At 32.5% G+C, this 445,468-nt stretch overlaps 15 protein-coding genes across 23 annotated transcripts; 9 read left to right on the top strand and 6 right to left on the bottom strand.

Moving 5' to 3' along the window:
• Positions 1–80,113: 80,113 nt before the first annotated feature.
• On the bottom strand, positions 80,114–265,222 carry LOC143195458 (disintegrin and metalloproteinase domain-containing protein 10). The gene is made up of 16 exons (XM_076402574.1): positions 264,911–265,222; positions 235,611–235,752; positions 227,071–227,192; positions 150,782–151,049; positions 150,501–150,729; positions 149,542–149,641; positions 139,829–139,969; positions 94,862–94,986; positions 94,627–94,755; positions 86,953–87,121; positions 86,703–86,872; positions 84,403–84,570; positions 84,159–84,345; positions 83,913–84,103; positions 82,622–82,995; positions 80,114–82,421 (listed from the first exon to the last, which is right to left on the bottom strand). Exons 1-16 carry the CDS (start codon positions 265,218–265,220, stop codon positions 81,800–81,802), a joined length of 3,447 nt encoding a protein of 1,148 aa, XP_076258689.1. The 5' UTR covers positions 265,221–265,222; the 3' UTR covers positions 80,114–81,799.
• LOC143196666 (uncharacterized) lies at positions 120,326–128,754 on the top strand. Its single transcript, XM_076404547.1, has 7 exons — positions 120,326–120,331; positions 121,649–121,825; positions 123,641–123,735; positions 123,794–123,931; positions 125,484–125,707; positions 125,854–126,071; positions 128,536–128,754. The coding sequence occupies exons 1-7, from the start codon at positions 120,326–120,328 to the stop codon at positions 128,662–128,664; spliced, it is 987 nt and encodes a 328-aa protein (XP_076260662.1). The 3' UTR covers positions 128,665–128,754.
• LOC143195459 (uncharacterized) lies at positions 128,669–131,254 on the top strand. Its single transcript, XM_076402575.1, has 3 exons — positions 128,669–128,726; positions 128,802–128,870; positions 130,938–131,254. Exons 1-3 carry the CDS (start codon positions 128,671–128,673, stop codon positions 131,221–131,223), a joined length of 411 nt encoding a protein of 136 aa, XP_076258690.1. The 5' UTR covers positions 128,669–128,670; the 3' UTR covers positions 131,224–131,254.
• LOC143195226 (uncharacterized) lies at positions 133,785–137,749 on the top strand. Its single transcript, XM_076402211.1, has 2 exons — positions 133,785–133,996; positions 134,281–137,749. The coding sequence occupies exons 1-2, from the start codon at positions 133,940–133,942 to the stop codon at positions 134,782–134,784; spliced, it is 561 nt and encodes a 186-aa protein (XP_076258326.1). The 5' UTR covers positions 133,785–133,939; the 3' UTR covers positions 134,785–137,749.
• Positions 265,223–265,792: 570 nt separating the features above from the next.
• LOC143195911 (abl interactor 2) lies at positions 265,793–268,331 on the bottom strand. 3 transcript variants are annotated; one of them, XM_076403423.1, is made up of 9 exons: positions 268,067–268,280; positions 267,932–267,996; positions 267,592–267,872; positions 267,346–267,541; positions 267,061–267,237; positions 266,826–267,001; positions 266,655–266,778; positions 266,260–266,598; positions 265,793–266,209 (listed from the first exon to the last, which is right to left on the bottom strand). In XM_076403423.1, the coding sequence occupies exons 2-9, from the start codon at positions 267,954–267,956 to the stop codon at positions 266,046–266,048; spliced, it is 1,482 nt and encodes a 493-aa protein (XP_076259538.1). In that variant the 5' UTR covers positions 267,957–267,996; positions 268,067–268,280; the 3' UTR covers positions 265,793–266,045. The 3 variants fall into 3 exon arrangements, with proteins under 3 accessions (XP_076259538.1, XP_076259540.1, XP_076259539.1); XM_076403425.1 differs by having other exon boundaries at positions 266,655–266,748; positions 268,067–268,187; XM_076403424.1 differs by having other exon boundaries at positions 267,067–267,237; positions 267,932–268,331.
• Iru (E3 ubiquitin-protein ligase Iruka) lies at positions 268,089–269,957 on the top strand. Of its 3 annotated transcripts, none has more exons than XM_076403428.1 (7): positions 268,089–268,165; positions 268,666–268,865; positions 268,922–269,127; positions 269,182–269,308; positions 269,361–269,518; positions 269,572–269,721; positions 269,776–269,957. In XM_076403428.1, the coding sequence occupies exons 2-7, from the start codon at positions 268,783–268,785 to the stop codon at positions 269,895–269,897; spliced, it is 846 nt and encodes a 281-aa protein (XP_076259543.1). In that variant the 5' UTR covers positions 268,089–268,165; positions 268,666–268,782; the 3' UTR covers positions 269,898–269,957. The 3 variants fall into 3 exon arrangements, with proteins under 3 accessions (XP_076259543.1, XP_076259541.1, XP_076259542.1); XM_076403426.1 differs by lacking the exon at positions 268,089–268,165 and adding an exon at positions 268,370–268,511; XM_076403427.1 differs by lacking the exon at positions 268,089–268,165 and adding an exon at positions 268,370–268,511 and having other exon boundaries at positions 269,599–269,721.
• Positions 269,958–271,536: 1,579 nt separating this feature from the next.
• On the bottom strand, positions 271,537–275,998 carry LOC143195916 (ras-related protein Rab-8A). Of its 2 annotated transcripts, none has more exons than XM_076403435.1 (5): positions 275,728–275,998; positions 274,678–274,877; positions 274,535–274,621; positions 273,884–273,997; positions 271,537–273,824 (listed from the first exon to the last, which is right to left on the bottom strand). In XM_076403435.1, exons 1-5 carry the CDS (start codon positions 275,849–275,851, stop codon positions 273,723–273,725), a joined length of 627 nt encoding a protein of 208 aa, XP_076259550.1. In that variant the 5' UTR covers positions 275,852–275,998; the 3' UTR covers positions 271,537–273,722. The 2 variants fall into 2 exon arrangements, with proteins under 2 accessions (XP_076259550.1, XP_076259549.1); XM_076403434.1 differs by having other exon boundaries at positions 273,878–273,997; positions 275,728–275,997.
• A 597-nt stretch (positions 275,999–276,595) lies between these two features.
• Positions 276,596–278,035, bottom strand: LOC143195915 (uncharacterized). Its single transcript, XM_076403433.1, has 6 exons — positions 277,917–278,035; positions 277,439–277,686; positions 277,186–277,383; positions 276,986–277,124; positions 276,801–276,936; positions 276,596–276,743 (listed from the first exon to the last, which is right to left on the bottom strand). Exons 2-6 carry the CDS (start codon positions 277,580–277,582, stop codon positions 276,647–276,649), a joined length of 714 nt encoding a protein of 237 aa, XP_076259548.1. The 5' UTR covers positions 277,583–277,686; positions 277,917–278,035; the 3' UTR covers positions 276,596–276,646.
• A 708-nt stretch (positions 278,036–278,743) lies between these two features.
• LOC143195914 (esterase AGAP003155) lies at positions 278,744–279,922 on the top strand. 2 transcript variants are annotated; one of them, XM_076403430.1, is made up of 5 exons: positions 278,744–278,871; positions 278,924–279,191; positions 279,253–279,450; positions 279,515–279,658; positions 279,715–279,922. In XM_076403430.1, exons 2-5 carry the CDS (start codon positions 278,945–278,947, stop codon positions 279,885–279,887), a joined length of 762 nt encoding a protein of 253 aa, XP_076259545.1. In that variant the 5' UTR covers positions 278,744–278,871; positions 278,924–278,944; the 3' UTR covers positions 279,888–279,922. The 2 variants fall into 2 exon arrangements, with proteins under 2 accessions (XP_076259545.1, XP_076259547.1); XM_076403432.1 differs by having other exon boundaries at positions 278,832–278,852.
• Positions 279,923–280,360: 438 nt separating this feature from the next.
• Positions 280,361–284,419, top strand: LOC143195913 (zinc transporter ZIP1). Its single transcript, XM_076403429.1, has 6 exons — positions 280,361–280,574; positions 282,133–282,421; positions 282,472–282,591; positions 283,165–283,342; positions 283,755–283,967; positions 284,028–284,419. The coding sequence occupies exons 1-6, from the start codon at positions 280,505–280,507 to the stop codon at positions 284,196–284,198; spliced, it is 1,041 nt and encodes a 346-aa protein (XP_076259544.1). The 5' UTR covers positions 280,361–280,504; the 3' UTR covers positions 284,199–284,419.
• Positions 284,412–285,154, bottom strand: RpL24-like (Ribosomal protein L24-like). Its single transcript, XM_076403436.1, has 2 exons — positions 285,003–285,154; positions 284,412–284,928 (listed from the first exon to the last, which is right to left on the bottom strand). Exons 1-2 carry the CDS (start codon positions 285,081–285,083, stop codon positions 284,479–284,481), a joined length of 531 nt encoding a protein of 176 aa, XP_076259551.1. The 5' UTR covers positions 285,084–285,154; the 3' UTR covers positions 284,412–284,478.
• Positions 285,155–285,402: 248 nt separating this feature from the next.
• Positions 285,403–420,634, bottom strand: futsch (microtubule-associated protein futsch). Its single transcript, XM_076403437.1, has 11 exons — positions 420,186–420,634; positions 315,605–315,703; positions 313,899–314,071; positions 313,675–313,836; positions 311,743–311,911; positions 305,765–305,997; positions 304,885–305,707; positions 303,640–303,917; positions 291,277–302,503; positions 289,699–290,259; positions 285,403–287,485 (listed from the first exon to the last, which is right to left on the bottom strand). Exons 1-11 carry the CDS (start codon positions 420,334–420,336, stop codon positions 287,316–287,318), a joined length of 14,046 nt encoding a protein of 4,681 aa, XP_076259552.1. The 5' UTR covers positions 420,337–420,634; the 3' UTR covers positions 285,403–287,315.
• Positions 322,320–330,598, top strand: LOC143195924 (putative fatty acyl-CoA reductase CG8306). The gene is made up of 9 exons (XM_076403449.1): positions 322,320–322,421; positions 322,474–322,634; positions 322,689–322,773; positions 323,870–324,081; positions 326,569–326,782; positions 328,442–328,634; positions 329,352–329,594; positions 330,002–330,265; positions 330,330–330,598. The coding sequence occupies exons 1-9, from the start codon at positions 322,394–322,396 to the stop codon at positions 330,472–330,474; spliced, it is 1,545 nt and encodes a 514-aa protein (XP_076259564.1). The 5' UTR covers positions 322,320–322,393; the 3' UTR covers positions 330,475–330,598.
• On the top strand, positions 336,141–345,863 carry LOC143195923 (putative fatty acyl-CoA reductase CG8306). Of its 2 annotated transcripts, XM_076403447.1 has the most exons (9): positions 336,141–336,205; positions 336,786–336,946; positions 336,999–337,083; positions 338,231–338,442; positions 340,868–341,081; positions 343,249–343,441; positions 344,352–344,594; positions 344,645–344,902; positions 345,649–345,863. In XM_076403447.1, the coding sequence occupies exons 1-9, from the start codon at positions 336,145–336,147 to the stop codon at positions 345,794–345,796; spliced, it is 1,575 nt and encodes a 524-aa protein (XP_076259562.1). In that variant the 5' UTR covers positions 336,141–336,144; the 3' UTR covers positions 345,797–345,863. The 2 variants fall into 2 exon arrangements, with proteins under 2 accessions (XP_076259562.1, XP_076259563.1); XM_076403448.1 differs by lacking the exon at positions 344,645–344,902.
• LOC143195925 (fatty acyl-CoA reductase wat) lies at positions 358,646–367,349 on the top strand. 2 transcript variants are annotated; one of them, XM_076403450.1, is made up of 9 exons: positions 358,646–358,781; positions 360,887–361,047; positions 361,100–361,184; positions 362,695–362,906; positions 363,341–363,554; positions 363,668–363,860; positions 364,829–365,071; positions 365,122–365,379; positions 367,153–367,349. In XM_076403450.1, exons 1-9 carry the CDS (start codon positions 358,757–358,759, stop codon positions 367,292–367,294), a joined length of 1,533 nt encoding a protein of 510 aa, XP_076259565.1. In that variant the 5' UTR covers positions 358,646–358,756; the 3' UTR covers positions 367,295–367,349. The 2 variants fall into 2 exon arrangements, with proteins under 2 accessions (XP_076259565.1, XP_076259566.1); XM_076403451.1 differs by having other exon boundaries at positions 358,717–358,781; positions 361,100–361,367; positions 361,415–362,906.
• Positions 420,635–445,468: the final 24,834 nt, after the last annotated feature.

Raw genomic sequence — 445,468 nt, forward strand, 5'->3', positions numbered from 1 at the left:
GAGTAAAACAATTCCTCTTCCCCTATACTTACTATAAAGATTTCCTGCTATCTTTGGAATATCTAAATTCATAAAATTTTTATTACATTACACATTTTTAAACGCAAATTTTAAATTTGTAATATCTCCGAAAATATTTGTTTAATTTACATGCTGTAAGGAACCATATTGATCTATATTAATTGCACACTGTATTTAAGGTACTTAATTCGATAAGGATTAATGCCGTATTGCTTAAAATAGCTTAGTAAATAAGCCATTTTCTCACATAAAAAGTAAACAATAAAAATGGTTAATATGGGTTATCCCTAAAAGATATATACCATCGCGGACTTTTTGTAGACCTTTTTATGGTGTACAATACTGTAGTACATTAATTTGATCTAACTCGTAGGGTTAGGCAGCGTTTTTGCTAATTGCCAAATAAGCCTAAAAAATAGGTTAATTTACGACATCACGTTAGAAACCTCTAAAATTAGCAATGTTGTCTTAGTATATTATGCATGTATTATACATATAAACCTTCCTCTTGAATCACTCTATCTATTGAAAAAAAACCGCATCAAAATCCGTTGCGTAGTTTTAAAGATTTAAGCGCACATAGGGATATAGGGACAGAAAAGGAGACTTTGTTTTATACTATGTAGTGATGATTACAGTCTCAGTTTTTTAAAATGATATCCAGACCTTGATTTTCTTTGTACACATTGTTGCTTCGACATTGAGATAGATTGAATAGATCTTTTTTCGGTTTAATTTCTTTATGAAAATATTTTGAAAATCTTTTACAAATTGTTTCATTAAGTGATGGTTCCAGAATATTTAGGGTCTACTAAAGATTTATGCTCAAGGGTTAAACAAAACAATATGAATAAATGAAAACTGACATACATAATACTAATTTATTAATAAGGTGTGGAGCTATTATTTGATTGTAGACGTTGTTGTACCAATTCGGTCAATGATATTAAAGATGAAAATCCACTTCTCCCTCTCTGCTCTAAAAGTTCCCATAATGAAAAAATCAATCAAATTCATAAGCGATATTCGTTCACACTCACATTCATTCACTAATCCAGGCAGTAATGTGAATGAGAAGACCAACTGACTAGCACTCATAATGTAGCCTCCTCCATGCTCGACAGTAGGAAGCAAGCAACCCGGATAGTAAGTTTCTTTTGGGGTTCTGCATTCGGTTGGTAGTCACGTTATCTTGTCTATGTCCTGTACATTTCCATAAAATGATATATAAGAATGTTTACCATTGTCGGACTTTGTTATTAAACACGTAAATGTTGTTGATCAGGAAGATTGTGTTTTTCTCCAAGATGACATATCAATCATACCGGAAATAACTGATATCGGTTCTCAGCCATATCGAAATGGTAACCGAGAAGAATTCCAAACCAGAAAAAAAGCAACAGCGCGCCATTTGGTATTCTAAACGACGACATTATGTAAAAAGTGGCGAGCAGACTTAATACGGATAAACATTTGGAAAAATAGGTGATAGCGTCTATTCACCTTACCGGTAGAGTGAAAGTTACTGAAAATGGTGATTTCTCGAGTTCGCGAACCAACTTTTACTTTCTACATCGCAAACGATTCGTGGTTATTTCATTCTTTAATTATTGTTGTTGCATATTACGCCGCTGCGAATGTCTTTACGTCCGCATAGGCAACACTGGGATCATCGGAGAGGGTAATGATGATTTGGAAGAACGGATATCAAACGTACGTTGCGCCGTTAAAATGGTATTCGATGGTTATAAGTGATTTTTCTTTTTATATTAGGTGTTTACATTAGGCCTTAATTGAGCTAAAAGTTATTTAAATAGTTTAATTTAAATTTAAAAGAATATTTTCCATTATTAGACGATCACTTTTGCAACAAACCAATCATATATCTATTTTAGCGAGCAGGAGTCGAGCGGGTTCGACTCCTGCTGGACCATGTCGTAAATTTATGTTTGTGATTGTTTAAAATTTGTGAATCTTCTAGGCAAGAGTGTAAAATCCGACAAGGAAAATGATCCCAGTCACGCCAGTAACCAGGCTGGGTAAGACCGGACGTCTTCTGGGATGATTTCTAAAGTTGGTCACTCGCTAGTCGGTAGGCTGAGAACCGTGGTTCGGAGCCCACGTTGAACTTTAGGTCCAGTCTTTAAAATATATATACATATATAAAATAATTTTAGCAAAAAAATGGAATCGCTAAACATTAAAAAATAATTTAGATTTGTAATTCAAAAAATAACATTTTGAAATAAAATAATTGCATAATAATCGTTGTCATAACTAAATAAAAATATACAAACCTTATTTAATCTATCTACTACACATATTTTATATTCTACTATATACACACAATTTAGCTTAATACCTACCTAAATCTATTTATCTACTTACAATGTTATTTTGACTACTACCAACTGACTACTTTGAAGTCGTTGCCGAACCCAAACAGTTAATTTTTTGTATATGTCACAAAATTATATTATTATTTTTGGATTGTTTGGGCTTGGTACCTGCTTCAAACGTCGACTATTGCGTTGGTTGAATAAATGTGCCTTCAAATATCTTTGATATTCACTGGTGTTGTTTACAGTCATAATGACACAATGAAAAAAGGTAGATCAAATGAGAAAGGTGTTGTTTATTTTGAAAAAAAGACAACTCGGCTCACAAAAAAACTATAAAATTTAGAGTGTTGTACTGAATTTAAAAATGTACTGTGAGGAGCTTGTTTACTTTTATATGCCGTCCAAGCGATTGTAATCTTTGTTCCACATCTCTTCACTGATTATCGCATTTTTAATCAGTGATTTTTTTCTAATAAATCTCAAAGAAAAGCATGTCGAATTTGTCTTAAGTATCATTTGAAAGACGTCAAACTTACAAATATTAGACTATAACCGTGTCCAAGTCTCGAAGGAATCTTGTTAAAATCTATGTTCGAAAGAGGCAGATTTTCGACTTGTTACTAATATTTGTGATATTATTGTATCCTGTGCCTGTTCTAAATAGATTCTGTTGAGATTTACAATAGCAGGTGTAAATATGTTGATGTTAAATTTTTCTTATTAATCATCAGTCATATACATCTACACTGCAAATTATGTAACAGCGAATATAGCGTTATCATCAGCGAACATCAGATCAGTCAAAACGTCTGTATCATCATATTGAACAGCATGTAATTTTTCACCACTATGTTGAAAAGCAGTGAAGAGACGACATCTCCTTGGCGAATACAGGCTCTGATCTCGCACACTACTAATGGGACTATCATAAAATGCTCGAAGAAGTTTAAATATCTTTGGAGGAACGTGCTCAACTGTCGGGGCTGCCCAAAATAAAGACCACGTTTTCCACATCTAATGTTGATAAACAAAGCTGTAAAGTTTGGAAAATAACCACAACTTTCAATTTGTGATCTTAATATAAAAATATATTTAAATATCTGACAAATTTTAAGTTCTTTTACAGTTACTATGTAGTTGAAGCCCGATAAATATTATGTTCCCTCTTTCTCTTTCTTTCTAAACTTTTAAAAGATTTTTTAAATCTAAAGCTTCATTGTGAAAAATCGACACAATGTATTTTATTCAAGGTATTGTCCATTGATAGACTACTTGCTCCCATCTTTCAGACAATTTACGGCTTCCATCTTGACAGAACGATGGAGCTTTTGAGGCTATCCGCGAACTTTTATAAGTTTTTAAGAACTTAAGGCCTACATATAAATATCTGATAAATTTTAAGTTCTTTTACAGTTACTATGTAGTTCAAATCCGATAAATACTAATTCTATTTTTTGTTATGCTTTTTAGTTCTAAACTTTTAAAAGATAATATTACAGTGTAAAATATTGGCCTATTAATTAGTTTTAAAGGATTTTTTTAAGTTAAAGCTGTATTGTAAAAAATCGGTAAATGTCCGCTACAATGATAGCCGTTACTTTTTCCCATCTCTCAAGCAATTTGCGTATTCAATTTCAAAAGAACGATGTATCTTTTGAGGTTATCTGCAAATCGACCAATTTTTTTGGTATCTTGATAAGAAGTGAAGCGCCTCTTAGACAGTTTAATACTAAAATATCAGAACAAGTAGTAATCGACCGAAGCAAAGTCTGGAGAATACGCTGGCTGGGGTAGCACCTCCCAATTTAATGTTTTCGTTGATTTTGCAACATGAAGTCGAGAGTTTTCATCAATTGTAGTCGATGGCGATCTTTGGAGATTTGATGGAGAACTTTCAACTTTTCCCAAACGTCTTTGTCTTTAAAACGGCGAAATCAGTATTTACATGTTGGAATCGATAGAGCATTGTTGAAATAAGCTTCATGAAGCATTCGATGACCTTCTGAAAAAGAATGTTTCTTCATATATGAGGCTTCAACATAAAGTTGGTTATAAAATTTAGCCAATGCCATTTAATACACAGTAACACCATCTGTTGTAAATCCTTTAAAATTACAGTATAGACCCGTATAAGTTATATTGTGTATAATTACACTTTTTGCAGAATAATCTTAAAAATTTATTCTTAAAAATTATCCGTCATCAACTATTCGGTGGTACCATAGACGAATTCCTGCCGGTGCTAATTCTTTGAGCGGTAGTGTACGCAGTGTGTTGAATTGCGTCCATTCGTGTACGGCATTTCGGTTGGGTAGAAAGTTATAGGTGAGTTGTGGGTCAATGTTCGCCCGAACCTATCTCAACTCGCAGCATTCATGGTAGGATGGCCGACCCATGCAGCGACCGTCAACGGCCGACTTTGCGAACACATGGAGCTCGGCCTAGCGCAACCGAAGAGGTCAATAACGAATTTATATCCATGCGCCGTGCTCGATAATCGTCTAGGAAAATTCGATTTTCACATTCTTACCTTATTCCAATCGAAGCAATTTAACGTTTATTTTATTGGATGGGTTTAGTTTTCTCCGTAATTTTATTAGGTGCACAAATAAGTTTCTTCCATTCGAGGAAATAACTGAATAAAATTAAAACTGTTTCATATAAAATATTATATTGTAAGATATTTTTTTTTCAAATTATTTGCGAGCTTTGGAGAGATATGTAGTGACGAGCTTGTAGAAATATGTGTTAGGGATGCCTTAAGCGAAAGAACAACGTTTGAACATATGGGGCTGGTCCATAGAGTAATATATAGGGTGTTAACTTAATACATAAAATTTCAAAATTGTTTTGCGTGATCTTAACATTTTTCTTATTCTACTCGAAGTAATTTAACGTTTATTTTACTGGATGGATTTAGTTGTTTCCGTAATTCTATTAGGTGCACAAATAAGTTTCTTCCATGCAAGGAAAGAACGGAATAAAATTAAAACTGTTTCATATAAAATATTATATTCTAAGATATTTTTTTTCAAATTATTTGCGAGCTTTGGAGAAATATGTAGTGACGAGCTTGTAGAAATATGTGTTAGGGATGCCTTAAGCGAAAGAACAACGTTTGACCATATGGGGCTGGTCCATAGAGTAATATATAGGGTGTTAACTTAATACATAAAATTTCAAAATTGTTTTGCGTGATCTTAACATTTTTCTTATTCTACTCGAAGTAATTTAACGTTTATTTTACTGGATGGATTTAGTTGTTTCCGTAATTCTATTAGGTGCACAAATAAGTTTCTTCCATTCGAGGAAAGAACTGAATAAAATTAAAACTGTTTCATATAAAATATTATATTGTAAAATATTTTTTTTTCAAATTATTTGCGAGCTTTGGAGAGATATGTAGTGACGAGCTTGTAGAAATATGTGTTAGGGATGCCTTAAGCGAAAGAACAACGTTTGACCATATGGGGCTGGTCCATAGAGTGATATATAGGGTGTTAACTTAATACATAAAATTTCAAAATTGTTTTGCGTGATCTTAACATTTTTCTTATTCTACTCGAAGTAATTTAACGTTTATTTTACTGGATGGATTTAGTTGTTTCCGTAATTCTATTAGGTGCACAAATAAGTTTCTTCCATTCGAGGAAAGAACTGAATAAAATTAAAACTGTTTCATATAAAATATTATATTGTAAGATATTTTTTTTTTCAAATTATTTGCGAGCTTTGGAGAGATATGTAGTGACGAGCTTGTAGAAATATGTGTTAGGGCTGCCTTAAGCAAGAGAACAACGTTTGACCACATGGGGCTGGTCCATAGAGTAATATATAGGGTGTTAACTTAACACATAAAATTTCAAAATTGTTTTGCGTGATCTTAACATTTTTCTATTCTACTCGAAGTAATTTAACGTTTATTTTACTGGATGGATTTAGTTGTTTCCGTAATTTTATTAGGTGCACAAATAAGTTTCTTCCATCCGAGGAAAGAACGGAATAAAATTAAAACTGTTTCATATAAAATATTATATTTTAAGATATTTTTTTTTCAAATAATTTGCGAGCTTTGGAGAGATATGTAGTGACGAGCTTGTAGAAATATGTGTTAGGGATGCCTTAAGCGAAAGAACAACGTTTGACCATATGGGGCTGGTCCATAGAGTAATATATAGGGTGTTAGATTAATACATAAAATTTCAAAATTGTTTTGCGTGATCTTAGCATTTTTCTTATTCTACTCGATGTAATTTAACGTTTATTTTACTGGATGGATTTAGTTGTTTCCGTAATTTTATTAGGGACACAAGAAAGTTTCTGCCTTTCGACGAAAGAACACAGTAGCAATGAAATTATGTTAAAATTAAAACTGTTTCATATAAAATATTATAGTGTAAGTTAATTAAAATTATTTATAAAATAGGGAAATATGTAGTCCGTCCCAATCACTAGAGGTAAAAACATTACAGATTTCTTTTCTTTTTGGATTTGACATTTTGTGACGTCGTGTGACATTAAGGAAATTTAATTTGATGGCGTTCATTTTTGTAACATTTAAGGTAAATAGTATTTGTTTAAGTACAAAATAGTACTATAAGTATTATTTTTCAGGATCTAATGGTTTAAATAAAATTCATTATTTTGCAAAGTAAATGATGGTTGAAATAAATAATGCCAAACTCCGGGAAACATTTTATGATCTCCTACATGAAGTTTTCTAACAGGAACAGTACAGGTTTATTCTTTGCATTTCAGACCGACCAGATGATTATGGACCCAAATGTGGAACATCACTGCATAAATAAGAGGCAATTTATAATTATGATTTTATTACTTTATTCATTACAATCTGCATCAATAGTTCAATTTAAATTTGTAGTAATATATGGAGCAAAAGTCCTGCTACTATTTTGATAGCGCCATCTGGGTTATGTGATGTTTAGTTCAGTTTTTCTTTAACCATTATGTTGTGTAGACGTCCAAATTTTATTATGGATAAATATACGCCACAAGAACGAGTAGAAATAGTGACAATATTTATTGAAAATAATCTAGCGAATTTTCGATTTCGGAGAGATATTTAATTTTTTGGAGATTCGCTCTGGTGCGCCTTGCAGAATCTCCAAAAACATCAATTCGGAGACGTGCTTTCCAGTTACATATTTCTGCACGCAGTTTAAGGTGAATTTTGAAAATGTTTCTGTACAAAATTCATTTAGTCCAAAAACTGCTACCGAAATATTCTGAACAACGGTTGTCTGGTGAAATTGAAGATTTTTCGTCTAAATTGATAATTAGCGATGAAGTCCATTTTTTCTCAGTTTCTCAGGCAATAAACAGAACAGTCGATTTTGGGGAATACAAAATGCTCAATTAATTCACGAAGCATCATTGCATCCACTAAAAACAACTGTATGATGTGAACATTCTGGAAACAACATTAGTCCCAATTTTTTTTGAAAATGACCAAGGTATTGCAATTACTGTTACTGCTGAATGGTACTAAGACATTATTCGAAATTTTCTTGTGTCTGAAATGGAATAACAAAGGCTAGACATGTGGTTTCAGTAAGATGGGACCACAGCACACACAGCTCGTTCAATAATTCAGTTATTGAATGACATTTTTCAATGAAAACTGATTTCGCAAGGTGGCGATTTAGAATGGCTAGCCAGATCTCTGTATTTAACAGCACCAAACTTTTTTTATGGAGTTTTTTAAAATTATATGTTTATGTGAATAAGCCCCAAACGTTTCAACATCTTCAAGAAAATATTCGTCACAAAATTGAAGAAATTCAGCCTCAGATGTCGCAGATTGTCATGAGAAATGCCTTAAAAAGAGCCGAAAGTTTCATACCAAATCTCTATCACTATTTAGCCGATATAATGTTTCAATCATAACGAATAAAAAATGTAAAGACCAAATAAACTTTTTATGAAAACCAAACTTACTTATCTTTTCTTTGAGCAAAGTTATAGGCAATCAAAATGGTAGTGGGACTTTCGCCTCATGCCGTATATATATATATATATATATATATATATATATATATATATATATATATATATATATATATATATATATATATATATATATATATATATATATATTCACAGAACATTTCCCATAACTTATCGAGAATAAAAATATAACTACAAGTTAAATATTGGAATCAGCAGTTGCTCAGCTGAGATTAGATTCTTCAGAAATAATTTTTTTTCAGAGATGCGTTTCTCCGCAGATTCTTTTGAAACAGACGAATCTATGCCTTCGACTTATGCTAATAAGAACAAAATAGTAATGAAAGCGATTTTGTAATGGAAGAAAATCATATAATTTATTAAGAAATATTTGTCAGACCTGATATTCGAATACTAATGGCCGACGCAAAGTTTACAAAATATTTAACGCCCGATGAAGCACTATCATGGGCATCATTTCAACATGTTGTTCTCAACTTTCTCGGTAACCACAAATCACCAGATTACAAGCATATAATCGACAATTTATTGAAAATTACCATAAGGTTTGAGCTCGAACCTCTCAAAATACATTTTATACATTCTTCTACGCTACACCAAGATATAGCGATAATTGAAAGGTGATACCAATTATTTTTGGACGAGGGCATGATGAGCGATGATTGTTGAACGCATGGTATAGATCCCAAACGGTATAAAAGACTCAGTTGAAACTCCAACTTCAACAGGATTCGAAACCGCGACTATCGCAACAGTAGGTGGACCGTCCTGTCGCCTTTACCAGTGCGCCAACCAAGCCGGCTTGTTTAGTTATTACTATTATTATTATGTACATATTTTATTTTAAAACTTTTTTTTATGTTAAAAATCTAATTTTTTAGCGAGTTCCTTTTTTTTAAGTCGGTTCGATTGTTTTGTTAAACATATTTTTCATCAAATACTGTACGTGTACCATCGAAGCATAAGTCTAAAATATTTAATAATATACTTGCTATATTTCGCTAATTAGATAAAAACGAAACAACAGATTATTTATCTTAGCGACACAAATAAAATTGGTTCTTTTTTGTGAACTTGGTTTAATAATAGCCATTGACACTAGCGAGGTTATTAGATCCTGAGACTGTGATATATAATGTTATAAACAAAAATAGATAGTTTTAATTCGAATTAATATAAAATTATTATCAGTTTTGCCTCGATTTTCTTCAAACGAGTGCAAGTGTATAAAATAATTACTATTAGATAATTAATAATTTTAAAAACATTCTCATCGTAACAACAGTAGAACGATTAGTCTTGGGTTAATGGAGAAATATGTATTGTTTATGTTTAGAATTAATATTATAAACTAAAAGTGAAAGTTTATTATCGGACCTGTGTCATATGCGGTTAGACGTCAGGAAATCTTATTTTGAAACAAGACACAATCATAATTGTACGAGTAATGTAATTAGACTCAGATTTTTAGAGCTTTACTCAAAACATTGGATCAATAAAAGAACAAAAGCAAACACAACCGTTCCGAGAAGAACCATAAAAGTTGTTATTATATAATAACAAGCAGATGCGCTGATACGGACACAATGTGAACCGAACTCTTCGGCTCGCAGATATTCAGATTTACAATGCACTGGCGGAGCTTTTACCTTCTGGGGTTAAGAACCGACGTGTCAGTTCTCCTGAGCGTGAAATGGGTCAAACCTAGTACGTCGACTAAAAAGAGCCGATGGTTTATCATAGTTCGTTGACGTTTTTATTTATTCTACGTTTATTTATTTATTTATTAAAACTTGTATACAACTAGCAATCAATTTTAATCCGACTTAACCTAATAGCAATCAACTATAACTAATATTTTCCACTGAATCACTTAGTGTTCAAGCATTTGGAAGATAAGAAGGTTGTTTCTGGTTGAGATGTAACATTATCCACTTTTAGAAGTCCGGACGCTTCCGTTTTTACATGATTCTGAAGTCTTTTTTTGATGGGAATCGGCGAATCTTCTGATAGTGTCCTTAACAATCATTTTCTAGGTGACGATGGAAATCACAGAAGCGTACATAACAGGTCAATTGAAAAGTCCCGGATGGCACATAGATGGCGCTAGAATACTAGAATTAAATCCATATGTTTTTTAGTTAGCCCTAACCCTCAAAAGGTGCGTATATAAAATTGACAGATTTCGGATCATTAGATTGTGAATTATAACATTTTGAGTGAAGCAACTTTTGTTATTGAAAAAATGGATAAAAAGGAATTTCACGTGTTGATAAAATATTGCTTTTTGAAGGGAAAAAATACGGTAGGAGCAAAAACTTGGCTTGATGCTGAGTTTCCGGACACTACCCCAGGAAAATCAACCATGAAGGATTGGTATGCTAATTTTAGACATGGTGAAATGAGCACCGATGATGGAACGCAGTGGACGCCCAAAAGAGGTTGTTACCGACAAAAACATTTAAAAAATCCACAAAATGATTCTGAATGACCGTAAATTGAAATTGAATGAAATAGCAGACACTCTAAAGATATCAACTGAACCTGTACATCAGATTATTCACGAATATTTGGATCTGAGCTCTGTGCTCTGTGCAAAAAAAGATGATCAAGCGTAAGAAACCCGAGTTTTTGCATCGATATGTGACAATAGATGAAACATGGCTCCATCGTTTTACCCCGAAGTCCAATCGACAGTCATCCGAGTGGACTGCACACGATGAACCCGCTCCAAAAGATTATGGCATATGGATGCGCATGGAATAATTTTCATTGACTACCTTGAAAAAGGAAGAACCATCAACAGCGACTATTACATAGCGTTATTGGACCGCTTGAAGGACTAAATCGCCGAGAAACGGCCGCATTTCAAGAAGAAGAAAGTGCTACTTCACCAAGACAATGCACTGTGTCACACGTCAGTGAAAACGATGGAAAAAAATCCATGAATTGGGCTTCGAATTACTTCCTCATCCGCCGTATTCTCCAGATCTGCCCCCAGCGGCTATTTCCTGTTCTCAGATCTCAAAAGAATGCTCCCTGGGAAAACATTTTCGTCGAATGAAGAGGCGATCGCCGAAACTGAGACCTATTTTGAAGCAAAGGACAAATGGTACTACAAAAATGATAACGAAAAGTTGGAGGGTCGCTATAATCAGTGTATCACTCTTGAAGAGAATTATGTTGAATAAAAAAACTAATTTTGCCAAAGAAATGTGTTTTACTATGTTAGGCCGGGAACTTTTCAATTGACCTGTCAATAAAGAGACGTTGTGGCTCTGCTGTCTTTTTTGTGAATTCAAGTTGTGTTCATTTTACTTCATTTAATTTAATTTAACATTTTTTTAGTCCAGATTTAGCGACTTTATCAAGAGGGGACTGAAGTTCCTGGGTTGAACTCTATACAGTCTCTGCTACTTCTAATATTGCCGCATCATTAGCAAAGGTAGCAGTTGTATTATACAATCACGGATGTAAAGTAGATAAAACACTGGTCGCAATACACTTCCTTGAGGTACGTCAGCCCCTATCGGTTTGAGGTCAGAGCATGTTCCTTCGTGTTTAACACGGAAGCATATATTAATCAAATAATATTTTACTTACAAGCCCTTCATGCCATTCTCTGTCAAAATCCTGTGCCATATCGAGAAAGACAGCAAAGCACACAACTTTATTTTCTAGACATTTTTCAATTATATGTGTAATTCGATGTACTTCGATGGGCATTCCTGAAACGAAACTGGTAAGATGGTATCAGCTTTCTTTCAGCTCGAGAATAGGTTTGAAGCGTTTCACAATCAATTTCTCAAAAAGTTTAGCCATAAGTGTAAATAAGAAATTAGGGCGCTATGATTCAATTTCACTTATATTGTTGCTAAATAAAAATATGTAAAATTAAGCGTGCAAATAAGTTTTTTGGACCGAACAAATGAACCTAAATGTAGTTAAGGCATGTAATTATGTCAAAACGTGTGAAAATTAACCAAATAAACTTTCCAGAATTTACAATAACATGTAAAAGCACTAGGAATGGTAGGATTATAGCAATGTTAAGGGCCAATTAACCAACAATACTCTACTAAAAATATTACGAGGGTGGTATTTATATTTTGCGTTTTGTCGTATATTCCATCTGACGTTTTCAATTGGTAAGTTGGCCTTTATAACCATAACCTTCTTTAGAACATTTTGAAATTTAAGCACAATTTTCTTGATTTTCATTTCAACAACTTTTCCAGCATTTTATCTTGACAATAGCAGTTTTTTGGATGATTTAATGTTGTTACCTTCAATGGCTAGAATTGCAGTGTCTCTGCCAATATAACAACAACATTTTCATGGGATGTAGGCATGACCCGAGAGTATACGTGCTTGTATTTTTCTGAAAATCAGAATTAGTGTGTTCTTGTTTGACTCTTGAATGTATCGATCAGTTATATATGACTCGAATGACTCGAAGTATTTTAACATATAAGTATCACGCTCGATACAATATCGGAATTAGGGTGTGAGGTACTGGAACACCCCTCCTACAGTCCGGATATATCACCCTGCGACTACCACATGTTTGTACCACTAAAAGAAGCCCTCGGAGTGCAAAGATTCAACACCGATGACGAGGTAGAGTTCGTGCGCATATGGCTGTCCGAGTTGCCCAAGGAATTTTTCGATAACGGCACCAGAAAACTTCCGGAAAGTTTGACAAAATGCGTAACTAGTGAGAGGAAATACTTAGAACAACCATACATTTTTGTAAATTTTTTCAATAGTAAATAAACGTGTCACAGTATTTGTCTTGATCATATATGAACCACCCTCGTAGTTTCACAACTATATATCTGAATAGCTATTAATAATTATTCTCCCTTGGTTATAATCAGTCTCGATCCTCTATGTCCATGTTTTGCGTTGCAGTCTAAACTTATATTTTATTAATCCATAAAAGAAATAGTACCTGTTATGAAGTCCGTTTTATTGTTAGTTTAGACTTTCTGATATACTTGGGCGTTAAAGTGATTTTGCTATAGAATAATTTAATTCCTAATTTAAATGCTGTCGACTCTCTATATTTTATCGCACATATGAGCAACAGAGTCCCAAATCTTAATTAGCTTCAAAGACAGCCAACTTATCTCGTCCTAATGGTTTCGCGGACGGTCAGAATCCATTAGAGAATAAAGCGCACGACCGACAACATTGTTCGAAGGCGCCTTTTTCGCCAGGTACAATTAAAACGTTACCGAACGATAGATAAACTTTCGAGAACAATCAATCCGACCTGGGTCGAAGAGCTACGGCATCGCTTTCACGACGGTCACGACTATTCAAATCGGTGCTTTCTATTCTTCAATTTTGCGTTAGTTTTTTACGATTTTAACTGATTTAACTTTGACATTAGACCGAGGAAGAGGCGACGTGACGATGGGATAAGTGCGCGAGAGGAAGCAAGAGCGCTAGAACGGGCCAGAGGGAGAGAGGGGAGGTACCGCGGCGGCGTTTGGAAAGGCGAAATTCCAATCTCGCGAAGCTTAACGACTCTATGTTACGTAATCGGCTTTTCTTCTTCGTATTTCGATACTTTTGTTTTTTCGATACTCTTTTTTTTTCTTCTTCGGCGACGACGTCCTGGTGTTGTTGGTCGTACATGGCCTGAAATGCACCGGATGTGATGCCGAAAAGTACCGAAGTTGAAAATTTTTTTTCTTTTTATATGTATTCAATTGAAAAGTCCCCGGCCTACCATAGTAAAACACATTTTTTGGCAAAATTAGTTTTTTTATTCAACATTATTCCCTTGAAGGGTGATACACTGATTATAGCGTCCCTCTTAACTTTTCGATATCATTTTTGTAGTACAATTTGTCCTTTGCTTCAAAATAGGTCTCAGTTTCAGGGATTACCTCTTCAATTTTTTCCCAGCGAGTATTCTTTTGTGATCTGAAAACAGGAAAGTCGCTGAGAGCCACATCTGGAGAATGTGGTGGATGAGGAAGCAATTCGAAGTCCAATTCATGGATTTTTGCCATCTTTTTCACTGACTTGTGACACGGTGCATTGTCTTGGTGAAGCAGCACTTTCTTTTTCTTCAAATGCAGCCGTTTTTCTGTGGTTTCGTCCTTCAAACGGTCTAATAACGTTATGTAATAGTCGCTGTTGATGATCTTTCCATTTTCAAGGTAGTCAATGAAAATTAATCCATGCGCATCCCAAAATACAGACGCCATAACCTAGCCAGCCGACTGTTGCGGTTTCCCACGCTTTGGAGCGGGTTCATAGTGTGCAGTCCACTCGGATGACTGAAGTGAAATGACATGTTTCATTCATTGTCACACATCGATACAAAAACTCATTACGCTTGATTATCTTCTCAACTCTTCGTTGTTTTTGGTCAAAAGTGAGCTTGCGCGGCACCCATTTGGCACAGAGCTTTCTTATACCCAAATATTCGTGAATGATATGATGTACACGTTCAGTTAATATATTTAGAGTGTCTGCTATTTCATTCATTTTCAATTTCCGGTCATTCAAAATCATTTTGTGGATTTTTCAAATGTTTTTGTCGGTAACAACCTCTTTTGGGCGTCCACTGCGTTCACCGTCTTCGGTGCTCATTTCACCACGTCTGAACTTAGCATACCAATCCTTGATGGTTGATTTTCCTGGGGCAGTGTCCGGAAACTCAGCATCAAGCCAAGTTTTTGCTTCTACCGTATTTTTATTGCTATGATATTAAACATTGACCATACAGCAATTTTGCACAATTCACCTAAGATTGGGTTGGAAAAGAAGATTAATATTCCACATGAATTAACAAATTAATTTGGGTTGACCAAAAATCATTGACCAAACCCAAAAAGAACCGAAATTAATTTTCTTCAACTCATATATGCAAAAGGAACATATAAGTTCTTATTTTGATCTTATAGAAATTAGCACTGGCAGGTATCGAAATAATAATGAATTCCTCAAATCAAAGTACCTAATTTGCCTCAAAATACTCAAGAAAAAGTAGAAAGAAGAGTGTCTGCAACAGAAAAGAGAGGGGGGAGATCTTAAATATTCTGTAAAAATAAACTAGATGGTAGAACAAGAACGAGAAGAAAAAGTGTTGAAAATCTATTCAACATGCATATGATAACAAATCCTTAAAAAAATAACGATTGTCTCTTAAAGATATTTTTTAAAATTCATTAAGTACTTGAAAATGGACTTTTGACTACTCATTTTCTAATGAAATAATGTTATAATTTATCTGTTTCAAAATGTTAAATTAATTTTAATTTTTTTTAAATAAGTCCATTCAAAACTTCTTCAGTAAAACATTCAAACAAAATTAACTAAACCAAAAATATAATCTTCCTATTATTTCTATTGATATTGTCTTTAGATACTATAGTTATTTACGTACAACAAATACAAATATAGATATTTTTAATAACTACTGCACTACAAGACCAAAAATAACTTTTTTGATTTTAAAATTATCGAGGAAAACTACATACAACCGATAAACTTTCTGGTAAATGACATCTAAAATTGATCTGTGTTTGTTATATCATTTTATGTCGCTACTAATTTATATGCTAATGAATCTTCAAAGCAAACTTTCTTCAGCTTCAGTTACATCGTTACAGAATGGTTATGAGTCTCCTTTATAAAAACAAAAATCTAAAATTGTATAACGAATGTGGGTCAGTCTAAAGCAAGTCTTCGCTAGGATGCGATCTAGCTGGAAATATATCTGGATAGAAATGCAGCCCGACGTTGCCGGATCCTCGAAAATATCCCAGGTGCATACCGATATAATAATAGGAAAATCCTGAGGAAACTTGGGTTATCAGGAATAACATTTTATATTCAAGATGATGGTTGGAAATTTAGTAAATAGATTTGTTGCTGTAATTAAAATTTGTTAGGACCGTTTTTCATGTCGTGGTTATATTATCCGTTCGTCTATTTCGGAAATTATTTGGCAACACTGTAAAAATGCACACATTGCCCAGATTATAGTCCTGAGGGTTCAGTGAACGACGTGTTATTGTTCCACACCCACGAGTTTTGTTATATAGAGTTCACGGTGTATATTTTAACGATGATTTTAAAAAAAACCAAACAATATGGCGTCTCTTCTTGCGTAGAAAGCTTTCAGTTTTAAGTCGAGATCTACAAAGCACTAAGATGTAGTGTTAGATTAAAAGATTTTGCAAAAATTGACACCATATTATTACATTTGACAATATTCTCATTCTATTTGAAGTTAAGAATAATTGTGTGTTGAACTTGTGTGCGAACAGTAATCAATCACAGACGTAAAAATGGAGTTAATCAATTGCCTACAACAATAAAAGCAAACAATCTTTAAACATTATTGAAATATAACATAAGTTAATAAATACAGTGTTCATGAAAATATTTTTTTATTGATTAAAAAACTGAGCTGGATTAATTATATTCTTGTTACATGACCTAACGCCCGACTATATTACAAAAAAAAATTTAAGCCTTCTTTTTACCAACGAGGGTATATCTGGACTGGACCAATACTATAATTTGAATTTTATATTTAAAATACACGACTTAAAAATATTTTGTATTTTGTATTTTTAGTACATGCAAAATAGAATTTTGTAATCTATATATTAATTAAGGAAAATTTTGCCAATATCGGTATACCAGTGATATGACAAGGGTAAATTTATGGTTGAAACTAAAACTGCTACAGATAAAAATATATTCTCGCACTAGAATCTATCGAGTTCTAATAACTTGTTTACTCTGACACTATGCCCTATTTTTGTACCAAGATCTCATTATACCCTCCAAAAAGTTTGGTTAGTTTGAATAGTTCTTTTAACTAATTTAATAGCATTCAGTGTTTTTCCAATTTTAAATGGTTTTTGCCTATTAATTACCAGATAATAAACTAAATTATTACAAATGAATAATATGACATAGCACTAAGTACGATGACCTTGACCTGACATACAGATGACGCCACTTTCTAATATTTCTAAACCTAATCTAAGGTCCCAACCTTCAAACTAAACGTGTTAAAATTTGATGATATTATTTACAGTGGTTTTGGTGAGACATCTAAGGCAACGAACCGGGTCAAAAGTCAATGAAAACGATCATAGGTCCAGATATACCCCTCGGTGGCTACTACTTGTTGTAGTTGTTGAAGTCGAAGTCTAAAATATAGCTAATAATTCTACAATGAACAAATTATGTCCATTTATTAATAAGGTGCCCTACCACAGTGAATAAAAAAGGTACAAGATATTTTTTTAACATCAAGTGTAAGACCTATCGATCAAAAGACTAATTGATCAAGAATATTTCTGATAAATTATGTAGGAGATAAGATACACCCTATATAAAGTATATTCATGTTGCAGCGAATATTATTGATAGTTTTCGCGAAAAAAAGTAACGAAATAATGGATGTGTAGGTTTGCCAATGAGGACTCTTTATCTACTAAGAAGAATGGTGTTGGAAAAAGCTGTACAGGGTGTAACATTTGCATAGTTTTCTAAGGCCTGTTTATTTATTACAAGCATTGCATAAGTTTATAGATGTATAAATCTGTTTCCCCTTTTTTGACTATATGTAAGAAATTATTATATATGACATATCATTTTGGATATATTTTGTAGTAAATGTTATTTATGTTATTTGTTACTAGAATATACAGGGGATGGACTAAATAATATGAACTTCTTCTAGAAATATTTTAGAAATACACATAATATAATTATGGCTCATTGTTGAGCGTTAAATTGTATATAAATACTGATAGATCCATCCGTTCATTTATACTGTGGCGCTCCAGAGTTACATAGTTAAATAGAACAAAAAATAATAAAATCAAAAAATTGCTGATATTAATAACTAATATTTTCGTTTTTTTTTTCTCAAACTTGGAAATGCACAATAAATTTAAACAGTACTCTATCAAGCATCTAGTCTTACTTGCGTGTCTGTATTTTCTTTGAGATATCCTTGTTCAGTCTTGAGTGAGACTTGATTTATTTAGGACATAAAGGGCAATAAATCTTGGGTCTCCAAATGGATTAAAATGTTCATATCTGGTAAATATAGTAGTTAAACAGACATATTAGATATTATTTCTGGTGTATATTTTTGAAATAGAAGTAAAATTCGAATATTAAAAATTTTCAGAAAAAACTACTTTTAAGCCATATTTCTTAAAATTTTTAGATTTGCATAAAAGCTACATTCCCATATTATTTAAAATCCAAATTTAGGTAATTAGTGATATTTATAACTATGTATCCTTGTTTAAGGCAAAGTTTGAAAATGGCAAAAAATTGCTATTTTTCCTGAGTATATACATGGAAACAGTGTTCAAAATGTTTAGCTTCCAAGTCAGGCGAAACTTTCATATTTCAGGAATATGGTGGTGAGAAAATCGAAAATAGCATTATTTTTCATGCAAGGCTAATTGTTTTTAAACTACAAACAAAATCGTGTTCGCAAGTAACTAACGAAAAAAATATTTTATTCGTATTTTTTTAAAACTATGCAACATACATCAAAAATATATCTCATCTTATTAAGTATTTAATTGTATATACGTACTTGTAATTTTAGAGGCCTACCTTGCTTCCTTCCATATTTATAAATAAAAATCAAAATTTATTACCAAAAACATTTAATAGATGGTCAGATATTTTATAGAAATTTAAAATTTATACTAAATATAATTATACCTTCATGTTGGATATTAAAGTCAAGTCAAAACTTCAAGTCTCCAAAATCCACTAAAACTTTCATATCTCGTAAATATGGTGGTGAAAATAACAGAAACTATTATTTTTGTTGCGTGCCAAATATGTTTAATATAGTAGTAAAATTAAATCTAAACAAGAAAGAACAACTTCCATGTCATATTTCTTAAGTCTTATAGATTTACATGAAAGTTACGTTATATTTTTGAATATTATATACAGATCTATTTATAGATGGGCGGATATTTTTATTATTATTTTACAAAAATTGGAATATACGCAGAATATAATGATGTGAAAGAATATAATACAATGACTATCTGTTGAGTTTTTATTAAGGTATCATAGACTTAGAATTTTTTTTTAAATATTTTAAAATCTTTTTTACCAACGAGGGTTTATCTGGTCTGGATCTACAGTGGAACGTAAGCTCCGAACCAGGGTTCTCGGCATTAAGCCTACCTGGTTTACCTACTACCCCGCCCGGTTTCTGGCGTGACTGGGATCATTTTCTTTGTCGGATTTTGCACTCTTGTCTAAGGACCATCACAAATGTTAAAAAATTACAAACATAAATTTACCACCACACCCTAGCAGTATTCGAACCCGCGATTATCGCAGTAGTGGTATAACAGTAGGTGGACGGTCCTGTCGCGTTTACCACAGCGTCAGACAAGCCGATAGAAAAGAACATATATATTTATCATTAATTTATACAACTTAAATATACATATAATATATCGTCCTACTGAGAATTTAATTCTTCATAAATACTGATGATGAGTGTACTTCCGCAGAAAGAAAAAGTAAAAGCACAAAACACCATTATGTGGTACAAATTTAAAGAATTGTTGTGGTATTTCAATTATTAGATTCATGTTTACTTCGATCACTAGTTAAAGCTCAATGTAAAGAGGATATATAACCCTATATCAACGTTATTTTGAAATATTTGAAAGCCCCACACGGATATTTATATTGTTTACTTATTTACTGAACAACTGCCACCGAAAGAACCTCCCTCTATTTGTTTTGTCCCGTCTCTCTACCCCTCATCATCCCCTCCACCACCCGGCACGCAATTCCGGTCCATCAACCTTCCGAACTCTTTGCACTCTTGTCTAAGGACCATCACAAATGTTAAAAAATTACAATCATAAATTTACCACCACACCCTAGAAGTATTCGAACCCGCGATTATCGCAACAGTAGGTGGACGGTCCTGTCGCGTTTACCACAGCGTCAGACAAGCCGATAGAAAAAGAATTAGCCAGAATTATTTATAGCAGAACATATATATTTATCATTAATTTATACAACTTAAATATACATATAATATATCGTCCTACTGAGAATTTAATTCTTCATAAATACTGATGATGAGTGTACTTCCGCAGAGAGAAAAAGTAAAAGCGTTCTAAGTAAGAAAATTGAGCAGAGCACAAAACACCATTATGTGGTACAAATTTAAAGAATTGTTGTGGTATTTCAATTATTAGATTCATGTTTACTTCGATCACTAGTTAAAGCTCAATGTAAAGAGGACATATAACCGTATATCAACGTTATTTTGAAATATTTGAAAGCCCCACACGGATATTTATATTGTTTACTTATTTACTGAACAACTGCCACCGAAAGAACCTCCCTCTATTTGTTTTGTCCCGTCTCTCTACCCCCCATCATCCCCTCCGCCACCCGGCACGCAATTCCGGTCCATCAACCTTCCGAACTCTTTGCACTCTTGTCTAAGGACCATCACAAATGTTAAAAAATTACAATCATAAATTTACCACCACACCCTAGAAGTATTCGAACCCGCGACTATCGCAACAGTAGGTGGACCGTCCTGTCGCGTTTACCACAGCGTTAGACAAGCTGATAGAAAAGAACTGAGAATTTAATTCTTCATAAATACTGATGATGAGTGTACTTCCGCAGAGAGAAAAAGTAAAAGAGAAGTAAAAGCGTTCTAAGCAAGAAAATTGAGCAGAGCACAAAACACCATTATGTGGTACAAATTTAAAGAATTGTTGTGGTATTTCAATTATTAGATTCACGTTTACTTCGATCACTAGTTAAAGCTCAATGTAAAGAGGATATATAACCGTATATCAACGTTATTTTGAAATATTTGAAAGCCCCACACGGATATTTATATTGTTTACTTATTTACTGAACAACTGCCACCGAAAGAACCTCCCTCTATTTGTTTTGTCCCGTCTCTCTACCCCCCATCATCCCCTCCGCCACCCGGGACGCAATTCCGGTCCATCAACCTTCCGAACTTTTTGCACTCTTGTCTAAGGACTATCACAAATGTTAAAAAATTACAATCATAAATTTACCACCACACCCTAGAAGTATTCGAACCCGCGACTATCGCAACAGTAGGTGGACCATCCTGTCGCGTTTACCACAGCGTTAGACAAGCTGATAGAAAAGAACTGAGAATTTAATTCTTCATAAATACTGACGATGAGTGTACTTCCGCAGAGAGAAAAAGTCAAAGAGAAGTAAAAGCGTTCTAAGCAAGAAAATTGAGCAGAGCACAAAACACCATTATGTGGTACAAATTTAAAGAATTGTTGTGGTATTTCAATTATTAGATTCACGTTTACTTCGATCACTAGTTAAAGCTCAATGTAAAGAGGATATATAACCGTATATCAACGTTATTTTGAAATATTTGAAAGCCCCACACGGATATTTATATTGTTTACTTATTTACTGAACAACTGCCACCGAAAGAACCTCCCTCTATTTGTTTTGACCCGTCTCTCTACCCCCCATCATCCCCTCCGCCACCCGGCACGCAATTCCGGTCCATCAACCTTCCGAACTCTGAAAATAATCGTAAAGTTTTCAGCTATCGCCCGAGACACAAAAACACCTGTATTTTGGCACGTGTTCCTTTAATACCCCAAGTCGTGGCGTAGGCGCCATTCGGGTCCACGTGGTCGACCCACTTTCGGCGCTGTGCGTGGGAAGGACGCGTGCCTCGGGAGCAACGAACGCCCGCCGTCAGGGTTGGAGGGTGCGCAGCCCATCCGGATGTGCTCTATTAGTCCGGTCAGATGGCACGGGTCTCGTCCGATCCGTCATCGAGCGAATGGTGCAATCGCTCTTTGATCGATGCCTCGACACCTATCCCGAGGGGAATAGTTTTCCGAGTTTGTTTTATGTGGTATCCACGAGTTCTTCGAATCATATTTTCGACGTAGAGAGAAGCTCGGAATGTAATAAAAATAAGGAACACTAGGAAGGAAGTGGAATTTATAGTAGCAAATAAAATGTGAATGGTTTAAAATGAAAAAAAAACTAATATTGCTGTCCAAATTCTACTCTAATATAAACGAAAATACATAAAAGTGAACAGGTCAATTGAAAAGTCCCCGGCCTACCATAGTAAAACACATTGTTTGGTAAAATTAGTTTTTTTATTCAACATGATTCCCTTCATGGGTGATACACTGATTATAGCGACCCTCCAACTTTTCGATACCATCTTTGTAGTACGATTTGTCCTTTGCTCCAAAATAGACTTCAATTTCGGCGATCACCTCTTCATTCGACTTGTGACACGGTGCATTGTCTTGATGAAGCTTTTTCTTCAAATGCGGCCGTTTTTCGACGATTTCGTCCTTCAAACGGTCCAATAACGCTATGTAATAGTCGCTATTGATGGTCCTTCCTTTTTCAAGGTAGTCAATAAAAATTTTCCATGCGCATCCCAAAATACAGACGCCATAACCTTGCCAGCCGACTGTTGCGTTTTCCCACGCTTTTGAGCGGGTTCATCGTGTGCAGTCCACTCGGATGACTGTGGATTCAATTTCGGACTGACATAATGGAGCTATGTTTCATCCATTGTCACATACCGTCGCAAAAACTGGGGTTTATTACGCTTGATCATCTTCAAACACTGCTCCGAATCATCAACTCGTCGTTGCTTTTGGTCAAAAGTGAGGTAGCGCGGCACCCACTTTTCACAGAGCGTTCTCGTACCCAAATATTCGTGAATGATATGATGTACACGTTCAGTTGATATCTTTAGAGTGTCTGCTATTTCATTCAGTTTCAATTTATGGCCATTCAAAATAATTTTGTGGATTTTTAATATAACTTACCAATCCTTGATGGTTGATTTTCCTGAGACAGTGTCCAGAATATCGACATCAAGCCAAGTTTTTGCTTCAACTGTATTTTTTCCCTTCAAAAAGCAATATTTTATCAACACGCGAAATTCATTTTTATCCATTTTTTTCACAATAACAAAATTTGCTTCACTCAAAATGTTATAATTCATACTAATGATCCGACAGCTGTCAAATTTATACACGCATCTTTTGAGGGTTAGGGCTAACTAAAAACATATGGATTTAATTCTAGTAGCGCCATCTATGTATCAGGCCGGGGACTTTTCAATGGACTTGTTATAACCCACTGAAATTAGATAAACTTTACAGTGTCACTGGTCAGACTGTGTAACACTATTATAATGGTCATTATACTATTATATTTTTTATTAATCTCTTTTTCAAAATAATATCCTGCGCCTATTTTTTAACATTTTGACTGGTCTAAATATCCCTGCTGGAATCGGGAGATTGAAATCGAGAGTAACTTGTGGAATAATAGCAGGAAAACATTCGACGAAACGTAATTGTAAATTGGAGATGGCAGTGTCGTTTAACCGATGATATACGTTAACTTTAATTGAATAACAATGACGTTTTATTAATAGTATTTGTCTAAGTAAGTAATAAGTTCTTGGTTTTTAATTAAAAGATTCGAAATTAATTTATTATTCAGTAAACAAAATAATGATTATGTATTTAATATCCTCCATAGCATTTATTAGTAGTATTTTTGCTAAAAATAAATAATATATTTTCAACATATTAGCATTTTTAAAAAAACTGCTAAACGGAAGACACCATTCTTTAACATCTTTTTTTGATTCGACACAAACATCAAGATTGAGTTTAATTGAATTATGAAATATTGGTTATGTTCTTATAAACGATAAAATATCCTTTATTAATTTTATTAAAAATGTTTTAAAAGCTTGCTAGAAATATTTTATGAGGTATTGTGAAAATAATATTTAATAAAATGATACCAGACCTATGTATATTGTTATATATACGTAATTTACTATTTTATACAAAATTGAGGCTTAATTTTTTTTGGAAACTACAGAAGAAACATTTATATTTCCATTTATTTCGGTGTAAACTTTTTTTTACTTAAAGATACTTTTTATTTCACTCAAACATTTTAAGAAAGATTGTTTTAATGAAAATACTTAATAATAAGAGTAATATCGGAGTGTAATTCATCAACAAAATTCTTTTTGTATGCCCAAAAACTGACCGAGAACATATTAGACGTCAGGCTTCACCAATCCTTAACCACTCGTTCTGATTGAGGATTCTAATGGTAAACTCAACTCTCAAACTGATGGAACCTTAAATTCTCAAAATTAATTAATTTAATTATGAAATATTGGTTCTATTGTTTTGAAAGATAAAATATGAATTAATTAAAAAATTACGTTTTAAATTTAAATATAACATATAATAAAATGGTAACAAAACCTTATAATATATTCCATATATATACGAAATATTCGCTAGAATGTTAAGACTTATATTTTTTTAACGAAGTTTATAAAAAAGCATTTATATTTCCGTTTATATTGATATAAAGTTTTCTTATTAGAAAAATGTTTATATATGTGTACTTATATTATTACCTAACTACTTCAAACTTTTAGTGAATCAATACTTTATTTAAAACAGCTTGATTTTTCAAAATATATAATTAAAATATTTTCCGTTACCATTTTGTATATTATAAAAACAATAATATAACATAAGATGCCGAAAGACGTGAGAGATGTCGGATTTTCATAAGGGCTTTAAAGGTTTTAATATCTAGTGATACCTATTCAATTAAAACAAGATTAGCACATTTGATAGATAAAACTCCACAAAACATTAATAATATAGAAGTAACCTCAATCTAACGTAGATAATTACGTAGAAATATACAGCTTTGCAAGGATAATCCACGAAGGGGGCTAGTGGAACTTCTTAAAAGCATGTAATAAAATAAGGAACATTTATTGCTCAAATGTTTGTATCTACTGGATATTCCGAAATGTTATATTGACCCACTCGTGGCTTGGTTCCAATAAAAGATTGTAAAAACAACAAAAATTGATCGAAAAATGTTTGCTCTGGTTTGAAAATCAACTGTTAAATAAGTTGAAGGGACCATCTGGTATTGTTATAGACAATGCAGTGTCAATGCAATCTCACACTGGTAAAAAAGATCCCAAGGCTTGAAAAGAGATAAACAGTAGATCAAATGGCTGAACAATATGATCACAGGGTATTATATCTGATTGGATTTAGTTAATGGAATTAATATGGAGTATGACAAGGAATTTCTACAAGTAGCTCACTTACAGCAAAAACTGTTTGGATATATAGAAAGAAGCATGGTCTACAATAACAGCTTTAGTTTGGATGAAGAAAAGGTGGAGGTGTTATATAGATTGGATATTAACAGTTTAGTGGTTGACTTAAGTAGTGACTCTAAAAGTGACAGTGACTGAAGAAAACTTTCGGGACGTGGAATTATGATCCAAAGTTGACATTGACCAAAATAGAGTGATGGGAGAGGAAACAACTAAAGGTAAGTATATAATTATTAAAGGAATGTATTATTATATAGGTATTATATAGTGTGAAAGATGTGTGTGCACTGATATGTATGTAATTGTTCAGAATATGTATAAGCATTGGATATGTGGATATGTATGAGGAGGGAATGAGGGGAAAATCTTTTGATAATGTGGCAAATGTATTAGTGAGTGTAGTGACATTAGCAGTGATTAAATCTAATTTTATAAAGACAAATGTACAAGGAATTAAGATGATACACACAGTGATGTTACAATGATACCAAAATGGTTGGACGAGGAAACCTAAGATGGAAACAAGAACTAAACGTAAAAAGGTAGGTATGCTCTCTAAAGAAATTAAAATACACTACTTCGATATACAATTAATAACTAGGTGGGTTAGGATACTGCCTGGATAACCAATACATAAAATATGTACCTTCTAGGGTACTTATCTCATAGAAGATGTGAAAATTAGTTTAATGTAAACATAATAAAACGACCCAACAGTACAAACTATTGTGGCTGTAAATTAACTGTAGATTGAGTTTGTCATTCGATAACATATATATTAGATGTACTATAAGGTTAAAACAAATAAAATTTGATAAATTTTTTTATTTATATTAATATTATTTTCTATTACTGCTCATGTTATAAAGTTTGATGACATTCACTGAATGTTTTATTGGACTAGCTATATGATGTTATATACTGATTCTGATTCACGAGCTCACTTGTTTTGATGTCAGCAAACCGTACCATCGATAACAATATGTTGTTTTAAAAGAAATGTGGAAAAATAATTTCGTTTCCTTTTTAACCAGAAACCAAAGTTCTTCACGGATGGCATCTGAATAGAATTCGTAATATTGTTGATAATAAAAGCTGAGGAATATTCGAATGTTAAAATTCGAATTCGAAAATGCTGTACTGTTGAATAAACTTACATTTAAACATTAAAAACGTGGATGACTTTTTCACGCGCCTAATATATACAACAACGAGATGTGTTTCATGGTTTGTTTGATCTTTGCGGGGCCTGTTGTTTATTTTCGTGGAATAAAATGCGCATTGACAATGAAACGACGGCATTTTCGGTTTTTCGATATCTTGACCAATGCGCGGCTACGAACGCAAGGTCGTGTCGCCGACCTTAACCCACCAAAAAATTCGCCTAAATTCACGAATGGTAATGAGGAAAATACATTAACCTAAATAAATCGTAATTCCTGATCTGTCCCCTTCCTTTTTTTCGGTCGATACAATCGATATTTTGGATTAATAATTAAGTTTTTTTTCTTCGTCGTTGCCGTTTTTCGAGTGGATTTGCGCGTTCGATGCGAGGACTTATTTAGAATGTCAATGTTTCGGCTGTTGAGTGATTGTAATCCTGATGATTTGATTCAATTTTAATATCGCTATAACGTATCAGTAACGTTTTTAAAAGTTTAACTGCTCTTTTTATATATATATTTTAAAGTCTCTTTTTACCAACTATGGGTTTATCTGGACTGGGCCTAAAGTTTAACGTGGGCTCCGAATTACGGTCTTCAGCATTAAGCCTACCGACTGGCGAGTGACCAACTTTAGAAATCAGCCCAGAAGACATCCGGTCTTACCCAGCCTGGTTACTGGCGTGACTGGGATCATTTTCCTTGTCGGATTTTACACTCTTGCCTAGAACAATCACAAATTTTAAACAATTACAAACATAAATTTACGACCATGCCCCAGCAGGATTTGAACCCGCGGTTATCGCAACAGTAGGAGGACCGTCCCATCGCCTTTACCACTGCTCCACCAAGCCGGCTTGAGCGGTAATATATCATATTATAATCAAGGAGAACTGAAATAGTCAGGTAGAACTTCCTATTAGAACTGCAACATTGTAGTCTCTTCACAACTGTTGCAACGTGTGACCGAGCGTTGTCGTGCAAGAGGATGACTTTACATTTGTTACTCACTTTTGCTTGTCATTTTACAACGATACGGTGTTCAATTTTTTCAATTGACGTAGGTAGACATATGCAGTAACAGTTTCATTCAGCACCAAAGGCTGATTGCAGTATCTCATCGGAATTTGGAGTCACTAAAACTTGGGAACCCATTCCGTATAGGGAATAATATGGAAATTCGTGTAAAATAATACTTTAGGGTAAAATGATGTGGCTCGGTGAATGGAGGTAAAACGAAATAAAACTGTGGTGTTTACATTATGTGACCGTTATTTATTGGCAATATAAAAAAAATGTGGGAAATACAAATAATAAAACGGATGGCAGGGGAGTTACCTGAAGACGAGGCTTGGGCAGTCGATGGTGGCACGTCTTAACCAAACGAGGGTTCAGCACTGAATGACCGAAATACCCTTCAATAATATCCCAGATAAACGTCTCGGGGTTGCCGCCAGCTATTCGTTGTCGGGTTCCAGTTGGCACCCCGCCCGTGTTCAACATCTGGGATTATATTTCTGGGTATTTTGTAGACCGCTATTCCACGATGTAAAATTCGACATGCTCAAGGTCGCTACAATACTATTCAGAAGATTATCCAAGACAATTCGTTTATTTAGAACGGTGATCGCGCAACTAGCATGGCCTGGCTATAAATATTTTATATTCCAAGGAACAGACCCATGCGTTTATATTAAGTAGGAGTATGGTTTATTTGGAAGATATTTCAACTCTCAGTGTGATTTTGTATGCCCTAACTTGCCGAAAAAGCGACATTTGACGCTTTAAAAAGCTTCACAGACATAATCGCTTCGGTTTCCGTACAAAACATTCAAACATTCATCAAGCTGTCCGCGTCGCAGCAATCATCCATCAAGCATTTAAAAGTTGCAAAGCTTGTGCCATTTTTCTAGATGTATCTAAAGTTTTCTATCAAGTATGGAACAATGGTCCAATCTTCAAAGCAAACCAGCTAGGTTTACCGAATGACCTAATCTCCGTGATTCCTTCTTACTTGGATGGTAGATCCTTTCAACTGAAGATCGGCAACGTAATCTCCTCTCGAAAATACGAGCCCACTAGCCCCAGGCCTGTTCTTTCTGTTCTGCTCAGCCACTTGTTTCTATGAGATAAAATAGTTTTCGAAGTAAACATGGTTCATTCAGACATCATGGTTGCCTACAAAAGACAGACATTGTGCTTAACCTGCCTTTTTACATACAATATAATAATAATCTGTGGCGACCGCCACGACCCTTTAGGCCACCACCAATTCACCATCAACAACTACAAAGGTTGGCAACGCCGGTGGATTGGTACCATGCAGTTCTGGAGTATAAAAGGTCATCACGACGACGTCTCGCTCTCTTTTCTTATCACCGCCCACTTGTAACAGTACCACTTCCACAGCGCTACCGTACTTCCTTCACCTTAACCTAATATCCTGTCAATCCTCCCATCGACCACATGTATCAATCGCAAGTTGAAATAAACAACTTTGATTCAACCAGTGTTTTTAGTTCCCGTGCAAATTCCTTCCAAAAATAGTAGTGAGTGTTCTGATAGATAACCGCAGCGGCAGCCACACTTTTCGACCGATCGACCGACCCAACAAACATTCCTACAATTGGTGACCCCGACGTGATCAAAGTGCCTAACAGGTAAATCAACTCAACATAAGCCACTCGACAGGTGCTTGACACATGCATGGAAGGATAGCACGAGGAACGGAACTCATCAACATCACGTGGTCGACGACATCCCACGAGACTAGCCTGATGGACGAAAACCACAGAAGCCCATCATGTATACCAGCAACACATGAGCACCCTCGCAACACGAAACGGGACACGTAACACATTTACAGGTACCCTCAAACAAAGCTAAACGCCTCAAGACGAACGACGTCCTGCTACAGCTCCGATGGCAGCTGATCCCGTAAAACTCCTCGCTGAGGTTGGGATCCCCATCTCATCAGCAGTCCCCGGGCGTTTGTTTGCGTGATTGCGAGTGCATTCCGGAACTTGCCCCACATATAGGTACGTTCCACGGCTGTTCCACTAGGAGGGGAGTTATGTGGCGACCGCCACGACCCTTTAGGCCACCACCAATTCACCATCAACAACTACAAAGGTTGGCAACGCCGGTGGATTGGTACCATGCGGTTCTGGAGTATAAAAGGCCATCACGACGACGTCTCGCTCTCTTTTTTCTTATCACCGTCCACCTGTAACAGTACCACTTCCACAGCGCTACCGTACTTCCTTCACCTTAACCTAATATCCTGTCAATCCTCCCATCGACCACATGTATCAATCGCAAGTTGAAATAAACAACTTTGATTCAACCAGTGTTTTTAGTTCCCGTGCAAATTCCTTCCAAAAATAGTAGTGAGTGTTCTGATAGATAACCGCAGCGGCAGCCACACTTTTCGACTGATCGACCGACCCGACGAACATTCCTACAAATCCCTTCAAACATACCAGAAAAAAGTTTATATTTCATGAACTATGAAGAAAATAAAAGCGTTGAATTAGAACGAAAACGAAATCATTGATAATCGTGAAAGATTACATTCTAACAGTGACGGGGGTAATTACAAAGTTGAATTGCACAATATCGCGAGACCCTGTCTCTTACACTCTTCTACGTCAGGAAAACAAAAATCCGCCATTTTTCGTTTCAATACAATCGACTTCGAACAACGCTCACCGCTCGATTTTTTTTTCTCCGTAATTTAATTATTTCAATACAGTTAGATTAGATCGTGTTATAAGCTAATTTACCTCCAAACCCACTATACCGAGCTGAAACCTTGGCAATTTAATATCGTCTAAACCGAAATCATTTTTAAATCATAGTCGCGGACGGACAAGAACAATATTAGGACCCAGTCATCAGCTGCCACGCCATCGGCGACGATCTAAACCGTCGGTTAACTTATTCGACGGTTACTAAGTAGGTCAGTCGGATTTTTCGTTGGCCGTTGTGTTTTTTTTTTGTTCGTTTCTCGTTTCGTCCGGTTGATTCGAACGCGTTGATTTATTGGGCGCGTTCTACCTGCACCACATGTTTGAATTGAGTCATTATTTTTCGGGTACTTTCACTTTTTATTGTTCATCGTCTTGTATCTGGTGTCGTACTGTCTGATTTTGGTGGATGTTGGCATGGCAATACACTGTTGATAATTTTATCTTGTTTCAACGCAATGAGATCTTTTTAGGGGAAAAACCTTATTTTAGCTTCGGTGGCCTTACTTCTTGGACAGTGATGCCTATACAGCTTCACAATTTTTAAAATCTAATAATCCATGGGCTAGAGATGCTTTTCAAAGCTTCTGTAATGGTTAATTTTAGGTGTAGGGTCAATATCAGCGCATAAAATAAAAATTATATTTCATACAACAGTATAATAAATGATACAACTACTTACAATCAATGGCAATATAAACAGAGCAAATAAAACGTACCTCAACAATCAATTTCCAAGGATAAGGGTGACAACATGCCGGTTTGGTTGGCGCACTGGTAAAGGCGACAGGACAGTCCATCTGCCGTTGCGATTGTCGCGGATTCGAATCCTTCTAGGGCATGGTCGTAAATTTATGTTTATGATTGTTCTAAGCAATAGTGTAAAATTCGACAAGAAAATGATCCCAGTCTCGCTAGTATCCAGGCTTAGTAAGACCGGATATCTTCTGAGATGATTTCCAAGTTGGTCACTCGCCAGTCGGTAGGTTTAATTCCAAGGACCGTGGATTGCAGCCCACTTTAAACAATAGGTTCAGTCCGTTAATTATGCTGGGATGAAGTATACATGCGCACACGGTACGAAGGGAAGGTAATTCACGACGTACCAACTTATACCCTAACACTAACAATAATGAATGTGCAATGAGATCAAGGATAACTGACGCATGAGATCCTGCCATTGGGGTTAGTAGTACTCGCTAGGATAAAGCTAAAATCTCTAATATATTATTAACAAGTAAATAAATAAATAAGCAACACTCTTGCTAGTGTGCAATCACTTCTCCTAATTCCGACTAATGTGAATGTGAAGTGCGTATTAAGGAAAAAGTCAGAGGCGATCACGCTAGATATGCTGTCACCAAGAACCAACAGGAAACATTTTTTAGTAGCGTTTATGTAAGCTTCAGATTGCCAACAAACCATAATTGCAACATGTAACCAACAAACAACATATAATTGGTAATAGCAATAATTGATAGCTGCCAAGTGTTTACAATTGTATTTATAGCTATGTTTAGTTCGACTGATTTTACTACTTATTACCAGTGACTGTTTCAGTCGACTGTTTTCAGTGCTATTTTCGGCCCGAATGGTTTTATTACTATTTATTATCGACTGTTTCAGTCGTGCACTTTTAGCTACTATTTTTGGTTCTACTAGTTTCATTCGACTTTTTAACGTTCTGACCCTGTCATCCTAGCCGCGATCTTGACAAAAATGTACCCAATTTATGCTTACATAGATTTATATGTAATACATGTAGTTTTATGATTTTTTTGGTAGTTTGCTTGTAAATAACAATATATTGTATGTTAATATAGCACCATTTTGGAACGATGTTTTTCAAGATTGTTAATGTAATAGGGTAAAAAGATTCAAATTATGAATGGCAAATTGTAAAATACTTTTGACTGTTTTTATGGCAATAATAGGTAATATTTCGATTACTCTCTCCAGTTTTGTTAAAAAATATTTTCGTTCAATAATAAATAAAGCATTTACTTTATTTAAAAAAGCTCTAGTAGTTATTGTGTGATCATTTTTAATTATGCCATGGATTTGATTATGTATATGTTTTATTTTTATATAGTATTTATGGTTATTGTACATCTTTAGTTTTTAGGTTTTGTTTAAGTTTTATTGACCTTAATAAAATACGATAAAACATTTGTGGGGTATTATTTCATTCCATAGAAAAATTCCATTCCATTTTACAGATCCACAGAACATTCAAATATAAAAGTAATTCTACTTCCTATAAAATGGAATTATTAATTGCATGTTAATAGAATTCAGTAATTACTTTTTTCCTTTACAACTACATATAAAATGAAGTGCTTCAAGCAGTTATCTCCGTCCTTTCCTCTCTCACAATTTATACAGGAAAGGATATGTACATCTTCGTCTGACATCACGAGTTGAAAAAACAGTAGAACCGTGCGCTAGTTTTTTGACTATCGACTGTTTTGACTGTTTTCAGTCGATAGTTCCAACGCTATTTAAGATAAATAGTGGATAATTGATGACCATGCATCTTATTTCCATGAAATCAATGAAGACATGAAAACTGATATTTATTAGAGCAAGAGTGCAATTTAATGAAATCGAAAGTGTTGATGAAGCAGAACGGCGAGAAGATTTTGGCGAGAGGCGTGCGAACGATCGAAATCCGAGACGAAAATTTCGGTGTTGTAAGTTTCGTCAGCAGTAAAGGCAAGACCGATGACCTAGACCCGCATTCGGCGGCTGCGGCCACCGAATCTGGGCCAATCGTTGGCTCTGACCCACTTCGAAACTCAGCCATTGTCAAGTACACAATTATTGAATCAAATGTGATATGCGACCGTGAAGCCTGATCGCTACATTAATGGTCGATGTCATAGTTGTGCCCGTACGAAATCTACCGGATTGATGAAAGTTCAGCTTGTTTCGCACGTACCCACGTCGGTTTCGACATATCTGCAGGTTGCCCCGTCCTCTAGTCGCACGTCACAATGGCAACAGTTACAAAATATCGTTTGGACTCGTTCTTAATATCGATTCAATTATTCGTGTTCCAATGATGGGATTCCGTATTCACATTCTTCAATTGTTTAATAATTACCTTACAATTAATTTGCATTCAATTCATATAATAATAATACACTTTTTATAGGAGTTTTTTGAATAATAGATACTAGTGATCGCCTTCGACCACAATTTATTATGTTAATCATGTTTCTTTTATAATAAAAGGAATAACTTAAAAATGATATATTACTAAAATTTGTTTTCGCAGTATTTTTAATATAAATTCAGAAATGTTTTTGATATACAACATTAATTAAAATAATAAAAGTCCGTATATTAAAACATATTAAAATACTCACTAACATTTTGTAAAAGGCAACTAATTAAATCTAATATCCACTAAATTTCAATAATCAACCAACTATTGATAAAATTAAATTACTATACTAGGACACTACTACACTATTATTACTGGTAACCACTTGAGAGCATCAGATATAATAAGCATCATAAATATGGAATAATAAATGAAGAAGTACGTTTTTCCATATTAAAACAGAATTTACAATCATTAAATTAACTATTGATTTCCCAAAACGTATGTAAATAATAAAAATAATCGATACAAAGTTCAAATAATAAAATGTCATATTATCACCTATGTTATGACATTAATCATCAAACACCTTTACATTTATCAAAGCTTTAAAATGCTTTATAAATTTACTGTTAATAATTCATTATTTCTTTTATTTATCCTATTTGTTCTATCTATACAAATTTGGTAGATTTGCCTTGCAATTGCTTTAATTAACCTCTTAGGGCTGTCGTTTATCTATTGCCATCTGTTCTGTCTTAAGGCCCATGTGAACTTACCAACAAACGAGGAATTAAAATTCTATGAGGCTATTTTATAATTGTTAATATTGTTTGCAACATTCAAGCCTCTCAAAGCTCCTGAAAACCTCAAAATTTTCGCTAGGCCGATTAATATATAGAAGATACACTATTCAATAGGGGTTTTTACTAGGTTATCAGTCAAAATTGATACATTTTTATAGCATATTTTCCATCACTAATCAATGGTATACAGGGGATGGAGAAAATAATATGAACACCTTTATTATACACAATATTTATTTATTACGCCATAGTTGCCTTTCTGGATAGAGCTTGATTAAGATTAAGAGGATTAAGAGGTTTGTAATATGGTTTGGAATAAGTTATTATGATTATATATATTATATAAGACCTGTAAAACCAAATGAAGTAAAACTGTATAGTGAAATTTTACTACTGCCACTAATGTCCAATGAATGTCCAGTATTTGAAAAGCTGCTATTAAAAAGGTTAAAACCAATCATAGAAACCATAGAGAAAATGTTAGAATGGTTATATTTGATAAGTGGATCAGACGTGATCAATGAAATCCAACATAGCTACTCGAGGGAGCCCGGAGAAAGAAGAGACCGTCGAGTTTTTTTTTGGGCCTGATTTATCAGCTGAATAGGTTTCCTTGCTGTCGTTAACTCAATTTCGAAGAAAGGAGTGGCCATGAAGTCGCTTTATTTGAGGTATTAAAACTTTAGGCTGCTTAGAGAACCGCTTTTTGGGGGATAGTCTTCGGGGTTACCGGATTGGGGACGCCTCTGACAGGAATCAAACATAGGAATTTTTGGAGAGAGCTGAGGTTGCATGGAATTTCTTGTTCAAGGAGAAAACGAACCGCCTAATTTCTGGTGTGTCAGTTTCCTGATGAATTTGGGTATTTCCGACAAAGCAATGCGTATTCAAAGATTGCCTGAGAAGTTTATTTTGCACTACCTGAAGCTTTTCCACTAGTTCCGGTCTGACAAACCGATACCAAGTGTTAGATTCACATAACATGACAGATCTGATAAGCAACTTGTGAGGCAAAACTTTAATCATCGGAGACAATTTACTTTTTCTGTAAATGAGAGGGTTAAACGCTGTGGCGACACCATACCCTTTGGAGGCGCTATTTTCCTTGGATTGTTGGCCCCTCTGATGACTTTTTTGTTTTAAATGACGCCACTTACTTTTTAAAAAGGATTCGGCGAGGAGCTCGGCTTTTTCGCTGTTCGATACTGCGAAATTACCTGACCCTTCATATTTCAGGAGGGCGGGATATTTTTTTTTTTGCTTTTCCCGCCAGGCTTTTGGAGATTCCCCAAATATCTGCGGGCGCATCAAGTGAAGTGAGTCCCATTTCTCCTCTCCCCAGACTTGTCTGTGACTGTCTAACGGAGCTAGCTGGAAGCCTCTTTGGCCGCCCTTTTATGGTCGGAATCTAAGGTTGTACGAGCTCTACTGTGGAGTCTGTTGTTGTGTCGAATTGATTCCTTGATCTTTGGCGGAAATGCAGTATTGTAATTGCCTTGCGGAGGTGGGATTATGGCCGTTGACTGTTTGTGAGCATGTTGAATGTCATTTGTAAGCTTGATAATTGCTTCCTCGATTAGTTCGCGATTGTTAATTTTGGGGATTGAACCTGTTTTCAATAGGATCTCTTGAAACAGTTTTCAGTCGATTTTTTGGGTTTGTTTTGCGTACAGGGTTTCCATCATCCAGGAGTCCATTCCATCGATAGCTCGTACGTCGACGGGATTTTGTGTGTTTTGGGTTACGAAGAAGTCATTTGTTGAATGGAAGCGAATTGCAGGTTGTGATAGTGTGTCGATTCTACAAGTATTTTCAGTCCGACACCCCGCCTGATCAGCTCAAAGGCTCCCCATAAAGGGTGCTGTGCATTGAAGTCGGCGCCGATAATTTTGGCTACGTCTCCATCGAACACGGTCCTGATTTCGGAGGTGTAAACTGTGCATCTCCGATACATTTTTTTTATAACATCTTTATTAGATACGCTTAGTACAATCTTAATTATTATTATTACAATTAATTTATTACTACTTTTCTTATGTGCTTGGATTAATTAATAAGCAAGACGAGTACGAGAAAATACATCAGTATGTATTCCTCAATTATATAATTATAATTATTTATTAATTATTAAGTTATAGCTATAGTTTACACTAATAATACACACTAAATGTTTACACAAGTTCGTATGGTTTTGTTCGTTTCAGTCTCCTGGCATCCTGTGCGCTGTCCAGCAGTTGTATTGCTTCCACGTTAGAATGATTTAGTAATCTTCTTTCGTGTTTCAAGGCGAAATCCTGCACAACTTCGCAAATCCATTTGATTTCCAGGTCATCGTGCAGTTCTTCATTGGTTACATAGCGATAGGCATTGGTAATCAATCGAAGAATCTTGTTTTGACAGCGCTGTATGACTAACTGATTTGAATTTTTAGTGCAACCCCATATTTGCACCCCATAGGTCCAAATTGGCTTTATAATTGTATTATAGATCAACCTCTTTGATTTTAGATCAAGTTGAGAGTATCTTCCGACTAACCAGTATAGTTGTTTTATTTTGGTTCTAATGTGTTTTGCTTTTTGTCTAACGTGATGCTTCCAATTTAATCTACCGTCAAGATGGATTCCAAGGTATTTTGCTGATTCTGCTTGAGGAATCGGGCATCCATTGAGTGATATAATTAAGTTTTTATTATTTCGCCTTAATGCAAAATTAACGTGGACAGATTTGGAGCTATTAAGTTGAATTTTCCAATCTTTTGTCCATTTGTAGATTTTGTTCACTGCCACTTGCACTTTTTCTATTGCCCTAGGCAGAGATATATCTTTTGCCATAAAGGTTCCAAGAAGTGTTTCTTTTGTTGTTGGAATGTCAGCAGTGTAGAGCAGATACAGGAGAGGTCCTAAGACGCTACCTTGTGGAACTCCAGCCGAGATGTTTCTAAATGTCGAGAACGCCATTTCGTGCGATACTCTAAATTTTCTTCCTAATAAATATGACTCCAGCAATTGACAATAGTTACGCGGTAACAATTTGCTCATCTTACAGATTAATCCCAAATGTCAAACCCGATCAAAAGCTTGTGAGACATCCAGGAATATTGCAGGGCAGTATTTCTTTTCTTCAAACGCTCTTTCAATAGCCACAGTTACTCTGTGCACTTGATAGATAGTTGAATGGTGATTTCGAAAACCAAACTGGAAATTTGGTATTGTTACCAAATGTTTAACACGTTTGTATATCAGCTTCTCAAATAGTTTTGATATTGCAGGTAGTAGCGAAATAGGCCTGTAAGATTCGACTTGTTCTGCAGGTTTGTCAGGTATCTCCGATACATGGAAGTTATTTTGACTGGCCTGTCTGAGAGAACATTGAGTATCTGTATCGGGGTTTTTATAGGCTCAGCTCTCTCCTTGGGTCCTTGATTCAGGGCGGGAGTAAAAACCTTTTGTCTCCTGGGGAATACTATACTCGTATTGGCAAAGACCAATCCATTGCATTATTGTTATAGCTATTTTTCAGATACCGGATGGATGATAACCATATGTTAAAATCCATATGTTTTTTAGTTAGCCCGAACCCTCAAAGGATGCGTGTATAAATTTGACAGCTGTCGGATCATTAGTTTGTGAATTATAGCATTTTGAGTGAAACAACTTTTGTTATTGTGAAAAAAAAATGGATATAAAGGAATTTCGCGTATTGATAAAATATTACTAAGGGAAACAATTCAGTTGGAGCAATAACTTGGCTTGATGCTGAGTTTCCGGACACTGCCCCAGGAAAATCAACCATCAAAGATTGATATGCTAAGTTTAGACGTGTTGAAATGAGCACCGAAGACCGTGAACGTAGTGGACGCCCACAAGAGGTTGTTACCGACGAAAACATCCACAAAATAATTTTGAATGACTGAAAATGAATTAAATAGCACTCTAATGACTCTCAACTGACCGTGTGTACATTATATCATTCACGAATATTTGGGTATGAGAAAGCTCTGTGCAAAGTGGGTGCGAGATCGCGTTTGGCCAAAAACAACGACGAGTTGATAATTCTGAGCAGAATTTGAAGAAGATCAAACGTAATAAACCCGAGTTTTTCTGTCGATATGTGACAATGGGTGAAACATGGCTCCATCTTTTCACTCCGAAATCCAATCGATAGTCATCCGAGTGGACTGCGCACGATGAACCTGCTCCAAAGCGTGGGTAAACGCAACAGTCGGTTAGCATTGTTATGGCGTCTGTATTTTGGGATGCACATGAAATAATTTTCATTGACTACCTTGAATAACGAAGAACCACCAACAGCGACTATTAAAACGGCCGCATTTGAAGAAAAAGAAAGTGCTGCTTCACCAAGACAATGCACCGTGTCACATGTCAGTCAAAACGACGGCAAAAATGAATTGGGCTTCGAATTGCTTTCTCATCCACCGTATTCTCCAGATCTGCCCCCCAGCGACTATTTCCTGTTCTCGGATCTCAAAAGAATGCTCGCTGGGAAGAAATTTTCGTCGAATCGCCGAAACTGAGGCCTATTTTGAAATAAAGGACAAATCGTATTACAATAATGGTATAGAAAAGTTGGAGGGTTGCTATAATCAGTGTATCACCCTCGAAAGGAATTATGTTGAATATAAAAACTAATTTTGCCAAAGAAATGTGTTTTGGTATGGTAGCATATAGCTGTATATATACATATAGCTTTGGTATATATAGATGTAGCGTGCAAGTGCAAGAAGCAATGGAGATTAACCAAGTATCCGCATCGTGCGGAGCGGCTATTGGACGGACGCACGGGCACAACAACACGGCCGACCCGAAGGAAATTACACGTTTTGCGGTGCTGCGTCGGCAACGGGTTCGTCGACCTCGTGCCAGAAGAAATTCGTTCGGAATTTTCCCCGTTCGCTTTCACTGTTGGTTTGCGTCTACGATCGGAAAGAAAATGGACGGGGAAAAAGAACGATTACACGGCGCGGCTCCGCGCTTATATAATCGCGATTTCTTCGTCGACATCGTCGCGGACGACCACGACTACCATGAGAACGGCGATAATGATCGGGATTATTACTATATGAGCATCGGGGGGAGGAAAAATCTCGTGCTAATAAATAATATCGCCAATACGAGCGATGATTTTCGGATCTCTGGGTGTTTTACGACATAATTTTTTCATTACTAGGGATTAGGATGTCGGCCGAGCGAAAAAAAAATGGATATTTCGATGTTTCAAATAAATGTCTACATATCAGAGGGAAAATATATTGATTTCGTTCGATTCGATCTAAAATATAGTGATATTTTAATAAACATTTAAATTTAAGTACCGAAATGCATTTTTCCATTAACTGCACCTCACTACACTACATAAGATCAAATGGTTTGATGTCTTCTTGCAATTCGCTTGATTTCCTGATTGACAGTCGGTATCTGAATCTCTGGATGTAAGTAATCAGTCCTGTTGTATCTCGGTGCACCTACAATACTATAACACAAGTACTAATAATTGTGATTTTCTTTCAATTAACTAATACATTGTTCTATATTCGAATGCCAGTTATTTCTTTTTCTTTTTTACATGTTCTTTCCAACGAAGTTTTGCATCAAGATCTATTGCGAGATACTTAGCGTTGTTGCTGTATAGAATGATAGTAAAATTTATTGTTACTGGTGCTTTTGGCGTCTGATTATACGTAAACCGCACACAGTTATTTATATTATCTCTTGCCTGTTGTGTTTTTCGCTACTGTCTCCGACAGCAAGAATTACCGTATCATCAGCAAATGTAGTCATCCTGATATTTTCTATTTGTGGTATATTACATATATATATATATATATATATATATATATATATATATATATATATATATATATATATATATATATATATAGTAAGCAAAGAATTGACCGAATTCCTAAAACCCAGTTCCTTGTAGTACAGCTGCTTTGGCTTATTTTATTATGGAGATGACTTCCTTTTGATTGGCTCTAAACATTCTTGCTGTAATGTAACTTTTTAATAGTTTATTGTTGCTTGGGTAACATTTTCTGTAGGTCATGAGCAAAACCGTCCTTTATACTTTCATAGGCTTTTTCAATCACATCTGTTATTCTGTGCGTTCAATTGTTGAACTCGTGTTATAGTACCCAAATTGGTGTGACTTGTTAATTTATATGTACTGGCTATTCATGGCATTATTTTTCAGTTCAGCGTTATTATAAGCAGCCAGTATTGTAATCTCCAATTGCTAGGTTTGCAATATCATCTGCAATTGTAGCAACAACATTTTCATTGAATGTAGGCAAGTCCCCAGTATACAGCAGACAAAAGACTGATCTCAATACACTTCCCTGTGGCGCACCTGTTTGTATCTTCTTCAAGTTAGAATAGGCATCTTCTTGTTTGACTCTAAAATATCGGTCGGTTATATTTGACTGAATATTGATCAAGGAGAAGCATTTTAATCTTATGCTTCAAGTCCTAGTTGTTAAGATAACTAGTTATAATATGTGTGCCATATGACATAAAATAATAAACATAGAAAATTAATATGTAAAGCTATATTACGAACTAATCATTCTCCTAGCATATGGAAAGTGTCTGAAGCCATTACGATTCTTAAACCCGGATAAGAATAAGTAAAATATATATATATATATATATATATATATATATATATATATGAGTTTATGATAAATATTGTAAATGTAAATAACTGGTGGGTGTTTGAATGATACAGAGACGATTATAGCCTGATTTATACTTAAGCATAATTCAGCAGTGCCATCCAAGTCTTGGAACTATCAACAATAGTTTTTCCAGAAAACTGGGTCACAAAGTGTATATTTCATCTGAATAGGTTCGTGGAAATAATTTTGTAATTTATTTATTTGCATTATTAGCTTTCTAAATATTATTATTGTAAGGTGTAATGACAATCTAATGTCAATAAAAATTCATATTTTTCCATTATCGGATATCTTACAACAGACATTTTATTAATTTATTTCCTAAAAAATATAATGATGTTAAAAAATCCTTTTTCTACTTAAAACATTTTTCCTCTTCACTGAATCCGTGAGTTGTCGTTCGACCTTCGTAGAGTAAAGACGTGTTTGGAGCGACGGTCAGTGTAATAAATTTGAAAGTGTACTACCTGTGCCACAAATGCGATTTTAAAAAATAAGTAAAAACCGTGACGACAATAACAGTGTTAAAACTGCGCGTTAAATGTTTAGTGAAAATGTGTTTAAAACGATGGTCACTGCAATAAAGTAACAAAGGTAAAATTTTGGGGGCTGTTAAGGGTCGGAGGTGCATCATCTGTACCACAAATGCGGCGTTATAACGGTTCTGAAACAAATACCGGTACTGAAATTTTTGTAAAAACGTGAATTAAACTATTCATTAAATAAAAATGATTAATAGAGAGAACCAGAGACTAAATGAGATGGAAACACAATCCTCAACGTCAGGTGAAGCTTATCTGGCACAACAGAATCAAATCTTTTGTCAAGAAAACCATAAGAGAACGCAAAATGAGCAAGCTCTCTATAATGCGTATATTAACGAAAAAACAGCCCGACGGAATCTGGAAATTGCACTAACAAATATGCAAAAACAATTAGATGCACTACAACTCCTAATAAAAAACCAAAACACATACAATCCAACTAGCATTCCCGTAGTGAACCAGTGCACTGAAAACAAATTGCCTGTAAACTATGAAACAGACGAGGAAGAATTGCAAAAAGAAGTAGGCTGGATAACAGTTAAAAGAAATAAGAAACGAAAAGCAAACTACACACCTGAAGCTTCACCACAACAACCAAAAACCATTAAAGCACAAGAATTGAATAAAGAAATAAAAGTGCCGAGACCACCTCCAATTATAGTAAGTAATGTCACAGACTTTGACTTGCTATATGAAACAATGAAAACAAATAATATACTATTTAGAGCAACAACATTAAACAATGGACAAATCAAATTAAACGCCGAATGTCGTAAAACTTTTACGAAAATTGCTGAGTGCTTGGAATTCCTAAAATTACAATGGCACTCGTATGAAGATAAGCAAACCAGAGACATTAAAGTAATGGCAAGAGGGCTTCCACCGACAGCTAAAACTACTAAAATAGTGGAAGAGTTAATAAAAAACGGACTTAAATGTACTGACGTCACAAATATCCTGAAAAAAGAACGAAATAAAAATAACAATGGAGAAATAGTTGTCCAGAAGAAGCCTTTACCACTGTTTATGTTATCATTCCAACATAACACGGACATAAAAGCAATTTATGAAATTAAACAAATTCTAGGAGTCGAAGTAAAAATAGAACCTCTTAGAAAGGCAAATCTTGTGCCACAGTGCAAGAGATGCCAATTACATGGACACACACAAAAATTCTGTAAAAGGGAACCAAGGTGTGTAAAATGCTCAGGAAAACACATCACGGGAGAATGCAAAAAACCCAAAGGAACAAAAGCGAAATGTGCGAATTGCAATGAAGCGCATCCAGCAAGCTACAGAGGATGCGTAGTTGCGAAAACATTCCAAGAGAGAAGAAATAAAATCAGTCAGGCTAAAGAGCAAAAAACAGTGACTCAAAATAAACAACCAAAAATGTACAACGAAATCAACGATGAAATGACCTATGCTCAAAGCATAAACCAAACCGCTCAAAAAGAAACAAAAAAAGAAGACGTTACAACCAACGAACTGCTATTGAAACTTATAGCAAAGCTGGACAACCAGGAAAAGATTATTGAATCGTTTTCTGAAAGATTACTTAAACTCGAAAACAATAGGGCGGTGGCCTCAAGAACTAAAAATGGCAAGTAAAGACATCCGCATCGCAATTTGGAATGCTAATGGGATTCAGAAACATCACGCTGACCTACAAGTATTCCTAGAATTGCAAAAAATAGATATTTGCTTAATATCTGAAACCCATTTGACAAAGGAATCCTTTATTAAATTTAGAGGATATTACTTTTACCACACCATTCATCCAGCTAACACAGCAAGAGGAGGAAGTGCAATAATAATAAAAAATAATATATGCCATCATCAAGAACCCGGACTCAGTTTAGCAGAAAATCAGGTAACGGCAGTAACTGTTTTATCTAGCAAATACAGGGTTACATTAGCTTCCATATATAGCCCTCCAAGATACAACCAAAAAAAAGAAAATTACTTGAATGTTCTAAACAACCTAGGAGAAAAATTTATAATCGGTGGTGATTTCAATGCTAAAAATACAAGATGGGGATCTAGAATGACGACAACTAAAGGTAATGAATTACATAAAGCAGCTGCTGAGCTAGGGTGCAGTTACATGTCGACAGGAAAACCAACTTATTGGCCTACCGATCCAGAGAAAACTCCAGACCTGTTAGACTTCTTTATAGCTAGAAACATAACCACTAACTACATGGAAGTTGAAGAAAATTTTGACTTAAGTTCAGATCACACACCTGTGATTTTGACGCTGAGTGAAAACATTATAAGAAAACAACAAAATCCAACATTAACCAACAAGAGGACAGACTGGGAAGGATTTGTTGAAGAAATAAACAATCGAATTCAACTAAATGTTCCCCTTAAGACAGAAGACCAATTAAATTATGAAACCGAAAAATTCGTTGCAGACATCCAACAGGCTGCTTGGAATAACACTCCAGAAATTAAAACTTCAACCAAAGGAATAAATTACCCGAAAGAAATCAAGGAAATGGTAGCTGAAAAACGAAAACTACGGAAAAAATGGCAGCAAAATAGAACACCTGAAAATAAGAATATCTTAAACAACATAACACAAAGGTTGAAGAGGGAAATTTTGGAAATTAAAAACAATTCCATAAATAACTATCTACGAAATTTAACAGATGACAAGAACACAGACTACTCGCTCTGGAAAGCCACTAAATACCTAAAACGATCCTGTCTACATAGTCCTCCGATAAGAAACATGCATGGAAGTTGGGCACGCAGCAACCTGGAGAAAGCAGAAGCATTCGCTGACCATTTAGAGAAAACTTTCAAACCAAACGAAAGTGAAATTGAACATACTTTACCGGACATAGACGGCGAAAATTCGACAATTCAATTAACAACTCCGAAAGAAGTCACCAACGTTATTAAAACTAACATCAAGCCAAATAAATCACCAGGCTATGATTTAATAACAGGGCAATTGCTGCACAATCTGCCAAGAAAGGGTATTATAAAGCTCACTAACTTAATCAATGCAGCATTTCGACTGAAATATGTCCCAGACGTTTGGAAAATGGCTGAAATAATAATGGTTCCAAAACCTGGAAAATCACCAAATGATATAAAAGCTTATCGACCTATCTCACTGTTACCGATGATAGCTAAGGTATTTGAAAAGCTCCTCTTGAAAAGATTAAAACCAATTATAGAGAGAAAAAACCTAATACCAACACACCAGTTTGGATTTATTACCAAACATTCAACGATTGATCAAGTGCATAGAATAACAGATGTTATTGAAAAAGCCTATGAAGATAATAAAGTATGCTCAGCTGTATTCTTAGATGTAGCACAAGCTTTCGACAAGGTATGGCACAAAGGCCTCGTCCATAAGCTACAGAAAATATTACCGAAGCAACACACCGAACTATTAAAATCTTACATCACAGCCAGAATGTTTAGAGTGAAACAAGAGGAAGCTTACTCTACAATAAAAGAAGCTAAAGCAGGTGTACCACAAGGAAGTGTACTGGGGCCAATTCTGTACCTACTTTATACATGTGATATACCACAAATCGAAAACATTACAATGGCTACATTTGCTGATGATACTGCTATTCTTGCTGTCGGAAACAATAGCGAAGAAGCAACCCGAAAACTACAACAGGCTACTGACGCTATAAATAAATGGACCCAAATCTGGAAAATACAAATTAACCAAAACAAATCTGTGCATGTTCAATTCACCTATAAACAGGCCGCGCTTACACCATTGACCATAAACCACACTGTCATACCATACAGCAATAATGCTAAGTATCTCGGAATGACACTTGATGCAAAACTACGGTGGAAGGAACATGTCAAAAAGAAAAGAAAAGAACTTGAGTTAAAATATAGAAAAATGTATTGGCTAATTGGAAGAAAATCTCAATTAACTATACATAATAAATTACTTCTATATAAACAAATATTAAAACCTATATGGACATACGGAATACAATTATGGGGATGTTCCGCAAAAAGCAACATAAATCTAATACAAGTTTTCCAGAACAAAGTCCTAAGAAGCATCGTAGGTGCACCCAGATATTACCGGACCATTTATTTACATCGAGATCTTCAGATACCGACTGTCAATCAAGAAATTAAAAGAATTGCAAAGAGACATGAGGAGAGACTTCACTCTCATGTTAATTTCGAAGTATTACAACTCTTAGACAACACCAAAACCGGACGCAGACTCAAAAGGACCAAACCATTTGAACTTGTGTAGTGTGTTGTAGTGTAGTGCAGTGAGGTGCATTAGAAAAAACTCAAAGTGTTAAAACAATTATTATTATGTTAGAGACTAGGTAGGACTGATGAGTCCTATTAGATATATACCTAGATTTAAGCTATTATAAGGACAAATTGTAGGTTAGTCGGCAACGACTAGTAACAATGTATATAATTATAAAAAAAAAAAAAAAAAAAAAAAAACTGAATCCGTGAATAAAATACAACAAAATGAGCAAATTATTATTATATAACGGTTGATAGATTAAAAATATATAAAAATATAATAATCCGGAAATTAACTGACCTATTTTGTGACAAAAAAAGGAACAGGTAAATTATTATTAATATTACGTAACTGATTCTTGTGCTCATAAAATTTTCCAGTAATTGATGTGAAAAGACAAGGTACATCTTTAAAATGAAAAACAATTTTAACAGTCGTTCACTTATCACTATAAATATCACACGAAATAATATTCCAGAATATCAATTTTTAAAACGCAATAACTATGGACTGATCCGCTCTATAGTATGACTTTTTTCAATAAGTAGAGATAGAGATATGTAGCTTGAAAGCAATCTAAATCGAAAACCGAAAATATTTTTTCTTAATATTATATTTATCGTATTATATATATAAAATTATATTATTATATTATATATAATATTAATATTATATTATTATATATATTTATTCGTACGAGAGTATCAGTGCCAATTGATCTCACCTACTACCAAACTGTTCATGAGTACTCAAAACTATTGCGGCCTACACCACAGATGCTACAGGAACAATTATTTATACCGAGATCTTCGGATTCCAACTATCATAGAGTATATTAAGAGATTCAGTACCGAAGTGCTGCAGCTCTTGTGAGAAATGATCTTTTGTAGTTATGTAGTCAAGTGGCAAAATGGTAAAAACAGTGTTACATTAATTTTATTAAGCACTAAGCAGGGACCTGTGATCTTTCTAGATAAATATCTCTTTTTACATCACTATAGAAACAAGTTGTAAGTTAATCGGCAACGACTAGTAATAACATATTGATAAATAATAAAATGTTATGGATATAAAACCATAATTTCAACAACAAAAGGAACAATAAGAACAAGAACTTATGCATCAAACATGTATACAAATTATAATCAATCTATTATTCAACAATCATAAATAAAATAAATAATATAATCTTAAAATTATCTCGTAGTTTTTCTATTAGTAGATTGAGACATTCCACTAAAAATAATCTTTTACGCTGAATAAAAATATTTATATTCCTAGTTACTAGCAATTCTGAACTGATATATTGATATCGTTTATCTGGACAATTTAAAAGTAAAATGATTGACCTACTTTTAAAAATAAAACACAAAGACTGAACGAAATTATGAATATGTGTGTGTACGATTCGCCAATAGAAATATTCGCGTGACCTACAAAGCACCCGAGAATTTTTTTATCGGCCACATAATATTCAGCAGGATCGTTCGTTTCAGTGCTGATGATGCTCTGGATCAAGGCCAAGTTTAAGCCGTACACTATCAGACATATTATTTATACAGCGCAGAAATAATATAGTAGAAGTTGGGGTAATCACTTTAAAGTGATATAATCGATTGCTTTACATAATATCAACTAATAATAGAAATTTATTCTAAGTGGAAACATACTGTAATTAAAATGTGTTTAATCTATTAAATATCGTTCAGATTATTTAAATAAATGAAATCACAAGAAGAAATTAAAATTTGTTTTGCAATATTTTAGATATTGCTCAAGCTTTCGATAAAGCATAATGGTTTAAAGCAATCTAAAATGCTCCTCCTTGACCAATACCTGAAAGTTTTAGAGTCATATAGACCGATATTTCAGAGTCATACAAGAAGATGCGTAGTCTAACTTGATGGAAATAGAAGCAAGTGTGTTACAGGGGAATATATTGGGACAAGTCCTTTATCAGCTATACACTCGGAACTTGTCTACATGTCAATGAAAATGTTGTTGCTACATTTGCAGATGTCACTGCAATCTTAGCTGTTATCTCCAAGCAACACTGAATAGACCGAAAATTTACAAACAGCTATTGCCGAAATACAATGCTGGACGGAAAAAATTAGTCCCATATGGAAATACAGCCAAATATATTGGCATGGCCCATGTTAATCCCAAGTGGAAGCTACATGTTAAGAAAAAATGTGAAGAATTCAAGCTGAAGTACAAAAAATGTACTGGTTATTGGATAGATATTCAGCCCTGTCAATATATAATGAGTTTTTCCTTTACTAACTAGTCTTGAAATCAATGTGGACTTATGGTGTTAACTTTGGGGATCTACTAGATAAAGCAATAGAAATATTACAAAGATTTCAAAAAAAAGGTACAGCAAGGTATTCTTGATTCTTCATGGTTAATTATAACAGGTCAATTGAAAAATCCCCGACTTGACACATAGATGGCGCTATTAGAATTAAATACATATGTTTTTTAGTTAGCCCTAACCCTCAAAAGATGCGTGTATAAATTTGACAGCATGGGTCATTAGTTAGTGAATTATAGCATTTTGAGTGAAGCAACTTTTGCTATTGTGAAAAAAATGGATAAAAAGGAATTTCGCGTGTTGATTGCTTTTTGAAGGGAATATACAGTTTAAGCAAAAACAGATTGATGCCGAGTTTGCAGACAGAGCCCCAGGAAAATAAACCATCAAGGATTTTCATGCTAAGTTTAAACGTGATGAAGTTAGAACAGAAGACGGTGAACGCAGTGGACGCCCAAAAGGCGTTGTTACCGACGAAAACACTTAAAAAATCTACAAAATGATTTTATTATGAATAACAATAAATTGAAATTATATGTAATAGCAGACACTCTAAAGATATCAACTGAACATATACATTATACCATTCACGAATATTTGCGTTTGAGAAAGCTCTGTGCAAAATAGGAGTCGCCCTAGCTTACTTTTGACGAAAAACAACGACGAGTTGACTAGTCGATATGTACCAATGGATGAAACATGGCTCCATCATTTCGCTCCAAAGTCCAATCGACAGTCATCCGAGTGGACTGCACACGATGAACCCGCTCCAAAGCGTGGGAAAACGCAACAGTCGGCTGGCAAGGCTATGGCGACAGTATTTTGGGATGCGCATGGAATAATTTTCATTGACTGCCTTGAAAAAAGAAGGACCATCAATAGCGACTATTTCATTGCGTTATTGGACCGTTTGAAAGACGAAATCGCCGAAAAACGGCCGCATTTGAAGAAAAAGAAAGTGCTGCTTCACAAAGACAAAAATCCATTTATTTTCCAGATCTGGCCCCCAGCGACTATTTCCTTTTCTCAGATCTCAAAAAAAATGCTCGCTGGGAAGACATTTTCGTCGAATGAAGGGGTGATCGCCGAAACTGAGGAATTATGTTGAAGAAAAAAAATTAATTTTTCCAAAAAAATATGTTTTACTATGGTCGGCCGGAGACTTTTCAATTGACCTGTTAGATAAAAACTTTTTGTTGTTCTAACTTCTCTCTTTTTGTTGTTCAAAACTTCTTGTTTTGAAAAACTGGCAACATGGCAAACTCAAACTATTTTTGTTTTGCTATGGTTAATGCAAGTTAATGCGCCAACTTTTCGGCGAACATCGTTAAGCTAAGAATTATACGAGTTAATTCCTGGTCCCAATACATAACGTTTCTCTATTATTTAAAGATATCGAATCTCGCAAAACTGCGGAAGAACAAGTCGTCAGTTGTTTGTCGAGATGCGATTTGCGCCTCGGAGCCGTCATCGATGAAGGAAAGGTGTCGTAATAAACACGACCGATCGATCTAACAATTACAGTTATACCATCTGGCCGGAGCATATTTATTGCATATAATCTAATAATAAAGTGGCATTTTTGTTAGTTCTTACGGCGTAGTGAAAGCGAAAGTCTGTTTATTTTATCTGACCGGTTGCAAACTTTCTTCAAACCGTTGCACTTTCTAATAAGCCCGTGAATCGAGTAGAATTACCTATTTCTGTATGTAAAATGATTATTTTTATACCGCTTTTTCGACGAGTTCGTACTTTTAGAGATGCCGCGTTATATAATAGGCTAGATGAGTATTTCCGAAAAACTCTTTATGACAATTCTAAGTTTTTTTTTTCTGCAAAAAAATGGATTTTCACTGCTCACCAAATCTGCGCGTGACGTAGTTGTTTAGGTCGCATTGGACAGTTTGTATGGATACAGGTCTTATTTACACATTAATTTAGTGATTTTATATTATGATTAGACATTCTGATGTTCGTTTCAAGGCAGAAAATATTAGAAGTTAGAAATATGTTTAAATCTTGTCAGTATAGTTTGGACATCGGTAATTTATTCACATCAATAAGACCACTGTGATTATTTACTATTTGAAGTACCTTTAATTATGTCTCAAGTGTAATTAACATAATATCGAGGTAAATAAAACTTTGATAACATTTGAGGTTAGGCCTGATTAGTTTTCTTTATTGTGTATATGCGTTCCGAATGGTTTTATTCGTTTTTCAATTACCAAATAGTTCACAGTTATGTTCACTCTTGGTTACACCTCACAGCACGCACAGTTCTCTTTTAACCCACTGTACTACGCTAGCTCAAAAGGTTCGGTCCTTTTAAGTCTTCTCACTATTTCACTTTGGTCTAGCAGCTTGATAGCTTCGTCTCTCAAGTAGTAGCTACAGTCTATAGCTATTAAGCCGTTCTTCATGCTTATTTGCAATATTTCTTATCTCGTCTGCCGCCATCTCTACTCCCAGATGTCTGTGTAGTTGGCTGTTTCTTATATACCAAGGGGCATTGACAATACCCCTTAGTACCTTGTTCTAGAATCTTTGTATGACTTCTATATTGTTTACACAGGTGTCCTCCAAATAGTATGAAAAATTAAACTTTATATAACGTGGTGGGTTTATTTGTACTAGTGCGTATCAAGTCAATATAAACAATGTTACCACAGAATTCGAATGCCAACGATATATAATAAAATTGACTTCTAAATCAACTCATTGAACACTCACTGCTTTTCACTATTAAACGGCCATAAATATCCAAAATACAAAGAGAAATATTAATTAAATTCAACCTTCAACAAATATTAATCAAATTCCATCATGGTTAGATTACAAAAAATTGTATGGTTATTGTCATAGGAGAACTTAATATGTTAAATCATGTCTAAATACAGATTTTGTAAACTGCATGATAAACTATTCCAGCTGCACATGCCTATAAGTTTCTAAGGCTATTATTAAAATAAATTTTAAAATTGCAAGTTGTTCATTTGGCAATGAACCGTGGGCAATAAATATTATTATATTATCCTGACATGTAGGAGATCACTTCAGTAAGTCATCTGCTATGCAACTTATAATCTAAATGTTATTCTAACTTATTTTAAAGTCTATCCTAACTTATTTTAACTTGTTCTAGATATTATTAAATCTCACTTTATGTGTCTATTAATCAGTTCCTATGGTAGTTTGCGTTTGAGCCTATGAACTACATTGTCATCACGCACTTTAACTGTTTCGCGAGTGCATTGGGATGCACTAATAATCTTTCAGAGTACTTCGCACTAACACTCCGAATCACACTCGTTATGGGTTCTAAAGAGATATCACACTCAGGTGAGTCAGTTTGTTGGAGACGTAATATGGGGGATCGACGATAACTCGCAACACTTTATTCTGGAACCTCTGGAGGATATCTATGTTAGATTTGCTAGTAGTACCCCACAGTTCAATGCCATAGGTACAAATGGGTCTAAGTATTGACTTACTCAGCAGAACCTTGTTATCTAATGATAATTTGTATTTACGCTCTATTAGCCAATACATTTGGTTTGGATTAACACCAAGCTGTTTGCATTTTGTCATTATATGTTTTTTCCATGTCAAACGTCGATCAAAATGAATTCCCAGATATTTAACATTGTCTGCTTGCGCGAATTCATGATTATTCAATTTTACTAAGGGACATGTTCTTCTACAAGGGGTGAATGTCACATGGGTAGATTTTGTCTCATTTGCTTTGATATGCCACGTTTTCAACCACAATTCGACTTTTTGAACTATATAAAATGAATATTTTGGTAGCTCTGTCAAATACCTTTGCATTTGTATCTTCAAATTATCATCATTAAATGCAATTTTGATTATCTTACCAGATAGAGGGCAATTGATTTCAATGGCATTATAGTCACAGTTCCTAATTGGCAATTGTGCTATTATTAGATATTCTTTGGAGTTATTACCTGCATTTATGAATGTTCTTAGAGTTCTTCAATATTCTACCATATTTCGTGGTTAGTGTGTTTCGTGGAATACTCACTGACTTCACTTTTATCAAGGTTCTGATATTCTTTTTAATATTACTATTTCAGTTACAGTCACACAGTACAGTCTATTTGCCTTTATAAATTCCAATTAAATTTTTCTTTTTTTCCTTTGGTAGCACAAAGTTTATTTTTAAAGCGTGACATATAAAATAAATCATCCATATACATCCAAACTGCGCTAAAAGTTCAAAGGGTTGAATGCGGAAGAGATGCTTGAGACGGTAACCCACATCAATGTTTCGTAGAGCTCCCAACAAGGTGAATTTTGAAATACTGTGCTTTTGTTTTTGCTAAAATCTTAGTAAGACCGCTTTTAATTGTGTTTTAATGGTTGAATGTATTAATCATCTATTATTACTATAAATCAATATTTTTGTTATTCATTATTAGTCATCTAGTCTATAATTTGTATATCACTGCAGAAAATGTATGTATTTGAATGCATAGTTTTTACAAAATATCTTCTAGAATTATTAACTAAGATATATTGATAAGTTTCTTGTAATTTTAATAAAAATTTAAGGTATTGTAAAGAATCTTCGTTTCACATTTGTTTTGTTGCATAATACCTGAATTGCTTGATTAATATTCTTAATTATAGTTATATTAATATCCATGTTATTACATATACGTAATTTAGCATTTCTTTAATTATAGAGTAATTTATAATGATATTTAAGTGAAATTTTATGACTATTAATCATTTAGATTGATTTAAACTTTACTAATTAAAAATTATTAGCTAACTTAAATTTCTATTTATATATTATACTACTGTGAAAACTATCGATTCATTTATTGTCAAAGTATCAACAAGGATTGTTTTATGATGGTTATGCGTTGAATAACACAACTTTTCATTAAAAAAATTCAACTTAAGTCATACTGTATCTATCTTATTGGCATGATTTAGTCGGATTTTTGGCTAATCAATTAACTCACAAAAACCCAATGCCAGATATCGTTTTGAGTTAATTGAGGAGATTGAGTTCAAATTGAAGGCTATAAATTATTTAAAGAGCTTCAAAGAACTTTGGCATAAGCACATTATATTTATGAGATGGGAAGGGATATTATTGATGCAGAATTAGAGATGAATATGGTTATTTCTTAATATTAATTTGTTTTTATTTTAGCCACCCTTACTTAATAAAAAAATATTGCAGGTAAATTTAAAAATTGGTTCATCTTTTTAACGAAGAGTAATGTTGCATCCTTGTGTTCTTAGCTTCTTTTGCTGAAATTAATAGGGTAACAAATATACACTTGGAATACTGTCTGGTGAAGACGAAATTTTTCCTGTGCTGATTCCGAACACAACAATAAAATCATGGTATCACCCACAATAACTTAATAGTATGTTATGTATAACATGTATATATCATAATATCTCTTAGTTGGGTTAATGATCACTTCTTAAAAAAATTTTGTTGATTTTTTTCCTGAAAAAGTAGTTGGTCCGGGTAAAGGACAAGAGGTATGCTTTCGGGGAGATGTAAAAGAGCTGGTGAAACGATACCATGAAATATCAACATGATGTCAATTCGCCAAATAATTCAAGTTAATTTAAAAACTTCTACAACTAGTATCAGAGAAGTTTAATTTATAACAAATATAGCTTGTTATCCTTATTATATAGTTAGATGCAAAAGATGCAAACTGAAGCAGAAATAACCACTAGCTGAACTATGAACAATAATTCCCATGACACTTCTTTGTTTTTTTTTTAATAAATCACTAATTTTCACCCAACAAAAAACAAACGATAATGATACTAAATATCATTAGAAATCATCGTGTATTCGACAACCATCAGAACACCATGAGAACAATCAAAGACATATTAATTTCATATAAATAATATAGTTATAATATAGTTGCAACTACAAATGTAAGTATTTTTTCACAATGCTAATTTATTACTTACTACTAGCCAAATATAAACAATTTTCTTGGAAATTTTGCTTTGGAATTTCCGGAGACATCAAAATATGCTTCAAAAAACATCAACGAGATTATGTTAACGCTGCTACATATTCGCGACCTTAACCTATATATGGCTCGATAAAAAAACCTTGACTTATTGTCCTAGTATATTAAATAGATAGGTTTTTTATATACATATGATTTTATATAATATATTAGGCATAGTATTTAGTTGTTTTTTTAATTAAAAATAAGTATTTGTTCGAACAATCATCTATGGCCTTCTACTGTTTTTCTGGCTGTATGTTATGTGTCAGAAAAATGTGTTTATGAATGGAAATATTCATAAGATTTTTAAGATGTCTGTTGAGATTTCTGATGATCTACGTACTGATTTTGTATAACCATTAGATGGTACTGGAACTACATTTATAACCCTGCATTCTATGGTAGAAAAGAAAAAGACTTGATCGACACATTTGATTATATCAATAATTGGCTCTTTCTACAGCATAAGCTCATTGGGATTTGCGTGGTCTTTATGATGATGAGTGTTTAACTATATGTAGTGTCAGAATTGGTTTGCTAGTTTTCACTCCAGATATTTCGATATTGAAGATGAATCTAGTTGTATCATGACTTTATGTTTCCTATATCGATTTAGTCTAAAAATGTGGTAAACAAGGTGGATCTTGAAATAGTTAATACTTGTTTAGTGATCTTTTTTGGGATGTTTTTATTTGTATTTTGAAAAATAGGTTTTCTTTACAAACTTTTGCATCCATTTAGTTTTCTCCAATCCGTAATTTGCGAAAGTATCCTGTAATATTCCAAAAAACTGACGTTAACACTTTCTTGACTGATTTCTAAACACTGACATTCCCTTAGGAGACAAGTTCATATCATTTTTGAGGCTTCTGGTTTGATTCGTAGACAAGTTCATTTTATATTGTAGTTTTATTGTTATGGAACATAGAAAATTAAATTTAAATTATTACATGTATAATATGCACTATTAGGAGTTTGCATGCATTTTGATCAACGATATCTATTCGGTAAAATGCGAAGTATCAGTTAAATTCTATGTGTTTAACACTTTCTTACAAAAAAATGATAATTTTACATGTAGTATTATTGAGATATTCTGTATATACCGACGACAATCATAGAACGTTCAAATTTTTCGATAGTCATTATTTTTCTTGTTAAATTTGAAAAGTATTGATGCCAAAGCCACCTAACACTTTTAGAAACGTTTGGAGATACTGCTACGTTATATACCAATTTTTGGCCTTAAATTTAGTGATTTAAAAGTGTTAATTTTGACATCAATGACAAAGAATAACCTGAAGAACCAAAAAGTTTTAAAATGTCAAATTGTAAGACCTATTGCATGAAAACTAAACTTCAACTCCCAAAGAACTTTGCCTTTGATGCAACTCCATAAGAGAAGAGGACCATTTCCAACCGTTTTAATATCGGTTTTTCATTGCTTACCAAGCAAAACAAGAATCGTTTTCCATGATGTATTGTGACTAGCGATGAAAAGTGGTTCTTTGACGACAATCCTTGGCGAAAGAAGTCATAGATTAATAATTACCATCCCTATTATCGTCCTGATAAACACTTATTTAAATTAATGCAGCATAGCTTCATTGGTTTAAAAAAACAGTAAATGCTGAAGGAGTGCGAAAATGCATAGATGATTGGATTGCTGCCAAACTACTATTGCTATTTCGGTCATATTGCCACATGGATGAAAAAAAGTCGTACAAAATTACGAAAAATATCTTGATTTATATATATTGTACCAATTTTTCTCAATAAATGACCTCTTAAAGTATATAAATGAGAAGATTTCATACAAATACCTAGTAATAACGAAATTTACTGTATACTGTGTATGTTTTACCTTGTCAGTGTAAAAAACTATTAACGCGAAAGGTATTCAACATCAGAAATATTTTCGAATACGCGAATTTCCAACATATAAACGTACAACAGCAAAGAGAACGACAAAACAAAACCTCGTTATGCAAACAGAACAGAAATATTATTTCAGAAATTGGATAGAAAACTAACAAATGCAAACGTCCATGAATCGGCCAATAAGGAAGAACTAAAAATAATAATTGTTTAATTTATATTTGTCGACAGCGAGAAAAAACGTATTGGTTATCAAGCGGCCTTCGTCAGTAAATAAAATCAATTGATCATAGTTCAGGGTGGTATGACAGGTTTTTTGTGTGCGTGTATATATGTATGTGTGTGTGTATGTGCGTAACGCGTAGTTATCAATGTTGCAGGATGGTCTCGGTATCGTTTCTGCGTTTCGAAAGGTTCCATTTGCGGTACGACAGAGTCATTTATCGGCTAATAACGCGTCTGAATCATTTTCGTACTTTTTTTGTAAACGTCGTAAACTGATAGCTGTAGTGGGGAAAATATCAAGGATGCAAATAGTCTAAGGTCTACCTGTTTTGATTGATTGGTACAGTTGTTTCTGTTGAAGGTTGCGGCACTGTCCAAATATTTTCAATTCCTATGTTAATTAGGTTAAAGTTAGATGGCATTGTCTCTTAGGAATCACGGACGTAATAGATTGTTTCTCCTGAGGTTGTAACGATAAAGTCTTAGTATGGTTGCATTTTAAAAATATGCTTAAAGTAGCATCAAATTTTAAGGATTTAATTTATTTAGAGAAATATATATGTAAAATGTTTATATTTTCTTACATAGACAAACATATCCTATTCAAGGAAATCATACCAAGTGTGCATCATCGTTCGCTTGTAGAATGTTACGGTGAGCATTCTTCAATTTTAAGAACATGTGAGGCGTGGTTTCGAAAATTCAAAAGTGGTGCTTTCGATGTGCAAGACAAGGAATGTTTCGGTAGGCCGAAAAAGTTTGAAGCTGTGAAACTGCAAGGGTTATTGGATGAACAACCTACCGAAACTCAAAAACAATTGGCAGGGGCGTTAAACATGGCTCAAGTAACGATTAGCGATCGATTACGAACAATGGGGAAAATCCAAAAGATGGGAAGATGGGTGCCACATCAATTAAATGACAGGCAAATGGAAAATGGGAAAATCGTCTGCGAAATGCTGTTTCAAAGGTATGATCGGCTGAAGTCGAGCAAAACCGACCAAGGAATCATTTAAAGCAAATGCTTTAAAATGTCACCCAAATGGTGGGACATATTATCGCACCCGCCGAACTCTCCATACCTTGCCTCGTCCGACTATCAACTTTTCGCAACAAAGGGACACGCACTTGCAAACCTGCACTTCGTCAATTTCGAAGAAGTTAGAAAATGGCTCGATGAATGGTTGTTCGAAGGATAAACAGTTCTTGGGATGGCGTCCATAAATTCTCTGAAAGATAGGCAAGATGTATAGAATCAAGTAGCCAATACTTTAAATAAATACATGTTTCCATGATTTCTCCAATTATTTTGGCAATAATATATATATATATATATATATATATATATATATATATATATATATATATATATATATATATATATATATATAAGGTAGAAATATCTAATAGCAAACAAGATAAGATATATTGCATAGCATGAATAATGTGTTAGGCTATTACAGCACGATGAACCACCAGATAGAAAAGTATCACCGATGCTCATCTGCTCTTCTTCATATTCTCCTGGTTGCGAAAGGAACAGAATTTATCTATTCCAAACCCTTGGGCATGTCGAGGGTAAATTTCTGTTTCCGCCACTGGTAAGAAATAATATCCTGTCTATCTTTTGAAGATTGGAATCATCAACCAGTTGATTTTAAATATATTTTTTTAATTCTCTGGTGGAAAGAAAGTCCATATTAAAAAGAAAAGACGAACTATTTTATAAACAAATCAATATAGAAAATGTACTGACTACTTGGTAAGCCCTCAACTTTTAACAAAGAGTTGACTTATAGACAGATTGTCATGCATGTTTGGGCTTATGGTGTTCAACATTGGGGTTGTAATGTGCAAATCAATTCTATTACTATTCTAGAATCAGCCTATAGAACTTCTTGAACACCAAAAATTCGAAGCCATTTAGCTTCTTCATAACACCAACTCAGCGAGAGGGTGAATGGAGCTTGTTGGGTCAGTTGATATACTGTTGAAACATACATTAGTCATAGTCTAGAATGATACATAATAGATTGTTCGAAGCAATTTAATATGCAACGCGTTTTTGATTTTAGATGAAAGAAGAATGTAGCTGGAGATGTATAATCCAAAAAATAACTTCCTTTTTTATTTCTTCGCTTTGATTAATGTTTCGATGTGATATGTGCTATCACTACATAGTATAAAACAAAGTCGCCTTTTCTGTCCCTATATCCCTATGTGCGCTTAAATCTTTAAAACTACGCAACGGATTTTGATGCGGTTTTTTTCAATAGATAGAGTGATTCAAGAGGAAGGGTTATATGTATAATACATGCATAATATACTAAGGCAACATTGCTAATTTTAGAGGTTTCTAACGTGATGTCGTAAATTAACCTATTTTTTTAGGCTTATTTAGCAATTAGCAAAAACGCTGCCTAACCCTACGAGTTAGATCAAATTAATGTACTACAGTATTGTACACCATAAAAAGGTCTACAAAAAAGTCCGCGATGGTATATGTTTATCTTTTAGGGATAACCCACATTAACCATTTTTATTGTTTACTTTTTACGTGGGAAAATGGCTTATTTACGAAGCTATTTTAAGCAATACGGCATTAATCCTTATCGAATTAAGTACCTTAAATACAGTGTGCAATTAATATAGATCAATATGGTTCCTTACAGCATGTAAATTAAACAAATATTTTCGGAGATATTACAAATTTAAAATTTGCGTTTAAAAATGTGTAATGTAATAAAAATTGTATGAATTTAGATATTCCAAAGATAGCAGGAAATCTTCATAGTAAGTATAGGGGAAGAGGAATTGTTTTACTCCAAATTTAATGCGTGCAGGCCAAGGGCAGTAATGAATGAACCAAAAATACTGGATCGATTTTAATCATGTTTTCATTGAGTGACATAGGCATATATATTTTATGCCCGTGCAAAGTCGGAGCGGGCCGCTATGTTTTTATATACAACGTTCATATTTTTTCTGTAGTGTATTTAATTTAGTATCAGCATTAAACCCGTGCGAAGTCGGGGCGGGTCGCTAGTTACACTATAAATTTAAGTTTGGTGCTATTGCAAGTTATTATGGTATTTGTTCAGATCATCTGCTAATAATCCACTCTTTACCTCCTATAATATGATTGTAAAAAAATTAGCAACAACTAACAAAACAAGAACGATTTATGGATTTCATCTCGAAAGAGTGATGCATCTTTTGAGGCTATCCAAGAATCTATCCATTTTTTAGCAGCTTCATAAGAAGTGAAGTGCTGCTCGAACAGGTCATAACCCCTTTGTTGGAACAAGTAGTAATCAGAAGGAGCATGGTCTGGAGAATAGAGTAAGTGAGGTAGTACTTCCATTTTAATGTTTCCAATTATGTTTTTACTGATTTTGCATCATGTGGTCGAGTGTTGTCATGCTGAAGAGTAACATTGTTGTATTTTTCTCGTATTTCGGCCATTTACTCCCGTAGTACTTGGCTCAAACACATCAATTATAGTCCATAGCGAACCCCATTTGTCTTCGGTGTCAAAATCGCCGCTGTTAAAACATCAAAACTAGCATTCGCACGTTGAAATCCATGGAGCATGGTTGTCATGAGGTTCACATGGTATTGAATCGCTTCAGCTGCCTTTTTTAGACATGTTTTTGTTAAGGGCTGATACCAACTTTGCAAAAAAATTTTCAGGTACATTAACATTTCGTATATCTTTTACTAGCGACCCGCCCCGGCTTCGCACGGGTGCAATGCTGATACTAAATTAAATACACTGCAGAAAAAATATGAACGTTGTATATAAAAACATAGCGGCCCGCTCCGACTTTGCACGGGCATAAAATATATATGCCTATATCACTCAATGAAAACATGATTAAAATCGATCCAGTAATTTTGGTTCATTCATTACTGCCCTTGGCCTGCACGCATTAAATTTGGAGTAAAACAATTCCTCTTCCCCTATACTTACTATGAAGATTTCCTGCTATCTTTGGAATATCTAAATTCATACAATTTTTATTACATTACACATTTTTAAACGCAAATTTTAAATTTGTAATATCTCCGAAAATATTTGTTTAATTTACATGCTGTATGGAACCATATTGATCTATATTAATTGCACACTGTATTTAAGGTACTTAATTCGATAGGGATTAATGCCGTATTGCTTAAAATAGCTTCGTAAATAAGCCATTCTCTCACGTAAAAAGTAAACAATAAAAATGGTTAATGTGGGTTATCCCTAAAAGATAAACATATACCATCGCGGACTTTTTTGTAGACCTTTTTATGGTGTACAATACTGTAGTACATTAATTTGATCTAACTCGTAGGGTTAGGCAGCGTTTTTGCTAATTGCTAAATAAGCCTAAAAAAATAGGTTAATTTACGACATCACGTTAGAAACCTCTAAAATTAGCAATGTTGCCTTAGTATATTATGCATGTATTATACATATAAACCTTCCTCTTGAATCACTCTATCTATTGAAAAAAACCGCATCAAAATCCGTTGCGTAGTTTTAAAGATTTAAGCGCACATAGTGATATAGGGACAGAAAAGGCGACTTTGTTTTATACTTTGTAGTGATATATATTTTCCTAATTTAATTATATTTGTATAATATATATTGAATATATATTTGTCACTTTAAGCAAAAATAGATCTAAACATATCGACAGGATGGAATATTTGAATAGGCATAGCTGCAATAAATGTAAATATATGTTTGGAAAAGATGAGAAGAATTTGCTTTTTGCTCAACACATTTTTTATTCATTTTAGTGTGACTTTCTCTCCTTTTACACACGTAAACTCTATATAAATGTTTCTCTCACATGTAAACGCCTGGAAATAGTTTATTCATCCACTCCTAGACTGTCTGAACATCCTTTGAGATGTTGAGCTTTGAAACCGTCAAGTAAATAAAAATAACAGTAACAAAGTAAATTAAAAAAAACTAAAAATAAAGTAAAAGCAAAAAATACAGTTTTTAACACTTCATAATTAGCATCTATATACACTGAATAACTCAATAATACCAAATATAAAACTGTTATTTGATATAGAGAATAGTTAAAACCATCCAACTTTGTTGTTTTACAATTGTTTATTGTAGTTGTAGTTTCAGAAAATGAAATATAGAAATTTTTTTATATTTCTTTATTCCAACGTCTTTAGAAAATGGAAAAAATTCTAGGTGATACAATCCGACTCTAACTAAAATAATAACGGTTCTTGTAAATGTTATGTTAGTTCAATATAATTTTCACGTTACATGATATTTATTTAACCATTTTAAAATATTTTGATTTCCCAAATGTTAATTTTAAAATCGAGTATACTTTGTTTACAATATATTTTCATAATTATCTACACGAAATCAGTTCGATCAAGACAGATTGTGGTCGACCGATGGCGGAAAGCGCGATCGCCCGTATCCTAGTACCGATACGAATAGAAAATAGCAAGATCGGCCGAAGCTGGGTATCCGGAGTTGCCCGGACTAGTCCGGAGTAGAGGCGGGGCACTCTTAATAACTAATTGTACGATGGGCGAAGCGAATAGCGCCATCCACAGCCATACAGGTTTGGAATCAAGAGAAAACACCGAACATATACATGATAAAAATGGTTATAGGAACATTAAGGAAATGTTTGATCAAGTTATACTCCATTTATGTTGTTTTTTATTAAATCCTGACACATAGATGGCGCTACTAGATTTAAATCCATATGTTTTTTAGTTAGCCCTAACCCTCAAAAGATGCGTGTATAAATTTAATAGCTGTCTGATCATTAGTTTGTGAATTATAGCATTTTGAGTGAAGCAGCTTCTGTTTTTTTGCAAGTTCTTCTGTAAATTGAAATTAAATGAAATAACAGACACTCTAAAGATATCAACTAAACGTGTACATCATATCATTCACGAATATTTGGGTATGAGAAAGCTCTGTGCATAGTGCCCCACGAGCTCACTTTTGACCAAAAACAACGACGAGTTGATGACTCGGATCAGTATTTGAAGATGATCAAGTGTAATAAACCCGAGTTTTTGTGTCGATATGTGACAATAGATGAAACTGAGGCCTATTTTGAAGCAAAGGACAAATCGTACTACAAAAATGGTATCGAAAAGTTGGATATTGTTTAGATATCTCTTTATTCATATTCATAAAAATTCATTATTATATGTTTTTTTCAATTTTACCGATTTCATTCCTCTTTTTATTTTAAATTTTCTAATACTTTTTAAAAGTCTCTTAGGGGAGAAAAATTCAGAGAATTATTCGGAAAATTGGAAATCTCAACGAGTATTTAAACTTCGCCTGTAGATCTCGCATATATCGATCAAAAACATGTTCATTCGATCTGAACGTCTACAAAGTTTACAGTTTATGAATGTGTTTTTTGTTTATTGCAGTTCACAACGCATATTAAGAGCTTAATTCAATATTGATTTCTAGTGAGCATGGATAGACTAATATGTGGTATATATAGTTATTCAGAAAAGTTAAGGTAATTATTTTATCATTACGGTTCACAGAAAATCGTTGGTATTGGACCAATGAAAGTTATGTTTCGACAGTGACCAAGTGAGATTGATGCCATTGATACAGCCTCCTCCAGAGCCATTACATTCATTGATTTCCGAAAATTGCATTTCCAATAATTTTATGTTATAAGTGGTCTCTAATGAGGTATATACCATCGTACAGTCTTGCTCACTGTACCACATATGGTAATAGTACTTTCATTTAAATCACCAGAATATTCACTGTCAAAAGAAAAGGATATAATAAAAAAGGATTATAATAAAATATAAAGTAATGAGCTAATATAATCAATGCTATAAATGCCGTGATTATCTTTTGTCATTTCTTTTTTGTAAAACCATAATTCCATCACTGTAAGAGTTCATAAATGTTCATTTCTGGGCGAAAAGCTGAGCCAAATAATTTGTACATACCTGTTGGACCTAAGTAAATATTTATTAAGAAGAACCGAAACTCATTTCTTCTGTTTTATTTCCAATTGTAAAAAAATTCTGTAAGTTCCCTGGGTATCACGTAAATTTTGTTCTAGAAAATAAAAAAACGTTGTGTATATTTAAATAATTAAATTAATGCAAAGGAATTGGGCTGCACTATATGTTTTGCATTTATAATATACAATATACATACAAATTCTGCTATCGTACAATATTAATAACTATTTATAATGTTAAACAAATGATAGATAATATTGTTATATTAGTAAAGATTTTGAAATTTTGCAGTATTAAAATGGATTCATATTTATTACGGCTCTGCCTAACGGGTCTATGACCGTTCTTCGTGTAGTTGGGTCTTCTCCGAAGGAGGAATCCCTTGGTCGATGAACTATTTCTCTTTTTTAGCCGTGGGCAAATTCACCTAGGTCAGTATACCTATCATTCGCAACATTTGTCAAAAACAGAACATATTTCACACGCCACATGTTGACAATTAATCCAGAATATATGTTGAGATAGTAGTACGATATATCTATAAAGAAAATATGTAAAAAGACCAATAATATTGTATAGTGCAGAAACAATAATAGAAGAAAACGAAGAAGAATAGAGGAAAATAATAAGGACCAACAAGTGTAGCAGACAACAAATATAACTAAAAAACAAATAAAAATAAAGTATCAATTTAATTGCAGGATGGATGACAGTAGGAAAAGAAATGTATCACCAAGATCAAGAAAATTAGATAAATTGTTTGAAAATATAAATGGGAAAAGATGAAAAAGAGCAACGATAGGAAATCGTTGGGAAAAGTGTCCCAAAAAATTAAATAAGAACACATAAAGGTCATAACTACTCTTTTAGGATCTTAATTTTGTTGATGATGACTCTGAACAGTGGATGTTTGGAACAGTGAATGATTTGACATGGAACTCAAGAGAGCTCATACAGTCTGTGGCGTTTAACATAATTTTTGTTTATCGATCCGAACGAAATCAAGAGATTTGTATATGGCAAATAACTCAGCTGTCAGAATGCCAGTCTCCAAAGATACGCAGAAGCTCTTCTCCTGTTCTGTATATATGAGTTGATAGCTTTTTAATGTGTTTTTCCTCCTTAATTTATTCAAATAAAATGCATATGCTTAGAAGGTTATTTTTTTTAGAAAATTTGTTCATTGATAAATTGATGTTTATGGCTAGTGGATCACGTCACGATAGATACAGCCTACTTTTTATTCCAGAATCGATGGTAGGATCCTTTGTACTTATCATTTTTGGAGCATCATATTTCGGTAAGAATGTTTTATGTTGATTCACATTTCGCCTGAACCTGAGAGTTTGTTCATTTTAGCAATAAAGGTTATTTCTGCTTCACAATATATACTTTCGACTGGACTTGTTTGGAATGCGCCCAGAGCCAATCCGACAACTTTATTGTGGATGATATTTAATTTCCTTGCAATAATCCATTTTGGACAGTATGACTGCCTTGTAGATTGATTGATTGATTGATTGTAGATTAGATCAGCCACACATCTACCTGTTAGACGAAAGTCAAAGATAACTCCTAAGAATATGTGAGAATCTTTAGAATTTATCAACGAATTTCTCATATTAATGGTGCTGGTTTATGGATAATTTCTCTTCGTGCAGAAATTTGCACTAATAGACTTATCCGAGGAAAAATTTACACCATAATCCTCAGTCCAATCTGACAGATCGTTTAAGCAGCGCTCAAATGTTAGCTCACTGATCTTATACTCCTGAGCTGTATGATATAGTACGAGTACTATGTCTAGGGAATAGTCTGTATTTGATGGGTTGGGAGATACTTGTGGTAACAGAATTTATAGCTATTAAGGAAAGGGTAGGGCTTATGCTTGAACCCTGGATTACACCGTTGGGTTGATGATGAGCTCACTCTTACCTGAAATGTTCGGTCACTAAGAAAAGATTAAATGTGTATCGATCTTGAGGCATGGCGAATTTTACATCATGGAATAATGATCTACAAAGTACTAAGAAATATAATCCTAGATGTTGAACACAGGCAGGGTGCCAGCAGCACCAACTAGTACAAGATAACGAATATCTGGTAACACCGAGACGTTTATCTGGGAGATTATTGAAGGGTCATTTCGATCAACTGGTGACTGACCAACGCTCAGTTCAGATATGCCACCATCGACTGTCCAAGCCTCGTCTATAGGTAAACCCAGCGCCGATACCTTTTTATCTATTTGTATTTTTCATTTTTTATATAATATATATATATATATATATATATATATATATATATATATACATATTAAATAATATGATAATTAACTTTAAACTTATAGCCGATAGACTAGAAAGCCCATAAAACAAAGAAAAAATAATTAGGTAGCCAGCTAATGTAAATATATTGAATCGGCAATATCGAACAGGATATTTGCGATAACTATGCGGTATAACAACAAAACACGCTGTCACTTCTTGGCCTTCAATTAGTAAAATTACGCTAAAACTAACTATAACCTTCACTAATTAAATATTCGACTAAAATCAAAAGAAACGATCCGACGATTTGAATCGAATTCATTATTGTCGTTTATTTAATTTTCTTTTATAATATTATTAAAGAATTTCGTTTAATGAATGAACAATACGTCTGATGGATCGTGCAACTGACCTTAGTTGAAGAAAGACTTCATAAATTATTTTTCCACTTCTCACTTCTTTATTTATGAGAAGAGTTAATATCCTTTAAAGCAATCTAACTTCTTGATTAGTCAAAACGTCTTGATAAGCATGTTACATATTATACATGTCGTAAAAAGAACAAACTCCATCAAGTTCTCGTACCTAGCCCCAATCAATTTGAAATAACCTTCATGCTATATAGAAAATAACAAAACTAATAACAAAATACTGTGAAATATATGAAAAACATTTTGTAAACATAAGAAAATACTACTTTTTATTATGTAAAGATATAGAAAACACCTCCAATTTCAAATAATTCAGAGGAAATTTAGTTTTTATATATTATAATGGACATCTTATAGATATTCGGAAACTTAGCCAAGTAAACCAAGCCATTAAGATGCAAATTTACATTTATTACTATTGTTCTGTTGTGCATTAAAACACAAGCAAGGTTAGTACGGGATTAATACATCAGTATGTATTTCCCAAAACATTTGACAAATTATTGACGACAGACCGTATCATAATTATCATCGATATATTTATTCCAACGAGCTCCAGCAATTAGAGTCAAACGATTCTCCTATCACCAAATCTACGACAAAGACTACAACTGTCTATTAGTTTAATTTTATGCTGAAAGATCTTCTATTTATAAACAATTTCTGACTCTAAATATTTAATAGTAAAGTCAGTGATTTGATATCATGAAAATAACTTATATATAATTCGCAGTTACTAATTTTACAGTACAAATGAAACAAATTCAGAAGAAATATTTGAAGCTTTGAAGACAGTTGAAATAAGCTAAAACTGTAATTCATATTTTTTTATTTGACAAATTATTGACGACATAATGTACCATAGTTGTCATCGACATATTTATTCTAACGAATTCCAGCATCTAGCTAAATCACTATAAATATTTTTTTATAAATTAAATACTTCCATAATTCGTAACTGCGGCTTATATTATGACGGAAATTAAGAAGAAAGCTTAAGTTTTAAAGACAGTTGAATAAAATGATAACAATTCATAATTTTTATTCAACGAGTTCCTAAAGGTAGAGTCACGTAATTATATTATTAAGAAATCTCCTAAGGAAATTAAGGATGAAGCTTAAGTTTTGACAAATTGTTGACAACAGAACGTATGGCAATTTTGGCCATCTACAGTGAAACAATTCTCATACCGGGAAAAATATGCCAAATAGCAAGTTGCGGATCAAAAACTCCACTGCAGTTCATTTATTTTATTTGACAAATTTGATCGTGATTCATAATTTTATTTCAACGAATCAGGTATTACAGTTAAACATAATTTCAATATCAAGCTGTTTGAAATAAATGAAAAATCAACAGCGCAATACATTCTTTATTATTTCATAAATTTATCATAATGATCATCGTATTTTTCAGTCCAACGAGTATCTAGAATTAAACAATTTCCATATCAAGAAAACCTAAGAAAACAACCAGTTTTTAATAAAAATCAATTACAAATCATAATGGGACAAATTTATCATTATGATCAGCTATATTTTTAATCCAACGAGTTCAAGCATCTATCTACATTAAGTTAAAAAATATTATATCAACAAACCTTAGAAAACAACGGATTAGGAAGAAAAATCAACCGAAAACCATAATTTTTATTTTACAAATTTATCATAATGATCATCGATATTTTAATTCAACGAGTTCCAACATCTAGGGTCAAACAATGTCCATAACAAGAAAACTACACCAAACAACAAGTTACGAATCAAAAAAATTAACTGCATTTCATAACTTTGATTTGAATGAATCGTAATGATTCTCGATATTTGTGTTTCAATAGGTTCGAAAATTCAGAGTCTAATAATGTCCATATCAAAAAAACTACAACAAATTACGAACATAAACTCAACTGTGATTCATAATTCTTATTTAACAAATTTATCATAATGATCATCGATATTATTAGTCCAACGAGTACAATTATCTAGAGTTAAATAACATCCATACCAAGAAAACTATACCAAACAACAAGTTAATTTCATAACATGTCCATACCAAGAAAACTATACCAAACAACAAGTTACGAATAAAAAAATCAACCGTAATTCATAATTTTTATTTGACAAATTTATCATAATGATCATCGATATTTTTGGTCCAACGAGTTCCAACATATAGAGTCAAACAACGCCCGTACCAAGAAAACACCAAACAACTATTTATGAATAAAGAAAAAATCAACTACCTGCTGGTTTTAGTACAGATTACAGTTTCGCATCCCATTTTCGAACCGATCGTAGGCACAACAAGGAAATCATGTCGCAGGCCGCGTATCCCGCGGTTATCCTGCTTCGGATCCGGGACAATATAGTTCAGACACGTGTCCTATTCGGCGTGCGGTAGGAAAAGACATGCGTCCGTTCGATCCGGCAGTCGAGAAGCACTGAAAGATCGCCCATCGGTGGAAGTAAATTTTTCGGCGGAAAAATATTTGCGCAAAAACGAAATCGGGACCGATTTATTTGATTTTGTAGAGGAGCGAGACTGGCTAATTTTTTTTAAATTCGAACAGGAAAACGCTTATATCGTTAAATTTCGTACGGGCTAGACCTCTTTTTCTTTATCTAAAACTTATATCCTGCAGAAGTACGTCTATATAAACATCAACTGACGAAATAAATAAAGGGTGTTTCGCAAATAACTTGAAATAAACGAACGAAATTCAAATCAAATCGAAGAAGGCTTTAAAGGCCATTCCAGAAATTCAATTTAATCAAATTTGGAGTTGCAAGTATATTGATCAGTTTAATTGTAGGATGGATAATAGTAGGAAATGTAAAAATGTATGACTAAGATCAAGAAAATTAGATAAATTGTTTGAAAATATAAATGAAAAAAGATGAAAAATAGGTTAGATACAGCCTACTTTTTAACTTCCAGAATCGATGGTAGGATCCTTTGTACTACTGAGAATGTTTTATGTTGATTCACATTTCTCCTGAACCTGAGAGTTTATCTGTTTTAGCAATAAAGGTTATTTCTGCTTCACAATATATACTTTCGACTGGACTTGTTTGGAATACGCCCAGAGCCAATCCAACAACTTTATTGTGGATGATATTTAGTTTCCTTGCAATAATCCATTTTGGACAGTATGATCGCCTTGTAGATTTTAATTAAAGTGGTCCAGTGGGCTCCCCAGCAGTATCCAGACAATGAGAGTAGCACGCTGATATCAGCCACACATCTATCTGTTAAGTATTTTATGTGTGACAACCATTTTAGACGAATTCGAGCAGGAAAAATTGGTTGTGGGTTTTTTAATTATCATTTGGCTCGAGATGAAATTAACCGATGAGGCAGGATATTTTGTTGGCGATAACAGCAAAAAGTCTTTTTCCTCCTTGATTTGCCCAGTTAGATATCTGGGGAACTGGTGCAGGGATTTATTGAAGTTTCGATCCGTGACTCTTCGGCCGTGGTCGTTTTTCGCACCCTATAAAGTTGGCAGGATGCTTTAGGCAGTTGGTTCTTTTGTGGTTTTGGGTTGGCCTGGGTTGGTGTGTCGGTAGTTTCGGTAGTTTATTGTTTTCCATGTCCTCCTCACTACATAAGAAAGCAGTAGAGTTTACCTCCCTTTTACTCTTCTGTGGTGCCTTTAGTAAACTTTGTGTATCATCCCTTTTTAATTATCCTGATTTGCTCTTTTAATAATTCTGATAATTTTGAGCTCACTGTTGCGGGCCTATATCTGTTGTATAAGTACACGTAGCTCGTGGGCATCCTTGTTCATGTCTTGGAAGGCTTTCATGATCATTAAATCGTTTAATTTGGAATTTTAGTGGTTCTTTGATTGTTCGTATCGTTGAATTTTCCATTTCAAAGAGGATGATCTGTGATTTTAATATTTTTCCCATGTTAAGGTGGTGTTTGGAGTTGATTGTGCTATTGGGGTATCTTCTGCTTTGTTTTCGATTTCCATAGTTGTTTGCTGTTAGGCCTTTTTTGTTTTTTTTTTCGAAATCTCGTTAAAGATTTTTTCATCTTAGGCTGACTTGTTTACTGGGAATTTATTAAATAATTGTTAGCTGGTAGCCAGGTATATTGGAGTACCGACACTTTGATAGTTCCGAAACTAGTTGACTCGCTAATCTATAAGAATTGAACAATAGTGACAAATTAATTGTATAAATTAAGATTACGGCAAACACTATTAAAGACTTACAAACTATAAAAGAAGTGTTAGACAGTTTCAAAAACTTTGTTTATATAGATGTTGATCATCAACAATATTTCCAGATCTCTATTTACTATAAAAAATATCAAAAAGGAAGCAAACCTGGTAAGAAAATAAAAATTATGACAGACGTAAAATTTACAAGATCTATAAATATAACTAATTTTACAGAATTTTGTCGATGGTTACTGTTTTAATTATAGTGTTTTTCTTTAACAGGCTCTTATCTCCAGTAAACCTCATCATTATCACTTAGAATTAGAAATATTTTTAGCTCAATAAATACATTTACAATATTATTGTTCGTTATTGTTTTGAATTAAAAAAAATCTAAACAATATTTAGAGAACTTTAGGGCTATTTATATTCATATGACAGTTATGGGAATTTAGATACATTAGATGTTAGTTATGTCTGTGTTATTGTAAGTCGCCTTGGAACCACCCAGACAGTTTGAATCGTTAAAATATATTATTTCGAGGCCGATCATATTTATTAGTATCTGAAATGAGTACCTAATGTGATTCTAATGATAGATTTCATGTACCTACAGAAATATATATAGCAGCTGAATTTTATATCATTTAATATAGATTAGATAAAAAGCAAATAATATTTAAATGGTCCATGAAGGTTATTTTGGACTAAATCAATGGTTTATCTAAGTACCCAAAGAGCTTAAAACTATAACTAATGAAGTACGACTTCATTCAAGTATTTTATGATTTTATAATTACATATTTTAAAACCTATTATATATCGATATTTTACGACTGTCTAAACTGAGAAGAATGCAATAGAATGCAATAGCAATATTGGAAATATTGTTCACTGTTTTTATGATCTTTCACAGTTTTGAGCAACTATTTGTCCACTATTGGTTAATACAGCATTCAAATAAATGGTAGTCGAATATAGCTAAGCTTGACGAATATGTCGGGTGTCCAAGAACCTCCCAGCTAAGGTTTCAAAATTATTTAGGTCTTCTGAACAATTAAGGGACAACATTATCCAGCAAAATAAGGCTACCTGATATTACGTTCAGTAAATGACACGCCCCAACAGATAGAGAAATATAGCAGAACTTTGAATGTCTGGGATACTCGTAAAAAGTATACCTTCGAAGTTTTTGTTTTTTTTTTTCATTCAGTATAAACCCTTAGAGAGGTATATGAGCGAATCTTGCATTCTATTGTTGCATTTGAGTTTGGTAGGCTTGTAAAACTACAGTAGAGTTGATCTTTACTGCTGATTATTTATAGAACACCTTCTTTTAACAAGTTATGGTAACTACTACGATGTAATTTCCTTAACCCATTCGTAGCTTTATTTTACGAAAAATTTAAAAGAAATATTTTTGTACAAATACTTCAAATTGTAACAGACCGATTTTCAATAAATATCCCAACCCAAATGACTGATGCACTTTTTTACCACGCTGTTGAAACGTTAAAAAGTTGTCACCAAAAATTTAAATTTAACACATCTCTAATATAACAGGTGACTTTAACCATTATGTAGTGTAGACGTCCAAATTCTATTATGGAGACGAGTTGAGTACATTAATGCAATCCTAAGACTGTCTGGTTAAATTGAAAATGTTTCGTCTGAATTCATAATGAGCGATGAAGCCCATTTTCTTCGCAGTGGTCACGTCAGTAAACAGAACAATTTTTGGGGCACACAGAATCGTCAATTAATTCAAAAAACATCATTGCATCCACTAAAAATAACTACATCGTGTGGTATTCATGCTGGAAATATCATTGGTCCATATTCCTTTGAAAATGACCAAGGTGTTGCAGTTACTGTTACTGCTGAATAGTACCAAGACATGATTCGAAATTTTCTTATGCCTGAAATGGAAGGGTAAGGACTAGAGGACATGTGGTTTCAGCAAGATGGGACCACCGCACACACATCTCGTTCAACAATTCAATTATTGATGACGTTTTTCCATGAAGACTAATTTCGTGAAGTGGCGATTTAGCATGGCCAGCCAGATCCCCGGATTTAACAGCACCAGACTTTTTTTTTAATAAAAAGTTTATGCGAATAGGCCCCAAACGATTGAATATCTTAAAGACAATACTCGTCACGAACTTGAAGAAATTCAGCCTCCGATGTTGTAGGATGGCATGAAAAATGCCTTAAAAGGAGCCGAAATTCGCATAACGAATCGCGGTGACCATTTAGCCGATATAATTTTTAAATCATAACGAATAAAAAATGCAATGACCAAATAACCTTTTTATGAAAACTAAACTTACTTATCTTTTCTTTGAGCAAAGTTATAGACAAACAAAATGGTAGCGGGACTTTTGCCATAAGCGACCATAAATAGGTAATTTCATTACCATCTTAGAACTAGTATCGAACACGGGATTCATAAGCACTCTTTGAAGATGTAGTGATTTATTGACCACCATAGTGGAAACCTCAACTCTTAACAGTTCTGCATATTTACTAATTTTCTAAATTAAAAATGAGCTTCTCTCGCTTTGTTTTGACCATTTAGTGGTCTGGTCTCCTATAACAGCTGTTAGTCATAATACTATAACATCTATCACACTTCATAGGATTTGGTTTTTCTTCAATCTGCAATCTTCAATCTCCTAGAACGCCAACAATCTGCCCGTGGGTAATAAGTATTATTATATGATTTCAGTTATATAATATAAATATCCTGACATGTAGAGGATCACTTCAGTAAGTGATCTACTGCACAACTTATAATCTAAATCTTATTCTAGATACTATTCTAACTTATTTTAAAGTCTGTCCTAATTTATTATAATAACTATTCCAGCTTATTCTAGAGATTATTAAATCTCACTCCATGTGCCTATTAGTCAGTTCGTATGGCAGATTGCGTTTGAGTCTACGCACTTCACTGTCATCGCGCACATTTAACTGTTTGGCGTGTGCATTGGGATGCACTAATAGTCTTTCAAAGTACTTCGCACTAACACTCCGAATCACACTCGTTATGGGTTCTATGGGTATATCACGCTGAATCAGTTTGTTGGACACGTAATATGAGGTATCGACGATGACTCGCAACACTTGATTCTGGAACCTCTGGAGGATATCTATGCCAGATTTGCTAGTCGTACCCTACAGTTCAATACCATAGGTCCAAATGGGCTTAAGTATTGACTTATACAGCAAAACCTTATTATCTAATGATAATTTGGATTTACGCCATGTCTGCGTTTTGTAACTATATGTTTTTCCATGTCAAATATCGATCGAAATACATTCCCAGATATTTAACGTTGTCTGCTTGCGGATGTTCATGATTATTCAATTTTACTGAGGGTCATGTTCTTCTACAAAGGATGAATGTCACATGGATAGATTTTTGTCTCATTTGCTTTGATACGCCACGTTTTCAACCACAATTCGATTTTTTAAAGATGAAATTGGAGGTTTCTTGTGGCTGATATTGGAGTTCTGAAATATGAACATCAAATTTGTATTACATATAGTCATTAGCATTTTGGATTTTCTTCCAAGATCCGATTGACGTGGTGTTGAAACCTGGTGAAATAGTTAATAGTGATCACTACCAACAACAAATGATTAATTTTAACTGTACATTGATCGAAAGACATGTTAAGGTCATCGAGTCAAAGAAGTTTTAAAATCACTTAGATGGGAAGTTTTATCACAGATTACAATAAAATAAAGCGACAGATGGCTCACCATACATCAAATCCATAAAAGTTTCTAGGAAAACTAAACGAGCACAGTAACAGATATGACCATTAATAATAACTCGAAGAAAATATCGACAGAGAAAGAACGACGACCACTTTCCAAGCGCAGAGTGAAAAAAAAGGAGCATCATCCCGTCGGATGCTTAATAATAATATCCCTCCATGTGGAGGGCATTCTCCGACCGTGGATCTGGACCATCGCCTGTCGAACGGAGGAGTGGTGGCGGTGGCGCTGGTGGCGGTATAAAAATCGCACGCGGCCGCCCAATGGGAACGAGCGGAACAAAAGCAGCGCGGGCCGAATGCCCGCGACCATTCACCCCGAGAGTTCCATGCCCGGAGACCCAACTCAGCTGTTTACCAGAGAACGACGGTGTTGCCGACGGTCTGCCGAACGCCGGGCCGGCGAGCGCGAACCCGGCGCTGCAGGCCCACCTCACACAGGGCGTTTATCCGTCTCTTGCTTTAATCTTTTATAACATATTCTCGTTATATATCTTATACACGGTGGCGCGACTTATCATCGTAACGTCCCATAAGAAATCGCGTTAATTTGCGATCAACTACCAAATATCCAGTCTGGATATTCAAGAATATAAATATTGGTCTGCAATATTCCTCGGCATCCCACAAGCTTTTGACCGGGTATACCATTCAAGATTAAAATACAAAACGAGCCAATTGGAACTGAAAACCATTGTCAACAGCTGAAGGCTGTCCCAGGCATTTGGAAGATGGCGGAAATTATAATTATCCCAAAGCCCGAGAGGTTAGGTATATCACTGCTGCCAGTAATATCTAAGGTTTTTGAGAAACTCCTGTTGAAAAGAATAAAACCGATCATAGCGAGAAAAAACCTAATATCAACACACCAATTTGGGTAAATTTTTATTAACAAACATTGAACAATTGATCAGGTCCCCAGAATAATAAATGTTATTTAAGATGCCCACGAAAGTAAAAAGTATGCTAAGTTATATTCTTAGACTAGCGACCCGCCCCGGCTTCGCACGGGTGCAATGCTGATACTAAATTAAATACACTACAGAAAAAATATGAACGTTGTATATAAAAACATAGCGGCCCGCTCCGACTTTGCACGGGCATAAAATATATATGCCTATGTCACTCAATGAAAACATCATGATTTACATCGATTTACAAACACATGATTAACATCGATCCAGTATTTTTGGTTCATTCATTACTGCCCTTGGCCTACACGCATTAAATTTGGAGTAAAACAATTCCTCTTCCCCTATACTTACTATGAAGATTTCCTGCTATTTTTTTAATTTTAAATTTGTAATATCTCCGAAAATATTTGTTTAATTTACATGCTGTAAGGAACCATATTGATCTATATTAATTGCACACTGTATTTAAGGTACTTAATTCGATAAGGATTAATGCCGTATTGCTTAAAATAGCTTCGTAAATAAGCCATTTTCTCACGTAAAAAGTAAACAATAAAAATGGTTAATGTGGGTTATCCCTAAAAGATAAACATATACCATCGCGGACTTTTTTGTAGACCTTTTTATGGTGTACAATACTGTAGTACATTAATTTGATCTAACTCGTAGGGTTAGGCAGCGTTTTTGCTAATTGCTAAATAAACCTTAAAAAATAGGTTAATTTACGACATCACGTTAGAAACCTCTAAAATTAGCACTGTTGCCTTAGTATATTATGCATGTATTATACATATAAACCTTCCTCTTGAATCACTCTATCTATTGAAAAAAACCGCATCAAAATCCGTTGCGTAGTTTTAAAGATTTAAGCGCACATAGGGATATAGGGACAGAAAAGGCGACTTTGTTTTATACTATGTAGTGATGTAGCACAAGCCTTCGATAAGTTTTGGCATGAATGCCTTGTTCATAAACTACATAAATTGTTACCTAAACAACACGCCGAACTATTAAAATTGTACGTTACAACTAGAATGTTTATAGTCAAACAGCAAGAAGCTTACTCTACAATAAAAGAAGCTAAAGCAGGTGAACCACAAGGAAGTGTACTGGGGCCAATGCCTTATCTACTCTACACTTGTGATATACCACAAATGGAGAATATTGCGATGGCTACATTTGCTGATGGTACTGCGATTATAGTGACAGTATAATCTCGGAGGCAATAGTGACAACAGGTAAGTGACAATATAAATAATTGGACACAAGCTTGGAAAATAAGAATTAATGAAAGTCAATCTGTGCATGTGCAGTTCATCTATAATCACATCTGGATCAATAACTTGACAGCAGGCTCCGTAGCTCCATATTGGTTAACGGGTCGACACTTCCACAAATCCATCATCAAGCCACTCTGGATATACGGCATTCAACTATCGAGCATAGAAGCAACAGTAATATAGAAATATTGGAAAGGTTTCAGTGCAAGGCTTTAAGGAACAAGCTCAATATTCCTCAAAGCCGTGTGTGGACAGTAAAGCAGATTAATAAATTATAGCAAAAAGTATCAGAAAAGACTTTCGCCACATATAACGAACTGGCAGTGGTGCTGAGTGGACACAGACACAGAGTGAGAGACAGCACGTGAAGCTCAAGAGATGAAAAAATCACATCACCAATCACATCCACGGTGTATTTCAAATATAATTTTTTTCTACTTTTATTGAAAACAAAAATTACAATATACAGTTAGGTCATTACAATATACTCAAGTTGCACTATAGAATCGCAAAAACATATCGTACATCTTATCTATCATTCAACATCTTATCACGATATTTGTGATAGTAATACAAATTATATAACAAAAAAGGTTTAAAATTTACAATTTTAAAAATGCTAAAATTATTGTGATGTTATTATTTTTTATATATTTTAAAGTCTCTTTTTATCAAAAAGGATTTATCTGGACTGGACCTACTGTTTAACGTGGGTTCCGAACCACGATCCTCGGCATAAAGCCTACCGACTAGCGAGTGATCAACTTAGAAATCACTCTATAAAACATCCGGTCTTACCCAGCCTGGTTACCGGCGTGACTAGGATCATTCTCCTTGTCGGATTTTACACTTTTGCCTAGGACAATCACAAACATAAATTTACGACCATGCCCCAGCAGGATTCGAACCCGCGAACAGTAGGTGGACCGTCCTGTCGCCTTTACCACTGCGCCAACCAAGCTGGCTTTAACATTATCGACATGGTAGAATCTAGGAATAAACTAAATCTTAAAAACCTACATACTGTATAACAACACTATCTTGACAGTGTCGCTAAGAGGGGTATGAGATAGTAAATAAAAATTGCATATAATATTTTGTAATATCATTGTTGAGGAATCTATATTTTTGACTCCATGCATTCTAATAGATCCTAAAAAACCCTCTTGGTTAAGTAGTCCTAAGCCATAACATATTAATTTGAATACTTAGCCAAGATATATTTTTGAAAATAAATTAACCCGTTAAAAATGATGCTACTTTAGCAAGCATCTCTTTGGGTAATACAATTTGACGATATTCCGATGTTGATTGATTTTGTAATTCTTCTTGTTCAGGTTCTGATATCACTGATTTAAAACTAGTGATATCCCTGATAAAGAAAGGCCTGGAAGACCAATACAGTTCAAAGACAATATTGCAAGAGCTGTGAAGGATACATTATTGGAGCCAAATGAGTTCTGCCCCACCCAGTATACTCACTAAACATAGCGCCTTCTGATTAGCATTTATTCAGCTAGATACCATCATAACTTGGCTGGCATTTTGTTTTGAAATGCCGAAGAAGTGTGAAAATGGATAGATGATTGGATTGAACATGGTATAGCCACTTTGCGGCCAAAAAGAAAGGAAAAGATTGTAGAAAATTTTGATTAATATATATTGTACCAATTTTTATCAATAAATGCAGTTTTAAAGTAAAAAACTTACCACAATACACGGAATTACCTAATAATAAGCGAAATTTTTTACGAATACTAAATAGTGCAACAGTTAATATAAGGCAACAATGTTAGTGCAACTCACATATGTTATTATAGAAGCGATTACAGGAATGATCAACCAATTTACCTACCACAGTGTATTACATAATTATATGTATATCATGTATAATGTTATATAATACCAGCAAAGGCAATTTGAAACCAATTAGTCGCAACAATCAGAAAAATAAATAGTATTAAAATTAAAAGGGTATATTCAGTAAAAGATCAAGGGATTAATAATTTTCTTTGGTAGTAAAATTGGATAAAATCTCTCATCTGATATAGTTCCATCGGACTTTCTTTTACAATTTGACCGATTTCTTAAATCAAAAAAACCGCTTTGAGGGCATAATTTAACGTCTTCAAAAACACATCAAACAGCACAATAATAAGAATGATGATGTATGGGTTGTATTAAAAAAGCTTTCCTTCTCTAGCTTCTTTTTTTTGCATCACAAATGCAGTCTTTATCTGAGTTTCCATAAAAATCGTATATACATTAAAAATTATTAGCTATTGCTAGCATGTGATGCAAGGCTAGGTGGCAATTATCAAAAAAGAAAATAAAAATACTGGTAGTACTATGTCCAAGATATTTCATAATAATAGATTAAACAAATAATAAAATAAAGCAATATTTTTTCCACTTGACTTCTTACTAAATAATTGTGTGTTAATAAAAACGAATATGACAGAGAAACATTTTTATTTGCTTCAGTTTTTATGATATAAAATAGCTGAAAGTTTCTTACTTGTTGAAAATTTAGAAATTTTAATTACACATTAAATCTAAACAATAGGGAATTTAATATTACTCTATACACATGTAACTTGGACTTTATATATACTTTCTATGCAATATGAACATACATACAACTTGCCAAATGTCAGTTCTAGCGCACCTCGTTATTCCCGGGTCTTTTAAAATGTTTCTCTACAAGAATATTTTTATTCCTCTTGGGCTCTACGCTGCGCCATCTGTCGGACGTCGTTTTAGTTAGTCGAATAGAAAACTAAACCATTAACAGAGGGTTAAATCGTAGATGAAGAAGCAATAAAATTAAATGCCTATTTAACGTGTTTCAAGAAAATACCTCAACAAGTCGATTTCTAGACCCAAAAAACTCGTAACTCTAGATTTCCATCGAAATATTTACTGTTTACGATTCATGATTGCAAAGGAATGTATTTAATTTTAATTAATACTAATCACATAAATCTACATATCAAAGTATTAGTACTAATACCACAACACTTAATTCCTTACCACCTTCCTAAACGGAGTTTCAAAACATTTTAATATGTTAGAATATATTCGTATTTTTTATGACAGGAAAAAATTAATAACCCCCAGCATTTGAATTGGCCCGATAGAACCGCCACTATGAGATGCGATGTTATGCAACGAGAAAATAAACAAAATAATACAAGAAGACAGTTTCAGTTTAAAATTAAATCTTTTAAGTAAAAATTTCTAAACGCACAAACTTCAAGTATCCCGTATACCATTACATAATACCTCGCTCCGTCAAGATGTCTTGAATTATTGATATATCATTTGTAACATGGCAATTACCAGTACGGTTCTACTTAATTTTACTTCTATTTACAGTTAATTAATGGATAATTACTGATAGTTAGTAAAAGCATATTAAAAACTTTCACTTTATGATGTAACGCATCGGTTTCCTACATATCGGGTGAACAAAAAACTCTGGATGTCATAAACCCAGAGCCCGTTACTGAGAACCAAATAAATAAGTCTGTTATTAAATTTCGATAATAGTGATCTAGTTTAGCGATCATACCTTTTAATTCCAAGCGTTTAAACGAAATCTTAATTCACTTAATTGTGACTAACTATAATATAATACACCAAAATAACTTCTTTTTTTTATTAGTTTAGCACTTTTCTGTATATTTAATGTATTTTTCTTACCTGACGTTTAAATACTTGTTTGATATCTGAATTGTCAAGTGTTTCTTTTGTTTTGTCTTGTCGACTTGATATTTTTAGTCCAAAATTTTGAGCTATATGACATCGTATCATAAAAATCACCAGATTTCGTACTAAAATTATATTAAAATTTGTTATGATAAAGGATTTAGAAACAAACAAAATTAATGAATTAACTTTTATTAAAAATAAATTTTAATATGTAACATATTAAACATAAATATAAAGTTAAAATATGACAAAACTAGCGAGTTACTACTAATTGACTATATTTGGAATGTGAAACGAAAAAAAAAGGAAAAGAATGGGGAAAAACAGACAAATATTTTTATCGGTAATTTACAACACTTTTCTCGTCGATTTATATAAAAATACAAGATATTTATTCCGAATACCTATATAAAAAGCACAATTACTCACATTTTGGCACTAGAAATTAAAAAAATTGACACCAAAAAATCTCCATTTACCAATATCAGAGAGTAATTCTGTTTAAAATGCATTTGATTGATGCGTAGGGAGGGGAGAGGCAGGTTTTTATTGGAGGAGGTTCCGTATCTTTTGTTTGTCGTATCAAAAGATTTAAGTACATAAAGTGTATCCTAAAAATTGCAAGACATATAAGAATATTGTTTTATTCATTTGTTTTCTTATTTACATCAGGGATCACCACTTACATACGCTTACATTATCGCATACTATTTTTTATTTTTCCTTTAAAAAATCAGCTTGTGAATATTAAATTTAAACAGTCTTGTTTGAAATATAAGTAACTCGATGGCAATGTAAGAGTATATAGTATTATGTACCCCCAGAAGAATTGTTCGCCATTTTAAAAGTATTTTTTTGTGTTATTGTCTACCTATAACATTTTACTTGCTAATATATTCTCCTGGGTATACTAATTAAAATAAAAACTAAAAAATAATAATAAAGAATAAGTTTTTTAGTCATATAAAAAAGATTTAAAAATTAGTAAACGAGGCTAAATACATCATACATCAATTCCCTAACAATGTAGCAGGAATGTTTCGAGAGGGCTTATCACAAATTGTGAGTATAACAATTATTTCTCTTTAACAATCACTGAGATATAGAACTTAAAACACAGGGAACAGAAATAGGGCATATATTGGTTTAATAATCGTTTCCACAGCCTTAACAATATGTCTTCACTGCATTTTAATACCACGGTTTTGGTTTTTTTTGGCTATGTTTATATTTCTGTTATTACTAAGATGACAGAAGGTATTTCTATTTTTTAATAATTTTAATATTGATTCTTGTTGCGGCGTTTATGCAACTAGATATACCTATAGTCTTTTTAAAATATATTACTTTAACAAATATTTGATATGTTTCAAACTTGAACTATTCAATTAACTATTATGGTTTGGAATAACTGTAAAAAATATTATCATACTGATCTTTATATATAAAAATCTAAAAAATATAATGATTGACGGATTGACTTGACGTTAATTGGGATATCAAGCTTTTTGCCAGTGTTATTAGATTAAAAGAAGAAAATGCTTATATCAACTAATTATATCAGAATATTTTTCTATTGTCACTCGTTTGTTTTCAAATATGTCAAATTATAAAGTGGTTAATATTATATATTTTTGTAAAAACGAAGGTCAGTTAATTTCATACAGAAAGCAGAATATAAATTATTGTTTTTTTTTTCTGTAAATTTAGGTTCCTTGGAAACTTTACTCCTTATGCTTTAGGAATGGTATGGAATATTGTGAATTGAGCTATCGTATTTAAAAATTACGCTGCTCTTAACTAGCCGCAACAGGTTTCGTAAAAGTAGAATTACCTCGTGTCAAATTCGCCGAAAGCAACTATTGTTCGTCAACACTAACGTACTCGTTTTCCGATAATAAAATCTCTAAATCTGATTGGACGGTATGGATATTTGAGTCGACATCGGCCGATGCCAAGTTGATGGTGTCGTACGGCGCCGGCACTGTCGGCTTGATGACGACAGGAGTCTCGGGAGTTTTGATCATCTCGCTCTGGACCAAGATGGCGGGACGGGCGTTCGACTTCTTCACCGGCTCTATCACGACGCTGGTCTGATTCTTTTCCGGCTTGCGTAGCTTCAGGCTGAACTTGAACGGCGGTTTGTAAACCACCTGTACTCTTACTTTATCTTTCTCGCCGGGGATGTTAGCTACGCTTCGCGACTTTTTCTCCGGTCTGGTGGCCCGTTGCGGAGCTTTCTTGTGAAGACCGCGACCGGTGGTCAATCCCACGGGGGTGCTCTTGGATTTCGGGAGATTATACTGGTTTTTGAGCCAGTGGTGAACCTTCCCCACGGGATCCGTGCTCTCTTCTTCCATAGTGTTATGCACTACGGGGCTGGTGTCGTTCTTGCCGTCGATATCTGGCTGTATTGAGCTATAGTCGATGATTTCTTTCTTCTTTTTCTTTTTAGTTTTGTTTGGCAGTTTTTTAACTTTACTGTAAAGAAAATTAATTCTAAAAATTTTGGATTTCGATTTAGATTGATGATCTGGTATATATATATATATATATATATATATATATATATATATATATATATATATATATATATATATATATATATATATATATATATATATATATATATATATATATATATATAGAAAAGTTCCTTAATAAAATACTGTAACACCAACCTGTGTGGCACCTCCAACAGATCCTTCTTACGATTATTCTCCTCTATGCCCACTACCGCGCTCATCCTCTTCTTCTTCCTGGGCGAGTTCTTCTTGGGACTATTCAAATTGTTGCTAGTATCTTTATTGTTATTATTCGTATTGGCACTATTGCTTTTATTGTTGATTTTGCCGCCGGACTTTCTAGGTTTCTTCTTGATCTTCCCATCTCGGACCCTCTTCTTCAGCGGTACCTTTGTTCTCACTCCTTGGTGGATGATAACGCCATCCTGATTATCGGGCAGTCGTACGGCTTCCGTCGTCTGTTTGTGCATGATGGTGATGGATTTTAGTTTCAGGTTTGGTCGTTTTCCCAAATATTTAGTGCAAAGTACCTGAACATAATTTATGTACATTAATTTACTAAAAGTTTAAATATAATAAATAAAATATATAATAAAAATTAAAATGTATTTGTTTTTGGTGAAGGTGCTTGGATTTACCGTACAATTATACTAAAGTACTAAAATGTAAAAAAATTTTCCTAAATTACGGAAGGTAACCACCTAATAATCATAGAACTGTAGTGGTAAATAAAAATGACAAAAAATATTGTTAAAAATATCGATATTGTAAAAAGATATCTGTTATCGATATATTTCAAAGATTTACTACTCCAACAGCCAAAAAAACAATTAATTGAATAAAAAGTAAGATACATTTGTAAACACAAACACTAATTGACTTGAAAAAATAACGACTTTAACGAAAATATCTTTATATTACTTCATAGTATTTTATATTGATATATCAAAATATTTTTTTTACAAATCTAATACTTTAAAACGTTTTTCAACAGAATTAGATAACAAAGCAATTTTTCTAACCTTATGGAAACTATAAATACTCTTGAAACTGTAATTAGCAAATTGATATTTTAAAATACAAGTTTGGGAATCAAGCAATTCTAAAGTGGGCGGGCTTATATATATAGCGTAATTAGCATCTCAGGATTATTCCTTAAGTTTATCTTATCCTGCTCTCTACCTACTACTCTCCTCACTATTTTAATTATATTTAAATGAAGATCGGGGAACGTGTTGAAATTAAGACTTGCTTTACAAAAGGGATAAATAATAATTTATTTTCAGCTTGGGAAATATGTGTACAAAGTGTACGTTTGAGACTTACATTGTTTATAGTGGTTTATAATAATTAGGATTTTAACCTGAAGATGTAAGAAAGGTCACAATAATTATGATATAAATTAAATGTAACAAAGTGTATACTTTTAGTTAACTGAAGAACTTACCAAAAGGGCTATGATGCCAGAAAGAATCACGCCGACGACATACCAATACTGTATGATCCATTTCTTGAAACTGGCAATGCTCTCTTCACTTAAAAGTAGTTTTCTTAAGGTTGCAAGAGGTCCAGAAGGATCTACCTCACGGCACATTTGGAATACATCACAATAGCCGGAATAGTCATTGCAAGGTGTGCCTATACAATTAAAAATGTGTTTTTTTTGTATTGTCATTTTTTATATAGTCTTTACCTGGTTTAGAATACATATCAGGAACATCATAAGGCATATCATTCCATTCAAAACTAGATATACACGGCTGATTATCACCGGGAAGTTTGCAGCACAATTCGCAGGCCTTAGTCTTCAGATCACCCTTTTTTGGTATACACTGGCACGATTCCAAGCCATAAGCCAGACATATTGATCCTGTGCACTCCTGAAATTAACCCAGAGTAATCATGGTCCAGAAAAACAGCAACTTTAAGATACACACCCCCATGAAACAAACGAATTCCGTGTTGCAGATGGTTTTGTTCGGTTTATTGACTGAGGGAGGGCATTGGGCTTCACGACCATTGCAGAAGCTTTCATCTCTACAACCATTGTCGTCACGACATTTGTCTCCAAACTTGACCTGACAGTCGAAGGTACAGCACGGACCCTAAAACAGTTCGAAATATGCTTTTCAAGCAATTTATTAACAATAGTTTTACGATTTTTTTGTGTTTTTGTTTTTCTTATGATGAAATGCGGAAATAAAAAATATTTTCTACAGTTTGGTTTTAAACTAAGGGGTTTTATCTCATTATATAAAGAGAGGGGAACATCGTTATGCATTCTTCTTATTCATAGGGTCGAAGTTCATTTATATCCCTTTTACTTTAGAATCGTTTTGTAATAGGATTGTTTTGTTACTTCGTTGGTTGTTTGGTTGTTTAATTCCGGTTGGAACTTTTGTTCTCTTTAAATTTTAAGGTTAATTAATACAATGGGTGGAGGAAAAGTAATTTCGGATCTTGTCGTGTTTTGTTAAAGAGAGCTATTTCAAGAACCAATCAATAGTTTCTAAAAGAAATTCGAATATGATTCCCAATTAATTTATTATTACTGAATTATTTATTTTTAATTTTATGATATTAATATTTATTTATATTAAAATTTATATTTTATTTATTACTTAATAGTTTTACGATTTTTTTGAATTTTTGCTGTTCTTATGATGAAATATCGAAATAAAAAAGATTTTCTTCAGATCAGTTTTAAATTAATGGATTTATTGAGATTATTAGACAAAGAGAAGTGAACACCATCATGAATTAGTCTTATATATAGAATCGATGCTACAAATGAACATCCATTTTTCTATATAATCATTTTGTTACTTCATTTTGATTATTTTATTCCGGTTAGAACTTTTTTCTTTTCTTTAATTGTAATATTATTTAGTACTATGGGTTGTGGAAAAAGTAATCTCGGTTCTTTTCATGTTATTTCAAAGATAATTTAATCCTATGAATTTTAAATACTAATTAATGTCATATGTGCCGTTTTGATCAATGATCTGACAACACTCTTTGTCAAAACCATATTTTTTTTCACGGTAGTCCTTTGGATTTTTGGACGAGAAAATTAAGTCACTAGCCAGCTTTACACCATAAAGAGTGTTTAACAGAAACCAGAACAAATGACAGTCGGACGAAATACGGTATGGGCTATACACTGGGTGCATACAGTCTTTTATTATTTTTGTTAAAAATATGAGTGTTCTCAGTTTTGTTTTGATGAAAGACTGATGATCCTCTGTAACTCTAGTCATTTTTTAAACGTCTGCTTCAATCGTATTATTTGTTGAGTAAGTACTATTTCCCCAATTATATCATACTAGCGACCCGCCCCGGCTTCGCACGGGTGCAATGCTGATACTAAATTAAATACACTACAGAAAAAATATGAACGTTGTATATAAAAACATAGCGGCCCGCTCCGACTTTGCACGGGCATAAAATATATATGCCTATGTCACTCAATGAAAACATGATTAAAATCGATCCAGTATTTTTGGTTCATTCATTACTGCCCTTGGCCTGCACGCATTAAATTTGGAGTAAAACAATTCCTCTTCCCCTATACTTACTATGAAGATTTCCTGCTATCTTTGGAATATCTAAATTCATACAATTTTTATTACATTACACATTTTTAAACGCAAATTTTAAATTTGTAATATCTCCGAAAATATTTGTTTAATTTACATGCTGTAAGGAACCATATTGATCTATATTAATTGCACACTGTATTTAAGGTACTTAATTCGATAAGGATTAATGCCGTATTGCTTAAAATAGCTTCGTAAATAAGCCATTTTCTCACGTAAAAAGTAAACAATAAAAATGGTTAATGTGGGTTATCCCTAAAAGATAAACATATACCATCGCGGACTTTTTTGTAGACCTTTTTATGGTGTACAATACTGTAGTACATTAATTTGATCTAACTCGTAGGGTTAGGCAGCGTTTTTGCTAATTGCTAAATAAACCTTAAAAAATAGGTTAATTTACGACATCACGTTAGAAACCTCTAAAATTAGCACTGTTGCCTTAGTATATTATGCATGTATTATACATATAAACCTTCCTCTTGAATCACTCTATCTATTGAAAAAAACTGCATCAAAATCCGTTGCGTAGTTTTAAAGATTTAAGCGCACATAAGGATATAGGGACAGAAAAGGCGACTTTGTTTTATACTATGTAGTGATATTTTTTGAAACCATTCTGATAATTAATTAATTACCTGAGATGGGCTACATAAGCTTCTCGGTGTTAACCTGCATGGAGGCTCGTCAACTGGCGGATATCTGCGCATGGGGAAGCAACATTGGTCGCGACAGTCCTCCTCCCAACCGCAATCGCATTCTTCGCCTTCTTCCACCACACCATTGCCACAAATCGCGGCTTTAGGTTCTAAGATACAAAAAATATTAATGACCATTCTTTACACCGAATAAATCTGATCAAATAATATTATAAAAATGTTCGTTTACCCGTAAAGCATCCTTTGGCACTTCTTGCCTTGTAATTCAAAACGGGATTGATACTTTTCAAACTGCAAGGGCTGAATTTGTTGTTGTTTTTCTTGTCGCCGGATGTGGCTCGCGCGAACATGATGAAGTTACCATCCTCCCCACCTGGAGTACACTGTTCTGGATCGTGCTGTAATAAATAGAATACGTAGAACAATTATATTGGTCTATAAATTATTTTTAAAGGATTTACAACAGATGGTGTACTGTGTATTAAATCATGTATGACAATAATAAAACATTCTACATCCGAATTTTGTAAATAATAAAACAATCCTGATATATTCGAAGAGCGTCACTGTTTGTCATATCATAAACTTAGGCTTTCCACTGGAATTATTGGATGATGTCTTTATAGCACGAACGTCATATAATTGATATTAAACTCGACCTTATTTTGCATGAAAAAATAATATGAAAGGGAAGGATCCCGCTAAAATAAAAGCAAGAGGTATGTATATCCAACAAAAATTAAAGAATAATATAATACATTTTATTAATATTAAAAACAAACTTGATATACAAATATTTATCTCAATTTATCTGCATATTTGGCATATTGGCATATTTATCTGCTTTGTTCGAGCTCTCAAGAGTCTTAATTTTTACACCTACAAGAAATATATTTCCTGAAAGACGCTTCAACATAAAATAAACATTACCAATTATCATTTTATCATTGAATATCAAGTCAAGTCAACCAAAAAAGATTACTACACATATCATACCATATCAAGAAACAATGTATTAGCTTTGTGCTAATAATAATAATAATTATAATAATAATCTACTATTACATATAACTGTGAATATATTGACATAAGTTTGATATACTATAAGAACCTAATTTCTTTCTCCTTCTGACAAACTTAAGAGGTTATGGTATTGAGATAACTAATAACTTAAATAAGTATTGGTAGTATTATTTTTGTTTTTTATGAATAAGCAACACAGTATACGCGCGTCCTTTGTTAATTGTGTGTCTCATTCAGTCATTGTTCAATTAAAATGCGCGCTTTGCAGTCTTTTTGTTGTTCAACAACTCCATGCCTATTGCCTTGTAGCGAGAGTTAAACACTTGGTTAGTGTCATGATGTGGTCTGTTATCTCAGCCAAAGGCATGTAACCCCTATACATTGTAGGGACAACAAAACAAGTGTTCAGCACGCCAGAGAGATAAATTAGAAAAATCGTTTAGAATGTTTATAAAATTCTTATATGTGTTTCCCCAAAATACCGTTTTCATAACATCTGTCCTTTTATAGCTTTATGACGGTACTTTGGGTCTCTATGACAGAACATTTTATTGTCACAGCATCTAGTTCACTTGAGTAAGGAGAAACCTGTATAAGGGGAGTATTGGTTCCAAGAAAAGGTGATCGTAGGATACCGTATAGTTTCAGAGTGGGTGTGGTATACACACCACCTTAAATAGAGCGAACCAAGAGGTTCGCAGGCATTCACGTTATCATTCACGACTAGTAATTAGTCTAAATTTGTATATTGGTATCGATCCGTATGATCGATTATAGTTCGGGTATTTATAGTGTTCTATTGTACTGTAACTGTATTCATAAGTAATTAAGAAAGATCTCCAAGAAGAACTTATTTTTGATCCTACTGAACCAGCAAGTATTTTCCAGAAAATTATTTTATGAATTAATCAAGTAATTCAACAACAAGACCAATACAGGCGAGTACTAGAAACCCGATTGGTACTACAGATTAATGAATGGTACCCTGGCGATTATCATTACACTTTGTGCGTGATTCGGGACCATGTTACAATGCCAGAAGTGTTATCTCATATCTGCAGAAAAAAAAAACGGTTTTGCCTTAGCCAGAAAATTCACCAGACATGAATTCCATAGTAAACAAATGGAAACTCATCAAGCGGGCGATTGCAAAAGAAGTGATTACCACCAAGCAGCAGTTAATTGAAACTCTCATTAGAAAATGGTATGACACCTCTAAACTCTAGGAAGATGTGAAAAGGTGTATACATGTAGAAAGCATTCTCCGAAGCATAGAAGCTCTTACTGCAGTAAAGGCATTGGCAATGCCATCACTAAATATTAAAATTAGTTCTATAATTTTTTAATAATATTAAAATTACTAAAACTAAGATTATAGCTGTTAATTAACTGTTGTTAACTGTTCTGTATATTTTTGTGTATTTTTTATGGATCCAATAGATTTCAGATACAAACAAAAAAATACATAAGAGACCCCCAACTAATAATTTATTACAGAAATCCGATACAATTAAATAATCTCGATATGTTCGCTATTTTTTTACATTTTAAAATCTCTATTTTACCAATGAGGGTATAGCTGGACTGGACATACAGTTTAACGTGGGCTCAGAACCACAGTTCTCGGACTTAAGAACCACCAACTAGCGAGTAACCAACTTATAAATCATTCTAGAAAACATCCGGTCTTACCCAGTCTGGTTATCGGCGTGACTGGGATCATTTTCCTTGTCCGATTTTGCACTCTTGCCTAGGACAATCACACATACTAAACAATCACAATCATAATTTACGACCATGTCCCAGCAGGATGCGAACCCGCGACTATCGCAACAGTAGGAGGACCGTCCTGTCGCCTTTACCACTGCGTCGACCAAGCCGGCCCCTAGTAATTTGGCCAGCAACTGTACTATAAAAATAAAAATAAAAACAGTATCATTTTAATATAGGACAAAACTGTTAAGTAAATATCCAAGAATATACATCGCCCGGGGGGCATTTTTTTCAATTTTTCTTAAACCGAAAAAAGAGACACTATGTTGTCACATATAATTTTAACGCCGGCATATAAACGAAAAAGAGATGAATAATCCACGCCGCGCTCATATGAATAATTTATGGATCGAGGGGGTGAGGAGAGGGGAAGTTAGGGCAAGGCGGTACAGCGTACACGTTGCCGGGCCGATATGAGAAAATGAGTGTCTACTAGGGCGAGTCCTCGTCAATATTCCGGCTCCTTACTTTGATATTGGCCCAGGGGATGGTTTTAATATAATTTTTTCATATAAGAGAGGTCGGGGCTAATGGGGAATATATAATGTTTGTGCGTTATAAAGGTGTCTGCTGAGGATTTCGCGGTGAAACCTTGGATTAGGTCGAAAATATTCGCATATCGAACGACAGATGGTCGTCAGAAATGAAGAAATTACTTTTTCGTAACTTTATGATCGTCTTTTTGTGAGGATGAAATCGTATATTTGTCCGCCAAGTAAATTTTTAGAAATTGAGATATATTTAAATACAGTATGTGCTTAGATTATTAGGGAAAGTACTTGTAATTATGTAATTTATAATATATAATCTAATAGAACGGCGGCCTTACAAAAAATCACGCCCCATCGACAGCATGAAAAAGAAACGACTCTAATGTGCTAGATAACATCGAAATATAACTGTTGCAGACTGGAGTCGAGTAAGTATAACTTTTTTGAATAATACAATAGGACAATAATGATTTTTTTAATGTTACTTCTATTCTATTCTCCCTTCTAAACTTGACAAAAAATTGACAAAAGTTCTTTTGCAAGACGACGCCCTGTTGAACAACTCCACGCCGATTGCCTTGTAGGGAGAGTTAAACACTCGGTTAGTGTCATGATGTGCTCTGCTATGTCAGCCAGAGGCATGCGACGTCTATACATTGTAGAAGGGACAATGAAACAAGACCAATACAAGTCTCAAAGCCAGAACTGTTACTGCATATTTGGCGAAAAAAAAATACTGTTTTCAGCGCGTTTTCAGAAGAACATGATCTTGAACGGAAACAGTTGAGAGCGTAGAGTATTGCCGCCTCGGCAAGCTTCGAAATGGAACTGCGGAGGCTGATAGGCCTGTAGTTAGGTGGAGATCATCTTGCTCCTTTCTTGGGAATAATCGCTATATGTGCGTTTCCAAGATGCTGGGAAATGTTGCAGCCTTATTATGGAGTTAATGATATTTTCCAATTCTGTGAGCTGCCTATGCGGGAGCTTTTTTTAATTGGGTAATCGAAACCCGGAGATTTTTTTGGTTCATCGTATTTAGAGACTTTGAAGACACGACATAGTTGAGAAGAAAGGTTGGAATGAGTGGTCTTTTGATGGAGTTAAATTCGTTGATGACAGTGTCATTGTCTTTAGGTTTGGTGTTCGACTCGAGCCCGACTATTCTTTGGCCGATGACTGCGAAATTTCCTGTAACCTCTGACTTCAGGGGGGGTGACATTGAACGTCTTCCCTACGAGGCATCTAAAGACACGCCAGAAAGAAGGGTAACCGTCCAGTCTTTTGTCCGCGGGAAATAAGTTCCATTTAATTGTACGCCAGGTGGAGACGGCCTCCCTGACCCTCCTGCATGCTCTGTTCGTCTCCTTTTTGTCTGCAGCATCGAGGGTGAATCGAGCTAATCTTCATAAACCATTTTTTATGCGAATTTTACGTTTAATATAAGCGGGAAGGTTGTTTCCCCATGTTTGGGGTAGTGTGGAAGATGCAAAAATATATTGTGAGCATGTCTCGATACATAGAAGTTTTTATTGCATCAAAGGGTGCCATCACTAAATAGGCAAATTAATCTTATAATTTTTTAATTATTTTAAAATTACTAAAACAAAGATTATAAAACTGTTTTGTATATTTTTTCTAGTTTTTTCAGATACGAATAAAAATATATAAGAACCCCAACTAATCATTTGTTATAGAAATCCAATTAAACAAAATTGTAACCTACTGTAAGAGAGGATGTGGCTAATGGGGTTTTAACGAACAATAATTTTAAAATATTCCTCATTAACAATACGATACAAATATTTAGCGGTGGTCATTATTCTATTCCTCTTTACAACCAAGTCAAATATATAAAATACGAGAATATGTTTACATCATTCAAAATGAACCTGTTCTTTTTCACGTAACCTTCTTTTCGAAAGACAGTTCGTGATTGAATATGTACATCTTACTGTGATGCTTTTACATACTGCTTCCAGACACTGTAGCATTTCAAGATGAAAATGCACCCATACATGTAGCCAAAAATATTCAGTCTAGGTTTGAAAAGTAAAATAATATCATCAAAAATCTTCCCTGACCAGCACAATTGACATACCTCTGCATAATTGAATATATTTCCACGTCCAACGTCATTGATGCAATTGGCAGATGTTTTGACACAAAATTTGGAAAATATTCAGAGAGTATACAACAGTTTTAAATGCAAATGGTGGGTCAACACCTTATTAATGAATAACTATTATGTATATGTCAGGTATTCATATAATTTTGTCCATTCCGTGGAATTTAGAGTTTACCATAAGCGACGAGCTTTTATTGTGAGTTTTCCACCATGAATTATATACTAATAAAACCGCATACTTTTCGCCACCTAACGGGAAATAAGTTATAATTCCCGCAATAAACGGAAAATTATTTCAGCTCAGCGGGACAATTATGTTGCATCCTCATAAAGTGTTGATCTGATTTAATTACTATTTATTTTGTACTTTGTACAATTATATGTTTAGAAAAAATATTGCTATTTATGCTGATTCATTCTTTTCCTTGATTAATATACAAAAATTATATATATATATATATATATATATATATATATATATATATATATAGTATTGTACCTATTAATCAGTAATAGAAGAATTTCTTTCATAAAATTGTTGGGCATGAAAATATCTTCTAAAGAAAACCTTTCTACAGATCCTGAGGAGCACAAACTCTAATTACATTTGATTTTGTTACTCTTGTTACTCTCCGGCATTATTTAGCTTTATGACATGAATTTAGCTTTAGTAATTTAGCTTTATGACATGAATTGTAAGATTTTGAATTCTTTCTCTTTCATCTTTTGTAATGCTAAAGTGTTAGTATGATGCCAATATGGTCCTATGTATTTCAGGTAAACAGGACTGTTTAAAAAACTTATCAATTCTTCTTACAAAGCTCTATTTTAGTTGTAAACATAAGGATAACAGTAAAGTGAAGAGGAAAAAATATCAAAATGTGGATTTGTTTGTTAGATGGAGAAGTGCGCTTGTAAATAAATGTGAAAAATCCTCGTGATATTCAAACGCAATCCTGTTGATATTTTTATAGCAAATGATCACTTAGTTAAGGGTGTTATTGATATTGGCTTCGAACTATGATGACATATGACCCTTTTTAATCTTATAAATGAACGAGGAAATAAAGTTCGATATGAACAAGTCTTTATGTTTTCCAAGTTAACTTTCTACAAGTCATTTTCTGTGATTTACTAAATAGGTTGTAATTGTAACTTTTATTCAAGCTAATAGATTTTACTCTCATTTAGGCTAATTTAAAGGTATATATTCAGACATATAAATAAATAAATAATAAAGAAGGCATTGACATTTAACAAATAACAAATATACTCTGTTGTATCGCAATAAAGATTGACATATTTATTTAGTGATTGCTATTTTACTTATGAGAGCTACTAAGCGTTATTTTCTATAGAATAGATTAATTAATAAGATCGAAAAATGTATTTTGAAGCCATAAGTATATGAAATATTAATTACAAAATACAAATAGAAATATAAATTACAAATTATATTTTTAATAACAAGTAATTTAAATACTGTTCAATAGAGCACAAAAGCAATTAAAAAAGTTTTTTTTTCGCATTATAGAATAGACCAAGTACATAGAGTAAGAGCGGTTGTTGAAAAGGCACTTGAAGAAAATAGATACTGCCCTACAATATTTTTGGATGCCTTATAAGCTTTTGATCGGGTATGGAATTTGGGATTAATTTACAAAATGAGTATATTGCTACCGTGGAATTACTTTCAGCTGTTGGAATCACATCTTTTCAAAATAAATTTTAAAATCTCGCATGAAGGAAGGAACATTCTCAACACTTAAACCTATTTTGGCTGGAGTTGCACAGGGTAGCGTCTTGGGACCACTCATATATCTGCTCTACACTGTTTATATCCCAACAATAAAAGAAGCAATACTTAAAACATTTGCTAAGAACACAGTTAATATTGGCAGAAGATATATCTCTACCCCAGGCTGTAGAAAAGTACAACAAGATCTACAAATGGACCAGAGACTGGAAAATACAGCTTAATAGCTCCAAATCTGTCCATATTAATTAAACCTAATTATATCACTTGACGGATGCCCGACTCCTCAGGCAGAAACAACTAAATAGTTGGACATCAATCTTGATTGTAGGTTAAATTAGAAACATCATGTTAGACCAAAGACAGAGCAGATGCAACTCAAAATTAAACAAATATACTGTTTGGTCGGAAGATATATATAACTTGATCTAAAATCAAAGAAATTGGTTTACCAGTCAATCTTAAAGCTAATTTGGACCTATCGGGTTACACTAAAACATCAAGTCAACTAGTAAACTATCGAAAAAAAGTTCTACGACTAGTTACCAAGGCTTATCGCTAGGTAACCAACGAAGAGCTGCACGATGATTTATATTATTATTAATTTGTAAATTTATACTGCATATCTAATGTAAGATGTAATTAATAAAAGAAAATTATAAAATAGAAATGCCAATCAAAAAAACAAAGAAAGGCTTGTTAATTTCTTGGAAAAAATTAATCGTAATAACTTACAGGTGATCCAAAATTGTGACCAATTTCATGAGCCAGCGTGACATGACTGACAGCCGGAGGCACGTGTTTCCCATAGTTCAGCAAAGTCACAATCCCAGTATTCAGAGATTTCATGCTGCCCCTGTAATGCTAAATAACAAAAAAATACATATAAAATACAAACGGCGCATCGTATATTCTGTAATTGTGAACCAGAAAAACACATTGTGTAAATACGAAAGAAATTTTAGCTTACTCCGTTTTTCTCGCATACTCCTCCAGCATTTTTTAAATCGCCGGTCCAAGCCAATCCCAAGGTTCCCATCTCGAAGTCACGATACGTAAACATGTACGCCAGACAGAAGGCATCGTAATCTTCTTCTGTAATAAATCAAAACAGAAAAAATTAGAAAGATAAAATTAGATTTTTGTTTGTTATTTTCAATTTATGTATGGAGTAACTATAAAGATAGAGAAACACAATACAATCAAAATGGGTTTAAAATGAAATATATTTTTTTGCAGTTCTTTAATTATAGAGTGTACAGACAAGTTTTTATTTTTTTTCAGTTGGTTAGTAAGTTGGCAGTTGAAATAAGCAATATGTAGTTTCTATGTAGATTTTCATGGTTTTTGTGAAATGTTACCAAACGATCTCCTGTCAAACGAACTCACTTGATGGCATCTTTATAGTTAATTTTGGATGAAGATTTAATTTGGTTTAAATACACTTTCTGTTTTCATATTCACAAATTGACGGTTTTTAAGCTTTTATTAAAGCAATCCAGGTGATTGTTCTACATATTTATTCAAATTAAAGAAGAAAACTATCTATTAATGTGTTACTACTTAAGTATAACTATCTCCCATGATAATTTCATTCAGTTTAAGCTTGCAGTTTCAACGAAGCAGTTCAACCTTTTTCTTTCAACGAAATTTTGCGTTCAAGATTCATCCCAAGGCATTTACTATTCATAAAAGGCATAAAACTATTCATATTTATTAGTATATGAACAACTTGGTTATAAAATCATACTTTCCTTGACTTTTATTCTCTATGTCTGGGATAATTTATTTATATTATTATGTGCGTACTTTTTGAAGCTGAAGTTTATATTAGGACGAAATTGTCATGAATAAATACGTTCTCAATATAGTGTATTTTAATGATTAATGAACATACTTTTATTCTCTTATAATATGTGGATCGACAATAATTACTGAATTATAAATAAAAGATAAATAAATGGTATTACTATTTTTTCTAATAAATTGTATGCCGAATATATGATATATTCAAATGAAAAGTTTAAAAGAATAAGTCATTAAAAGTTTTTGCATTCACACAGACTAAAACAAAACGTATTTACACCATTTGTGATCTTTTCGGTCCCCCTTTTAAAAGCAGTCGATGGATTTGCATGAGTCAGACAAACAAAACGACCGAAATAATTCAAGAGACTTCAGTTTGATGGTTTTAAGAAGACAAATATTATCGTTAAAGAAGCACTTTTACGGTAAAGCTGTTACTTTTCCTTCGGTTTTAAATTAACTGGAGTAGAACTAATTAATATAAACTGGTTTAAAAGTCAATTGATACGTTGCGTAGGAAACAAATATTGGGTGAAACTAGAGCGTAAATTACAAATAAATTTTGTTTAAAAATATTTTCTAGTTTTTTTCGTATAGTCTAAATACAATATTGAAATCAAGTGTAGCACTTTTTAAATAATAACATATTAAAGACTTACTGAATAACTAAAAAGACATTTTAATTGTGACCAATGATTTAAATAACAAACATGATGTGATATAAAGATACATGAAATAATAGAAATTAATAACTGGAGATCATACGTAATTACAGATCAAATAAATCCCGGACTTAACAATAAATAGACCTGTTAACCTCTTTAAATCTAATCGTTGCAATTACATTAAATGATTGCGATTGATGATTTGGACAGGTTTGGCCTTCCTTGGTGTTAAATGGGATTTGCAACCACTTGCGAAGCTACTCCACAACGTCAATTTTAGCGTAATATTATTGTAAGTTAACCACTTTTAATCCTTTGAAATGATTAGTGGCTCTATAATGGCTCGGTTTTTTTTTAATTTCAGAGGGGAGTCACAAAAGGAGACTCTATCCATAAAATGTTTCACTGTTAATTAATGTAGATCCCAAGTATCGTACTCTATGGTCGATGTTCTGTTCAATAATGATGTTGTAAGATGACACATGTCGATCTAACTAAGTATGTTTAAGAATTTCATAGACTTTATTATTTAATATTGAAATATCCGCAACGAAAACAAAAAAAAGATTTATGATACTGTGGTTCACTTAGTTACTCATCAGCCTGCGGTGTGTTATTCCTTTCTCAGAAGTAAAAAGTAAAGTGAGAAGTAAAAAAATATGACGAAAATGGCTTCCTAAAATCTCAATTTTCAAAGCCCAATAACCTTTATATTTCTTTGTATCATTGTTCAATAAATCGGCTGTATTTTACAATAGTTTAAGTATTATAAATCTTTCGTATTTCATTAATGCTGTTGGTACGATTGATTGCGGGAAGATAAGAGGTGTCCTCTTCATTATTATCTTCATATTCATTTAATTAAGCGGAATAAAATTAATTTTCAAGCAAATAAGACAAGTGATTGAAGTAGTCTTTGGTGTAGTTAAGTGAAGTTCGGACAAAGGTATCGCAGCTGTAGCTGTAAAGCGACGGAAGGGGTGATTGAAAGTGCTCAACCACAAGCTTTGAAAAACACCCCTGGTCCTTGGGTTCTCGGCACATGCATCACAGTCCAAAGTGTAAGGCCGCCAGAGGAGGACTGAAGTTGGCGTGAATTGACATATTCTAACGGAACTTGGACAGCTTGCTATTCAGGGTGAACGGCCATCAAGGGCGAATTAGTATCTCGGTTTCTTAGCCGTAGACAAAATTTGGAAAACCATTCCATATAGAGAAGTACCGTGAAAAATTAGATAGAAATAGTGCCATTGTAAACATCCTTAAAGGAAAACTGTCAAATAAAGGTAACAGTGCCATTTCGAAGATCTCTAATGGCAAACTGGCGGAGGAAGGTACCGGCGATACTCAGATATAATTTTACAATAACTATAAACTGTCGAGACGGAATGATGATCACCTACATCCCTGTGACCGTTTTGTTAGGAGAGAACTGTTATGTAATACGGCCCAGACTATCCGGCCATCTGTTTTTTTGGCTACCTGAATGGTGAATGGTTTTTTCGAATAAACTAGTTTTTAAGCAAAACAATACTTTTTTTAATAGACTTTCACGTATTTCGCGTGTGTTAAAGAAATATATATTGAAAAAAATGTAAAATGTTAGAAATTACTTTTTCCACAATCTTATATTAGGTTTCATTAATGAATCATCACAATATGCAACCACAATAATTTCGCCGAAATCCCGAAATATAAAAGGCACCCGTAAACATAACAAAAAAAAACTATCGTCGACCGTTTTTTATCCGGGAAAAATCCGACGTTTATCCTAGGCATTCCCCATCATAATCAGTTCGTCCTCCGGGGAACTTATTTTTAGTCGTTAACCTCGTTTTCCGAATCGATTTTGAATTGTACCCACATCCACTTAGGCTAATAAGATTATACGGGGAGTGCGCGCCGCGGCGGCGGCCGGCCACCACCGGCTGAAGGCTAATCCCAATTTTCACGGTTACCGTCCCGTCCGGTAATTGTCGGATGGACGTATAATTTTCCGACGGGGACGCGATCGAGACCGATAAAAAAAATCGCTCCCTTAAAATTCGATTAAATTCCACGGGCGCAGTTTAATATAATGGCTTGTTTAGAGGATACATTGTTTTATGATTCCAGCGTAATGGGCTGGATGCGGGCCGCGTTGATTGATATCGATACGTTTTCGCGATATAAAAAGCGAGAACGTTAAAATGTGCGATAAAATCATCAATCAAAGAAGGATTATTTAACAAACTTTTTATATATGTCATTTTACTTTAATCTCGTCAGTTACCTAAAGTGTATTTTAAAATCTAGGAAAGATTTCAATTTGTCGCCAATATACAATAAAGTGTTTAAAACCGCCAAAAACACAGAGTAATATTTAGAGTGTTAGCTTAATGCATATAATTTCAGAATTATTTTCCGTGGTCTTGGCAGGAAGACGCCGGGGACGCCATTTCGCTGCATATCATTGGTTAGTTTAAGTACCATTGCAGGCACCCGTAAAGAAAATATATTTTTAGGATGATCTCCCTGACGTCAAATACTACTGATCAAATAAATTTTAAATAAAACCCAAATTTAAAATAATATATTAAAATAAAATTTTACCTAAGATATAAATATTATAAACTGTTAAAAGGTTAAAATATAACTCTATATATTGTATATTAAATATAAATATAAAAAATCTACAGTCTAATTGCTAATTGTAATTTTCTCTTCTTCACATTTCGTTAGTGTTATCAAATTAAATGAGATGTATTAAAGTTTCTATTTTTTTGTTCCTTCATACTGAAAGCAGATTAAGTATGTGTCTGTTAATATTTTATTTACTTGTTCAACATAAAAATGTATTGAGGCCAATTGTAATTATTTTTACAATGTTATTTTGAACACTGTGAAACTAATAATTAAAACGTTAAAATTGCATGATATACGTCGGAATGGAGAAAACATACCAAAAAAATAATATTTTAAGGAAAGACAACAAAAAATTAAAATGTATTATATGCTTTAAAATTACTGCTATGCTCTTATTATGGTAAAATCGAGGAGTTAAATAAATAAGTAAAATTAAGCTCTTCAAATTGATTAAGTTTTTATTTAATGGCACTTTACAAACAACACAATTTGGCTCTATATATATTGACTTGCCTTGTACTGAAACTTATGCACTATATGAACACAAATGCTCTATATAAACAATTGTATATATTCCACGTAAGAACAATGCTAAATCACATATCTAGCTAACTTGGGCTGTTTATTGCAAGGAAAATGAAATGGAAAAAATAATAGTGATTGTAATTAAGACAGAAAAATGCTGAACACACTCTATATCAGGCACACACAAGTGGCGTCATAAACAAACTGAAAGAAACCATAGAAACAAACAATCGCATTATAGTAATGAGCTAATTAAATGCCGTTATAGGGTAATTCAAACTAATCAATTCAAAAAGTGTAATATTAAACTTCAAATTCATTACAGTATGACTACACTGAATGATTATTATTATTATTAGTCGTCCATTAGGCAAAACAGAAATTACTTTTTCCTCCATTCTCAAATTAAAAATATATGAGAAACAAAATTCTAACAGCTTTAAAAATTCCATCCACAGAGTATTGTCTTGGGACCACTCCTGTATCTGCTCTACACTGCTGATATCCCAACAACAAACTTGGAATATTTGCTGACGACGCATCATGTAACGCAATATGGCATCATGCCAAAATATATATTTCTGCCTAAGGTTGTAGAAAAATTCATTTTGGAGATATGTAGTCAATTTGGACATATGGAGTGCAAACATGGGGTTGTCCTAAACATAAAACTAACTAGTAATTCAACGTACCCAAAAAAGTTCGACAATTAATTACCGCTACGTAACCAACGAAGAGCTGCACGACGATTTTGTCCTAAAACATGAAATAAGGTTGCCAAATCACCGTAACGTGGAAGCAATATTGGACAACACGCAGAAAATCAGAAAATTGAAGAGAACCAAACCACACGAACTTGTTTAGTGTATAAGTGTATTCTTAACTGTAGCTTAAGAGGTTTAGTTTTAGTTTAATTTGTTAAATACATACTGATGCAGTAATACACCTAAGCGTATTTTATTCTGTAAAAATAGAGTACCATTTCCTTAGACAACTTTATTTTTACTTGTCGTGATTCGATCAGGAAAGATCGATAGATCCTGTCAACCTCCTAAATAAACAAACGAAGAAATAACTGTAAAATGGACGGCTATCATTTTCAAAAGAAAAGATTCGCCTTCATTCGATACCCTCCCGTTCGAAAGGGAAACCTTTTCCACGGTTGCTCCTTCACTTTTCATACTGTTGTGTTTTTTCCTGCCATCCCCCATACCCGTACCGAATTAAAGACCCTAAAAAAGCTGTTAAAGTCAAAAAGGGTTCGGTCCGGTGAATATATTTACGTGAAATATTTGATCCCGGACCTTTTCCGTTTTTTCTCCTTTCCGTTTTTTCTTCTCCCCGCTCTATTGATTGGCGGTTATTGAAAAGGTTCGAACAGGTTGGTAGACATAATTGTAATAAGGAAAAAGCCTCCGGGACATAAATTTATACGAAACATAATATCCATCTTGTTATTGTATTTTTAAGGTTACGTATATTTTTCTTGTTATCCGTCTAATATTTTATTCAATGATTTTTTTTTTATTTTCATGTTTTTATTTTGATTCAATAAATATTAATGAAATCATATACAATGATTAGTAAATAGCAATAGAAAATGTTTAAATTTAGATTAATTATTATAAATAGGGCAGAGAATTATTCAAAATTCTAACCATTAAGCTCTAAATAATTAATAATTAATGAAATAAGACGAAGATTTCACGCATAGAAAACAATTGATAATATAACATATTAACAAGAAAAAACTGGGAAAACAGGGAAACAAAAGACATAAAAGAAGTACCATAAAGTCAAGAAGAAAAGATACTAAAGAGTGGTAAACATAGAAACTCATAACTAAAAATAAAATAATCTAAAAATAAAATCCTATATATTTTAAAATTTTAAAATAGGAAAGATATCCTTATTCATATCTTTCCTATTTTAAAATTAAGCGATGAGAAAGACCATGGGAAAAATGAATCTAAAAAATCTATATTTCTCACAATTTATAGTAACATGATAAACCGTTTGTTGTATGTTTACTTTTATTTCCTAGTAGTTCATAACTTATTATATTTGATGCTTCGATAATAATTTTAATATTATTTAGAACTAGAATAATACAACGTACTAAATTGTCCATAGCATTTCTTAATGAGACAAGTTTAAATTAAAAGCAGAGAAAGAGATGAGAAAGACCATGGGAAAAATGAATCTAAAAAAATCTATATTGCTCACAATTTATAGTAACATGATAAACCGTTTGTTGTATGTTTACTTTTATTTCCTGGTGGTTCATAACTTATTATATTTGATGCTTCCATAATAATTTTAATATTATTTAGAACTAGAATAATACACCGTACTAAATTGTTCATAGCATTTCTTAATGAGACAAGCTTAAATTAAAAGCAGACTAAATACAATTTTTAAAAACTTTTACTTGTTTAAATAAAATGATAGTGTTATTGAAATGTATTAAGTGTTACTGGAAATTCAGAATGTTAATGTTATTACAATAATACTGCGTACAAAATCGTTTTTTTTTCTGCAAAAATTCACTAAAAATAAAATCCTGTAAATTTTAAAATAAGTATTTGAAAATAATAAAATAGGAAAGATATAAAAAAGAACGAATAGATATAGTTAAAAAACGATGAGAAAAACCATGGGAAAATGGATAAACCAGTTGATTTAATACTGACTATATAAAAGTAAAAAGAAATTTTAATCCTTTTTGAGGATACATGTTTGTGATGATTTGTATGACAGTTATAAGCCGTCTAAAGTCCGGTCTGACGTAAATACTTTTTTGGCATACATACTCAAACAGCTTATTTCTTGAAGGTCTAGGTAATTTAAAAAATGTTTGGCCAACACGCATAATTCTGCATAACAAATTTCAACCAAATTCACTGTCTTTATTGTCTTTATATATTTTTATTGAAAACCCCTGTATTATTCATCTGATACGATACTGTAAAATAAGGTAGGATAAGATAAATATTTCATACCTGATAATGTAAATTATGATAAAAAGCTTAGTGCTTTGTAATAGTTAAAAATTAGAATAATAAAGAATGATATATTGCGCGTTACGTTCAAAATATCCAGAGCCCCGAACAAGAATTACGTCTCTTGTGCTCACAGACGAATTTCAGTTTAACGTTCGGTTATGAATGAAGTAATAAACATGGCGCCGACATGTTGAACTGCTGCTCCAGACAGTTTCTCCCCAGGCGTGGATATATGGGGCTCTTAGTTGCTGGCGACGTCAGCCAAGAGGGATGTTTATATTTTAAACCCGTTCCCCAGAATCGGGATATGCATAAGGTACGAGATGTTGTTCATAAACAACGACATTAAGGCAATGGTTTCCGTAAACTACGATGAGATTCTATATAAAGTTGTGTAGAATATATCGCCAAAATCATCTCCGGTTGTTATTATTAATATCCTATAATTTTATTTCTGTTTATTACTAATGTTACTAATATTAATTAAGACCCCAAAACTCCCCAAATGACCTATAATAATTTCTTGAACAAATTAGAGATGATTCTATTCATAATCATTTTTTATATGTTGGGGTATAGGCGATTAAAGTTAGTTTAGCCTCAGAAAGTTTGCTACAATAGCCGCGAATTTCATTCAACAAGAATTGTGATGCGATTACTAGATGTTCTTTAAAATGAAATATCTTCCCCATAATTTATAGTAACATGATACTCCGTTTATTGGATGTTTACGTTTACTTCCTAATGGCTCATAAACGATTATATCAGATGATTGTGTAGTAATTTTAATATTATTTCGACTAGAATGATACAGCGTACTTAGTTGTCCATGCCATAGTTGTACATAAAATTTAATAATTTGAAATTAAAAGCAAATTAAACAGAATTAAAAAAAAATACTTATTTATATAAAAAATACTGTTGATCAAAAATTATTCAGTGTTACTGGAAAGGTACCCAGAATACTCTACAGCAGATCTTAACATATATGTTCTTTGAAATGAAATCGATCTTTCTCATAATTTATAGTAACATGATACACCATTTATTGGATGCTTACGTTTACTTCCTAATGGCTCATAAACGATTATATCAGATGATTGTGTAGTAATTTTAATATTATTTCGACTAGAATGATACAGCGTACTTAGTTGTCCATGCCATAGTTGTACATAAAATTTAATAATTTGAAATTAAAAGCAAATTAAACAGAATTAAAAAAAATTACTTATTTATATGAAAAATACTGTTGATCAAAAATTATTCAGTGTTACTGGAAAGGTACCCAGAATACTCTACAGCAGATCTTAACATATATGTTCTTTGAAATGAAATCGATCTTTCTCATAATTTATAGTAACATGATACACCGTTTATTGGATGTTTACGTTTACTTCCTAATGGCTCATAAACGATTATATCAGATGATTGTGTAGTAATTTTAATATTATTTCGACTAGAATGATACAGCATACTAAGTTGTCCATACCATAGTTGTACATAAAATGTGATAATTTGAAATTAAAAGCAAATTAAACAGAATTAAAAAAAATACTTATTTATATAAAAAATACTGTTGATCAAAAATTATTCAGTGTTACTGGAAAGGTACCCAGAATACTCTACAGCAGATCTTAACATATATGTTCTTTGAAATGAAATCGATCTTTCTCATAATTTATAGTAACATGATACACCGTTTATTGGATGTTTACGTTTACTTCCTAATGGCTCATAAACGATTATATCAGATGATTGTGTAGTAATTTTAATATTATTTCGATTAGAATGATACAGCATACTAAGTTGTCCATACTATAGTTGTACATAAAATGTGATAATTTCAAATTAAAAGCAAATTAAACAGAATTAAAAAAAAATACTTATTTATATAAAAAATACTGTTGATCAAAAATTATTCAGTGTTACTGGAAAGGTACCCAGAATACTCTACAGCAGATCTTAACATATATGTTCTTTGAAATGAAATCGATCTTTCTCATAATTTATAGTAACATGATACACCGTTTATTGGATGTTTACGTTTACTTCCTAATGGCTCATAAACGATTATATCAGATGATTGTGTAGTAATTTTAATATTATTTCGACTAGAATGATACAGCGTACTAAGTTGTCCATACTATAGTTGTACATAAAATGTGATAATTTGAAATTAAAAGCAAATTAAACAGAATTAAAAAAAAAACTTATTTATATAAAAAATACTGTTGATCAAAAATTATTCAGTGTTACTGGAAAGGTACCCAGAATACTCTACAGCAGATCTTAACATATATGTTCTTTGAAATGAAATCGATCTTTCTCATAATTTATAGTAACATGATACACCGTTTATTGGATGTTTACGTTTACTTCCTAATGGCTCATAAACGATTATATCAGATGATTGTGTAGTAATTTTAATATTATTTCGACTAGAATGATACAGCATACTAAGTTGTCCATACTATAGTTGTACATAAAATGTGATAATTTGAAATTAAAAGCAAATTAAACAGAATTAAAAAAAATACTTATTTATATAAAAAATACTGTTGATCAAAAATTATTCAGTGTTACTGGAAAGGTACCCAGAATACTCTACAGCAGATCTTAACATATATGTTCTTTGAAATGAAATCGATCTTTCTCATAATTTATAGTAACATGATACACCGTTTATTGGATGTTTACGTTTACTTCCTAATGGCTCATAAACGATTATATCAGATGATTGTGTAGTAATTTTAATATTATTTCGACTAGAATGATACAGCGTACTAAGTTGTCCATACTATAGTTGTACATAAAATGTGATAATTTGAAATTAAAAGCAAATTAAACAGAATTAAAAAAAAAACTTATTTATATAAAAAATACTGTTGATCAAAAATTATTCAGTGTTACTGGAAAGGTACCCAGAATACTCTACAGCAGATCTTAACATATATGTTCTTTGAAATGAAATCGATCTTTCTCATGATTTATAGTAACATGATACACCGTTTATTGGATGTTTACGTTTACTTCCTAATGGCTCATAAACGATTATATCAGATGATTGTGTAGTAATTTTAATATTATTTCGACTAGAATGATACAGCATACTAAGTTGTCCATACTATAGTTGTACATAAAATGTGATAATTTGAAATTAAAAGCAAATTAAACAGAATTAAAAAAAATACTTATTTATATAAAAAATACTGTTGATCAAAAATTATTCAGTGTTACTGGAAAGGTACCCAGAATACTCTACAGCAGATCTTAACATATATGTTCTTTGAAATGAAATCGATCTTTCTCATAATTTATAGTAACATGATACACCGTTTATTGGATGTTTACGTTTACTTCCTAATGGCTCATAAACGATTATATCAGATGATTGTGTAGTAATTTTAATATTATTTCGACTAGAATGATACAGCGTACTAAGTTGTCCATACTATAGTTGTACATAAAATGTGATAATTTGAAATTAAAAGCAAATTAAACAGAATAAAAAAAATTACTTATTTATATAAAAAATACTGTTGATCAAAAATGATTCAGTGTTACTGGAAAGGTACCCAGAATACTCTACAGCAGATCTTAACATATATGTTCTTTGAAATGAAATCGATCTTTCTCATAATTTACGGTAACATGACAAACTGCAAACAAAATAAATATCATATAGGGTACTAAGTTGCTCATAGCAAATCTTACTGAAATTTGATGATTTTAAATTAAGAGCAAACTAAATACAAATTTTGAGAAGTTTTACTTGTTTAAATTAAATAATAGTGTTGAAAATTATTTATTGTTCCTAGAAAGTTACCAAGAATGGTCTACTACAGATCTTAGAATAGATGCTCTTTGAAATAAGATCTATATTTCTTACAATTTATAGTAACATGATACACTGTTTGTTGGATGTTTACTTTAATTTCCTGGTGGTTCATAACTTATTATATTTGATGTTTCTATATTAATTTTAGTATTATTTAGAACGAGAATAATACAACGTACTAAATTGTCCATAGAATTTCTTACTGAGATTTGACAAGTTTAAATTAAAAGCAAACTAAGTATAATTTTTAAAAAGTTTTACTTGTTTAAATCACATAATAGTGTTATTGAAATTAATTAAGTGTTACTGGAAATTTAGAATGTTATGTTGAGATGAAATCGATCTTTTTCACAATTTATAGTAATAGGATACACCGTTTATTGGATATTTGATGTTTTAGTAATGATTTCAGTATTATTTTGAATTAATTGTTTCCTTTTCTTCTGCAAAAATGGATATTCTCGTTGGATATCACATGATGCAAGGCCATTTTTATACTGCATAGTTAATAATTTCCAACAATACACAAAAAAAATTAAAGCACGCATACACACTGTAGTTACAGATGCAAATTAATGAACTTTTAATTTTTACCTGTCAGCAAGGATGTTTAGAGTTAAACAAGAAGCTTGCTCAACAACGAAAAGTACTGAAAAGCAATTTTAGGTCCTAATATTTCCAATGCCTATCTTTGCTGATGATACTCCTATATTTGCTATTGAAGATAATACTGAATAAGCAACCAGAATACTGGAACACACAAGTAATAATATAAACAAGTAGACTCAGACATGGAGAATGAAAGTTAACGCGAGAACCAAACTATTAGGAGCATATTAAAAAGAAAAGAAAAGAACTGAGATTAAAATTAAAAAAAATTGAAAGATAATCTAAATTATCCATACAGAATAAGTTGCTGGTGTATGTTCCGAGAGAAGTAATATCATAATACAAGTGTTTAAGAAAAAAGTTCTGAAAATAATTGTGGATATATCCAGATACTATCGGAACAAGTGCCTACACAGAGACCTGCGGATTTCAACTGTCATAGAGAGAATTAATAGATTTGTAACAAGACTTGAGGAAAGACTTCACTTCCAAGTTAACACTGAAGTGCTGTAACTCTTGAATAACACTGAACTAGGGCATCAAGACACAAGAGAATAAAACGGTGTAAGCTTATATAGTGAAGTGAAGTGTACTAAATGGTATAAATTCTGAAAAATGCTGCTAAATTTTATATTATTTAGTCTTAAATTTTAAACCACCGCAGAGATAAATGGTAGTTAGTCGGCAACAATTAGTAATAATACATTTGTGATACATATGTATATATACATAAGTTTTGATAATACAGTTGTGTATTATCAAAAAACTCCTTCATCAAAATCGTCCAAAATTTGTATTTTCTCAGAGAGTTTACCTATTATTTTCTCATCTAATTCTCATCAACAAATATTTGATCATGGTGAAAATATTAGCTAGGGTATAACCCCAAATTTACACTGAAGCACTGATGGTAAATGTGACTAAAGAAACAAAGCCATTCAATATTTGAATATTACCAAATTTTATGGTCATATAAAAAGATATTCGTTGAAATCCATATCATTAGACTATATGTTTTAAAAAAGCATGCTAAATATAACTTTCTCAACACCAAACTAATTCTAACCATATTTCAAAATCACCGTGTCGTCCGAAATTTAAATTACGAAATTATTCGTCGAAGAAAAAGAACTTTTCCCATTTAATCCACTTATTTTGAATCCACCACACCTCACCCCACCCTCGTTACTTTTTATATTTCGCGTGCGTTTCTCGCCAAGCTTCGAACTTGTAAATAGATTATACGGAAAAATATAATTTTTTATTTGGCGTAGTTTGCCGAACGCGGACAGGGGGGAGAGACCCACGCCGCTTGTTTTGCTTCGTTTTTATGATCGGAAACTTTTAAATTGAATTAATTACGATCGAGTTCGATGCGAATTCGTTAGGATCGCGTCCGTATCAACTGTCGGCTTTCGAAATGGGAAAAGTTCCACGCTCACCTCCAGATAGTTAGTGAGTATGGCGTTTTTGATACACTTTTTCAACTTTTTAATAAACCCGAATGAGATTCCACGGGAATGCATGATAACTTGATTTGTGGATGCTGAAAATGCGATATTACCAATGGGAATATATTTCGGTAGAGTGTACATAAAATTTAAATATGATTGGAAGTTTTTAATAATTATACCAAACATACAACATTTGCAAATAGTTAAATAGCAAATAAAAACCAGAAGATCGACCTTCTATTATGTTCTCCTGCTCTTCATTCATATCATCTCCATATGTTTCCAGAAAAGAAGTCAAGATGACTATGGAAGGAGCCCTTTATATGCGATAGAGGTAGAAGAAACGCTTTGGGGTCTATTAGGAATGTTTGTTCCTGTTCAGTAATAAAGTTTAGAATCAGTACATTAAATAACAGAAAAATCAGTTAAGTTATTGATAAAGTTTTTCACCATTATCATTAATATTGCAAAATAAAACAAAGTTTTCTTCTACAATAGTAGACCCTGACATATTTCCTAGTTACCCAATCAAAGTTAGGTAGAACAGACTGTTCATCAATAAGAGATTACATGACAGAACAATCCTTCCTCAACATAACAACACTGTTGAAGAAGACTTTCATTCCAAATATACAGAGTGGGAATCTAGACTAAATATATTTAAAAAAACGTATTTAATAATACAGACCAAAAGCTAAAAATTTACTTATATTAACGGTTGTAATGAAAATGTGTACTGTGCTATAATTTTGTCGCTATGATGCGGTTTTGTAGTTTTTTTTAATTTTTCTTCTTCTTTATTTCTTGTATCTTTCTGAATCTAGAATCTACGTATTCTCAGCTAGTCCTCGTATATAGATCATGTCCGTATCAACTGTCGACTTTCGAAATGGGAAAAGTTCCACGCTCACCTCCATGATAGTTAGTGAGTATGGCGTTTTTGATACACTTTTTCAACTTTTTAATAAACCCGAATGATTTTCCACAGGAATACATGATAACTTAATTTGTGGATGCTGAAAATACGATATTACCAATGGGAATATATTTCGGTAGAGTGTATATAAAATTTAAATATGATTGGAAGTTTTTAGTAATTATACCAAACATACAACATTTGCAAATAGTTAAATAGCAAAGAAAAATCAGAAGATCGACCTTCTATTATGTTCTCCTGCTCTTCATTCATATCATCTCCATATGTTTCCAGGAAAGAAGTCAAGATGACTATGGAAGGAGCCCTTTATATGCGATAGAGGTAGAAGAAACGCTTTGGGGTCTATTACGAATGTTTGTTCCTGTTCAGTAATAAAGTTAAGAATCAGTACATTAAATAACAGAAAAATCAGTTAAGTTATTGATAAAGTGTTTCACCATTATCATTAATATTGCAAAATAAAACAAAGTTTCCTTCTACAATAGTAAGAATTATTACCCTGACATATTTCCAAGTTACTCAATCAAAGTTAGGTAGAACAGACTGTTCATCAATAAGAGATTACACGACAGAACAATCCTTCCTCAACATAACAACACTGTTGAAGAAGACTTTAATTCCAAATATACAGAGTGGGAACCTAGACTAAATATATTAAAAAAAAACGTATTTAATAATACAGACCAAAAGCTAAAAATTTACTTTTATTAACGGTTGTAATAAAAATGTGTACTGTGCTATAGTTTTGTAGCTATGATGCGGTTTTATAGTTTTTTTTAATTTTTCTTCTTTATTTCTTGTATCCTTCTGAATCTAGAATCTACGTATTCTAAGCTAGTGCTCATTTATAGATCATGTCCGTATCAACTGTCGACATTCGAAATGGGAAAAGTTCCACGCTCACCTCCATGATAGTTAGTGAATATGGCGTTTTTGATACACTTTTTCAAGTTTTTAATAAACCCGAATGATTTTCCACAGGAATGCATGATAATTTAATTTGTGGATGCTGAAAATACGATATTACCAATGGGAATATATTTCGGTAGAGTGTATATAAAATTTAAATATGATTGGAAGTTTTTAGTAATTATACCGAACATACAACATTTGCAAATAGTTAAATAGCAAAGAAAAACCAGAAGATCGACCTTCTATTATGTTCTCCTGCTCTTCATTCATATAATCTCCATATGTTTCCAGGAAATAAGTCAAGATGACTATGGAAGGAGCCCTTTAAATGCGATAGAGGTAGAAGAAACGCTTTGGGGTCTATTACGAATGTTTGTTCCTGTTCAGTAATAAAGTTAAGAATCAGTACATTAAATAACAGAAAAATCAGTTAAGTTATTGATAAAGTGTTTCACCATTATCATTAATATTGCAAAATAAAACAAAGTTTCCTTCTACAATAGTAAGAATTACCCTGACATATTTCCAAGTTTCTCAATCAAAGTTAGGTAGAACAGACTGTTCATCAATAAGAGATTACACGACAGAACAATCCTTCCTCAACATAACAACACTGTTGAAGAGGACTTTAATTCCAAATATACAGAGTGGGAACCTAGACTAAATATATTAAAAAAAGGTATTTAATAATACAGACCAAAAGCTAAAAATTTACTTTTATTAACAGTTGTAATGAAAATGTGTACTGTGCTATAGTTTTGTCGCTATGATGCGATTTAATAGTTTGTTTTAATTTTTCTTCTTCTTTATTTCTTGTATCTTTCTGAATCTAGAATCTACGTATTCTAAGCTAGTGCTCATATATAGATCATGTCCGTATCAACTGTCGGCTTTCGAAATGGGAAAAGTTCCACGCTCACCTCCAGATAGTTAGTGAGTATGGCGTTTTTGATACACTTTTTCAACTTTTTAATAAACCCGAATGAGATTCCACGGGAATGCATGATAACTTGATTTGTGGATGCTGAAAATGCGATATTACCAATGGGAATATATTTCGGTAGAGTGTACATAAAATTTAAATATGATTGGAAGTTTTTAATAATTATACCAAACATACAACATTTGCAAATAGTTAAATAGCAAAGAAAAACCAGAAGATCGACCTTCTATTATGTTCTCCTGCTCTTCATTCATATCATCTCCATATGTTTCCAGGAAAGAAGTCAAGATGACTATGGAAGGAGCCCTTTATATGCGATAGAGGTAGAAGAAACGCTTTGGGGTCTATTAGGAATGTTTGTTCCTGTTCAGTAATAAAGTTTAGAATCAGTACATTAAATAACAGAAAAATCAGTTAAGTTATTGATAAAGTTTTTCACCATTATCATTAATATTGCAAAATAAAACAAAGTTTTCTTCTACAATAGTAGACCCTGACATATTTCCTAGTTACTCAATCAAAGTTAGGTAGAACAGACTGTTCATCAATAAGAGATTACATGACAGAACAATCCTTCCTCAACATAACAACACTGTTGAAGAAGACTTTCATTCCAAATATACAGAGTGGGAACCTAGACTAAATATATTTAAAAAAACGTATTTAATAATACAGACCAAAAGCTAAAAATTTACTTATATTAACGGTTGTAATGAAAATGTGTACTGTGCTATAATTTTGTCGCTATGATGCGGTTTTATAGTTTTTTTTAATTTTTCTTCTTCTTTATTTCTTGTATCTTTCTGAATCTAGAATCTACGTATTCTCAGCTAGTCCTCGTATATAGATCATGTCCGTATCAACTGTCGACTTTCGAAATGGGAAAAGTTCCACGCTCACCTCCATGATAGTTAGTGAGTATGGCGTTTTTGATACACTTTTTCAACTTTTTAATAAACCCGAATGATTTTCCACAGGAATACATGATAACTTAATTTGTGGATGCTGAAAATACGATATTACCAATGGGAATATATTTCGGTAGAGTGTATATAAAATTTAAATATGATTGGAAGTTTTTAGTAATTATACCAAACATACAACATTTGCAAATAGTTAAATAGCAAAGAAAAATCAGAAGATCGACCTTCTATTATGTTCTCCTGCTCTTCATTCATATCATCTCCATATGTTTCCAGGAAAGAAGTCAAGATGACTATGGAAGGAGCCCTTTATATGCGATAGAGGTAGAAGAAACGCTTTGGGGTCTATTACGAATGTTTGTTCCTGTTCAGTAATAAAGTTAAGAATCAGTACATTAAATAACAGAAAAATCAGTTAAGTTATTGATAAAGTGTTTCACCATTATCATTAATATTGCAAAATAAAACAAAGTTTCCTTCTACAATAGTAAGAATTATTACCCTGACATATTTCCAAGTTACTCAATCAAAGTTAGGTAGAACAGACTGTTCATCAATAAGAGATTACACGACAGAACAATCCTTCCTCAACATAACAACACTGTTGAAGAAGACTTTAATTCCAAATATACAGAGTGGGAACCTAGACTATATATATTAAAAAAAAACGTATTTAATAATACAGACCAAAAGCTAAAAATTTACTTTTATTAACGGTTGTAATAAAAATGTGTACTGTGCTATAGTTTTGTAGCTATGATGCGGTTTTATAGTTTTTTTTAATTTTTCTTCTTTATTTCTTCTATCCTTCTGAATCTAGAATCTACGTATTCTAAGCTAGTGCTCATTTATAGATCATGTCCGTATCAACTGTCGACATTCGAAATGGGAAAAGTTCCACGCTCACCTCCATGATAGTTAGTGAATATGGCGTTTTTGATACACTTTTTCAAGTTTTTAATAAACCCGAATGATTTTCCACAGGAATGCATGATAATTTAATTTGTGGATGCTGAAAATACGATATTACCAATGGGAATATATTTCGGTAGAGTGTATATAAAATTTAAATATGATTGGAAGTTTTTAGTAATTATACCGAACATACAACATTTGCAAATAGTTAAATAGCAAAGAAAAACCAGAAGATCGACCTTCTATTATGTTCTCCTGCTCTTCATTCATATAATCTCCATATGTTTCCAGGAAATAAGTCAAGATGACTATGGAAGGAGCCCTTTATATGCGATAGAGGTAGAAGAAACGCTTTGGGGTCTATTACGAATGTTTGTTCCTGTTCAGTAATAAAGTTAAGAATCAGTACATTAAATAACAGAAAAATCAGTTAAGTTATTGATAAAGTGTTTCACCATTATCATTAATATTGCAAAATAAAACAAAGTTTCCTTCTACAATAGTAAGAATTACCCTGACATATTTCCAAGTTTCTCAATCAAAGTTAGGTAGAACAGACTGTTCATCAATAAGAGATTACACGACAGAACAATCCTTCCTCAACATAACAACACTGTTGAAGAGGACTTTAATTCCAAATATACAGAGTGGGAACCTAGACTAAATATATTAAAAAAAGGTATTTAATAATACAGACCAAAAGCTAAAAATTTACTTTTATTAACAGTTGTAATGAAAATGTGTACTGTGCTATAGTTTTGTCGCTATGATGCGATTTTATAGTTTGTTTTAATTTTTCTTCTTCTTTATTTCTTGTATCTTTCTGAATCTAGAATCTACGTATTCTAAGCTAGTGCTCATATATAGATCATGTCCGTATCAACTGTCGACTTTCGAAATGGGAAAAGTTCCACGCTCACCTCCAGATAGTTAGTGAGTATGGCGTTTTTGATACACTTTTTCAACTTTTTAATAAACCCGAATAAGTTTCCACGGGAATGCATGATAACTTGATTTGTGGATGCTGAAAATGCGATATTACCAATGGAAATATATTTCGGTAGAGTGTATATAAAATTTAAATATGATTGGAAGTTTTTAGTAATTATACCAAACATACAACATTTGCAAATAGTTAAATAGCAAAGAAAAACCAGAAGATCGACCTTCTATTATGTTCTCCTGCTCTTCATTCATATCATCTCCATATGTTTCCAGGAAATAAGTCAAGATGACTATGGAAGGAGCCCTTTAAATGCGATAGAGGTAGAAGAAACGCTTTGGGGTCTATTACGAATTTTTGTTCCTGTTCAGTAATAAAGTTAAGAATCAGTACATTAAATAACAGAAAAATCAGTTAAGTTATTGATAAAGTTTTTCACCATTATCATTAATATTGCAAAATAAAACAAAGTTTTCTTCTACAATAGTAGACCCTGACATATTTCCTAGTTACTCAATCAAAGTTAGGTAGAACAGACTGTTCATCAATAAGAGATTACACGACAGAACAATCCTTCCTCAACATAACAACACTGTTGAAGAGGACTTTAATTCCAAATATACAGAGTGGGAACCTAGACTAAATATATTAAAAAAAGGTATTTAATAATACGGACCAAAAGCTAAAAATTTACTTTTATTAACGGTTGTAATGAAAATGTGTACTGTGCTATAGTTTTGTCGCTATGATGCGGTTTTATAGTTTGTTTTAATTTTTCTTCTTCTTTGTTTCTTGTATTTTTCTGAATCTAGAATCTACGTATTCTAAACTAGTCCTCATATATAGGGATCATTTCTCAATTTTCGACCAAGAATTCATTGCTATTTTTATAATAACTTTTACGTAATAAATAAAAGTAAATAACTAAAAATAACATAGTATAAATTTAGGTAATAATAAAAATTACAGGTGTCTCAAAAAAAGAGTTTGAATATTTACGAAGCCAAGTCATTGAATGGTATTTTGGGACTATAATTCTTGTACCAACTGAACCATGAAATGCAGTTTAAGTTTTTGCAGAATGTCTTGATATAAGTGCGTATCCTCATCACGAAAAACACTCTCCACAATTTCTGCCATTTTTGATGACTTTTCTCGTCCAAATGCTAGTTTTTACACTATTTACACAGTACCTTTATCCTTTTGTTTAGCCTGTTGAAATTTTTTAACTCATTTACTAATGATATAAATTTTTGGCGTACCATTTAGATTCTTTTGACACTCGTTTATCTTCATATAATCATATCTAGTACCACACATATTATAATAATCGCAATACATACTCTAAACATTACGGAAAAATATACGTATTAAAAATCGCTAATTCACATTTTACTACCATTCCAGGACAACAATAAAATACCTGGTATTACCATTCTGAAAGCGACCTCATAAAAAACCTCTAAATACTCCATGCTTCAACCAGAAGCAATAAAAATGCGTCCCGGATTCTTTTACATTGCAAACGACATTTTTCCATTTTATACAAGAGACATGAGGATACAAAAAAAACACGACACACGGACGCAAATGCGTTTTTAATGCTCTCGAATGCGAAACACCGCCAGCTTCCGAAACAACATTCGCGAAAATTTATTGAAGTTATTTGTTTTCACTTATTGTTGTTGTTTGAAAAATGTAACCAATCTAAATGTAACGTATCTCCTATACAGTTGATTGTTCCCCCGCAGTTATGCTATCATTCAATTTTAAAATTAATGCATAGGAAATCGGATATTTGCTTTAATTAATACAAAATGTTAAGTGATTATACAGGGCGGACAAAAAATCCCTTAACATATTGAATGCAAAACATTAACCATAGCTATAAATGTTTATAAGGTATACACAATACAGACGAAATCAGGTGTAGCGACCGCTATGACCCCTTAGGCCACCACGCATTCACCTACAGCAATTTTAAAGGTTGACAACGCTGGTGGATTGGTACCATGCGGTTCCCGGCTATAAAAGATCACCACGTACCACTTCCACAGCGCTGCAGGACTTCCTTAACCTAGCCTAATATCCCGTCCATTCTCCCGTCGACAACATCACTACATAGTATAAAACAAAGTCGCCTTTTCTGTCCCTATATCCCTATGTGCGCTTAAATCTTTAAAACTACCCAACGGATTTTGATGCGGTTTTTTTTCAATAGATAGAGTGATTCAAGAGGAAGGTTTATATGTATAATACATGCATAATATACTAATGCAACATTGCTAATTTTAGAGGTTTCTAACGTGATGTCGTAAATTAACCTATTTTTTTAGGCTTATTTAGCAATTAGCAAAAACGCTGCCTAACCCTACGAGTTAGATCAAATTAATGTACTACAGTATTGTACACCATAAAAAGGTCTACAAAAAAGTCCGCGATGGTATATGTTTATCTTTTAGGGATAACCCACATTAACCATTTTTATTGTTTACTTTTTACGTGAGAAAATGGCTTATTTACGAAGCTATTTTAAGCAATACGGCATTAATCCTTATCGAATTAAGTACCTTAAATACAGTGTGCAATTAATATAGATCAATATGGTTCCTTACAGCATGTAAATTAAACAAATATTTTCGAAGATATTACAAATTTAAAATTTGCGTTTAAAAATGTGTAATGTAATAAAAATTGTATGAATTTAGATATTCCAAAGATAGCAGGAAATCTTCATAGTAAGTATAGGGGAAGAGGAATTGTTTTACTCCAAATTTAATGCGTGCAGGCCAAGGGCAGTAATGAATGAACCAAAAATACTGGATCGATTTTAATCATGTTTTCATTGAGTGACATAGGCATATATATTTTATGCCCGTGCAAAGTCGGAGCGGGCCGCTATGTTTTTATATACAACGTTCATATTTTTTCTGTAGTGTATTTAATTTAGTATCAGCATTGCACCCGTGCGAAGCCGGGGCGGGTCGCTAGTATATCATATAATATCGCAATAAACAAGTTTTTATTCAACCAGTGTCTTCCGTTCCCGTGCGAATTCCTTCCACAAAATAGTAGTGAGTGTTCGGACAAACAATAGCATCGACAGCCACACATTCCGACCGACCAGACGAACATTCCTACGCAGCTATTCGTTTTAATTGATAAAAATGTATTGTTATTATACAGGGTGGATTTAATGGTGTTAAAACTACACAAATTATTATTATGATAACGAATATATCCTCATTGTTGTAACGAATATATCCTCATAGAAAAAAGTTGACTGAGTTGACTGACTCTTATTTATTTACTAGTTTTAAGCCCGTTTTATTGGTTGACCATATTCTTTGATTGAAGCCTGAGAATTGCTGTAAAATTGGTGAAAAAAATGCTGTACCATCGCTACGTAAGAGTATTATTATCAGCGTCATTTGATAACCTATCAAAGCCTAAACTTTTACCTTCTCTCTAAAATAAAGTGCATATAATGTTATATTGAGCCATGAAAGAAAAATGACACACATCATGAGCACACTCACAGAATTAGGGTTTTTAACACAGCAAAGTCACATTCGTAAAATAAAAACTTCATATTATTAATCTCATTATTTACCAGGCACACCTCGTATCACGCCATCCAGTTCCAATTTATTTCCATTCTATGTTTTTCTCTCTCGCCAGAAATAATTTCTGAAATTATATTGGAGAATCACCATAAATCAAACTTGGTAAGAAAATTAGATTTTCGATATATTTTCGCTCATAGAACGTTATCGATTTTCAAATGTATTTTAAATTAGTATTCGAGATAATTTATCACTTCAAATTGTATTTTTTTAACTGAGGCTTTACTTTGAAAAGCGTGTATATGTTTATTTTGTAAATTATTGTCAATAAGTTTTTTTCTCAGTTTTGCGGTCAATTTTTGTGCACTCTTAACATCTTGTCAATTTGAGGAGTAATCAGAAGACCAAAGGTTTGGTGAATAGGACAACTTTCGTATATATAGGTTTTTGCGAACTTTGCTATATGTGGTCGAGCATTGTAATGCTGTCATTTTCCTCAGATACATTAAATGCAATTGATAACGATCTACTGTGAGCTCGATGACTATTCTCTTCCTTGAGTCGTTGTTTCTTAACCAGTTTTTGGATTTATTTCCCCTAAAAAATATTAATATAGCGGTGTTCTAGACCGATATATCGATAATATGTACCAACGATAATATGTATTGAAAAAATACCAAAAATGCTTATCTTCAAATCCTATAGAATACCGAAATTAAAATGTTGCTGACTTGGACAACATCGACTATAATGTAACACGGCACAAGATTAGCGCTCCTGTTGACCCTTGTCGTTTCGAATAAACGTGTCGGTATCAGAACGTGTTCGTTTGTCTCTCTATTCACGTTTTTTCGACGACCAACCAGAAGAAGGTGCTGTCAGAGGGCGATGTCATTCCGAAAGAGAAAGAAAAAAACCGAGGTCATTCGGTGACGTCATCGAAAATTGGTCCACGTATCGGTTTCCGACCTGACAATTTTGTCGGTTTGGCCTGGTGACACTTTGTCTCTCCGGTTAAGGCAGAGGCAGGAGCTTTTACGAAACATGTTCAAATATTTTTACTTAATGCCAATAATAGTTAAATAATAAACAATCATGAATAGTTAAAATGTGTTTATTCAAAATATTGGCTATTTGGTTCTATACATTTTGCCCATATCTCAATTTATGTCTCTTTATGTATTTTTTTGGAACCAAGAGAATAGTTTTTTGAGGCTAGATTATTAAACGAGACATTTTTTAACTTCTTTGAAATCTGAGAAAACTGCTTGCAAACCCCGTGCCCTTCGATGTGAAAAGGGGGTAGTCAGATGGGGCCAGGCCTGGAGAGTATGATGGGTGCGATAAAATTTCCTATCCAACTGATTTCAACACTTCTTGTGACTGGTTTTACTGTATGAGGCGGGATTGCTTTGCTGCAAAATTGACTTATTATATATTTGAGCGTATTGTGGACATTTTCAGATTAATGCACGGTTCAAATTGATCCTTTATATCAGGTTTTAACAGTTCATAATATACGGCACCAACCTGGTCCTAACAGACACAGACCTTAGACTGGCGACCAAAGCGAAATATTAATAGAGACACATAAATGGTTGTCAAATTATAGTTATTCTGATATATTATGCGATTTTATATGAACACTTAGCTGTGCGAAAGTTATGTTCGCGTTGGATCCCACACAATTTGACAATCGCTCAAAAAAAGGCTCGTCTCGATTGCTGCAAGGAAATGCTCAAGAAATTCAATTGCGGTGCTTCGAAGGACGTTTATAAAATCGTGACAGCTGACGAATCATGGATATATTCGTATGAGCCCAAAAGTAAGCAGCAGTCGACTGTATAGGTGTTCCAAGATGAACCAAATCGTGTAATAGTGCCTCTAGAGGATCATAGAACAGTAAATTCTGATTGGTATACAATCAGTTGTTTGCCAGAAGTCTTTGGTGAAATAAGGAAAACAAACAAGAGACGCTGGATTGTTCTTCATCTTGACAATGCGAGCTCCCACACATCGGCTCAAACAAGAGACTATTTGAGCAGTCAAAACATCGAATTGATGGGTCATCCGCCGTACAGCCCTGATTTGGCACCTAATGACTTCTTTTTGTTCCCATCTCTGAAGAATAAACTGCGTGGTCAACGATTTTCATCGCCTGAAGAAGCTATTGAAGCGTTCAAAAATCATGTTTTGAAGATACCTCATTCGGAATGGAATAAATGCTTTGAAAATTGGTTTACACGTATGCAGAACTGTTCGATCATCGTGGCGAGTACTTTGAAAAAGAATAAAATATATATTCGCAGCTTAACTATTTGTTTTTTTCCTATTCCCGAAATATAAATAGTGACCCTCGTAGCCTTCAAGTAAAGAAGAAATTTTCGTTTCAAACTTTACACGGTTCATATCGTATATACGATATAATAAGGTAGTCCCGCATTTTACAATAAAATTCGATGCTATTACCAATGTTAGATGGAAATCGAACATTAACCGTCTTCCAAATGAGCTTCTTTTCGTTATCTGTTCGTTTCGAATAAAAAAAAAAGATTCGGCCTCGTTAAATCTAATCAGATCTCCATTACTATTGAAACATCAAAGCTTGGATACGCCAATGCAAACCACTGGCAGGTCGGTAATGATGTGGAAAAATCACAGTTGCTGGTGTTATTTCGTGGACGTTTTTTAGGTCTCCCGCGTTTGTCATTTCCCTCTGCGACATGGTGGGGAAATCGTCCATTTTTATTATTACTTGTGCTCTTGTAATGCAGGTATGTATCTCAAGAAATCTCGATCTCTTAGAATTAGTTTAATTTTAAGTTTTTTGCAATGTTGAGGCTTTCACCGGAGATATTTGTAAAATGTATTTTGTCTAAAATATTAACCACCTTTGCGTTTTAATCGAATTATTGTGTGTTGCAAATCACCACCGATGGAAGATTTTTTTAAATAAGTTTCATGTTGTAAAAGTTAACGCAAAAATGATGCTTGTTTGTTCAAACTACGAATAGAAGAAAAGAAAAAAACATGTGATAAGAATACAAAATTGCCAATACTGGAAGGTTAGCGAAGTTCCTACTTCCATCTATCCTATCACAGAATCTTGGAAATATATCTGGGGATTTGAAAGAGGTGACATTAAGAGAAGCTGCTTTAAATCTTCGTTCTTATTCAAGAAACTATTGAAACATGTTGGAACAATCTCTTTTGTACCAATGATGAAGGAGACGATATTCCCTTAAATGAAATTAGGAAAGAAGTACTGATACTAATTTATGGAACGCCTATAAGTACATATATAATAATAAGAAGGAAGATATAGATAGTGAGCATGATGACCACGTTTTCATTGAAGTTAGAGATGTTGTAACTGACGTGTAAGGTATACAAGTTTTTGACCGAACTTCAAAGGGCTGAAAGAAAAGAAGTATCATACACAGATATTTCAGTTCTTCGGAAGTTGAAATTCGTTGAAAGACAATGCTAAACGCCAATTGAGGCAGACTTAAGGATGGTTGATGTAGAATCTTACACTATCTTGTTTTGAAGCACCTAAAGATAATATACTTATTTGTTGTACGGCTAATAAGTTGAGTTTTTGGTTAGTTTATTTAAATTTCACTTTTGCTGTTTAATTTCAAATGTATTTACGTACTTGTATACGTGTATTTCATTTACTGAGTTACAAGTTACAGCGCTTTTCAAGTGAAGCTCGTTCAAGTATAGCTGCTTGGAAAACTTGTTTCAATTAAGTCAGCATCAGCATAGTGCCATAGCGGATTTTTTCAAACTTTCAAGATTAAAAGTGAATAAAGCGACGGTTGCTAAGTCACATAATAATTTTTATGAATATATTTCTTTTGAAATGCATGAAAACGAAATTACTTTTTCCCCTATCCTATTATTTAATACAAATAACTTAAATGACAGTAAATATCTAGACAATGATTCGAAAAACCATAAATTATTCGTACTTGCAGTAAATCATTTCTGAATTTACGTTTATATTCATTTACTCAAATTTTATTCACAATAAGCAAACAAATTTCTGCATAAGATATATGGCTATTCATTTATTTATTTTTCAGGGTCAAGCACTCGATCGAAAACACAAATTTGATAAAACGACGAATATATTCGTATGGGATGGAAAAAGAGAAAACTTCTTACATTATAATGGAAATACTACTTTATCTGAAGCATATAAAACCAATAACCACATTGCGTCATTGAGGAACACTGTTGTCCGTGTTATTGTTGACGACGTAAGTTTATTCTCTAATAATTGATATGGATCGTATTTTTATTATTTTCGTTTAGTGGAATAACGTACCATTTTTATTATCAGACTTGATTAAACGTGTTATTTATATATCAATTTTGTTGAATTGATGTTATCAACTATGTTATTGAAAAAACAACATAGTTATAAAGGGATCTTGAAAAACAAGACACAGTTAATCATATGTTATATAACGCGATTAATATAACACTCGATATATACTGAAACCAAAATACTGAACATTCGGAGGGGTATTTGGTAATGCAAAAATTTTGGAAAGCTCCCTAGAGATGAATTGGTAAACATTAACGGAATCCAAAATGCACATAACGGAAGTCAAAAAGCATCATAATATCTGGGCACTTGATGATTGGATGAATGTGGTATGGTCAGATGAACCATTGTTTTTATTGTTTCCTTGATAACTTTTGCTTCTTACATTCAAGCATGAGGAAAGTTTGGTTGTGATTTGAGATACAATATTGTACCTACCAAGAAAGGGAATTATAAAATTCACCAACTTGATCAATACAGCATTTAGATTAAAACTTGTCCCAGGCATTTGGAAGACGGCGGAAATTATAATGATCCCAAAACCTGGAAAGTCACTCAACGAAATAAAAGCCTATAGACCTATATCACTGCTGCCAGTAATATCTAATGTTTTTGAAAAACTCCCGTTGAAAAGAATAAAATCGATCATAGAGAGAAAAAAGCCTAATACCTCTACACCAATTTGGGTTTATTAACAAGCATTAAACAATTAACCAGGTCGACAGAATAATAGATGTTATTGAAAAAACCTACGAAAGTAAAAAAGTATGCTCAGCTATATTCTTAGATGTAGCACAAGCCTTCGATAAGGTTTGGCATGAAGGTCTTGTTCATAAACTACAGAAAATGTTACGAAAATTATACACCGAACTACTAAAATCGTGCATTACGGCCAGAGTATTTAGAGTTGAACAAGAAGAAGCTTACTCTACAATAAAAGTAGAAAAAGCAGTGTACAAGGAAATACTGGGGCCAATGCTTTAACTACTCTACACTTACTATATTACGATGGCTACATTTGCTGGTGATACTGCGATTATAGCTATCGGAGACAATAGTGAAGAAGCCACACGAAAATTATAACAGGCAATATAAATAAATGGACACAAGCTTGTAAAATAAAAATTAATGAAAGTAAATCTGTGCATGTGCAGTTCACCTACAATCAGACCCTACAAGCACCAATATCATTAAATAATACTCTCATTCCATATAGCAACAACTCAAAATCTCTCGGAATGAATATTGATGCTTCGAAGCTTGAAAACGCTGGAAGGAACCTATAAGAAGAAAAGAACTGGAATTGTAAATGCATTATATAAGCAAATACTGAAACCTATATGGACATACGCAGTTCAATTATGGGATGTTCTGCAAAGAGTATCATAAACAAAATACAAATTTTTCAGAAAGTCCAGAGAAGTATTGTGGGCGTACCCAAATACTACAGGACTGACTACCTACATCGAGACCTTCAGATACCCACAGTAAGTCAAGAAATCAACAGAATTGCAAGGGAGCATGAGGAAAGACTCCATTTTCATGAGAATATTGAAGTATTGTAGCTTTTGCATACCACCAGAATAGGACACAGACTCAAAAGAATCAAACCATCTGATCTTGCGTAGTAAGGTAAAAATATGAAAAGATGATGATTACAAAGTTGTAAGTTATCTTAAATTAATTAGTACTTATACGAGAAAATGATTAAATTTCAATAAACCAGTAAAATATTTGTTATCAGATGGATCCATACATTAACAGTGATTCAATTAAAAACGAATTAAGTGGTTTCCTCGGCGAATTGTGGAACATTATACAGGATATGCTCCAATTTCAGTATGGTTACTGTTGCATTTGTATATACGCGCTTGTTTAATTGTTATGTTATTTGTAGGACAAAATTCAAAAGAGTTGAGTACACACATGGCCTAACAGCAATAGAACAAAACGAAGCTGATGTTTTCCTAGCGAGTGTTGTTTACAAAACAACATTAAACAACGTGACCTTCTCACATCCCTATTTTAACGTGTGGTAGGTGTTATTTATAGTATTGCATAGAAAAATATGAATCGCAATTTACTGGATGATCCATAGTATATTTTATAATCATATTTATCCAAGAGATAAACCAAACAAAATATGTGTTTGTAAGCCTTCAGTTATACAACGTATTTGGAAGTATAATTGGTCAATAAAACTCAACATGTTTGTTATTTATCCAAATTTATTTTATCGGCTTCAAAACAGGCCTCTTATGAGATAACAAATTAATCTCTCATGTCTTTTATTGACTGAAGACGGGTACATCGAAGTGGTAATTCTAGATTTGGAATGAAACAGAAGTCAACTGGAGCTACATCAGGTGGATACGAAAGTTGTTGGTTTTTGTCGTATTTTTCTCTAGAAATCGTTGCATTTTCTTTCACGATTGTAATTTAAAAGATTTCTTTCTGTACAACTCGTTTTCAGTTCAACAATTTTCAGTCTTAATTTCCTTTAGTTTAACGATGAAACGAAAAGTAGGTTCCGTGTAATATTAATATGGAAAAAATTGACAACTTGCAACAAGATAAAGTACCAGTCAAGCAACATATGAATTTTAAGTAAAATTCACAAGGAAGTAAAAACTGGATATATGATCTAAGAGAAATATAAGTGCCAAGTGATATATTAATATATTGCTTCAACTATGAAAACATATCATATTTAGATCAAGATGTGGGTGATAATGAAAAATATATTTATATTGATAATTATGGATGAAAAATAAGGGATATATGAAGATTGAAGATGTTCAAAAAAGATTAAGGTGATTAGTTTGCTTCTAAGATATTTTCTGATACAACGTAACGAGCCATCAACCAAAAAACAGTTTTGAATTATTTATAAGACTGGGTACCAAAAGATGGTTTATAATTGAAGAACAATATTGATACTGAGAAGTAACTTGTAAGAAGCTTCATAAATCGTTCTAAAGCCTCAACTGACGTAAAGGAAGGTGATAATAAGTATTTGTTTATATATCGATTGAATAGGGATTTTGTCCATCATAAGTTCGTATTTGATAAAACCATGAATTCAACTAAACGAATATAACTGAAAGTGTTAACAACTGAATTTCAGAAATGAACAGAATTTCTTTTAACACTATTACGACGCTAGAGTAAACACTTAACTAAAACACACTCGTTCGATTACTATTCTTCGTTCGGATTTCTGAAAAAATCTCTCAATTGTGTAAAGATGAGTTCAAAAAAAACTGGTGAAAATTACTTTGTTCAGTTTTTAGTGGCAAAAGATCATGGATCTCAGAAGACACTCGACGTTATCCAGTATATTTACAGGTGTACCTCGAATTTCTGTTTATTGTTCCAATTATAAATAATAATAAACATATATTTTCAATCATTGAAATTCGTATTGAAAAAATCAATAATTTCTTACATCAATATATTTTCATTAAGGGATATTTTGAGTAAAAATCGATTTTTTCAAACCTAGGGACCTTCATTTTGACAATTGCATTAGCAAATTTTCGAATAATAATATTAATGTTCTTTAAAACTATCTTTAATTTTTTCAGGTATAACCTATATTTTAAATTACCAGAAGGTAAACCGCCAACGTACCTACATTTTACCGTATTTTCTACGGATTTATGGATAAAGATATTGTGTGTTTTTCTGTTGATAACATTGTTGCTTTGGTTTTCCTGCAAAGCCCTAGGCAAAGTTATGAAAAACTCGGAAGTAGTTCTATCGCTGCCTACTTGTTTTCTGGGAATAATATCAGCTTTCGCCAATACAGGTAATAAAACTACATGAAATATTTCATATAGTTGATAAAATAGTGTTGAGATTAATTCGTAGAGCCCTAGAAAGACCTGCTTTTTATTTAGAAATAATTTGCGTTCTTTTGAATTATGTATGTATGTCTAATTAATCTTCTTTTAGGTTTTGATTTAAAGCTACGAAGCAATTCAACTAGGATGCAGATGTTCTATGCCTTATTCTTTGGCAGCTTATGTTACTATGCTCTTTGTGCCAGTTTAGTGGCTAGGCTAGCAGTTCTAGTACGAACACCACCTTTTTCTGATCTCTACGAGGTTTCTAGCAAAAACGCGCACACTCTATGTCTAAGGAATAACTCATTTGTGTATAATAACTTCACGGTGGGTATAGTGAACTTTTTTAAATTGTCTTAAAAAAATAACATAACCGGATATTTTCGAAAATAAGAATGAAAAACATGTATCACCTATAAATTTATTACATTTTAATATCTCAATATCAAATTGGTTGGTTGGTTGCCTGCTGTTCATTAAGTTCAAATAAAGCAAACTTTAACTTTCGTATCAAAGAATTTTGAAAATTTATGTGAGGCTTTGACTTTGAACAGATAACCCTACGAGAAGATATTTTGAATTTCTATATGGCCTGCAGTGTTCTTAATAAATAAATTGTCTTAAGATGTTGGAACAATCTCTTTTGTACCGATGATAACGATGCCGGCGTTCTCGTAAGTGTAATTAGGACAAAACTGCATTCTTGGATGTTGTTAACTTATTGAAAATTGCTTTTACTTCAGATAGTATTAATGTATAGATCGAAGATCAGTAGACGAATGGTCATGTGAAGGAAGATATGGACAGTGACGTTGTTATTGAAATTAGCAGACCGTTGTTAGCAGAAATTTTGCAGAAAAGTTGGATCTTACAGGCCTATTTCGCTGCTATGTGTGATATCAAAATTCTTTGAGACACTGCTGTTAAAGCCTATCAAACCATTTATAGAAATATCAGATATCCAATTTCGAAATCACAACTCGATAATTGACTAAGTCTACGGAGTAACAGCGGATTTGGAAAAGGTATTCGAAGAAAAGAAATACTGCCCTATAATATTCCTGGATGTCCCACAAGCTTTTGACTGGGTGTGACTATTGGGATTAATATACAAAATGAGCAAATTGCTACCGCGGAAATACTGTCTACTGCTTGAATTATATATTTTCAAAAGAAAATTTATAGTCTCGCATGAAGGGAAGTTCTCAACACTTATCTCATAAAAATACTACTTAATTTTGCGTTGCGGCCAAATGACAAAAACTCAAATATATCACTTGACGGATGCTCGATTCCTCAAGCAGAATCAGCTAAATACCTCGGAATATATCTGGATGGCAGGTTAAACTGGAAACATCATGTTAGACAAAAAGCAGATTTGATTAGACTCAAAGTCCAGCAACAATCATAGGTCAATTGAAACATCCCTGGCCTACCATAGATAAAACACATTTTTTGCCAAAATTAGTTTTTTTATTCAACATAATACCATTTTTGTAGTACGATTTGTCCTTTGCTTCAAAATAGGCCTCAGTTTCGGCGATCACCTCTTCATTCGACGAAAATTTGTTCCCAGTGAGCATTCTATTGAGATCTGAGAACAGGAAATAGTCGCTGGGGGCCAGATATAGAGAATACGGTGTATGACGAAGCAATTCTAAGCCCAATTCATAGATTTTTGCCATCGTTTTCACTGACTTGTGATACGGTGCATTGTCCTGGTGAAGCAGCACTTTCTTTTTCTTCAAATGCGGTAGTTTTTCAGCGACTTCGTCCTTCAAACGGTCCAATAACGCTATGTAGTAGCCGCTGTGGATGGTCCTTCCTTTTTCAAGGTAGTCAATGAAAATTATTCCACGCGCATCCCAAAATACAGACGCCATGACCTTGCCAGCCGACTGTTGCGTTTTCCCACGCTTTTGGAGCGGGTTCATCGTGTGCAGTCCACTCAGATGACTGTCGATTTGACTTTGGAGTGAAATGATACAGCCATGTTTCATCCATTGTCACATATCGGCGCAAAAACTCGGGTTTTGTATGCTTGATCGTCTTCAAACACTGCTGCGAATCATCAACTCGTCGTTGTTTTTACTCAAACATGAGCTCGCGCGGTATCTACTTTTCACAGAGCTTTCTCATACCCAAATATTCGTTAATGATATAATGTACATGTTCAGTTGATATCTTTAGAATGTCTGCTATTCTCACTCAAAATCATTTTGTGGATTTTTTAAATGTTTTCATCGGTAACAACCTCTTTTGGGCGTCCACTGCGTTCACCGTCTTCGGTGCTCATTTCATCAAGATTTTGCTTCAACTGTATTTTTTCCCTTCAAAAAGCAATATTTTATCAACACGCGAAATTCCTTTTTATCCATTTTTTTCACAATAACAAAAGTCGCCTCACTTAAAACGCTATAATTCACAAACTAATGATCCGACAGATGTCAAATTTATACACTCATCTTTTGAGGGTTAGGGTTAACTGAAATATATATATATTTGATTTTAATACGGATGTGCTAATACCGTCTATTGCTTCTATTGTTTATGCTTCTTTGTCTATTTATGTAAGTACAACAAAACAGTAATAATAGGTTAATCTTATAAATTAAGATTGTACTAAGCGTATCTGGTATATAAGATGTAATTAATAAAAATTAAAAAATTGAATATATATTATTAATAAAAAAGAAAAAGTAACAAACTAGAGGAAGTTTCAAGTACGAACCGTTTCATTCATCTCGCCTGGTCATAAAGAAAACCGTCAAAACGAAACAATCTATTTTAGGACACCAACAAGACGATCCTGCCGCGGTGGAAGGGACTGCTGAACACCGACGAGTGCCCCAACATGCTGCGATGGCAAAATATACCGGAAGTCATCTGCAGAAGTAATTTCCTAGTGTTGGAGAACTGAATTTTAATGTCGCTGGTATTGAACGAGCGCCTTTTTTGCACCGTGTCCTGGCTGCCGCAAAAGTAACAGTTGAAATACGCTCCCCCTCGGTCCCCGTCGACAGCGTTGCCGAATATATTTCCTCTTTATTTTTGCAGGTACTTTCCGAGCGGTAACTTTTTCCTCACGCATAAAAAATTCAGGGGTATTAAGCCGATACATAAATCGTAAGTATATGGGAGTTTTTACGAATACTTTTCCTTTATATTATGCCTACCTTATATAAATTAATGGAGTTAAATATGGACTGAGTTGAAATGAGGGGGACATTAGCAGAAACTCTCATTATTTTTTGGTTTGTTTACGCGAATAATATTCGAATGGTTTTTTTTATTATAGAGCTTTATGATTTTATCATTTTATATATTTTAAATATTTATAAGTCTGGAAAGGTCTATGGTGTATTAATGGAAATAGCAGTATTTACACAGAATTTAATGGTCAATAACAAGGCACAATTATATTACTTATATATATGAAAATCTAAAATATAGTGATAAAATATCTGTTCAGCTATAAATGCTTTTGCCTAATTCTGTCCTATTCATTTTTATAATTACGAAAAAATCTATGATATGCTAATTAACACTGAACAAGAAAGTATAAATATATTACGTGTATATATATATATATATATATATATATATATAACAGTTCTATAAAATAATGATAAAATATCTATTCAGCTATAAATAATTTTGACTAATTCTTCTCATATTAAAATTTACATCTCTGGAAAATTGTGTGAACTATATTATAGTAGAACTTTTAGTTCTAGAAAATAATGACATAATATCTCTTCAGCTACAAATAGTTTTGACTAATTTTTCTTATATTAAAATGTATATCTTTGAAAAAGCCTTTAATAAGTTAACGAAAATATCCCTGTTTATGTAGAATGTAATGCGCAACAGGACGATATAACGATATTGAGTTTAGCTAAAAGTTCTAGAAAATAATCTTAAAATATCTGTTCAGCTACAAATATTTTTAGTTGATTCTTCTTCTATTGATATTGGTCAACTCCGCAAAAAAATCTATGATATGTTAATTAAAATATCAGCACTTATGTAAAATATAACGTCCAACAAGTGTGTGTAATTATATTACGTATATATAACAGTTATAGAAAATAATGATAAAATATCGGTATAACTATAAATAGTTTTGCCTAATTATTCTTCGATTTATTTTCATAACTCTGGAAAAGTATATGATTTTATGTAGAGTATAACACCCAATAAGACGATATAATTATCTTATTATCTACCTATCTTTAAATAGTTTTGGATTTTTTTTCGTAAATATAGAGCAAAGCAATAGGTCTGAAAAATTACCAGTGTGTATATACAATTAAATTTTTTTAAGGTATATGGTTACATTTTCTGTATGTTTCATAGATTTAGAAATTATGAATAAAGTATTTTTTTACTAGTAAAATATTAAATACACATTTTCTATATCTTAAAACCTATTAGCCTAACGTGAAAAATAATATCCTTATTGATTTTCTCACCCTAATATTTATAAAACACGATAGTTTGATATTATTTGGAAGTCAGCATTTTTTTTTAACAATTTTTCTATATAAATACTCTTGAAATATTGTAATTTTTGGCCTTTTCAGACTTTTCCTTATAACTCAGGTTTTAACAAGGGCACATAGCTAAAAATATCACTACTTATGTAGAATTGGATGATAAGTAAGGCGGTATTATAATTTTATATAAATCTGAACATTTTAACAGATATGGCTTAAAGGCTGTTTTTGCTGAAAATATTGTATTATATTTGAATTTTATTCTTGTTTCAAAACACATGTGCATGCATGTTTCAGCCTATTTTGGGACTTAACAAAGATATCTCCAAAACAATATAGAAACGCAAGCAAAAATAGCTGCTTGATAGGGTAATATACAAGTATCTTGCAAATTTCCAAGCTCTACAAAAAATATGGGTTCAGCAATTCTTTGATTACATTTTTCATTTATTTTTTCTTAATACTCTGGAATAGCACAACAACGTATAAAATTATAACTATATTATGTGTATGACTTAAAAGTTCCAGAAAATAATGATGAAAATATCTGTTCAGTTACCATATATTGTTTTGGGTTTTCCTATAAATGTGTAACAAAGAACAGAAACCAAACCAACAATAAATACTATGGGAGCTCTATCTCTATCTCCTAAGATAAGATTTTATAAAAGTTTTAACAGATTATTCTTTTCAGGATCAACTTGATCAGAAGTTCCGGCGTTATGAGGAAGGTGGAGAATAATTGGGTGAAAAAATCAACGTCGTCATCCTTACCAATGAGCAATGTCAAAGAAATAACATTTTCGCACATCAAAGGCTTGATAAGCATCTATTTTTATTTGATTTTTGGCACTCTTATCTTATTGCTATTAGAGATTCTTCATTACAAGATCTTTACAGAAAAAGATAACAATATTTCCAGTTCAAATCAATATATAAAAACAATTCAAATGAAAGGTAATACTTGGTATATTAAATAAACAAACTATGATACTAAGACATCACACAAGAAATTCGACATAATAAACAATTAAACAAAATAAAACGTTATATATATTATACTCCTTCAATAATGAAGAAAGCCTTCAATCTATATTTTTATTTTTTAGTCAGACCGCGTCTGCAGCATTATTTTTAGGTCAACAAACCGTCAATTCAATTAGTCGTTTATAATAATAGTTATTGAATTTGAATTGAATTGAATTTAATTTTTTTAATTAGTTTAAAGTAAACGTCAAATAGCATTTTGATAGTTGTGGTTTGAAGATTAGGAAAACTAGCTTAGGTATACGAAGATTAAGGTGACATTACGTAATCTATAGTACTCTCAATAAACCAACCACTGCACGTCATAGATTAAATCGAATATACTGCCAAATGCAGTACGTAAAAATGTACAATTTGTTTTCATTTGCAGATTTTTTATTCTTATTTTATACTAATTAAACACGGCCAGAATGATGTCTAATGCATCAATTTATAAAACTTGAATTGTGTTGGTGCAGGTCGACCCTGTTGTCAAATGTCTACAAAATTCTTCCAAGCCTTAGTGATACTAATTAGAGTTTATAAACATGCAAATTTTGTACACCAAAAGTCCATTTTAATGAAGCAACATTACCTAGTTTTGACGTCATACATTTTAAGGACGTGCATTGGTTGTTTTGTTGGATAAACTATATAGACCAGACCTAGGAACTCATTGAGTTGTGTGTTTTGTGTTATGTTCATTAAATGAATTAATAAATTAATATTAAATTATGTTTCATTTAATATTATCAATAAAAATATTTTGGGTGCCTTTTATATTTCGTGACCATGTTTCCAGTTTGGGATTAAGGATTTGGGAATAAAATGAATGGGGATAAGACAAAATAAAACAGTTACGTGAACATAGTAAGTCAGTGTTATTTATTGTCGTTAAAAAATTATAAGAAATGCAGAAATAAGTAGCTAGATCCGACGCTTGGACCTGAATCCTTGTTGATGTTTAAGATCAACATGACGAGTTTATCAGTTCTTAATTTTCTGTTGATTCGAATATTTGTCGCTGGTGCCTTGTATATATGTTTAATATCAGTGATAACATTCTTGGGTTAACTATTGGCCACCGTTGGTGCTATACTCGACATATCTTACTAATATTAAGAGATCTTTTTATTGTATTTTTATTCATATGAGCTAAATAATCTATCGCGAAAGTGGACACAGTTTATCAAATATTTATTCAAATGTATGCAAAAGTTTATTGATATTTATTAAAAATATGAAACAGCTTGCAAATTCAATCCCAAAAAAAAAATAATTTTTTTCGACCTTATAAAAATATAATAAAAAGGAATAATTATTATTATCATATTTTGATATCAGGTGAAGGAATTTAGCATTGATCGGAACAATGTGATCAGAGGTGGTTAGTTTTTGTAAATGATGTGTTTAGGTGACCTTGACGGAGATAAATTTCTTCTTCATTGTCAGTCATTGCTGTTCATGTCACCCAATAGAGATATTCAGGCTAGAAATCGCCGATAAAATTCATGGAATAGCTTTGGACAATCGAAGAATGATGATATGTGACGTGAATGAAGCTGTAGGCGTCTCAACGGAGCGAGTATATCATATTTTACATGAATATTGATACACTTGACCATAAGCGAACTCGAATAACATCTTATTATAAATTAATCTTATATATAAAAATGAATCGCAAAATATGTTCCTAAGCGCATAACTCAACAACGCCTGGACCAATTTGGCCAAATCTTTTTTTAAAATGTTCGTTGAAGTTCAGGGATGGTTTTTACGGCGAGAAAAATTAGAATTATTGCTGGAAAAACCCTAAAAATAGCCCTTTTTGTTTGAATTTGTTTCGTGTATCAGTTGACAATTCATCTGTCATCTGTCAAAAGTCATCTGTAACAGACAACTTTTTTTTTTTAAATTTGATATGACTTGAACTCAAATCCTTTTAATCCGTACGAATTGTTTTATTTATTTAAAATTTTTTATTTGTTTAAAATTTAATTCAAATTTTAAATAAATAAAACAATTCGTACGGCTTAAAAGGATTTGAGTTCAAGTCATATCAAATTTAAAAAAAAAAGTTGTCTGTTACAGATGACTTTTGACAGATGACAGATGAATTGTCAAGTGATACACGAAACAAATTCGTATATCGTGTTTTGTGCAGAGTGTTTAGTTAGTTAGTGTTTGTTTAGTTCGTGATTAGTGAAAAAATAATTTATATTTGATATGCCTCCTATAAGACGAAGCAATTTAGGTAGAAGAACCAGAAATGCTATAAACCAAGCTAATTACCGATCTAATCGTACTGCACAAGAACGTGACGACGGAAATGAACGTGAAAGAATTCGGATATCACAAACGCGTGAAGCGCGAGCGCGACATTCAACTAATAATCGCGCAAGTTTGAATCCAGCTGCTTTCAGTTACGATGTGTCAATTGACTACAGTAACTACCAATGTGTTGTTATTGGTTCTATGAACTTGGTTTGCTCACACTGTAAGGCATTAAAATACAAAAACGAAGCCAATGGATTGTGTTGCGCAAATGGTAAAGTGAAATTGATACAATTGGATCCACCACCAGAACCATTGTACTCATTGGTTTCAGGAATAGGAACAGATTCTATACACTTTTTGACACATATTCAACAATATAACAATTGCTTTCAAATGACTTCATTTGGGGCAACAAATGCAGTTCGGGAAAATTTTATGCCAACTTTCAAGGTATGTATTATAGCAGTTACTCATAATTATTTTAGCGAACAAAATTTTCTGTCACCAAAGTTAAGATGTGTTACTAATCTTCAATTTCTTAATCATTACGAAATATATCACTTAGTCATCATATTATATGGTGATTCAGTTTCAGTGACACTTTTATTATATTTTATATTTGATAGATATTAGTTAAAACTAAATATATACTTTTTAAGATCAAATATTATTTAAGTTTGATCATTGACAATCCATTAATTTATACCACACCATAATATTTTTTTTATTTACAGATACAAGGGCAAATATATCACAGAGCAGGTTCACTGTTACCAGTGTCAGATAGCGACAACAAATTCCTGCAAATTTATTTTATGGGCAATTCACCACAAGAAATTGATCTGCGTTGTGCACATAACAATTTAGTAAAAAGGTCTATTGTAGAACAATTACAAACTTTATTTCATCAACACAATCAATTGATTATATTGTTTAAAACTGCCCTGGATCTGATGCCATCCGATAATCACAAAATTGTAATCAGAGCTGATAAAACACCTGCAGGTCAACATACAAGACGTTTTAATGCACCAACTATTGATGAAGTTGCTGTCGTTGTAGTTGGAGAAAACTTGGAATCCCGTGATATTGTTTTACATCGTCGGAATGATCAATTACAACGTATAAAGGAAACACACCGCTCATATGATGCACTGCAATATCCCATTATATTTTGGCAAGGTGAAGATGGCTACGATTTCTCAATAAAAATGATAAATCCCATTACAGGTAACTAAAATATTAGTTTAGCTATGGCGATAATATCTCAGTCACTATATTATGTATTTTAATTTTATATTTGAATGTTATTAAAACAAAATCTGTTTACAGGTTCTGAAACCAACAAAAAAGTCAGTTCAATGAACTATTATTCATACCGCCTAATGATTCGGGAAAATGCAGATAATCACATATTGAAATGTCGGCGATTATATCACAAATATGTTGATGACATGTATGTTAAAATTGAAACGGAGAGATTAACATTCATCAGGTTGAATCAAACCAAACTCCGATCTGAAGAGTATATTCACCTTCGAGATGCGATTAATACTGATGGAAATGCACAGAATGTCGGTCGGATGACTATTCTTCCAGCAACATACATCGGAAGCCCTCGGCATATGCACGAATATGCTCAAGATGCCATGTCGTATGTTCGTCATTATGGTACAGCAGATTTGTTCATCACATTTATATGCAATCCGCAATGGATAGAAATTAAGCAGGAGTTATTACCTGGGAAATCATCCATTGATCGTCATGATATTACAGCCAGAGTCTTTAGACAAAAGTTGAAATCTTTAATGAATTTCATCGTAAAACATAATGTGTTTGGTGAGACACGCTGCTGGATGTATTCTGTGGAGTGGCAGAAACGAGGATTGCCACATGCACACATTTTGATTTGGTTGGTTGAAAAGATAAGGCCAAATGAAGTTGATGCAGTGATATCAGCTGAAATCCCTAATGTACAAGTAGATCCTGGATTGCATGAGGTAGTTATCAAAAACATGATACATGGTCCCTGTGGAACTCTTAATCAAAATTCACCGTGTATGATGGATGGTAAATGTTCAAAACGATATCCACGGACATTAATATCGGAAACAATTACTGGTAATGACGGTTATCCATTGTATCGTCGCAGATCGACAGCAGACAATGGAAAATCAACAATTGTCAAATTAAATTAACAAGATATTGAAATAGATAATCGTTGGATTGTTCCATATTCACCCATTTTATCAAAGACATTCAAAGCACACATCAACGTTGAATCTTGCCATTCAGTGAAATCGATTAAATACATTTGCAAATATGTAACCAAAGGGAGTGATATGGCTGTGATTGGAATTGGTGCAGAGAATTCTAATGATGAAGTTACCCAATACCAAATGGGCCGCTATGTCAGTAGTAATGAAGCAGTTTGGCGAATATTTTCTTTTCCTATTCATGAGAGACACCCTTCTGTTGTTCACTTAGCTGTGCATTTAGAAAATGGACAAAGAGTGTATTTTACAGCACAGAACGCAGTACAAAGAGCTGCTCAGCCACCATCTACTACATTAACCAGTTTTTTTGAGACATGCCAAAACGATGATTTCGCACAAACATTGCTATATTCTGAAATGCCAAAATATTATACCTGGAATCAATCCTCAAGGAGATTTATACGACGGAAACAAGGAAAACCAGTTCCAGGATATACAGATGTATATTCCACCGATGCGATTGGCCGGATTTATTCAGTACATCCAAGCAATGATGAATGTTTTTATTTACGACTGCTATTAGTCAATGTACGTGGCCCAACATCATTCTAATAGTTAGGAAATGTTGATGATGAATTGTGTGGATCCTACAGAGAAGCCTGTCAACGTTTGCAATTGCTTGAAAATGACGCTCATTGGGATCAAACTCTCAATGATGCTGTAATATCATCACACGCTCATCAAGTACGAACATTGTTTTCTATAATCATATCTACATGCTTCCCATCAAACCCAATTGATTTGTGGATCAAGTACAAAGATTATATGTGTGATGATATTTTGTATCAAATACGGAATAGAATGGGAAATCCAAATATACAAATCAGTGAAGAAATTTACAATGAAGCATTGATTTCAATTGAGGACATGTGCTTGATAATGTCAAACAAACTATTAATTCAATTAGGCCTGACCGCGCCCAATCGTCCAATGCATGACGCTTTTAACCAAGAGTTGCATCGAGAAAGACTGTATGATCTCAACGCTTTGAAAGAATAAATTCAAACAAATCTTCCACTGTTAAATGAACAACAGAAGTATGTATTTGAAACTCTTATGAAAGTAACAAATGATGAAACTGGAGGGATTTATTTCTTAGATGCACCTGGTGGTACAGGAAAAACTTTTTTTATTTCATTAATATTAGCAACAATTCGCTCACAAAATAAAATTGCACTTGCACTCGCTTCGTCGGGAATCGCAGCAACTTTGCTTGAAGGTGGTCGAACAGCCCATTCAGCACTAAAATTGCCATTAAATATGCAAAGCAATGAAACTCCAACCTGCAACGTTTCGAAGAACTCTGCAATGGCAAAGGTTTTGCAGCAATGTAAATTGATTGTTTGGGATGAATGCACGATGGCACATAAAAAATCTTTGGAGGCTTTAGACAGAACCTTAAAAGATCTACGTAGCAATAATAACCGATTTGGTGGTGCAATGATTTTATTAGCAGGAGATTTTCGTCAAACATTGCCAGTGATTCCACGATCAACGCCAGCTGATGAACTCAATGCATGTCTAAAGTCCTCCAATTTGTGGAAACATGTTAAAGTACTTCATTTAAGCAAGAATATGCGTGTCGAGTTGCAAAATGACCAATCTGGAAACATATTCTCTAAACAACTCATTGACATTGGTAATGGCAAATTTCCTATAGACATGTTGACGGCTTGCTTTTGCTATGACTATAAACAAGTCCCAGGGGCAATCATTAAGTGTTTGTGGTATTAATCTAGAAAACCCATGTTTCTCACATGGTCAATTGTATGTTGCCTGTTCCCGTGTTGGAAAACCATCAGATTTGTTTATCTATGCGCCAGGTAATCAAACAAAAAACATCGTATACCACAAAGCAATATAATGATAATAATAATAATAATTATGATTCACATGATTAACAATAAAGCGATTACTTACTTTTCAATCCTTATATATGTTTTATTTAATTATTTTTTATTCACAACGCCCTATCACCAGGGTGATGGTTCTGTTCAGGAGAATTTTTTAAAATACGTAGGCACAAAAACTGCCACATTACAAATCTTTTTGACAGGACGAAGTCTGTCGGGTCAGCTAGTATTAATATATTAATTAATTAATAAATTAATGAATTTAAAAAAAATGTGAAGAAGAGTGTCACTGACCCATACAATTCTCTTGGGCATATTTTATATTAATTTGAAGTAAAAATGATGAAGAAAAAAGTTTTTTTAATCAAGACGTTCCATTAGTGAAGCCACAAAGACAACAACACGTAAATTGAGCTACGAACTCTCCAGCTTATTCTCCAAATCTAGCTTCCTGCGACTATTTCCTGTTTCCAAACCTGAAGAAATGACAGACTGTTAGAGATTTAGATCGAATGAAGAGATCACCACTGAAACAAATGCTTATTTTGATGGCCTTGGCTAAATGTATTGAGTAAAAAAGAGATTATGTTAAAGTTTAAAAATATTTAATTGAAAAATGAACTGACTTATTAAACTGACCTCGTACATTATATTAATTAGTCACAAAAATTGATTGATATATAAAAATTACTCTCAAATTGTAATGAAATATGTTAAAGTAAAATAAATGCAACTAGAAATAAAGACGAAAGAAGTATACAATATTTGAATGTATATTTTAGTTACAAAAAAACACTTCAGTATACAAAAATTATTTATACATGTGAATAATAACACAACATGACAAATACGAAATGAACTTATAAAACAACCCGGACATTCAACAAGAAAAAGGAAACACGAAGAACTGCGGTGAAAAATGTCTCCTTTATACGCACGCAGGAACTATGTAGCCGATTATATCGGCAACGATAAATCAGTAGTGATGGAGAGACCCCCGTATGGCGGTGTTTAAATTGAAACACGTAGTCAACCATTTAGGGTCCAGCGAGTACACACGCAAACTACAAACTTGAACTATTAATGTTCTTCGTGTCATTACCTCCCTCGTTTGATCAATATTAGGGTTAGACAGATCGTTTCGACAATTAATAGAACAGATACAAATGGTTCATCTTTAATATAATACCGAGTGAGAAGAGATTAAGATATTATTATAGGGAAGGGAAAGGATTTCATTAATTTAAAGTACATGGCGGGATTACTATTCTTCAAAATTCAGTTACAAAATTCTTCAAAACATTACTTATAATAAATATATAGTCAATTCAAAATAGCAGTGACACGAGTGTCAATATATGTATGTCTAAAGTTGTAAATTCATTTTAAAGTCAAACAATATTATCCTTGTCATTTTATTCTATTTAAAAAGAAATAGAATGCTGTTAGAGAATTAACCTGCAAATGTTTTCCGTTTGCCAAACGCCTGAAAATGCTTCAAAATATTATAATTGCGGGTCATAAACCGTCAAACCGAAAGATGCATTCAGGCAGTAACAGAACAAACTAAAGAGAAATATAGTAATATTAAAATAACTTGACAAGGAAACACTTTACTGAATATATAAGTTATATATATGGTTAATATGTAATAATATATTTGATAATATGTACTAATTTATATGTGTATAAATGTATACATGTGTAATATATGTTTATTGTTTATATTTGATTATTTTATTTACATAAATTAAATATCACTTTTACTAATAAATAATAAATTTAATAATAAATAAATGAGAAAAGACCTAAAATTAATACTAATATAATTCACAGACATATCAGTTATATTATATATATAATAAGTACGTTAAATAATATATTAAACATGATATTCAACACCCATAAAATAAACATAAAATATACATCTGCTATGTATTTTATAAACAATCCATTATGTTATATATAAATAACAGTTATCCGATTCATTATTTATTTAATTTTACCGTTTTTCGCTTGCATTTAAACGAGAATAATTTATTTTGATAAAATTCGAATATTTTAAATTATTTAACTGGCATATTTCAATGGAACAAACAATCGATAAAATCTTTGTAAAATGCAGGTTTGGTTATTTAGAATCAGGTACTTACCGGAAAAAAGTTCCAGGAATTTCTCTACCCCGTAATTATTTGGAAACCTATAGGATGGATCTTTGAGAGCTTCCAGCGTGTGGACTTTTATCCGCTTTACCATAAAAGTGATATTATCCTTTTTACCATCTTGATTGAAATCTGCAACAAAATTGTATGTAAATATAATGTAGTATGGAAGATACGTCCGATAGAAAAGAACAAACCATATTTTCGTCCTTTTCTAATGACGGTACATTCTCTTCAAGTCGATCCAGTCAAAACAACAAAAATCTAGAATATTTAGATTTGTGCTACCTTAATCATTCTATAGTAATAATAATGAAATTGTTGTGTTATTCTTGGTGGTTTAACATACATTGGTTTTTAAATATGGAAGAACAAGGGTAATGCAGAATGTAAGCGTATATTTGTAAAAGTTATAAAATCCAAACAGTATCAGTTTTATTTATAGTGGGAATTTTAGCTGTCAAATTTATAATATATCATTTTCAACAACATCGAATAGGTATCAACCTATAGCAAAATTTAATAATAACAAGAACAAGAATAATAACATCAAGAATAGTAGCAAAAACTGTAATAACTCTCAATAATTAGACATTTATTTTAAACGTAATAAATTTTAGTATAATTTAAATTTTAATTTATAGGTAAGATGTAGCTACAATAAGAAATTAGCGTTTTGCTAAGATGTAAGAATAGTATACAGTGATACTATCAAATAAATAAATTTGTTAACAAAAGTGTACCTGGGTCAAATAAACAAAATATAAAACTATCAACGGCACCCTAATGATCTAATGATAAGGAAAATACAGTGCATTATTATATAAGAATATAAGTAAATAAATTATTGTTTTGCAAAAATAATGATTTATTGACTGAGATTTCTTTCAGCTTAAAAGTAATCGATAATCCATTTCTTTCAGGCTAGTAAATGTACAATACGTTAATCGTAAGCTCAAGGTAGTCAATTCATTAATAGGATTTGTGGATAAAGAATAGTAGCGATCATTGTTTGTAAACGATTTTGGTCTTCTTTATGGTCTTCTTCTAATTTATATGGTTCTTAGAGATGTATGGAAGGCATATAGAAATTATTTATTCATTTATTTTATTTCATTTTATTCAATAAATTGTTAAATAAAATGTGTTGTTTCAAAAAAATTTCAATGTTTAATTCCCTCCTTATATATGCTTTTAACATTAAATCAATTATTTATCAAATTTGTATATATTTATTTTAAAAAAATAATGTTGTATAATATGATGTTTTTATAAAAATAGAATGGCTGGACATATGTTAATTATATTTGTATTATTTCGTTTTATTCAATACTTTTTTTAATAAAATGTGTTATTTCCAAAATTTTACTATTTTAATTTACCCTCTGAACCTATATATATATATATATATATATATATATATATATATATATATATATATATATAAATGTTTTAAATCAAGAAACTATTCCAAATATCTTAGAATGATCTCTTTTGTAGCAATGGTAAAGATAACGATGTCCCTTCAAGTGTACGTCTTTGGGTGTTGTTAACTTATTGAAAATCGTAAATGTCAACCCTGCTTGATTGGAAGATATGGACAGTGAGAATGATGAGAACCATTGAAGTTGGAGATGTAGTGACTGATATTCAAGTTATTCAAATTTTTTACCAAGTTTAAGAGGTAGGTATGTATATGCACATTTCTCTTAATAACATGTTTATTATTTTATTTACTTCAATTACGTTCTATATATAAGCATTTCGATAATGTGAACAACATTTGACTTGAATTAGTTCACATTAACGAGTGTATAATATATAACAAAAAAAGATCTGTCATTATCCTGGCAAATACAGCTTCAATGAAAAATAATTTAAAGACATCTGTTAAAAAATACTGAAGCTACTTATACCCAATACAAATATAATAAAATAAATATTTCTTGAACAACCACTCAAAACACACAAAAAAAAAGAAAAAAAAAATGCCATGGAGCTACCGATTGTTTCGACACCGATCGTAAATTGTTTTCCTCTTGTTTTGTTGTTTGCCTCTTTTGTTATTTGATAATGTTTTATGCATACACAGCAATCCGCTGTATTGGGATAACGATGAAACGAATTTGGCTCAAGCCAACCACGTTAGTATAAACTTTCCGGTTCGATTGTTCGCATGTTGTTCTAGAAAAAAATCATTGATATTCCACATACAAATTGGGTACCAGCCGATGCTAAGGAAAACAAGAGCAAAAAAACAAAAATGTTCATCACATCTCGAACGATATCATTTTAACTGGACTTACATGGAGTTAATTCGATTTTTTCTTTAATTAATTACAACATTAGATATGCTTCGTACAATCTTAACGTAGAAATTAATTTATTATAACTCTCCTGTCAAACTTGCATTAATACACAAGCCAGGCGAGTACGGGATGAATACATCAGAATGTATCTCCCAAATTATAAAATATTTTTAACAAAAAAATTGAACCGACTTCAAAAAATAATAATTATATTAATTTAGATTTGTTTTGTTGGCAATTTATTTAGGCTCGGTAACTACTTGAAACTGATCAGTTGGTAGTAATTAAAATAATATTGAAAATAGACAAATAGATTTAGGTAGGTATTAAGCTAAATTACTAGAATATAATATACATATATATAGTTTTTGTTTATTTTGATTTAATTATTACAACGATTATTATATACATGTTTTGTTTTAAAACGTTTGTTTTGTGTTAATAATCTAAATTTGATTATTTGATTTTTTACTGAGTTCCTTATTTATTTTTTGAGGTCGGTTCAATTTTTTTGTTAAAAATATTTTATTTTTCTCCTTTCTGTGTTAGATATTTACTCAATAAATTACGCGGTTATTTTATTAAGTATTACAATGGGACCAAGAAAAAGCGCAGCCAGTATGAGGAAAAATAGGAATAAAGAAACAATGATTGAAAGTGAAGGAACGCTTTAGGCCCCGTGGTTCGCTATCTAGCCTAGGTGATTTGATAAATGTTCTAATCAAACTAAAATGACAACAAAAAGTAGTTGGCCCCGCTGGGAATTGAACCCACGACCTCCGCATGTGAGCCGAATGCTCTAATCACTACACCATAGAAGCAGTTGCGTGCAATATTTCTACGGCTTCTAATATTATATTATTAGTGATTTAAAAGCAAACTGATCGACTTTTGCACTGAACGACTGCCGAGTTTCCGTCACATTAGCTCAGCTATATATAATAAAATTATATGCAAATATCTGATTATTTTAGATAAAAATATATGTGAAAACTGTACGTGCCTTTGAAATTGGAGACTTGGATCCTCTTGGACAATGAGATCCCGATTTGGTTCCAATGGGACCATTTCGGAAGTGTACTTTTTCGAATAAAAAGAGAATCTTGAAAATTGTTCCATAATTGACGGAGAAATCGGCGAACATACATTAACAAAAAATATACAGTCGAACACAGAAACTCCTCCTTTTTTGAAGCCGGTTAAAAATAGAACTAAACTACTTAAGCTAAAGTTAAAACTACGCTATAAATATAGTTTGATTCGCTTCAATCTTCTGATTTCCTGCGTGTTGTCCAGTAGCTGCGCTGCTTGCAAGTTGCTGTGATTTTGTAACCTTGTTTAATGTTTTAAGGCGAAATCTTGGATCACTTCGTGTATCCATTTTATTCCGAGGTCATCGTGCAGCTCTTTGTTGGTTACGTAGCGATGAGCATTGGTAATTAATAGTAGAACTTTGTTTTGGATACGTTGGATTACTAGTTGGTTTGATGTTTTTGTGCAACCTCATATTTGCACCCCATAGGTCCAGTTTGGCTTTACGATTAAACAATCTCTTTGATTTTAGGTTAAGTTGGTAGTATCTTTGAACTAACCAGTACTGTTGCTTGAATTTGAGTCTAATCTGCCATCGAGATGTCTGCCGAGGTATTTAGCTGATTCTGCTTAAGGCATCGAGCATTTAATTGAGTTCTTGTTATTTCGCTGCAACGCAAAACTGAAATGGGTCGATTTGGACCTATTAAGTTGTATTTTCCATCTTTTTTTTCAGTTTGTAGTAAAAATTTAAAGTTGAAAGTTTAAAATTAGTAAATTTGTAGAAAAACTTTAGAAGAAACTGTGTAAAATGTTCATATATTTTACCTTTCTTGTACCCAAAACAGCTGTAATGTATTTTAAAATTTTACTAAATCATCAACATTTCAGACATAGATACTGGTAGAAGCACAGAACGTCGTCAAGGTAAATTATACATATTCAAGACATAACTGGTAGTTAAAACAACAATTTCTCCAAGTTTCTCCGCAACAAACGACAAACGGCTCCCCCACCGTAACGAAACTATTCGTTACACCCCTCCTCGTTCCTCCTCACCTCCCACCACGCGGGGACGCCCTCGACCACGATAAAATATTTACCCAAGCGATGGCTGAAGACTCCCGCTCAACACAATTTCGCTTTCAGTCAGACGAACTTCAAGATTTTTATTCTTGATCGTTTGAGGGCCACTAGCGCGAGGCGCACAATGAAAGAAAACCCCGAGAAGTGGCGTGGACGGTGATGGGGGGGAGGAGGGCGAGAGGTGACGGTAAATAGAAGGGTATCGGTTTCGGGGGGATGTTTATTCTTATTTACATTATTGAACTTTTTTGTACGAAAAAGAAAATAAATCGACTTTGACGTCTCTCGGCGATTTTTTCCTCGAAACACCAAGTCGGGTAAATATCCAATTTAAATGTTAAAAGGTCAAGAAAATTTATTTGGATCGGTGGAATTGGATAGATTATTGAATATTCCCCCCTAATGGATTGCTTTTTAAGAGCCCGTCGGTTTTGTTTTTTATTTTTATTGTCCTTAGTGAGTTCTCAAACCCACTCAGAAATAATAATTCGCTTTTTTAAGGGACATTCTAGTCTAGAATTTGGAAAAAAAAATGATTTTTTTTCTTCATACTTACAAGGATTCTAAGAAAAGTACTAATCAAGTTCAGCAACTTAGTAGAATTCCTCATTCAGACTGCAGTATGTACATCAACTGTAGAAGATTGCTGAAGTAATTAGGATTCTTAAACTAGAAACACCACTTCATAAAGCAGCGTTATACTCGCCTATATCACTGTTTTTACATTTTAAAGTCTCCTTTTTACCAACGAGTGTTTATATGGATTGGACCTACAGTTTAACGTGGGCTCAGAACCACGATCCTCCGCATTAAGTGTACCGATTGGCGAGTGACTAACTTAGAAATCATCCCAGAAAACATCCGGTCTTACCCAGTCTGGTTACTGGCGTGACTGGAATCATTTTCCTTGTCGGATTTTGCACTCTTGCCTAGGACAATCATGAACATAAATTTACGACCATGCCCCAGATTATATCTTGCGACTAGCGTAATACTAGGTGGAACGTTCTATCGCCTTTACCATTGCGCCAACCAAGCCGGCTGTATCACTACAGCTGACAATATCCAAATTATTTAAAAATTATACTTATATTAAAGGGGATAAAACCAATCATTGAAATTTAAACAAACATCATCATATTCCGGATCATCAATTTGGTTTCAGCTGGTAACAAATACTATAGGAAAACCTCTAGAAGAAAATAAAGTTTATCAAAGGATTTTTAGATTAAATGTTTGATAAAGTTTAGCATAAATTGAAATAGCCAATATTCAAAAATGTTACAGTTCTATATACGTTACCAATATTTCAGAGTCATTCAAAAAAGGGTGTCTATTCTGACTTAAGAAAATGGAAGTAGGTGTACCACAGGGACTTTCCCATAATGCCCATGAATACATCCAATGAAAATGTTACTACATTTGCGATATATTTCAAATTTGGTGTGGGCTTTCTCTATATATTCTTCCACAGTTTTAAGGTAAAACTATAGCAAAATTTGGATTTGAACTATATTAAAGAAATATAAGACTCCTTCACTTTTTTACTCTCATGCGATAAAATAATATACAGAGACATATAGAGACGGCTAACAGCAAATCTTAACTCCATCTATCCAACCGCACTGTGTACAAGCAAGCTTAATTTTACTGCTAACGACATATTTAATACTGATGAATCTGTTGAAACTATTAATATATCATAAAGTGAAAAAGATACACGTCATATAAAGCTTTTCACCAAGCGAAATATAAAAACTGTATGCATCTGCCCCACCTTCCCCTACGTATAAATCGAATATATAAACATTTCTATATATGACTGAAAATGTAATTTCGAAGTTCTGTCGAACACAGCGTACTCATTAGACGTAGCTCCCTCTGATTACCCCTTGTTGAGATCGATGTTGTTGAAAAATATTGCACCTTTGTTTCTCAATAAATGTTTTTTTTTAATAAAAAAGCTCAGATCAGAATAAATGCAATCACCTAATTTATACGTGAAGGGGCAAATAACGTTTTCCAAATACCCCTTAGCCGTTGTCTTAGTCCGTTAATTATTCAGTCAGTTCGTATATCCGTCAGTTCATTATTAGAACCGAATAAACAAATGTGATAACAGAATTATTAGTTGGCATAATAATATTAAAATTAATATCAATATAAGAGATTGAGATTATTTCCTCAACACTCAAATCGTTACCAAAATAACGATAAAAATATTTATTGACGACTAGAGATTATATAAAGGCAATGAAATAAACATAAAAATATTGTCCAGCAGTTACTTTTTGTCTAACGGTAATGGTAAGTGAAAGTTGTTTTCTTTGCAGACGCTTACAGTTATCGAGATGTTGTTTCAGATTAAATCCTGTTTAATCAGTAGAGAACGTTTTATGCATCCAAATTCTGCAGATCTAGTTTATGCAGGTTGTTAAATTTAACTATTATTATGTGGTTTGATAATCATTTCCTATCTGCAATTTATATAAAAAATATTTCATTGCCGATGGCAATGCACCTAATGATAAATGAGGTTTTATCATCCACGGCATCGCCTGGCGCCGAAAGAATTATTAAAAAAGGTGAACAATAAGGAACTGTTGAGGAATTCCTGTTCGAGGTGTGCGAGTTCACGCGCCTTTCCTCCTTAAATTTGAGTAGAATTTATCGTCGGCTCGATTCGAGCGTAATTCGGGGAAATGTCGCTCGATTTATCACCGCCATGGGCCGCTCCAAACGACCATTTACTCTCGCGCGCCAAAGCCAATAAGGAAGACTCGAAATTGGATTTTTGCGGCGGCTTATTTGTCCGTTGAACCTCACACGTCTATTAATCCGTCCAGGGATGTTTACTAATAAGAAATAATCAAGAAATAGATGACAAACATATATTCTAAATGTATATATTAAGTTGGGGAAAAGGTAAATTCGGGCTTTCCTAACAGATGGATTTAACAGATGTGTTGGTAATGTCTTTCCAGTTTTTTTCCTCTAAAAATAACATATTATTTGCCATGCATAGTTAGGTATTGTCCACGTTAATTTTGTATTGCGGCGAAATAATAAAAACTTAATTATATCACTCAATGGATGCCCGATTCATCGAGCAGAAAACTGGAAACATTAAATTGGAAACATCACGTTAGACAAAAAGCAAAATACATTAGAACCAAAATAAAACAACTATACTGGTTAGTGGGAAGATACTCTTAACTTGATCTAAAAACAAAGAGGTTGATCTATAATACAATTATAGAGCCAACTTGGTGCAATTATAGAGCCCTATGGTGTGCAAATATGGGGTTGCACTAAAAATTAAAATCAACTAATAATAAAACGCTGTCAAAACAACGTTCTTCGATTGATTGTCAATGATTATCGCTACGTAACCAACGAAGAACTGCACGATGACCTGTAAATTAAATGGATTTGCGAAGTTATCCAAGATTACTAAATCATATTAACGTGGAAGCAATACAACTGCTGGACAGCGCGCAGGTTGTCAGGAGACTGAAGCGAACAAAACCATATGAACTTATATAAAGTGTATACCTTACATAGTTAGTGTAAACTATAGCTTAAGTTATTATAATTTTATAATTGGGGAATGCATATTGATGCATTTTTTATCGCACTCGTCTTGCTTGCGAATTAATCCCAGTACATAGGAAAAATAGTAATAAATTAATTGTAAATTAAGATTGTACTAAGCATATCTCATAAAGATATTATAAAAAAATATTTATTATAAAAAGTATCTATTAAAAATACACTCCGTGATATAATTTCTAACATAAATAAGATTACTTGTTTTGAACTCCTTATTTCATTGTTAAAAACATTGTCTATTGATATAGTTGTCGAATACGTGACTTTGCTTAGTAATAGTGTGAATACTATTTACCCCTAAAATCTGTATTACTCCACATTGGCAGTCGATATCCTTCCATACCTATTGCTATGAAACTAATTTTAGGTTTGATCAAATACAGATAATAAAACTGAAAAGTATGTGCTAATTTAAAAGTTGCTGCTGTATTGCTTGGACTACAGGGAGGTTTCGCGAAATATTGTTGATTTCTCTTGTGGTACAGCAGGGACACCAAAAACCACCACTATGAAGTTAAAGATTGGCCAAAAACAACTGACTTTATTTGTGGTAAATCACACGTTAAATATGAACCTCTTATTCCACAAGAAAATGTGGTTCTTTCACTTTTACATATAAAACTTAGTTTAGTAAAAGATTTTGTCAAGGCCATGGATAAAAATGGTAAATAATTTTTGTATTTGAAAAGCATTTTCTCTAAATTAAATGATGCTAAATAAAAAGAAGGCATTTTTATTAGCCCACAAGTAAGAAAACTTGTAAAGAAACAATGATATCGATGAAAATCTTACCGCGAAATAACTAGCGGCTTGATTATCTCTAAAGAAAATCATTCAACTTAAGACTGATTCCGAGTTTTTAGTGAATGACTTGTTATAAAAATGTAAAACGATGGGGTTCAGAATGTATTTAAATATACATTTCTTGCATTCCCATTTCTATTTGTTTCCCCCTAATAGAAAAGTGAGTAACGAACAAGATGAACGTTGTCTCCAGGATATATAAAACAGATAGAAGATCGTTATCAATGAAGTTGGAACGAAAGACGATACTACTGTTAACAAGAGGAAAAGTTAATATTTCGTTATTTTCTTTTTTCAGAATATTTGACTCATTTTTTGACTATTTTGATGCATTCTCTATTTGTAAATATATATTACTATTTTTTTAATAAAATTAATAATATATATAAATAAATCTGTCTATTAAAGATAACGACATTATGAACATTCACACTGTAGATATTTTAATTGTTTCTGATCCACGTAATCAAAATGGTTGTAGACATGTGCATCAATCGTATCTCCCATTTATAAAAAAATGAGAGAAAAACAAAGTAAAATAAAACCGAATACAGTAAACTCGAATTTCAGTTTCACCTACTTTCTTAAAAATAATGGTGACAAAGTAGTTAATGAGGACAGACACAAGAGGACCAGGTGATTCTATAAATTACTCTAAAGATGTAATAATTAAGCCAGGATTCAGGAAATCTTGGACGATTTACTACTAATAGCAATAAGTTTCTACTACAGAAGTGACAAAATGCTTTAAGTTCGCTTTAAAAAACATGAAAAAAAAACTTAGATTAAAGTAAATGATTATAGTAAAAAAGCGATTTTTACCACCAATAATATTACAGTTAAACCTAATAAAAATCTTACCAGTATTTCTGTAGATAGAGTTCACCCTTTGAACATGTCTCGTCATCACTTCAATACAAGCCTCCTCAGTGCCGTACTTTTGAAAAAACTGATGATCAGCCTATAAAAAAGCTTAATCGTAACACTTGCTAATTAAATACCAGTAACATATCATCCAATAAGCCCCAGGCCTAACTAATACAACAAGTTTTAGACAAAATTCAATTTCACTCTTCAAAAATGATACCGTCACACTCAGCGCAATTCTAAATTTGTATATTTTTTTCGAAGAAAGATTATCATCATTTTATCCGAAACGCTTTCCTTGGAGCATCCTTTTAGAACAAACAAACAGCCAAAAGTCACTGTGGGTCAGATCTGGACTATTTGATGGATGGCAAAAGAAAAGTAAACACTGTTTTCACTTAACGACACAACACATTTTTCTTTAGCATTCTCTTTCCCATTTTTAAACTTATAGATATTTTCTTTAAGCACGTCGAAAAAAAATATTTTTTCAGCAAATAGTATATCATCGTCAGAATAATTTCGTCCTGAAAATAATAAATCAAAAATATATTGATATTTTTTTTCGAATGTCGAGATTTTTTAACAAACCGAGATATTTATCTTACGCGTATCAAAAACGTATCAGAAAATATGTTCTCTTAAGAAACCGATGGAGAACAAATATTTAAAATAACAACATTTTTAACAATTCTGATATGTCGATATTTTTTAAAAATATCCGATATCCCTATGTCTGATATTTCTTTACTTGTATTTACCCCATCAGAGAGTAATATTTAGTCAACGAACGAAGTATTTTTCATTAATTGTTTTACACTAGAATTACTGTAAGTTTTAATATAAACGACACATTATCATGTAATTTTGACACTTATAATTAGTGAAGGTTAGGGGGAGGTGTAACCTATATATCAGGCCTGGAACTTACAGAATAATATATTGGTACTGACCTGCAGATACAACATGCAAGTAGTCTTCTTCGGATCAGTAGAAGCTCGTTTATACACGTTTTTAAAGACCAAAGCCGAAGCATCTACATGAGTCCTATTGCCCGTTTCCAGTTCTTCATCGATCTGTTGATGGTTGATATCGAAGCTGGTCATGAACGGGCGCTTCGAACGATTCAGAAACACCAAATCGTCGTGGTAAGGCTGTTTAGCCATCCCTTGCAACAACCATCTACAAAAGGGATTTGTACTGAAAGGAAGTATGCCTAATAACTATTTCATACCTTTTTTCCCGAAAATGTGGATGATGAAGACCGTTTTCTAAATAGTTTTGTTCGTAAAATCGCTGCGAGGCACAATGATGGCCATCTCGAGGATCCTTGACGTCGGATATTCGATAGACAATCGAATGGAATGTGGGCTCTCTTGTTGTGCTCTCGTTGAAATATCTACTTATTGGTTCTATGTGAAACTCGTCGGATTTTGTGATAATGGTACCGTCAAAGAGGCCGTCCTTTGTTATGATACCATGGACTGTGGCAGTGTCATCATCTGTAACAAAGATCTTCTTTAATAAATAATTTTAAGCATAGCAAATATAGCCATGTCAGCTTATTAATAATATAATGTTATATACGTAATGACAATATTAGAGACCTATCTTGAATACTTAAATATTTATGAGAAAAAAATAGAAATTAATTATCTAACAATGTTCATAAATGAACATATATATTTATTATTATTTTATATAAGATTCAAATATATACAAAAAATAATTACACGGTCTTTTTGGGAATTGAAATCTACATGAAAAATTGAAAATTGTAGATTTATTCTTAAGAATTTTTAAATTTTTGGACTACTAAAACTACCCACTTAAGATATAAATTGGGTTCTTTTTAGTCCATTAATTAACGAGTTTATTTTGTGATATATTCTAGTTATATATGATATATGATTCTATAATATATAATATATTATAATATAAAATATATTATAATATATAATATATTATATTATATAATATATTATAATATATAATACATTATAATATATAATATATTATATAGATGGTATATGACAAAATATGATAATATATGATAACAACCTATACATGATATATGATATATACCGCTATACCTACTACTATGGTTTGATGTATTAAAACTATTTGTTATCCCTTAAATAATTTGCACTATTTATACCGTTACTTTGTATGAAATTTTAAGTACCAAATCACTAAATTAAGCCGTCGCCTTTTAATAGTACCGAATATTATATATACTATGCTTATGATGATAGATAGATTTATAGATTTATGATGATATACATAATATATGATGATATCGATTTATGACAAAATATGATATATGACCTATAATACATCATATATGATCAAATATTATGTATGTGATATGTGACAATATATGACTACATATGATAATGACCGATACATGATCTATACGACTATAACCTACCTTATGATTTGATGTATCTGTATATGTATCTGTATGTGTATATTTGTTGTACTGAGTATGAAATTATAAATACAAAATCAGTAAATTAATAAATTAATCAAACCATCGCCTGCTGAAATAATAGCGAAGATTATATATATATATATATATATATATATATATATATATATATATATATATATATATATATAATATATGACAAAATATGGTAGATGATTATATAAGATATATGATAATATATTATGTATATGATGTATGATAATATATGATAACGACCTATACATGATCAATACAACTATAAGCTACCTATGATCTGCTGTATCAAACCAATATGTTTTCACAAATAAAAATATATAAATCTCTAAGATTACATATTATAATAATATGGATAATATTTGACAAATTATCCCTTAAATATTTTGCAATAATTACATCGTTTCTGTATATGAAATTATAGTTAACTACTAAATAACTAAATTAATTAATTATATGTATTATATATGATAATATATCATATATGTGAAAATATATGATATAGATAATATATAATATATGATAATATATAACATATGATAGTATATGATAATATATTGTGTGTATGATATATGAAAATACATGATAACGTCCTATACATGGTCTATACTGTTATAATCTACCATATGATCTGATGTATCAAAACTATATGTTAAACCTTAAATATTTTGTAATAATTAAACCATTATTGTGTATTAATTTATAAGAACTAAATCACTGAATTAATTAAGCCGTCGCCTGTTGAAACAACACCGAAAAAGTTAAAGATGAAGTAAACCGCAAAGAGACCCGCCGAGAAGAAACACAACCGATAAATCTTAAATCATTTTTAAGTACGTCCCCGTAGACGCGACCCTTCGCGATACGAAAATCCACGAGAAAAACTGTTACAAATCACCTATAATGGAGACGGAGGAGGACCAGAGCCGTTGTCGAAATATCCATTAATTAAATTCCCCGTAAAACTTTCCACTTAGCCGGCGAACTCGGCGGACATCGGTGAAAATCTTTTAAAAATTTCACGATGACGAGGCTTTACATCGATAGGGACATTGATAAATCGCATTTTTTCTTGACGCCAGCGCGCTTGTTATTATTTGCGGCTGATGATTCGTTTGATATATGTGTTTCCTCGCGGTTCAGTAAGCTTGTAAACCGAAAAAATGTAGTTTTGACGGCGGTTGTGAGAGGTGAAGTTGTTTGACGGTATTTAAATTATGTGTTAAGTTTACAAATTCGGGTCAACTTTTGAACCCGAGCTTAACGTTATTTAATGCCCTGAACTCAGATATTCAATCTGGGTATCAAGATTGGTTCTAGTTTTCGAAATCGCGCATGGTGGTAGCACTGTGCCCTAATAAGGACTCTCAAAGTAAGGGATACGCTATTTTAATCCCTGTTCAGGATGTCAGAGTGATAAGTTGGTAAAATTGTTCATTATGCTTATAAAAATTTTATATTTGTCTCCCAAAATACCGTTCTTATAATATCCGCATTTTATACCTATATGACGGTACATTAGAACTATCTGGCAGATTATCGGTCAGTGTTTGGTCACATTTTATAATCGCGAATCAATAGAACATCGTCTTCATCACCGGCGAGCAGTGAAAGCCTTATTGTTATGGAACAAAATCATTTTCAATACTTCAGGCAGCCTATTGGCAGGGACGTCATTGTGGCTTAAAATTTGTATGAATGTAATAATAATACGACCAAAGATGATATCATCGTAAAATAAGTGAAGCTGTAAAAGGGTCTTGCGCCCAGAGGGTTATAAATGACTTTTGAACCCGGGCTTAACCTTATTTCATGCCCTGAACTCAAATATTCAATCCATGTATCAAGATTGGTTCTAGTTTTCAAGTTCACGCATGATGGCAGCACAGTACTCTAATAAGACCTCTCAAAGTAAGAGATAATCTATTTCAAACTCTGTTCAGGATGTCAGAGTGATAAATTAGTAAAATTGTTAATTATGCTTATAAAAATCTTATATTTGTCTCCCAAAATACCGTTCTTATAATATCCGCATTTTATACCTATATGACGGTACATTAGAACTACCTGGCAGATTATCGGTCAGTGTTTGGTCACATTTTATAATCGCGAATCAATAGAACATCGTCTTCATCACCGGCGAGCAGTGAAAGCCTTATTGTTATGGAACAAAATCATTTTCAATACTTCAGGCAGCCTATTGGCAGGGACGTCATTGTGGCTTAAAATTTGTATGAATGTAATAATAATACGACCAAAGATGATATCATCGTAAAATAAGTGAAGCTGTAAAAGGGTCTTGCGCCCAGAGGGTTATAAATGACTTTTGAACCCGGGCTTAACCTTATTTCATGCCCTGAACTCAAATATTCAATCCATGTATCAAGATTGGTTCTAGTTTTCAAGTTCACGCATGATGGCAGCACAGTACTCTAATAAGACCTCTCAAAGTAAGAGATAATCTATTTCAAACTCTGTTCAGGATGTCAGAGTGATAAATTAGTAAAATTGTTAATTATGCTTATAAAAATCTTATATTTGTCTCCCAAAATACCGTTTTTATAATATCCGCATTTTATACCTATATGACGGTACATTAGAACTATCTGGCAGATTATCGGTCAGTGTTTGGTCACATTTTATAATCGCGAATCAATAGAACATCGTCTTCATCACCGGCGAGCAGTGAAAGCCTTATTGTTATGGAACAAAATCATTTTCAATACTTCAGGCAGCCTATTGGCAGGGACGTCATTGTGGCTTAAAATTTGTATGAATGTAATAATAATACGACCAAAGATGATATCATCGTAAAATAAGTGAAGCTGTAAAAGGGTCTTGCGCCCAGAGGGTTATAAATGACTTTTGAACCCGGGCTTAACCTTATTTTATGCCCTGAACTCAAATATTCAATCCATGTATCAAGATTGGTTCTAGTTTTCAAGTTCACGCATGATGGCAGCACAGTACTCTAATAAGACCTCTCAAAGTAAGAGATAATCTATTTCAAACTCTGTTCAGGATGTCAGAGTGATAAATTAGTAAAATTGTTAATTATGCTTATAAAAATCTTATATTTGTCTCCCAAAATACCGTTCTTATAATATCCGCATTTTATACCTATATGACGGTACATTAGAACTATCTGGCAGATTATCGGTCAGTGTTTGGTCGCATTTTATAATCGCGAATCAATAGAACATCGTCTTCATCACCGGCGAGCAGTGAAAGCCTTATTGTTATGGAACAAAATCATTTTCAATACTTCAGGCAGCCTATTGGCAGGGACGTCATTGTGGCTTAAAATTTGTATGAATGTAATAATAATACGACCAAAGATGATATCATCGTAAAATAAGTGAAGCTGTAAAAGGGTCTTGCGCCCAGAGGGTTATAAATGACTTTTGAACCCGGGCTTAACCTTATTTCATGCCCTGAACTCAAATATTCAATCCATGTATCAAGATTGGTTCTAGTTTTCAAGTTCACGCATGATGGCAGCACAGTACTCTAATAAGACCTCTCAAAGTAAGAGATAATCTATTTCAAACTCTGTTCAGGATGTCAGAGTGATAAATTAGTAAAATTGTTAATTATGCTTATAAAAATCTTATATTTGTCTCCCAAAATACCGTTTTTATAATATCCGCATTTTATACCTATATGACGGTACATTAGAACTATCTGGCAGATTATCGGTCAGTGTTTGGTCACATTTTATAATCGCGAATCAATAGAACATCGTCTTCATCACCGGCGAGCAGTGAAAGCCTTATTGTTATGGAACAAAATCATTTTCAATACTTCAGGCAGCCTATTGGCAGGGACGTCATTGTGGCTTAAAATTTGTATGAATGTAATAATAATACGACCAAAGATGATATCATCGTAAAATAAGTGAAGCTGTAAAAGGGTCTTGCGCCCAGAGGGTTATAAATGACGTTTGAACCCGGGCTTAACCTTATTTCATGCCCTGAACTCAAATATTCAATCCATGTATCAAGATTGGTTCTAGTTTTCAAGTTCACGCATGATGGCAGCACAGTACCCTAATAAGACCTCTCAAAGTAAGAGATAAGCTATTTCAAACTCTATTCAGGATGCCAGAGAGATAAATTAGTAAAATTGTTAATTATGCTTATAAAAATCTTATATTTGTCTCCCAAAATACCGTTCTTATAATATCCGCATTTTATACCTATATGACGGTACATTAGAACTATCTGCCAGATTATCGGTCAGTGTTTGATTACATTTTATAATCGCGAATCAAAAGAACTTCGTCTTCATCACCGGTAAGCAGTGAAAGCGATATTGTTATGGAAGAAAAGCATTTAGTTACTCAAAGTGAACTGAATGATTTGATTACTCATCTGGATTTATCGAAATAAACGCAGAGTTGCTTGCATTACAGTTTAGATATGGATATATATGTCCCTACAATCTATCATCCTCAAGTGAAGCAGTCCGTAGTGGGAGGGCATCATTGGTCATCATTGGAATATATTAATGCGGCCAAAGATGATATCATGCTAAAATAAGTGAAGATGTACGAGGTCTTGTTATAAATTGTGTTATAAATAGCAGATTATTCAAGTAGAAAACGGACCTGTGGTGGACAAAATGACAGAGATACGAGGGTTCATTTATTACTATATAACCTTAATCAAATGGTAGTAATGATCCCATTTAAAACCACATAATAATAATTGTAATTTTTTAAACATCCAGATATTTATTAAATTTATTTATCTACAGTTCTATAAAACGTTTTTAAAGGTTTTAGATAGTTTTATTTGTGAATATAACAGGTGCGTACAAAAACTAAGAGCAAATTTTATTTAAAAATGTATTTATGTATATCTACATTAATTTGATCTGTTTCTAAGTATCCCTATTACTGTTGCAGCACTTCTTCCAGTACCTAAAATACTTCTGAGTAATTAGTTCTTTAAGACAGTATTTAGTTCCATTAGATTTTCGCATTTAATCTTAACTAAGCTAACAAAACAGCAGTCCATCAACGATATTTTAATTTTTAGGCACAGAAAAAGTAGATGGAAATTGAAGTATGATTATTTTATTCATATTTTGCCAAAAATTCACGGCCCAGCTGTGCAGTATGAGGACACGTTACTGTGAAGCACAAGCAAAAACATAATATATTGTGATAAATATATCTACTTCTTCTGATTTGTTGATATGCTCTCATTATTTTCAATATTCGCACTACCTGGTAAATTCTTGTTTCAACAATAACAGATTTACCGAAAGCAATATTTAACTTTTCTGATATTTTGCTGCAATTTATCTCGTATTTACAACAAAATTTAATGCAAATTATTTGATCTATTATTTATTAAACACTAAGAAATCACTAACGGTATCAAGACACGCATGATTTTAACAGTTAGTGAGAAATTAAATAACCAATATGGCTGAAATTTTATAGTTATTTTTTAAATATGGCAAAAAACAACATACTGACCGCGAAATATCAGAATTCTCGTTTATTAAATATATATATATATATATATATATATATATATATATATATATATATATATATATATATCGCGAAGGGTTTCATACAAAGTATTGCAGCAAAGTAAGAAAAGTTAAATATTGCTTTCGGTGAATATGTTATTGTTGAAACAAGCGTTTACCAAGTATATATATTTTCTACATCTGTTTACTAGTTGTGATCAAAAATAAACGAGAGTTTTGATATTTCGCGGTCAGTATGTTGTTTTCTTGGCATATTTAGAAAGTAACTATACTGTTATATGATGACGTCAACATATAATCTATCATATATTTACTAAAATATTATTATCTAAAATTAACTGAAATAAATATTATATAATTAAGTTTACAGTTCACGTTCGAAAAGTGAGTTTACAGTTGGATGATTAATAGCAATCTGGGTTAAAAACGATATACAGAAACGGGCCAAGGAGAAGAAGAAGAAAAGGCGCCCGTTCCGCATCATCGGTTATTAATTCCGGTGTGATGTTTTCCCCATTTTCTTGTAGAAGCGAGAAAATCCATCTGCGCCAACGAAAACTAATTAAAATAATTAATTTCCTTCGTCGAGAGCCGTTTCCGTCCGTGAATGTGCGAGCCAACAGCCAATTCCGTCACGCTTCAACTATTTCCACAGACAGTGTCGGGGAATTTCTTCCCGAAAATATATAAGATGACGGCTCTTTCCTTTTTTTACAACATATAAGTTAACAGTATGTTCCACGAGATGAAAATATATTTCCGTGCTCTCAGAGGGTTTAATTATTTACAATTATTACAATGGTTGGCCCAATTTTTATAACATAAATAAGATTAGAATAAGTTTTGAATTCCCTATTAACATTATTAAACATTGTCTATTGATATGGTTATCTAACACGTCCCCTTCCTTAGTAACAGGTCAATTAAAAAGTACCCGGCCTACCATAGTAAAACACATTCCTTTGGCAAAATATTTTTTTTTATTCAACATAATTCCCTTCAAGGGTGATACACTGACCCTCCAACTTTTTGGATTTGTCCTTTGCTTCAAAATAGAACTCAGTTTCGGCAATCACCTCTTCATTCGACGAAAATTTCTTCCCAGCGAGCATTCTTTTGAAATCTGAGAACAGGAAATAGTGGCTGGGGGCCAGATCTGGAGAATACGGTGGACGAGGAAGCAATTCGAAGATGGATTGTTGGCATCGTTTTCACTGACTTGTGATATGGTGCATTGTCTTGGTGAGGCAGCACTTTCTTTTTCTTCAAATGCGATCGTGTTTCGGCGATTTCGTCCTTCAAACGGTCCAATAATGCTATTTAATAGTCGCTGTTGATCGTTCTTCCATTTTCAAGGTAGTCAATGACAATTATTCAATGCGCATGGCAAAATACAGACGCCATAACCTTACGAGCCGATTGTTGCATTTTCCCACGCTTTGGAGTGGGTTCATCGTGTGTAGTCCACTCAGATGACTGTCGATTGGACTTCGGAGTGAAATGATGGAGCCATGTTTCATTCGTTTTCAGATATCGACGCTAAAACTCGAGTTTATTATATTTGATCATCTTCAAACATAGCTCCGAATCATCAACTCGTCGTTGTTTTTGGTCACAATCATCGTTGTTGAGCTCGCGCAGCACCCACTTTGCACAGAGCCAAATATTCGTGAATGGTATGATGTGTACAATTTACGGTCTTCCAAAATAATTTTGTGGATTGTTTAATATTTTCGTCGGTAACAACCTCTTTTGGGCCTCCACTGCGTTCACCCTCTTCAGTGCTCATTTCACCACGTCTAAACTTAGCATACAAATCCTTGATGGTTGATTTTCCTTGGGCAGTGTCAGAAAAGTCGACATCAAGCCAAGTTTTTGCTTTAACTGTATTTTTTCCCTTCAAAAAGCAATATTTTAAATTGAAATTTCTTTTTATCCATTTTTTTTACAATAACAAAAGTTGCTTCAGTCAAAACGCTATAATCCACAAACTAATGATCCGACAGCTGTCAAATTTATACACGTATATTTTGCGCATCTTCTAGTAGCGCCATCTATGTGTCAGGCCGGGGACTTTTCAATTGACCTGTTAAACACATCAGATGGACAATTCGCAAAGGCAATACAAAAATTTGCTAGATAAAATTAAATCGTAATGGATATCAAAAAAATGGTGAAATCTGGAACAAGGAAGAAAAAGCCCAATCGGGACATAACAGGCGCCATTACCAAATATAAATTAAGAGCGAATGTTAAAACGCCCCGAAAATAAGCGGCGGAAAAACGTCCCGAATCGGCCGAGTCGACATTAATGTTTCTCCGTCGACAATCCAAAATTGTAGAAGTTGAAATTAGACCGGAACAAAAGTCGACTTGGCGCCGTAAAGCTCGTACTCGGGAGACTCGTACTTAAAAGGGGAGAGAGAGTGAGAGACCTTTTCGGGAGGGAAGGTCAAGGCGTTCACAACGGAACACTTGTGTGTCTTGTAATTATGGGCTTTTAAGCGGCCCGAAACGGGCGAACGCTCTTTGTATTGGATTCATTCGAAGGGTAAAAATAAAAGAACAAAGGAACGTGCGGTACACGGAATCCAGTCGGCCGGGACAATTAATTTGTTCTGTACATTTTAGAATTTCGTTACCATTTCCGACACCCTTCCTTTATAAAAATATCATAATCGAATGACATGCAGATAATGTTTAATTAACGACAGATATACATGATAAAATTTAAATAATGCGAGGTAAATTATAATATATTAAATGGAAAATATTAAATATTTAGGCGAAATGTGTTGCAATGTCACGTAAAATAGAACAGAGTTTGGTTGTATAATAGTTTATTATAAATACCTAATTTCTTACTACCTATTTGCCTTTTTATTATTCATAAGTTGGACCAAGTGTATCGGAAATGTTTCTCAGACTTTCAGTTCGACACATGTCGCTAGGCTTAAGTGTACAACATAGAGTAATATATAGAGTGTTAACATAATACAAATAATTTCAGAATTGTTTTGCGTGGTCTCAGCAGGAAGGCGCTGAGAACGTTATTTCGCTGAATTTCATTGACCAAACTCACATTCTACTGATCAATTAAATTTGAAATAAAACCATGTAATTTTTCAAAATAATTCATTCAAATAAAGTTCTATATAAAAACAAATATTATAAAATATTATAAAGCTATACTCTATGGTATACTCTATCCTTTAAGTAAAAGAAAAACCACTGAAAGTCATTGTTTGATGGTAGAAATTTACGGTGAGAATGCTCCAACTTCAAAAACGTGTGAGACGTGATTTCAAACATTCAAAAGTGGTGATTTCGATGTGCAAGACAAAGAAGGTTCTGACAGGCCGAAGAAGTTTGAAAACTCGAAACTTCAAGAGTAAGTGGATGAAAAACCAACCCAAAAACAATCGGCAGAAGCGTTAAATGTGGCCCAAGAAACGACTGGCCCCCGATTACGAGCAATGGGGAAAATCCAAAAGATCCGAAGATGGGTACCATATCAATTGAATGACAAGCAAATGGAAAATCGAAAAATCGTCTATGAACGTGTGCTGCTTCAAAGGTATGATCGGAAGTCATTTCTGCATCGAATAGTAACGGGTAATGAAAAGTGGATTTATTTTGAGACCAAATAATTATGGTTGTCTGATGAAGCCGACCGATCAACCGGCCAAATCGTTTTGGTCGCAAGACAACGCTCTGTGTTTGGTGGGACCAGACTGGCGTGGTACATTACAAAATGTTGAAACCTGCTGAAACAATTAATAGATATCGCTACCAACAACAAATAATCAATTTAAAACACGCATTGATGAAGAAACGTCCAGAATGGGCCTGAAGATACGGTAAAATTATTTTACAGTACAATAACGCGGCGTCTCATAAAGCAAAACCAGCCAAGGAAGCATTGAAAGCACTTAGATGGAACATATCGCATTCGCTGTATTCACCAGATCTTGCTCCGCTCGACTATCAACTTTTCGCGTCAATGCTTATCGCGCTTGCAGAGAAGTTAGACAATGGCTCGATGAAGGGTTTTGCTCAAACAACAAACATTTTTTTGGGATGGCATCCACAAATTGCTTGAAAGGTAGTCAACATTATATAGAATCAAATGGCCAATACTTTGAATAAATACATTTCTCCATTATTTTGAAAATTGTGTAATTTTTTCCGAAAAAAAAACGATCTATCATGATATTAGGAAGAGAGAGATATACAAATATTCTGTAAACAAAAAAGTGTTTGATAAATGAAATACAAAAAAACACTTTATAAAACACTAGCTGATACCCGACTGCTTTGCAATAAAATAGCTGACGTCTGTTTGGCTGAGAATTTTAAAATCATGCACCACATTTACGAATCATACATAGAAAATATTCTGAGAGCACTACAGCACATTTCTAAACATTAGTCTTTTGATTTTTAATCACGTCACAACATACAGGGAAACCGACTTCCTATATTTACAATCATTTAAATAATCAATAACTTTTTTATATATGTTAGTTCAGGACGATTTTGAGTATATTTTCTAAGAACAAGACAATTAAACAAGATAACATCCTAGAGACACCAGTGACTAAGCTAGATAAGGCGATATAACGGTATTTAAATAATACAAAGGACCGGGATTCGATGAATGAAATTTAATGAAGTGATTGAGGAACAAATTCAAACTTCTGTGGCGAAACTGATTTTTTTGGTGAAAGGTTTTCATTAAATTTGAAGCTTTATTGTAAAAAAAAATGGTACAATGTATTTTATTCCAAATATTGTCTATCGACAGTTGCTACTTTTTCCCATCTTTCAATCGATTTACAGATTCCATCTCGAAGGAACGATGTATCTTTCCTTTGGGCAACCACTATTACATCTACAATAAATTCAAAAGTTGGCAATGCTTGGTGGATTGGTACCATGCGCCTCTCTCTCTCTCTCTCTCTCTTTTTACCCCTTGTAACAGTGCCACTTCCATAGCGCTTACGTACTTCCTTAACCCAACCTAATACCCCGTCCATCCTCCCATCGAACACTTGTACTTAAAACATGAAATAAACAAGTTTTTATTCAAACAGTGCTTTCTGTTCTCATGCAAATTCCTTCCACAAAAATTGTAGAGAGTGTTCCGAAAAACGACCGCGTCGACAGCCACACATTCGGACCGACCATCTAACGACCGGATAACACCATCTCTTGTAAATTATTTTAAATTGATACTAAAGTAATATGCCTGATAAAATAATAATTCCCACCCAAATATAATAAAATATTTTATTAAATTTCACCGGTATCGCATCTAGTGAAATATCGCCTTTAAATTGAATCTTTTTTCTGGCTTTATGTAATGTTTTTTTTTTGCTCGGGTTTCGGATTTCTCCGCAAATACTGGAAAAATAAAGCGGTCCCTACCTCATGCTAGTTAAATTTACCAAACTTGCGCCGTGTTTAAGTTTGCCGGGGCTCCACTGTTGATTTTGATCCTGAACTTTGGCCGCTCCTGACGCTTGTTTACCCACGTCGATTTCTATAATTTGTGCTTTTCGAGGCCCCTTTTGCCGAATAAGCCTAGACGAAACCGCCCTTAAACTACCCGCAATCAAAGGTAGTTCAACATATGTTATGGAGCATCGGATACTGAGTCCAATAATTTTGAGGCACAAGTAATATCAGTTTCTCCAAATAAATGGATTTAAAATCGTATATCTGTAGTAACATTCTATAAGTAATAATATAACAAAAATCATATACAGTTTATCCAAAGTTATTTTATATATACTTTATCTAAATTTGTGAGGTCAAAAATTCGCAATGTTGCCGAGTTTTAGTTTAGTTTAGCTTTGACATATAACAAAATTCTAAACTAAATAAAATAATTAACAAAAATATTATTAAATATAATTTATGTTAACGTTATAGTACATCTAATGAATATATTATCAACGGACATAAAACTACAATGAAGTATACAGTTTTAATAGTTTGTAGGCGAGGCTTGTGTTTAAATATATTTACATTAAACCAACTTTTCCATACCAAGTATGAGTTAGTTTTAGGAACGTTTTTTATATAGTGGTATCCACTGGAGGCTTAATCCATCTAATGAACAATTTTATATCCAAGTAATATATTTTACTTTCATTAGAGAGAATATTTATCTTTTACACTTAGTTCTTGTGTCCTTCGGTACAGTCTTTCCTTGTAAAGACATTTTGATTTCACTGCATTTCTCCTTCGTTTCTTTCGTTAATACCTGTATACATTTTTCTTGATAAAACTAGATTTAATCACTGTATTCTCCTCAATGCATTTGCCATATCTGCAAAGCAGTTATTATGTTTCTCTTCTGGCATATTTTAACCAAATGCTCATGTATATTCTGAACAATTACACACATAAATCTTTTACATTCTACAACATTTCCTACAGTTATCATATATCAATTATATACTCAAATTGTATTATTTTAAAAACAATATGCGAAATGTCTTCTGAAATAATTGTATTAAATTATGTTTGTATTGAAAAACTACTCACTGTTCTTATACATTTCATATATTTAATCTATGATAGAGCAACATCAAGCTGATCTTGATTATATTTTGCATTTTTAAGATATTTCAGTGACCGTGTGCATACTAATATTCAATGCAGCTGCAACATATTAAAAATATTTTAAATAAAAAACGCAGCAATATAATATTTAACAGTAAAAAAGGTTACCTCTCTAACGAATATTACTAGCAAGAGGGGGCCTCCATTATCTCATTCCAATTACTGAAGTTACAATAAGAAGAGATTTGAAGTGTATCAAAACAAGCAAAGCATTAAAATAACGTTGGCCAGCTTGTAACCTCTTATCTCTATTGTTTTCAAGAATTTTGCATATGTTTGACAAACGACTTTGGTAGGCCAGTTCCGTTACACGTTCGTACTTATTAGACAGCATTGTATTTAAATTTTTAACTAGAATGAAATGAAAATGAAAATATTGTCTGATTCTAAAACTAGTTTACAAATTGCGGCAGGCAATATGTTAAACATCTTGATGACGTATGTACAAAATTTCTTTGGAGACTATGTACTTATATTTGATATTCTGAAGTTGTTACAGTTTTGAAAATAATTGAACTAATGATATCTTTGTTATAATGTTCAGTGATATAGTAAGTTAAACTTATCAGTACTTTGTTTATTATTGAAACTTAATGGAAATTAGATTAAATTAAATGCATTTTTAAAAAAGGTTAGTAATTAATTATTTAAATGTTACTTATTAAATGCTATTTAAACAATGTTAGTGAGCGTTAGTTCTTGAGATAGTTTGCATATATTTTAATATGTTTTAATATACAGACATTTATTATTTTACTTAATGTTATATATTAGATACATTTCTGATCTTATATTGAAAATAGTGTGAATACAAGAAACATATCATCATTAAATTAGTCACTTTACTCTATTATGAAAAAAACATGTTTAATTTAATACATTATGGTCGAACTATAAATTCGCATCAAAAAAAGTGAAATTACTTTTTCCCCAACCCACTATTCGGAATTTTATTTAACCCCCTTTACAATCTGTTAGCATCAATCGAATAGACGTTCTATTTATATAAGAGTTTTCGACTTATCCGATGAAATAAATCCGGACGGAGTTTTACTCGGATGCCTTTCGGAGCGGATCCTTCCTCATTTACCAATTAGTACGTACGTTCTCCGAGTGGTGGAGACACGACGCCAGGCCTCCTAGACGGGAATTCGTATCAAAATGGGCTTAACGAAAACCAAATTAACCTGTATGCGAGTTGTGTTCCGAGCGGTCTTTGAAGTTGGTCTTGCCTGACAAGCAAAACACGCATTTGTAGCCGAGCTAAGGTCGTCAATTATTTTAGCGAACGTACATCTGATAATTGAGAGAATCTCGGCTTTAGAAACAGTCCAGATGATATGTATAGGCGGACTGAACTCTTGTAATTTTGGCGTGAACGACTCTTCGAAAAATGTTTGGACAAATTTAATGAGATCTTCTTATTAGTCCTTGTAATCATTAGAAGCATAAAAATTAGAAAATTATAATAATATTTCAATTCTAGTTCTCAGTATAATGGACGTATAAAATATACAGAGTGTCCAGTAGGGAAGTTCTAATATCAAAGTAATCAAAGTAAAAGGAAAACAATTGTAGTAACGTTTGAATTAATAAATAACTCCCTTAGGACCAAAGACTAACTGCTAGAGAACCTCTATCTTTCTGATTTAATATTGCGAATATAGTTAATCCTATAGAATAGGATTTAATAACTAACGTTTAAATAATTAATTACTAACCTTTTTTAAAAATGCATTTAATTTAATCTAATTTCCATTAAGTTTCAATAATAAACATTATAACAAAGATATCATTAGTTCAATTAATTTCAAAACTGTAACAACTTCAGAATATCAAGTATAAGTATATAGTCTCCAAAGAAGTTTTGTACATACGTCATCAAGATGTTTAACATATTGCCTACCGCAATTTGTAAACTCGTTTTAGAATCAGACGATATTTTCATTTTCATTTCATTCTAGTTAAAAAGTTAAATACAATGCTGTCTAATAAGTACGAACTTGTAACGGAACTGGCCTACCAAAGTCGTTTGTCAAACATATGCAAAATTCTTGAAAACAATAGTGATAAGAGGTTATAAGCTGGCCAACGTTATTTTCATGCTTTGCTTGTTTTGATAAATTTCAAATCTCTTCTTATTGTAACTTCAGTAATTGGAATGAGATAATGGAGGCCCCCTCTTGCTAGTAATATTCGTTAGAGATGTAAGCTTTTTTACTGTTAAATATTATATTGCTGCGATTTTTATTTAAAATATTTTTAATATGTTGCAGCTGCATTGAATATTAGTATGCACACGGTCACTGAAATAACTTAAAAAATGCAAAATATAATCAAGATCAGTTTGATGTTGCTCTATCATAGATTAAATATATGAAATGTATAAAAACAGTGAGTAGTTTTTCAATACAAACATAATTTAATACAATTATTTCAGAAGAAATTTCGCATATTTTTTTTTAAATAATACAATTTGAGTATATAATTGATATATGATAACTGTAGGAAATGTTGTAGAATGTAAAAGATTTATGTGTAATTTTAAAATATGCCAGAACAGAAACATAATAACTGCTTTGCAGATATGGCAAATGCATTGAGGAGAATACAGTGATTAAATCTAGTTTTATCAAGAAAAATGTATACAGGTATTAACGAAAGAAACGAAGGAGAAATGCAGTGAAATCAAAATGTCTTTACAAGGAAAGACTGTACCGAAGGACACAAGGACTAAGTGTAAAAGATAAATATGCTCTCTAATGAAAGTAAAATATATTACTTGGATATAAAATTGTTCATTAGGTGGATTAAGCCTCCAGTGAATACCACTATATAAAAAACGTTGCTGTCTGATAAGTTCCAACATGTAACCGAACTAGCCTGCAACAGTCGTCAAACATCTACACAGTCCTTCAAAATAATAAGTATAATAACTACAGATACATTTCAAATCGCTGCTTATTATTAGTCTGATTGAAAATGAAGTTGAAAGTAAAATTCGTTAGAGAGGTAATCATTTTTACTATTAAATATCAATTTGCTGTTAAAAATATTTTTAGCGAGTTGAAGGCTTGAGGTGATGATGATTTGAGGGATGTAGAAGATCCCTTCATACACTGTTGGGTGATATGAGATTTAAATGGTGTGAAGATAACGTACGAAGAGGTCTAACGGCACATCCAGACGTTGGTTTTAAAATAATAGAATTTTAAAAAACTTATAATACAATCATGGAAGACTGATTATTTCAATTTGTGTATTTAGACGTGACCTGAATTATTCAGAATGAGACCAATATACCCAATGGTCACTTATGGTAAGATGATAATAAAAATAGTGTTAAAATAACAATCAACTTTTGTAACAGTTGTAGTTTTTGAAAAAGGATAAATTTTTAAAACACCTTCGGTTTGGATGGGTTATATCAAACATGGAAGAAGAAATTCACAAATGATGGAATTGTGAACAAATGTAAAGATTGACTGGAAATATAACAGCTTAGATATTCACTTGAATAAAACTTTCTGAATATGGAATTATGATTCAATGTTGACAATTTCCAAGATAAGGTGTGATGAGAGTGGAAATAACTAAAGGTGAGTATATAATTAACGTACGATAACTGTAGGAAAAATTATTGTAGAGAGTGAAAGATTTGTGTGCTCAGAATATACAGTAGCATTTGGTTAAAATGTGTGAGGAGATAAATAATACTAACTATTTTGCAAATATGACAAATGCATTAGGGAGAATGCAGTGAATAGAATAAACTAAAGGGTAAAACAGTGATATCAAAATTACTTTAGAAAGAAGTAATTCAGCCCTACAGTAGAAAATAAAAACTAAACGTTAAAAGGTAAATATCTCTGTAATGAAGGTAAAATACATTACTTGGATATATAATTGGTAATTAGGTGGATTAGGTCTCCAGGAAATACCACAACATAAAAAAAGTGTCAAAAACTTTAACTCACACTGGGGTGGAAGAGTTTATCTGAAGTTCTTCTATAATGTATATATTAGATGTACTATAACGTAAATATAAATTATATTTCATTATTATTTTATTTACATTATAAATTATTATTTTATTTACATTATAATGTCTTTATATTGTAAATCCCAAATAAAGTGGAACTTTGCATTTTAATAACATGAGTTCACTGTTATTTTGAATGGTATTGTATTATGAATTAAACCATGAGCTAAAAAATATTGTTTTTTACCCATTTTCTTTCGACTATTCTTGACCTGCAATTTTCTCATTATCCTCTTACAATGATAAACGGTGAATTTACAGATAATTATAATCTATTTTCAGCCAGCAGTGGTTTAAAACTTTGAATCACGTGTGTTTCCAGCCGAGAAGTGGTTGATATAGAGAGCGAGAAAAAGAGGGCGATGTGGAAGTTCAGTTCCGCTGGAGAGACCGGGCTGAGTATGTATGACACTCCGATGCGTGAGAGCGGAGGGGGCACCACTCTAAATTCGATATACAGTTTCTTTGCAGGGAGGCCGAGTTTTAATTACGGGCGGGGAAGAGGGGGAAGTACTTGACATACACGAGCATTTAATAGGCGCCCGAAGAGAGGGGGGAATTTAATTTCGACTTGATGGAGATAAATTGTCGGGTGGAGTCGTTGAATTTTAGAAAAATATTTTTTCATTCGTCGTTCTCTACTTATTGGAGGATCCATTATTTAGTCATGAGTTTTATACTTGTTCGCCTTTTGACCATTCTATTTTGTCGCATTATTGATTCGCAATCTGCTATATATGTTATCATTTTAGTTATTAAATTATTTATTATTGTTGTGTTGTTAAGGAAACAATTTTTAAAAATTTTTTACAACTTATTTTCCCTTTTCTTTGCATAGATTAATGCACAAGGACAAATTTGTTTATTTAAATGAATAATATACAAATTATGTGCAATGAAAGATGTTAAAACGATACATAATAGTGAGAGTTATGAATTAGATGGAAATGGCTTACTAAATCGTCTGTCTGGTTCAGGATAATACTGATTCCGTCATCGGACCTGACTAATGATTATATATAGGACATATAAGAATTACACTGTTTTTGATTCTTTGTTTTGATTAGCTCTCGATACTTTTTCTTTTTTCTTAATTCTGATCAAATCTTGACTCTTTCGTTTGTTTCTTTTATTCTTAATTCTGTTTAATTCTGATGGCAGATTTTGTTGTTCTTGTTAGAGAGTTTCTTTGTGTGGTTAAGTGGAGTTCAGGAAAAAGTATCGTAGCTGAAACAGTAAGATCACAAAAGGTGGATTGAAGGTGCTCAACGACCTCTAGCCATTAACTATTCAAGTAAGAAACATTCAAGCTTTGAAAAAACCTGCATCACATTTCAAGAATATAGAGAGAAAAAACCTAATACCAACACACCAGCTTGAATATATTAACACTCGACAATTGACCAGGTTCACAGAACAACAGATATTATTGAAAAAGCCTACGAAAGTAAAAAAGTATACTCAGCTATGTTCTTACAAGTGGCACAAGCCTTCGATAAGGTTTGGCATGAAGGCCTTGTTCATAAACTACAAAAAATGTTACCAAAACAACATATCGAACTATTAAAATCGTACATTACAGCCTGAATCTTTAGAGTTAAACAAGAAGAAGCTCACTCTACAATAAAAGAACCTAAAGCAGGTGTACCATAAGGAAGTCTACTGGGGCCAATGTTTTATCTGCTCTACACTTGTGATATACAACAAATGGAGAATATTACGATGGCTACATTTGCTGATGATATTGCGATTATAGCTGTCAATGAGACAATAGTGAAGAAGCCACACGAAAATTAAAATAAGCAAGTGACAATATAAATAATTGGATACAAGCTTGGAAAATAACAATTAACGAAAGTAAATCTATGCATGTGCAGCTCACCTATAATAAGATCGTACAAGCACCAATAACATTCAATAATACTATCATTCCATATAGCAACGACGCTAATTATTTCGGAATGAATCTTGAGGTAAAACTTCGCTGGAAGGAACATATAAAGAAGAAAAGAAAATAACTGGAATTGAAATATAGGAAAATGTATTGGCTAATTGGAAGTATTGCAACTTTTGGATACTACCAGAGCAGGATACAGACTCAGAAGAATCAAACGATCTGATCTTGTGGTGTAGTGTGTAATGAGATGCAGTTAATAAAAAATACAGCACTGACATGTATAAACATTATTTCACCAGATACTGGCATATGGCCCATGTAGGTTAGTTGGAAAGTAACTAAGATACTTGGACTAGTAACAATGTAATAATTAAATAACAATAAAAAAAAAGTTCAAGGTGTTAGGCCATGAAAGATGGACTGCAGTTGCTCTGAATTCATATAGTCTATTGGAAGTTGGACAGAAGCTTGAAGTTCAGAGCAAACGGCCACCAAAGGTAGATGGAATAGCTCAATTTCTCAGCCCTAAACTATTGGAATATGGAGTCACTAAAATTTGGAAAACCATTCCGTAGGAGGATACCATGGAAATTTGGGTTGAAACAGTGTCATTTCGAAAATCTACAACGGCAAACAGGCGGACGAAGGTAAAATCGATGCTCAAAAACAATTTTTATAACAACCATAAGCTGTCCAGATGGAATATCGATCACCTACATCACTGTTGCTATTTTTTAAAGAGGTATTATACATAACACATTACAATACGGCCCTGACTATCCTGCCATGTGTTTTACTACTACCTGAATGGTGAGTAGAACCTCAATGTCGCTTTATATCGCCGTTCAACAAGTAGCTTTAAATAATATGTTTTTTGAAAGTAAATTAATAGTTTTTCTTGTTTAAAACCCTTTCACAAAATATAACTTCAGCCATTTTCCTCAACTTAAACATTTGCCGGTAATACTTCTTAAAATAGATCAAATCAAAGCAATTTCTGTTAGGTTGAGGATAAATTTAGTTCGGCAATCAGGCGTTGTTTTTATTTTCTGCCACGGTTATCGATTGGATGCCTTCATATAGAGCTGGTGAACGGCCAATGGGCGGAAACGCCGAAAGAAGAAGCGGGAAAAATGTTGTACGCCACCGACCTCGTTCCCCGGGTCAATCTACGAAGCGTAAAAATTTAAAGGCCTATAAAAGACGTACGTGCTTACCTTTGGATAAGGTCTGCATCGATTACGTTTTACTGCCGTCCTATTAGCGTCTTATTAAGAGACATTAAGACGCCTGATGCCAATAGAATATATCCCGAAGTAAACTCACGAAAGTAACATTACTTGTTTTCCGTCTAATTAATAGTGCATATAATGGTCAATTGAAAAGTCCCCGGCCTACCATAGTAAAACACATTTTTGGGCAAAATTAGTTTTTTTATTCAACATAATTCCTTTCAAGGGTGATACACTGATTATAGCCACTCTCCAACTTTTCGATTTGTCCTTCGCTTCAAAATAGGCCTCAGTTTCGGCGATCGCTTCTTTATTCGACGAACATTTCTTCCCAGCGAGCATTCTCTTGAGATCTGACAACAGAAAATAGTTGCTGGGGGCCATGTCTGGAGAATACGGTGGATGAGGAAGTAACTCGTGGATACTATATACACCACCTATACTTTTAGTGCCCCTGCTTTATTATTAATTTATTTTTATTTATTACTTCATATAAACACTTTATGTCTGTCCCATCCCCCTTATATCAATACCGTACTATTTTATAGTCGTGAAATGAGGACATTCAGGAGAAGGAGGTCGGCAAAACTACAAAAAACCTACATTGGTGTTGAAGCCTCACTGTGATCCTCGGCTTTACCTTTTCATTCAAAACATTCTGGTTAGCAAAAAAAAATAAAACTAGTTTTTAAAGGCATTACAAAAAACCACTTTCAGTTGCTTGCAGGACATGGGAGTGATCCAAAAGTCCGGATATGTTGTGCCCTACGAGTTGGAGCGAAGAAACACTGAAAGGCTTTTGGTCATGTGTAAAATTATGTTTCAAAAACAAAATCAGAAAGGCTTCCTATTATTATTGCTAATGAAAAGTGGAACCTTTACGATACATATTTGCATATCTTTCACTTATATTAATTTCTCAAAAACTACTAACACCCTCCCAAAATTCCAACATCTTAATAATAGTTCTACTAATTATGACCATTATACGAATTAGTTCTGAAAAGAAGAAATATATAGAATTTATCAAATAAAATAAAAAAATTTCTTGCTTTAATTTTAATATTGCATAAATTTTAAAATTTGTTCCATACGATTGGTACAGTATACAGATAAATTATTTATTTCAGTCAAATATACCCCAAAAAAAAACAGGAGTTTACTGCTGCCCGTTCTGTTTGCAGCTTTATTTTCGGGGCGACAGTCTGACATAAACTTTTTTATTGTCGGTCCAAATTTTACGAAGGGTTCCGGTATAATTACGGCTTTTTTTCGGTCCCCATGTGAGGGCATGATGAAATTTTTAATTAATTTAAGCGAAAACATAAACCAAATAACATATAAAAAAGAATATGATAATAGATCCATGGAATATTAAATATATTGTGATGTTAGTAAAGTCAAAAAACACAATTTTTTGATAACTACTACTAATATAAATTAGGATAATCATTATCAGTAATATTAAACAAAATTAAAATGCAACTCAACAAGTAATACAATTAAATAGGATAATGTTATAATATAAAAAGGAGCAAGTTAATGGCTAAAATATCTGAAATGGCTCCATTTCAAACTTTACGACAGTTTGTTAAATTTCATAATAATATATTAGTATTTAATTCACGCATTAAAAAGGGGGATTTAAGTTATATTTGATGGAGATAAATCTTTTTAAAAAAATTTATAAAAAACATTAGAATTTCAAAAGAAACAGTACAGCGGCCAACAAGATCCTAATTATATATGATTATATCCTGACTAATATTCAAACATTTTAGAGCAATATATAACTGGCCGATACTTCAGAGTCAAACAAGATGATTACTACACTGATTTGTAGCAAATACAAGCAGGTGTGCTGCAAAGAAGTGTTGTAGGATAAAAGGACAATGCTGTACACTCGAGACTTACCTACATTCAATAATAATAACATTTTCAGATGACAGTGAAATCCTAACCTTACGAGATAACAAAACTGAATCAACCGAAAAGTTACAAATTACTACACACTAAATACAATGCTAGACAGAAGTTTGTCTATTGTGTTTATAATTATTATGAAGTATGGAAAAAATACAAAAACAAACGGTTTCAGAGTCAAACAAAAAGATGACTACACTGATTTGTAGCAAATACAAGCAGGTGTGCTGCAAAGAAGTGTTTTGGGACAAAAGGACCTTACCTGCTGTACACTCGCGACTTACCTACATTTAATAATAATCATGTTACTACATTTTCAGATGACTGTGAAATCCTAACCTTACGAGATAACAAAACTGAATCAACCGAAAAGTTACAAATTACTCTACACTAAATACAATGCTAGACAGAAGTTTGTCTATTGTGTTTATAATTATTATGAAATATGAAACAAACGGTTTCAGAGTCAAACAAAAAGATGACTACACTGATTTGTAGCAAATACAAGCAGGTGTGCTGCAAAGAAGTGTTGTAGGACAAAAGGACTTTACCTGCTGTACACTCGAGACTTACCTACATTCAATAATAATCACATTTTCAGATGACAGTGAAATCCTAACCTTACGAGATAACAAAACTGAATCAACCGAAAAGTTACAAATTACTCTACACTAAATACAATGCTAGACAGAAGTTTGTCTATTGTGTTTATAATTATTATGAAATATGGAGAAAATACAAAAACAAACGGTTTCAGAGTCAAACAAAAAGATGACTACACTGATTTGTAGCAAATACAAGCAGGTGTGCTGCAAAGAAGTGTTGTAGGACAAAAGGACTTTACCTGCTGTACACTCGCGACTTACCTACATTTAATAATAATCATGTTACTATATTTTCAGATGACTGTGAAATCCTAACCTTACGAGATAACAAAACTGAATCAACCGAAAAGTTACAAATTACTCTACACTAAATACAATGCTAGACAGAAGTTTGTCTATTGTGTTTATAATTATTATGAAATATGAAACAAACGGTTTCAGAGTCAAACAAAAAGATGACTACACTGATTTGTAGCAAATACAAGCAGGTGTGCTGCAAAGAAGTGTTGTAGGACAAAAGGACTTTACCTGCTGTACACTCGCGACTTACCTACATTTAATAATAATCATGTTACTATATTTTCAGATGACTGTGAAATCCTAACCTTACGAGATAACAAAACTGAATCAACCGAAAAGTTACAAATTACTCTACACTAAATACAATGCTAGACAGAAGTTTGTCTATTGTGTTTATAATTATTATGAAATATGAAACAAACGGTTTCAGAGTCAAACAAAAAGATGACTACACTGATTTGTAGCAAATACAAGCAGGTGTGCTGCAAAGAAGTGTTGTAGGACAAAAGGACTTTACCTGCTGTACACTCGCGACTTACCTACATTTAATAATAATCATGTTACTATATTTTCAGATGACTGTGAAATCCTAACCTTACGAGATAACAAAACTGAATCAACCGAAAAGTTACAAATTACTCTACACTAAATACAATGCTAGACAGAAGTTTGTCTATTGTGTTTATAATTATTATGAAATATGAAACAAACGGTTTCAGAGTCAAACAAAAAGATGACTACACTGATTTGTAGCAAATACAAGCAGGTGTGCTGCAAAGAAGTGTTGTAGGACAAAAGGACTTTACCTGCTGTACACTCGCGACTTACCTACATTTAATAATAATCATGTTACTATATTTTCAGATGACTGTGAAATCCTAACCTTACGAGATAACAAAACTGAATCAACCGAAAAGTTACAAATTACTCTACACTAAATACAATGCTAGACAGAAGTTTGTCTATTGTGTTTATAATTATTATGAAATATGAAACAAACGGTTTCAGAGTCAAACAAAAAGATGACTACACTGATTTGTAGCAAATACAAGCAGGTGTGCTGCAAAGAAGTGTTGTAGGACAAAAGGACTTTACCTGCTGTACACTCGCGACTTACCTACATTTAATAATAATCATGTTACTATATTTTCAGATGACTGTGAAATCCTAACCTTACGAGATAACAAAACTGAATCAACCGAAAAGTTACAAATTACTCTACACTAAATACAATGCTAGACAGAAGTTTGTCTATTGTGTTTATAATTATTATGAAATATGGAGAAAATACAAAAACAAACGGTTTCAGAGTCAAACAAAAAGATGACTACACTGATTTGTAGCAAATACAAGCAGGTGTGCTGCAAAGAAGTGTTGTAGGACAAAAGGACTTTACCTGCTGTACACTCTCGACTTACCTACATTTAATAATAATCATGTTACTATATTTTCAGATGACTGTGAAATCCTAACCTTACGAGATAACAAAACTGAATCAACCGAAAAGTTACAAATTACTCTACACTAAATACAATGCTAGACAGAAGTTTGTCTATTGTGTTTATAATTATTATGAAATATGAAACAAACGGTTTCAGAGTCAAACAAAAAGATGACTACACTGATTTGTAGCAAATACAAGCAGGTGTGCTGCAAAGAAGTGTTGTAGGACAAAAGGACTTTACCTGCTGTACACTCGAGACTTACCTACATTCAATAATAATCACATTTTCAGATGACAGTGAAATCCTAACCTTACGAGATAACAAAACTGAATCAACCGAAAAGTTACAAATTACTCTACACTAAATACAATGCTAGACAGAAGTTTGTCTATTGTGTTTATAATTATTATGAAATATGGAGAAAATACAAAAACAAACGGTTTCAGAGTCAAACAAAAAGATGACTACACTGATTTGTAGCAAATACAAGCAGGTGTGCTGCAAAGAAGTGTTGTAGGACAAAAGGACTTTACCTGCTGTACACTCGAGACTTACCTACATTCAATAATAATCACATTTTCAGATGACAGTGAAATCCTAACCATACGAGATAACAAAACTGAATCAACCGAAAAGTTACAAATTACTCTACACTAAATACAATGCTAGACAGAAGTTTGTCTATTGTGTTTATAATTATTATGAAATATGAAACAAACGGTTTCAGAGTCAAACAAAAAGATGACTACACTGATTTGTAGCAAATACAAGCAGGTGTGCTGCAAAGAAGTGTTGTAGGACAAAAGGACTTTACCTGCTGTACACTCGAGACTTACCTACATTCAATAATAATCACATTTTCAGATGACAGTGAAATCCTAACCTTACGAGATAACAAAACTGAATCAACCGAAAAGTTACAAATTACTCTACACTAAATACAATGCTAGACAGAAGTTTGTCTATTGTGTTTATAATTATTATGAAATATGGAGAAAATACAAAAACAAACGGTTTCAGAGTCAAACAAAAAGATGACTACACTGATTTGTAGCAAATACAAGCAGGTGTGCTGCAAAGAAGTGTTTTGGGACAAAAGGACCTTACCTGCTGTACACTCGCGACTTACCTACATTTAATAATAATCATGTTACTACATTTTCAGATGACTGTGAAATCCTAACCTTACGAGATAACAAAACTGAATCAACCGAAAAGTTACAAATTACTCTACACTAAATACAATGCTAGACAGAAGTTTGTCTATTGTGTTTATAATTATTATGAAATATGAAACAAACGGTTTCAGAGTCAAACAAAAAGATGACTACACTGATTTGTAGCAAATACAAGCAGGTGTGCTGCAAAGAAGTGTTGTAGGACAAAAGGACTTTACCTGCTGTACACTCGAGACTTACCTACATTCAATAATAATCACTTTTTCAGATGACAGTGAAATCCTAACCTTACGAGATAACAAAACTGAATCAACCGAAAAGTTACAAATTACTCTACACTAAATACAATGCTAGACAGAAGTTTGTCTATTGTGTTTATAACTATTATGAAATATGGAGAAAATACAAAAACAAACGGTTTCAGAGTCAAACAAAAAGATGACTACACTGATTTGTAGCAAATACAAGCAGGTGTGCTGCAAAGAAGTGTTTTGGGACAAAAGGACCTTACCTGCTGTACACTCGCGACTTACCTACATTTAATAATAATCATGTTACTACATTTTCAGATGACTGTGAAATCCTAACCTTACGAGATAACAAAACTGAATCAACCGAAAAGTTACAAATTACTCTACACTAAATACAATGCTAGACAGAAGTTTGTCTATTGTGTTTATAATTATTATGAAATATGGAGAAAATACAAAAACAAACGGTTTCAGAGTCAAACAAAAAGATGACTACACTGATTTGTAGCAAATACAAGCAGGTGTGCTGCAAAGAAGTGTTTTGGGACAAAAGGACCTTACCTGCTGTACACTCGCGACTTACCTACATTTAATAATAATCATGTTACTACATTTTCAGATGACTGTGAAATCCTAACCTTACGAGATAACAAAACTGAATCAACCGAAAAGTTACAAATTACTATACACTAAATACAATGCTAGACAGAAGTTTGTCTATTGTGTTTATAATTATTATGAAATATGAAACAAACGGTTTCAGAGTCAAACAAAAAGATGACTACACTGATTTGTAGCAAATACAAGCAGGTGTGCTGCAAAGAAGTGTTTTGGGACAAAAGGACCTTACCTGCTGTACACTCGCGACTTACCTACATTTAATAATAATCATGTTACTACATTTTCAGATGACTGTGAAATCCTAACCTTACGAGATAACAAAACTGAATCAACCGAAAAGTTACAAATTACTCTACACTAAATACAATGCTAGACAGAAGTTTGTCTATTGTGTTTATAATTATTATGAAATATGGAGAAAATACAAAAACAAACGGTTTCAGAGTCAAACAAAAAGATGACTACACTGATTTGTAGCAAATACAAGCAGGTGTGCTGCAAAGAAGTGTTTTGGGACAAAAGGACCTTACCTGCTGTACACTCGCGACTTACCTACATTTAATAATAATCATGTTACTACATTTTCAGATGACTGTGAAATCCTAACCTTACGAGATAACAAAACTGAATCAACCGAAAAGTTACAAATTACTCTACACTAAATACAATGCTAGACAGAAGTTTGTCTATTGTGTTCATAATTATTATGAAATATGAAACAAACGGTTTCAGAGTCAAACAAAAAGATGACTACACTGATTTGTAGCAAATACAAGCAGGTGTGCTGCAAAGAAGTGTTTTGGGACAAAAGGACTTTACCTGCTGTACACTCGAGACTTACCTACATTCAATAATAATCACATTTTCAGATGACAGTGAAATCCTAACCTTACCAGATAACAAAACTGAATCAACCGAAAAGTTACAAATTACTCTACACTAAATAAAATGCTAGACAGAAGTTTGTCTATTGTGTTTATAATTATTATGAAATATGAAACAAACGGTTTCAGAGTCAAACAAAAAGATGACTACACTGATTTGTAGCAAATACAAGCAGGTGTGCTGCAAAGAAGTGTTGTAGGACAAAAGGACTTTACCTGCTGTACACTCGAGACTTACCTACATTCAATAATAATCACATTTTCAGATGACAGTGAAATCCTAACCATACGAGATAACAAAACTGAATCAACCGAAAAGTTACAAATTACTCTACACTAAATACAATGCTAGAGAGAAGTTTGTCTATTGTGTTCATAATTATTATGAAATACGAAACAAACGGTTTCAGAGTCAAACAAAAAGATGACTACACTGATTTGTAGCAAATACAAGCAGGTGTGCTGCAAAGAAGTGTTGTAGGACAAAAGGACTTTACCTGCTGTACACTCGAGACTTACCTACATTCAATAATAATCACATTTTCAGATGACAGTGAAATCCTAACCATACGAGATAACAAAACTGAATCAACCGAAAAGTTACAAATTACTCTACACTAAATACAATGCTAGAGAGAAGTTTGTCTATTGTGTTCATAATTATTATGAAATATGAAACAAACGGTTTCAGAGTCAAACAAAAAGATGACTACACTGATTTGTAGCAAATACAAGCAGGTGTGCTGCAAAGAAGTGTTGTAGGACAAAAGGACTTTACCTGCTGTACACTCGAGACTTACCTACATTCAATAATAATCACATTTTCAGATGACAGTGAAATCCTAACCATACGAGATAACAAAACTGAATCAACCAAAAAGTTACAAATTACTCTACACTAAATACAATGCTAGAGAGAAGTTTGTCTATTGTGTTCATAATTATTATGAAATATGAAACAAACGGTTTCAGAGTCAAACAAAAAGATGACTACACTGATTTGTAGCAAATACAAGCAGGTGTGCTGCAAAGAAGTGTTGTAGGACAAAAGGACTTTACCTGCTGTACACTCGAGACTTACCTACATTCAATAATAATCACATTTTCAGATGACAGTGAAATCCTAACCATACGAGATAACAAAACTGAATCAACCGAAAAGTTACAAATTACTCTACACTAAATACAATGCTAGAGAGAAGTTTGTCTATTGTGTTCATAATTATTATGAAATATGAAACAAACGGTTTCAGAGTCAAACAAAAAGATGACTACACTGATTTGTAGCAAATACAAGCAGGTGTGCTGCAAAGAAGTGTTGTAGGACAAAAGGACTTTACCTGCTGTACACTCGAGACTTACCTACATTCAATAATAATCACATTTTCAGATGACAGTGAAATCCTAACCATACGAGATAACAAAACTGAATCAACCGAAAAGTTACAAATTACTCTACACTAAATACAATGCTAGAGAGAAGTTTGTCTATTGTGTTCATAATTATTATGAAATATGAAACAAACGGTTTCAGAGTCAAACAAAAAGATGACTACACTGATTTGTAGCAAATACAAGCAGGTGTGCTGCAAAGAAGTGTTTTGGGACAAAAGGACTTTACCTGCTGTACACTCGAGACTTACCTACATTCAATAATAATCACATTTTCAGATGACAGTGAAATCCTAACCTTACGAGATAACAAAACTGAATCAACCGAAAAGTTACAAATTACTCTACACTAAATACAATGCTAGACAGAAGTTTGTCTATTGTGTTTATAATTATTATGAAATATGAAACAAACGGTTTCAGAGTCAAACAAAAAGATGACTACACTGATTTGTAGCAAATACAAGCAGGTGTGCTGCAAAGAAGTGTTGTAGGACAAAAGGACTTTACCTGCTGTACACTCGAGACTTACCTACATTCAATAATAATCACATTTTCAGATGACAGTGAAATCCTAACCTTACGAGATAACAAAACTGAATCAACCGAAAAGTTACAAATTACTCTACACTAAATACAATGCTAGACAGAAGTTTGTCTATTGTGTTCATAATTATTATGAAATATGGAGAAAATACAAAAACAAACGGTTTCAGAGTCAAACAAAAAGATGACTACACTGATTTGTAGCAAATACAAGCAGGTGTGCTGCAAAGAAGTGTTTTGGGACAAAAGGACCTTACCTGCTGTACACTCGAGACTTACCTACTTTTAATAATAATCATGTTACTACATTTTCAGATGACAGTGAAATCCTAACCTTACGAAATAACAAAACTGAATCAACCGAAAAGTTACAAATTACTATACACTAAATACAATGCTAGACAGAAGTTTGTCTATTGTGTTTATAATTATTATGAAATATGAAACAAACGGTTTCAGAGTCAAACAAAAAGATGACTACACTGATTTGTAGCAAATACAAGCAGGTGTGCTGCAAAGAAGTGTTTTGGGACAAAAGGACCTTACCTGCTGTACACTCGAGACTTACCTACTTTTAATAATAATCATGTTACTACATTTTCAGATGACAGTGAAATCCTAACCTTACGAGATAACAAAACTGAATCAACCGAAAAGTTACAAATTACTATACACTAAATACAATGCTAGACAGAAGTTTGTCTATTGTGTTTATAATTATTATGAAATATGGAAAAAATACAAAAACAAACGGTTTCAGAGTCAAACAAGAAGATGACTACACTGATTTGTGGCAAATACAAGCAGGTGTGCTGCAAATAAGTGTTTTGGGACAAAAGAACCTTACCTGCTGTACACTTGAGACTTACCTACTTTTAATAATAATCATGTTACTACATTTTCAGATGACTGTGAAATCCTAACCTTACGAGATAACAAAACTGAATCAACCGATAAGTTACAAATTACTATACACTAAATACAATGCTAGACAGAAGTTTGTCTATTGTGTTTATAATTATTATGAAATATGGAGAAAATACAAAAACAAACGGTAAGTTTCAGCATCATTAGAGATTACTGTTGGGAAATTGTCTATTGGGAATTGAATGTTTTGTGACTATATTTTTACCTTGAAAAATATAATTACTTGACATTTTGGAATGCTTAAAAGCACACATAAAATTTAGATAACGTAAACTAAAATCTGAAAGTTTTACACACTTCTACAATTAAAAATAAAAATGTATCTTTCAAAACAAAAATATCCAAGAGCATTAACCGAATATCTTAAATATATATTGTATTTTTACTTATATAAATGGAGCCTGAAGAAGATCTAATTATTTGAGGACGCCATACCAAATGTTAGAAGGAAAATATTAAAGACCTCCTGGAAAAAAATGATTTATCTTCATGCTTTTTTTAATATTAGATTACGTGTTATTAAATACTATGTTAAGGATAGAAAATATTATATTAATAATAATGTGTACGTGTAATGTGTATCATCTGTTATTGTTCATTTTCCTAATTATATTGCTTATTACTTAAATTTATTGTATTTTAGTCTGCATTTTGATAATGTTGGTGTTTAGCACTTGTTCAATTAAATTACACCTACAGACGATAGATAAAATAATATGAACATCATATAATATAGAATATCTTGTTACGTGTTGGCAACACTACTTCTATGTGTGTAATGCTATGCTCATGTGGAGCTTAGTTTACTTATCAAGTCCTATATTTCTATGTATTATACGATTTTTTTAGCAGTATACAAGGTAATGACAGGCATATAGTACTATATAGAGAGGTGAAATCGAGGAAATGTTATGACAACGTTCAAGTCTCAAAAGTATTGTATAGCCAGTGTATTTCCTTAGAAAAAACAGCCCAAGTTAGACACACATCATACATAAAGATGTACATAAAGATGTACACACACATCCTTAGAACTATTAGCATTGTTTTTTCCTGGTACGTACACAATTCTTTCTATAGAGTATCTTTCCTTTACAGGAATACAACAGAAGAAATCGTAACAATGCTACCCAAACTTTAAATCCAAAACGCGTTCAAACTACGTTGCCAAGTTACATTGAAGGTAAATATAATTATACTACATGAAAACTGTTATTGCAAAGCCATTCAATATATATATATATATATATATATATATATATATATATATATATATATATATATATATATACTTAATTATTTTGAAGAGGTTTCTTTACTTAAAGAAACTTTGGCTTAAAACTACTTAAACGGTATAGGTGGGTTTTTTTGGGTCTACATATGGAATCAGAAAAAATAATTATTCAACAAGTGTATTTAAAAAAAATATGTTGAGACTAATTTTATAGACATTGTATAAACAATTATAACTTGCTTCAATATCCATTTTTTGTTAAACAAGTAAATAAAATATTAACAGACGCATACTTAATTTGCGTTCAGTATGAAGGAACAAAAAGATCTAATACATCTGGTCTAATACATAACTTTAATACATCTTATTTAAATTGATAGTATATAGAAAATTTTGATGATATATGCTAGAAAATATATTGTTCTCTAAATTAGGTTGCTATTATTTAGCATTTTGAAACTTTATAATATTTGTATTTATGTAGAATTTTATTTCAATAATTTTGTTTGAGAAATTACATGTGTACACCTACAATTATAATTAGAGTGATAAAGTTCTTAGCTGCATATTTAGAGGCATACTGCTGCCAAACACTGTCATATTTAAAAATGATAATACGCCTATAAACACAGCCAAAAGGTTCAGCCTTGGCTTGAGGACAATCAGAATACCATCAAACATCTTCCTTGGATAGCACAATCGCTATACCAAGACATTGTTGAACCATTATAGTGAGTTTTAGAGCAGAGTGAAGAGTAGCTTTTCTTGTCCAACATCACTGAAGCAATAGGCGAATGTTTTGATATAAGAATGGGACAACAGTCCACTGTAAACTATTCAGATACTCTATGTATCTATTACGCGAAGAATTCCAGCTGTTTTAATAAGAAATGGTTCTTGAATATCTTATTAATTTAAATAAAATTGTGTATGTCTGGCGTTCATATTATTTTGTTCTTCCCCTGTATATCATTGACTAGTATTTCGAATTTATATGAATTTATATGAATAAATTAGCTTCCAAATAGCATTAAAAAACCCGAAATTACATTTCCCCCGCCCTCTTACATTGACCTTTCAACATTATCAAGTTTTTCATCTCGAACTCTCGATGTTAAATTGCCGCTATTAATCACCTGTTCCAGATTAGCGAAATCAGCTGCCTGCTGAGGTTTCAGAGGGTTGATAATATCCTTCCCTGTCATGAGGGTGAGCGCCTTTCCGAAATTTATTATGCAAAGTTTAAAGTCGATTCACTTCGGCCCAGAGGTTGTCCATCCATCCCGAACCTGAAGTGCTGATAATAATAATTTCTATTACCCGAATGTTTGGTAGGAGAAACTATAAGTAAATCTATATTAAATTACACGAATTTAGGTCATAATTAGTTGATATTCGTCGTTAATAGTTTCCGACAGAAATAAAAGGAATCCTTAACATATAAAAGAAACCTGTAGTTCTCAGTTTTATTCATCACTACATAGTATAAAACAAAGTCGCCTTTTCTGTCCCTATATCCCTATGTGCGCTTAAAACTTTAAAACTACGCAACGGATTTTGATGCGGTTTTTTCAATAGATAGAGTGATTCAAGAGGAAGGTTTATATGTATAATACATGCATAATATACTAAGGCAACATTGCTAATTTTAGAGGTTTCTAACGTGATGTCGTAAATTAACCTATTTTTTTAGGCTTATGTAGCAATTAGCAAAAACGCTGCCTAACCCTACGAGTTAGATCAAATTAATGTACTACAGTATTGTACACCATAAAAAGGTCTACCAAAAAGGCCGCGATGGTATATGTTTATCTTTTAGGGATAACCCACATTAACCATTTTTATTGTTTATTTTTTACGTGAGAAAATGGCTTATTTACGAAGCTATTTTAAGCAATACGGCATTAATCCTTATCGAATTAAGTACCTTAAATACAGTGTGCAATTAATACAGATCAATATGCTTCCTTACAGCATGTAAATTAAACAAATATTTTCGGAGATATTACAAGTTTAAAATTTGCGTTTAAAAATGTGTAATGTAATAAAAATTGTATGAATTTAGATGTTCCAAAGATAGCAGGAAATCTTCATAGTAAGTATAGGGAAAGAGGAATTGTTTTACTCCAAATTTAATGCGTGCAGGCCAAGGGCAGTAATGAATGAACCAAAAATACTGGATCGATTTTAATCATGTTTTCATTGAGTGACATAGGCATATATATTTTATGCCCGTGCAAAGTCGGAGCGGGCCGCTATGTTTTTATATACAACGTTCATATTTTTTCTGTAGTGTATTTAATTTAGTATCAGCATTGCACCCGTGCGAAGCCGGGGCGGGTCGCTAGTTTACAATAAAAAGTAGTTGAGTTCTTTTAGTGAATCAATTTATGTTTACCAACATAACGACAATAACCTTTCAGGTTTATTACAGTGTTATTTTTCGTTAAAGCTTCACGAACAATGAAATGTGAGCAAACTGCTTCTACATTTTGAAAAACATATACAATCATATAAAACCTTGTTTAGCTCGTAACAGATTTACCGAAAGCTATATTTGTAAAGCTTTGCACTGTATACCATTTTGTAATAAAAACATTTATATAACCAGTACGTGATGTAAATGTAATTAGCTTCTTGCATATATTTTGATCAGCGATATATATTGCTAAAAATGCGAAGTAAAATATAAACAACCTAATACAATTGTTAAATTCAATAGTTTTGATATTTCCCTACATCAAATAATATTTAACTTTTAGTGTTAGTGAGTTATTCAATATTTACGGACGCTAATTGTAAAACGATCATAATCGCATTTTCTAAAACTACCTGAGTGGTGCACGAGTGAGGTGTATTGGTCTGCTTTCTAAGAGACAAGGAACCTCAGAGTCTTTTTGTATAGCCGTTCAACCACGTGTCCATTATTTCACTAAAATAAAACAATTTTTAAGTAAATTAATAGTTTTTTGATTAGCAAAATATAACTGGCCGAGACGGTGGGATTCCGGGAAGATAACAAGGCTGTCCTCTTTTGAATTAATTCAATTAACCTGAACATAAGTAATTCTCAAGAAATGTTCAAGACAGGTTGACGTTGGATTAGCAATTTTTAGATTAGCGTTCTGCAGTTAATCGAAGCATTTTTTGGTGTACTAGCTAGTAGGAGGAAGTTATTATGCAACACAGTCCTGACTATCTGTCCTATTGTCCTAAATAAATTGTTTTAAGCTTTTTGAATTTTTTTTGAAATACTGATTTTTGAAACAATCAACAGAATTTCAAAAAAACGTTCAATGATATTAATGAATGGTGCATTGTTCGGTTATCATAACATTTTTTCCGTCAAAACACAATGCTTAAGTTTTTTCAGCTACTGTGGTATAGGTGTATTATAATTGGTGCTTGTTATTCATCTATTCGGAAACTCAGACTTTCAAGTAGGAATATAGATATTAGAGAAACGCTGCACCAAGTATATTGAAGTCAAGAAATATTATGTAGAAAATTTTAAATGTTGAAGAACTTTTTGTATATAATTGGTGGGGCAGGGGCAATAGTCCCGCTACCACTTTGATTGCGCGCCATCTCGGTTATGAGACGTTCAGCTTCGTTTCGCTTTAACCACTGTGTTGTGTAGACGTCCAAATTTTATTTGGAAACAAGTTGAGTACAGTAATGTAATAATAAGGCTGTCTGGTGAAATTGAAGATTTTTCGTCTAATTTGATAATGAACGATAAAGCCCATTTTCTTCTCAGTAGCCATGTCAATAAACAGAACAGTTAATTTTGGAGAACACAGAATCCTCAATTAAGTCATGAAACATCATTGCATCCTTTAAAAACTACTGTATGGTGTGGTATTCATGCTGGAAACATCATTGGTCCTTATTTTTTGAAATTGATATTTATTTGACCAAGGTGTTGCAGTTACTGTTACTGCCGAACGGTATCAACCCATAATTCGAAATTTTCTTGTACCTGAAATGAGAGAGCAAGGATTAGTGGACATGTGGTTTCAGTAAGATGGGGCCACAGCATACACAGCTCGTTCAACATTTTAATTATTGAATTACTGAATTGTTTTTTCCACGAAGACTAATTTCGCGAAGTGGCAATTTAGCATGGCCAGCCAGATCTCCGGATGTAACAGTACCAGACTTTTTCTTATGGGTTTTTTTAAAATAAAAAAATTATATGAATAAGCCCCAGAGGATTCAACATCATAAAGACAATATTCGTCACGAAATTGAAGAAATTAAGGAGGAGCCGAAAATTGCATGCGAACCATTTAGCCGATATAATTTTTCAATCATAACAACATAATAATAACAACATAATAACAAAGAAAAAATGTAAAGACCAAATAAACTTTTTATGAAAACCAAGCTTACTTATCTGTTCTTTGAGCAAAGTTATAGAGAATCAAAACGGTAGCCGGACTTTTGCTCTACCTCTTGTAACACCTATATTTTCCATTAACCTACACTTTATTAAGTATACATTGTGGTATATATTCGTGCTTCAGTAGATTACTCTGCTATATACATAAACAGCAGCAAACACATTTCATTTCAGTAAATTTCATTGAAATATCCGAAATTAGTTCAAAGCATGCTACTGTGACAATATATTGGGACAGTGTTTGCTATATGACAAATAATTTAGATATAAGAATTCATTTTTTAAATATCATTTCTCTTAATGGATCAACAAACTGTTCGGTGGGCAATAACGAATTCTTATGATTATAATATATAAATATATATATATATATATATATATATATATATATATATATACAAAATCATTTAATTAAGGGTGTAAAATATTATTATTTAATCCTCTTAAATGTTATTCCAAATTCTATAATCACCAGATCGGATGGTGTTAAACTTTTTAATCCGCGCACTTCATTATCACATCGAAGATATAGTTGATTAGTGAGTACATTAGGGTGTATATTGTATCAGTTCATTGGAGACATAATACAAAGCATGGACAATAGCATGATAAGGACTCATAACCTACAATTTCCTCACCAACATTCACATTTTAATCCCTTAGGAGCAGAACAACCTAGAAAGGGTACTTATTCCCATAACACTTATCACTAAAATTATTATTACTTGTTGAGTTTAAAAAGTTTAAACAGCACTATTTTGCAGACTGTATTATTGTCATGTGAAGTAACCAAGAAAAATAGTAATACTACTTAAGCAGCATAAAAATAATTTCCTGCAAATGTGGAAATTACATCACTAAATATACTAAACTCAATGTCTAACATTCAAAATGCTAGTATATTTAAACAGGTATCTTCGAACTATTGGTATATTGCGAATAACCTGTTCAGTTCGTCCCAATTTGATTTCAGAAACAATTAAAATGTAAAGCTGGCGGAGCGAGCATAACTCATCCCCCTTGACCAATAAATATAAGATCTCCAACTCGAGATAAGTCGGGAGTCGAGAAGTTACATCCATATATTGTTCGCATCGTACCTAATACATCCAGACTGGCAAAGTTCAATATCTTTTACTTAAAATCCGAAAGCATTCATCTTCCGAACCCCGACAATTTTTCCTTCAATCCCCGAACTCGGACAGGAAAAGAGTGGGGGCGAAATATATTAAATTAAATCCCTAGACCTCTCTCGAACGCTCCCCCCTCCTCCATCGGACCACCCTACTTCCGAAAATAAAGAAGGACACATTCGTATTTATTAGACTTTTCGTAGTTGGCTGTTTGGTAAACTTATAAATTGAATTTCTTTTGTTTTTGATTTCGGCCTGTTGTGTTTCGTTACGTTTTTTTTCCTATTCCCCCGTCCTTCTAACGTTTCCAGACAACGACTTGATTACGTTGATTTTCGATGTATATATTTTTTTGACTTTGCGTCGATATCATTATGGAAACGTCGAAATCCAGTTTTTTTTTTTGTTTTTTAAGTTGCGTAGAATAGCATCGTTTTGTCTTTCATATATAAGTAAATACAAGTAATAATGCTGATAGAGAAAAATACATCAATTTATTGTGCATTAAGTTGTTTCTAATATTATTTATTCATTCTTTGTCAACAGTCTTTATCAACAGTCGATAGTTCCCAACACTACATATGCTCGATGCTTGATTCTTGGGTTCCACTTGAATTAACAGCGAAAACATATAATAGACCAGGTTTCTATTTGTTGATAGCTGTTGAAACGAAACGAAATTTTCGGGAGATGAAAAGTGGATTATGTGTGATAATAATGTGGAAAAATATTGCACTCAAAAGTTTTAAAATTTTGGTTATCGTAATTTTACCTAATGTATAAATTTTAGGCCAAATTCTGTTCAAAATATTACAGATATTGAACAACACAATTTATCCGAGAATATTATATAACATAACGTAAAATCCGAAATAAGGAATCAAAATAAGGACGTAACTAATACCGTATTTCGAACTCCATTTACTCTACAGCCTCCCACAGCACCCCTATCAAATATATCGGGTTAATCGCGGGTAAAATGGCGACCGGCGTAATCCGAAAGGCTCAATCCTAAAATATCGAATGCATATTATTGCGCACACCTTAATCGGTACCATCGTAAAATCCATATAAAATTAATACAACGACCGTATTTTATCATTAAAACGGATTCAGGCTATAGTGGTGCTCTTTGGAGGATTTGAATAAAAAATGGGCAAGCTTTTAACGAAAAACATAACATGTTAAAAATTAATCAGAACTAAAAATATAACGAGTTGGTATAAAAGTAATTTTTTTTAATATTTTTCAACAGAGTGAGGTTGGAAAGTATTTGCTAAGTACTCAGCACGTAATTTCGCCTTCTCACTATCTTTTTTGCCCATTCTCCATTTTATTTACAGTCCATAGGCAAAATGCTGGCTGACGATATACAAACCTACTAACTCCAAAGGATCTCGTCAATGAAATTCAGAAATATCTCTATATCAAAAAAAAACCCAAATATCATTTAATAAGTGGCCAAGTACTTCTTTTTTGTTAATCTCATAGAACGTCAGCAATCTACCTGTGGGCAATAAGTATTATTATATGATTTTAGTTATATATATCCTGACATGTATTGGATCACTTCAGTAAGTGATCTACTGTATAAGTTATAATCTAAATCGTATTTCAGATACTATTCTAACTTATTTTAAAGTCTATCCTAACTTATTCTAAAAACTATTCTAGCTTATGCTAGAGATTATTAAATCTCACTCTATGTGTCTATTAATCCATTCGTATGGTAGTTTGCGTTTGAATCTAGGCACTGCACTGTCATCGCACTGCATATTTAACTGTTTAGCAAGTGTATTAGGATGCACTAATAGTCTTTCAGAGTACTTTGCACTAATACTCCGAATCACACTCGTTATGGGTTCTAGGGGGATTGCAACACTTTATTCTGGAACCTCTGAAGGATATCAATGTTAGATTTTCTAGTGGTGCCCCACAGTTCAATACCATAGGTCCAAATGGGCCTAAATATTGAGTTATACACCAAAACTTTGTTATCTAATGATAATTTAGATTTAAGCCCTATCAGCCAGTGCATTTGGTTTAGTTTAAGCCCAAGCTGTTTGCGTTTTGTAATAAAATATTTTTTCCATGTCAAACGTCGATCGAAACGCATTCCCAGGTATTTAACGTTGTCTGCTTGAGGAAATTCTTGATTATTCAATATTACAGAGAGGCATGTTCTTCTACAAAGGGTGAATGTGACATGGGTAGATTTTATCTCATTTGCTTTGATACACCACGTTTTCGGCCAACTACTTAAACAACTTTCAAGAAAGGGTGTAATAAAACTAACATATATATGTAATGCTGCACTGTAATTGCTATACTAGATGAATTAGACTAGATTTGGAACTGTGGTCTCTTGTCCATTTTCTGATAAAGCCACAATTCTGTTACTTCAGAACTTCTAAATCCTCTGGCTGAAAAAGCGAACTAAATGATTTTGACCAGGCTCTTTTGAAACCAACTCTACATCATTAAGAGATTTTGTAAAGACCGAATGAAATGGTAAATGGCTCTCTCAATTTTTACAAAATCACCAACCATGTGTACATATTAATTCTGACCATTTTTTAATCACCTTTTTCAGTGTTTCAGTTGTTGGAAGAACAAAGTTAGGAGAAAGATAATTCATGATGAACAACACCGTTTAAATCCAAACAAAAGCTGAACCGCACCTTTCTTGGCATTATTGCGGGCTTTTCAACCTATTGTGAAGCGTATCCAAGCTTCAATCCCGAACTTTTTCGCATATTATCGAATGATTCTGAAAATAATGAATTGATTCAGTCTACCCTGGTATATTCATCTTCACCGACACAATTTTTGAAACGAAAACAAGCAAAATAATTTTAAATAAGCACTCGCCAGTTCATCAACATAAACACCAACCAATTCGAAAGTAGAAACATAACAGAATTGTTTTCTAGAACATCCATCTTCAACAGCAACAACTTTTGGCTAAATAAACAACTTTTGACTCTTTTGACCGTGAATATATCAGTGAATGTGTCTACAGATATACGACTCTAAAAAAACCGAGATTACATTACCGTCAAACAAATATTAATAACATTTGTGATATATTGCTCCAAAATATTCATCTATTAAAGGTGCATTCTCGAAGGACGAAAAGTTAAATTGGAAAAGTCAGCCATTAACTGAAAATCAATACTCTTCAGCTAGATGGAATGTGGACCCACCCTCTTTCTTCCAGCTGCACCCTCCTACGTAACAAATGTTAGGTATTTGGGGGGTGTTGTACAAACTAAGACAGTTGCCATAGGCGTCGTGGACTTCTTCATCGATCTGTTTATGGGATAAAAATAATATACACAGATCTATTAAATGATGTATTTTGAACTACTGTTAATTATTAGGTGATTGTATGTATTTTGGTTAACGATATCTATTGATGGAAAAGTGAAATATCCTCGTAAACAATTATTAAACAATGTAACCTATCTGTAATAAATAGTTTCGGCATTTCTCTATTATAGAGGGTCGTATATATGTCGCACACATTCGTTGTATACGACATTAATTCTTTCTGTTGTTAGTTACATTTTGCGAAAGGGTATTAAACAAAAAACTATTATTTTACTTAAAAAAAAACTTTTATTTTAGAAGACAAGAAAAGGCGACTCTTGTTGAGCGGCGACATTGATGATTCTTAACTATTATAAAACAGATCAATTGGTTTCACTTCATTTGTTCACCATTCGGGTAGTTTTAAAACAGATGGTCGGATAGTCAGGACAGTAGTACGTAACACCTCACCAACGTTCCTAAGGAAACGGCCACAGGGATCATCATGGTCGTTGTCCCGACTGGACAGCTTAGAGTTACAGTTACAGTTAAAATATAAAAATTGTTTTTGAATATCAATTGTACCTTCGCCTGCCAGTTTACCTTTATATACCTTCGAAATGGCACAGTTTCTATCCAAATTTCCATGGTACCCTTCTAAGGAATGGTTTTCCAAAATTTGGTAACTCCATATCTCAATAGTCTACGGCTAAGAAACTGAGCTACTGCAATCCTAAGTTTCCAAGAAGCCAGAAAAAGTTCTAGAAGCGGTGACAAATCCCGCATTGACCCATTGAAGGTTTAGCGACCGCCACGACCCTTTAGGCCACTAAGCTTCACCTACAACAAGTTGGTTGGCAACGCTGGTGGATTGGTACCATGCGGTTCCCGGCTATAAAAGACCACCACGACCGCGTCTCGCTCTCTTTTCTCTTCTCTGTCCCTTTGTAACAGTATCACTTCCACAGCGCTACCGTACTTCTTTTACCTTAACCTAATATCCTGTTCCGTCGACCACATGTATCGTTTAATATGGCAATAAACAAGTTTTTATTCAACCAGTGTTTTCAGTTCCCGTGCGAATTCCTTCCCCAAAATAGTAGTGAGTGTTTGGACAAACAATCGCATCGACAGCCACATATTCCCACCGACCAGATGAACATTCCTACAAAGGTAATGAGCCTAATCCAAAGATTCAATACATGCTTCAAGCTAGAACATCTCCCAGATGCCCGCACAAGGCAAACCTCCTTAAGATAGGACCTTGGATAGGCCTATAACCCTCCTATAAGTAAATGGTAATATAACGGAAAGGAATAATTCTAAACAGAATGAAGAAGCTCTTAAACAACATAATCCCCAGTCACCACTTTTAGGATTCCGAGATAATCATGGAAAAATAGATAAAAAAAAATTACATCGTACTGTAAACAGCATGTACTGCTTCCTTTTTGCACTGAAGCCAAATCTTTGACAAAATCAGACTAGAATCTTGTTCTAAATTAAAATTCACCACCTCAACCTCCCACCCTCCCTTCAACTCAACAAAGCCCTGACCCATAAGCGGTTAACAGCGAACCGCGGTTTGAAATTTACCTTTCCATAAATTTCCTTTCGACGTTTGTTTTCAGTCGCTTTCGTTGCAGCTCGACAGGTTCCTCGTACAGCCCGAATGTCCTTCGACGAGATTTATTCGGGATTCGTACGTTCGTTCGTTTTTTTTTTCGAGGTTTGCCTCCTACCCGCTCTTGCCGACACCGTAGGAAAAGTTTAATTTGTTTGTTATTTTTGCTCTTTGGTTTCGGATTCGGAGGCGTGAGGGGAAGGCGGGGAAAGGGCGCCAGTAAAATAAACTAATTCGATTTGGCGTAGGAACTTCAAAGGATAGCGAACGTTGCAAGAATTTCAACAACGTCATGTATAAGGCGTGGTATTTAACCATGAGGTAATAATAACCGAGACGTTAACAGGCTCTAAATTTACTGGGTACCACCGGAGATATAAACACCGTGCAATATGTAGTCTAACAGAAGTAGTAGTGAGCTTACGTCATCAAAATGTTTAGTGTATTGCCTAATGCAATTGGTAAATTCATTTTAATACCAGAAAATATTGTAAAGCCGAGTTTTATTTGTTTATACTTTATCGACATTTTTTTCCTATAATACAAACACAGATACGTAGCATTCATGGAAGTCATAAATCGTTCCGAATGTCTATGGTACTTAGAGTTCCATCTCGTAGTTCGATATTTTAGACATTTTAATTTTTGGATCATTCAAGTGTTTTTTATAAAAAGGTTTGAATGATATGAATGATATATGATTTGTTACCGTTGCGAATACTTATCAACAGAAATAATTGCCATGAATTCTTTGGGGGTTGTATTTGCCAGATGTGATCAGGACCTAGTGATGTTAGAACTTCATAAAAGTGCATTTCTAAAGACGTGACGGCCAGAGTCACTACGTTCTTATTGTCCAGTTCGTTTTATTGTGTGTTGTGCCGTCCAAACTGAGTTTCACCAAATGGTGAATTTATTCATAGAGTATTGCAGTTTTCTCTTTTTATTTATCATTTATTATTTACTAAATCTCAATTTATTATGCTCTATTTATTATTTTATACTTATTATTCTCTATTCATTATACTCTATATTTTTAATTATTCATCCATCCATTGTTATATCTTTTATTCTACTCTATTTTATTATTTCTTCGACTCGTCGCATATTCTCCATAATTCTTAGATTATGGCAAATCAGAGATAATAGTTTTATGGTTGCAACTGTAAATATAAATTATAACTATTTTATAACCCAGAAAGTAACGTCCAAGTGGCTAAAGTTACTGATGCGTAGTTATGATCTATGAATAACTTGCGGCATACATAAACGCCACCGAAAGTGGTTTCTGCTGGCTCTTGGTGGCAGCGTATCTAGCGTGTGGCTTTTAGCTTTCTCCCTTGTACGCATTGCACGTCATTATTGTTAGTGTTAGGGCACAAGCTGGTACGTCGTGTGCTACTTTTCCTTCGTACCTTGTGCACATGTCATACTTTGTACAAACACAGTTTATCATTGCTATTAATTATCCCTATTATCGTTATTATTCATTACATATTGTTTGTTGGCTATATAGAGCAATTATATGTGGTTCATTGACTATCTGAAGCATAGTTTAGTATTACTATCAGTTACCGTTATTGTCTGTTTTATAATAATTGTCCATCAATTATTAACTACTATGGACTAAGATTATTGCTAACCATCCTATGCGTTAATCAATCATTTTATTGCCTACCATTGTCTTCGCTTTTATTTGAGATTATCGATATCATTCATTACCAGTATTTGTCGATATACTCATTTATCCATACCATTGTTATAGATACTATTCTGCCAGTATTTAGACAGCCAATACCCCGTTATATTTTAATTGCCTGACAGTAGCAGTTATCTATCTACGTAATATGTAAATTATATTTTAATTTCACCCTTGCCATTGAAAATTCGTTGCTCAGATACGTCTTATTATGTTTGCAGAGTTGTCACCCGACCACCTCGAACATCAAGATCTCACACGCTTATTTGCATTATTTATTTATTAATGCCATTATTAAGTAAGTAGTTCTTATATCTATTATTTTGTTCTCTGTTTTCATATATTTACGATGTTTTATTATTGTGTATTGTTTTCTTTTAATATATTTTTTTATTTTACGCCCTGGGTTTCGAAAAAAACCCTACCTTTTTTCTTTTCATTTTAGTTCAGTTAAGAGGTTATAAACCGGGAAAACATTATTTTGGCGTTTTGGTTGTTTTGATAAATTTCAAACCGCTGCTTAATATTTTTGATTACTCCGATCAAAAAATTCGAACATAAATTAGGTAATGGGGGCCTGTTCTTACTAGTAAAATGCGTTAGAGCGGTAAGTATTGATAATATTAAATATTAAGCTGCTGAGTTTTTTTTCTGGAACATCTTTAATTGTGTTGTAGCCGTACTGAATATTAGTATGAGCACTGTAACAAAAACCTCTTTAAAGAAGTAGAGACAGTTAAAAAATCACTATTTACATTACCATTATTTTTATAAATCTCTATTTCATTTCTTTAAAGTTACTGAACACGTAGATATACATATAAGCAGAAAGTCAGAGAAAAATCAGTAGTGTTAGTTCATTCATGAAATTCAGCAGCGGAATAAAGGAGACTAAACGGGCATTCTTTTCCATCATCATATTTTCTTTGTGTGTGGAAAATTGTAAAAGCACCAACAGAGGAACAGAAGGATTTTTCGTGAAAAAAATGCTTCGGGATAAATCCATTTTTCCTATTTGTTTTACCGTACACATGCAGGATTTTCGTACGAGAGATAATTTAATTTCGTCGGCGTTTGTTTCCCGGCAAAGACGTGTCAAAAATATCCACATATATTCCGTCAGTTCGTTTTATTCATTCGTAATTCCTGCTATTTTCATAAAGGTATTGTATATTGTTATCACTATTAGTATCTATTATTCTGCGGATCAAATATAAGGTTGAGAAAAAATGTATTTCGGTATTTTCTAATGCATGCCCTTAAGGTCGCATATCTCTAGTAATACGTATTCAACGAAGTTATACTTAACTATATCCTACGTGCCCATTTAAATCGTCCTCTATTGTTATTTGTTTATAAAGTATGTCTGTTTATAAAGAAGAAACTAATACAGGAAAGGAAAAAGCACAAAGCTTTTATCAATAATATGAAAAAAAGGTTTATCGATAATATGCTGTTGAATAGGAAACCATGTGGAGAATTTCGTACTCTATACTCTGTATTTTCCTATATAATAATAGTAGAACCTTATAATATATAACATACAACATAAATTATTGCTTTATAATTGCCTAATCTTTACACAATTAAATTTCAGAAACAAATATGAAAATCAAAACGAAAATTACTTGACTGAAAAAATTGAGAAATCTATTTTGGTGGTACATAGATACTCCTTGATAAGTAATTATATTTTTCAGAATTCCAACAAATCTTATTTAAGAAATGGTAATATATTTTATGTTGAAGAAACCCGGCTTTTTCTCTTTTGTATAACTTGTAATCATATTCTTCAATATCAATACCATTTTATACCCATTTTAATCCGATCCATCTTCTATCTTTAAGTTTAGGGTCACTCTGTATTTTAAATAATTTCGTTATAAGTTTTTAGTAAAGTTTGTTTTCGACAAATATTTTGAAACTGAATAATTTTGTATGCATTGGTCCACAAAAAAAACGATATAACGACAGTACTATTTTTTAATCTTGGCCAAGCGTATTCTCTCTTACGATTCTCTCTATTTGATGACGAGGGTTTGAAAGCATTAATCGATGATGATTCACGTAAAACGGAAAAAGGATATACAAAATTGTGGAGACTAACACAAGATACCATTTCCAATAGCTTGAAAACACGAGAATGACCTAAAAGCTCGGATATTTTGGAAACCTTTTTCTTTTTTCATTAAATTATTGTTGGTGATGAAAGATGAAAACACTACGATAATAAACCTGGTCATGTATCAACATCAACAACAAAGCCAAGGTAAATGATGGCCCCAAGCTAAGCTTTGCATTTTGTGGCATCAGCTTGGCGTTGATTACAATTGATGTCTTTGAGTCGAATACTGCTCGAAAAGGGAATTCTGATGGCCGGAATACGAGCAAAGACACAACAATGTTATTCTGCAACATAAAAATGTTCGACTACATGTTGCAGGCGATGAAAACATATTTCGAAACATTAATGGGGCCCTACCCGCCGTATTATCCAGACCTTGCTCGCTCGTTCAATGTAGAATTCATAAATTGCATGAAAGATGGAAAGCAGTAGCAATTATCTACATACAATACTTTGAATAAAAAAACTGTAGCGACTTTGTGGTATATCGAATTTTACATAGTGAAATAACTGTCTAGAAAATACCCAGAAATATAATCCCAGATGTTGAACATGGGAGGGATGCTAACAGCGCCAACTTATTAGACGTACCACCATCGACTGCCCAAGCCTCCTCAACACGTAGACCCAGCCCCGATAACTTGCATTTATTTGTATTTCCTTAATATTTTATATCGTCAATAAATAACGGTCACATAATGTAAACACCATTATTTTATTTCGCTTTACCTCTATTCAACAAGCCATATAACACACTAAAAAACGTTATATAATTTTTAAAATATCCTTTAAAACTAATTGGTAGACCTAACCCGATTAATTTTAAACCTAAAAATTTCTAACCGCATTTTCTGAGATAAAATTAACACAACCTCCTTAATAACGTGAACAATTTTCCTCCAATATGGAAGAAGATGAAGACTACACCTTCGACGACAGTTCAGACCCGGGGGTAGGGGGTAGAAACGATCCTAAACTTTTTAATTCCCTCCGAATTTCGGACTTAACGACCGGTTCTGTTTCCTTATTAGATTATCGGGAAAAAATTTACTTTAATTTCCAATTCGGAGGGATGAAACGATAAATTCTCGTATTGAGAACAAAAAATTGAAAGGTTTGCCTTTAATTAAAGATAACTGTTTACAAGGGCAATGGTAATTTATTCGAAGGGAATTTTAGATCAAGGATACAGTTTCGTCCTCTTTTTTTTGCACGAAGTGCTACATTAATAATTTACATGAATTTATTTAGTTGAATCAAGGAGATACCGGGAAATTTAATGGATTTTGTAGGTTTATCGCAAAGAAGCTGATTAAGGAAATACTCTATTTTCTATGAGAATTTAGATAAAATTGAGAATTTAGATAAAATTAAAACTTATAACTTTCTCAGAGAGCATTTATATACCGTTGGAAATAGTGAAATATAATTTAAGGCTTCTAAATTAATTTTAAAAATTATGTTAAATCTTTTTTCCTCACAACTATCCGTCAAATACTATTCACTCTACATTAAAAATTATAATCAATATAATATATTTTCAATGTTTCCACCACAATATTCAATCAAATGTGACAATTTTAGTCCAATTGGTGATTATTTGACGATCTTTCGATGTATATACTAAGGAAAAAACGCGATTATTGACTCTTTCCGGGCGTTTTGTTATAACTCCGGTTTAAACCAAAATATATTCATGAAAATGTCAATACTTATGTAAAATTATCTACAAAATAAGATAGTAGTATAATTTTTAGGGTAACTTCAGAAGTTACAAAATTATATCCAAATTATGCTCCCAGGAAAAATCGCAATTTTTAGCCATTAACAGACTTTTCATTATAACCCGAGAATAAACAAAGATATATTGATGAAAACGTCAATATATATGTAAAATTAGCTGCTTAATAACATATAACTATAATTTATGGTATATTTTCAAAAGTTTCGGAAATACATCAAAATTGAAATTTTTCCAAAAATTCATTTAAACTTCATTATTGCTGATATCTCAAAAACTATGCATTTTATAGAAAAAGTGACATTTTCCACGTTTTTCTCGTTGCATTTTTCGTGTAATATGAAGTTATTAATAAATTTGGTGTCCTAAATTTTTTTTACAATTTTTCCATGTATATACTCAGGAAAAATCGCAATTTTTGGCCATTTTCAGACTTTTCATTATAACCCGAGTATAAACAAAGATATATTGATGAAAACGTCAATATATATGTAAAATTAGCTGCTTAATAACATATAACTATAATTTTTGGTATATTTTGAAAAGTTTCGGAATTACATCAAAATTGTAATTTTTCCAAAAATTCATTTAAACTTCATTATTGCTGATATCTCAAAAACTATGCATTTTATAGAAAAAGTGATATTTTCCACGTTTTTCTCGTTGCATTTTTCGTGTAATATGAAGTTATTAATAAATTTGGTGTCCTAAATTTTTTTTACAATTTTTCCATGTATATACTCAGGAAAAATCGCAATTTTTGGCCATTTTCAGACTTTTCATTATAACCCGAGTATAAAACAAAATATATTGATGAAAATATCAATACATAGGTAAAATTAGCTGCTTAATAACATATAACTATAAATTTTGGTATATTTTCAAAAGTTTCGGAAATACATCAAAATTGTAATTTTTTCAAACATTCATTTAAACTCCGTTATTGCTGATATCTCAAAAACTATGCATTTTATAGAAAAAGTAACAGTTTCCACGTTTTTCTCGTTGCATTTTTCGTGTAATATGAGGTTATTAATAAAGTAGGTGTCCTAAATATTTTTTGCAATTTTTCCATGTATATACTCAGGAAAAATCGCAATTTTTGGCCATTTTCAAACTTTTCATTATAACCCGAGTATAAAACAAAATATATTGATGAAAATACCAATAAATAGGTAAAATCAGCTGCTTAATAACATATAACTATAATTTTTGGTATATTTTCAAAAGTTTCGGAATTACATCAAAATTGTAATTTTTTCAAACATTCATTTAAACTCCGTTATTGCTGATATCTCAAAAACTATGCATTTTATAGAAAAAGTAACAGTTTCCACGTTTTTCTCGTTGCATTTTTCGTGTAATATGAGGTTATTAATAAAGTAGGTGTCCTAAATATTTTTTGCAATTTTTCCATGTATATACTCAGGAAAAATCGCAATTTTTGGCCATTTTCAGACGTTTCATTATAACCCGAGTATAAAACAAAATATATTGATGAAAATACCAATAAATAGGTAAAATCAGCTGCTTAATAACATATAACTATAATTTTTGGTATATTTTCAAATGTTTCGGAATTACATCAAAATTGTAATTTTTTCAAACATTCATTTAAACTCCGTTATTGCTGATATCTCAAAAACTATGCATTTTATAGAAAAAGTAACAGTTTCCACGTTTTTCTCGTTGCATTTTTCGTGTAATATGAGGTTATTAATAAAGTAGGTGTCCTAAATATTTTTTGCAATTTTTCCATGTATATACTCAGGAAAAATCGCAATTTTTGGCCATTTTCAGACGTTTCATTATAACCCGAGTATAAAACAAAATATATTGATGAAAATACCAATAAATAGGTAAAATCAGCTGCTTAATAACATATAACTATAATTTTTGGTATATTTTCAAAAGTTTCGGAATTACATCAAAATTGTAATTTTTTCAAACATTCATTTAAACTCCGTTATTGCTGATATCTCAAAAACTATGCATTTTATAGAAAAAGTAACAGTTTCCACGTTTTTCTCGTTGCATTTTTCGTGTAATATGAGGTTATTAATAAAGTAGGTGTCCTAAATATTTTTTGCAATTTTTCCATGTATATACTCAGGAAAAATCGCAATTTTTGGCCATTTTCAGACGTTTCATTATAACCCGAATATAAAACAAAATATATTGATGAAAATATCAATACATTGGTAAAATTAGCTGCTTAATAACATATAACTATCATTTTTGGTATATTTTCAAAAGTTTCGGAATTACATCAAAATTGTAATTTTTTCAAACATTCATTTAAACTCCGTTATTGCTGATATCTCAAAAACTATGCATTTTATAGAAAAAGTAACAGTTTCCACGTTTTTCTCGTTGCATTTTTCGTGTAATATGAGGTTATTAATAAAGTAGGTGTCCTAAATATTTTTTGCAATTTTTCCATGTATATACTCAGGAAAAATCGCAATTTTTGGCCATTTTCAGACGTTTCATTATAACCCGAGTATAAAACAAAATATATTGATGAAAATATCAATACATTGGTAAAATTAGCTGCTTAATAACATATAACTATCATTTTTGGTATATTTTCAAAAGTTTCGGAATTACATCAAAATTGTAATTTTTTCAAACATTCATTTAAACTCCGTTATTGCTGATATCTCAAAAACTATGCATTTTATAGAAAAAGTAACAGTTTCCACGTTTTTCTCGTTGCATTTTTCGTGTAATATGAGGTTATTAATAAAGTAGGTGTCCTAAATATTTTTTGCAATTTTTCCATGTATATACTCAGGAAAAATCGCAATTTTTGGCCATTTTCAGACTTTTCATTATAACCCGAGTATAAAACAAAATATATTGATGAAAATATCAATACATTGGTAAAATCAGCTGCTTAATAACATATAACTATAATTTTTGGTATATTTTCAAAAGTTTCGGAATTACATCAAAATTGTAATTTTTTCAAACATTCATTTAAACTCCGTTATTGCTGATATCTCAAAAACTATGCATTTTATAGAAAAAGTAACAGTTTCCACGTTTTTCTCGTTGCATTTTTCGTGTAATATGAGGTTATTAATAAAGTAGGTGTCCTAAATATTTTTTGCAATTTTTCCATGTATATACTCAGGAAAAATCGCAATTTTTGGCCATTTTCAGACGTTTCATTATAACCCGAGTATAAAACAAAATATATTGATGAAAATATCAATACATTGGTAAAATTAGCTGCTTAATAACATATAACTATCATTTTTGGTATATTTTCAAAAGTTTCGGAATTACATCAAAATTGTAATTTTTTCAAACATTCATTTAAACTCCGTTATTGCTGATATCTCAAAAACTATGCATTTTATAGAAAAAGTAACAGTTTCCACGTTTTTCTCGTTGCATTTTTCGTGTAATATGAGGTTATTAATAAAGTAGGTGTCCTAAATATTTTTTGCAATTTTTCCATGTATATACTCAGGAAAAATCGCAATTTTTGGCCATTTTCAGACGTTTCATTATAACCCGAGTATAAAACAAAATATATTGATGAAAATATCAATACATTGGTAAAATCAGCTGCTTAATAACATATAACTATAATTTTTGGTATATTTTCAAAAGTTTCGGAATTACATCAAAATTGTAATTTTTTCAAACATTCATTTAAACTCCGTTATTGCTGATATCTCAAAAACTATGCATTTTATAGAAAAAGTAACAGTTTCCACGTTTTTCTCGTTGCATTTTTCGTGTAATATGAGGTTATTAATAAAGTAGGTGTCCTAAATATTTTTTGCAATTTTTCCATGTATATACTCAGGAAAAATCGCAATTTTTGGCCATTTTCAGACTTTTCATTATAACCCGAGTATAAAACAAAATATATTGATGAAAATATCAATACATTGGTAAAATCAGCTGCTTAATAACATATAACTATAATTTTTGGTATATTTTCAAAAGTTTCGGAATTACATCAAAATTATAATTTTTTCAAACATTCATTTAAACTCCGTTATTGCTGATATCTCAAAAACTATGCATTTTATAGAAAAAGTAACAGTTTCCACGTTTTTCTCGTTGCATTTTTCGTGTAATATGAGGTTATTAATAAAGTAGGTGTCCTAAATATTTTTTGCAATTTTTCCATGTATATACTCAGGAAAAATCGCAATTTTTGGCCATTTTCAGACTTTTCATTATAACCCGAGTATAAAACAAAATATATTGATGAAAATATCAATACATTGGTAAAATCAGCTGCTTAATAACATATAACTATAATTTTTGGTATATTTTCAAAAGTTTCGGAATTACATCAAAATTGTAATTTTTTCAAACATTCATTTAAACTCCGTTATTGCTGATATCTCAAAAACTATGCATTTTATAGAAAAAGTAACAGTTTCCACGTTTTTCTCGTTGCATTTTTCGTGTAATATGAGGTTATTAATAAAGTAGGTGTCCTAAATATTTTTTGCAATTTTTCCATGTATATACTCAGGAAAAATCGCAATTTTTGGCCATTTTCAGACTTTTCATTATAACCCGAGTATAAAACAAAATATATTGATGAAAATATCAATACATTGGTAAAATCAGCTGCTTAATAACATATAACTATAATTTTTGGTATATTTTCAAAAGTTTCGGAATTACATCAAAATTGTAATTTTTTCAAACATTCATTTAAACTCCGTTATTGCTGATATCTCAAAAACTATGCATTTTATAGAAAAAGTAACAGTTTCCACGTTTTTCTCGTTGCATTTTTCGTGTAATATGAGGTTATTAATAAAGTAGGTGTCCTAAATATTTTTTGCAATTTTTCCATGTATATACTCAGGAAAAATCGCAATTTTTGGCCATTTTCAGACTTTTCATTATAACCCGAGTATAAAACAAAATATATTGATGAAAATATCAATACATTGGTAAAATCAGCTGCTTAATAACATATAACTATAATTTTTGGTATATTTTCAAAAGTTTCGGAATTACATCAAAATTGTAATTTTTTCAAACATTCATTTAAACTCCGTTATTGCTGATATCTCAAAAACTATGCATTTTATAGAAAAAGTAACAGTTTCCACGTTTTTCTCGTTGCATTTTTCGTGTAATATGAGGTTATTAATAAAGTAGGTGTCCTAAATATTTTTTGCAATTTTTCCATGTATATACTCAGGAAAAATCGCAATTTTTGGCCATTTTCAGACTTTTCATTATAACCCGAGTATAAAACAAAATATATTGATGAAAATATCAATACATTGGTAAAATCAGCTGCTTAATAACATATAACTATAATTTTTGGTATATTTTCAAAAGTTTCGGAATTACATCAAAATTGTAATTTTTTCAAACATTCATTTAAACTCCGTTATTGCTGATATCTCAAAAACTATGCATTTTATAGAAAAAGTAACAGTTTCCACGTTTTTCTCGTTGCATTTTTCGTGTAATATGAGGTTATTAATAAAGTAGGTGTCCTAAATATTTTTTGCAATTTTTCCATGTATATACTCAGGAAAAATCGCAATTTTTGGCCATTTTCAGACTTTTCATTATAACCCGAGTATAAAACAAAATATATTGATGAAAATATCAATACATTGGTAAAATCAGCTGCTTAATAACATATAACTATAATTTTTGGTATATTTTCAAAAGTTTCGGAAATACATCAAAATTGAAATTTTTCCAAAAATTCATTTAAACTCCATTATTGCTGATATCTCAAAAACTATGCATTTTATAGAAAAAGTAACAGTTTCCACGTTTTTCTCGTTGCATTTTTCGTGTAATATGAGGTTATTAATAAAGTAGGTGTCCTAAATATTTTTTGCAATTTTTCCATGTATATACTCAGGAAAAATCGCAATTTTTGGCCATTTTCAGACGTTTCATTATAACCCGAGTATAAAACAAAATATATTGATGAAAATATCAATACATTGGTAAAATTAGCTGCTTAATAACATATAACTATCATTTTTGTTATATTATCAAAAGTTTCGGAATTACATCAAAATTGTAATTTTTCCAAAAATTCATTTCAACTCCATTATTGCTGATATCTCAAAAACTATGCATTTTATAGAAAAAGTGACATTTTCCACGTTTTTCTCGTTGAATTTTTCGTGTAATATGAGGTTATTAATAAATTTGGTGTCCTAAATTTTTTTTGCAATTTTTCCATGTATATACTCAGGAAAAATCGCAATTTTTGGCCATTTTCAGACTTTTCATTATAACCCGAGTATAAAACAAAATATATTGATGAAAATATCAATACATTGGTAAAATTAGCTGCTTAATAACATATAACTATCATTTTTGTTATATTATCAAAAGTTTCGGAATTACATCAAAATTGTAATTTTTCCAAAAATTCATTTAAACTCCATTATTGCTGATATCTCAAAAACTATGCATTTTATAGAAAAAGTGACATTTTTCACGTTTTTCTCGTTGCATTTTTCGTGTAATATGAGGTTATTAATAAAGTAGGTGTCCTAAATATTTTTTGCAATTTTTCCATGTATATACTCAGGAAAAATCGCAATTTTTGGCCATTTTCAGACGTTTCATTATAACCCGAGTATAAAACAAAATATATTGATGAAAATATCAATACATTGGTAAAATTAGCTGCTTAATAACATATAACTATCATTTTTGTTATATTATCAAAAGTTTCGGAATTACATCAAAATTGTAATTTTTCCAAAAATTCATTTAAACTCCATTATTGCTGATATCTCAAAAACTATGCATTTTATAGAAAAAGTAACAGTTTCCACGTTTTTCTCGTTGCATTTTTCGTGTAATATGAGGTTATTAATAAAGTAGGTGTCCTAAATATTTTTTGCAATTTTTCCATGTATTTGGCCATTTTCAGACGTTTCATTATAACCCGAGTATAAAACAAAATATATTGATGAAAATATCAATACATTGGTAAAATTAGCTGCTTAATAACATATAACTATCATTTTTGTTATATTATCAAAAGTTTCGGAATTACATCAAAATTGTAATTTTTCCAAAAATTCATTTAAACTCCATTATTGCTGATATCTCAAAAACTATGCATTTTATAGAAAAAGTAACAGTTTCCACGTTTTTCTCGTTGCATTTTTCGTGTAATATGAGGTTATTAATAAAGTAGGTGTCCTAAATATTTTTTGCAATTTTTCCATGTATATACTCAGGAAAAATCGCAATTTTTGGCCATTTTCAGACGTTTCATTATAACCCGAGTATAAAACAAAATATATTGATGAAAATATCAATACATTGGTAAAATTAGCTGCTTAATAACATATAACTATCATTTTTGTTATATTATCAAAAGTTTCGGAATTACATCAAAATTGAAATTTTTCCAAAAATTCATTTAAACTCCATTATTGCTGATATCTCAAAAACTATGCATTTTATAGAAAAAGTGACATTTTCCACGTTTTTCTCGTTGAATTTTTCGTGTAATATGAGGTTATTAATAAATTTGGTGTCCTAAATTTTTTTTGCAATTTTTCCATGTATTTGGCCGTTTTCAGACTTTTCATTATAACCCGAGTATAAAACAAAATATATTGATGAAAATATCACTACATATGTAAAATTAGCTGATTAATAACATACTACTATCGTTTTTGGTATAACTTCAAAAGTTTTGGAATTATATACAAATTGTGATATTTCCAAAAAAAAATATTTAAACTACATTATTCCTGATATCTCAAAAAATATGGACTTGATAGAAAATGAGAGAAACAAAACTAACATACAAATTGACTTAAAATGCTATTTCAGGCTGTTTCAACATCGATAGTTTAATGCTTGCTATGCAAATATAGGAATTTTCTGGGGCATATTGTGAATGGCGATGAAAAAACGACACAGTACCACGACAATCCCAAGCTCAAAAATAATGACTTAGACTAGGAGAACCATTCAATATCGACAATGAAATGGAACATTCATGGCCATAAAGTCTTGTTAAAAACTAACAGTCATTTTTTTATTAATAATTTAAACTTAAAATATGTTTTTAAACAAAAATCGTGAAATTTGTGTGCGGGAAATATTCGATTTTTATATATATTTTCAGCGGGCAAAGCTCCTTCTTTCTTATTGCCCTATTTATGATGATCCTCGTGGTCTCAGTCGTCATTTCCGCCAGAGCTTCTGGAACATCTTCCGTCTAAATCTCAATAAGGGAAAGCCCTGCTAATTTTGATAGAGAATGTAGTTGAAATGTTTATAGTCCCCTTGAGTATGCCAGAAAACTCCTGTTGTGTTTTTGTTTTAGGATTTATTAGTGTTTCCTATTAAATGCACTTAAAAAACTAGTAGAAATTAAATTTTGTTGAAAATAGTTGAAATATAAATATCAATTTCCTTAATAAGAAAGAAATTTCGTAATTTCAGAAATCTTGAAATAATAATGGATTGGAGGAAAATAATTTCAGTTTTATTGTTGTCTTTTAAAGCGATTTTATCCTATAAATTTCAAATACTTTCGTGATCAGTGATATATAAGACGTTCTGATGCATGACATATTGCCAGATCTCTGGTAAAACTTCAGACATTCAACAGAATGCACAATAAACTAAATCAAGTGATCTTTACAGGCTTCTTTTAATTCCAACTTTACACAACTAAGAGAATATTGTAGAGGCCCAGACAAATAGTCTGCCAGCTAATTCGTCTCAATTTTGCCAATTTGCCAAGGATTTTTTTGTCGACTATTGTCGTACGAAATCAAACTTTTCATTTCCTATAATCATTAGTTTGTATTAACTCAGTACTGATTTTGTTTTATATTAGTGATTCACCTTGCTATTTTAAAGAACTTCATGGATGTTCTCAAACAATTGGCCAACCAGTAATACTTTAAATTTATTTATTAAGAAAAACAGAAATAAATGTTTATCTAATACAATACATAACTCTAGTTTAGTTAGAGATATCCTTAAAATTATACAAACTAACAATACCAGACGAAAATAATCAGGTATTAGAACTCTGATATAGACTTATAGTGTTAAAACCAAGCTTCGTAAACATCATGATTAATTAAAACCCTTTTAATAATTACCGAATGCTTATTGGAATAGCGGTCCACTCACCCCGTAATAATAAAAGACTAGACGAGCGTATAATATCGGGGGTTGTACCCAACCCATAAAATCACGACGAAAATATAGTAACGTCATAAAATTTACGATCGTTAATACTCAGAAACTTTCATGATACTTTCGCGTATATCTATGTTAAATCCATGAATAAAACAGGTTTCAAAAATGATTATTAACCTCTTTATTATATATATACCTCTTAATTACTTTACTCTTTTCTTTTCTTTTATCTCTTTTTGTCTTGTATCCTCCACGCACTGTAAGTGTCTCCACTAACTACGTTGTCTCCTTTCTATGTACTCTTTCACCAGCTCAATATTCAATTATTTTCTTATATATTTGCTTCTCATTTTGTTTATCTTTGTTACATCCCTGACTCTTCTAATTTATTTTATTTCTGCTGCTTATATCTTAGTTTTACCTCTCTTTGGCAATATGCACGTCTTTAAAATACACATACAATTTTATTACTTACACTTCTTATGTAAATATATATATATATATATATATATATATATATATATATAATATAGAGTTTCTCTTTTTCCAAACTTTTGCTAAAATATGTAGCCTCAAATATCGCTCTGCAATTCTACTAGAATCTTATCTACTACTAATTTTAGACAATTTTCTCGTACATCTTCATGGTTTTATGCAATAGAGTAAACCATCTATAAAAATTACAGTCTCCTTTATTTATCTTTTAACATTTTCTCCAAACTGTTTTTCAGTACACTCTATAATTCTTCAATTTTTATCTCTTTTGTGCTCTCACTTTCTTTTCATCAAACCAAGCAATTCCTGAACGTATTTCTCCAACATCTCCATTATTTTTTCATCTTCAGTTATTATGTCTCCTTTTTCTTATGTGTCTTCCGTAAGTTTTCAACAGTTTTAGTTATTCTTTACTTTTTATTTCAAATTTCAATTTCAGTTCTCAAAATTGCGACTTTTCCAGAAAATAATTTAAACGCCATTATTGATGATATCTCAAAAACTATGCACTTTATAGAAAAAGTGACCGTTTCTACGTTTTTCTCATCCCATTATTTCATGTATATACTCAGGAAAAATCGCAATATTTGGCCATTTTCAGACTTTTCGTTATAACCCAAATATAAACCAAGATATATTGATAAAAACATCAATATATATGTAAAATTAGCTGCTTAATAACATAGTGCCATAATTTTTGGTATAACTTCAGATGTTTCAGAATTATATCAAAATTGGTATATATCCAAAAAATAATTTAAACCCCATTATTGCTGATATCTTAAAAAATTTGCACTTTATAGAAAAAGTGACAGTGTCTACGTTTTTCTCGTCACATTATTCGTGTAATATGGGGATTTTAATACATTTGGTGTCCTAAATTTTTTTGACGATTTTTCCATGTATATACTCAGGAAAAATCGCAATTTTTGGCCATTTTCAGACTTTTCATTATAACCCGAGTATAAAACAAAATATATTGATGAAAATATCAATACATAGGTAAAATTAGCTGCTTAATAACATATAACTATAAATTTTGGTATATTTTCAAAAGTTTCGGAAATACATCAAAATTGAAATTTTTCCAAAAATTCATTTAAACTCCATTATTGCTGATATCTTAAAAACTACGCACTTTATAGAAAAAGTGACAGTGTCTACGTTTTTCTCGTCACATTATTCGTGTAATATGAGGTTTTTAATACATTTGGTGTCCTAAATTTTTTTGACGATTTTTCCATGTATATACTCAGGAAAAATCGCAATTTTTGGCCATTTTCAGACTTTTCATTATAACCCGAGAATAAACCAAGATATATTGATGAAAACGTCAATATATATGTAAAATTAGCTGCTTAATAACATATAACTATAATTTTTGGTATATTTTCAAAAGTTTCGGAATTACATCAAAATTGTAATTTTTCCAAAAATTCATTTAAACTCCATTATTGCTGATATCTTAAAAACTATGCACTTTATAGAAAAAGTGACAGTGTCTACGTTTTTCTCGTCACATTATTCGTGTAATATGAGGTTTTTAATACATTTGGTGTCCTAAATTTTTTTGACGATTTTTCCATGTATATACTCAGGAAAAAGAATCTCTCTCTTCCATCTCAGAAAAAATCGCAATTTTTGGCCATTTTCAGACTTTTCATTATAACCCGAGTATAAACCAAAATATATTGATGAAAACGTCAATATATATGTAAAATAAGCTACTTAATAACATATAACTATAATTTTTGGTATATTTTCAAAAGTTTCGGAATTACATCAAAATTGTAATTTTTCCAAAAATTCATTTAAACTCCATTATTGCTGATATCTTAAAAACTACGCACTTTATAGAAAAAGTGACAGTGTCTACGTTTTTCTCGTCACATTATTCATGTAATATGAGGTTATTAATAAATTTGGTGTCCTAAATTTTTTTGACGATTTTTCCATGATATACTCAGGAAAAATCGCAATTTTTGGCCATTTTCAGACTTTTCATTATAACCCGAGAATAAACCAAGATATATTGATGAAAACGTCAATATATATGTAAAATTAGCTGCTTAATAACATATAACTATAATTTTTGGTATATTTTCAAAAGTTTCGGAATTACATCAAAATTGTAATTTTTCCAAAAATTCATTTAAACTCCATTATTGCTGATATCTTAAAAACTATGCACTTTATAGAAAAAGTGACAGTGTCTACGTTTTTCTCGTCACATTATTCGTGTAATATGAGGTTTTTAATACATTTGGTGTCCTAAATTTTTTTGACGATTTTTCCATGTATATACTCAGGAAAAATCGCAATTTTTGGCCATTTTCAGACTTTTCATTATAACCCGAGTATAAACCAAGATATATTGATGAAAACGTCAATATATATGTAAAATAAGCTGCTTAATAACATATAACTATAATTTTTGGTATATTTTCAAAAGTTTCGGAATTACATCAAAATTGTAATTTTTCCAAAAATTCATTTAAACTCCATTATTGCTGATATCTTAAAAACTATGCACTTTATAGAAAAAGTGACAGTGTCTACGTTTTTCTCGTCACATTATTCGTGTAATATGAGGTTTTTAATATATTTGGTGTCCTATATTTTTTTGACATTTTTTCCATATGTATACTCAGGAAAAATCGCAATTTTTGGCCATTTTCAGACTTTTCGTTATAACCCAAGTATAAACCAAGATATATTGATGCAAACGTCAATACCTATGTAAAATTAGCTGCTTAATAACATAGTACCATAATTTTTGGTATAACTTCAGAAGTTTCGGAATTATATCAAAATTGGTATATATCCAAAAAATAATTTAAACCCCATTATTGCTGATATCTTAAAAACTATGCACTTTATAGAAAAAGTGACAGTGTCTACGTTTTTCTCGTCACATTATTCGTGTAATATGAGGGTTTTAATAAATTTGGGGTCCTAAACTTTTTTGACGATTTTTCCATGTATATACTCAGGAAAAAGAATCTCTCTCTTCCATCTCAGGAAAAATCGCAATTTTTGGCCATTTTCAGACTTTTCATTATAACCCGAGAATAAACCAAGATATATTGATGAAAACGTCAATATGTCTGTAAAATTAGCTGCTTAATAACATAGTACCACAATTTTTGCTATAACTTCAGAAGTTTCGGAATTATATCAAAATTGGTATATATCCAAAAAATAATTTAAACCCCATTATTGCTGATATCTTAAAAACTATGCACTTTATAGAAAAAGTGACAGTGTCTACGTTTTTCTCGTCACATTATTCGTGTAATATGAGGGTTTTAATAAATTTGGGGTCCTAAACTTTTTTGACGATTTTTCCATGTATATACTCAGGAAAAATAGCAATTTTTGGCCATTTTCAGACTTTTCATTATAACCCGAGAATAAACCAAGATATATTGATGAAAACGTCAATATGTATGTAAAATTAGCTGCTTAATAACATAGTACCACAATTTTTGCTATAACTTCAGAAGTTTCGGAATTATATCAAAATTGGTATATATCCAAAAAATAATTTAAACCCCATTATTGCTGATATCTTAAAAACTATGCACTTTATAGAAAAAGTGACAGTGTCTACGTTTTTCTCGTCACATTATTCGTGTAATATGAGGGTTTTAATAAATTTGGGGTCCTAAACTTTTTTGACGATTTTTCCATGTATATACTCAGGAAAAATAGCAATTTTTGGCCATTTTCGGGCTTTTTATTATAACCCAAATATAAACCAAGATACATTGATGAAAACCTCATATTACACGAATAATGCGATGAGAAAAACGTAGAAACTGTCACTTTTTCTATAAAGTGCACAGTCTATTAGATATCAGCAATAATGGAGTTTAAATTATTTTTAGGATATATAACAATTTTGATATAATTCTGAAACATTTGAAGTTACACCAAAAAATATAGTAGTATGTTATTAGGCAGCTAATTTTACATATGTATTGACGTTTTCATCAATATATCTTGGGTTTTACATACTGTAATTGTTTCTATAAAGTTATAAACAAAAATATATTGATGGAAAGATCAATGCTTATGTAAAGTTAACTGCTTAATAAAATAGCCAGCTATTTTTTATGTAACTTAACAAAAAACGTTGTTATGTCTCTCTATGTTAATTATGTCTCGTTTTTAATATTTATGTTTTTATGTGTCTTCCGTAAGCTTTTAAAAGTTTTATGTATTCTTTACTGTTTATTTCCATCCTTTCTCCAAATTCTATTATTGGTTATTTCTGGAATTTTGTGAAAAATATATATCAAAACGCGAGAAAAGTTCAGTTACGAAATCGACCGGATTTAACAAATCCGGAAAAAGGAAAATTCCCTGTCTGAATATTTAACTAATTAAGAGCGAAATCCAACAGTTTAAAAGCCTTGTGTGTCAACCACTCCAACGGTCTACCCCCCTCAGCCCTCCACCGATACGACGGCACTCTTGCCTTCCCCCATCACGCCTGTTTCAGTCGACCTCATTCGCTGCCATTTCGCCAGAAACCGTTCGGGCACTTTGTAATAAGGAAAAGCCCGGCTAATTTCGATAGAGGACGCCTCCGGAATTTTTATGAGCCCACCTTAGAGGCAGAGAATCGCGAAGAAATTAGGAAAATAGTCTGGTTTTCGAGTTTTCGTGAGATTTTTTTCCCGTGAACGCCCTTTCATTAGGTTCCGATCTGCGTTCTCGAAGAGATGACGATTTCGTTTAGTTCCTTTTATTATTTTTATCGGGTTATACAAATTGATGAAGTTTAATCTTATCCTGTAACCTCATTATTACTTTGTGGGAAAGCCAATTTATTGATAGGAAATAAATATATATGCCGTTTGGATCGATGTCCTATTGATACTTTTTGGTGAAACCACAATAGACTATCATGATAAAATTTCTACAGTTTCTAGGAGAAAAACTGAACCAAGTGATAATTGCAAGCTGTTTTTGTAGGAGATTAAGAATTTTGAGGAGCAATATTAAAATAATTTAAATATTTCAGAATAAGGTCGTGACAAATATAGTGGATGCACCTAGTAGGGATGATCGATATTCATCGGTGGTGAATAAACATCGATGTTTTTGTCCATACGTTATTTGGTCCAAGTTCTGTGAATGTCTCTACTCTTACCCCGGCCACAAGCACATATATACCGATGGCTCCAAATCTCTTAGCGAGCTTGGCAGTGCATTTGTGGTAGATAACCGGGAATTCCGTTTCAAGCTCCCTGAAAAGGCTTCAGTATTGACCGCTGAACTCTTCGCGATATTCAAAGCATTATCGTATATCTCAACACAAAACTTCAAACTTCAAAAATCCTACCTAATATAAAGAAAATAGCTTTAGTTAGAGTAGTTGTGTTGCACAGCGACAATCGCAGTTTCAGAAAGGTATTTCTCCAAAGTCTGGCCAACTTCTGTGCCAACAGAAGAACAGACTAAAGGGAAAACACCTGTCAAGGCTAATTTTTACAGAATGTTCGCACAAAATACTGGGAATGTTAATTTTTTTCTTTAACTTTTGTAACTTCAATAACAATAAACACATTTCGTAAGTATAATAGACAGTTTTATTTGTTATCGTACATCGATACTTTCGATTCGATATTAACAATGATGTCAATATCCAAGTAAACACCAAAGTACACCAACACTAAACCAGGAGGCAGACTCAAAAGAGCCACACTGTGTGATCTTTTGTAGTTTTATGGTGCACTGAATCCTACTAATAACTTCCATTTTTTTTTGAGTCTAAATAATGGCCAATGAGTCTTTCTAAATAAGTTTTAAGTATTCAACAAAGCCTAGTAATAATATATAAAATTAAGTTTTTAAAATTGAGACGGATTTGAAACTCAACTAATCCATTAAATTCTCTCTTAAGGTTTGGATTGTTGTGCATATTGCGACGTCAAGAAGATGTAATGCGTCACGATCTGCTAAAACCGAATAAAACTGCTACTGCTATATTTATTTTCCTATTCCAATTGAATAAATTTAACAATTCAACCTTGTTGAAGAAAAAACATCAACAACAACGATTAGAAAGATGGAAAAACGTTGTAAAAAAACGATGAAAAATATAAACAATAATAACGTTTCTATCACCACAAAAAAGTATTGTAAGCAAATAATATATTAATTATTATCTTACATTTATATTCAAATATTTGCGAGACAAATATAAAACGAGAACATTTAGTACAAAAATTTCATTATATATTCAGTATATTTGTACCTGTTTTATTATTTACTAAAAAACTTTTCTGTTTTCTTGTCTTTCTTTGAGTGTTATCTTGAGTTCTTGCTCTGTCAAGGGATCAAGGAGTCCTTTTATCACATCACAGATCGGAAATGTCCTTAAACACTTACAATATTTATTGTGCTTGTCATACGAAATGTTTTGTCAACTTCTTCTTAACATTCGGTATTTTACAATAATTTATTACGTGCTTATCGAGGAAAACTCTCTGACATTTACGTAGTCACTAATAAAATAAAGTAAGCAGCAATTTTTACTATTTTTATGTAAATAATTTAAAATTCCAAATTGGCCAGATCTAGTAATTTTATAAGGTACACATCCACCAGCTAGAAAAACATGGTTTCGCCTATTTCATTAATAATTTTTCTGATCTCATTTTTCATTTGCGCTTTATGTTTGTTTCAGATTTTTTATTTCCCTTTTACCTTATTTTCTTTTTAACGTTTAATAATACCTTAGACATTTATTTTCGCATTGATTGATGTTAATTTCCTGAATGATTAATGAAATATTAGAAATAAATAATAATTATATTCCCTTAAGTTAACTAAAGATTTTTTTTATTATTTAATTAATATATTGTTACTAGTCGCTTCTGTCTAACCTACAATTTGTCTTTATGCTAACTTAAATCTAGATGTATAATTAGGAGGACCCAACTAACCCGGACTCTGGTGAAAAACGTTTAGACATGTCCCCTGAATGTTTTAATATATGCACCTCAGTACACAACTCTGGCGAAATAATGTTTATACTTTTGAGTCTGTGTCACTGGTGGTATCTAAAAGTTGCAATATTTCAATATTTGAGAATGGAGTCTTTCCTCATACCCCCTTGCAATTCTCTTGATTTCTTGACTGACTGTGGGTATCTGAAGGTCTCGATGTAGGTAATCAGTCCTATAGTATTTGGGTGCACCCACAATACCTCTCAGGACTTTGTTCAGAAAAATTTGTATTTTATTAATGTTACTCTTTGCAGAACATCCCCATAATTGAACTCCGTATGTCCATATAGGTTTCAATATTTGCTTATATAATAGCAATTTATTATGTACTGATAATTGTGATTTTCTTCCAATTAGCCAGTACATTTTCCTATATTTCAATTCCAGTTCTTTTCTTTTCTTCTTTATATGTTCCTTCCAGCGAAGTTTTGCATCGAGATTCATTCCGAGATATTAAGCGTTGTTGCTATATGGAACGATAGTGTTATTTAATGTTATTGGTGCCTGTACGATCTGTTTATAGGCGAACTGCACATGTACAGATTTACTTTCATTAATTCTTATTTTCCAAGCTTGTGTCCAACTATTTATATTGTCACTTGCCTGTTGTAATTTTCGTAGAACTAAAGATGAATATAAAATTATCATGGGATGACTGTAGAAAATCATATTACAGAGTGCGAAAGATTTATGTGCATCGGCAAGTGTATAAATGTTCAGACTATATATGAGGATTTGGTTAAAATGTATGAGCAGAGACCTGATACTAGCTGTTATGCAAATATGGCAGATGTATTACGGAGAATTTAGTGATTAAATCTAATTATATCAAGAAAAACGTACATAGGTAGTAACAAAAGAAATTAACGAGAAATACAGTGCTCACAATGATTTGACGAGAATACACAGCAACGAAGGGTACAATAAGATGCATTACTTATTAATTATGTGGATTAAATTATTATCCTCCAGGGTTTAGAAAAGAGTTAGATGTAAATATATTAAAATAAATCTTACCTACGTATTATTGTAGTTGTTTTAAGTGTAATTTAAGGTTAAAGTCCATGCATTAGATATACTATAATGTAAAAATCACATTTTATAACAATTTTGGTTCATTATTTTATTTATGTTAGAATGTTATATATCCAAGCTAAAATAAACTAAAACACGTAAAACGCTACTGCTACTTTCCATATACTATATATGTGGTATACGTAGACTGGTTCTCTAAGACGTCAAAATTTCACACCATTTAATATTAGATTTTACGCCTTCGAATGTAGGTTTTTAAAGTAAATTCCGTAAAGGGTTCCACGTATGGTGCGTATTGTTAGACTTTTTCTGTGCGAGATATATAATAAAAGGAAACGTGGAAATTTTTGTGAATAGGCGAGAGCATATTTTCGCATTCCACCTCGGCGAGTTAACGTGCAATAGGCACGAGAAGAAAAACGTAAGCAAACGAATGGAGAGAATGGAAACGAACCGGGAGACGAATAATAAAGACGAAGAATGGGGTTTTTAAAGGGCGAGGGCGCGGCTCGATCGCCATCGGTAAGGATGTTTGATTGAGTGTAAACTTTTGAATATAAAACGGTTTTTTTGGGGGCGGGGGGCGTTGTTCCGCGCGGGCTGTCGGTGATATTCTTGGGGAATAGGGAGCGTAATTAAACGGTTTCCGTTGCCTTTCTGTCGCTCGTTATCGGCAGGATTTATATCCGGACCGTTTCATTACTTTTTTAGCGTGCTGCTTAAGCCACGGTAAAATATCTTTCTCTTTGATATAGCGAAAGTATCTTTCAGGTAAAGAACTGTTTTCAAGGGGGTCTCGCCAATACGTGTAAACATATTTAACTTATCGAAAGTAAAACCATATCTTACATTAATATAATAGTTATACTAGTTACTAGTTGTAACAACTTTCCTTACTTTCAACAACTATATAACTATTACAACCATTACAATTATACTTTTCATATTTATAGCCTACAAATCTGTGACATTCAAAGTACAGATAATTGTCTTATTAGTAAGTTACACAGTACGCCACACAGTACGGATTGTAAACTGTTGTTCTTGTGACAGAATTATTGGAGATTTTAGTTTGGCGTGAATAGTAAATTATGTTCATGCATTTATTTTCTCCTACATTATCTCAGTTTATAAATCATTGAAGATGGAAAAAGATAAATATCTAAAAATACTTGACAAGAACTAGCCTGCAAGGAAGTTTAAAAGGAATCACTTCATCCAGACAAGCTCAGATTGAAATAGAAATGTTAAAACGAGAAGAGAAACTGAACTGAATTTATAGGATTAAATAGTACGTATATATAGGATGGATATAGAACAAGGCGGATTGCAGTAGGTCAGTTTCTTAGCCATTGATTATTGGAATTGAAATACTAATCGGTAGAGCACCCGCCGTACTCTCCAAACCTTGCACCATCCGACTATCAACTTCTCGCATCAATGACACACGTTTATAGAGCAGCATTTCCCCAATTTCGAAGAACTTAAAAAATGACTCGATGAATAGTTTTGCTAAAAGGACAAATAATTTTTTTATCAATAGCATCTATAATTCGCCTGGCAAGATGTATAGAGTCAAGTGGTCAATACTTTGAATAAATAAAACAAATTTCGACAAAACCGGTAATGACTTTCCTAGTAAAATCAATGAAATAAACATTAACGATATTAAATTAAACTATCTCTATTAATAACGAAATTTCGAAGCTGATTAATTCGACATTTCCACCAGTGAAAGAGAGCAGGAAACGAGTCCGAAACAAGCGTGGAAATGTTCCTTTTTCCACCGAACCCTTTTTGTCCCCGATGTCTGAATAGAGATCTTTGTCGAGCGATTTCTTTTCAGCGCCAACTTGGGCGAACTCGATAGATCAATCTTAGAAAAAGTCCGCATAGAGTTCCGTTCGGATCTTTAAAGTATGTTTAAGGAGAGAAAAAGGTTTATGTAGTCGAACTTTGACTAGTTTCGTACGGGACACAATAACTATGTAAATTTGATTCCTTCCCAGTATATCTAATATAACTAACTGTTCTATTAATAGAAAAAAATGAATTTACTTGGCATTGTCTTAAAGAAATCAAAAAGTATTAAACATAAAATATATAGATATAGGATTAAATCTTAAATGGACGCAATCGTGACCATATCTTCACTAAGCATATTGGTCCCTACAGGTTCGGAGCAATTTTTTTATTCTTTAATTATTACATTGTTACTAGTCGTTTCCGACAAACCTACAATTTGTCTTTATGATAACTTAAATCTAGGTATATAACTAGGAGGACCCATTGGCCTTATCCAGTCTCTGGTGAAATAATTTTTATACATGTCACTGCTGTATTTTTTATTAACTGCACCTCACTTCACAACACTATACAAGAACAGATGGTTTGATTCTTTGGAGTATGTGTCCTGTTTTGGTGGTATCCAAAAGCTACAATACTTAAATATTCTCATGAGAATGGAGTCTTTCCTCATGCCCCCCTTGCAATTCTCTTGATTTCTTGACTTACTGTGGGTGTCTGAAGGTCTCGATGTAGGTAATCAGTCCTATAGTATTTGGGTGGGTCCACAATACCTCTCAGGACTTTGTTCTGAGAAGTTTGTATTTGATTTATGTTACTCTTTGCAGAACATCACCATAATTGAACTCCGTATGTCCATATAGGTTTCAATATTTGCTTATATAATAGCAATTTATTATGTACCAATAATTATAATTTTCTTCCAAATAGCCAATACATTGTCCTATATTTCAATTCCAGTTCTTCTCTTTTCTTCTTTATATGTTCGTTCCAGCGAAGTTTTGCATCAAGATTCATTCCGAGATATTTAGCGTTGTTGTCATATTAAATGAAAGTATTATATAATGTTATTGGTGCTTGTACGGTCTGTTTATAGATGAACTGCACATGTACAGATTTACTTTCATTAATTTTTATTTTCCAAGTTTGAGTCCAATTATTTATATTGTCACTTGCCTGTTGTAATTTTCGTTAGTCTTTTTCCCTATTGTCTCCGACAGCTATAATTGCAGTATCATCAGCAAATATAGCCATCATAATATTCTTCATTTGTGGTATATCACAAGTGTAGAGTAGATAAAGCATTGGCCCCAGTACACTTTGTTGTGGTACACCTTAGCTTCTTTTATTGTAGAGTAAGCTTCTTCTTGTTTAATTTTAAACATTCTGGTTATAATGTACGATTCTAGTAGTTTAGTGTGTCGTTTTGGTAACATTTTTTGTAGCTTATGAACAAGGCCTTCATGCCAAACCTTATCGAGGGCTTGTGCTATATCCAAGAATATAGCTGAGCATACTTTTTTATTTTCGTAGACTTTTATCAACAACATCTGTTATTCTGTGGACCTGGTCAATTATAGATATACGAATATATTACTTTAATTAATATTATATATCAAATATATTTCTGATCTTATATTAAAAATTTTATCCAAACAAGTTTTAATAACCTAACGTATTTTTATTAATAAAAATCTAATCGTAATTATTTTTTTGCAGCATTATGTGAAAAACATGATAAATTCAATAAAACTGATCAAATTTTGACCACTGGGAGATCACTAGCATCCATAAAAACTCCTAAAAAGTTGTTTATTTTCATTTCGATGCAGAAAAGGATTAGAAACACGTGGTTAAATTTTGCAAAGCGAAATCTCGCTGTAATAGACTCAACATCGGTAATTTATTTCTGTGTAAGCCTATTTTGATGTAAGTACTTCCCTTTAATTATGCCTAACATGTCTCATAACCACAAAATCTAGGCAAATTACACTACAGAGTCAGCAACATATATCCTTATAGTTACTCCAAAAAGTATTTATCGGAATATGGCCCGACATAGGAAATAAAACAATAATCTTGTAAGAACCCCAAACGCAATTAACTTAACTTAACCCCGTCCCATTTTGCCGCCCTCAACACGATAACACCCCATTCTCGTCCGCTAAACAATTACAAACCCTCGTTGAATACCACTCGTTCTCCCTTTGGAACTTTCCAATAATCCCGCCGCTTCTGTACGGCCAATTTCTCCCGCAAAGTTGCTTTGAGACTACTTTTTCCCAGAAAAATTCTGCAAAAATCCTTTTCGTGTCATTCCGACTAATTCGCAAGCGGCGCATTGACGTTATTGTTTCGTAAACATAAAGAAAACTTCATGAAATAACGCAAATTTAAAAACAGACCGAAAAACATTTGATGACGGATTTATGAAAAACTTTTACAGGATGTTTTTTGATAAAAGGGAAAATTGGCATTTTTAATAATACAAATTCAAAAACGCAAGAAAAGTATTGCCATATACACAGCCACAACCAATTCGACAAGTCAGCTGAAAGATCTCACAAAATGGAAAATCTAGATGGTAATTTTCACCATATTTTGCTATTTTCTCTCTGAAAGGAAGTTTCGAAAGAAAGAAAAGTAGAATAAGTTTAAGACCAAAGCTGTACGAGTGGATATCAAAAAAAAAAACTGGCCCATATAGTTTGGATGTTACCTTCTTCGACTACAATTTGTTGCAGTATCTACAAAACTTTCTTAATGTCATAAAACTACCTTGGTTCTTTCCTCCGGAAATCTCAGAAGCCTTAGAGTAATGATAGTTTTACTAGAAGAATAACAAAAGGTCGTCAATAAAAATAGAGCCCATATATCACCGATCAGTAAATCTGTTTTAAAAACTATGAAAAAAAAACGATCGAAATTCATTTAAAAACATTATAGTACATCCAATGCATCTATATATTAATCGGCTTAGCGAAAATTTTACCTCCCTTGTTGAAGAAAATGAGGACAGCCGGAGATATAAATGAAATAATGAAAATATGCAGGATTTAAAATGAAACTAACTACATAATTTACTTAGATGGAACATATAGGACAAAAAAAATTAATTATTAACAATATATTTGTAAACATTTTAAAGCATTGATAAATATTAAGGTATTTAATGATTCATGCAATAAGATATGTGATTATATGACATTTTATTCTTTGAACCCTATATCAATTATTTTGATTATTTATTTTATGGACGTAAGTTTTCGAAAATCAATAGTTAATTTAATGATTGTAAATATATTCCCTTAATACACATTTCTAAACTATAAAAAATAAATTACCAGTATGGAATGAAGTAATACATATTAGTTAATATTATATTAATAACAAATATAAAGAAAGATTATGTATACTTATATTTGTTGCTCTGAAGTTGTAATAATTCTGAAAATAATCTTACTTATGATACTTTGTCATAATGTTCAGTGGCGTAGTAATTTACACGTATTAATATTTTGTTGATTATTAAAAGTTACTGGGAATTAGACTTAATTAAATTCAATTTAAAAAGTGTTAGTGAGTGTTAGTTCTTGAGATAGTTTGTATATATTTATGGTCTTATATTGAAAATACTGTGGAAACAAATTTTAGTTACATATCATTTTTAAATTAGTCCTTTTACTCTATTTTGAGAGAAACACGATTAATTTAATACATCGTGGTCGAATTTCAATCACAGGGCGATCAATCGAATCATGCTGGATTAATCGAACTTCTAAACTCGTGATTAAAAACTTCTTCTAATAACAACTCAGTAACTGATAATCACATATCCTAATGCGAACTAACAATTTTGTTCCTCAAAGGTCACCCTTACCTTTACCGCAACATAGTAGAAGTTTTAATACGCGCGCCCATGTTGCCAGTGCATTTTACTACCGATCCTGTCAAATTTCCGGACTATTTTACGACATCGTTTCGGATTTATGTCATACTAACGTAATATGTGAGAGGGCGGTTCACAAATGGGTTTGTCTAAGGGCTCAACCGTCCGCCAGCCCTTTTATTTTTCTTTCCGCGTTTAGTTACGTTCGTAACTTCGTCCATTAATTTCCTACTTCATTTTAAAAGTTTTTAAAATCGATAAAACTTCATTAATTTAATATTAACGGCAATAATTGATTCCGTGTGTTTTACAAAGGAAAAATATGTGCTGTTAAAAGTACATTTCAATATTTGGTTAAAGAATAGATATATTAAGAGGTTAAGACAAAGCACGAATCTTTTTTAAAACATTGCTCTTAGAAGGAAGTCTGAAATTTGACATTTGGCAGAATTTATATGGTAAAGATATTCTTTATTGGAGCCTATTGTACCAACAAATTCAGTGGGGAATGAGGGAGACGAGTTGGTCTGTTTTATAATAAACCCTCAGAGTCGCTTTGTATGGCCGTTCAACCGCCGATTTTAAAGTAAACTAATAGTTTTTGGGGTTAAAACCCTTATTTGAATTCATTCAATTTACCAGAATCAAATTAATTATCAAGAAAAGAAGACAGACTGACGTTGGATTAACAATCGTTCCTCAGTTACTCGAAGTCTTTTAAGTGGAGTTCGAACAAAATCTGAAGCTCTAGGGCCACTAATGGTGGATTGAAGATGCTCAACGACCTCTAGCCTTCAATTATTCCGTACAAATAGACAATGAGTTAAACTAGCTCAATAGTGGTAAATAGTCAATAAACAATATTGGCCATATATATTGAAAGAAAATGACGAAATAACTTTTCCTCTAATAAATTTCCTCTTGTGAACAGTAGAATCCTCTTCTATCTTTAACTAACTTTAACTTCTTCTGCTAACATTTCAGTATTCCACCTTCATTAAGAATTAATTAAGTCCTTAAATCATGAATTCTCTTTTATCTGTTTTATATCCTGGTGAAAGTCTTCACCTTTTTTGTCACTCACCATTCCAAGATTGGGGGGGGGATCGAAATGAGAATGCAGGCAATGTATTTTTAAAGGCACCCTGCATCCCATCGTTTTAAATTTTTGTAACAAGTCATTTACTAAAAACTCGATATTTTCAATTTTAAGATTGCCTAAAAATCCATTAATTACTTTGTTTAGAGGTAACGAAGCCGCTAGCTCTTTCACGATAAGAATTTAACCGAATTCATTGTTTTTTTTAAATAGTTTTCTTATTTGTACGCTAACAAAAATACATTTTTATCATCTAGCATCGATTAGAATTTAGAGAAAATAGTTCCCGAATACAAAAATTCCTAAGAGTGGAAGAATCACATTTTCTGTGGAATAAGAGGTTTAACGTTTGATTTACCACAAACAAAGTCACTTCTTTTTGACTAATTTTTAACTTTATAGCGGTTAAACAATATTTCGTGAAACTTCCCTGCAGTGCAAGCAAAATAGCAACAAATTTTCTATATGATTTAAAAAAATTAGTTTAAGGTTTTCATGCGTTTCTATTAAAATCACTGAATATAATATAGTTTTAAATCCAATATTGAGTATTAAAGCGTTTAGGCATAAATAATATTCGCACTATTACTAAGGAACGTGACGTGTTATACAACCACATCAACAGGCAACGTTTTTAACAATAGAATAAAGAATTCGAAGCAACTATTCTTATTAATTTTAGAAAAATTGTGTCACACAGTATTATTTCCCAAAGGACATATGACTTATGTATTATATAAGCCAGTAAACGCAGCCATTCTAACACACGACATGTTTTATCTGGCAAACTTGTTCGGTATCAATGGATTTAATTCAAAATATGGAACAGGCGTCTTTTGAATCAATGAATCTATTCAAAATAGAAAGGAATTTCCTTCTCCGTAGGCCTCGGGAATCGGGATACGAGACCCAACAATACGCCATTCTCATTTCGACCGCCACAATACTAATTCCGTTGTAGATTTTATATAGCGATATACAAACGGCTCCGTAGAGAATGGAGCCCATTGAAGTTTATACCAACCTGTTATAAGTAATAATAAACAAGACGGTTTAACGCATTTCACGATCGCTTCTGTATTAAGCACTGATGAGTGAACGCTATATTGTATAATATAACTAAAATAATTAATATATTGGCGAACAGGTTCGAATATATTGGTTCAGGTTTTTCAAAGTGCATTTATCGTATAGATTTCAAACACTAATTAATGGTATATAAGTCTGTTAAAAAGAGCAGTGACCCTAAGTCACCGTGACGTAGAATTTGTTGCCAATTACAGTTTCTAAATTCGTTTTAAAATCAGACTGTATTTTTCCTTCTCATTTTGTTCTATTTAAAAAGAAATGTAATAATGTCTGAAGCGTTCGAACATGTAACTGAATCAGGTTATAAACTTTACCTGCTTGTCAATTGTCTGCAAAATTCTTCAAAATCATATATATCACATATATCACATATATCATATATATCATATATATCATATATATCATATATATCATATATATCATATATATCATATATATCATATATATCATATATATCATATATATCATATATATCATATATATCATATATATCATATATATCATATATATCATATATATCATATATATCATATATATCATATATATCATATATATCATATATATCATATATATCATATATATCATATGATGATCTCGTGTCGAAAAAAACACTTTGTCTTTTGACGCAATTGATAGATCCTTTACAATCTTCATAAGAAGTAAAAAGGCTTTGTACCACTGACCGGAACAAGTGGTAGCTAGAGGGAGCAAGGAGGAATCATATATAATAGTATATATAATATATAACCATATATCAAATATATAATACATATTTGCTACCCTCAGTTCTCGCAAAATCCTAATTTATTGATAAAAGTTTGCCATATACGTTCGCCTGATCCCATACAATACGTATGCGACCATTCAAACTAATAAATAAACATAAATAAACAACCTCCAAGGAAACCTATTATGTAACCGAAATAAATTTATACCAGACCAGAAAAACCGACGGCGAAGAACCCATCTCCCCCTCCACCCCCCAGTCGAACGGATAGAATGTGCGTGTTCCACTTTTTATTTTCCCCAATAAAAACGAAATTTTCCAGCAATCGCTTTCCTATTTATTCTCGTGGACCGACTACTGGAAATTGTCGTCGTTTAGAGGAAAATTTACTGGCCAACTAAACTGGATAGCTCATAAATTTTAAAGCGAGCGTTCGACAGTGCCTTAATCTTGGACAATTTTTCACGGGCTCCGACTTTAATCGAAACCTTCTGAACTGCCCGCGCCATTTCCCCTCTCCATTAAATGCCTAATGATGCTAGTTCGAGATGATAGTTGTGATATTTTGATGGAAGTTTGCTTATCGTTGCCGTTTGTATTATATGTCATTGGAAATAATGGTGTTTGCAATAGTGCAAGGTATATTTTTAGACTGATGAGTTTTGAGACTTTTACTGATGTAAACATATCACGAATTAAAATCTTATCATCGATTAAAAGTAAGCAGACAAATGATATCTCAGGTCTCCTATCTTGATTAATTCATTTTAAAATAATTCAATATAATATAGAAAATAGTAGTGAGAACATGAGTGTTTATTATTTACAGGCCAAAACACGTCAGTTCTGCCATCAACACCAATTCTGCAGCTTTATATTACACATCACCATTGGCACAAAAAAATTGAGGAGCATAGAAACTCAAATATAAAAGAATTGTCAAAGTAAACAAAGTAATTATATAAATAGCTAAAAAGGCTAAGTAATAACCTAACTTCTAATAAACATCTATGAATGAACAAATATTAAGTAATGATACAAGCATATAACAAAAAGGCCATCACACTACTATATATTATGAATTATATTATTATGAATATTAAAATTCGCCACAAGACCCTAGCTTGTCAAAAACAAAAATGAATATAAATATACTAATAATTATTCGAAATTATATAATTATAAATACGAAAATTTACTTATTCTTAGGTTATAAAATCACAAATAATAAACAATAATATAAAATAATATATATTATTATTAAGATAATAAAAAGGTTGTCATACTATTATATATTATGAATTATATTATTATGAGGATTAAAATTCACCATAATATATTAGCTTATAAAAAAGCTAATAAGTAATTATATAAAAAGATAAGAACAAGGTTATCGTACTACTCTACATTTTGAATTATATTATTATGAATATTAAAATTCACCACAATAGATAAAAGGGTATCATACTATAATAATTAATGATATAAAAAGATAATGAAAAGGCTATCGTACTATTATATATTATGAATTACATAACTATGTGTAATAAATTTTACTATAATAGCTTAGCTTATAAAAAGAAGTATGAATGAACAAATAATAATTAATGGTATAAAGATACAGGGCATAATACTATTACAAATTATGAATTATATTATTGTGAGTATTAAAAGTTACCATAATAGCCTAACTGATAAAAAAAAGTATGAATGAATAATTAATGATATAAACAGATAGGGAAAAGGTATCATACTATTAAACATTATGAATTATATATTTGTAAAGATTAAAATTCACCACAATAGATAAAGGGTATCATACTATAATAAGTAATGCTATAAAAAGATAATGAAAAGGCTATCGTACTATTATATATTATGAATTACATAACTATGTGTACTAAATTTTATTATAATAGCTTAGCTTATAAAAAGAAGTACGAATGAATAAATAATAATTAATGGTATAAAGATACAGGGCATCATACTATTACAAATTATTAATTATATTATTGTGTGTAACTGATAAAAAAACAAGTATGAATGAACAAATATCAGTTAATATATCAAACCAAACAAAAGCATACCTTCTAAAAATCCGGAGTATGTTATACGATGATTGAACTGAAGATTTGGGCGACTGGTTGACTCAAATACTACACCGTCGGCAAAAACATTCTCATCAGGCATCAAAACTAATCTAAACGATCTGAAAAATAAATAAGAATTTATCCTTTACGCCATCGAAATAATAAGTCGATATATTATTAAAATCCGCACATGATGCGTTTCTGTCTAGATCTAGCCCGAATTTCAGAAATGTAATGTAAACAAATTGTAAAATTATTCTGCATATATTCAGTTGATCAATCCAAATAATATATATTACTATAACTCCACAATCGATAGCTAATAATTTTATTCATTATATTCATTTTTGTCGACTTAATATTATTTTTATTACACTATTCGTGATTTCGTCGAAGTGCGAACAAAAATGTTTCCAGTGCGTTGAAAATGAAAAATTCACATTTTTGCTCCGATTTTAAGAAAACAGCTGATGACCATTGAAATGTTACATGAAGCTTATGGCAATCATGTTCCATCGATTTCAATATGGGAATAGGCGTTTCGATCTTTTAAATGTAGTGATTTTGACACCGCCAAAAATATGAATACGAGAAGACATTACTCAATGAAATCATCAATGGCGATCGCTATCGATTACCATTGATGCTTTTAATCGAGCATTGCGAGCAAACCGACCGGAATACGAAAAAATGACTGGTTTTCACTTTCTAATTTATTGAAAATATACTTGAAAACACTAAAATTGAAAGTGCTAATCCACGCGCCGTATTCCCCTGACATTGGCCCTTCTGATTACTATTTGTTCCAACATATGTTATGACTTATCTGAGTAGCGCTTCACATCTTACGAAGGTACCGAAAATGTGTCGATTCATGGATTTATGGCCTCAAAAGATGCATCGTTCTTTAGATATAAAATCCGTAAATTACCTGAGATAGGAAAAAGTAGACGCTATCGATGAATAATGCTTTGAATCCTTTAATATTAATTTATAGGCCTCATTATAAAGCCTATTTCTCTACTAAACACTTTGTGATGGGGAAATGATTAAGGAGGTTTTATCGATTTAGTCATCCAATAAATAACTAATAAATGGCTGATGTTTATAATCATAATAAACACGAAATGATACAGTAAACCTGCTCTATTTTACTTGAGAATATATCACCGTCATCACCATCAACTGAATTACTAAAATATATCTTCAAACTCCAACCTAAATAAAAAATTTGAAATAAATGACCCGTGATCGATATTCGTACCAAATCCAATATGTCCAGTGACCGAACTAAATTTAATATTAGAACGAAAATTAAAATCCCGTCTCGAAATCGACGCTAAATTCTCGTCAATCTTTTCGTGTTATCCGTACCCGCGGAAGGCCTCCTGACAGCCGCTGAAGACCTGAACGATTTTCCATTATCCGGTTTGCTGGCAGTGCCAATTCGCGTAAGCTATGCCAGATATTTCGACGGAAATTTCAGGCTAACTATGAAATAGTAGTTAAAATTATTCTTATAGAAAATTTACACGTTTGAATATATCAAATTCCTACCTATTAAAATCATGGATGGTCCAAAAAATAAACTATCTATATTTGCATCAATCTACCATTATTTGAACGAAAACGACAGCAACAATCGCATATTTTCACTACTATATACATATATATATATATATATATATATATATATATATATATATATATATATATATATATATATATATATATATATAGTACCAGTATCATTAATTTAATATGATGCTATTATTAATCGCCATCATTAATAGTAAAATGATGGAAATGTCAAAAATGTTAATGACATTTACATGGAAGGTTTAAGTAACTGAGAAAACTAACACCAGTGTTGCATTATATTGAATATGAATGAGCAACAGGATCACTGTTATGGTCGGTACTAATACAACAACAATAAACATAATAACATATTTCCTGTATTCCCGGCTTTGTCGGTGTGTGCAAGAACCATGATGGATACCATTGAGTTCAATGCCACATACGGCATCAACTAACCTGAATACGTAATTGCATACGATATCACGCTACTATACTCATCGAACGTTATCGCAGGTACAACAAACTTTATTATGTCAATAGTTCTATCGTTGTAAGCAACATAAAAATGTTCTAGTTCAGTTCGATGGAATTTTAAATTGTCCTCAAGCACTCTTACCGTTTCGTGCTCCTTAATTTTCTATGAAACTTTCATAGAAGCCGTTGTTCACTGTCTGTCTATCTGGATATCTAAATTACAACGTCTGGTTGAGCTGATGGGAATTTTATTGTCTTCAAAGTAGTAAAAAAGGGAATAAAAGAAAATTTCGTCGTACTGGTAATGGCGAAGATATTATCAACATGTTTTTATTGATGTTTGAAAATGTAAAAAAGCATTAATAAACCAATACAGATAATTTCCAAACGCTTCATTTTATTTCAGTTCACTATATTTATTTTTCTAATGAAAATAGAGTAATTTCTCGCTATTTGTTTTGGGACATACATAATTTATAAAAAGCGTAGGAATGAAAAGGATAAGCCTTTATTTTACTGGAAAGCTATAGATAGAAAACAATAATGATATTGTAGAAGGAGACTTCGACATGGCACTGGATAATTTTAAAGTACTATAAAATTAGCACTATACAGGAATCATGTAGGGCCATAAAAATATAAAACCTAAACGTAACAACCATTAAAAAAAATATACCATAAAACTGTATAAAAAAAAACTTTTTGAAAATTTTAATCGTAGACGTATTATTACTACACAGTTATAAATTACAAATTAAATAGAAAAAAATGGACAACACACATAATAACATTGTTGAAACAATACTAAAATATGTATATATTTTTTATTGGCAATGATTCTTCAATAGCACATGAATAGCACAAAAAAAACATAACTTCTTTCGAATAGAAAAACCTATTATTAATATAAACACAAATACGAATAAAAATATATCGCCGATTTATAGTTTTAAAGGATTTCTTTTATGTGAAGCTTTATTGTGAAGAAACGGTACAACGTATTTTATTCAAAGTATTGTCCATCGATATCCGATACTTTTTCCTTCCATTCAAACAATTTACGAATTTTATCTTGATAAAACGATGTATCTTTTGAGGCTCACTTTCAAGAACTAACCCATTTATTGGTATCTTCATAGCAGGTGAAGCGCTATTTGGACAGATCACGATTCATATGTCACAATAAGTAGTAATCAAAAGGAGGGAGGTCAGGAGAATACGGCCTCTGGGGTAGCACTTCCAATTTTAATGTTTCCAAGCATGTTTTCACCAGCCTTGAAACATGCATATTCAGCTTTGCCATTGATGTTGGTGCATTACCAGGTACTTTCCATGATTGTTTCGCTTTTGATTATCGTAACTGATCCACTTTCATCATCAGTAACAATAAAACGTTCTTATTTTGCCATCAAAGTAGCATGACCAAACGCTTTTCAATGTCTTTTGGTTTTAATTCATTCATCACAAAATATCCAAACTTTAGGATCATTTTTATGTTCTTCAAGTGACTAGAAATGGTTTATATATTATTCCCAACAATTCTGGATATTTTTTCTGTGTTTCACATGGATCATCATAGAGTAATATCTTTAAATAAATTCATTCTTTTAAACTATCGAAACCAGTATTCACATATTAAAATAGAGAGAGCATAGTTGCCATAAGCTTTACACATCATTGTATAACCTTTAGCGGCCTTTTCCTTCAAATTGGAATAAAAAGTAACGTTTTCGGCAAACACGATTTACTCGATACAAATTCAGACACTTTCAATGCGCTTAAAAGAATTTTTTTGTTCACAAATTCTTTAAAACTAATTTATAAGCACAACTAAAACAGTGAATCGTTTAAATAAGGTCACTCTACAATGGTCAGCACTATTTTAATGAAAGACATGTTAAACAATTAACAACAGTTCTTGACATAACAGTAACATGTAATGAGAAATAGTACTAATTTGTATTCAGCGAGTTCTACATAGCCATGTTATGCATTTAATATTAGAAGAAGAAAAAAACACCTGAAATCATGTGAAAAACTGTAGAACGTAGCAGTACCGACGCAATTGTATTCGATATGAGAAAAAAATTTGCTGTATTTTGCGGTAAAAGCTTATAATTAAGTAAATTTAAAAAAAAATATGGCAGAAAATGTTACAGTAATATTATATTACCTTAGCAAAACACTGAACTGTTAATTTCTACATCTCAGTCAGAATGTTTAGTGTTAAACAAGAAGCTTACTCAACCACGAAAGGAACAAAAGCAAGGGTACCTCCAGGCAGTGTTCACCCCTATTCTAGACTGTATTATAAACATTCAGTAAATATATTTGTAGGTCTATGTCAAGTTCATTGTTATAAATAGTTTTGATACCATCTGGATCTGTGGCAGAAATATTTGCTAAATGTTTCCTATATTTGAATTGGATCATATACACATACATAATTTCAAAAGCTTAATCAAAGTATATTTGGCGTCAAACAGAAAACGACTAGCAGAATAATTAAAATGTATGAAGCAGTGAAATTTAAAGTTGAATCTCTTCAAACTAATTCATCATGGAAGATCGTTATAAATTAAAATTGGTACATTTGAGTCAAGCTTTGAATGCAAACTGTGATTTCGCGACATCGAAACTTGAGGTTATAACTTGCATTATCCATGGAAAGAACATCTAGCTACATGGAACTATTTAAATGGAGAGCCGTAATAAATCCACCATTCATTGCACCTTTCAATCAGATGGAAAAAAGTCATAGATAACAATGGACAACACTTTGACTAAAATACATTATCCCAACTGCTTGCTTCGTTCTTGAAAATACAATTGAGACAAATATATTTTTAAGGAGTTATACTGCGATGGATTTTTTTATATTGATCTAAATGATTATCAAATTGTTAAAACAACTTCTATAGTTTATTTTTAGAACCGACATAGCAATAATCATTTTATGCCATATCATTTAAGGCATACTGAAAATAATATTATTGAGAAAAATTCTTGAAACAAGAAGAAAAGAGATAGATTTTGTTTCAACCATTAAAATACCTAAAACAATTTTAAACCTAAACTATCTGTAATTGTATTTAAAATTACTGAAATAATATCAGTTCATGTTATAGTATAGGCCCTAGGGATATCGAAAAAATATCCACATATCGATTTTTATGTTGATCGATATGTATGGATGTTTTCAGCAAAAAAAATTAGATATATTTTCCGAACCTTCTAAAAAACGTCGATATTTTTATTCAACTTTTCAAAGTATGTTGTGGTACTTACTATTCAAGGTTTAAAGCGTTTCGATATTTAATTTTAAAGGTATGTTACGGATTTATATAATTTAAATGATATTGATTTTTGTCAAGTCAGTATATTAATATTTTTGCCTTTCCGATATTTTTCCTGGCTGTTGCAATGTATCAGTATTTTATATTCTCCTATATATCGATATTTTTTTGATATCGGTATATATTTTTATATCTAGGCGTGATAGGCCCAGTTGATAAAAAGAACGCATATATACCAGTATAACTTTAAAAACTTCAATACTAATAAACTTAGTCCACATTTTCCAAAAAAGAACGAAGTAGATATCTCTGGAAAAATTTGTATAAACTAACTTTTTTTATAAACTTTTGATCGCGTCTCTACATAATAAAATATAACTAATTTTCTCAGAAACTTTTTGCATATTGAAATCAATACAATGTTTAAATTTAGTTTTTGTTTCAATTAAATCAAAAAATTCTTAAAATTTAAATATGACGCTTTGTTCAACAAGAAAAGTTTGATGTTGCTTACCATGATTCCTTTTTATCTTAATATCATGATCGTAAATTGAACCTCAAACAAATAATAAACAAAACGATTAACTCTTACGTAAAAAAAATTATCCAGACTGAAATTAATTAGTAAACGCCATCAGAACAGAGCTATATATTTAGAGATAATAGTGATAGCGTATACGGAGTAAAATTTGCTGCCTAATATTACAATAAATTTATTATTAGGAATCACACGTAGCGATTTTGTAACCTAACAGTTCGACGTATTTCATTACAACTAGAAATTAAGTAATTAATTAAGTAATAAATTAAGTAATTAAGTAGAAATTAAGAAAAACTAGTAAAATTGGAATATCGAGCTTGAAATAATTCTGTAAAATGTAAATAACGATCCTACAGCGGCATTAACAAAACATGAAATCTGCTATAACCACTTGATTTTATGATCACAAAACAGAGAAAATTCAGCGTCTGAATCATTAGAGTGCCGGAGGTAAAAAGATAACAGATTTACTTTTTCTTTCGATTAGAAATGTTTATATATTTTTTACAATTTTCAGGTAATTTTAAGACATTTGTTGTTATCACGTTATTTTTGTAACATTTACGGTAAATGTTATAAACAAATGCAAAAACATAATAGTTTTCCTAGAATGTGAAGGTTGGAATAAAATTGATTATTTTCTAAAAGATTCTGCTCTAGCGCAGAAACAGTTTTTAAAAGAACACAATGAAAAACTTCAGGAAACCTTTCATGACCTCCTTTTTTTTTTAGTTTATTCTCTGTATTTCAGACCGACCAGAAAATGTAAATTGAAAGGTTTGAAAACTGAAAATTATAAAATATGTTTCTCCACAGATATTTTTGAAACAGACGAATCAGTGCCTTCAAGGTCATGCTGATAAGAATCAGAAAGTGTAACACCAAAAAGACTAAGAACTAAGTATATGGTAGAATTGCAAGATATATTTTTATGATTCTGCAATTATGATATATAATCTAAATGTTATATAATGCTACCAGAAAGAAAAGGACTGAAAACATTTTGCATGGCTACAAATAAAATGGATGGCGTGCAATTAAGTTCCCATACAGATATATAAAAAAAAACAAAAGGAGGTTTCGTAATCAAAATATAATTAATTCAAATTCAAATAATTTTATACTTATTTTTTATAATATTTAAGGCAATAACAATGCACAATTAGAAAATAAGTGATCAATTGTCATATTAGATATTGTTTTTCAAATATTTGAAAATGTTTTATAAAAATATTAACGAGTATCTTATAAAATGTTGTACTAAATTCCATTTCTATATCTCCCTATAATGTATATATGATCTGTAATCTATGATCAAGAAATCATGTGAGAGATAAATGTAGAATTGTGTGTGATATGGAAATTATTTAAGTTATTCAGTATTATGTCATTTTAATATAACATCTTTTATAAGAACCTATCAATTTATTCATTTTTTACAAATCATTGAAGTGAGATGTAACTACATTATCATAATAGAAAATATTGAACTGAAAATTCTTTGGAAAGAAAATGTAAAGGCTATACAGATCTTCAACAAAAGATTCTAAGAGCTGATTAGGATTTGTAACGTAATCTTACTGTTTTTGGATGTGCTAAATCCGAAAATGACATCCTTTTTGCTTTTTTTCACAAACCATCAACAAAAAATATATTTTATATAATATACGTTCACTAGCACGTACACTAAAACCTATTCATATTCCCAGTGAGACTCCCGTTTGTATATTTCCGCTTGTTGGAAGAATATCAAGGGTATCAAGTAATATCAAGTAAGCTGATATCAATTCCTGGCGTCCTGAAATGTTTTTGTCGCAGGCCTGGACTATTTAATTCTTGAAAAACTAGTTGGTAACTGGGAGTGTAACATACGAGCCTTGAAGACAATCAAAATAAAGGAAGTCCAAAAATTGCAATGTGTATTTTCAGGGATAATTACAATTATGACTATTAAATTTAAAAAGTTATAATAAATAAAAACACTATTAATAGTGCTTTGAACTCTTTCCAACGCACTATAACATTATAATTTGTGTCAAAATGTATCCATAATGGGACAACAATAATATCTTATAAGAATTGCAAATTGATACCATATACTGACTGAAATATAAATTGATAAATATAACTGCTATTAAAAGATAATTTCGTTTAAAAAAGCAATTAAGTCCTTTAAACCATTCAATAAGTATTGTATTTCAACTATTGGCTTTCAAATAGGAGATCTTATGTGGGCCACCTAATTCAGCTCATAAGTCAGTGTAAAAAATCACCTTAATATCGAGTTTATGAACTGTAAAAAAAATTATCTGTCCATTACCACCAAACCAGTAAGAGATTGAACTTGAAATGAACTAATGAGATATAAGAAATCCTAATTGAAAACAAGTATCAACTAGATTTAGATCCCTCTAAAAAACTAACTATTCCCCAATTTCATAAATTCCTGGTGTGGAAAACATCACATCGTCATTACAAAATGTCACATCGACTAAAGAACGAATCTCCAAAATCAGTATATTAAAGTAAAGGAATTAACCTAGTATAATTTACTCATCGATTTCTATTACATTTATTATTTCATTTCATATTGCCTGATTAACTGAATACAGCAGACATATCATTACAATAACCATAATACGTACCTATCAAGTCCTTTCACCTGTAATGTAATTGGACTTGAAGACCCACCCAATGACCTCTTGGCCCTCTTATGTTGGTTACCCAACGAGGTAGTATCGTATGTGGCGACGTCATAGTGCTTGATCCAGGAATTAAGATCGAAATCTGAAAAAAGAAGAATGTCTTAAAATCCATATTTTCGTAGGATATCAGGTAATAGAAATAATGATTTCGAATATTAATCAACTCCCAGTGATGATACTATGTAATATTAGAAAATACAGAAAGAAATATTGATGAGGCATATCGAATTTTACATCGTGGAATAACGGTCTACAAAATACCCAGAAATATAATCCCAGATGTTGAACACGGGCGGGGTGCCAGCAGCGCCAACTAGAACCCGACAACGAATAGCTGGCGGCAACCCCGAGACGTTTATCTGGGATGTTATTGAAGGTTATTTCCATTCATTCAGTGCTGAACCCTCGTTTGGTTTAGACGTCCCACCATCGACTGCCCAAGCCTCGTTCCAGGTAACACCGCTGCCATCCGTTTTATCATTTGTATTTTTCACATTTTTATATTGCCAATAAATAACGGTCACATAATGTAAACACCACTGTTTCATTTCGTTTTACCTCCATTCACCAAGCCACATCACTTACCCTAAATATTTATTGGTTAATGATTAAAATTAATTTTGGTATTCTTCATGGTGAATCAACACTAACCAGTGATCAGTGCGCCGTTCTGATAGATGCCCTTTCGCTACTTTTCTGGTAAAACCATCATTCAGTTATTCAAAACTTCTGAGGTTTTTTGGCTGAAAAAACTGAACCAATTGACGTTCAAGCCTCTTTTTCAACTGCTTTCAAGCAAATGATAGTCGAGCAGGATAAGATCTGCATTGAACAGTGTGTATCAAAACTTCCCAGTCAATATCTCCCAGCTTGTACAGAATCACTAAAGATGAAACGTCGTTTTTATTAATCAATTCTAATCATCTTCTTGAATCAATATAAATTATAATATATAATTATTTTATAAGCCAGGCACCGTTGGCAAAGTAGACAAACTAACTGTAATGTAGTTATAATTTATTAATAATGAGAAGCAATCGCAATGCACGTTCATCATAGTCGGAGATACGAGAGAGAAATTAGTGCACAACAATAAGAGTGTTGCTTATTTATTTATCATAGCGAAGCCAGCTAATTTAGCGGCAGATTCTCACGTATCTTCATCCTTTGATCTCATTGCACGCCTATTATTGTTATTATTAGGGAAAAAACTGGTACTTCATACTCCATACAAGCATGTTTATCATTGCTATCAATTATTGCTGTTATCCGTTTTATGCCATGATTGTCCGTCATTGTTATTTAGTATTATGGACTAATATTGTTGATAATGATCATGGTTATTCCGTCATTATTATTGACTATTATTGTCATTGCATGTTATCGATATTGTCAACACCGTTTCACCTTTGTCTTACAACAAAAAAAAATTGGTTGCCCAGATACGTCTTCATTTCATTTTAGCATTTGTCGCCCGACCACCTCGACATCAAGATTTCGCACGCTTAGAATTTGCTTTATTTTTTTTCCACTTATTGTCCTGTTAAATCATTTTTTGCATGACCAAATAATTTCCCTGGTCCAACAATTTAATGTCTGTCTTTATTATATCATAATATATTAATCTCTGAACATAAAAACAGTGGAAGTGCGCATTTGACTCAAATAGTAATAACTATTTTCAATTGCTAGTTTTTTTCAATCGACTAGTTCGACAGTTTTGCGACTATCGACTGTTTCTGTTTTCAGTCGATAGTACCCAATGCTAATTATTTCTGACAAATCATGGAGGGTTTAAGATTCTTAAATTTGAAACCGTTCGACAGTAGTATTAGATCATTAGATCCATAGAAGAGTACAGACTGAATGAACATATACTAAAATAAGCATTTGATGGAGACAACGGCAGATCAGAGGAGATCTGCAGAATAGGTTTTCTATCCTCGAATTTAATATAAGTTAAAACTGTATGCGCAACTGTATAGTAAACTACTCTATGCTCTCTGTTACGCTGTTCCCCATATAACCCTATAAATAAATACGAATTACGATCATATACTATAAACAATACAATAGAAATTACCATAAAAATGTATTATATAAAAAAATATTTTAAAAAAAGTAAACGCCACAAAAAAAACAATGGAAACGCCGATGAAACAAAGGAACAATGACCCGGAATAATCGGCGAATAATATATGGATTGGAAAATTCATGCATATTAGGCACAACAATGGAAAAACATCCTTTCGTGGGCCATTTTTCGAAGAATCACGCGGACCGCCGTTTATTCGAACGGACGTCGAAGGTAATCCGACGGGTCGTCATTCGGTCCGTTCGCGGCCCACTTGATTTACGTGCAGATCCGAACGCGACCGGCGTGCAACGACACACTCGGTCGCGTGTTTATTACCGTAGTGGTCGCGAGAGGGCGACTTCATCTAAGCCCGTTTGATTTATGGTGGCGCGTTACCCGGAACGAAATATTCAGCGGAAGCAAGGTGATTTTTAATTTATCTCTTTTCTATATATATACGAGGGAAAAATGCTAACTTTTCCACAAGTTTGCAGTAACAAATATTGTTACTGTAATATGTAAACAGTACTAGCACTACTAACAATACCACCAATCCGTTTTATTCTCAACCATTTTCCATGTCTACTCTATTCGTCACAGAATGAAAAACAAACTATCACTCATAAAATGAAGAAATAATTTGTTGTTTTAAAGTAGTCTTTGGGCCTCACCAAAGCACGTTTGAAGCACGTGGAACAAGATCAAGAATTTAATCTGCGCACAAACCTCAGCCAGTGTCCACCACAACAGAACTGCTAAAACAAACATGACAAAAATTATCAGTGTTCAATATAAAGCATTATAACGTTGGGAATTTACAACTCCCCTTATAGGAAGTATAAAATCCTGACTGATATCTTAATGAAATAGTAACAATAGTTATCAGATAAGATCATCATCATAATATAGAAAACACATGAGAAGAATTTAACTATTACACTTAAACTATTACCTTCAAAAAAGTTGAATAATAATGAAAAATATGAATAAAATCATAAAGCTTAAGAACTTTGATAATATAGTTATGTTACACAAGATTCCAAAATTAGTTTCAATTCTACAACACTATATACACATAGACCAATATATTTTTATTATTTAATTATTAGATTGTTACTAGTCGTTTCCGATTAACCTATAATTTGTCTTTAAGATAACTTAAATTAAGGTATATAACTAGGAGGACCCATCGGCCCTATCTCAGTCTCTGGTGAAATAATGTTTATACATGTCACTGCTGTATTTTTATTATATGCACCTTACTACACAACACTAGACAATATCAAATGGTTTGATTCTTTTGAGTCTGTGTCCTGTTCTGGTGGTATCCAAAAGCTGCAATACTTCAATATTCTCATGAGAATGGAGTCTTTCCTCATGCCCCCTTGCAGTTCTCCTAATTTCTTGGCTGACTGTGCGTATCTTAAGATCTCGATGTAGGTTCTCAGTCCTGTGGTATTTGGATGCGCCCACAATACTTCTCAGGACTTATGTACTGATAATTGTGATTTTCTTCTAATTAGTCAATACATTTTCCTATATTTCAATTCCAATTCCATTTTCCTATATTCTTTTCTTTTCTTCTTTATATGTTCGTTCCAGAGAAGTTTTGCATCAAGATTCATACCGGATATTTAGCGTTGCTGCTATATGGAATGATAGTATTATTTAATGTTATTGGTGCTTGCACGGTCTGATTGTAGGTGAACTTCACACGCACAGATTTACTTTCGTTAATTTTTATTTTCCAAGCTTGTGTCCAACTATTTATATTGTCACTTGCCTGTTGTAATTTTCGTGTGGCTTATTCACTATTGCTATAATCGCAGTATCATCAGCAAATGTAGCCATCGTAATATTCTCCATTTGTGGTATATCACAAATGTAGAGTAGATAAAACATCGGCCCCAGTACACTTCTTTGTGGTAAATCTGCTTTAGCTTCTTTTATTGTAGAGTAAGCTTGTTCTTGTTTAATTCAAAATATTCTGGCTGTAATGTATGATTTTAGTAGTTCGGTGTGTTGTTTTGGTAACATTTTATGGAGTTTATGAACAAGGCCTTCATGTCGAACCTTATCGAAGGCTTCTGCTACATCTAAGAATATGGCTGAGCATCATTTTTTACTTTCTTGTTTTCTGAATCCTGTTCCAACATTATTTGCGCATATAATAGTTCCCATAAATAGAATTAATTACAAATAATAGTTTTTTTCAATACTTCAGTCAAAACTCAAGTCGTACGTGTAGAAAACCTTCAGACCATCTAAATCGAGAAGGCCTGAAGGTCAATAATAATCACTAAAGAATGCAATATTTCGATCTTGATTCCAAACAAGCGTCACCTTGAAAACATTGTTACGTTAAGTTCGGTTCTTAGTCGTCAAAATGAGAAATTTACAAATTATAATTGGTATAAAAGGTTTCTATGAGAATATAACCTGGGGAATTCGACCTAGAGAATTGAATCACTTCTTAATCCGGATATAGAAATGATGAGAAGACCTTTTCATAGTTTATTATGTTTTCATAACTTTAAACCTTCATTTAAAAAAGTTTCTGCAGTCAAAATATTGTCTATTCTTATTATTTTCCCCAGTATTCAGGCAGGTATACGAATACTGCGTTGAAAAGATTCCCTTTTTAAGGGTCATCAACATCCCAATTACTGACTTCTTCGTAAAAATGAAATGTGCAGTCACACGTATGTAATCACACATAATATCACGAAATAAATAAAAATTACATATATTTGATGGTCTGAAGTTCTTGTAGTTTTGAAAATAATCTTACTCATGATACTATTATTTTAATGTTCAGTGATGTAGTACTTGCAATTTAAATGTATTAATAATTTGTCGATTATTAAAACTTTACTTACTTAAAAAAAGGTTAGTGAGTGTTAGTTCTTGAGATAGTTCGCGTGTATTTTAATATACAGACGTTTTTTTCGACGGCTGCTGTCATTTCGCGACTATACAATAATACAGTGTTGATCTAAAAGGGATGGGAACAGGCCTAAAGTGTATATATGAAGTAATAAATTAATAAATAAATAAAATTAATTACATAAATAGGGGTGTTAAAAGTACAAATAATGTATAAGCAGTTTAAAAATAAACACAAATACAGGACTACAAACACAACCATAACGAAGTAGATATTCCATCCAGGCAGTACACATCACACATTATTTGGTCAGTAACACTAAACTGAGCATAGGCTAGATTCTATGGAGAAAATCATTTCTTGTAGAAACCCGTAGAATTTCTCTGTATTTTTTCCTTTTAAGGCACTTCTAAAACATTCTTTTATAGACCATACTTAGTTATAATCTGGATGAGCCATGGAGAGCCGTTCAATATGCGGTAGATGGAAATAAGGGCACGGTGAGAAAACTCAGTAAGAAGGCGGGTTCGAAGTCATCAAGTGAGCGTGCGAGAACTGGCAGTGACCCAATCTCAATCGATTCAAAGATGGTTCACGACATGGTGACGAAGGGAAGGAACGCGAAGAGAGGAGAAAAAAGCAGCTTTAACCTCAAAGAGCCTATCGTGGTTGGCCTCCTGGGCTCAACGATGTTGTACCTCGTTATTTGTGAAACAAGAAACGAATGGGATATGGTCCGTATGGACACAAACATGCGTGATGGGGAGGACATATGAGGCTGCCGATTTAGCCGCACTATCCGCGCGCTCTATTTGCGGTATACCAACGTGAAAAGGGGTCTAGAGTAAACTTGTCCTGATCTCATTCAGATAGAGGGTACGGATAATTGATAGTGAGTCGGTGACCAGTGGATGGTTGAAATTATGTTCCAGGAAACAACCGAGAGCATTTCGGGAGTCGGTCAGGATTAGCCATTCTTTAGCCCGGTGGTCTACCACAAATACACTGCCATGTCCGCTGTGAGATTTGGAGCCATCGGTATATATGTGCTTCGACATTTGTTAATAGGTTAATTGAAAAGTCCCCGGCCTAACAAATATATGGCGTTACTAGAATTAAATCCATATATTATTTAGCCCTAATCCTCAAAAGATGCGTATATAAATTTGACAACTGTCGGATCATTAGTTTGTGAATTATAGCATTTTGACTGAAACAACTTTTGTTATTGTGAAAAAAATTGATAAAAAGGAATTTCGCGTGTTGATAAAATATTCCTTTTTGAAGGGAAAAAATAGAGTTGAAGTAAAAACTTGGCTTGATGCCTAGTTTCCGGACACTACCCCACGAAAATCAACAATCAAGGATTGGTATGCTAAGTTTAGCACCGAAGACAGTGAACCTAAAAGCAGTGGAAACCTAAAAGAGGTTGTTATCGAAGAAAACATTTAAAAAATCCACAAAATGATTTTGAATGACCGTAAATTGAAATTGAATGAAATTGCAGACACTTTAAAGATATCAACTGAACGGGTACATCATATAATTCACGAATGTTTGTGTATGAGAATACTCTATGCAAAGTGGGTGCCGTGCGAGCTCGCATTTGATCGAAAACAACCACGAGTTGATGATTCGGAGCAGTGTTTGAAGTGATTAAGCGTAATAAACCCAAGTGTTTACGTCGATATGTGACAATGGATGAAACGTGGCTCCATCATTTCACTCCGAAGTCCAATCGACAGTCATCCTCGTGGACTTCACACGATGAACTCGCTCCTAAGCGTGGGAAAACGTAACAGTGGGCTGGCAAAGTTATAGCATCTGTATTTTGGGATGCGCATGGAATAATTTTCATTGACTACCTTGAAAAAAGAAGGACCATCAACAGCCACTATTACATAGCGTTATTTACGGGCCGTTTGAAGGACGAAATCGCCGAAAAACGGGCGCATTTGATGAAAAAGAAAGTGCTGCTTTACCAAGACAATGCACCGTGTCACAAGTCAATGAAAATGATGCCAAAAATCGATGAATTGGGCTTCGAATTGCTTCCTCATACACCGTATTCTCCAGATCTGGCCCACAGCGACTATTTCCTGTTCTCAGATCTCAAAAGAATGCTCACTGGGAAGAAATTTTCGTCGAATGAAACAGAGGCCCATTTTGAAGCAAAGAACAAATCGTACTACAAAAATGGTATCGCAAAGTTGTAGGCTCGCTATAATCAGTGTATCACCCTCGAAGGGAATTATGTTGAATAAAAAATGTGTTTTACTATGCTTATATTTAATATATTGTTAAAACAAGTTTTAGTAAGTAATATTACATCATTTTTAATCACTATTTAATAAGAAGTTCCTAACGCTTGTAACGGAAGTTCAAAATGTCCTCAGCAAAAGACAAATTGCAACAGCATTTGGAAGCAAAATTAAAACCTTTAAAGTACATATTGCACGGTCGCTCTGTACTCGCCCATTAAAAATTCGTAAAATATTCTCGAATTACAATTGCAAATTTATCGTTTCTGGCGACCAGCAGAACGTTGAACGTGAAGGGTACGGACTCGACGACTGGGGAGGAGCGGTGGCGGGATGGCGGGACGACGGGCGAGGTGCGGTAAGCTAACCTATTCCTATTCGCGAGATAAAACAAATTTAGCGTTCCTCGGGGATTTGCAAGTTTAGAATTACAGCGGAAATATCGGGATTTAGGTCCGCGATCCGGCGAAAACTTTCTCGCCGTCTTGTGCATGCGTTCTCTCGTCCTCTTTTTTTTTTCTTCGTCGTCCCCACGTTATTCCACCGACTTTTTCGCCGTCCGCGGGCTTTTTACCTTTCCATCCAGCCTCCCCTTAATCCCGCTTTGATATTCCCAATGGGCGTTCCGGGATTTTATAGGTCGGAAACGCGAGAAAGGCCCTGAGAGTTTCGAAAGTATCCATTATACTATCAAAGTGTGTACTATTAACCTGGATATTGCGGATACTGATGTACGACCAGGTAGAGGAACGGGCGACAGGAATTGAGCGAATGTTACCTTCCTTTTCCGGAAACCGAGTTGCAGGTTTAAAGATTAACAGAACAGGAAAACCACCCTCCTGTAAGAGCGAGTTCCTTTTGTTTACAATCTTCTCTTAAAACGCAACAAACGTGCGTGACAAAATTCTATAGTTTGGTATTTTGTTTTTAAGTTCTGTTAATGTTTAGTGAAAAGGTGAAAAGTTTAGGGAAAAAAGTAATAATGTGAAATAAATAAATTATGATTGTCACTTCTTCTCTATGGGATCTGCGGCTTTTGCGGGACTAGTGGCTATTACTGGAGAATCATAAACCGTAAACTTCGGCAGTTTCCGATTGATTTTGCGACGTTTGACCCAAACCCCAGCCTTTCTTCTCAACCATTTTGTGTCTCCAAAGTCTCTACAGACTATGATCGGCAAACTTCAAACCAAAAAATCTCCTGGTTTCGATGGAATGTCGATTACCCAGTTAAAAAAGCTCCCGCATAAGCAGCTCGCAGAACTGGCAAAAATCATTAACTCCATCATGAGGCTGCAACACTTCCCGGCGTCTTGGAAACACAGACATATAGCGGTTATACCCAAGAAAGGAGCAAAATCATCTCCATCTGATTACAGGCCTATCAGCCTTCTCAGCGCCATTTCGAAGCTTGCCGGGAGGGCAATACTCTACGCTCTCAACTCTTTCACAAAGGAAAACCAGATGAACAATTCGGCTTTCGCGCTCACCACTCATCCGTCCATCAAGCTTCCCGTCTGGCCGCACACATCCATCATGCTCTTGACCAACGTAAAAAGCTTGGAGCAGTTCTTCTGGACCTAACCAAAGCCTTCGACAAGGTCTGACACGACGGATTGTTCGCAAAGTGCGTGCAGTTAGGCCTCCCAGAAAACCTAACCGCTCTCATCAAGTCCTATCTCTCGGATAGATCTTTCCAAGTCAAGATCAGGGCATCACTTTCCAGTCGTAAACAAATCGATGCTAGCGTACCTCAAGGTTCACCGCTGGCCCCAGCCTTATTTAACCTCTTTGTTTCAGATATGCCGAGAAAAGAGCACATTGACGTCGCGTTTTACGCTGACGATACTGCTTTCTTCACGGCCGCTAGGTTCGAAGTTACAATTCATGAACGTTTACAGAAGCAGCTCGATCATGCGGTCAAGTGGTTCAAATTCTGGAGGTTGCAAATCAACCCTCTGAAAACACAGGCCATCATTTTCCACAAGAAGCGTTACGCACTGCGCGTCTCGCAACTTAAGATCGACACCGCAATAATTCCATGGCTGGATAACGTCACATACCTAGATCTTCACTTCGACCGGCGGTTCGGTTGGCATTCCCAAATCCAGAAAGCAATCCAAAAGGATCCATCTTCTCTGATCTGCCCTTCTAGCAGACTTCCCATCTCCATCAAATGCTTATTTTACAAGATGTTAATACGGTCCGTACTCCTCTACGGATCTAATGTCTACTTCAAATTTGTTACACCCAACCAAGTCAAACGGCTTCAAGTTTTCCAAAATAAGCTCCTCAGGAGAATATTAAACGCTCCATGGTTTGTCAGAAATAATCAAATTCATAGGGAAACTGACACTCCAGAAATCAAGCACTTCATATCTCAATCACTCCACAAACAACAACTCAGCTCAAGTTCTTCTGAAAACGCGCTTGTTCGCGAGCTGGTCGACATGCCGGGGGCTTAGCACCGCGTCACCACCAAGCTCCCCCCCTTTTCCAGGCTGAAACGACCTCATCCGTCGCTACAGTCATAACTTTTGCCCCCATACAACAGTACCCAGTTGTGTGTTAACTCAGGTTCGCGAATCAATAGAATCGCCGGGCCCTCGTCCCCAATAACGGCTGCCCGATCAGCGGGTGCCATATCCCCAAATTTAATGCAGTAGCAGTAGTGATCCACAAGGGTCAACTGTGAGGCGGTTTCGGTTTAGTGTATTGGTAAGCCCAGAGGCAGTCCCACATAACCCGGTCCAACTTGTCACTCCAGGCAAGTCTCCGCGACCAGGTATGCGTCATGCATTCCACCGTCTGGTTTTTAGGCCAGAACAAAAAAAAGGTTTGACCAAAACACTGGTAAGGGTCCTATTTGTATATATATCCTGTATGTCGAGGAAAACACTAAAATTTCAAGCGCACGTACAAAGTTTTCATATATCTTTTATCAAAAATAATCAGATATTTGTGTATAATGTTCTTGCTGAGCTGATGTGACGGAAAATCGGAAGTCGTTCAGTGCAAAAGCCGATCAGTTTGCTTTCTAAACACTAACCATAGCATATAAGACCTCGTAGAAATATTGAAGACAACTGTTTATATGGTGTAATGATTAAAGAGTTTAGCTCCCAAACGGAGGTCGCGGGTTCGATCTCCAGCGGAGACAGTATCTTTTTGTTGTTCTGGTTTAGTTAGAACATTTATCAAATCACCTGGATTAGGTAGCGGACCCCGAGGCCTGAAGAGTTCCTTATTTTCAATCATTGTTTCTTTATTCCTATTTTTTTACTTGACCTACTCATTGTAATCCTTAATAAAATAACTGCATAATTTATTGAGTAAATATTTAACACTAAAAAGAGAAAAATTAAATATTTTTAACAAAAAATTGAACCGACTTCAAAGAATAAACAAAGAACTCACTAAAAATTTTAAAATAATCAAACTTAGATTTTTTACACATTTTTTTAATATGTACATAATAATCGTAGTAATAACTAAATAAAAATAAACTAACACCTTATTTAACCTATCTACTACACGTATTTTATATTCTACTATATACAAACAATTTAGCTTAATACCTACCTAAACCTATTTATCCATTTACAATATTATTTTTACTACTACCAACTGATCAGTTTGATGTCGATGCCAAGCCCAAACAATAGAAAAATAATATAATTTTGTGACATATACAAAAAACTAAATTACTAACAAAAAAATTTAAATTAATATAACTCTCTGGGTAACACATAAAAATAGAACAAAATGACTTTTTCCCAGCCAGTAACTAAATTAATACGTTTTAAATGTATAATCTAGTAGGAATCAAAAACATAAACTATTAAACAAACTGTTCAAACAACGAGTCAGTCAGTAACTGTTATACAAATTCTATAACAATACAAATTCCTGGTATATATTCTATATAACAATACAAATTCCTGGTAGTAACCATGATTTAGATGTCGAACAGAATATCGATGTCACTATTTTCGAATTTTAGTCAGAACAATATAACGCTTTATAATTATTTCATGAGAATGGCGCTAAAATTACGTGTAAATTAAAACAGTTTGTTTTAAATGTTGTTGTTAAACTAAAAGACTTAGACAAAACAAGTCGATGCCCATTCTGTACTCTCTTAAGTTCTGTAAAACCTAATTTATTAAATATGTTAATAAATTATTTTATTACTACTTTTTTGTACTTTGTACCTGTTTTTTCTTTCGCTAAAATTCATAATGGCTAGTTAAAATGTTTTTATTCAAGCTATTTGCTTTATACATTTTGCCCAACTCTCAGGAAATTTATGGATACTATTCCAAAAAAATAGTTTCTCATTTGAGCGAAATCATTCGTCAAGACATTTATATCAAGCTGCCCTATAAATGCGTGCACCATCGATACGAAAACATAGTGGTCAGATCAACCCAGGTTTGGATAGTATGGAGGGTGTGACTGAGAAGTGATTTGAACACTTCTTTGATAATTTATGATGCTACAAAATCACCTTATCATGTCTTTCCGCGTATTGTAAACATTTCTCGATCAATTTACTGTTTTTAATAGTTTATAATATACGACAACAACCTAGTGCCATCACACGGAGCTAATCTTCCGACTAGCTTCGTCAGGTGATAACCATGATATTTTTGGCTTGGGATTTTGCAAATAAATTAATATTTCATTGCCGGTGATTATTCGATACAGAAACTACCTCCGTTCATACCTTTGAGGCAGCATTTGACTGTCGATTTTTCGATTACTCAATTGCCCGTCCTTTAATTCACATGGCAATCATATTCCAAGCTGTTGGGTCTTTCCCATCGCCTGCACACTACTTTTTTCAACTTTTTCTGCCATTTTTCTGTGTTTGTGTTTAATCTTCATCTAATATCTCCTGCAATTCCGAACCTTCAAACTTTTCGGCTTATCAGGAGGTTATTTGTCTTGAACGTTGAACTCACCCCATTTGATTTGTCGAAACTACGTTTCACATATTCTTATGGTCAGAGAATGTTCACCCTAAGTTTGTACCAGCAAACTATGACTTTCAGCGGCTTTTTTATTTTGATGAAATAAGAAAACTAATGCATGCCGCAAATACACGTTATCAGACACTAAAATCAACATTTTAGGAAAATTATAAATCTATAACATTGTTATTTTGATCGAACTTATATAGTTTTGAGATTAATGTCAGCAGAATAAAATCATATATGTATCAAATTCGACATTTCATCCTCATAGCTAGTGAAATATGTTGCAGAAACCGTAAAGTAATTACCGAAACACCTGATGTACAATTCCATTCAAGTAACGGTCAAACAAACCCCTTCAATCGCTTGAATATTATTGACTATACTCCGTAATAACCGATTAAAAAAAATGACCAGCATTCAAGTTTGGCAATAAATCGAGATCTCCAAGCGAAGGCAAATAGTTTGTCGTTACAAATTAATTCCGACTAATGACTAACAAGGCAACGCTGATTTATGCGCGACACTTAATAATAGGCTCCATTAAAACACTTACAGGATCCCCCCTCAGTTTAACCCCTTAAGAAAATCTCGTATCGATTATGGCGGTCTGTCATTGTGTAATAGAACTTCGAGGAATCTGACGAACAGCCCTGGGAATAAATTAATTCATATCGCATCGCACTTTTGAGGATTTTAGTAATATTAATTATAATATTTGTCAGCGCTTGACGTATCTCTGTGACTGTTTCAGGGTTTTATTTATTATTAAGTTATTAATAATTACTAGTTATAATAATACATTAGGGTCCAACATTCAAGTTTCCAAAACGTCATGTGAATGGACTAAAGCCTAATCCTGTGTTAAGATTTCTTAAAAATTTACAAAATCTCCATTAAAAAAAGCGTTTATTACAACAAATTATTATTACATTATATTATTACATTATGTATTATTACAACAATACATATTAATGACACAATAGTTGCACATAGCCTTGAAGATATATGAGAAAATAATAGAACATCGACTAAAATAAGTAGACGTAATTAATCGCTAACTGAATGGTAGAACGGATTGCGAAAGGGAAGTATATAAGAACATATATTTAGTATAATATAAATAGAGAAGAAACAGATATAACAGGTCAATTGAAAAGGCCCCGGCCTGACACATATATAGCGTTACTACAATTAAATCCATATGTTTTTTAGTTAATCTTAACCCTCAAAAGACGCGTAAATAAATTTGACAGCTGTCGGATCATTAGTTTCTGAATTATAGCATTTTGAGTCAAGCAACTTTTGTTATTGTGGAAAAAAATGGATAAAAAGGAATTTCGCATGTTGATAAAATACTGCTTTTTGAAGGGAAAAAATACAGTTGAAGCAAAATCTTGGTGTGATGTCGAGTTTCCAGATACTGTCTCAGGAAAATCAACGATCAAGGATTGGTATACCAAGTTTAGACGTGGTGAAATAAGCACCGATGATGGTGAACGCTTTAGACGCCCAAAAGAGGTTGTTACCGACAAAAACGTTAGAAAAATCTACAAAATGATTTTCAATCGTAAATTGAAATTGGATAAAATAGCAGACACTCTAAAGATATTAACTGAACATGTACATCATATCATTCACGAATATTTGGGTATGAGAAAGCGCCATGCAAAGTGGGTGCCCCGCGAGCTCACTTTTGACCAAAAACAACGACGAGTTGATGCTTCGGAGCAGTGTTTGAAGATGATCAGGCGTAATAAATCCATTGCGTTGGAGTTTTTGCGTCGATATGTGACAATGGATGAAACATGGCTCCATAATTTCACTCCGAAGTCCAATCGACAGTCATCCGAGTGGACTGCACACGACCCGCTCCAAAGCGTGGGAAAACGCAACAATCGGCTGACAAGTTTATGGTGTCTGTCTTTGGGATGCGCATGGAATAATTTTCATTGACTACCTTGAAAAAGGAAAGACCATCAACAGCGACTATTACATAGCGTTATTGGACCGTTTGAAGGACAAAATCGCCGAAAAACGGCCGCATTTGAAGAAAAAGAAATCGTTGCTTCACCAAGACAATGCACCGTGTCAAAATCTACGAATTGGGCTTCGAATTGCTCCCTCATCCACCGTGTTCTCCAGATCTGGCCCCCAGCGACTATTTTCTGTTCTCAGATCTCAAAAGAATACTCGCTGGGAAGAAATTTTCGTCGAATTAAGAGGTGATCACCGAAACTGAGGCCTAATTTGAAGCAAAAGACAAATCGTACTACAAAAATGGCATCGAAAAGTTGGAGGGCCGCCATAATCAGTGTATCACCCTTGAAGGGAATTATGTTTAAGACACTTAAGAGACTAAGTTTAAGAGACTTTTCAATTGACCTGTTATAATATCACTAGGATGTAATTAAACCAAAAAAATCGAATTCAATGCAGTTACTGTATCAAGAAAAAAAATCGCTTTGATTCCTTTTTTCTTCGTCGCAAATTGTCCTCTGATTTGTCGACCTTAATCGTTCGGAACCGAGAATAACGAATTCGAATGAATTTAAAACGCAGCCCAAGTGCAAGGAAAATGCAGATTCCGCGGCCCGTCTATTCTAGCCCACTAAAAATTCGTAAAATATTCTCTGATTACAATTGCAAATATGCCGCGCTCCTACTTAACGACGTGAAAAGATGCAGATCATGGTGCAGACTCTGAACCAACCATAACCAACAATTATGGATAATACGAGTACGTTCCTTTTATGCGCAATTATTCAAAACTTGCAAAAATAAACTCTATGAAAATATACGGTTTTGTTCTTAAATTTATTTAAACGTATTTAACATTATCGCAGAAACTCAACCTCTTTCGAGCAATTATTTAATATGATTAATAATAACAGGTCAATTGAAAAGTCCCTGGCCCGACACATAGATCCTCAAAAGATGAGTGTATAAATTAGATAGGGATCGGATCTGTAGTTTATGAATTATAGCATTTTGAATGAAGCAACTTTTGTTATTGTGAAAAATTGTGGTATACTAACTTTGTGGACGCCCAAAAGAGGTTGTTACCGACGAAAACATTTTAAAAAATCTACAAAATGATTTTGTATTACCGTAAATTAAAATTGAATAAAATAGCAGACAGTCTAAATATATCAACTGAACGTGTACATCATATTATTCACGAATATTTGGGTATGAGAAGACTAGCTGACGATTCGAAGCAGTGTTTGAAGATTATCAAGCGTAATAAACCTGAGTTTTTGCATCGATATGTGACAATGGATGAAACGTGGCTTCATCATTTCACTCCGAAGTCCAATCAACTGTCATCCGAGTGGACTGCACATGATGAACCCGCTCCAAAGCGTGGAAAAACGCAACAGTCGGCTGGCTAAGATTATGGCGTATTTTTAGATGCGCTTGGAATAATTTTCATTGATTACCTTGAAAAAGGAAGCACCATCAATAACACAAAAGAAAGTGCTGCTTCGCCAAGGCAATACACTGTATCACAAGTCAGTGAAAGCGATGGCAAAAATCCATAAATTGGGCTTCCAATTGCTTCCTCACCCACCTTATTCTCCAGATCTGGTACCCAGCGACTATTTCCTGTTCTCAGATCTCAAAAGAATGCTCGCTGAGATAAATCGCATTACAAAAATGGCATCGAAACGTTGGAACTTTACTATAATCAGTGTATCACCCCTGAAGGGAATTATGTTGAACAAAAAAAAGTGATTTTGCCAAAAAAAATGTGTTTTACTATGGTAGGTCGGGGACTTTTCAATTGATCTGTTAGATTGGAAAAATTAGGGTTTTTAACACTTTTAAATTCATTCGAATAAATTTCAAACACTATTTAATGACATATAGTATTCGTATTCAAAGTTATTTTGGATATACGTCATCTAAATTTGTAACGTCAAAACGTCGCAATTTTGCCGCATCAACTCTGAGTTTTAGTTCAGTTTGGCTTTGACATACAACAAAATTCTAATCTAAATAAAATAATTGAACAAAAATGTTATAAAGTATAATTTCTTTTAACATTATAGTACATCTAAAAACTACAGTTAATTATATAGCCACGATAGTTTATAGGTGAGAGTTATAACCTCTTATCACTTTTGCTTTCAAGAATGTTGCTTACGTCTGACAACCGAACGAACTTTGACAGGGTCTCTTTTTAACTAGAATAAAATGAGAAGGAAAACAGTGTCTGATTCTAAAAAGAATTTACAAATTGCAGCAGATAAAACATTAAACATCTTGACAAACCTTTGAATTCAGCCCTTTTGCCCTTTTGATCGATAACTCTATCTCCATTTTCCGCAATAATTCTTATTAATCGGCATTGCTGGTTGTTCTTACAACAATACGTGGATACATTTATTCAATTGACATCGATAGACAATTTCGCTGAGCCCATCATATCATCTATGACACCACACCATCTTATGTATAGCAAAACACTATGGCCATGAATATCCCATCTCGGTATCAACGGCTCTGATCGATGGGTGATTCGAATACATCGAATGGACATCGATTATATGATTCAAGCAGTCGACAGTAATTCCGCGATATCAATTTGCTCATTTTATAGATTAATCCCAAATGCCATACACTGTCAAAAGCTTGTGAGATATCCAGGAACATTACGGGGCAGTATTTATTTCCTTCGAATGCCTTTTCAACAATCACTGTTACTCTGCCTAACTCTGTGAGACTCTAAATTCTCTTTCGAAAAGATATGACTCAAGCAGACGACAGTAATTCCGCGATATCAATTTGCTCATTTTATAGATTAATCCCAAATGCCATACACTGTCAAAAGCTTGTAAGATATCCAAGAACATTACGGGGCAGTATTTATTTCCTTCGAATGCCTTTTCAACAACCACTGTTACTCTGCCTAACTCTGTGAGACTCTAAATTCTCTTTCGAAAAGATATGACTCAAGCAGACGACAGTAATTCCGCGATATGAATTTGCTCATTTTATAGATTAATCCCAAATGCCATACACTGTCAAAAGCTTGTAAGATATCCAAGAACATTACGGGGCAGTATTTATTTCCTTCGAATGCCTTTTCAACAACCACTGTTACTCTGCCTAACTCTGTGAGACTCTAAATTCTCTTTCGAAAAGATATGACTCAAGCAGACGACAGTAATTCCGCGATATGAATTTGCTCATTTTATAGATTAATCCCAAATGCCATACACTGTCAAAAGCTTGTGAGATATCCAAGAACATTACGGGGCAGTATTTATTTCCTTCGAATGCCTTTTCAACAACCACTGTTACTCTGCCTAACTCTGTGAGACTCTAAATTCTCTTTCGAAAAGATATGACTCAAGCAGACGACAGTAATTCCGCGATATGAATTTGCTCATTTTATAGATTAATCCCAAATGCCATACACTGTCAAAAGCTTGTGAGATATCCAAGAACATTACGGGGCAGTATTTATTTCCTTCGAATGCCTTTTCAACAACCACTGTTACTCTGCCTAACTCTGTGAGACTCTAAATTCTCTTTCGAAAAGATATGACTCAAGCAGACGACAGTAATTCCGCGATATGAATTTGCTCATTTTATAGATTAATCCCAAATGCCATACACTGTCAAAAGCTTGTAAGATATCCAAGAACATTACGGGGCAGTATTAATTTCCTTCGAATGCCTTTTCAACAACCACTGTTACTCTGCCTAACTCTGTGAGACTCTAAATTCTCTTTCGAAAAGATATGACTCAAGCAGACGACAGTAATTCCGCGATATGAATTTGCTCATTTTATAGATTAATCCCAAATGCCATACACTGTCAAAAGCTTGTAAGATATCCAAGAACATTACGGGGCAGTATTTATTTCCTTCGAATGCCTTTTCAACAACCACTGTTACTCTGCCTAACTCTGTGAGACTCTAAATTCTCTTTCGAAAAGATATGACTCAAGCAGACGACAGTAATTCCGCGATATCAATTTGCTCATTTTATAGATTAATCCCAAATGCCATACACTGTCAAAAGCTTGTAAGATATCCAAGAACATTACGGGGCAGTATTTATTTCCTTCGAATGCCTTTTCAACAACCACTGTTACTCTGCCTAACTCTGTGAGACTCTAAATTCTCTTTCGAAAAGATATGACTCAAGCAGACGACAGTAATTCCGCGATATCAATTTGCTCATTTTATAGATTAATCCCAAATGCCATACACTGTCAAAAGCTTGTAAGATATCCAAGAACATTACGGGGCAGTATTTATTTCCTTCGAATGCCTTTTCAACAACCACTGTTACTCTGCCTAACTCTGAGACTTCTAAATTCTCCTTCGAAAATATATGATTCAAGCAGACGACAGTAATTCCCCGGTAGCAATTTACTCATTTTGTAGATTAATCCCACATGTCATACCCGTTCAAAAGCTTGTGTTTTTCTCTTCGAATGGTAAACAACCGCTGTTACTCTATGCACTTGGTCGATTATTGAGGGTTTAATTCAAAATCCAAACTGGAAATATGATATTTTATAAATAGTTTATTACGACTCAGCAGAAATTTTTCAAATAGTGTTAATATAACAGCTAGTTATAAATAAATAAATATTGGGTATGTGTCAGATGTTCATATTGTTTCGTCCATTCCGTTTTCAGTATCGACATATTTCGTTCCACGCCACATCACTAAACCTCCCGCGGCATAAACCGAACAGCAGGAAATTCGTAAATCAAACATTAGCGGGGCGGGAAAAAAAATTAATATTCCCCGCATTTCTTTCGGTTTAGGAATTTTCGTTTATTGCCGCTTTTCTTCGTCGAGGTTTTTTTTTATTTTCGGGGCAACAACTCCCCCGCCCCTATACGGCCTCATTTTTTCCCGCAGTACAAAGGAGGGGCGCGTGGGGCATCTGGTCGGCCCTAAATCACATTCGCCGAACCCTTTTGTGTTTTAAATGCCGAATTAATTGTTTTTATCTCTTTTATTTTGGCGGTTGCTGTGTATAATTTATGATTTGGAGCAAGGCGACGGCATGAGCGGTTTTTCTGCAATCTGGCCGGCAGGAAAGACCAATTTTGTTCGTCGGAAAATATTTAGGATTATATAGAATGGGTATCTCGAAAATGAGATGGATACAGCAACAGCAGCAATAACTATAACAAAAAACATACAATATCTAGCACGGTATGCAACTCCTAGAAGTTCAGCATATTAAAAATTAATCTCAGAAAAAGGAAAACCTGTCAATAACCAAAAACCGAAGAAAACAAGAAAAAATTCAACAATTCAGCAAAAAAAACTGATAGAGCTAATTAATAGTGAACAAAACCAAGGAATACAAAAATATTTGGAAAAACTAACGCAAACTGATGCAACAGAATATTCTCTCTAGAAAATACCAAGAAAGATCAAAAGGTCCCTACAACATAATCCACCCATTAAACATTGATATTACTTGATATTACTTCGTATATGCATTTAATTTTCAGGTCATCATGCAGCCTTTCGTTGGTTACGTAACGATAAGAATTAATAATTAATCGCAGAACTTTGTTTTGATTGTTTTGGCTGGATTAGATTACTAGCTGGTTTGATGATTTAGTGCACCTCATAAATTTATGAATGATTGATAAAATCAATCTCTTCGATTTGAAGTTAAATTAAGAGTACCTTCCGACTAATCAGTACAGTTGCTTGAGTTTGGGTATAATCTGCTCTGCTTTTGGTTTAACATGATGGTTCCAACTCAACTTACCATCAACATGTACGCCGAGGTATTTAGCTGATTCTGTTTAAGAAATCGGGTATCCGTCAAATGATATAATAAGGTTTTTGTCATTTCTCCGTAACGCAAAATTAACATGGACAGATTTTGAGCTATTAAGCTGTATTTTCCACTCTCTAGCATTATTTCTACAGCATTAGCATATATCTTTTGGCAATGATAACTGTGTAGCCGGCAAATGTTCCAAGTACTGTTTCGTTTGTTGATGGCTTATCGGCAGTTTAGTAGAACAGCTACAAGAAACTGATTTCCACCTCCAACAGCTTTAAAGAAAGTGCAACAAATTCCATTGAAAACTATTCAGGCATACGACGATTCTATTCGATAATTATATTATTTAAAAGCAAATGATGGCTCAAAACCTTATTAATAAACCAATATTGTCCAACCCCTGTTCTATTCTAAAACTTTTCTCAATAAAGGTTTTTTTAAAAGTAATTCAATAGCAAAAAAACAGTTTTAACACTTAATAATGTTGCAAATTTATCGACAGCGTAACACGAAGCTTTCGGCGCTTTTTCATCCTCGAAGACGTGTTTTTGCAGGCGCAGGGCAGGGCAAGCCGTTACAACTCGCACGCCTAAGGATCAAAACAAAGAAGAAGCGGAGAAAATTAGAAAGTTATTTTTAGGGCGAACAACAGTCGATTTATTATTGTTGTAAATTGAGCCATGCGTCAAAACTTGTGAATATTTTAAACCTATTTGGAACGAAAACTGTCTTAACTTATTCAGAAAGAGGAAGAAGGGGGACGATATAAGATTGTGTATCAAAATAATTCGTTATAGAATACGTAAAATATATATCCCAGTGTAATAATTGCGTAAATTTATAAATACGTAGAAATGATTTTATAAAGTTTTCATGAGAAACTAAATATTAAGCGTTGAATTTTTTTGGTTGCGTTTAAGTAACCAATTATCATAACGGTATGGAAGTATAGTCTATCCAGTGTGGCAGTGATCTAACGCCATCTCAATTTATGACGTCAATATTGTGCAAGTATTGTATTTTAATTTCATTAGAGAACATATTTACCCCTTTATGTTTAATTATTGTTTCATGCAAACCAAATTAATAATTGTAAACAATGCTTCTTTCGGTCTATCCAGACGGTATGCTTGCATATCATTCTTGACCTGCATGTTTATTGTGATAAATTTTTGTCACACCTCATATCAATAAAAATAAGGATTGAATATGCGGTAATAAGGAGAAAGACATAATACTCTGTGGTCATATTATTCAGCCATCTGATCTACCAAGTAACAGGTCAATTAGCCGGGGACTTGGCCTACCATAGTAAAACAATTTTTTTTGGCAAAATTAGTTTTATTTATTCAACATAATTCTCTTCAAGGGTGATACACTGATTATAGCGACCCTCCAACTTTTCGATATCATTTTAGTAGTACGATTTGCCCTTTGTTTCAAAATAAGCCTCAGTTTCGGCGATCACCTCTTCATTCGACGAAAATTTCTTCCCAGCGAGCATTCTTTTGAGATCTGAGAACAGGAAATAGTCAGTTGGGGCCAGATCTGCAGAATACGGCAGATGAGGAAGAAATTCGAAGCCCAATTCATGGATTTTTGTCATCCATCATGTTTTTTCGCTGACTTGCGACACGGTGCATTGTCTTCGTGAAGCAGCACTTTTTTTTCTTCAAATGCGGCCGGTTTTCGGTGATTTCGTCCTTCAAGCGGTCCAATAACGCTATATAATAGTCGCTGTTGATGATCCTTCCTTTTTCAAGGTAGTCAATGAAAATTATTCCATGCGCATCCGAAAATACAGACGCCATAACCTTGCCAGCCGATTGTTGCGTTTTCCCACGCTCTGGAGCGGGAAATGATGGAGCCATGTTTCATCCATTGTCACATATCAGCGCAAAAACTCGGGTTTATTACGCTTGATCAGCTTCAAACACTGCTCCGAATCATCAACTCGTCGTTGTTTTAGATTAAAAATGAGCTCGCTCGGCACCCACTTTACACAGAGCTTTCTCATATCCAAATATTCGTGAATGATATGACGTAAACGTTCAGTTAATATCTTTAGAGTGTCGGCTATTTTATTCAATTTCAATGTACAGCCATTCAAAATCATAAACATTTAATATTTTCGTCGGTAACAACGTCTTTTGGGCGTCCACTGCGTTCACCGTCTTCTGTTCTAACTTCACCACGTCTAAACTTAGCATACCCTTGATGGTTAATTTTCCTGGGACAGTGTCCAGAAACTCGGCATCAAGCCAAGTTTTTGCCTCAACTGTATTTTTTCCCTTCAAAAAGCAATATTTTATCAACACGTGAAATTCCTTTTTATCAATTTTTTCACAATAACAAAAGTTGCTTCACTCAAAAAGCTATAATTCACAAACTAATGATTCGACAGCTGACAAATTTATACACACATCTTTTGAGGGTTAGGGATAACTAAAAAAACATATGTATTTAATTCCAGTAGCCACATTTATGTGTCAAGCCAGCTATTTATAGTTCTTTCAGCTATTTATAAAAAAAGTAAATTACATGAAAGCCATTAAACACTTCATTTATGTTTGCCAATTAACAATTTGAAATAATTCCCTCTTTCTTGAAATAGTTTCTCAAAAACTTAATGTAAGTGTTACAAGCAAATTGCAATATTTTAACAGTAATATTTGGAAGTTTTATGAGCTCTTCATGAGTTATCTTTATACATTTTAAATACTATATTTCCTAACAATATATGAAAAGATCTTATACAACCCTAAAATAGCTGCATATCTCTATACAATACAATACAATACAGTATACAATATTCAATACAGCTGTAACACCATAAAAAAATAATTGCAATAAAAATCGCAGCCTCAACCGAATTTAACCGTATCGAAAATTACCTCTCTACAGCACTTTACTGGCAAGAGAGGGGTTCACCATTTCGTCTCTGTCTGAAGTAACTGACTAGAGACATAGTCTACAAGAATTCGGACAGAAACTTGCAAATCAGAGAGTACGACCACCAAAGGAAGAGTGTAGCTCAGGCAATAGACTATGGGAAAACTTAGACTATGGCAATCATTCAACATAGGATATACCTTCCATAGAAATATGGATAGCAACAGAATTTTTCAGAAGATCATCAAAGGCAAACTGAAACTTAGAAAGTTGAAAGTCGAGTTTTTTTTCGAGACCGAGAATCCATTAACGATTCACTATATATTTATAATGAATAATTCCATAACAAACGAGAATCGTCAAAAAGAAACGAAATAATTCGATTTTTTAGCCTTCAGGGTTTCAGATGTATTCAATAAACGATTGATTATAAATTATTCTTTAGTACTTCCTCGGCGTAACCGAGGAGGAAAGGTAATAACGGATATTTTCCCGATATTATAAAAAGCAGGGATACGTTTCCGTTTTCTACATATATTTCTGATTCGTTCGAAACAAGGCCGACAGGTTTCGGGGTTTCGCAAGAACCGACTCGGTAATTAGGCGTTCAATTAGATGGGCAGGATCCCGCGAGTCGGGCCGCTGCCTCTATAGCGGCCTCGAATGTTATCGACGCGTGGTGGAAATGTCTTGGTTTCTATATTTAAATGAAACGACGAGAAATTGATATCGGAAAAACTACGGTGGTTTTACATTCGCGCTGTGACATGAAAATCGACGTTTGGTTCTTGGTAAACATAGAAAGACGTACGCTTGTGTACGTAGTTTCTGACATTATTCCTATTTCGACACAGTGATTGAAAATTTCTCGATTTTTTTGGAAAATATTATCTTATCGGCGATATCTATTGGTGCAAAGTATCAATGCAAACAACGTTTAAGTTTTATTGCTTTGACAACAAGACTCTAGTCATAGGGATGTCTCATATATATGCGCACTAAAATTTGATTTTACCAGGTTGATATTGATATATATATATATATATATATATATATATATATATATATATATATATATATATTAATGTATTACTTGCGTTACTATTATACTTGCATATACAATGCAAAGCGAGTACGGGATTAATACATCGGTATATATTTCCGAAATTAAAATAAAACTTAACTACTTAGTAATACTACACTACTAAATAAGTTCATGTGCTTTCGTTCGCTTCAATCTTCTGATTTTCTGCGTGTTGTCCAGTAGCTGTATTGCTTCCACGTTGCTGTAATTTAGCAACCTTATTTTATGCCGAAACCTTACATCACTTCATATATCCATTTGATTTCGATGCCATAGTGCAGCTCTTCGTTGGTTACGTAGTGATAAGCTTTGGTAATTAATTGTAGAACTTGTTTTAATGCAACCCCATATTTGCACACCAAAGATCCAAATTGGCTTTATGATTAACTAATAATTAATTTATGATTTTGAGAACATATATTGTACTCTTCATATATTCGAATAATTTAGAACAACTATAAATTTGATTTATTATCGTAATATTTGAATAATGATAAATAATTATATATTTTTTTGTTTTTTTATCTTTTTTTTCTTTTCAGAATTATTAAAAATAAAATATGTTTATAAAAAGTGCTTCATATTACTCAACGAAAATATTAGGTTAATTTTTGAATTCAAGGCAGTTTATTCTATTTATATTATATTTTGCAAATAAACGCATAATTTACAAAAACTGGCAATGTTGCAAATTCATAGACATTTTCCTGGTGGTGTATTGTAACTGGAGATTAATTTTCAGAATAAATACCTTTCTAAATATGTCAATCCTGATCCCGATCCTCCCGATCATATACTGTCAAGTGATTTTTTTTTATAAAAAAAAGTGAAGGTGTAAGGGAAATATTATGTTAATTTGTGAATTTGGGATAATTTAGTATATTTATATTATATTCTGCAAAAATACGTATAATTTGCAAAAACTGGCAACGTTGTAAATCCATAAAGATTTTCCTGGTGATGTATTGTAACGTGAGATTAATTTTCACAATAAATATCTTTCTAAGTATATCATTCCTGAACCTGATCCGCCTGATCACATATTTTGAAGTGATTTTTTGTTTATAAGAAAGTGTGAAGGTGTAATGGAGATATTAGGTTAATTTGTGAATTCAGGATAATTTAGCCTATTTATATTATATTCTTCAAAAATACATATAATTTGCAAAAACTGGCAACGTTGTAAATCCATAAAGATTTTCCTGGTGATGTATTGTAACGTGAGATTAATTTTCACAATAAATATCTTTCTAAGTATATCATTCCTGAACCTGATCCGCCTGATCACATATTTTGAAGTGGTTTTTTGTTTATAAGAAAGTGTGAAGAAGTAATGGAAATATTAGGTTAATTTGTGAATTCAGGATAATTTAGTCTATTTATATTATATTCTTCAAAAATACATATAATTTACAAAAACTGGCAACGTTGCAAGTTCATAAAGATTTTCCTGGTGATGTATTAAAACGGGAGATTAATTCTCACAATAAATATCTTTCTAAATATATCATTCCTGAACCTGATCCCCCTGATCACATATTTTGAAGTGGTTTTTTGTTCATAAGAAAGTGTGAAGGTGTAATGGAAATATTAGGTTAATTTGTGAATTCAGGATAATTTAGCCTATTTATATTATATTCTTCAAAAATACATATAATTTACAAAAACTGGCAACGTTGCAAGTTCATAAAGATTTTCCTGGTGATGTATTGTAACGGGAGATTAATTTTCACAATAAATATCTTTCTAAATATATCATTCCTGAACCTGATCCGCCTGATCACATATTTTGAAGTAATTTTTTTTATAAGAAAGTGTGAAGGTGTAATGGAAATATTAGGTTAATTTGTGAATTCAGGATAATTTAGCCTATTTATATTATATACTTCAAAAATACCTATAATTTGCAAAAACTGACAACGTTGCAAATTCATAGAGATTTTCCTGTGGTATATTGTGGCTAGAGATTAATTTTCTCAATAAATACCTCTCTAAATATGTGAACAATGCCAACCCAGCAAGCATACATACTTTCATTCGCCCCTTTTAACCTTCCAAAACATCAGCTTTATTGATGACGTTATCGGTGGTCAATTGACACCAACATCCCAAACGAAGTCCGGTATATCAAAAAATCACCGTCGACTTTTAGGATCTTTTCTCGGGAAAGGCAAAAAAAACGTTTGTATCCACAATTAAGTGTAATTGGACACAATGACAACATAAGAACGAACTGTGTCCGCTTATCAATCAATAATCGATTCGTTCTCAATCTACGCCAGCTCCCGATCCCTACTCCGGACGACGAAGTTTTGATTGGAATCTAGATCGGGGGCGACTTTCCTTCATCCCCGTGCCCCCCGACGAAAAAAATACTACCGAAAAGGTTTAGCGCTTTTCGACGATATCAAATACTCCTCAAAAGTTTAATTAAACATTTGTTTAATTAGGGAGCTCGGAGAAGACCGTATCCACGGCACCGTGGCCCCGTCTCGCAAAAAGCGATCCCGAAATTGCCCCCGCTCCTAAAGAGTTGCCTCCACTTCGTTAATTATCGACCCAAAGGAATCCGTATTCAGGTAAGATGTAATACCGTGAATGATAAAAGTAGTAAAACCCAGTGGCGCCTGGTGCATAAGCGCTGCAGTGTTACAGAGCTCTCAAAAAAAGCAAAGAAGCCCCCAAAAAATAATTATATAATCTCACTAAAATACTGAAATATTTTCCATTACTTACCGAAAAGCAAATGCCACTTAGCATTCGCGAAGTCTTGTTGTAATAAATGATAAAAAAAACTGCAATGGAAGTACGAGCCACGGAAGTAACGTGGACCAGTGGAACACAGGCTACAACAGGCTACCGAATAACGCTCCTTCAAAAAACCGCGCGAGATTTCGCTTCCCCGAGTACTACCAAACGATCAAAACAAGGCCGATATTTAAGTGGAGATTTCGTTGCATTTACTCCAGGGCCGCATGGCTCGTATTTGATATCGGTTATACGTATCGGAATTTTACACGACTTTCGGTTAGTTAATAACAATATTGACAACTCTAACTGTGATTATGGCTCAATTAAATTCTGCGTATAGGATGAATATACAGACACATAATGAAAATGTGTCAAAAAATAGGTATGTTTTATCAAAAATTACAAATTAACATTACATTTATGTGTATGATTGAAGTTTATAATTAACAAATAATTGCAGAAATTAATAGGTCTTCAATTTTGACGATCATGGCGGACGAAACAACTGATGTTGCTGCAAAATCTCAACTGGTAGTTATTTTTAGATATGTTCGCGATGGTGAGCCAATTAAGCTTTTTTGGAACTATTTAATTTCTGAAAAATGTGATGCAGAAATACTAAAGCTGCTTCCACAATTTTATTTTTTGGCAATCTACAAGACATTCCTGGTTTTTGTGGGGATGTTTGAAGTGTTGAACAAAATTGTGAACAGAAGGATCCCCACGGCGCTTCAACCCGTTGGAACTTTAATATACGAAGTATTAATGTAGTATATAAAAATAAAACCATCTCATTAATGTGTATGGATGAAATAGAAGATCAATTCTCCAGCAAAACAGTCAGTAGTGCAGCAGCCTCTATTCACCGAACATTAAATGATCCGACCTTCACTTTTTGGCTATATTTTTCCATCATGTGATACCCCACGTAGATATCCTTTCTAACCAATCAGTTGGTTAAAAGGAAGCAAGAATAATTTTGAACGCAGTATTATTCAAGTTCGAAATAATATTGATAACATCATTACTGAAGCGTAATAGATATAATAAGTCAGATAATAGTCAGATATAATAAGCCAAACGACAGTAAATTTGATCACCGAATTTCTACTTTAGAGGTATGTGATGTTATAATAAATTGTGGAAAAGATCGGTTTCATTTTAAACAGCTTCTAGTAGTTGCATCACATTTCTTTTCGGAATACTTTAGAGAGTATTGCGGTAAATTTCCTGAGGATAAACGCACTTCTGTATGTTCTATTTATCCCACACTTGATAAAGAACGAACGTAGGAACATCAGAAGGCCGAAAGGTGTTTCTTAACACTAAAGTACATCAAAACATTTCTCAAAAATTGCCGAAGATCGTTTAATAGCTATTTCCGTGCTATCTATTGAAAAATAGTTTATCTCCGAAATAGGAGTTCCTTTTCCAGGTAAGATAACACCGTGATGAATAATAAAAGTACTAAAACCCAGTGGCGCCTGGTGTATAAGCGCTGCAGTGCTGCAGAGCTCCCAAAAAAACATGTCATTCTTATGACAAAGTGGTTACCAAATTTGCGAACAGAACAGAACGTAGGATGGATTAGATTAGTTGATTTTTTTGTAGAAATCAGAACACCTTAAAATGTTTATCAGGAGCGCGGCTACTACTAACAACATAGAAAAGATACGAACCGGTAAAAATACCGATTTTAGCGAAACGAACAGATTTTATTATATATGTACGCATCGAAGCTGATCGTCATTACAATAGAAAACCCATCGAAAACCGCGATATATAATTACGTAAAAAAACGGTCTATGAATTCATTAGCGTGTCGATGCAGTAGACAAGTCTCCTGTTGGTTTTTACCTTCTAATCACGTTTGAAAACGAAAACGACCTTGGAATATTACGAAGAAGAATTACTTTAACGAAGTCTGCATAAATGTCAAATACTGTTCGTAAATGTTTTGTTTTTAAGAAAAAAAACAATCCCCAATAATTAATGGAAAACTATCCATTTACCTTATTATCCAATTTAAATATTCAACATAAAATATTTAGAAAAAATTCCATTACATATTTTTAAATCATAAAAAACAATTTAATATCATAGATATTCATAAATATAAAGAAATTAATAGTTTTTGCAGTGGATGGTTGTTAAAATAAAAGCAAAAATGTCATCTAAAAAGACAAAAAGAAAGGTATCATGTCGAAATTGTTAACATATTTTCGAGTATTATTTCCAGGCAGAAGTTTCCAGTAGCCGTACAATCTTAAAGTGCCCAAACTTTCCTAATTAATGCCCAACCTGAAAAGTTCTTCGAATTAGAAACTTTTTACAACCCGCTTCAAAACAAAGGCTTGAAATCGTACAATTGAGCATCGAATGACAATTAATGTAATTAAACAAAGTTTTTCGGACCTATCGTCCTTAAAAAAACTATTGCATGCCTTACGATGCATCCGTAAATATATCGCACGCGATATATTCGACGTACCAAGCGAGAAACCCATAAAAACTTGATCATTTACCTTTATTCAACTGTTTCACAGGTAACGGTGATGGTTCGGCTCCGTCCCACGAGCATGATATTAAAAGCCAACAAATAACCGTCCGACTTAAGTTCTTGGGAAACATTTTACCACCACGCCGAGACCACTCCGCATTTTCACCACTTGTTTTCCGGAAAACGCGAAAAATCGACGAAATTTTCCAGCATATTTTCCGAACGAAAACAGGTAGTTTCGTATTGTCGCGGCAACCACACGCACTGACACACGCTAATCTGATCGCGGTGGAAAGTTGACTGGTGCGAGTCGCGTTGGCCATGACTTGTTTCATGGGAGTGCGCTTTAAGTATGTTTGGTTGTCGCCTTATTGCTTGACTGTACTTTTGAATATATAAAAGAGAGTAATAAACACTCCTTTTTAGTTGTTTTTGTATAATACAAATTATCATGATCTCGGAACTTATATAAATCAGTTAATTAGCTTTCGAACTTACGCGTTAATTTTTCAAATACATAATATATTATAAAGATATATTTACTTTAATTATAATTATCTTTCCACAAGACACTAGAAACAATCACAGAATGATTATTAAATTGAAACTCTAATATCAGGAATTAAAAGATAGTGTTGGGTAAGATTATTAATTTTAGATGCACTATATACCACTATAGTACAGTTTTCTATTATTATATATTAATAATTTTCCACAATAAAATACCACAAAAGTACCTTTATTTAATTTTATTAGACTAGCAAGATGAAAATGGATACAAATGATGGTATAAAATATTGATCACAGAATAATTATTTAAAAATTATTAAAATAATAAAACAAATTAAAATCTAATGTTAAAAGTCCAGGGAAATTAAGGGATAGTATCAAAGTAAAACAATTAATGTATAATTTGTTGTATAATATAATATACCATTATTGTACAAAATGTATACGCAATTTAAAAAAGTGCAGTTTAATATATTTCTATAAATATGAAATGTTACAGATGACAAGTATTTGCAGCAAATTATAACAAGAGAAACCATATTGAAAGGGAAAAAGTATTTGTACTATGGAAATGTTTGCCTACAGTTGAAACCACATATAAATAACCAAATCGTGAGTTTAGACTACATTCTGAGTTTATTAAAAATGTTTTAGACGCAAGGTTCAACATAATTTCCAGGGAACAAGCCTGTAATTCCGTCCATGACTCCCTCCCACCAGCCATCGTCGTTTTTCTTCAAGACATAGATAACAGCACTTTCTTGAAAACTTAGTTCATCATCCTTGTCCGCATAATAATCATATATGGCCACCACTATAAAGAAAACGCAAGTAATTCAACCGATACAATGTGTTTTTTCTTACCTTTTTCGATGTAATTTTTCGGTACCCAACCCGGAAGGTCATCCTCGTCGGGAACTATCGGCATAACACCGGACGAAGTTCGGGGACGTCCAAAAGCTTCGTGCTCGTCTTCTGGAGGTGGCGGCGGTGGCAAAGGTGGTGACTGGGAGCCACTCGATCTAGAAGCGGCCAGTTGTTGTTGCAAAGCCTGACTCATCCGGTGACCCTGAGCATGAGACAAAGTGTGCATCCCTAAACTGCCCACTGGCACTGGTCCATGGTGTCCACCCATCATCATTGGATGATGCTGGTTTGAACTCAGCACCATTTCTTGTGAGTTAATTAATGGCGATGGTGGTGCTGTTAAATAAATATGTCTAAGTGAAGGCTGAAATAATTGCAATTACTCTTCTTACGTGGCATATTATGAATGTCTTGTCCTCCATAGTTACCATGAGCATTAGGAGGTGGTGGGGGCGGAGGAGTCTGAGGTTGAACCACTCCATGATTCTGTTGAGTCATTGGGTGGACCATTCCAACCTAAAAGTAGTTGTTTACAACCTTAATTGTAAATATTATATTCTTACTTGTGGCTGCTGTATGTTGGCTATGGGAAGAGCACTATAGCCAGGCCCTCTTTCCCTTCTTGGATGACCCATGGGATAATTTGGAGCATAATGACTTGGGACTTGTGGAGGTGCCACTGCTGGGGGTGTTCTATATTCCCTGCTACCTTTTGACAATGTCCCTCCAGATACAGAAACTAAAAGCAAGCATGAAAGCAACAATTGAACTAATTACAATCGATCAGTAATGGAAAACCTTTACTAGATGTTCGAGAAACCTGTGGTGGAGTGGGTGGTTTTGTTGTTGGAGCAGGCCCCACCATGGAATTGCCTGGTATAGAATTAACTGAATGTATACTTCCTGAACTAGAACCCCTCTGTTTTTGTCTCGGTGTTCCACCACTGCGAACCCCATGTCCTATTTCATCAAAAACTACAAACATAAAATAACTATAACTACTAAAGATTCCATCTTATAACATCTAAAATTCAATGTGTTGCACTTATAATAAAAGACTAATAAACACCATGAAATGCTTACTAGTATAATCAATAGCCTTCCGCATATACTTAATTGGTTTTTCAGGATTTGCTGGTGCTATAATTTTATACTGTCTATTAGTACTTTTATTCGCTGTTAAAACGCCTATTTCTCTTCTAGCCACTTTTTCTTTATGAATCATAACAGTCTGAGAAATATGGTTCATTTGACTCTCCATTTCAGCTAACTGTGTTGTCTGAAACATCAGTATAACTATCACAAATATTCAGTCTCTGTTGTTCTCACCTGCATTTCAAGCAACTGTAAAAAATTAAATGCAAGGGTATTAATTTGGTAAGCAACGCTGGCTAAAGATTGTGTAGTGTAATTTTTTGTTTCTTCCAGAGCATTTTTTTTATTGTCAGTTTGAAAATAGTTTGCCTCACAGTACTCGGCTACTCTTTGCAAATTTATATGATTTTCTGATAGACTACTCCTTCCCTCTGGAATATCCGAGCGTAAAAGCGCTGCTAATTCTGCCATTGTGTCACAATCGCTCACAACACCTGATCCTCTACTTAAACTTCCTAACAGAATGAGTATTAGTTCATAAACAGGGTGTGACTATCGATTATAGAGAACTTACCGTACGAATAGTAATCAACACTCATAATACATTCAATAATAACAAAGTCATTATCATACCACAGGCTAAAAATTATATAAACATAACAATTTATTGAAGAACTGCTGAAAATATTAACTTTTCGATAAGACTTACTTCCGACCACTAAAACTGACAATCAGTACTAACCAGTGACATTTAAATGTCAACAATACAACTAATAGGTGCTTTTAAAGTGTAACATCTCTCTACTAGGTACAGATAAAAGCGGAGATTAATTAAAATTATTACTAAAATATTTGTGTTACAACCGTAATGTAAATAAGAACATATATTTGAAATTAAAGAAATTGATTGGTAGGGCTGATAATATATTGACTAAGTTCACGTTACTCTACAATCTACATGTAATTTTGTTGTCACGGATGTCAACTGTATCTGTCTTCTACTGCTAAAAACATAAAACTATCTGAAAATTTTAAGTATTATTAAAAGAACAATAGTATAACAAAATATAATGGCTGAAGCTGTAGTAGAAGAACGTCCACAAACGAGATTTTATTGTCACATGTGTGATGTAGAATTTCAAATTGTGGGCTCTGTGAGTATATGATTTTTTATTAAATCGTTTTTTTTTTTGATGAGATATCTTACTTATATATATTGCATTACAAAAAAAAAAACACAAAACAACTAATTTTTATTGCAGTTTTTAATGCTTTATGATTCAAACCAATAATGTAAAAATTTTCTAGAACTTCACTTGCCCTCACTGCTCAGATGGTTTTATAGAGGAATTGCCTAGTAACGAAAATCAAGGTACTAGAGGACCAGATTTATCTCTAAATAGGGTATTTGATGATGATGATGAAATGGAAGATCCTCCTGATCATATATTTTTAAATGATTTTTTGGTTAGAAGAAGGAGTGAAGGTGGAGCTTCCCCCTTTCCTAGGTAGATAGCTACCATTAAAATATAGCTCTTAAATTATATGGCTTATATAATTTTAGACCAATGTTAAGATCAGTTCCAGGTCGACAGGCCTTACCTATAGAGCATTTAGTTCATGATTTCATCATAAATTTAGGGGTGGGTATTAACTGGGGAGAGCAAGGAAATGTGCAGTTATTTTTAGGAAATCCAGGTGATTATGCCTGGGGTAGGGAAGGTCTTGATGCCATAGTAACACAATTATTAAATCAAATGGAAACTACTGGTAGGTGTTTTTTTTTACCTTTTAATAAACCTAACTTAATTGGATATATTTTAGGTCCACCACCATTATCTAAAGATGTAATAGATGCCCTACAAATTGTAGAAGTAACTGAAGAGCAAGTAGGACAGAATTTACAGTGCTCTGTTTGTTGGGAAGTGTTTCAGTTAAAGGAGCAAGTTCGGTAAAATAAAATTTAATTTGATGGCATATATCAGTAACATAAGCATCTTTAGACAATTACCTTGTCAACATATATATCATGAAAATTGTATCAGACCTTGGTTAGAACTTCATGGGACATGTCCAATATGTAGGCAAAATTTAGGTGGAAATGGGGAAACTGCAGCACAAAATAACTCTGAACAGCCTAGGGAAAGTCATTCAACAGAAGGTAATAATTTGGAAATATTTATAAAATATCGTTCATTAAGATTAAAATTGTAGACTATGTACAGTCTTTCTTCCACTCAGTATTAGGATCCCGTACTGTGCCATCTAGTAGCAACAATCAAACAATGGATGAATCTGGGGGAAGTAGTAATGTAAATGAGCAGAGTAGAACTGAACCACCTAGTGAAACTCAAACAGCTGCAGGTAAACATAATTAGTTACTCAATGATATGATTTTAATAGACTTATGTCTCCCAGAGTTTGCACAGTCGCTATTTCAATCGACGTTAGGATCCAATAATTTACCATCAAGTAGCAGTAGTCAACAAATGGACCAATCAGGCTCCAGTAGTAATGTGAATGAAAGGATGGATGAGTAGGCTGGACATTATAGTTTAAATGATATTAAGACCGATCATTGAAAATAAAAGTAAATTTGTATAAATTTTATATTAAGTTAACTAATGGTATAAACAATAGGCCATTTCGACACCGATGACCGTTAATATCCGTACTAGCTTATTTACTTTAGCACCTTTTGTTTTTGAATGACATCAAGTTCACTTTGCCTTACAATGGACAAAATTTATTTTATTTATTCTGATTCTTCTATTTGGGACGATTTAGATAGATGATACCCAAAACTGATTACCGACTATGTCGTTTGTGTTTCGTAATCGAAAATAGGAGCAGCATTTGCAAACGTTTGATATCTTTTGACCTATTTCTTAATTTGAGTATGTTTAATATGCATTTTATCAACATTTTAGTTTAATTAAGGTTAGGAATTTCGTGAGTCTGTATCACCAAAATGGTGTGTACCGCGATACACTGCTTTTTGTAAATATTTGATAAACAGTGAGGTGGTGAATAAAACTAAATACTGTTAGAGATAGGCTGTAGTTGATTTTCCAATGTTTGATTTGGAATTTGGTTTATAGCGGCCGATATTTCTTGCTAATATAGGTATATCAGTTTTGTCAGGCTGTTCCCTTTCGATTTGTTTAGTATTCTAGTACTTGTATCATAATTATTTATTGTTAACTATTCTTCCTTTTATTTTGCTGCTGTCGAACTAATTCGATTCTGCTGTACATTATACAATTAATAAAAATATAACGATAATAAAGTACATTACTGTGATTTTAAAATATATTTTACAAATATAGCTGAAGATAGAAGTGGAACAATACACTTTTGATAATAACAAAAATAATAGTGAATTCCTGAAGATATAATTTTTATCATTCCATTTCACATCTTTTCTTAAACCCGAGTTTCAAGAACATCGTCTATACCTTTAAAACATTTTTTCCCTACTCCCTAAAAGTTAAATTCTTCGAATCTCTTTCCAACTATCCTGACCACAATATATTTGCGAATGGATCGAAATACTTAACAAAACTTTATCACTTTTAAAATGATTGTTTTCCTTCTTTCATTAAGGTCAAACCCTTTAGCCCCTCTCCAAGTATCCTGAACACAACTTTATATTTATGGATGACTCTAAATCCTCAAAAGGTCTTCACTACATCTGAGTTTCTAGAAAAATTGTTTTTTCTTTTTTTTAGAAGTTTTCTAAGTTCTTGAACCTTTCGCCAACTATACTAACCTCAGCTTAAACTACATCTGTGCAAATATACTTTTAAAATAATTATTTTCCTTCTGTTTTTTTAACCAAACTTCTTGAATCCCTCACCAACTATCTTGACCACAACCTTATATTTATGAATGACTTCCAATCACTAGGTCCATACTTTTTCCTTCAATAAAGCCAAATTCCTTGAGTTCCTCTCCAACTGTACTGAATACAACTGCTCACTCGCTCTAAGCATGGTTTAATCCTTTTTTTGTCATCTTCATGGCTCTTCAACAACAAACACTGTCTAGTGCTACAGTTTAGAACCTTTAACGCAAAGCCATTGAAAGTGATAGTAATTAGTCTTACAAATGTATTTAATATATAAAATACACTGTTAATATTAATGTTGGAAACGGAGGGAGAAATAAACAAGATCGTATAATCATTTTTTATTTAAAACTAAACAAATTGATAGGTAAAATTTGCATATTTTCAACTTATCACAATCAAAAACGCGCAGGAATCCATTTAAATAAAGGATGGTCCCAATTAGCCTAAGCTTAAATGGATTGAACAGAAACGATTTTTCAACACACTCTAAGTTCGCAATTAAAGAGGCCTTTACGATGTTACTTTTTAGAATTGTTTGTTCAGAGATCCAATTGAAGGAATCGATCGAAAAATCCTATTAGCTGGGACCGGGCATCACAGCAATCAATATTTTCCACATGACGAAGAATATAAACCCATTACTTCTGTGCCACCTGGTATATTGTACATTTTTTTAACAGAGATAGGCAGGCGTCTTGTCTTGAAAAATTTCAACTTGTGTATATTTAATTTCTTTTAATCATTGTTCAAGTGTTCATATATTATATCATATTTCATAATCTATAGCATACAATAAATAAGCTTATTCTTTATAGCTACACATTTCGAGGCAATTTATACTTCCATTTAAATCAAAGTTTACTAGATCACCCTACACAATTAAAAAAAAACGAAAAACAAAAAAAAATTGCCCCGAAAGAGAGACTTTGATCTCCCTTTGTTCTACTTATATATTCTATCGATTTTTTCGTGGTATCGTTTGGATACAGTTCCTTCCTCTAAATATCAGAAAATCTTCAACTTATATGGGAACACAATGATTTCTGACCCATTTCGAGTTTAAAAATGCTTGTCATTGTTGATACGATGGCATAATATTTATCTATAAATGATTAATATGGTGTTTAAATTAATTAAATCAAAAATCGTTTAATATAATGATCATTACTAATTTAAATTTGGTGATATCGAACTAATATTAAACGAGTACATTACCATTTTTGTTACTCTAATATGCATTGTTATTACAGAATAAATGAAAAATAATCACACACTGTAGTCCAAGATTACGTGTAGATTAGACTTACGTCATTTTATAAAAGGTAATTAGTATTAAATTTATTTTTTATTAATGTATTGACTGTCAAATTACGGAAAAATAGTTAAAAATTCATTTTTAATTTATAAATAAATTATTATCCATTAAACCCAACTAATTTTCGTATTAGTACATACTGTTGCTAAATGTATACGGAGACATCTCTTATGTTATATTGTGAACTATATCTCTTCATCTGTTGCACTTTTACTTGCTTTTTGTACATTTTTCTTATCTTGGCATCTGAATGTATCCTTGAACTATGCCTAGAAGTGGGCTGTAACTATAGGGACTGTGTGGCTACTTCGAAAACAACCCCAGATAGTTTATGGTGTCCCTAGTTGTTGAAAATGTCACTAAAATGTGTGTCAGTTAATGACTTAAATCATCTTGTTACCTGTCATTTGTCAAAGTCACTGAAATCGACTTTTCATAATCTAGAACGACGTAAGTCGCGAGATCTCGGACTGTCGCGTCGAATCGTCAGAAAATAGCTCAGAAATCTTTGTCGCTGATAACGTTTTAATCTCTACTTTTGTTTCAGTCTTAAGACGCTACAACATAATGTAAATCATTCGATTGTGCGTTCGAGACAGACAAGCAAAAGCCCATAAAATAACTCGATAGTTATGACGCACCCTGTAGATCGTTACTTTGAGTAAATATCGAACGAAAGGAAACTTGCGATTATGGATATGACACCCTAGATTCAAACAAGTGGCAGCAAGGCATTCTGTGAATGGTTCAAATAATGGTTTAGTAGAAGTATGAATCACAGAACGTACCATTTAAAATAGTTGAGCGGAGAATTGTTGGTGATTAAAGCTGTGTAACTTAAAATTAACGTTAGGTTTTAAGTCTGCCACTCACGCTCTACAATTTGTGAAAATGGTTTGACAAATCGGGCTTGTCAAAAACTATTAGTCCAACGTCATCTTAATGGAATATTATCTACCAATCACAAGCCGTACTGTACGATTTGTATGAGCGTTAGTAGTAGGCTTTGGACATCAAACGTCTTCTAATAACCGTGTCGAATGAGACCTGTATTACCGACTGTGATTGGTTCTATTTGTTCTAAAGACTATCTCACCGGCAGACGGTAATTAATTCTGTTACACGATGGGTGAGTGTGATGGCAAATAATATGAAATATCTATGGCAGTCTTAAACATTAACGCGTGTCTTGGGTACTTAACATGACGACGATGAACAACCTCGAATCTGCAGGTCGTTTTTCGGCTTCAGAAGGTCCATTTTGTCCTCATTCGGTGGGGGGTCTATAAACGGATACCCCTAAAACGAGCAGAAGCAACACATTTTGCTAAAATAGTGGCAAAGAAACTTACACTCACCTTTTGTTCCCGTTTTTCGCGGATTTTTCTAGCTAAACACATAAAACACGCTTCAATATTAATATTATCCTTACACGATACCTCGAAGAATGGCAAATCGAAGTGCTCAGCTATCTGTAACATGTCAAATTTAGCGAAAACGTATAGTTCTCCCAATAAAACAGCAAAGGCACGTCATCAAAATTTATAATGCAACGTTTCTGCCTCAAATTTAAGTTTTCGTTTAGTATGACCGCGATAATAAAATAATAAAGTAAATAAAATAATAAAACAAGAATAACCTAATAAAATATAATTAATTTTAAAATTATAGTATATCTAATACATATGTATTGAGTGACTTGAACTACAGTTAATTAAACAGCCACAATAGTTTGTAGGTTAGAGTTGTTTTATTATATTTACATTCACATATGACAACGGTGTCGACCAAGACAAATCGGATTTTATCGGCTGATTTTGTTACCCATTCGGACGCATCAAACTTCATTGGGTCTATTTTCAACCAGAGTAATCGTAATTCGTAAAATACGAAAGAAAAATTCCCTGAGTCTAAAAGGCATTTGACAAACTGAATTTGGCAATACGTCCAACGATGTTGATGACGTGCATTGGCTATTTTATTGGAAGGACTCTATGTGAGACTCGTACCTTTTGACCGTTTTCCGTTTCGACCAGTCGATCTTTCGATTCGCATTTGTTTCCTGCGAGTACTGTCATGCAATGCGGCGAGGCATTCTGTAAGAAACAGTTCAAGAAAAATATATAACTTATGGGAAGGCGCAACAAAATACCTCCTCAATATTTTGCAACCAATAGGTGATATGGTTAAAGCTCTCCAAGTTCGTAACGTCATAAAGCAAGAGAATTCCCATAGCTCCTCTATAATAAGCGGTTGTTAGAGTTCGAAAACGTTCCTGACCTGCCGTATCCCAGATTTGAAGTTTAATTGGTACGCCATCTAGATTAATAATCTTCTGTTTGAAATCGATTCCTATAATCAAATATAATCAAATTGTTTATAATATTGCTATTTAATATCATAAATTAACATTATTATAGAGTTTAACATAATTAATAATCTAGTTTTGGACATAGACCACATCAAAAATATGATAATTAATTACGTTAACTTATCCAATAACTAATAATTTCATTAGTTATTGTAGGGTAACTTAAAAATACTAAGCTGAATTTAAATATTGTAAATAGACATGACTGTATTAAACAAATCAACAATTTAAGCAGATTTAAGACGTTTATATTATTGTTGAAAGTGAGATGGTAATACAAACTACAATCTATAATTTTACGTAATATCTAATAAAACAATACATTAATCAAAATTAGCTAAGATTGCTTAATCAAACAAGTACATGTATTTACATTTCTCCATATGGTTAATAAAAAATACAATTAACAGACGTTATTAAACGAAATCAACTGATCACAGGTTGTTTGATAAGCATATTACATAACTTTAAAGTTATTTATAGCTATATAAGTATAATTATTAACTGTTTTTATTGATATAATATAATGTCAATAAAAACTGAGAAAAAAATTGTATGTTAACATTTTATGTTTTTGCTTAATTGAAAAACTAGTTCGAAATCTCTTAACTCACAATTTTATTCAAGTATTAAAATAAAAGAATTATTACTGGAGCATTGTATTATGACAAATACAAAAAATATATCTGATATTATACTGGAACCTATATAATTAAAACTTTAATCTATGTGATAATATTTTAATTATAATCCATTTTTTTAAAAAACCTTCTGTGTCCAAATTACTGATACAATTTCTTTGTTTGTACTTTTTTTCATGGCGTTACTCACCAATGGTCGAGATGTACGTTTCGTAATATCTCTCGTCGCAAAAACGATGCACTATACAAGTCTTGCCCACGTTCGAATCACCAAGCACCAATATTTTGTAAGTTGCAGCGAAATCCAGCGCCATTTTTGACCAATTGTTTTTGTCCGGATCGATTAGAACGTTTAGTCTGTAATATGTTTCCTACAGCTGATAAATAAATGTGGAAAATTGATTTTTCTTTGGGTCTTAAGACTGCCACTATGCATGCGCACAGCTTAACATTGCCCTGCTCTTCTTTCAGTTATTTAAATCAATCAACAGCAATGTAGTTTTAAAAAATCAGCAAATATTTTCAACCATCAATATGTTAATAGTGTTATAAGAAAAAAATTAAAAATTGAAACTATAAATATAACTGAATTATTATGAATTGTTCTTTAATACAAAAGTCAGCCAATCAAGTTTAATCAGTTTTACCCTTTTAAGAATTAATTTGACAGATATCTAACCTCAATTTCATAACAAACAATTATATTAGCAATGATTATGTGTACAGTATGGGACTCTTAAAAAATCTTTTCTCTATGGCATCTGGAGTGACCTCTGGGCTTGGGGATGAAAATAACTGGAGATGAGTCACTTTTAAGAACCTGCGGGTATTAGGTTTTTATTAGTTTATCGCGCTATTCCACTAATTTAACATAAAATTAGCATCTATTTTTACATATATTCTTTGATTAAAATATACATTTGACTTGGTTTTATATTTATAATTTACAACTTAACTATATTTTTATTTTATCATTTGTAATGAAATGAACATTCTACATAAATTTAAAAATTAACTAATTTCTATGATATTCTGTATATGAATAAAAACACTTTCAATTCAATAAACCTCTCATTTATTACATATAACAAATATAGAACATATATAAATTACTTTTTATATCTGATACCCAAACTTTTATTTTCTTTACGTTTGTAAACAAGTTTCCTCCTTTTATTTGTTGCATTCCATGGTTCTGGCTCCAAACTGAGTATATGTTTACAATTAAAAGTGAGAATATATAGAATACATTATGAAACTCACTTTTTACTGGTCATTTCTACTTGTCCATTTTGTTGAGCGAACTCTTTCCAAAATTGACTGGTTTCTTGAAATACTTTTAAAACTAGATAATTGGCATTACTTTCAATAATATCAACTTCTTCTGTTTTTAGCTCATCTAGAAAAAAACTCCTTCTTCAACTCAGCATCAAAATATTACTACAAACCTCTTGATATTTCTCCATGCTCCACTTTATATTCTCTTATTTCTCTGTCTTTCATTTTTAAAAGTTTCAAAAGGTGTTCTTTCTGTTTTTCTAAGTAATATATGGTTTTTATAAATGGTATTGTTACTTCCTGCTTAAACTAATTCTTTTGATTACTTCTATCTGCATATACATCAATTATTCAATTTGAAAATTGATACCTTTTCTTTACATGGTTTTAGAAAAAATGAATAAACAATATCATCAGCAATATTGGTGGATTTACGTGTTAAACTTAATTTACAGTTTTCATTCCCTTCATTTACTATTGAAATACTTTCATTGTCAAAGGCATTAATGATAGATAATAAGTCCGATTTTATTACATCACTGGTCGCTTCAATCAGGGGATTGTTCTCCTAAAAATAGTTGTAAAACTACAAAAATATTACTACAAGTAATTCAAAAAATTACTTTAAAACTTTCCATTAATTCCATATCTGTAGAAGAACATTTCCAAATATTTTCCAGGTTGGTCAAATACAAGTCAAATGAATCTTCTTCAATTTCACAACGAAATAAATATGGATTACTTAAATGTGTAAATGTCTTCCACATATTGATATCCACAACTATGATTTATTTATAATTTATAATATTTATAAAATAATTCACTAGCCATAAAGGATGTTCTTTGTTAGATTAGATTTGTCTATAGATAGCTAACCTCAAAAAAACAAAAAATATTCTATACTGATAACAAATATTTTATGGATAATAAAATAGGGTTATCCAAAAAATATCGATATATCATGACATTTAAAAACCAATATACCGATATTTTCGGCCAATATTTTTTATTTCAATATATCAATATTTTTTCAAGATATCGAGAACAGAAATTTTTTATAAATCCATATATTTTATTTAACAACAATAGTGTTACTTCTACCATTGTTTTGAACAACTTTTACATCAATGCCGAAACCCGTTCAAACCAAGTATATGCTACAGCCTGGTTTTGGGCACCGTATAATATTATAATTTATAATCAATATAATTTTTTTAGATATTTTAAGGTTTATAGATACCGCCAATGTTTAGTGGCATGCAGCCCGAAATACATAGTTTTAATTAATTTAATTAAAACTTATTATAATAATTAATTAAATTATATTAAAATATTTTATATTAATATATTAAAATCCATAATAATCAGAAACTAATACAACTTTTATTTAGGTAAATAATATTAGCAGTTATGAGAAAATCAGGATCATCCTAATATTAACGTAGCTTTTTGTGTAGAAAAATAATTTAAATATTTCATTGTTATTTTGAGAAATATTTGCTTAAGAGTATAAACATTATCCAGATCGTATCTTTTTGCACTCACATATACATTCTCGATATTTCATGTTGCTTATAACAACACTCTTAAAATTAGGGATGTTATCGATATTTTAAAAAATACCGATACATAGTTTTAGATATTTTGAAAAATATATCGATATATTGTAGAAAAAAGAATTATCCATGTTCTTTTGTAATATATACTGATATTTTAAATATACTTAAAAGGTTTATTAAAAATAACTAAATGGTTTTTTATAATGTTTAAGAAATATATTTAATTTATTTAAGGAAGTATCGCCTTTAAAAGGTTTCGATATATCGGCCAAAAATGAATATTTTTTCAATATATATCGATATTTTTTCGGTATCCCTAATTCAAATATTCATAATCGATAGGAATAAAAATATCTCGTTTCTCATAATCGATTTACTATATACTTTACTATAATCGCTATATATCGATGATACAACCCATAATAACAGCGCTTTTTTCTATGAGTGGTGTTCAGTAATGTCCATAGAAAAAAATATGGTAATGTCATAGAAAAAATGTAATGTTTCCATATATAACCATATCTCTATGTACATAACCAATTTTAATAGGTTAAAAACTCTTAATTTATTATGGAAGAAATAAAAAAACTAGATCAACAGTGTTGTACACCTGAGACAGAGGCCCAAAAATTAAAAATTTTGGTTTTGCATGGTTATCGGCAGAATGCTGAAGTTTTTCGTGCGAAAACAGGTTCATTTCGAAAAATTGTTCACAAGTGGGCGCAATTTAACTATGTCACAGCACCTCACAAAGTTCTATTGGTGGATAATACTGACGTTTTAGATAATCCAGATGTAGGACAGGCTCAGGATGAAGGTATTAAGTTATATACTTTAAATACATATATTATTCATTATCATATTTTTTTATTGGTTAGAACAGTATGGGTGGTTCTTCAATAGAGATGATAAAACCTACAGAGGTATCCGTCAAGGTGGCCCTGCTATTGGATACGATACATCGGTAAATTTAATTGAAGAAGTGTTTGAGAAAGAAGGTCCCTTCGATGGTATACTTGGTTTTTCTCAAGGGGCTTGTTTTCTGGGTCTCTTGTGTGATTTACAACAGAGAGGATGTATGTATGATTTTCTGAATTGTACACTTTGATTAAAATAAAAAACATAATTTACAATTTTTAGTAACAAAACATATAAAGTTTAATTTTGCTATATGCTTTAGTGGTTTTAAATCACAAAGTTGGCCGCACTTGAAATACTACCTGGACACATTGGAGTTACCAAGTATGCATGTTTTTGGTGAAACTGATAAAGTTATACCAACTGGTAAGTAGTATGTTATGTTACAACTTTTAATGTATTTAATGTTAACTATATTGCAGAAATGAGTGAAGCTTTAGCATTATGTTTCAAAGATCCATTAATTGTACGACATGGTGGTGGTCATTATGTAGCAGCGTCATCTGCTCAAAAACATGAATATCAGAAATTTTTTAAGTTACAAGTATTACAGAAGAGATACAGAGAACAACAAGAGGAGAAACAGAATGAATGATTTGTATATTTATAAATATAAGTATTTATTTTAAATACTGGTGTTTTTCTTTTATATATAACATATTAACATGAAAGTCTATTTTTTGTTATTACTACGTTTAACATAGGTTTAATACCGACTAATTCTGGGATAATTATCTTAAATATCATTAAAACTTAAAGAAATTGAAACTTTTGTTAAGTTGTCATTTTATTACCATTTTTTAATAAACGTAATGGTGAAGGTGGCGGTATTAAATATAAGCAATAGTATGCCGTAAATTGGAAAAGTTCACGACAAAAAAGCTATTCATTCATAATTAACTTTTTACACGAACCCTGTATATCAAGAGTATGAAAGATCGTGAATTCTGAGACTGTTGAATCCTTCTAATGCACAAAAAATATTTATGTCAACATTATTTTCTGAAGATAAAAATAGTTGATAAGTTATCAGTTGAAAAATTCGGTTTTGATTTCTGTAATGTGGAACAATAGTACGGGCTGTATCAATTTACTTTCCCTGATTCGTTGTTAACTGCTTAGTGGTTTTACAATCCGGATTGTGTTTGTGCTCTTCATTAAGTTTATGTTTGTAAGCATTTTACAAAAAGCCATTTATTGGATATCAACAGGATGAGTTTGACGGCTTTACAAACGAAATTGCTCGCTATGGTTTGTTTGGGTGCTGGAAGTATATGCGCAGGTGAAGTAACCTATATTTTAATGATAAAATTTGATAATTCTTTTCTCTAGCTAGTAATTTAACAGTACATATTTAACAGTACTAGTGATGACCGAAATCGAAATTAACCCGTAATTTATGTTTCTTTTATAAATCATTGCACATATTTTTTAAATTACTTCTATTGCATTAAGTGCAATAATATAAATCTGATATACTGCAATAGCACAAATAAAATATTTAATGAAACATTCAAAAAGCACAATTAATAGTATTTTTGTATTCATATAGTGACATAATTCTTTGTTAATTTTATTTTATTAATAATATTATTGGTTGAAATATTGTTTTAAGTAACTTTTTTTATTTATACTCAAAGCATTCCTTGAGATCCGCAGTCAATACTCAATAGAGGCCATATCTGGACTATAACATCTATACAACATAAAGTAGTATATAGAGTGTTAACTTAATACATATAATTTCAGAATTGTTTTGCGTGGTCATAGCAGGAAGGCGCTAAGAACGTCATTTCGATACATTTCATTGGTTAGTTTAAATTACCATTACAGACACCTATAATATTTTATTAGGAATTCATACGCATTAGGTGACCAACCCCTGACGTCATATTCTACTGATCAATTAAATTTTAAATAAGACTACATTAAATATTTAAATAAAATTCTATATAAATACAAATATTAAAATATAAGCGTATATAATGTAAATAAATAAAAAATAATTTTGTTAATATTTTATTTACTTGTTCAACTCAAAAACATATTAAGGCAATTTAAAATTATTTTTACAATGCTATTGTGAAAATTGTTGAAAGAATAATTTAAACGGTTAAATTATATGATATATGTCAGAATGGAGAAAACATACCAAAAAGTATTAGTTTTGAAACTAGAGATAAACAAACATATTTTGAACAAAATGACTTCTGTGCTCTTATTATAGTAAAATCGAGGAGTTAAAGAGACAGTTTAAAGATCTATTAACAATAAAATAAAACAAACATGATAATTGCCTATAAAATCAGTCTCAACTTTTTTTAATGTATTTTTTTAACATAATTGTAGCCGAATTAATTTTTCCATGCATAGACCCAAAAAAATCCCACCTATGTCAGTCCTTAAGCCAAAATATTAATTATTAGTAACTTAACAAATATACATTTAGGTAAATGAGCCCCGTCAAAATTATTATGTTTTTAATTGACGGCACTTTACGTGACGTCAGAAACAAACAATCGCGTTATAGAAGTGAGTCATTCAAATGCCTTTGTAAGGAAGTTCAAACGAACCAATAAAAAATGTAGTCTCAGTGCCTGCATTGGTGGGACCACGCAAAACATTTCCTCGGTTTCGCCTATTTAAGTTAAAGCCCTATATAATACTCTATGCTGTACTCTAAACCATAAGATTGTCATGAAATTTTGATGTGTCGTTTGAAGGTTAGAACTATTAGGTTATGTTTATCGAGGTTAGGAGGTGGCGCCATCTACACGTCAGACACGGGACTCTATACGTATATATGGGTTATATTATTTAATATATTTATATATTTTCAGGACTGATACCAGCACTACTTGTCAGACATTCTCACCGACAATCTCCCCTTATTCTGAGCATTTTGCTCTGTTTTGGTGGTGGAGTGCTTTTATCTACTTCCTTGGTCCATATATTGCCCGAAGCGCAAGTTTCAGCCGACAAAATTTTTCGGCCCTACATAGAACTATTCTTCATTGCTGGATTTTTCTTATTATATTTAATCGATGAAATAGTTCACTGTATATATGGAGCGACTGCGAACAGCAATTGTGGTGACGCGCTCATCGAAGAGAGGTTATCGTATTCAAGGTATTTTTAAGTAATCGTAATAACAAATAGATGCTAAAGTAGAAAAGTAGTGTTTATTTTAGACCGAGTTTGTCAGAAAGGCGACACTCGGCCATGAGCAGATATGGAACATACAATTTAGGAACACATACCTGTAGTAGTAATCGAGTTTCTAACAATCATGTTATAAGGTGTGTATTAGGAACTAAAGCAATAAGTCTATAATCACTGGCGATCAGCGTCGAACTTCGCGAATAATTACGTAATCTAAACCAAAATTCTAAAGTCTATTATCAAAAAGTAATATAATACCTCGCATTTGCCATTATAATTGTAACAATGCTTAAGAAAACGTTCTATTAAAGCTGACCGACATAAAAGTGATACGCGTAAATTTAACAAAAAGAGATTAACAAAAAAAAAATTTACTGAGATTAACTATAATCATGCCTGAATTTATTGACATATCTGATTGATATTAACAGATATGTCTCTATGTCAAATCTCCGTTTGAAAGTACCGATATGAAAAGTGTCGTCAAACAAAACCAAATTTGTTTTCACGCCAACTCAGGATGTATAATAAACTTATCTAAAATGACAAACTATTTACTAAAGAAAAAGTTTGTCTCAATACAATTGAATTATATATTAATAAAAATATTTACCAGTGAAATGGGAGGGAGTAGATATAAAAACGTATTGTGTGATATTTGCGTAATCAAAACTATTTGCACTTTAACAGCAATTTTGTACTGTTTTAAGGCCTGCCTTCTCAGACAGTGCGCTTCTAAACCCACCTCCGCCGCAACTGTGTCATTTGGCTCATAGAGAGCCATGCCAATCTAGCGTACCTACCGTAAACTTTGGTCTTCTGATAGCTTTGTCGATGCACAGTTTGTTGGAAGGCTTAGTTATCGGATTGGAAGGAGAACCTACAAAGGTGAGTATCTTTTCGAAGCACTATCAACAGTAGAACTAAAAATTTGATACTTCACCGTTCCTAAGAACGTAATCAAAATGTCCACTCTTAAATTAAAGATTTACTTTGAAAATCTTAAGAAAGACATAGACTCCGTTGTGTATGATGCAATTGAGCTTAATAAAATAGGTCGTTATTTTGTTGTTTAAATATAGTTATAAAAGGCATTCATATTATTCAAATATAAAAAGATTTAATATAATTAAATCATAATATAATATTAAAATGAAATAACATTAATGCAAATATTGAAATTAATATATAATCTCTAAAAAGATTAATGAATATTTCATTGCTCTCTATAAACAATTAAGAAAGCATTATAAAGAATAAGATGTGTTAAAAATAGAGGCCTAAAACAATTTTATTTTAGGTTCTTCTTATACTAGGAGCAGTAGCTTCCCATAAATTAGTGGTTGGTTTCTGTTTAGGACTAGAACTTCTCAATAATGTTAATACAAGCTTCTGCAAATATTTAGTGTGTATTGCTGTATTTTCACTCTCAACAGTCGGTGGTATTGGTCTGGGAATTATTATAGCACATATTAGGGGCACCATAATATTAATTGCAACACCAATTTTGCAGGTAAAGTTATTAATTCAAACAAAAGTTTTCGAAATGATATTTCTTGATTTCAATTTTTAGTCTTTAGCTGGAGGAACTTTGATGTATGTGACTGTTAGTGAGGTATTGCCAAGAGAACGTGCCAGATGGCATCAGAAGCATTTTCGAAAATATGTAGGACTTCTTCAACTATTATCAGTGATGTTTGGATTTAGTTTAATGACTGCCTTTAATAAATTATTTGATACATGATTGTTTGACATTAGTTAATAAAAACCATGATTTTGATGAATAATATTCATTGATACAATAATGTACTTATAAATCATATTATACAAATATAATTTATACCTTAACATATATTATTATGAAATTAGAGATAAGACATGTAAGAAAAATAATTCTTAAAGAAAAAAGTGATATTGATCGTAATGTGATAATTACTAAGTAAATAAAACAGACATATGAAATTCGTTTAAACCTTATTATTTAAAATAACATAAACTTACAGAGTAATACATTCGCTTTAATTTTACAATGTAACTTCACCCCCATCTTCAATAATACCCTCCATCTGTTCTTCTTGTTCACTCTCACTGTCTTGTAAGTCCTCCGACATTTTCTCACCCTGTCTCTCTTTAAGACCGGCAGCAGGCGAACGAATAAGGGCAAGATCACGTTTAACTTCTTTGACATCTCTTTCCTGTTCCAATTCTCTGCCTTTACGCAATCTTTGTAAAATATAAGCGCCCTGTCGTTTCTGTTTAATAATTTCAACCTTCTTCATGGCCTCAATCGCTTTGGTAAACGTCTCCCGACTGTACTTAATAGGGATGTGTCTCCTCTTTTCAAACTCAAATGATGGATCGATGGCGAGTTCTTTACCAACTGTCTTCCTGTAAGCTTTGGTCCATTTTACTTTACGTGGGTTCTTTTTCTTTTTGAAGGCTGCGTGACATTTTGACCGACAGAATTTGAATATCTAAAATTGTATCGTTCTGGTGAAATATAACCTCAACAATTTAGACTTTTAATTACGAGTTTCATTGTACTTACTTTGCAGTCGTTCCTTACGAATTGAATTCCATGTCCAGGAAATATTCTGGATGAACAGAAATAACACGTTTCAATACGCATTTTTCTGTTTTGTTTTTGGAGTGAACCTTAAAAGTGTCACACGCCACAAAAGTAAGGTTAAAAAGGGAAGGGAGGAGTTAAGTGGACGATAAGTAAAATTTTAACTTGTATTTTTGGTTGCCAAAACACTAAAAGGATGTCAAAACTTTAATAACTGATGTTAAGTAATGAAACAAATCAGATTTCCAAAATAGAGTAATAATTCCGAAGATGTACTTGTGATAGTAATTAGATTAGGTATTTTTTAAAAATGTACTTTCTGTTATTAATTAATTAGGGCTAAATATTAGGATAGGGTAAAAATAGAAAGAAGAAAGTCTAAAATTAATGGTTTTTATTCTCATACATATCCCATACATTAAATGCGTTGAATATATGTAACTCTGGTACAACATTTTAAGCTAGAAATGATCAGATTCCCTTTGGACTAGAAGCTATTCAATTTTTTAAATAATTTTTAAGTTTAAATCGATTAAAATTTAGATTCGCTGACAATTTCCTACTTCCTTCCATTAACACCCAATAAAAATATTTTCTTCTCTTTCCACGTCTCTTCTTCATCGCGGAACATATACTCGAACTCGATGTTGGTGTATGTTTTATTGGATCGAGTCGGATATATGGGTTCGTAGATGAAGATATCTCACTTATTGTAATTTAAATGGCCAAAAATCGACTGATCTGACGATCAAATGGGTCAATTTTTGAACGATTCAAATAGAATTGCAAAAAATCCTAATCCAAGGCTAAACCTTCAATAGCACCAATCATACATTAGTTAACAATACTAATTTGTCACACTTGAAAGCTCGTTTAATCCCATCTCAGTATTTTTTGAGTTCAGTGTATATTTTCTAATGGCCCCACTAATTTTTAAAGTTGTACAGGACCAAAGTTTTGCCAAGAGAACATTAAACTCGTCTACAGCTACCCATTAAGAGTCTTGAGAAAACCTCGGCCTGTAAAGCTTCTACTATCCTTTTTTCCCGCTCTATTTTCTAAAGTTTAGTCTAAAGGAATGACACTTAAACAAAATATGAAGGAATCAAGTTGGGCAGTTTCCGCGGTTTTAATCGAAATGTTCTGTCAAAGATTGTCACTGTTATCTATTTCAACGCAAAACATACTTGATTTTGATCTGGAAGTTGTCATCTTGTCGGAAATTCAATAAATATAAACTGCACTCAAAAATACTTGTGTATTCGAAACTAAAAACCAAAACAAAACGTCTTAAGAACCAAAAAGTATTTATTTCATTTCTTAATATAGCACTATTATGTATATAATAAAAACAGTCTTCGACTAATAGACGAAAAAAATCTAGTAGGCCCTTAATTCTAAATTCGAAAATAATAATAATGATAATCATAAAATAAAACACGTACATATATATGAACAAATAATAATTGTATAAATAAATGTATGGAACATAAGTCTTACATGCTATTGCACAGAAAACAAGCACAATATGTTAAAACTATTAAAATTACCTGTAAATGCATTTACAAAATGCCAACACTGTTCCAGTTATCTTTAACAGCTGTTCGCCATCTTGTCCAACAATAGCAATACTCGCAACTTAGTTATGTTTATATCACAAATAAAAACAAAATATCAATATACCTTTCTTTTTTTAAATAGTTAACACATATAGAAGAAGCTAGACCAACAACTAAACAATGGGAGGTTGTATTGCTATTCTTCTTCGTTCTTTCCGTTTCTATTCGACGCTCTACTGTTACCCGGCCTCCCACGTTTTAGTCGATGTACTCAACATTTAATGGTATTATAGAAGGTGATTTTAATAATAAATTTTAGGTTAGCTTTATGCTCTCTTTTAACCCTTTTAACTAAATTTCTTCATTGTTTACAACGGATAAACTTCTGAAACTTCAACTTTACGTCTTTACTATAGCCGACCATCGATTTCATGATGTTTGATCATAATTAAATAAGAACTAGTTCCCTTTCCGACACGTTTTCAGTCTTATTTAAGCATGATGAGTCATTCTTCCGGTGAACGTTGTTTATTTCCCTTTCTAGCACGGGAATAATGTTGGGGGTTTGGGGGGTGTGTAGGTTTTTTTCTCATTAAAGAAGACGTTATCTCGGAGGAGGTAAAGTGTGGGAAGATATTTTTTTTTAAAGTTATTTCGTGACGTTTAATTTGTTTGTATTGGTAAAAATGGACGTGTTGAATTTGTTCAAAGTGGCAGCAGTATGGTGGTCGGTTTAAAATTCCAAACGGTAAGCTGAACAGGAGGTCTCGTGATCCTGGAGGTTGATGGTGCAACGGCTGGCCGAGGGCGAGAGATCGATCTTGAACTTGGACAGCAGTTCCTCGTTTTCCGCGATCCAGTAACCGAGGATGTCGGTGTCGTAAGTCGGGATGATGGTAACTTCTAAAAATAAGAAAAAGTTTTTAGGAAACAAGTTTTAAATATACAATTTTTTGATAATATTACGTCTATACATTCATTTTTATAGTATTAAATATTCATTTCACTCCGAAGTCCAATCGACAGTCATCCGAGTGGACCGCACACGAGGAACCCGCTCCAAAGCGTGGGAAAACGCAACAGTCGGCTGGCAAGGTTATGGCGTCTGTATTTTGGGACGCGCATGGAATAATTTTCATTCACTACCTTGAAAAAGGAAGGACCATCAACAGCCACTATTACATAGCTTTTTTTTGTTCTGGCCTAAAAACCAGGCCGTGGAAAGCATGACGCATACCTGGTCGCGGAGACTTGCCCTGGAGTGACAAGTTGGACCGGGTTATGTGGGACTGCCTCTGGGCTTACCAATACACTAAACCGAAACCGCCTCACAGTTGACCCCTGTGGATCGCTACTGCTACTGCATTAAATTTGGGGATATGGCACCGCCTGATTGGGCAGCTGTTATTGGGCACGAGGGCCCGACGATTCTATTGATTCGCGAACCTGAATTAACACACAACTGGATAGTGTTGTATGGGGCAAAAGTTATGACTGTAGCGACGGATGAGGCTGTTTCAGCCTGGAAAAGGGGGAGCTTAGCGATGACGCGGTGCTAAGCTCCCAGCATGTCGACCAGCTCGCGAACAAGCGCGTTTTCAGAAGAACTTGAGCTGAGCTGTTGTTTGTGGAATGATTGAGATATGAAGTGTTTGATTTCTGGAGTGTCAGTTTCCCTATGAATTTGATTATTTCTGATTTTGATTTTGATTTCTCCTGAGGAGCTTATTTTGGAAAACTTGAAGCCGTTTGACCTGGTTGGGTGTAACAAACTTGAAGTAGACATTAGATCCGTAGAGGAGTGCGGACCGAATTAACATCTTGTAAAAAAAGCATTTGATGGAGATGGGAAGTCTGCTAGAAGGGCAGGCCAGAGAAGATAGCAGGTTTGCTATCCCCGAACCTTTTTCGATTGCTTTCTGGATTTGGGAATGCCAACCGAACCGCCGGTCGAAGTGAAGACCTACGTACGTGACGCTATCCAGCCATGGAATTATTGCGGTGTCGATCTTAAGTTGCGAACTATTACATAGCGTTATTGGATCGTTTGAAGGGCGAAATCGCCGATAAACGGCCGCATTTGAAGAAAAAGAAAGTGCTGCCTCACCAAGACACTGCACCGTGTCACAAGTCAGTGAAAACGATGGCAAGAATATATGAATTGGGCTTGGAATTGCTTCCTCATCCACCGTATTCTCTAGATCTGGCTCCAGAGACTATTTCCTGTTCTCAGATCTCAAAATAATGCTCGCTGGGAAGAAGAATTTTCATCGAATGCAGAGGTGATCGCAGAAACTGAGGCCTATTTTGAAGCAAAGGACAAATCGTACTACAAAAATGATATCGAAAGGTTGGAGGGTCGCTATAATCAGTGTATCACCCTTGAAGGGAATTATGTTGAATAAAATAAAACTAATTTTGCCAAAAAAATGTGTTTTACTATCGTAGGCAGGGGATTTTTCAATTGACCTGTTATAATAAACCACAACTCTAAACTACAAATTGTTATGACTGTATAATTAACTGTAGTTTAAATCCCTCGAAAGTATATGCAATAGTTGTACTTTTTTATATATATTTTAAAGTCTCCTTTTACCAACTATGGGTATATCTGGACAGGGCTTAAAGTTTAACGTGGGCTCCGAACCGCGGTCCACGGTAGGCTTAATGCTGATGGTCCACGGAACCATCAGCATTAAGCCTACCGACTGGCGAGTGACCAACTTTAGAAATCATCGTAGAAGACAGCCGGTCTTACCCAGCCTGGTTACTGGCGTGATTGGGATCATTTTCCTTGTCCGACTCTTGCCTAGGACAATCACAAATTTTAAACAATCACAAACATAAATGTACGACCATGCCCCAGCAGGATTCGAACCCGCGGCTACCGCAACAATCGCCTTTACCATTGCGCCACCAAGCCGGCGCAATAGGTGTACTATAATGTTAAAATATAAAATTAATTATATTTGAGTTAATGCAGCAATATTGCGACGTCTTGATGTCATCAATTTAGATGACGCGAGTTCACTGTTTCATTAAACAGACGATATGTACTTAACTTCGTTATTGTGAAAGAAAAAACGATATGTTGTTCATATTAAACTGGAAATTACCTAAATCCTTATCCTCCCATGTTTGTTTGGCCTCCAGCAGCGCGTCGTACACCTGTCGGCTCGGTTCCAAGCCGGAGAACACGTAATATCTCGCTCGGACTTTCTTGAAGAAATCGACGTAGGAATAGTAATGATTCCCGTGATGAGGCACGTAGGTCAGATCCACGTAGACCGGGCTGACCTTCTTCGCTTTCAACTTGGAGGGCGACTCCGCGCGCTTCCTGTCGTCGTTCAGCTTGTTCTTCGCGGTGACGTAGGCGGGAAGCTTCTTCTCCTTCTTGGGAGTGCCCTTCTCGTTGTTGGGGGGCGCGGGGCTCGGGAGTCCCAGCGGTTTGCCCCAGGAAGCGATGGGATCGTCGAAGTACACGCTGGTGGTCATCGGATCGGGTTGCTGACGATCCCGGTCGCCGGAGGAGGAGGGGAGTTCGCCGACGAAACTGGCGGTCATCACGTCCGGTTCGCTGGGTCGGGTGAATTTGGCCTTGGTTATTTCGTACAAGTAACTGGGTGCCGGCGAGTGGGCGGTTTCTTCTCTTTCAGAAGGTCGTGAAGGAAGTTCTCCTAAAACCGACGCGTGAAAATTAGTTAAAATTAAAACTCACAATATGTACGATGGTGTTAAAGATGTTGGAAAGATAAATGAGTAAAATTGTGGATTATAACATAACGGCTGAGAAGTCACGGGCCTAACGCATAGATGGCGCTAGTTTTATTGTATTCACCGCTTTTAGTACTAACCTTCAAAAGAAAGCTGTTAAAATTTCATGATATTCTACACATGAGTTTGCGAGATGCTGTGCTAAGAGTGTCACTACTTTTTCTTATTATTTTCAAAACAATGGATCAAAAACAATTTTACACTGTTCTTGATAGAAAAAATGCCATTTAAGTGAAGGAATTGCTTGAAAAATGTTACAAGGACTCTGCTCCATCAGAAACAACAATAAAACGTTGGTTTGCTGATTTCAAACGTGGTCGTAGAGACACTGATGATTACCAGTGGACGTCCAAATGAGTTGGTAACACCAGAGAATATCAAAAAAATCCACAAAATCGTCTTAAAAAAACGAAAGGTGAAGTTGCGTGAGTAGTTAACATCTATACATCGATATCGATATAAAGATATCAAAAGAACGTGTTGGTTTTGTATTGAATGAGCATTTGAATATGAGAAAGTTCTGTTCAAAGAGGGTGCATCGTCTGTTCACTGTTGACCATAAACAAGAACGTGTTGTTGATTTTGAGCAGTGTTTGGCCATGTTTAAATGGAACAAACTGTAATTTTGGCCTCGATAAACGATCGTCATCTGAGTAGACAGTAACTGGTGACAGGCTTATTTTGAAGCATAAGATAAATCGTCCTACAAAGGTGGTATTGAAATGTTAGAGCGGCACTGAAATGATTGTGTGGCTCATGATGAATATTACCTTGATGAATAAAGCCAATTTTGAACAAAAAACTCGTTTTCTTTCACTTTTCACCCAGGACTTTTCAGCTTATGTGTTATATTTAAGAAAATTATGCTTCAATCGTCTTTCCTTACACCTAAGGACCGTTTTACTTATTTTAAAACTTACCAATAAAGCTGGCTGACATGAGATCGATTTCTTCGGCCTTGGTTACAATCTCTCCTTCATCAAATGCCGCACTCCTGTACCTCGCCTGTGTGATTTCATAGAGGTGAGTCGCAGGAACGGTCTCCTGCACATCACCGGGTAGGGAACCGTAGAAGGACATGCTCATGGGGTCCATCTTCATGTCCAGCTCGTCTAGGTCCGACTGAGAGTGGGCCACCTGCGATTTGGTGCTTAAATCGTCGTCATCAGTTTCAGTCTGTTCGCTAAGTCCTCCCTCCATTCTGGACGATGGCGATTTCATATCTCTGCCGATGGGACTGGCTGGAACCGTGGGTGGAGTGGTTCTCCCTGACTGCTCTTGCGTCGGTTTCGGAGAAGGAAGCGAGGTCGATGAGGTGGATGCGGTGGTAGTCGCTGGAAGTTGCTCTACAGGTCTGATATAGATTTTCGCATCACACGTATCAGTAGTTCCTCCCACTCGTTCGTTATCCAAGAAGGCTTGGTTGGCGTCTTTGACTGTTTTGGTGTCCGTTTTAATACTGATTTCCACGTCGGATATCGACAGTTTCTTTGGTTCCGCAGCTATGCTCAGGCCTAAACTCTCCTTCGCCACCGATTTCTTCTCCATACTTTCTTGCTCGCTCTTATCCAGTTGACTAGAACTTACTTCTAACACTACATCATCCTTAGAACTAATTTTATCACCACTTTTATCTATCACATCTAATTTTGCCTCCGCTAGACTAGACTCCTCTTTCTTCGCAACTACTTTCACGTCTTTGGTTTCTTTATCGTATTTATCCTGATCATGCGGTTCTTCCTTATCCCTCTTCTTGTCTTCCACCACGTCTTTCTCGGCGTCTACCTTCTCCTTGCCGTCATAAGGCGAAGGCGGTTTCTGGGAATAAGCCGCATCGGCCAACTTATTGGAATCGATGCGTTCCGTCGTCGTTGACGCCTCCTCTCTGTCTGATTTCTGATAGTCCTTGGTAGGCATGCAACAAGTATCGAATGATATGTTCTTGGCGAGCTCTAAGACTTCGTCGAGGCTGTGCTCCAGATGAGCGACTCGTTCTTCTATGATTTTCTGGTCTTTCTCAATGACCTCTTTATCCACCTTGAAATCGCCGGATGGTTTACATTTATCAAACGATACCTGTTCGGAGATCTTGGAGAGATCTTCAATGCTTCTGGTCAGATGATCCACCTGTTGATCTATTTGCTTCTCGCTCTTCTCGATTGTCTCTTTCTCGACCTTGACTTCATCAGATGGCTTGCATTTAGCAAACGATACCTGTTCGGAGATCTTGGAGAGATCTTCAATGCTTCTGGTCAGATGATCCACCTGTTGATCTATTTGCTTCTCGCTCTTCTCGATTGTTTCTTTCTCGATCTTAACCTCATCAGATGGCTTGCATTTATCAAAGGACACTTGTTCGGATATTTTTGTGAGATCCTCAATGCTCCTGGACAGATGATCCACCTGCTGATCTATTTGTTTTTCACTCTTCTCGATTGTTTCTTTCTCGATCTTAACTTCATCAGATGGCTTGCATTTATCAAATGATACCTGTTTAGACATTTTGGTCAGATCCTCAATGCTTCTTGTCAGATGATCCACCTGTTGATCTATTTGTTTTTCACTCTTTTCGATTGTTTCTTTCTCGATCTTAACCTCATCAGATGGCTTGCATTTATCAAAGGACACTTGTTCGGATATTTTTGTGAGATCCTCAATGCTCCTGGACAGATGATCCACCTGCTGATCTATTTGTTTTTCACTCTTTTCGATTGTTTCTTTCTCGATCTTAACCTCATCAGATGGCTTGCATTTATCAAAGGACACTTGTTCGGATATTTTTGTGAGATCCTCAATGCTCCTGGACAGATGATCCACCTGCTGATCTATTTGTTTTTCACTCTTTTCGATTGTTTCTTTCTCGATCTTAACCTCATCAGATGGCTTGCATTTATCAAAGGACACTTGTTCGGATATTTTTGTGAGATCCTCAATGCTCCTGGACAGATGATCCACCTGCTGATCTATTTGTTTTTCACTCTTTTCGATTGTTTCTTTCGCGATCTTAACCTCATCAGATGGCTTGCACTTATCAAAAGACACCTGCTCCGAAATCTCGGTCAGATTTTCAATGCTCTTCGATAATTCATGTACTTGTTGATCTATTTGTTTTTCGTCTTTTTCAGTAACAGTTTTTTCGATTTTGCATTCGTCCTTATCAGAGATATTTTGAGATGATTTAGTTACATCTTCAGTAGTTTTTCGCAAATCAATCTCCTTGCCTATGGGCGTCTCGTCTTTACCAGTCCCTTTTTCGACTTCGGTTTCATGCAACTTTGCCTTATCAATTGATTTCTCTTCAGAAATTTTGGCGACATCTTCTGAACTCTTCTTTTCGTGATCTACTTTTTGGTCTCCTTGTTTTTTCTCTGTTTCGATTATCTCTTTCTCCATTTTAATTTGTTCGGTTCTGTCTGCGAGGTCTCCTTTGCCCTTTTGTAAATCTAAATCGATCTTTTGATCTATTTGTTTTATATCTTCTTTCGTTATATCTTTCTCAATCTTAACAGCTTCAGAAATTTGTTCTGGTATCTTGGTGATATTTATAGTGCTTTTTTCTAGGTGGTCAACTTGCTTTTTGTCTGCTTCAAGTAGTTCTTTCTCGATTTTAACGGCATCAAGCGGTTTCACTGTCTCAACGGCGATTTCTCCAGATTTAACGATCTTTTCTTCTTCTTTCTCCATTGGATGCTTCTCGTCTTTAACCTCATCAGATGTTTTAGATTTATCCAAGGAACCTTGTTCTGGTAACTTTGAAATATCTTCTGTGCTCTTTTTTACTTCGTCAGTTGACTTTTTATCTGTATCAATTGTTTCCTTTTCAGTGTGAATATCGAGTTGCTTATCTTTTTCAGATGTTGCAATTTCAGATTTTTTTATGATATCTTCTGGTTCTTTCTGTTGATGATCTAATTGCTTTTCAACTTTTTCAGCTATTTCTTTCTCTGCTTTAGTATCGTCCTTACCGAAGGATATTTTTGTGATTTCTTCCGAACTTTTTTGTAGATCTACTTTCTCGTCTTTGAGTTTTTCATCCTTTTCAATTGATTCTTTAATTTCTTCAGATAATTTCATCCCTTCAGGCGATTGTTTGGTTTTATCAAAGCCGATCGCATCATGTACATCTTCTGTACTCTTTGATAGATGATGTAATTGTCTGTCCGTTTCTTTTTCTTCCTTTTTAGGCATTTCGTGTTTGATTTCAGGCTTCATATCATCTAGCTGTTCGTGCTTTTGTTGATCTTCTTTTTGTGATGGTTTATCCTTATCAAGGATGGTTTGTTCAGGTAATTTTGTTATATCTTCCGTGGTTTTTACAAGTTGGTCTACCTTCTGTTCTTTTTCAGTTTCCTTTTCGATTTTAACGTCATCAGCTGGTTTAGCCTTATCAGAAGAGAGTGGTTCTGGTATTTTTGTGACATCTGCGGTGCTTTTTATTAGTTGTTCAATTTTTTCATCTTTCTCCTTTTCTTCTTTTTTGGTATCTTCTTTCTCTATCTTCTTTTCATCGCCTTCTTTAGTTTTATCAATGGAAATATGTTCAGATATTTTTAAAATGTCTTCTGTGGTTTTACTAAGTTCATCTACTTTTTGTTCTTCTTTTTCTGTTTTCTGTTCGGTTTTAGTTTCAACTCGGTCAGAAGAAGGTTGTTCTGGTGTTTCCGTAATATCTTTCTTGCTGTGATCAGGATGTTCTATCGTCTTCTCGTCTGTTTGTGGATGAATTCCATCGAATTTCTCATCATATGTCGTTTTGATATCTTTTGAGTCTTTGATTTTAACTTCGTCAGATTCCTTTTCATCCAAGGTTGCTTTTTCAGATATCTTTTCGGTACCCTTAAAATGATCCACGGGTTTCTCTTTTTGATCACTTCTAATATCATCAGACTGTTCTTCGAACGTAACACGCTTGACATCGACTGTTTTTTCACCTTCTTTTTCATCTTTTTTACTGAATTCGTCTGGGACCTCTTTTTCACTTGATTTTGTGATATCCTCCTTTTCTTTTTTCGGTTGTTCATCCTTCTGTTTTTCAACTTCCTCTAAATGGAGACCTTTGGTTTCTTTCATGTGGGTTTCAGTTAAAGCTTCAATCTCAACTTTACTGACTTCGTCGAAGAAAGGCCCTTTTACATCTTTAGAATCATGTTTGTCTGTAGTGCCTAGTTCTTCAGCAATCTTTGATGGTTCGGTTATTTCTTCTGATTTAGCAATTGATTCAGTTGGTTTAAAGTGTGCTTCTGATTCTATTCCTTTTCCGAGATGAATATCTTCTGAAAGTTCGGTTTTGTGATCTGATTTCGTAATAGTATCAGTGATAGCGATTTCTTTTGTAGGTTCTGAAGTGGGTACAATTTTGTCTTTAGCAGCAGCTAATTCATCCTTCAATGCAATTTCTGTAGTTTTTGAGGCTTTATCATCAGTAACAGTATGATCATCCATTTTAGCACTAGCTTCTTTTGTGTCGAATAATTCACTTTCTTTTCCATCAACAGTTTCATACGGTCTGTCAGATAACTTGTCTGTTTTAGGTTCAATCTCAGTTTTTGCTAATTTAATATCTTCGGTTAACTTGTCTCCTAGTGTACTTAGTTTTTCTTCATGTTGTTTAACAGTATCAGCGAATGATACTGTAGCGTCTTTCAGAATTTCGTCTTTGGTTGCTTCAAAAGTCTTAGTATCTTCAGCTATCTTTTCAGCAGTTTTATCTTTAGTTTCAATGAGTGATCCTACGAAGTCTTTGGTGGAGCCTAGGAAATCGTCAATCTTTGATACAGCTTGTTCTTTGATATCAGTTAATGTTGTTTTCAAATCTGCTTCTACTTTGCTCAATTTATCTTCAACTTTTTCTAATTTCTCTTCGACAACCTCCTCTCCATGATCTTTGGTTTTACCAAGAAGCGATTCCGCAAATTCTTTGCCATGTTTGATGGCATCATCTACCTGCGGTTTGATTTCATCTTTAGTATCTGTTACTTTGGTGGTTAGATCTGATTCAATTTTTTCTACCTCCTTAAAAGCATCGGATAATTTGGTTGTGACTTTGTCACTTAATTCTTCATATCGTTTTTCCACTTTTTCTTCTAATTGTTGCATTTTATCTGTGGTTTTGGTTTCCAAATCAGTAACAGTTTGTTCGATTTTTTGGCCAGTTTTGTCCAATTTATCTGCAATAGCTTTTACTTCATCAGTTTTTGCTACCAAAGACTCTTTAACATCCTTTAGATCGGTTACTTTTGTTTGAATATCATCTTCAACTTTCTGAACAGTTTTGGAAATTTCCGGCAATTTATCTACTAATTGTTCTTCGATTTCATCAACTTTAGCTTTAAGTTTATCTTCTAATTGTTTGCTTTCATCGGCTAATACATCATATGAATCTTTCACTGTATCGATAACACTATCAATATGCGATGCAATTATATCTGAGGTGTCGGTTATTTTGGTTAGAGGTTCTTCTATTTTATCGGATAACTTGTCTTCTTTTGGTTCAATTTTCTTGTCTTCAGAACCAATCGAATCTTTAGCAACAACATCAATTTGTGATGAAATTTTCTGTTCTGCTTGATGTGGCTTGTCTTCTATTTTTTCCTCTAATTTCTCAAACTTGTCAGTTATCATATCAATTAAACCTTTGCTTGAATCGATGACTGCATCAAAATGATCAACCGCTTCGTCCTTAATGTCAGATATCACGGTTCCAACTTTAGTTTCAGCTGTCTTAATTTTATCTTCAACTTTATCAATAGCTTTTACCTTTTCAATTTGTTCTGCAGAATCTTTAATAATTTTAACTTCAACAGCATCAGCTTGTGATACTTGATCTTTAATTTCGGAGATTTTAGTATCTAAGTCTCTTTCAGTTGTATGCATTATTTTAGTTGCTTCAGATAAGGTGTCTTCAACTTGTTTGGTTAGCTTGTCTTCTATTGTACAAACTGCATCTTTCGTGTGGTCGACTACTGATTTCAAATCAACATCTACTTTCTTCTTGTCATCATCTTTAAATTCTTCGGGTAATTGTTCCGTAACTTTTTCTTCCAGTTTACTTATTTCTTTATCAAGTTTCTGTTCTAAATGCTTTGGTTGATCGGTCGTTTTTATTATATCTTCAGTAAGTACTTTGTCAAGCGGTATAGCTTGATCTTTGATGTCAATTATTTTGGTTACATCTGATTTTTCGATTATTTCAAACTTGTCTTCTATTTTTTTAGTTTCTTCAACAGCTGCCGATTTATCTTCTATTTTTTTGGATTGATCTACAAGAACACCTACTACATCTTTAGTAGATTCCATTAGGGATGTTTTTGTTTCTTTGATATCACTTTTTATCTCTTTTTTATCATGTTTGATTTGTTCCGATGTAGTGTCTATATTTTCTTCAGCTGGTTTTATTTGTTGGTCCACTACTTTAATTGCATCTTTGGCAGACTCGACAATACTTTCTACTTGAGGTTCTATTTTCTCTTTGACATCAGCTATTTTAGATTCGAAATGGTCTTCAGTTTTTTCAACATGCTCAGACACCTTATCATCAATCTTTCCAATTTCATCAGCTAACGTGTTTGCGGACTCTTTGGTGGAATCGATAATATCATCTACTTTTGACACAATTTGTTCTTTAAGATCAGATATTTTTTCTTTTAGGTCATCTTCGGTTTTTTGAAGAATCTTGGTTTCGTCAGCAATTTTTTCTTCCGTTTTGCTCAATTTATCTTCAATTTTCTCAGCGAATTGCACCACGTGATCTTTGGCGTCTAGTATTGTGTCTTTAATAGGGTCAATGATGGCTCCAATGAAAGATGTTTTATCTTTAAGATCTGTACCATCGATTTTAGCACCTATTTTTTCAGTTGACTCAATTTCGGTATGATCCTTGGTTGTATCTATGGTACTACCCTTTTGTTGCTCGAGTTTCTTTTCATCCTTCACGGTTTCTACGATTTTATCGATAGTTGGGACAAATTCATCTTTAATATCATGGATTTTGGTTTCTACTTTCGTAATATCTTCGCTAATTTTGGCATCTCCAAATGATTTGTCTACAATTTTCTCTCCTACTGCTACTTTGTCTTCAACTACGTGGTCCTTGATATCAGTCATTGTTCCTAAACCAGTCTCTTCCGTTTTGGGAGCTTTGGCATCTTCGGATTTTTTGTCATCGACTTTCTCTGTCACTGTTTTGATGTCAGTCAATTTTGGTTCCCATGCATCCACGTCTTTTTTAAGTTGTTCTTCTTTATCTTTGATGATATCAATATGACTTGTGTCGATCTTATCCTTTTTGGATTCAACGAAGGACACCTCTTTGATTACATCATCTTTGGCTCCAATTTCGGCCACAGTTTGTTGATATTCTTTCAAAGAATCTCCAAAATTGTCAGAAAACTGTCCGATACCTTTTACATCCTCCTCTACAGCGATAGTACCTTTGATATCAGTATCAATTTTCTTATCCAGAACATCATGAATGGTTTTGTCTTCTAATTTGTCTAATTTACTTTCGATAACATGTTCGCGCACTTCTTTCTCAATTGTTTCAATTTTATCTCCAATTGATGATATTCTATCGGGTTCGACTAAATCTGTACCCGCCGCTACGCTATCAGGAATTACTGAAATTGTCTTATCTTTTATATCTTTAGTTTCTACGACTAGTTTTTCTTCCAGTTGGGTCAATTTTTGATCAATATGATCACCAGTCTTTTTGCCAACCACCTTTATATCATCAAAAGATGGTCTAGTGTCTTCTGCAGTGATGGTTTTCTCCTCAGGAAGATCTTTTAAGGCATCGTGTTTTAATTCTAAATCAGGAAGAGCTTTTATATCATCTTTAAGCTCAGTTTTGGTTAACGTTTCTTGCATTTTATCATCAGGTTTCTGCACATGTTCGGTAGAGGTTTTCGTAAGCTCTATTTCTTTATCCTTGGAGATAAGTTCCTCGACTTTACTAATAGCACTTTTTTCGGTCTCTTTGATAATACCAGTGGCTTCTTCAAAAGCTTTTTCTTTGGAAATGTGTTCTTTTTCGGTGGTGGTAGTAAATTCGTCATCTTTAAAATGTACAGCACCACCTATAACGACATGTTTATCTTTGGAGGCAATTAAATCATCTGTTGGATGTACAAGTTCTTGAGCCGCATGAAGATCACAGACAAGATCATCATCGTGGGCAAGGTCTTTCTGGATCACTGATCCGTTTTCTATTATTTTATGGTCTTTTTCGACAGAGTCATTCTTTCCGATTATTTCGTCAGTTTTTTTAATTAGTCCAGTCTTATCTTCTTTAGGTGTATCACCAAAACTGTCAGTGTCTTTCTCGGTTGTGATAACGTCTTCTACCATATGGAGATCTTCAGATATTTCGGTCATGACCTTTTCGAAGCCCTGCTTAATCTCGTGACCTATTTCACTTACTGCATCGAAAATAGAACCTCTAGATTTATCTTCTGTTGCTGTTTTCTGGTCGGAGGCTGATTCTTTCGACTCGTCATCGGAGGTAATGCCTCTCACGGCATCCTTGACGCTTCCAAAGGTTTCTTTAATGGATTCGAAGAATCCCGATGGTTTATCTTCAAACACGTCGTCTTCTTTAACTTCGAGATCTTTTTCTGTAATTTGTTTGATTGTAGAGAAGGTGTCTGAAGCTGTTTCCACGATAGAGGATTTCTGAGATTGGGTTTTTTGGGAAGGCTCAGGTGATGAACGGCCGGAGCTTTCAGAGCTTCTGGAGAAAGTGATAGTACCGGGTGGGCATATTTCGATTTCTTCACCGCCATCTTCACTAGATGCGGTTACCAACATGCGATGTACCGTACCGGAGTCTTCGTCCTTGTCGTCTTTCGATGTTTCTTTGCTGTCTTTTTCTTCAGATTTTTCTCTGATTCCGGAAATCATTTTCGACGATTCGGCCATCAGCTCCCGAGCGTCAGCTAGCAGGTCTTTTCGCTTGGATTTATCTGTCTTTTCTTCGGATTCGGGGATAACTGTGGTCTCCTCCTCAATTGGTGGAATGCTGTCCATATGGACGATTTCCTTTTCGGTCGTGGGAGAATCCTGCGTAGTTATGTGGGTCTCTCGAAGCTCCTGAGTGAATGGCAACTTTCCCTGAAGTTCCTCTAGGGGAGCTTCGGATTTAAGAACCTCAGCTACGCTGGCGACTATCTTTTTGACGTCTTCTTCCCGTTCTGATGGGGATTTTCGTCCCAGTTGCGTTTTGTCAATATCAAGTTCTTTTAATATCTTCTTCTGCTCTTCGGTGGTAGGTTCCGATTGGACGGTTTCCTCCGCCATCATCTCTACGGAATCACCAGCCGTGTGTTTCAGTTCTTGCAGTTTGTCGTCGAGTTTTACAATTTCCTCCAAGTCTTCTTTAATGGGAACATGTGCGGCTTCTTCAGACTCCGACGCCTCCGCCATCAAATCGCTTACTTTGAGCTCTTCGACGGTTTCACCGACGGTTTTCTTCAGTTCCTGCAGTTTCTCATCGATATCTTTCACTTCTTCGTGCGCTTCCTTCAGACTCGTGATCTTAGTCTCAATTTCCTCTTTCTCTTGTTGGTCTACCTCTTCGACTGATGCTTTCTTATCGGCTTCTTCGATAAGACGTTTGATATCGACCTGTTCATGTACTAACAATTCCTGAATCTCATCTTCCTTTCGGATATTGTAGTCCTCGTCGCTCTCACTTTCCGATATTTTTTCTTTGCTTTCCATGTCGATGGTAGCCTTTTCTTGTTTAACGCTTTCTTCTGCTTCTGGTTTATCCTGTTCAGCGTGTTTGGTTTCTTTTAATTCCTCTTTCTTATCTAACTGTTGGTCTTCTTTCGTAACGTCTTTGATTTCCTCTTTCTTGTCCGTTGGAGCCTTGCCAGGCTCTTTGATATCGGAAAAATCATCTTCTTTTTCGTCTTTTGTTACTACTACCCAATCTTCGTCGAAGCTTTCGTGGATTTTCTCTTTGAGAAGAAATGCTTCGGTATCGGTTAGCTTCTTTTCTTTGGTTACCGTTTCGTGTTTATATAGAGTAGTTGATTGTTCGGGCTCTTTTTGGACAGTCTTCGAGTCCTCTTTTTTGACTTCAACAATGGGTTTTTCGTCTTTGGTTGGTTTAAGTTCGGATGATGGTGGTTCTGATTTTTTAGTGTCTTTGAGGACGTCAATTTCATTGCTCTTCTTCTCATCTGTGTGGAACTCATGGTAATCGGCTTCTTCGTGGACTGGTAGATCGGCTACCTCGTCGGGTGTTTTAACAATATCTCTGATGTGTTTTTGTTTATCCAGAGATATGCCAACGACTTGTGGTATTTTCGATTGACTCTCTTGTTGGCTTTTCGGTGGTAACTGAATGATGGGTACCTCCTTCTCTTTCGTTTCTTCTTTTACGTGCTTTTCTTCGATGATTTGTCCGTTGTCTTCCTTGATCTCGTCCAACGTGATACGTTCATCTTCGGGGAGAGTTGGAGCTGTGGTGGTCGCTCCCGATTCCATGGTAGCAGATATTTTCTCCTCCGGATGGGATTCGACGACCTCTTTCATTTCTTCTTCGCCCGTTTCTTTCTTTTCAGTTGTAGTGGTAACTTTTTCTTCCGGCGACACAACGGGAACCTTTTTGGATTCAGGTTGTTCGACGGCTACCTTAGACAACATTTCCTCTTTCGGAGGTGTTACTTCCTTCTCTTCCTTGGCGATTTTAATATCTTTTTCTTCCGTGCTCAGTTTTCGCTGTTTCTCGGATTCTTCGCTATCACGAGCCAGTTTCTGCATCTCGTCCTCCTTGGCTTCCTGGTCGGTGGTGTCAACGATTTCTTCCTTCTCGATGATGAGATACTCCTCGGTCTCCAGTTTATCGTCGATGGAGATGTCTTTGATTTTGCGAACGCCGGGTTCGACCTCTTCCTTGTCGTCTTCGCCCTTCCGGAAGACCGCCTCTATCTCCTTGACGGCTTCCTGTTCTTCTTTGAGCTCTTCGAGTTCGCGATCTTTCAAGTGTTGAATTTCTTCTGGGGTCATCTTGGCGATATCCTTCTTGAGGATGCTCTCCTGGTCGGCGGATGGAGTGCTCACGGTGCTGGAGTCGGTGGTGCCTTCCTTGTCGAGTTTACCACGTTTAGACAGCGAGTCTGGTTTTTGTACACCATTAGTCATCTGGAAAAAAATTGTTGTTAGAGAGTTTCTTTCAATAGACCAACGGACATTGCTAGTCATGTTTTGTAAATTCGTATTTAGTGCATAGTGTATGATTTTTGTTATCCTCGCAAAATACCACCTGTGGTTTATGAGTATTTATTATGATAATTTGTACATTCGTTGAGAAGGTAAGTTTCTTGTAACATATAATATTCTATCAGTAAATTTTAATTATATATTCGCTTTAATATCAGACATTATTGATTTAAATAGTGACACGGAAAGTGACAGCGATTGAATGAAACTTTTGACCATCATAATTATTTTTAGGATTATGATTCAAAATTCTGTGCTTAGACCTGCGTATTTGGTTAGAATTTAGAACAGAGAATATATTAAATGATTTACGGATATGGAAAATTCATTAAGTGAATAAGTGATTCACTCTAATTTTATTAAAAAATGTACACAGGTAGCAGAAAAAAAACTAAGGAGTAATAGAATTATATCAAAATAATTTGATAAAGAAATACAGCAACCAAGGAAATGAGAACTAAACGTAAAAAGATAAATATGATCTCTAATGAGAGCAAATTACATTACTTGGATATACAATTTTTATTAGAAGGATTAGGCTCCCAGGGGATACCATTAAATAAAAAAACGCACCTGTAGCTCTACTTTATAGATGGTGTGAACAAAAGTTTAATATAAATATAATAACGACCCTAGTCTAAAGACTATTGTGGCTGTATGATTAACTACAGTTGTTTTCAGTTGTTAAAATGCTAAAACGAACAAAAATCAAAATTGGTACAGCAACATTGCGACGTTCTGACTTGACATACATTTTGATGTCGTGAGTTCACTGTTTTATTGGATGGACTATATAAAGTGAAGTTGAATTTGAAGAGTTTATTAAGTAGTTTTATAGTTGAATATCGACTGGTTCACTTTACTGTTTATAGTTAGTTGTAAGAGGTATTTAGTGACTAAATATTTTATAATAATAACCTAGTAATTAACCTAGGCGTTTAGAAAAGGGTAACGTCAGTTCGTGAGTCACCGACATTACCAAATAGAAACGGCTCTAATGGCAGTTCATATTAATAAAACTAAAATGTACACATTAACCTATTAAAAAAATTGAATACCTTTTTAACAGGACTTGGTGGACCTTTGGCAGTCTTTGGTCTTCTAGAAATAGGCTTGCGATCGAGTTTATGCTTTGTTTCTGTGGTAGGGGCTGTTTTGGGAGTTGCTTCTTTTTTGATCGGAGCTTTCTTGCTCTCAATTACCCTGCGGTTATTGGCATCTTTGGTACTTTTAGCTGGAGTAGCACTTGGGGACGGTTTTGTCGGTAGCTTCTTGTCTTTTTCTTTTAAGTCACCGTTGGTTTTGTTTTCTAATGTCTTCTTAGGAGTTGTGGGACCTAATGAAACATATTATTTGGTAAAGAAGTAAACATAGGCAAATATTTTTTGACATAATTATTTGTTACAATCAGTGTCTTTGTAGTTTATCTTGATTTTTACGATTTATTTCACAATTTCTGCTCAAAATCGATTTTTAAATTATATTGTTAATACTTAATTTTCTCTCAGATTCGTATCATACCTACTAGAGGTCTAAATAAGTCTCCATAATGTTTTTCTTGTGTGAATATCAATGTAATTTTTAAAGAAATTAAAGTAATATATTGGGGGGAAAGTAATTTCTGTTCTTTTCCTAATAAATTGCATTAAATTCGCGTATCTTTAGTAATACTTATTCGACGAAGCGATACCCTATCGCGTTTACAAGAGCTTAAGTGAGCACCAATGTCAGAACTGGTCAACTAATTGTTGATCAGTGACATGTCATTTAAAAATCGACGAACTTCTTTAAAACATAAAGGTAGACTGGTAACGATAACAGGTTACATTAAGTGTTTGATGGTGGATGGAATTGACTTGTCCATCATGAGTTGCTTGAACCTGACCGAATCATTAATTGCTGTATTCTCTACTGTCAGCAACTTATGCAATTAAAGCAGTCGATTAAGAAAAATTACTACAATAGTTCAATAAGAAAGGCTTTGTTTTCAAAGATTTAATCATATTGTTGAGTATGGTGATATATTAACAACAATTATAGGATATGTGTCTAAATTTCTTTTTCTTGAATAAAATAGACATAACTTTATATTGTGCTACAATTAATTTATTATCAAATTGGCTTAAAAAGAGATGAAAGATGGGATAGAGTTATAGTTTTCAGTGGAGAATACTTTGATTAACCTCTTCAATAAGTAAGAGAAAATTATACATCAACAATGTCATTTTCAATATACAATGTCATTTTCAAACAACATTAATAATGTGTTGGGTATTGATTGAAAATGAAAATATTATACTAACCTTTTCTTTCTTGGATGGGCCTCTTCCTTTGCTGACTCTCACTGCGTCCTTTGGGTTTGCTTTCACCAATCCTTGGCTTTTGTTTGATTTTCTCTCCATTTTCCACAATTTTTCCAACATCTTCAATTTTCTTTCCTTCGTCTTCTTTCTTGACTTTCTTTTCTTTCTCGCTTTCTACCGAATCTGATTTCTTCACCTTCGACTCCTTGACCTCACTGATGATGTCACCATTCTTCATCGATTCCTCTTGGATGATCTTGTTTTCTGTTTTCTTATCGCTGATGATCTTGTCTTTGGAACTGAGTTTATCTATAACGTCTTGTTTGGTTTTCTTTACCGGGGCGAGTGATTTCTCACTGCACACTGGGTGTTTGATACATTCGACACTTTTCAGTTTATCAAAAGCTTCGAGGATTTTTTTCTGTGGGGTACTGCCGGGGTAAAGTATTCTGGTGATGGTATCGTTGGGATTAGCGGGTTGCCAGACTAGCAGGGCGCAGATCGACACCAAGTTTTGTAAAGGAAACGAGAATTCTTTGCCGCTTTTCCCGCTAGCGAACAGTTTCGGATCACTTTGGTTCCATTTCTGGAGGAAGTCTTTCACCTCCCTCGAATTCTTGTCTGGTGACAGCACGTACATATTCAACGTACCGTGACCCACTTTATGATAGAGAATGACAGGGTCGTTGTCTTTGTAACAGGTTTGTGGCGAGAGGTTAAGCTGACGCAGATCTTGGACCAAATTTTGACCCTCCTCCAGAAGACTGATGATGAGAGGGTCTTTATCTTTATCCCCATCAGGACTCAGAAGAGATTTGCGTTCCTAAAAGAAGTAGAAAATTGGTAGATGTTACAACAAAGAAAATTCATGAGTGCTCACCTGAATATTGCAGAAGAAATGTCCAATTTGAGGATACACAGCGCCCTGTTTCTTCCTCTTAAGTACCGATCCGATTCCGCTAATGCTGCTGTTATTTAGTCGAGACATAAGAACAGCGTCTAGTCGGTCTAAATGCCTAACGAAGTCCCAGAAGCAGGCTTTCCTGGAGTAGCCGCCATCTAGGAGCATGTTGAATCCGTTGATGCCGAAGAGTGCAGCATCTCCTTGTCCACCTATAAATTGTTCAATCATTATTTCCACTGAGCCATCAAAGAATCAACAAATTCAATTGCATACTAATCATTAATCAATTCATAATCATACATACTTGTGATAAAATGAGCCATACTGCAATTTTTTTATTCAGATAAAAATAACCTCAGATCACATTGAGGGTTTATTAGAAATATGATCATCAGAGCAAATTTCATATTATATATATATATATATATATATATATATATATATATATATATATATATATATATATATATATATATATATATATATATATAAATATTTTTGGCGTCTCATACAAAAATATAAATATATACACCGTATTCAGTGTTCACTAGAAGGAAGACGATATTTTAGTGTGTTATAAGCTTTGTTCTACAATAGTAAAAATAAGTGAAACCCAAGGTTAATTGACAAAAACCGACGAACATTAAAAAGGGGTCTTGATAAACAGTGACAAAAATTCAGAACTCATTTGAGCAAAACTGCTTCGATAAAAACAGTATGGCGGGAGCTCCACAAAGCTAACATTCATAGAAGGGCTGCGATTGTCAAAGCCTTTATAACGAAAGAAGCGATACAAAGATCATAAAACCTGGACAGGATGTGATGTAGTCAACTACAAACTGCCAAAATTATGCATGGAGAACCCTAAAAGAAGCCTACGAACCGAACTGTGTATTTCCTACAGTCAAATACGGCGAAGGTTCCGTTATGATTTGAACGTAATATCGTGGTATTCAGCAGGTTCTCTCAATCAAACCATCGATGGTCGGATTAATGGTAATCAACCAGCAGATTACAACGATGGCCAAATTGAACAAATTGCATTCTCACTCATTGCATAAACCAGATCTGGCTTCCAATGACTAATGGCTGTTTGCAGGTCTCAAGAAAATGTTCCAGAGAAAGAAATTTACTAATATAAAGAAGTGATTATTGATGTTTGAAGCCTATTTTGAAAATGACCACACAATTTTAATTATTGGAAAAACTCGATATACGTATCTCCTATTACGTGGTAATATAAATATTTTATGACCAGATCTCTTAGGCACTACATTTATCCTTGTCCTAAATAAATCTTTCTTTTTTCCTTTCAGCTCGATAACAAATCTGAAAATAAACGATCTCGTTTATCCCTTTTTTTTCGAAGGATGAAATAACGCGAAATGCTTTTACAGAGAAAATTGGACAGGAGAGAAATATATTTTTGTGTTTCAATTTCGTTTGGAATTTTAAAGAGAATACGCTGTTGGATATGTAAATTTGGAGAGGGTTGAATGCTGTCTTTTCCTTTAATAAAAGAACAAGGGAGTATAAGTTTACTTGGAAACATTGTCAATAAAAAAAGGTTAGTATATTCTGTTTATTTTAAAATCGTAGAGATATAGATTAATGATGCTTATACACTTTGTGTAAATACAACAAAATACTTCATGAAATTGCTGTTTGCAGAAAAAAAACTAAAAATAGACAGATTAGATCTAACTAAAGAAAAACATTATTAGTGTTAATTTTTCGTCAAGAATATTTTTCTTAGAATATTTTCTTTAGTTGAAATCTCCTTCCTTATATCTCTGGATCCTACTCAAGAATATAACACATGCGTTGAAAAGTTTTTATTTATTACTAACCTTCAAAAGAAAGTTGCTTCATGATAATCTACTCAGAAGTTTATGAATTATTATACTAAGAGTGACACTAATTTTGTTATTTTCAAAACAATGGATTAAAAACAATTTCGTGTTTTAATTTTATGCTACTTCTAAATGGGAAAAAATATCGGTCAAAAGAAATGTTTTAAGGACTTTGTTTGATCAGAAACAACAATAAAATGTTGGTTTGTTGACTTCAAACGTAGTCGTAGAGACAACTATGATGCAGAACGCAGTGGACGTTCAAATGAGGTGTTCAACACCAAAAGACATTTTAAAAAAACACAAAATCGTTTTGAATGATCGAAAAGTGAAGTTGCGAGAGTTAGCTAATATCAAAAAGGTATTAAAAGAACGTGTTGGTTTTATATTGCATGAGTATTTGACTATGAGGAACCTCTGTTCAAAGTGGGTACCGCAATTTGCTCACTGGTGACGAAAAACAAGAACGTGTTGATGATTCTGAGCAGTGTTTGGTCATGTTTAAACGTAAAACCGGAATTTTTGCAGCGATATGTGACAATGGATGAAACATGGATCCATCACTTCACTCCACATTCAAGACAATGGTCATCTGAGTGGACAGCAACTGGTGAACCTCGTCCAAAGCGCTTGCAAAATAATCGGTTATGGCCTCGGTATTTTGAAAACAACTATGTAGAGAAGGGAACTACCTTCAACAGTGAATATTATATAGCGTTATTGGAGCATTTAAAGATCGAAATTGCAAAGAAACGATCGCATATGGCAAAGAAAAAAAATTGGTTCATCAAGACAACGCACCGTCTGACAAGTCAATCAAAGCAATGGCAAAACTATATGAACTGAACCTTGAATTGCTCCCGCATAGACCGTATTCGCCAGATTTGGTTCTCAGTGACCACTGGCAGACTCTTTACAGATAAAAAAATGCTCACCGGTAAGAAATTTCGCTCAAATGAAGGGATTACCTCTGAAACTGAAGCTTATTTTGATGCAAAAGATAAATCGTTCTACAAAAGTGGTATTGAAATGTTAGAGCGGCGTTGAAATTATTGTTGTCGATTCTCAGTTCAAAAGCACCATAAATTATTTTTCCCTTTCAAAAAACAATGTAGCTCAGTAGAATTAATTAGAATCTTGTAGGTGCTTATCTGAAGAAGAATGCTGTCAAAGTCCTCCAAATACTTTTAGAAAATTATGGTGATATTGCTTCGTCATATACCAATAATCAGTTTTAGTTTCAACAATTTGAAAGTAGTGATTTCGATATCAATGACAAACCCCGACCTGGATGATCAAAAAAGACAATAAATTGCAAGGCTTATTGGACTCAGCTTATATTATCAAAAAATATTCAGACAGTTTATCGGTCGGTAATAATAATTGATAATAATATTGGTGCTCTCGTTTAGATCACTGGCTGGATTCATGCGAGTGAGTATTTAAATATATTCTATGATGAAGTCCTTATTATGATTAGCATATGACTGCTAAACACTGCCATATTCCAAGATGATAACACGCCCATACACACTGGTTGAAAGATTCAGTATGGTTTGAGGATCACCAGAATATCATCAAATATCTTCCCTGGACGGCACAGTAGCTAGCACAACGCTAGGCCTCAATATATTTGAACCTTTACGGGGAGTTTTAGAGCAAGCAGTGAGGAGTAATTTCCATCTCCAACATCATTGAAGCAGTTAGCTGACGTTTTGGTACAAGAATGTGTAGCGACCTTGAGGCATGTCGAATTTTACATCGTGGAATAACGGTCTACAAAATACCCAGAAATATAATCCCAGATGTTGAACATGGGCGGGGTGCCAGCAGCGCCAACTAGAACCCGACAGGGAATAGCTGGCGGCAACCCCGAGATGTTTATCTGGAATGTGATCGAATGGTATTGCGATTCATTCAGTGCTCGACCCTCGTTTGGTTTAGACGTGCCACCATCGACTGCCCAAGCCTCGTCTCCAGGTAACGCCGCTGCCATCCTTTTTATCATTTGTATTTTCCACACATTTTTATATAGCCAATAAATAACGGTCACTTAATGTAAACACCACTGTTTCATTTCGTTTTACCTCCATTCAACGGGCCACATCGTTTACCGTAAAAATGCTACAAAATCACTTGGAGACAATTCAGACACACTAGGAATGTATTCTGCAAAGAATTGAAGCTATTTTAAAAGCAAATAGTATCCCAATAACTTATTAATAAATAAGTATTATGTATACATAAGGTTTTCATATTATTTTGACGATTACGTGTATATAGTATCAATGCTCTTTCAATGAATAACCTTTTAAAGTAAAAAATGATCGGAATACATGCAAATATCTATATTAAACATTTAAAACACCGTTTAAAACAATTCAATTCATCGAGTTGAGTAAAAATAACCCAAAATCACAAGTTCCAATCAGTCATCGTATTGTGTTATCTGTAGTCCTCCCTTTATTAGAATTTAAAATTTAATCCGCCAAATGTCTGTGAAAAATGGGACAATACGGAAGGCTAAAATTGGACAGAGAAAAAACACATTTTCGCTTTTCTGTTTAGTTTGAAATTTAAAAGGAAACAGACTGCTGAATATGTAAATTCCAGAAAGTAGGGGATGGTTATTGTCGTGTCGGCGGAAAGCATTGGGGAAATGTGTAAAACGTATTTTCTTCCTTAATATTCCATTCGTGTTCCAGGGAAATGTTGAATGTATTCTTGCTTTGTTTTTTACAAAATTAAGATATTGTAAAGTTTGTCTTTGTTCCAAGTAAAATGAATTATTTTTACAATACTTGGTTTAAAATGATTCGATGATATTCATCATTATGTATTAGTTCATAGCTAATGTTACGTAGTACTAATGATCGAATTAGTTGGCAAAAATAAGTATAAAAATTCTGATAAGCTAATCATATTTCTTCTTGAAAAAAACTATGTTAAAGAACATAATGATATCTCCTGAAATAAAAACGTTTTGTATTAATTAGGTTGGATATTATTTCTGTCGAATCTTTTATTTGGATTCTAGTTACTAATTAATACAATATTATATTTAATATTATTATATTTATTGAATGTAAAAATATAATGTAACACACGCTTTAAGAAATTATATTTTTAGTCATAAATCGTGGAAGAATATATTGATTGACCCAGAAATATATTTTTGTGGTCGAAATTAATAGTTCTTTTGACCTTTACATAATATCCAACTACATTATCAAATTATATAACTTTTATTTTTAATAATTTGTTATTTCTCATATAGTTTATAATATTTATTTTATATTCTACTGCATACACACAATTTAGCTTAATACCTACCTAAACCTATTTATCTATTTGCAATATTATTTTCACTATTATCAAAGTCGGTGCCAAGAACAAACAATATAAAAATTATAATATAATTTTATGACATATACACAAAATTAAACTACGAACAAAACATATCTAATTTGTTGCTAATACCGATTTCAGAGTGATCAGTTGGTTAAAATAAAATTGTAAATAGATAAATAGGGTTAGGTAGGTTTTAAGCTAAATTGTGTGTATATAGTTGAATATAAAATATGCGTAGTAAAGAGTTTATATAAGGTTTTTGTTTATTTTTATTTAGTTTATGTACGTATTTTATTTTAAAAAATGTTTTGTGTTAGTTAGTTTGTGAAGTCGGTTCAATTTTCTTGTTAAAAATATTTTATTGTATTGTAAATTTTAAGTTATTCGACAACGACTAGTAATTATATATTAATAGTAACATTTTTTAATTAAAACACACAATTATTAAGATTGACTTATGAAGTGAAAGAAACATTCACAACATGATTTGGCAGTTTACTGGTTTATTTATTTTTCAGAAATTGGTTTATAACTTCGATGGTTTCAAAAAACCAGATGTATTAACTAATTTGTGCCGTACCCAATAATAAATACGTAAAACTTAAGAAACATCATACTTGGTTGGTATAAATAATTTAGTTTATAATACATTGTACATTTCTAGAAGCTTGCTATAAACCTGTCGCCTCCTAACAATGATACGCAGAATAGCAAAGGTAGTAATCAATATTAACACGCTACATTGCTTACCTGGAAAAACGTATAAGGTGGGCCTGGAAAATCTAATGTTTCCCACTACATCGGAGCTCTCCAGGATATTCTCCAGGGTGGAGGGAATCAAGAAAGGTTCTAAATATTTAATGAAGTTCAGGATAGATGGCGACCCGGTCGTTAGTACGTCTGTGGGATTAACTCGAACCTAAAAACAAAAGCATGTCTTAAACAAAACGTTAGTGTGAAATATTGTTCTGGGCCTTGGAGAAGGACTCCATTATATAGCCGCAACAGGTCGAGGTTCTTTTATATATAATTTTGGGGGTAAATTACGTATTAATGGTCGAGATTTGGGTCAAGCTGAGACTTTGATGTTTATTGGACGTAATAAAATTTTCTCTTCTTCATTTAAACGTTCAATGCGTATACCAAGTGTACCAGAAAGTCATTACCCGTTTCTCTAATAGATGTCGCTAAGCTTAAGTATATAATGTTATGATTTAATATATTTAACATCTGACATATTTCATTTTATTCTACTGGTAACAAGCTTCACAGCTATACATGTTATATTTAGCGAAAATAAATGTGAGAGAATGTGTGTGGTTTCCAAAATTCAAAAATCTTTATTTCGATGAACAAGATAAAGAATGTGGCATGGTAGACCGAAAATGTTTGAAAATGTGAAACTGCAATAGTTATTGGATGAAGAGCCAACCCAAACTCAAAAACTATTGGCAGAAGTATTCAATGTAGCTCAAGAAACGATTAGTGACTAATTAAGACCAATAGAAAATATAAAAAAGATGGGAAGATGGGTCCCACATCGATTGAATGACAGGCAAATGGAAAATCAAAAAGTTGTCCGCGAAATGCTGCTTCAGAGGTTTGATGGGAAGTAATTTCTGCATCAAATAGTGACAGGTGATGAAAAGTGGATTTATCTTGAAAACCTGAAGCAAAAAATAATGGTTATCACGTGGCGAATAAATTATTAATAATTAATAGTGGTAGCTACCAAAACTAGTGATAGCTACCGAAAAACTTCCATAATGGGCCCAAAGACACGGTTAAGTGATTTTACAGCACGATAACCCGCTGTCTCATAAAGCAAAACCGTCCAGATCTTTCCCCGTCCGACTATCCACTTTCTGCATCAATGGGACACGTGATTGTTGAGCAGCACTGCGATAATTTCAAAGAAGTTAGAAATTGACTTGATGAATGGTTTTCCTCAAAAGCCAAACAATTTTTTGGGATGGAATCTATAAATAGCTTGAAACATGACCAAGATGAATTGAAGCAAATGGCTTTAATTAAATATTAAGTAAAATATATAATTATAAAATTATAAATATTATAATATATAATTATAAAGCTTTAATTAAATAAATGTTTCCATTTTCTTGAAAATTAGTACCTAGTGTATTATCACTAACATATCTTCCACTGTCCAGATTTACGGTCTTACAACCAGCACACTTAAATACCATTTCATGAATGTATGTTAAACTTGACACTTTTTAACTACACTAGTTGAAGGCCAAGTAGATTTAGTAATACTTCTTATGCTTGTGTAATATCACTTCGTATTATTTCGAAAATTGGTTAATTCCTTCGCTGAATATAAATATCCGTAGATCTTAAAGAAATAATGGTCAGAGAGTTATGAGAATATTTTGATTGATACGATTATATCAATTGTTGCCCAATAAATGCCTTACTAACGTGAAATAATTATCAGATCAGAATCAGAATGCTTGCAAGTACTTAATAATTGCAATTTTTATATTATTCTAAGGGTTAATTAAAACATATTCTTATTAATATAACCAATCCATTACAATAAGTGATTATTTATATATATATTTTATCAATACGAACACTATTACGTTATACGTTAACTATTAGAAACCCTTTGTGATTAAGTACCTCACCCAAAAAAATGAAAAGCACATTCCTATTTACCTTGCAAGCTTTGGCAAAAGATTCCTTTGGCAGTCGTGTCCATTCTCCCTCAACGCTACAGTGTAAATGCAAGGAAATGCCGTTCTCGTAGGCATGAATCACCCTCTGGACTTCGATCTCTTGGAAGGCTTCGGAAAAGTCGGTATAGGAAAAAGTGCCATCCTGAAAATATGAGTTAGACGTTCAAATCGAGCGATATTTTACGAATCCTGTTTAGTGTTAACCTGCAGTGCCCACGAGCCATTTCCCTGGAACGTGTATCCGGCATGGATGATGTGCCTGTGTCTGGTGAAGCTGCTGAGCAGGTTGCGGACGCATTGCGACAGCGTACTCACAGCGGGATGAATCAATATTTCGGTGACTAGATTTTCGGATGCAAACTGTATGAGACGTTCACCTATAAATTAAGTTTAATTACGTAATTTTTTAAAGAATTATGTCAAATTTCTTCATATGTTTATAGCTATGAAGAAGTACTTAGGTTTAAAAAATTGTTATATCAAACAGATAAGACAACAGACATAGAACTTTCAAACAACTTCCGTAAAACTTAAAACCAAAACATATTGTTCTCCCAGACATATCACTTGTGTCGGTAATTACTTTCCGACTGTTGTAACATTAAATTAACCGATATTAACCTTAAACTACACAAGTTACCTTCCGCCATAATAAAAGCCTTATAGATTTATAATGAATATTTTGAAAATTTCAAGTTTTGTGACTGAAAATGTTTATTCACGTTACCTGTTTCTTAAAAAAAAAGTTATCGTTTACTGGTAGAGACTTATGTGAAGATTTCGACGTACAAGACAAACAACGTCCTGGTGGGCCAACAACTTTTATTCTGCCATTTCTGCCTTGAATAGTGACGGGTGATGAAAAATGGATTTATTTCGAAAATCACAAAAGAAAAAATCGCGGTTATCACCTGGCAAAGCCGGACCATCGGCTGCTAGGCCAAATCGCTTTCTCAGGTGGGATCAGGTTGGTGTCGTAGATTATGAACTGTTGAAATCTGGAGAAAAAGTTAATTCTGATTGTTACTGACAACAAATGATCAATTTGAACTTTTTATCGATCGAGAAACGTCCACAATACCCTCAAAGACATGATAAGGTTATCTCATACAGAATCAGTGAAAGAAATGTTGGATTGGCCGTACTCTCCATACTTGGCTCCATCCCATTATTTCACTGCACAACAATGATAACTGGAAATTATACTGACCTACGGATACAAATAAAATCCATTATTTAATTGATTTCTTCATTGTAAATTATTTCCACGTTTATGGAGGAGGTTTTGGATATGAATTCTGACTATTCCCTCACTTTTTTCTGAAACTATGCGAATCATGAAAAAGGCTTGAAGGATTGAACAATAAATTAAACATGACGTTGCTCCAACAGTCTGAAGAACAATATTTCGGATAGAGTTGTCAGAGTTAAACAAGATCCCCATTTTGAATTAAAGTAAATAATGGCAGGATTGTTACATGGTAGTGTGTTTGTCTCTGTAAAGTTCTTGAGTTGTAATAAAATATAATGGTAATTTTTGCTGACGATGCATAATAAGAAGTACCAACAAAATTAGAAACTTCAGTAAATAAAATTGACCGTTGGACCAAGTAATAACGAATCAATTTGAGTGAGATAAAATCTATCCACGTAATCAACAAATCTCTGTTACGAATTCGGATACGAATAATTGCTGGAAAATTCATATGAAGAAGAAGAAAATCGATTAAAAAGAAATGATGATTTGAAAGGCGATAAATGATAAATCAAATAACGTCTCTGGATCACTGAAAGTTGTTTTGAATCTACGTGGGTTACTTGGTTAATGTACCTCATATATTATCTTTTCAAACGTCCTTTAGTCATTATAATCTTCAAATATTGATAGGTTAACTTTATTATACACTTACCAAATCGAGCTTCTTCTCCCTCTAGGGCTTGATCAGTAATGATTGACAATTCTTTCTCCAAATTAACCAGACAATCATTCACATCCCATGACAATAAACCTGTAAATAGAAATTAATGCATTAGTTTACTATTCTTTACATTTTTTATACTAAAACATATTTAGACCTATATTGGGTTTGAGAGAGTGTTAATGGAGTTTTTGTTATTCGACGACTAGTATTAAGTAATAATTCAACATTTTCTTAAGAATAATGTTGTAGTTCTTCATATCCGTTGATGATTTTGCAATATCTTGCTATAAATCCATGATTCTAAGAAACTGAAACAAGAGTTAAAATGAATATTGCAAAGAACATTCATAATTACAAAATAGCTTTATAGAATCTTAATTTATCATTTGTAGGTGAGTTGATAGTTTCACAAATATAATTAAGACAAAATAGTGGGGAAACGAAATCCATAGAAGGTAAAAATTAAAAAAAAAATTTTAAAGAAATTATTTTTTAATCAGCCTGTTGTTATTGTTTTTGTAATAAGAACTATATGAATGAAGGTTTGTAACATAAAAGTAAAGAAAGATCATGTATATCTGATGCTGTTAAGTTGTTACAGTTCTAAAAATAATCTTAATATGGTACTTTGTTATAATGTTCAATGATGTAGCAATTTAAACTTATCAAAACGTTTTCGATTATTCAAACTTATAAAGTTTTAGTAACATATCGTTTTAAAATTATACCCTTTATTCTGTTATGACAGAAATATAATTAACAATAACAATTACCTATTAAAAATAAAATTCGGTCGAATTTCGTCCTATCTATCTAGTTAAAATTAATACAATTTATCATTAAAATTAAAAAGATATACATATATATTTCTTTAATAATAGGATTTATAAATATGCAAAACAGATAAAGTAGCTGTAGAAATTTCGTGTAAAATAACTGTTTGGTAACTCAATTTTAAATATTCATAATTTGCGAATTTGCAAGTTTGATAGCGGCAAAACCTTTGACCTAACCAGGTAATATTAATTAGATGAACGTATTAAATTTTCGACATGCATTCATTTAGCTATTTTCTACTGTTATGACATTGAATATGAATATAATATAACATTGCTAGGTGTTTATTTTCATATTTTCATAAATCAATTATTTAAAAATGTATGGTCTTTTTACTAATAATCACTATATTATTATTATTGATATTAAAGCATAGAAAAAAAAACATTTAGATGGTTTGGTATGAAACGAAAATATTGTGATTGGTGATGTGAAGAGTAAAATGGAGTTCCTCCTTTTCCAAAGGATCCTGCCCTAGCCTAGAAATCGTTTACGAACTCATACATAAGCACAGGAGCACCCAAACGTAGAGTAGTATCGCTGAACCAAATTCTGATCCTTTTCTATATTATTGTATTTATTAAAACTAGTAATATAACTAAAAATTAATTTTAATTTGACTTGACCTATTAACAAACAACTACAACTAATATATTTTTCACTGAATCACTTAGTGTTGAACACTTGCAAGATCAGAAGGTTATTTTCCGTTCGAGACCTTTAATGACATTATCCACATTTAGAATTTTGGACGCTACCTAGCGGACGTGGTTCTTCTCTGTTTTCTTTGGCGGGAATTGGAAAATCGTCTAATAGGGTCATATATATCAACGATATCAACATATCAATTTATAGGTCACGATGGAGGTCACAAACGCATACATTCCAAGACGCATTTACAATACATTTCAGCACCTTGTTTTGGAACCTCTGAATCAGTTCCACAGCTGAATTCCATAGTTCCACAGTGGTTTGATGAGGTTGATAACAGGTAATACATTTTCTTGACCTTGATGATCTTTTTTCTTTTCCTGATCTTTTTTATATGCTCCTTCCATCTGAGCTTGGCATCCAGGGTCATGACAAAGTGCTTTGTTGTGTCGATATATGGAATTTGCATGCCGTTAATAAAGACACGTTGTGACTTAGCTCTGTTATTTGTGAATTCAATGTGTGTGGATTTTCGCCTTTATTGCCATTAATATTCAAATGTTATGTATATGTGTATGTAACTATCTCGCTATAAATATTATCTTATATATGGCAGATCATCTCTCTGAAGCACCTCTTCGCAAAGGCTTACTTCAAATATAGTATGTTTTCAGTCAAAACAGCCAAACTCAATTTATAAAAATAAAAGGTCGTAAACGTTAGAAACACAACAAATTATTAAAAGAAAATAAAAGATGATACGGGCGCCCCTAAAGTTTGCCTGTTTGTTTTTGTGTCGAGTTTTTTCTCGAGTCTTGAAAATTATGCAAACACAAACGATTGACAGAGATGGAGGTCGGGCTGGAGACTTGTCATTAGATATTAAGTTACGAAAAAAAGAAAAACGCTTTTAAATATTTACGAACGACTTGTTTTCCTTTTTTGACGAATATTCATTCCCGATGGGAACTTGACAATGAAATAGGAAAACAATGGGCTGACGTTTGTTCATGTGAAGTCTACTGGAAATTATTTTTTTGCGAATGTTTGCATCAATATGTTCGTTATGTAAATGTGTTTCTTAATGATAAAATAGGTTAAAATATTAGGTGGATAAACTTGATAATTTTTTATTTATTACATTAATCAAGATATTTTCATTATTTTCTAAAAATATTTTTCATCTCTCTGCCAATATGGTGATATCGTTTGGAAATAACAATGTTGGTTTGGTAGGGATCCAAACATCAATCCATTTTCACACTTTTATCAGCATTTTGAAACCGTGTGCGAGCCAAACCATGCTCCAGTGATCTGAATATTGGTAATTAGAAGGCAGTATACGGGTTGCAGCAGAATTTCTCATTTGAGCTGCAACAGTGCATCCTTCACAAATCATGCAACATGTGGTTGAGCGTTGTCATATAAGTAGATGCGAGAGTAGATGATTTAGCGACTGTTACTTGCTATTAATGGTCATTTTGTTCAATTGACGTAGATAAACATGTGTAGTAATAGTTTTATTCAGTTTTAGCAGTTCATAATTCACTACGTCTTGCTGATCCCACCATTTACACAGAAATACTGGCTCTTCTGGACTAACCTATGCATTTTTTGCTTGGGATTGTCATAGTAGGTCCACTTTTCATCGCCAGTCGCAATGCGCTACATTAATTTACATTAATTTTTGGTCATCTAGGTCGTTCTTTATCGTTAACATAAAAATCGTTATTTAGAAATCGTACCAACTAAAACCGGCTATTGTGATATGATGGAGCAGCATCATCATCAGTGCTTGATGGGACAGGAAATTTATGCAAATCAAACAACAAAAATAATGACAATTTTGAATGCTCCTTTATTACTGGTTATATATACTGAATAATTCGATAACATGGAAAACTCTTATTTTATATAGATATATGTTAAAATCCAATCGAATTTAACAGCTGATTTTATTATGAATCTGAAAGATATGTTTGTGAAAATATAAACTGGCCAGAAAATTGTTCTCTTGTCGATAGGAAACACAGATCCCCTTATTCATATTCTTTTTGATTAGTTAAACTCTATTTCTGCATGAATTTGAATTGGCCTTTTGTTTCCTTTCACAGCTGAATATATTCTTGTTGTTTTATGTTCTCAACAATTGGAATAACCTCGCACTTTGCTTGTGACATTGTATTGCTCGAACTATGTTAAATATCATATTATTTCATACTCGCAATATTCTTAAAAGGCAGTCCAAGGTTTCGGCTTAGAATATTAATATATAGATTCTTTTCAAACAGTCAGAGAGCTATTTCGAAATGCCGAAGTCAACACCTAATCAAACTGAGCTTACATCATCTAGAGTCATCAGAAAATATTATTTACTGGACAGAGATGAAAGAAAGTCAGGACAACGTTGAATCTGACGTTTCGTGAATCTTTTCGAAAACGAAAAGATAGTTTAAAAATTGTAATAGTTAATAGTGCACCTTTGATATGATTTATTTGATAAAATACAACATACAATAAATTACATACGCAGTATTGAAATGTTTAAGGTTTCACATAAACTGTTTAGCAAATTACGACCAATTTAGGCAATAGGAAAGGAGATTAGCGATCGATATGTCGTCATTTAAAGTGTGTCGCAAAAACCCACAAAAATGCTTTTAGAACTGTGCTATCAAGTCGTATAAAAATGATTAAATTAGTTTTAGTTAATATTTCAATTTGTCTAGACAAACGAAGGTCGTCTGTTACTTCTTTAGTACGGTTTCTTTAATTCACGGAATAGTTGAAAAAGTACGACAGGAAAAGAAAAGAAAATGAGAGATAACCAGCAGAACAAAACATTTAAACGTACAGAGAGAGAGAGAGATGAGATAAATAAGATAGATTCATTATTGCCACTCAGCAGAAATTGCGTCAAAAATATCCTAATAGTCCAGTGTCTCACAAAACTGCAATTTATCGTTTACATGCGAATTTTCGACAGTACGGTACGACAGCAAACAGACTTCGTTTTGGAAGACAATGGATGTCTCGTAATGCTGAAAATATTTCTCTGGTGTGCGATAGTGTTGCAGAGCCTTCAGTAACGCCAATTCGGAGACGTGGTTCCCAGTTACGCAGTTTAAGGTGAATTAAAAAAAAATATCTGAAAATGTTCCCATACAAAATTCAGTTAGTCCAAAAATTGCTACCGAGAGATCCTGATCAACGAGTTGAGTACAGTCATGCAATCCTAAGGTTGTCTGATGAAATTGAAGATTTTTCGTCTAAATTGATAATGAGCGATGAAGCCCATTTTCTTCTTGGTTGTCACGCCAATAAACAGAACAGTCATCCATGCTGGAAACATCATTGATCCCTATTTTTGAAAGTAACCAAGGTGTTGCAGTTACTGTTACTGCTGAACAGAACCAAGACATGATTCGAAATGTTCTGGTGCCTGAAACGGAAGAGCAAGGACCAGAGGACATGTGGTTTAAGCAAGATGAGGCCACAGCACACACCGCTCGTTCAACAATTCAATTATTGAATGAAGTTTTCCGAAGAAGACTAATTTCGCTAAGTGGCGATTTAACATGGCCAGATCTTCGGATTGAACAGCACAAAAACAAACACACAAAAGTTTATGTGAATAAACCCCAAACGATTCAACATCGTCATCATCATCATCAAGAAATTCAGATGTTGCAGGATGTCATGAAAAATGCCTTAAAAAGAGCCGAAGGTTTTTCTTTTTTAGCAAAGTTATAGGCAATCAAAATGGTAGTGGGACTTTTGCCTCATACTGTATTAGAAAATGTTTTATCTATAAAATAAATACACGTGAATCTTTAAATTATGAATAGAACATTTGCTATTACAAAATCATTGTCATACCTGATCATAATCATAGATATTAAAGTTTTCGAATGAGTGATATTATTGATTAGTGTTTATAGAAATATATTTAATTTAAAAATGATGAAGAAAACTGAAATTACTTTTTTCCCAACGCATTGTTTATCTTCTTATATATTTTCTATTCTCTAACATCGGAAAATTTAGAGCAAAAAAAGTTATACTCACATATAAAATATTATACATATTTAAAGGGGTTTATTTATGCGGGAACATTATGATCAATTTTCTGCAAGATACATACTTCTCCATATAGTTTTTTTTTCTATTGGCGATGATAAAAGAATAATGGTTTAGGCCTGCCTATGACAGGGACATCAATCTTGTTACTCTGCAAAAAAGTATCTCCTAAAATGTTTATAAAGGGCTTGAATAAGTTTTTGCCATATTCGGATAACGCATAGCGATGCCAGGATTGCCTCTCTGTACTTTATGATCTTTTAGCAAGTTTGAAATTTAGTGGTAACCATTTTCCCTAGCCGTTAACTTTTTTTAATAGTTCTAGAGGTGGTTCAAAACAAATTTGAGTTGGGTACATTATTTTCCTTCTTTTAAAGCATGATGGAAATTTGCATAAATATTGAGTAATATTATGCTTCTACTACAATACAAAATACCTAAACTATCAATGTATTAGAAATTGAAAGCGGAGTAAAAAGACTGAATGAAACTGACTGAAGACTACATGAGTAATTTGTTAGATGATAGAACTTCAAGAAATGTTAATTTTGTAGTAGAAGAATGCCCAATATATGAATTGCTGTGACCGAAACTTCATTTCGAATTTTAAAAGTTTTTTAGCGAAAGCGAAATATAAAAAACTGTATGAAACTGCCCCAATATCCTCTACTAATGCCGGAGAAATATTGGATAAAGTGTATTGAAGTCGAGAAGGGATTGCTTATAAGTAACTTTTTAGCTGAAGTAACTCCAAAAATATTCATTTTAAAGTAGAAGATTGACCAATTGATGAATTGTTATTTATTAGTTAGAAAAACTACTTTTTCGATTGAATTTAACTGCTATGTTCTACTTAGATCATTTATGTCATTATTTCATTATCCTCTAACTAATTTTTCTGAATTTGTATTGATTTAGACAATTTTTTTAATTCTTATACATCGAAAAATATCCTGTAAAAAAATCGACAGTAAAACATTAAAGCCCAGCTAGTGGTGTTAAAGAAAATGTATAAAAATGGTTCAATGTAACCACAGTCGATGAACTATGCTGATGAATGCATATGTTTACAAATTAACCAGCGCAGTAGAATAATCATTATCATTTATTTGTATTGCAAATTGTTTAAAGAGGTACATATATATAAGCTTATGGAACATTGTGTTTATTTTTTGTTTGTGCTGTGCATTTTAGTAAGTAGCGACGAATATGTGTTCCGTAAAGGATTTCTATAAAGGTATGATCTTATAATATCCAACCCAACATATAGAAAATATCAAAATCTTCAGATGTTAACATATTAGTAACTGGTGGTACAGGATTTCTGGGTAAAGTTTTAATAGAAAAATTGTTGAGGACCTTTCCGGATATAGCTAACATCTACGTGTTGGTGCGGTCAAAGAAAGGAAACTCACCAGGGGAGAGAATAGAACATATGTTGACTGATGCAGTTAAGTTTTCTTCGAGTGAAAACTATTGATTTCATCAACGTGATTTATTGTAGTTATTCGACTTGCTGAAAAGCACCAGCCCGCTTTCCACAACCAAAATTGTGCCTATTACTGGAAATATAATGGAAAAGCACTTAGGTATATTCGTATATTAGGTTTTTTAAAATTATTATTTACTATAGCAATCTAGCAAATTAACACTAATAAGCTGTTTGTTTTTATTCAAATTTGCTACGGTAACATCTATGTTATTGTTTTTAATGTGCACTGACTTTTACTTATAAGTGCACAGAATTAGATCAAATTATTTTAATTTTTTAAATCTTTTGACTAAGCCATCATTATCTAAGAGTTGCAGAACATCAACATTGATGTATTCAAGTCCTTGATAACGTTATCGACTGTTTCTACCTTCAGGTCCTTATGCAGATTGTCGTTACAAATGTACCATGGAGCACCAACAATACCTAGCAGTACCTTATTTTGGAATCTCTGTATGATATTTCTATTACGTTGTCTGGTACAACTCCAGAGTTGATCATTAATTAATCATCATTAATTAATCATCATCATTAATCCACACTGGATTCAACACTTGTTCATAAAGCAAAAGCTTATTACATACCAACAGGGCTGAATATCTATCCGTTAATCAGTACATTATTTTACATTTAGGCTTGATTTCTAAACATTTTTTTAACGTATGGCTTCCGCTTGAGTTTAACATCAAGGGTTATGCCAAAATATTGCTATTGCTAGGTCTCTATTTCCATACGGGACCACTTGCCGATTTATATATACTAGCTTTTGCTTGATACCCTTGTTGATGAAATCAACATGTACTGATTTATTTTACTTCATTTTGATACGCCATTTTTCCAAATGTAACAACAACATTTTCATTGAATGTTTATAAAGGACTGGTTCCAATATACTTCTCTTGTTTTTCCGTCAAGTCAGAATAGGCATCTTCTTGTTTGACTCTGAAGTATCGGTTATATATAACCTCTACAAACTCCAAAATTTGTGAACTAGTGATTCTGTGAACCTTATCAATCATGAATGTGCTTCCTGAAACCAAAGTGATGACCAGGAATAAAATGCTTTTTCTAAATTACTGGTGTAGCATCTACACTACATCAATCTACATCAATCACCTTTCAACGTTCTTCTGTATATTAGGTTTTTAATTAATTCGTAGCGTTCTGGTGTTTTATTTTTGAAATTTTTATAGGAATGTCAAGCGAAGATCGAACATTTTTGATTCAAAATATAGACGTAATATTTCACGCAGCCGCCTCGATCAAGTTCGACGATCCCTTGACAGAAGCCGTATTAACCAACGTTCGATCTGCCCAAGAGGTGGCTCTGTTAGCTTTGGAAATGAAGAGGTTGAAAGTTTTTTTACATGTATCCACAGCATATAGTTATTCGGGCAAAGAAAAGGTAAGATTTTGGCTTAAATTTTACAGTCTACTATTAATTTAGCAATTAGTATTTATTCCAAGGTTAATAACATTATGTGTATTATTAAAATCAAAGCAATTGTTACTAAACTTACATTATCATGTCAAAATTCTGAAGACATTTATTAAATTAAGTTAGTCTAGGTTACTGAATTTACTTCGTTCTCTCTACAGTTACAACAACAATGTTGTGTTACAGAACAATGACTAAATTTATAATTATAACAATTTCACTAGGGTTTAGGATGAGATCAGTGAGATATGCAGCTTTTTGTCTGTTTGTTGGGTTTGAGGAAAGCTGGTTGTAAGAAGTTGGTAGAAAATTATGGTCTGGATCTTTCGGAAGTTAATTTGCAATGCCCGTAATTACATTACCATATACCATAAATATAAATTGAAAGAATGGAACCTTGCAGGATATTAGATTAAATGATTTGGTGACTAGAAAGCGATTTAATAGCTTTAACTGATAATCATCCATATCAAACATTTTTAAACATGTGGATTATAGAGAAAATAGAGAAAACGATATTAACGATATTAATAGGAAATATCTGGCCACAGGCTTTCTATTCGCAGAATTTTGCATGTTCTTTGTAACCAATTTGTTAGATATGTTTCATATGTTCTTAAATATGATACCGCATTTGTCCATCTTCATTTACATACAATAAATTTTTTCCAATGATAACTGGAAAAAGATATAATTAGATGGAGAAAATAATGGCGATGGCCCTTATTTACTTATATTTTAATCTCTGTGATGGAGAGAATAAGAAGAAAGTAGGAACCAACGATATAGTGAAGGAGTTTTTAACCAAAGAAAATAACAACCTGAGAAATAACAAGGAAAGAAGTACTGAGAAATAACAAGGAAAGAAGTAATATGGTTGGATCGAGTGAACTGACGAGATAAGGGAAAAAGTCAAAACTCACTTATTAAAAAATGTTTCTTATGATGAAACTGTAATGTGTGAAACAAGTTGGGTTAACAAGAATGTGTAGTGTATAGAGAGCAATTTTAATCCAAAAGGTGCTAGTTCCTGCTGGAGCTCCCTCTATACCTTTACAACTAATATAAAACTATAATGAAGATATTCAAAATAAGAAGTAAAAGTAGTGTCATAGAAACGCCGATAAAAAGGTTATTTAAAGAATCCAGGACTTTTGAGGGAGTATATGTTTGATACGTACGTTATAATAAACATAGAAATCTAGTATCATCAGTTATATTCTGAAGAAAATTAAAGGATTTGGAGTACACGATATCAAATGCAAGGAAGGAAGCCTTGTATGATTCATTTCTTGTTACAATAATTTAGCTCTTTATAAAGAGTATGTTACCCTGTTTGCTATTATAGAGAAAAAAATAGCTTATTTAACACTAAAACTGTAATCTATTAAAAAATCTATATAAAGGGGAGTTTCTCGAAGAACTGAGCAATATTGTTTTTAATCTTAATCATCAATTTCAGAGATATTTAATAGAATGTTCCAAGCCGGTTAATTTGCGATAATTTTTGTATTGTGCCTTGCTCTTATTTGTTTTTTTTTATCGTACTAAGAAAGAGAATTAATTGATTTTGTGGTTTGTGACAGTTATGTTTAATCTTGTGACTAATGATTTTGGTTCTCGCATAACATATTTTACCGTTAATACAAATAATTGTAAATATGTATCATAGTGATAGAATGAGTTTAAAAATGTAACTATTACAGTAAATAAATAACCAATAGCGATATTGATTTTAATATATTTTATTTAAGATATATTTTAAATATTTCAATATAAACAGCAACATTTCAATATTATTCTCTGCCGGCTTGGTGGCGCAGTGATAAAGGCGATGGGACGGTCCTCCTACAATTGCGATAGCTGCGGGTTCGAATCCTGCTGGGGCATGGTCGTAAATTTATGTTTATGATTGTTTAATATTTGTGAATATTCTAGGCAAGAGTGTAAAATCCGACAAGAAAAATGATCCCAGTCACGCCAGTAACCAGGCTGGGTAAGACCGGATGTCTTCTGGGATGATTTCTAAAGTTGGTCACTCGCCAATCGGTAGGCTTAATGCTGAGGACCGTGGTTCGGAGCCCACGTTAAACTTTAGGCTCAGCCCAGATAAACCCATAGTTGGTAAAAGGAGACTTTAAAATATATTTTAAAAAAATATTATTCTGTATTTCAATGTGAATAATTAGAAAAAAATTCTACTGCCTGCAATGACTATTACTGCATTTAATTTCTGAGAGTTGAGGGAAAAGTTGGTTTTTTATGTTTTTATCATAAAAATTTCAAAGAATTATCAAATGATATATGTGTCGATGATGTTGTGGCACTTTCTTTGGCAAAACCATAATTTTGTGACTGTAGAACTTGTAATCGTGTTTCGAGCTTCTCGATATCCAGTTTTACTAGTACCTTTGCTGCCAATCAATTATTAATTATTACACCTGCCAATTTCAGATAGTACCTGAAGAATTTCACCCAGCCCAAGGGAATTGGAGAGATGCCATTCATCTTGCCGAACATGGAGATCCAAACTTAATCAATACGTTGACTGCCAAATATATTGAAGGCTTCCCGAACACGTATACCTTCACTAAACACCTAGCCGAACACTGCGTTAAAGATCTTTTGGAGTCTAAAATTCCTGCTGTTATTGTTCGACCCACTATTGGTAAGCCCCCAGTCTGTATAAATTGATCTATTTCATCTATTTATTATTTAATTAAACTAGTAGGTAGATTGTAGCGAAAGGTCAAGGAAGGCCTATATTTGAACAAGCGATTAAATGTGACGTATTATTTAAGATGTATTTTCAATCGATGGCCTTCAGACGCTGATAAAATATTAAAACTTGGGACGGATTTATTGGTTTGATTAATACGATATTTATGTATCACTAAATAAGTATTCTAACTATGATCTATATAAAGTTGGTGTGAACATACGTCATCTCAATTTATGACGTTGAAACGGTCCAATGTTGCCGCATCAACTCTGAGTTTTAGTTTATTTGGTCTCTAACAATAAAAATATAATTTTGGACAGCAACTTTGGATAGACTATAAACAATTTCTGAAGATGCGAATTAAAAATGCATGTAATTCCAACTATTAATCCCGCGATTACATGTAAAGCTACAGTTTTAATAAAATAACTTTTGTTGTTATCAAAACTTCTATCTTTTTTCAAAAGAATATTAGTGGTAAAAGTATTGAGAGTTTGATTAAGTGTATTATTAGCATATTTGCTCTACTTTTTTTTTGAGATGGTCTTATTGAAGCTGTTGTTTTATTTGAATATTATTCTAGGTTATCGCTTTTTCTATAAGCAAAATGGGCATAAATATCATATTAGTGTTAGTAGTGATTTCAATTCTTATTAATTTTTTTACTCGTAAAAGTATTTTGCGATATATATATATATATATATATATATATATATATATATATATATTTATTTATTTATTTATTTGCTGATATAATAATATCAGGAGTTTGCATGTATTTTTATCAGTAATTTTAGGATTTACTTCAATAAAATACGTTTTCTATAAATATTATTGGGTTATTCAGTGTATATAGATGCTATCTACTATCCGATGGAACTATTACGGCAATATTAAAGGAAATAGTAATGGGTTAGACGAAGAGAGATATCTACATCAACAGAGTAGAGTATTGCTGTGTATATGATGGGATCAGCAAGGGGTAGAATATCACGAGCTGCTAAAACAGAATGAAACTGTTACCGCCAACGTAAATTATACCAATTAAGTGTCGACACAAGGTGACAAGTCAGGGCTATAAGGAGCGCATTCTTCCAATCTTCCCAGCGCATTTCTTCCAATTTATTCCAATCAACATTGGAATCCAGCAAGGCCAAGTTGATTAGTGATGATGAGATGAACACTTCCGTAGCTGATACCCAATTCTGCTGAGCTTTCTTCAATCTTTAGCCGGCGATCACCTTCAATAAGCTCTCAAACAGCATGGATGATGTCATTTGTGAGATTTGTACGTGGATGTCGATCATGACTTTCATTTTCGACACGTCCTCGTCCACATGCTGCCCTGCATCGGTTTTCCCCCTCATCAAAAGCCGAAGAATTAGTTTAATTGCCGTTTATATTTGATTTCCTTTCATAAAAAAAGTTGTATACAATGATGGAAATAGTTGTTTAACCTGTATGTACCATTTTTTCTCACCAAACACTTTTTGTAAACTGTATTATGTAAGCCTCAATAATACATAGCTCTTGTTGATAAAATACTAAGTAATAACGTTTTCATATTATAATAAGCGTTTAATTTCTTAAAAATTTGGTTTTTAGTTGTTAATGCAGCCCAAGAACCTATACCTGGTTGGACAGACAATTTGAACGGAACTGTTGGAATATTAATAGCTTGTAACACTGGACTTTTCCGAAATTTAAACGCAGATGAGGACATTTGTTTAGATAACATTACCGTAGATATAGTGATAAAGGCAATAATCTTAGCAGTTTGGAAGAGAAGCCTATCGAGGTAGTACCATTAGTTATCTAAGATTACTTATTTATTAATGACCCATCAGCTGCTTGAGCTATTTGGTGTCTATTCTTAACTTTATAAAATAGTACAGGATTCAAATAAGATATAAATGATCAAATATAAAACATGGCCTGAAAAGTTCCGGGCGTAATGAAGAAAACGCATTTTCTTGTTCAAAATTGGCTTTCTTATAAGGAGGGGAATCCTTTATAAGTTTCAACTGGTGACAAGAATGTTGTTTTATGCATTTAACACTTGATTCAGAATATGTATTTTAGGTTAGAATGTTTTGATATTAAAAAATGTCTCGTAGGGATATATTATGATACTTTCATTTCAGAAAATGAATTTCACTATAATTTTTATACAAAATATTCTTGAAAAATATTATCTTTTTAAAAAACCTGCAGAGATTAAAGTGACTAGGGAATGTTTTGTATAGTGACCAAAACAATATTACAAATATAATCACAGGTTTGAAAATTCTAGATAGAGTTAAACATGATTTTGGTGGAAATAATAATAAGAAAGAAGAAGATAAGATAATAGAGTACTACTACTTTCATGGGATGTTAATCCTGCACTGTAAATAAAAAAGAGTCCACAGTTTTTTGACCGTTGATCGCTTAAAATCCGCACAACAGCTATAAAATTCACCGGCATTAAAAACTGACATGAATTTGAATGAATTTAATCTAATTAATTTTTCAGTGTTAATAAACAAATAGAAGTGATTCACATTAGCGCGTACCAGTTTCGACCGTTGAAAATTAAAGATTTGGGAATCATTGGAATGAGGGAGACCGATGAAGTACCTTTCGAGAAAGCCGTATGGGTCCCTGTGTTCTTATGTTCGGCATCTTGGGCCTATTTTTATTTGAACTTCGTACTGTTTCAAGTATTACCGTCAGCACTACTTGATGTTCTTATCAAACTCGCAGGTCATAAAAAATTGTAAGTATAGAGACAGATATTTTCGGTATAGATTTTTGCTAAGTTTTAATTCAAATAAATATTAATGCTACTTTTACCGGTGGTATAGTTTATATTGGTCTATTTTTGTCAATATTATTATAGCTGTATTATGTTATTAAAATGATATCAAGTAACAACTGAATAAGTATATTTAAAAATATATATATATATATATATATATACTTTGACGCCCTCGTTCAATTTTGGAGTAAAGTTTCTTTATAAAGCATTTTAGCTGAACACATATAAGCTACAAAAAAATTTTTACAATATTTTTCACATTTTTTGAAAGCAAATTTATTTATACAAATTTCAAGCAGCTGTCAGTGTTATATGTGCCTTTTTCATTGATAACTTTTTATTATTAATATAATATTTCTTTTCAGTTTAATGAGAGTACAAAGAAAAGCTTATACCGTGAATCTAGTGCTAGGCCATTTCATGAATAATAACTGGACTTTTAAAAATGACAAGTTTTTCGCGCTATTCGATCACTTGACTGACGAAGAGCAACGCCATTTTTCCTTCCGTTATCCACAAACCACTGAAGAACTGTCTGCATATGTTCGAAACTCCTTGGATTATGCGAGAGTGACAATCATGAAAGAGCCAAAAGATATTAAACCTAGAACAAGACGGATACGTAAAATGTAAAGTTTTTTTTATATATTTTAAAAATGTTTATATCTAAACAACTATAACTATTCTTTTTAGAATGCGCTTCCTGGACACATTCTTCAAGATGGCGTTCTACTGTCTTTGTTTATGGCTTATCTTTGTTAAATGTGATATGATATCATCTATAGGTAGCTTCTTATACAACAATGATTGTATTAGATTACTTAGGGAATATTTATGATAGTTTAATTAAAATTGTTCATTAAGCATATTTTTAACACAAAAGATTGTTTTTAATAATTGAGTAGATATCGTTCATTTATTTAAATATCAAGAGAATAAATAAATATGAATTAAACATAAAATTTTAACTTCATTTAACATGTTGATTATTATGGCAATTTTTAGAAATCTGGCCTGAAATAACAATTTGATTTAATCACATTAAATTGTTAAAAACTCTAATTCTAGTAAATAATTATCACCAAAAAAGCATAAAAATGTGTTTAAATAAAGATCTTACGAATTATCGCATAGTTGGCTTCTGTAGCAGAAATATCTTCGCGGAAGCCAACCACGAGTTAATTCGTACGCAGACAGGTTTCCTGTCGCTTTTCTAAAGCTGAATCATATTATAATTAATTTATGAAGAAACCAATATAGATAGAAAGACCACTGTCTCAAAATGAAATAAATCGAAAGTATTACACAAACCCAAATGATTCAGAATTTGACGGGATTTTTGGCGAGGATCGTGATTTTAAGTGATTGTGAAGTCGTCTCCGAACCTGAAGTAGATCCTGAATTTTAAGATCATGACGGTGGTGTCCAAGCAACGACATCAAATGCGTATGATAATTTGTGGACAACAATCCTGAATTTACAGTACAAACGCTGGAAGACTTATTCTTTTCGGATGAATTTCTTGCATTGCTGGTGTAACAAATCAATGTTGTATGTTGAGCAAGAAATTGAAAAACGCAACACAATAAAAACATCTAATAGGTTATCGAAGTGGCAAGAAAGTTTATATTGGAATTTTGTTGCAAATGGCACCTTGCACTTTTCCATCAAGTGAACATTACTGCAGCACAAATAAACTATATAATGTGCACTTTTGGCGCTCACATATAAGATTACAGTTTTTTCTTCGTTATTATCATTTGGTAACATACAATACCAAATCATTTTAATAATATTATGCGTGAAAACTATGTACCAGATTGAAATATTTGTATTGATGAATCTATGATACCACGACGAGGAAGATTGTTTTTCCGCCAATACATAAAAAATAAAGAACTCAAGATTATAATAAAGGAATGCCTGGCATTGGCCCATCAGATCAAATACTTTCGTACTACTCATGTTTAAGAACGACATATTAAGATTACTTATTATATATACACAATGCTCACAACATCTTTCAAAAAGTAACTTCTTCCGAAATAAAATTGATATATTTCAGAAAAGAATTTGTCGTCTCGACGATTGGGGAAGAGATTCAACCAGTTTCGAAAAAAATTAAATTGCAAAAGTTCCACTACTTAGATAGTCTACCATCCATCGAAAAGAAAAAAACAGTGTCCTACAAAGCCTTTCTGTTTAAGATTATTTTAAGATGTTCTACAAACAATAAAATACTATTTAATTTCCGAAATTTAAACTAATTTTTATATTTTTTTGTTCCTTTTTTAATAAATTTTCTGTTCATGTAAGCCAGCACCGATTTTTTGTTCTTTTCCTAGAAGCCCTCTCTCGATATTAGCACTGATATATTTCAAGTTTAACCGCAGCTGCACAAAATGGCAAGTCTACACAGGGCGATTTGGCAGCCAACGTGTGTCAGCCAGAATATGTGATATTAAGTAAACTTTAATTGTTGTTGCAAAACAATACACTCTGATTATTATTGTAACACTTTTAATCAATTGGAGGCAAGAATTCGTAGGACAAACATTTTCATAAATTAAACAAAAGCTTATCTAAAACCTCCATTATTGATTACGTGATAGTACTGTGGGAAATCTGGTTGTCAGTTTATTTTAGTTAAAGGAACCAGCCATTCTGACTCTAACAAATGAGTCATTTGAAGGAAATAATGTGTAGAACTAAGATGTTCAGAAAGCTAAGAGTTTAACATATGAAGTACGGTTAAATGGATGCAGTAACATATACAGAGATATTTTGAATGCGTAATGAAGTAATTTTTTGGTTTTACTTAACAGTATTTAATAGATTCGCAAGTATTTAGAAGGAAAACAGTAATTTTTATTTTCTTAACATGTTAATTTAAGTTCTTAGACTTTAAGCTCTTTTGTACTTGCTGGTAAAACTAACTTGTCATACCTATGATTCAAATTCAAAATTTTTTGTTGTCTAATTAGTCTTAAAACTTCTTACTTAATTAAAATAGTCTTATAACCATATTAACTTCTTATTGATAATTCAGTAATGTAAGTGAAGAGAGATGCACAAGAGAAGACCATGAGGACATACATACAGAAGTGATACCTGAGATAATGAAATATCATTATGATGGATCATTTCTCAGAGAAAATCAAAATGCATCTCATCATAGAAAATATTACGTAAGAAATTTTACAGAAAAAAAATAACTATTCAATTTTCGCACTAGTGATTTAATATTACTGTAAGAAAACGTTATAACAATAAAAACTATGATTTCTAAAATTTTTCCCACTTTGTGTGAGAATTATTAAAATTTAGAGTTTTTATATATTTTTGTTTTGTTGACTATAAAAGTATTTGACTTATATTTATGGATTAAATGCGTCGTAGATATTTCTAATATTTGCAGTAATATTGTTTGAATAATGTAATAGTTTATTTAAAACAAATGTCATTATAAACAATAGAAAAAAAATAACAATGTCATTGCCACGCAGATCCGTATTTGATTTTTCGAAATTGAAAATGAAAATGATAAGATTTGAATCTTGAGCGTATAGTTTTTAGTTTTATTTAAACTATAAATAAATACTTAACTTATTTTTGTAGTAAGGTTCTGCTGGTTTTTATGTAGAAATGAATATATTTATAAAAATATGGTCGGTATTAGGGTTTGGTATGGTGTAGTTAGTATCACAATTCTTGCAACGCACTTGATTTTGCCTCCTTTACTCGCTAATACTACTCTTTTTTGTAACAATACGTCGTTCAATTTGTTCATTTCATGCCAATAAATATCTGCAGTAACATTTATCAATCCGGTATTAGCAGCTCGTAAGACGCTACACCTTGATGATTCCAGCATATGTACAGCAAGACTTTATGACACATGATTGTGCTTTGGTATCAATGCGGATAGCTCTCCTGGACTAACCCATGAATTTTTGATTTCCATCATAGCATTGTGCGATCAGTTTGTTGGGTGAATTTTGAATGAAACGATCTATAACGCTTAAAATTGTTTTACTAAAACTGCTTTACTGGTTCACCATCGTAAACATATCTAAAAATAACAGGTCAAATGAAAAGTCCTCGGCCTACCATTGTAAAACACAATTTTTGGCAAAATTTTTTTTTTATTCAACATAATTTTTTTCAAGGGTGACACACTGATTATAGCGACTCTTCAACTTTTCGAAACCATTTTTGTCCTTTGCTTCAAAATAGGCCTTAGTTTCATCGATCACTTTTATTCGACGAAAATTTCTCCCCAGCGAGCACTCTTTTGAGATCTGAGAACAGGAAATAGTCGTTAGGGGCCAGATCTGGAGAATACGGTGAATTAGGAAGCAATTCGAAGCCCAATTCATGGATTTTTGCCATCGCTTTCACTGACTTGTGACACGTTGCATTGTCTTGGTGAAGCAGCACTTTCTTTTTCTTTAAATGCGGCTGTTTTTCGACGAGTTTGTCCTTCGAACGGTTCAATAACACTATGTAATAGTCACTGTTGATGGTCTTTCCTTTTTGAAGGTAGTCAATGAAAATTATTCCATGCGCATCCAAAATACAGGCGCCATAACCTTGCCAGCCGACTGTTACGTTTTCCCACGGTCAATTTGCGGTATTTCAAAATCATTTTGTGGATTTTTTAAATGTTTTCGTCGGCAACAATCTCTTTTGGGCGTCCACTGCGTTCACCGTCTTCGGTGCTCATTTCACCACGTCTAAACTTAACATACCAATCCTTGATGATTGATTATCCTGAGGCAGTCTCCGGAAACTCGGCATCAAGCCAAGTTTTTGCTTCATCTGTATTTTTTCCATCCAAAAAGCAATATTTTATCAACACGCGAAATTCCTTTTTATTCATTTTTTTTCACAATATCAAAAGTTGCTTCACTCAAAATGCTATAATTCGCAAACTAATGATCCGACAGCTGTCAAATTTATACACGCATCTTTTGAGGATCAGTACTAGCTAAAACATATGGATTTAATTCTAGTAGCGCCATCTATGTGTCAGGTCGGAGACTGTTCAATTGACCTGTTAACTAGCAGTTGAAATTTTGCAGCAACATGAGTTGCTTCGCCAGCCATGATCGCAAAAAATCAAGAAATTTTAATTGCGTCAATTATGTCCTCATGACAAACTTCAAGCATATACTGTAACGAATCGTTCTGTATTTTTTTGTCTTCATCAGGTCCCCGAAAAGTCAATTCAAACGCTCCACGAAATTTAATACAATTTGTAATTTTTGATAAAACATACCTATTCTTTGACATATTTTCATTATGTCTCTGTGGATTTATCCAATATGTAGAATCTAATTGAGACATAATATTAGTTGACCCTAGTAATGGAAATTCTATACAGTTATGAACATGGATTTTAGAGTTTTCATGTATTTTTATTTGTAAACTTACCAAAAGTAAACAGGGAAAACAGTACAACGTATCTTGTTAGATTCACAAATCCATTCATTTTTAAAATAAAGGCCTGTATTAAATTTACGGATTTAATTTTTCCGTCTACTTGCCCATTTCCCAACAATAATATCTGGTAATGGTTCTTTTTCCTTTAAATTCCAACATTTCTTCGTAACAATATTAAAAAAAAATTAATTAAATTAAAGACCACTTCGGCACATATCGGCATTGTTTTAGGCCGTATGATCGGACACAGTGGTAGCGGAGTGCCGCGCAGCTGAAGTAGCTCGCAGAGCACGATCGTGTGGGCCAGATAAATAGTAGCGATAGCGTGAATCGGTAGCCTACCGACGGTAGGTTATTCCACTGGTCCATATTACTTCCATGGCTCGCTCTTCCATTGCATTTTTTATCATTTATTACAACAAGAATTCGTGAATGCTAAGTGGAGCTTGTTTTCGGTAATTATGAGAAAATGTTTTGGTTTTTTTTTTGAGATTACATAATTATTTTTTGGGAACTTCTTTAGTCTTTTTTGCAGTACTGCAGCGGCTATGCACCAGCCGCCACTGTTTGCTATACTATCGAGATTTTATAAACAATAACAGTTAACATTTATTTGGTTAAATTATACTTTTTTATTCCATGTAACAATTGATATAATCGTCAAATCTAATAATACGTTAATAGTATTCGAAAAAACTGTTAATAATTATACTTTTAAAGAAGACAGTGGCTACTCAAGTTGGTTACCGCAATAGAAATTATCTACATCTAAAATACTGATAAAGAATAACTACTCGGGGTTTTACTATAACATGTTTTAATGATTTCATCGATATTACTATATGAGTAATTATCATATTATTTGATATATCGCATTGATTATAATCAATTATTTGGTTTATATTTACAACAGCTAGTTACTTATTACATATGTTCTCCTATCTACGTAATATATTTTTTAAATAATGTATTCTCTACTACACAAAAGAATATTTTAATAAATTAGACGCTATGCTAATATATATAAATTGATTTAATCACTTAAATGTACATAATTTGTTCAATGCACATTCGTAATTGTGAATATCAATTTCAAAACATGTTGGTCAATGATTGGTATAAAGGTAAGGCAATTTCCGAAAAAATCCATGGCCATTTTGTATTAATGTAGGATAATTTCTTAATTATTTAGTTTAATAGACAATTGAAACTCTCTCAATACAGTTCTCGTTTTTATTGTTGCTTCTTATCAGATATTTGGGCATTGGGTATCCAGTAGAGAGCACAAAATCAGCAAGTGTTAGAGTCAGTTGTAGCTGTTAAAAAAGTGGTTGATATCAAATATACCATTTTAGGGTATTAGTTGGCTCGGTTAATGGAGGTAAAGCGAAATGAAACCGTTATGGTTACATTATGTGACCGTTATTTATTGGCAAATAAAAATATGGAAAATTGAGTTGGTAATAGGTATAGCAGCAGTGTTACCTGAAGACAAGGATCATTCAGTCAGTGACTGAATGATCGAAAAGTACCCTTCAATAATATCCCTGATAAAAATTCGTGATAGTCAGCGCTGCTCAACATCTGTGACAATATTTCTGATAATTTTGTAGAACTTGGCAAACTCTACTGAAACCTTTAAATTATCTACTGTCAACAACTAATGTCATGCAATAACGACTACTACCTGCCCCTTGGTTGCAGATCGTAATATATTCATCACCGGCGGTACTGGATTTATTGGAAAGGTGCTGATCGAAAAATTACTCAGAAGTTGTCCGAATGTCGGTAATATATATCTACTGATTCGCGGGAAGAAAGGAAAAGGTTTACAAGAACGACTCGAGGAAATGCTTTCTGGTCCGGTTAGTATACACTTGAATTTAAGGGAATCAATTATTTTAATATTTATTTTAGTTATTTGACCTTTTAAAAGAAACAAACCCAAAGGCTCTCAATAAAATCGTACCAATTAGTGGGGATATAACAAAGAAAGGCTTAGGTAAAAGAAAATAAATATCGATCTGTTAATGGGTAAACTTAAATCATTGTCATTCATTTATCGATAGACCAAATTCTTTTAAAAAGAAACAAAATAAGTTTGAAAAAACTTGAAGTACATAAAATAGCCTACGAAAAACGTAAAATTATTCAAGATATAAAAAAGGAAAATTAGCCTAAACTATGTATAGCTGAATAGATATTTGCATCATTCTTTTTATATAATTATACTTATTTCTTGAGTACTAAATTCCACACAAATGCCGACATTTTTATTAACATAGCATTGGCTTTTCCAGAGTTACTAAAATTACTATTACAAAAAATTAGCTAAGACAATTTATAGTCGAATATATATTTTTATAGTTGCTTTCTAGAACTTTAAGATATATACATAATATAACCATATAATTATAGTTTCGTTCAATTATATTGTACTATTCCAGAAAGTTCTAGAAATCTGTATAATACCCTATTGAACATTTAGTTTTACTTGCGTACATATATTTTCTTTTAGAGATTTTTATTCAATCTTGACTAAAATAAGATTTTTTACCTTTATTTAGGAAATAAATGGCAAACAATTTTAAGTCTCCAAATGGAGTTAAATTTCCATATCTAGTAAATATGGCGGTAAAAAAACATAGAAAGCTTTGTTTTAGGTGTATATCGAATATTTTTTCATATAATAGTAAAATTCGAATTTAAAAAATGTTCAGTAAAAATAACTTTTAAACCATATCTCTTAAGATTTTGAGATTTGCATAAAAATTACATTACCATATTATTCATAATCCTAATTCATAAGTTAGTTAGAGTTATAAAAATGAATAGATTAAATTTTTTTAATTAACCAATACTATTAATAACCCCACAAATATTTTAATGATTACTTTCTAGAACTTTTAGTTATACGCTTAATACCATACCATCTTGTTCAGTATTAAGTTCTGGATAAGCATTAATATTTTTATTATCACATCATGGACTTTTTTAGATTTATAACAAATAATAGAAGAGAAAATTATACAAGACAATCATATATGAATAATGGCACTATAATTTTGCCATATATACGATTACGATTTTTTCCAATCAAACTAATTATAATATTTCTATAATATTTTATTATATATATTTCTATATAGGTTTATCTGATGAAGACCGTCAACTGTTAATAGAAAGGATAAACGTCATTTTCAACGTAGCAGCTTCTGTCAGGTTTGATGATTGTTTAGAACAGGCCATATTGATCAATGTTCGTTCAGCTCAGGAAATGGCCTTGCTAGCCCTACAGATGAAATCTATCAAAGTGTTCTTGCATGTTTCGACAGCATATTGCATCAATTCTACTAACACGGTAAGAAAGAAAAATCTTGTAATGGTTGTCTACTGTAAATAGAAAGGGTAATTACTGTAAATCATATCTATTGTAATTTTTTTAAAATTAATTCGCAGTCCTAGTATTTTACTTAATTAAGCACTGAAAATTTTGTTGGAGAGTTTTTGGAAAGCTGTTATAATATATATTAATTAAAATATTTTCCATCGTTATGTCTGATGAGTATGTTGGGTTTAGAAGAACTTCCTATTCATGCAAAAGGATGAATTTGCGTCAAAGATTTGCTATTTCTGGACTTTTTTTATGCAAAAATACGCCATTTCATTTGTTCAATTCATGTGATGTAACACATTTTATGTCTACGAATATTCCGCATCCACTTATTGATGTGTATGGCTCTCGGCACTAACCCATGACTTTTTGCATTCAGGATTGTCGCAATAGGTTCAGTTTTCATCGCCCTAATGCACCACAGGAAGCCCTTCTTTAATTAGTAAGTAATAAAAGTACCACATTCAATCAGCAATCGTTAGTCTACAGACCCTGTGCATTCGGGTATAATCGTAATTGCCCTTTTTTATAATCGTGTACTCATGGCCGATTAATTTTGTTGCCGTATGGTCGGCATTTACGATGCAGCATCCAAGAGAAGTAGATCGTTGAGGTTAGACTTCTGGCAATAAAAGTTGTTTGCTAATTAAAAGCTAGTTTCATAATTTTTTTCTATGTTCATTATTGGATGTTGCGTGTTTACTGGTGGGCATTAGATTAGTGATTGAATATTAATCATGTTTGAAGAAGAAAAGAAGGACTTTTTTAAATTAACTACTTGGTTATTTGACTTTTAATTAAAAGGTGCGATAATTTTATTGAAGAAGGTTGATGAACAATTTTGTTAGAATATTTAAGGTTAACCTTGTGTTTATATCAGTTATGAACTAATTTACTTGAAAAAATAACTTATTGATACTGACGATATTGGTAGAATTAAATATATGTAAATGTAACAGTTCAATTGAAAAGTCTCCGGCCTGTAACCTAGATGGCGCTACTAGAATTACATCCATATGTTTCTTAGTTAGCCCCAACCTTCAAAAGATGCGTGTATAAATTTGAAGGCTGTCGGATTATTAGTTTGTGAATTATAGCGTTTTGAGCGAAGCAACTTTTGTTATGGATAAAAAGGAATTTCGCCTGTTGGTAAAATATTGCTTTTTGAAGGGAAAAATACAGTTCAAGCAAAAACTTGGCTTGATGCCGAGTTTCCGGACACTGCCTCAGGGAAATCAACCATCAAGGATTGTTATGCTAAGTTTAGATGTGGTGAAATGAGCATCGAAGTCGGTGAACGCAGGGGACGCCCAAAAAAGGTTGTTACCGACGAAAACATTAAAAAAAATCCACAAAATTATTTCGAATGACCCTGTATTGACATTGAATGAAATAGCAGAAAATCTAAAAATATCAACTGAACGTGTACATCATATCATTCACGAATATTTGGGTATGAGAATGCTCTGTGCAAAGTGGGTGCCGCACGAGATAAATTTTGACCAAAAACAACAGCTCCATCGTTTCACTCCGAAGTCCAATCGACATTCATCCGAGTGGACTCCACACGATGAACCCACTCCAAAGCCTGGTGTTTTCCCACTTCCTAACAGTCGGCTGGCAAGGTTATGGCGTCTGTATTTTGGGATGCGCATGGAATAATTTTCATTAACTACCTTGAAAAAGGAAGGACAATCAACAGCGACTATTACATAGCGCTATTGGGCCGTTTGAAGGCCGCATTTGAAGAAAAAGAAAGTGTTGCTTAATTAAGGAAATGCACCATGTCACAGGTCAGTAAAAACAATGGCAAAAATCCATGAATTGGTCTTCGAATTGCTTCCTCATCCGCCGTATTTTCCAGATCTGTCCCCCAGCGACCATTTCCTGTTCTCAGATCTCAAAAGAATGCTCGCTGGGTGTCTATGGTAGGCCGGGGACTTTTCAGTTGACCTGTTATATGTGATTAGTCACGTCCCTTTTTACTCTGCTATTTTTATATCATTACATTTTGTTATATGCTATTTTTATTTTATATTATTTATTTATTTATTTATTTATTTAAATCCGTCAGCCTCTTGGGCTATTTAGGGTTATTTTATATTAATCTAGAAAAAACTGGCAATTGTTTTATGGGATGTTTTATGTGGAAAATAGAATTTTGAAGGTTCCATGAATTTTATATTGGATATTTGATTAATGTTAAATAGAAAACTGTTATTTTATATAGAGAAATGTGAGAAATAACGAATTTAACAAGTTAGGTTAAGTTCTTCAACAGTTGCTTAAATTAACACTTTGCAAATCTAATTAGATACAAATATTTACTTCAAAAATACTAATTAGCTAATAAACAGATTTAGTCTAATTCTAATGTATATTTTGCTTTCAGACAGTTGAAGAAGAATTTCACCCTCAGTCCGGTAACTGGAGAGACGCCATTTACATTGCAGAGAACGACAATGATGGGCTTTCTAGTGCCTTACTTCACAAGTTCATTGAGGGCTACCCCAATACTTATACTTTCACGAAACAATTGGCTGAACATTGTATCAAAGACCTGTTAGAGTTCAAAATACCAACAGTGATTGCTAGACCAACGATTGGTAAATTTTATCACATTTCTACTTTATGCTTTTTTATTCCATAGTTATAATATATAGTTAGATATTTAGTTATTATATCTACTAGTAATCACCCTGTGGTCTAAATTTGATCACAATTAATCATGTTGCTCCATAATAGAGTAAAAGGACTAATTTAAATATGATATGTTACTAAAACTTCTTTTCACAGTATTTTCATTATATGATCATTTCATATATGATCATCAATATATTTGATATACAAGCTTAATTTAAATAATAAATATCTGTATTTTAGAACATATTAAAATATATTCAATCGATATGAAGACATTAACATTTTTTAAATTGCATTTAATGTCATTAAGTTTCAATAATCAATAAAGTATTAATAGGTATAAATTACTACGCTATTAAACATTGTAACAAAGCGTCATAAGTAAAATTATTTTCTGAACTGCAAAAACTTCAGAGTATCTAATCACTACATAGTATAAAACAAAGTCGCCTTTTCTGTCCCTATATCCCTATGTGCGCTTAAATCTTTAAAACTACACAACGGATTTTGATGCGGTTTTTTTCAATAGATAGAGTGATTCAAGAGGAAGGTTTATATGTATAATACATGCATAATATACTAAGGCAACATTGCTAATTTTAGAGGTTTCTAACGTGATGTCGTAAATTAACCTATTTTTTTAGGCTTATTTAGCAATTAGCAAAAACGCTGCCTAACCCTACGAGTTAGATCAAATTAATGTACCACAGTATTGTACACCATAAAAAGGTCTACAAAAAAGTCCGCGATGGTATATGTTTATCTTTTAGGGATAACCCACATTAACCATTTTTATTGTTTACTTTTTACGTGAGAAAATGGCTTATTTAGGAAGCTATTTTAAGCAATACGGCATTAATCCTTATCGAATTAAGTACCTTAAATACAGTGTACAATTAATATAGATCAATATGGTTCCTTACAGCATGTAAATTAAACAAATATTTTCGGAGATATTACAAATTTAAAATTTGCTTTTAAAAATGTGTAATGTAATAAAAATTGTATGAATTTAGATATTCCAAAGATAGCAGGAAATCTTCATAGTAAGTATAGGGGAAGAGGAATTGTTTTACTCCAAATTTAATGCGTGCAGGCCAAGGGCAGTAATGAATGAACCAAAAATACTGGATCGATTTTAATCATGTTTTCATTGAGTGACATAGGCATATATATTTTATGCCCGTGCAAAGTCGGAGCGGGCCGCTATGTTTTTATATACAACGTTCATATTTTTTCTGTAGTGTATTTAATTTAGTATCAGCATTGCACCCGTGCGAAGCCGGGGCGGGTCGCTAGTGTAAGTATATATGAGAATTAAGGGTGGGCTCGTTATTTGCTTATTTATTTTATTCTTCTATCTCGCTCTTGCAGATAACTCATCTTTAGTTTGTTTTTTAGACTTTCATTTCAACTCACCAACAACTGAGGAATTAAAATTCCATGAAACTATTTTATATGAAACTGTTATTATTCTATGTAACATTAATTTTAGCTCTTGATGCACCAATGAACGTATTTATTACGTGCAATATTCGGTTAATATTTTTTTAAGAAATGTATTTACTAACGAAACCTAAAACTTTACAGAAAAATCTTAACAAATTTTAGAATTAGTTCTAGTACAATGATATACATACTATGTCTCCAGAACTATATCAATATAGTAACAGTCCTTAAACAAGAACATTTTTTCTTTATTTCTTTTTCTTTGCCAGACATCAAATTAAATAAAAAGCTGATTTCGAAAATCTAAATATATTGTAGGCAAAGAAAGCAGATGATTCTTGTTGTTCTCGAATTTTCGTTAATCTATGTTCGGATGAAATGTTACTAGTACGTTGTTTTCGGCGAGCCAAATCCTTAGCCAGCACGGTTACCCGCTAGGTTTGGTTTTATATTTTGTACACTGATCTGAGGGGTATTCCTGGTTGTTTGATTTAGGCGTCTTTAGGTTTATTGAAATATATATATTTGTAGAGCATATTACACAAAAATATTAGGCCTAAAAATTCTTCCTCGATATAAGCTTTAATCGTGCCAAATTTCACTCCTTCTGGTGTCACCGTTTTCTTCAAAATGGCAGGAAAAATTTTCGCTAAGCCGATTGATATATAGATTATTTTCTAGTTTCAAATATAATAGACGAACCACTAAAAGGATTCACAGACAATTTGAATGGACCAACTGGTATGGCGTTAGCTGGTGGTTTGGGAATTTTGAGAATGCTTAGAGCAGATGGATCTAAACCGTTAGACCAAGTACCAGTAGATATAGTAGTGAAGGCGTTAATTCTATCAGCCCTAAATATTGGAGTTAAAGGGTAAGATTTATTTCTACTATGGATATATCGCTCAACACAAAATTTGACTTTAATGACATTAAATTCCAATTCTTTAGGCCGCAATTAGACGGAAAAGAAAATATGGCATGAAAAAGTTTGCCTTTTCATTTAGGAAACCACTTGAACGATATTTTTCAAAATTTGTGTTTCAAAAACCCCAAATATAGTCTCCCATGATGTTTTCATTGTGTTGGCCTTGATAACGTTGTTCGAAGCTCATAACGTCCTGGTGAAAATGTTGCAACAGCATGCAACATTTAAACTTTTAATGACAACTCTAGCTTTCTGTAGTTTTCTGCTTTGTTATTTCCTAAAAATCCAGAAACGACTTTGAAACTGCTCCAACTCTCTTTTTGAGTACGATTCAGCAGCGGTGGAAATTTTTCGACGGCGAAAATTTGTCTGATTTGCAGACCAACAAAAACCCGAGTATTAACCTTTGCTTCTGATAATTTCGAAAAAGAAATTCCTCAAGTATTCAAACGATCCTGAGATTAAACTAAAATATGGAAATAGAATTTAATATGTCTATTATATTTAATTCACCATTTGATTAAAATTTGCCGATTACCTTCCAAACATCTTTTACAATTATTACAAGCAACATATGGAGCCCATGTCTTTGACAGTTAAAATATCCTTCGTAGGCTTCACAGAGAACGTGAGATGTTTTTAATTCGTATTTTTAATTTTTATTTTAATTCGTAATTATAAAAATATCGAAAAAGATATATCGATAATTTTTAAAATATCGGTATATCGAAATATAAAGGTTTTTTTTTTTCGTTTTTGTTCATAACTAAGCGGAAAATCATAAAATAAACTTTAGGACAAAGAACGAAAATTTTTTCGTACAGTAGTGTAATCAATGTTAATTTTTCTATTTCAGGTTAACTAAAAATATTCCAATAATCCACGTAAGCTCCTATGGTTTAACTCAGATACTAGCGGCAGATTATATGAATATCAGTAGAGACTTACTTCGCAGATCACCTTTTCAGCGAGCCATTTGGGTCCCAAACGTCGGTTTCACCATGTGCTGGTACAATTACCTGATCCAAGTGTTTTTATTCCAACTGCTACCGGCGATCTTTATTGATTTGTTGGCAAAATTGAGTGGACATAAGCCACAGTAAGTCTTTCCTTATTTCAACTTTAACGAGTTCAGTATGTAACTTTCAGATTATTCAAAATACAGAGGAAGATATTTATTGCTAATATGATGCTAAGCCACTTTCTGATAAACAGTTGGAATTTTAAAAACGACAATTTTATAAAAACGTTCGAAATGTTATCGGAATCCGATCAGCTCGATTTTGGATTTCATGACGTTGACAATTCTCAATTACGAGACCATTTCCAAGATTGCATTAACTTTATGAAAAAGGAAATACTGAAAGAAAGTACCGTTAAACCAGCGAGGAATATTATTCAAAAGATGTATGTATATTTTTAAAATTACAAAATCACAATATAAACGTAAATGCAAATTAAAAAAGTTAAATATGACATATTATTCAATAAATGAACAGTATAACATATAGATAGCACCACCGCCGAGAAACCCATATAATTTTTGTAATTTTTTATTTTAATTATTATTATTACTCTTAATGATTCCACCATCTTCCCAGTGGGCAATGAACATTTATTATGATTTTAATATATAGATGGCATGTAGAAGATCACTTCTTTAGATGATCTTCTGTATAAAATATTGTCTTAATTGGTTAGTCCTATTCTAAATGTAAGTCTATATATAACTAGACCGGATAGTCAGATAAGACAATACTTTTGATATAATTTATGATTACGCAAAGTGGATGTTACATGGGTAGATTTTGCTTCATTTGCTTCAATACGTCATGTCCTCAGCTACAGTTGTATTTTATCATGGCGTATTTACAGGTTCTTTGATGTTATTATTGCATCTTCCTGAGATGCTAGGATGGCTGTGTTAATTTTTTGAACAAATCGAATTTTTGTGGTCCTTATCCATCTTGTATGTTCTTTATTTCTGCGTATTAATTACTTAAAAACTATTCATTCATTGTGTAAATCACATTTTACACTTATATAACTTCTTTTCCTATAATGATTTTCCATATTCACTACCATTTGACAAAACAGAAACTAAGTATGATATATAAATAATATATTTTAATCTAGTTCTTTTTTTATTTCAGAATATATGTAATTGACGATGCAGTGAAGGCCATATTCTATCTGACATGTTTCTGGACAATCTTCTTCAAAGTAAATGTATTTTCCTTTTTATATTCATATTTATATACTTTTGTAAATTCATTATGTCTATTGATTTATATAAAATAAAAGTAATTATATAAATGTAATATAATATGATATATAAATTATAAAAATATAATTAGATATATAAATGGTACAGTCTTTTAATTCAAATTCACTTTTTAATGATGATTGCAATAATTAATGATAAGGACAAAATTATGTTCTGGATATTGTTGCTATAGGAGGTTCTCTACTTTATGGTACCAAAACCGATGATTCTGTTGGTTTTATATTTTTTTATAGATATATTAAAGTCTCCTCTTTACCAACGAGGGTTTATCTGGGCTGGACCTACAGTTTAACGTGACCTCCGAACTACGGTACTCGGCCATTAAGCCCACCGACTGGCGAGTGACCAACTTAAAAATCATCCCCCAAGACATCCGGTCTTACCCAGCCTGGTTACTGGCGTGACTGGTACCATTTTCCTTGTCGGATTTTACACCTTTAACTAGGACAATCACAAATATTAAACAATCACAAACATAAATTTACGCCCATGTCCCAGCTGATTCGAAATAGGAACTATCGCAACAGAAGGTGGACCGTCTTGTCTCCTTTACCACTGCGCCAACCAAGCCAGCTTCTAGTGGTTTTAGTTTACCTAAGTAACATTTTTCTGAATATTATTTCAACTCAAAACTTCAATCGTGTTTTTCTCGAACCCATTTTTCAATCAGACATTGGACATTTTTCGGAAAAATTACGAACTAATTTTGCGTACTTATTCAAAATAACAGTATCTAGTACTTGAATAAAGGATTTTTTATCACAACTCCACCAAAAATTCAAATTTAAAATTTTTCCTTCTTTTAAGTACAAATTTTATACATCTACCAGAATAAAAATATTTTAGATTAATCCATCACGAGTTACTGATGAGTTCAAGACTGACGAGGTCTGAATGGCTGTATTTTCACAAAGTATTTGTTAAATATATGCCTTTGATAGGTCCCAAACATTTCTGAATCAGACATTGGACATTTTTCGGAAAAATTACGAACAAATTTTGCGTAGTTATTCAAAATAACATTATCTAGTACTTGAATGAACGATTTTTTATCACAACTCCACCAAAAATTCAAATTTCAAATTATTCCTTCTTTTAAGTACAAATTTTATACATCTACCAGAATAAAAATATTTTAGATTAATCCATCACGAGTTACTGATGAGTTCAAGACTGACGAGGTCTGAATGGCTGTATTTTCACAAAGTATTTGTTAAATATATGCCTTTGATAGGTCCCAAACATTTCTGAATCAGACATTGGACATTTTTCGGAAAAATTACGAACAAATTTTGCGTAGTTATTCAAAATAATAATATCTAGTGCTTGAATGAAGGATTTTTTATCACAACCCCACCAAAAATTCTAATTTAAAATTTTTCCTTCTTTTAAGTACAAATTTTATACATCTACCAGAATAAAAATATTTTAGATTAATCCATCACGAGTTACTGATGAGTTCAAGACTGACGAGGTCTGAATGGCTGTGTTTTCACAAAGTATTTGTTAAATATATGCCTTTGATAGGTCCCAAACATTTCTGAATCAGACAATGGACATTTTTCGGAAAAATTACGAACAAATTTTGCGTACTTATTCAAAATAACATTATCTAGTGATTGAATGAAGGATTTTTTATCACAACTCCACCAAAAATTTTAATTTAAAATTATTCCTTCTTTTAAGTACAAATTTTATACATCTACCAGAATAAAAATATTTTAGATTAATCCATCACGAGTTACTGATGAGTTCAAGACTGACGAGGTCTGAATGGCTGTGTTTTCACAAAGTATTTGTTAAATATATGCCTTTGATAGGTCCCAAACATTTTTGAATCAGACATTGGACATTTTTCGGAAAAATTACGAACTAATTTTGCGTACTTATTCAAAATAACATTATCTAGTGATTGAATGAAGGATTTTTTATCACAACTCCACCAAAAATTTTAATTTAAAATTATTCCTTCTTTTAAGTACAAATTTTATACATCTACCAGAATAAAAATATTTTAGATTAATCCATCACGAGTTACTGATGAGTTCAAGACTGACGAGGTCTGAATGGCTGTGTTTTCACAAAGTATTTGTTAAATATATGCCTTTGATAGGTCCCAAACATTTCTGAATCAGACAATGGACATTTTTCGGAAAAATTACGAACAAATTTTGCGTAGTTATTCAAAATAACATTATCTAGTACTTGAATGAACGATTTTTTATCACAACTCTACCAAAAATTCTAATTTAAAATTTTTCCTTCTTTTAAGTACAAATTTTATACATCTACCAGAAAAAAAATATTTTAGATTAATCCATTACGAGTTAATGATGAGTTCAAGACTGACGAGGTCTAAATGGCTGTATTTTCACAAAGTATTTGTTAAATATATGCCTTTAATAGGTCCCAAACATTTCTGAATCAGACATTGGACATTTTTCGGAAAAATTACGAACAAATTTTGCGTAGTTATTCAAAATAACATTATCTAGTACTTGAATGAACGATTTTTTATCACAACTCCACCAAAAATTCAAATTTCAAATTATTCCTTCTTTTAAGTACAAATTTTATACATCTACCAGAATAAAAATATTTTAGATTAATCCATCACGAGTTACTGATGAGTTCAAGACTGACGAGGTCTGAATGGCTGTATTTTCACAAAGTATTTGTTAAATATATGCCTTTGATAGGTCCCAAACATTTTTGAATCAGACATTGGACATTTTTCGGAAAAATTACGAACTAATTTTGCGTAGTTATTCAAAATAACATTATCTAGTACTTGAATGAACGATTTTTTATCACAACCCCACCAAAAATTCAAATTTCAAATTATTCCTTCTTTTAAGTACAAATTTTATACATCTACCAGAATAAAAATATTTTAGATTAATCCATCACGAGTTAATGATGAGTTCAAGACTGACGAGGTCTGAATGGCTGTATTTTCACAAAGTATTTGTTAAATATATGCCTTTGATAGGTCCCAAATATTTTTGAATCAGACATTGGAGATTTTTCGGAAAAATTACGAACTAATTTTGCGTAGTTATTCAAAATAACATTATCTAGTACTTGAATGAACGATTTTTTTATCACAACTCCACCAAAAATTCAAATTTCAAATTATTCCTTCTTTTAAGTACAAATTTTATACATCTACCAGAATAAAAATATTTTAGATTAATCCATCACGAGTTAATGATGAGTTCAAGACTGACGAGGTCTGAATGGCTGTATTTTCACAAAGTATTTGTTAAATATATGCCTTTGATAGGTCCCAAACATTTTTGAATCAGACATTGGACATTTTTCGGAAAAATTACGAACTAATTTTGCGTAGTTATTCAAAATAACATTATCTAGTACTTGAATGAACGATTTTTTATCAGAACTCCACCAAAAATTCAAATTTCAAATTATTCCTTCTTTTAAGTACAAATTTTATACATCTACCAGAATAAAAATATTTTAGATTAATCCATCACGAGTTACTGATGAGTTCAAGACTGACGAGGTCTGAATGGCTGTATTTTCACAAAGTATTTGTTAAATATATGCCTTTGATAGGTCCCAAACATTTCTGAATCAGACATTGGACATTTTTCGGAAAAATTACGAACAAATTTTGCGTAGTTATTCAAAATAACATTATCTAGTACTTGAATGAACGATTTTTTATCACAACTCCACTAAAAATTCAAATTTCAAATTATTCCTTCTTTTAAGTACAAATTTTATACATCTACCAGAATAAAAATATTTTAGATTAATCCATCACGAGTTACTGATGAGTTCAAGACTGACGAGGTCTGAATGGCTGTATTTTCACAAAGTATTTGTTAAATATATGCCTTTGATAGGTCCCAAACATTTCTGAATCAGACATTGGACATTTTTCGGAAAAATTACGAACAAATTTTGCGTAGTTATTCAAAATAACATTATCTAGTGCTTGAATGAAGGATTTTTTATCACAACCCCACCAAAAATTCTAATTTAAAATTATTCCTTCTTTTAAGTACAAATTTTATACATCTACCAGAATAAAAATATTTTAGATTAATCCATCACGAGTTACTGATGAGTTCAAGACTGACGAGGTCTGAATGGCTGTGTTTTCACAAAGTATTTGTTAAATATATGCCTTTGATAGGTCCCAAACATTTCTGAATCAGACAATGGACATTTTTCGGAAAAATTACGAACAAATTTTGCGTACTTATTCAAAATAACATTATCTAGTGATTGAATGAAGGATTTTTTATCACAACTCCACCAAAAATTTTAATTTAAAATTATTCCTTCTTTTAAGTACAAATTTTATACATCTACCAGAATAAAAATATTTTAGATTAATCCATCACGAGTTACTGATGAATTCAAGACTGACGAGGTCTGAATGGCTGTGTTTTCACAAAGTATTTGTTAAATATATGCCTTTGATAGGTCCCAAACATTTTTGAATCAGACATTGGACATTTTTCGGAAAAATTACGAACTAATTTTGCGTACTTATTCAAAATAACATTATCTAGTACTTGAATGAACGATTTTTTATCACGACTCCACCAAAAATTCAAATTTCAAATTATTCCTTCTTTTAAGTACAAATTTTATACATCTACCAGAATAAAAATATTTTAGATTAATCCATCACGAGTTACTGATGAGTTCAAGACTGACGAGGTCTGAATGGCTGTATTTTCACAAAGTATTTGTTAAATATATGCCTTTGATAGGTCCCAAACATTTTTGAATCAGACATTGGACATTTTTCGGAAAAATTACGAACAAATTTTGCGTAGTTATTCAAAATAACATTATCTAGTACTTGAATGAACGATTTTTTATCACGACTCCACCAAAAATTCAAATTTCAAATTATTCCTTCTTTTAAGTACAAATTTTATACATCTACCAGAATAAAAATATTTTAGATTAATCCATCACGAGTTACTGATGAGTTCAAGACTGACGAGGTCTGAATGGCTGTATTTTCACAAAGTATTTGTTAAATATATGCCTTTGATAGGTCCCAAACATTTTTGAATCAGACATTGGACATTTTTCGGAAAACTTACGAACTAATTTTGCGTACTTATTCAAAATAACAGTACCTAGTACTTGAATGAAAGATTTTTTATCACAACTCCATCAAAAATTTTAATTTAAAATTATTCCTTCTTTCAAGTACAAGTTTTATACATCTACCAGAATAAAAATATTTTAGATTAATCCATCACGAGTTACTGATGAGTTCAAGACTGACGAGGTCTGAATGGCTGTATTTTCACAAAGTATTTGTTAAATATATGCCTTTGATAGGTCCCAAACATTTTTGAATCAGACATTGGACATTTTTCGGAAAAATTACGAACAAATTTTGCGTAGTTATTCAAAATAACATTATCTAGTACTTGAATGAACGATTTTTTATCACGACTCCACCAAAAATTTTAATTTAAAATTATTCCTTCTTTCAAGTACAAGTTTTATACATCTACCAGAATAAAAATATTTTAGATTAATCCATCACGAGTTACTGATGAGTTCAAGACTGACGAGGTCTGAATGGCTGTATTTTCACAAAGTATTTGTTAAATATATGCCTTTGATAGGTCCCAAACATTTTTGAATCAGACATTGGACATTTTTCGGAAAACTTACGAACTAATTTTGCGTACTTATTCAAAATAACAGTACCTAGTACTTGAATGAAAGATTTTTTATCACAACTCCATCAAAAATTTTAATTTAAAATTATTCCTTCTTTCAAGTACAAGTTTTATACATCTACCAGAATAAAAATATTTTAGATTAATCCATCACGAGTTACTGATGAGTTCAAGACTGACGAGGTCTGAATGGCTGTATTTTCACAAAGTATTTGTTAAATATATGCCTTTGATAGGTCCCAAACATTTTTGAATCAGACATTGGACATTTTTCGGAAAAATTACGAACAAATTTTGCGTAGTTATTCAAAATAACATTATCTAGTACTTGAATGAACGATTTTTTTATCACGACTCCACCAAAAATTTTAATTTAAAATTATTCCTTCTTTCAAGTACAAGTTTTATACATCTACCAGAATAAAAATATTTTAGATTAATCCATCACGAGTTACTGATGAGTTCAAGACTGACGAGGTCTGAATGGCTGTATTTTCACAAAGTATTTGTTAAATATATGCCTTTGATAGGTCCCAAACATTTTTGAATCAGACATTGGACATTTTTCGGAAAAATTACGAACAAATTTTGCGTAGTTATTCAAAATAACATTATCTAGTACTTGAATGAACGATTTTTTATCACGACTCCACCAAAAATTCAAATTTCAAATTATTCCTTCTTTTAAGTACAAATTTTATACATCTACCAGAATAAAAATATTTTAGATTAATCCATCACGAGTTACTGATGAGTTCAAGACTGACGAGGTCTGAATGGCTGTATTTTCACAAAGTATTTGTTAAATATATGCCTTTGATAGGTCCCAAACATTTTTGAATCAGACATTGGACATTTTTCGGAAAACTTACGAACTAATTTTGCGTACTTATTCAAAATAACAGTACCTAGTACTTGAATGAAAGATTTTTTATCACAACTCCATCAAAAATTTTAATTTAAAATTATTCCTTCTTTCAAGTACAAGTTTTATACATCTACCAGAATAAAAATATTTTAGATTAATCCATCACGAGTTACTGATGAGTTCAAGACTGACGAGGTCTGAATGGCTGTATTTTCACAAAGTATTTGTTAAATATATGCCTTTGATAGGTCCCAAACATTTTTGAATCAGACATTGGACATTTTTCGGAAAAATTACGAACAAATTTTGCGTAGTTATTCAAAATAACATTATCTAGTACTTGAATGAACGATTTTTTATCACGACTCCACCAAAAATTCAAATTTCAAATTATTCCTTCTTTTAAGTACAAATTTTATACATCTACCAGAATAAAAATATTTTAGATTAATCCATCACGAGTTACTGATGAGTTCAAGACTGACGAGGTCTGAATGGCTGTATTTTCACAAAGTATTTGTTAAATATATGCCTTTGATAGGTCCCAAACATTTTTGAATCAGACATTGGACATTTTTCGGAAAACTTACGAACTAATTTTGCGTACTTATTCAAAATAACAGTACCTAGTACTTGAATGAAAGATTTTTTATCACAACTCCATCAAAAATTTTAATTTAAAATTATTCCTTCTTTCAAGTACAAGTTTTATACATCTACCAGAATAAAAATATTTTAGATTAATCCATCACGAGTTACTGATGAGTTCAAGACTGACGAGGTCTGAATGGCTGTATTTTCACAAAGTATTTGTTAAATATATGCCTTTGATAGGTCCCAAACATTTTTGAATCAGACATTGGACATTTTTCGGAAAAATTACGAACAAATTTTGCGTAGTTATTCAAAATAACATTATCTAGTACTTGAATGAACGATTTTTTATCACATCTCCACCAAAAATTTTAATTTAAAATTATTCCTTCTTTCAAGTACAAGTTTTATACATCTACCAGAATAAAAATATTTTAGATTAATCCATCACGAGTTACTGATGAGTTCAAGACTGACGAGGTCTGAATGGCTGTATTTTCACAAAGTATTTGTTAAATATATGCCTTTGATAGGTCCCAAACATTTTTGAATCAGACATTGGACATTTTTCGGAAAAATTACGAACAAATTTTGCGTAGTTATTCAAAATAACATTATCTAGTACTTGAATGAACGATTTTTTATCACGACTCCACCAAAAATTCAAATTTCAAATTATTCCTTCTTTTAAGTACAAATTTTATACATCTACCAGAATAAAAATATTTTAGATTAATCCATCACGAGTTACTGATGAGTTCAAGACTGACGAGGTCTGAATGGCTGTATTTTCACAAAGTATTTGTTAAATATATGCCTTTGATAGGTCCCAAACATTTTTGAATCAGACATTGGACATTTTTCGGAAAACTTACGAACTAATTTTGCGTACTTATTCAAAATAACAGTACCTAGTACTTGAATGAAAGATTTTTTATCACAACTCCATCAAAAATTTTAATTTAAAATTATTCCTTCTTTCAAGTACAAGTTTTATACATCTACCAGAATAAAAATATTTTAGATTAATCCATCACGAGTTACTGATGAGTTCAAGACTGACGAGGTCTGAATGGCTGTATTTTCACAAAGTATTTGTTAAATATATGCCTTTGATAGGTCCCAAACATTTTTGAATCAGACATTGGACATTTTTCGGAAAAATTACGAACAAATTTTGCGTAGTTATTCAAAATAACATTATCTAGTACTTGAATGAACGATTTTTTATCACGACTCCACCAAAAATTCAAATTTCAAATTATTCCTTCTTTTAAGTACAAATTTTATACATCTACCAGAATAAAAATATTTTAGATTAATCCATCACGAGTTACTGATGAGTTCAAGACTGACGAGGTCTGAATGGCTGTATTTTCACAAAGTATTTGTTAAATATATGCCTTTGATAGGTCCCAAACATTTTTGAATCAGACATTGGACATTTTTCGGAAAACTTACGAACTAATTTTGCGTACTTATTCAAAATAACAGTACCTAGTACTTGAATGAAAGATTTTTTATCACAACTCCATCAAAAATTTTAATTTAAAATTATTCCTTCTTTCAAGTACAAGTTTTATACATCTACCAGAATAAAAATATTTTAGATTAATCCATCACGAGTTACTGATGAGTTCAAGACTGACGAGGTCTGAATGGCTGTATTTTCACAAAGTATTTGTTAAATATATGCCTTTGATAGGTCCCAAACATTTTTGAATCAGACATTGGACATTTTTCGGAAAAATTACGAACAAATTTTGCGTAGTTATTCAAAATAACATTATCTAGTACTTGAGTGAACGATTTTTTATCACGACCCCACCAAAAATTCAAATTTCAAATTATTCCTTCTTTTAAGTACAAATTTTATACATCTACCAGAATAAAAATATTTTAGATTAATCCATCACGAGTTACTGATGAGTTCAAGACTGACGAGGTCTGAATGGCTGTATTTTCACAAAGTATTTGTTAAATATATGCCTTTGATAGGTCCCAAACATTTTTGAATCAGACATTGGACATTTTTCGGAAAAATTACGAACAAATTTTGCGTAGTTATTCAAAATAACATTATCTAGTACTTGAATGAACGATTTTTTATCACGACTCCACCAAAAATTTTAATTTAAAATTATTCCTTCTTTCAAGTACAAGTTTTATACATCTACCAGAATAAAAATATTTTAGATTAATCCATCACGAGTTACTGATGAGTTCAAGACTGACGAGGTCTGAATGGCTGTATTTTCACAAAGTATTTGTTAAATATATGCCTTTGATAGGTCCCAAACATTTTTGAATCAGACATTGGACATTTTTCGGAAAAATTACGAACAAATTTTGCGTAGTTATTCAAAATAACATTATCTAGTACTTGAATGAACGATTTTTTATCACGACTCCACCAAAAATTCAAATTTCAAATTATTCCTTCTTTTAAGTACAAATTTTATACATCTACCAGAATAAAAATATTTTAGATTAATCCATCACGAGTTACTGATGAGTTCAAGACTGACGAGGTCTGAATGGCTGTATTTTCACAAAGTATTTGTTAAATATATGCCTTTGATAGGTCCCAAACATTTTTGAATCAGACATTGGACATTTTTCGGAAAACTTACGAACTAATTTTGCGTACTTATTCAAAATAACAGTACCTAGTACTTGAATGAAAGATTTTTTATCACAACTCCATCAAAAATTTTAATTTAAAATTATTCCTTCTTTCAAGTACAAGTTTTATACATCTACCAGAATAAAAATATTTTAGATTAATCCATCACGAGTTACTGATGAGTTCAAGACTGACGAGGTCTGAATGGCTGTATTTTCACAAAGTATTTGTTAAATATATGCCTTTGATAGGTCCCAAACATTTTTGAATCAGACATTGGACATTTTTCGGAAAAATTACGAACAAATTTTGCGTAGTTATTCAAAATAACATTATCTAGTACTTGAATGAACGATTTTTTATCACGACTCCACCAAAAATTCAAATTTCAAATTATTCCTTCCTTTAAGTACAAATTTTATACATCTACCAGAATAAAAATATTTTAGATTAATCCATCACGAGTTACTGATGAGTTCAAGACTGACGAGGTCTGAATGGCTGTATTTTCACAAAGTATTTGTTAAATATATGCCTTTGATAGGTCCCAAACATTTTTGAATCAGACATTGGACATTTTTCGGAAAAATTACGAACAAATTTTGCGTAGTTATTCAAAATAACATTATCTAGTACTTGAATGAACGATTTTTTATCACGACTCCACCAAAAATTCAAATTTCAAATTATTCCTTCTTTTAAGTACAAATTTTATACATCTACCAGAATAAAAATATTTTAGATTAATCCATCACGAGTTACTGATGAGTTCAAGACTGACGAGGTCTGAATGGCTGTATTTTCACAAAGTATTTGTTAAATATATGCCTTTGATAGGTCCCAAACATTTTTGAATCAGACATTGGACATTTTTCGGAAAACTTACGAACTAATTTTGCGTACTTATTCAAAATAACAGTACCTAGTACTTGAATGAAAGATTTTTTATCACAACTCCATCAAAAATTTTAATTTAAAATTATTCCTTCTTTCAAGTACAAGTTTTATACATCTACCAGAATAAAAATATTTTAGATTAATCCATCACGAGTTACTGATGAGTTCAAGACTGACGAGGTCTGAATGGCTGTATTTTCACAAAGTATTTGTTAAATATATGCCTTTGATAGGTCCCAAACATTTTTGAATCAGACATTGGACATTTTTCGGAAAAATTACGAACAAATTTTGCGTAGTTATTCAAAATAACATTATCTAGTACTTGAATGAACGATTTTTTATCACGACTCCACCAAAAATTCAAATTTCAAATTATTCCTTCCTTTAAGTACAAATTTTATACATCTACCAGAATAAAAATATTTTAGATTAATCCATCACGAGTTACTGATGAGTTCAAGACTGACGAGGTCTGAATGGCTGTATTTTCACAAAGTATTTGTTAAATATATGCCTTTGATAGGTCCCAAACATTTTTGAATCAGACATTGGACATTTTTCGGAAAAATTACGAACAAATTTTGCGTAGTTATTCAAAATAACATTATCTAGTACTTGAATGAACGATTTTTTATCACGACTCCACCAAAAATTCAAATTTCAAATTATTCCTTCTTTTAAGTACAAATTTTATACATCTACCAGAATAAAAATATTTTAGATTAATCCATCACGAGTTACTGATGAGTTCAAGACTGACGAGGTCTGAATGGCTGTATTTTCACAAAGTATTTGTTAAATATATGCCTTTGATAGGTCCCAAACATTTTTGAATCAGACATTGGACATTTTTCGGAAAAATTACGAACAAATTTTGCGTAGTTATTCAAAATAACATTATCTAGTACTTGAATGAACGATTTTTTATCACGACTCCACCAAAAATTCAAATTTCAAATTATTCCTTCTTTTAAGTACAAATTTTATACATCTACCAGAATAAAAATATTTTAGATTAATCCATCACGAGTTACTGATGAGTTCAAGACTGACGAGGTCTGAATGGCTGTATTTTCACAAAGTATTTGTTAAATATATGCCTTTGATAGGTCCCAAATATTTTTGAATCAGACATTGGAGATTTTTCGGAAAAATTACGAACAAATTTTGCGTAGTTATTCAAAATAACATTATCTAGTACTTGAATGAACGATTTTTTATCACGACTCCACCAAAAATTCAAATTTCAAATTATTCCTTCTTTTAAGTACAAATTTTATACATCTACCAGAATAAAAATATTTTAGATTAATCCATCACGAGTTACTGATGAGTTCAAGACTGACGAGGTCTGAATGGCTGTATTTTCACAAAGTATTTGTTAAATATATGCCTTTGATAGGTCCCAAACATTTTTGAATCAGACATTGGACATTTTTCGGAAAACTTACGAACTAATTTTGCGTACTTATTCAAAATAACAGTACCTAGTACTTGAATGAAAGATTTTTTATCACAACTCCATCAAAAATTTTAATTTAAAATTATTCCTTCTTTCAAGTACAAGTTTTATACATCTACCAGAATAAAAATATTTTAGATTAATCCATCACGAGTTACTGAAAGTAAATATTTCAGTTTCTATATCTAAAAAAAAATAGTAAAAATACGTTTTTATCTTTGCGACTCACCTAACACTTTAAGGTTCTCACAGGAAAACCACATATATAATTGAAATTACCCACAACATTATTAACCACAATCCGTATGTCTTTTAGTTGCTCTATTGTCTATAATTTACAAACAATAATATTTGATATTAGCATTTTTTTGATTAATTTATGCTGTATATTTAACGCTACGACTATAAATAATTCAAATTAACCTACGAAAATAGTAATAAATTAAAATCTATTTAAAGAGATTAGCATCTCATATTTGTATTGCAATATAAATTATCTCCATCTGCATCTGAAATATTAACCACCACATAGACTAAATAAAATGTCTTTAATGATTTCATTGATATTAAAATAAATTAATATAAAATAATCATCTACTTGATTTATTTACGTATTTATTTAACTATTACTCAGATTGTTCTGTCTATGTAATCAGTTAGTAATTATATTCAAATTGGTTTATTGTATTATATTGTTTTTAAAATGTATAGTACTGGTTTTGAAAAGAATATTTTAATAAATTATGATTCTGGCAAATATAAATATTTTATTAACGCACTTAGACACGCTTGAATACTTACATCTACAATTGTAACAGTGAACATACATTTTCAAACATGGTGGTAAATGACTGGTATAAAGGTAAGACAATTTGATTTATTTAAATAAAATTCTTTTCATACAAATCACCCATCCCTAAAGTGACAAATGTAGTCACCAAAATCAATAAAGTACATTGAAGTTTGAGAAATTATATCTGTTGAGAAATAAAATCATTTTACAATTGTTTATTATCATTTTTAGCAACTTATGACACAATTACTATAAGAATTTTTTGTCGATGTTTAATCTAAAACATATATTTTCTTTCTCTGACTGCTTAGGTAACTTCTAAGGTATCTTCTTAACTTCTTCTTCTTCTTCTTCTCTTTATTTTTTTCCTAATTTCTCTTTCAATATAATATTTTTTAAATATAGTTTTCATTTTATTAGAGATAGGGCCATTAGTGTGACAATTCACAGTTTATTTAGTACATCAGGTCTTCAGGCGAAATGTTGCCGAAGATTGTGGTACGCTCAGGAAAATTGCACAGCATATTTGTTTTTTTTTAATGTCTATATTCTACGGGCCTAGTGGATTTTCAAGTAGTTATTCAGTTTTTTCATTGTTCTCATTAGTAAACTTTTCGAAAAAGACACAATTGATAACAGAGAATATAGTCTATCTAAAGTATCAGTACAAAACTGATAAGTACGAACATCCGTAACCGAATCAGCCTGCAAAATTCATTCGGTTCTCAAATATCTGCAAAATTCTTCTAAACATTAGTGATGGGAGGTTATAAATCGGCGAACGTTATTTTGGCGCATTGTTTGTTTTTATAAATATCAAATGGTTGCTTAATATTTCTAATTACTATGGTTGAAAATGTGGAGACTAAATAAATGGTCAGTCGGAAACAGATTACGTCTCTTTTTTACCAGAGAAATGTATTAAAAAAGTTAAGTATTTATATTATTAAATATTATCTGGGGTTTTTATTGGAAATATTTTTATTGTCTTGCAGCTGCACTGAATATTAATATGGACACTATGACTAAAATATCTCAAAAACATAAAAAACAATATAATTTTGGATTCACCGAAAAAAAAAGTATCTACTTACGTTATCTCTATTCAAGATTAAATTTATGAAATGTATACAGACGGAGAGTGGTTTTTTATATAAAAATAATTTAATACTACTATTTCTCAGATAACTGTTACAACGAAAAGCATCCATAGAAAACCTAAAGGGATATACAGCTCTTTGAGGGATATAAGTCATCACTGTGTATATGACAAAGAATTACTACAGGTGATATGCAGCCTGAGAATGATATACAGACCAGAACTGTTGCGATATGTGGAGATGATTGTCTACAAATAACACCGTTCGGTTTAGATGAACTTTATCAGACACACAGAAGAATAAATTGACAAAGAGTGGAAATGTGAACTGGATTGGAAATTAACAGCTTAGTTATTGACTTGAGTACTGGCTCAAGTCAATAAATTTGGTTAAAATGTACGAGGAGAAAATAATTACGAACTATTTTGCAGATATGGCAAATGCATTAGAGAAAATGCAGTAATTTAAATTTGGCAAGAAAAATATACACAGGTAGTACCAGAGGAAGCTCAAAAGAAATATATATATCAGAGTGATGTGACAAGAAAACATAGCAACGAAGGAAACAAGTACTAAACAAGCTAACGTTTGTTAGACTTTTAAGAATATATATATATATATATATATATATATATATATATATATATATATATATATATATATATATATATATATGTGAATATATCTTATAGCTTTCTTAATCCCCCCTGACTGCTCCCATTAGTTAATCGATTCTGCTTATAGCTTTCATTTTTTTTACTCTAAGCTTTTGAGTTTTAATTGTAAGTACTCTATTGTCTGTAAGAGCCTAAGGGCTACTTTCTTCTGGTATTTCTTCGACTGGTTCTAGTTCTTCTATTTGATAGTTTAAGCTTTTAATAATGTGTACAATCATTTAAATATTTATCTGCTGTGGTTTTCCTTCGTGAGGTTATTCCAATAATTAACTTTATTAATCCAGATGGTGCCAATTGCCTATGTTTATTGCACGTATTATTAAGATAACGGGAATTCAGCTAATGTTTTCAAAAACATGAAATAGGAATGCAAATAAAATATTTTTTTTGTTTGCAGATTCTAATGTTTTCATCACAGGCGGAACTGGATTTATTGGAAAGGTGCTGATCGAAAAACTACTAAGAAGCTGTCCGAATGTCGGTAATATATATCTACTGATTCGCGGCAAAAGAGGAAAAGGTTTACAAGAAAGACTCGACGATTTGCTTTCTAGCCCGGTAAGAATACCATTGAACTTAAACGATATAACCGTTCAAATATGTATTTTAGTTGTTTGACCTTTTAAAAGAAACAAATCCAAAGGCTCTCAATAAAATCATTCCGATTAGCGGGGATATAACAAAAAAGGGCTTAGGTAAAATAAAATAAATATCAATATGTTCATAAGTTCGCATAAATTTTCAATAATTAACAACAAAATGATCATCATCATGATTATCATTTCATAACCGGCACTCTGTCTATTTCTCAACATGCTGTTGGTGCCACATGAGGTAAGTATAACGTAAAGCCGTTGAAACAATTTCAACACCACTGAGTCAACGACTTCCGAATATCGCTGCGTTAACTAGCATTAAGATATAGTGTTGCTAATATAGTGTAATGTATAGTCAAAACTAATTAATGCGGAAAATAACAATAAACGTAAACCATCGTCATTTATTGATTCATATATAAAACTACTTTAAAAAGAATAAACTACACATACAATAGTTTAGGAAAAATGTAAAATACTTCTAGATACAAAAAAGTATAAAAAAATTGTCCTAAATTATGTATAGCTAAATAGATATTTTCATTATTATATTCTCGAATTTTTAGATATATACATAATATAATTGTACCTTTTTGTTATGAATTAAATGATATATAAATGCCGATATTTTCATTAATATATCGCAGAACTTTCAAGAGTTATAAAAATGGTTAAAAAAATTAAAACAATATGTAGCCACTATTAACTATACTGTACTATTACTAATAATATTAACACTATTAATAGTTTCTAGAACTTTTAGATATACACTAAATTCTGTGTAAATATTGATAATGTAATTCATTTGTATTGGGTTATTTCAGAGTTTTAGGAAAAATTATAAGATCACATCCTTTTGTCCCTCTTTTTTCTAGAATTTTAAAATTTGTAATACATTTGTAGAAAATCCTATATTTTTGCTCGCGTATTTACATTTTCTGTTAGAGATCCTCTTTGTTCAACCTCGAGTAAAACTCAATTTTGTAAAGCCTTTGAATGGATTAAAATGTTTATATATTTATGGCATTATTTTTGGTGTGTATCAAATATTTTTCAAAAATTGTTTTTTTCCCGAGTATATATTCCATATTTCAAGAATATTGCGATGGGAAAATTGAATATAACATTATTTTTCATGAAATGTTAATAGTTTTCAAAATATAAGCAAGAGTGTGTCTCAGAAGTAACTGGAAGAAAAAATTACTGGCAATTTTGGAGACCTATATTGTTTGGTTCCATAGTTATAAGGAAAAAGTCAAAAATTATTATCCAAATATATTTTTGGCCGAACAAAGATTTTTATCATTATCTTCTGGGACTTTTAGATATACATAATCATATTTTTATTAAAATATTGTAGAATATTCCAGAGGTTAAAAAAATATATGCAGAAATATGCATTATTTATATTTCTCCAGCAATAAAAAGCCCATTAGACTGATGGATAGGTGGAATATTTTGATAAATATAAACCAATTTAATTTTTCTTAGACATTTCGAAATTTTTGTAATATATTTTTAGTTTACTCTTACATACCTCAGTTTAAACTATTAATATGTATTATGTTTAAATTCAATTTTTATTATGATTTTATGTATTTCTATATAGGATTATCTGATGAAGACCGTCAACTGTTAATACAAGAAATAAACGTCATTTTCAATGCGGCGGCCTCTGTCAAATTTGATGATACCTTAGAAAAGGCCATATTGATCAATGTTCGTTCAGCTCAGGAAATGGCTTTGCTAGCCCTACAGATGAAATCTATCAAAGTGTTCTCGCATGTTTCGACAGCATATTGTACCAAGTATATTAGTACGGTAAGGAACAGGAATCTTAGATGTTTGTGGTTACTCAATAAGCTTAATAATCGCGCTAGTATTGTGAATTAAAAATAATAAAATCCTACGTAAATTCAAAATAGATATTGTGTATAGCCTACACTCTTTACGATAATATATATGTTAACAGCGCGACTGGTGATATGTGTTTATGTTTTGTACTTAAAATTAGTTCGATGTTTTTTTCCCAAGAATCAAGTGCTTGGTATAAAAATCGAAATTATTCCTAGTGATGAGTAGATTCGGACACACTTTAAAAACTAAAACCCTTTTAAAAGTTTTGTCTTCAAGTATAGCAAATATACACCCATCTATTATATTTTTTTAAAATAAATTCGCAGTCTCACTACAATGAATTAAGAGGTCTAATAATAAACAGGCTTATTCCAGTTTAATGGAAATTTTCTTTTCAGGCAATTGAAGAAGATTTTCATCCCCAAACTGGTAACTGGAGAGACGCCATTTGCATCGCGGAGAACGATAGAGATGGACTGTCTTATGTGTTATTTCACAAGTACATTGAGGGCTACCCCAATACTTATACGTTCACCAAACAGTTGGCTGAACATTGCATAAAAGATCTGTTAGAGTCCAAAATACCAACAGTGGTGGTCAGACCAACGATCGGTAAATTTTGTCATACTTACCTAAAATGATTATTATACAGGGTGTCCGGTGGGAATATTTAAAAAACTGATATTGCAATGGTTTTTAACTACTATTTTTTGTTTGTTTGTTAGTTTCCAGTATAAAAGATGAGCCATTAAAAGGATTCACAGATAATTTAAACGGACCAATTGGCATTTCAGTAGCTGGTGGTTTGGGAATTTTAAGAATAATTAATGCGAATGACTCCAATCTAATGGATCAAATACCAGTAGATATAGTAGTCAAGGGATTAATACTCACAGCTTTTAATATTGGAGTTAAAGGGTAAGTTTCTAAGTTATAGTAACTAATATTGACATCGTAATAAGCTATTTTGTTATGTCAATCCATTAAGAAGATCGCTATTTGTTTTCTTATTTTGTTAAATTCATATATTTTTTATGGAAACTTATGAAGGTTTTAAGCAGATCGGCGTGAAGAGATTTACAGTAACAGACGATCTTTCTTAGGGAATTCTTAGGGAATAACCATTCAGAGATAATTGAACCATCGTAAGTTTCTTGGAAATGTTTAATAATTTTTGGGGAACATATTAAGCTTCGAAAGTTGCCCAAAGTGAGGACCACTGTAGAGAGTCGGAATCAGAGCGACACCAGATATATGATAATACATCTTAGGCTTAAAGGAACCATTTCTTCAGTTTCCACCCGTATAATGGATATTGCACGTATAAGGGTGGTCCGATAAATACTTAGCCTACAAAAGGTAAACGAAAATTTTGGAAATATGGCGATTCATTGTTCAACATAGTCTTTCGACTGATTCTTTTTCTTACTGATGTTATTCTCTGTGGGAGCCATTCTATGGGAATCAGGGCGTGGCTCATCAAAAACTGACATTGTTTTCGACCCACTATCCAAGCGCGGTCAAAACAAAACTACGACTAAGTAAGTTCGATTCGGCTAACATTTCGATAGTAGCCTTCTACAAGAATATACTACACGGTAGTAAATTATTCTTGCGATAGTAGCGCCATCAAGGAGTGAGGCTAAGTACTTAGCGGTCGCTCTCGTATCTGAAATATTTCCTGGCCATTAAAAATAAAAAATATATTTTAAGCTAATATCTTTCTGTCTATGTTACTCATCAAAAGCTCAATTTATCGATTTCTACTTCGATCTTATATTTTTGTTCTTTTCTTTTCAATTGCTTTTACAACACGTCTTTTTCTCATATAACGTAACAAACCAAACCAAATTGGAAAAGCACATTCAATTTTTTTTTAATTTCAGAACATCTGAAAATATTCCAGTAATCCATTCAAGCTCCAATGGTTTTACTCAATTGTCAATAAGAGACTACACGGCTGTAGGTATGGACATAATCAGTAAGTCACCTATTCAACGAGCTATTTGGGTCCCAAACGTCGGTTACACTCAGTGTTGGTACAATTACCTGATCCAAATGTTTGTATTCCAACTGTTACCAGCGATCTTTATTGACCTACTCTTAAAATTATCTGGACATAAGCCACAGCAAGTATTTACTTATTATAAGATTAACTAGTTCAATATATAACTTTCAGGTTATTCAAAATACAGAGGAAGATATTTATTGCTAATATGATGCTAAGCAACTTTTGGAGAGACAATTGGATTTTTAAAAATGATAATTTTATAAAAACGTTCGAAAATTTATCGGAATATGAACAGGACGATTTTGGATTTCATGACGTTGATAATTCGAAATTATGGAATTACTACAAAGATAGCGCTGACTATGTAAAAAGGGAAATATTGAAAGAAAGTATAACGAAATCACCAAATTATACTATTCGAAATATGTACGTATATTTTGAAACCATAATATTTTAAGTTTTCTTTAAAAGTTTAAATCATCAGTCTGACTCACAGATGGCGCCACTATTAACAAATCAATCTGATTTCTGTAAATTAAAAGGGAAATTCTATACTCCTGATATTACATTTCTGCTCCGGATCATCTCTAGAGATTTTTGATTCCTCAAAATTAATGGGAATAATTCCTGATTATTAATTAGTTAAAATTTACAGTTGTTTCAGGGAAACTTGTTATTTTCAAATCTCCGCTTTTGAGTGTAAATTAATTACTATCTCTTTTAAACTATAGACGATAATAGTTATACCATCAGTTTCTTGCCCTTTATGTTACATTATGATTTTATGATTTTGAGTAACATTAGTTGGTCAACTTTGAGACTATCTTTGCAATTGCCTGTTGCAGTTTTAACTAAAATCTACAGCAATACATAACTATGATTTAATTTGGGTATGGCATTATATTCCAAAAAGAAAGAAACAGTCAATACGGCATATTTTGTGGACATAGTTCCTAACAAGACAGTATTTATTTGTCAATTTTGCTGTTCATGTAATAATAGTTCAGTTAAATCACGTCCATAGTGGTAGATGTCGCAGCTCATTATACGTTTTGGAATTATCTATTAGAACTACCCTCAGAACTACGCGCAGTTGCGATAGCCGTGGGTTCGAATCCTGCTGGGGCATGGTTGTAAATTTATGTTTCTGATTGTTGAAAATTTGTGATTGTCCTGTGACCGGATGTCTTCTAGGATGATTTCTAAAGTTGGTCACTCGCCAGTCGGTAGGCTTAATGCTGAGGACCATGGTTCGGAGCCCACGTTAAACTGTAGATCAAGTCCAGATAAACCCATAGTTGGCAAAAAGACTAAAATATATTAAAAAAAGAACTACCCTCTATTTCTACAATTCTATCTTTTATTTGACATTGATAATTGTATTTTCCTCAAAACAACTAGTAGCTTAAATTATTGATTTGTTTAGTCAGACTTTTTTCGAGATGAAACTACCTTCATAATATTTTCACCTGGATCCCCACTCCAAAGGATAGGTCGAGAAATGGATTGGCGGATAATTTCGACAAAAATGTTATTACAAATGACCAATTAATTGCCATATTATATAGATTTATTATGTATTGATGTCTTCTAATTTTAAATCTTTATTTACCTTTTGAAGATGTCACATAATTAACTATTTAAACTTTAATTTATTATTGGTATACTGTAAACCACAATTTTAATCGATCAATCAATAACATTCTAATATTTAGGGATATATGGTGTAATGGAAGTATGTTTGAAGTCTGCCGCATCAACATCAGTTTATTATTTTAGAACTGGACACTTTTTGTAGCACCTGCTATGCATTAAGGAAAACTGTGATGATTTATTACGTAAATACCGTAAATAATTTTTGACTATTGCCTGTCATGCATCCACTTTATCAAGCTTTACCACTTTTACAGTTTAAATAGTATTCCTAAAATAGTTTCTTAATGTTCAACAATTTGTTCAACCATTTCATATGGTTAATTTTGAGCTATGTTCATTTTATGGCCCTTGACCGTCTTCCTTGTTCTTTATATTCAGCGTGCCCGTGATATCAAGATCATAGCTTCTCCTATAAATAACATTTCCTTGCCATATTCACCATGCAATCCAACCCAATATTATATCCGTATAAAAAACAAGCTAAGAACTGACGTCAATATTATAATATCAAAATAATATAATATGTGTTTGTTTCTATTTCAGGGTATACGTAATTGACAAGACAATTAAGGTTATATTCTATCTATCATGTTTCTGGATAATATTCTTCAAACTAAATGTATTTTCCTTGATATATTCATATTTACATTCCTTTGTAAATAGATTATGTCTATTGACTTTGTAAGATAAAACTAATTATATTAATTAACACAAATTATAAAAATATAAGGTTATGTAAATGGGTAATTTTTTATTTAATTCCATTTCTTGTAGTCCATAGGCTGAAGTAAAACTCTATTTCCTATCTATCAAACCGTCCTTATTCCCCTTATTCCCCTTTATCCCAATAAAATATGAATGAGCTGGTAGTGACTAAAAGATGGGGGAGGGCCCGGCGGTAGGCAGCCACGAATACAGATAATGCGCTCCGATCTCGGAACCGCTGAAGGGCACTTGGCAACAATAGACCGGGCTACTTTTTATCGAAAAAGCCGAAGGTTCGCCGCAGAATATGTCGGAAAGAGCTCAATGGAAAACGCTGATGAAAAATCGCTTTCGTCCTCTGTCGCTCTCAATCCTCAGGACAGACTGATATTAATCATACGCGATTTTAATTACTTTATAAAATTGCTAGGCCATTTTATTAGCCCGAAAATAAAACATATCATTAATTCATGATATAAATTATTTTGAATTGTTTAAAAAGTAATTTACAACCTGTCAAATCAAGATAAAAGTTTTAATAGAAAGGCAGATGTGGGCGATAAGAACAGTATGAAAAGTCGGGTGGGTTGTGTTGGTGGTATTTATTCATTCCACCTTTATCTTCGCTTCCATATTTATCTGTCTTTACTCAGTTTTTTTAATCTATTCTTGCATCTCATATTATCTTTACCCATTTTGAGTCTTCTATAATTGACTGTAAGTGCCCTTACCAACTGAGTTGTCTCCTTTCTGTGTACTTTTCTTCCACTAATTCAATATTCAGGTCTTTTCTGCTTTATTTACTTCTTCCTCCTAACTCTTCTAAGCTATTTCATTGACTGACATTAATTTGACAGACCGATATATATAAAGAAAAGAAAAAATATTAAATGCTTCACTGAAAATAACTGAACAAAAGGACATAAAAGACAAAACTGTTTGTCGTTAATTTATAAAAGCGATAAAATAATAGTCCGATATCAAAAAAATATCAGGTATAAACTGCTCTATGGGAATTTCAGGACTCTTAACAACAAAACGAAAAGCACGAATAAAATGGTAACACAACGGAAGACTTTTTGAAATTCTAAGAAAGCTAAAGAGGGTCTAAAAAGTAAATAATTATTATTTTCTATGGAAGGTGATTAAGAAAATAAATCGACCAAAATAGACTAAACCAGATTACTTGCTGAGTACTTAACCAATGCTTTTCAACCACACCCTCTTGACAAACCCAGAAATCCCCAAAAAACATGCATTTTTTTACAACTTAATACTCTTTCACATTTTGAAGGTTACAAAAATTAATCGTTGGGAGAAATTTATGTATCAGGCCTATAAATTATGAATATTAGTATTTCAATGATTAAAAAAAAATAAATACAAAAAAAATAATTTTATATAGATTTATTACCATATTATATAGATTTATTATATATTGATGTCTTCTAATTTTAAATCTTTATTTACCTTTTGAAGATGTCACATAATTAACTATTTAAATTTTAATTTATTATTGGTATACTGTAAACCACAATTTTAATCAATCAATCAATAACATTCTAATATTTAGGGATATATGGTGTAATGGAAGTATGTTTGAAGTCTGCCGCATCAACATCAATTTATTATTTTAGAACTGGACACTTTTTGTAGCACCTGCTATGCATTAAGGAAAACTGTGATGATTTATTACGTAAATACCGTAAATAATTTTTGACTATTGCCTGTCATGCATCCACTTTATCAAGCTTTACCACTTTTACAGTTTAAATAGTATTCCTAAAATAGTTTCTTAATGTTCAACAATTTGTTCAAACATTTCATATGGTTAATTTTGAGCTATGTTCATTTTATGGCCCTTGACCGTCTTCCTTGTTCTTTATATTCAGCGTGCCCGTGATATCAAGATCATAGCTTCTCCTATAAATAACATTTCCTTGCCATATTCACCATGCAATCCAACCCAATATTATATCCGTATAAAAAACAAGCTAAGAACTGACGTCAATATTATAATATCAAAATAATATAATATGTGTTTGTTTCTATTTCAGGGTATACGTAATTGACAAGACAATTAAGGTTATATTCTATCTATCATGTTTCTGGATAATATTCTTCAAACTAAATGTATTTTCCTTGATATATTCATATTTACATTCCTTTGTAAATAGATTATGTCTATTGACTTTGTAAGATAAAACTAATTATATTAATTAACACAAATTATAAAAATATAAGGTTATGTAAATGGGTAATTTTTTATTTAATTCCATTTCTTGTAGTCCATAGGCTGAAGTAAAACTCTATTTCCTATCTATCAAACCGTCCTTATTCCCCTTATTCCCCTTTATCCCAATAAAATATGAATGAGCTGGTAGTGACTAAAAGATGGGGGAGGGCCCGGCGGTAGGCAGCCACGAATACAGATAATGCGCTCCGATCTCGGAACCGCTGAAGGGCACTTGGCAACAATAGACCGGGCTACTTTTTATCGAAAAAGCCGAAGGTTCGCCGCAGAATATGTCGGAAAGAGCTCAATGGAAAACGCTGATGAAAAATCGCTTTCGTCCTCTGTCGCTCTCAATCCTCAGGACAGACTGATATTAATCATACGCGATTTTAATTACTTTATAAAATTGCTAGGCCATTTTATTAGCCCGAAAATAAAACATATCATTAATTCATGATATAAATTATATTTAATTGTTTAAAAAATAATTTACAACCTGTCAACTAGAGATAAAAGTTTTAATAGAAAGGCAGATGTGGGCGATAAGAACAGTATGAAAAGTCGGGTGGGTTGTGTTGGTGGTATTTATTCATTCCACCTTTATCTTCGCTTCCATATTTATCTGTCTGTATGAGTTGGGCTATAAACGATATGGAACCAAGAGCTAGAATAACTTACTATTAATTAGAGATATTAAAATATAGAAAAATATATTGCTTAATTGAAAGCACATCACAATTACCAGTACATAATAAATTGCTTTTCTATAAGCAACTGTTGCAATCTGACATGGACAAACGGAAGTCTTTTATGGGGTTGCTACGCGAAAAGTAGTATAAAGATAATACAAGTTTTCCAGAACAAGGTCCTGAAAAGTACTGTAGGTGCAACTAAATACTACAGGGTTGATTACTTACACCGAGACCTTCACACACTGATTATCATTCAGGAAATCAAGAAAATCGTAAGGAAACATGAAGCGAAATTCCTTTCACATGTCGACATCGCAATACTACTAACTCTTGGATAACACAACAGCGTGGACTCAAAACAATCAAACCATTTGATTTTTTGTAGAGTAGTGTAGTGTATATGTTCATATAATTAAGTTCAAAACAAAGATACAGAATATACCTCAATGGAGAAATATTGTTAAAATACGAGCTTTCAACGAATATAATTTCGTTTGAAGTAAGAAGCCAGACGAAAAATTTTTACACAACACAGATCGTACAATTTTGAGAATTCCGTTTTTAGCGTCTATACATTGAACAATTAAAAAATTTTAAATGGAAAACTGTAATTTTACCGTCGATATTAACAATTAAGTTAAGTTATTTAACAGTTACATTGATATTTCGCACTTTCACCAATAAACATCACTGATCAAAATATTATTTTTTATAAATTTCTTCAAAAATACGAACAACATCGCCCAAAGAATCTCTTTTTAAAATCAGGTCAATTCTTTATAATCCCATAACTTTACGACAAGATATTAATTTAAAATAAATATAGGGTGTATTGTGGTCTCCATCATACCGATTAGAAATAATTTTATTGGGACCGAACATTGTAAATCGTTATTTTCCTCCGACCTATAGAATTCGCAAGCTCCATTTCCACAGAAACGTGGTCGGGAACTTTTCTGACCCCAATCAGCCGACGACCTTTTTCCATTTCACTTCTCACCCCTGGACTGGATCGAACCCCGCCGGCTACAAAACACCCTCGTTCGTTCGATCTAATTAAATCGTTTTCCACGTTAGTCATTTCCACGGACGGTCTTTCCATTTATCAGTTTGTGCCAGCCTGGTTGCCTGGCTCCAGGGCATTTCATCGCCAATAGAACGATGAAATGGATAAAAAATGTTCACGTGAAATTTCAACGGCTAATGGCGAGAGAAAAGTTCAATCTAAATCGAGTCGATAAGGGCTATTTTCATTATCAGGCGTGCATAAGCCTTCGATAAGGTTTGGCATGAAGGCCTTGTTTATAAACTACATAAAATGTTACCAAAACAACACACCGAACTACTAAACTCGTACATTACAGCCAGAATGTTTAAAGTTAAACAGGAAGAAGCTTACTCTACAATAAAAGAAGCCAAAGCAGGTGTACCAAAAGAAAATGTACTGGGGCTAATGTTTTATCTACTCTACACTTGTGATATACAACAAATGGATAATATAACGATGGCTACATTTGCTGATGATACTGCGATTATAGCTGTCGGAGACAATAGTGAAAAAGCCACACGAAAATTACAACAGGCGAGTGACAATATAAATAATTGGACACAAGCTTGGAAAATAGAAATTAACTAAACTAAATCAGTGCATGTGCAGTTCACCTACAATCAGACAGTACAAGCACTAATAATATTAAATAATACTATCATTTCATATAGCAATAACGCTAAATATCTCGGAATGAATCTTGATGCAAGCTTTAGATATCCACAGTCAGCCAAGAAACCAAGACAATTGCAACAGGGCATGAGGAAAGAGTCCATTCTCACGAAAATATTGAAATATTGCAACTTTTGGATACCACCAGATCAGGACACAGATTCAAAAAATCGAACCACCTGATCTTGTGAATATAATAAAAAAATACAGCACTGACATGTATAAACATTATTTTACCAGAGACTAGTTATATACCTAGATTTCAGTAATCATAAAGACAAATTGTAGGTTAGTCGGAAACAACTAGTAACAATCTAATAATTAAATAATAAAAAAATTATCACATGTTATTATAGAATGAGAGAGTATTGACTTGAATGAAATAATCGAAGATTTTTATTTTTTAAATTTACTCTTTCTAAAATTTATATTGATTTTAATAAAACAAATTGTTTCTCTATCTCTCCATCATCTGTTTTACACCAATGATATACCTAAATGATAATAATGAAATCTTATTAAATGCTATCACATATACAGATTTTTATTTACATACAAATATGTTAGTACATATTGGCTTTAGTTACATAGTATAGAACTGTGAATTTACATGCCAGATAACAGTCTAGAGTGTTAAAACTTCGGAATCCGTACAACCAAAGAAGTAATCAAAATCTTGACCGGTCTACCGGAAGTCAGGCTATATATTGATAAAAACTCAGAGGTTATTCCAAGTACCGTTCGCCAATTAATCTAGTTTTTAAACAATCTACAAATAACGTTTATAGTTTATTTTTCTTCTTATAGTTTTACTTATATATCAGGGCCATAAGTTAATTTTATAACACAAGCTTCACACAGCCCATTTGCCTTATTTTCCAGACCTTACTCCCTCTGATTACTAGTTGTTCTGACATGTGAGTCGCGACCTGTCTGAGCAGCGTTTTACTCCTTATGAAGATACACAAAATGTGTCAATCGTGGACAGCCTCAAGAGATATATCGTTCTTTCGAAATGGAATCTGTAAATTGCCTGAAAGACGGGAAAAAGTAGCGGCTAAGAAGTGAAGTTCAGCTCGTGACCAGAGATGAGATTCTGCATAAACGAAATCAAGACATCAAATCTACTTTTTTCCTAACTAATCTAACTCTGGTTTAACGATACCTTTGTGTTTGAAATTCGTTTAAAAATATATGTATTTTATTTTACATTTTATATTTTAACAGCAATTTTTCAACATTCAAATATTCAACAATTTAACATTTCAACATTTTTGAAAATGCACCCATGAATATTTGACAACCAACAAAAATGTCGATCCTTTTTGACAAGAACACGTTGTATGGGAAAATAAATCGTCGTTTTTGCTATTGTATTCGCAATTATTTCATATTTTCTCGCCATACCAACCTTCCCTAGACTTCTAGAAATATTCCAAAATTAGCCAAATCGGCACAGTCATTCTCGAGTTTTAGCGAGACTAACTAACGGCTATTCCCTTAAGAACTGAATGTATAATATTACTCAAAAATCTTGTAAAATATTAACATTATTGCGTTTACTAATACATATACGACATTTTTTGTAACTCCGATCCGATGAAGAGATACATATACAAATGGCTGCGCTATACTGAAGACATAAAAGAAAAACCGAGCAAACTGAAATAAAGTAATTCGGTAATAAAAGTGGGAATGGTTTTTGTTGGGGTCCGGTCTTCCCTTATTCCCCTTTATCCCAATAAAATATGAATGAGCTGGTCGTGACTAAAAGATGGGGGAGGGCCCGGCTGTAGGCAGCCACGAATACAGATAATGCGCTCCGATCTCGGAACCGCTGAAGGGCACTTGGCAACAATAGACCGGGCTACTTTTTATCGAAAAAGCCGAAGGTTCGCCGCAGAATATGTCGGAAAGAGCTCAATGGAAAACGCTGATGAAAAATCGCTTTCGTCCTCTGTCGCTCTCAATCCTCAGGACAGACTGATATTAATCATACACGATTTTAATTACTTTATAAAATTGCTAGGCCATTTTATTAGCACGAAAACATATCATTAATTCATGATATAAATTATATTTAATTGTTTAAGAAATAATTTACAACCTGATAAGAACACTATGAAAAATCGGGTGGGTTGTGTTGGTGGTATTTATTCAATCCACATTTATCTTCGCTTCCATATTTATCTGTCTTTGCTCAGTTTTTTTAATCTATTCTTGCATCTCATATTATTTTTACCCATTTTGAGTCTTCTATAATTGCCTGTAGGTAACCAACTGAGTTGTCTCCTTTCTGTGTACTTTTCCACTAATTCAATATTCAAGTCTTTTGTGCTCTATTTACTTCTTCCTCCTAACTCTTTTAAGCTATTTCATTGACTGACATTAATTTGACAGACCGATATATATAAAGAAAAGAAAAAATATTAAATGCTTCACTGAAAATAACTGAACAAAATGACATAAAATACAAAATTGTTTGTCGTTAATTTATAAAAGTGATAAAATAATAGTCCGATATCAAAAAAATATCAGGTATAAACTGCTCTATGGGAATTTCAGGACTCTTAACAACAAAACGAAAAGCACGAAAAAAATGGTAACACAACGGAAGACTTTTTGAAATTCTAAGAAAGCTAAAGAGGGTCTAAAAAGTAAATAATTATTATTTTCTATGGAAGGTGATTAAGAAAATAAATCGACCAAAATAGACTAAACCAGATTACTTGCTGAGTACTTAACCAATGCTTTTCAACCACACCCTCTTGACAAACCCAGAAATCCCCAAAAAACATGCATTTTTTTACAACTTAATACTCTTTCACATTTTGAAGGTTACAAAAATTAATCGTTGGGAGAAATTTATGTATCAGGCCTATAAATTATGAATATTAGTATTCCAATGATTTAAAAAAAATAAATACAAAAAAAATAATTTTGATATATTCAAAACAACGAGTGCATGCAATAAAGTGAAAACAAAAAGAGAACATTACATATCGAAGATTTAAACGAATTATAATTGAAACTAGCTACTGTAGAATAATAAAGCACTAAAAAAAATCCTTAACATCTTTACAGAAAAGCGACATATGAAAACAACGAAGGCAAAAAATGCATAAATCCAGGAGACACTTTCATTACAGCTAAGCAAATTATTAGGATGAAAGATGAAAGTAAAATTAGAAATAATGAAAGAAAGCCTCAAAACATTGCAAAGAGATGGATTAGCTATCTTAATAACAATATTAAAGATACATATCTCGAGATATATTTGGAATGAAGTCATACTATGGCGAATTTGGAGGACCTAAGAACAAAAATTATTGCGCTACAAAGATGGAAGATCCCAGTAGATCATCAAAAATTGTGTGGTATTTATGGTGATGAAAGCTGAAGTGAACATCACTGTCAGAATTATCACAATAATTAGAATCAGAATTACTACTGAACTAAGAACTACCAGAGAAAATCAAAACACTATTGAAGGTTTTTTTTAACTATTAGTGAACATCTAATTGACAAAGAGAAGAGAAAGACGAAAATACTGATGACAGATCTTTCAGTTAGAAAAAGTACTTGCCATATACACCAGACATACTATCATTTGATCAGATTCAAAAAAACCAATTGTTACTGAAGGAGAATTCGTAAATTAATTGAATATATCGAAAAAAGTGGATCACATTTGTGCATTACTATTAAGTTAAGTCAAGTTTATTTCTGCTGTGATTATATTTCTGGTAAGTACTGCAATATGTTCGCTTATATCCAGAAATACATTCGTACAAAAACGTCCTGTTTGTCATCGTTCCCCCTAATAGTATAGTCTCTGAGCATCTTCGCATGATACAAGGCAAAATACCGGACAGGATATAAATAAGATGCTATTTTTGTAGATTGTGGTTTGGTGTCTTTCGCTTAACTCTTGTTTGATAAAATGTCGCCTGTCCGACTTCAAGAATATGTTGTTTAATACAGTTGCTCGAATGAGTTTTTTGCTTTTTATTTTTGAACCAACAGTTTTTACCAAATTTAAATAATCATGTTTGATCCCTATATCTTTGATATATAGATAAGCCTTTACTACCTGACAACAGATGGGTCCATTTTTCATAAGCTGTTATTATTTATAACTGTTTATAAGGATTTTAAAGGACAACTTTTAATTTAAAATTTTATTATGAAAAATCGAAACCACTTTTTCCCATCTTTCAGACAATTTACGGATTCCATCTCGAAAGAGTGAGTTCTTTTGGTGATTGTATAAGAAGTGAAGCGATACTCAGACACGTCAGGATTCATATGTCGGAAAAAGTAGCAAACAGAAAGAGCAAGGTCTGAAGAATACGGCGGAAAGAAGTGCCCCATTTTAATGTTTCCAAGTATCTTTTCACCGATTTTGCAACATGTGGTCGAACATTGTCGTGCAGAAGAATAATACTGTTGTGTATTTGCTAGTATTCTGGTCGTTTTTCCCTTGATTCAATTCTTTGACATCCAGACATCTTAACGCACTGAAAAAATCTATGTAGCCTATCAGCCTTCATTATCAGTTAGGTTTCAACATGAAGTTGGTTTAAAATGTACCCGATGCGATTTATTACACAGTAATATAATCTGATGTGTATCCTTTAAATAAAGTTTTCAAAGCAAAGAAAAATATTTATTTATATTTATTATTGTTTACCAAAAATTATAATGTCATTACACCGTTTAACACGTTTTCATAAAATGTGTGACATAGTCTGGTGAAACTAGGCCATGATAAGAAAGGCACCGAGCAAACAGATAACACATGACTAGCAAAAAAGATGTATCATCGGTTCGTTGTCGAGTGTTCTGGATAATGAGGGTTCAGGTACCAGGACTAGACGAAGCATATAAGAAGTTAGATCTGGTAAAGGGTCCCTTATGGTGACTGTTCAAGAAGGTCCGAACAATTTTCGAGTATTTCTTAAAAGTTCGCAACGCACGTGTTCTATTGGGTGTGAGAAATTTCTAGCCAGAATAGTCTTTCCCTCCCCAAAATTCTGAGCCAATCAGGATACAGAAAAGGGTTTCTTAATCCAGTCTTCTCAAACACCACCAATAACCTGATTTAGAAAAATAATTAGCAGAAGTTGCCAAAGAATTAAAGAATTACGGGTCTAAGAGCAGAACAAGAATTAGCATAAGGTCCTTCAGAAGAGAATTACAGAACATCCTGAACAGAAGATACCAAAGAATTAAAGAACTAAGAACAGCATATTAGAATTAAATTAAAGAACATTAATAGAAACAATCAAGAGATCATAATTAAGAAGAAAGAAAAAGTATCAAGAATGGTAGCTAAGAATCAAGAACAGTAGAATTTTTAGATTTCGCATGTATAATGATCAGTTGGGTCGATTTAGTCATTGCCATCCAATTCATAATTCTTCTCACCATTACGTATTAATTTGACATCTTTCATTTTATATATTATTCAATTATTTATTTAACGTACAATAATAAACAAACTCGTCGTATTAATTTACGCAAAGAGGAGAGAAAATAAATTTTATTTTATTAATAAAATTGTTTATCTCTCTCCAACTCAACAAACTCGGTTTGCTTTAGTTTTATGTTCACCGTTCTTCTTTATTAGCTTTTCAGTGGAATACTAACGTGTACTTTTTATTCCGGGATACTTTTACCCGTACACCACTTTACAAATTAATCAATTAGAAGCAAGACCATCGGGAACCTTTAATTTCTACCGGATCGTCTTCTGGGGCGAATAATTCCCCCTCTACTGCAAAAAAAAAAAACGTCTGCATTGCCAGAACGCGGCATTCCCAACGAACGGCCGGTATCGATCCGATGCTCCTTCCATGCTGCGCCGCCAATAGCGAGAGCTGGCATTTTCCGATATTCGAGAGAGACACACACGCTCGTACCGGGAATGGAAATCTAAAGGAAAAACTCTCGGCAATTTTCCGCCTCGGGACGATTATATTTTCTTTTTCGCTTTGGCCTGTAACGCACCGAAGAAATGATGAAAATTTAATGGTTATTCGAACCCTAGATGGAAACTGCAATGTTCTTTTGGCCATCATTGCTTTATACTGATTTTTATATATTTTACGTGTGGGCTCAGAATAAATAACACACAGAATATTAGACCTGTAAATAAGATGTCAATTGAAAAGTCCCCGGCCTACCATAGTAAAACACATTTTTTTGGCAAAATTAGTTTATTTTTATTCAACATAATTCCCTTCAAGGGTGATACACTGATTATAGCCACCCCCCAACTTTTCGATGCCATTTTTGTAGTACGTTTTGTCCTTTTCTTCAAAATAGGCCTCAGTTTCGGCCATCACCTCTTCATTCGATGAAAATTTCTTCCCAGCGAGCATTTTTTGAGATCTGAAAACAGGAAATAGTCGCTGGGCCCAGATCTGGAGAATACGGTGGATGTGGAAGCATTTTAAAGTTCAATTAATGGATTTTTACCATCGTTTTCACTAACTTGTGACACGGTGCACTGTCTTGGTGAAGCAACACTTTCTTTTTCTTCAAAAGCGGCCGTTTTTCGGCGATTTTATCCTTCAAACGGTCCAATAACTCTATGATGGTCCTTCTTTCAAGGTAGTCAATGAAAATTATCCCATGCGTATCCCAAAATACAGACGCCATAATCTTGCTAGCCGAGTGTTGCGTTTTCCCACGCTTTAGAGCGGGTCCATCGTGTATAGTCCACTCGGATGACTGTCGATTGGACTTCAGAGTGAATTGATGGAGCCATGTTTCATCCATTGTGACATATGGACCCAAAAAATCGGGTTTATTACGCTTGATCTTCGAATACTGCTCCGAATCATCAATTCGTCGTTGTTTTGGTCAAAAGTGAGCTCGCGCGGCACCCCCTTTGCACAAAGCTTTCTCATATCCAAATATTCGTCAGTGATATGATGTACACGTTCAATTGATATCTTTCTAGTGTCTGCTATAAGGAGTAATTGTCGAGAAGTAGTAATTTCCATAAAAGTATGGATGTGATTATTATCTTACGAATGAATTTTAGGTTGACTACGATAAGGAAAGAAAAATTATGGGCAAAACATTAATTTTAATCTGGCTATATAAGTATATAATAAGTATATAATAATGTCCATATTGTTAAAAATTCTATAAGACTCAATATTGAAGCAAGTACAAGTAGCCAATATGAATTTTAGAATCTCTCTCATAGAATTTCCACAAGGTAATAGAGAATTATATATTTAAGTAATATCAGTTAATCGTCTAGTTTATAGGCATTACAGAACTGCAGAAAAAATTTGCATACCTTTAATCCTGAAAAGGTAGGTATTTGGGAAAGTATTGTACTTGCTAGAGCTGTATGATTGGTTGATAACGAAGACTAATCTGCCAACATATCAGAGAAGAGAATAGGAGATATAATAAGAAATAAAAGAAAATACTTGTTAAAAACACAAAATATTAACATCATTGAGTTTTTAGGTACTTGAGTCTTGATTTCATTAAATATGGTGGTGGTTTTTTAGTGGGTAAGCCCTTTTTCCATTAAATATATTAACTCTGCCTTTATTTGAAAAAAATTTTTATTGAAACTTTTATTGTATTGTAACTAATTAGTAAAGAGTGCGAGATGTATAAAGGAATGTATCTACAAGAAAGTTATAAAATTTTATTTATTTATAATACATTTGTATTATCCAAATATGTGGTAGTTTAGTAAATGTTAATGGCATAGTTCAGGTTCGTTGTTTTATATCCTTTAATTTATAATTAAAAATTTAATATTATGCTGTATTTTTCTTTTTACCTCCTATAAAATGTTTTGTAAACTAATGTCATCCTACTGTTTTTTAAAGGTCATTTTTACTATATAGTAAACCTGTATGGTAGTACTTGAGATGTCATGTCAACCGTCCCGAAAATAGTAATTTGGAAAAAAACGAGTTTAAAATTAGGCTTTTAGGGCATATTCCTAAAGCGTCGATAGGCGTTGAAAATATGAAAAAGAAATTAAAAAAAGATTTTTAACAAACTTATTATGTAAAATAATATAACTTTAGGGTTATTGTATATATAAACTATCCCAATTCCATTATTTTGAGGTTTTTTTGCATTTATATCATACCCAAACAACGTTCAACCGATTAATTAGTCAGCCTCTCACTCACAGGCCTCATAAACAAAACCTCAAACTATTTGGGTTCAGTTTAATTCGGTCTCTAATATAAATGAACGTCGTTAGCACGTAAACGGTCGCCTCTTCCTAGTTTATTAACCCCGCAGGTGGATGTAACATCCCCCAGGTCGCAATTAAAAACCGTAGTCTGGGCTCGTCGTTTTCCTTTCGATTTTTTGTTTATTTTTAAAACCAGACGGGACGTTCTAAAAGATATTGACCGGCTGGATCTAGACGGAAGCCGTATTTGATGCCGTCAAATGAAAAATTATCCGAGGTTCCCCCATGTCTGTCTGCTCGTATTAGATCTTGCTTCTTGAGATGACGTTCAGGACGTTCTCATTTTTTTTTAAATATATTTTTTCGTATATTTTTTATATGTAATTAATTATTTGTTCTAGTATTGAGTATTTGCGTTTTCTATTAGGTGTTTGCCTACATCCTGATAGTTTTTTTCACAATATATATATATATATATATATATATATATATATATATATATATATATATATATATATATATATATATTAATTAAAATAGTAGTGTTGGGAACTATTGAGTGAAATCAACTATCGACTGTTTCAATCGTGTACTTTCAGTTACTATTTTTGGTTCTACTAGTTTTATTCGACTGATTTTAAACGTTCTGGCTCTGTCGTCCTAGCCGCGGCCTTCACAAAAATGTACCCAATTTATGCTTACATAGATTTATATGTAATATATACAGTTTTATGATTTTTTTGGTAGTTTGCTTGTAAATAACAATATATTCTATATTAATATAGCAGCATTTCGGAAGGATATTTTTCAAGTTTGTTAATGTAATAAGGTAAAAAAGATTAAAATTGTGAATGACAAATAGTGAAATTTATTAAATAGTACATAATAGTCAAAATAGTACTTTTGACTGTGTTTGTAGTAATAATACGTAATATTTCGATTACTCGATTACCTTGTCGGGTATTATTCCATTCCATAGAAAAATTCCTTTCCTTTTTACAGATCCATAGAACATTTTAATATAAAAGTAATTTTACTTCGTTCAAAATTAAATTATTAATTGCACGTTAATATACTTCAGTAATTTTTTTCCTAATCTTTTATAAAGTTGGAACGGGAAGGAAGGGAAAATATAAGCACATATAAAATTAACTGGTCCAAGCAATTATCTTCGTTCTTTCCTGTCTCACAATTTATACAAGAATTTATATATCTTTGTCTGACATCACGAATTAAATAAAACAGTCGAACCCTGCATTTAAGTTTACTGCGAGTGCCCTGCTATTTTTTGACTATCGACTGTTTCTACTGTTTTGCGACTATCGACTGTTTCGACTGTAGTTCCCAACGCTATAATAGTTTTTATCATTTTCCATTGGAACCAAGTCAGGATCTGATGGTGGAAATCGAAGAAAACCGTCAAATTTCAAAGACACATATAATGCTTTCACGTATTCTTTTATCTAAAATAATCAGATGTTTGTGTGTAATCTTATTGCTGAGCTGATGAACGGATGACGGAAAATACAACTCTTCACCGTTGAGGAGTTAGAGGATATTTCTTTAAATATTATGGAGACGTACAGACAACTAATTGTATACTTTGAAGTTATTTAGGTAAGCTGATAAATAGGTTTGGACAGGTATTAAGCTAAATTGTGTTTATATAGTAGAATATAAAATACGTACAGTAGATAGGTTAAATAAGGTTTTTGTTTAGTTTTATTTAATTATTACAACGATTATTATGAACATATTTTATTTTAAAAAGTTTTTTTTTGTAATAAAAATTGAAGATGATTATTTTTTACTTTTTAGTGAGTTCCTTATTTATTTTTTGAAGTGGATTAAAATTTTTGTTTTGTCAATATGCAACTACAATACATTATAATCGCGTGATAATACATATGCCTTTTATACATTGTAAAATGATTAGTCATCTTACTTCTTAATCTGTTATTTTTATATTATTTCATTTTGTTATGTGTTAGTTTTATTTTATATTCATAAATATTAACTTATTATAATAATTATTTTTATTAACTATATAGCCACAACTACCGTCGTAGTCGCCAAATTAATACATCTCTGTAGAGGCGACAAAAAAAGAAGCTGTTCTCCTTAACCTCTTCATATGACTATAAAAAATTAAAAAATTATTATCGAATACAGCTGTAAAAGAAATTAAAATTAAGCTATTTAATATATTAAAAATAATTTTAGTAATAAAAGAGTAATAATGCTTCGTAAAGTGACTGTTTCCAATAAATATAATCGTTCTGCTCCAACTGGGGAATTCAATTAGGACCTTGTACGAAACGCAATCAGCTGATACATAACTTTTATCATTATATTTATCTCGGTACTTGAAAATTCCATTCGACCTTTTGGAAATAATCAAAAAGTTCTGTGCGAGATAAATGTGATTTATGAAGATAAATCGAAAAGGGGAAAAACTGAAATCTTGAATGATTGATGACTAATAGCCCTGGAGAATACAGAAATATATATCATGACAAAACAGTCATAAAATCTCTTCATATATGCCTTTGGCGCAAAAAAATTGGGAAAAAAGCAAAAGTTCTACAGTGGCATAATTATGACTTTACCAGGAACTAACGAAAGATTGGAAAAACATTTTAAAAAACTGAAATAACTTTCTCCCCTACCCGTTAAGACAGTTAAAATATTTATTTTCTTCCCTAGATAATAAGCAATGGAAATAGATTAAATTTTATATGCCCTCTGTCAGTTTTATCCTTTCATCACCCACGAAAGCACGGAAGAAAATATCGCCAATCTCTTCTCGGAAACGGAAAACGTCTAATAAATTGCTCAAGATTGGAGGATGTTGATAAAATTTAAGGGGATGCAAACTGAAATTGATGAGGGTTGTGTCTGATGAAAGGCTGATGTCTTCACTGACTTGACGTCATCACTCAGAGGAATGGGCGTGAGTTTATTTTTATTTGTGAATATATTCTTTCCGTCAACTAATTTTATAGCTGCTAGCTTCACCGAGCACAGAACAACAATTGGTTGTCAAATCTAGGTGTAAATTATGAGCAGAAACTGTTTGAAAACTATTATAAATAAGTATTACTCCTGTATTATTTGAAAGTAACAATTATTTTTTTTAAGGCGTCATTTGAAAGTATATTTATTAATCGTATATAGAAAATGTTCTGAGAGCAGATCCTGATGGATAAGGATATAGTTCAAAGGTTCAGTATATGACTCAATATAGGAGCTTGAGTACTATTACAGCACATTTATAAATGTTCGTTTTTCCATTTTAAATCACGACACCAAATGCAGGGCAACCGATTTTTTATACTTACAGTTTTATCATTTGAATACTAAACAACTTTTTTATATAGTGGAAGAATATTTTTGTATATCCCATATGTTGAGCAAGCCATAGAGAACTTGTAAATCTCCATTCAGCATCCAATAGTGACTTATATAAAGTCCTTCCAATAAAACATCCAATATACTTCATCGAATATAATGCCGTCGATTATACTTTAGTTAAAAAGAGACAGAATGAAGTCTGATCATTCATATTAATCATCGATTTGTATTGGTACTGGTCCATAGTGTTGTTATATGTTTGCAAAATCGTTCGAAAAACAAAAAAAGTTGATGGAAAAAGGTTTTGTTACTTATAATGTTTTTTTAATAATTCATTGCAAATATATTATTGTTCTTGGTGAAAATAGGCATGGCTTTATTCCTGGAGCTGAGTAAGTGTTTTTTCACTAGGTAAACATAAATTAAATATTTATGTTTTATGTAGTTTACTTTTTTTGGAAACAAGCCTGAAAAAACACATTGCAAAAAATGAGCATTCTCTACAATAATGCCTCCTCTTTGGACAAATTCGCTAACAAGTGTTTGATGGATTAGAAATTAATAAAACAGTGATTCTTTGAAATTCATGAATGAAACTATTTTATTGTGGACTTATGGGCCAGTGCCGATGGTTACCAAAACAGAGTGGTATGAGCAGAAACATCTAAACATAAGTATACAATAAATATAGGACATCATATTGTAGGTTGTGAAATATTGATATGCGTAGAGATTTGTATAAGTGTTTAGAATGTAGATGAGCGGTAGGATTAGATATTCAGAGTTATCAAAATAACTTAACAAAAAACACAACGAAGAAAACAAGAGTGAAAGTAATATACATTATTTGGATATACAATTTTTAGTTAGGTAGATTTGACCAGGACTTAACAAATGTACCCAGAACTCTACCTTATAGGTGGTAACTTTGTAGTTTCTTAAAACAACTTTGTAGTTTAAGTTCCTCGGAAATATATACTTTAAAAAAATTAAACCAAAACTTAAATTTGATGCGGCAACGTTGCATTATTAATTTTGATGACGTACATTGGCTGTTTTATTGGAAGGACTATAGTTGTTTTGGCTCTATATGGACTAAATAAGCAACTGATAATGAAGTATTATGTAAGAGTAATATAACATTATCATTATTAATATCGGAGTTAGCAAACTAAATAATACAAGAATGAATTAAAATTACTAGGATGGTTTTTTCTCGGCAATGAGAAATAACTTCTTTCAAACCTTGTACATTATGACTTCTAATTCATGTTCTCATTGTGTCGGTAAATGGACCGAAAAATAACAATCAAAAGCCTTTTGCCGTAACTAAATGATAAGAAGTGAAGGGGATCTTCGGGACTATCAAGCTAAGAACGTGCTAAAGCAGACGGCTATCGTTTTAATGTCATAATAGAAAGGAAACGGACGAAAAGGGAGAGAATATTATATTACCGGAGATTTGTTTGAGGAAATATCACTGATAGTGTCCTTATTTAACGGGATTGCTCTAAATGATGATACCTGTCTCGCTTTGTATGGAGTCTCATTGTAACGAGAAAAAAATTAAAATAGGAATAATTTTAGATAAAAATATTGAATTGAAAATTGATGATTAGTAGAAGTATTTTTGTATAGTGAGAAAAATTAGAAATAAGAGGAAGCTAAACTTGTCCAATACGGTGCTTTTTGGGCCGTGTAGAGGGGTGCGTTGTTTTGATGAATTAGTTAATTAAACATTATATATAAGTTTTTTTTCGTTTCAGTCTGGAAAAGCGAGAGGTTAGAGGTGACTCGATGCTAAGCTCCCGGCATGTCGACCAGCTCGCGAACAAGTGCGTTTTCTGAAGAACTTGAGCTGAGTAGTGGTGTGTGAAATGATTAAGATATGAAGTGCTTGATTCCTGGAGTGTCATGAATTTAATTCCCTATATTTAATTATTATTAGTTTCCCTATGAGTTTAATTATTTCTGACAAAGCATGGAGCATTTACTAAAGATTCTCTTGAGGAGCTTATTTTGGAAAACTTGAAGCTGTTTCACCTGCTTGGATATAACAAACTTGAAGTAGACATTAGATCCGTAGAGTAGGGAAAGAACTAACACCTTGTAAAATTAGCATTTGATGGAGATGGAAAGTCTGCTAGAAGGGCAAATCAGAGAAGATAGAAGAAGGCAAATCTAAGTTGCTTCAGAAATAATGTTCACATCATTCATTCTCTTTTTTTCTTTTTGATCAATCAAAGTTTTATATCTCCTACTGGGATATCTAGGATGTATTATTAAATATATAAATTAAATATATCTCAGCTATTAGCACCATCTCTTTTAAAAATGTATGGAATAATCGAATGATGCTTCATACAGATTCCTTTGATAATATATTTTTTTAACAGTTGAGAAAGTTTCAACAGTTTACGAGTTTTTTCCAAAAATTATTTGTTCAGTATATATTTTAACCTAAATATCTTATCCTCACCTTCCATATATTCAAAAGAAGAAACCTTCAGGTAAGTATTAATTATCATTTATTGCTTAAGTACCTTCCTAGACTAACCCATAATTTTCTGTGCTTGGGATAGTTTGAGCTAGATTTTCATCCAATAAGACTTGTAGTTCATTGTATTTGGATTATTTCACTCCACGACAGACAGAATATGGCGCAGCGGCACCACCATAAGTTTTTAAAAGTGTTTAATGTACTTCGACAGCTTACATATAGCAAATACAGAATAGAAACTACTATTATATAGGTAAAAAATATAATCAAATGACTTTGTAATCTACAATATGAAAACACTATTCAAAATAAATTAACTCTGAAATATAGGGAAAAGTCTATTTAATAATATATCTAATGCTATTAATTATAATAAATCTTCAAGATTAACAAAATAACAGTTAGATAATTACAACTTTCATGCTCAACAAAACAAAGGATATAACAAGATAGGAGTCATTACTTTTAATGCAGGAACATTCTTTTACAACGCAGTATGAAATAGATCTATTTGATTGATTCTTACAACTTTTATCATTTCATCTATTGAAGCTTTAAGAAACCGGTAACTAGAGGCTTTTCAAAATAATCGAAAGAGTTCTGGGAGAGATAAAAGTGATTTATGATGATAAATTAGCGGGGAGGGACTAGAGATCAGCAAAGAGCTTGATGAATGAATGGAGGAATGGAGGAATGGCCGCAAGGAAAGTAATTAAAAGGATTTGTGAATTATAAAATTATTTACTGCGTTAATTTTAAAATGTTTATCTTCCTTAATTAGTTTCATTAGGTGATAGATTTTTGACGCATTCATATAAGTTTTGTCTTGAGAAATATCACAAGATTTTCACGGAAGTTGATTTGTTGTCTTATACCAAAAATATTTTTTTAGATAATAGCGATGTCACGGTAACAAAAATGATTTGAAGTTTTCCAATGTTGTATTATATATCCAGTTAATGTAAAAGTTGTTCCACTTTTCGATAAAGCTGATAAATTCAATTAGAAAGAGTCACGAAACCGATACTACTATGTTTTGCCAACTTTTATACTTATCTGACTTTATCTCTATACATTACTGTTATTTATAGTTTCTGAATCTGATAACAAGCATTGATCCGGAAAATTGAATAATATTTATTCTATATCTGTGTGCGTTCAATAAGTTCTTATAAAACCCAGGGAATGGTACTATATTTGATCGAACTCGCATCGAAAATGTTAGGTGTTCAACATTGCATTTTCGACACTCAACTTTTGTTGTTTGATTGAAAAATCTGCTGCCGAGGCCTAGCAAGTGCTAATAGAAATTTATGGTGTTGATGCTCCGTCATAATCCAGTTGTCGGTTTTGGTTTTAACTATTTAAAAGTGATGGTTTTGGTGCCCATGACGAAGAAATGACTAGAGGACCAAAAAAACAAACATAAGTTTCAGACTGTTTCATAAGATCAACTATTTTTAGGTATTTATAAACCATGGAGAAGATCTAAAGGAGGGAAAATAGCTACCACACAAATACTAACATTACGGTTTTATTGCTTGTCGGTCAAAAAAGTATTTTGTGGCATATTTTAATGATTAGTGATGAAGGCTGAATCAACTACGACTATTCCAAGTCCAAAAAGTCATGAATTTATCCAGGGTAGCCATCTGCATCGACAGTGAATGATATTGATGATCATAGGTATTACAATCTGCTAAATAAGACCGTTATTGTAATAGGGAGAATTTTTGTCATAAATAGCGAGCAATAGACGCTAAGTCATTCTCTTGAATGATAACGCCCAGTTACACGTTGCAAGGTTTATGAAGAGTAGCAATATTGCAACTTAAACAATAAAGGCCACCGTAACTAGCGTACTCTCCAGAACCGGAGCCTTTTGCAGCTTAATTAGGAAATTCTGGAGGAACTAGCTTATCTCCAGGCATAGCGTTTTATTAATATTCCAATCTGAAGAAATGTCAAAATAGATCGATGATTGGGTAGCTGTCAAACCGACACAGTTCTTTCGACACGGTATATCTATAGTGTCAGATAGCAGGAGAAAAGTTTTAGAAAATGGTGTAAAATATTTTGATTCATATATATTGTACCAATTTTTCTCAACAAATGTTTTTTAATGTGAAAGAATTATCAGAATATGTCTGTAAAAACCCAATAATTTGTTTTTAAAATCAAGCGCTCAGAAAGCCTTATTAAAAAAAAACTATTTTCGGATTTTATTCAAATTATTGTCCATCGATAACTGTTATATTTCCAGAGCTTCCAGAGAGAACAATTTATCTTTTGGGGCTATCGACGAATCGACACATTTTTGTTATATTCATAAAAAGTCTCACATATCTGAACAAGCAGTAATCAGAAGGAGCTAGATCTGGAGAATACGGCGGGTCGGGTAACACTTCCAATTTTATATTTCCAAGTATGTTTTCACCGATTTTGAAACATGCGGTCGAGAATTGTCATGCTAAAGAATAACAATTTTCTTTGGTCATATTTCGGCCGTTTTTGGTTCAGTGCACTTCTTATAAATTATGATTAGGTTTAAGTAGCTATTAGTATACCACACGAAACAGATTCCACCACAAACATTAGCTTGTAGACATGAATATTTGATGAGCCGTTGATATTAATGCATGACCAGGTGGTCCCTATGTTTCTTTTGCTTTGAATTATCGTAGCTTTCCAATGTTGTCTTCGAAGCAGCATACTCATACATGTCCAAACAAAATTGACAAGGCACAAAATATCCAAACAAAATATTCAAGAGATTGAAAATAGTTTCTTGTGTTATTCGCAACAATTCTGCGTATTATTTTTTGCTTTTACACAGATTATCATCGAGTAATGCTTTCAAATTCTCGTCTTCCGTTTTTTTTGGGGCTGTCCGGAACGGTCTTTGTCTGCGATGTCAAAATCACCATTTTTAGAACGTCTAAACCAGTATTCACATATTGAAATCGATGGAGTACGGTTTAAATAAGCTTCACACAGCATTCGATGACCTTCAGTCGACTTTTTCTTAAAATTGAAGTAAAAAAGTTATACTTCCCACAAGTTAAAAAAAAATGTTTGTTCTCACTAAGATAAAAGTGAAGCCTGTCAGTGAAGCTTCAATATAAAGTTGGTTACAAAGATACCTGATGCGAATACCTGAAGAATTACAATGGATAGCCCAAATAATAGTACAGCCCGCATGAGAAAAAAAAAAGAATACTGATCTTTCTCTGGGAGAAACAATCTGGAAGGAAACAAGAAATCTGAAAGAAACAATGACTGAAAATAAGGAACGTTACAGGCCCCGGGGTCCGCTACTCAGTCTAGGTGATTTGACAAATGATCCAATCAAACCAGAATAAAAACAGCTGCTGCCCTGTTGGGAACTGAATAGTCGTCCTCCGCGTGTGAGCTCAACGTTCTAACCATTACATTAGAGAAAGAGTTGCCTCCAGCGTTTCTACGACGTCTCCTATGATATGGTTATTGATTAAAAAGCAAACTGACTGACTATTACACTAAACTACTTCCGATTTTTCGCCACATCAGTTCAACAATAACATTATACACCAATATATGATTATTTCAGATAAAAAATATGTGAAAATATTCTCGATTGTCGAAACATAACCCCCGTCCCCCGTCCCCCCCAATAGATCCTGATTTGCTTCCAATGGAACCACCTCGGAAGAGCACTCTTTCGAATAAAAAAAGAATTCTGAATATTGGTCAATGGACGGAGAAATCGGCGAACATACATTGAAAAAAATATATATATACACCCGAACATAGAACCTCTTCCTTTTTGAACTCGGTGAATAAGAAAAAAATAATTGTTTAGTATAAAAAATATATAGACTAGTAATCAGTAATTTTATGGAGAGATGATGTACTACCAACAAAAAAACACTTCCATCTGCACAGATTCGATCCGAATTGGCCGTGAATCAGAAGTAACAGTTGAAAAAAAGTGCCAGTAAAAGTAGAACAGGAACAACGGCAAACTCGACCGCTTTATTAACATTCATTTTTCGGCATCCATTACGTCCTATTGCCGGTTATTTATCCCGACCAACTATCGTTTATTATTTTATTGAATCTGATTGCGGTTTGGCTCCTTTCAAATACCGATTTTACTTTTTGATATCACGAGAACGACGCTGTGACCTTTCGGAGATTAATTCGGACACAGTCACGATGTCGTTTGCGATAATAAAAATAAGGAAATAATTATTTTATTAATCCCATCAAATCGTGTGCAGCCCATTGCGTTTATATAAAAAAATATAGCGGGACCCCAAATCAGGTCGGTACGGACAATATACTCGTAATGTGTATTAAATTTTTGAATTACGTTTTAAACTTTAACTTTAAATATTCGTTTTAAATTTAAATTATTTTTCTATTACTGTGTATTAATTTTAATAGATGTACTTTTTTTATATATTTTAAAGTCTCCTTTTTGCCAACTAGGGTTTACCCTGGATTGGACTAACTATTGATGTTAATAATATTTTCCAATATTATGAAAAAATCAGTTTCTATTTTCAGAATTGTCTAGAGCAGTAACATTTGTTTTATACATATTTACATTTATGTTTATTTTCTAATACTTTCTCCTATGATATTTTCAAGTAACGAAAACATGGATCAAAAAACCACCATGGTATCTCCAAGAAATTAAACTTAAAGACCACGTCAACAGAAACAAAAAGGAGAAAATCGTCAAGCTTCAATACAACAACTTTTAACAAAGATCAAAAAATTAGTATATTCCTACCAATATCAGTACATAACACCAAAAACAAAAATAGCATTGAAAAGACAAAATTATCTGTGTTTTGTCTGAATACTTACTGTCTCCTTACTAAATACTATCAAACGTAATTTGAAAAAATGCAAAATTCATTTTAAATTTGCACCAGATGTTTCCTTCTCACTTTACCCTAGTTAAAAAGAGACAAAATGCTGTACATGTAACTTCGGAGAATATACAGCATTCTGTGTAACCGAATGGAACGTGTAACCGAATCAGTCAATAAATTTTGACTTGTGTTGGTACTAGTCGACTAGTCTTTTGTACTGAAAAAAATGAAAGAGCATCGCTAATCTGATATGCGCTGATGACCTTTTAAGTGGAAAATACTGCGAAACACGTAATGCAAGTAGGAGTATATTGATTGATAATGAGAACAACACATGGAATATTCTTCATTTAAAATAAATGTAAATAAATCCAAGAGAATTACACGAAAAACCAATAAACCAGAAGCACCAACCAATGAGTCATATGTACAATGATGTGTTAACCTATTTAGACATAAACAAAACAATTGTTTTTGAAAGATGTATATTGATGAACATATTTAAAATTACGGTATAAATTTTAATGGCCTTAAACTTTTTTTAAATATAAGTATAATGTAATTTTAATGTAATCACTGCATGTTCACCTTTTGCTTCAAAATTATTGTTTATCAAAAAATTGTCTTCTAAAGGAGGAAATATAAAAGCGGTATCAACATTCTATATCTACTGTTGATACATAGATGAACCTCACGAACTTATTGTACAACCCGAAATATATTATGTATATAACTTAATATATGCTTAAAACGCTGAAAAATGAATCCAAAAATCAAACAGCCTTTACGAAGACACTGGTATAATATAAACCGCAATCATTTCGATCCATCCTGCTTAATGTGCTATTAATAGCGGCGGTGGCGAATGAGGCGCACCCCGTGGCCGCAAGGAAGGGAGTGGTGTTGAGAAGTCATTGACTGTCTCATGCGAATGCCGAAATAAACTGATGTTGCTCGGCCGATATCATTAGAACAGCTATTTTCGCAGCCAAAGAAATGCAGTATGCGTCGCTGGGAATCGAGAATAACCGAGGATTTTCTCGACGAAATGTTCAGGAGACAGCGACAATACATATAAAGTTGTCTAAGGTTTTATCTCAGTTTTACTTTAAGGCATATAATTTTATATCATTATCAAAAAGTATTCAACTTACAGTTGTTTGCTAATTAGATTTAATTAAGACAATTTGCCGGCTTGGTTGGCGCAGTGGTAAAGGCGACAAGACAGGAGAGAATATATATATATATATATATATATATATATATATATTTATATATATATATATATATATATATATATATATATATTCTCTTATTTTATTCTAGAATATTTCGGATTCCTTTACTTATATTACTTTTTGAATATATTTTATCGTGGGAATTTAAAAAAAAGGGAATTTATTCAGCGATATTTCTAAACTTCGTCTAAGCCTAAACTTTTGTAAAGCTTGCCGTGATGGCCTCAAATACAATTTACTAGTTCAGATGCACCAGAATCTCAAATTCTATATTTTTAATCGTCATTTTATAAGAGGCTATCTGTAGGTGTTCCATAAGAAGGTTAATTATGTATTTATTTTATATTATATAAACGAATATAAATGGCCACATTTGTTGATGATACTGCGCTGCTAGCTACAAGTGACAGTATTGAGACAACTATAAATATAGTACAAAGAGACGTCAGTAACTTTACTGAGTGTACTAACTTTATGAAGCTTACACATGTGATAGTTGGTTCTAAACTAATTCCGTATCCGAATATGGAGGATGAAGAGACAAGAATCCTTTGAACTAATATAATTATGTTATATATGAAAACTGTGTGCCGTGTTTTAAAAGTATATGGAGTACACCAATGGGAGTATATCCATCAAATGCTAATTAAGTTTAGTCTGAAATAATAGATTTGGATTAATTAAAAACAATATGAAGGGGAAATAATTAGATTGTTATGATTAAATACTAGTTATAACATGTATGCCAAGAATTTACTACGGTTTTATTTGAACAATTTTCCAAAAAAAAAACAAAAAATTAAATTTAAATTAAAAAGATTTTATCTTCAAATTTAAACTTTAAGAAAAAATCGTGATATTTTGTAGTTTTGAAAAGTTATGAGTCATAGTTTTAAAAAATTGAACGACACTTAGTACTTACGTACTTACGTACTTTTTACTTACGTAAATTAGATAACATCCCAAAGTTTACGACGGAAACTGATAAATAGGATACTAGGCACGCCATTCTACTTGATTTCTAAAAAAAGTATTGCTTCCAAATGGAGAAAATTCTAAAATCAAGCAACTACATTTTTTATTGTCTGTTTTTTAATATATAAGCTCAAATGAAGAAGAAATAATACTGATAATTTATTGGAGTTTAAAGTTCACAAACATTTTATTGTACTATTCCGAATAAATGAAAGGAACCCATGGGTTAGGTTTGCAATATATATTCTATAAAATATACTGTTTTTTATTTTTATTATTCTATTATTTCGCAATAGTTACTCCTCACAAGTTTAGTTTTATTTGAACTTAATCAATGGTTACATTCCCGTAATTTTTTGTCTTAACCGATTATTGTCTTTAATCTAAACAGTTTATGCAACTTTCTAGACATAAAAGTAGCGTTTCCTTCATGTTCGTTTAATTCACCCGAAAGTTATTGAATTTTGTCAATTAAGATTCCAGATATTCTTTGAAAATTGTACTGTGTTTTTGATGGACACCAGCGTCTTATTGTATATACCATTTACTAAATTACATTACTAAATTCCATTGTTAAAGATGAATATCGTCATGACCAGCGAATAATTGAAAACCCCGACGAAATTCTTTAAAATATCGAGCTAGACCGACATATTTCAGCTTGCGATATCGCTACGGATCATAAAGCATTGGCCGTAAAACTCTTTTGAATGATTTACAAGAGACTGGATACCAACGGAAGCTTGATACTTGAGTTTCACATGAATTAACAGCGAAAACTTTAATAGCGCAGAGTTTCCATTTGTGAACTGTTGCTGAAACGAAAGGAAACCGAGCAATATTCCAATTTAGTGATTAATGATTATCACATACGATGATAATGTGTAAGAAATATCGTGGAAGAGCTTTACGAACACTTGCAAAGCTCTCACTGACGCCAAGGAAAGACTCAATTCTCAAACTATATCGACTTTTCGATTTTTCACAATACGGCTTGAAATTAAAAAAAAACCTTTAAAACTAATTTAGTGGCATAATAAAAAACAGAAATTACTTTCTCCCAAATCCATTATTTGAATTTCATAAAAAAACTGTTTTAGTCAGCCTTAATCCTGATAAATAATCATTTCTTATCTTGAACTAATTATTCTACCGCCTAAATTAATGTGTAAGTAATCTAAACATTAGTAATCATATAAATTTTATTTTAATATTTCCACAACATAAAATGTGTATTGGTTTTACTTAAAAATAACTCGCTTTATCTTACGATCTTATTAATATTAATTTGCTTAATATCAACAACAAGTGTTCAAATATTATTATTTTATTTATTTATTTGAATAAGGTAATTTTATTTAAAATAATTCACGAACAATGCTTTCAGTAAATGATTTTCAACCTTTGAAAATAATGATTTTATTATTTTACTATAGTTCACGTATTTGCGCAATGATTTTATATGAATCTATTAATAGATTACTGTGAGATTTTGAGTAAGCTGCGTTATTTCGTATGTGCTTGACAGTCATTGACAGCATTATTTTTGGGCAATAAAACCATCACTAAAACCAAATAAAGAACCAAGTAAGGCCTAACACATAGATGGCTCTAGTTTCATTGCATTCACAGCTTTTTCAGTTAGTATTAACCTTCTAAAGAAATCTGTAAATATGTCATGATATTCTACTTAAGTTTATGAGTCATTGTGCTACGAGTGACACTACTTTTGTTATTTTCAAAACAATGGATCAAAAACATATTCGTGTTTTAATTTTATACTGCTCCTTGATTGGAAAAATACCATTCAAGCGAAGCAATAGCTTAAAAAGTGTTATATCGACTACGCTTCATAGAAACCACAATAGAAAGTTGGTTTGCTGACTTCAGACGTGGTTATAGAGACACCGATGATGCAGAACACAGTGGACGTCCAAATCAGGTGGTAACACCAGAAAAAATCCACAAAATCCTTTTGAATGATTGAAAAGTGAAGTTGTAAGAGTTAGCTAACATCGTAAAGATATCAAAAGAACGTACTGGTTTTATATTGCATGAGAAAAAGACTATAAGAAGGACTAAGAGACTAAAAGACTATAAGAAAGCTCTGTTCAAAGTGGATGCCGCGTTTGCTCACTGTTGACCAAAAACAAGAACGTGTTGATGGTTCTTAACAGTGTTTGATCATTTTTATACCTAACAAACCAGAATTTTGACGTCGATATGTGACAATGGATGAAATATCACCTCACTCCGTCATCTGAGTGGATAGCAACTAGTAATAGACCTATTTTGAGGCAAGAGATAAATCGTTCTACAAAAGTGGTATTAAAATGTTAGAGCGGCGCTGGAATGATTGTGCGACTCTTGCTGGAGACTACGTTGTCGAATAAAGCCAATTTTGAACAAAAAAAGGTTTTTATTATGCCGTGAACTTATCAATTCATATGATATTACTGTGTGGGGACTGTGTACTATCAATCTCAATGACTAAGAAGTACCCAAAAGAGGTATTGGGTCAGAAATCGTAAATAAAATCTATGGATTTCAACTGAGTGAAGCATAGATACATCACAATATATCAGAGACCAATGAACGATCAAAACAGTAGATTCCAAACCTGAAGAAATATCTGGGTGATAAAACATTTGAGTTAAATAAAAAGTTTATTGGTGAAACAAATGCTTCCTTTTAGTGCCTTGGGAAGACCTATTATTTGGAAGGAATAAATGATTTAGTTAAAGAAGATTGAGTTAAAAGAAGATTATGTTGAGCAGCAAAACTCTTTTTGGCGATAAAGATAGTTTTTCACTCAAAAATCACTGGCTTATCACCCTACCCCATATATTTAAAGAAAAGCAAATTAGTATAAAAAGCGATTTAATTTCTATTTTAGTTTCAATTAAACATCAATAAAATATAACGAGACATATGAGAATATAATAAGTGTTATCAACGCTACGTCATATCATAATAAATATGTGTTGACTTATGATGTTTAGACGTTTAGACGCAGAACTTGATCAATGATGGTGCATTTTTTTCTCGTCTAGCCTTGAGTTTAAAAATAAAATGCACGACTTTTCGCGTTTGCACAGCATTTACCTCAAAAGAAGCGTTTTAAAAAAAGATCATTCGTATTTAAAAAATCACGCGTTCTTACGTTTATGCGTTTGTCTAGTTTTGTGTACCGTTTAAATTAAGAGATGATCCAAACTATCATCGGACTATTTTTGACGCTTTATACATTTTATAGCAAATATTACACGTTTTTTTGGTCTGACTAAAACCTTTATAAATATTGCATACGCTTGTATGTATTTTAATCAACGATATTGGTGAAAATGCGAAATATAAATGTAAACAAAAGATAATCAACCTAAAATAACTGTTAAACTTCATAATCTTGGCGATTTTCTACATGGAACAACATTTTCTATTTAATGTTAGTTATGGACATTCCTTTTCTGTGTTATTTGAAAAAATCTTCTAACAAAAATCCTCCCTCCCTCATATCTTAATTGTCGATGTTGATTTTTGTCGATTTAAAGTGGTTCTTTGATGTTAATAACAAAGACAGCCTAGAGGTACAAAATAATGAACTCTCAGACTTATTGAACCAACATACAACTTAAATACTTAAATAACTTTCCAAAGAGCTTAGCAATTTACTAATAAACTGTTTCTAGATGTTTTTCCAGATCCATTTTCCAAAAAGGCTACGATGAATATGGAATTTAGTATTTTAGTTATTCACTATATACACACGTTAGTTATGGACATTCCTTTTCTGTGTTATTTGAAAAAATCTTCTACCAAAAATCCTCCCTCCCTCATATCTTAATTGTCGACGTTGATTTTTGACGATTTAAAGTGGTTCTTTGATGTTAATGACAAAGACAGCCTAGAGGTACAAAATAATGAACTCTCAGACTTATTGAACCGACATACAACTTAAATACTTAAATAACTTTCCAAAGAGCTTAGCAATTTATTAATAAACTGTTTCTAGATGTTTTTCCAGATCCATTTTCCAAAAAGGCTACGACGAGAACGGAACGAAAATTTTATTTCAAATCGTTTCAACTTCACACTTGATCAGACGATAAAAAGAGTTTTCTGTGACATATTGTGAGTGGCTATTAAAAGTAGATCTACTACGGCAATCCAAATCGAAAAAATACAGGAAAGTCATCTCCGAGGATATAATAGCATCAGCAAAATGTATTGCGAAATGTTAAAACAGAATAAAACTGTTTCTGAAGATGTCTACTGACGTCAATCGAACAAACTAAACAACGTATTGTTGCAAAACAGACCAGCAATAGGGAGTCACAGATGCAAAAATCATTATTTTACATGGAAACACACGACCACAGGTTGAGAGATATATGACATTTACAGCACCATTAGGATGTTCTGCAGCACCCAGAGCATTTTTTTTTCAGTAAATTATCAAATAAAGTGAAGATATGATCAGAATAAATTTCTCATATATAACTACAAAACATAATACAAAACAAAAAAAACTCACTGAAGTTTGTTTTATTAGTTGAAAAATCAGTAGAAAGTCAAGGAAACAGTACATAAAATTATAAATGCATTTAGCAACTGTACTGTGACTGATAATATAATTATATTTTGGTTCTATTAATTTAAAAGTAAATATACTGGATATCCCACAAGATATTAATTAAATAGTGTTTTCCCTAATCGTTTCTGTTGTTACTGCAGTATTGTTTAATAAATTATTATTTAAATATTATTAAAGAAAAAAGTATGTACAAGATGTTCAATAAGTTCCTCTCAATATCATGAGATTAAATATGAGACCAACTTTATATGTTTAAGAATTTAATCGATTTCTTCAATGATTGGCCAGCTATAATGCACTGGCGCTAACTTAAGAACTAATCACTATAAACACTGCATAATTTTCTGCCTGAAATGCAAAATATGACAAAAATTATCCTCTGAGGATACTGACACTGATTACAAAAAAGCACTATCTATTGACTGAGTAAATAAATAATGCTGTGTCTATATCTAACAGGTCAGTCAAAAAGTCGCCGACCTGACAAATAGATGGCGCTACTAGAATTAAATCCATATGTTTTTTAGTTAGCCCTAACACTCGAAAAATGCGTGTATAAATTTGACAGCTGTCAGATCATTAGTTTGTGAATTATAGCATTTTGAGTGAGGCAAATTTTGCAACTTATTGTGAAAAAAATTGATAAAAAGGAATTTCGAGTGATGATAAAATACTGCTTTTTGAAGACAAAAATATAGTTAAAGCAAAAACTTTGACTCAGGAAAATCAACCATCAAGGATTGGTATACTAGGTTTAGACGTGGTGAAATGAGCACCGAAGACGGTGAATGCAGTGGTCGCCCAAAAGAGGTTGTTACCGAGGAAAACATTAAAAAACTCCACCAAATGATATTGAATGACCGTAAATTGAAATTGAATGAAATAGCAGATACTCTCAAGATATCGACTGAACGTGTACATCATATCATTCACGGATATTTGGATATGAGAAAGCTCTCTGCAAAGTGGGTGCTGGGCGAGCTCACTTTTGACCAAAAACAACGACGAGTTGATGATTCGAAGTAGTGTTTGAAGATGAGCAAGCGTAATAAACCCGAGTATTTGCAGCGATATGTGACAATGGATGAAACATGGCTCCATCATTTCACTCCGAAGTCCAATTAACAATCATCCGAGTAGAATGCACACAATGAACGATATATTTTGTACCATCAAGAGCGACTATTACATAGCGTTACTGGACATTGAAGGTCGAAATTGCCGAAAAACTGTCGCACTTGAAGAAAAAGAAAGTGCTGCTTCACCAAGACAATGCATCGTGTCACAAGTTAATAAATAAAAGTGATGGCAAAATTCCATCCATCTACCGTATTCTCCAGATCTGGTCCCCAGCAACTACTTCACGTTCTCAGATCTCACAAGAACGTCCGCTGGGAAGAAATGTTCGTCGAATTAAGAGGTGATCGCCGAAACTGAGGGCTATTTTGAAGCAAAGGACAAATCTTACTACAAAAATGATATCGAAAAGTTGGAAGGGTTGTTATAATCAATGTATCACCTTGAAAAGAATTATGTTGAATAAAAAAACTAATTTTGCCAAATAAAAATGTTTTTTCAACAAAATGTGTATAACTGACCTGTTAGAATGTTTTGTGAATTATTTCTATGTCTTCATTGATGAAGTACTATTAGAGATATGTGACATAAAAGCCATCTATTAGGAAAAACATTTCTTCCCAACCTAATATTTTTAAATATATAAATTTTAACACATTATGTTAACAGCTAACTACAATAAATCGATTATAAATCGGTATCCATGGGCCGACTGTTGCGGATTTTATAAATCATTGCGGTATTACCGTTATAGTTTGGTAGTTTCTGTAATAACGTTGCCCGAAAATATATTATTAAATGTGCAACGATTGTTTCAAGAACGAATTCGAAAGAGAACGAGTGAATAAAGGTAAAAACTTTCATTTCGCCATATTTTCTATTGTAACAATTCATAGTACGAAGTGGTTAACGTGTTTTTTGTTGATAATACTTAACGTCAAATTGTTTACGTTTCTTTTAATATAATAACAGATAGAAAAAATATATCTCTGATAGTAGAAATGATGATTAATTTTGCAAAACCCGAAATAAAATATAAAATTAATTTTATTTCTGCAAAAAAAAAGTTATTATATTTTTAAGTTATAATTATGTTTTCTAATCTAAATTAATGGAGTGAAGTTCTTCAATGTAAAAAAACATCGATCAAAACTCAGAAACTAAAACAGTTATGTCTTCAAAATCGGTAAAATATTTCTGATGAAATGATTTTAATGTATTTCCTTTATCTAACACTTTTGTAACATTTGGTATGTCTCCATCTAGTCAATTAACTAAAATTTGTATTGTTTAATGTATCACAGTTCTGCCTGGATATGAATAATAACTTTCTATGCCAAATGTTATCATTTATTACCATACTTTCTGAGAACACAAAGAAAAGTATTTTAGACTTCAAAAACTGCCAACAAGCACTTTTATAGTGACACTAAAAAACCAATACTAACAAATATTTGATGTATTGTACACCATGTGGTTTAGTGAATTAGAAATTCACCTTTGGAGTAAAGGATAAAAGTTTGTTGGAATTGTTTTAAAGCCTGTATAGTAGTCATGATAGCCAGATTTTCAGGTATTTTTAACAGTATTATTTTTAAAGGTAATCTAACAGTGTTAATAAGCTAATAGTATTATCTAATCCGAACTGACTCAGCTCGCGTCAGTATAAAGAACAGTATTTCTAACTTTAAAATAATTTTGATAATTATCCCTTTAATATAACGCCTTCTTTACTTTGAGTATGCCCATTTAGTAAAGCCTGTAAAATATATATAATAATAAAATTAAATAAAGAGTAATATTATAAAGGCGACTGTTGTGATTTAAACATCATCCGCAAAAGCTCCTGGTTCGAACATTTCCTACCTATCCCTAAGTAAAGATAGGCTTCTGTTTTGTCTCAATCCTAATTGGGTTTTTTTGCATAATCCATTCACAGTATTAATTACAGTCGATTAATTTCTATTATAACACCACTGAACAACTGTAGTTCAATAGAAAAAGTGCATTTACACATTTAATACGTATATTCAAAATACGGCTGAAATCAAGTCATGACTAAGTTCCAGCGATTTTAAAACGGAAGAATAAAAGTTAGTCAAAAAAGGTAAACCTTAGAATAATATTTTATTATGCTTTGTTGGCCGTAATATTTATTAATAATTCATTCCAGAGATATTATTCTTCATGCTTTTTTCCCAACGTCATAACCCATCATAACATGTTCTTGCTAATATTTTGCTTACGAACTATTAAAAAACTTGAATAGACTATCGATTATTCTTATAGAAAGTACACCAAGGCTGTAATTAAGGAATGGCTTGCAGTACAGAACTTAAGTTTTGAAGAAATCATGTTAAAGAGTGAACTACTTCAAATTGTTACAAGGCAAATATATATGAAATATTTAATTGTATTTTACTTTTTTCAGAAATGGGCCTGAAAAAAAGATAAGGTAAATCAGATTGCTGAATGGACACAGTATTTTGGCTTTCTATCCATCACTGCATATTTAATCGAAATCCAATCGAAATGACAAGGGACGTGGTAAAGAATTATTACTTAAGAATAATTCCTTGAATATCTAGAAACAAACATTGCCTAAAATAGCATCTTCGATATGGATGAACTCCATCACACATGCTTGAAATTGACAAATGGTGGAATTCTGAACTACTGATAAATTGGAAATGAACAGCTTAATTTTGAATTGCGATTCAGAGAATGACAGTGATCGAATGAAACTTTCCAGATGTGATATTACGATTTAAGTCCTTAATTAATTTAATTAATTAGTTAAATATATACATTGAAACTTAATATAATGTTATGTACTATAATGTTGTACAAAATGGACTAAAACTCAAAGTTGATGCAGCAATATTGCGACAGCAACATGTAAATCATGACGTAAGTTGACTATTTTATTGAACGGACTATAAACTAACAAATGGGCCACCCTACATAATTTACCGTCTAATATAGCCCCTTAATTAACTGCTTGTTTTTGGTACGGTGGTTCCGCTGGTCAGTGGATCGGAATGGCACCGCTACACGATCAAAACCGAAATCAGAATTGAATATTTCTGGTGAGGTTTTTTCGCGCTATTTTTCACGGTCATGGCTCGGAGAAATCCGATAGCGAGCAGGCCGAAATAGATGAGCTTTCGGATGCAGTCCGTCTTATTGCCGTATCCGTAAACTGTCCGTCGATAGATAGAATGGCGTTGTTTTTTCCCCCCAGAAGTAGCTTGGCGGGATTTTATTGTTTCGCTTAAAAAGTGTGTTCGATAGTTTAATGACTCGCATGCCGGCCGTTCATCTTTTCGAGCCAGTGAACAATTTTAAATGATCGGACAGTTTGGTCAGTCGGTGGCCAGAAATGTTCGAAATAGAATGGGGCATAGATTTTAATCTGCATCGAGGTAAAGTGATTCAAGATCACATGTTTTATGAAAGTTTTTTAATATATATATTATTAGTATGCGTTGCCGACTAACTTACAATTTCTCTTTACTGGTCCTTACTTAATATCTAATAAAATAAATGCTAGTAGCACTTTTCAGTGTTTTCACCATTTAGCATCTTTCACTACACAACTACCCAAGATAACATGGTTTGGTTCTATTGAACCTGCGCCCAAGTTCAGTATTATCCAAGAGTTGCGGCATTTCGGCGATGACTACCTTGAAAAAGGAAGGACCATCAACAAAGACTATTATTACATAGCGTTATTGGACCGTTTGAAGGACGAAATCGCCGAAAAACGACTGCATTTGAAGAAAAAAAAGTGCTGCTTCACCAAGACAATGCACCGTGTCACATGTCAGTGAAAACGATGGCAAAAATCCATGAATTTGAATTGGAATTGCTTCCTCATCCACCGTATTCTCCAGATCTGACCCCCAGCGACTATTTTCTGTTCTTAGATCTCAAAATAACGCTCGCTGGGAAGAAATTTTCGACGAGTGAAGAGGTGATCGCCGAAACTGAGGCCTATTTTGAAGCAAGGGACAAATCGTTCTACAAAAGTGGTATCGAAAAGTTGGAGGATCGCTATAATCAGTGCATCACCCTTGAAGGGAATTATGTTGATTAAAAAAAACTAATTTTGCCAAAAAATGTGTTTTACTGTGGTAGGCCGGGGACTTTTCAATTGACCTGTCAGTATCTGAATGAATCTATAATACTTCTTAAGATTTTATTCTAAATGAATTATACTATGTTGATACTATTTCCTGCATAATGCCGCCATAACTCAATTCCATAGGTCTATATATATTTTTTGGTATTTGCTTGCATAGCAACAGATTATTATGTACTGATAATTTATATTTTACTGATAATTTATATTTTCTTCCAAATAACCAATACATTTTTTTCGTATTTTAATCCTAGTTTTTCTTATATGCTCCTTCCAAACAGGATTCATCCAAAACACTTTGCGTTGTTACTGTATGGAATAATAGTGTTATTCATATTTGTTAATATATGAACAGTCTGATGATAAGTTAATTCAATATGCACAGATTTGCTCTCGTTGACTTTTACTCTCCATGCTTGGGTCCGATTATTTATATTATTACTTGCATATTGCAGTTTTCTGGTTGCTTTATCACTATTATCCCCACTAGCAAGTATCGCAGTATCATCTGCAAATGTAACTATAGTAATATTTTCTATATGTGGTATGTCACATGTCTAGAGTAGACCAGAGTAGAAACAGAAGCCAAAACACTGCCTTGTGATACACCTGTTTATGTATCTTTCATTGTTGAGTAACCTTTTTCTTTTTTAACTCTAAACACCTTTACTGATAAATACGAATTTAACAGTTCAATGTATTTCTTCGGGAATATTTTATGTAGTTTATACATGAGACCCTTACTCCAACCTTTATCCACATTTAATTACTTAACCTTTTTTTAAATAAGTCCAAGAATATGAATACGATAAGAGCTAGCTAGCAAAGTGTATCTTTTCGTAGGATTTTTCAATAATGTCTATGTCTTTCAATAATGAATATTTCCCAATAAAACTGATGACCCAAACTGATGCACAGGTAATGCAGAGACATTGTGACTCTAAAACATCAAATAACCGCAGTAAAAATGACAGCAGAACTCAATAATTAAGTTTCAGCTTTTCTCTAAAAAGAGTACGATGGAAGTTCAACAAAACTAACAATCATGAAATGCTAAGCTGTGAAAGTAGTGGTGCAACGATCATAATATCGGAATGATTGCTGTTTGGAAGAATGTGCTATAATAGATCAATCATGGATTATATTATTTGGGGAGCCCCAAAAGAAGCCTACTATCCAGATTACCTACTTCCTACACAGGTTTCTTTATGATTTAGAAAATAATATCGTCGTATTCAGCTTCCAAGATGATGATCCCAAAAAGTTTCAGTATTGGTTGATTCAGAAGCATCAAAATATCATTAGACATCTTCCCTAGCCATCACAACCGCCAGACCTCAACATAATTGAATAATTATGGGAAGATTTATAACAAAGAATCAGTGGTAGATTTCAACCTCTATCATTCATGCAATTAGCGGATGTTTTGGTGTAAGAATGGAACGACATTCCGTTGAAAATTATTCAGACACTCTAGGAATCTATTCCGCGAAAAAGCTGCACTTATTTCAAAAAGTAATGATGGCTCAATTAAAAAATAAATATTGTGTATATGTCAGGTGTTTATGTTATTTTGTCCATCCCCTATATATATTATAAACATTTAAATAAAAAAATACGTTAAGATCTAATGAACCAGGCTCGACACCATTAACTCACACTATGCGAAACAACGTAATTTATTTAAGAAACTTATATAAGCCTTATATTGCTCTGCGCGATTGAACACCGCTAAACTATATTTATGGGAATTTATTAAAGACCGACGATGACTCTTATGATCTAGAACCAATTGATTGAGTCGATCGATAGTACAACTATTCAATAATATACTATGAAAATGTCAAAGTAAAATTCCAAACCGTTTATTAGTCAGAGTCCACCGATCTAATATGTGGAGCGCCTGACATAGTACGGGGTTGTCTTGGAAGGATTCGTTGTTTCTTTTAACAATAGAGATTTTGGATATAAGGGTACAGAAATATTAGTGACCCAGCAAGGATATTTATATTTTCAAATCAGTTCCAACTTATTACAGTTATAGAGTGTGTTTCATTTATACAAAAATTATATTCGTATCCGAAAAAAGAGTATGGTGCTTCAAGCAGTAGTAGTAGACCTCGTAAAAATTATTTCAGAGAAATCGGTATACAAATCGACAGTCAAGTAGTGAAAATGAAGAAGAAGAAGAAAAAAAAGAAGAGAAAGAAAAGAATAAAAACAAAGAAGAAAATGAGGAATTATCGAGAGATGATCTACTCGATAGATATTTAGGCGGTCGTACTCAAAATTCAAATGAATGAATTAGAAAGTTGTTTAAATTAATTAAATTAATTTACTACCGTACACTTACCGCTACTGATATCTTTTGGATTTTTTATTGGATTCTTGGATTGCTATTTTTTTAATGAGTTCACATTGACGAGATCCATTAAAAAACTCTTTTTTTTAATATTAGTGTACACAAACCACCTATCTGGATGAAAACCCAACGTATTAAAAAGATTTTTGAAAATTTTTTCATAAACCCTTAAATACATATACAATACGTTCCAAAAATATAAATAAAATTAAATTTATTATTAATTGGCTTAAAAAATCATAAAAATGACCCGAAATACGCCGTCCTACACATATTTCCTATTAAAATGAAAACCATATTACACTTGTCTAAAACAACGGTAAAAAAAAGATAGGTAAAACGTGCAGGTTTTTAGCATTGGATAATTCCACTCGAACCCATTGTTTCTGATAACTCTTTTTCGCTGACGCTCGAGGGCCATTCATATTAATTTCTCGTGCTTTGTGAAAGGATATCTGCTGATGTGTGATCCTTTTGTAGGCCACGAGAATGCTCTTCCGTCCGTTAATCTATTTGCCAGTTTTTTTATTGGCTCACGCTCGACGAGCGTTTATCTGAATTTTCACTGTTCTGCCTGTTCGCATAATATCATCGCTTTGTTTAGTATTGTTGGTTGTATTTTATATCATCTTCTTTATGTTTTTATGTAATATATTGCGCAACTGATATGGCCCTAGATATTGTGTGTCAATCAATCGGAAAGCCAATGACACAAAGGCGATAATCAATCAAGTGTGATGTCGCTTGTGAAGGTATGTTCTATATTCTTAGATTTATCACAAGCCTTCGATAAAGGATGGTATGATGGCTTTATTTATAAGCTACGAATATGTTACAGAAACAACACCGTGCACTATTAAAATTTTACATTACAGCCAGTATTACAAGAGGAAGCCTACTTTACAATACAAACATTTTTACAAAAGAAACTAAAGCAGGTGTACCACAAGGAAGTGTATAGGTGTACATTATTTAACTACTTTAAACATGTAATATACACAATAATTAATAATACTCCTATTCTTGCTTTTGTAGAAAATAGCAAAGAAGCCAGATGAAAATTACAACAGGCAAGTGACAATATAAACAATTGGAACCAAACCTGTAAAATAATAATTAACGAAAGTAAATCTGTGCATTTGCAAAATCATGTATAATTAGACCGCCCAAGCATCAACAACAATAAATAACACTATCGTTCCATACAGCAACAACGCTAAGTATCTCGGAATGAATCTTCGAAAACTTCGGTGGAAATAAAGTGTAAACCAGAAAATCAGAAAACTACAGATCAAATATAGGAAAACATATTAGTTAAATTGGAGAAAATCACAACTATCCGTACATAATAACTTTCTATTATACTTACTTCTCAAGAGAAGAAGGCAGGGTGCTTTGGATTGGCAATCGTCTTGCAATTACACGAAGCATTCCTTGACGAGGTGGATTGAAGTTGGTATTGGAATTAGTAAACTTCCACGCTTTCAAAAATAACCCTAATTCATGGATTCGTGATACAAACGTCACAGCTATAGGTATACTTAAGTTATTATGGGCTAACATATTCTACTACAATTTGTACAGAAGCTTAAAATTGCAATATGTAAAAGCGAATTGTCCTGTTACTCAGCCATGGATTATTGTAATTTAGTGTCACTAAAACTTGGGAAATCATTTCATATAGCTTGGATATAGAAATCTGTAGAAAAATCATATTAAGATATATACAGAATATGCTTCCATTATGACCCAAACAGAAGGCAACAAAACACAAATTTCATATGTTGAACTAAATGAACGAAAGAAAAAATCATTGAGGGACAAGATGGTGAAATGAGTGTGATGAGAGGAAAAGATAGATTCACTAAGAAAACGCTGATACCAAAAAATTAATAAAATATGAGGCAAGAAAAAAGTGAATAGCATAAATAAGAATCCAAAGAGATTTATACAAAAATAATAAAATATATGAAGATATCCGGAGGTATCTAATAATCTAATAATTAATATCTATCTATTAACATCTAATCCATTTTAGGTTACAACAGTCAATGCATTTAGTAATAAATAGATTTATTTGTCCATCAAGGATTAAAATGAACATTTTAATTGTTAAATTATCGTTAAAATAAGTTTTAGTAATATTAATAGACAATTTTTAAGTTACTCTGTCTATTACGAGAGAAACATAATTGGTTGCTGATTTATTTAATCCAATAAAATAACTGTTAAGGTCAAAATATTATTTCAACTTTTAATCCATAGAAAGTCATTATTTTTTTAACATAATTATTTTATAACAAGCGTGTAAGTGATTATTTTTTCGGAGGCGGTTTTTACGCAAACGTGATGCAGATCTGTATTTTAATTGGTAATTTTTAACGTCTTGAAACGTAATAAAAGTTCTCGTTTATTAGAAATTCTCCCCGTTATTGTCTCATTAAAGGAGGTCGATATATATCGTTAATTACTCAACTAATTAATTTAAATTAAGTTACCTTTCGTTAAAAACAATATCAATCTGAATCCCGCTGAGACCGATGTATGTGAGGATTTTTATTTGAACAATAAAAAACAGATGAACAGCTAAAAGTCATATTTTACCAGTTGGTTGGTCAACCTATATCTTGGAACAATATTATTTAGTAGTAATGAGTGCTTAAGGGAATGATGGATTAATGACTTAAGACTGAATAACAAAAGAAACTCGATAGTAGGTTTCCTATTAATTAACAGTGAAAAATTATATTAAAGAGTTAAGAATCGCCTCTGAAACGAAACAACATCGAGGTATCGGTATTTGAATGAAGATGGCAGCAAGATATTTAAAGAAGGTAAGAAATCAAAAATTCTGACGACTATACATATGGAAAATGCGTCCATTTTTTTAACCTCTTGAAAGAAATTAAACTGCCAAAATATGTATATTTTGGAGTGAAACAAACGCGAAACAAACAAATTATAGTTAAAGTTCCTTGGAGTATATAATTTTGAAGATATCTAACATAAACTCACTAATTTAAAATATTATATATAAAAATATTATATAAAATATTATATTATATATATATATATATATATATATATATATATATATATATATATATATATAAGTAAAAGTTGTATAAAAACTATTATATAAACATTAGATCCACCGTAAATTTCCTTATTTGCAATTATTGCTTATTTCCTTAATTACACTTTTCATTAATCCATTTCAAATTATTTGAATGGAAATGACAACAAAAAATCGCAAACTTTCGGGACAACATATATCAAAAAAGAGCAAAAATTGTTGGGCTCTCGGATAGAGCTAAAACTCCCAAAGTGTATGTATTTTTGGGCGAAATGAATGAAAATCCCTATTAAATTATTTTGAAATTTGCAATTTTTAAGTTATCAAAGACTCTAACAGAAATCCAATTTTTTTTTAAACATTATTCATTGTATAACTTAAAAATTAAAAGTTGTATAAAAATTGTTAAATTAATATTAGATTCAACGTAGAATTCCTTATAATCTTTGTAATTTTCATTAATCTATAATAATTTGGACAGAGACGGCAACAAAAAATCTGAAAAATGGCATAAAATCGCACGTTTTCACGACTATATATATGAAAAAATGGCCAACAATTTTGGCCTCCAGAATAAAGCTAAATATCTCAAAGTATATGTATTTTGAAGCGAAATAAATAAAAATCTCTACTAAATTCCCTTGAAATATATGATTTTTAAGATATTTGATATAAACAGAAATCCACCAATTTTTTAAATATATTCGTTTCTTTGGCTAACTTGAAAAGTGGTATAAAAATTATGAGATTACTATTCGAACAAACGTAAAATTCTTAAAACCTATGATCATTGGAAAAAAAATAAGAAGGCAAATTCATTTTCAATATTTTTAACCTCTAAATCACTCTAAATATAAGTATTATAGGGTTAAAGAAACGTAAATCCATGTCAAATGCCTTTATTATGAATAATCCTGAAATATATATTATTTGGGAACACGTTCAGGAAACAACCTTTAACGATTAATCAAGTTCACATAATCACCAAGGTCATAGAAAAATCACTCGAAGAAAATAAAGTTTGTTCTGCAATATTTTTAGTTGTTACTCAAGCTTTCGATAAAGTTTGGCATGAAAGTTTAAAGCATAAGGTCAAAATACACCTAACTGACCAATTCTCAGACATTTTAGATTCATATATAACTTCAGAATCAAACAGGAACAAACAAGATTCTAACTTGAGGAATATACAAGCAGGTGTACCCTATGTAAGTGTATTGGGACCTGTCCTTTATCTGCTATACACTTGGAACTTGCCAACATTCGGTGGAAATGTTGTTACTATATTTTCAGATGATACTTCAATCCTAGCCATTGGAGGCCAAATATATTGGCTCGATCAGTGATATTAAACCCAAACGGAAGCAATGTGTTAAGAAAAAATTAGACTCAAAGAAAGACTCAAGCCAAAATACCAAAAAAATTTAATGATTATTGAGGAGATAATCAGCCCTGTCAGTATATAATAACTCACTATATTGCTTTACCAACCAGTATTGTAATCCGTGTGGACTTATAATGTTAAACTCTGTGGTTTTACCAGCCAAAGCAACATAAATATCATAGAAATATTCCAAAACAATGTACTGGACACCAGGACATATTCATAACAACAATCTGTATAAGAACCTAAGAAATTAACACAAATATCTTAGTGTTAATTTACTAGATAGCTCTAATAAATAATATAAAAATATATTAAACCTATTTTAATATACAGATATATATATATATATATATATATATATATATATATATATATATATATATATATATATATATATATATATATATATATATATATATATATTTACATTAATTGTATACATATTACACAATTGAAATTATTGTACAATTCATTCGTGCACCCAACTGACCCAGCACAGACTGTTACAAAAATGCGTCATACCACCTTAGACAATCCAACAGCGAAAGCAGTGAGTCATACACAAACGGATACAATAATAGTGAATAATAAAAGAGCACAAAAATATTCCCACCAATGATACCAGACGTATGTAAAAACAATATCCCAAAAAATAGTACTTAATACCAAGTGTTAATAAATATTAATGGAATATTAAGTATCTGACATATCGGCCATAATCATATCTCTGATATTATTCGGTATCGCTTGTTTTTTCATCAGAATAGTTAAACCCAATTTCAATATTTGATGAAAGATATCGGCGATATTTTTAGAACAACCCAATTTTTTGTATTATTAACCCATTCATAATAAATTCGTGTATTGATTTCATAAAAAGAAATTCTATTCCCGATAATCAGTCTTTTATTCTCTAATATTTCCGATAATAGAGAACTTTTCCTCTTAATTAGCGTAGTTAGTTTCTTCTTCTTTCGTCAGTTTCGTAGTTTTATATTAATTAATATAGGAAACCACTGCTATAGTCTATCCAAAGTTACTTTGTACATACGTCATCGAGATGTTTAATGTATTGCCTACTGTAATTTGTAAATTCGTTTTACAATCAGACAATATCTTCCTTTTCATTTTATTCTAGTAAAAAGAGATACAATGCTGTGTGATAAGTACGAACGATAAACAAGCCTTCCACAATCGTGCGGTTGTCAAACGTATGCAAAATTCTTCAAAACCATAGTGATAAGAAGTTATAAACCGGCAAACGTTATTTTAATGCTTTGTTTGCTTTGATAAATTTCGAATCGCATGCATGCTGGAAACAGGAAAGATTAATAACACCTTCAGTTTGGATGAACCCCATTATCAGACACATCTGAAAAGAAATTAACAAATGATGGAATTGTGAACAAATGATAGATAGACTGAGAATTAACAGATTAGTTTAAGTTTCTGGATATGATATGATTCAATGCTGCCAATTTATAAGACAGACTAAATGAATCTAAATGAATGAGAAAGGCAAAATGTCTTTACAAGGAAACACTGTATTGAAGGACACAAGATACATAGCAATCTTTTAGCCTACTTTTAGCGATCTTTTTGTAGTTATGATATATATGGAGTATTTATGATTGCGTAAAAATCTCTCTAGGATCTTCTTTTTGAGAATCGGTCTTGGTTTGTCTAGTCCAACAAAAACACCTTCCTTCATCTTTACGTCTCAGATGATTGGAAACCTTGAAACCATTTATTATATATAAAGCAATCTGCATCTTTGGGAAATCATTTTACAAGTTGCTTCATCAATCCCAACTTTATGTACAGCGGTTGTAAAATTACTTTATGATGATGTACCAGTGTTTATTGGAGAACGTTCCTTTTACCAATTTAAGCTCCCTTGACAACCAACTTTTTTGATCCAGATGTTTACTCAATCTTTGCTATCCCATAGGCTCAAAAATTATGGAAATCCAATAGACCAGCCATGGTCTTCATTCTTTAATTTGCGAAGAACCAATTCCAGTTCGTGTACGTTTCTTTGAGGTGTACGAAATGACCAACTGTAATGGCTATTTTTAATGAGAAGACACCATTGTGCTGTATAGTATTGGATCTTAAATTAAATCAGTTAAAACACTCAATCATCTTTTTTGCTGCAGATCTTAGTTACTGTTGCTTTTTTCATGTTTTTCCAGGTGAATTTCATTAATCATTGATATACATACCGGTTGCCACTTTTTTGATAAAACCGAAATCCTTTTACTGGAGGATTTCTGACATTTCTGGGCGAAAAATGAAACAATTTATTTATACAAACTCACACTCTCTTCAAGTCAGCTTAAAATGTCAAGAAAGTTTGACAGAAACCGTGCAAAGCAGCTCATGAAGAACAGCTATTTTGGAAATTCAACCAAACCAAACCTTTACCATGACCTTCCTTCGCATCATCGATTTTGTAACGATTCTTTAGGTTTCGACTACAATACTGCACGAATTCGTATTCGAAAATACAGTTTGGAATTTCCATGTTCAAAGCACAATAACTTTGAACCGACTGAAACAAAAGACGCGACCTTTACATCTAGATTATAACCGTAACTTTTTAAAACAAGCTATAATATGGCATAATTGAATAATTAATACTAGAGATATCCGACTTTAACGCCAATTAGGAAAAATCATAATTACGTTTTTCCTACCCTTTCATTATTATTTCAACTTATTTTTCTCTATTTTAATTGATGTCATCTAAAAAGTGTGTCTTTACCCATGTTTGTAATTCATTGTTCCTAATGTTACAAAACTTTCACTCATAGTTACTGGTATAGAAATCACGAAATAACAAAAAATTAGTATAACCTATATTAACTGCAGCTAGCCGTTTGATGAAACAGAATTTTCTTCTGAGATCAATTAGTATTTATAAATTTAGTTACTTACTAGAAAATTCTCGACATTTTTCTAATAAAAACAGTATAAAATCCCTACAAAAAGATCATTTTATATCGCATGTTATTGTTGTTAGTTATCCGCAATCATTACTAAATAGAATAGTTAGCAGCTTGAGACCGTCTAATTTCAGGCCACCACCCAAACAACTCCCCTTCTCCATTACTCATCATAAACGGCCCAATCACGATAGTTACTGGGTTTAACTTTTCTATGGGTTCACGGACACTATCGCTGTACATGATCGGAATAGACTGGGGGGTGAAACTATCTCCCCCACTTCCGGAGGGTAAAAATAGAGCCGATATCCTTTTTATAAACAAGGGGTGTTTTTATTTTCCTGGAAACGTATTAATAGATCCGTTTTTTTGTTTTATGGGATTTGAGAAATCAATACATTTCCCATACAAGCTTTAGTTGAACATACGCCATATAATATGGTTTAAAGCAACCCTATTAAGGGATTATATCTGGCAAGTTACACGGAAACATATATAGACAGAATACAGAAATGTTTTCAAAATGTATTGACTCTTCATACCTTTGGCGCAATGTATGTGTATATATGAGTATCAGTGCCAAAATACCCTCTGCAGTTGCCATACTTCAACTGTGATCTTAGATAGACTGTTGAAACAGATTGAAAAAAAATTGTTCTTCATTCTCCATCCTATGTAGATTATGAAAAAATATGTTTTTGTTTTCAGGTATTTTCCTTGGAGTACTGCATTAACACACATGAAGAAACACACATTCCTATCAAACACTGCAATATTCCAAGGTGAATACATGGTCAAAAAGTTCCAGTCTTGGCTGAGAAACATGAAAATGTCATCAAACATCATTCGTGACCAGAAAAACTGCCAAACTAAAACACAAAATAAAATAAATATTGTATATATGTTAGGTGCCCATCTTATTTTGTCCATCCTCTGTATATATACATATTCTTTATTTGAAAATCTACTTATCTTCGAACCCTTTTTTAGCACCAAACAAATACAGCCCCTTAATATATCATACCCCTACTACTTTTCTCTTCTGAAATTATATAAGGAATTATTTAAAAAATCTAACTACTTGTAATATAATTTAATATAAAAAATGCTGTTGCTCAAAAAAACCTAAGTTGATTTATACCAGTATTGCTTTAACATAATCGCTAAGCTGAATAAGCCATTCGAAATTGTCCAAAATTTTACCAAATAATTTAAAATGCTAAAAATATGCATCAGCATAAGAACTGGCCAAAATAACAAGGATGTTTTTTTTCATTTCATAATTTTTACGCAAATATTGCAAGCTATAATGTGATATGCAATCTGCTCGATGCTGGACGTATAAAGACTTTTTTAAACACAGTAATATTTACTTTATGATGCAATATTTTAAAATACTGATGTGCTGTTGCGAATATTTTGTCAAATAATTTTTGACCCACATAGTCGCATAAGTAAAAATTCAAAATCGACTGTATTGATTTTAATTAAACATACTTAATAGTAATTATGTTATTCCATTAAACTGATAAAGAAAAAATTGTAAAATAATTGATTAAAGTTATAGTATCATTACGGCTATTTAACTTTTTTGCTATATATTGTTTTTGTTATATTTTGGAGGATCCTTTTTACCAACTAGGGTTTATCTGGACTGGGCCTACTACTTAATGTGAGTTTCGAACCACAGCCCTCGACCTAATGGCTGGTGAGTGACCAACTTAAACTTAAACTCAATTCAGTCCATTTGACATGGAAATCGATTTGGAAGATAAGAGATTAATATTGTCCAAGGCTAGGATATGGTAAAGAAGGTTCGAAATCCTGAAACAACTTTTGATGAAAAAAATGTTTGCCGAACAATGAGCCAAAATGGTTACAACAATAATGGGAATTATTTTTATCAGTTTGGAGGTTTTACCAATTTCTAGATACTAACTCATTCATAATGATGAAGTATTCAAAAGTATTTTTGCTCGAAAGTTAGTGAATTTGAATTCATCCGTCATATAAAATGTTCTCTTTGAATAACTTGGAAACAAAGACTGAATTTAAAAATCGAAAATACATTTTAGCTGCAAACATACTCAACTTAGTATATATAGAATTATTCAAATTTCGTCATTTTTGAACAAAATAGAACTTATTAGAAAGAATTGGAGGATTTGATTTGGAGGTACTTGAAAAAATGAGATTTCTAAGTACAATTTAATAATTATAGTTGAAATTATACCATTCATTGATGGTATAAAATCAGTATGATGCTAAAATATTAACGAACACGTTCTAGAAAAGATGAGAAACTATTGAGATGTCTTGTCGAAGTAATACACTTAAAGAACAACCATTTTCTATATATACATATATATAAAGAAAATGCATTTTCAGTGTAGGTCAGTACAGGTCAGGTTATTAGCGCTGCAGGTCGGTTCGTAAAAACAATACACAATTTCTGTTACACCAATTAGCGTTGGTGATTTTTTTACGCTTTTTACAGGTTTATATGCTCCATTAAATCAGACCTTATAAAAAAATTGTTTTTCGATCACTATTTCCGCGAATATGAAATTTTACAAGACCAGTTTTTCTGTTTCTGCCTCAGTAGTAGATCGTAGATTGAACTCTAATAATATTTGTATATATACTTATATTTAGTGTTCAGGATTCTCGAACAATCTTTCATAGTTGGTCAGCGACTATTTTTTACTACCACTACTCACGATTCTATATTAAACTGTCTACAAATAAATATAAAAATATTTGCTTCGAAATAGAATTTTGATCGAAAGGTTTTGTCAAATTTAAGTTCGTAATCAATAATTATTTCGGTAGTCGATAGTCGATGGTGATGAATTGGTGGTGGTGCTACAGAACTGTCTAGAAATGAATATAAAGATATTTCTTTCTGAGTGAAATTTTCATGGAAAGGTTTTATCAAATTAAAGATCGTAATCAATAATTATTTCAGTAGTCGATAGTCGATGGTAATGAACTGGTGGTGGTGCTACAGAACTGTCTAGAAATGAATATAAAGATATTTCTTTCTGAGTGAAATTTTCATGGAAAGGTTTTATCAAATTAAAGATCGTAATCAATAATTATTTCAGTAGTCGATAGTCGATGGTAATGAACTGGTGGTGGTGCTACAGAACTGTCTAGAAATGAATATAAAGATATTTCTTTCTGAGTGAAATTTTCATGGAAAGGTTTTATCAAATTAAAGATCGTAATCAATAATTATTTCAGTAGTCGATAGTCGATGGTAATGAACTGGTGGTGATGCTACAGAACTGTCTAGAAATGAATATAAAGATATTTCTTTCTGAGTGAAATTTTCATGGAAAGGTTTTATCAAATTAAAGATCGTAATCAATAATTATTTCAGTAGTCGATAGTCGATGGTAATGAACTGGTGGTGGTGCTACAGAACTGTCTAGAAATGAATATAAAGATATTTCTTTCTGAGTGAAATTTTCATGGAAAGGTTTTATCAAATTAAAGATCGTAATCAATAATTATTTCAGTAGTCGATAGTCGATGGTAATGAACTGGTGGTGGTGCTACAGAACTGTCTAGAAATGAATATAAAGATATTTCTTTCTGAGTGAAATTTTCATGGAAAGGTTTTATCAAATTAAAGATCGTAATCAATAATTATTTCAGTAGTCGATAGTCGATGGTAATGAACTGGTGGTAGTGCTACAGAACTGTCTAGAAATGAATATAAAGATATTTCTTTCTGAGTGAAATTTTCATGGAAAGGTTTTATCAAATTAAAGATCGTAATCAATAATTATTTCAGTAGTCGATAGTCGATGGTAATGAACTGGTGGTGGTGCTACAGAACTGTCTAGAAATGAATATAAAGATATTTCTTTCTGAGTGAAATTTTCATGGAAAGGTTTTATCAAATTAAAGATCGTAATCAATAATTATTTCAGTAGTCGATAGTCGATGGTAATGAACTGGTGGTGGTGCTACAGAACTGTCTAGAAATGAATATAAAGATATTTCTTTCTGAGTGAAATTTTCATGAAAAGGCTTTATCAAATTAATGATCGTAATCAATAATTATTTCAGTAGTCGATAGTCGATGGTAATGAACTGGTGGTGGTGCTACAGAACTGTCTAGAAATGAATATGAAGATATTTCTTTCTGAGTGAAATTTTCATGGAAAGGTTTTATCAAATTAAAGATCGTAATCAATAATTATTTCAGTAGTCGATAGTCGATGGTAATGAACTGGTGGTAGTGCTACAGATCTGTCTAGAAATGAATATAAAGATATTTCTTTCTGAGTGAAATTTTCATGGAAAGGTTTTATCAAATTAAAGATCGTAATCAATAATTATTTCAGTAGTCGATAGTCGATGGTAATGAACTGGTGGTGGTGCTACAGAACTGTCTAGAAATGAATATAAAGATATTTCTTTCTGAGTGAAATTTTCATGGAAAGGTTTTATCAAATTAAAGATCGTAATCAATAATTATTTCAGTAGTCGATAGTCGATGGTAATGAACTGGTGGTGGTGCTACAGAACTGTCTAGAAATGAATATAAAGATATTTCTTTCTGAGTGAAATTTTCATGGAAAGGTTTTATCAAATTAAAGATCGTAATCAATAATTATTTCAGTAGTCGATAGTCGATGGTAATGAACTGGTGGTGGTGCTACAGAACTGTCTAGAAATGAATATAAAGATATTTCTTTCTGAGTGAAATTCTCATGGAAAGGTTTTATCAAATTAAAGATCGTAATCAATAATTATTTCAGTAGTCGATAGTCGATGGTAATGAACTGGTGGTGGTGCTACAGAACTGTCTAGAAATGAATATAAAGATATTTCTTTCTGAGTGAAATTTTCATGGAAAGGTTTTATCAAATTAAAGATCGTAATCAATAATTATTTCAGTAGTCGATAGTCGATGGTAATGAACTGGTGGTAGTGCTACAGAACTGTCTAGAAATGAATATAAAGATATTTCTTTCTGAGTGAAATTTTCATGGAAAGGTTTTATCAAATTAAAGATCGTAATCAATAATTATTTCAGTAGTCGATAGTCGATGGTAATGAACTGGTGGTGGTGCTACAGAACTGTCTAGAAATGAATATAAAGATATTTCTTTCTGAGTGAAATTTTCATGGAAAGGTTTTATCAAATTAAAGATCGCAATCAATAATTATTTCAGTAGTCGATAGTCGATGGTAATGAACTGGTGGTGGTGCTACAGAACTGTCTAGAAATGAATATAAAGATATTTCTTTCTGAGTGAAATTTTCATGAAAAGGTTTTATCAAATTAAAGATCGTAATCAATAATTATTTCAGTAGTCGATAGTCGATGGTAATGAACTGGTGGTGGTGCTACAGAACTGTCTAGAAATGAATATAAAGATATTTCTTTCTGAGTAGAATTTTCATGAAAAGGCTTTATCAAATTAAAGATCGTAATCAATAATTATTTCAGTAGTCGATAGTCGATGGTAATGAACTGGTGGTGGTGCTACAGAACTGTCTAGAAATGAATATAAAGATATTTCTTTCTAAGTGAAATTTTCATGGAAAGGTTTTATCAAATTTAAGATCGTAATCAATAATTATTTCGGTAGTCGATAGTCGATGGTGATAAACTGGTGGTGGTGCTACAAAACTGTCTACAAATGAATATAAAAATATTTCTTTCTAAGTGAAATTTTCATGGAAAGGTTTTATCAAATTTAAGATCGTAATCAATAATTATTTCGGTAGTCGATAGTCGATGGTGATGAACTGGTGGTGGTGCTACAGATCTGTCTACAAATGAATATAAAGATATTTCTTTCTAAGTGAAATTTTCATGGAAAGGTTTTATCAAATTAAAGATCGTAATCAATAATTATTTCAGTAGTCGATAGTCGATGGTAATGAACTGGTGGTGGTGCTACAGAACTGTCTAGAAATGAATATAAAGATATTTCTTTCTGAGTGAAATTTTCATGGAAAGGTTTTATCAAATTAAAGATCGCAATCAATAATTATTTCAGTAGTCGATAGTCGATGGTAATGAACTGGTGGTGGTGCTACAGAACTGTCTAGAAATGAATATAAAGATATTTCTTTCTGAGTGAAATTTTCATGAAAAGGTTTTATCAAATTAAAGATCGTAATCAATAATTATTTCAGTAGTCGATAGTCCATGGATGGTAATGAACTGGTGGTGGTGCTACAGAACTGTCTAGAAATGAATATAAAGATATTTCTTTCTAAGTGAAATTTTCATGGAAAGGTTTTATCAAATTTAAGATCGTAATCAATAATTATTTCGGTAGTCGATAGTCGATGGTGATAAACTGGTGGTGGTGCTACAAAACTGTCTACAAATGAATATAAAAATATTTCTTTCTAAGTGAAATTTTCATGGAAAGGTTTTATCAAATTTAAGATCGTAATCAATAATTATTTCGGTAGTCGATAGTCGATGGTGATGAACTGGTGGTGGTGCTACAGATCTGTCTACAAATGAATATAAAGATATTTCTTTCTAAGTGAAATTTTCATGGAAAGGTTTTATCAAATTTAAGATCGTAATCAATAATTATTTCGGTAGTCGATAGTCGATGGTGATAAACTGGTGGTGGTGCTACAGAACTGTCTACAAATGAATATAAATATATTTCTTTCTAAGTGAAATTTTCATGGAAAGTTTTTATCAAATTTAAGATCGTAATCAATAATTATTTCAGTAGTCGATAGTCGATGGTAATGAACTGGTGGTGGTGCTACAGAACTGTCTACAAATGAATATAAAGATATTTCTTTCTAAGTGAAATTTTCATGGAAAGGTTTTATCAAATTTAAGATCGTAATCAATAATTATTTCGGTAGTCGATAGTCGATGGTGATAAACTGGTGGTGGTGCTACAAATCTGTCTACAAATGAATATAAAAATATTTCTTTCTTAGTGAAATTTTCATGGAAAGGTTGTTTCAAATTTGTGATCGATATTGAAATTCTTGACCATTTTAGCGTATTAAAGACAATCAATACTTTTATGACAATTAATTTGATTAAATTTTATAGGTGCAGATCAACTTTTGTCCTCTGTGTCGGTAAAAGAATGCGCAGGAACTTTTCAGGTCATGCGATAGACAATCGCGTTAGGTTTTTTTCCTGCCTTGGTTTTCTAAAAGACCGCAATTTTTCATTCTGAAACTGGGTGAGAACGGAAGAACGCTACAAACAATGCAATGCGAGTTAATTAAATAGTTAATTATCGTTTCGGCGATGATGGTTGTTAGTGGCGCTAGTCGTAGACAATTCGCCTTATAATTTTCAAAAAATACCCCGAGAAAATTAATTGGAACATTTTTCGGGGTGTACGATGTTGGAAAATAGTTGCAATAGACAGGAATTACGCAAAATCAATATTAGAACATCGTAATCGTGCGCAGTTACCATCCGGCTTTTTTTTCGGACACATTTTTTTTTCGGATTTCGATCTTTTTCTCTCTCCTATAAGTACAATGACTTACCTTTGGCGATCCTCTGGAGTATGATGTCTTTGTGTTCCTGCGAATGGGGCTCTCCGACTACCACGAGCAAATAGCACCCGGTCAGGGGACTGGGAGGGGGCGGTCCCCCCTTATCCTCGACCCCCAAACTACTCCCGTTTACGGTCTCCATCTACCCTGTCGTACGTTTCCTGATACGGGAAAAAATAATAGTACCGTTCCTTCCCTTCCGTCACAGCCTCGGTTAAATGTCTCAGTAAGTCTATCGTCTCCCCTCTCTCTCCACCCCCCGATTCGATTCGATATATCGGAAGCGTCTCCCTGACTGACGGTGTGTCGTCTCTCGGTGCCCCACGGGGGAGCCCCCTTCTTCGCCTTGTCCCCCCCAAAGAGTGTGATGTGATCCAGCCGGTGGGTACGTTCGACGCGGCAGAGCACTTCGACTGGGACGACGGTCGCGGCGAGAATGAGGCCCCGTCGGCGGATTGCGCTATGCGGCGTTGGAACAGATCTCCGCTCTCTCTCTCTCCCTCCCCGACGGGTTCGCGTCCCCACCGCCCCGCGCAACCGCGACTCCCCTTTCGGCCGTCCGGATCGACCCTTTTCGAAACTAGGGGGGCTGCTGCTCAGCTGACGCGTGCGACCGGACGGGTGGCACGTTGCCGGATCGTGTGGGCTCTCCCGCGATCTCCTGCCGGCGACGCGCGGTCGATTGTACTGACCTACGGCTTGCCTAAGTACCTTTCCCGATAAGGGACGGGCGATTTCCGACGAATATGTTTCCGATACTAGAGTGTTCTTAGTATTGTTAGGAATCATCAGATTATAGCTGTTATATCTTAACACTCTTATTTCCATTTTAACTAGCAGTGTTTCGATGAAAATTAATAGAAAATTAAGCACTCCTTCCAAAACCCCCTTAAAAATAAAGGAATACATTTAACAGGTCAATTGAAAAGTCCCCGGCCTACCATAGTAAAACATATTTTTTTGCCAAAATTAATTTTTATTATTTAACATAATTTCCTTCAAGGGGTGACCCTCCAACTTTTCGATTGTATTTTTGTAGTACGATTTGTCTCTTGCTTCAAAATAGGCCTCAGTTTCGGCGATCACCTCTTCGATCATTCGACGAAAATTTCTTCCCTGCGAGCATTTTTTTGATATCTGAAAACAGGAAATAATCAGACCTGGAGAATACGGAGGATGAGGAAGCTATCCCAATCCCAATTCATGGATTTTTGCCATCGTTTTCACTGACATGTGACACGGTGCATTGTCTTGGTGAAGTAGCACATTCTATTTCTTCAAATGCGTCCGTTATTCGGCGATTTTATCCTTCAGACGGACCAATAACATTATGTAATACTCGCTATTCACATTCTTTCTTTTTTCAAAATAGTCAATGAAAATTATTGCATGCGTATCCTAAAATAGAGACGCTATAACCTTGCCAGCCGACTATTGTGTTTTCCAACGCCTTGTAGCGGGTTCATCGTGTGAAGTCCAATCGATCGACTCGGCGTTGTTTTTGATCAAAACTGACTTCCGAATGATATGATGGAGTGTCTGCTATTTCGTTTCATTTTATGGATTTTTTTAATGTTTTTGTCGGTAACAACCTCTTTTGGGCGTCCACTGCGTTCACCGTCTTCGATGCTCATTTCACCACGTCTAAACTTAGCATACCAATCTTTGATGGTTGATTTTCCTGGTACAGTGTCCGGAAGCTCGGCATCAAGTCTTTTGAGGTCAAGGTCAAGTTTTTGCTTCAACTGTATTTTTTCCCTTCAAAAAACAATATTTTATCAACAAGCGAAATTACATTTTATCAATTTTTTTCACAATAACAAAAGTTGCTTCACTCAAAATGCTATAATTTACTTAAATTACAAACTAATACTCGGATAGCTGTCAAATTTATACACGCATCTTTTGAGGGTTAGTGTTTTAACTAAAAATCATATGGATTTAATTCTAGTAGCGCCATCTATGTGTCAGACCGGGGACTTTTCAATTGACCTGTTATATAGAATGTCAAATGCCTTATAGCTGGGCTTTAACTATAGTCTTCATTCGTTTAGTTTTAAAGTAAAAAATTAATTTTAAAAAATAAAGCGAACAGTTCGACAATCGAATTTTAATTGTATATTTATCATCATCTTGAAATTAAACATATTGTTCATATTGTATCTGAGTTTACAGTCACATTTTATCATATGCCCAACGAAGAGGGCGGAGACAAACTAGTATTAATATAAATTAGGCAAAAATGCAGTTCCTCCATTGCTGGTTAACGACCTTCGCTATATTAACAGCTGTTTTGTTAATTTCATGTGTCCCGTCACATCAGAACATACCAGGGATTCTCTAAAAATTAAATGTATATAGATTATTTAATACAAATAAGTTTTAATATTTTCAATGCAATAACTTCAATTGCAGACTTTCCTCAGTGATTTTATCATTTAACTAGAATAATTGACTGACTGAATGTCTAGTTTTACTAAAATTATAATGTTAACAAATAATTGTTGGTATGAGTAACAATGGTACTAATAGTTTCTAGAAACAAGGATTTGTGGGATTGAGGATTCTGTCGTTTTAGGTTCCAGTAACCTAAGAGTTTCTAAATTAAGAGATATTGAATTAAGATAAAATTGAATCGGTGAACTTCGTATTATCTACATCTACCTTACAATTCTTTTCAAACTATAACAAACGATCTCCAAACTTCCAAATTTCAAACTCATCCATAAATATTTGACTACCAACAAAAATGTTGATTTCCTTTAACAGTAAAACTATTAACGACATTCAAAATAATATTTTGTATAAGAAAACAACTTACTATTTTCCTCCCAATTATTCCATATTTTCTCAATATATTAACAATATAAATAAAAATATATTAAATAAAATTATATATGTTAAAATATGTTATAATAAATATATTATATTAAATAATCAGTTGCTGGCTTCGTTGGAGCAGTGGTAAAGGCGACAGGAAAGCAGGTGATACTGTTGCGATAGTCGCGAGTTCGAATCCAGCTATTGCATGGTCGTTAATTTATATTTGTGAATGTTTAACATTTGTGATTATCCTTAGGAAAGAGTGCAAAATCCGATAAGGAAAATCATCCCAGTCACGCCAGTAACCAGGCTGCGTAAAACCGGATGTCTTCTGGGATGATTTCTAAGTTGGTCACTCGCCAGTCAGTAGGCTTAATGTCGAGGACCGTAGTTCGGAGCCCACGTTAAACCGTAGGTCCAGTCCAGATAAACCCTAGTTGGTCCGACGGAGACTTTAAAATATTTTTAAAACAGTATTAGTTAATATACTATATTAAATTTATGTTATATGTTGGCTATTTGGATTCAATTACTTCTATATAAGCTAATGTATAAGTGAATATAAACATATGGCATTCAGAGTAATTTGGTTTGATACTGTAGATGTAATTTTGACACGGTTAGAGCACAACAAGTTTATGTTTTTGATATGATTATTAACTTTATTTTAGGTTAATTTCACCTTTTAACCAAGTTGATAGAACTAAATGGGTATTATCTTAATCATGTGTGTCATTTTAGTTCATCTGCCTTAGATTTACGCTATTTATTTTCAAAATAGACATTTGTTTTGACAACAAATTCAAAACATATACAGCTTCGTGTCAGTGATTTAATTTATTAGCGTAGAGGCAGAAAATTATTTTTATCTTCTCTAGTGATAAATGTTCTAAAAAATCCTAAATCGGAACCACATATTTCATAAATTACATTATTTTGTTTAAATTATAAAACATAATCAACACTGAAAAAAGCTCATCGTATTTTAGTTCAACAAGAAAGGAAACAATCCTTAACTCTACAACTAACGTGTTCAAATAGGTTTATGTGCATTAAAATTAACAGTTTTGATTTGTAAAGCAATGAGCAGGCCTCAAAAATCATTGATGGTGAATTGGAACAGTTCCTCTATGAAAATTCGTTTCAAATACTTCAAGAATCGTCTGAAATTTTGACAGTTGAGTAACTTACAGTAAACAAAAGCAGGAAAAAGTATATAGTAAACTCTTCATGACTTGAAACCTAGGAACATTCTCCTAGTAAATCCTAGGGGAACATGAAATAGCAACACTGAAACACTAAAACACCCAACAAACACAAAACAAAACCTCAACATATTTTAATTAATTAATTAAGTAATACATACACTTAATCCAAATTTTTTAATCAATTTAATCCTTTACACGTCTTCCTATTACTGATTTATTTCACTGCCATATCTCCTTTGAGAACTCCGGTTCAGTCATCATCAACCCCTTTTATTACTTGTCACCTTTCAGTTCCTTTACCCTCTTAATAGAATCGTGCTTTTCACGCTGCTGTTTACTTTCAAGGGAGATATGTGTTTTGACAATAGTGATTCAAGACATATAAGTTCTCACTTCAGCGGGAGTTAATGGTACTATTTTAAGACCGATTAAATACTAAAATAAATATTGGCTTTTCTCTTGAGGACTATATACTTTGCGCATATTTCTTCTATATAACAACTAAAAGATAAAGAAGTTGTAAATGAGGTTTTTTAGCCTTAAAAGCGTTGGGAACTATCGACTGAAAACAGTCGAAACAGTTGATAGTCACAAAACAGTCGAAACAGTTGATAATCAAAAAACAGTAACTACTATTTTCAGTCAAATGCGCGATTTGATTGTTTTTTTCATTTCGTGATGTCAGACAAAGATGTACGAATCCTTTCCTGTAAAAATTGTGAGAGAGCAAAGGAAGGAGATAATTGCTTGGGGCAGTTATATTTATATGTGGTTATATTTTCCAACGGTAGTATAAGCGAGACGGAAATGTATAAATTTATTCACGAACTGACTTTAAAAAAGAAAAAGAAAATAATAATTACTGAATACTATTATAATAATAATACATAACATGCAATTTATAATTTAATTTTAAACGAAGTAGAATTAGTTTTGTATTTGAATGTCCTGTGGATCTGTAAAAATGAATGAATTTTTTTATGGAACGGAATAATACCCCACAAATGTTTTATTGTATTTTAATGTGTTAATTACTATTTTTAAATAATATAGTATAATAAATATAGACAGTACAATAGTACTTAAACAAAACCTAACAACTAAAGATATATATATATATATATATATATATATATATATATATATATATATATATATATATATATATATATATATATACCTAAACATAGAAAAAAAACTTATCCATGACATAATTAAAAACTATCTGAATGAAATGACAAAAATGTTTTATTTATTATTATCGAGTAATCGAAATGTTATATATTATTGCTATAAAAACAGTCAAATTATTTTACTATTTATCATTCCCAATTTTAACCTTTTTTACCCTATTACATTAACAATCTTGAAAAATATCGTACCAAAATGCTATAATATTAATATACAATATATTGTTATTTACAAGTAAACTACCAAAAAATCATACAACTACATATATTACATATAAATATATGTAGGTATAAATTGGGTACGTTGGGATTTAGGAATTAAATAGTAATCAAATGTTATTGTCCAAGTAAAAACAAATTTGTTAAAGTAAATTAAAAATTTAATCATCACCTTGAGGGGATTCATTCTTTATATTTTATAAATAATTTGCAGTTTTATAGATTATATTTATTTCATTTATTTAATTGGTTTTCGAAATCACCATTCAACTATCGATCAAGTGCACAGAGTAACTGCGGCTATTGAAAGAGCGTTTGAAGAAAAGAAATACTGCCCTGCAATATTCCTGGATGTCTCACAAGCTTTTGATCGGGTTTGGCATTTGGGATTAATCTGTAAGATGAGCAAATTGTTACCTCGTAACTATTGTCAATTGCTGGAGTCATATTTATTCGGAAGAAAATTTAGAGTATCGCACGAAAAGGCGTTCTCGACATTTAAAAATATCTCGGCTGGAGTTCCACAAGGTAGCGTCTTAGGACCTCTCCTGTATCTGCTCTACACTGCTGACATTCCAACAACAAAAGAAACACTTCTTGGAACCTTTGCTGATGACACAGTTATTATGGCAAAAGATATATCTCTGCCTAGGGCAATAGAAAAAGTGCAAGTGGCAGTCAACAAAATCTACAAATGGACAAAAGATTGGAAAATTCAACTTAATAGCTCCAAATCTGTCCACGTTAATTTTGCATTAAGGCTAAATAATAAAAACTTAATTATATCACTCAATGGATGCCAGATTCCTCAAGCAGAATCAGCAAAATACCTTGGAATCCATCTTGACGGTAGATTAAAGTGGAAGCATCACGTTAGACAAAAAGTAAGACACATTAGAACCAAAATAAAACAACTATACTGGTTAGTCGGAAGATACTCCCAACTTGATCTAAAATCAAAGAGGTTGATCTATAATACAATTTGGACCTATGGGGTGCAAATATGGGGTTGCACTAAATATTCAAATCAGTTAGTCATACAGCGCTGTCAAAACAAGATTCTTCGATTGATTACCAATGCCTATCGCTATGTAACCAATGAAGAACTGCACGATGACATGGAAATCAAATGGATTTGCGAAGTTGTGCAGGATTTCGCCTTGAAACACGAAAGAAGATTACTAAATCATTCTAACGTGGAAGCAATACAACTGCTGGACAGCGCACAGGATGTCAGGAGACTGAAACGAACAAAACCATACGAACTTGTGTAAACATTTAGTGTGTATTATTAGTGTAAACTATAGCTATAAGTTAATAATTAATAAATAATTATAATTTTATAATTGAGGAATACATACTGATGTATTTTCTCGTACTCGTCTTGCTTGTTAATTAATCCAAGTACATAGGAAAAGTAGTAATAAATTAATTGTAATAATAATAATAATTAAGATTGTACTAAGCGTATCTAATAAAGATGTTATAAAAAAAATTTATTTAATTTATAATAATTCATTTAATTAATAAATTTATTTCAGAAATTAAATTGTTTTTATTTATATTTTATTGGTCAATTAAGCGTGATGTCATGGCTGTCACATGCTAAACTTTCTCAAAGAGCCAATCAAATGTCTTTCACAGAAAAATTTTTTCCTTGCAGGTGCCTATAATGGAGATTTAAATTGGCCATTCAAGTAATTTGGTTTTAACCTCATCTGGTAGTTGGGCAAAACAAAACTTTTCTTCAGAGCGCCCTATTGAGTTTTCTCTCTATTACTCTATGCCCATACTGCAAAAAACTTTATTTTGCCAAGTTTGTTGTTATCAATTTCTGTTGCAACTTCCCCTGGAGAAATCAGATTTACAGCTACATGGGGCTAATAAACAGGATGTGTATCTATTATAGTTTCTATATCATTTGGGTGGAATACGTTAGATGAATGTCCCGTGAATAATTGAGCTTTTAAATATCCGAGTTGCTTTCTATAGCGAGTAATCTTTGTCTGCCTCTTTTCTTAATTAACTTACATGTTCTTCGAAGCAACTGTGTTTATATTGTTTGATCTTTTGATTTATCTGATTACTATTTATATTAAATATTGTTTGGTCTACAGCATTTCTAGTTATGTGCTATATACTCTTCTATCTTTTTCGTCTTTTTTTTATCAATTCCATAATTTACCTCATATTGTAGTTTCTCTCTTGATATTGGTTTAACTTTTTTTGCAGTAGACCGAATTTGTTCATAGACCGAATATTGGGGGTTCGCTATATAAGATCGATACACTTTTGAGTATTACTTTTAAACTAATTTAGTCCTGCATCCTAAGTCTAAACGTGTCCCCGTTAGTAAATTTGCTGGTAAGATTAGGCTACTTTGTTTTTTCCTAATCTATTTGTTCGTTATTGATGCTTGATGAGATAATAAGTGAAAAAAAAACTAAACAAAAGGAACACAAAATTTAAAACGTCAATGCAGGCAGACATAATGAAATAATATTGCTCATAATGTTTTAGTTATCTAATTAATTAATTTATTTAGTAATTGCTTCTAGTTTTTCTGTTGTTGAGACAAAAAAAACAGGCCAGGATTCGAAACAATGACGACAGAAAAAATCATAATAAACCATCAGGCGACTTTCTTTCGCAACATTCTTCCTTGTCCATAATAACCAGTCATTGTTCTAATGATCGAACAAGGCGAAGAATGCCAGTCGCATATTAACACAATCTATTTATAGGCCGTCGTTTTTTATTTCTGTAATTAATAGCGAGTGCACTCTTTTCGTTCACCAAATATATTCTATTTTTTCAAGCCGCAATTAGTCATGTCCGCTACTGGTTCTTCTTCTCTCTTAGCGTGTGGGTCTCTGTCTATTTTGTGTGCTTTTTTTGTTTGAAAATTGTAATTTCGTAGTGTAAATTCGCGTTTCTTTTCGAATTTCGCAAGCAGATTTACCTTGGGCGATTGGTTATGACTCACTATTGATTTGTTTCAGTTTATTGGTGTTTGGCCAGTGCTTACGAGGCGTGTTTATATAATACTATGATCAGATCTGGTGGTGTTGATGATATGATTATAATTCCTTCAAAATGACACTTCCCTACAACTTTCGAATGTTTCGATTGTTTAATATTTGTAATTGTTCTAAGCAATAGTGTAAAATCCGACAAGGATAATAATCCCAGTCACGCCCGTAACCAGGCTGGATAAGACCGGATGTCTTCTAGGATGATAAGTTGTCACTAAAGTTGGTCACTCGCCAATCGGTAGGTTTAATGCCGAGGACCGTGGTTCGGAGCCCACGTTAAACTGTAGGTCCAGTCACTAAAAATTCCAAGAGGTTAACGTGACTAAAATCAATAGAACTTCATTTATTTTACATTTGACAAGAAAATTAATATCCTCTGACTCATAATGTCTAAAGAATACGCAATGATCGCACGATTACCAGATGAGAACTATGAGAATAGAATTATTGAGATCAAATGTACAACAAATGCTAAGATATATCTAAATTAAGTTACCGATAATAAATCTACTGAAAATTATATATTCTATAAACATACATTATAATATTAATGTATAAAAATACAAAAAACCAAAACTTTTATATCGCTTGACTTCAGTAACAAACTTAGTGGTTGTAAACCATGGATAAATAATTATTGTTCGAAATGTTTGAAACCTATGTTTCCTTCATTTATTTATAGCTTTATTTATATCCAAGATACCAGATATTTCATAATATTAACTTTTTGAAATTTACTCTTGTTTTTTGTTTTAGCAAAGAGGTAGTGTAAACTTGTAGTATAGTTAGAGGTAGTGTAGTGTTAGGAACTCATTTTCTTCATGCTCACTTGTAAAATTACACTCACTAAATATAACTTTTCATATTATTTGGTAATTTGGACGAAAATAAAGTTATTAATTTCCTAATATTTCTTGATAAACGGAATATAAAAAGGCAGCATTATCATAACCTTTACCACAATTTCTCATTTCAGCAATTACTTAACGTTAACACAAGTAATTCAAACAAAGTATTTGAAAATGTATTCTAAACGGTAGACATTGACCACAACCGACAGGATGATTGATCGAGACATAAACAGATTCATGAACTTAATCCGTCAACTGAAACACGCTTTCTCATAGTCCTACAGGTTGGAATATAACGAGATCTATTTAAAACAATGAAATGACCCTTGTAAATTTGTAGACAATACATAATTGTTTATTGTAACCAAGCGATGACTATTCATTGTCTGGCAATCATTATATAATTGAATGAATTGATCAAAAATGTAGCCAAATCGATATATAATAAATGTAAACAGACACGCCAATGTCAAGTTAAAATTAATAACAAAATTAACGGTTAATAGGTAATAAGTCGCAATTAAAATGAGATGAGAACAATTATTTTCCCTTTTTTCAATTTGTAACCAATAATAAGACGTTTTATCACATCACCGTAGAACTTTTGAAGTGTCTGGCAGAGAAAACTAAACTAAATGATGTTCACAAGCTTTATTTGAGACCGGCTTAACATCATTTAAAATGTTTGGAACAAAAAGTTGTCACACGAAGCAAGGTCCAGGCTGTATGGCAGATGTAAAAAAACTTCTCAGGAAAAATCCCCGGTTTTCAGGAACTCATTAAAATGTGTGTAGGTCTAGTTTTATGATAGGATAGAAATTAAACGCCTACTTCAGTCGTATTTTCTCTTGAGAGTAGACAGTCAAAGTATTTTTTTTGATAACATTATTAGGTAATAACCCTAAATTAACTGACCAAAATAAACATTAGCATCAGCATTAGCACAACACTTGCTTAAATATTACTGTTCCGACAAAAGCAGTACGGTGGGAGATCCGACGCTAAATTGATGATTGGAAGGAAGAGTATTTCCTACTAAGGACTGGGTTTATGTATGGAGAACCTCAAAAGAAGCCTATAATCTGTTTAAGATGATATTGCACAAGGAGGTTCAGTCTTGGTTAGAGGAATATCAGAATATTATCAAACATATTGCTTGGCCAGAACAGCCGTCAGAATCAGCAGAAGAGAGTGAGGAGTAGATTTCCATCTTCAACATCATTGAAGCAATTGGCGTATGTTGTGGTACAAGAATAGTCAACTAATCAGACACTATGAATCTATTCTGTGAAAAAGTGCGGATATTTTAAAAACAAATAGTGACTCAAGACCTGATTAATAATTAAATATTGTTTATATGGCTTGTGTTCATATCTCCTGCAGCTCGGCAAACTTTTCGCTATTTTAGTGGACTCTTCTCAAAGACCTCGTTATTATATACACCTAGCCAATTGTAAAATATTTGTTTATACAGCCACGCTGATGTATAACAAGTCAATTGAAGAGTCCCCTGCCTGACACATAGATGGCGCTACTAGAATTAAATCCATTTGTTTTTTATTTATGAAAAAAATTGATAAAAAGGAGTTTCCAGACACTGCCCCAGCAAAATCAACCATCAAGGATAGGTATGCTAAGTTTAGACGTGGTGAAATGAGCACCGAAGACGGTGAACGCAGTTGAGGTCCAAAAGAGCTTGTTACCGACGAAAGTATTAAAAAAATCCACAAAATTATTTTGAATGACCGTAAATTGAAATTGAATGAAATAGCAGACACTCTAAAGATATCAACTGAACGTGTACATCATATCATTCACGAATATTTGGGTGTGAGAAAGCTCTATGCAAAGTGGGTGCCGCGTGAGCCCACTTCTGACCAACGACGACTTGATGATTCGAAGCAGTGTTTGCAGATGATCAAGCGTAATAAACCCGAGTATTTTGCGTCGATGTGACATTGGATGAAACATGGATCCATCATTTCACTCCGAAGTTCAATCGATAGTCATCGGAGTGGACCGCACACGAGGAACCCGCTCCAAAGCGTGGGAAAACGCAACAGTCGGCTGGCAAGGTTATGGCATCTGTATTATCGTATGCGCATGGAATAATTTTCATTGACTACCTTAAAAAAGGTAGTACCATCAACAGCTCGAATGAAGAAGAGGTGATCGCCGAAACTGAGGCCTATTTTGAAGCAATCGTACAAATCCAGTACTACATGGAAAAGTTGGAGGGTCGCTATAATCAGTGTATCACCCTTGAAGGGAATTATGTTGAATAAAAAAAACTAATTTGGCCAAAAAATGTTTTTTACTATGGTAGGCTGGGGACTTATCAATTGACCTGTTAAGTATTAAATAGATAGTTCTCTACATTTACATAGCTTTCGCACTGGACACAATGGACATGTACCCAAAATTTTAACATGTTGAATTCATTTTTTCGAAACAATAACAAATTATCACAAAGTAATAACTGTACTGAACATTTTGTATAAAAAAACAGCTACATTTTACTGTACAGCCGATATACTGATCGAAAACCTGACCAAGGTCGATTGAGACTCGCGATTAGACGTAGAAATCTCCAATTATATCCGTTTAATTGGCGACAAAAAAGAAAAAACAAACAACGTCTTAATTAATTTTACGCTTAATAACATTTATCCACGTTACCGCCAACTATAGCGCCAGATGGCGTTCCATTTAGTCTCAACGATTCATGATACCCGCTAATAAATCCTTCGCTCGCGCTACATCGGACACGGAAAAATTGTTTCCGTGGCACTTTCCCGGTAATGTTTCGTGTTGTGCGTATAAAAAATGCATACATTAAAAATTTCTTCAATTATAAAACACGCATTCTTAACAGTGTACAGGCATTAAAATGACCCAGAGTGTTCCTTCTTTCACGTTCTAGACATAAATTATCGGAATTTTCTTTAAAAAATGGAAAAAGATTCAATTATTCACCGATATTTGTTTTATTCCATTTATTTTAAGCTCTATCGAAAGGAATATACTATCGTCTGTTTAATAAAACGCTGAACTCACACAAAACGTTGCAATGTTGCCTCATTAACGTGTTAAATGTTGCCGTTTATATTATATATCTTAAGAACTATACGTCCACAGACAATTTAACATGGATTTTCATTTCTTTCGTCTCAAAATACATATATTTCGAAAGTTTTATCTTTATACAAAAACTAAAAAAAATTTGCAAATTTTCCATGTATATAGTCGTGAAAATTTGCAATTTTTTGCCATTTTTAACTTTTTTGCTGTCATTTCCGTTTAAATAATAACATGTTAATGAAATTTACGGGGAAATAGTGTATAATATTTAACGTCCAATCGAATGATAATATAATAATTTGTATATAGTTATTGAATTTTATGTTATGCAATGAAAAGTGTCTTTTCAAGAAATTAGTTGATTTCTGTTTATGTTATATATCTTAAGTCCTGTTCGTCCTTAGACAATTTAACATGGATTTTCATTTCTTTTGTCCCAAAATACATATATTTCGAAAGTTTTATCTTTATACAAAAACTAAAATTTTTTTGCAAATTTTCAATGTATTTAGTCGTGCAAATTTGCAACTTTTGCCATTTTTAACTTTTTTGCTGTCATTTCTGTTTAAATAATCACATGTTGATGAAATTTACGGGGATTATCACTATTTAGCGTCCAACCGAATGATAGTATAATAATTTGTATATAGTTATTGAATTTTATGTTATGCAATGGAAAGTTGGCTTTCAAGAAATTGGTTGATTTCTGTTTATGTTATATATCTTAAGAACTATACCTCCATAGATAATATAACATGGATTTTCATTTCTTTCGTGTCAAATTACATATATCTCGAAAGTTATACCTTTATCCAAGAGCTAAAAAAAGTTGTCCCTTTTTCCATGACTATATAGTCGCGAAAATTTACAATTTTTTGCCATTTTCAAGTTTTTACCTGCCATTTCCGCTGAAATAGCCACACCATTATGAAATTTATTTATGAATGATAGTATAATAATTTGTAGATAGTTATTATATTTTATGATATGTAATGAAAAGTGTCTTTTCAAGAAATTAGTTGATTTCTGTTTATGTTATATATCTTAAATCCTATACGTCCTTAGACAATTTAACATTACTACCAGTATACATCTTTCTTGATAGAACTAGATTTAATCACTGCATTATCCCTAATGCTTTTGTCATATACAGAAAACAATTAGTAATCATTCTCTCCTCTTACATTTTAACTAAATGCTAATGTATATTCTGAACAAATACATTAATATCTATGCATATAAACATTTCACACTCTCCATGTGATTTTATACACTTATACTATATTAATTAAATACTCGCCCTGTCTTTATCATCATAATCCCATATCCAGAAAGTTTCATTCAAATACTGTCGCATTTTAATATACTATTCAAATGTATAACTATGCTGTTAATTTACAATTTATCTAATACTTGTTCACAATTCCACCATTTGTCAATTTCTTCTTCAATATGTCCGATCGAGTTCATTCAAACAGAAGGTGTTATTATAGATAATGTTTCTTACCGCATATTCCGAGAGTTTTTGCTTGTATATCCTTCTCGACCTGAGTGTCTAGTGTAATAATTCTTATCATATCAATTTGATTGGATTGAATAAGTAGTGATAGGGAGAAAACGTATTACTCTGTGGCCATATTATTCAGCATTCTGATCTACCATATATCTTTTTCAGGCTTATTTCTAAAAAAGTAAACTACATAAAAGCCAATTTATAATTACCTAGTAATAATTTGAAATCAAATTCAATTTTAGTCATATAACAATATAAACTTATTTTATGTACTAAAGCCCATTCCTTAATTGCAGCCTTTGTCGATGAACTTTTTGAGATCTTCTCCACCAATGTACTATAGTATGGTGCATTATCCATAACAATAACTCTTGGTTCCTCTAAATTCTATAAAAACTGATTTTCATACGACAGCAAAAATATGTTGATTCATTTATCCATGGTAGTTACCTTTGGGTTTAAAAGAAAACACTAACTCTTTACTACGAATAAAATAATCCAACATGAAAAACAACATATTTATAATGAATTATTAATAAATGTTATAACTAACGAGAAAGAAAATAAGAAATTGGAAAATGAAGCCCTTCAAATACTTTTATACACTTATGTTGATGCTGTTATCCCCCCTCATCCCTTTCGCTGTTGATTTCAACAATTTAAAAATGGTAGTTTTTATATCAATTACAAAGAACAATCTAAAGCACCAAAACACAATGGAACTTATTAGATGGAAACCCAGGTCAATCTTGCAAGGAGCTTTCAGGTAACTTAACAGTTAATGAGTCCGACTATAAAGAACCAAAAAGACTGACTATTGTTACTACATCAATTAACTGAAAAAAACCACTTCGTCAACATAGCAATTTTGTCTCTAATCAGACAAAAAAAAAACCAATTTCCTGTGTCGTATTGTGACTAACGATGGAAAATAGATCTACTATGAAAATATCAAGCGCAAAATATCATGAGTTAGTTCAGAAGACCCATCCAAATCAATACCGAAACGGCCATAGAGTCTGAATTAAAAAATTTAACAAATTTACAAAAAACTAGCAATAGCAAACCTAATAACGTTTCCTCTAACTCTCTGACTCTTTGTGACTATTATCAGACAATTCAAATTAAATCACGGACTTATTAGTAACATCAAGACTTATTAACGTCAAAACAAGAGCTACCGTTTACAAAACTACCTACTAATATGGCTAAATTTGACTGAAGCCTTTCCATATTTTATTTCCTTTAACGTGAATTTCCATCCGGTGAATGTTTCGCCATCCCTATTTAGTTAATTAGTCGAAACGTAATGAACATTTTCGGCTATTCATCATGAGAGTATCAGCGCCTTGTCCGAAAATAGAATTAATTATATCCGAAAGTAATGTTAATTATTGTAATTGTCATGAAAGGATTAATTTCGGCAAAGCTTTCGCATATTTATTAACAATTAGTATTCGCATACATTATTCATGTTCTACTTTTATAAATAAATTTAAAAAATGTTAATCAAGTTTTTTGTAGTTATTTTTTCTCAGTTTGATATAGCAAATCTGTCTCTATAATTTTGCCCAATAAAAATTAACCTCTTATTGTATATCTACTTTTATATCAATTCCACCGTTTTTAAACTTTACGAATAATCAGCATAAAATTTTTAAATTTTTATTAAAAATATTTTAAACAATTGAGAGATGTAACTTCAGTTAGTTATTTCAATAGACAATATCTTCATAGTTTCAACTATTTAAAATAGCATGTTCCCTTTCAAAAAACATAGCAAATAGGCCAATAGTCAAATATATACAAATTAGGCCAAAAACTACAATAAAAGTGACGCGCTAAAATGCAAAAATATATTAGAACATTACAATATAATTTAAATAATCCTACATAGGTCAAGCTTTTCGTCATATGCATGGAATCTATAACAAGGAAGATAAATAGAACCAAGCAATAAAATCCGAAAGACGATTGGAAGAAACTGAACAGAAAATGGTAGGCAGAGGCTAAAAAAATAAAAATAAAATACTACTATTACTACTATTATTACTAAGACCAACAATAATGTACGATCAAGCCAAAAAGCGAAGAAATAGGAGTAAAATAAAAGAAAAAATATGGAAAACCATATTAGGACCAACAGAGTTAATCCAAATAAAAATGATTTACTGAAAACAAGATTAGGAGAAGATGACATAAAGAAGAAAGGAAGAAAGAAAGCTACAGAAGAGAAGTGCAAAAAGAGGAGAATCTGTCAACAGACGAATCAATCACCAGATAGTGACTGATCCACTCAAACAGAACTCAAAACACTACCTTGCGGTACACCAGCTTGTTTCTTTATTGATGAGTTAGCTTCTTCTTATTTAACCAAATTACATACTGGATAGAAGCAGGACAACTTAGTTGGTGAAGATATTACACATAGAGCACGCAAGACAAGTAAAAGGAATATGGGCAGAAAGGATAAAAAGGAGAAATGTCAGAGAGCAACCTAGGAAAACTCCGGCAAAAACATAAAGACTGAACAGGGATAGAACAAAATGGAATGTATTTGGACACCTGTAGAAAAAGGGAATAGACAATACATCTTAAAAATTTTTAAAATAATAATAAAAATTATTTAACCTAACATAGTGTATAAAACACCTAGTATATATCTGATTCGAAACATTTCTAATTGATTATCGATCTGATGTCTGTCGCGAGGTGTGTCGACTAAACAGAAAATAGTCAACATCCCAGAAAAGGACTAATTACTATTCAACGGGTGTTGTGTTAATTAAAATTGAAATTGCACACCATTGTTTGCCGGCTAAATTGGAATTTTATCAACGATGCTTATCAATTGGTCCTTAACTATTATTCGTAATGTATGCAGTTTGTTTATGAGCTTAAAAATTCATATTTCGACGTATGATTTGGTATTTTTAAAGTTACATGCTTTTCTCTATCCTCTGATGTAAAATACGAAATGTTATTCATATATTCATCATTCATTCATTCATTCAACATTAAGTGCATAAACTGGTAAACAAAATAAATCTAGATTTAAACGTCTAAAGATACTGTTCGGCTGCATTCCTGAAAATGTCTCAAGCCTTTGATAAACTTCTCTCATCCGGATTATGAGCTACAAAAATCGTACCTGATAGATCGTCATTTTACTGTAAAACAAGACGATGAACATACCGAATTACATGCAATATATTCGGGAGTTGCGCAAGATAATCTACTGGGTCCGATACAACAAAACTAACCACTGTGGCAACATACATAGACAACACGACAATTTCAGATTCTCATGAAGATCCAGCTATAGCATTAATGAACCTACAAACACACCTAAGTACAAATGTGGCTGAAAATATGGCGTTTTAAAGGCAACGAAACAAACTCCAGTAATATAACTTTTATGCTCCGTAGAAGAACATGTCCACCAGTTCTATATCAATAAATGTCAACTTCCACAAGCAGAGGATGCTAAATATCCAGTATGCTTCTATATCGACGTCTAACTTGGAAGAAGCACATACTCGCCAAACGAAAACCACTGAGTTCCGCAAACTTCCCAGTGGACATTCTTTTGAGATCTGAGAACAGGAAACAGTCGCTGGGGGCCAAACCTGGAGAATACGGTGGATGGGGAAGCAATTCGAAGCCCAATTCATGGATTTTTGCCATCGTTTTCACTGACTTGTGACACGGTGCATTGTCTTGGTGAAGCAGCACTTTCTTTTTCTTCAAATGTGGCCGTTTTCGGCGATTTCGTCCTTCAAAAGGTCCAATAACGCTATGTAATAGTCGCTGTTGATGGTCCTTCCGTTTTCAAGGTAATCAATGAAAATTATTCCATGCGGTTCCCAAAATACAGACGCCTTGCCAGCCGACTGTTGCGTTTTCCCACGCTTTGGAGCGGGTTCATCGTGTGCAGTCCACTCGGATGACTGTCGATTGGACTTCGGAGTGAAATAATGAGTGAATCCTTTTTATCCATTTTTTCCACAATAACAAAAGTTGCTTCACTTAAAATGCTATAATTCACAAACTAATGATCCGACAGCTGTCAAATTTATACACACATCTTTTGAGGGTTATGGCTAACTAAAAAACATATGAATTTAATTCTAGTAGTACCATCTACGTGTCAGGCCGGGAACTTTTCAATTGACTTGTTATATATATAGAACAATATTTTTCCCTCTTTAACATTCAACATTTATTATCATTTATTTCTAAGACTAACGAATCTTCGTCTGAAATAAACCACTAGTCCAGAACAAAACACTCCGTTCGCCTACATCTAACAAGATCCAAATTTCCGGTCCCCCCATTGTTCCTAAAACCCCCTCGCCGCCCGATCCGATGCATATTTTTATGAATTTCATCGGATCCCTGCCACGGAGAACGTCTCTATTAAGGCTGAATGCAGTTTGTCCCAAATCCCACAGCCCTCCGGGTTAGTGGCGACGTTGCCAGACGAGTGCAAACCGTCTGACGGAGGGAGGTAGGGGTCGTCGTTTTATTTTTGCAACCGCCCGCTGTTTGTCTTTGGATTTCGCTGCCGGTTTCCCTCTCCCGTTCGCTGATATCGGCCGTTGCGAGTGAGCTCGGCCTGTCTGCGTGTAGGTTAGGAGACGTTAGGGTCTCTGCCAGCAATCGTTAATCTTGATTTGTATAAATACCACGACTGCAGTAACGGTTTATATATTTCTGTTTCATGGATTGACATCGGGACGAGTTTATTGATCTGGTGCTAGTTTTTATCCGTTCATTTCGAGATTGTCTTCGATAATTTTCTGACTCTGACTTCAGTTTTTTTTTGTATGATATATATACAGACTGTAAATGTTTTGTTTTTCGAATAAAGGCGTTAACCTAAATTTGATGTATTTTTAGGCAATAATTCCCTCACAATTACACATCTATTCATATCTAAGTCTTAATAAAGATATGTCTCATATAAATCCTCTTTTTTTGGCCCCATAATATATATATATATATATATATATATATATATATTGAGAATTTTAAATTTCATATTTTGAGTAAAATTGTATTGTATATTCTCCATATATATAGATATAATCATGAAAATTTGCGAATATTTGCCATTTTCAAGTTTTTTCATGCCATTTCCGTTAAAATAATCAGATGTTGATAAAAATTACGGGATTATACACAACTTAACGCTCAGTCGAATGGTAGTCAAATAATTTGTCTTAATTATATATCTTAAGAACTATACGTCCATAGATAATTTAACATGGATCGATCAAAATACATGTATTTCGAAAGTATTGTCTTTATCCAAGAGCTAAAATTTGTTTGCATTTTTTCTATGTATATAGTCGTGAAAATTTGCGATTGTTATCCATTTTCAAGTTTTTGCTGCCATTTCCGTTGAAATAATCACATGTTGGTGACAATCACAGGGATTATGCGCAACTTAACGCTCAATCGAATGGTAGTATAGTAATTTCTAGATAGTTATTAGTTTTTAAGTTATGCAATGGTAAGTGTATTTTCAAGAAATTAGTTGTTTTATGTTTATGTTATATATCTTAAGAACTATACGTTCAAGGAGTATTTAACATGGATTTTCGTTTCTTTCACTCCAAAATACATATATTTTGAGAGTTATATCATTATCCAAGAGGTAAAACATTTTGGCACTTTTTCCATGTATATAGTCGTGAAAATTTGCGATTTTTGCCATTTTTAAGCATTTTGCTGTCATTTGCGTAGAAATAATCACATGTTGATGAAAATTACGGGGATTATACACAATTTAACGCCCAATCGAATTGTGGTATAATAATTCGTAGATCGTTCTTAGTTTATAAGTTATGCAATGAAAAGTGTATTTTCAAGAAATTAGTTGATTTATGTTTATGTTATATATCTTAAGAACTATACGTTCAAAGAGTATTTAACATGGATTTTCGTTTCTTTCCCTCCAAAATACATATATTTTGAGAGTTTTATCATTATCCAAGAGGTAAAACATTTTGGCACTTTTTCCATGTATATAGTCGTGAAAATTTGCGATTTTTGCCATTTTTAAGCATTTTGCTGTCATTTGCGTAGAAATAATCACATGTTGATGAAAATTACGGGGATTATACACAATTTAACGCCCAATCGAATTGTGGTATAATAATTCGTAGATCGTTCTTAGTTTATAAGTTATGCAATGAAAAGTGTATTTTCAAGAAATTAGTTGATTTATGTTTATGTTATATATCTTAAGAACTATACGTTCAAAGAGTATTTAACATGGATTTTCGTTTCTTTCCCTCCAAAATACATATATTTTGAGAGTTTTATCATTATCTAAGAGGTAAAACATTTTGGCACTTTTTCCATGTATATAGTCGTGAAAATTTACGATTTTTGCCATTTTCAAGCATTTTACTGTCATTTGCGTTGAAATAATCACATGTTGATGAAAATTACGGGGATTATACACATTTTAACGCCCAATCGAATGGTGGTATAATAATTCGTAGATCGTTCTTAGTTTATAGGTTATACAATGAAAAGTGTATCTTCAAGAAATTAGTTGATTTATGTTTATGTTATATATCTTAAGAACTATACGTTCAAAGAGTATTTAACATGGATTTTCGTTTCTTTCCCTCCAAAATACATATATTTTGAGAGTTTTATCATTATCTAAGAGGTAAAACATTTTGGCACTTTTTCCATGTATATAGTCGTGAAAATTTACGATTTTTGCCATTTTCAAGCATTTTACTGTCATTTGCGTTGAAATAATCACATGTTGATGAAAATTACGGGGATTATACACAATTTAACGCCCAATCGAATGGTGGTATAATAATTCGTAGATCGTTCTTAGTTTATAGGTTATACAATGAAAAGTGTATCTTCAAGAAATTAGTTGATTTATGTTTATGTTATATATCTTAAGAACTATACGTTCAAGGAGTATTTAACATGGATTTTCGTTTCTTTCCCTCCAAAATACATATATTTTGAGAGTTATATCATTATCCAAGAGGTAAAACATTTTGGCACTTTTTCCATGTATATAGTCGTGAAAATTTGCGATTTTTGCCATTTTTAAGCATTTTGCTGTCATTTGCGTAGAAATAATCACATGTTGATGAAAATTACGGGGATTATACACAATTTAACGCCCAATCGAATTGTGGTATAATAATTCGTAGATCGTTCTTAGTTTATAAGTTATGCAATGAAAAGTGTATTTTCAAGAAATTAGTTGATTTATGTTTATGTTATATATCTTAAGAACTATACGTTCAAAGAGTATTTAACATGGATTTTCGTTTCTTTCCCTCCAAAATACATATATTTTGAGAGTTTTATCATTATCTAAGAGGTAAAACATTTTGGCACTTTTTCCATGTATATAGTCGTGAAAATTTACGATTTTTGCCATTTTCAAGCATTTTACTGTCATTTGCGTTGAAATAATCACATGTTGATGAAAATTACGGGGATTATACACAATTTAACGCCCAATCGAATGGTGGTATAATAATTCGTAGATCGTTCTTAGTTTATAGGTTATACAATGAAAAGTGTATCTTCAAGAAATTAGTTGATTTATGTTTATGTTATATATCTTAAGAACTATACGTTCAAGGAGTATTTAACATGGATTTTCGTTTCTTTCCCTCCAAAATACATATATTTTGAGAGTTTTATCATTATCTAAGAGGTAAAACATTTTGGCACTTTTTCCATGTATATAGTCGTGAAAATTTGCGATTTTTGCCATTTTCAAGCATTTTGCTGCCATTTGCGTTGAAATAATCACATGTTGATGAAAATTACGGGGATTATACACAATTTAACGCCCAATCGAATGGTGGTATAATAATTCGTAGATCGTTCTTAGTTTATAGGTTATACAATGAAAAGTGTATCTTCAAGAAATTAGTTGATTTATGTTTATGTTATATATCTTAAGAACTATACGTTCAAGGAGTATTTAACATGGATTTTCGTTTCTTTCCCTCCAAAATACATATATTTTGAGAGTTGTATCATTATCTAAGAGGTAAAACATTTTGGCACTTTTTCCATGTATATAGTCGTGAAAATTTGCGATTTTTGCCATTTTCAAGCATTTTGCTGTCATTTGCGTTGAAATAATCACATGTTGATGAAAATTACGGGGATTATACACAATTTAACGCCCAATCGAATGGTGGTATAATAATTCGTAGATCGTTCTTAGTTTATAGGTTATACAATGAAGAGTGTATCTTCAAGAAATTAGTTGATTTATGTTTATGTTATATATCTTAAGAACTATATGTTCAAGGAGTATTTAACATGGATTTTCGTTTCTTTCCCTCCAAAATACATATATTTTGAGAGTTTTATCATTATCTAAGAGGTAAAACATTTTGGCACTTTTTCCATGTATATAGTTGTGAAAATTTGCCATTTTTGCCATTTTCAAGCATTTTGCTGTCATTTGCGTTGAAATAATCACATGTTGATGAAAATTACGGGGATTATACACAATTTAACGCCCAATCGAATGGTGGTATAATAATTCGTAGATCGTTCTTAGTTTATAAGTTATACAATGAAAAGTGTATTTCCAAGAAATTAGTTGATTTAGGTTTATGTTATATATCTTAAGAACTATACGTTCAAGGAGTATTTAACATGGATTTTCGTTTCTTTTCCTCCAAAATACATATATTTTGAGAGTTATATCATTATCCAAGAGATAAAATATTTTGGCAATTTTTCCATGTATATAGTCGTGAAAATTTGCGATTTTTGCCATTTTCAAGCATTTTGCTGTTATTTGCGTAGAAATAATCACATGTTGATGAAAATTACGGGGATTGTACACAATTTAACGCCCAATCGAATAGTGGTATAATAATTCGTAGATCGTTCTTAGTTTATAGGTTATACAATGAAAAGTGTATCTTCAAGAAATTAGTTGATTTATGTTTATGTTATATATCTTAAGAACTATACGTTCATGGAGTATTCGTTTCTTTCCCTCCAAAATACATATATTTTGAGAGTTATATCATTATCCAAGAGATAAAATATTTTGGCAATTTTTCCATGTATATAGTCGTGAAAATTTGCGATTTTTGCCATTTTCAAGCATTTTGCTGTCATTTGCGTAGAAATAATCACATGTTGATGAAAATTACGGGGATTGTACACAATTTAACGCCCAATCGAATAGTGGTATAATAATTCGTAGATCGTTCTTAGTTTATAATTTATGCAATGAAAAGTGTAGTTTCAAGAAATAAGTTGATTTATGTTTATGTTATATATCTTAAGAACTATACGTTCAAAAAGTATTTAACATGGATTTTCGTTTCTTTCCCTCCAAAATACATATATTTTGAGAGTTATATCATTATCCAAGAGGTAAAACATTTTGGCACTTTTTCCATGTATATAGTCGTGAAAATTTGCGATTTTTGCCATTTTCAAGCATTTTGCTGTCATTTGCGTTGAAATAATCACATGTTGATGAAAATTACAGGGATTATACACAATTTAACGCCCAATCGAATGGTGGTATAATAATTCGTAGATCGTTCTTAGTTTATAGGTTATACAATGAAAAGTGTATCTTCAAGAAATTAGTTGATTTATGTTTATGTTATATATCTTAAGAACTATACGTTCATGGAGTATTTAACATGGATCTTCGTTTCTTTCCCTCCAAAATACATATATTTTGAGAGTTATATCATTATCCAAGAGGTAAAACATTTTGGCACTTTTTCCATGTATATAGTCGTGAAAATTTGCGATTTTTGCCATTTTCAAGCATTTTGCTGTTATTTGCGTTGAAATAATCACATGTTGATGAAAATTACGGGGATTATACACAATTTAACGCCCAATCGAATGGTGGTATAATAATTCGTAGATCGCTCTTGGTTTATAGGTTATACAATGAAAAGTGTATCTTCAAGAAATTAGTTGATTTATGTTTATGTTATATATCTTAAGAACTATACGTTCATGGAGTATTTAACATGGATCTTCGTTTCTTTCCCTCCAAAATACATATATTTTGAGAGTTATATCATTATCCAAGAGATAAAATATTTTGGCAATTTTTCCATGTATATAGTCGTGAAAATTTGCGATTTTTGCCATTTTCAAGCATTTTGCTGTCATTTGCGTAGAAATAATCACATGTTGATGAAAATTACGGGGATTATACACAATTTAAAGCCCAATCGAATTGTGGTATAATAATTCGTAGATCGTTCTTAGTTTATAATTTATGCAATGAAAAGTGTAGTTTCAAGAAATAAGTTGATTTATGTTTATGTTATATATCTTAAGAACTATACGTTCAAGGAGTATTTAACATGGATTTTCGTTTCTTTCCCTCCAAAATACATATATTTTGAGAGTTTTATCATTATCTAAGAGGTAAAACATTTTGGCACTTTTTCCATGTATATAGTCGTGAAAATTTGCGATTTTTGCCATTTTCAAGCATTTTGCTGTCATTTGCGTTGAAATAATCACATGTTGATGAAAATTACGGGGATTATACACAATTTAACGCCCAATCGAATTACGGTATAATCATTCGTAGATCGTTCTTAGTTTATAAGTTATACAATGAAAAGTGTATTTTCAAGAAATTAGTTGATTTATGTTTATGTTATATATCTTAAGAACTATACGTTCATGGAGTATTTAACATGGATCTTCGTTTCTTTCCCTCCAAAATACATATATTTTGAGAGTTATATCATTATCCAAGAGATAAAATATTTTGGCAATTTTTCCATGTATATAGTCGTGAAAATTTGCGATTTTTGCCATTTTCAAGCATTTTGCTGTCATTTGCGTAGAAATAATCACATGTTGATGAAAATTACGGGGATTATACACAATTTAACGCCCAATCGTATTGTGGTATAATAATTCGTAGATCGTTCTTAGTTTATAAGTTATGCAATGAAAAGTGTATTTTCAAGAAATAAGTTGATTTATGTTTATGTTATATATCTTAAGAACTATACGTTCAAGGAGTATTTAACATGGATTTTCGTTTCTTTCCCTCCAAAATACATATATTTTGAGAGTTATATCATTATCCAAGAGGTAAAACATTTTGGCACTTTTTCCATGTATATAGTCGTGAAAATTTGCGATTTTTGCCATTTTCAAGCATTTTGCTGTCATTTGCGTTGAAATAATCACATGTTGATGAAAATTACGGGGATTATACACAATTTAACGCCCAATCGAATGGTGGTATAATAATTCGTAGATCGTTTTTAGTTTATAAGTTATACAATGAAAAGTGTATTTTCAAGAAATTAGTTGATTTATGT

The sequence above is a fragment of the Rhynchophorus ferrugineus genome, unplaced genomic scaffold, assembly GCF_030347505.1.
Source record: "Rhynchophorus ferrugineus isolate W39M unplaced genomic scaffold, kcgeb_rfMv2 rfM4, whole genome shotgun sequence".
NCBI lineage: Eukaryota > Metazoa > Arthropoda > Insecta > Coleoptera > Curculionidae > Rhynchophorus > Rhynchophorus ferrugineus.

Excerpts from the sequence above, each read along its gene's own strand:
- LOC143195911 (XM_076403423.1), bottom strand. The coding sequence starts at position 267,956 with ATGAGTGTTGATTACTATTCGTACG. Across the intron at positions 267,238-267,345 it reads GAAGGCTATTGATTATACTA|TTTTTGATGAAATAGGACAT; the intron begins GTAAGCATTTCA and ends TTATGTTTGTAG. Across the intron at positions 266,210-266,259 it reads GAAAAATTACATCGAAAAAG|TGGTGGCCATATATGATTAT; the intron begins GTAAGAAAAAAC and ends TTTTCTTTATAG.
- RpL24-like (XM_076403436.1), bottom strand. The coding sequence starts at position 285,083 with ATGCGTATTGAAACGTGTTATTTCTGTTCATCCAGAATATTTCCTGGA. Across the intron at positions 284,929-285,002 it reads TCGTAAGGAACGACTGCAAA|ATATTCAAATTCTGTCGGTC; the intron begins GTAAGTACAATG and ends ATACAATTTTAG.
- LOC143195914 (XM_076403430.1), top strand. The coding sequence starts at position 278,945 with ATGGAAGAAATAAAAAAACTAGATCAACAGTGTTGTACACCTGAGACA. Across the intron at positions 279,451-279,514 it reads TGATTTACAACAGAGAGGAT|TAACAAAACATATAAAGTTT; the intron begins GTATGTATGATT and ends TACAATTTTTAG. Across the intron at positions 279,659-279,714 it reads TGATAAAGTTATACCAACTG|AAATGAGTGAAGCTTTAGCA; the intron begins GTAAGTAGTATG and ends ACTATATTGCAG.
- LOC143195913 (XM_076403429.1), top strand. The coding sequence starts at position 280,505 with ATGAGTTTGACGGCTTTACAAACGAAATTGCTCGCTATGGTTTGTTTG. Across the intron at positions 280,575-282,132 it reads TGCTGGAAGTATATGCGCAG|GACTGATACCAGCACTACTT; the intron begins GTGAAGTAACCT and ends ATATATTTTCAG. Across the intron at positions 283,968-284,027 it reads TTGCAACACCAATTTTGCAG|TCTTTAGCTGGAGGAACTTT; the intron begins GTAAAGTTATTA and ends TTCAATTTTTAG.
- LOC143195459 (XM_076402575.1), top strand. The coding sequence starts at position 128,671 with ATGTCGCTGGTATTGAACGAGCGCCTTTTTTGCACCGTGTCCTGGCTG. Across the intron at positions 128,727-128,801 it reads GTGTCCTGGCTGCCGCAAAA|GTACTTTCCGAGCGGTAACT; the intron begins GTAACAGTTGAA and ends TTATTTTTGCAG. Across the intron at positions 128,871-130,937 it reads ATTAAGCCGATACATAAATC|GATCAACTTGATCAGAAGTT; the intron begins GTAAGTATATGG and ends TATTCTTTTCAG.
- LOC143195458 (XM_076402574.1), bottom strand. The coding sequence starts at position 265,220 with ATGAAACAAGTCATGGCCAACGCGACTCGCACCAGTCAACTTTCCACC. Across the intron at positions 86,873-86,952 it reads TGCCAAAGGATGCTTTACGG|AACCTAAAGCCGCGATTTGT; the intron begins GTAAACGAACAT and ends TTTGTATCTTAG. Across the intron at positions 82,996-83,912 it reads CTGGCATCATAGCCCTTTTG|GTACTTTGCACTAAATATTT; the intron begins GTAAGTTCTTCA and ends AATTATGTTCAG.
- LOC143195226 (XM_076402211.1), top strand. The coding sequence starts at position 133,940 with ATGACTTCATTTGGGGCAACAAATGCAGTTCGGGAAAATTTTATGCCA. Across the intron at positions 133,997-134,280 it reads ATTTTATGCCAACTTTCAAG|ATACAAGGGCAAATATATCA; the intron begins GTATGTATTATA and ends TTTTATTTACAG.
- LOC143196666 (XM_076404547.1), top strand. Across the intron at positions 123,932-125,483 it reads CATCCCTATTTTAACGTGTG|GTATAACCTATATTTTAAAT; the intron begins GTAGGTGTTATT and ends TAATTTTTTCAG. Across the intron at positions 126,072-128,535 it reads TTGTGTATAATAACTTCACG|GACACCAACAAGACGATCCT; the intron begins GTGGGTATAGTG and ends AATCTATTTTAG.
- LOC143195925 (XM_076403450.1), top strand. The coding sequence starts at position 358,757 with ATGGTGGTAAATGACTGGTATAAAG. Across the intron at positions 361,185-362,694 it reads TATAACAAAAAAGGGCTTAG|GATTATCTGATGAAGACCGT; the intron begins GTAAAATAAAAT and ends ATTTCTATATAG. Across the intron at positions 365,380-367,152 it reads AATTATACTATTCGAAATAT|GGTATACGTAATTGACAAGA; the intron begins GTACGTATATTT and ends TTTCTATTTCAG.
- LOC143195915 (XM_076403433.1), bottom strand. The coding sequence starts at position 277,582 with ATGTGGAAGACATTTACACATTTAAGTAATCCATATTTATTTCGTTGT. Across the intron at positions 277,125-277,185 it reads TAAAACCATGTAAAGAAAAG|TTTAAGCAGGAAGTAACAAT; the intron begins GTATCAATTTTC and ends CAAAAGAATTAG. Across the intron at positions 276,937-276,985 it reads GCATGGAGAAATATCAAGAG|ATGAGCTAAAAACAGAAGAA; the intron begins GTTTGTAGTAAT and ends GTTTTTTTCTAG.
- LOC143195923 (XM_076403447.1), top strand. The coding sequence starts at position 336,145 with ATGCACATTCGTAATTGTGAATATCAATTTCAAAACATGTTGGTCAAT. Across the intron at positions 343,442-344,351 it reads CTAAATATTGGAGTTAAAGG|GTTAACTAAAAATATTCCAA; the intron begins GTAAGATTTATT and ends TTTCTATTTCAG. Across the intron at positions 344,903-345,648 it reads AGGAATATTATTCAAAAGAT|AATATATGTAATTGACGATG; the intron begins GTATGTATATTT and ends TTTTTATTTCAG.
- LOC143195916 (XM_076403434.1), bottom strand. The coding sequence starts at position 275,851 with ATGGCGCTGGATTTCGCTGCAACTTACAAAATATTGGTGCTTGGTGAT. Across the intron at positions 273,998-274,534 it reads AAACGGAAAACGGTCAAAAG|ATAGCTGAGCACTTCGATTT; the intron begins GTACGAGTCTCA and ends GACATGTTACAG. Across the intron at positions 273,825-273,877 it reads AACGGGAACAAAAGGTGAGT|GGGTATCCGTTTATAGACCC; the intron begins GTAAGTTTCTTT and ends TGCTCGTTTTAG.
- futsch (XM_076403437.1), bottom strand. The coding sequence starts at position 420,336 with ATGGAGACCGTAAACGGGAGTAGTTTGGGGGTCGAGGATAAGGGGGGA. Across the intron at positions 314,072-315,604 it reads GGGAGAAGAAGCTCGATTTG|GTGAACGTCTCATACAGTTT; the intron begins GTAAGTGTATAA and ends CTTAATTTATAG. Across the intron at positions 311,912-313,674 it reads CTTTTGCCAAAGCTTGCAAG|GTTCGAGTTAATCCCACAGA; the intron begins GTAAATAGGAAT and ends TTTTGTTTTTAG.
- Iru (XM_076403426.1), top strand. The coding sequence starts at position 268,428 with ATGGCTGAAGCTGTAGTAGAAGAACGTCCACAAACGAGATTTTATTGT. Across the intron at positions 268,512-268,665 it reads AATTTCAAATTGTGGGCTCT|AACTTCACTTGCCCTCACTG; the intron begins GTGAGTATATGA and ends AAAATTTTCTAG. Across the intron at positions 268,866-268,921 it reads GGAGCTTCCCCCTTTCCTAG|ACCAATGTTAAGATCAGTTC; the intron begins GTAGATAGCTAC and ends ATATAATTTTAG.
- LOC143195924 (XM_076403449.1), top strand. The coding sequence starts at position 322,394 with ATGTGTTCCGTAAAGGATTTCTATAAAG. Across the intron at positions 322,774-323,869 it reads TATAATGGAAAAGCACTTAG|GAATGTCAAGCGAAGATCGA; the intron begins GTATATTCGTAT and ends AAATTTTTATAG. Across the intron at positions 330,266-330,329 it reads ACAAGACGGATACGTAAAAT|AATGCGCTTCCTGGACACAT; the intron begins GTAAAGTTTTTT and ends TATTCTTTTTAG.